General features: G+C 43.3%; 1 protein-coding gene and 1 non-coding gene across 3 annotated transcripts; both read right to left on the bottom strand.

Moving 5' to 3' along the window:
* Positions 1-21653: 21653 nt before the first annotated feature.
* Positions 21654-352910, bottom strand: LOC126162268 (protein gustavus). Of its 2 annotated transcripts, XM_049918661.1 has the most exons (8): positions 163072-163206; positions 120209-120252; positions 49496-49674; positions 41471-41670; positions 40712-40897; positions 30695-30839; positions 24825-24983; positions 21654-24112 (listed from the first exon to the last, which is right to left on the bottom strand). In XM_049918661.1, exons 1-8 carry the CDS (start codon positions 163165-163167, stop codon positions 23973-23975), a joined length of 1149 nt encoding a protein of 382 aa, XP_049774618.1. In that variant the 5' UTR covers positions 163168-163206; the 3' UTR covers positions 21654-23972. The 2 variants fall into 2 exon arrangements, with proteins under 2 accessions (XP_049774618.1, XP_049774619.1); XM_049918662.1 differs by lacking the exons at positions 120209-120252; positions 163072-163206 and adding an exon at positions 352779-352910.
* On the bottom strand, positions 188657-188731 carry Trnas-cga (transfer RNA serine (anticodon CGA)). The gene has a single exon. It is a non-coding gene; the product is annotated as a tRNA-Ser (tRNA).
* Positions 352911-576716: the final 223806 nt, after the last annotated feature.

Genomic DNA, 576716 nt, shown 5'->3' on the forward strand with positions numbered 1-576716 from the left:
AAATCATTAAAAGTGAACGAAGCTCAAGGTCCCAATAGAATACCTGTCAGATTCTATACTGAATTTGTGGCTGATTTAGCCCTTCTTCTAACTATAATCTATTGTAGGTCCCTCAAACAAAAAACCGTGCCCAGTTCTTGAAAGTAAGGCGTATGTCTCAACTGTCTACAAGAAGGGTAGTAGAAGCGACCCACAAAACTATTGCCCAGTTTCCTTAACATTGATTTGTTGTAGAATTTTAGAACATATTCTGAGCTTAAACATAATGAGGTATCTTGAACGGAATGACCACCTCGGTGCCAACCAGGATGGATTTAGAAACACCAATTGTGTAAAACCCAACTCGCACTTTTCTCACATGACATTCTGAAAGCTTTGGATCAAAGCAGTCAGGTAGGTGCTGTATTTCTAAAAAGCATTTGACTCAGTACTACACAGCTATGCATATTGTAAAAAGTAAGATCATATGGGGTATCAAGTGAAATTTGTAACTGGATTCAGGACTTAATGATAGGGAGGGCCCAACATGGTTATCTTTGATGAATAGTCATCGGCAGATGCAGAAGTAACTTCAGGTGTACCACACTGAAGTGTGTTGGGATCCTTGCTTTTCATGTTGCGTATTACTGACCTTGCAGATAATATTAACAGAAAAATCATGCTTTTTGCAGATGATGTAGTTATCTATAATGAAGCTGTATAAATATTCAGTCAGTTCTGGATAACATTTCAGTGTGGTGCACAGATTGGCAACTTGCTCTAAATGTTCAGAAATGTTAAATTCGGCACTTCACAAAATGAAAAAACCTTAGTATCCTATGATTATAATATCAGTGAGTCACTTTTCGAATATGCCAATTCTTAAAAATACCTGAATATAACACTTTGCAGGGATATGAAATGGAATGATCACATATGCTCAGCCATGGGTAAAGCAGGTGGCACCCATTGGTTTATTGGTAGAATAGTAGGGAAGTAAAATCAGTTATAAAAGAAATTACTTACAGATCACTTGTGCAACCCATTCTAGAATATTGCTCAAGTGTGTGGGACCCATGCCACATAGAACTAACATGGGATATTGAACACAGAAAAGGCCAGCATGAATAGTCACAGGTTTGTTTAATCCATGGGAGAATGTCACAGAGATATGGAAGGAAGACTCTTGAAGATATCCCAAGAAAGTTTATTAACAAAGTTTCAAGAACCAGCTTTAAATGATAACTCTACAATCGCACTAAAACCCCCTACATATCACTCACATAGGGACTAAGAAGATAAGATTATAATAATTAATGCACACACAGATACATTCAAACAATCTTTCTTCCTGTTTTCCATACATGAATGGAACAGGAAGAAGCCCTAATAACTGATACAATGAGTCGTGCCCTCTGCTATGCAGCTCATGGTGGCTTGCAGAGTATAAATGTAAATGTAAATTTGCAGAAAAAGACAGGTGATGCAATTAGTAAAGCTATCATAGATTTATTAACCAGCATGAAATTGATTTACTGTTGTGATCAGCACTTTGATAATGAGTCAGATATGTCTGGGCAAAGAAAAGACCTGGAAGCAAAAATGAGATATTTTTACCTGCTGGCAATATTTTCTCCTTGTGCAGTTCATACACTGAACTTTATAGGATTACATGCTATGGAGTAGTAGGTATCTTCAGCTGTCTGAACCAGCTCTACAATTTCTTCAGCACATGCCAACAGAGATTTATTTATTTATTCATCCAGTAAATCTCTACAGATCGTGGGATGTCATTTGCATGTCACACACACACACACACACACACACACACACACACACACACACACACGCAAAAAGGTTACATCTAACTTCAAAATTTATTTTAATACTACAATAAATTCATTATATTTTATCTTGCTTTAGCAGCAGCAGTAGTAGTTTTTGCATATTCTTGCTTCATGTCTGTTGTACTTCACATGGTTTAAGAATTTTGCCACAGAATAGAAGCAGTGTTCTAATAAGAATGCCCTTAAGGATCTGTGAAACAGAGAAAATGAAAAAATAACTTTAATTTCATGTGGCAGACTATTGTACTGGTGGTTTTAAAGATGGACTGAACATGGAGTTTGTCTTTTTGCCTGGTGTTACGTTCATGTACATTACAGTTTTTATTTCTCTCTTTGATATTTTTCCTCACATATTTACAATTTTCTAGAATAAAAAAACAGGGTAGTGGGTGGATGGAAGACTTCTGAAAGAGGAGCCTACATGAGTCAGTCTGTTTTGCATGGTGCATTGCTCTTATAGCTCTCTTTTGGGCCAGGAAGATTATTGAGCTAGCAACAGTGCTACCCCAGAATATAATTCCACACTGTAGAATAATGAGGAACTGGGCAAAGTATGCAATTCTAACAGCATGGAAGCTTGCTTTGTGTGCAAGTAAGTGTAGGCTGTAACATACTTTTTTCAGTGTTGTATTCATTTTTGTTATATGTGTGTCTTTTAAAATCATTTTGAAGACATATGCCTAAAAATTTTGTTTCCAGTGAAGGTGTAATTCCACTGACATTCATTTTTGCCGAAGTGTTGCAGGATTCGCCTTTCAAACAGAAATTGAGCATAGTTGTTTTGGAAGTGTTTATTATTAGTTTATCTCCTCCAAACCAGTTATTTAGCTGGTCTGTAGCTTTATTTATGTTTTCCTGTAGCTACGTTTGTGTTTCCCCTGTGAGAAGGATGTTTGTGTCATCTGAAAACAAAATATTTAGTTGCGATTCTATGCTTCCATTATATATGGAAACTGTTGTTTGTGTGTCTATCGACGTGCCAGCGCTTTCGTTTGGTAAGTCACACCATCTTTGTTTTTTATATATATATATATATATATATATATATACACAGGGTGTTACAAAAAGGTACGGCCAAACTTTCAGGAAACATTCCTCACACACAAATAAAGAAAAGATGTTATGTGGACATGTGTCCGGAAAGGCTTAATTGCCATGTTAGAGCTCATTTTAGTTTCGTCAGTATGTACTGTACCTCCTCGATTCACCGCCATGATTTCATACGGGATACGCGCGCGCGAACACACACACACACACACACACACACACACACACACACACACACACACACACACACACACACACATTCAAAGGCAAAGAGTTTGGGGCAAACTCACTCACTCACTCACTCACTCACTCCCTCCCTCAGTTTGCTACGTCATTTTTTTTTTTATTTTTCATTTGTGTTGCACTGGTATACAAAACATAACATTCCCAATTTAATTTCAGTGATTGATAATGTCTTCCTTGACTTTTTGCTGGAGTAAACATTTAAAAAGGTGTTTGCTTCAGAATGATTAGAAACATAACAGACAAATACTAGCAAAATAAGTCTGTCTCTGCAACAGGAGCAGGATTATGAAAAAACATTGCTTAATTTTTTTAAATAGCTTTCCTTCTATGGTAGAGAATGACTGATGTTTTGTACACTTTTTATTTGAGATACAGTCAAGTAGTGTTCTAATGGCAGCCAATATATGACTATCATCATATTATGTGATTGTAGCTGAAATGAAGAGATCTGTGTTTTCCTCAAATGTATTTCACGGCCATGTTCAAAGCTTCTTTCACAAAATGTATATTCCATTTTCAACATAAAATTTTCTTGTAAGTAACACTTATGGTAGTGCCTCTTCGATGTCTCAGCAACTGTATGGATACAGCCTTTCAATTATACATAATAGTATGATAGTGGTGCATTAGAGTTGCCAACTATCCCTATTTCACAGGAAATCCTACTTTTTTTTTTGTCAGATCCCACCTCCAGTATTATTTTAAATTTATCCTGTATTTTTCTGTCTTTTGCAATAGTAGTTCAAATAATGTATTTCACCTGGAACACTCACAGTTGATACTAAGTGTGCACAGTAAAAATGCCACAGCTTGCACCAAAGCAGTACTAAAATGAATAATGATCTACATCAGTGGCATGAGTTGCCATACGAACACACATGAAAGAAACGCTTATGTGTACTTAGCCGAGGGGAATCACACTGTGTGAGAGAGGCGCCCTTGTGGCCAGCACTGGTGGTGCCCAAAGTTCTAAAGACATTTTTAAATGATTTTGACGACATTGAAAAAAGTTAACTTAGAAGATTCATTTAACTTTTTATCCTGTGTGGGTGCAGTTGGTTTAAATTGTTCTAAGTAATGCTCTGATGTTACTATAATGGAGATATTTTAGGCAGTCAAGACTTTGATCAGTAAAACTGAGCAATGAATGAGTGACAGATGTTTTGTTAGTGCCACATATAAAGCTTTAAATAAGTTAACTTGTTCCATAACCAGAAAATGCATTGAAGATAATCTTATGGAATTTTATGTGTCATTGAAAACATATTTGGTCCAGAGTTTCAAATTTGAAGGTCAACTGCCAGTGTCAGCTGAGTCTTGGATACATCTTGGTCTGATCTAAAATTTAAGCTTCAAGGAATAATGGAGTCAGTGCAGATAGATGATGTAGATAAAGATTGTTTGTGTGAGGAATTTTTGTAATGTAAAGAATATTTTGAAGCAAAGCATATCTAAGGAAGGCAATGCAAACAGAAGGTGGGTTAATGTTGTCTGTACTTTGAGAGCCAAAAATGTTCAGGTTCCCACTTTGCTGAAGGTAGTTGGATGTGTGCTAAGCATTCCTGGTTCAAATGCTGAGGCAGCATTTTTTCCCTGCTGAACCATACACAGACCGAGGTGCGCAAGAAATGTACCACCAAGCTAATAAAAGCAGAACTGCAGGTAGCAGTGAATTTTAATTTTGAGTGCAGAGAATTCTTTATGTATGTAAAATCAAATGAATCTTTGCAAAAACAAGCAAAGTGTTAATAAATACCAGCAATAATGTAAAATAAAACATGTAAGCACAATGTAAAAATATTTCTTTGTAGAAAACACTACTTGAATTGTTTATTTTTTAGGCTTCGTCCTTGATCTCTTATTTTCTCTGTAAAAAGTTTGCATCCCTACAGTCCATTTTTGAACTAGTTAAGTACACAATCCATAAGAGAGTTTGTTTCTATTTCTTTGTATTCTGTCTCTAGAGAGGATAATGAAGTTTTTGTACATGCTAAAAAATGAGCACACAATGGACACCATTGTTTTCCACAAAAGCACAATACCGTCCCCATCACTGTCCACACGTAACACTTGGCCAGGGTTTTGTCACATTATTATATAAGTAGTGCAAGGAGAAGTCCCTCCGCACAAAAAACAGTGTCAAGACCCAGATGTTGTTATCTTAATGATCACAGTGTATCACAACCCCTTGACCACTGCTTAATGATGGTAGATTTGGGAGCACAAATGTGAAGTAATCTTAACAGTCAACAAGTGAACAGAAGGAAATGATCTGAGTGTTATGTGCAGCCTTGTATACTTGGAGATACAAATAATCCTGATATAATAGAGAGCTCCACGATGGATACATGGATTAGTGAACACAAGGTCATTGTAGCGAGGCTCAAAACCATATCAAACGAAAGCACTAAAAATAAATGCAAAATATCTCTCTTTAAAACAGCAGATAAATATTCGGCTGATGCCTTCCTAAGAGAGAGTCTCCATTCCTTCCAAGCTAATTATGTAAGTGTAGACCAGATATGGCTCAAATTCAAAGCTACAGTATCGACAGCAATAGACAGACTCATACCGCATAAGTTAATAAGAGACAGGGCTGATCCACCATGGTACACAAAACATGTCAGAACAGTGTTGCAGAAGAACGCAAAATCTGCAAGACGCTAAGATTCGTGGAAGCTTGAGGTTTAGTGTGGGCATCAATGCAAGATGCTTTTAATAGTTTCCACAATGAAACATTGCCTGAAAATATGGTAGAAAACCCAAAGAGATTATGGTCTAATGTAAAGTACACCAAGGGCAAAAAACAGTCAATACCATCACTGCGCAATAGCGATAGAAATGTTACTGATGATGGTGCCAATAAAGCAGAGTTACTAAATATAGTTTTCCATAATTCCTTCATGAAAGAAGACAAAGTAAATATTCCAGAATTCAAAACTAGAACAGCTGTTAGCATGAGCGACATAAAAGTAGATATCTTAGGTGTTGAAAGGCAAGTCTTCCGGTCAAGATGGTATACCAATCAGGTTCCTTTCAGAGTATGCAGACACAATAGTGCCTTTCATAGCAATCATAATATACAACTGCTCACTTGTGCAACACAGCTAGCTCTTTAGTCCCACGAAGTAATGAGTGCTGTCGACAAGCGATCTCAGATCGATTCCATATTCCTAGATTTCCAGAAGACTTTTGATACTGTTCCTCACAAGCAACTATTAATCAAATTGCGAGCATATGGAGTATCGTCTCAGTTGTGTGACTAGATTCGTGATTTCCTCTCAGAGAGGTCACAGTTCGTAGTGATAGAAAGTAAATCATCAAGTAGAACAGAAGTGATACCTGGCATTCCACAAGGTAGTCTCATAGGCCCTCTGCTGTTCCTGATTTACATAAATGATCTAGGTGATAATCTGAGCAGCCTCCTTAGATTGTTTGCAGATGACACTGTAATTTACCATCTAGAAAACTCATCAGACAGTCAATTCAAATTACAAAATGATCTAGTGTGTAGTGCGAAAAGTGGCAATTGGCACTAAACAAAGAAAAGTGCGAGGTCATCCACACGGGTACTAAAAGAAATGCAATAAATTTTGGGTGTGCAATAAATCGCAAAAATCTAAGGCTGTCAATTTGACTAAATAACTAGGAATTACAATTACAAGCAACTTAAATTGGAAAGACCACATAGATAATATTGTGGGGACGGCGAAATAAAGACTGCACTTTGTTGGCAGAAAACTTGGAAGATGCGACAAATTCTCTAAAGAGATATCCTACACTACACTTGTCCATACTCTGCTGGAATATTGCTACATGGTATGGGATCCTTACCAGGTAGGATTGATGGAGGACATCGAAAGAGTGCAAGGACAGGCAACTCATTTCGTGTTATCACGCAATAGGAGTGAGTGTGTCACTGATATGATACGCAAGTTGGGGAGGCAGTCACTGAAACAAAGGCCGTTTTCTTTGCGGCGAGATCTACTTACGAAATTTCAATCCCCAACTTTTTCTTCGGAATGCAAAAATATTTTATTGGCACCCACCTACATAGGGAGAAATGATCATCATAATAAAATAAGAGAAATCAGAGCTCGAACGGAAAGATTTAGGTTTTCTGTCTCCCACGCGCCATTCAAGAGTGGAATGGTAGAGTAGTAGTATGAAAATGGATCGACTAAGCCTCTACCAGGCACTGAAGTGTGAATTGCAGAGTAACCATGTAGATGTACATGTAGGTGTGTGTGTGTGTGTGTGTGTGTGTGTGTGTGTGTGTGTGTGTGTGTGTACTTTTTAACTTATTTTTAGATCTGTTTTTAATGTCTTATACTTTACACCTGCAATAAATGGTTTGTCTTGTCACAAGGGACAAACAAAAACAGTAAAACTACGTGCTGATAATTTTTTATTTGGAAAACCATACATATTTAAACAAAACCTTATTTCAAGCAGCAGTTGTTTTGCTGATTATGTAAGAAGTGAATTTAAACTATTCTACAATGTAAATAGAATTCCCAAAACAAATAATGAAATCCACTTCTTATTAATGACACACTGTGAACCAGGGCCCTTGCAAAGCTACTTGGTCTGCTGTTTACAATAATCATCTCAAAACTGTGTGTGCGGAAACTAGGTAACCAGCTCTACTGTATGCTTAAATGTTGACAGCCTTCTCTTGAGCAAAATATTATGGGGGCAAAAAAAAGCTTCTATTTAGATATCAGGGTGGGGACTACTTAGGAGGATGGTGCTGTCCGTTAAAAATAACTGGCAATCTACAGGTCAGAGTGTGCCGTGTTAGATCCTTAATCAGGCAGGTAGGTTAGGGAACACAAAAAGGGAAATGGATAGGTCAAAGCCTGATTCATTGTACATTAATGAAGTATAGTGACTTGAGGAACGGGACTTCTGGTCAGTTCAGTATAGGTTTATCAACACAAAATCAAATAGGAGTAAGCCTCATAATTAACAAGAAAATAAGGATTCATTGAAGCTAATATGGACAGCACAGTGAATACAATATAGACACAAAGACACAGTAATACTAGTTTATATACCAGCTAGCTTCACAGACGAAGAGACTGAAATAATGTACGATGAGACAAAATAAATTATCCAGATAGTTGACGGAGATAACAATTTAATTGTGATGGTGGACTGTGAGTCATTAACAGCAAATAGAAGAAGGAAAAAGAGCCAAACATTGGCCTAGGGAAGAGGAATGGAGGAGGAATCCAACTGGTAGAAATTTGTACATAGTGTAATTTAATCACTGCTAACACTTTGTTTAAGAATCATGAAAGACGGTTACACACTTGGAAGACAGCTGGAGACACCAGAAGCTTTCAAATTTATTATATAATGGTAAGGCAGAGAATACAGAACCAGATTTTAAACTGTAAGACACTTAGAGGGGCACATGTGCACTCTGACCATAATTTATTGTTTATGAACTGCAGATTAAAACTTGGAAAATATTGAAAAAATTAAGCAGATGGAGCCAGGATAAATTGAAAGAACCAGAGGTTGTTGAGTTTCGGAATGAGCATTAGGCAACACTGGACTGAAACAAGGGAAAAGAAACACAGTAGAAGACAAATGGGAAGCTTTGAGAGATGAAATGATGAAGGCAGCAGGGGATCAAATAGGTAAAAAGACAAGGTCTAGTAGAAATCCTTGGATTGCGCAGGTGATATTAAATTTAATTGAAGAAAAGAGAAACAAAAATCCAACAAATGATGAAGGTCAAAGGGAATACAAATGTCTAAAAAATGAGATAGACAGGAAGTGCAAAATGGCTAAGCATGAATGCCTAGTGGACGAATTCAAGGCTCTAGAAGCACATATAACTAGCAGGAAGATGGATGCCCTCTATAGCAAAATTAAAATTTCCTTTGGATTAAAGAGAACCAAATGTATTCTCAAGAGCTCAGATTTTCCATCTGAGCAAGTACTAAACACTGAAGGGAAAGTTGAAAGATGGAAGGAATGTACATAAGGCCTATACGGAGGAAAGTGACTTGAAGGCAATACTATAGGAAGGAAAGATGAAGTAAATGAACATGAGATGGGAGCAATGATAATGCAACAAGAATTTGACAGAGCACAAAGACCAGAGTCAAAACATTCCATCAGAATTATTAAGATCTTTGCATGATATGAGGCAGGTGAAAAAGAAGGAATATGGAAAGGGGGCAGAGAGAAGAAATAAGAACTTTGAGGTTTGCTGATAACATTGTAATTTTGTTAGTGTCTGCACTATTCCTGGAAGAACAGTATAGTTTCTTGACAAGACGTTACAACATGGACATCAACAAATGTAAAACAAAGAAAATAGTATGCAGTCAAATTAAATCTGATAATGCTGAAGGAACAAGATTAGGAAATGAGACTCAATAAGTTGTCAATGAGTTTTCCTATTTGGGAAGCAAAATAAATTATTATGCCCGAAATAGAGAGGATATAAAATAACGACACTACAGCAAGAAAAGAATATCTGAAAATGATAAATTTGTTAAAATATAAAGTAAACTAGAGTGTTTGGAAGGCTTTTCTGAAAGTGGTTGGACTGTAGCCTTGTACAGAACTGAAATGAGAATGATAAGCAATGCAGACAAGAAAAGAAGTTAAGCTTTTGTAACGTGATGCTACAGAAGAATGCTAAAGATAAATGGGTTGATCAAGCAACTAATGAGGTGGTACCGAATCAAATTGGAGGAAAAAGAAATTTGCAGCACAACTTGACTACAAGAAGGGATCAGATGATATAACAGGGCATCAAGAAATCGTCAGTTTAGCACGGGAGGAAAGGGCACGGGAAGTTATTTCATCTTTTGAGAGTGGTTTGTTTCCAAACAGTCTAAAAACTACAAAAGTAACACCTTTGCATAAGAAGGGTGCAAAAAGTGATATTGCTAATTACAGGCCAGTTTCAGTATTCTCAAGCTTCAGCAAAATTTTATAAGAAATGTTCCTTAGAAGATTAACGGTTTTCTTAAATAAAGAGAAGATGACAAGTGATTCCCAACATGGGTTCAGAGCTGGAAAGTCAACTCGGACACAATTTCTGCCTTCTTAAATGAAGTATTAAAAGTAGTGGATGATAAGCAAAATGTACCTGGGGCATCTCTGGATCTAAGTAAAGCCTTCGATGTTACTGATCATGGCATTCTCTTGTGTAAATTAAGTAATTATGGAATTTGAGGCCAGCCTGAAAGGTAGCTCCAGTCTTACCTCAGTAATCTTCAGCAGATAATAGGAATAAAACACAAAGATAGCTAAACACCAAAAATCTCTAGTTTTTACAGTGATGAGGAGAAAATCAAGTATGGAGTCCCACAAGGGTCTGTTCTGGAACCTGTCCTATTTCTGCTGTACATAAATGACTTGGCTAGTAAAATACATAATGGAACCACTGCACTCTTTGCAGATGACACTAATATTCTAATTAAATCACAGAATGAGGAAAATCTGCAGGAGGTTGCAATATCTGTTATGCATACCTTAATGCACTCATTCAGGACCAATACGCTCATCATAAATTCTGAAAAAACTGTCAGTTAACTTACACACCACACAAAACCTCCATCCTGCAAACCCTGTTTTTACTATTGACGGAAAAAATGTGTCGAAGATCAGTCATACAAAGTTTCTATAGGCATTCATGTTTAGGCAAATCTGAAGTGGGAGGCGCACCTAAACAATTTAAACAAGAGACTGAATTCACTAGCATATGCTGTGAGCATCTTCATTCAGAATACAAGCTGCTCATCAGAGCTGACAATGTACCATTGTAGTATACAGTCACTACTTATGTAGGGAATTATTTTTTGGGGGAATTGCACAAAAACATTTAAAATACAGAAAAAGATTATCAGGGTGATTAAAAAAGCTAAATGCAATGATTCCTGTAGACCTCTTTTTTAAAACTCTCCAAATAACAGTTCTTGCTTGACCACAGCTTCTATTCTTTATCTGAATTTATGGAACATCGTAATAAGTAAACCTTATTTACTAGATTTTACTAGCTCAATTCATAATACAGTTTACATTGTACTTATCAAATCTCCCCCCTTAATAACTGCTATTGTCACATGCGGAAGCAATGTAGTACTCCAACCTACATTATTATGCTATTTGATTATGTCAACAATGTAGTCAAAATGACTACTGTATCATAAATTAACTACATTTACCACTGTCCTATATCACATGTACAAACAATGTATTAAAATGATTCTTGGACAAATAAACAAGTACAAATTGTAGTCTGAGATCAAGGCTTGACTACAGTAAGCACCTACAGTAAGCACCTGCAAACATATGTAGGTTGTTGTAGTTAGCAGAGGTGACAAGGCATACACAGGTTAGGCTAGTGTAGAGCACTGCATCAAACCAGTCTTCTAACTCAAGACAACAAACAATAGTTGTATGAAACCGAAGTGTCTTATCACATAATCACCTATCTGTGCAGGATGACTAGCAGTAGCAGTAGTTGCAGTTTAGTACAAACCAAGTGCTGTATTTTCTAAATACAAAATACATACTCACACTGACAACAGTATCTAGGGGAAGAGAGTATGAACAGTCAAAAAATTAATTTACTTGCAACAATCAACAGTGAACAAAAAGTGACTGTGTGGGATTACATTTTGAATTATCCATTTAAATACACTCCTGGAAATGGAAAAAAGAACACATTGACATCGGTGTGTCAGACCCACCATACTTGCTCCGGACACTGCGAGAGGGCTGTACAAGCAATCATCACACGCACGGCACAGCGGACACACCAGGAACCGCGGTGTTGGCCGTCGAATGGTGCTAGCTGCGCAGCATTTGTGCACCGCCGCCGTCAGTGTCAGCCAGTTTGCCGTGGCATACGGAGCTCCATCGCAGTCTTTAACACTGGTAGCATGCCGCGACAGCGTGGACGTGAACCGTATGTGCAGTTGACGGACTTTGAGCGAGGGCGTATAGTGGGCATGCGGGAGGCCGGGTGGACGTACCGCCAAATTGCTCAACACGTGGGGCGTGAGGTCTCCACAGTACATCGATGTTGTCGCCAGTGGTCGGCGGAAGGTGCACGTGCCCGTCGACCTGGGACCGGACCGCAGCGACGCACGGATGCACGCCAAGACCGTAGGATCCTACGCAGTGCCGTAGGGGACCGCACCGCCACTTCCCAGCAAATTAGGGACACTGTTGCTCCTGGGGTATCGGCGAGGACCATTCGCAACCGTCTCCATGAAGCTGGGCTACGGTCCCGCTCACCGTTAGGCCGTCTTCCGCTCACGCCCCAACATCGCGCAGCCCGCCTCCAGTGGTGTCGCGACAGGCGTGAATGGAGGGACGAATGGAGACGTGTCGTCTTCAGCGATGAGAGTCGCTTCTGCCTTGGTGCCAATGATGGTCGTATGCGTGTTTGGCGCCGTGCAGGTGAGCGCCACAATCAGGACTGCATACGACCGAGGCACACAGGGCCAACACCCGGCATCATGGTGTGGGGAGCGATCTCCTACACTGGCCGTACACCACTGGTGATCGTCGAGGGGACACTGAATAGTGCACGGTACATCCAAACCGTCATCGAACCCATCGTTCTACCATTCCTAGACCGGCAAGGGAACTTGCTGTTCCAACAGGACAATGCACGTCCGCATGTATCCCGTGCCACCCAACGTGCTCTAGAAGGTGTAAGTCAACTACCCTGGCCAGCAAGATCTCCGGATCTGTCCCTCATTGAGCAGGTTTGGGACTGGATGAAGCGTCGTCTCACGCGGTCTGCACGTCCAGCACGAACGCTGGTCCAACTGAGGCGCCAGGTGGAAATGGCATGGCAAGCCGTTCCACAGGACTACATCCAGCATCTCTACGATCGTCTCCATGGGAGAATAGCAGCCTGCATTGCTGCGAAAGGTGGATATACACTGTACTAGTGCCGACATTGTGCATGCTCTGTTGCCTGTGTCTATGTGCCTGTGGTTCTGTCAGTGTGATCATGTGATGTATCTGACCCCAGGAATGTGTCAATAAAGTTTCCCCTTCCTGGGACAATGAATTCACGGTGTTCTTATTTCAATTTCCAGGAGTGTACAAGGAGTGTGTTGGAAGAAATATGACTATTTTTAAAAAGAGAAGGAAGTCATGTAGGCTGCTCAGTCAAAATTTAAAGTGTGAGAGAGAGAACAATACAACTTGTTGACAGATAAGTTATACAAGTACCTTTCATGTCTTGTGGTGCACTGGTCTCAGTCTCAAAGTGCAGTGCTACCATTCTGGTTCATACTTTCCCAGCACCACATACACAGAACATTAGGTTTCTCTTTGAACTAGGACAAGTCCTTTTGGCATTGCAGCCTTCTAGTTAAAATTAGGATAATGACTTAATGGTATAGCCACTGACAGGATGTTAAGTTTTCCCCAATCCTTTGCCAAATAAGATGTTGAATCTTTTGTTTTAGTATCCAGATTTTAAATATGACCTGTTTCTTTACTTTCTTAAAAAATGTGAAATGAGCTATCACATGCAGATCGGTGGAGGAAAAAAACTTCATGGCATCATCCTGTTTGGAGATTATTCCATGACATACCTTCAATATTGAACAAATAGCTCAAATAAGAGTCATTGTGGTAAATCAACATACTGTTTGAAGCAAGAAAAAAACTAAGACACTCATATCTTAAACCTTAAACCCTGTGTAAGAAGGTCCATTTGAAGATGTGTTTTGTCATTTAGTTTGTAAATAAAAACCATGTTAATATCTGCACAAAAAATTTAATAGTATTATAATCGCTACAAACATCAATTCAAATAATCTATTTTACAACAAGCATATAGATGTGTTTGTAAAAAATAAAACTTACAGTAGGATCACCAGTAAAAATTATTTATCTTACACTCTATAAGTATTTCAGACTTATACATGGCAGAAATGTCTCAATATGAGTTTACTGAGATTACCCAAGAAGCAAAAACTATCTTTATAATTGCGATGATTGATTTTTTTTTTTTTTTTACATATTATATATGTCCTCACTGTTTTTCCAATAAATTTTGTAATTTTCTACATTTTATCAATAGGTTTGCATGTATTGAAACTTAAACATTAGTAAGACACAAGTTTATTTTAAGAATTTTTAAAAACAAAATTCAATTGATCTAAACAACTTAAACAACTGCTAAAGCCATTTTTACTCTTTGCTGCTACTGATGTATATGCCCAGAGTATCAACACACACACACACACACACACACACACACACACACACACACACACACACTCTCTCCAGGGAGGGGGGGGGGGATGTTACATAGGTGGATCGTGGCTATTCCATTGCACGATTATTTAATGATGAAAGCAAAATGATTTTATATTATCAGTATTGCACACTTGTTACACAAACTTCAAATTGTGGAATCTTTCTTTAAAAAGATGAGAAGGTAGACTGCACCTATGGAAACTAACTTATTTGCCTGAATGCACCACCCACACATAACTGGCAAAAGAAAAAAAATGTCAGTGTATTATTTCTTTGAGATTATATATATTTTTGACTACTGGAAAATCAATTACTTAAACAACACTTGTGACTAATTCATTTTCATTGCAGTACCTAGTATTGTCCTACATTCCCTGTGTGTCTTATATGCAATGTGAAATGTACACTGTATGCAGAAAGAGAAAAAACAGAACTCAATTTATATTGTGTCTGCTTCTTTTGCATGTCAGTGAAACATTACATTGCATTGCATTGCACTGCATTGCATAACTTGGCAATAAATGAACAAAATCTGATACAATCATCATTCCAGCTCTGACTGTTACCATTCCAGATATCTATGGTCAGATTTATACAATTTTACTCTATTAGTTGTAAAAACTTCAGTTTATAATGTCTTGCCTATTACCTAACAAAAAATTTGTAAAATAAACATATTACCTATGCAGCTAACAGTTTAGAAGTATGTGGTCTGTCTATTGTAAAGTATGACATGTATACAGCATAAATCAATATAGAAGTAATAATCCCCAGTTGCAAATGAAATACTAGCATCATATAAACTGATGTTGGAACAAAATAATGATTAGTTTCCTTCGAATGGTGTAACGCTAGTTTTATTAAAATGTCAATACAATGTTTGGAATAATTTAGAATGGCCCCTTTGTACAGCCATAGACAGTATGTAGAAAATGGAAAGATGATAGAAGAGCATCTGCATGAAGAAGTTGAAGTTCATCTGCCATTTAAAAACATGAAGTTTTTATTACATGAATCTCTCACAGGCTTTTTCATCGGCTTAATTTTTATCAACTTAGAAGTCTTGAAATCAGTTACCAGTAACATCTCAAAAGACCAAAAGGTACTGGGTCTTATTTTATTTCTTGAGCTATTCTTAACTATGGTATCCAGATAGTATGCAGCTGAGACTGTTTCTCTTGTAGCCAATGTAATGATTTAGCCAATTTGCAACAAATTTTACTACAATAAGTGCAAGGAATGCAAACACTCAATAGTTTTAAGTTACGCAAATAGGTTAATATTCCAATGCCTTTCAGTAGCTTAAGCTTTTAAGCACTTTCCCAGTACTATTTAGACTGCAAAATAAAAACAGTGAAGTTAGATTATTTACATAGTACTTTAATACGGACAGGCACAACAGTAGCTCATAGTAAAGGGAAACCTCCAGCCTGTAATAAGTCTAGAGAAGTGTTATGGTGAGAGTCAAAGGGTCACGGTTGATTCTTACACAACAGTAGCTGAATCCAAACACTTTTTTGTGTGCTTAAAAAATCCCCTGGCTAAATCACAGAACATGGAGATACAAGTGGGAGGGTTCATAAATAGAAGGCCAATTGCTTACCTCACTTTAGTCCAGCTAAACTAATGTTAATGTCATTGAACAATTAAAAATAAGCAGCAGAGGTAAGTGATACACAAAAGCAGGAATAAGAGGAGAGAAATATGCAACAATATTAAACATTGAATAATAAAAATATTAATGACAAATTGAACAGAATTTTGGTGATGGGTTGCAAATACATATTCAACATTATAGTGGACCACTACTTGAACACACAGCATCCCTTCATGGAGTTCTAGCAGCTGATGATCACTTGAGAAGTTCCATGTCACTGCTATATGTTGAAATCTTGTATGTACTATCACTAAAAAAAGTAGTGGGAGCAAATCACACTCACTCATATGGAGCCATTTGCCAGCAATCATCCCAGTAAGATCAACCAACTTTCACAACTTTTGGTAACGAGTAAATGTTTTTTATTTCTTGGCAAGATGAACTGGTTATCCAACTGCAGTGGAAAGTAACTTGGTCAAGCAGCTAAGTACAGTCACATTCCTCCGTGGAAAGTTACAGCAAATTGCTGTTTATGTCATTAATTTTACTGCCAATGAGAATGAGAAAGGTAGTGCTCACATAAGAGGAGGTAGAATGTGGAGCTAACATTGCAAAATTAAAGTTAAGTAAATCAATTGAGTGTAAATTACAAGAGGGGCCAAGGTGCCAAGTGGAGCATGATTCAGGTCCTGTCCCACAGCAAAGTAAGTTGTGTGCAGACAGTTTAACATACTTGTGCCTTACATTTCTTTATTAAACAATGAAACATCGGAATTAAAGTAGTCAGTGTTTTATTTTGACAAACCATGGATTCACGCCCCCTTGCACTGAACAATGTTGCAAAGTGACAGTGTGTGCAGAGTATGGTCAAACGACAGCATCAGGTAACACTTCACTGATGAGAATGTACAGTTCTTTTTGAGTTCACTTCTTTTCAATAACAGGACAAACTTTGGACTATCATGTGGAAATGGACAGAAAAAAATTAAAAACATTTAGAGGCAAGGACCTTAGAAGGTCTACTTCTGAAACAAAAATTGACCTACTTTGGGCACATTCTGAGAAAATATGAACAGATGTTAATGATGAATATGGACAGTGCCAGGAGGAAAACGGGGCAGCAAAGATGTATCAATGGCTTCACAAAAGCAATGGATTCCAACCTAGGAAGTCTGCAAGAGGAAGTACAGGATAGAAGAAATTGGCATGCCTTAGCTCAGCTCATGGGCTCATGGATGGGAGGCAGGAGGAGGAGGGGGGAAGGGGGAGCGGGAAGGGGGGAGGGGGGGATGGGAGGAGGGGAGGGGGAGGAGGGAGAAGAAGAAGGAAGAAAATGGTTCCCTTCCTACTGTTGCCATAGCACACAGATCTCAATCCTACGGAATATGTTGAGAATAAGATCTTTGACAGTTGAGGAAATTGATGTTTGGTTTGTGGGGCACTCAACTGCGCAGTTATCAGTGCCCATACAAATTCCCATCCTTTGCTCAGCCCAATCTTGCCATGTTCATGAATGAGGACAACATAAACACCCAGTCATATCGAGGCAGGTGAAAATCCCTGACAACACGGGGAATCGAACCTGGGACCCCCTGCTCAAGAAGCAAGAACGTGACCACGAGACCACAAGCTGCGGACGATGAGGAAATTGAAAATATGATTAAATCAGTTGTCTTTGTCCAAAGAGTCACCATTATCAACCAAGACAAACATCAGATGATGAACCAGCAGACATAGCTGAGGAAAATAGCAACAGCACCAGAAAAGGTAGTTTTACCTATACTATCAGCAAAGCATAGTGAGCAGTCAAGATGAAACGTACTACACAGCTTCATTCTAGTTATAAATTAGCACTTCATTCAGTGGCATGTACAGATGAGTAGTGTACGAGAGCTTGTAAGAGTACTAGGGTGTAACTGTTGCCCCCTCCCCACCTTGCTTTTATTGTGTAAACATGACTGTGCTGCCACCCTGGCCTGGTAACCAATTTGGTTTCTCACATAAGTTTGTCCACATTGCACTGAAGTCAAAATTATTAGCAAACATTACCACGAAACACTGTCTTGCTTAAGTAAAGTAGATATGGAAAAGGGGAAGGGCCAGGGAAGGGGGACGGGGTTGTCTGTAGCCATTGAACCCACAAACTCTGCTGATACTGAAGAAGCATGGAGCAAATAGTGAGAGTTACTGCTTCTCCACACACACTTTTAACTCACTTGTCCTTTTTCAGTCTGGAACATGAAATCTTTTTTTCCATTCTGGTGATAACTCTTCTCAGTATGAGTATACCTTTCATGGTGGTTGCGCAATTGTACCTATGTACATCAGCTCTGTTAATTATCAAATCTACCACTTCAACAATGGTGCACCCATCTACATTCGGGTAAGTGTTCAGGAACTAAAATGTACTGAGTCACCAAATCTGTACACATGAAAAGAACATGACACGAATAATTTCAAAAACTTCATGATGTTACTTGGAAATGTAACATCAAATAACATAAAAATTGCAGCAATTTCCATTTCATAAAGATGATTATTAGTACCTCATTCGTGGTAACTGAGAACCAGAGAGAACTCTCAGCACAAGTAGCACAGACTTGACTGACTACGGTCAATACTTACATTTATCACTCATGATTACTTTCATAGTACCTTAAATCACCCTGCCACATGCCTAAGTGTTAAATAGGGATATCCAATTACAAGTCATCTCACACAAATACAACACAGAATTGAAGAAACATGGAAATTCCTGGATGAAGCAAAACGTAAAATAAGGGAAAGGCAAACACCATTCACTTATAGCTGCTAGAAAAAGAGCTAGTGTTGAAAGCCAGTGTTAACGCTGTTTACCATTGTGTGTTACTGTGCTCAATGCATCTACCCACTAAAGGTGAGTTGTTACCCTTCCATTATTTTACGTGCAGAGTGTCTACAGGTCACAGAAGTCACGAAAATGTAATGAAAATGAACAGGTGGTCATGAAAGTAATGAAAAGGTAACGACACTTAGTGGGTGGTCATTAATTTTGTTGTGTCAGTCAGATGCAGTTCTAGGAGGAGGTGTAGCAAGTTACTGTTACCCCCAAAAATGATGTATCCAGCAGTCCATATTTGCACCCTTGAGGGGCAGGCCAATAAGGATAAATTTGTAGATTTGGGTTCACTGAGGCATGTGACATATACACCTAGTGGAAATTATGTATACATTGGAGCTCCACCCTAAACAGTGCAACCATCCCATCTGTTACTGGAGACGTAACAGTTAGAATGGCTGTTTCTTTAATTCTATCCAGTCCCACTTCTGTTTAAATCTCTTTCTCATCTTTTTTGCAAAGACATTTCCTTAAAGGTTTTTAATAATTAATATTAAACCATGGTAATTTTAATTTCGTTTTAAAGGTGTTATGGACGATCAGAATAAAATCAATTTCTCACAAACCAAAATGTTTCCCACATCATATTTCACCTGCTTGTGAACTGTAACCTGGACTCTCGAGTGAGGGGAGGAATTTAATCATCAGTTAATCATAAAGTAATAAAAAGGTCATGAATTTGATCCTCTGATAATTTGTAGACACCCTAGCACACTGCTCAAGATAGACATGAACTGACTTCCCTAAACAGTGAAGTTCTTTTTGTGTAAACAGCGAAAACAGTGTAACACATTAAAGTAACTAGGAGAACCACAGAGAACAGAAGTAGAGACAGCTGTTGCAAGACAAAATATGAAAAGAATGAACGAAAAAAAGCAACAGCAAAAAGTGAGACATGAATAAACATCCAATATAATAGTGGAGCATACTTCACATTATTGCTCAGCTTCACCATGAGGGAATAAAGTGGGGCAGAAGAGTGGGGTGTAGCGATAGCATTAACGCCAAAATGCCATATCAACTGCTACTCGAGCAAGACCAGTACTGTGAAAGGAACACACTTTTGTCTTCCTTTAAAATCGTTTCATTTATCTTTGTCACATAACTATCAATAAAATTCTAAGCCACATTACCATTTTAGACAGGAAGGCTGAATAAAGTTCTTTCTCCAACAATCTAAGTCGCAAAAACTAACTTATATAAAAAATATGGTAAAATATAGTAATTAATATGATAAGAAACTCTGCAACTACTGGCCCTCTATACCTATCCCCCACACAAATTTTGGGATTGTGGGACACCATACCAACTAAAGCAATAGGAGCAATTCCACATAGTGCAGGTCAGCGGAGGCATATGAAGCAAATATCTGAACAGAAGAGTATTCTTCATTTAAAAATATGAGTTTCACTGGGTTTCAGATTCATTGCTGTGTTAGTGCACAAAGCAGCTGCATTTGTGAACTCAATTATAAGTGACATTCATAACAATATACCCATTGAATTTACAGTGTGGCATTCAAGCAGAAGCTCACAGAAATAAAGAACACTGATAATGATCATGATCATTACCATCTATAAATAAAACAAGATGATACAGCACATAGAAAAATGTAAATATGAAGTTTGACAAATAGCAAAATTCTTGTCATGATGTTATCTGTTGTACTGCTGGTCATTTCAGTGTTCGCAAAAAATGAGATTCCCATACAACATTGTTGCTAACTGGTTGTCATTGATCACCTTACATAACCAACCAGTAAAGAGTAGTATGCTTTTACACTCCATCCACCAGTGTTGCATCTGTCAAGCGTTGTTACCTTCAGCCATTAATCTCATCTATTTCTCATCACTATGCTTGCTACCACTGCCTTAGCTCACATGGTTTCAGATATATTGGACACCATTCTGCAGGGAGAAAGGCCATATCATCCAAATGGTCTAGTTCAACAATAACCATGTGAAAATAAGATGAGCTAAAACCGACTTATCAATAAACAGTCTGCAGTGAAATAAGCAGATTTTACAATTACTGCACAGGCTGCATATCAAATTTAACAGAAAATTAAGTCGTCTTAAGTGTAACTAATGTAAATGGAGCCCATTCCATTTTCTCAATTCGTTCTAGTCATGTCCCTTTTAGTTCCTTCAACTAGCTACAACATACACTAATTTTTACCATGGCCTCTGCACCCTATTCACTTCCTGTGTGTGCTTTCAATTTCCACATTCCGTAACAGCTCATCTTTTTTAATTAAATACTTAAGTGTTATCCCATGAGATACTACCACTCTCTTTACACTGTCACTTTACTGAGGCACTTTCAGGTACCTTTTGCTCCTCTGTACTGCCACTTTCCTACCTGTTTCACCTGTAACAGTGACTGTGGTTTGAGGGGGGGGAGGGGGGAGTTGCTGATTTATATAATCATTTAAACTTAGGTTCAAGGCTGAAATGTTTCACAAATTTATGAGATCAAAGACCAATGTTTCCAAACTTGGCGGGCATTTATCGCACACCTTGTATACGAAGTCTTTTTATGAATATAACTGAAGGATTGATTCTGTTCAGTGTGTTCAGCTGAGGCAATCAAACAATATGATTCCATAAATTCTCACATTGCATTGCTCCAAATTGTTAATGCAAAACAAAGATTAAAAATTTAAGCATTATATTGCAGATTTAACCTCTTTCTGTTGTGTGTGTCCCACCCCACCCCCTCCAACATAATTTTAAAGTGTGTCTTAAGTTTAACAACCAAGTGACTGCACTTTAAATAACTTATGTGAGAAGAATTTATCTCAATAAAACTTTATTGTTTTCAAACTCATAATACACAGTTGCCCAAACAGTTGCTGATAAACACTTTTTAAATTAAAAACTTTAATATTGTACATTGTATTTGATCTTTCCAACTGATCACAAAAATGCTCTCCTGGAATTTGTAACATGTGTTTCAGACAAATCAGTTTAATACTGACTCATATATGGTCAACCGAAAAAATGAGAAATATTGTAGCTAAGGATAATGGTGTAAAAAGTAATGAAAAATCCTTAATCTTTTACATAACATTCTTATTCTCCTCATTTCACAAGTGCTATCAGCTACAAGTATTTCATAGTCATAGAACAGAAATCTAACACTTAGTACACACATATTTTTCCACTGCTAAATGAAATACAATGTGCAGAGATTGCATGAATAGACACTGATTTTCAGATGGTGCATTCTTTAAAAAACACGAATGAACAGTTAAAAACATTAATGAAATCCCTTTTTGCATAGCAAGAGAGGGTTCTTAACATCCAAAACTTTGATATTTGTGAGGACAAGTTGGTTATATGCCAAGCTTCATGGAAACTGACAAACAAACAGAGCAAAACCGAACTGTTGTAAAACTGCTCAAGGGTATTCAAAGTTGATGGATAATTTTAAAGGTAACAATTGTTTGTTTTAAGGCTAATGAATCAAATTTTTCTTTCTTTCACTAAATTTCATGGATTTTCACAGCAAATTACAAAAATTTGTGTGCTAAGAATGGATGGTACAATGAATCTGACTTTCTACTCCACATCAACGCAGGTGGCCACTCCTCAAACTTACTAGCATCTGGCAGTCAACAGGAAACTCAGGGAGATGTAAATATTGTGTTCTTTGAAACAACTGAATTGCAGCTAATTCTTCTCAAGTTATAATAATGTGATTACATATAAATCAATTCAATTAATTCCCTTTAATTTTTTACATGCAAACACTTTTAAACTTGAGAAGCCAAAACATGAAATAACACCTTGGTGTTGGTAACACAGATGAGAAAATATGAAACTACCCACATTGATGCATGGTCATTCACACAAAAATTACAATTTTTTTATTTAAAAAATTTAGGAACATAGCCTATTGAAAAGACCTATGGAAAGCCAAATAATTGCCAAAGTGGAGAGGGTATTTAATGTCCCTAATAACTGCTGAACATGTTTTTTTTATATATATTAATGCTTCAGTGTCACCAGTCTAATAAAACTTTGCATCAGCACTGATCAGTCACAATAAAAAAATATTTACATAAAAATTTATAAAACAAATTAATTAATTAATAACAACTACTACAAGAAAGAACCAACAGCTCTGACAATGAAGCATTATTTTCTTTACTTTAACAAAATCAAAATTTTCTCATGGCCAGCAATGAGAAGAAAGATTCAAGTATCATCCACTCTGCACCAATTAAGTGTTCTATGCCCCATATGCCTCACCAGTTACATACAATGATACTTTTCATTCCCTGTGTGTGTATGCCGTGTGAGCAAATCTTGTGGTACAGATTCCGTAACTCCTCCACAGACACAAGTAATGGGCCAATTCCCAAGTTTCACATATTGCACCCATTAATTTTGATTAAAATAAAATGCTCATTTGTCTTCTGCTTTATGATACAAATACCTTTTAATATAAAAGGAGAACCAACTTATCAGTGGACGATTTACATTATATTTAGAGAACAACTTGTGACAATAATGCAGTCTAAATCATTTATCTAACTAACTTAACTTAAATGAATTAAGGACACCATTTCGTTATACCACTTATACACAGAATAATCTTCCAAAGTGAGCTTTCTCTCAACAGACGCACAAGAATTCTACCGTTCAAGTCCTACGGCTCCAGACATAAATACATCAATGCTAAAACTTAAGTAAAATCACTCCAGCTTCTTAATGAAGACACTGAATTCAAACATACACAGGCACTCCACTACAAATTCGAGGTCTTGAATGGGCACTGGTTAATAAAAAATGTCTGCACACTTGTCAGTGCAATTAAAAAATTGCCACCAAATTAAATTATACCACATTACGAAGTCTTCATATTACTTTTTATTTTATTATTAACATGAGAACTGTCAAAACCACCCTATAATGAAGAGGAAAGTTAGTCCTGCATCCTCCAGGTGGCATGCAGCTGTCATTATATGAGGAGGGAACAACCAGCACGCACACAGTGCGAGGTGATGCAATGCGATGTGATACAGCAGAAATGCACTGCACCAGTAGTTGTCATAAAAGGAGGTGTACAAGAGGTCTCGCATCTAGGCTACACAGCTGTGGGCCTGTTATCTGCGGTCCTTGTAGAGCAGGTAAACCTGCAAAGCATGTGGAAGATTCAGCTGTGCAATACGCTCCTCCAACTGGTGTTTTCCCACACGCTGCCTTATCACACGTCGACACAAATCCATCAGTGGCAATGGTTCAGCTGTAATTTAAATACGAATTATCAGAAATTAACAGCAAGGCAACACTTTAAATATTTAAGAATGTAAGCAATTTTCCCATAATTGGTTTTACATTCTTTGACATGTTTTTATCTGTGAATAACATTTCAAAATGTGACATTATTTGATTAACACTGACAAATCTCTATGAATGATTACCAGTATTATGACAGAAATATCAGTTCTTAACTATTTTCGAAAAAGTTATTGGTGGAAATGTCAGCAAGTTTCTTAAAAAGTCCAAGATTTCAGGATCACACCTTCACCCTGTATTTAAATTACTGGCACTCTTGACACAATGCCTCTATATCTAATATGGTGAATAAGTAAATATTTTGGTTTTTATTATGAAGGTTAAGTTCCATGGGATTACTCCCCTGTTTTGTTTAAACCTGAGAGTTTGGCGATTAGTTTCTTTTCTTTGATTACTTTTAATTACTGGTAACCATCCTGCACTGTATAACTCATATTCTAACTAGCAATGCAGTAGGTGACCTTCATATTATTTGTTAAATCACAGAAGATGTGAAGTGACGAGTAGTTAAATTACATAAAGTCATTTTTGTAAACTGAAGTTCAAAGCATGTGATATGGCATTTAGAACTGCCTTTCCTCCTATAAATTCCTTATTCACTAATTTTCAAAATTTTTCTCATATGGTACAGGGCATACCAGAAAACTTAGTACACTTACGATCGAGTCCACCGATGTACTTCATGGTGATTTCACAGTGACCCCAAACAGCACTCACAATTGGATACAGTTTGCGGCCCCTCAGTCCCCTGAATGCCACACCCAAATACTGGCCATCAACGACGAATGAGAGTGTGCCATCATCCATGTCCAACACCACTGCAATATTGAAGACTCTAGTCATATTCTCTCACATGTAAAAAATCATAAAAATAACCACTAAAAATTACTTTTTACACATATGGTCATTCTTTCCTTTGTTTGAAGGTGAGGTACAACTTTACAACAAAATTTATAGAAATAGAACAAGGTAATGCCTATGTTGATTTTGGAGCTTATTCTATCATTTTGTCATTTGCTACCTGAACAACTGTCAGATATTACTGAAGCTGAAGTTAAACCCTCGCAACACTTATTTCTTGAATTGTCATGTGGACCCTACAGTTATCTTTGCATAATATGGCACAGTTCATATTTTATTGATTTCTGATTACTGAAGTGTGGCCACTTTGTTCTTTTGCTAATGACATGTTTACATAACTTACTATAGTGTGAATTCTGAAATTTAACATGTCACCAAACACACTATAAATATTTATTTTAATAAAAAATTTTAATGTGCATATTTAAAATTGACTACAAACCAAAATGTCTCTTAGGCCCATGTGGATTTGTAACCCCCCATACAGCTAGTCCTAAAAATTTTTGCTTGCAATTTTTCCAGTAGCTATGAAAATACTTTTGGAACTATGATTGTAAAACATGGGGTGCATACAGTAGATAATAAGGATGTGAATTATTTTTGGGTCAATTATGTATCACATGTGCCCCACTTTGTTCACTTCAAACTCTACAAGTTTCTTCATAGCTACAATAAATTCACAAGCACAAATGTTAGGCCTATCTGTATGGCGTTGGGAATTTGTACGGAACTAGGAGATATTATGTCATGCATTTTAGCCCACTTTTAAAACATGTTATACTAAAAAGATTTTATTTAAATAATTGCTTTCTGCTTTTTAGACTCACAAGTACCAAACTTTTCAATCAATTCAAAACATTCTGATGAGATTACAACAGAGCCATATAGTAAGCTGCAAGGGTTATTTCAGTTTTTCTCCATCCAAGTCAACCAGTACATTGCTTCCTCCTATGATTACATTATGAAAATTACAAAACTGATCTCATCCCACTTGGACATAGCAGCAATCGTTCTTACCGCAACGAAGTACCCTCCTCTCCACAAACACACACACACACACACACACACACACACACACACACACACACACACACACACACACACACACACACACACACACACACACAAGTTAATATTGCACTGTCATCCAGTTCTCAGCAAAGCTTAAAGTTTCAAGTACCTAGCTCATTCTGAAGTTACTTCAGAATCAATTGCAATATTTGTACTGAACAGACAGACAAAAGTTTAGTGTAACAGCATTTTATTTAATACCCTACATCACTATTAATATTTGTACCAGCTAAAGATACTCATGATTGCTGACATATGTTTAGTAGTTTAGAAAAAAGGAGCAGAAACTGTGCACCCCCAGTTGTGTTCATATAGTGTGCATGAGCAATACTGACGAGAACAGAAGCGAGTCAGAGGATGAGCACCATTCATGTGCTGCACGAGAACATAGATATGCTTTGACACACTGAGTTGCTGGTGTCATGGATGGCTTGGTGTAAAAGAAGGGCCACCAACAATGTCAACAGGGACCCAAAACAAATGAACCACTTTCTGATATTAAAGGTTGGAACTTTTATGTACAAGGTATGGGTAACATGTCCAATATAGCATTGAAAGTTTAGATTATTTCAATCTGTGATTAGAGTATTTGCTGTCACGAGAGAGGAAAATGTAAAATACAGAGAAGTAAAACTTGAAAAAGTTCATTTCTTAGCTCAAATTAGTTGTCATGATCTTATTTCAGCACCAAAGTTCAGAACAAGAGAAAGTTTGTACACTGCTGTGGGACTAAGTAGCTGGACCACCAGAATAATTCATAAAGGTAAACATATATATTCGAAAATAATATAAAGGTGAGTGACAGATTCAACACAGCAAAATGTACCAAGCACTAGCAGCACCTGAAATCCAATGTATCTGTGTTTGTAATATTGTACAACCAATCAACCCCCTTTATTTTTTCATCAACATGTTTAAATACTGTAACTGACAAAATAATGAAATTTCTTTCAAAATATAACTTGTGAAAATGGATGCAGTTTATTCCTTCCCAGACAATGACAGGGAATAATTAGTGATACATACCAAACGAGAAGGTTCAGATAGGAATAGCTTTTATACCAATACTATTATTGTAATTACTTTATTGAGACAAATGGAGCTTCAGAGAGATGTAGACTGTCTTGACCTTTGTAAGACTGAATATATAGGGGAATGTAATAATGTGAGACTGTTGAAATACTTCAAAATGCCTAAAAACAAGAATGTGATTGTGTAATGCACAATAATGAATAATGACAAAACATTTTTTTTTAGAATACATATGGTTTACCTGTCAAATGTACTGACAAATGTGAAAAGCAACTTTACTTCAAAATTCTCATGCTCAAAAATTAAGAGCTATCTAAAGAAAAGAGAACATATTTGGAAGGTCTGAAAAAGTATTTTACATAGGCACTAAAAAGGGCAAAATAATAATAACAATAGTGGAAAAAGCTATTGTTTGGGAAGATTATGTGCCCACAGTGGATGTGTTTCACAAAACCAGGAGAAAATGGACAGCACATCACTATCGTGCATAATGGAACCGATTGAGACTGCTGACAGTGTTTAGGTTACAACTGATATATGTACTAATTCGCTAAGTGGGTAATGAAATTAGACATACATGATCAACCAATAATATAAATAACATGAAAGAAAGAGAATACAATTTTTAAGGGGGAGGGTGTGACAGCAACCAAATGGGCAGAGGTAACGAGGGAGAATCCTGACAGGAACGCAGCATGCACACCATCGGCTGAGAGTGCCATGCAAGTGAAGCAAGGAGGACTAAGGGAATGAACATCTTTCCACAACTTCCACATTCATTGTTCAAGGACATTGGTGAGGAAGGTTACAGATGTCATGGGTCATGAAGCAGACACTGGAATCTAGCACATTATGCTCAGCAGTGTGTTCAGTCACTGGGTGGTTCATTCTACTATTCGCCAGTTTGGCAGCAGCCATTTAGTTTGTTGTGTGCAGCAATTCCAGCAGTGCTAATATATGACATGTCACTGCAGATGCACTGTCCACAGGTGGTCAGACTATACAGGAGTGATTTTTTGGCATGGAAGTGATCCTGTCTATCAAAATGCAGGTACTGTTGATGAAGGGTGGGACTGATATGGCTCGAGGTGGGATGGAGCTATCATAGGGATGAAGGGGAATGTCTAGGAAGGTGGTTTGTCAGAATGAAGAGGACCAGGTGAAGCTAATGGTACAGAAGATTGTGGAGGAATGAGGATTGGGTGTCTTGCCCCTGGATCCAGATCTTAACAATATCAATGATTAACCTGAGTCATACAAAGGGTTTGGTGTTGTGGATTCTCTCTAAATGGTTCATAAAAGAGTTAGCTTAGGAGGGTACCATACAGGTGCCCATGGCCATGCTGCACATTGTTTGCAGATCTTTCCCTGTGTGAGGATGTAGATGTGTAAGGAATAAGTTTGGAGTCTTTAGAACAATTGGGGGAGGTACTTTTCAATAGTAGCAAGTCAATGGGCTTGAGTATTAGTTGGATACAGGGACTAGCCAATGCTGGCACTGATGTTACATTCTCACACTGTGAACCTGCAGTATCTCCCTTCCAGTAGTAATCTACCCATCCCCAACCATTCCTCCCACCGCCTGCCTCCTTTCTCCCCCTGAGTATTCCACCACACAAAACCCAACACCACTGTCAAGCTGGAAAATTGCAGTTCTGACAGAGTGTATTTAGCCAGCACCATGTAGTCCCATTGGAGTGGCAGCAAGTGTGAATGTATGTGTACTCTACATCGAAATAAGAGTCATCACAAAGCTAGCAATGTTCCCACTGTCGTGTTTATGCACCTGTCAAAGACTACAACTATTTGGTAAGTGCTTGCCTTTACTCCTAATTTTTTTTTCTATTAGATCAAGACTTCCCATTACAAAAATTCCTTATTGTTCATACATAGTTAACTGTAAATTACAGGTTTCAGAGCATAGAAGGTAGATAGGTTCATCTAGTAACTACATCTTGATTACAAAATTCACTATAAAGGTGAGGAGGGAAACAACCACGCATGAAGGGACACAGAGGATCAGAAGTCAATGTTTACCATCAAAGTTTTAAAAAGAACTCTGAGGTAGTTTAAAAAGCTTTTGACAGTTTTATGACTGGCACAGGTTTTAGGAATTTTTATAAGTCACATGAAGTATAGACATTATTTTGTGGGAACTATGAAGTTGTTCTTATGTTTTACCGTACTTCTATTGCAAATTTGACATCAAAATTACCCCAAATGTTTGTTACGAAAAAGTTGCTGAAACAGAATCCCACACAAAGGCAAACTCATCAACTTAATTCAATAGTAACTATTACTGTACCTAGAAGTTCTTTTTAAAACTAACCTTTATTTACTATTCCATTACCCTGAAATGTGTATTTTCAATTGCATTTAAAAATTCACTGAATGACATCATCTAACTTGAGTTTTAAATATTGAAAACTTATACAAAAAGGCACACTGGAAGCCAGTTTACACCAGTCTGGATGTAATGTACTGCAGACAAGTTAGTGCAAGTTACAAGTCATAAAATGTACGGTGTTTTACCTAAATTTTGTGTCCAGGAGTTTGTTCAATGATTTGACTGTTTATTATTATTATTATTATTAAGCATTACAATCCATGAAGGCTTTTTGCTGCAGAATGGACAATGTTGAACCACTTTGCTCTGTCTTGACTGTTTAGATGAGCAATTTGACAGTGAATGAAGTGATTCTTATACATCGTGTCAAACTTTAATTATACTCAATGGGACAACATGATCAGGTTAAGAACAATGTTAACCACTGTGCACATGGTGTTTGTACATATTTGAATATTGGATCTGAAAGACAGTGATTTAAGAATTTTAATTTGTGACTTAATTATTTGTTTGTCACAGGAGAACTTCTGTGAATACTTATTCAAGTGTTAAGTTACTGCACTGTAACAATCACATTACGCAATCAATTGAGTAGTATGTTGCTATGCATTTATCTGTGCACAATTTAAATACATGTGACTATCTGACCATAAAACGTTATGTGATTGAACATCTGAGTGCAAGTTAAGTGTTTGAACTATAATCTTGTTGTAGAATACACCACAGACAACATCTACTTTCAATGCCCACTTTTACAGCCAGATTCCACTGAGGGCATATTTGTAGAGGTATCTGGTATGTTACAACTTACATTTTTAAACAGTGGTAGAATTATGCTTTCCCCAATCGGAAACTGCAAAATGAGAAGCCATCCATTTTATAGTTTTTGCAATTCTTATGTATGGTTTAAGGTCCTATACAAACCAAACAGAATTGCTGCCCCAGCACTTCTCTCACTAAGCAGAACTAGCTAACGCTAAGCAAAATGGCAACAGTACTGGTCAGTATTACTGTAATGGTTGTTGGTATCACAAGCATTTTTTACTTTATTGATACTGTAAAAGAAACACTTTCACATTGTGTTCAACCTGTTAACCTGTCAATTAAAATATTGCCAATACTTCAATGCTGCCTTGTTTGATCATTGTGATTTTCATCTGACTAAATATGAAGGATCATAACGGACTTATCTGCATTAATACCAAGAACCCAACTTACCTAGGAATTTATCTGGGACGATGAATGTTTCGTCAGGCTTTAGCAACGCTGGATATGTCACTCCAGCATTGTTCTTTGAGTCATGGTAAAGTTTATTGCGACCAAGGTCCCATCCCCATGACTGATCATTGCTACCAACCAGGCTCTAAAAATAAAATAAGTTATTAGTTGACACTTTCACTCCATTATGTTGTAGAAAAGAATTTTTGAACTATCATAAAATTAAAATTAATATGCAAAGCTTGGACTACATAAACTTTGTCTAGTTCACTTGATTTAACTTTTTTATAGACCAATGTTACGCAGTCTGCGAAGTTACTGCGAACCAAAATAAGGAGACAAACAGAGGTGGTTGTAAACATTTATAATTGAGATTTCTGGAGTTATGTCATGGGTTTAAAATCAGGAATACTAATTTAAAGAAAATTACATCACAAATAACAACAACAACAACAACAGATGCCACAAGAACCAAAAGCGGCATAGCTCAGATTAGAATTTGGATACTGAGAAAGTACTGACCTCACTGTGTATCTAGGGTAGCGGAGCACAGACACAGGAAATTACGACTGAGCTGTTGTGAGCACGTGTGGCACTATTCTGAAGTCTTTGCTTGGAGTTCATATAAAGGTTTGTAATATTTAAATAAAGGAATGCTATGTGCTGCCTATAGCACAACTTATGGTTTATTTCATCAAATAAACACTGAGGAACGAAGAGCTTTGACATTACAAGCTTCTCTGCTTACCTGACTACCCACTATCCCTCATTTAGTACCTGAGCTGTGCTCCAACTTACTGTACACTAGAAGTGTTGCAGGATGCGAAATCAACACGTAATTAAGCTGAAGAACATTTGGCTTCATTGTTTTGCATTAACTTATTAAGTACCAATTATTTTTTCTTCGATCTACATTTATTTCTGTGTTGCCCGATTGACAGACGAAGAAAAGGAATATAGAACAAGAAATGCAATAACCTTGAAATAAATTATTTATTTTAATTGATCCCAAATAAGGATCACGGCACATGCCACTTTTTAAATTTTCTTTTGTTTTGTGGCCAGACAACAAAACAATATAGAGTCCCACATTGCACACAGAACACTGTTTCCTCATATATTTCTTGCAAATTGCACATTTTCTTTGTTTCCCCAAGTGTTGTGCATTCAATCACATGTCCATTTCCAGAAGTCCTGAATGCCATTGAAACACACAAAAGGGATGATTTTGGGTAAACTGGATGTCTTACCCTTTTCAGATCAGAAGCAGCTGATGACTGAACAAGATATGCCCTTGCCACCATCCTACGGAACTGAAGAATTTGAATATTTTCAGTCGAGAGGCAGTAGATTACATGTGTGCTGACCAACACTACATCTAATGCATTGGTGAACAATGGGAAGTACCATTTCTTACCTCGAATTCTCACATGATATTTCTGCACGTTTCAGTCTAGTTTGTCCACTCCTCCCATATGATTGTTATATTCTGAAATCGTTCTTGACTATGGAACTTACACTTCTTTGTTCTCAGCTTTCCTCCAGCTCTTTACTTGTCTCACTGGTTACACCATCATGGTTTGACAAGAGCTTTACACAATAATTATACTTCCACATTACTGCCATTATCTCCATATTTTTGTCCAATCTATAGTCATATGCTCCTCTTCGTTTCTTCTTCATGCTGTTCTCAGATTCTATTTAACAGTTACTCATTTGGTTCATTCGGGCGGTTCCAGTTGCCCTTACTCTCATTTCCAAGAGCTCTTCATCAAATGGAAGCTTGTGAAAAAGTTATCAAAATACATTTTTGAAGTTCAGGAGTCTGCAGAAAAGAAATCACATTCAACACAACTGATTCACGAAGTCCCAGAACTGAAACATCACTTGTAACCTTCGATTCTCCTTCATAGACTGCCGTATGGTAACAGAAACCGCTCTGAGAACAGCCCATGGCCCACTGTTTGAATCCAAATTTCACTGGTTTCCTGCAAATGAACTGTTTCAGGTAATCGTGTCCATAATATTGTACCACTTGCTCTTCACTGCTCAGGCTGTTGGGGAAAACTTGAAATTTTATTAAATTATTATTCAGTAAATCCATTAACAGACTAATAATAAGTTCATCCCTTTCATCAGGTGATATTCTGTTCAGAGGTGTGTTAACATTGAAATGGAGGTGGCACTTTATTTCCAGATATCTATTGCGACTCATACACTGTCTTACACACCTTATATGTAAGTCATCTTCATCTTCATTGCAGTATAGCTTTTCCTGTGGAAGAGCATGGTATCCAGAGAAGTGGAGTATACCTATGAATTTTTTTATGCATCCATTGGATAACACTCAGCTGTGATTATTGTTCTGTGTAGCAGATCTGACTTTCACTGACAATCAAGTTCAATACCTATTCATCAAAAAATTCTTCGAAGCATTCAACAGCAGATATTCCTTTTAGTGCTGCTACCAAATTGGATTTTCGCTGTTCAATTCCTGCTTTATCAGGATAGGTTCTTGATTAAATCGCATCTTCTGTTGTCCAATTAGAAGTGATAATAGCTTTCAGTTTCTTCTTTCATTAGCCCACATGTTACTAATTTTCCTTTTCTCCATTATCATGAATTTCCAAGGAACCGGGCATGCCAGATAGTGACGTAAACATATTTGAAAATACTGTTCTATCTTCACAGTCAAACATCTTATCTGTACTATCTGGAGCGAGCTCGATAATGTCAATTGTCTCATTCACATCACCATCATCACCAAAAGAAGCCATGAAGTTTGGGTCATTTACAATTTCTTCGATTTCCCCTCATACAAAGTGCTTCATACTGACTCATTGTGCCCGAGGAGCAAATAAAAGCAAAATAAAGTTTTACATGGAAATTGCCATGAGGCCCAAATGGTGATCGAAGACCAGACGTGTCATGCAGAAATGAAAGAGTTTTGAAATAAATGATCGATCATCATCTCAAACCATTTCAAAACATGCCTGTACACAGACATTTAAAGTTATTTACATAAAAATATAACTTACGTTGTTTTGAAAATGTGCAACTTCGTAATGCTGAAAAATTTAGCTTCCTCACAGAAATAAAAGTATACAATTCACTTGTTTAACAACAACTGATGAAACTTCAATGCAAGTGCTCAACAAATGTCTGGACAGTAGTGGGAAATGGTAGCATTCCCTGCCAGCATTATTAGAATTGCAATAACTTCCATTACAAAGACAAATCCCCAAATGGGGATCATGGCACCAAGTGTTTGAAATGATGTGACTACTGGCATGCCAGCATCACCACCTCTCTGACCCAATGCAAGTTTTTGCATTCTGCTGTTTGTGTACTTGTCACCAAATCAACTTAATGTCTGGCCTTCAAATACAGAGGCTATGAAGTTTCAATATGTGTATTATTTCTTTTCTGTGTAAGTAAAGCAAATTATTTACCACTTATTTTTGTATCATATTTTCTTCTCATAGTCTAAAGGTAAGTGAGGCAGCTGTTCTTTCCTGCCACAGAATGCCTAAAATATTGATTGTGATATAATTATTGTGGCATTATTTCACGAAGATTTCTAGTGAAATTGTGTCAAATTACTATTCTCCCCAATTCCATTCAGTACCTCCATTAGTTGTGTGTTCTACCCATCTAACCTCCAACAGTCTTCTGTAGTACCACATTTTGAAAGCTTCTATTCTCTTCTTGTCTAAACTATTTATCATCCATGTTTCACTTTCATACATGGTTACACTCCATACAAATGCATTCAGAAATGACTTTCTGACACGTAACTCTATACTCTATGTTAACAAATTTCTCTTCTTCAGAAACACTTTCCTTGCCACTGTCAGTCTAGATTTTATATCCTCTCTACTTCGATCATCATCAGTTTTTTTCTTCCCAAATAGCAAAACTCATCCACTACTTTAAAGTGTCTCACTTCCTAATGTAATTCCCGCAGCATCATCTGATTTAATTTGACTACATTCCATTATCCTCGTTTTGCTTTTGTTTATGTTTATCCTATATCCAACTTTCAAGACACTGTCCATTCCATTCAGCTGCTCTTCCAAATCCTTTGAGGTCTCTGTGTATTACTTCCATAATTTGTTTCACAATTAAGTTGGAGAGGCCATAATAATCTTCAGTTTGAGTTACTGCTACTACATCAACTACGAGGGTCGGTCAAAAAGTAATGCCTCCCATTTTTTTTCTACTTAAAGAAATTAAGTTAAGTGAAAAATTTGAATTTGGCGCCATTCCTCAAACCTTCTTCTGCAATCCACTGCAGTAGTAACTTTCTGTGTCAACAGGTGGCAGCACAGCAGAAGTTTGTAAGATGGCCGACATCGATGTTCGTTTGAGACAGCGTTGTGTGATTGAATTCTTGAATGCAGAAGGTGAAACGCCCATACGCATTCATGAAAGACTGAAGAAGGTGTATGGTGTTGTGACAGTGGATGTCAGCACTGTTAGACGATGGGTTCGTCGTCGTAAGGAAGCTGAAGGGCAAACACCGTTGACTGACGAAAAGCGGAGCGGCAGGCCGGTGAGTGCAGTGACTCCACACAACATTCAGCAAGTTGATGACATCATTCGTGGTGACCGTCGGGTGACTGCAGATGAAGTGTGTCGCATTATTTCTCTTAGTAAAGGCAGTGTGATCACGATTATTAAACAATTGGGGTACTCAAAAGTTTGTGCACGGTGGGTTCCAAGAATGTTAACCGATCAGAATAAAGAGGCAAGGAAAACAATAGCCTCCCAACACTTGCAGCGCTTCCGTTTGGAGGGAGATGAGTTTCTGAAAAAAAATTGTGACCGGGGACGAAACATGGGTGCATTTTTTTTAACCCGAATCAAAGAGGCAGTCAATGGAGTGGCGTCACACAAGCTCGCCGAGGAAGAAAAAATTCAAAACTGTGCGATCGGCAGGGAAAGTTATGGCAACAGTTTTCTGGGATACAGAGGGTGTGATTCTGGTTGATTTTTTGGAGCAGGGATGCACAATAAATTCTGTTCAATACGTCACAACCCTCAACAAACTTAAAGCACGTCTTCAGCGAGTTCGCCCAACAAAATCAATGGCAGATGTTCTTCTTTTGCATGACAATGCAAGACCACACACCAGTCGTCACACCTCTGACGAGATTGTCAAAATTGGATGGGAAGTTTTGCCTCATCCCCCATACAGCCCTGACCTGGCACCATCAGACTTCCATCTGTTCGGGCCACTAAAAGAAGCTCATCGTGGGATTCATTTTGAAGATGAGGAGGCCGTCAAAACATCCGTGCGTCAATGGCTTAGGAAGCAGAGCTGTGATTTTTACCGTGCTGGGATACATGCCCTTGTTCAAAGATGGACCAAAACTGTAGAGATGGGCGGAGATTACATTGAAAAATGACAAAATGATCCTCAATGTTGTGGTTTTCAACCTATGTAATTGCATTTAAATTTCCTGACAATTAAACGTAGAAAAAAAAAATAGGAGGCATTACTTTTTGACTGACCCTCGTATATCCTGAGGTGAGAGAGATTTTCATTAAAATTTACCATTACTGTGGCAGTTAGTTTCAAGGGTTTTTATTTTTATTTAACAACTCCTTTTGGTACAGAAAGTAGGACAGTAATTATTAAAGATGGCTACTATAGTATGTAAGAAATTTTCATATACTTTACAAGAGGACTGAAACCATTGACACTGAAGCTCCAGTCAGTATCCTGCAGTTTATATCCGAGGTTTGTTGTGTGTATATCATGCGATAGTCTCAGTACCCTGGATTCAGCCTCATGTTTCTGAATATTTTGAACTCCAGGCAGTTTTAGGAGTAGGTCATCATGGTCAAATAGCAAGGGCTTATGATATTAGAGTCTGATGTTTAGAAGTGTTTAGAAGTATTTATGACATTATCTAGGCTATCATGTGTCTAGTAGGTTTAGCACTCAGGCAGTAAAAGTTGTGCGACATTAGAGAATCTAGAAAGAATCTAGTGTTAGAATTTTTCACTGACACACATTAATATTACTAATCATTAGTATTGTGTGTGTCTCATTTAAGTTCCGATAGATTTTTCCATGCACTCCAGGATCTCTGCAAAGTGATTATTATGTCTATATACCGTCCTTCAGTCAGGGAACTGGACAGCAGCAGCTTCCATGTTCCTTCTGCTGTTAAGTTTTTCATATCTATTACTTTGGCTTTTGGTTACAACTGTTTTTAACTAACACTGCTATACCACCACCATCTATCTTCTGTGATCTATACTCACCAGCAAGGCTTGTATAGCAGGTTGGAATGTGTAAGTTACATTCCTCTTCCTTAAGCCAGGGTTCATTCAGAGACAATATTTCATAATGAGTTGTTCTAAGAATATCTCTAACTCCAGGACTTTGTTTCTTAATGACTGCATGTTCAGAAGGAGTAGGGTCATTTTTCATGGATACAGCCAGTCTTAACACTTAGCATGAAAAAAAAAGTCTTTAGTTTGGTCCTGGTCACGATCACTCTGAACGGACCAAACTTCAGCTTGATCAGTAACTCCGTGTGTTGTATGGAATCTACCTCCTACTTATGTAAACAACTAATACATTTGTATCTTTCTCACAAATATTAAGAATGGCTTCATTTATGTTTTCTACTTGTGCACTGACACTTTACCACATAGGTAGGTCACGCCAGTAACACACTGAGAAAATTATGACAATAGCACCTGTTAGACAATACTGTGCTTCACCAAGAGAGCACTTAAGTTTTCTAGTCTCATTTCTAGCCACATCACTTGTGCTGGCCAAGAACACAGTAACAGAATCAGGACCCATAGTATCTACGCCAGAGTTTCTCACTGCCACCTCCTGAAAACAAGCACTTCATTTAATTGTACACATAACATCTTGCAGATGCTTGTCTCTCATTACTTAAGCAATATTTCTTTCATGGCTATCTACATACACACGTATGAACTCTTTTTGGTAGTCAAACTGCCTATTGGCTTCTGTCTCGGGTTCTTCGGCCGACGTTCATCTAATGATTTTTCTGACGTTTCGCCAGCACGAGTGCCTGGCATTGTCAAAGCTTCACCCTCCATTGCCGGTGGTGAACTGGAGGCGAGCTCGCGGCCGCAGGCTATATGTACCTGGTGCGCCAATGTCCGAGGGCTTCTCAGCGGTCATTTCCGGTGCGTTTCTCCTCTTGCTACCTGCGACGGTCATTCGCTGCAGTACGGGAAGCCAGGATCCGTTTACCTTAAGGCTTTCCTCATCATTCATTTTCCTTTTTGGTAGTGCAGGGATGAAGTTTAGAATGGTTGCTAGCCAATGGGCACACTGTCATTTTCTTGTGCTTTATATAGTTTGAAAAAGTTCAAAACAATTATTCTGTAAGAGTTTGCATTTTGTTGTTCAAAGAAATGGTTTATTACCACCCTTAAAAGACTTCTATAGCCCAACTGATCTGGTCTATTTGCACCTGAAATAGTAATAAGCCTAGAATTGTATGGGTTGGGTCAGTTCCTTCCCCATCACTGTTGTCAGGTTCACACCTAGCACTATCTGTCCATTATTTCAGTTTAATGCTTGCCAAGAACTGAATCTCTTCTTTTGTGCATTTTCCCATCATCTTTTAATGAGGGATCAACCTAAACAGAAAACCATTTATCATCATTTTCTTACACTTTCTGTGGACATAGTAATAATTATGAATGATGATTACTGTCTGTCTGCTTAGATTCACTGTAATTTTAAGATATTTATTGTAAAATAAAATGGCTTACATTGCTATACTTTCCTCTCAGTGATGCATCTTTGTCCTTTTTTCCCCCTAAGGTAAGTCTTTCCGCTCCCGGGATTGGAATGACTCCTTACCCTCTCCCTTTTGTCTTTCCTTCTCCTTCCCTCTTTCCTGACGAGGCAACCGTTGGTTGCGAAAGCTAGATTTTTGTGTGTATGTTTGTGTGTCTATCGACCTGCCAGCGCTTTTGTTTGGTAAGTCTCATCATCTTTCTTTTATATATATATATATATATATATATATATAATGTCTACTATGCGCTCACAAACCATGAAACGAGATCGCCAGTGCACAATGTCTGGACGGTCTAAGAACACATTCCTCGTTTTCCACCTTATGCCATATGAATCCCATAGACAAAAGTACTTTTCTCTGCAAAATGACACTCCACTTCCAGCCTATTTTTTCGTACAAAACTGGAAGCAGTGTTCGCAGGCTCGGCACAATCTTCCGCACTGAATAAAATTCCGCTATTGTGTTGCGAATGACACGCTGGTCGAAATCATCGATCATTACTTCGATATCTCCACTTCCTTTCCTAAGTTAAAAGAGAGAAAGATTTATAAGAAAATGCCTTCTGTACTGCATGTATTTTTTTTTAATTTGGAAATCTACTGTAATATGAATGTGTTTTGAAGCAATACAGTAACCAGTGGTGTTTCCATACAAAGCAATACGGTAGCAAAGAAAAATGAAATTTAAGGAAATTCGGACAAAATAGGGGGCTCCTTCAAAGTGATCGCAAACAAAATACCTGAAATGGAAACTCACCTTTTCTTGCCAGGCGTTTGTGGTGATACACCAGGATCATTCTTGGAAAACTGTTTTAATCTTCGAATGCTACGCATGCTTTGTCCTCTGTATGTAGCAGCTCTCACTTAAGATTTGTAAATAGGGTGAAGCAATTTTTCTGCTCCCTTTCCCTTTCGCAGCATTCAATAACATGAAATATAATTTTGTGAGCTTCTCTACGTAATACTGGTTTCCTTCTAACCGTAGGCCTACCGGTAGGGGTTGTTGGAGACACCCGAGGTGGGCCAGCAACTGTCTCTTCACTCATTTTGATAATGTTTAGCACAACTGCACAATAAAAACACACAGAACAGTACAGCGCAAAACAATCACTAAGCAGACGACAATGGCTACCTTTTACAACACAGTCAGCTACGTAATGTTGGCAGCAGTCAAAACTGTGTGCCTACTGAAGCCTCCCGACGTTTACCGACTTCTACTAATTCAGGACTAGGGAGAGGTCTGCCATCTAAAAGTTTACACACTGTAGGTAGGTTTGGCAACATCAGTAACTCATTTCACCACCACCTGACATTTCATAGTGCCTGCTACTTCAGGCACCATGTCACTCGCACACTTTAGGGAATGCACTCTTTTACATGTATACTCTCATTCTACAACCGCATTTTCACGTTAATGCCCACTTCTGTAACATTATTGTATGTTGCACACTTTATAATAAAGTGTGGCATTTCAATGAGGATGTGCTTGGTAGGGCAATTAGATTTTGTATTTAATAGTCACCAAATTAACTGAAAGTATCTGAGCCTTTTTTTTTTAATTGCAAACCAATGATATTTTACTAGATAAACATACAGAATATTTCTTATTGACTAAAAATGCGCACATTAGTTCAACACTATGATGAAATCAATCTTAATGAGGAAATATCAACGTTGCTAGCAAAATGAAACATCCAATAATGAGACCCGTGGATTGTGTTACCGTACTCCCAGAGCATTAATACAGGAAAGTGTTCAATTATTTATACAACTCGCAGCACTGATGGAATTGGCAGCTTCTCTTCAAGTAAGAATAATGAAATATAGAATTTGCCTACTCAGACACACAGAATTTCAGACACTTACATTCTTGTGATTTATCCCTGTATTTCATTAAGACAGACATAGTGAAGTTGGAATTACATCTGAACTCCACATAATGTATGAAGATCGGAGTGACAACCTATATTGTCAGAAAATGGGAGCCTTTAACTATAAATCACACCCTTTCAGTGGTAGTTAACTGGAATGGAGGATAATAGCTACACAGTTGGTTAAGTTTGTCAATGTGACTGATGAGCCAAGTCTAATGAATCACAGAAGCAAAGTTATCACGTGCAAACGCTCCCAGAAAAATAATGTGTTGAAGATTTTGTTGTTACGGATGTTCTGCATCCTTATCCACACCTTGTTTACTGAAACACTGTTACCTGGTAGCCAACAGAATGTAGAGGCGCATCTTGTGTTGCAACACCAACAACAGCATGTGTTCCCCTCTGACGGGTAGACCAGTGTACCTCCCAGACGTGAAGGCCCTTTGTGAGTCCCACTTTACCTCTGATGCAGTCTGTACTCTGAGCTACAGGGTGCCTGTGGAATGTCAGCTTGTCATCATCCTGTAACAAATTTAAAGAAGACCACTGACTCAGCTCTCTGAACTTTTAACTGATTACCTAACACTTTTACTATTTTTATTAACACAGTGGCATTTATAATTCTTCATTGACACCTTTATAGCAGTTACCAATTGGAAACATGTTTTAGATTAAAATGAGTAGCATAATTTTAACCTTGATTGATGCTACACTTTACTGTAAGAATTCCTTTTTTAATATCACTGCAACGGAAATACAATCGCAGCTTTTTTCCTTCAATGACTGCTGAAAATCATGTCATTGTGGAATGACAATTCACTGCACTAAGAGGTCACTCTAAATATCCACTATCAGACTACAGTGAAGAGAAACTATATATGCAGTATCTGTAAACTTACTGTAGTAAAATGGCAAAATTCGGACAACAATTTTATTAACATGAAAGAAGAAGCCATGTCTGGGCCACAAACAAGAAATGATTACAAATAAAAGTTTATTGTTGCATAGTAATATGGAAGAGATCTGTGTGTGTGTGTGTGTGTGTGTGTGTGTGTGTGTGTGTGTGTGTGTGTGTAACTTACGAAGAATACTCACCTTTACAAAGATATTGAGGGATCGGTCCTCAGAGTTCCACGCATGTTTTATCTGGCACTCACGGCTGGCGGGTGGCATATCAAGCAAGATGTCAAGGCGTGCAGGTCGTGCAAAGTCCTGCGCCAGCTCCCGTGGGATTACGGGCTTGTATGGTTGTGGGCTCTCGCGGTTCACAGTCTTTACTCCACCTGAGGCCACGGCTGAAGCACAAAACTTACTTAAAGCAAAGTCACGGTTATATATATTTAATGTTAACATTTTACATAATATTAAAATGTGAACAACAGCTACTGCTGCTATGCTCTCCAAAAATTTAAACTAAAACTAAAGTTGTGAATTCAGTTTCATGGCAACATCTTTCACACTTTATGGGTACTAACTATGGAGTTCTACATGGAGTTAAAAATACTTTCCATGTTTTTATATGAAATTTCGCACTTAACTGCACAAGTTTTCTAATGGTAGTATGCAATGGGCCTTCTGTTTAAGTGCAAAAAATTTCTCTGTGCTCCACTGATGTGCACCAATTAGGTAGACTGTGGTTGAAGTGCTACTTTGAAGGCATGTACTACTTTGTTTCATTAAAAGAAATTTACAGAAGCCCTGTTACTTACACAAAAATGAATTCTGATTTAGCCCAATATACAGCAGGTGAATAATGCTAATTGCTTCAATGTACGTAACAAAAATAATAAAATTAATCCTATTGGGAAGTATCTTCAATTTGAGCATGTTTATTTGCTGAAATGATTCTCATGTCATTTGTGAAACACTAAATGTGCTTCCATTACATGGGATATTCTTTATGATACAAAGAAACATTACGAGACCAAAGCAGGAGAAACAAACTTACATAATTTTTTTTCATACTGGCAAAAGCAAAAGAGTAAAACTTCCAAGCAAATCCTTTCTTGTGGGTGTGTTTCATGTGGAAATGCATGAATAATATTTATTAGTAATTTAGACAAGTTCTAAATTAGGCTGGAATAATTCTGTCTTAGGAAGTAACCACATACTGAACAGTACCACTGATGGGGGCAGTAGTGTCCACTAGGATGCCCAAAATGAAATGGTGTTAGAACACCAAAGACAAAGTTATGCAAATACAGGAGTGTATTTATCATTCCACACCAATTATAGGACTCAAGTCCACCTGATCATTTCCAAATCAAAAATTTTGGCCAAGTGTTAACTAAAGAATTTAAGAATGCTGTGCAAATTCAGTTCCAGACGAAGTTAACGATTTTAAAAGGCATTTTGGAAAGTTGCAAAATGTCATGAAAGTTATGCAACAGTTTTGTCCAAATTTAATATGGTTTAAAAATTTTAATTAGTAATAATGTGGGGAAGAGATTTAGAGTGGATGCACAAGTTTGTGTACTCTTCGCATGGTTGAAACAGCGAAACTGTCTCACTCACCATGTTCATGCCATGTGACATGGTATTGTATTGGTAAATATTATCACCTATTTTCTAGGAAAGATTGTTTTGGATTTCATTTTAATTTAAAAAATAACAACACTGTCAAAAATTTCCAAACCACTATTTTTAAAGAGGTATTTTGTAAAAGACGTGTAACTAGTTGCATAGAGTTACATTCATTAGTTGGACTATGAAACACAGCTTTTGCAAACTGCTTGTGCTAACATATTTAATTTTTCCTATGTAAAGAAACATAAGCTGAAATTTACTACACTACAAATCCAGGATGGAAACAACTGACAAAGAGAAACAGGCTACCACTAACCTATAAATAGTTAGTACCTGAAGTACAGATGAATAGACATCAACATTTATGTTCTTTAACCTTCCGGTGGGTGCACCATGGTATATTCACTGCCCCAAATTTTAGTTTTCTGTGTGGTTAGTTTATTTATTTGATGGGGAGGGAACCAAACAGCAAGGTCATCAGTTCCATCAGATTAGGGAAGGATGGGGAAGGAAGTCAGCCATGCCTTTTCAAAGAAACTATCCCAGTATTTGCCTGAAGAGCTTTAGGTAAATCACAGAAAACCTAAATCAGGATGGCCAGACAAGAATTAGAACTGTCATCCAGCCGAATGAGAGTTCAGTGTACTAACTGCTGCACCACCTTACTTGCTTTTTCTGACTGTATTGGCTGTTGCTAGTAGTGGGCTTCTATGGAAGCCACTATTCAATCTCCATCATAGATGGAGCATGTGTGATCTTGTTTGATACTAGATCTGGCCATTGTTTAGTTACAACACCACTGTTAACTTCATTTCAACCACAGTGCTCCACTTGCTATCACACTCCTTATCATGTAACTATTTTTCAACTTTAAACACAATGGAAAATGCTGCTTAAACCAGACTGCAAGAAGCTGCACATGATGAGAGAAGCAACCACCAGGTGGTGGGGGTATGGATGAGGGTGGGACAGGAAGGGGGAATGACATCCGAGTAGATATGGGGGACAGCAAAGTGCTGCTTGTAAGAGCATACAGGGATGAGGTGAAGAGGGGGGTAGGGCAGCTCAGTACAGTTGTGTGATTAAATGGGGGGAGGGGGGGTGCGGGGCTGTTAGTGCTGGTATGGGGACAGGAAAGGGGCTACATGGGTAAGGACAATGCATAACAATGGTTGTGGCTAGGTGGGTTCTGAGAACGTAGGATATATTGCAGGGAGAGCGCCCACCTGCGCAACTCAGAACAGCTGGTGTTGGTGGGAAGGATCCAGATGGCACAGGCTGTGAAGTGGTCATCAAAATAATGAACGTCGTGTTGGGCTGCATGCTCAGCAACAGGGTGGTCCAGCTGTTTCTTGGCCAGAGTTTGTCAGTGGCCATTTATGCAGACAGCTTCCTGGTTTTGCCTACATAGCATGCAGCACAGTGGTTGCACCTTAGCTATTAGATCAGGTCTTGCCCTGCCTTTGATGGGATAGGTGACGCTTGTGGTCAGACTGGAGAAGGTGATGGTAAAAGGATTTATGGGACAGGAGTTGCATCTAGGTCTATTACAGGGAAACGAGCCAGGAGGCAAGGGGGTGGGAGCAGGGGTAGTGTAAGGGTTGGATGAGGATACTGCGTAGTTTCGATGGGTAGCAGAATACCACTGTGGGAAGGGGTGGGGAGGTAGTGAGTAGGGCATTCCTCATTACAGGGCATGATGAGAGGGACTCAAAAACCTGATGTGGTTCAGCTTCTCCAGTCCTGGGTGGTAATGAGTCACGAGAGGAATGCTCCTCTGTGGCTGGATGGCGGGACTTCAGGAGGTGGAGGATGAGTGATGAAGTAATGCATGAGAGATCTGTTTTTGTACAACGTTGGTGAAGTAATTACAGTCTGAAGGCCTTGGCGAGATCCCCCGTATACTGCGAGAGGGACCACTCATCACTATACATGCGACGGCCATGAATGGCTAGGCTGTATGGAAAGGACTTCTTGATACGAAATGACTGGCAGCTATTTAAGTATACGTATTGCTAGTTGTTGGTAGGTTTGATAGAGACGGAGGTTTTGACACAGGCATCTTTAAGGTGGATGTCAACATCAAGGAAGGTGGCTTGTTGGGTTGAGTACAACCAGGTGAAGTGAATTGAGAAGTAGCCATTTAGGCTCTGGAGAATGTGGATAAGGTGTCCTCAGCCTCAATCCTGATCACAAAGATACAGTCAACGAATCTGAACCAGGTGAGGGGTTTGGGTTTTGTGTGTTTAAGGAGGATTCCTCTAGATGGCCCATGACTTGGTTGGCGTAGGATGGTGCCATGCAGTTGTCCAAGCCATACCCAAGATTTGTTTATGGTAACGGCTTTAAAGGAGAAGTATTCGTGCATGACGATAGAGTAGATCACAGCAACTACGAAGTCAGTTTTAGGTTTGGAATCCATCGGGTTTTGGGAAAATTAGTGTTCAATAGCACCTTGGCTACAGGCACAAGTTAGTTCAACTTTATATGCTTACAATGTGTTGCACATATTTTCAATATTTATTCTTATTTACAGTCTTAACTGATGGTTCCATGACTATATTTTTAGGGAACTTGACACTGGAAAGCATCCTGAAGAGATCCTACAAATAGTACTGCAAATTTTGGAAGACGAGTTGACATGTGATGAATCTGACACTGAATCTGATATGGAAATTATTGAAGCTGACGACCACAATAATGAACCTGAACAGTCGCAGGTGGGAGATGACAGTGGATTTGCACAGTACATTAGAAACCAGCCTACGAAGTACGGTACAAAATGCGTGTCCCTAGTGACATGAAGACATTTATATTTCGAAGTGCATATTGGCTGGATCATCCCCAAAACCAAATAAACCTGAAGGTGTCAAAAGACCTAACTCCCACAGAGGACATGAATAGGAACATTACAACTTAACTATTTTAGCAGCTGTAGCCCAGATTAGAATTTTCTTGATACAAAGTTAACCAAGATCAGAATTTCGGGGACAAAAGGAAAAGAAAGAAAGCAATCCCAGTTGAATTCCAGGCTAGTAATAAGAGGGAAGTCAAAACAACACAATCATTTCCAGTACAATTTCCCTTCTCCCCCCCCTCCCCCCAACTGTCATGGGTCAATAGGAAACTTCTACAAAAGAAGCTGTCTTAGATTTATAAATGCTCTTCTGGAATAAAGATTGGAATTATTGAACCTTCCACCTGACATACAAATAATGCTACGAAGATTCACAGAAGAGGACAGGTTCACGAGATGAACCTCAACCTGGAATATGTCGTTCATGTGGATGACACACAATGTCATACAATGTGCAAAAGTTGCAGAAACAATGTCTGCAAAAGCATCCTCGTCAAAAATATGGGTCACCCCTGTGTGACTCTTTGCAAGTAAATGGAAATCTGTTCCGATTGAAGCTTTTCACTGATGTGTAGTATTTTAATAATACAAGTACTACTTTACTTATTCTTACCTCAAATATATAACTATACCATGACAAGCCATTTTATTTCAGTCTTTACCATCTGGTTTCTCTAAAAAAATGACAAATTGTGAAATCAGAGAGCGCAGCCACTGGAGAGTTAAGTACATTAGCGGGTTAAGTACATTTGCAAACTCCTCTACAAGAGTGATAGAAGTTCTTTCTTAATTATAACCAAGAAATCAGTCATTTAAGTCCAAGGGTACACCGAAAAATTTATTGAAAACTTTGCTTCACAATTTAGTTGTCAACAAATTGTGTAACATGCCCTTGGGCTCTGGCAACACGTACACAGAAATTGTGATATGGATAGATTAACAATTTACCAAGCAGTGGCGAGAGAAAACAGAGTATGTGAAACATGTGAGCTTGCAGGGCCAATGGTGGTGGCTGCTCCTCATCACTTTTTTTCTTTCTGCTACAGTTTCCACCAGCACCCCCACCCATTCTTGTACTTTCAGAAGGATTTTGTTCTTAGGGGTTGAAATAGTGTGCTATAGTATTTTTTTTCAATACAGCCACCTTTGACTACTCTAACATTTTATCATTTCAATGGAATCAAGTGTCCTGGCACTAACCAGAAATGGGCTGCTTTTCCAGATCTGTAACCTAAAGAATTATTTTGTATGAAAGTGACACAGGTAATCAAAGCAAATGGTAAATATACGGATGTATTGTCTCTCTCCAATAAATTTATTTACACAGCAATACCATGGTGAAGTTACAATGGAATAAAAAACTGAACATGAATGCGATCAACTATCAATACAGTCTTCAAATCGTGTAAGACCAGATGTAACGTCACTGACAAATGTGTTGCCGTTACAAGTAAACAAAATCTAAATGGAATTCTTCCTTATCCTAGAGAAGATGTTTAATATTTTGATACTTTAAATTGTGTAGTGCCCGAAATGCTTTCATCCCCCTCTAATTTCTCCGACATTGTCCGAGAAATGTGCTTCACGAAGTATATATGCAGACTTAAGTGGCAAACAAAAATTTGTACCAAAGCCAGGATTCGAACTCAATGAAAGCATTTACAACTATTTTTTCACACATTATCTCTGTTTCATTCGATGCTGAGCTGCTATTGCAATAAAGCTACTGAGCCTCTGCAATTATGTTAGAAGACCAAGTGGGCTTAGGCATGAATGAGAATTTGGATTGAGGAGGAAGGCACAGTAAGATTGTCAGTGCACTTATGCAAAGCCACTGCACCAGGGTGGCATGGGAGTTAGCGTATCTGCCTAATGGACACGAGACCCAGGTTCGAATCCCAACCTCTGTACACATTTTCATTCGTCATTCAGTCTACTTATATAAACTACACACATTTGTGACTTTAAATGTGTCTCTGGAGCTACATAGTTTCATTTGAATTTGTCTCAATTACACCACAGGGATAATCACAGAGTTCCTTCACAATGCCTAACGCACTACATTTAAATTTCTCAATTAAGCTAAGCTTTTGGACCATTCGGTTCTACGTAACAGTTTGCTGTGGTAACAACGCTAGTTTAACAAGACGATTAGATCAGGCACTGTGCTCAAGAATCTGAAAAGGTGCTCAAGCATCTGGAAAGATGATGACCTATTTTTATTGAAGTTCATCTTACAAGGGATACGGAATGAGGCAGAGTTACATCAGGTGATGTGGAGTGAATTAAATTAGCAATTTAAATGGTAAAATTTTAAGCTTTTGTATCTGCGGCTGCAAAATAGTTGATAACCAAAGCAGAGACGATATAACATGCAGACTAGCAATACAAGAAAACTTTTTTTGTTAAAGAGGAATTACCTAACATGTAATATAAATTTAATTATTAGAAAGTATTTTTGGACCAAAGTGACTTTTTACCAAAAGAAAAAAAATCACCTAACAGCCGTATGTTTTCAGAAGTTAGTACTTCATTTAGAAGACCAGTTTTGGCATCTTATTAATGCCATCTTCTTGTGTCTATGCATTCCACATATAGAGAATTGGATGTGTGAGTGCATGCATAACTGGAGCCATCAATACCTGGACCCTGTGAATTTTTTGTGAAGTGTGTACTTCAAAGTCTTGATAACAATAGTTAAGTCTTCAAAATGAACCACAAAAAAAATTCACGGGATCCAGATCGACGGCTCCAGTTACACATACATCAATGTATCCAATTCCCTTTACATGTAGTGCATAAGGCAGGAAGATGGCATTAATAAGATGCCAAGACTGGTCTTCTAAATAAAATTACTTCTGAAATCGTACAGCTGTTTGGCAATTTTCCTTCGGTATATATCAGACCAGCCAATGTCCCAGATCCAAGATAGTTTGACAGAGAAATTACACTGATGAGGAACAAGAAACTTCCTGGTAGATTATACTGTGTGCCAGACCGAGACACGAACTCTGAACCTTTACAGAAGCTCTCCTGCGAAGTTTGGAAGGTAGGAGACGAGGTACTGGCACAAGTAAAGCTGTGAGGACAGGGCACAAGTCGTGCTCAGGTAGCTCAGTTGCTAGAGCACTTGCCCGCGAAAAGCTAAGGTCTCGAGTTCCGAGTCTCAGTCCGGCACAGAGTTTTAAAGTTTCGTATCAGCGCACACTCCGCTGCAGAGTGAAAATCTCATTCTGGATGAGGGACAGTTAGACAAGAAGAGAATAGACACTTACGAAATGTGGTGCTGCTGAAGAATAGGTGGGTAAATAGTTGAACTAAAGACATACTGTATCATAGTCTGAAGAAAATAAATTTGTAATAATTTGACAAAAGAATCAGTTGACGTATGGGGACAAGAGGGGGGGGGATGTCAGCTCACGCTGCATTGTTGCCAAATTTATTCAAGATGGCGGTGATGACATCCAAGATGGCGGCATGTAGACTTGGCAACAGCGCGTGACGTCATCCAATATGGCGGATTTTGGCTGGAAGTTAGGACAATTGTGCCACATCCTGAAGAATGGGGAAGGGAGGGAGTAAGACCTGTAGCGGTAAATCAAGACTTTTTGCAGTAAGGAGGTTCGAAGGCTTGTAGGTTACAGTAATTATGCAGATATGATGCTCGCAGAGGATACGCTAGTGTGGAGAGCCGCATAAAACCGAACTTCGAACTGTCAGCAACCTAACTGTGGTACCTGAGATCTTCTGGCCCATGTTCATGCCCCTGCGCGCGTGCGCGCGCCGGCTCTGCAGCAGCGAGGCGGTCTTGCTGGGCAGCACGGCCGCCTTGTAGCTGTAGCGGCGCAGCTCCCGCACGTCCAGCCCGTGCGACGCCCGCGCGCTCTGGCTGCTCACTGCTCTGCTCTTGTACCTCCTGCAACACACACACACACACACCAGTTAATGCGATTGCTTACAAAGCACGTCTACGTTATCGTATGGCTACCTCTGTTCACGACCACAATCCCACCTGCAGGTTGTCTTCCGACTGCTTCCAGGGGCGGAACAAAGTTGATTTGCAATTTGTCGCGTTAATTATTGACGGAATTTAAAATACTCTATCCTTACGTTAGGGGACCCGGTCGCGAGTGACTTTCCCGTGGTTGACAATAATAACGTTGTTACATATTTCTCTGAAACTATTTGCTCAAATCGAACCAAATTTGAAACTCTTCCTTCAAAGGCTATACGTTATGTAGCAGTAGCAATGTTATCACGGTAGGAATTCCAAAAAAATGAATGGGACGTAAGAAACTGGCATTTAAAAAAGTAGTATCTAAATATCTGTCGAACCTTTTAATCGATTGCCATAATTCTCCTATATTTTAATGAAAGGGTGAATTTAACTCTGTACCAAGTGTCACTGACATTGACCCTAAATGTATTAGGGTCAGAGAAAATTTTACCTAAAGCTAAACATTTCATACTTTCAGTAAGATTCACTTAAACTTCTTGAAATATTTTCTACATTACGTCTATACCCTGGAAACCGCCGTGAAGTGCACAGCAGACGGTAAGTCCCATTGCACCAGATATTTGGGTTCCTTCCCGTTCCATTCAAGTATGGAACGCGAGAATTATTGATTGAATGGCTCTCCGCGCACTGTAATTACTCTAATCTTACCCTTATATGATCCCTATGTGAGCGATACGTATGGGAGTAATTACTATCTTGACGAGTATACACCAGTTCATTCCTTCAGCATCTTTGTCACTCTCCCATCGATCAAGCAAACCTGTGACCAATTGTGCTGTACTTCTCTGTATACGTTCAGTATCCTCTCTTAGTCCTCGGCTTCCACGTGTATAAAATGGTATGCTCCCTCACTTCCCATACAACTTACATTTAGAGGTGATACTCGCCAGGTCTACGGCTGTCTTCGTTGCGGGTTTCTGTATCCTCCAAAATATGTTTGGAGGCCCTCTTTTGAATTCTTGCCTCTTTTGTCATTCGTAGGGTACTTTTCTCAACTTTCCACACCATACATGGTCAACTGACAGGAGGGCAATGCATCGGGTCACCCCAGGTTCTATGTCTGTATCGCTGAAAAGTTCCAGTCCGCCGGCTGACTCATCACTGCCATTAAAACTTCTTTGGGGCTTTGAGTTTTCCCATTTAGCAAGCAAGGTTTTGTTAAGTCTCTAGAGATAGGTTTTATAACACCTGCTACTGACATTAGTAGGGGATAGTTATGTCTACATTCATCGCTTACAGATTAAGTCGGTGCGCTTTGGACAGAGAGAATGACGGGAGTCATATTTTTAAACTTATTCCTACTGTTAAACTTCCTTATTCTACCCTAATGTACCATCTGCACGTTATAATATAACTGTAAACACAATAAGATTACTTCCAATGGGTAAGTATGATTTCAAATCAGTACGACGAGTAAAATGTAAATTAAGCTGATGTTCAGCTATTACTTAGAGTCACTTTACGTCAGGTCAACCAACTTGCAAAGGAACGATCAAAGAATAAATTGAGTAAAGACAGTCTGCTGCAGCCTGGTTACATACAGTTCAAGTGACAGCAAAAGGGGGCTTGTCTCTGACATGCGCTCTTTCCTGTTAATATGCACCAAACATATATATAAACCATACACTTTCCGGATCGGGATGGACTAAGGTGTAACGTAAGAAAATAAATTATTTCGCGGATTTGCTTCCCTTAAAGGTTTAACACAGCAAAGTAAGTATTGTAATTAGAAAATCTGTATGTTCAAGCAGCTTAACTCAGCACTGACTATCTTCATTCAATATATAAGAAGTAGTCTGCGCTTTTCAACCAACTTTACACACAATTTCAAACCTTTACGACTCGCTGACACCCCCACAAAATGATGAAATGAAGGAGATTTATCGCTTACTACATTTTCGTTGTTCATGCAGTAAAACTTCAAAAACTGACATGACGTTTTAATTTATTACATTTCTAATGATTATTTGCAACATTTTGCAGACAGTATCAATAAATACCACTGAACGTACCTGCAAAAATTGTACCACTGTACGACGTACCGTTCGAGGGATGAAAGACGTGTAAGCATTGAGATGCGTTTTTTGACTTCTAACATGCTTTAAACGTAATTGCAAACTTTTTCTGTAGCTTACTTTTTTTCGCTTACACGCTGCCTCATTTGTAAAGTAAGTAGAAGTCTGAAGCTGTTTTATACGGGGGAGTATCTTCGCAGAATCTAAGAGGTTTAAAGGTATAACGCTAACGTGTAGGAAGCATCCCGGCATTTTTAAGAAAAATCTTAATGCCGATCCAAGTGGTGACGTAACTTCATTATTCCCAGTCGGGGTCCAATGACTTACCAACTAACATTTCGCTCTGAAAGCTTTCAAACCGTACCCAAATCATGTTCTGAAATTCAAGATCGAAATATGGCGTCTAGAATCTAACGAATACCTCATTTCTATGACCTGGTATTTCAGAATTTTGACTGTACTGAAATGGCATCATTGAACAATTTTTAACTCTGGCTCGAAAGTCAACAATCCTGCAAATCTAAGAAATTTCAAATACCTGCAAAGAATTAATAAATAAAATCCAAGGTCCACAAAATGGCCACCGAAACTTCTTCGGAGAAACGCTGATTAATTTCCTTCGAAACACGTGCAGAAATACTCAAACGAGAAGTCACTTTCCGTCCATTGTTAAATACATTAATCAACAGTTTGTCAATTTTTCCCTTCAAGCTAATATATTCCAGAAAAAAACGGTGGTATGTTATACTTAAGCATTAGGAAGGAAACGTTGCAGCGCAGTGCTCAAACAGTAAAATCTTTTGGATGCTACGAAATCTGAATCTAGTACTCTAAGTACGTAATTTCCTGGTTTTTAATCAACTTCTTTGCGTCAGTGTCAGACGACAATGTCTTAAGTAATTAGGTATGTTCTAATAATATGCAAATTTTAAAACCACGTACGGTCACGCTTGTCTGGACGCAACTACCAAAAATCTTCCATACGCAATACAAAATACGGTAACTATGCACTAACAAATGTGTACATTTCTGTAATTTTATACTTACATATCACAGAATAACCTAGAAATCTTGAGGTTCTTGGGCTTATCTTACGATGCACAAAATCCCCCAAAGCTGCTTCGCTTCTCGGCCCTTTAGCTTGAAAATTTAGGAGTCTAAAGACAGAGGCGCTAGTGTCTCATTTCCGATTGGTGCCAACCTTAGCCATCAAACTACAATCGTTTAGGTGTTGAACGCCGTTATGTTACTGCGCCTATAACTTCTCTACGACAGGAAAATGAGCTACATATACCTTCGTGGTAAATAAAGCTCCGCAACTCTCGTGCACTTGCACTCTACCGGTGAAAAGGCAACTACCCGAACAGCATCACCCAGTAAGATCTACGTGCACTACACATTATTACACTGCATTGTTTAAGCTAAAACCAAATATCGCCACTGTTGTAGTGCCGTTACTTTTGAGTTGAGTTTTTATTCTATGTTCCTTTGAGTCGACAGTCCAGATAACTAGGAAAACAAGGTCGTTATTTTATTCTAAGAAATTCCTACAGGTGATGAATTCCGCCTTAGAATCTAACTTTTAGCTAGCCTGCTATATCACTACCCTGCAATGCGTTGAAGGTTGGAGGGACCAACAGCAGTGTCTGCTAAACTGTTTAAGTAAATCTAAAAAGTTTGCGCGACTAAGACCTTATGAAAATTCAATTTAAGGTTCTAGTACACCTACGTTTAGAAAGAATCGGCTAAACCAAAATTGATTCAGTAGTGCTTTGCGGTCGAGAGCATTAGTGTGTCAGCATTAACAATTTCATTACTATGATCAACACTAACACGTTTGCAAAACCGCCTACTTGGAAACGTGTAGTAAAGGCTTCTTTTCGAAACCATGGAGGGTCATTTCGGCCATCGACCTCTTCAGATGGGGGTAACATCGCCAGAATTCCTGTCAAGTCAATCTCCATTAGTGACATTACAATGTAAAAAGCAAATGCTCACGAAGTTTCATCAACGCGTCGGCGGTCGACCCTTTACAGAAACTCTTTGCAGAAGTGAAATCACCACTGACGATCATACTTTTGTCATACTGACAAGAAGAGGTTCCAGTTCACGAAATCAGATAGTTCACGCTTCAACTTTAGACTGTGTCAGGACTTCTGGCGAAACTTGACGGAAAAAATCATAATGTCAAAGCTGAATTACAAAAAGGCAAACCGATACGTGTTATAGTAAAATCTACATCTACATGGTTACTCTGCAATTCACAGTGAAGTGCCTGACAGAGGGTTCATCGAACCATTTTCATACTACTACTCTACCATTCCACTCTGAAATGGCGCGTGGCGAAAAGGAACACCGAAAGCTTTCCGTTCGAGCTCAGATTTCTTGTATCATCATCATCATCATCATCATCATCATCATCATCTCTCCCTACGTAGGTGGGTGTCAAAATATTTTCGCATTCGGAAGAGAAAGTTGGTGATTGAAATTTCGTAAATAGATCTCGCCACAATCACTGCCACCCCAACTCGCGTATCGTATTAGTGACACACACACACACACACACACACACACACACACACACACACACACACACACCTACCTATCGCGCAATAATGCGAAACGAGCTGCCCTTCCTTGCACTCTTTCGATGTCCTCCGTCAGTCGTACCTGGTAAGGATCCCACGCCGCGCAGCAATATTCCAGCAGAGGACGGGCAAGTGTAATGTAGGCCGTCTCTGTAGTGGTTTTGTCACATCTTCAAAGCGTTCTGCCAACGTAGCGCAGTCTGTTTCGCCTTCCCCACAATATTATCTATGCGGTCTTTCCAATTTAAGTTGCTCGTAATTGTAATTTTATGCTAAAAGGTTTAACATAATTTCACGTGCAATCATGGACTGAACAGTTTTTCGATACGATATTGCAATGCCTGTGTTATTTGAAAGTAAGATGCAATGTTTCTTCGGTAATGCACGCATGGTTGTAGAGACATGGTTGATATATGGCGGTTTGGGTGTGGCCGCAAGTGGTGGTCGTATAGCCAAATGGTAAGGCGACCACTCGCAACAAGCGGGAAATTTGGGTTCAAGTCCCCCGTCTCGCAATTGCGAATACATTTCATATATTTCATAACGGCTGTAGTCGCAGCAGTGCCAGTTCCTTCGGACATGCATGTTTGTCGGACGGACCTTTTTTTTATCGTCATTCTGAATGACACAGGCACTGCAATATCACGCGGCGACACAACGCAAGCGACTTTCAAGTAAAATGTCTCCCCTGTACTAGAATGTACATAATTTATGTACGAGTACAGGTTGTTGACATGATTAACAACATGTGGAAGCTTGGGTCTGTCCGTGAGTTGTGTTCGGATTGCCAAATGGTAAGGCGACTGCTCACGATAACCGGGAAATCTGGTTTCGAATACCGGATCGGCACAATTTCTCACTCATTCCATTATACAACTGGCAGTTGTCCATATTCGCAACTGCCAATGCATCTCATGAGGAATTTTTCAGTCTAATCATTCGCTTGGATTAAGGGGGGGGGGGGAGGGGCATGGCTAAACAAGGTAAAAATAAGGCAGCAACGACAGGAGGTATTGTCGATAAACTGGTAACATGTCACACGATCATAGATCGCTTCTCTTATTGTCTTGCAGACAACTGTCGGGCAGTAGGAATAGGCAAGTCTGAAACCGTGAGTGGTGGTTAATTTTATTGAATAATGCGTAACACCCAGTTTTCGATAGACTAAATACATTTTCAAGATTTTACGAGGTTCTTGCATCGAATCTAATTAATTTGTTCGGCAGGTGCGTAATCTAAGCAGAGTTATCAATATGTGAGCAGAATGAGATTTTTACTCTGCAGCGGAGTGTGCGCTGATATGAAACTTCCTGGCAGATTAAAACTATGTGCCGGACCGAGACTCGAACTCGGGACCTTCGCCTTTCGCGGGCAAGTGCTCTACCAACTGAGCTACCCAAGCACGACTCACGCCCCGTTCTCACAGCCTTAGTTCTGCCAGTACCTCGTCTCCTGCCTTTCAGGAGTGCTAGTTCTGCAGGTTCGCAGGAGAGCTTCTGTAAAGTTTGGAAGGTAGGAGACGAGGTAATGGCAGAACTAAGGCTGTGAGAACGGAGCGTGAGTCGTGCTTGGGTAGCTCAGTTGGTAGAGCACTTGCCCGCGAAAGGCAAAGGTCCCTAGTTTGAGTCTCGGTCCGGCATACAGTTTTAATCTGCCAGGAAGTTTAATGTGAGCAGTTCGGAACGTCACTTGAGCTTGCATACTAGACGGGAAAGTGGATAAGCAGCAACGACTGCTGTGCACCAGTCACTGCGATAGGGCTGCATCCGGTAGTTGGAATGAACCCTGCCAGCAGCAGTGTGCGCCAGGACTGGCGTGTTTTCTTCTGTGGACAGGTGGTTCGGCTGCACGAGGCAACGTTACGAGCGAAGGCCGGCTCGGCGGGGTCAGTAGCACGGCGAGTACCCAGCCGGCTGCAAGGCCGCAGCAGCCCTGCACACCACTCTGTGCGCGCTGCCAACAGCGACCTTGTCCGAGACGAAAATACTGCGCCGTCTGCCGTTCCGGAGCATTTAGGGGTTGGCACGCCTGCGTTATTTACAACTTCGAGACTTGCCATCGACACTGTAGCTCCGTCGGGGACAAGCAATGGCTTTGAAGGAAAGTTGAATAAATCTTCGGGGGGAGGGGGGGGGCCTTATACAATGATGGACAACAGAATTTAGCCTAAATTAGCCGATTTTAAGACTGGTGACACACAAATTGGCAGACGAAAAATTGTTCAAATGGCTCTCAGCACTATGGGACTTGACATCCAAGGTCATCAGTCCTCTAGAACTTAGAACTACTTAAACCTAACTAACCTATGGACATCACACACATCCATGCCCGAGGCAGGATTCGAACCTGCGACCGTAGCGGTCGCGCGGTCCCAGACTGAAGCGCCTAGAACGGCTCAGCCACAACGGTCGGCCATTGGCAGACGAGGCAGCAAAATAACTGACGATGGGTGAAGTAGAATGGACATAAAACGCAGATTGACTGCAGCAAGAAAAGCGTTACTGAGAAACATTTTTTAAGCTCTATACTACTATATAGAGACAAGTCTTAGATTAACGCTGTTACCAAAAATCTCTGAAAGCCCTTGATCAATTTACTTCAAATTTTATACGAGACTCTAATGAACATTTGGACGAGCAGAGGCCATACATTTTTAACAGATTATATAATACAATTACGTATGACTGGCAAACGTTGTTAGCAAAAATCTTGAAGTTCTTGGTAGAGTTACTTCAGTTTTTTTTGCAACATACCCTAATAAACATTCAGGCGGACATTGGCTACATTTTCTGAACAAAAAGATTTGCTGTTAGAACAGGCCGAGAGGGAAAAATTCTATGCTGTGAAAATATGGGGTTTAGATTTAATCCTCGCAGTTAGTTTTAACACTAAACAGTAAATTGCTATTTCTGGCTTCCAGCTTACGATTAGATTACTACTACGGAATCTGAATCGTCCGAAGCTTTTTAATACTATACTTTCGCAGATTATAAAACCACGCGAAATACTGTCCTCAAAGATTCAACATCTTGAGAGGTCTCTCTCTTACCCCGTATACGAATGGTCCCAACCGATTTACCCGTTCATTTTAAGCGAGTTCATTTCGCAATCAAGGTTTTCTTTGCAACGCCAATAAAAAAAAAAGACTCAGAGTCGGAGAGGGTGTGAAGTTGGGGGACGGAAGTGGAGAAGAGGTGGCCAGAAAGGGAGGAGGAAACGTACGTAAGAGTGAAAAAGGAAACAGAGGAACAGGAAGATAATCCAATTGCCATACATATTTAACGAATGTGAAGCATTGCCAGGTTCTCTAGTCAAATATAAATTTAAATGTTAGGAAGTCTTTTCTGACAGCATCTGTCTGCAGCGTAGTCTTGTACGAGAGTCAAACGTCGATACGCAGTTTAGACCAGAAGAAAACAGAAGCTTCTGAGAAGTGATGTTGCAAAATAATGTTGACTGTGTAGAGCGAATAATTTATGAAAAGGTGGTGAATAGAACCGTGAAAAAAAAAGAGATTATGGCACAACTGCCCTAAAAGAAGGGACCAATTGGTAGACAACCTGACGCAACAAGGTATAGTCATTCAGTCTGTCAATGCGGGGGAGTGCAGTGTGCAAAAATTGCCCATGGAGACAAAGGCTTCATTTATTACAGGTTCACATAGATTTAAGTTGCGGTAGCTACGCAAAGAGGAAAAGGATAGCACAGGATAGGCTTGGTTGAAGAGCTGCATCGAGGCAATCTTCAAACTTGCTCTGACGACGACGACATTCATACGGGAATTGGTCGCAAGCAATGGCAAAAATCAACACACTGACCGCAACGCCTGATTCCCTGCGCGTGCAGTCAACTGTTCTCGATGGAAAGGTTGAAACGTGTCTACAAAGTCTGCAAGTTCGTTGTTATTGATCAGTTTTCATGGCAACTTGGGACGAAACCAAAATAAGCAAACATTAGAAGTAACTGACGGCCATATCACAGAAATTAAACCAGGAGCAGAACTGCGGCACCTAAGAACGTTAAATCAGTGTCACAAAACCAAATGACGACACAAAAATTATGTTCATGTCAAAGACATTTTGAAAATTGCTCACAATTTCATTCACCTCCTTGTAATATACGGACAACATTAATTCCTTTCCCTCTGATGTCCTGCAACTGACATTTACGTTGAGTCTTCGGTGTTAGTGGATAAGGTCATTACTTTGTTCAGCAACATCGTCGTAAACAAGGGCGTCGGCGCTACGCAGGTTTTAAAATCATGTTCCAATGCACAGAACTATCTTAAGGCTGTCCTTACAAATGGTTGTGACGGTGTCGGGATCTGACCCACCAGTTCACTTACGTCACTCATTTTATCATATACAATGTATAGTTGAGTTTTGTTAGAGAAATGGTGTTAATTTTTGTAAGGAATAGAATACAGAACTAAACGTAAGAACTCTTATACAGCCTTGTCAAAGACTTGTACAGGATACTCTCTTGCATGTAGTAAAGAGTGTGTGTGTGTGTGTGTGTGTGTGTGTGTGTGTGTGTGTGTGTGTGTTTTCAGAAAGAAACGTTAGGGTCTAATTTCGATAAAGAACGCCATTTCAAATTATTACTTCAATTGAGAGGAAGATTTTATTAATATTTAAGGCACAAATAGTGGCAGTTTTACGGGTAATTATCATACAGGTAGCGTTGCAGATGCGCTGGTAAGAGATCAGTATCACCATTACGTCCACCAATCTTCTGAAGGACTTAAGCGAACTATTAAGTACAGCTGTTTAATATATACGATGGGCGTTCAGTAAGTAATTTAACACTTTTTTCTCGGCCAGTATCGATTGGAAAAATACAGAATTTGCTGCGGGACATTGCGGAATATTTCCGCTTCAGCCCCTACAGTTTCATGGAGTTCCGATAGGTGGCGGCGCTGTGAGTAACCAAATTGTGTCTGAATGTGCGTTCCAAGCAGATCGCTGTCACCATAGAACTGCAGATATTCATACACACTTTCAAAAAGTCTACGGAGACCTGGCATTGAACAAAAGCACGGTGATCGGTGGGCGAGTCTTCTGTTATAACCGCAAAAATGTCGCGCACATCTGTCCGATTTCTGGAGTACCGCCCGGCCGCACACAGCTGTGTTCCTGCTGTGTGTACGTCGCCACAAAAATGAAAACGATCTTTTTACTCGATAACAACGCTAGGCTTCAGAACTCTGCGCACCCGAAAGGAGGTTAAGAAACTTCACTGAACTGTTCTTTCTTTTTTTGCCCTCCAGAGGAGTGGGGAATAGTATGATGTACTGGAATCATGAATAAAACCAGCTTGCCTTCAGAAAAAGTGTTGCCTTACTGAACGTTCCTCGTAATATTCATGTGGCTGTTTGTACGGATGAATTTCCCCGTTAGTCAATGCTTCTCTAACTTCAGTTAAAAGTTAATATGTCGTAAACCCGAAGATTTGCTTTACTTGGCACGGCCTTTGTGGAGGTAGTAGGCCGATGCCTTCCTCAGACTTGAGCTGACAACCTCCCACTTCCCAAAAACAATGCATTGGATCTCTTCACATTAAGAAACATTAGCATAGGTACAATCAGTTACAAAGGGAAAATATGTACTTCAAGTAATTGGAAATGACATTGTCTGTAGCGCATCGTGACATTTAGCAACCTGCTGTTTGGCTGGTTTTATAACATATGAGATAGCGTGTCAGCAAATCAGTAACGCCGCAGCGGGGGAAGGAGGGGGTATGAGAAAGCGGAAAAAAGGCTAATTATGTCAGGATTGTTTTTATACTCTACTTCTGCTGTACACGCGCACTGCAGTTACGAAAATTGCCAACAGTACTTCTGCGAACGATCAACGCAGAAAATGGCTGCAATGTGAGTGGTCATCTTCGGCGTGAAGTGAGCAAATCCATAGGCAAAATTAAGCCAACAGGAAGCAGACCCATCTCTAAAGCGATAATACAGCTGATCTCTGTGCTTATCACACCCGTAAGAAGCGCAAGTGGCTTCTGTGCAAGTGCTAAGGAAAGTTTACCTCATGAAAAGGCTTGAATGTGTACGGGATTATCTGACCCTCTAGCGACTGGCACCGCAGAATACTAATGTTCTCCAACGAATCATGTAAACACATCCTCAAGGTAGCGGCGTGGGTTTAGGGAGCAGATTTGCCGCATTCTGTAGTAGCTGCTTCTACTCACATGCAGGCGATGCCCTTTCGTCTCCAGATTCCAGTCTTCGCAACAGCTGATCGAACTCCACACGCTTAAAATACGGAACGTTCCAGCAGAACAAAGTTACACGTGCCTACACATGTGCGATAGAAGTAACGTTAAAACCCCGTCCCCACTCACTAGTGGATCAATTAGCTCTCTATAGGACTATTTTTTACACAGTAACAGCTGTGTGTTTGTGCCGGATAGATGACACGTGCCAATAACCTCCTGAGTTATTCTGTTAACTCCATTTTTTTTCTCCTTCTCTGGTTGATATAAATAGCCTGTCTAGTGTGTGTATATGCTGGTGTGAATTCATGGAGCCATTTGTGAAGTCTCTTCATGTCAAGCCTACAGCTCTCTTAAGAGATGTGTGGGAGGCCCATTATTTGGACACAACTCAATGGAAGTTTGCTGAAAATTTCTTAGGTGTTTCCCTGCGGATTATGAAGTACATTGAGAGCCTTCGCTCCAAAGAGTTAACCCAATGCAATGCTAGTACTAGCCAGCTCCACAGATTGACATTCTCTGACCCGACGCAGGCCCACAACATTTCTTCGAAACCGAGTGATGAAATGAATTTCTGGCTTGTTAAGAAAATAACGTACTATTTCGAATGGAATTTTCACTCTGCTGCGGAGTGTGCGCTAATACGAAACTTCCTGTGCTCCCGTCCCTGAGTCTTTGTCGAATTCATACCCTCCTGCCCTCCGTTGGTAGCTATACAGGGTGATTCAAAAATGCATGTAAATATTTCAAGGGTGTATTTGTGAGGTAAATATAAGACAAAAATGTTCTATACAATTTTTTCCATACTTGGCTTATTACAGAGTTATGAACAAAACAGGATAATACATTCAATACAACGTACGGTATTTAATTCCCAGAGTTCACAGTTTAATTACAGTGCATTTGGACTAACAACGCAAACTGATAAATAAACGTGACGTAACAAACTGAAACAATTCCTCGCGAACACTGTATTAATTTAGGTCCTGTTGATTGAACTACAGCAATGCACAATAACTAAGGAAAATTGAAGCATTTTACAGACTGTACTGTACTGTACTGTATTTGCACAAATCTTAATGCAATGCATGTTCAAAATGCTGTCCCTGAACTTGCAGACAGACCCGTGCTCGTCGCATCAATGATCTCTGCACATTACACAGTCCGTTCAACTCTCCACGAATAATTTCACAACCACCTTCAATTCTTTGTTGTAGCACTTCTCTGTTCGGTACTGCAGAAGAATACACCAATGTCTTTAGTCGGCCCCATAAATAAAAGTCTAAAGGGTTCAGGTCAGGTGATCTGGCTGGCCAAGCAATTGGTCCTCCGCGACCTATCCATCGATGTGGATACGCAGAATTGAGGTACGCCCTTACGTTGCGGCTGTAATGGGCGGGAGCACCATCGTGCATAAACCACATGGTGGCTCGTGTTGCAAGAGGGACATCCTGTAACAATCCAGGCAATTCTCCCTCCACAAATTCGCAGTACGCGTGCCCATTCAGCCTTGGAGGCAGAACATGAGGTCCGAGTACGTAATTCCCCACAATACCACACCAAATGTTTATGGAGAATTGATGTTGATATCCACGCACAATTCTCGCGCCAGGATTCTCGACAGCCCACTGGTGCATATTATGCGAATTGATTACACCCGCACGAGTAAACATGGCCTCATCTGTGAATAATATCCGCCGAATGAACATTGGATCATTCAAATGACGCTCTTGTAACCACTGGCAGAATTGCTGACGGCGAGGATAGTCTTCAGGTGTCAATTCGTGCACTTTTTGCAGGTGAAATGGATGCAACTTGTCTCCGAAGCAGCCGCCATACAGTAGATTGTGGCAGTCGTACAGCTGCACTAATTTGTCTCGTACTGATAGATGGATCTTGGTCTACCAGGTCCAAAACATGTTCCTCGACGTTCACTGCATGCTCAAGTGGTCGACCTGAATGCGGCCCAGGACGAATGCCATACTCCCGCATACGTCTGTCCACAGATACAAACGTCTGATGACTTGGTAACCGTCTTCCTGGAAACAGCTCACTGTACCTTCGTCTTGCTGCAAGTGCATTTCCATCTGCTGCACCATACACAAGGTGCATATCAGCATACTCACTGTTTGAGTACATCATGTGCACGAAACCTTTGGCCTTCCGACGATGAATGAACGACAGGACGTACTTTTCCGTTACCAACAACATCAGCGCCATCTTCCGTACAGTAGGAGTAAACATCACGTGCAAACAAAAACAAACACTATTCATGCAGTTTCGAATCAACTGTTGGGAGATACGTATGTGAATTACGTACCAGAATATGGCATCCTGCTGCTTGCACTGCCGTCGTTTTGATACGGACATGACTTTCGTATTTAACGATAACTCTGGAATTAAACGTTTATGGAAAAACATTTATAGAACATTTTTGTCTTATATTTACCTCACAAATACACCCTTAAAATATTTACATGCATTTTTGAATCACCCTGTATAGGCCGCCCAAGGAAGACACTCTGCATTGTCTTACCACGCTGTCATAGAATTCTGAACTACCTATATTCCGCATAAGCGCTCCTTGCGTTTCTGCTCTATGGTGAGTCCCATACTGCTTTCGTTTGCTTCTCGTATCTTTGACGACCCACTGGTTGCGCTCTACGAGGGTTTTGCGTTGGGAATTTTTATTTACAGCGATATCTTCAACGCCCTGGAAGAGATGGGCAATTCCAATTCAGAGGAGGAAGTGGTCGATTCTGATACTGACCCACACTTCTGTGTGGCTGAATGCTGAACAACTAACACGAAATAAAATGTAGTCAAGGGTTTGAAATACTGCATAGTCTAATTGAACGTTCGTAAAATTTGTAGGAAAATGTGTCAAAAAACCACACCCAACACTTGTTTGCAAAGCGTGTTCCATGTCGGAAGCAGAGGGTAAGAAAATGCCGAAAAGAATAATCCTGATGGTCTCTAAATTCTGATGCAGCTCTTTGTATGCATGACTGTTTCAAAACATGCCACGTCCAGCCAGATTATGTGGAAAACATGGCGTGTACAAGTTTTCTTTGGAATAAAACGTAATTCAGTAAAACATATGTCATGTCTGCTAGCGTTAATATTTCACAGTATGATTTTTTTAAAGATTAGATGAAGCAAGTGTCATCACTTTAAAATATCGTACGCATTTATTGCGTCCATATTTATAAAACAATAATTTTTCGAAAAGTTGAGGTAGAAACAGCAGTACAGCTGCCCCACGCAGGGTGCCAGGCTAAGCTCCAATCTGTCGTGTTGCACGGTGGTTCGGAACTCACGCTAAACACTGGATCGCCCATATACGAGGCGTGTTTTTTAAGTACCGCTTTGAAATTAAAAAAAAAAGACGTGCTAAGGTATCTCAATTTTATTTCTACATGAAAGCCTGTACCTTAATCTACATACTGACGCCATTACTGTCTAATTATTCCTTGTTTATGTTGTGTACTGAGTGTTTAAGATGCCTCCGATAATCTTGAGTCCCGCCGACTGAAGTACGGGCTGTTATAAGATTTCTTAGTGCTAAAAGCCTAAAAACAATCGATATTCATCGTGAGATCTGTGCAGTTTATGGAGAAAACATTATGAGTGATGGAATGGTAAGGAAGTGGGTGAGAGCATTTAGAGATGGCTGCACAAATGTGCATGATGAACAACGGAGTGGGCGGCCTTCAGTCGTTAAAGTTTGGTGCAGGAAGTGGACAAAAGGTGAGATAAAACAGATGCTTTACGATTTCCTCCTTGCGGGACGACTTTCCTAATGTTTCTCGTAGTGTTTTGCATGGCATTGTGACCGAGCACTTGAATTACCGAAAACGTGCGCACGTTTGGTACCGAAAATGTTGACGGATGTGCACAAAACCAAACGTTTAGACAGTGCACTGACTTTCCTTGAGCGGTACCACAACGACGGTGATGATTTCTTCAGCCAAATTGTTATGGGCGATGAAACATGGGTGACCTACGTCACACCAGAATCAAAGCAACAGTCCATGGAAGTTGAGCAAGGGCATTGTTTTACTGCAAGACAATGCCCGTCCGCTTGCGGCGAATCAGGCCAAAGCTCTCATCACATCTTTTCGACGGGAAACTCGAAATCATCCTCCGTACAGCCCCGATCTTGCGCCCAGTGACTACCATCTGCTCTTGCACTTGAAGAAACACCTGGGCAGTCAGCGTCTTCAAGACGATGAAGTCAAAACAGTGGTGATGCAGTGGTTAACAAGTCAGGCGGCAGACTTCTATGAGGAGGGTATTCAAAAACTGGTACAACGTTATGACAAGTGTCTCAATATTGAAGGAAATTATGTAGAAAATTAGATTAAGGTACAGGCTTTCATGTAAAAATAGAATTGTTGAGATATCTTAGCACGTTTTTTTTGTTAATTTTCAAAACGGTACTTACTTAAACACGCCTCGTAACTGGCTCACCGAGCCAGTTCGAAGGTCTGAGGAAGGCAACGGCATATCACCTCCAAGAGGAGCACGTCTAGTAAAATGCTGAGCTGTTCATCTACTGGCCGATGACAGTTTTACTTTATTCGTATGAAGTTAATCTTTCAATTAGGTTTTTTCCAGATCTGACACACTGGATCATTCGTACACCAGCTATGTTAGCAGGTACTTAAGGTTGCAGGCACCTCAAAATGCTCTAAGTGCAAGCAAGAAGTAATTTGGCCCCAGAAATAAATAAAACCGAGATAATCAGAAGCCGGGGGCGCCTTTAGACTGGCGGCCCCGCCCACAGAACAGAGCGAGGAGTCGCGGCAGCTGAGTCAGCGCAATGACTCAAGCCGCGGGCGCGCCCCGCCCCCTGGAGGGAACCCAAGCGCCTGTTCGCGCATGCGCGAAGCCACTATCTGGCCCGCACCTCTCCTCTAGCGTATTTGAACCGACTTTTTAGGCGGCGTGCTTTCATCCACACATCGGTGAGTCACTGGAGAGTGCTCTAAATCTCATGGTCACGGTCAAGATTTAAAACAAAATGCACTATTCGGAACTATATCGGCCTGACACACATCTTTTTATGTAAAAAAGCAATCATTTTTCCATATGGTCGCTTTCAGGGCTGGCTAAGATTTCACTATCAAATACGCCGACACCAGTGGGTGTCCAATCTGGTTAACAAGAGGACCTTGACCGCACTTCTGAGCCTTGCTTCCGTCACTGCTGAAGTACCTTTCTGGGCAAGCACGTTGTTCTGCCGAAAGATCTCTTTCATTGCACTTCAGATCTGTTCTAACATGCCGATCATGGGTAGATGCAAAAGAATTAGGTGACAGTCCAAAGTTTTTGCTTTGCCATTTATAGGCTACTCAAATAAGGAGAATCCTTTGGCAGTCCAGAAAAAGCTGCAGTTGAAATGTACATTGTCTATTTCATAGTGCCAACATTCTCATTTGGTCAACATTCAACAAATGCACCTGTCTCATGAGTAACTGTTCAGGTAAAATGTACTGCACAGTCATGACTTTTCGGTCAGCTATTTTACACAATTTTCTTATTTACTGTCAAAAACACTATCAATTTATTTATTAATGTGTCCGGTTTCGACCACTGCTTTGGTTATCTTCAGACCAGTGAGTAAGAACCGCCTCTTGGTGGTAAATCACTGCTATTAGTAGTCGAAACCGGTCACCGTAATAAACAAATTGTGATCAAGATTGTTTCTGATAGTAAATATTTGTAACAACACTGTTCACTCCCACAATGTATTCAAAAGTAACAATTTTTTATCCCTAGCTGTCCAATTCCGTACTATAAATGCCTCTATGGTTGCAATTTTTATCAGCTCTTCACAGAACTGTTGAAGACTATCTCTTATCTTTAATCAGATGTTCAGTTCGTAGCTAAGTAACAGCTCATTAAAACCCTTCCACCAACTTTGCATGTGTTTCCACTGCAGTCAGTTGACAAAAACTGGTTCTCCGATATTCCAGTTCATGCACTTTAGCGAAAGCAGCACTTTAAAAAACCATTAAACTTCTTCGGAAGACCAAGTTGGATTTTTATTTATGCCATTGTGCCCCATGTATCTTGACAACCACTGCTGATGGCTACCTTGAAAAATGGATAGTAATATCACGTGATGAAAATGAGTGCCCACATGGAGAATGACTGCAGTGTTTCCCAGTTACCAGCAGTCTAAGCCTTGTGTGTGGGTTAAGAGCAACACGGACGTTGTAATGTACTTTGCTCCCTTCGCAAAGGTGTCGGTCAGTCGCTTTCCTATTCTGGCGTACACACTTCTCTGGTTTGGGATACCTCTACATCGCCTAGCTATTTTGCCTGACACATTGAATCAGATCTCTACAGTCATCTCTCTACTTACAAAATTGTCTGCTTAGTCGAAGAATTAGAATGTGTCGCCTCAAACGCGACTTTTCCACTTCGATTTGAAGAGTCTCAGCAGGCATCGATCTCAAATATTTTTTACCGATTTTTTTTCAATTTGAAAGTCACTCTTCCACTGTATTCCATATCTGACCACCACATCTCACCACATGCTGTAATTTTAAGCAGTTAATTATGAAATTGCAGTCAGAATTCGATAACGCCCCTGCCCGCTGACGCGCGTTAGAACTAATTTAGGCCGAAAGTTTTCTCCATAGCGGACTGCATCCAGAAGACTACATAACCCAGGAACAGCCCAAATATTGTGGGGAGGTGATTTCAGAAACTACCCGAGAACAAAAAATCTGAGCGTATAGGAAATTTTAAATGAGTTTCCTTTTAATGAAACTATCCAAGATGGCGAAAGCGGCCAAATAAATCCGCAAAGTTGCGAAAAAGTGAACTATAGCTCCCATCTAAAAATATTAAATGAGAAAGTTGTAGGGCTTAAGAAGATATCTGGATTGCTTTTTTATAATTATAGATTGGTTTGTTACGTTTCTAGATATAAAAAATCATTAACAATCGGGTTCATATAACTCGATAACATTCTTGTTCCACACTTCTTACTGTTAAGTACAGCTCGCGGGAACTCAGTAGTACTGGCTAGAAAAATAAATTGCTCGGAAAAATGCGTTCCTGATAATTGGCTATATTTCTTAGTCGATAGTCCTACAATAACGGTCTAGTGTTATTTTCTTCGTAAAGAGTGCTGCCACGCTATTAAATTATTTTTACAATTTTATTACTTGTTAGGATCAAGAATGACTTCGAAAAATTGCACCTTTTTTGTGCGTGCTTCTTAACTACCTCTGTTTTCCTTCTATGGAAATAACTTTAAAGGCAAAAAATTGCTGTTTTTTCACGAATTTAAATAGCAAATTTGTTTCTACGATATTCTGGAGCTGGAATAACCGTTCTGAATAATCTTGTGGACGCAGTTAACATTTTACAGCAGAGCGCTTGGTAAGTGTTAATACTGAATACTTACCTTTGCAAGAAAAAGTACTGGGATGTATTTGATTTTTAGTATTATTAACTGAATAATAAAGTGAAGCGTGCAGTCCGACAGCTGAAGGAAACTGGTGCACGCTCGCTCTTTAAATTGATTCTGAACTGTCTACGGTCGCAAAATCTTTGGTATCTCGGCTCCTGAACCACGTACAAAAACGCTTTTATACTTACTCTGGGGGTAACCTGACGAGATAAGCAGAACATCCCCGAAATATTAAATAAAAATTAAATTCACATTTTGTTTACATTTATCGTAATTTAAATAATTTTGTATTGTTACAACAATATTTGTGACAACTTAAATGTTTTTCTTAATTATGTTATAATTTTGCTGGCTTCTTTAACGCTTCGTTACTTCAATAATTTTTTATAGAAAAATGCATCACAACAGCATAGCTTTACAGACCTTTATTTACTTAAATATTTCATTGATACAGCGTTCTATAAAATGTACAAAATCAAATGAAAACTGTTATACACGTGTCCTTTACTGATAAAATTTTTATCGAATGAAATTATTTTCTTTGTTGGATAATCTAATTTTCTTGTTCTTCCTCTTCTACGTTTTCGTGAAAAAGGAAGTACAATCTAGAGAATCTCCGTCGCCATTCGGACTGCTAAAAAGCACGTCTAACAGAAGTCCAAGTTCTTCAAAATAGTTTTTGATCCTGAGAATAAAATCTTAGAAATTACTGAACAGAATTGTAGCGTGTTTGCGAAGAAAGTAAGTGTATGGGCCGTTCTCTAAGTAGATTATGGAATTGTCGACGATGCCTTTTGTTTTCCAAGAATCAATGTACCTCTAAAAATGATATTTTTAATCCCATACTTCAAACGAGTATGGTTTTGACTTACCGCAGGCTATGCTCAAAGTAAGTAGGTAGTACCACTACGGGAACGTGAATATTAATGAGTTAGTGTGAAACCGATTTTAACGGTTTTTTCGACATCTCAAATCATAACAAAGCAGTCGATACTTCTAAAAATGCAATCGATGGATCTTTTTAAACCGTGCGACTTTCATTTAACATTTTTCAATTGGGCTATAGTTTTTTTCGTTACTTAAGAACCTGTTTTTTCAACTTTGCAGATTTTTTGGCCATGTTCGCCTCTTGGACAGTGTTTCGTGAGAAAGAAAATATTTAAAATTTATTTCCTATACGCCCATATTTCTTGTTTTCAGGTGTTCAATTTTTGAAGCTTTAACATTAGGGCGTTGTCATAAAATGCTTGGACTACGAAACATGAGAGAAATCTCTCTTCTCCGTCAAGTCCCACCAAATCTGCTTTTATTATTACATTCCATATAGTTAAGTATGGGCTGAATAAACTTTCCATTAAGTCAGCAGCCGCACCGTCGAGTCGCAGCACGACAGCAATAACTGCGTTAAGTGAAATAATCAGAAGCAAAATTGGTGCTCATCTCTACAACTGCATCTTTGTGTCATTCAAGGAGAGCGTAACGCAGTTTTTTTACGTTCTTAAGCAACTTCACATACACAGTGAGTGACGGACGCTAACTAATGTATATGATCACTCAATCCCAACGTGGAGCACGTGAGGCTCATTGCTCCTGTTCTTATGCAATCTGCTCTGCGGCCTAAGCATACTTGCTGGAAAGTGTCTTTCATGATCGAATCGAAGTGACTGAGAACAATGTACATTGGCAAAATGAACAGTTTAGCATACAATGGAAAAAATCCTGAGGAAGTAACAGATCAACGGAAAGAAACTTCCTGGCAGATCAAAACGGTATGTCGGACGAAGACTCGAATTCGGAACCTTTACCTTCTGTTAGCAAGCACTCTACTTACTGAGCTACCCAAGCACGACTCACAGCCCGTCCTCAAGTTTTATTTCCGCTAGTTTCTGAGTTATAGTCTCGTTCCGGCACACAGTTTTAACCTGCCAGGAAGTTTCGTATCACCGCACAATCCGCAGGAGAGAAAATTTCGTTCTAGATCAACCGAAAATTTCATTTTGCCGTCACTTTTACGATTCCTGACCATGAGCTCGACAGCTTGCAGTAAGACGGCTGTAAGACGACGTAACTGTAGCCTTTCATCTTTGTCCACATTCGCTGACAATAGACCAACAAATGAATTTTCTTGTGCACCCTATAAAATGCGAAGTAACTTAATTCCTGTCACCACCTTTTAAAATTAGCGCTTGGCTTTTTGCCAAGTACCACACAAAATTACTGTAAACTGCCTTAAAGTCCTTCGGGCATGCGTAAGAACTGACGAACGCACATTATTGCAAAAGTTTTTACAAGTTCCACCTCATTAGTTTCGATCCCTGTCATAGTACCTTCAGCACATTATACTAACGTTAAGTACTTATGTCTACGGAAAAAAATCATCCTTTTCAATGCTATAGTAGTAAGTTAAAAGTTTCACCCTTGATCGTAATTGCTGTAATCTGCTTAAGCATTATTTCATTTTCGTAGTTCATGTTATACACCTTTGATTTCACTGCGAACAAAATACCGTACTGTTGCCCTTGCCATACAACATTTTCCGCGTGAAGTTTACCAAGTTTGCTGCTCTCAGAATGTTTCGTTCGTTGGTGCCGAACAAAGTCGCGCAGTGGTAAGACACCGGACTCGCTTTCAGGAGGATAGCATTTCAAATCCCTGGTTTGCTGAGGTTTCCCTAAATCGTCGACGAAAAATCTTCGAATGATTCCGAACCTCTGTTTCGTTTATGACCTCATCCTCGACGGGACGTTACACCACTTTTTTCGTTTGCCGCATGTGAAGTCAAAAAATGGCTGCAGATCATCGTGGTCCTAGCTCAGACTGCTTATTCATGACATGGATTTATCAATAGAAGAAGGCTGAAGACTTAGCCCAGCCATGCCAACTGTTACTCTAGAGCGTTCTTAATACCACATGACAGAGCAGTAAATACACAGGAAGTTGCGATACGTGTTGAGAGTGTGTAATCGACTTCAATAAATACAGCTATTGTGGGCTATTGGACTTTACATTGTTTTCTATTGTATGAGTTAATACCTGTATGTAAACACCTGTGATACTATACGAATCGTCTATGTTACCTATAAACAGTGGCTGACAACTGCTTAATTTTTAAGTGTTTTGTTGTCAGTGACTTCTGCAGTGTTAGTAGGAAATGGATTGGAGGAGTAAACGTGGTATCATGATGATGTCACTTTGTGGTGAATTAATGATTGACCATGAAGCTAATGCACTTTTATCATCATTGTGTTACTGGTAGAATGGATAAACCTGTTCCGTTCAGGAACTGCCGGCACTTTTAGTGTGTACGATGCACTGAGTCGAGCGACTTGGCAGACGTTAACTGTGTACGTGCAAGCCGTGTGATAGTATTTCTGATGGAACATTATATTAAAGTCCAGAACAGTAATCTGCTGCAATGCCTTGTTTCACTTCTGTTGAAATAGCCGAAGCCCCCTACCTCCTAGATGGCCTACTTGTTTTGCCAAGGGAGACAATTTAAGCCTCTGCGCCTCTTCCCATACTGCGAGAGCTGCAAATCGTGTTACAGTTATTGATTGCGGAGACAAATCGACGTAGTTGAATACATACTGACGGCACATTACACTTGGGACAGGCTGTTCAACGTGGTGGACATCGATAAACTTAGCTGTTGAGCTTTTTTACATAACAGCTCAGTTAACTGTAAATACTCACCTAAGAAACTGAAGTTATTTTGCTTACTCACATGAGAACTCCACAGGAAACGTTGGAAAGTTATTGTCTGTAACCTATAAAAAAAGGGGGGCGCTGCACTTGGGGTGGAGGAGGCTGCCTTTGAGGGAAGATGACTGAGAAACGATATCTAGCATTGTAGAACAGTGCAGAGATTTGCGCATATTCTGTCCATGCGCGTTCCTTGCATTAGTAGTATTATTAATTCATGTTTGTATTCCATGTATTATTAACGCACTTCGTAAAAAATACGCGCCCCCGGGCACGTTTGCACACTGCACTGCCGGTGATTCGTAAGACGAGCTGCGGAAGTATGACCGCAACACAGCTACCTACCTTCCCTCACGCTTTAAACTTCCACCCCCGATTTTCCATATTATTACACCCCCGAAATAATTTATCCCTGCACGTAGATTTGGTATACACATTTAACATTTGTTCCTTACCCACGTTATTTATCAATATATATTAATTTTATACCATTAAACTATTTTTAATTATCTGTGCTTTTTGAGTCACCTGCAAAACTGTTAGCCCTGAAGAAAACGCTAATAGGACCTTTTATAGGAAACTTTATGTAGATAATTTTCACTAGTTAACATTTTCGCTAGAAACCACGCTTGTCGAGGTAGTCAAAAGAAACATTCAAAAGTGACCTTTAAACGCCCCCAATCCCCCACACTCACTCCACTGCCCACGATTTTTGGTGTTTTATTCATTACGCTCCCCTCCCCTTTTCCACTGTACAAAAGTTTGCTCTTACACGAATTTTTCCGCTAGTTTTCCTTCGCTGACAGGACTTGGGAGCCGGGGTCTGCCTGCAGTGGTCTCTGCCGGAAGCTCTCCACACGGTGTGGCGCATCCCACGCACAGGGCGAGCCGCGTTGGCCAAGCGCCGGTTGCGCAACCGCGGTCACCTCCATTGTTCGGCTGGCAAATTTCACCCGCTTTCACGGCGCCACTGTGACAAAACCGCGACAGTCCCTCTACGCCCACTACGGAACGGCGGACGTCCAGTATTACGACAAAGAAGAGCGCCAGGTCGTGACATGCTGTTCTACTCTGCGCAGATTATTAGTTCGTGGCGAAGTAATTCCCTAATTGAGCGACAGGAAACCGCAGTTCTCTCAGCATTCGGAGCGAGCAATCAACGAGAGAGAGAGAGAGAGAGAGAGAGAGAGAGAGAGAGAGAGAGAGAGAGAGAGAGAGAGAGAGAGAGATTCGCACTCGTCCTGGGATATTTTGGCCTACACGAATGTCAAACGCTTAAACTGTTGTGAACATCGTTAAAAAAGAGGTTGTGCATCGCGAGTTACGTTCTTTATCTCGTTACGAGAAACGAGCATCTGGACGTCTATCGAAAATTAGATATTGTTGCTGAAAATCTTCTCACACACTTGCATGAAAGAGAAATGTTACTACTACATGGAATTCACAATGGTGTTAAGATTTAATCATAATGAATCTCAGGGTTATAGATCGGATTTAACGTAGTTAAGAGAATGTTGCTGTAACCCCTTGCCGAGTGCGACTGCGTTGGATATCGCCCTATTCAGTATGCACATGATCCAAGAAACAAGACACAGTCAGAGGAAGGAGACGTATGTTGATTACCGAATAAATGTAACAGAAGTAACGTTAAAAAGATGTCCAATTGTGGGACTACGGAAAGCATGGAAAAACCATCGTTAGATGAAACACCTCTTCAACTCCAAGGCAATATTAGGTCCATTTCCTACAACATATCGGCCCGACGCTAAAAAACCACCAAGGATACGAAAAGTTTACATGAAACACGGAAATACGATGGAGAGACGACGAGCGAATGTACACAGTGTGAAGTGGCGTTGCGTCTACCACCATGTTCACGAAAGTACCATGGCACGCAGGAGTACCAATTTTCGGAGTTGCAGATATTATCCTATTAGAAGTTCTTACACGGGGAGCATTTCTTGTACAGTAATTACTACATTCTCTCTCATGACGTCACACCTGAAGGCGTCCACCAGGATTCCAATTTCAATTTAAGTATTATGTGCATATTGTATTTTGAGGTATGCGAAATTATGTATTACAACAATATACCCAAATAGGTCCAAAATTATATTAGTGTTGAAGTCCACATTGACAGCCTCACGTGAAATTCAAGTGTAGCTGTGTAACGGGTACCCACACGTTTGTATGTATCTCTACTATCTCGCGCATCACCCTGGCCCGTTTCGCACTAGTCTTCTCCAATCGCGTGCTAGACACGGATTTCGTCGAACTAAATACGGCACGTGGTTAATTCACACTGAAAACCCCCGAGTAAAACTCAAGAATGGAAAGACTGGCTAATGACCAAGACATGGCACTTCTCTCAATGAAGGGTAAAATATTCCCAGTTGGAAGCAACAATACACGTCAGAACAACTTCGTTACGGTGTGAAAAAGTCTCTAAGCTTGACAACATCCACATCGGTAATACTGTAATATTTCTTACAACATATTCGATAGAAACAAGAAAGGAAACTCTCCAGCCTTGCGGAACCGTTTGGCCGACCCAAACCTTTCGGACGAGAAAGCCGTAGTTCTGTGACGGACAGTCTGTTATACGGAAAACTACTTCAAGTTTGGGCACAAAATTTAAACAACAGAAAAACGAACAATACTTCGATTAAATTCGAGGGCAGTGTTGAGCTGGAATTAAATTCTTAAACAATGGATTATGGTTTCAACGCTTTTAGTTCGAGAAACTGAGAAAATGTTTCGCCGACAGTCGATATTTAAAGTCATTCAACCCCTCAGCTTTTCTAAAAGCCCAAAGGGAGAGTTCAAGATCGTTTATTTATCAACTGGGTGTTTACGGAACATCAAAGTGTCAGGTAATCCAGAAAAAGTCGCGCCAATACAAAATAAAATGTCTTTACTATCGACATCTGGAGCCACAATCAACATATTCCTGCCTGAAGGACTGTTGGGGTTAACGTTTCATCGACGAAAGGCTCGCTAAAAAGTAACGATCCGACGATTTTAGATGTAAGTGGTATAAGTACTTTCTTTCTGGCGCTGTACTAGTTCGACAAAGACAGTAGGCGAACTAACAGTTATATAACGTAGTGATCCTAAACATATGTAGAGCCCTCGTACCAGTACAGTGCCTGCACTCCGAAGATCACACTAGGCACAGAAGCACATGTTTCTAGCACGTGCTTTCATTATAAGCGGCAGTCAAAAGACACGAGAGATGGAGAAAAGCAAATTAACTATTTGAAAGTTATCGCCATAACTGTGTGTAAGTTTATCCCACTGAGACCAGAAGGTTAGTACTTTTATGGGCTAATGTTTGGGGTTGCCTACGGAATCTTTATCCTAGCCAGGCGTACACCACTTCGAAGCAAATCTGTGACCACGAATGTGTCTTCAGGAAATCGCATGGTGATTGATTGGAGGAGGTATAAGAGCTTCTCAACGAAACTTCTGGAACGTAGCCGAAACAACCTTGGCAACCTGTGGGCCCGCCCGCTGGGAAGCCCTTACACATCCCTCATATACACAGTTTACTCACTTTTCTGCTTCTATTGTGTCTGCATTTAACTACCTCTTATACTTTAACTACAACCTCGGGTGCGCACAGAAGGGCATCAGGAACTGTATCCACATTCTGCCTCCGAAACGAGCCACTTTCTCTTATCGGTCATTTGGGGTAAGTTTTCTGAAAATATTTCCTCATTATTGATGCCTTACCCAAAACTTGCACATATTTAAGGACGGAGAGGTGACTAAAATTGTGATCCAGTAGATGAATGGCAATTTCCACACACGCTGTTAACTAACACCTACCAGCCTCACGACCCCGTCGACACCCGCACGAGTGAAACGTGAGCATTGCGCAAGCGCCAGACGACTCCTGGTAGTGACGTAACGACCTTGCTTCGCTGGTCTGGGCTGCAGCAATGGCGCTAGTGGAGGGGAGCGTAGGCCATCGCAATGGATGGAGCGGGGGAGGGGGAAAGGCCGTGCATTCTGGCCGAGTATCAGCCGCCCACGTGCGCCTGGCTTGCTTGACACACCGCGAAACGTGCTGCTGATATTTAAATACCGTTCAGCTTTAGTTGTTCACACAGCTCCGCTAATTAATAAAAAGGTGCGTATCACATGACTAGTTCATCAGTTTATAGGTACATGGTGAAGAGAAAATAAGTCCAAAATGTTTGACTTTCATGCTCACAGCGAAGGACATGGCATCAATTATATTACTCCTGTATCAGGATTTTCTTACAGTGATTGGTTTTCTATGAACTTTTTGTCTGAATATGTAATACATAGATAAAAAGTTGTCCATCTTACTACTCCACGGTCAAGTATAATACGGCTACATCATCCATGCCGTAAATATATTAACGGTGACAATCACTCCCATTTTTAAGTTACAACCACTTTATCAGCCGGCAGTTTTGAATAAAGAGTGGGCCACACATCTACGAGTGTTCATTTCGAATGCAAATCCGTACCGGCCTTGTCCGTTTGTGAAGTAATTGCTGGGATGCCCTTCACAACACGTCCCAAATAAAGGAACCCATACAGTGTTTTGTCACCCATATACCAGCGGTGGGCACCGAGCTCATCCGTCACACCAGCCAGCCGCACCCTGCTTGACGTCGTCAACATCGATGTCGCTGGTTCATGCACGACGCGTAGCTCGCGCAGACCGAACATTACGTCTAGCTATCGCCTTGAAGCGTTACCTGTGTTTCAATCACGCACTTTCACTGGGACATCGGAAACTATTCTCCTGAAATGAATACCCAACCGATCTCTCATGGGCTAACTTCAGTGGAGACGTTTTAGCCATATTCCATTTTAAATCCTATGCGGATGATAAATACTATGCGGATAATTATTAAGGGCGTGACAAGTTCTTTTCACAGCTTGTAAACGGCTCCATCAGCTCCATGTCCTGACCTAACTTTGCCCTGAATTACTTATCACCAACAAATTTACAGTGTGACGAACTAGTGGGCTATCTGCAGGAGATCTGTGCTAAAATAAATCCAGAGTACATTCTAATAAAAGAGTGCTAGAGCTGTACCGTATCCACTTCACTTCAAGTGTGTTGCTTTTCGAAGCGTCCAGGCAGTATACGTGGTTATTTGAGAGGTACCATATGAAACAGCCCCTCCTCCCCTTTGCAGCGACTCAATCTTTCATTGCAATATGAAGAGTAGATCATGAGTGCAGTTACATGTCAGTTCTGTAAAGGAAGTTCAGAAAAACTTTTCTTCTTTAGTTAGCACCTTTGTGCAGAACAAATCATTGAGAAACTGCTACAACGACTTCATGGAAATAAGAACGACAACATTAAGAGCATATGGCACCATACAATGACTTCCTAAGTTAAGGAAAACACTCAATTCACAATAACTCGAGGAAATAAGATAGGGAGGTAAAAGCAACATATTGGTGCTGTACAGCAATAAGCGGCCATCAAATCGGCGTAACTAATCTGAACATAGCATTGTGGGAGGGACTGTTGGGGGGGGGGGGGGGGGGCGAGAGAGTGACTTCAGGTAGAATTGAGAGTATTATTGCTAATGCAATGACATCAATATAAGTGACTTAAGTCCTTATGGCACTATGGTGACTCCCTATTAACAGGAAGATAACTCCTGACTAAGCAGAAAGCGTCTCGTGAATGAATACCTTTGACAATGATTTAGGTGTCTGAATCCGTACCTGCCTTATGTAATAGGACCCAGTAAGTTTTCCTCTACGGCGGGTGTTACGAGCCAAGGGCCGTCACGAGTGCTGCAGGGAAGTGTGAAAGAACCGCTACTATTCTCTATGCAACAAATGACCCGACGGACAGGGTGAGCACCAGTCTGCAGCTCTTTGCTGATGATGCTGTGGTGCATGGGAAGGTGTAATCGTTTAATGACAATAGCAGGGTACAAGATGACAGACAAAATATCTACCGTATTTTACTAAGATTCATTTTTTCTTCGAATAATTGCCTCCAAAATTCAGGTGTGTCTTATACCCTAATATAAAAATGTCCATATCTTCGATGCCGGAGAAATTATCTGGCAACACTGGACTCAACTGGCAGCAGTATTGCAACACATGAGTTGCGGGGATTCACAAGCTTGCTAACTATGTGTGTCCCCCGCCACCATCACAAACCTACAACACTGTTCAGCCTATGATGCTTCAGTACAGTCTGGAGTACCAGTGAACTTTAAAGTGACTTGTGTTATTGGTAACAGTACAATATTTGTTACAAGCTAGTTTCGTAATGGTAAGAAAGGTAGTCATACGATGCGGGCTATAAACAAAGTAATGACACACGCAGAAGCACAAACACCAAAAACCATTCGCGATTGGCGGGCTAGTAAAGAAGAACTGAAAAAGTATGAAGACTAAATGTGCAAACCGAGGACTGAATGCAAAATGGCCAAAACTAGAAAATGACGTACTAAAATCTATTCGAGGACACCGTCAGAATGTTGGAATTAACACGAAAACGATTCAAATACACGCTCGTAACCTGCTACAGTGCAACTTAACAGACTTTATGGGCGGAGTTGGTTGGCGCTAAAGGCTTATGAGGAGTCTGACTTAGCACGCGATACAAAACCAAAATATCTCAGAAAATGCCACAAGAGTGAAGAGAAAATATTACCTTAGCATCGCTTTATTATTCGGCATCAAAAGAAAACCAGTGTGGAACTAACCAAATAGCGAATATGGACGAAACTCCTCTGACATTTGATGTGCCGAGTGAGAACTATTGTCATGACAGGTGCTAAAACTAACTATAAAAACAAGTGGACATGAAAAAATGCACTACACTGTTGTCCTTTCATGTTGTGCTGACGGTAGTAAACTTCATGCCAAAACATTCTGAGAGACAAGGAAAGGTGCTTTATTGAAGAGTTCTCTTCTTGTGCTAGACAAGTTTGGCAGCAATTTGAAAAAGTCTGTGAAACTGAGACAGGGACATACAGAGACTGCTATTATTCCGGGCGGACTGACTTCACAATCGGAAACTCTTGATGTCTCAATAAATAAACCATTTGAAGTATGTATGGGAGAGAAACCGAACAAGGGCATGATAGATGAAAGCTGAATTCACACCCGAGGCAGCTTTAAAACGGCCTACAATCAACCAAGTGTGTCGGTGGATTTGGAAATTTGTGGTTAGGTCTTAGGGGACCAAACTGCTGACGTCATCTGTCCCTAAGCCCACACATTACTTAATCTAACTTAATGCTAAGGACAACACACACACACACCCATGCCTGAGGGAGGACTCTAACCTTGGACGGGGGGAGCCGCACATACCGTGACAAGACGCCTTAGACCGTACTGTTGTCTGTGGATAGACCAGGCTGTGACGGCCATCTGACATAAGAAGACAACAATTACGAGGAGGAGGATCTTCAAGGATTTTGGAGATCAGTTCGGTGTTATTCAGTTCGGTGTTATTCAGTTCGGTGTTATTCAGTTCGGTGTTATTCAGTTCGGTGTTATTCAGTTCGGTGTTATTCAGTTCGGTGTTATTCAGTTCGGTGTTATTCAGTTCGGTGTTATTCAGTTCGGTGTTATTCAGTTCGGTGTTATTCAGTTCGGTGTTATTCAGTTCGGTGTTATTCAGTTCGGTGTTATTCAGTTCGGTGTTATTCAGTTCGGTGTTATTCAGTTCGGTGTTATGAACTAATAGTGTTTTTTAGTCTGGCTTTGCTATCCAATAATTAAAATGGTGAAAATATTACTTTTAAAAATTGTTTAAATTGAGGTGAGCAGTCCGTAAAACACGGTAGTTGGTGGGATGAACGGCAACATTTAAGTTAATGCATATCAGTGGGTAAACGTAAAGCATCGAATACAGCATCAGTAGCGTGCTGCTTGACATGTCGATTACATATCTAGGCGTAATGTTGCCAAGTGATATGAAATGGAACAAGTACCTAAGGGTGGTAATATGGAAGGTGAATGGTCGACTTCGGTTAATTGGGAGCATTTTATGAAAGCGTCGTTCATCTGTGAAGGAGGCCGCGTATAGAACATTAGTAGTGTGTTTGGGATCCCACCAACTCAGACTAAAAGACACTGAAGCAGTTCAGGGGCTGACTTCTTGATTTGTTACCGGTAGCCTCTATCAACACACGGTTATTACGAAGATGCTTCGTGAAAAATTGGAATCCCTGGAGGAAAGAGGACGTTCTTTTTGCGAAGCACTTAAATTAAGAGACACGGCATTCGAATTTTGCGACAGAATTACTGTATTGCCGCCAACGTTCATTTTGCCTAAGGACCATGAAGGTAAGGGAGCTCGTACGAAACCATATAGACAATCCCTCCGCCATGCACCATACGACAGCTTGCGAAATATTTCTGTATATCTAGTGGCATTCAATTTGTACGACGAACATTTCATTGACAGGATCTCACAGTTTTATGTACTGTTTTGTCGTCCACTCATCGTCAGTTGCGCAAAGTTAATCTAACCTCCATTAACTACATTGCGAAGTACCCTCCGAGTTCTACATGTTCTCATTCTGGACCTACGTGCTTATGTTTCAGTACAGCTAAGCGGTCTGTTCTGTAGTGTTTTACATGCCAAACATTTGCTTTGTTAGAGAACCTGCCACTTGTCTGGCTGCACCATTAACGTCAGTTTTTCAACGTGTGACGCTGGACCGAACCCGGCTGCTGCCCAGCGCAGACACATGGTGTACCGTTGTGCCACCTTGCCGACTTTAGGAACAGGGGCACGCTCTTCCGCGGCAACAGACGGCCGCCAAGCAGCAAGGCCGCGAGCTCCGGCGGAACGGGCAGTGGGCCAGCGTTTCGCCCAATCAACGTGCCGCGGCAAAGGCGCCGCCAGGCCGAGCCAACAAACACCACGCCAGCCTTGCGTTCGCTTTCAATGACGCGGCCTTCCTACAATACTACCTCCGCTGTTGAAAAGTAGTTGGCACTGAGCGCCAAACACATGGGTTTGGCATTGCGGTCTTCCTCCGAAACGGCTGGCCTCTGAGGAAACAAACGAAAGATCGCAACCCTGGACAGCTTTCAAACGCAGCTACTTTCTCCGAACGAAATTGTCTCGCGACGCTATAGAAAGGTCAAACAGACCTCTGTCTTAACTCTACCGAGGTCTCAAAATGGAGAAGTGCCCCGTTCCAATAACGTCTCATCTTTACGACTGGAAGTACACCACAGTGACAAGTCATGGGATATCTCCTAATGCCGTGTCGAACCTCTTTGCCCGGCGTAGATCAACAATTCAAATGGTCCGAACGTAACCATTCCAGTCGATGATCGTATCAGTTGGATCAGAGGACACGGTCCATTCAATGTAAAAGCGGCACGTGCCATTTTGGAGCGACAACCAGCTTTCACAGTGCCTTGTTGACAAGTTGGGTCCACAGTTTCGTGGGGTTTGCACCGCACGCTGATCTTACTATCATCTCTTACCAACTGACATCGAGCTCGTATGAACACGCCACGGTTTTCCAGTGGTCTTGTGTCCAACCGATATGGTCACGACTCCAGGAGAGACGCTGAAGGCGATATCGTGCAGTTAGCCAAAGCACTCGCGTCGGTAGTCTGCTGCTATAACACGTTAACACCAAATTTCGCCGCAGTGTCTTAAGGGATACGTTCGTCGTACGTCCCACATTGATTTCTGCGGCTATTTCACGCAGTGTTGCTTGTCTATTAGCACCGACAACTCTACGCAAACGTCGCTGTTCTCGGTCGTTAAGTGATAGATAATGCCTGAAATTTGGTATTCTTGGCGCTCTCTTTACATTGTGGATCTCGGAATATTGAGTTTCCTAACTATTTGCGAAATGGAATATCCCACGCCTTTAACTCCAAAAACCATCCGCGTTCGAAGTCTTAATTCTAGTAGTGCACCCGTAATTACGCCGGAAACGTTTTCACATGAATCACTTTACTACAAATCACAGCTCCACCAATGAATTTTTTCCACTTTGTGTAAGCGATACTATCGACATCTATAAATGGGCATTTAGCTACTCCATGACCTGTCACCTTTGTGTACAAAGCAATTAGATTTCACCGGAATTATTTGAAACGTCATTTCATACTGAAAGATGCTGAACATTCTTTCATTTGCTTGCAGGTTGTAGATGTAAATTTCAATGAATTTACGGCAGCGTAAATTTTTGCTATGTTGCAGGGCAGTTTTGCGTATGTTACGAAGTAACGAACTGGCCACTAATCGATTTAGTGACTTATTCCCTTAGTAATCACTGAAGGATTCACTTCAGATAACACTGTCTTACATCCAAACCTCCAGATGCCAGCTCTCAGATCAGTGCCAAACGAATGTCGATAGAGTATCAACCAAAACACGACTTAGTTCGTGCTACCTGTAAATGCTGCCGTGTAGTAGAACATGCGTAAACGGTAATTACAAAGAACGCCAGAACAACGGAGCACAGGAGAAGTGTATCTGTGAGCAATTGTTCCGCAGATCTGGCGTGGGTGAATTGGTACAGCGTGAGGTGGTCGTACTCAGGTCCCACGTTCAAACCCAGCTGACAATTTGTTTTATTTATTTATGCGTGAATTTGTGATACGGGAGAACGTTTTCCTGGCATTTAAAAGGTCTTTTCGGAGTCTGTGCAATGTTCTTTTGGCAGTGTGCTTTCGTTTCGTTAGTTGAAACTAGCAAACCTGTAGAGTACATTTGTATAGATAGGCGTGGTGTTCTGTCGGGCATGTGCGATGATTAAGCAGCTAGTGCATTTGCAGTTTCACAGAATAAACAAACAGTCCGAACAGTGGAATAAAGAAACAACTGTATCACATGTGCGGACGTATTATTATTATTATTATTATTAATAATAATAATAGTCAAGGGAAAACACACTAAACAAGAAGATTACATATTGGATAACCACAGCGACTGCATAGAAGCGATGGAAAAAAACAGATGCCTATAAATATCTAGGATACAGACAAAAAATAGGAATAGATAATACAAATATTAAAGAAGAACTAAAAGAAAAATATAGACACAGACTAACAAAAATACTGAAAACAGAATTGACAGCAAGAAACAAGACAAAAGCTATAAATATTTATGCTATACCAATATTGACCTACTCATTTGGAGTAGTGAAATGGAGTGACACAGACCTAGAAGCACTCAATACACTTACACGATCACAATGCCACAAATATAGAATACATCACATACATTCAGCAACAAAGATTCACATTAAGCAGAAAGGAAGGTGGAAGGGGATTTATAGATATAAAAAACCTACATTATGGAAAGGTAGACAATTTAAGAAAATTCTTTCTAGAACGAGCAGAAACTAGCAAAATACACAAAGCAATCACTCATATAAATACATCAGCTACACCATTGCAATTTCATAACCACTTCTACAACCCTTTAGATCACATAACATCAACAGATACGAAGAAAGTAAATTGGAAAAAGGAAACACTACATGGCAAGCACCCGTATCATCTAACACAGCCACACATAGATCAAGACGCATCCAACACATGGCTAAGAAAAGGCAATATATACAGTGAGACGGAAGGATTCATGATTGCAATACGGGATCAAACAATAAACACCAGATATTACAGCAAGCATATTATTAAAGATCCCAATACCACAACAGATAAATGCAGACTTTGTACGTTCCCACATACAAGTACACCCCCCAAAATGTACTGGAGAATGATGAATACAAATTATACTGGAACAGAACGATTATAACAGATAAAACAACACCACATAACAAACCTGACATCATACTCACCAATAAAAAGAAGAAATTAACACAACTAATTGAAATATCCATACCCAACAAATATACAGAAGAAAACAGGAGAAAAAATTGAAAAATACATCCAACTGGCTGAGGAAGTCAAGGACATGTGGCATCAGGATAAAGTTGACATTATACCAATAATACTATCAACTACAGGAGTCATACCTCACAATATCCACCAGTACATCAATGCAATACAGCTACATCCAAACATATATATACAACTACAAAAATCTGTAATTATTGATACATGTTCAATGACCCGAAAGTTCCTAAATGCAATATAACATATACCGTACAGTTAAAAGGAAGTCACGCTTGATCAAAGTCCGCGTCACTGTCCATTTTTGACCAGACATAACGTCTGAGAATAGAAAGAAATAATAATAATATTAGACTGCAGATGGCAGCGCCGCCGCACATCAGATGTGTGTTGTGGCTAGGGTCTCTTGTTTGTGCACACACAGTTGCTACCCAGTGTATACAATAGTGTAAGCCTTTGAGTCAAATCTTTTGTTACAGTTTAAATGTACAACAGAAACGACATCTAGGTAGAGGACTGGCAACAAGCAATTCGTGCACTCATGACAGACTACACAGACTGAAGTACCTACAAGGCCGACAAAAGTGGATTCAACAAGGAAATGTCTGCGGGCCGCACTCTCACAGCTAGAGGTTCTAAGAATATTGCAGGGGTTATTCAATTCGTTCACGCGACAGCACATACGTACCTAATTATTCCATTGCTTTCACAGAAGGGCAAACTTGCTCCAAAGCTGTTTGTTTTATTTCTGGAGCCTCGCTCTTTGATTACTCGTACACGTCAGTCCATGTTCCCATCAGATTTAACTGTCCACTCTCACTCCTCCGGGTCAATTACCAAATAACTGTTCATAACATTTCTGCATAAAGCGGTAGTGGAACATATCAGTAGATAGAAACTTCTGCTAATAATGGCTTTTTACAGGCCCCATAAACACAGTTCTTCGTGACTTGTATGTAAAGTAATTACCAGAAGACAAAAATCACAATTCACGTAACTCCAGCAAACACGATCTCCATTTGTCAACCGCTTGATCATTTCTTCGCAATGTGCAAGCATACGATTCGTAGAATGTACGATACTGCTCGAGATTCTTCTGATGAGATTAGTCTAATCGGAATAATCTTAAGCCGCAGTTCCTCGCATAAAATCAGTTGTGTTCACGTTTCTGTAATTCTCACCGTAACGGGTGCATAATGGCTAAACTCGTTTAAGAACCCAGACCCTTTGAAACTTCGACAACGTTCTGTTTCAAACAAGCTTTCATTCTGCAATCTACACGGTGGATGCGCAGATGTGAGGTTCATTAAATGTGCGTGGTGTAGGAAAGTAATTTGCTTCACACACTATTTCGTACGCAACCATGACTGTAGCCTTTGCTTCTGAATGGCGCGCGCGGGGAGGGAGGGAGGGAGGGAGAATTGACTTTCTTTGAACGGTATGTACTTATTGATAATTTATTATTATAATATATTATTCTACGCCTGTTTATTTTTCTGTTCTGACTGTACATTCTTTGAAACTGAAAACTTTCTATAGGTTTACTACTTTCGAAGAAACGAAGCGAAAGAAAACTGCCGAAAAAATATTGCTACAGGCCCCGGGAAGTCGTCCTGCATGTCAGCAAAATTTTCTTCCCTATAACAGTTCCACGCATTAACAGTTTAAGTCATGAGGAGTTTGAACGTGCGACCTGAGGTACGACAACTTCACAGCCTACCACCTCACCCATGCAAGATCTACAGAACAGTTGTTCACAGATACGCTTTTCCCGTGCTCCGTAGTTCTGGTGTTGCTTTTGATTACCGTTTACGCTGATCTACTGGACGACAGCACACACAGCATGAACTAAATCGGTGTTTTGGCTGATTATCGATATGAGACGTCTGGTATCGATCTGGAGGTTCAGGTGTTAGAGACAGGGTTGAGCACTATCTATATTTCTTTAGGACAATACTCAACAGACTGATTTTGTGAAGCTTCTTCAGCCATCACAAACTATTTTCTACCCCAAAACCACCGGCACACTGCGTGTCCACCACTGCTAACCAACAGGCGAAGCGGCCTCAGACGCTGGCAGTGCGATAAGTGAGGAAAGCAAGCAGTCTGTTCACCGGCTCTACGTCGCAATCTCATGGTCAACAGAGCAATCCACCCAGATAAGACAAATGGCGCTTATCTCTACGAAAACATTACGCGAATTACTTCACTTGTTCTTATGGTCCGGAGGAGTTAAGTGGACCACCCGAGAATTACATACAAAAATATCCCTGCACAATGAAATTTAGTTTTCCAACTACGTAGATGTAAACATCTCGCAGAACATTCGAGAGAAACTAAATTATGTAGTCCTACAAGGAAGTTTATATTTCTTTATCAGCACTGAACCGACGAATCGCCATAGACTAATTCACACGGGAAGACTAAGCTTTCATGGGTTAATACACACACCAAAATTGTCTACGGAATGAATTTTTCTCTTAATGAAAAATCAGTTTTATTTGGTATACGTGTCTCATATGCTTTTATCAACAAAAGGCAGTTGCAGTTAATCGTACCGGAAACTAACAAAACATCTACCAATATATGGACTGGCATGAACAAACAAGTTAAAGTGAAACATTTTGGGGACGAACCGAGCAGGTGGCTAGCGATATAAAACCCTGAGCTTGAGCGCAGAGAAGAGTAAGGCCAGAACAATACATTATTCCTTTTAAGGTAAATAAGGCCGGGATCGAGGGTAAGTGGCTGCACGTTATAAACAGGGCTAGGCTGCGACCTAGCAAGAAAAATAATGTATCCGCCTCTAGCGAGTCGCTGATTGGCTGAAGCCATACTTAGCGACGCAGACGCGACACGGTGGGGAGATCCCAATTATATAAACGCATTTTGAGACCTAAAATTTCGTCTCGTCTCGTGGCGGACCGCCCAAGTGTGTGGAAATAAGCGAAGGCGTTAAGAGCTTTGCTCTCTGCGATTTGAGGACAAGACGCTTCACGTATCGTGGCAACAGAGAGCAAAGCAGTAGTTCATTATTCCTGCGGGAATTTTTGCCGGCAAAGGAATTGTGCACATCGCCCCGACCCATAGCGAGTGAGCAATAGCCATTATTTCGACTAGGGAAACATTAACGTTCTACGGAACGCAGGAAAGTTGCGACTGAGTGAATTCAGTCAAGGCCAGAGTACGGAATTAGCGTTTCAGATCCACCACAGAGACAACGCTGTTGCAGATGCCGCTTGGTGAAGTACCATCGCGCATTAGGCCACAGTAAATGTTGACTCTAGATTTTGCTCATTCCAACTTGCGTACGCTTTGATCACTGAAAATCTAAAGCTAGGACATTAACCTACTCTCACATTGAGTGCACGATTTGTTTTTCTTCGTTGGTTTAAGGAGTAAATTTATTCTCCACCAACTCAGTGCATTGACCCACTACGACAACGTAGATTTATATGAGCTGATTACGATTTTTAATGATCATTCTTTCCTGTGATAAATTTTTCCATCTGTAGAGATACCGACTTCAATAATCGTCATTTCAATATGTCCAAGAATTAAATATTTTGTTATTGACTGCCAAAAGTAATTGAACAAGATTGTTGTTTATCACTTGACCCATGAAAGCAACAGTTGATAAATTATATATGGAATAAAAAGGGAATAACTTGTCTTTCTAAAATAGACCCCAAACTTTCACTTTTATTAATTCATGCATTCTATTTACGTGACAGCAGCATTTCTAATGATTTTTGTTACGATCCGCACCTGATATTAGCTGCCTTAGAGGGCCAGGTTCATATTTAGAATGTCTGACACCCCGGGCTTGAGAAGGCAGTTGAGATATTTTGTCCATTCTCATGTTAAGTGGTGAGCTAAGTTTGCACACATTAGTCATCGTCCCAGTTAAAATAGCTGTTACACATTCTGATCTAACGGCCCCTTTAACACGTTTGCAGGTATTTGCATGGGATGTTTCTGTTTCATCGTGCATACTCTTGTGTTTGTTCATGAGGCTGTGTGAGCAACAGCCAATTTGCCGAAATCTGCGGTACTGAATGTGGCGTCGCTACTCTGTGTAGCGTTCTGAAAAAGTTCGTGTTGACTAAAAAGTTTTAACTGCTACTACACTCTAGCGTATTAGGTTGGTTCATTTAGAGATAATGAATGGAGACGCTAGAAAATTGAGTGCCAAGTGGAGAAATCTGAACGTTCCCGACATATTCTTGTTTCAGTTCAATAGAGGAGTAACTGCAACTGAGGCAACCAGAAACATTTGCATTTGTCTGAGCATAATGGCACTGGACAAAGCACGGCAAGAAAATGGATTTTTTTACATGAGTGACACTCCACATTCAGGGAGACGTTCGGGTTTGATTATCGTTTAAAAGCATTAATCCGCATTGATTTAACTCCAGTGTGCTCGAGAACTGACCAATGTCATTAACTGAGACTATTACACCACCGTGTAACATTTGTATGCAATGGGAATGTTTAAAAAATTGGGTATATTGGTAACGCAAGCTAAAGTCGCAAAAATCTGCGGTTGGCCATATGTGCTGCATCTGTGCTTGCTTGTCATCAATTAGTTCGTGAACAATACGGACCATTCCTATCCCACATCATTACTGGTGCTGAGAAAAAGTTTTTATAGTAACAATGAAAAGAATGTTTGAGCCCCCCCCCCCCAAAAAAGCATCAACTCCCCCGTACACAGACCTTCGCGCATCCAAAAACAGAATGTTACGCATATGGTGGAATAACGGTGTGGTGTATCTCTAATTCCTTCCCCGCGATGTAACCATCACTGCTAACATTTTATTGTCACCAATTGAGACGTCTTGCAGACGTAATGCAAGAACAACGACCAGGAAGACTGCATGAAGTGATGCTACTCCGCGACAACGTCCGCCCGCATTTCTGATAGACTTACAGAGACTAGCAGGAGTTTGGTTCGGAAGTCAATCCGCACCCACCTTTACTTGACCTAGAGCACTCAGATTTTCATGTTTTCCGCTCTCCATCAAACATCCTTCAAGGAACTTGCTTTCCGGATGAAAATGCCCTCCAAACATGAACTGACAAGTTCTTCGCATCTAAACCACGTGATTCCTACAGTCACGGAATCGAGAAGTTACCCAGCGGTGGCAGGCTGTTGTAAATAGTGAAAGAGTATACTCTTTATGACTGAAGTCTTATGTGTATGTTGTGTTTATTAAATTTACGCAAAAACGCTACCAAGTTATGCACCAACCCAACACTTTACAAATTCCAGGAACGTCAAGATCTAGACTATCTTATATTATATGGGCGCAGCATAGTCAGTTTTGTTGGGTGGTAGGAAAATTGGTTTAAATTGCCTCCACGCAGTACTATATTTTATTTGTTGTAGCTACGAAGAAACGCACCCCCCTCAGATTTAGTTATAAGTTGAACACAGATCAATCGATAAAACAGGAAGTTGTGTGGAACTATGAAAAAAATAAGCAAAATATACAAACTGAGTAGTCCATGCGCAAGATAGGCAACATCAATGATAATCTGAGCTCAGGAGCGCTATGGTCCCGTGGTTAGCGTGAGCAGCTGCGGAACGCGAGGTCCTTGGTTCAAGTCTTCCCTCGCGTGAAAAGTTTGCTTACTTTATTTTCGCAAAGTTATGATCTGTCCGTTCATTGACGTCTCTGTTCACTGTAATAAGTTTAGTGTGTGTTTTGCGACCGCGCCGCAAAACCGTGCGATAAATAGACGAAAAGACGTGCCTCTCCAATGGGAACCGAAAACATTTGATCGCAAAGTCATAGGTCAACCGATTCCTCCACAGGAAAACACGTCTGATATATTCTATACGACACTGGTGACTACATGTGCGTCACATGACAGGAATATGTTGTCGACCCACGTAACTTGTACACTTGGCGAATGGGTAAAAAGAGTCTTCTACCTTGCCCGATTTAGGTTTTCTTGTGGATGTGATGATTATAAATTAATAAAATAAACTTTTCACTCGAGGTAAGACTTGATCCAATGACTTCTCGCTCCGCAGCTCCTCACGCTAACCATGAGACTACAGCGCTCCTATAAGATAATATTGTGCTTGATGTTGCCTATCTTACACATGAACTACTAAGTGTATATTTTGCTTATTTTTTCATAGTTCCACACAACTACTTCCTGTTTTCTCGATTGATCTGTGTTCAGTTTTTCAAGGCCTATCCACTGTGCCAACTTATAACTAAAACTGAGGGGGGTGCGATGGGGAGGTTCCCTCGTTAGAATTAAACTACATGCTAAATACTTACTGTACGTGCAGAATTTTAATTTTTTTCCTTTTCTTCGAGCGAAGGAATCTTTATTACGCTACGGAGTGATGCCGTCTGTTGCCAACCTTAGTTATTAAAAAAATAAAATGTTAACAGTCGACGAAATGGACTGGTCCTGTACAAAAACTATACAAATGATATGGGGATGGCGATTTAATTTCGCCCAAACCAGAAATCCTTGTGTATTTTACGCGCTCTGGGCGAATAAACTTCTCTGATCAAAAAACCGTATTTAGATTCTGAAATCGCCTCCAATACAGCTGACAATGTCACGTAATAATCTTAACAGAAGATGCCGTAGCACTATGCTGCCTGCACTGCAAGAAAGAGGCGGAACTTTTCCAGCAGACACCTGTCCAATCCCTGCAGCATCTCAATCTAAGCTACGGTTGCTTGTTACGCTCCTGGTATGCGCTGCTAAAAGGCCAAATTATATTACATGTATAGTATGCCGATTTAGACACGGACCAAAGAAACGCAATGTTAAGTCTTTTCTGGACCCGGCAACCATTAACCGTTTTCATAGCGCCCTGAGCAAAGGAGGCTAACTCGGAATTGGTTGAAGATTATTTTTCCGTTACTGGCTGACGCCGCCCCACGCCACGCCACGCCACGCCCTTTGGAGATGAGCGCAGAGCCCCGTGGAGAAGGGGCTTGGTGGAAACCACTTGGGCCGGAGCCTGTGTGGCAACAAGGGCAGTCGATCGATAGCCGAAGGGTTGCCGTGGCGGCCGTCCCAGCCCGGGCAGTCGCTGGCTGCTGTCCAATCAGGGAGCCAATCTGCGACAAGACCTGCGGAACACGACTCGCTGAATATCCACAGCCCGGGCTGCCTTACAGTCTCGTGACGTGCCGCTAAGCGGATAACTCCAATCTCTCCCGGAACCCGCCACAGCGTAGAATAGCAACACTCGCTTGTAGCTTTTCTAGAGCAGATAGGAGGAACAGACGCTCTCGCCCTGACTATACGAACGCATGATGAAATTTATAGCTGATCCGATTCTTCTCTACCTTGTCTAACGCTTCCAAATTGTGGCGTAAACGCGCTGGGAACAGTCTAATGGGTGTTTTGAACGTGCCGCCCTGAATGAACTACATAATTAAATTCTTACGACAGATCTCAAGTGTACCATCTACACTGATTACAATTAGTTTTACGTGATAGTTGCATCTTAATTACGTCCCGGCACGTACACCTTTATAATTCATGGTTTTGGCACAAATGATCGACCGTCGACAAAAACCAAGATGGGTCTTTCAGTTCGTTTATCAGAAACATACTACTATTTATGCCGGTGACCAGGTTCCCGACCGTGCACCACGCTTTGATAAATATGCAGGTCTTCCTGTATTTCACAGGACATTTTCCACTGATGAGTCGCCTCCATTTACAACATCCTCTTAACAACGAACGGAAGATTGGAATGTTGTCCACAAGTTTATTTCCATACATTTTCGGAAAACAGTGGCCTGCTGAAACCTCTTATTTTGTTAACCGCACAACAGTACCGAATTGTATCACACGATTTTCGGAAATCGTGGAGCGCGCCATTATCTATCATCTTCTGGATTTCACGGACACAACGAGAGAGCTGAGTTTTCTACGAACAGTTTGCGGTCTCTCTTTATTCCTACAAGTTTTCGGTCTCAAATTACGTATAATAAGCAAGTGGAAAACGCTTTTCAAAATTCTATACCAGTTTTATGTTTGCTACATAGGTTCCTAGCTTGGTGGCATAATGGCTAATGTCAAAAACCTTAGTTTCGCGTTGTAAGAGACAGAAGGCTTGCTTTTTTTCTAACTTATATCAATAGTAAGTATAATCCTACCTGCTAGTCTGAACTGGTCAGTATACAACACGGCTGAATATTAAGCACAATTTTTCTTTTTTATCACAAAAACTACGTGGATTAGTAGATTAGACATGTTTAACATAACTGATTACTTAATATGCCTAGCTCTTTACACAAGAGTTAAGTAAACAGGAAAACAAATTTCAGGAAGATTTCTATTTCATTAATGTTGAAAAATTAGAAATTAAAAATAAAAACCAAATTAACGCTGTACGCTGTAGGAGGAAAACAAGGAGAAAATTATCTCATATGCAATATGATAAGCGAGAGGAATAAATCTACGTATGTGTGTAACGCTTGTCTGGTGCCGACAAGGACCTTTTCTTTCTGAAGTTTGTTTTCATGGAGAAGAGAGATGTTTGTACTTAGAACCTGGAATAGTTCATGCACTATTTTCATCCAAATAAAATATTTTATCTTCACTTTCTTGTGGTCTAATTGCATTTCAGAAGATCAGAACTAAAGAGGTCTTTCTGCTCTAGTTCTGTTTACATATTAACGTGGCTTCAAGGAGCTCCACGAGAGAAATGAAGCAGGAAGTAGATTAGGGATGCTGGGAAAGTATCAAAACAAGCAAAGAATCTCCCCTTATCTCAAGCAGTGAAGTCAGAACAAACGCAGAGTTTATACCGGTTCTAAAGCGAGCTTTTGTGACCCCATACTCCCTGATAACAGGTGGAGAGATGCTTGTAACACCTAGGAGCGCCATCCGGCACTTGTTATCTAATCGCGACAGCGTGTCCGCGCACAGTAACAAGCCTGCGACCCTGTTACGTTACTGTGGACGAACAATGCTTCCCAGTACTGCTTTACACGTCTCTACCCCTGGAAGTTCATACTTCACTGAGAGATCGATGCATGCGACTGGCAGCCACAAGTGAGAAATGGGTGTGAGCGGCTATATGAGTATTTCAGTTTCTTTACAGCAATGGAAGTAATTGTAAAGCATAAATTTTCGTGCACGCCCCTTTCGTCAGTTTACACAACAGGCTAGTGAAGGTTTTCCTGAAGTAGATCCAACGAGGGTATATACCACTGTTCCCGTCACACTGTTTCTTCCTTCTTCCACTTAAATAACTATAGCGATAAATCACTATCAGCAATTAGTTTCCCTAAAGTATTAGTCAAGGGGACTACCGTTGAAACATGACTTAAAGGTGTAGGTAACACGGGTTTAGACTTTTTACCTGTTTCCTTTGGTAAGTGAGGCAGGTTTTTTCCTCCCCCCCTGACCTCTACAGTTTCAGAATGACTTCCGGAAAATTTCAAAACTGAAGTAATCTATACCCGCTTCCTTCACATTCTCGAGCTGTTTGTAGGCTTAAAAGGCTATTTTTCATGGTGCATTCTCTTCGTTAGGCATTACGTAGTAATTCACCTTTTCTGTATCTCGCCACAATCACCACGAATAAATCTATGTCCGCTTCACACAGGAACAATACGACCGACTTTATCAAATTTTGCTTTCACATGGCCTACATCCATCAGAACACACCTACGCTTTTATAGCAAAGCAGTTCACACTTCACGGCGTCTACTTTAGGAACATTTAGCTCTGACGTTTTCGAATGAACTGATTCAGGCTCAGTTTTGCTCAAACTTAAATTCTTATTACAGTGCACATTCCACTTCAACAATCACGGTCGTATTTATTACTGGTTCAGTGACGCATCCTTCGTAGCCGCAAATTGTTAACGAGATTAGTGTCTACAAAATATTTGTCTACTTATCTACTCACATTAGTACTATCGTGATCACTCTTACGAAGCAATCCGTTCCATGTTTTACGTGAATATACAATGCAAGTAGCGAAGTAACTAATCTTTGCACTTTCGTCGACAAAAATTTACTGGATGTCAAGTGCTAACCACATGTTTTGTCTCACAAAGATGCAAATCTTTCCGACTTTCATGAAAAATTTCACTTCTCTAACAATTATGGAACGGTTACCGTATGTTTTGTATCGATACTGGAATTCTCGGTCTGCAAAACAACTGATCTGGAACGTGAGCTTGTGCTGCTTAAACGTAAAAAAAAGTGGGAAAAACATGTATTGTTACATGCATTTGGGCCGAAAACTTTGTTCGAATGAAGCACTTACTCCAGTGATGAAAATATAGCTATAGCGTTTGAAATAAATACAGCGTAATGGTGACCTTTGGCACTTTCTGGCAGATGATAACTGTATGCCAAATTGGGAATATCAGCTGGGCCCTTGTCTTTAGCGAGTTCTTACCGGCTAACTATCGAGACTCCACTCAGATCCTGTCCTCACGGCTTAGATCTGTGTTCGAAGTTCCAAATTTCAAAGTTTTTCTGTGTACCAAGCCGAACTAATATTTCTGGGTGATAGCACGTGAGTAAGCCATATCTCTCATATGATTTCACGCTGAAGCGAACTACAGTATTATGTGGCACCCTTGCACATGAAAGCTGCGTGCCAAATCAGAAGGCCAACTCGTTCATTGACCTTTTATGGCGCCGACCTGCGAACCGTGGCATGTGTATTCGGTAAACTTACTGCGAGCTAAAAGTGAGGCCAACTCCGAGTACCTTTTCGACAATTTTAAACAGACGAAGTATCGTGAGAGCGCACACTCGCCTGCTGAGAAGATGATTCATTCTTAAAACTTATTGTTCGAATCGTAGATGCGGAACATCTATCTCGGATGCGACAGTAGACACTTCTCGACTGCTCAGAGTACCGATGTGACAGCTGAAATTTACTTATTTTCGAACTCACGTAAGAGTGATTGTCTTACGTATGGAGGAACTGTCGCAAGAATGCAGACGCTAAACTGTTTCTGAAGGCTTTCTCCGGAATCACCCGAATGGCCACGATGACGAGCGAATCAATGAAATATTTGTGCGTTACGAAAATCTGTATAATGGAACTTAACAGCAAATCCACGCATGTCTATTCTGAAAAGTGCGAACAGCAGTTGTTTAACAGAGAAAAGGATACTCTGAAATTAAGTTTTACTGATCTACATTGTTCACTCAGAGATATGGCCCGAGTTTCTTTACTACCTTTCCTATGGCGTTAACACTCCTCTGCTTTCCGTCTTTCCTCACACCTGAAATTTTCTGTTCTCAACATTTTGAGTGACCGTTGTCAAAGATTCGATGGCCAGGCTGCAGCCTTCAATGACACAGATACACTTAAATAATAATGAAAGCAAGACCCTACGCTGTCGACAGGCATTGATATACATTAACGGGGACAGTTTAAAATGTATGCCCCGACCGGGACTGTAAGCCGGGATCTCCTGCTTACTTGGCAGAGACGCTCTATCCAGCTGAGCCACTGAGGGCACAGAGGATAGTGCGACTGCAGGGACTTACCCCTTGCACGCTCCCCGTGAGACCCACATTCCCAACTTAATGTCCACACACTACATTCGTAGTGCCCCTGCCCACTACACTGGGACATTAAGTTGGGAATGTGGGTCTCACGAGGAGCGTGCAAGGGGTAAGTCCCTGCAGTCGCACTATCCTCTGTGCCCTCAGTGGCTCAGATGGACAGAGCGTCTGCCATGTAAGCAAGAGATCCCGGGCTCGAGTCCCGGTCGAGGCAAACATTTTCAACTGTTCCCGTTCATGTATATCAACGCCTGTAGACAGCTTAGGATCTTGATTTCATTATTTCATTCTAGAGCGCTGCATGGTCATCGATGGTATCTTCTTTCGGACATGTCCGAAAGAAAAGAACAGATACCAACTTCATACAGATATACCGGGAGATCAAAAAGTTAGTATAAATTTGAAAACGTAATAAACCACGTAATAATGTAGATAGAGAGGTAAAAAATGACATGCTTGGAATGACATGGGGTTTTATTAGAACAAAAAAACGAAGGTCACAAAATGTCCGACAGATGGCGCTAGACAGCAAAACTGTTACCGTGACGGGTGAGAGGTACGCCGATATGTTACAGAATCGCATCATCCCCAGCCTGGCTGATAAACACCTGCTGGAACGTACGATGTTTATGCAGGATGGCGCTTCACCCCATATTGCTAGACGCGTGAAAGATCTCTTGCACGCGTAGTTTGGTGATGATCGTCTGCTCAGCCGCCACTTTCGTCATGCTTGGCCTCCCAGGTCCTCCTCAGTCCATGCGATTATTGGTTTTGGGGTTACCTGAAGTCGCAAGTGTATCGTGATCGACCGACATCTCTAGGGCTGCTGAAAAACAACATCCGACGCCAATGCCTCACCGTAACTCTGGACATGCTTTACAGTGCTGCTCACAACATTATTCCTCTCGACTACAGCTATTGTTGAAGAATGATGGACATATTGAGCATTTCCTGTAAAGAACATCTTTGCTTTGTCTTACTTTGTTATGCTAATTATTGCTATTCTGATCAGATGAAGCGCCATCTGTCTGACATTTTTTGAACTTTTGTATTTTTTTGTTCTAATAAAACCCCATGTCATTCCAAGCTTGTGTGTGTCAATTTGTACCTCTATCTACGTTATTCCGTGATTTATTTGGTTTTCAAATTTATACTGACTTTTTGATCATCCAGTACTTAAGTTTATTCCTAGATAAGGCATTTACCTCACTTCTGTTGAATACGTTTCGAAGTAGTTCGATTGCTTAATCGGTGACAAAATTCTTCCAGTAGAGACGCTTTCTGTGTAACCCTAGACGTCTGAGGTCAGGTCAGCTGTGGAGGACACAGTAAGTAGCTTCTTCACTGTGGGGAAGCAGTGTTGCATCCAATTTTGTCCGTGAAAAGGAGAGGATCTGGAACAGACTAACGGACCGCGGTATGACACAGTAGCAACAACTTACGAATCTCCTCACAATACCTCTGTTGATATTTGAAGATATTATTTGTGAAAATCCTCTGTCGTATATGAATCGATCCTGTCTACCGACATAAGCAGACGAGTCGCGACTGCGATGAGAGAGGCGATACTGTTGTGTAGTGTGCGCACCGCAGAGATACCATCTTTATGATAAAAGGCCGAGGCCGCGAATAGCAACATATCGATTGGAGGGAATTTAATTACAGCGCACGTCAATGGAAAGCACGCGACGGACAGGTAGCGAGAGGCTTAAAGGGGACGGGACGGCCGCCTCTGCCAGCACCGGCCGCCGGCCAATCCGTCAAGCGGCGCTGCTGTCTGTCCGCAACTCCCTCATCGGCCACTGCACTTCCCATCACTAATGTGTCACGTTCTCTCCAATTTAAAGTTCATACACATAACTTCAAAACGTAACCTTCGTTTATTATTTACTGAGAAAATTTCTGTTCTCATTCGATTTTTTATTTACTCGTTTCGTGATTAACATTATCCATCAACCAATACACACTGTCTTGATTGGTCATTAAGATGAAATACGCTAGACTGCTATTCCGTTTCAAGAAACTTTTTTAATCACCTTAACTGCTAGTCAGACATTATTAAACTGCTTCGGATGCCATCGGCACACGGGACGAGTTAGCTAACATTGACGTTACGAGCTCTGTGAGGCCACTTACTACTATTCCACGTTGAAGAGCCATTTGTCACGTGAAACGCAAAATAATTTCTGCGATAATACGGCAAATTGTCACGTAAAGTAGAACCAATAGCAATCAAGAACGCTCCTTACGTCACAAGCAGGAAGCTTTAGGTCCGCATATTGTCTTCGTCTTGTGCAGTAGAAGCCCATATTCTTTGGGTTTCATTTTATACCTTACACACCATGAATAAATGCTGTTTCTAAGCACCAGCACAATGTCTGGAGAACTAATCATAGATTTGTTGTAATGAAAAGTCGGGATAATTCATGGCTGATTGAAAGTTTCGTATTAGTGTTGTTGTCGTCTTCAGTCTTTAGACTGGTTTAATGCAGCTCTCCATGCTACTCTATCCTGTGCAAGTTACTTTATCTCCCAGTACCTACTGCAGTCTACATCCCTCTGAATCTGCTTAGTGTATTCATGTCTTGGTCTCCCGCTACAATTTTTACCCTCCATGCTGCCCTCCAGTACTAAATTGGTGATCCCTTGATGCCTCAGAACATGTCCTACCAAACGGTCCCTTCTTCTAGTCAAGTTTTGCCACAAACTCCTCTTCTCCCCAGTTCTATTCAGTACCTCATTAGTTATGTGGTATACCCATCTAATCTTCAGCATCCTTCTGTAGCACCACATTTCGAAAGCTTCTATTCTCTTCTTGTCTAAACTATTTATCGTCCACGTTTCACTTCCATACATGGCTACACTCCATACAAATATTTTCACAAACAACTTCCTGACATTTAAATCTATACCCCATGTTAACAAAAACTCTTTCCTTGCCATTGCCAGTCTACATTTTATATCCTCTCTACTTCGACCATCATCAGTTATTTTGCTCCCCAAACAGCAAAACTCCTTTACTATTTTAAGTGTCATTTCCTAATCTAATTCCCTTAGCATCACCCGACCTAATTCGACTACATTCCATTATCCTCGTTTTGCTTTTGTTGATGTTCATCTTATACATCCCTTTCAGAACACTGTCCAATCCGTTCAACTGCTCTTCCAAGTCCTTTGCTGTCTAACAGAATTACAATGTCATCGGCGAACCTCAAAGTTTTTATTTCTTCTCCATGGATTTTAACACCCACTCCATCGCGTTATAACTCGTGTTTTGTGAGGATAAGCCTTGTTAAGCCAACGGTACATTCAAGATTCATAAAAAATATTTTCTTGTTAGAATTTTTATAATTATATGCAAATTAATAACATCTCGTCAATTACAAAGCCCATAGAAGAATCACAAAATACAAAGTCGCCTGTAACTAAGCAACAGCCTAGCGTAATGAGTAGAGCCACCACGTTGCGCAACAGAGGTTCGAGTCCTGATTAATATGATTTCCTTTTCACCTCTTGTTTTTAAAAAAGGTTTTGAGACTCATACGAAATTAATTTCTGTAGTACATGATGATCTGTAAATGTAAGTGCGCTCTCTGTCAGGAGTGAATTTGTTCGACTTTGTGAACTTTTATAAGCTGAGGCTGATGTCCTTACTGACTGGACTATCTCCTTTGTCTTATTACAAGTTCACGGACATCGAAATTTCGGTTTCTGTATACCAGAGACAAAAACGTGACTAGCATATGGACAAGGGAGGAAATTACTGTTTCGAGAGAACTGAAGTATGAATTATATGCGTGTCCATTTTCGAGAACAACGTGTCCTGCTTACGAGCCAAGTAAAGCCAACAATTGTCGCTGGAGAGCGCTGAAACCGTGAAATAATATTGACCAGATCGTCTCATGTGCCTATGGGGGCTGTCTTGTCGTTTGATTCTTTGCCTGCGTTCACTTCAATGTTAGCTGCCTCGTCCGGTGTGCCGACGGCTTTACTTATAAACGGTGTGTCTCATGAGGAATGGGTCAATATTCAGAGATGACAGGAACAATCATTCTACGCAAAAAAGTCTAGTAACATGGGCACTAAAACGCATACCTTACGAGTATTTTTTCAGCAGAAGAGGTATTTGACAGTGACGATGAACTTGTGCTCATAGCTCTGAAAATAAATGATCTCCTCACCCACCACCACCACCACCACCACCACCACCACCACCACCACCACCACCACCACGTTACTTAATTAACACCTCAAGTCGTCATCAAGCACTCATTGTAGTAAAATTGCAGAAGGTACCATGAGCGCTACTTAACTTAGCGCTTCCGTCACCAGATACAGATTCTTATGATTATAATTAGATAATTACAGTCTAAACCCATTTGCTGTCAACCCAACCAAGAGATCTGTGAATAAAGTGCTTTCATACAGATCGCTTTATACAGTTACACAAAATCCAATACCATTGAGCTAAGGTGAGCGACGAACTGCGTTCGAGTGACAATCATCTCTAAAGTGTGGAGTCCCAATTAATGTGTAAAGCACCACGTGTCGGTTTTAGGTGCACCTTACCCATAGAGCAGGTTACTATCGTATCAGCAATGACAAATCCTGTCACGGCACGTTTAGAAACGATTACAGCACCTACAAGTTATGTCGGAATATCTTTTCAGGTTGTAAATTTGTGAGGTTGGGGGTCCTGTACCTGGTGTGGAGCTACTTCTGCTCTATATTCTTTGAGTTTCACAGAGGGAAGTGATACAGCAGTTGTGGACGCTAGAGATAATCGGTATGGATAGTCTAATTCCAGTTCAGCCAGTCTTATTCAGCTTCTCCAGTTCACTAAATCGTTTAAGCAGAAATTTACGACCACTTCGAAAATACTATGAGCATATTACTTTCCCATTACATTCGAACAGTCTGTTCCGTATCTAATGATCATTCGACACCCTCAATACGCAAGGAGGACTCTGGCTTCGTGTGGCTGTACAAGTCTTATCTTATTTCGTCCTCGCGGTCCTTACGCGAGATCAAAGTTGGCCGCAGTAGAATCGTTCTAGTCTGTCTCAACTCTGGTTCTCTGCACTTCCTCTATAGAGTTTTCCAAAAGGACGTCGCATTCTTTCAAGAGATTGCCATCAAAGCTTACTGATCGAATCCGTGCGGCTGATTAGACGGTATCGACATCAAATACCAATTACGTTAAACTTATACAATATTTTTATTCGCGCCTTTCATGGTGCAACAGTAAATTCTTATCACCAGCACCTAACTAGTTTTCATGGTTTAAGGATTTTTCCCTGTACAACAGGAAGGAACATTTCTTCAACAGTATATTTATAATTTTATCACGAACGAAACAAATCGTTCAAAAATAGGGTAACCTTGACTTCATAGTCTCCGGACCTGCACTCTGGAACGTATACCCAGCCCTCGGTGCGGGCACGACGCGCCTTTTTCGGGTGCATGTGAGCAGCACGCCCGTCTTCTCGAATGTCTGCCTTGTACGTGCGGCAAGCAGGCGCCGCTGCACGTGCACTACCTTCCAACAAACGTCGCCCACCTGCTCTTCAGCCTGTGCGCCCAAGCCCGTTGCAATTACGGCTTGGGTGTCTCAGTTCCACTGTGCGCCGCAGCAGCGCATTGAAGGGTCTCTATATCCCTCTTCTGCCTTCGACATCCGAATAAAGAGTGAAGCAGGATTTCGCAGTTGTCAAGCGAACACCATGTTTCATGAACAGGAAACGAAGATACTTCGCCATTGGAAAAAAAATCGGTTTAGCCTTAACAGTACTCCATACGGTTTACTATTTTACCTACGTTGATGGCTGTGTAAGGGAAAGTTTTGAAAATCTGTTCTTTTTACGTTGTCAGTCAAAAGTAATGAAGTATCATGTCACTAACGTGAAAGACCGCCTGAACGTACAGAAAGCTTTCGACTATATTGACTGGGAGACACTAAAAATTCTGGAAGTAACTGGAATTAAAATACAGGGAGGGAACGCAGTTATAAGAGACTGAGGACATGACAAGAATGGAGTAGTTTAGAAAGAACACAGGGTTGTAGCCTACCCCCTCGGTATTATTCAGCTCGAATACAGAGCAAGCTGCGAAGGAAACAAAGGAGAAATTTACTAGGTGAATTTAAGTTCAGGGAGAACAAACAAAAACTCTGTTTGCCGATGACACTGTAATTATGTCAAAGACGTCGAAGGTATTTCAAAAACACAAACGGAATAGTATTTTGCGAAGAAATTAGGAGTATCAGTAACTGTCAGACAAAGCTAAGGGAATTTAGTCGAATTAAATAATGCGGTGCTGTGGAATTACATTGAGAAATTAGTAACAGTTTGATGAATTTTGTCATTTGGAGAGCAGAGTAAATGACGGCAGAAGTCAACAGGATGTACAATTCAGATATGCACTGGCAAAAACAACTTTTAGAAAATGCAAGTGTCAGGGAGTATTTTCTGAAGGTATGTAGTGTAGATCTGCGTGGAAGTCAACAACAGCATCCAATAAACGGCCTCAGGAAAGCAACAGCCTTAGGGTTGTCCGTTCCTTAACTATCTTTTGTCATGGGTAGGCTTTGTAGTAGTACGTGATCTGTACTGGATTGCTTCGAATAACGAAGCTGGTGACGTTATCAGGAACCAGACAGCCTCGATTAAAGTAATGCGAGAACGGAAACAGCTCACACTGCTCAACAATAACACGCGTTACAAAGTGCCTCGTCACATTCTCTTTTGTAGATCTCATTCATGGACGAATAATGCAAGAAATGCATCACATGTGAGGTATCAGTGCTGTTGGAATCCAATGTACGCCTGTAATATTTGGCTTTTTCATAAAATGATACAGCAAGCAATCACTTCATATGTTATTACCAGACGCCTAGGTAAGAACCACCATAAATTTTGTTACAAAGGCAGCGATCCCCAGATCAGGAGTGCGTCATTTTGATGGTTAAGTCGACGCTTTATTGGAGTACTATTAAATAATCCTGAACCTTTGGATACAGTAATTGAATAATAACATTGACACGAACCCCTTCCTTAAGCGCTGCAGCCATCCCCTTGGCAACCACTCTATGCCATTCTTAAATTTCCGCGGCATTTTCCGGTTTACCGGAATCAAGTGACAAGTGAATGAAATTTTATTTTCAGTTAAAATTGGGTTACTACGCAACTGTCTTTCCTGCCGCAATGTTACCAATTCTCTTGAAAAATTTGTTATTAACACTTTCCAAGAAATGGTGATATCTGAGGCGTCAGGTAGATAAATCAATTCGTCAAATTAGATTGTACGGCTACTAAAGTAGTAAAGTAGTATGTACCGCATTAGAAGAGGTGTACGCATCGGCCCTAACTAATCAGTCTTCTTTATGATCATTGTTTTTCCTACTCTATTTGGTACGAATCTGTATTACCGTGAGCGGTCTTTCGCAAAACATGAACGTCGTTTATCTCTCCACCACGATCCGCGTTCACAAGTGTAGCGATTTTTACAGCCACAGTTATTCTATTGTTCAGAACGCTGAAAGTCGTCAAGGTACTGGAAGTTGCCCCCAGCACAGTTGGTTTGGACACTGCCATTCTTTGATCCTATAGGAAGAAGTATGCTCATACTTTGTACGCCCATTGAGCTGCGTTATCCAGCCACGTCTATGGGAACTTAGAGTATACCTCCAAATCACGGTAGCGACAATAATCTCAGCCTTATGACTGCATCTATACGAACTACTAACTATTGTGAAGAACGCGGATTGTGATGAGAGCAACGATATGTCTGTTGTACGCAAGAAGACATAATAGGTAGACAATATATATGTGCTAAATGGCGAAGTATCACTAAACTTAACTTTTGCTTTACATATCATTAGAGAAAGCGGACGTGTAGATGGTCTGGTGACTATCCATGTTAATATCTAACGTAACTAACCGCGAAGCTCTGAAGTATCTTAGTGCATCGAAAACTGATACGGTAAAAGGTGTAACAAACAATTTAAGCAAGGCCTAGAATCTATGGACACTAGATTTTTAACAGGCGAAATACCGAGTTCGGCTTAAAAGTGTTTCGCACGCAGGACCACTTGTAGGCTGTGAACAAAATAAAAAGGAGCAATGAGTATGAAATACTTCTCTTATTTGAGGAAGACGCACAGTTTCTAAACTTACAGCCCTGGAGAACAAAGTACGGCTTGAACAGACGTTTAGGATACGGGGACATCAATGCCACAGCTTGCAACAGACTTTTTCACGGCAATGAGAAATACTTGATTAAATGAGGATTCAGTCACGGAGATTTCGTATCACCACAATTATTCTCGGTAGTTTGGAAAAAGTATTCAGATAAACCGAGAATACTAGGTATATGTACTCTAGTTCATGGGTCAAATCCGAACCCTCAATTCAAACAATTAGCAATGAGGACAGAGAATCCATTGATGTGCAATTTCAAGTATGTCAACTGAAAGCTTAATGGACAGAAAAAATTTAACGCTTCAAGTCTTCGGTGAACCCTCAAGTGTGTCCGAAATGGATAATTTACCATCGGAGTATGTTTGCAGTTTTGAGTTACGGCAGTGAGGCGGAAAGTATGCCGTAATTGGGGTTGTTCAGTGAGATGGAGAAATACTACGCAATTCTGATCTTAGTTTTAATTAGTACTTCTCCTTAATGTACTTAAGCAAAAGCTTTCATCGGACGTAACTACGACGATGATGGCAATGATCCCCTCAGATGCACACCGGGCTCTTACTCTTCTGGGAATCTGCGAGATGCCGCGAATAGCGAGGCTAATGAGCAGGGGCACTACGTCACTAGTGTGTTGTGCAAGTTGAGAACTTTGTTCTGACGGGAGGCGTGCTAAGGTTTCCGTGCAGATGTGGTCAGCTAATCCGCCTAGTAAGTAGGAGACCTGGGTTCGAATCTCGGTGCAGTACTAATTTTCAGCTTGCCCCATTTATTTGAATCAATGTCCACTGGCAGCTAATTAACTCCGTTGTCTCTCAAAAAAGACAAATAAGCACGGGGTGGTTATAATTGAAGTACAGCTACTCAGAGATCCAGTGTGAACTGGAATTATCGTACGGCAGCGAAACTTCGTAGATATGATAAAGCGTTAACGCGGAACCTATTTATGGTAGGAAAAAAGTTATGTTTTGGACACCAGGTGAAGATCTGTCCGGTGGTCAGCGTATCTTCTCCGGTGCCCACATTCAACAAGTTGTGTTAGCGGCGATTATTAAGAAAATGAACATTCTGCGTTTCTCAGTTCTTTGACCTTTTCTGCCCACGTTCCATTCGTAAAGCACTGCAATGGAAAAATTTCTATACACCTTTTTTGTATTCAGAGCCTGGTGGCGAAAACGAATTAATTTTCCCCAGGGTAAATAGATTCCGCATTAGTGTAACTACCAAGCTTCGCTGCCATACGACAAGTACAATTCATAATGAACCTACATCTACATCTACATTTACATCTACATTTATACTCCGCAAGCTACCCAACGGTGTGTGGCGGAGGGCACTTTACGTGCCACTGTCATTATATCCCTTTCCTGTTCCAGTCGCGTATGGTTCGCGGGAAGAACGACTGTCTGAAAGCCTCCGTGCGCGCTCGAATCTCTCTAATTTTACATTCGTGATCTCCTCGGGAGGTATAAGTAGGGGGAAGCAATATATTCGATACCTCATCCAGAAACGCACCCTCTCGAAACCTGGCGAGCGAGCTACACCGCGATGCAGAGCGCCTCTCTTGCAGAGTCTGCCACATGAGTTTGTTAAACATCTCCGTAACGCTATCACGGTTACCAAATAACCCTGTGACGAAACGCGCCGCTCTTCTTTGGATCTTCTCCATCTCCTCCGTCAACCCGATCTGGTGCGGATCCCACACTGATGAGCAATACTCAAGTATAGGTCGAACGAGTGTTTTGTAAGCCACCTCCTTTGTTGATGGACTACATTTTCTAAGGACTCTCCCAACGAATCTCAACCTGGTACCCGCCTTACCAACAATTAATTTTATATGATCATTCCACTTCAAATCGTTCCGCACGCATACTCCCAGATATTTTACAGAAGTAACTGTTACCAGTGTTTGTTCCGCTATCATATAATCATACAATAAAGGATCCTTCTTTCTATGTATTCTCAATACATTACATTTGTCTATGTTAAGGGTCAGTTGCCACTCCCTGCACCAAGTGCCTATCCGCTGCAGATCTTCCTGCATTTCGCTACAATTTTCTAATGCTGCAACTTCTCTGTATACTACAGCATCATCCGCGAAAAGCCGCATGGAACTTCCGACACTATCTACTAGGTCATTTATATATATATATTGTGAAAAGTAATGGTCCCATAACACTCCCCTGTGGCACGCCGGAGGTTACTTTAACGTCTGTAGACGTCTCTCCGTTGATAACAACATGCTGTGTTCTGTTTGCTAAAAACTCTTCAATCCAGCCACACAGCTGGTCTGATATTCCGTAGGCTCCTACTTTGTTTATCAGGCGACAGTGCGGAACTGTATCGAACGCCTTCCGGAAGTCAAGAAAAATAGCATCTGCCTGGGAGCCTGTATCTAATATTTTCTGGGTCTCATGAACAAATAGAGCGAGTTGGGTCTCACACGATCGCTGTTTCCGGAATCCATGTTGATTCCTACATAGTAGATTCTGAGTTTCCAAAAACGACATGATACTCGAGCAAAAAACATGTTCCTAAAATTCTACAACAGATCGACGTCAGAGATATAGGTCTATAGTTTTGCACATCTACTCGACGACCCTTCTTGAAGACTGGGACTACCTGTGCTCTTTTCCAATCATTTGGAACCTTCCGTTCCTCTAGAGACTTGCGGTGCACGGCTGTTAGAAGGGGGCAAGTTCTTTCGCGTACTCTGTGTAGAATCGAATTGGTATCCCGTCAGGTCAACCTAGGTAGATGTACTTTACGTACAATCTCACTGTACTATACGTAGGTGGGCGTGTGAGCAGATACCTAAAAACCGATAAATTAACCCGAAGTTGGAAAGTACGAGGTGAAATAGGAAGCCGAAAATGTGTATCAGGAAACATACTGGAGTGGAAGACCTATTTACTGCTTTTATGAAAGTGGACGGGACGAACTGCCAAGTGCATGGATAAATCAAATTAGATTTTTGGTAGATTCCAAGAGAAGCGAATGGACGATGAGCAGATGACCTCAGAATACAGGCAAGAGCAACACGGCTGAAGACCGTAATGGAACAGCCTTTATCCATCGGTGGGTATGTATCCCGTTGTTTGTCTTAACGTGCGACACACGCCACGCGAGGGCTGAAATGGCACGAAGCTTAGGCTCGTCAGCGGCCGCAGCGCCGTCCATACATTAAATACGCTGTGGCGCGGCGTCACGGTCAAAGGGAACTGCTAATTACGTTCGCGGCGGCAGCGCTGATTGATGTGACGCGCGCTGCAGGGGGTGGCATGAGGGGGCGGGGAGGGGAGGGGAAAGGGGAATGGCAGCGAGCCCTGTCGCGCTCCACGATCGATCCGCGAGTACGGCGCGTCGAGCCAGCTTCCTCGCTGTCGCCAGGCCGTCCGCGCAGTGACTAGTGCAGCTTGCGAGATCGAACCCAAGACCTGAACTGAAAGACGGGGAACAGTGGTAGTTCGCGGTTAATGACGAGATGGTTGAGATATCATGACTGACACCTCTGAGCACACTTGAAACTTAATATCCATTACACGGTCTCCCTTTTTTCCAGTACCAATTTTATGACGTTCCTCTTACTTCCAACATCACTTAGCTTTATGTTCACAGTGTACTGGAACGCTTCAGTTAAGATGAATGAGTTCCTACGCTGCGGGCCGTGATATACCGGGTGATCAAAAAGTCAGTATAAATTTGAAAACTTAATAAACCACGGAATAATGTAGATAGAGGTAAAAATTGACACATGCTTGGAATGACATGGCGTTTTATTAGAAAAAAAACCCTTTATTGCTAGACGCGTGGAAGATCTCTTGCGCGCGTAGTTTGGTGATGATGTGTGCCCAGCCGCCACTTTCGTCATGCTTGGCCTCCCACGTCCCCAGACCTCACTCCGTGCGATTATTGGCTTTGGGGTTACCTGAAGTCACAAGTGTATCGTGATCGACCGACATCTCTACGGATGCTGAAAAACAACATCCGATGCCAATGCCTCACCATAACTCTGGACATGCTTTACAGTGCTGCTCACAACATTATTCCTCTCGACTACAGCTATTGTTAAAGAATGATGGTGGACATATTGAGCATTTCCTGTAAAGAACATCTTTGCTTTGTCTTACTTTGTTATGCTAATTATTGCTATTCTGATCAGTTGAAGCGCCACCTGTCTGACATTTTTTGAACTTTTGTATTTTTTTGGTTCTAATAAAACCCCATGTCATTCCAAGCATGTCTGTCAATTTGTACCCCTCTATCTACATTATTCCGTGATTTATTCAGTTTTCAAATTTATACTGAGTTTTTGATCACCCGGTAGATTAGCTACATGCACATCCAATCAGCAACGTAGGCAGTTTGCAGTTCCGAAGGGTTCCTAATGCCCGACTAGTGTAGTGTTACTAGAGACTGCATCTGCGAAATAACTGCACGAAACAGGTAGGAGGCAGGTCTACATGGCGATTCACAAGGCAATCCACGGAAGGTTTGTCTTTAATTTTGCAGCCTCGAGGGAACAAGGACCACTGTTACTCTACGCCTCTTATGTCAATTTTTCCGGACTCGTGGCTAGACTAAGATTTACAGATGGGATCTTGCAGGCTGACATCAGTATTTGTCGTGGCAGGATGCGAGTTTAGTAGGAGTTTTTTAAAGGACATTGTGGAAGGAGTTTATTGAGAAAGATTACTCATCCTACAGGTCCTAGTTCTCACACAGTGCAGCAAACAATTTCTGTATCGTGTATCTTCCTTCGTTACACAGAAAACGAAATCAGAAATAAATAACGGTATCACAAAAATCGGATCAACCACTAACAACTTAAGTCTCTGAGGACTATATATTACGGTTATTACACGTATCTGTTTGGTATCTATATGTAGAGTACAATCTTCAGGCGATGTGTCGGCTACAGTTTTTTCACCACATGTAATATATAGCATGAAGTTTAGGAACAACAAATTCTACGACGTTTGCATTAATGCATTTATGAGGCTATTCAAACTGATTTGTTCAAAAAGAAAGTATCCATTCCAAGCCAATGCATGTGTCACACAATAATAAATACCATTCGAGTCTAGTTAGTATTGAGAAAATTCGTTCAAGTGTGCTTTCCGCGACTGCTTCGCTTGTCTAACATTGTTGTCGCAGTTTTGTGCGCAGCGCCTGACAGCTCGTGCTTAAAAGCTGGCAACAGTTCTACCAGCTGTCAGCGACCTTCTCGCTACGTATTATGAACAGGTATTATGATCAAACTTTCATTGTCTCTAACACAAACAGTTTAGTTGACGGGTTTGCTCTAACACTGGTGTGCTCATAACAATTATTCATTGAGTAGAAGTTCACCGATTAAATAAAGGTCTCAATGATATCGCGAATAGCAAAAGCCAATATCTACTACTAATTTCTCGCTCTGTAACAATAGATGTACCGATGAAAATACCTGTGCATTAAAACTTACGTTGGGTCGAGATTAGTCCCACCGAGATTAAGCGTACATTTAATCCTTCAGAGTTTTCAGTTATCCTTATTTCAGTATCTCAGAACATATGGCGTTTCAGGTACAGCGTTGTTAACTCATTTCACCCTAATGACTAATACACTACGGGCGATAGGTAGATGCCGCTCTTAAATTACTTTTATTCTTTGTTTTTTCTATTTCGTGAAACTATCCACGCGAAAGATGTCGGCAATATATAGTTTCGTTAATCAGCATACGTTCCGTATGAAGTTGGCAGCAAAATTTGAGTAAGTAAATTTTACAGATATCTTGTAGCTGTTCGCCGGCAAAAAGGGGGCACGGTCAAAAATCAAGCGCACATTCTAGCAGCAGATCAGTGCAGAGCTAGGCATTAATTTTTTTTTCGCGCTTACGACAGCAGTCCCACCAACTGCTGCTGCTGTGTTCGGTGACGTCTATAGTGTAGCTAGCAGTGAAATGATTTCCTATACCTGATATTTCCCTTACAGCGGATCTTATCGAATGTCACTCTCGTATCGCTTACAACTTCCGGCCGGTTCGAGTCCCCCTTTTCGGGTGAGCTCCAACAGCTTCATAGTCACAGGAACGTAACAGCAGTTTTACCCCCCAGAGTACTGGTACAGTGAATATTTCAAAATTCATGCATAACAAGAATAATGATAATAAATTCCGCTGTTATTTCGTGTCGTGCAGGCCTTGTGCCGTTACCCATTTCTTCAGATTATTTTCCTTTTTTCCTTCGGCATTCCTTCAACTGTTTCGCTGTAGCGTGTTTTCTCCTCAGCCAATTCGAAACGTTTTCTTTCCTTCCTTCCCTGCTTCGGAATACTTCTGTAATTTCTAGAATGAAACTATTCCTATCCGTCTATTCTTCTACTCTTACACAGATTCTCTGCGAATCTGTTTTTGACCTCTCTGAAACAGTATCATATTGACTACTTTTGCAAAGAGTATTTTAGGATCTGTATAATTCAGCTGTTGTCATCCATTCTGCATAAATAGTTTCTATTACATTCTCTATATTCTGATACACTTCATTTCCGCATCACTTCTGTATGTGGAAGACTCATTTCCCTCTTAACTCTTCTCTCAAATGTTCTTAGTTTATCCAAATTTTACTTTATTATTACGCATTTGCTAGCAAATGACCACTTTGGTTTCACAAGTTCTGTGGTGCTTTATTTTAAGGGCCTTAGAGAAACATTTTTGTTGTGAATTTTCTTTGTGATAAAATTCTTTCTTTCCATCTTGTCGTTCCTTTCCTCCAAAGCACAGTTTTCAACCACCACCACCACCACCACCACCACCACCACCACCACCACCACCACCTTATTAAAAGCATTCAACGCCCTTGCATATGACACGCAATTGCAAATGATAAATACAAAGCCATCATAGGAAATTACCAACCTAGTCCACCGTAATCATGAAAAAATTTTGGGCTGAATTCGAGGTAGGATACCAAGTAACGGCGTCTGTACAACCAAACTGTGTTTTTCTTTGTTATAACGGAAAATTCACTTCTACCTTAATTGAGTCTACTCTCAAAAGTTCCCTGTCACACTCAACTTCAAGGTTGAGTTAGTACAACATCGTCTTGCCTTGGAAAACGATGATCAAACGTACGAATCGCATTTTGCGCAATAAAAGTAACAATAAGTACTTATGGATGCATGTTTGATAATTGTTTTCTGTTTTTCATGTGCTCACAGTGCAGGCATAAGTATAAGGGAAACACTAAGTAGCAGCGTACACCGGGGAAGTACTGGTACTACGGATTGGGAACATTCCACTATAAAACTCTGCGTAATGTAGATAACATGAGCTCAAAATTGCTCATCAACTGTTCGTGGTTCAGCGAGGTAGTAACGTGCCACGTTCGCATCTGCTAAGTGCGACCAATGGTGAAACTGGCGCCATGAGTATAACCGTGCTAACATTACCCTCCTAATCCTTCCCCCCCCCCCCCCCCCCACACACACACACACACACACACACACACACACACACACACACACACACACACACACACACACAAAGCCTCTGAGTGATTGGTGGGTGCAGCGGACAGCAGAATGGCATAATCTCTACCATGGCCGACGCGTAACCACGGTCGTTTCCAATATGGCACTCCGTCTAATCGATATTCAAACAGCTCGACCCTTGCGCCACGCAGCAGGCAGGCACACGCTGCGATAGCGAAGTGTTTGTACAGCGTCTGAAGGGGAAATGTGGACGCGGGGGCGGCGGCCGGCTGTCCAAATTGAACGTCACGTACGCTTAACGGGCTCGCCCTGCGCTCACAGCAGCCACGCACCTAACGCATACACGGTCAATTATAGATATGACAACCCATCACTCGCATTTATAGTTTCAAAAACATATTGCCTAATAAATTCACCGAATATATTTACTCCGTAATTTTCTTCCCATCTCTTTCGCCATACGCCCCTTCGCTTTTGTATGCGTCGATTGTCTTACATTTCCACATCCTACATTGTAATCACATCGTAACACGCAGCTTCCTACTCTGTAGGAAGTCCTCAGTCCTCAACATTTTCTACTAGAGTTCCTTGAGAAAACCACCTCAGGCAAACAGTGAAACCTGATTATTATCGATCTGGTAGGCCGCAGATGGGTCAACAACGGCCAGCGGGCAGGACACGGCCCGCCGAAGAAACTCTACGCAAAGAGCGAGGCGCTCGCATTGTACTCCGCCCAGAACACATTTTCGGATCTTCGCTTCTGTATAGTACGCCGATATATACTAAATTCGAGTAATTTAGACTTTTAAATCTTTTGAAATGGTTTATTTTTAGCGTTACAGAAACGGTAAACGCCTTTGCGATACATCAAAAATTTTTTTGGACAAATGCCTAAAAAGATGCTTGCTACTATCGTTTATGGATATTCACACAAATTTCGGACACAATGACCTGCCTGAAGCCAAAAGTCACTTAGTTACTCAAATTGTTTGTCTATTTTGTTTTTTATTTATTCTCACATCAACATCAATAAATAAATATTGCCCACTGCGGGCGTTTTATAAAATTCCAACCGTTTAAATTCAAGGTAATTTCTAGTGAAATAGCCGCAGTCACGTGCGTTTATAGGTGTATTTTCCGTGATATTTCAAGAAACCTGACATTCCATTTTCAGATGTTTCCTTGTATTTACGTGTCGTGAACATTGTATCTTTAATTAATGGGGATGCAGAATTTTGCAACGAGAGCTTTTAGACAGCTATTGCGCAGAAACGATAATACGCAGAAAAAATCTGAAGATTGGGTTAACATAAAATGAGAGTGCTAGCAAGAAAATGTGTTTAGAGGCACAATTTGTTAGTGTCGTGTGTCGGGAGAAGTCTGGCATTCATATCTGTGCGTTACACCACAAACATTTACGTCAGAGGCGCTATGAGTGCTGCTATCGCGTCACGTGAGGCGGCGGCCTCAGGTCTGTGGATCACCGATGGTGACCAATGCCTGTGGTAGACTTTCCCCACCTTGCACGTATTTACAAAAATACTTCTTTGTATGATACGTACGTACAACGACCAAACTACGGCGTCAGCTTGAACTAACAGCCACTGTACATTCGGCCAGTCAATTGTGAGCAAGCTGTGTTGAGTAGTGGATATGTGGCCTGTGTGTGTCAAATCGCAATGAGCCAGCACCACTCATTCAAATGTCAAACACTTCTCCACGATGTTTTAAAACAAGTGAAGTGTGTCTCAGGTTGTGACCGACACACGGAAAAGTGAACACTTATTTCCTGGAAGAGTCATCATTGGTGACGAGACGATGTTATCAAAACGGACCTAGGCCATATCTAAGGAAAAAAGGTGCGACCGTGACGCCCGATTTATCATGATTCCAGAGCGCTTTTTTGACGGTTTCACACGATTGTATGAACATTCTATGCGTTCTAATCAAGTGAGGGGAAGACTGTAAAACGTCTGAAGCACTGAAAGTACAATTTTTATTTTTGTCAATCTAGTCTCTTAAGTTTACAGACATAGCCTTCTCGCGCCTCTTATGAACATACCGTCGCACATGAAACAAACTAGTCAGACATTTTATGACTAAAGTTACTGACTACTAATGAAACTGGTGTTTGGTCGGTGCAACTATGCTGTTTGATTTTTTTACCAGCCGACAATCACAATCTGTCCCTGTAACAACTCTTCGATATGCACACGAATTTGTTATACGACATTCAAAAATTATGTCTCTTAGAACATTCCACGGAATCCTAATTCGCTGTGCTGAAACCCAGTTTCGTTACAATGAAGAGCTCCCTCAACAAATGCATGAATTCGAATTTCTTACGAAGTATTTATTTATGAGTGAACAACGCGAAGCCATACTACTATTGTAAACTATTCAACTTTGAGTCTAATAGAACAGAAGATGTGATGTTGCCTGCTACAGATTTCAGCTTTCTGCAGTTTTTAAAGAATATTTTACAGACGGCTCGGTTGCGCTGCTTATTAATAGCGGAAGGTCACAACAGATGTAACAGCATGTGTATCTGATAAGTAGTTTGTACCATTCACTGTTTTTTTCGATTCTAATCTTACACCATTTTTACAGTACACATAGCGCCTTTTCTTGACAACCCTATCTAGCCAAACTGATGCGAAAATGAATTTAAAAAAAAAAACACACACACACACACACACACACACACACACACACACACACACACAAAACCATATGTATGCATTCTCCCCGAAACAAGTTCTTGAAGTACATGTCACACACACACACACACACACACACACACACACACACACACACACCTGTAATTCATCATCAAACACTTTCACGTAAAGGAGTGAGTGGTCGTAAGCACATATATTCTTCTTGAATATACATAGAGATACTAATTTACAAGCACTGCTGAAACAAATCCGGTCTATAAACGACTTAATTCGATGAAGTAAACTAAACAAATTCACCGAATCTACTAGTTTCTTTCTTTAGCGAAGTAATACGATATAATGACATCAATGAAGATGCAATAACGTGATATCAGTATAAACGGAACCTGCAACGTAAGAAATTTAGTGACCACTACGGCGACTCGAACCCATACGTCCTTTCGCGAGGTGTCACCTCATCCACTAGGTTATACGTGTAGGAACGAAACTAATTTCTTTGTGGTATGGTCAGCCTCCGCCTACTCCGTCCCCCTTTCGTACTGTAATTTCCACAAAGCGTAGGGCATAACATAATGTCTAATGGTTGCGTTAAACAGTCTCGGCCCGGCGTTAATACTATGTTGTCACTGCAAGCGCAAATATGCAATATCCAGAAAGGATCGCTCATAGGAATCCATATTAGAGGCATATGTTCTCTCATTTATTTCTTTGACAAGGAAGGTCAGTGTTACGCCAAGTTAATCCACTGAAAAGGTTTCAGAAGACTCGGAGGCGTGAAAGAAAGCACAGTAGGCCTCTTGGTCAAATGGTGCAATACAAGAACGGGTCAGTGGTCGAGGGGATGTATACAGACAATCAAAACTTTACTCACTTATAAAATTAGTTTTATACAAGCATCACACGTTCTGTAGCAGTGAAAGAACCAGCGGAAAAATGGAGACACTGATGGTCAGTGAGAGTGTGGCAGTAAAACAGGAGACACACGGATGGACATACAGGGTGGTTGTTAATTAAAATGCCGTTACTCACAGAGGTCCATTGAGGTCTGTAATTATCGTATGGCAGTGAAACTTTGTACCTATTCTAATGCGGATCCGATTTACGCTGGAAGAAATTAGTTCAGATTTTGGCCCCCAGCTGCAAATCTGACAATGCAAGGAAGATGCATATGAATGTTGTCATATGTAATGGATTAGAATCTGGAAGTGGGCAGAAAAGGTCAGACAACTGTGGACGCACAGCAGTTGCGGTAGAATCTGATCTGTGTGTTCCAGTATACCCGTGCCGGCCTTCGCAGCACGTACACACTGAACACTTCCCTAGTAAACGCACTTTTAGATATCCCAGGGCCTGTCACGGATTCAGGTCTAGTAACCTCGCAGCCCATGCATGTGGAAAACTTCTGGAGCCACTGGGTGAGGGACGTGAGGTGTCGCCCGATCTTGCATGAAAATAGTGGTTGCCATACAGCTGCGCTCTTTCAAAGTACGGATACATTCCGTATAAGGTGGTCTCGACAACGTGCAGACATCACGGTACACCTAACAGGCACTCTGGGTGTATTCTCTTTACAGAAGAACGGACCAAGAATGAAGGTGCTTGTGAATATTCATCAAAAAGATACGGCGAGTGCGATGGTTCTCCTTTCACAGTACGCTCGTGTAACAGTACCCCAAATTCGGCAGTTCTGTTTATCCACTGCACCCTGTAGCTTAAAATGTGTCTCCGAACTCCGTAGAAAATTGCCCGCCCAAATATCATTAAATTCGATTTGTGCCAGAAACCGAAGTGCAAACTCAGAACGTTGCTGAAGATATTTACGTTTCAGTTCCTACACAGTCTTGATCATCTTGTACGCGTACCAATGTAATGTAGATCGCAAAACTTCCGTACTGTAGAGCATGGGATGGACAGTTCTCTCGACACTGCACGAGCACTAACTCTACCCGAGGCACACGCTGCGTTGTCAGTCACAGGAACAGCAACCTCCAATAACATCCATCCGCAGGACTGGACGCCTATCCCCCAGATCTCACACTAAGGTCACCTGTGGTTTTAAATTTCGTTATCTTTAAACTAGTTAATCACATCGGGCCTCTGCCCAGACTTATCAGTCTGCGATACTCTCTCAATGGAGCACTAATTGCTGCCGTTCACTTTAAACAGTTTCGCTTTAACGGCGGACGGTCTCTCCTGAGTAGCCGTAATGTTCGCTGAAGTTATGGTTTTAATTACAGCGTGGTTGTCATACAGTGATAATGCGAGCATAGTACAGCGCCAGATTTACACCTGGAGACCGAAATTTGAACTTATTTTTTTCCAACATAACCTGTTTCGTGTTAAAGCCTTAGCCTACCTACCAAGTTTCGGTGCAACACAATAATTGCAGGCCACATAGGACCCAAGCCAGTCGTTGCACTTTAATCATAAACACGCGTTAGAGGCTTTCGTACCAAAAGGTAAGTGGAGACTGTTGGAATGATACATATGGGTTGAGACCATACGTAGGACTGGCGTGCCTATACCCTTCGAGACACGTAGGTATAGGGGAAGGCGCATTTTGGACCGAAATTTTAAACACGTGCATACAGGGGAAAAATAAGTTGGACCCCAGAATTCTTAAGCTACCGAAGTATGGAAGTAGTGGCAGTGTAATATACTATAAATCAATGGGAGAAAAAAAGTCACTGGGACGGACATTTACAGTGACAGCGAGGTGCTGGGTATGAACTACAAAGAGAAAGTGGGTAAAATGATTTAGAACGTTCCGCGTTAAAAGAGCGTGAATACGTTCGGAGTCCGTTGCGCTGAGTTCACTTCATTAACACGTGTCACATGTTGGAATTTCCTCAAATTCCAGTACGTGTCTCTTTAATGTTTCTATTTTGATGCAAGAAACAAGGTTGCAGCTTGGTGTAACAATTAACAATTAGTCCTCACGCCGGTTAAAGTACGTCCACAGTAGCCGTACGTGGCGTTCTGGCAGAAGTAGGACAGTCTGACGCTACTGATGGAAGAGGAGACGTAACGCGCCGTAAAAAGGATCAAAGAACTCTTGCCGGAAAGTAGCGAGAACTCGCACTCGAATGTGTTCTGCGAACGGCTGAGTATAGCAGCAGTTTCTGGTGAGAGGCGCCACGCGGCTAGCCGCGTCATCTGCTGCGGAGAAACTTATCTGGCCTGCAGCGGCCCCTCTGTAGGAAATCCGCCGCTCGCTCACGATAAATTCCACCGCGATAGCTAACCGCTGGCATTCCGACACTGACGAAACGGCGCCACCGCTAGCACACTCCCTATAGACACTAAAAATTTAAAAAATTACTTCGCATCGGGCACTGCACAGACAAAACTACCTCCTGTCTTCCGCTTGATACACAGCACAACTGACCAGGTTCTCCGAACTAACTATTAAACTTTCACGTCCTAGATTCCAATTTACATTTACGGGAGTGGCGGGGTAGACAAAATATACGAACAAACAGGCTCATTACTATACATAATACGGTGTGCAAAACCGTTTGCTCTGAGAATACATAAATACCGGCCCTGTATGGTTTTCAGAAGAATCAAATACCATTATTCCTGCACAGCAGTCTCCTGTTCAGCTAACGATCATGAGGTGGATAGCGATCCCACAACCTTCCCTCTACAGCAGACCAGAAGGGCTCAATAATATTGACATCTAGTGTAAGTGGTGGCTAGAGGAGACGCGAAAACTTTCTCCTGTCCACAAAACCAGTTCTGGACGATACAAGTTGTGCGAACAGTGGCCCTGTCGTCTTTGAACAGAAGATCACCACAGGGGAACAAACATAGTACCATGGGATGCATCTGATCAGCTAAAATGGTCATACGATCCTTGGCAGTAAGGTGACCTTTTAGATTAAGGGGCTCGTGGAATACCACGATATGGCCGCCCAAATCATTAGCAAAACCCAGCCACGTTTCATTCCCGGGACGTGTACCCGGCCAGAAGTTGCAAACAGTTTGAAACAAGAATCATCAAATCAAATGACTCTTCCATTGCTCCTTACAAGGGAACCTCCCCATCGCACCCCTCTCAGATTTAGTTATAAGTTGGCACAGTGGATAGGCCTTGAAAAACTGAACACAGATCAATCGAGGAAACAGGAAGAAGTTGTGGAACTATGAAAAAATAAGCAAAATATACAAACTGAGTAGTCCATGCGCAAGATAGGCAACATCAAGGATAGTGTGAGCTCAGGAGCGCCGTGGTCCCGTGGTTAGCGTGAGCAGCAGCGGAACGAGAGGTCCGCGTGAGCTTTTTCGAGAGGCGTGTGGGAATGAGTAATAATGTCGGACTCTTCCAGGAATCTAAGGCTCTCCGTAATGTAACAACGCTACTCTTGTAACGTCTGCCTTTGGAATTTGTTGAACATCCGGCGGCGCAACGCGCCGCTGTGCGATACGTCTCGTCCATCACTTCCATTAATCCCGGTTTCAGCTGGGAACGGTCCCGAACTTAAGCAATGCTCAAGAATCCGTAGAATCGGAGTTTAAGTCACTCCTTTCGTGTAATATTCTTTCAACGAATCTCAGCCTGATATCTGCTATTCTTACTATTTCTTTTATTTGGTCACTCCACTTTCGGTCTGCGAACTATTAGTGTTAATCCTAGGTATTTTAATTTTACCGTTTCCAGTCATTTTTTCGCCAACAGCTTTATCTAAAGGCAGGGAACCCATATCTTCGCCTATTTGCGCGCAATCTGTTACATTTATTTACGTTCAGGGCAAACTGCCAGTCCGTGCACCGTTCATCGATCCCTGCAGGTCGTTCTGCGCTTTGCTATACTGTTGTGGCGTTGCAAACTTCTTATATGCTACACACAATAGTAATGTCTGCCAAAAGCCTGCCTGAGCTTACGATGTTATCCAACAGATCAGTCCTACACGTTGGAAACAGTGGTGGCCCCAGAACTCTAAGTAGGTACGCAAAAAAATTACCTTTGTCAATTTCGGCCCGCTAAGAAGAACGTTATACGTTCTATGTGCTACAGGATCATCAGTCCAGTCCGCATACCTTGGCCTAGTGGTCAATGTCACTGTGTCTAAATGGCGTGGTGTCTGGTTCGGTTCCCGGGAGGGCCGGACATTTCCCTTGCACAGGGACTGGGCGTTTGTTTTATCTTAATCGACCGCAAGTTGCCAAAGTGGTGTCAAACAAAGACTTCCACCAGGCTGTTAAACAGTCGGAAATGGTGTCTCCCAGCCAATAATGCCACAGGATTATTTTACTTCATTTACTCAGTTTATTGAACGATAATGTGGAAATGTATTTAATGCCTTACGGAAGTCTAGGACCACGGCATCAACCTGGGTACCGTTGTCCACTGTGCTCCGGATTTCATGGATTACCAGAACGAGCTGTGTTTCGCAGGATCTCTCTTTGCGCAATCCATGTTGATTTTAATGAGAAGGTTTTCGTTCTCATAATGCATGAGCATAGAATATGTTCCGTCAGTTTACATCAGCTTAAAGTCCGTGATGTAAGCATAAAATTCGTCGTATCTAGGTGCCTTTCCACTATTGAGATATTTATTACTTTCTATTTCGCGATTATTTGTCTGAATATTTGCCATTTCGGCATTCGTGCCGTGATTGAAAAGAGAAAGACTATTACAGTTTTCCGCGGTAAAAATTTAATACTCAATTCAGTATTTCGACATTCTGTCCTCTTCAGTTTCAGCGCCGTTATGGTCAGTGAGCAACTGAATATCATTTGCGTTCGCTTACTGACTTAACGGGGGCCAAAATTGCTTGGGGATTTTAGTGAGATCTACCAACAGCTGTAGCTTAATTTATTTTACTACCCCAGCTTCGGTGCCTCATTGGTATTATCTTCAGGTACTTATACAAGGAGACAGAAGTTCTCTGATCGTTTTTGCTATTATGGGGACCACTGCATCCAACTGGTTTCCATCGACTGACCGTTTGCTACGACTTGTCTAGCTACACGTCAGGGACATGAAGATGGTGCCATTGAGACGCTGAAAGTGGTAGCTAAATAAAATTATTGAATTACGGCTGTTGGTATCCATTTTCTTCAAGCCTTCGACCAACCGAAGTTCCATCCTATTTACAGAAGATGGGATTATAGAAACCCAACTTTGCTAAATTTGCGATAAGCGCTCTGGTTTCGTAGTAATTTTCTAAAATGACAGTTTCGTATCAATTGGTCTTACATTGACAAAAAGATTTTAAAGCTAAAGCGGAGACTGGGCGAGAGAATAACGTGACGGTAAGAGCTGTTAACTAGCATTCCCATTATTTTCCTAAAGTTCTTTTTGATACATATGCGTCATGAAAGTGGTGGCACTGGACACTTTCTTACAATCATTACAGATCGAAGTAGGTCAGAAGGAACATGTGAAGCACTCCACACGTACAGTACTGCTACTTTATGACTACGATTTCGAACGGCCATGTGTTTCATGAAGTGCCATAACTATATACGAGTAACAAATCATACGTACTGAACAGTGAAATTTTAGGCAGATTACTTATTCATTCCCTCTTCCAAAGATAGGCTGTATTACCTTCATGCTACATACAAAGATTTTCTCATTAGCCACGTAAGAGTGAAAGCGTGTCAGCGTGGCAGTGAGAACGTCTGACGAAACGGCAGTACTAAGCCATGAGTATTCATGACGTACAACAGGCACCGCTAAATATTTACACCAGTACTTGCCACTGCTTACGCTCACTTACCGATTAGAGACAAGAATATCGTCCAACATGCGGTCAGCACGTACCTGTAACAGAAGAAAGGCAGAAATAAACAAGACTTTCAAGGCAAGTATAATAACACTACTCTGTGCGCTCGTTTTTACAGAAAGAAAATTCTGAAGAATTAATGATTTAACGGCTATCTGGGAGGGAGGGAGGGGGAGAGAGGGAGAGGGAGAGAGAGAGAGAGAGAGAGAGAGAGAGAGAGAAGACACGCAATGATTCGTTCACACAGTCTCGACTTCATGACTAATGGGACATTGTTCATCCTTTCGATAACCAAACACTAAGAATGGACTACGGAACGTAAGAGAAGGGCGTGTTTCTCCTACCCCTCTTCAAAATTTTAGGGTTAGTAATTTTTTCTACAAGGGGAAGAGATGAGAGATGCGTAGAGGGCAGGTAGGGAAGAAGCGCGATTTATAGCAGCATCTTTCTTGTTTTCCAGCACCCTCGCGCTGAACTGAGAATAAGGGGATTCCTTCCCAGATGCGAAGGGCTCTTTTTTTATGTCTTTTCAGCCCTACCGTATTTATCACTGTGGAAGAACTGCCAAGCTACCCTTGGAGTTCAGAGAGAACTTTGGGTACTTCTCTGTTGTGCTGCAGTGACAGCATCGATTCTTCACTTGTTATCACGAATTCACGAAAAATACAAAACCAACGAACTTGTTAAATCGTGGAGAGCAATATTCACGGCAGAGCGGGCGAAGTTTAAGAGAGTTGCCTCCATACTATGAAGTATGTCCACTGGACGATCACATTTAAATGTAATATAACAATAGCAGCGTCGTTTAATGTGATGATATCAGGAAACATTGACTTAGCAATCACAGCCTAACACGTCGTTGAGACCACCACCGTATCACAGCATGAATGTTTACCACGTATTACCAATCCTGACGGCATTTTAATTGCATCTGTTCCTTTTCATATCGCAATTTCAGTATTCGTTATTTGCAAACATTGTCAAATATTTTTTGATTATTAATTAAAATGGTCGCGCATTTCAATTTCGTCACGTCATGTTTGTGGTCAGAAGTGACAAGCCAATTTATTCGTAACTAATCTGTCTCACAAACAGAAAAACTGATTACAAGTGTGTCCCATACAAAATAAAATCACATCACTACAATATTTATTATTCAAGGTAAAACACGCTGGCCGTTACTGCTTTTTCTTCAACCTCTTGCTACTGTCTTTAGCTGTGTTCGTTGTCCTTCACCCAATGTATCCTGCTGTCTAACGTTACTGGAGGTTTTGATAAATGACAGCGAGTAAAGAATTCCGCTTTAATTGTATTTCTTTCCTTTTTATCAGCATTTCACTCCTTTGTACTCAGTAACTATCAACTTCCTTTTAACAAGAATTCCATCTGCGTCATTTAATAGTTAACACAACATAAGCAGATTTCCCAAAAAAGGTCTCAGAGACCTATTTCATAAAAGAAAAATCCACCGCTACAAGGCTTGTTTGAAAAATTTGATTTCTTTTTCCTGAGCAATTGGCGACCATATGGTTATCACGTGCACGCAGAGCAGGGCTATTCAACCTATCACCCTCTGGGAAGGTAACATTGCTTGATATTTGGTAGTGTCTTAAGTTGACTTGGCATTTTCTCAGACCAGCATTCACACAAATTATAGTAGTCTCTATTTGACACTAAAATGGCGTTGAATGCCATTGCTAAAGAAACAATAGTTGTACGTGGTCTCTTGTTTGTCTCAGATTTGTCAGTTTTTGTAAGTAGCCAGTTTTTATTTTTTCTTTTGTTAATTATCTTCAAATAAATACGTAGGCTAACTACATAAGCCAAACGGGGTTTTTTAACAACCGTGACTTGTTTTCATGAATCGCACTGAACCATACCTGCGAGAATGCGAACCAATTTATCTCTTGACACAATAGAAACTCTGCTTCTGTGCCAGAAATGCCTAATTACACGCATAACAACGCCTCATGTGTGGTTACGAAGACTTCACTAAGACGATACCCAACTAAGTTAAATGAAACTGTGCCCACAATGAAGTTCCACACCAGTATCTCTAAACTAGTTCTGCATCCTCTGTTATGATACAGAACACACTAACACAAACAAGAACACTGACCGATAAATCATTGTCGTAAATCAAACTGTTTGTAATGACGATTGCAAACAGTTTGATTTACGACAATGATTTATCGGTCAGTGTTCTTGTTTGTGTTAGTGTGTTCTGCATCTTAACAGAGGATGCAGAACTAGTTTCGAGATACTGGTATGGAACTTCATTGTCTGGAGACAGGCAACCCAATGAATAAATTAGAAAAACGCGTTGCTGTCGCATCCTCCTGGACAATTCGCGTCAATCAACTGCACGCAATTTTGAGTTTGCCGCGTCACATTGTCTTTCACTGCGAAAAGAAAGAAAAAATGGTACGGTTGTCAACACTCAAAATGTCTATGTAATAAATTCTAACCATTTTATATAACTACCCTCTCCATTATTTCAATTCCTACGACTGACTACCAGCAGCGATGTTAACAGCTGCGACAATGTCTGTACGACAGTGGTGTTCAACAGCGGCGGGAGGCGCCGGTCAGCTTTAAGACGTGCAGCAGGCGGCCGCTGCTGCAGTGGGCGGCGGGCGGCCGATCAATGCGTCCTTGTCGCCATGGCAACCAAGGAGTGCCCCGAGCCGATCCGCTGCTCCGCTGGCCCGCTTCCAGAGCCAAACTCGGTCGCTCTGGCCCCGCCCTTCGGGGGCAGCGCTCAGCGGCTACTAGTCGCCTGCCGATCCCTAAACGATAGTAGCACGAGACCACACGGGGGGCACATTGCACACAATCACCCCTGCCACCAACGGTGGAGGTGGAGTAAATTTTTGTTATAAAATCCACTTTCTCTCAAGAAACGTACAACTTTGGTAGCGGCAACCACATCTTCCGTAAATATCTAACGTGATGGTTGTTGTGGTCTTCAGTCCTGAGACTGGTTTGATGCAGCTCTCCATGCTATTATATTCTGTGCAAGCTGCTTCATCTCCCAGTACCTACTGCAGCCTACATCTTTCTGAATCTAATTAGTGTATTCATCTCTGTCTCCCTCTGCGATTGTTACCCTCCACGCTGCTCTCCAATACTAAATTGGTGATCCTCGATGTCACAGATTATGTCCTACCACCCGATCCCTTCTTCTAGTCAAGTTGTGCCACAAACTCTTCTCCCCAATTCTACTCAATACCTCATTAGTTAAGTGATCTACCCATCTAATCTTCAGCATTCTTCTGTAGCACCAGATTTCGAAGCTTCTATTCTCTTCTTGTCCAAACTATTTATCGTCCATGTTTCACTTCCATACATGGCTACACTCCATACAAATACTTTCAGAAACGACTTCCTGACAAATCTATACTCGATGTTAACAAATTTTTTCTTCAGAAACGTTTTCCTTGCCATTGCCAGTCTACATTTTATATCTTCTCTACTTCGACCGTCATCAGTTTTTTGCTCCCCAAATAGCAAAACTCCTTTACTACTTTAAGTCATTACCTAATCTAATTCCCTCAGCATCACTCCACTTAATTCGACTACATCCCATTATTCTCGTTTTGCCTTTGTTGATGTTCATCTTCTATCCTCCTTTCGAGACACTGTCTATTCCGTTCAACTGCTCTTCCAAGGCCTTTGCTGTCTCTGACAGAATTACAATGTCATCGGCGAACCTCAAAGTTTTTATTTCTTCTCCATGGATTTTAATACCTACTCCGAATTTTTCTTTTGTTTCCTTTACTGCTCAATATACAGATTGAATAACATCGGGGAAAGACTACAACCCTGTCTCACTCCCTTCCCAACCACTGCTTCCCTTTCATACCCCTCGACTCAGAACTACACAGGTTGATTGGTCGCCTCAGATCAGCCATCGGCGCTTACACTGCGAGAATATCGACGATCGTTAGGTGACATCACAGCTGCATTGAAGAGAGTCGTCCTGACGTAAATGGAACTCGTGGGTAAGTCCGATAAGAAAACGATTTTCGCGAAGTTTGTGTCACGGCTGCTCCAATACTGCAGGAAACACTAAGAGCTACATCACGGCTAAGACGCTTTCGAAGGTTTGCATTTGTAACTTAAGTAGGGTTTCTGGCTGCAGTTCTCCACCCGTGACATTCAGTAGTGTTAGCTCCATGTGACTTCCTCTTCCCGAAGATGAGTTACGCTGAAAGGGTGCGAAGGTGTGTTATATTGGAGGTAATTCAAGAGCAGTTGCAGATGGAACTAACGATGTAAGACTTCATAATTTAAGTCGCAGAAACACTGGGATCCATTTACGCGCTCCCTAGAAGACTTGTGAAGGTCGTGGGGCGGATCAAGATCTAAGTGATGATGGTGATGAGGTCCCATACTCCGAGGAGCGTAGGGGACGATGCGGGAGACCCACACCGCTGACTAGCCAAGGTCCTAGAGAAGGTGATTTGACATCGCTTCCGCCGACCTTAATGGGGATGAATAATAATAATGACGACGACGACGAAATAACAGCCAGTCATCTCGAGGCAGGGAAAATCTCTGACCCCGCCGGGAATCGAGCCCGGGACCCCGTGAGCGGGAAGCGAGAACGCTACCGCAAGACCACGAGCTGCGGACAGATCTAAGTAAGAATCAATCATTTTAATTCATATATTTAGGGTACGTTTGGACTCCTGCTTGTATCTATCTCCAAATCGTGAAATCCGTTTCTTTCAGAACAGATAATGCGCTGCTCGACCTGGCGTCAAAGCGAAAGCGACGCTGTAGAGGGAAAGCTGCTCTTCTGGATGGCCGCTGAGGCTCCGAGTACACAAAACCCCCCATAAATATGTAAGTACGGGAGGGACGAGGGGGAATGTAGTAAGGTGTCACTGGCGGAGTCTGCTCGAGGCCGCTTTGTCTCCAGACAAAGAAGGGACGCGGGGCGTATTACGTTCTTCGGGCTCTCTCCTGCCCACACACGTCTTCCATGGACCACACTCTGCACCTGACCCACTCCGAGCAGAGTAAGGGGATGAGGCGACGGCGGTCTTCTCGCCCAAAGCCGCTACTACTCAGCTTTGAGCCTATAGGCTGTTTTCTGTATCTTGCTGTGGCTTACTCATAGCATACAGCCCATGTGATGTACCGTATTACAGTGAAAGGCAAGGGACTAATTAGCAACAGCTGCTCGCACAGACAGCTAACACTACTTATGAAGCACAAATCTACATAAATATGAGAAGCTAATCGAAGGTACTACTTTCTATAAACTGGCACTGTCTAAAAATCGTGGAAACTAGAACTAATTTTTGTCTACCATCTGTATGTCAGTAGTATTCAGCTGATGAGTTTGCATGAACTGCATTGGCTGCAGCTGTCACTGTTTCCAACTCGGGAATGAGTCTAAATACGAGTATCATAAAACTGGATGACTAAAAAGATTGCGACCTAGAAAAGAAACAAACATGCAAAAATTGGATTTCTGTGTATGGACTGGCTTAATGGGAAAGTGGGTACGCTAGTAACGCTTCCGTCATTACAAGACATTGTGCTCATCGATGTTGCACTGTGCATGGCACGAAGTAGAACGTGGATTGTGCTGGTCGTTGCCGAACTGTGCTCACCCTGCTACGTTTTAATATTACCCATTTTCTGTAATTTTTCATCTTCTTGGTAAAGGTGCACCCATGTAGGCCTATCACGCCACATAAATTGTTACAATATGTTATGCTCTGACTTGACCAAAAATATGAAAGAATTTCTTAGCACACAGTGTTGCCATATTTATCAGAACTGAACATCGTCACAATTACGAGTAACGCCGGAGTCTATGCGTATTTTCCCGGGAGTAGTCAGCACACACTTCCTCCAACTTGTAGGTGAGAGAAACCGCAAAGCACGAAACGACGTGCGGGCCTGACATGTGACAAGGGTTTCAGAGTCGATTTCCGCCCTGCGTTTTCTGCTGTTAGATTTGCAAAATTTTAATAGGCGTGGGTCGAAGTTCATTTGCGTCTGCCAGTCTTTTCAAAAAGCACACTGGACGTTCGTTCAGCTGCTGTGGGTTCGTGTCAGTCCTAAGAAGACATATGTCAAGGATGAGATAACATTAACTGCGTTTGTAATGCACGCTCGTATCGTCTCGCCTCACATCACATCACTGGAGGTCCGCAACACAAATTCAATATCTGGACCTTGAGCAAGCCTGACGCAGCCTTTAAGGCAGAGCTGTATTTAAATGCAATAGCTTATCGCGGTTTCTTGTTTGTAATAATTTGTTTCCACCTAAGTCTTTCGTAACTCCAGGAATTTCCTAAGTTTGTCTTGTAGCACTTATGATTTAAAATTGGAGAAAAATTGCAATTAGTGTTGCTTCGACTGCAGCTAAGAATGTAGGCTTAGAGCAAGTGTGAAAAATAAATGAGCAGTGCATGCTTTAGGAATTTTAAGGCGTATCATGGGCTGCACTGCTCTGTTCCGAGCTTAAACAGTATACAGACATGCCGTGTCTGGAAAGCAAACATCAGTAATGAGGAAAAAATTTTTTTTAAATTGACAAAATTCTCTATTTGAAGCCTAATTGTAGCATCCGAGAAGTAAAAATTTACGACTTTAACCTCTATTAAAAAGGGTGCTGCCAATTTAAAAATTAGCTTTCAAAGTCACGGTTTTCAATATATAAAATGCAGATGTAATTTAATGCAAAGTATTAGTGGAATGTGAAATAAGATGCGCTGAACAGATCAATGAGTTTTGTGATGTTTCTGAAACAATACCGATTCACAACATGAGGAAACGAAAGACCTTGCATTGTCTAACTTATACCAAATTCCGCAATTTTAGCAGGGGCTCCCGTAAGATCGTAATTTTAGTCTAGAATTCGAGATAGTTACGAGCAAATCTTAATACCTGGCGTGCCTGTATAATGCGTGGACAAAGACCCGGAGACCCGAGGAGGGTAGCGAGAACGAACGGTATGAAACAAGCAGGTAGGCAAGAGAAACTATTCCCAGAAGCCAGCAAGACAGCGTCCAGGCCAGTATTACTCCACCTGACAAAATTCCGAGCTCCAAGCAACAAGGAAACTGTGGGATCCTCACGCTAACACGTCGTAGTTACTCAGGCTTAGCAACTTAGCACATGCAACAGAGCGCAGGTAACACGTAATGGCAACAGTGTCAGCGTTATGGCGGCTTGCTAAACCAACTCTGGCTTAATGTTACTACACAGATATAAGCACACTTCCAGCAGCCTTTAACGCCACATACCAGCTAGCACCACAGGCAAATCCACTTAATTCGGTCGCCCCTTCGTCCAGTTCCCAAAGCAATCAACCATAAAAGAATAAAATGAAATATATTCTCAGTATTACTTCCCTACAGGCCTGGAATAGTTCCTCCAGTAGGAATAACGAAGAACTACAACATTTTTATCGATCTATCACTGCTTCCTCTTCGCTCTACCTGACAGCTGAGCTTAGATACATTGTCACCGTCTGCCTTCGAGTATAAGCTCCAAGCAATCCACAGGTTCGTGATTACACGGTCATCAAGATAGCGCTGATTATACGTTTCCCCGCTGCCCCCTCAATACTCTGAAGGCCGTTGCTGTCTGGAAGAACAGTTTCTTCATAATGTCTCCCTATGTGCAAACCACGACGAAGGCGCCACTTGCTCCTTATCACACCATTTTTTAGTCTTACTGACATTCCAGGTAACGTTAGACTATCAGTAATCTATGGAGTCCCTCTTCACTAATTAATAACTATTGACTACAGACAAGGATATTTGGGATTGTTATGAAGTTAACGGTGCTGAGGACAGATAAAAAGCTATCAGTTCCTAAAGAACGTCTGTGCCAGATTCGTTTGAGTAGTATTTTGCACCAAACGTGGTTCCAGGAGGAGCTGGCGAAGATTTCCCGTTCGCCTCGTCATGAAATGTGAATGATTAAGGAAGCTATTTTAAGCTTATCTCGGCATCCGGCTACATACCTACAGCAATCACATCAGTATTCTCGGGATTACTGCCACGTAGTGCTGCATGTAGTTCGGGCTATTCTCTGTCGCAGTGCAGGGAAGAGGAAAAAAGAAGGGTTTAAAGTCCGTCCAAGACCAATGCATGGGTCTGAGGTCCGATTGGGAGAAGATAGAGAGGAAAGCCGGCCGTGTCTTCTCCAATGGAACCATTCCGGCATTTGCAGTTTGTTTTGTAATTTGTTTTGCTCAAAAACAACTGGGGTCATACGCGCACACGTCAAAACTTTAGAACACGAAGACAGAGGAGTTAAGAAAACACTATACGTCAGTCCCAATTGACATAATAGAAGATCGCTAAAAACAGGCACGTATACAGAGGGGCGCACATAAAACAGGCCCGAACCCGACTACGAACGCGCGTGAGTAGCATTACTAGCTTGTCAGTTTCTTTGCGGGTGAGTAGCGGGTGAGTAGTTCATACGGAAAGTAGTCGTTATAAACCGTGTACTTCATTGTCATGTCTTACTCCATTGAAGAACGTGTGTTCATTGTTGAATATGGGCGGTTTCAATCCATTAGAGTTGTTCGTGACTTTATGAAAAGTTCCCTGAAAGTAATACTCCTACAAAATTCAGGATCTAGTGAGAAAGTGGCGTTCGACAGGCAGTATTGTTAATTCAAAGACAAATAAGGCACATACTGTATGTACACCTGACGTTGTGGCAAACGTGACTGCATACATTGAAAGAAGACCCTTCAAGTCAATACGATCATCACATCAATGTGGAATATCTCGCAGATCATGACAACGCATCCTTCATGGCGTAAGAAAGAAACCTTACCGTGTGAGTGATGCTGAGCAAATAAAAGCGGACAAGGGAAAACTTACACAATACTGTAATTGATTGCTGGAAAATGTCGCTGGCGGACAGCTTGATCCGTTCCTCCTTTTTTCGACGGATGAAGCTTTGTTTCATCTGTCGGTTTACGTTAATTCACAAGACACTGCTCTACAGAGAATCTCCATGCCATATTGCAAAAGCCGTTACACGATTTAAAAATTGGTGTATGGTGTGCTGTATCTGGTAACCATTATCGGGCCATTGTTATTCAACGACTGTCAACACACGTTGACTTGCAACTCTACAATGAATTTTCGGCTCTCTTAACTCGAAACGAAAAATGTGCATATTTCCAGCAATATGGGACAACTTCTCATACGTCGGATTTGTCCTTAGATCTTATACATACTGATTTTACAGAGGAGAGGCCCATTAGTAAGGGTTTGTGGCCAGCCCGCTCTCCAGACTTGTCACCATGTGACTTTTACCTCTGGGTATTTCTGAAGGCTAGAGTATACCGCTACACTCCCAGAACACTTGACACATTAAAAGACAAAATATGTGAAGAAATTTCGAACATTCCTCAAAGAGTAATGAAGAGTTTTCCTTAACATACTTCGACGTGCACAACTTTTCTTGGATGTTGGCGGAGAACATTTGAACACAGACGTTAAATTCCTTTCTAAAACATGCTTATTGAACTAATGAAAGAAAATTGTTACTTGAACTGTTAATTACATAGTTAATAATGAAACTGTACAATAAAAATGTAAGAAAGCGATGATGTACGTTGATTTCCTTCAGATTGCTTTCAGCGCAGGGGCCGGTTTTATCTGCGTCACCCTGTATAAGGCCGGCTGGACGAGGATTTAACAGTCTCCTCGAATGGAGACTGAGTGAGCTGCCACTGCGACACCTCTGAACGAGGCACGGGAAGGGCCTCCTAAATCTGCATTCGATGTTCGATAGTAAAACATGGTGGGAAGTAAGGGCATTTTGAACTGCCTGTTGATGGTAAAAAAAATTAACTGGCGAAATACAACACGAAAGTACTTCAAGGAAGCAGAAGCTACAGTGAAAAATTCTCCCTATACAAAGGGAGTACCCTGTCGACGTTTTTTAACTTTTCCGGGACTATTTTAATTACCGAGTCACTGAAGGTGGGAGTGAAGTGGGAAAAATGTTGGCCAACGAGTACTAGAATGTGTAGTTACAGACATTGTAACGACAGATAGATCCGAGTGCAGCTGAGAAAAAGGCGTGACTTACAGGTTCAGCATGTACAAAACGGAAACTTAATCGCCACGAAGTACATGTAGGAAGGCGGATAACGGGGAATGCGCAGTCGCCCAACGCAGTGCGTCACATGACGCTCCATCGAAGGGCCTCATTCCGCTACGTCTGTCTCTGGCTTTTTCTTTTATTTTCACTAGCAAACACTGTTCAATATGGAAATAATCAGTATTGCGTTAAAAGCGACAGCGAACGTTCTAACAGCTTATAAATTATCATAGGAGCAAGGAGCAGAAATTGGCTCGATGTGGCGCGTACCCAAGGGGTTACCTGTTACCAGTGCTGTTTTTCTAGGGGAACGCTGGGGGATGCGTACCCCTAAACTTTTTCGTCGACAAATAATTTTTTTACGATGCTGCGAACTTTAGAGTGCCAAAGATTTCACGCACGTAAATTTAATTTTTTCGAGCTTCATTTCATCTTTCCAGTCAGCAATCTGATGTTCATAAAGTTGGTTGGTCCTCCACTGGTATTTTTCCAGCCCATGGACTATGTACGCTCTTGGTTCATGAAAGAGAGACATCTTGCTACTGATAAGAGCAAAGTAAGAAGGCGTGAAGACTACAGCACCCATGAACAGAAGTCAGTTTGGAAACTGCTGTAATGTTATTAATGTAAGTTACACTGTAGTTTTATAGTTAAGTGAATTTGCAGCTGTATTAAAAATTGGGTCAATTTAAGCACGGGATACCACCCATGATCTACGCCATTTCGGGAGCCAAACAGGGTTACTATAGATTTTTGTAGTGTAGTTTCTATTGCTGTTGATAGGTGTGGATGGTTGTTTTATTGTGTCTTTTAGTGGTGTTTTATAGGTTAAAATACGTGTTCGGTAATATTTCTTTGTATTGTTTTGTATGTCGGAGGGTCGATTGGACTTACCTGTTTTATTTGAGGTGTATTCTAGGTCAATTTAAGTGTACGTTACCATTTTCTTTTATTGTTCAGGAGATGATGGGAATTGCATGCTTCATTTGAGGTGGTGTAAACTGTAGTGTTTGATACCACATTCTCTTGTATGTTTGGGTGTTTCTCGGTATCGTCTGCTTCATTTGAAGACTTCGATACCTTTTTTGTAGTTCGACATCATGACGACGTAATGGCTAAAAGCAGACGCGCGGTATCCCAAGCTTCAGTTATAAGTAATTTTCGCTGCATTATATCCGATGTCGGAGTACCCTTCATTTTTTTTAAGGACTGCCTGTTACTAAGGAAAGAAATGGAGTGGAACAGAAACAGAACACACACTCGACGCTACGAAGTACCACGAACGCATCACACATCCACCTTCTGACTTGCACACCGCTATAATAATAGGAAGGGCACTAACTTGCCCTTACGAAATAAGCTCTACTGGCAATGAGGGAGAAACGCGCAAGACTATTCCACTTAAGTTACGAACCAGAACAGCACAGGATGGGACGACCATTCGCCGTGTTTGCATGCCCCACTGTTTCTTTAGAAGGAAGATCAGATATAGCGCCTCGTGTTCTGTACTTGAGTCGTCTGCCGGCGCACATCTCGCCCCTACACCCTAAACGTAGGTGTGTGTGTGTGTGTGTGTGTGTGTGTGTGTGTGTGTGTGTGTGGAGGGCAAGGAGGACAGATAAGGGCCGACGGACGAGGCAGGGGGATATGGAGGAAGCCGCGGAAGAGTGGTGGTCGGCAAGAGAAGAAAGAGCGGAGAAGCGCGGGCCTTGGGGTAGAAATCAATACTGTGGCGCCACAGGGCGCCAGAAAAATACATCTTCAAGGGCGGCCCTGGGTTTATAACCAGCGCGGGATACAGCTCCTCAAGGGCACCCGAAGCTTATCGAGCTGAGTAATGAGCGTCTGGGTCCGGGCTCCAGACCACAGTTAATATAACCAACCCCTCGTTTCAAATGGAAGTAGCTATTTAATGTAAAATTTTGTTCTGTGATGGTTTTAGGAGAACACACACATGTCAATATAGTTTTGTTCCTCCAGCATTTCGCTAGGCCAAGGATGAAACATGTCAATGAAAGGCTTAAGAGAGGTGTGGCAGCCAGTCCGGCCACACGAGCAAGTGGCGGATACAATGTCACTAAGCTATCACGATACAGCGAGGAAACATTTTACTACGGAGATCAATAGCATGTGATCTAAGTAAGGCAACATACACCCAATCCAATAAATTTTAACATTCACTACACCTTTTTTGTGAGACAAAAATGAAGACTGACAATCCTCACATTCAAGAGGAAACAATTCCTCAAACCATTCTGCATATAGTGAGTTTCTGCGGCTCTTGTTCTTCCTCCGCGTAATATGGTACTATTTGACTTTTCCTACATTACAGTACAAACGTTGCGTAAAATGTAATTAAACATTAATAATTAAATCAGCAAAATAACCTTAACTTTCTATTATTCAGCCGAATAAAGATGGTGTATACAACGGACAACGTAAAAATAGTTTGTGTAAATATACACCTGTCTGAAGCGAACAGACATTTACTGCTACTCCAACATTAGAATGTTTGGCAGTTATCTAATTGTTTAGGAGTTATCACGAAGCAAAAAGCTTCCACAAAATTACAACAGCGAGTATGTCTAAGACTCACTTATTCCTAATTCGTCCCATAGTGCAGCCTCATCAGCCTCGAAAGAGACGTTGCAATACATGCAAAGCGTGCCACACTGCAATAATAATTGCATCCATGTGACATTACATGGTTGCAACGAGTGAAGATCTGCATGTACTCCACAGAGCATGTCACCACCATACAACTTTATCAGGACCATCTATGCTTCCGCAGCATATCTTTCAATTCCAGACAAAATAAAATGAAAAACGTTCCCGTTCTAGCTTCAAGTTTTTGAAAAATGTGAATTACAGCATTTATACACGAATATCATCGATAATACATGATTAATTTTTTATAAGCTAGACGAACGCGCCGTCTTTTAATGTGATAATGATGCGAGAGGAAAGCAAATTTATCGCAGTTATTATAGTTCACTGACATTACTTAAATGCTAAAATATTACTTTCTGATATAATAAAGTATGATAAGTTCAACAACATCGTTGGCAAAGATGAAGTAATTTCCAATAAACATTTGCAAGATAAATAAAAATTATCAAATTATCAGTGCCGTTAAAGAGATGAGGCAGGTCAGAATTCAAACTACCCTCTTTTAGCCACTGTAACTTTAACTCTTCTGTTGGCCCATGTCTGCATAAGACAATATGGTACTGTGGTTCTGCCTTTATGCGGAACACTTGTTTGCTTCTCCAAACTAGCATCACAGAATTATCAACTCATCACTAGTTTTCTTTATGGTAAAAAATGTAAAAATTTTTATCTTTAGAAAAGATTACAAAAAAACGTAAACTATGTACTGTTTGGCTATAGACATTGTGTGAATACTTTTACAGCGCCGTTTTACTCTACAGTCATTGCGTAATTTCCACGTTTGTTGCCTTTTTTTAAGCATACAGCATGTCATCTGCAAAATTATGAGCGCGTCTTATAAACAAATATGAAAATGTGCTCTTACAAATGTTACTGTTAATACTCTTGAAAATCTGCGGTAGTGTGACAAAGTTTTTGGACATTAAGTTGTAATCTGTTATCAAACCTGTGTTGACTGTGATGCGTTAGTTTTTTTTTTTATCTTGCCCTATGATGTACTCACTTTCAGTAATAAGAATGTCTGTAGTTTTATGCGTTATATGGGAGTTCCGGTTGTAATTTGGGCTGTTCAAGTACCTGCTTTTTTTTTAACGTGTATCAGTGAAATTAATCAGGTGTTTCATGGAATTTGTATGCGCTGGATTCTGTTTAGTTTCTGTTCCTGCCATACACAAACAGAACCGGTAAAGAGAAAGAAATACCTTAAAACAGTAAAAAAATATTGGCTACAGACTTTGATAATGTTGTAGTAGTAGGAAATGCAAAGTATTTGAATCGTCCTATCTGTGTGAGCGAGATCATAGGCAATCTAGACTGCCTAACATCAGAAGAATTTTAACCGTGAAGCTGGCTTGAGGCTTAGATAAATTTTCAGTTTCCCACCCTTCCATAACAATCACAAAATATATTAGTTGGTTTTGTTAAATCCGAAAATAAATGATAACTGAGCACAATAATAACGGCAACAAAGCTTTTTATCTATGAAGATTTCACGTAAATCACAGATAAAGTATTAAAATTTAAATTGCACTCGACAGGCTTCCTTCAGGAATCCTGCCTGTCAGGTAGGGCTTCCCATCCTTCACTGTTACGAGGCGGCAACAAATTCGCCTTGTATTGGCAATCAGTATTACAACTGGCGAACATCACACACACACACACACACACACACACACACACACACACACACACACACACACGCATGCTATTGCCTGTGGCCCCACTCAACGTCGAGCTGCGGGCGCATAACAATGTTTTCATTAACACTAAGAATATGAGAGCCACGGTTCTGCTAGCGTTCAAGTACGGACGCACGCAGTCTTGCTGTTAAAACTGTTCATGTGAGGTTCTCTCTTCTCTGCAACATAGGTTTCCAGTAAGTGGCGTTGCGTAGAAATTACACGGTATCTGAATTCGGAAAGAAAATGCAACACTCTCAAGGACTGTTTACAGTGGCACCAGGGTATAATATGTGCCTACTGAGGAGTTTTAGTGTTATTGATTCGTCTGTAACGGTCATCTGCGATCAGATGGTCAGGAGAGCTGTCTATGCACCCTCTGTTTAGACTCTGCAGGCAGTAACTGTGGTGAGTTTAGAAGTGTTTGCGACGTTCATTCCAGATTATAACCACGGCCCATCGAAGACGCACTTCATTTGAACTTCAGTCATCCAAATGGAGCAGCATTGTTGGCCTGCGGCAGGTTTGACGGATGTCTCGACGGATTGCTGCAGATGTTGGGCTCAACGCATCCGTGGCATTTTGTTGCTTTGAGAGTAGTCTGCGGAACAGCCCACTGCCATAGACCAGGTTCCGGACGTCCCTGCAGTGCAGACGCAAAAGATCGACGCATTGTGCGAGCAGTAGTGGCCGACCGAACTTCGTCCAGGGAAGAAATCCGCGCACATGTTGGCCCTGCTGAGACACCGAGCACCATTGGTAAATGTATGCTTGCAGCAGGACTAAGATCACATGTGCGTCTGGTCAGAATACCAGACACCACGACACCACCATGCGCGACTACTATCTTATCTTGAAATTGTCGACTGGAGAGTGGAATGGTGATGTCTTCAATGGTTGGAGTAGGTTCTGTATACACGCGAGTTACGGACGTACACATGTTTGTCGTAGCTCTGGTGAGCAGCCTATTCCGTAGTGCACTGGGTCGGAAGGGCCATTACAACTCGCGGTCACATTTGGTATTCCTGTATGGTAAAGTAACCAGTGCCCGCTACATTGCACAGATTCGTATCCCCGTGCTACCACCATTTCGACAGGAACATCATGTGCTCTTTGGAAAGCCGTTCACAAACTGCTGCTGCGACGCCAACGTGCTCTTCGTGTTCTAACAATACCACCACTTGCAAAGTAGGTTAGAAATCAAATTAATAATGTTGCTCAGGCAGCATATGTTCGCTTTATCGTGCAACAACAAAGTTATTGACTGTGGATGGTAATTCTAGCACTTATCTTGAATGGATTTCCACGTAGATTTCGTCGAAGTTGTTATGGCTCATGTTGTTGATTCTAGGGTGATTCCACTTTGACTGCTATAAGGTCCAGATCTGTATTTTAGCAATATTTGAGGACCTAACAAATGCGTTTTTCAGGAAGTTCTTATGGCCAAACAATTCCAGATCAGAACAATGATATGGTAGAAATAATTTGACTTGGTGTTCACGACCCACATTTTTATTAAACTTCTTGTAAATTCACATATACTTCTACTTAATTGTCGCATCATCAAGGAAACAGTTTTGTATCCATCTTGGTTCAAATGGCTCTGAGCACTATGGGACTTAACTGCTGCGGTCATCAGTCCCCTAGAACTTAGAACTACTTAAACCTAACGAACCTAAGGACCACGAACATCCATGCCCGAGGCTGGATTCGAACCTGCGACGTTAGCGGTCGCGCGATTCCAGACTAGCGCCTAGAACAGCTCGGCCACTCCGGCCGGCTTGTATCAATCTTCTTATATTTAATTTCCACTTTAACCAAACACAAGACATGACTGTTCTTTTACAAAGCGAAATAACTTCTGCAAAGTTAAACAAAGACTGCTCTGTGCGCTTTCGCGCCAAAACGGTTACAAGTAAGTCGAAGATTATGAGTCTCACAGAAATGAATACACGCAAGAACCATATCACTGTAATATATCGATACATCGGAGTACCTATACATTAATAAAACCAAATGTGAATATTGTCACAAAAATGTCTTACTTCGCAGAAAAGTAGCACGATATTACTGGTATCGAGAACTGGGGTTGGAGTGCCGTAATGTTCACTTAAATAAAGAACCATTACAGTGTGTACAAACCGACCTGATCAGCAAGATCCCTAAATTTACCCAGCTGAAGAGACACGGTGAAGCGGGAACTTACTTTTCCTGAGCCGGCAAGAATCACTGCCAAATTCAGACAGAAGGCGCAAAATGCTCGAGACAATCTCTTACAGGCTAGCATTCGACACATTTATGACCGCTTGCATACGAAAATACACGCCTGCGTTACTGCCAAAGTGGAGGCACCCTTCACTGTGAAGTGTCATTTTGTCTGAAATTGTTATATACTCCCAATGAACTACCTGTCATTTACCAATGAAATGACCTTGTCCTTGAGACTGTTACATTTTCCCAGCAACGTGCTTCGTATTTTCACGGACGACCCTTCCTCCAGGAATAGCGCACAGTGGCGAAGGACGCTGACGAAGAGCGACAAGGAGCAGCGTGCGATACGGAGGGCGGGCGCCTGGCATTCCGCACATCTGGCAGCGTACAGCGGCAGCCCATCAGCGCGGCACGCGATCGCCCGCCACTTTGGGAAACTTCCTGCCCCTGCCGACAATCGCAAGGCCGGCGGCGGCGCTGATATAAATCTGCGGGCCCGTTATTACCGAGAGTTGGCTTCGGGGGCGGAGGCGGCCCCACCCCGAGCTGGATCACGCGAACTCGCGCGCTTCCTGTCGTGGCCAGGCGGCCAGCACGCAAATGCCCCGGGAGCAGCTTCCGCGTGCGGCGCTGCAGGAAGACAAGCGGCGACTGCACGGAGGTGCCGCCAGAACGCCAACAGCTCGCCCAACGTTTATGCAAAATTCTCTTTTGCAAATGTGTCCCCGATTTTTAATGAAGCTTTATCATCGAAAAGGCAACTTTCGTAACGTTAAAATGCTAGTTTCTGCAGTACTTTGCATGGCATTACCATTCTGCGTGAGTCTCACCGCTTCAACAAGTGTCCTTCACCGTGCCTTCTCCAGTGCGGTTCTCCGCCATCATCCAACTGATTTTCTCTGTTCCACATCGTCTTCTGTCCACTTTTTTCAGCCGCTTCCAGCGTCCATACTAAGGACATATCCGAGCCATGCTAAACTAATTTCTTATTAATCTTACAGTGTTGGCACCTCGTATGGGGTAGTAGACGTCAGCATCCGTTCTACATACATAAATTTTTGCATCACCTCGGTTCCCAGAACTCTGAAAGATAGAAGTTGACAGCCCCTTTGACTTCAGTGATGGCACTAAACCCGACTAAGTATGTAAACAACAATGCATCAGTAGCGCCCATTACACGTAGAGGGTCCAACAGCCAATCAGTTCCAGTCATTTTACCAGGAAGGAAGTACACGGCTCGTGTTGTCTGTAATTCAACCATGCCTAGACGGTCAGTACCGCGGATCGATCACGTCCGCTTTGTTACTTTGTGCCAGGAAGGGCTCTCAACACGGACATGGAGGAGATACAGACAGGAACTGTCGATGACATACCTTGCTCAGGCCGCCCAAGGGCTACTACTGCAGTGGATGACCGCTACCTACGGATTATGGCTCGGAAGAACCCTGACAGCAACGCCATCATGTTGAATAATGCTTTTCGTGAAGCCACAGGACATCTTGTTACGACTAACTGTGTGCAGTAGGCTGCATGATGCCCAACTTCAGTCCCGACGTCCAACGCAAGGTCCCTTTTGCAACCACAACACCATGCAGCGCGGTACAGATGGGCTCAACATGCCGAAAATTTGGGAATTTGTGGTAAGGCCTTAAGGCACCAAACTGCTGCGGTCATCAGTCCCTAAGAACAACATGCCGAATGGAGCGCACAGGATTGGCATCAACTTCTCTTCACCTATGAGTGTCGCAAATGCCTTCGAGACAATCGTCGGAAACGTCTTTGGAAGCAACCCACCCAGGCCGAACGCCTTAGACACACTGTCCAGCGAGTGCAGCAAGGTGGAGGTTCCCTGCCGTTTTGGGGTGGCACTATGTAGGGCCGACGTACGCCGCAGGTGGTCATGGAAGGCGCCGTAAAGACATTACGATACGTGAATGCCATTCTGCGACCGATAGTGCAACCATATCGGCAGCATACTGGCGAGAATTTCGTGTTCATGGGAGACAATTCGCGCCCCCATCGTGCACATCTTGTGAATGACTTCCTATAGGCTAACGACATCGCTCGACTAGAGTGGCCACCATGTACTCCAGACATGAACCCTAACGAACATGCCTGGTATAGATTGAAATGGACTGTTTACGGGCGACGTGACCCACCAACCGCTCTGAACGATCTACGCCGAATCGCAGTTAAGGAGTGGGACAATCTGGACTAACAGTGCCATGATGAACGTGTGGCTAGTATGACACGATGAATACAGGCATCCATCAGTGCAAGAAGACGTGCAACTGGGTATTAGAAGTACCGGTGTGTACAGAAATCTGGACCACCTCTGACGGTCTCTGTTGTGGTACAACATGTGATGTGAGGTTTTCATGAGCAATAAAAAGCGTGTATGTTGATCTCTATTCCGATTTTCTGTACAGGTTTCGGTACTCTGAACTGAGGTGACGCTAATCTTTTTTTAATGTGTGTAGATCAGAAAACGTTGCTGTCGAACTGCCCCATAGATCCTGCGCAAAACTCTCCGTTGAAATATCCTCGGCTCTGCTCATCAGTACAACCAACAAATGGGAAACCTGGACATTAACATCTGGCCTTATCTTTCCAATTTCAGCTGTCTAGTAAATCGCCTTGAGACCAGTAATTTCTTAAACGTTTAGAACCATCTGTTACCACCTAGAATGGACAGTTTTATTTTAGTTGATATGTAATTCGTCCACTTAACATTAGATTTCCGATATTCGACGTTCTGCAAGAGTTCAAAACTAAGGCCTGCTGCTGATAGTTCGTTGAAGTTATCTCCCTTCTTCCTAAGATTCACGTACTTACCGTTTTAATTTCATTGATAGCAAAGCTTCTAGGTTGTGTGGATTCTTTTACCTGCCGTACTGTTCTCTAAAGTGGTTCTTCGAATATTTTCTCCATCAGCAGTATAGATTGCGCACGTCATGAAACTCAGATGAGCCACAACTAGAATCAGTCATATTATACAAATATTTAACAACTGTATGAACGAGGGGCAATCGCAGGGTTTAACTTGCCGTCACCCCTACTTTTAACGATCAACAGATGTCAAGAATTAAGTAATATATATCAAATGCTTTAATATTATAATGATAATGCATTTACGTAACTTCCATGAGATTTTAAGTCAGAAATACATCGTTTGAAAACATTTGTCCGGGACGGAGAGGAACGCCAACCACCGATCGCATCTCCTCGGATTAACGACAAGGGATGGTGAGCTGGCTAGCCTGGATGCTGTTTTAGGCGGTTTACCACACCCAGCTAGATGAATACTGGGATGGTACCCACTTGCTGGCTCCGTTACCCGCTACGTAAAAATTTAAAAAACATTTACTCTACAAGCAGACAGATGGCATACACAAATTCAATCCCGTAGGAATAGTGGCGACAGGAAGGGACTCTGATCGCTAAATGTCATCTAGATTTTCCAAAACCCATACAACAATGCCGACCTCGTCAAGTGGAAAAAGGTTAGGAAGAACAGGAGTGTGCACTCTATGAGAAAGCATTAAAACTGAACACCTGTCTGCAGAGTAAACCTAAGCAACCATGTAACTGATGAGAATGCTGTGTTTCGAAATGAAGTTTTATAAGCTAAACTTAATGCTATATCCTCTACTCGTTTCCACTTACGTTCGGGAAGACTGGTATTTTATCCTTGGTGGAGCGCCGTCTCTCCCCTTGTCTTGCCTTAATTTCCCGCCGTGTACTGGTTGGTTGGCAGCAGTTGTAACATAGCCGTGGATGGGCCTTTTCGAGGCTGGAATCTTTTCTGAAAGCCAGTGAGGCTACAAATCAATCCACGTGGGACAACCCTCAGGAAGGCACCGTAATCTGTGTTAAAGCTAGTGATTTCTTGCTGTTTTCGAGTCTCTTCCTGTTACTTTATCCTCCGCATGTTAGCTCAAAAATGTGATATTACACATGTTTGGAACTGTTCACTGCTGCATGAAGGCTACAGTGCATTAGCTAAAAATAACTTAGGAAATCAGCCCTCCAGTTCATCTTATATTCAATTCGCCTTAAATTCAGGTATTGCTATTGCTTTGCTGTCTCTTTGGTACTTAGGGCTTCGTACTTCCCCGAAATTCGAACTATGTCCCAGTGATAAAAAGTAAGATGCGGGGGCTTTGAAACTCAAAGTGCTCTGGGTTCTTCAAATTCTGGAGTACCACTGCTGATCACAGGAGCGGCTCGCTCGGAACTTTTTATCTGCCTGCATATTAGTTTCTACGGCTTCGACTCCGAACACACCCACAGACACCGATCGTGGCATTAGCTGGCTGCGCACCGCAGTATCTCACCTTCGCCGCTTGTATTGGGCGAGCAAGGTGAGTATGCAGAATCTGGCACCAAGCGAACGGCCTGAGGCAGCTGCGCCAGCGGTCAAACAGTCCGCCAAGGCCGCAAGGTACCGGTGTAATTGCCTAACATTTCTGCTAAGCGCCACTCTGACGGTCACGTACTTCCCGCCGGACGGCATGGCAACAATCAACAATAGTAACACAAACCTGTAACCGTCTATATAACTAATGCTGTCATGATTGTCTCAAGTAAGAACTCAAAGATCCTGCTGGTTCTGTACAACGTTTGACAAAAAATATGTAACTATTTTACCCCTAAGGGTTAACATTCATTCATACAATGAATATTAAAGAGGACACTCCATTCCTTTTAAAACCTCGCTCTCAGCTTCTAAAACACGGCGGCTTCCAGCGGAATTTTGTATAATAGCTTCCTGATTGTCAAGAAGCGATTCTTGTTCAATATACTGTTCAGCAGAGTACAATAATGAGTTCTAACACACTACGCTGTGTCTCACAGATCCAACATTGTTTCTAACAATACGTTTGTATGACTGCCTCATTAGGTACACCGTCCGTTTTGAATTTTTTACAATAAGTAGTCTGTATGCCACGAACGGGTTACACACCTGAATAACAGAAACCCTGAACTTTCAGCTATACTCACTATACTTACGATCAAATAACCCTACGAAAGAAAAATTTTTAACAACCAAAAAATCGAACTAGCGTTGCGCTCACAAGCTTTCCTTAAGCCTCGTCAATACTAGCTCTCATCCTGTGAGGAGGTATTTGTTGAACACAAGTGACAAATTATTATATCTACGCAGCAGCACCGTCAAACTATTACATACCCACTGTAGTAACGTCAATTTTGCGATAGCAATATCAGAGCATCTCACAGGCGTACACAGCAGACTGATAACATTAACACGATAAGGGCACTCTTGTTCCTACGGTTAACTGGAGATCCTTGTCGCCTCGGTAGCTGAATGGTTAGCGTGACGGATTGTCAATCCTCTGGGCCCGGGTTCGATACCCGGCTAGGTGGTGGTGTGTCCATCATCATCATCATCATCATCATCATCATCATCTTCAGGTTGCCGAAGTCTTTAAATTGAAAGCCCTGCAACCGGCGAACGGTTTGCCCGACGGGGGGGCTAACCATACGTTTAAATTAAAAAAACTTGAGATCCAAAATGTAAACGTCAGTTGAAATCGACGTCTCTTTCGAGGTCAGGAATAACCACATTTGCACGCCTGAAGCAAAACACGCACACGCTCACGCACGTGCTTTGTCCTTAGTAACGCTATCCCTACGAGAAAGGTCTGTGTAAAAAACTTACTTTTAAGTAGATCCAGGAACCACAAAAAATTATTTTCATCGGATCTCCCATCTCCAAAATTTAGTTCAGAGTTTTAACCAGTATGCTACTCCACTCAGTGCGTGAAAAGTAGATAATGAAATTCAGCTACTGGGGGGCGGGGGGTGCGGAGGAGGATGTGTTAAGTTTGTGTGGCTGGTGAATGTAGGAATGAATTCCTTGGTAACTGCCATTCTCCACAGCATTTATTCACCAGAACTAGATCGCCTCTAACGATTCCATGTTGTCTACACGTCCTTAATTCGCTATAAAAGCATTGCGCATTATTGACTGTCACAAAATGAAAGGGTGTCGTAGAAACTAAGCTCACTTGCAATTTTTAACTTTCCTGTTTGGCATTGCGTTTTGCTTGGGGGAAGAGAGAGAGAGAGAGAGAGAGAGAGAGAGAGAGAGAGAGAGAGAGAGAGAGAGAGAGAGAGAGAGATATTGATATTTTAATGTATTTGACAGCGTGTTATTTATTCCAACTCAGTCTATAATGTACACGTCATAGTACATATCTAACATTTCAAATTCTTCGCAAGACAAATTGCGTCAACTAAATCATTTGACAATCTTAAGAGTAGAAATTTGTCAGTGAAGATGACGCTACACTCTGTAGTTTCAGGAATACTCAAGGAAGCTCGGTAAGATCATTACTATGTACACTAATGGATAGCTTCAGAAGGTCCAGGGCAGAGTTTGCCGAGATGCGGCTGTCTGTAAGATATAAACCATAGAAGCCTTCAGCAAGACCTGCAGAGGATTGATAAATGGTGCAGGAACTGGCAGTTGGTCCTCTACGTAAATTACATAAATATAACATATCGCACGTATATAGAAGAAATCCGTTACTGTGTACAGTCACGCTAATGACTAATTACTGGAAACAAATTACCGTGAAATATCCATGAGAGACCATTCGGAGCGAACAGGCGGAATGACCACACAAAACAAGTAGTACGTAAAGTCGATAACAATTTAATTCATCTACAAAAGAAGCAGCGCACGAAATATTTGTTGACCGTTTGAGTACTCTTCTTCAGTTTGGGGCCCTTACAACCAAACTGATATCTACAAGAGAGAAGATCGAAGAGTGGTGCGTTTGGTCACAGGATCGTTCAGTTGTCGCGACGACTTTACGAAGACCCTCAACAAATTAGTGTCAGACGTTACAAGGGAGGCGTTGTACATCATGCAGAGGTCTTCTACTGAAATTCAGAGTATGTTCCTGCAAGAGCCTCGCAAAATGACAAGCAATAATTCGAGAGATTATAGCTGATACGGAAGTCTACCAACAATCATTCTTCCGCCGTGCCATTCGCGTATGCAAAACAGGGAATTGGTGCGTGGTGAGGGAGACATCAAATGCTGGTACCAGACTGTTAGATGACTTGCAGGGTAATGATGCAGGTGTAAGTTTTCTGATCTGTGATGTTAACGCTGAAATCTGAGTACGCTGGTTCCAAGAGCAGTGCCGCGTCATCTTTCCGCAGGCTGAGCTTTGTTCCATGACGCACTGCGCTTTGTGTACGGGGAGTCCGGGTAAGGACGGGAGGCAACGCTTAGTCAGTTCGTAACCTAAGCGTCACTACAGGCGGTTTCTACTGGCTGATGTGTCAGGCGACAACACTAGTGCTCGTCGTGTGTCCGGGCTACTAAACAACAGCTGATGCTGTTTCAGTCTGTACTCCAGATTTTGTGCGGTACATTGCACTGCGAAATGCTGCCTTCTCTGAAAAGTTAAAGAGTGACGCGTAACTGCTTCGCAGCGGAGAATGTGTGTGTGTGTGTGGGGGGGGGGGGGGAGGAGGAGGAGGAGGAGGAGGAGGAGGAGGAGGAGGAGGAGGAGGGAGGAAGGAAGGCAGGCACGAGATCGGAACGCGGCTCGGCCGGCCGGCAGCGATGGAATTCCCGGCCAGTGTACGGCGGACGGCAAGAACAGAACAGAGCAGACCGACGCAGCCTTGGAGTGGCCACGCCCGACTCCCCACCGGCGATCGCCCCTGAACTTGCGCCGAAGGGCAAATTACCCAGACGTTCGGCTGCTCTCTTCCTACTTTCTCAGCATCACCACCAGGTTACCCACGAATCCATTTCGTGCAACCGACGGCAGCGATCATCAGATGTGAATAAAGGTAACCCAATAAAGAGAAAGAACCCTATATTAAGTGGTTACAAAGTAAGGTATTAAAGTCCTAAGAGCGTAACGTCGCTAATTCCATAGTGACAATTTGCAAGTGTCCATGGGACTGCGGCTATTCTCCAGCCGGGGGCTAGGGACCTCGGGAACTGGGTTCCCTAATGCGGCTAACGTCTGATGGCCTGGCCCAATTGGGTGATCTGCCAAGGCGACGGTATTTCCCGAAGAGTGGCTGGAGTTTCCTGGCACTCTTTGTGAAGATACTTGGGAGCGTATCGGCAGAGAGCAGCACTCTGTACTCTGAGCTCTAGCCGGTAATGACCAATTACACTGACTCCTTTCTGCTCTGAAAGCAGATTGGCCGAAATGTCGGCGTGTGAATATTATATATTCGTTCAACCAGCTACTAGCGGGCTCTCACACATGAGCTGAAATCGCGTATGAGCAGCGCCTTGTCCTGCTTCTGGCTACTCTGGATGTGGCTGTTTGCTGTGTAAAGCAGTGAGAGCAAGCAGCCGGACAGTACCCGGAAAAGTTGCTGGCGCTCTGAAGTTGCCACATTCGCGCATGCGCACAGCTGCCGTAGTTAAAGTTGGCTTCGACCCACGTGACTCGTTTTGTTTGTGGCTGTTTCTTCAGCCTTGTGGTAAGCTGTTGCACTTTCCGTGTTCAACTATTTCCTGTTCACACTTCACCGTTAGTTGTAAAGTAAGCATTTTACTTATTCTTATAAAATAACATTTAGTTGAAGCACAAAACAACTGCAATCGGTTAAAGCATTTGAACTACCACTTATTGTAGATGTCCAGCAAATTTGGATCGGATTTTCTGTCGAGTGACAATGAGCTGCCAATTTTGCAAGTTACATCGCACTAAATATAAAAAAAATTCGAGAATGTGTCGCCGCAGTATAGTGACACTGAATTAATGGAACACTTCTTCGTGCGGCGTCATGTGGCAGAAGTATTAAGTGACGAATTCAGGAACTAACCGTTGTAAGTATCCGGCAAGGGGAAATGGAAAGCCGCTGCTGCTCTTTTTGTGATTTGCTGGCCACGAAGCGGCAAGTTTCAGAGTCTTAGTACACAGATTTGTGTTGGTTCTTTGCTGTTGCTACATTATCAGCTGTTGATCGACGTCTAAGCGCGGGAACTCAACCAGAAATAGGAGAGAAGACTATAAACAGAGCAAACAACATACATGGGTATCTATGTCACCACAGATGGGCACGCGCAGTAACACCTGCTTTTTAGCGCTTGAAAGTACCTCTCTGGCAGGTGCTTAAATAAACCTAATATCGAGCTATGGACAGCTCGCGAAATCTACGAGTCGATTGGTGGCAGTGGTAGGTACAAGATGCCGGTTGAGCCCTCTGGGGCTTAGTGGGTATGGAGGCGTATTTTGGAAGTTCGTAGTCAGAGAGCAATAAGATTGATTGTGTAGATGTGAAAAGATCGGAAGTTCTCGGAAGAGCGTTCCCCTTCGTGGGCGTGGTAAACGTCTCAATGACTGGTTTTCGAGGTAAGCGTTTGATGTTAACGGGCGTACATGGACTTCACTAAGAGGCAGCCTAACAGCGCGGGAACAGCGGGTTTGCTAGAGGCGTTGTCTGACGGACAAAGCGGGCTTGGCAAAGTATATTAGAACAATAAACTGTGCTTTTCTTCAATAGAAATTTGGAGTGTGGAATTATCGTGTACGCCCTTCACCTCTAACTTTAGACTGCCTTCCTGTGTTGCTTACAGATGAAATGGTAGAACCCTGTTTGTGACCGTCCAAAGACTGGTAAGGGCTGTTTCGTGTCCAATCCAGTGGTCGCACTTTGGAGTTTTTGAAGGTAGCCAAATGGCTTCAGGTCATTCACTTCATAAAAGAAGTGAATGTTTTAACCCTGTCTCTCGAGTCCAAGCGAGGCTGACGACCCTTTCTTGGCTTTATAGCGCAGGCGTAGCAGGGCCTAGAAATTTTGCAGGTGTGCCAACAAATGCTTGGAAGTAAGTTTAAGGGGTAACACGTCACGTGATTTGTCTCGCGCACCGCATGGCGCTAAGAGGTTGATTCTGGCTACATCCACGACAGGACATCAGACGCTACGGAAGCTCCGTGACAACGGACGGGGGAGGGGGTGGGCAACCTTACAAACGTCTTTCAAAAGTCATTTTTCAACGCTAGCTGTAACATTACGTTTTTAAGTACTCGCTATTCAGTTTTAAAAGCTTCCTAAGTAACAGATCTGCGATACAGAGAAAGTTACAGAAACTTCTTCACAATCCGGCCACTGAAGTCGCCCGATTTCAACCGGTAAAAGAGTTCCTTCGTCTCTGTTACTATTAGTCCACTTTCTCGCCACGGCCTTCTTGAAACCCACTTAAATATATACGACACTATGCACATAGTCCAATAATTTTGCTTGAATTATGTGACTCCAAACGTTCCTATGACAAAGAATTCCATCGGAATCGTCTGCTTTGTTACTTATTCAATTATTAAGATAAAGCTACCTGCACTCATTTCTCCCCTTCTCGATCCGTCGTTACTGCAGAAATCCTCGATCCACGGTAGAATCACACCATCCGATCAAGATAATTTTACCCTACTTGATAATACCAATTGTCGGATTGCCGGTGCTTGCTACGTTGAGAGTTACGCTACAAACTTGTCTCCGCCGTTGCCGCCTACAGAAGCTTCGCCTTTGCGATCTTCAACGGCGGTATTGTGCAGTGCTGACCATAAAGTACGCTACCCACCATCGCTACCAGGTACTGCTGAGATAATACCCCGAATTACTGGAAATCTTATACGACAGGACACACAGCGCTTGCTACAAATTTTAAGCGTGTTTCTGTATCACACGTCTGACAGGCATTACTTTCAAATCTGGACCGTACAATCTGACGTAGCGGTAAACCCCTTAGAAAGTTTGTTCCCAGAACAGCGGGATGAACTTCAGAACCACTGAAACGCAATTGCCGCAGGAAATATCAAGGTGTGCACTAATGGATGCAACACATGCGGTGAGCAGGTTCAAAGACCAAGAAGCAGCAGTCCCACCATTAGGCTACTTCACAGTGCCTTGCCAAAGCGTCTAAGGGAAAACCGATACCAGGCGCACGGGGAAAAAACACTTGACATTTCCGCTGGAAGCAAACAACGCGGACAGCTAACTAATAAGGAGCGCACAAGTGAGATATTACTTACAGGAAAGTATTGTGGTGACAAACGAAAAAATGACCAGGGAACGAAATAAGAGTATGACTAATGAGTTCACTCGACCTTTTGAGAAATCTTACTGGCGACAGCGCATACGGTCTGTACTGTCTATGGCAAACTTCGGCGGACAATGCGGCAGTAGGTTTCCTTTTTTGTTTTTTTTGGGGGGGGGAGGAAGGTGGGGGGGGGGGGGGGGGGGAAGTATGCGGAGGAGAGTATGTGGACAACGGCGGGATTCGCAGTGCTGTCGGGCAACTCAGAAAGGAGACCTGCCTACTTGCATATGGAGCTTTTGGTTGCCGTATGAACATGTTCACTCGGCTGGAAATACACCGTGGACCGACCGGCCTCTGCGACTTCTGGTACCGGAAGGGAAGAAAGAGCAAAGCTGAAACTCCCTTCGCCGCCAGGCACCGTGCGTGCCTTTTTTTCTTTTTGAATGCGAAATGAAAGTGCGGCAGATGCTACTCGGGGCGCTGTGTGCCACGTTCTCCGTTCCTCACTGTGCTCTCATTTTAACGTTTTTCGTTGCAGAGAATAAAGGAAACAACTGCGGTAGTTTCTTCTGCAAGCTTTTACTACTTTATTCAGTTTAAGGACCAAACATTTATCAAGATCCATTGCAAGTATTTGCCTGTTTAATGATTCTGCTATAGCTCTGACGCACCCAGACGGGCGAAGATCCTGGAATTCTTAAGTCAATGAAAATAATTACGATGTAACAGTCCGGAATTGAGCCATTTCCCAACCACATACATAATTAATACGACAGAATGGCGCCGTGTTAGCTCATTAGCTCGATGTTACGGCATGAGCGAACCTTTTACACATGGAAGCTATTTTCTGGTTTTTGCAATACGCCAAACTGCATTTGTTATCTTTTCACGAAATTGTCTTATTACAGGATTTCATTTAGACTAAGAACGTCTCTCTCTCTCTCTCTCTCTCTCTCTCTCTCTCTCTCTCTCTCTCTCTGTCTGTCTGTCTGTCTGTCTGTCTAATATCTTTTACTGTTCCTCTATTCAAATTAGTTTGAATTCAGTGACTACTACGATCATGCCGATGATCAGTACATGTTGGGAGTTTTAATGATATACTACAGTCTGCAACCTGCATACTTAACAGCAACTTTCCAATGAATCGAGGCAGGATAAAACAAATCTGCACACACACACACACACACACACACACACACACACACACACACACACACCTGGATACATCTCCAATTCAGCAATCTGGAACCGAAGTAAACCTTTAACCCATAAGAGCATTTAATACGACACCCTTCATTCGTCACCTTTCCGCCCATATTAGAAACGCGACAATCTGACTGGGTAGAAGTAGCGAGGTTAAGTATTGGGAACGTGACAACCAACTTACAGGGCATCACACTACTGAATGCATACACGAGGGAATGCAGCGTATTCCGTATGACGTTTAGTATGCATATGCAAACAGAAAATGTGTGAAATGTGACATCCGAAGAGGTGCAACGAAAATCAAGAAGGTAGATGTACTGGCGGAAGTGAATCTGTGCGGACTCGTCTTGACTCGTGCTGCGGATAGCTCAGTCGGTAGAGCATTTACCACCGAAAGGCCAAGGTCCTAGATTCAAATCCCGGTACGATACAGTGTTAATCTGCCAGGAAGTTCCACATCAGCGTACACTCATCTCACTCCACTGCAGAGTGAAAGATTCACCCTGGAAAATCAAATCGATCCAAAACCACAAAGCAGCAGTAAAGAATGGAACACCCGTTCCAAAGTGCACGGTATCTTAAGCGTCTCGTTGTCAATAGCCTGAACGAGTTCACGCCAGGGGGAGGAAGGGGGGCAGATGGGGTTGCTACAAATGTTGGCTCTCAGCAAGCCTCCCACCCCACCCGATTAGCCCAATAAATCAAAACTGGGGACTATTAAGCGTAGTTATTTTCAATAACTTATTGGCGAGATCAACGAAACTGTAAACACACTGTTCTTTGCACACGAACCACTTCCAGAACTATTTGCGCTAATGTGGAAAGAAGCTTTCGGTACTTTCATTAGAGAAGAAATTTGCAAATAGAAAAGTTTCGATTTCTACAAACAGAAGAAATCAGTAGCATAATTACCGAGTTCCTACGGAGCTGATCAGGCTGCGCTACACTGTACTAAATTGCGGGCCGACATGTGGATTTTGGTTGGCGCCTTAAGAAGCACTGACAGGAAATGAAACGATGGATCACATGCAGCATCAAGGCGGCCACTGGAGCCCACAACGGGGGCGTTGTCACCACAGCCGCGAAGTGCGGCACAGTCTGTAAGGCACAACGCGCGCCTTTCACGCCAGCGAACAAGTCAGCGCCTGACGGTCTACGTCCGCACCCTGTGCCAGTCACGATACATATAAATATCTTACTAGACACTACCAGCGACTATCTGCTTACAGACTACGCCGCTTACAACGTAAAGCTGAACGAACTGTTCCGAAACTCTGCACGATGTACCTACGATGTCAGTGGGTACAAATAGCTAAAGCGCCATTATTCCCATGAATCAGACAAAATCAACCACTGCATGGATAGTGTAGGTGCTGAACCAGCTCCAACCGCTGACGCAGATAAAACGTGCAACGTATTCTTTGGACTACAATGAAGTCAGAAAACTGCCTGGCCATAGAATTCGCGTCAAGACCATGTGAGGCGTATCAGGACTTCTCCCATTTTCATCCTTCTTTCATGCGAATTCTTGTTCATTTACTTTCCGATACGATTTTTGTTTACTGACATGTCGCTCGTATTGCGCAGTGATTACGTGAGTGGTTAGGCCGTAGGTTGTAGCACTGTAGATAACTAATTTCTCTGTACTTAATTTAACGTTTCATACCGAGTGATTGTAACTACAGTGCAGCTACTCAGAGGTCCAGTCTGGGATATAATTATCCTATGGCAATGAAACTTTGAAGATATTCCAATTCGTTAATGCGGAACCTATTCAAATTTTGGCCACCAGGTACAAATCAGACGCTGTGAATACAAGAAAGGCTTTTAGAAACGTTTCCGTATTTAATGGATTACGAACAGGGCGTGGGCAGAAAATGTCAGACAAATGAGAATGCCGTAATATTGATTTTATTATCAATCGGCGTACAGTGCCACATTTGCACATGGTGGCCAAAACTGGAACTAATTTTTTCCAGTGTAATTCGGTTCCGCATTAGCGCATCAGCAGATGTTACTAAGACTTGCTGCCATACGATAATTACGGCCCACACCAAGACCTCTGAGTAGCTGCACCCACCCAATATTTACAGTAGCTATTTTAATGTATCTGGCTTTGGAGCTACGGGAATTCCCCGAGCTTGACACGGGCTACAGCTGACGCTTTCGCACGCTCTCAAGGACCCAACCGTCACACTAAATGTTTCCGCTGTAGTGGACCAAACGAACAGCTAAGCAACCCTTTTAGCACCAATCCTGCCGGCGCTCTGGACAATGGGACGAAAGGACTGTCGAAGGAGCCTTTCAACAGCACAAAGGGAGACCGCTAATGGTAGGGTTAGAATTTTGCCTGTTCGTAAACTTCCGGTGGAGTCTTCAGCTGGCCACTTGCGGATCTCCCGCTGAATTTGCTCTCTAGACTGTTTCACACATGGGTCTGGAAAGTTTCGTAACTCTGACCTTCCGTGACAACGCAGTGTGAACCTTACATCAGAACTGCCTATACGTCAAAATTTCCAGAATTTCCTACAGACTAGCCTGGATGTGGGAACATGGTTACACCGTTCTCGCTTCTGAAAATAGGAAGCTCATTGGCGGAGACATTAACTTGAGTGGAAGCTAGTGAAATCATTTCCAAATCCTCACTGGAGTACTAAAGCCCTTTCTGGGATTGGTTGAGATTGTGCCGGGTGCGTTTCTGAGGTCTGAACGGGACTGATGGATCGGCGCGCGCCAGTGCTTGCTTGACTTCTGCATTCTACCGAGTCGTCTAAGTTTAACACGTAACTTACTCCAGGACTTGCAGATTTTTCCGCATCTGTGATCGGTAATCATGAAGATGATGTCCGCGGCTCAATCATAACCACAAACCACTGCTGTAACGTTCAAAGCGACCTGATGAAAGCCGCATCAATCGCAGCCCCGGTAGGCGGCGATTGCGCAGCGTAGATCAAACTTTGGAAGTCTAAACAGTGTGATTGGGAGAGAAGTTTATTTCCGACTGATGCTATTAGCTTGTGCACCATACGCTCTACGCGCTTTAAGCGCTATTATGTATTTGCTCTATCGTTTAATTTTCTGTTTCAAGGGAATTTGTTATGTATCCCCATAACCACGCGTGTTTAGTTTTGTTGTTGAGCTGATTCACACGAGTTCACGCGCCTTTTGATGACCTTTCCAATCTTTTCATTATTTCTTAGTCTTGTACGCTCTGTTCTGATTCACACCGTTTTTGTAATTTTTATTACAAATCGTTATATCATGGTTTGAATTCACAGATTGTCCTTTTTGTGTCTAGGCACCAATTCAACTGTAACAATCCAGCATCATGCTGGAGGCGACCCTCAAATGTTCATTTTTATCTTATTCTCTTGAAGTAAAGTCACTGAAATTCTTATTTTGCTCTGTCCCTATGTTTCACGAACACACATTATTTATATCAACCACTTCGCTTCCATCACTAAGTTACTCATCTAATCCAGTGCCCCGGTTCTCAAACCGTAAGTAATAGGCGAGGCCCCTACATCTACATCATACTCCGCAAGCCATCTAATGGTGTGTGGCGGAGGGTACTTTCGGTACCCCTATCTGATCCCTCCAACCCTGTTCCACTCGCGAATAGTGCGAGGGAAGAATGATTGTCGGTAAGCCTCTGTATTGGATCTAATTTCTCGAATTTCTTCTTCGTGGTCAATACGGGATATGTATGTGGGGGGAAGTAATATGTTTTCCGACTCCTGTGAAGTACTGTCCCGAAATTTCAAAGTAAACCTCTGTGATGCACAACGCCTCTTGTAACGTATATCAGTGGAGTTTGTTTAGCATTTCCGAAACGTTCTCTCGCCAGCTAAACGACCCCGTGATGAAACGCGCCGCTCTTCGTTGGATCTTCTGTCTCCTCTATCAGTCCTATCTGATAGGGGTCCCAGACAGATGAACAATACTCAAGAATCAGTCGAACAACTGCCTTATCAACCACTTCTTTCGTGGATGAGTTACATTTCCCTAAGATTCTTCCGATGAATCAGTCTAGTGTCTGCTTTTCCCGCTATCTGTTTTATATGGTCATTCCACTTAAGGTCGCTCTGGATGGTTACGCCTAGATATTTTACAGCAGACTGTCTCCAGCTGTCATCCGTAGTGTAGCTGTACAGTAGTGTATTTCTTTTCCTAAGTATGCGCAATATGTGACATTTATTTACGTTCAGGGTGAACTTCCAGAGCCTGCACCATTCATCAATTATCTGCATATCGTTCTGAAAATTATTACGATCTTCTGGCGTTGCTACTTTGGTATAGACAACTGCATCATCTGCAAACAGCCTTAAATATATATCAGCAACGGTCCTATCACAGTTCCCCTGGTACTCCTGATATTACCTTCACATCTATCGATTTAGTTCCGTTAAGAGCGACGTGTCGAGTTCTATCTGCAAGAGTCTTTAATCAAATCGCAGGTCTTCTCCGATACTACATAAGCTCTTATTTTCTTCATTAAACGGCAATGCGGGATGGTGTCAAGTTCAGGAAGTTATTTTACGGCGATTCCAGTGCATAGCAGTTGATTTTTTAAATTTTCTTGTGCTGTTGCCTTGAAAACTTTTGAAGTAGGCTATTTACGTGATAGGGTAATCTATCGTTTTATATTATCTGGTTTGAGAGAATCGGCATTAAATCTAATTTCCATACCTAAAGGGCACTGGTTGAGATACAGATTGTGTTCATAGCACACCACATTCTAGCGACCGCAACAGGAAAATTACAAAAATATCAAAGTGTTCAAGCAATATTTTTCTGAATACGAGAATGTGTATGCGAAACCAGTAAAGACTTATGCTCTGGTCAGTAATTTTCTGATCGTGTGACTTTATGATCATATCCGTGAACAGATATCTTGACTGTCGTGGCTCGGTACATACGCCATATCTAGCTGTGAGCTACTGCAGGTGCACCTGAGTCATTTGGTTAACAGCAGCGCACTGTAACGATGATTCCTATTTACGAGCTTGTAAAATGAGCCACTGCGGACGTAAACGTTTACGGCAGCGTGTACTATTTTCAATAAGTACACAGTGTAAGTAGGCTATTTAGGTTTTCTTATTGGCAACGTTACGTAGCGCTCCGTATGAAAATCACTGCCTGTGCTGTGTGCAGTCTGTGGCTAGTTTGCATTGTTGTCCGTCATTGTAGTGTTGGGCAGCGGCAGCTGGATGAGAAAAGCGCGTAGCGTTGCGCAGTTGGAGGTGAGCCTTCAGCAGTTGTGGATGTGGGGAGAGAGATGGCGGAGTTTTGAAATTTGTACGACTGGATGTCAATTGTGACTATTAAGGTAAATACATTGATTGTTCTCTATTAAAATCTTTCATTTGCTAACTATCCCTATCAGTAGTTAGTGACTTCTGTAGTTTGAATCTTTTATTTAGCTGGCAGTAGTGGCGCTCGCTGTATTGCAGTAGCATAGCTATCTGATAATTTAACTGAGAGAGAAACTTTTTTACTACGTCAGTGACATGTTTACGCAATTACACAGTTGGGTAACTTCACACTTATGAAATTGTATTTTGTCTGTACTGTGTGAATTCATATTTTTTCGGAACCATTGTGATACTATGAGAGCGTTGAGTGATGTATTTGGTAAGGGGGCATGATTTTAAAGTACGTTTGAGGTAGATGACTACTGAAATGAACAATTTTTTTTAGGTTTTGAAAGCAGAAAGCTACGACGTTTTTGAGATTTGACTGAGGAGTTATGATATTTTTATGACGACGATGTGTATTATGCTGATGAGGTATGTTTATGATCAATAAGGTGATGCTACCGTATATGAGTAATCTGATTATGCTACGTATTTCTTATGATGAAATATTGAAGTGTTGACGAATGTGTGTATGTATAATAAGGTAAGGAATATTGAGTAGTGGTTAAGGACTCTGATTTGTGAAAAAGTATGTTAGAAACCAAGAATCGTACTTTAAGAGTTATGAAATGTGTGTAAATGCGTGAATGTATCACAATGCAGGCGAAACTTTTTTGCACACTTATATTCACAGGATTTTGTTTCTACACATTTGTAACGCAAATTTTTGACCTGTGAAATATTTTTATATGAGACTGTCACTGTAGCGGAAACTGCTGTCGTAAATATTTCCGTAAGAAAGTTAAGTGACCACCTGCACGTAATGCGTTGTGGGCACCCAGCTGTGTCACACGCCTGGAGAAAAAGCCATTAGTGTGTGTCTTTTCAGAGGCACAGGTAGAAAAAAAAAGGGGGAGGCCATTATCCTCACTATTGACATTCCTTTGTAGAAAGCATCACAAATACGACACACTCAAACTTGAAAACATATGATTACACTGTGGAGCTCTTAATTTATGATATTTACTGAAATGCCTAATGAAATAATGAGAAACATTTTACATTTATTGCCTTTCTAGTTCAGAGATTCTTTTGCCTTTGGAGATGACATTTGCCCAGTGAATGACGTTTCATGCATTGCTCTATATAGGCTATATATATTTGCTCATTTGTTTAATATCTAGTTTCAATCTGCACAGCAGCAATGGTTAAAATAAAATTTTATAGATGTACTAATATAAATATTTTATGCCTACAGACCCAGTAAAGACTAACTTTATGATGTACTTCAAACAAAACGAAGGAGCACAAAAAGACATTTCCCTTCACAGGAATTGCATACAGAATTTTCTCTTCAAGTACTTGGTAATTTCTTTTGTAGAATAAATTGTGATGCATCACTCTAGTATTAAGATGTGACATAGGTATTAGACATGGCCATCTTTAGTGTAACATTTTTTGCTCGAGCTTTGTCATGTTTAGATGTAAGTTATTACATTTGCTGCTGCTGTGTGCCAGGCATAGTGCTACTAAATTTCACTTTGTATTACTCTGTTAAGCTAGTTTAACTACTGATTTATTTTTCTTGTTTGCTGCTCATTGCCTTATATTAGTTGTAATACTGCTGCTTGGGTTGCAAATTTGCATTTTTTGTCATTGATGTTTGTGTTAATTGTTTTGTGCTGCTGCATTGCCTCGTCCCTTAGTTTAGCATCTGAGCTCAGTAGATTTAAGTTAGCTTAAGAGGGGGTAAACTATATAGGAGAATGAGTTGCGATGAATTGGAAGAAATGCACTGAGAGGTTATACGAGAAAAATACAGAAAGCATGCTTTGATAGGATTTTTAAGGTGGAAACAAATGTTGAAATAAGAAAAAAAATCTATGGAATGAAGTTTTGGGTTGGACTGCAGTACCAAATGTTACACTGAAAACGAACCCTGTTCTTTCCTTTTGTGTTATCCCACTATGTGTGTGTGTACTCTTGTGTATTTGTGCTTTTCCTGTCTTTATGTGTTTAGCTGATAAGATTTATGTTTTAGAAATTTTCTAGTACTAAGCTACATTCAGTATGATGAGGAATACTGTTATCCTCAAATATAATTGGCATTAATAATATGTTATATGCTTAGACCTTTATCTGTTCTGTTTTGTTGCATGAGTGAAGTTTATGTTTCAAAAGTTATTCTGATCTTTTATGTATGTACTTATGTCAATTTCTGTAACACTGATGTATCTATTTCTATTCTTTTGTAAATCCTGTACTACTACTACAGAGTTATCTGTATTGTTATGTTCTTTAATGATGTATTTTGTACCTTTGTAATTGTATTCTTACGTTATAAAATTGTAATTGACACCAGTTCATCATATTATTAACTTTTAAGTTACATTTCACTGCACACGTTTCTGTTGGTCATAGTATATGGGCAATATGTGAGAAGTAGGGACTGTTAGTGTTTGCACGTGTGTTAATAATTCAGCAAGGGACTGGATAACAGCATTGCTAGTTCTAAGGACAATTCCAAAAGCTTTGTGAGTGCTCAAGTGGTGGTTATGGACTTGCTATATTATCCGCAAGACTCTTCAATGGTGATTGTGCACCTGTACAGTCACAACAGATGGCTGTTGGCCATCTCTACAACGACTACAGTGGGTCTGCATCTTTGATGACCCACCAATACCATTATTTCTACGAGGACTACAGTGGGTCTACACCTTTGGTGACTCACCAATATCATTATTTCTACAAGGACTGCAGTGGGTCTGCATCTCTGGTGGCCCACCAATACCGTAATCTCTACCAGGACTACAGTGGGTCTGCTCTGCGATGACCTACCTCCCAATATTCTTCAAAACTTCGACTGACTCTGCTGTGGGTTTGCTGTGTTGTGGACCATTACCTGTCTGCATGTCAAGGGTCAGCACCGTCTTTCCTTTGGAAGGACAACACTACTACTTCAAGACTGCATGGAAATCCACAACTTCCATGTGCATTTTCTTTTACTGGTCAGACTTTGTGCAATGAAATTTTTCTGTGATAAATGATCAGGACTGTCTGTCTGCACTGTGAGAAAATTTTAGCTTTTGACCAACATTGTATCAATAAGTGTGTGCATTTGATATCTTTGTTATTGTAATTATGAAAAATTTTATCAAATCATTATTGGCCACTGCCCAAAACAATTTGTAAAATTTTTTGTGGGGAGCATGGGGGCTATGTAAGTAGGCTATTTAGGTTTTCTTATTGGCAACGTTACGTAGCGCTCTGTATGAAAATCACTGGCTGTGCTGTGTGCAGTCTGTGGCTAGTTTGCATTGTTGTCTGCCATTGTATTGTTGGGCAGCGGCAGCTGGATGTGAACAGCGCGTAGCGTTGCGCGGTTGGAGGTGAGCCGCCAGCAGTTGTGGATGTGGGGAGAGAGATGGCGGCGTTTTGAAATTTGTAAGACTGGATGTCAATTATGACTATTAAGTTAAATACATTGTTTGTTCTCTATTAAAATCTTTCATTTGCTAACTATGCCTATCAGTAGTTAGTGCCTTCCGTAGTTTGAATCTTATTTAGCTGGCAGTAGTGGCGCTCACTGTATTGCAGTAGTTCGAGTAACGAAGATTTTTGTGAGGTAAGTGATTTGTGAAAGGTATAGGTTAATGTTAGTCAGGGCCATTCTTTTGTAGGGATTTTTGAAAGTCAGATTGTGTTACGCTAAAAATATTGTGTGTCAGTTTAAGCACAGTCATGTATATAATTTTTCTAAGAGGATGTTTCAACAGGCTTATACTACAAACTGTATTGCTCATCTTGGCATCACCTTTACATACCGCAAAAGGTAATTCAGCTATTTATTCAAAATTTAACTCCCCTGTTCATGATTGTACAGTATTTTATATTACCAAGATCTCTGCGTTGGATTGGCACTTTAGCAATGTGCTGTTTCGGCCTCCTTTGACAGTTGATAGAATTGCTACCAGAACCTTTTTTTCACGCTCGTGATGTGGCTTGAGAGCTGTTAGGAAAGTATGGTGGCGGTATCCACAAATAGCTATCCATTGATCCCGTTCTCGCCACCGTGACAACATATCGTTCCATTGACGAGTTTGATAGTTCGGCGTTACACTGAAAACAGTCCTAAAGCCCTAAACGTGCCTTCGGGTCACAATGGTTTCACTAGCGTGGTTCGCTCTTTTATTTGCCTCCACTGTGATGCTGACAAACTGCGTGCACATCACACTGAACTATTACGAGTTATAACGAACGTTTACGTAAATGATGTAGCAATACTGTTCTAAAACAAAATTGTATCATATCAGAAAAATAATCGTGACACTCTACAATTACAAAAGACCGAAGATAAACATGAAAGATATTTTATGGCTGAGATGGATTCAGAAATAAAGTCGCATAGCCCCAGCGAAAAATGAGAAAGTGCCTTATCCTTCCAGGTATCGATCTGCAAGTTTCTGTGCATAGTGATTAAATATTTTTAGGACTAAGTATTTCGTGTCATTAAATCATTGGGAATAAAGCAGGTAAATACGGGTTTAACGTCTGTCGACGATGTCGTTAGCAACTGAGCAAAAGCTCGGACTGAGGGAAGGTAGTCGGTAGTTTCCTCCTCAAAGGACACGTCCCGACATACACCTTAAGCGACTTCGAAAAACCATGAAGCATCTAAAACTATGACCGAACGGGGATCTGAAGCACCGTCAACCCGAATAAGAGTCCAGTGCTACCACTGCGCCACGTCACCCGATAATGATCAGTGGAAACATTGAAGCATTTTCCAATATTACCAGTGATCATCGGAGCTAACAATTACGACATTATGTAATCATTGCAGGACAAGGTTTTTTAATAAAATAACGGACGCAAGGGCATCAGGTAAACCGACTGCGTAAAATCCTAATGCTAGTAATACTGCACGTAGGAAGAATTTGGACCACGCCCATTTAAAGTCCTGTTACAAGGGATCGAGCAGTAGAGCGCTAGACAACAGTGAGTTTATACGGTCCAGTGGCACCATCGTACGTCTGCAGCACATTTTGCAACAGAATGCTAGTAGTTTACACGATTGTTCGTTATTAACTAAGACGACTACACCCGCAGACATAGGCTCTTAAAATTACTTTTAGTTTGCACATCAAGCAATCAGGTAAAGCTATCATTTGGTAAACGAGACAAAAAAAAAAACAATCTTAATTGATTTGCTGATACGTTGCATTGCGAAACACGACGGAGTAGTCTGGTCCTCCGAAGTCGATCTGAAGCGGGGAAAGGTAAGGACCGCAATCCTGTGATATTATAACGTTGTCAATGGTATTCATGAAAGCACTCTAAGACAGGCTATAACCCAACCATTTTATAAAATAAATTGTACCATAACGATATAATAACAGCCATGGCCGAAAAGGAGCAGGAAAAAGGGCAAGATGTGGAAATTGACATCGGGAGCATGGACTGGGGCACTGCAAAAGGAGTTTAGTGTCTAGCTGAGCAGCTAGAGATTGTGACTAGTGAGTCTACTTGCCGTCAACGCGCAGGCTCGCCAACTTTTCCGTGACGAAGGTGCACTTGCCGCCGCGAGGACGATAGCGCCGGAAGCCGCTAATGGCGACCACTGCCGCGACGACTCGGAAACACGCCCTACTCACTCCTCTGCGTCCCTACGAGGATTCCGTCCAAATGGCGCTCCACCCTGTGGGGCAGATCGCGAGCCTCTGCGGCCATTAACAGCCCGAGCACTCAGGCTGGAGCACACCGTTGTCTCGGCCCACCCTAACGACAGTCATTAGAACCCACACAGAAACGACCCCTGTCTTCTAAGACCTGCTACAGTGTTCCAGCGAAGTGACGCGAAGGCGCATCACGGAAGACCTCGAGTCGAATGTTAGACAGCTTTCTTGTTCGCTCGATGACAATGTGGCATAATTGTCAGTCCCACTTTAAACTGCCCCAAGTTCGATTCCGCACTGACCTTTCTCAAAATATACTGCCACGTTTTTAAATGAGTTTTCAGAAAAGAATTTATCAATTAGGATCAGAAATAGCTAGTTTGTAATTTTTGGTCTAGCACACTTAATACCTTCACTTTCATCTCCAGTGCATATAATGCATTCACTGGCCTGCTGCTTCCCTTTTTTATTTGTCCAAGTTCGTCACTTGGTTTGTTCCTCGATCTTTAATAGTTATTTCTAGGATCTGGGAGGAATTTTAATAGTCTTGAAGATACAGGTCTGGCCGTCCTCGCTCTCATTTGTGGGAGGCAGGTAGCTGCCCAGCAATCAGTAACAATTCTATTATTGCTCTTGCATATCTAGATTTCGGCTACAAAGCCATTTTCAGTGCATCTGAGTTACAATCTAACAAATTCGTATTAGTGCATGTCACCATACGGTGTTAGTGGTGTATAGGCAGAAGGAAAGTTCTGCCTGTACACCAGTAAGATCGCCTAGTGACACGTACTACAGCTCGTGGTGTAGGCTAGGGAGAAAGGTGGCTATGAGCTGGCGTAGCCAACAAATGTGACGTCATTGGGGAGCAGTTCCGGAAGTAACAGGGAACAAGTGATCAGCTGTTACGTAGATTTGACGTTATTGTGTCTTGTATCTTCGCTTCCACACATGCTAAAGAATCATTCATTTTAGTGCATACCATACATACTTCCGATTACAACAGCTTTCCTTTTGTTTTCGGATAGCGCCACAATGACAAATCTGACGTAATCCTGCCAGTGGGTTCGCTATTTTACATACTATTCCAATTTATCCTGTTTACAACCGCTATCTCGTATTCTACACATTTTTAGCATAATTGTGGAACACCCGGTATTTCAAAAAATACACCGTCTGTCTACATTTTAGTGTCATAGTTTATAATATGTCTGTTCTGAAGTAGTTTAGGGAGCAGTTCTGAAGTTTTAAATTAATGTTCAGCGTCCTTAGCCAGATTCGCAAATGTGGCTCTTAAATTCAAGTGCAACAAATTTTTCCATCATCGATCTTTGTAAGTTTCACTGTAAACAAAGTACACTAAGCGATACGATTATCACTTGTTTCTGACCATACGCAAATAGCTGAACTTTATGGCGTCTACATGTGAAGGCCACACAGTAAGCCTCGAAAACAGGATATAAGCCCCGCATGAAGAACAATTGGCAATAGAAAAACGCATTACGATTGCATAATGTATATTTTCTATGTGAATACTGAATACAATTCAATTGCGATAAAGACACAAAAGGAAGGAGTTGTGACCAGCGCGAAGATATGACGCAGTAAACACTGCAACTGTTCCCTATTTGTCTGCTTTCTTTTGTTCATGTGAGGGTTCGAGGCGATCCATTCAAATTATCGCGCATGCACTATTGGGGTCAGTAAACGGAAAATTGTTCATTTTCACTAAGTAAACAAAGTATGCGAGGGGAGCTTTCTATTTCGGTTGCAGCTTTCGCACTGTCGCCAGCGGACCAACGGTTCACTGACGAATTGCTATTAACACAGCTCCTGAATTACACAGTATAGTGACTTGTTCTCTATTTATAATACCTCAGTATTTTCACCTTTGCTACAATGTTCACCACATTTCGCTCTTTAAGATATGATTTACTGAAAATGCCGAGCAGGTACGGATTGGAATTTGGTTTACGGGTTAAACATTTCGAACAGCGCGGTAGCTATTCGGTGCCATTTCTATCGGAATTATTTTGTATAGACACCAGTCTCACGCCCACCGAGGTATGGAGCAATGTATTAGTCTACCACAATAATATTGCACCTGTCAGTGTGGGCGTTTCGGTTGGCTTATTGCGAGTTTTTATCGTTATATTTCACGATCACATGAACCACTTGACAGTATATGCATAACAGTCTTAAAATTTTTCACAATGCGATCGGTTTTCCCTTAGTCACTGCTGTACTTTTTGACTTAATGTCAGCCCGTGATTCCGATAACGGCCACGGGAGGCCAATTGTAATAACATCTTTGTCGGGTAATAAGGTAGTACGGCAGTTCTGTATTTCCCAACGACGTGGTGGTGTAATATGCAGAGGTGCGTTCGTCCGTTACTTTTTCATAACCAAACGTCGGAGTGGAGACTGATATAGCAGCAATCAACCAGCCACTTTTAACAGAGGCTTCTAATGATGACTTCGCCGCCCTCCTCGTTGGTCGCATGTAACACTTAGCTTTGTTCACAACAAAGCAAAAACCGGCTTACAAGAATTGAAAGTACAGTCTTTCAACTGTGAGCTACACACACAATACAATGCAAAAATGCAATCGACGTAAGGTTGATAAGAGATCTCTGTGGCAATTGGCTACGTTACGAAAAGTGTGAAGTCATCCACATTTAAGTCTTCGTTCTTCCCGGTCGCTGTTCGAGAGTGGAACGGTAGAGAAGTAAACGTGATTGGATGAAACCTCTGCCAGACAATTGTTAATTCACAGTAATCATGTAGCGGCTGACACGGAAATGAAAACGAACATCTGAACATTACATTCTACTAGACAGAGAGCGCGCCGAAAACTAAACTGTATTAAGAAATCCAGGACCGCTACGTACGAACTAAGTTTACTCACGTTCGCGTGACTGGTCGGCATGTCGCCGGGGTCCAGTGGGTGTTTGTGGTTCGGGGCGACGTAGCAGTAGACGCAGCGGCAGCGCTGCTCGGCCATCGCAGCGCCGAGAGACAACACGCGTACCGCACTGTCGGCTGGCGCGCCACGGACTGAACCGGCAGCCTGGCGCACAGCTGGTGTGACGCACCCGTCCGGCCGCTTCCCGCGCGCACCGCTTCTACGAAACGATGCCGCGTCGAGCAGCTGCCGCCTCGCGTTCACTGTGGCCACGTGCGCACTCATCCTCGTGGCCAGGCCAGTCGCACCAGACTTCAGCCTCATCTATGTTTTCGACAGCGCCGTTCGAGCTAATGCCCATCATTTGACTCGGCAACTGATCGGAGTGGAACAAAACATTGCGCACAGTGTTGCCACTCTTGGCGAGCTTGCAGTCTTAGCTCATTCGGCCGCGTTCCCACTCGCGTACACTCAGTAATGCCAACTCGTGGAATTTCCCTGGGCTTCTCGGTGGATTACGCAGCACAATTTCGTCAGGCGATGTGGACGTCAGAATTTACAAGAAAGAGAAGTAGCGCTTTCCCGCATGGTGAAGCCCCTGCAAAGCGAGTCGTCACTGCTACTATAGAGGGAGAACGGTTAAGAACAATACTACTTTTACTTGCTAAATAACCGACCAGAAAGCAGCGTGTCTCTCCTGAGAGTAGTCACGTGCTTTTTCTCTGGTGTTTGGGCAGATATTTTCAATTGCGTATTTGCTATGCGTAGCTGGAGTCATCCCAAACAGATAGTGCTCATCACGTCTTTCATGCGGTTCCCAGTGTCAACGGAAATCCTCGGTTTGTTTCCCGTTACAAATAAAATGATTTTAAAATTGGAATTTTCCGAGCCCATTCAATAGACCGGTTCCAAATTAGTCTAGTGCTAAATTATCGATATGTGTTAACAGGGATGTCCGCCCCCGGTAGCTGAGTGGTCAGCGCGACAGACTGTCAATCATAAGGGCCCGGGTTCGATTTCCGGCTGGGTCGGAGATTTTCTCCGCTCAGGGACTGGGTATTGTGTTAACCTCATCATCATCATTTCATCCCCACCGACGCGCAACTCACCGAAGTGGCGTCAAATCGAAAGACTTGCACCAGGCGAGCGGTCTACCCGACGGGAGGCCCTCGTCACACGCCATTATTATTATTATTATTATTATTATTATTATTATTATTAACAGGGATAGTAAAACGAAAAGAATAACTCCGCCTGCGACAGGACCGCACTGCCCCGCCCTCACTGCTATAGCAATGCAGAAGCAGCGCTGTCTGGTTATTGCTAGAGTACATGTTATTCGTCGTGTTTTACTGTCCCTGTTAATATATAGCGACAATACTAATACCGCACTAGACTAATTAATCTTGACCCGCTCAATTGAATGGGAACGTAGAATTATGCTTTAAAAATCATTTTGGTTGTAAGAGGACACAAACAGAAGATTTCCGTCGACAATGGAAGTGACGAACACTGTTTCTTTGGGAGATACAGCAAATATCTGCCGAAACATCATAAAAAAAGCGGCTGACGACTCTTAGGAGAGAGACTCTAGCGGTGCACTTTAAGTACCCTCTGCACACATCGGATGCAGCCACCAACTAACGCTGTATCTTAGGTGTAAATGTGAGACTGTTTTCTAAATGCTTGCGTAGCGTGTATCTGAGAACAGACGTCGGTACCAGCCCGGTGTTAACCTAGTGAGGTAGGAAAACCCGCCTAAAAACCACGTCCAGGCCGGCATATACATCAGCCCTCGTTGTTAATCCGCGAGGCTGGTTCAATCCGGGTCAGGCTTGTCTTCCTGGTCCCAGAAACAGCGGGTTAACGCGCTCGGCTATTCGGGAGGTGTCTCATAGTTTAGCTTTTTAAGTTGCGCACAGTGTTACTAAATGCGGAATGATGAGTAGACATCTGCACTAGACGAACATTTACATAATCAAATGCGGCGCTAAATAATTTGCTCAACGGAAAAGGAGTCCCACAAGACAAAACCTTAGCTCTGATCGCAGAATAGCTATAATTGAGAGATAAACTCGGAAATAAAGAAACATCGACGACTCTCAAAAAATTAACTCTTTCGAAGCCAACGAAATGTCCAGTACATCTGTAAAATCCAGCATACTTTTCAGCTTTTAAATGGCGCGCGAAGAGAGGATATTCTTTAAGTGACTGACAAGACACTGTTCCGCGAAGAGCTCTAAATTGCCTAATCTCCAAGAATAGTGATCATCCTACGACGAAGAGGCCTATAGCGAATGGTGACGAAATTTGGTCCCATTATTGGAAAGGTCGTGATTACTTTCCAACATTAGTACTAAACATCACCACGTCGTGCCGATCGCTTGAGCGAAACTAGTTGCTAATAACATCTCAGCCAAAAGGCTGGTCTGAATAACACAGTGCTTTGCTAAGCATGCTCCTTGCTGCGATTTTCCTCATCCAACTAGTTGTAGGGGAGGACCTACAATTTTAAGCGGACTTTGAAGCACAGTGCATTTCAGCATTTGTCACACTGCCAGATGTAAAAGGCGCGCTGAGTGACAGAATGAGATGTAGATTGAGACCCGGACATTTGAATTTGTCATTTGGCACTACCCATTAAGCCACCCAAGCCAAAGAAAAAAATGAAAAACTAAAACTGATTTCAGAACTATCTGATTTCAATAAACTTTTCTTTTCTTAATATAATTCTCCTAAGCTCATGTGTTGCGTTTTACCTTCGCATACTGAAAAATAAAGCACAGTCCCCCCTAAAGCAGACATTTAGTCTTGGTTAAGAGGAAATAAGTACCTATTTCCACCAAGAGATCACGAATCAGAACTGTTAGTTGTAGTAAAAGATAATCCATTGCAATGCTTGGACTAATTTGAAGAAAAATGAGTTTCCATTCTGATCCTATTGTCTCCATATGATATGCTTCCTCAAGAAATGTAATGAGCATGGGCTTTACTAAAGAGAAACACAGGCGAAAATAAACAGGCATCTCTCGTGTCGCCTTCCAGTTGGAAGACCAGAACATGAACAACTATTCAGATAGGACAGAAACATGGTCGTAGCTCACACGGGGAAACGACGAATACGGAAAGAAAATGGCATACTGGAAAGGAGATGGGCTGATAAGTACTGCAGTGGAGGAAACACAAGCAAGGTGGCTCTGACCGTAGTGGAGAGGACCCTAATTACGCACAAAGATCTCAACTAGAAACGACTTTCGCCACCAAGTTTAAAACTCTTGTTGGCGTTAGCAATGCGCTGAACTTTCGAGAGCAGCTTTTCCAAGAAGAAATAGTACACCGTTGAATGTACGGCAAATATAATATTACAGAAACGAACATGCGTGAAAAAAAGTTAACGTAAAGATTGCATACATCTGATAAGATACTTCAAGATAAGCAGGAAAGTACCGCACAGCTAATAAGGAAACCACAAGAAACTGATACTTCGCTTTATCGTCAAACATACTGTCGACAGTTAGATAGCTCGGACTTAATGGGAGTGTTGTCGGGAGAAAGTTGTTTATCAAGAACCATGGAAACGGCCGCAGTCCATCTCGAAAAAGCAAATAAGGATTAGCAACCACTATACTGTGTTCGACCCGCCGCCCTCTCGTATACGAAGCTAGTGTCTTAGCATTGCGACACCCCGTAATGAGGCACATGACTGTGGCGATGAGAAGGATGCTGAACACTTCGTATGTTGAAACTTCCTGGCAGATTAAAACTGTGTGCCCGACCGAGACTCGAACTCGGGACCTTTGCCTTTCGCGGGCAAGTGCTCTACCAAGTGGTAGGCAAAGGTCCCGAGTTTCATATCAGCGCACACTCCGCTGCAGAGTGAAAATCTCATTCATACTTCGTATGTTACTGTCTAGAACGATGGAGGTCAAATTGGTGGGGCACATATTCCTAATGTACTCGGAAGACAACCTATATTTGTCTTGGGGTCTCTCCCGTTTCTTCCAATTCATTTCAGATTTCCAAGCGCTGATATATACCAAGATAACTCCTTGCCTTTCTCCATCATCAATTTCTGTATTAGGATGTTTTCTTCTTGCAATGTCAATCGCTGCTGAGGTACAGCGGTGTGGTAACTATCATCGTCAGTCTACTGTTTTGCTGTTTACTTGTTCAATATAATTACTCATAATCGTCTACAGATAAACTTTACATTTTTCCCAAAGGACAATAACAAACAGGCTAATTTCGCAAACTGTTACATCTGACCCAGGCGCTTTTGCGTAGAATAACATTTCTTTTCCACGAAGTATTAACTATTTGAAAATCGCTTTTACAAGTGTAATCATATTTAACATGCATCAAGAGGATCTACCTCGTGTTGCGGTTGTCTTTTAAATGAGAAACTGCATCCGGCAGACCGCAACACCATGCCAAAACATCCCATTAAAGTGTCCGAAAACTCTTCACACAGCTCAAATGGCACTGACGTGTTACACCGCCATGACAATTGTACACAACTGCTGCGCTTGTATTACAAAAATTATATCCAGCAAATAAACTTGTCAAACATTCATTATGTCAAATTGTTCACAACAAGCTCTCTCTCTCCCTCCCCTGCCCCTTTCTCTCTCTCTCTCTCTCTCTCTCTCTCTCTCTCTCTCTCTCTCTAACACACACACACACACACACACACACACACACACACACACACACTCTTAATTCGGTTAAGCAGCGAACTCGACAGAAATGTTTACTAACAGCAAAGTGTTCTGGTACAAGAGAAAGCAAAACCGTGTATATTACAGTATTTATCCGCGGACGAGACGCTAATGTAATGAATCTGCGTTTAGTTTTGCTGATGAGAGTGGTGCAGTAAAAGAGAAACGAAGTAAATCTGACCTGGCGCCTGAAGTAATCAATGTAATTGCGGTGTTGGGCGCACAGTTTCAAAGAAAGTTTAACGCCGCCCAGGCGTCAGCCAGAAAAATTTCCACACCATGTTGTGGGGTCCAACACTAAAACGTAACAACGTAAGCGATTCGAGTTTATCTTCTGCCTCTAATAACCTCATCGTGGACTGGGCGTTTAACACCAATTTAAATTTCATTCTTTTTTTAACCGCGAAACCTACTGTGCAGTGCACGGCACTGGAAACTTCGTACCGAGCCGGCCGAAGTGGCCGTGCGGTTAAAGGCGCTGCAGTCTGGAACCGCAAGACCGCTACGGTCGCAGGTTCGAATCCTGCCTCGGGCATGGATGTTTGTGATGTCCTTAGGTTAGTTAGGTTTAACTAGTTCTAAGTCCTAGGGGACTAATGACCTCAGCAGTTGAGTCCCATAGTGCTCAGAGCCATTTGAACCATTTTGAAACTTCGTACCAATGTTAGTTATAGCAACTCTCTTTCTTATCCCATTAATGTCTCAGCTGCCTCTCTCTCTCTCTCTCTCTCTTTCTCTCTCTCTCTCTTATTCCCGTGAAGTATGAGGCGGGGGTAAAATTAACTTATACCTACGAAAGTGCCCTGATTTATTTTACATGAAACGTATTCCCAGTTGCGATCGTGGGCAACCATCCAGCTGTATAATGAAATGACGACAGTGAAAATTTGTGTCTAACCGAGACTCGAACCCGGATTTCCTTCTTATCGCGAGAGATCGCTTAACCTTCTTTTTTTCATTTTGTTCGTTGTTGATCGTTGTGTTTGGTCGTTGCGGACGTCACGTAACATCAGTTCAAGTTCGTTGTTGATCCTTTCCCTCAGTTTTTTATTGCAGATGCCAACCAGCTCTCTAAAAAAATGGCTCTGAGCACTATGGGACTCAACTGCTGTGGTCATAAGTCCCCTAGAACTTAGAACTACTAAACCTAACTAACCTAAGGACAGCACACAACACCCAGCCATCACGAGGCAGAGAAAATCCCTGACCCCGCCGGGAATCGAACCCGGGAACCCGGGCGTGGGAAGCGAGAACGCTACCGCACGACCACGAGGTGCGGGCCCAACCAGCTCTCTCTCTCTCTCTCTCTCTCTTTATATATATATATATCTCATTTTGTTCGCTTTTGTTCGTTGTATCTGCTCTGGGCGGACGTCGTAAGACATCCGATGAAGTTCGTTGATGATCGATTAACTCAGTTTTTTTTTTTTTTTATTACAGAGGGTACGTAACCCTCAGACCGAACATGCTGAGCTACCGTGCCGGCTGCTCTCTGACCGAACACGCTGAACTACCGTGCCGGCTACCTTTAGGTTACTCACGTCCAGACCCAAACTTCCGCACGTCCTCAGCCACGTGTCTACAACCTGTACTCGTACATCCATTATGTATATTCCCGTACAGGGGAGACATTTCACTTCAAAGTCGCTTGCCCGAGCACAGCAATATCGTACTGATTTAGTTTATCCTCTTGACCCCTACGCTAGACGTACGACAGCACAATTGTTGCATATTCTACCTCGAATACCGGTAACGAAATATACTTCAGTGAGTTCCGAGAGAAAGATTCGTCGAGCATTTGTTACACTCTTCTTTGAGCATGCGTAGCACTTCCGTATATGCTACACCGCCCTTTACGATCCTTACGCACTACACTTCTCCACATCACCTCAACAAACCTAATTCTTTCATCTGCATTTCACGAAACTGTTCCGTTTCGTATCACTTCGTGACAGGCGCAGAAATTTACCGCTTCTGTTGTAGATGGACATTTATCAGACTTCTCTCTTGTTAATGAGCACTACCTTGCATTGTTTTCAACGGAAGCTGCCATTCAGTAAACAAAGAGGAGATGATATCCAAATCGCTGTGTTTCCTTACTAACAAGTGACGATAATTTCTTGTAGACGATAGCATCGTCATCGAACCATTTTGGAGTGCTGTTGAAGCTAAATGACAGTTAATGCATGATACAGCAGAAAGGGATTATTACGATGGCTAGTTATAAGGATTTAATTATCACCTCGAGAAAATAAATTTATGTAACAATTTGATTGTTTGCAGGTTTCCTTGCCATTTTGTTTTGGTTATTCTAGTTTTGGAGTAAACTTTGAATAAGATGGGTGAAATTATAATCTTTCGTTATCCTGTCGATCTTCAGTGACAGTGCATGGTGACTGACAGTGTCACTAGTAGTCGTCAGGTCGGTGAAAGTTACGTGTGTAATTTTCCGAGTCATCCTCGGTAAATTGTGTGATTTTGAGGACCTAAAACGCGCAGCTTTTTCCTGCTCTTGCTTTTGTATTAGAAATAACCCTACAACAAGAATCAAACGATTCAGCAACATTCGTTCGAAGATTATGAGCATGTGGCACAACAAGGATATTACCCTTCAGTTTTCAGACGACTTTCCAGTTTTTAAGGAAGTTATCACACGTAATTTCCTCTAGGTTTTGAGTAAATTACAGGCTTTTATACGTTTGTTGAGAAGAGTCAAAATCAACTCTCTCATTTCTTCCTGATGGATCAGTATACAGTTTTGCGTAGCATCATATGCAAGAGCCAATCTAGGAAGACGGACTGCGCGTATTTATAAGTGTTTACTGTTTACAACATCCCGTACGTGGAAAAATGTAAATACTGTTCGATTTTAGAATACGCTAGGGGATCCAGCAATGGCAGACGTTAGGTATAGACTGATCAATAATTACACTGATTGTGAGGTGAGAAAAGTCACGCGATAGTGATATGCACACACACACACACACACACACACACACACATACACACAGAGATGACAGTAGTATCGTACATACGGTAAAAAAGAGAGAGCAATGCATTGGCGGAGCTGCCATTTGCTGCTCAAGTGATTCATGTGGAAAGATTTCCGAGTTGATTATGGCCGCACTATGGGAATTAACTGACTGAACGTGAATGGCCGCTGTGGCCGAGCGGTTCTAGGCGCTTTCAGTCCGGAACCACGCGGCTGCTCGGTCGCAGGTTCGAATCCTGCCTCGAACATGGATGTGTGTGATGGCCTCGGGCATGGATGTGTGTGATGTCCTTAGGTTAGTTAGGTTTAAGTAGTTCTAAGTCTAGGAGACTGATGACCTCAGATGTTAAGTCCGATAGTGCTCAGAGCCGTTTAAACCATTTTTGAACGCGAAATAGTACTTGGAGTTAGACGCATAAGACATCCCATTTCAGAAATCGTTACGGAATTCAATATTCCGCGATCCACAGTGTCAAGAGTGTGCTGCGAATGGCAAACTTCAGGCTTTATCTCTCACCACGAATAAGGCAGTGGCCGACGGCCTTCACTTAACGACCGAGAGCAGAGGAGTTTGCGTAGGGTTGTCACTGTTAACAGACAAGTAACACTGCATGAAATAACGCAGAAATTAATGTGGGACGTACGACGGACGTACCCGACAGGATAGCGCGGCGAAATTTTGTGTTGTTGGGCTATGGCAGCAGACGACCGACGCAAGTGCCTCTGCAAATAGCACGACATCGCCTGCAGCGCCTTCCTGATCTCGTGACGATTTCGGTTGGACCCTAGACGACTGGAAATCCGTGGTCTGGTCAGATGAGTCTTGATTTCAGTTGGTAAGAGCTGATGGTAGGGTTCGAGGGTGGCTCAGACCCCAAAAAGCCATGGACCCAAATTACCAACACACTTAGCTGGTGGTGGCTCCATATTAGTGGAGGCTGTGTTTACACGGAGTGCATTGGGTCCTCAGGTCCAACTGGTTACGTTCGGCTACTTGGAGACCATCTGCAGCCATTTATGGACTTCATGTTTTCACACAAATATGTCACATCACCGGGCGACAGTTGTTCGCGACTGGTTTGAAGATCGTTCTGGGCAGTTTGAGCGAATTTGGCCACCCAGATCGACCGACATGAATCTCATTGAACATTTAGGGGACATAATCGAGAGGTCAGTTCTTGTACAAAATCCTGCACCGGCAACACTTTCGCAATTATGGACGGCTATAGAGGCAGCATGCCTCAGTATTTCTGTAGAGGACTTTGTAATGACACATTCCTATGCAGAGACATACAATATCTTAAAAGCTGCGCCAAAGATAAATTGAGAGGCATGTATATTATAATCTTTGTAAAGTTCACATTGTATTCTCTTTTGTTTCATACTCCAAGGAGCTAAGGGACACTTTCGATTGTTGCCTCGTGGAGGATGGACGTGATTTTTGGACTGTGAGAAAGGCAGCCATGTAGTTAGTAATTATGGTTTGTGCGACGAGCAGAGCAAGTCTTATTGTCTTGTGAATAAAAAATAGTGAGAAGTATCGAAGTGTTACGAAAATTATTTAAAGCAACGTAGCATTGTATTCCCTGGTTTCCACCGTCTTCGTGAAGTGAACCGATGCCGACTTAGGAAGATACACACGGTCAACAAAGAGAAGAACTTCGATGGCGACTGATGAATTAATATTGTGGCAGAAGGACTAATTCTACGTCTAAGGTGAGAACTCTGATTAAATCAACAATGACGTAGAATTCAAAATGTAATTAATCGGAATGGTAAATTATATTACAGGCATATTTCACGCAGCACTGTATTTGTCCGCATTCAAGCCGGTCAATACAATCCGTAGAAAAGCCTTTCAAAAATTCTAAAGTTAAAAAGCACAACAAAATTCAAATGTTTTTTTATTTATTTCGCCACACTGGCGACCGCTGACAGGGACAGTGCTGGTGGAACAAAGAGTAAGTACTTGATTGTTGTGCTACAAATGTACTTGTACTAATTACTGTTTCTCTGTTACATGACGCACATGGAAAATGACGAATAAGGTGAAACAATATTAACTGTATAAACGGATGGCACAATAACCAGAAGGAACAAGGACGAGGATTTACAAAACTAACGTAATCGTGAGTGACGCAGCTCAGCCGGAATTAAGGTAGGAAAGCGCAAACGCATGCAGTGGCTGCACCTTGGCTTAGCTCCACTTAAAGCAGAACCTTTTCCTTTCCATATTAAAATCCTGGTAGTGTTTGTGGCAACACACAATTACACTTTGATAATTACTTTTTATGTTCAACAATCGCAGAATTAGAAGACGTAGTGCGCCATCTTGTAAATTTCCGACGCGTAACAAATAACAATCGCGAGATATTTTTATTAATTCAACTGCGAGAGAATTTAAAGATTTAGATTAACAGTAAAGTACAGATAAAAATAATATCTCCACAATGGAATCGGAGAACTTTAATTTGACAAATGTTCATGGACACGTCACCGATTCTGACAATAGTGACGTAAATGATGACGCAATTAGTTTTTCAGCACAACATAATGTAGAAGTAAATACGATTCAATTGCACTCCACAGGGATTAACAATAATGAACCACTTGCAAATGAAACCTTGTGCACAGTCGATGAAGCATCGATTACCAGATCAGATGAAAATATTTCGCGTGAAATCAGTGAACCTAGCCCGGTTTCGATTCAATCAGATCGTGGTAGAGAAACAATGGCTACAAATAATGGCATAAATACAAACACACAAGCTTCGTCAGTTACGCTTGAGGCATTATATAGTCTGATGTCAAACGTGAGCGAGCAATTATCTGATTTAAAGATCAGCCACAACACAACGAACACAAAACTGGCGAATCTAGAAGTCAGCCACAACACAACGAACACAAAACTGGCGAACATGCACAGACATTTCGATCAACGCTTAAATAAACTCACCAATGAAATCGATCAAAAGATCGAAGACAAAGTCATCAAAACCGTCAATAGTGTATACAATGTATTGGCAAATGACTTAGAAAAGAAATTGTCAGATCTTACAAACAAACAGGAACAGGAACTGTCAGAAATAGTAGAAACACACAATCAAACACAAACCGTACAAAAAGAAATACATGAAAACGTACAGGCTATTCAATTAAATTTAACAAGAGTACAGTCCGCATGTGAAGAAATACCTGACCAAGTTAATAAAGTTAACGAAGAAGTCGGTTTTCTGAAACAGGAGACTCGACGTATCAAGGCGGACATTATCAAAATAAATGAAACTTTAGAAAACGGTAATGTAAATGAATCAATAACTGACCGGGAAACAAAACTTTTTGAAAAATTAGGTAATGAAATCAAAGTAGCCGAGGATAGAATACGCAAGGAAATTGCTGGTAGACTGAATGTTTCAAATGATTTGCCTACGTCAAGCAGCAGGCAGCGCGACACTTATTCGCCCGTGCCAGATTATGATGTCAGTAACGCAGAACATCACGCGCCCTGTCCGGCGTATGTGCACGCACCGGCACAGGCAAACAATGGCTATTCGCCAAACGCGCTGCTGCAACAGGCAGTAGGCGTGTCGCCTTGCATCTCGACGCTTCTAGTCGATGAGAGCCTGTTGAAACATAGACAGTTTCCAGTTTTCTCCACAGAATCCAGAAAAACTCATCCAGTCGTATTTGTAAGAGCATTTAAAAATGTCTTACCAAGAAACTGGACTGAGGCACAGAAGATTAGATATGTAGTGGGCTTCACACAAGGCGACGCGCTTTTGTGGGCCACAGACATGGCTGAACAGTGCGTCACCTACGAACAATTTGAACGGGCTTTCTTGGAGAAATATTGGTCTGCTGGGGTCCAAGAAAGACTGCGCCGTGAGGTATTCAACCCACAACCGTTCAACCTCAAAAACGGCGGGTTGAGAAAGTATTTCGAAAAGTACTTGAATAAGACGCGCTATTGGAACAATCCAATACCGCACGTAGACGTTCTCAAAATTCTGAAAAACAGACTACCCGCGAATTTACGCGAAAAATTGGTAACCATACCGGAGAACGACCTTGAATACTTTCTTTCCGTGCTTGATTCAATTGATCTAATATACGAAGAAGAGCCGAGCACAAGTAATCGGAATGAATATTCCGGAACCAATCAAAATAACGGTAACGGATATCATTTTAAAGGCAGTGGACAAAACCCACACAGTTGGCATCCGTATCCGACAAGGCCAAGTAATGGAACCTGGAATTACGGAAATCGGAAGAATTCGGCGCCACAGAGACGTGAAGACCGAAGGTATCGTGCAGATTACGGTCCACGCCGGTATGGAAATGATAGAAATCACGTGAATGATTGGTCAGGCCCGCGTGATGAAAGGCGGCACACAAATGAAAATTACAATAGTTACAGTAATAGGAATGACAGACCAAGGAGGAATAGCGACGGCCGGTCGCAAGAAAATGTTGCACGCAGCGGTCCGGAAACTAATTGGCGACAGAATAACCACTCAGTACACTTTGTAGATGTAACGGACAGTACTGAAGCAACGCCGTTGTCTCCCCCGGTAAACAACAATCGGTCGTAATGAGCCCCCACCGGCCGACCGATTTGACAACAGGGGGCACAAACAAGCACACATTACATCTTAGACCATTATTTTTAAGATATGATCAGGATGCGACCGTAGAAGATGATCTATGTGAAGAAGAGATGAAAGCACCAGACAAGGTAAGTGACCTCGTGCAGGCTGTAATAACAGCAAAGATAGGAACTATAATTACCAACGTAATTTTAGATACAGGGGCATCTACGAATATTATTTCTAACAGTTTATTCAAAGAAGTCTCGAAAGCATTAAAAGTACCAGTGTTGCCAACGGAAAATTGTAAAATCTTGACAGCTGTAGGTAACAAGTCAAAAAGTATTAAGTGGCAGACGCAAATACCTGTTACCATTAGCGATGTCACGATAAACTGTACATTCTTAACCGTTGAGAAATTAATCGTCAACTGTATTTTTGGTATGGAAGTTTTCCGGCAGCATAAAGTAAACATCGAAACTAGTAACCAACTGGGGGCATATGCCAGCTTTAAAACGCATAGTTAACCACACCTATTGAAACATGTGTTACTGTGAGTCTTAACACTATAAAATAAACCATACGGTACTTTTGTAGTCTAACTCAGTTATTTAAGAGAGAAGAACAATGCCAAATTAACGCGAAAGCCAGCAAGAAACCACGCGTCGAAGTTGCAATTCAACGCTCAGCTGATGTGCACGCGATAGCTGCATGTCAAGACAAGGTCATTGGCCGCGCTGTAGGCAGCGAGCCGGGGAGAAATCTTCCCCCTTCCCTGTCCGATCAGCTGAGTGTATACAAAGCGCGAAGGCGCATGCGCGGTCGAGTCCAGACGACACGTGACTCATATTACACGATGGCGGCTATCAGGAATAATGTTCACCAACAATGCAGAGTTTTCTCCGCGCCTGCAGTCCAGTCATGGTACACAAGCGTGCATGCGCGGAACGTTTAAAAGTTTTGAGACCACGCTTACTATGAGACACAGTGACGAGAGCCATTCAAAAACAAGAAAGAAAAGGATACTCAAGTCTTGTAAATAGTAGCTTAGAAAATTTAATTATAAGCTGGTATTACGTAATAAAAGTGAACATACAAGGACATACTGGTCATGGACGGTATTGTAATATTATATTATATTGAGTAAAATCTTAGCTTGTACGGAAGGAGAAAGAAAATAGAAAAATAAATAAATAAATAATGCAGATAGATAACCGGAAGAAAAGCTATGTACACGAGAACAACACACAATTACATATTGGGAAAAAGCAGCAAAGAGGAAAGCAAAGAGATAACGCATACATTTACATTACACAGTAGCTAGCGATTTTTAGAATGAACAACAAGGTAAACGTGTGAATTTTTGTGACTAAGGAAAAGAATGACACAAGCGTTAAAATAGGAAAATAATAAACAGATCTATGCAACGTGAGTAACGAACTGAATCGCTCTCAAAGCAAATACCTAGGATTTGAAACACATTAACGTTAGGAAACACCTAAAGCACTCAGCAAACAACTTTGTAGAATATATAAGCTATACACGAGGGTACATGTACGAAAGCTAAAGTGTAAAGGAGGAAAATAGGGAATGTTGCGCATTAATGGACCGTAAGGCAGTTACGTATGTAGGAAGAAATATTTAGTTGTAAGTATTATTAGTATGAAGGGACGATGCTCAGCACACCCTGAACTATTTTGGAATATTGAAGGAATGGTGCAAGGTACCGAAAAAGGGCCTCACCAGCAATGTGTAGATTAAGTGGTAGATATTTTTTGTGTGTATAAACGTATATATGAATGTGTGAAAGGCGAAAGAAGCTCTGTACATGTACGGAACTTAAACAACGTAGAAGTGTGTAAGGAAAATTAAACTCTAAGAGAACTTCGTATAAACAGGTATACCTAACGTCAAGAACCAACTTAATTAAAACCGTAAGACTCTACGAGTTTACGAGAAAATGCGAAAAACCTGATACAAAGTGCAACATTAGCGATTCTTCACTCATGTATGCAGAAGGAAGGTATGGATTACTTTACACACTTGAAACATGAAATGATAAATCACGTTAAAATTATATCTTACATACATATCACGATTTACAGTCACAAAGAATGAAAATGATATCGCCGCTGTACGAGAAACAGGTAAGTAGTGTGATCGACGACCTGTAAGCAAAGGAATCGTCTATAAAATAAACTATGAAAAAAAAAAAAAAAAACGTCATACAGAATTTCATGCTGCACTGAAGCTATGAAAGTCGGATTATTCGTGTACATAGATTTTCATGACAACCGATGCATTAAAATGTCTGTATTTTTTCTCCCATGATAACACAAGACGCCTATAAGCGTACTTAAATTGAAAATGATACACGCACACAAGGGCGTGCTGCTATTATGAAACACTGTACATATTAATAGTTGCTACACCCTGAACTTCAAGATTGTATGTTTATATGTCTATGTTAATGTAGGAAATTTTATTAGAGGTAACGATTTACAAGCACACCAGAACGTGCTTAAGCACAAAACACTGTACATATTAGGGTTACGCTGCATAAATTATTATTTCGTGCATTTTCAGATTTTATAGGTAAAAACCGTAGCATACACGTAGTCGTTGCCATTACCCTAAGTAGAAGGTAGAAAATTCCCTTCCCAAGGTGCAGTGGAGCGGCTACAGGTGTATTCTCTGCATGCTGATGCATGTCGTTGCGTATGAAGAATACGTAACGAAGGTAAACCTTAACTTACACTCGAGTTCAAGAAAGAAAACAAAGGACTTGTTCCTTCTAACTGATTAATGGAAAAAGGTGTGTGTGTGTCAGTAAAATCCAAGACGAAGAAGCCACTATGAGTGGTCAAAACTTTTTCAATTTTAGTCGATAGTTTTTTCCTGTAATTAATGTAACTAATGTATTGTATGTGTTTTATGTTATTCCATTGTATGTGATGTACTTTGTATTTCATGCCAAATCCCGTGACTTACAAATTTGTGAATATTTATGTACATTGACCAGAAATATTGAGGGGAATGAATCTCGGTACAATAGGTAAAAGGGGTTAATGCGAAGAAAAAAGTAGTGAAAAGAAAGTTTCGATCGCAATACTCGCGGTTAAAGTGGTGTGTGTAGAAATTGAAATTGTGCAAAGTAGTGCTACGTTGCAAGTGTCAGCGAGCCTAAACAAGGGACCTCGAAAAATTGAAGCTAGTATCGTCAAACGACCCATGGCGGAAGGAACAATGCCAAACAAGTTTGACATGGTACGCTTCTTACCTGGAGCGGCATCGACGGGATCGTCCTCCGCCTCGCACATAGTGTGGTGTGTTCTTCGGGGCACACATTCCAATGTACCTCGTCGTATCCAGTCTAAGTACTGGAAGGAACTACAAAAAGCACACGCATACTGAGGTTCGGAAGTCTTGACGGTACCCGCACGTCGGTGTATATTCAGTGCACTGGCGCGCGCATTCAACCAACGTCGCCCGCTAACGGACGACCAAACAATCAGGAGCGCGTATCACCCGCCCATATTCAACACGGGCTAGCGAACAAAGCTCGCCGCCCCAGAATAAATACAGAAAGCAATACAAGGACTTAATTTTCACCTCTGATGAGGAAGGAAACATTTGTAAATAACGTTGTATTCATTGTATATTTTATTGTACAAACTTTACCACATGATGTTTTCTCAATGTTAACCAAAACTTTGTATATTAGGATTAAGGTTTGTAAATATTAGCATAAGTATACCAAAAACTGACACACACTCAGTAATACCAAAGAATTCACAGTGCCATGAAAATGAGACAATAAAAATGAAGGTTGTAAATAAAAGACCCCCAAACCTATCAATTGCAAGGTCGACTACTGTATCCTGTCAATCAAATAAAATTTTCTAGTGACAGTATACAGTAGGGGGGCAGTTGTAATGACACATTCCTATGCAGAGACATACAATATCTTAAAAGCTGCGCCAAAGATAAATTGAGAGGCATGTATATTATAATCTTTGTAAAGTTCACATTGTATTCTCTTTTGTTTCATACTCCAAGGAGCTAAGGGACACTTTCGATTGTTGCCTCGTGGAGGATGGACGTGATTTTTGGACTGTGAGAAAGGCAGCCATGTAGTTAGTAATTATGGTTTGTGCGACGAGCAGAGCAAGTCTTATTGTCTTGTGAATAAAAAATAGTGAGAAGTATCGAAGTGTTACGAAAATTATTTAAAGCAACGTAGCATTGTATTCCCTGGTTTCCACCGTCTTCGTGAAGTGAACCGATGCCGACTTAGGAAGATACACACGGTCAACAAAGAGAAGAACTTCGATGGCGACTGATGAATTAATATTGTGGCAGAAGGACTAATTCTACGTCTAAGGTGAGAACTCTGATTAAATCAACAATGACGTAGAATTCAAAATGTAATTAATCGGAATGGTAAATTATATTACAGGCATATTTCACGCAGCACTGTATTTGTCCGCATTCAAGCCGGTCAATACAATCCGTAGAAAAGCCTTTCAAAAATTCTAAAGTTAAAAAACACAATAAAATCAAAATGTTTTTTTATTTATTTCGCCACAACTTCCAACGACTTGAGTCCACGCTAGGTCGAGTAGCGGCACTGCGCTGGGGAAAAGGTCATCCGACACGATATTAAGAGGTATCCAGCGACTTTTGTCACCACAGTGTGTGTGCAACCGTTGCTTTGTCGTTCTAATAAGCAGATGTATTGTACTCTATGTTCCTTCCAATCACGTGCGACTATTGGCTTCGAGAGAGATTCTCGACGGATACGAGCTAAGGAAAGGGCTAACTCAGCAGAGTATTCATACGTAAATCTAATAGCGATTCTGCCAAGGCCATATGCACTGTTCGCTTGAGGTTAATATCAACTGGTTTTGAATACTGAGACTGCTTGTTCGAGTATCACGCGTTTGGGAGCTTGTGCGGCCTCGAAGCACGGGCGCCGGTGGCAGCTGGGTGGCTACGGCTGCGGTTATCGGCGCTGGCACAGCAGAGCTCGGCTCGGCACAGGGAGTGGCTGTGCTGGGTCTGGGGTCGGCTGACGCCGCGGTATTGATCTGGCGACACCCTGACACCCCGGCGGCCTTCGAGGCGACGCGTCGCGGCTGGGGCCTGCTGCACGCCCAGACACAGCGCAGCTCCGGAGATGCGCTCCAGCGGCGCCCTGCAACCGGGCCTTCACGACAGGATGCTGGCAGTCTCACGGGCAGCGCATGCAATAACGTTGAGGGTCAACTGCGAAGTTGAGATGCTAACTGTTGCCAAGCGTATCCTATAATGTTCCAGTGCACTATTAGTATGGAAAAGTGCGCTGTTATCGAGTACTGTTCTTAAATACAAAATTAACGGTAAATTAGCAGTCTTTAAGTTATAGAAAACGTTCCATGCCATTACTAGGGAATATTTAAAAACTAACATTGCAGAAAGTCTTCCGAATATTTTCTTATTCTGTAATAGCTAAACAAGGAATTAAAGCGTGTAATTTTTACCTAAAACACAGGGAGCGAAGGGCTATTTACTACGTGTACAGAAACAACCTAATCCTTATGTGAGCGGTGAACGACACTTTTATCAGGTAGATAAGAAAGATCAGGCTCCAGACTACTCTCTCATACGAAAGGCTTGGAAATTGCGTCTTACGTGGCTTGAGGAAGGACTTCCAGCAGAACTCTGCAGAAACTGTTAATCCAGACCACAGTGCTAAAATAGCTGTGGAGAACGAAGTGTTAACAGCATCGGCACCAAACTCACAATGACGAATCAGAATGACCTTCGCTACCGATTATTTGGGCGAGCTATGGAGTGCAGCACCAAGCAAGGGAGATATTCAGCTACTCGGAATTAGGGAACCACCCGAAATATGGGCACTTTGCCCTAATGTGCTGCTTGTCACAATATCGTCGATTAAATATCAAAACGTCACAAAAACGACTTGAAATGCAATGATCACGTAAGGTCAGTTGCAGGCATGGCCAATACTCAATTTTGGTTTATTGGGAGAACTCTCGAAAGGTGTAGCTCAGCTATAAAGGAAACCTCGAACAGAACACAAGTGCGAGCCATTATTGTATACCGCACGAGTTTTTCGAAACCCAACCACATCGGACTAAAGAAAGACATCGAAGAAATTCAGAGGTGTGCTGCTAAATTTGTTAACGTACGTTCAATCAACACGCGAGAATTGTAGAAATGCTGCCTGAAATCGAAAAAAGGAAGCCTTCTTTTCGCGAAACGCTGCTGAGGAATTTTAGAGGCATTTGCGACGGACTGCAGAACGATCCTACTACCACCAGCAAACGTCTCGCGTAAGGACCACGAAGACAGGGTAAGGAAGCACGTGGACAGTCGCTTTTTCCTAACTCCATTTGCTAGTGAAACAGGAAAGAGAATGGTTAGCATTAGTAGATCGTATGGTAGCTTGTCGAGTACTTTTGTAGTACATGAAACATGCGCTGAGCAGCACAAAGTTCAAATTACTGAAAGGTGAAGTCTACGGGAGAAGCAGTAACAACCTAGGTTTGGACTAGTATAAAAAACACTGCGTTGCTAAATCTGCCGGCGTAGCGATCACCAAAGTTCGGGGAACAGGGCATAGAACAAATGATAAGAAGAAGAAGAAGAAGAACAAAAAGAAGTACATCCTAAGCAAGTGTATTCTGAGGAGGCTTGTAATTGTTGCCTTACTGTCACACAATATTCCTCTTGTAATCCTGGGAAGAAGAGGCATTCTCCGACCACCCAAGAAGATAGAAGACATGTTGCGCTGGGATAATGACAGTTTCGGTCTCAGCGTCCCTGATATTATTAAGATTCCTTGTAAGTGCGGAAGCAGCAACATCATTATATACGTACCGTTACCGAGCGCTGTGCAAAATGCCACAGGCACATTACGGCTCTCCGTCCGCCCACAGGCCGTGGTAGGCCGATTGGTACCGACCGACCGCCCTGTCACCCTGTGACAATGGCGTCATTGCATGCAGTATGGATGGGCGTGGGGTCAGCACACCGCTCCCTCGACCGTTGTAAGCTTTCGGACATGGAGCAGCTACTACTCGGTCTAGCAGCTCGTCAACTGGCATGAAATGGCTGGGTGCACCCCGTTTCGGTCCTTCCACCAAGGAAAAGTCCCTGCCAGTACCAAATGTTCAAAATGGTTCAAATGGCTCTACGCACTATGGGACTTAACATCTGAAGTGATCAGTGCCCTGCACTTAGAACTACTTAAACCTAACTAACCTAAGGACATCACACATATCCATGCCCGAGGCAGAATTCGAACCTGCGACCGTAGCAGGTCTGAAGCGCCTAGAACCGCTCGGCCACAAAGGCCGGCCCTGCCAGTACCGTATGCAGTTAGCCGCTCTAACCACTCAGCTACGGATACGGACAAGTTACAGCCCGAGAACTTCAAAACTCAGTATTTTCTGAACCAAAAACACAGACTAATTACGAAACTAAAATATTGCCCCACGCTTCTACACACTGGGATTCTGTTATAAAACAAACAATAGAAATTAGATTACGCGAATACCAACCGGGACGACGGCTGTATTCTCGCCGGTGCGTTGAAGCGAGATCTCGGCTCTGCGAAGACAAAAAGAAATGCCCTGGCATCACTAGCGCAGATATGGACACAATATCTAGCAGTATCCCGTAATGGTGACGTACGCTGGTCTATCATAAGCCGTCTACAGGTTACAAACGGTTACCGTAACAGCAACCTCTACAGTCAGTATTCTTGACAAAGACGATGGACGATTTAATCGAAAGCTCTGATGTTACAGTCACACCGAGAATGTTTTATATATCGTACGTGCAGGGGTTGGTCAAAAATACGGGCAATACAGCGAGAAATCCATTCTTGAACATCAATTCAGATGCTAGTCAAGCCTACAGATTTCGCTGTTGCGTCTGACCATGAATAACGTCCGTGAAACATCCTCACTAAGTCGCAAGTGTCATTCGTGGTCATGACAGTGTTCTGTGTAGTTGTGAGTGCATTATGTCGGTGGAAGCTCAGTGAATTCGAACGTGGGCAAACTGTTCATGCTCGCATTGTGGGCACTTCCGTAACCAAGGGAGCCGAAGCGTTTGGTGTTTCAAGAGGCACCGTATCGAAGATTTATACCGCCTGTAGGGAATGTTAAAAACATCATCCGCTAAGTCACTAAGCGGACGAAAGAGTGTGTTGAGTGATGGTGACGGACGGCCATTCATGAGGACTGTACCGGAAAAAAAGAGAACTGCAGCGCAAAAGTCACTGCAGTATTAAGTGTCACACTCGTGAACACTGTCACCACCAAAACAACATGCAGGGAGCACCATAAGCAGTGAACTGCATGGTGAGCTGGAATTCCAGAACCATACATCAGTGATGCAGATGCCAGTAAAAGAAAACGTGGTGCTGAAGTCATAAAAGCTGGAATCTGGAGCAATGGAAGGAAGTCATTTGGTCGGATGAGTCTTGTTTCACTCTGTTTCCAACTTCTGGCCGAGCTTACGTTCCAAGAGTGAAACGTAGCGGGGGTTCGATGAGTATTTGGACAGCCATATCGTATTCCAGGAGCTCCATGGTTATTCTGCAAGTTCTCATGACTGAAAAAGAATTTTGTGACCATTTCGGCTGATTAGGTCGATCCCATCGTACATAGCGTCAATGGTGACGCTATGTTCCAAGACGACGGGGCTTCTGACCACACAATTCGCATCGTCCAGAACTGGTTTTGTGAGCTCTAGGATGACTTGTAGTATCTTAACAGTCACCAGATCTCAATATTATTTAGCCTTTGTCATCTACTTTGGAAAGAAGGATGCGTGATTGCTGTCCATCTCCATCATCGTTAGCTGAAAGTTCGATTATTTTGTAAGAATAATGATATAAGATTCCCCAGAAAACCGCACAGGACTTGTATTTATCCATTCCGAGATGACTGGAGCTGTTTTGAATGCCAAAGAGTTTACTACAACGCATGAGGAATGAAAAGGTGTTATATTTTTGCTAGCATATTTTTGTGCGCCCCGTGTATTACGATTAAAGTGGTTAAACGCTACCAATTATTACCGATGAAATATAACAACCGCTACCTCCGAAAAACGGATCATATTCAAGAGCGGCATTACTGCAGGAAGATCTGCAGCGGATAGGCTCTTGGTGCAGGGAGTGGCAACTGACCCTTAACATAGACAAATGTAATTATTGCGAATACGTAGAAAGAAGGATCCTTTATTGTATGATTATATGATAGCGGAACAAACACCGGTAGCAGTTACTTCTGTAAAATATCTGGGAGTATCCGTACGGAACGATTTGAAGTGGAATGATCATATAAAATTAATTGTTGGTAAGGCGGGTGCCAGGTTGAGATTCATTGGGAGAGTCCTTAGAAAATGTAGTCCATCAACAAAGGAGGTGGCTTACAAAACACTCGTTTGACCTATACTTAAGTATTGCTCGTCAGTGTGGTAACCGTACCAGATCGGGTTGACAGAGGAGATAGAGAAGATCCAAAGAAGAGCGGCGCGTTTCGTCACAGGGTTATTTGGTAAGCGTGATAGCGTTACGGAGATGTTTAGCAAACTCGAGTGGCAGACTCTGCAAGAGAGGCGCTCTGCATCGCGGTGTAGCTTGCTGTCCAGGTTCCGAGAGGGTGCGTTTCTGGATGAGGTATCGAATATATTGCTTCCCCCTACTTATACCTCCCGAGGAGATCACGAATGTAAAATTAGAGAGATTCGAGCGCGCACGGAGGCTTTCCGGCAGTCGTTCTTCACGCGAACCATACGCGACTGGAACAGGAAAAGGAGGTAATGACAGTGGCACGTAAAGTGCCCTCCGCCACATACTGTTGCGTGGCTTGCGGAATATAAATGTAAATGTAGATGTAGATGTATTCATCGTGGGTCTGTTTAGTCAGCGCGAAGAACCGATGGATAAATGTTTAGCGCGCCGTTAATGTCAAGATCATGAAGGATGGAGCACAAGCTTTGAATAGTCAAGAGTAGGGTAGGAAATCGACTGTCGCGTTTTCAGAGGAACCAGCCAAGAATTTAGGAATTTAGGGAGACTACAGATACCTCAAATCTCGACTTTCGGACGGCCGTTTGGAAACGGATCTTCACGAAATACAGTCATGTACGTTAACTACGCTACTATCTGGATCGTTTAGATAGAAATTAGCAGTTAGCGACAGATGCGAGTTAACGAAGAGCAGCTGATAAAGAGTGAGAGCCCATTGTGTGCGAGGATGCGAGCAAGACCTCGCGCAGTCGGACGAGCGCTGGGAGACCCACAGCCAGTGTAGCGCACGCTTCGCTTTCCAGACGGCTGGCGACGCCACACGTGTCACGCACGTGTGAAGCGCCCTGCGGCGCATCCGAGCCGAGGGGAGCAACGTCCCCCACATGTCACAAAGGCCCGCTCTCCAGCGCTTCCTATCACAGCTTGCAAACTCGCGGCCACGCAATATTCGCATGCGTAACGCGGGTGCCGGCCAATGGTGAAGCACAATTTTCATAATCACCACACTACGAAATTTTCAACTGTGTGTTGTCAGATACAGGTAAATATCTAAAGCTTTCTTTTTTTTTTTTTTTTTAGAGCTGCCAGAAAAGCCTAGCAACGATCAGCAGTCAGCTCTACGGTCGGGGAAAATTTTTATCACACAGCTACATTGTACTGCAATAACAATCTGTGAAAATCTCGTAGCCTTGAAGCCATACTGTGGAAACGGTGCAGTCCGTGGTAAAATCTTGCGCAAAAGCTCCCAGCGTACTGACGCTTTGTCTCCATTTCCAGAGGGAAGTCATACAACAATTCATTGGAACCATACTACAGGACTGCCCGTAAGCAGTCACGTATTAGTCGTGCAAAGACTAGCAGTACTGCACAGCCACCTTCCGTTCTGAAATGCTATCGAGAAAGCATCTGCAGTTATATATACGATCGGATGCTGTAGAAATTCAGCAACTCTACGTACCCGAGTGGGGCGTCAAAAACTGTCATGAAATGATGATCAGAAAACCGTGAAACTCACTCACTCTAAATGTTACCAACGGTGTTTTTTTCCCGTTGTTAGCCATTCCGTATCACTGCTGAGCAGGCCTCTCTAAAATGCTTCCAGTGGTTTTATTTCGCGATGCAGCTGGCCATAACGCTCTTCCATAGTTTCTCTATACGTCCAGCCATCCAATGAATAGTCTCTTGATACCCCGTACATTCCCACCTTACTCCTGCCACATGTGATCGTGACTTTACAAATAATGAAGGAAGGAAGATGCGACTTAAATGGCCACTGCATACATGTCAGATACGGCCGCTGCGTGAGAGATAATAACTTCGCATATACTAACCAAATGTCCCTTAGCGGCCAAAACCACTAACATGTTGACTCCGTTTGTCGCTGTCTGGAAGTTTGTACCGAAGGAGCATAACTCCAAGAATCGCTGCTACGACGTACGAAACTTTTCATCGGAGCTATCGCTGTTAAGATCTTGACTAAATACTAAGTTTATGACGTGAGCGTCGTTGTTTTACACCAAAACATCATGTACTTGTTGTCACATATAAACATGCCGTCTCATAACGTCGATGTAGTTATGATATTTTCTATGTATTGAGCGTTCCCTGTGTTTAAAGAAGACGCTACTATCTTACCATCGTCTCTTTACTAAACCATTATTACGTGAAATGTCCACACAATTCCTTCAGATCTCTCAAGCTTACGCCTGTTCCCAGTTATTGTTGAAGATAAACTGTGATATGAGATGAACAGTTGTGAGTTAATGTTTGAACTGTTAATCATTTGGTCAACGAAATTTTTAAAGACGGCAGGTGCAAATGTACCACTTCCCTTATCACACTTACGTGGAGAATTTATGCACCACCAGTCGTCATCACTAAAGATTATTCATAGCTACTTAATAACAACGATTCGTGCAGGGCTGCGCATCATTTTCCTGTGAGAAATGCCACTAACGTCAATCAAGAGACGCACGTTCTTATAGATCAGAGTTCCCCTAACCGTAATTCAACAACCAGCTTCATATCGTCTCATGACAAGCCTTTTGCATCAATTTACACAGATACTCTCTCTGATTACCTTCGGACTAACATTACAATGTCCGGTTAATTCTCTTAAAATTTTCTCACAAACCATAAGGAGCCATATTAACAACGTAAATCTAATAAGACCTTTCTTACAAAAGTTTCTTCACATATGCCACCCATTTATTTACAGGTGAAAATTCAGAGCCCAAAAACCAAGTATAGTTATAGACACAGCTGCGACATTCTGACTTCTGAACTGGATTAATCAACCACTTTCAGTGTACGGTGGAATCTGACACAGGGTACAAAATCGCATTTCTCTCTCACTTTCTCTCACGAGCACACGCAAGCACTACCAGAGCAGACAACAGCTTTTTGGGTTAGTACCGGCAGTTCGCCATTCAGCCAACAATCTACACAGGTTACACTCTTGGAAGTTCTAGACGACTGACTCTTCTAATTACGAACTGTCTTCGCTTTGGTGTTCATGCCAACAACGTACCTCCCGGAATAAGCTGCTTGTTACATGACGCAGCGGAAGCGTCCAGGGCCCTTGCCTGCACCTGCCAGGCGCCGAAACTTATATACGCTGGAGGCCATTTTTAACGATGTCTACAAATGACTGTTGCCTTTACACAGTACTAATAATAAATACCATTTCTACCAAACATGCTCTCTCTACTCACAGGCTAAACTACTGTAGCCGAGGTTGTTAACGGTGGCTAGAGCGTTAGCGCTCGGCCAGAATGGAGTAACATCTTCAGAATCTGTAAATGGAAATAACTGCCATCGCCAGCAATTGGCTGGAAATTGAAAAGAGATGGTAGCGCGCAGTTCCTGAATACAAGACTATCCGTCAATATTCTGTTATAAGGATTCTGTATCCTTACAAGTCATATTACCTTCTATTTTTCACATTTTCTAACCTTATTCTTTTAGTTTGGTTACATACTGAGTAAGGATAGTCATGCATCAACAGCTCGTTAGGATGCATCCAGCAGCAAAAGCCAATCTGTAACTGTTGACAGTGCGCGTCGCCTACGTATTCCTGAAGTTCGTGTACAGAAATTCATGTTTCGTAGCATACAGGACTTTCCTAAATCAAAGCGCAGCTTAAACTAGTTTTTGGAGCACGAAGAATGCCAACAATAAAACATTTTGTGATCCATAATTAACTGTTGTCATTTGAAACTTCCTGGCAGATTAAAACTGTGTGCCGGACCGAGACTCGAACTCGGGACCTTTGCCTTTCGCGGGCAAATGCTCTACCAACTGAGCTACCCAAGCACGACTCACGCCCCGTCCTGACAGCTTTACTTCTGCCAGTACCTCGTCTCCTACCTTCCAAACTTTACAGAAGCTCTCCTGCGAACCTTGCAGAACTAGCACTCCTGAAAGAAAGGATATTGCGGAGACATGGCTTAGCCACAGCCTGGGGGATGTTTCTAGAATGAAATTTTCACTCTACAGCAGAAGGTAGGAGACGAGGTACTGACAGAAGTAAAGCTGTGGAGACGGGGTGTGAGTCGTGCTTGGGTAGCTCAGTTGGTAGAGCACTTGCCCGCGAAAGGCAAAGGTCCCGAGTTCGAGTCTCGGTCCGGCACACAGTTTTAATGTGCCAGGAAGTTTCATATCAGCGCACACTCCGCTGCAGAGTGACAATCTCATTCTGTTGTCATTTAATTCCTTGATTGTTTGTTTCGCACCATGCTATCGAAGGAACACATATGATTCGCCGACTAGAGAAACGGGTGTGGAGAGGCGTAATGAAGCACTGTACTCGTAGCTAATATCGTCGTGGCAGTTGTTGTGAAGGCATGTGATAGAGATCTACCCATCGCATGGGAACGTTCAGCACGGTGGCTACGATCTCAGCGAGGCGACAGCTTTATTCCGGCTACAGGTTTGTTCATTTTGCTTTCATACTGATCAAAAACACGAACCATGACACTATATCCTACACGCTGCCACCAGTCACCAACACTATACAACTACACTCGCATCAGACATGCAGTTCGCTGATTTAGTTTCTAGTCGACAAGCTCACTTCACGCAGAGCGACATATGATAATACACTGACGGAAAAAATAGCAACACCAAGAAGGAGTTGTGCGACATAAGCGAAAGTTGGTAGGAGTGGCTCTACGTCTGAAAGATTATGTCTATTCAAATTTCGCGCCAGTCACATACGAGTGGCATTAGTAGCGCCACTATGAGGCTGCAAGTATGTTTGCTTTAAATACATGTTGTAATGGTCGTGAGCATTGTCTTTGAGATTGGACGCGGTGAAATGATGTTAGTCAAGAATGCCTTTAGGGAGACAAAGGCGCTATAATTGCCGGCCGGTGTGACCGAGCGGTTCTAGGCGCTTCAGTCTGAAACCGCGCGATCGCTATGGTCGCAGGTTCGGATCCTGCCTCGGGCATGGATGTGTCTGATGTCCTTACGTTAGTTAGGTTTAAGTAGTTCTAAGTTCTAGGGGACTGACGACCTCAGATATTAAGTCCCATAGTGCTCAGAGCCATTTGATCAACTATGGTCAACATCTCACTGAGTTTGAAAGAGGTAGTGTAATAGGGCTAGGAGAAACTGGATGTTTCTCCCGCGATATTGCGGAAGGACTCGGCTGGAAAGTAGCCATTGTACATGACTGTTGCCAGTGGTGGTGACGAGAATGTGCGATGGACGGCTACGTGGCATTACCGAGAGGGAAGGCCACCGCATTCGGCATATAGCTCTGGCGCATCGTACTGCATCTGCAGCAGCAATCTGAGCAGCAGTTGGCACCACTGTGACACAACAGACAGTTACAAATCGTTTACTTCAAGGACAGCTCCGAGCCGGACACCCTGTAGCGTCCGTTCCATTGATCCCAAACCACCATTTTCGACTTCATTGGTGTCAAGCGAAAGCTCTTGAAAGGCAGGGTGGAGGTCTGTTGTGTTTTCTAATGAAAGCTGGTTCTCCCTCTGTGCCAGTGATGACCATGTGTTGGCTAGGAGGCGTGTGCAACCGACCGGTCTGCGTGGTACACACACTGCGCCTACACCTGGAGTTACCGCCTGGGGTGCGATTTCGTACGACAGCAGGAGCACTGTCCTTGTTATCCCACGTACCCTGACAGCAAATTTGTGCGTCAAAGTGATGATTCGAACTGTTGCGCTGGCAATTCATGAACAGCATTCCAGTGGGTGTTTTCCAACAGGATAACGCTCGTCTACATACCGCTGTTGTAACTCAGTGTCGACCTATTGCCTTGGCCTCCTCGATCATCAGATCTTTCTCCAATCGGGCACATATGGGACATCATCGGACGACAACTCCAGCGTCATCCACAAACAGCGTTAACCGTTTCTGTACTGACCGACCAGCTGTAACATGCGTGAAATTTCACCCCACAACCTGACATCCGGCACCTGTGCAAGGCAATGCATCCACGTTTGCATGCTTCCACTCAACATTCTGGCGGTTACACCAGTTGTTAATGTACCAGATTTTCACATTTGTAGTGGCTTCTCTCGCGCTTACATTAACCCGTGATCTTGCAATGTTAATCACTTAAATATGTTACCTAGACAAATGCATTTCCGTAATTGCATTATTCTACATTAATTAATTTGGTGTTGCGATTATGAATATACGACCCCTGAGTACGCAGTAACAAATACGAACGAGGAAGCAAGACTCATTTGGGCTCCTGTTGTTTTTTCCTAAGCAACGTGGCGAGATGACGTGTCAGCAGTTTCATAACATCCTGGAGATCCACTTGCGCAGAGCCCTATCACGAAGCTTTTCTTTCCGTTTCCTCTTTCCTTCTTTTTATTATCACACCACTTCCAAGTTAACATTCTCCGAGAAGTTTTGCACACACGACATGAACGACAAATTTATATTCTTGCAACCGTTCTGTTGGGTCCGTAAATTTTTTGGCGACACGGCATCGTTTGGCCTAGTTTTCTGATTTCAGCTAGCTTACCGCAGATGCGTCGAAGCCTCGTGATTGGAATCCTTATCAATAGGAAATGTCCGCCGCTTTAAATTTGTTTGCAAAGTATATACGTTAAGGTCGAATAGGAGGCAACACAACATTCGCTTACGTCAGCTTGGACAGTCATTTCACATTCCACACACACAGCGAACTTCATCAACACAGTTAATCTCTGCCAATGTGTATATGATCTCGAAAAATACGAGAAAGTTGGTTTAAACTCTCCTTACCGAACACTAGAGGGAGTCCTTGCCCTTTTATCGATGTGATAACTCTTTCGCTTTCCTGGTTAAAGTTCAACTTATAGTTCATCAAAATATAAGAAAACTGATCCAAACTGACATTAGCCTGTTGTCTCCACGTCTGGAAACCAATACTCTCCCGAGTTTTCTGGGGGTTCCCGTACTAATAACTAATAGGGCAGCAGAATGCAGACACGTTACCAATAGCCGAGCTGCAAAAGAAAATGTCTTTGTGTTGATATATCCGATGATCTCTGTACGTGCTACCGCTGAAAGACCTCATACGTCTGCGACGATAGTCTGATGTCGACTAATGATTTCGTAAGGGAGTCAGTTGATGTAATACAGTGGGGAGGGATTAATGGACTTAGTGAAGCTACTTTAAAAGTGACAGTATCTTCTGCCAACAGGTTTCCGTATACCTGCTATAGCTCACTATCTCAAGTGCTGCAACAGTTTCATCCATGCTGATGACAATGACGCGCTAACTTCTGGACTTTTTAGTCCGCTAACAACTTATCGACGATTTATAAGCAACATTATTTCCTGTGTATATGACCACTCTCTGCTACACATGTGTTCAGCAGCAGATAATTAGTATTGGTTCAAATGGCTCTGAGCACTATGGGACTCAACTGCTGAGGTCATTAGTCCCCTAGAACTTAGAACTAGTTAAACCTAACTAACCTAAGGACATCACAAACATCCATGCCCGAGGCAGGATTCGAACCTGCGACCGTAGCGGTCTTGCGGTTCCAGACTGCAGCACCTTTAACCGCACGGCCACTCCGGCCGGCAATTAGTATTAACTCTGTGATATCAAAAGGAACATTTGAATGTCTTACTCTAAAAGTTACGCGTACAGATAAAAGTAATTGCCTTACAAGTATCGACTATTGTAGTACAAGCATTTACACAGATGTAGATAAATCTTAAACAGACTTTTCGTACCGGTTTTCGGCTATATGTATAGAATAAGGCAATCCACCGTTCTAGGATTCTGAGACTTACGTGATGACTCCTCTCAGTGCCACATTTTAAGAGGGCGTCCAGCAGTGAAAAGAAAGTCTAAAGGAATTCTTACAACAACATCAGAAAATAATTTTCTGTATGCTCGCTCTAAGATTGTCCTGTAACGACAAGATACAATAGCGAATGACTATTAATGACAAGGTTTCCAATATTTTATAGAGAACGAATAGTGAATCCTTACTTTCTACGGTCTCACTGTGTTGTGTAAAATCAATACCACACAGCTGGAGGTATTATAACCCCAGCGACCTCAAAAACTTTCGCTATCCAATATAAGCAAATCTGCAATCAGACGAACAATCTTGGCCGCTAGTTGTAACTAGCGGTTCGTTTGCAACAGTACATATTAGAGGACGCATTTTCTCCAAAAATCACTGAGGCTATTCCGTGAGAGTGGTTTTCGATACGAACAAGAAGTGTAGCCGTTTATCGTTTGACATCTATAACATGTACACGCTACAGCCTGTGTACCACAGATACACACATCAATTTTAACATCACAAACATTTCATACTTGACACACACGTCATTTGACATAGACCTACACAACATACGCCACTGACGATGGGTTTGCAATTAAGGATTACATACAGCTCATGACGTAGAGCAAGATGTCTTTTAATGATAATTAAAAGCTGATGAGTAACAAGCATACAGGATTTTTCACTCTCGTCCCTGTTTCGAGATAATATACAACAAGCTGTGGGTTTGCTGTACATTGTAAGGCTTTTGCCAGTAATACGAAGTTTCTGATTCACCTTTCCGACAACTTTTTCTATGTGATGGTTCTAATTTAAATTATTTATAATTGTGATCCCTAGGTAATTAGTTGAACTGGTGTAACCGAAATTTAGCAGAGTCCTTTAAGTACTCATGTGGAAGACTTCACACTTTTCATTATTTAGGGTCACCATTGCCACTTTCGCATCATGCACATTTATAATTCGTTGTGATCTACTGACGACATTATTAGACGACAACATCATTGCCAACAGTCTAAGAGGATTTCTCAGATTACCTCCTAAATCGTTTGGATACATTAAGAACGGCACAGTGCCTATAAAACTTCATTGGGGAACCCGCGATATCACTTTAGTTTCAATAGATCACTTTCCGTCAATTACTACGAACTGTGACCTTTCTGACAGGAAGTCACGAATCTTGTCACTCAACGAAGATGGCACTCCATATGCAAGTAGTGAATGGTGTCTTAAGGAAATCTAACAATATATAATAAAGATGCGTCCCACAGATGGCGCTCATTACCTAGATCGTCGGTAATGGCACACTTCGAAGTTCGGAATCCGAACAACCTGTACGTTGGCGCGTGCAGAGGAGCGACCAACCAATACTGCGCAAGGTAAGTCTACGGACCGGGATATAAAGTGCTAGCGGATTGGTCCGCAAACCTGAGCCACCAATTTCCGATGGCAAATCAGCAGGAAGCGAACTGGCATAAATTATTTCTGCGCACATCCGATTAGCGACGCGCCCAAGTCGTAACGCCGGCGCACCGTACGTGCGAGAGCTCGAAATGAAATACGCGCGGCATAAAGCGGATTAACAGCCCACTTGTATTTAACGACGGCATAAACAGCGCGCAAAACGCGCCGCCTGATCCGACAATGGCGGCACCAGAGTCCAGGCTGACACACGGTAGGCTTATCACGGCACGCGGCGCCCAAACTGACGCGCACCGATCGAATCACACCGGTACCAAGTTTGTGCATCTGTTTCGGTGCGTACACGATTGGAGACCTGCGTGAGTACAGTAGCGACATCAGAGTCGGTACTGTCTGATCACGTCACTGGCTATCAATCACTGGACCCGACCAAAATCGTCGATACATCTATGGCGTTAGCTGCCCCCAGTGATTTCAGGAGTACCTTCCGAAAAGGCACGTGCCAGATTCAAGAAAGAAATACAAGGAAAGAGGAATTATTTATAAATGAAGTATGTCACTTAAAAACCATTTGTCCAATTAACGGTGTGCTTCGCGGTGCTAAGCCCATTTATAGTTCCCATTTTATCCACAGCTAGTTGTCTGGGTGTGTATTTATTCCAGTCTTCTGTTAGTACACCTCCTCGTTGTCCGTCTCTCTGTCCATCTCTACCATCCCCTCTCTGTCCGTCCACTTCCTCCATCCGTCATTCTCTGTCCTCTCCACCTGCTCCTACCCCTTCGAATTTCATCTCCTCATCCCGATTTCTCTCTCTGTCCGTCCACTTCCTCCATCCGTCATTCTCTGTCCTCTCCACCTGCCACTACCCCTTCGAATTTCATCTCCTCCTCCTCATTTCTTTGTCAATCTCCTCCTCCCACGTCTCATAGCCCACCTCGTCCTTCTTCCCCTCCCCCCCCCCCTGGGTTCATCTCGTCCCCTTTCCTTTCTGTGTCGATCTCCTCCTCTCTCTGTCCACCTCAAACTCTTCCCTTCTTTGTCCGTTTCCAGAGCCCCCTCCCCCCACTTCTCTATCTCCTGCTCCCCCTGCCTCTTTCCACCTCCTCCTCTTTGCTTTTCCCCTCTCCTATCTCTGTCCATCTCCTCCTCCTCCTCCTCCTCCTCCTCCACCTCCTCTGTTTCCTGCGTCCCCTCCCCGCAGTTCTCTGCCTCTCTCTTCCTCCCCCTGTCTCTATCCACCTTCTCCCCTTTGCTTTCTCTGTCCATTTCCCCCTTCCCTATCTCTGTTCAACTCCTCCTCCTTCTGTCTGTGCCTATATCCTCCTTCCCCCTTGCTGTCTGTCCATCTCCTCAACCTCCCTTTTCTCTCCACGTCACCACACTCTCTCCAGTAGGAGGCTGGTGATTCTTACCCTTACACAATTTTTATCTGGGGTGTAGGACGAGTATTCTACCTGTAACTTAGCCCGCATACACACATGTCAAAAATATTTTACATTTACTTAACTAATTTCACGCGTATCTGTAGACATCTTCACCTACATCTCTAGCCAATCTCGGCCTGAAATTCCATTTTCACACAGCTCAATGTTTATAAGGTCGTATGTTCTGAACTGCGTGCTGTACAATGATATAATTTCGCAGATGCATCCAGCGATACATGTGCCTACCGTCTGCAAAATGCGTTACGAACAGAGTTAGTTGTAAAGGAGTAATAAATTAAAACGTCATGCAGGACATGACAGTTTCTCACCCATCTCAGTGTTTGATCTCCTGAACCAAAGTACAGTACGACGATGTAATTTTTCTGTTTCATTCTGTGATATATGTGAATATTGTATGCAAAATATGTCACCAATACTAATAGTAGTCAAGATATAAAAAATTAAAACGTAGTGCTTCGTGTGAGAGTTTTACAGCATGAACAGCGAAAAAGTAGTAAGCGATAAACTTTTTTCCTTTCATCATGTTGCAAATGTGTGAGTGCCCTTATTCTCAAATACTGGGTGATTAAGGTATTCGTATTCTCGCGTCGTGGACTACAGTGCTTTTTCACACCCACTCATTTGATATGTGGGCGGTTCTTCCTTCCACAGTAATTCTTCCTAGAAAGTAAAAGATATGTGTACCAAGTTCGGTTTAAACGGGTGCAGTGGTTTAGGAGGTTCAAAAAATGGTTCAAATGGCTCTGAGCACTATGGGACTTAACATCTGTGGTCATCACTCCCCTAGAACTTAGAGCTACTTAAACCTAACTAACCTAAAGACATCACACACATCCATGCCCGAGGCAGGATTCGAACCTGCGACCGTAGCGGTCACGCGGTTCCAGACTGAAGCGCCTAGAACCGCACGGCCACACTGGCCGGCGTTTAGGATGTGATGTGGGACATAAATACATACACTATGTGATCAAAAGTATTCGGACGTTTTTCATATTAGTTGCATTGTGCTGCCACCCACTGCCAGGTAGTCCATACCAGCGACCTCAGTAGTCATTAGACATCGTGAGAGAGCAGAATGGGGCGCTCCGCAGAACTCACGGGCTTCGAACGTGGTCAGGTAATTGGGTGTCACTTGTGTCATACGTCTGTACGAGAGATTTCCACGCTCCTAAACACCCCTAGGTCCACTGTTTCCGATGTGATACTGAAGTGGAAACGTGGTGGGACACGTACAGCACAAAAGCGAACAGGCCGACCTCGTCTGTTGACTGACAGAGACCGCCGACAGAAAGGGTCGTAATGCGTAATAGGCAGACATCTATCCAGACCACCACACAGGAATTCCAAACTGCTCCAGGATCCACTGCAAGTACCATGACAGTTACGCGGGAGGTGAGAAAACTTGGATTTCATGGTCGAGCGGCTGCTCATAAGCCACACATTACATCGCTAAATGCCAAATGACAACTCGCTTGATGTAAGGAACGAAAACACTGGACGACTGAACAGTAGAAAAACGTTGTGAGGAGTGACGAATCACGGTACACAATGTGGCGATCCGATGGCAGGGTGTGCGTATGGTGACTGCCCGGTGAACGTCATCTGCCAGCGTGTGTAGTGCCAACAGTAAAATTCGGGGGCGGTGTTGTTATGGTGTGGTCGTGTTTTTCATGGAGGGGTCTTAAACTCCTTGTTGTTTTGCGTGGCACTATCACAGCACAGACTTACATTGATGTTTTAAGCACCTTCTTGCTTCCCACTGTTGAAGAGCAATTCGGGAATGGCGACTGCATCTTTCAAGACGATCGAGCACGTGTTCATAATACACGCCCTGTGGCGGAATGGTTAGACGACAGTAATATCCCTGTAATGGACTGGCCTGCACAGAGTCCTGACCTAAATCCTATAGAAGACTTTTGGCATGTTTCGTAACGTCGACTTCGTGCCAGGCTTCACCGACCGACATCGATACCTCTCCTCAGTGCAGCACTCCGTAAATAATAGGCTGCCATTCCCCAAGAAACCTTCCAGAACCCGATTGAATGTATGCCTGCAGTGTGGAAGCTGTCATCAAGGCTAAGGGTGGGCCAACACCATACTGAATTCCGTTATTACCGACGGCGGACGCCACGAATTTGTACAGCATTTTCGCCCAGGTGTCCGGATACTTTTGATTACATAGTGTACATACATACTTACATACATATGTACATCCATTTTTATAAGTTGTGTGAATATGGATCTATCAGCGTCCGAAATTTTCTTCAGAACTTCTGTTGGTCTCAAGCAGATCTTTATAGCTGATTTCGAGTTCGACATCATGCGCGCAACACGCCCTTTGATGCTCTTTTGTTTTTCAGAGTCTTCGCTGATATTCCTTGAAACGCACGTTCTCTCAGCGTATCACAGTTATGCTAGATGTTATGGAGAGGGAGATCTTAACAAATTGAGTGCTGAACCCCAAGCCTTGTTTAAATCCTCCTCCATTTACTGGGTTTCCCGACTTTTTCATTTCGACAGGCTCCTTAATTAAGCTATCCCAGAAAACTGGCGTACGCTCCACAATACTGGTCTCATCGAAATTAATTTCATGATTATATTCGGGACAGTGTTCGAGCGACAGCTGATTTGCTTGGTTGTTTTAGCCGGATGAGTCGCTGATATTCCTTGCATCTCTCCTCGACTGTTCTTATTGTATGGATGATGTAAAGCATGCCACTCGTATGGAATGCTGTACAGACCTGACTTTCGCACATCTAGATCGTCTTTAACGTTATCAGGTTTTTTTTTTTACAATTTTTGCTGACTGGAACGAAATGCACTGGATGCTATGCTTCCGCAGACGTCTACCTAACTTTGCGGATATTGGGCTAGCGTCTTTTTCATGCGTTCTTGAGTTTGACTGAAAATGTCGGCGTCATTTCCCTAAACCGCTCCTCGCAAATGCCAGGGAAGGTTCCTTGTCTATCCTTTCGTAATCAGAGCTTGTATTCTGTCTCTAATGACGATGCTGTCGACGAGACGTCAAACTCGAATCTTTTTGCAATGCCCGCTCAGTTTGACGATCTGAGTACGTAACTTCGGAAAACTATTCGTAGGTGTTGCAAATTGTGATACTCTCCTTGTCTGAAAGTGTTCCGAGTTCTACGGACCAACCTTTGATAACGAATTTCTTTGAGACGGACAGTAATGTCTCGAGGCGTGGACATGGAGGCAGTTGCGACGGTTTTCTGTACCGTGTACACTGTGACTCAGTATCTGAACAAGTTGCATGGGTCGCCTCGAAATATTGTACATAAAATGGAAACAACAACTCGGATTAACTCCCGGAACCATACAATTATTCAATCAAGCTCAGGAAATCTCTGGAATCGCTTTTGTCTGACTGGTTCTCCAGCACTGCCAGTGAATCTCGAACCGTTAACAAGATGGAGCAACGTGAGAGATAGTGAACCCTAAAATAACGAGACTTCAATTCATCTCGCCTTTCATCGCTCTGTGCTAGCGCAAGCAAGAAATCGTTAACACATCTGACGAAGAGAACAAACAATATGGCGCAGTTAATTAAATGACTTTCGTTCGCGAACTGTTACGTTCTAATAACCGCACGACCATCCAGATTACGTTTTCTGTGATTTCCCTAGTTCACTAGAGTCGAATGATTAACGTGAAAAGAAAATCGTGGACTTCCTGAACCATCATTTTCGAATCCGGTTTGTACTTCGTTTGCAATGACCTCGTCGTTGGAACGACAACCCTCAGTTTTTCTTACCTTCCGTTTTTTCAGTGGACTTAGGGACTGGTGACTCAAAAACTCGACAGGATAAGAACTTAAAAGTCGTCTTTCAATACAGTGGTACCACCTCAGTTCATTGTATTTACGTAAATTTTCAGTCATTAGGTACGTATTTCCTCATAACATATTATGATCACTGTTGGTACACTGGTACAACTGTAGTGAAAAGTACTGTTCTGTCCATCAAAAGGAAGGGCATAGTGATCAGAGCAACTATTCCCGCGGTGGAAATTTTACTTGTATAACTACGAGGTAAGAAAACAATTCTGTCAACGCGTTGAAGCAGTTTATTTGAAGCTAGTTATTTAATTTTTTTCAGTTTCCTTTTTCTTGGATCCATTATAGCAAACACAACTTATGTGAGTCTATGTACTTTGCTTTGGTGGTATCTACAGCCACGCACACTTTTTCCCTTCAGTGATAAGTAGCTCAAGGAGAATGTCGCAATTCGTGCTGCAGCCAACAAACACGCGTGTGAACTGGGCGACGAACTAAACCACGCTACTGAATCACTAAACCGAGCCGAGACGGTGTCTCTGCAGGAGACGGGGAGTGTCTTGTGGTGACGTCACGTCTCCGTCGGGACTCTCCTACATTTCACACGTGGCTGAACTTACCAATCGACCGTAGCGGGCTCCAAGTAGACGCGTTTAATGAAGTTCCACGCCCGTATTAGCAGTGCGAAGTCCAGCACGATAAATTTTAAGCGACAGATGCAACAGCAACACGTGATTGATGTACAATGCAAAGCGTGAAGCTGTTTTCCATTATTGCTCCCGACAACAAATATCACTCGACCGCTCGCCATAACGGCAAGAAATACTCTGTGCCGACGATGTATCGCGAATATTAATATTTTGTTGAAAATGTTGACAATGTTGACTGGTATACTCTCTTTCAAATTCTGAAGGTGGCAGGGGTAAAATACAGGGAGCGAAAGGCTATTTACAATTTGTACAGAAACCAGATGGTAGTTATAAGAGTCGAGGGACATGAAAGGGAAGCTGTGGTTGGGAAGGGAGTGAGAGAGGGTTGTAGCCTCTCCCCGATGCTATTCAATCTGTATATTGAGCAAGCACTAAAGGAAACAAAAGAAAAATTTGGAGTAGGTATTAAAATCAGTGGCGAAGAAATAAAAACTTTGAGGTTCGCCGATGACATTGTAATTCTGTCAGAGACGGCAAAGGACTTGGAAGAGCAGTTGAACGAAATGGACAGTGTCTTGAAAAGAGGGTATAAGATGAACATCAACAAATGCAAAACGAGGATAATGGAATGTAGTCCAATTAAATCGGGTGATGCTGAGGGAATTAGATTAGGAAATGAGACACTTAAAGTAGTAAAGGAGTTTTGCTATTTGGGGAGCAAAATAACTGATGATGGTCGGAGTAGAGAGGATATAAGATGTAGACTGGCTCTGGCAATGAAAGCGTTTCTGACGAAGAGAAATTTGCTAACACCGAGTATAGATTTAAGTGTCAGGAAGTCGTTTGTGAAAGTATTTGTATGGAGTGTAGCCATGTATGGAAGTGAAACATGGACGATTAATAGTTTGGACAAGAAGAGAATAGAAGCTTTCTAAAAGTTGTGCTACAGAAGAATACTGAAGATAAGATGGGTAAGTCACATAACTAATGAGGAGGTATTGAACAGAATTGGGGAGAAGAGGAGTTTGTGGCACAACTTGACTAGAAGAAGGGATCGGTTGGTAGGACATGTTCTGAGGCATCAAGGGATCACCAGTTCAGTACTGGAGGGCAGCGTGGAGGGTAAAAATCGTAGAGGGAGACCAAGAGATGAATACACTAAGCAGATTCAGAAGGATGTAGGCTGCAGTAGGTATTGGGAGATGAAGAAGCTTGCACAGGATAGAGTAGCATGGAGAGCTGCATCAAACCAGTCTCAGGACTGAAGACCACAACAACAACATCGATATATTTTCTCGACGTATTCGGATTTCGTAATTATGTTTCATGTATACCACACCGAGCACTGTAATTAAGAGCCGACCAGTGTGGCCGAGCGGTTCTAGTCGCTTCAGTCTGGAACCGCGTGGCCGCTACGGTCGCAGGTTCGAATCCTGCCTCGGGCATGGATGTGTGTGCTGTCCTTAGGTTAGTTAGGTTTAAGTAGTTCTAAGTTCTAGGGGACTGATGACCTCAGATGTTAAGTCCCATAGTGCTCAGAGCCATATGAACCATTTGTAATTAAGAAATTACTATTTTTCAAACTTTTTAATACACGTTGGGTAGAATGTTCTCAGTAAACTTACTGTTCCGGCATAACGTCAAGAGCCGGCACGTCGGTCAAGAACGTTAGAGCAGAGAGGGCTGTGAGGCGACGTCAGCCAATAGTACGCTGACCGACACGCCTCTAGGACGACACCGAGACAGCAGCGGCCTCTAGGCGAAGAGAACATAAGCGGCGCGCCGCCTGGCCGCAGCCAGTTAAAGACTAGCCGTTCTACGATATCTACAGCAGCGACTTAGAAACTGTACTGTTTCACTTGTATTAGGAGTTGTGTATACTGAAGAGATTGCTTACGTTTCATGTCGCCCTTTGCTTGCGACATCCCATTGTAAATTTCTCAAAGTACTGTCCTTTATCTTACTGTAATAAAATCTCATTAATACGATTTGCTTGAATTGTTGGCTAGCGATGCCAGAAAGCAGGTTTCCTGGACACCTCATATTCGACGAGTAGGCAGAACACAAACCTTGCCGTGTCAAATACGGTTAAAATCTCAAGCTTCCGATGACAGCCTCCATCATCGTCGTCAGGGATTGTCTGACTTTCTGAAACGAGGGTCCCACTTTTATGCCCAAAGGACAGCATCTGATTGACAGGATTACGTCGTGATAACATCACGGAAATGGCGCCTCCTGAGGTGGCGTCCTCTACGTCACTTACTGCGTCACCATTCGCATCGGTCGGTCTTCCTCTGTGCTCCTTCATTATTAAGTGAACGCTACTAAGCATTGCTAAGTGAATGTCCGGTGCCTCTACTGAAGTTTTTATCACAGAATACAGTTTCCGCTGCTTCTCTGATCACATAGTCTCAATAGTTCGAAGAGGGGGACAGAATTCTCTTACGTTTACTCAACAAGCTCGGCCGCTGGTACCCTATTGGCTCCCCCCTGATCACCAACCTTGATATGCTGACGCGCCTTCACAAACAGGTACCTCCGTTCCTACACCTCCACAGACTGTATATACTATCCCAACGCAACTTCAAGCAACTCTCTCTCCCAGACAATCAGATACGCCCCGATATTTATCCCTCCTGCTAACTTTAACTCTTACACACATTTCCCACTTCAGGTCAGGGCTTCTCTCTCCTTTCCTCTCCATCCATCCCTAGCACTTTCCTCTTACAACCACTGCTCTACCCATACGACACACTAATCCTCACCCTATGTCTTTCTCACCGACTGTATTTCGCACTATCCACCTGATCTCCAACATCCCGTCTTCACAACTTTCCTATCTAACAGACCCACACCCCTCAGCCGTAAGGAATATACACTCTCCTGAAGCAATGTCCCGGGTTCGATTCCCAGCCGGGTTGGGGATTTTCTCGGCTCGGAGACTGGGTGTTTGTGTTGTCCTCATCATTTCGTCATCATCATTCGTGACAGTGGCTAGATTGGATTGTGTGCAAATTGGGACTTTGTACGGGCGCTGATGACCTCGTTGTTGAGCGCCCCACAAACCAAACATCATCATCCATGTCACCTTCCTGCGATGTGTTTTAAAGTGTATACAATTCCGTTGTTTTTAACTGCCCATCTTTAATTTTAAATTAAAATAGAAAACAGCCCCAAATTTTGTCCGTATTTCTCGTTGCAAATTTCTGAAGAGCGGAGTATTGTACCGCCGACAGCCCATCCCCCAGCCGTATGGGGAGAGGAGCACGAGATTATAATAAAGGAGAAAAAAGACACCGCTAATCTTACTCTATCCGCAAACTAGATACCAATAACCCCATTGTCTCGTGTCTGGTCACCAGCTCTGGTATGCTGCCCTCTGTCACTACACTTACACACGTTTCATCCTATGTCACCGCAACTTCAACCAATTCCCTCTCCCAGACAATGAGATCCACCCTGATATTTATCCCTCCTACCGACGTTAAGCCTTCCCTACCTATCTCACACTACATAAGGGGTCCTCTCTCCTTTCCCCTCTTCACCCACCCTATTCCTCTCTTCTTGTTCTACTACCCTCCCCATACAAAATTACTCCTTCACCCTCTGTCCTTCCCACAGTCTGTATTCCCACTATCTGCTTCATCTCCTACCTATCGTCTCCATAGTTGACAGGCTCCTATTTCTTTACCCACACCCATTCAACCTTTGTGGAACAATTTCTCCCCTCCTACTTCTCATTCACTGCAGGTCCTTCGGATGTAAAGTGAAAGTGCACCTCTCCGGTGCTTTTTTCATAGAAGAATATCACCACATGGCAATTGAGTTTTTTAAATCGTAAATATTTTTCGTCCTTCTAGATATCCCACATTAATCTCTTTAATTTAAATGTAAACAGTTCTCATATTTTTTCTATTATCTTTGTTATATCTTTATGAATGCTCTTGGCTGAAGCACAGAGTACTGTACCACCGACAACCCAACCCCGCCCATAGGGGGCAGGTGGGGCTGAAACATCACTAAAAAAAAAAAAAAAAAAAAAAAAAAAAAAAAAAAAAAAAAAAAAAAAAAATCACCGCTAATTTTTTTCAAAATTTCTGTACTTCAGGAGATCCTGATGATAAACTAAGCGATCGGCGACTGTCCGTTTAGGCTACCACATTCGCCACATTCGCAAGGACTATTACAAATGCATAGCACTCTCTGGTCGAGATCATCTTTACAACGCCGCAACATTTCTTTGGTTTTCCTGGTTAGGCGGAACACTAATCTGATTCGTTGCCTGTTTACGAGTCTGCCCTATTTAACTAGCTGCTGCACCGCAGCTTCCCTTCTTTGGGACTTTTTCGATGTCCTCCATCAATTCAAACTGGTAAGGATCCCATACCGCACGGCAGTACTGTAGCAGAGGACGGACAAGCGAAGTGTAGACAATCTCTTCAGTAGACTTGTTGCATCTTCTAAGCATTCTGCTAATAAAAAGCACTCCTTGGTTTGCTTTCGCCATAACATTCTCTATGTGATCGTCCCAATTTAAACTGTTCGTTGTTGTAATCTCTAGGTATTAAGACAAATTGACAGACTTTAAACTTTTGTGACGTACCATTTAACCGAAATTTAATGGATTTATTTTCGGCCGGCCCGAGTGGCCGAGCTACGTGCTCTCTGTAATAAAAGAACTGAGCCAAGGAACCAACGATCAATTTGAACGGATGTCTTGTGACGTCCGCCCCGACCAAACGCAACGAACTATATAGAACAAAAAATGAGTAAAAAAAAAAAAAAGCGGTTCTAGGCGCTACAGTCTGAGCCGCGCGACCGCTGCGGTCGCAGGTTCGAATCCTGCCTCGGGCATGGATGTGTGTGATGTCCTTAGGTTAGTTAGGTTTAAGTAGGGGACTGATGACCTCAGAAGTTAAGTCCCATAGTGCTCAGAGCCTTTTGAACCATTTAGTTTCGTGCTCATGTGGATGACGTCACACTTTTCCTTATTCAGAGACAAATGGCATTTTTGGCACCACACACATATCTTGTCTAAATCATTTCAGCAATTGTCTTGAATTTTCTGATGACCATACTACACGGTAAACGACAACATCAAATCCAAACAGCTTAAGAGGGTTGCTCAGATTGTCCCCAAAACCTTTTATATAGATTCGGAGAGCAGAGGGCCTATAACAGTTCCTAGTGAAACGCCACATATCACTTTAGTTTTACTCGATGATCTTTCGTCGGTTACAACGTACCGTGACCTTTCTGATGGGAATCACGCATCCAATCGCTCAACTGAAGCCAGACTCCATAGCGCACAATCTGAGTATCAGTTTTTTTTTTTATGATGAACGGTATCGAAAGCCTTCTGGGAATCTAGCAATATGGAATGAATTATATAGATCCCAGTCGACAGCACTCATTTCTTCGTGCGAATAAAGAGCTATCTAGAATTTAAAAAATTGTTTTAAAAGTAGTAATCACGCTTTTCGATGCACTGAAAATCCGTTAAACTGAAAATATCAATATTTTACACGCAATACATCTTCAACATCTATTTCATCCACACGATTGATCGAGAAATCGATATATCGGTATATTGGAAACCCACACCATGTCTACGTTTTGGCTTTAGGAATATTCATGATGTACATACCGGCTGGACTGTTGCCCCGCTACGATCACTTAAAGATGACCATTTGTAACGTGTAATACTCTCTGGAATGAGGATTAGTTTGTTCGGAGTACAGTACTGAGATACGGGAGAGTCGGTGATGCGTCGTCGCGGGGTCTGTGCCACCAGCGGCAGACGCCTGTGACCGGCACCCCCAGTCGCCAGCGCCAGTGTCACGTGACGGGGGGCGTAACCGGGTTAATTTCACGCAGCCGCAGCAGCAGCAGCAACAACAACACGGCGCTCACGCACCGCTCTGCGCGCCGAAGGCCGCGCTAAAAATAGCTCGCCGCGGCACGCAGACGCCGGGGTCAAGCGCCGAGAGACACCACCAGCTGCCCACTACTACCCGTTTCGTGCTTTCCGGTACCCAGACATTATTCAGAGTTCTTCTCATCGCTCCGAGTACGCCTCGTCTGCTGCTCTGAACCGCCTTTCGCAAAAGTCCTTTACTTTCACATATACGTGAAGACCTTGTAGAATGACGCTAAAATCTAGAACACTGGTATCCACGCCTGGTATCCATGCCTATCTGTTCTCTCGAAAACTGGCTCTCCTCAGCAACAACTACAGACGACTCACGAATGGAACAAGATCAGCCAAATCTTGTTTTCCAAAGACCTGTCAATAAATAATACAATCAAGTCTTCACCCCACAATAGGCTTAAATCTAGGAAACCTATCTGGATCCAAATGGTTCAAATGGCTTTGAGCACTATGGGACTTAACTTCTGAGGTCATCAGTCCCCTAGAACTTAGAACTACTTAAACCTAACTAACCTAACGACATCACATGCATCCATGCCCGAGGTAGGATTCGAACCTGCGACCGTAGCGGTCGCGCGGTTCCAGACTGTATCGCCTAGAACCGCTCGGCCACTACGATCGGCTATCTGGTTCAAATGGTTCTGAGCACTATGGGACTTAACATCTATGGTCATCAGTCCCCTAGAACTTAGAACTACTTAAACCTAACTAACCTAAGGACGTAACACAACACCCAGTCATCAAGAGGCAGAGAAAATCCCTGACCCCGCCGGGAATCGAACCCGGGAACCCGGGCGTGGGAAGCGAGAACGCTACCGCACGACCACGAGCTGCGGATATCGGATATCTGGATCCACACTCTACCCACCTATACTTGGAAGAACAGTGAATATCAAAATGGGCATCCTTTAGAACCCACACAGGTCCTGCCAAGTCACTTCCATGAAAGCATTTACCTTGGAAATCATGGTGTCCATGAACAAATTAGAAGAGTGCATGTCAGAACAAAAGCTATGTTCTGTAAGTGGACAATGGCTGAAAATCCTCAATGCGACTTTAGCGCTAAGGAACAAACAGTACAACACATACGAAGGAAAGTGGCCACACAGGAAATTCGAAGGGCCTTGGAACGATCTTCTAGCAGCAACAACTGAAGCGATTCAATGGCTGAACTCACTGGACACTGTAAAATGAAGTGCTATATGAAAATTACATTTTAATTAGCGTTTAAATGATATAATCACCCTTAAACATTTAGTATCCATTAAATTTTATATACAATACAAATAAGACACATACTACAAGCCTTTTTTTTGCCAAAGCTGTATAATTCTTAGTCATTAATGTTTTATATTTGAATATGGGAAATTTATTATCACTGGAGTCGCAATACAATAAAAAAATAAACCTGCACATGTTACGGTATCAGAATGAATGTTTTATCTGCAGCGGAGTCTGCGCTACTGTGAAACTCCCAGTTTATAAAAGCTTCCCTGTACACCTTGATTTGAAAGCGAATTCTTGCCTCTGGCGGGCCATGCTGCCACCAGATGAAGTACAGGGAACTCGAGCGTATACAAAAAAGACCGTAGCGAACAGTCACTGGCTCGTTTGACTGGCGGGAGACACATACATCGAAAACCTTTAACTGGCAGAAGCTCGAAAATAAGAGACTGTAAATCTATCGAGAACCTGTTCACAAAACCTTAAGAATCTTCTTTCGAGGCAGAAGCTAGGGAAATTCTTAAGCGCCGTATGCGTCTATCACGTTGAGACTGTACAATTAAAATTAGGCAAATAACATATCAAACATACGCAGTTATTCTTCTCATGTTCCACCCGTGAATGCGATGGAAATAAATCGAAAATACATGGTTCTAGTACACTCTGCCACGCAAGTAATAGTGATTCGCAGAGCCTTGTTCTGGTACTCTCTGCCAAGCAAGTGACAACGATTTGCAGAGCTGTTACTCGCAGTTTTCTTTCCTCCAAGAACATTACTCCAGTAAATATGCAGAACAACTTTCGCGGGACTTGAAAGATAAGATACACTTGCGGAAAGGTTGGAATTCACAGTGGCCAGAGCTTGTATAGTTCTAAATCTACGAAAGGTACTCGTGAAGTGTAAATTATCACTTAGAAAGAATAAAATTAGGTAATTAATTTTTGTTTGTGTTTGTCTGTAGAGATACACTGAACCCATGCGGCACACTACCGTAGCACGTCGCTCGAGGAGCGACAACAAAAAAGTACTGAGCGAGCCGGTGCAGCGGTTAGTAGACTGGGCACGCATTCGGGGAAAAGACTTCAAATATGCGCCCTGACATACAGATTTAGATTTTCTGTGATTTCCCCAAAATCGATCCAGGCAAATGCCGAGATGGTTCCTTTGAAAGGGCATAGCCAATTCCTTCCCCATCCTTGAAACATTCCGAGCTTGTGCCCCGTCTCTAATGACGTCAAACCCTATTTTGCTTTCTAAACAAAAGAGAGTATCGCACGGTAATTCGTTCTCAGCATCGGCGGAAATGTTGCAGCTGTCAGACCAATACAGGAGGCTAAAAAGAATCATTTGGATCAACCTAACATGGCTCGAATATTTCCCTCTGCTAGCGTACATAAATTACAGCGCCATAGTCGACTTTATCATTGATCCGTGTTGTCTTTGTTTTGGTTTCTCACGGCGCGTGCTTCGGTACTTCGGCGTGGAGATTTCAGTGTATACTAGTACTGCAGATGTGCATCTCCGAACAAAAAAAAAAACATTAATTTTCGTAACTTTATATTTTAGAGGAGATAATTAAAACCTTATGACTACCCCTCGAAGTTACAGAATCAAACTCCGGCTACCCGCTTTCTGCTTTCACACTGTGCACAGCTTCAGACAGATGTATCTTATCACCCTAGCTCCTCAAAAGTTCTGCACAGACGCTGTACCAGTGCCTCGGGAGAAATAATATCGCCAATATCGAGTGTTGAAGGTAAGGAGAAAGATTAACTACGGTACTGAGACCCTTTAGAGTAAGCAGTTTTCTGTCTATCATCAGTCTATGCCCAAGCCACGATGGCCGGCGGTGGCATACAGACCACCAGATGGCGCGTGGATGGGCCGGCCGGGGTAGCTGAGCGGTTCTAGGTGCTTCAGTCTGGAATCGCGCGACCGCTATGGTAGCAGGTTCGAATCCTGCCTCGGGCATGGATGTGTGTGATGTCCTTAGGTTAGTTACGTTTAAGTAGTTCTAAGTTCTAGGGGACTGATGACCTTAGATGTTAAGTCCCATAGTGCTCAGAGCCATTTGAACCATTTTGAACCATGGCGCGTGGATGATATCGCTAAAGTTCCATGCCTGTCCATGTGGATGCAGTTATGGCTCACAACCATCTAATAAGACAAATGTTGATGGTGTTGGGACAGCAACCAGCCACAAATTTACTTTCAGTTCCTTTATTCAAAGGATACCGTTACCGGTTTCGAACCGTTATGATTTATCTTCAGACGGTTTACAACATACTTTCCTTACAACAAGTGGTACGTCACGTTTTTTTAACAGATTAATTGTCGTGAAACGTCGGTTTGGAGTGTTTGTTTTCACAACATTCGTCCAACAGATGTGAATACATTCTTATCGTTGCACATGCAAATTTTCTTACTGAACACTATATTTGTCACAGAAAAGATTTCTACCACACACCACATGTTTTGATACATACAAAGTGCACAAGTGTTGGTGGAAGGCCGACATCCCACTAACTGGTCGCCAATTGCAAATATGTACGGCGTACAGTTAATAGAGTCTCGTCTTTGTAACGCCTGCAGCCGCGCAGTTGCTACTGTGGCATTGGCGCGAATAACTCAATGACGCAGAGCACGAAAATGTGCCTCGCCCTTACCACGGCCTGCGACAGACTTCATTAACCTAGTACACACAATGGCATGCCACATTGTTTGTGAGAATGCTGTTATAATTAAACAATGGCCACTGCACACATTGCACCGCCGTAAGCCAATAAGACAGGTTATGTGTTAAAAATGTGTTGCCTTTGTCATCATTTCTCTTTTGCTTGTCTGTATCATTTTCCTGAAAGATATTTGGACATTCTGCACTGCAAAATAGATACGTTAGGACGTATTAAGCCCAATTACCACACTACGACACGCTTGTTGACGGGGAATCACCACAGAGTTGGCAAGCGAAGCCTGGGCTAGGCCGAGCTGTGTTGGCATGTTTTAAGATGAAACCGTGTTACTAACTGCGTCAATTATCGCGGAATGATCCGCCTCCCCACTATTCCCACGATGTTAATGCGCAGTCATGCTAATTTACCCGAGCTATCCAACACTGCGGAAAGTGATAAGTAGCTGCCGAATGTAGATAAATTTAGAACTGTTCCTTGAGTACTGTTCGTCACCTGGGCCTCTTGGCAGGTTGGATCAACAGACGAGATAGAGAATATCCAACGAGGACCGGCGCAGAGAATATCCAAGAATGAACAACGGTTTTCGTCACGGCATTGATCAGTACGCGCGAGAGCATTATGGATATGATCGACAAACTAACTTCAGTGGCAGGAGCAACAAGTGAGACATTGTGCATCACGGAGAAGCTTACTGCTGAAATTCCGAGAGCGTCTAAGTTTCAAAAAGAGACGGATAACAAATTACTTCCTCCCATACACATCTTGTGAAATGACCACGACTAGATAATTACAGAAATTAGACCTCACTTGCAGTCATTGTTGGCATACACCATTCTCGAATTGAACAGGATTGGGAGGAATGATATTGGTACTAGGAGTTCCCTCCGCCACACACCTTAGGATGGATGCTCAGTAGAAGTACACCTAGGGGCCCCACACATGAGCGCCGGATCGCACCGATCCGTCGCATTGCCTAACCATCGCTTCGTAACTCGGACGTATGTGGACAAATCGCAACGATCGGTCGCATGGAAATCCGAGGCAATCTGATGGATCGCGTGCGATTTGTGGGTGCAACACGGCTGCCTGGTTGGCTAGCAGTGGTGTCCAGCAATATAGCTGCAACTCGTTTCTCTGTTTACTAAGTAAGCGCTGTTGTGCAGTTTAGTTTCGTTTCGCTTTGTCCACGTTGTGTAAGAAATTTGCGTTCGAATTTCTAGTTATACAGGCCCCACGAACTTACCTAGAGACGTGAAGTGGAAGCCGGAGTTGCCAGTTATGTTAAGAAATAATACAAAATACACCCTTTGATTTTGCAGTGATTAGCATTTTGAAGATTGTGCTATAGGTGTAGAATTCGTGGGAAGTTCATTGTAACAGTCGTGATACAATCGGCCCCTGTTATTACTTTGAGCTATATATAAAATAATTATATCCACCATTATTGAAGTTTTTAACTTCTAAAATGAATGACATACGTACCTACTGTAATGTTAAGCGGACGCTTTATTTTAATGTTCAGGGCCAATGTGTTATACAGTTATACTCAAATCGCTTGTCATTTCATACAATCTAACACTCCTCCATACAATTTATAATAAGAGTTACGGTAAGCATTCCTGCTGCTAAGGACAACATCTCTATACACACATTGAGTAAATTGCATAAACAGTGTAAACGCTTGCAGCCATATTAAAAAACTAATGAATTAAAAGCGACTGGGGCCTAATAAACGTAAAACGAATTGTACTGGCACACTCGACAGACTGCAGTCCGGAACCGCGGGACTGCTACGGTCGCAGGTTCGACTCCTGCCTCGGGCATGGGTGTGTGTGATGTCCTTAGGTTAGTTAGGTTTAAGTAGTTCTAAGTTCTAGGGGACTTATGACCTAAGATGTTGAGTCCCATAGTGCTCAGAGCCATTTGATTTGAACCACTCGACAGAGGTACACAACCCATTTGACGACAGCGAAATATGTAATATATCCTGTGAAGTAACCTACATTTCTCAAGAATCACAACACATTTGGCGAGTGAGAAATGTAATACATTCTGTAAAGTACCCTACAGTTCCCACGAAAAGCATTTCAAAAAAAGTTTATTACACTATAATTCTCGAGGTATTTTCGTTCTGTCGTTGCAACTACAAGAAAATGCATTTTTTTCTTTTCTTTTCTTCTTCTGCTTCTTCACTACACGCGTTTAGCTTTACTGAGGTAAAGCATCATCAGTGGTGGTGATTTCTGCTTGGCTTCTTGTCCATATCGGGAAATGCCATCTGCTAGCATCTTCGGTGTTTTTCTTCGTTAGCCACTGCTACTTGTAGCGTAATTTTTTATTGTTCTGGATAGTTACGCATTTCCCGCGTTTTAAACAGCACACTTTTCGCATACCATTGTTTTCTGTTTATTTTTATACTTCTAAGTATGTAACGCCAGAACGAACATTTCGCCGGGAAGTGTAAAGCAGCTACGGACAATGAGGCCACAGAAATGAAGAAATTACAATTCCCGTTTATTTTAAAATTTGTTTTCAAGAACTCGTGTGGATGCAGGAATTAACTGCAACAGCTGTTAAACATAGCAGTTAATTTTCCATAGCAGGACTTCTCGAAACAATGACGCTGATAATACTCACTGAAGTCGCTTGGCAAATCGCGCTTGTGGGATGTCGATGCGAGCGACAGATTGCATGCGATATCACATGTGGCGCGTCGTTGCGATCCGTCACTCGTGTGTGAGTCCCTCTAGAGACGTCTGTTACCGAAAGGAAGTGTTCAGCAGACAGCGTGGCAAACCTGTGATGGCGTAACCAGCTCTCCATCAACATTAACTTATACGTCCGGCGAAAACAGGGACAACTCGCAACGCCCCGCTTCGCGAAACTTGGGTGCCCCTGGCGCAGCTTTTTGTCGAGCTTCTGCCTGAAAGGGATGGGCTGCGGGACAATGGAAGACGAGCGGCAGCAGCAGAAAAACCCGGGCCAGTTTCCGGACTGGCGACCCACCCCAGGCCACATTACAAAGCACTCGGGCAGGTTAACGTAAAAAAGAAGTACGTAGCCGCGATCACGCAATGCGGGCACGTAGCTTCAGTTATTCTACTCGGATTCCACTGCTGCCGTATACCCTGGTCGTGCAGCAAAACGCGTACTGAGAGCGACCGTCTTGTTACTTGTAATTACTGCGCTGCGTACACCGTCAGCAGTAATGTGGTGATTAAAAATGAGTTCCTGTCTCAGGACAGCTGTCACGCTATCGAGCTTCGGTCACTGACTTTCGGTCACCGAGGAACGTGAAACCGTCACCGTCCCGAGTGGCACTGGCAAATGCAGCACACTGCGCGACTGGGAAGCGAACAACTATTCTGTAGCTCGTGGGCAACGTTTATTTGACACATTTGTACACACAAACCCTTTTATCACTGGTCGAACATAGTTGCGTCAACGTGTTTGTTTATACAGGGTGTCCCATTATTAATGGTCAATATTCAGGGATATGACAGACACGCTCACTTGAAGTAAAAAATTTCCTCTGAACATGTGTCCTATTCCCAATGGTTTCCAAGATAGAACATATTTAGCGGACACATGTTTTTGGGCTACTGGCGCGCATTTACTAGAAGAAGGGACAGAGTGGTAGGACATCTGTTGAGGCAACGGGGAATAACTTCCATCGGAGCTGCACAGGGTACAAACTGTGGAGGAAGACATAGACTGGGATACAACCAGCAAATAACTGAGGATGTAAGTTGCAAATGCTACTCCGAGATCAAGAGATTGGCACAAAAGAGGAATTCGTAGCTGGCCGCATCAAACCAGCAGCAAGATTGATGACTAAAATAAAATAAAAAACAGGAGCGCACGTGTATGTGTTATCCACTCAACCTCTTTGATATTTTACTCTAGTCCAACCTACCTCCTCGCTTTCAGCCCCTTTCCTCAGTATGTCATTCTGCAAAAGGAATAGGAGTGGACCCAAAACTGAACCCTGTGGGAATTCCTTTGTGATTTCTCCTCAGCCGCTCAAAATTTCTTTGTTTCCACTGCTGTTTGAATTATTCAGGACAACGTTTTGCATTTTGTTTGTTAAGTATGATTCAGATCACTTGTATGTAAAACCATTAATAAATGACGAAGTAACAACGTGACACAAAAGTCCGTTACCAATTGAAAAAGCACTCATCATTCACGGAACAATCTAGACAGAGAGATGTAACTTGACACACGTCTTAAATGACGTAGGGTTTTATTGAAACCAAAAACGAGTGCAAAAAACTGGCCAACAGATGGTACTGGGCGGCAATATTTGAGTGACGCCGCATGAGTGTCGCGTATAAAATGGGCTGTAGTGAGAGAGACGGTCGGATGCGCCAGCTTACTATCAGAATGGAGAACCACTACTGATCGCGTGCTGAGCCACGTTATGCTTGGCCACCCAGGTCCTCAGACTTCAGTGGTTGCGAAGTTACCTGAAGTGGCAAGTCTACCGGAATCGCCCGACTTCATTATGGATGCTACAAGGTAACATCCGACGGCAGTTTATCACCCTACCTACTGATTACTGTGTACTGTGCTGTTCATAAACTTTCCCTCGACTACAGATGTTGCTGATGAATGACAGCCGATATGTTGAACAATTTTTTATAAAAAACATAGCCTTTGTTAAAAATCAATTGTTATGCTAATTATTGCTTTTGTATCATACAAAGCGCCATCTGTCGGTCATATTGTGCACTTTTTTGTTTCAATAAAATACAATGCCACTTCACGTATGTGTGTCAATTTTTACCTCTCTATGTACATTACTCGGTGAAGTGTTGAATTTTCAAATGTTAACGGACTGTTTTGGGTAACACTGTAGCCTAAATTAAATGTGTTCTGTCTCGGAAACCGTACGGAACAGAGTATAATTAAATTCGTATGAAGTTTTTTGTTCAAATGGGCAGCCGGCAGCGGTGGCCGAGCGGTTCTAGGCGCTTCCGTCCGGAACCGCGTGACTGCTACGGTCGCAGGTTCGAATCCTGCCTCGGGCATGGACGTGTGTGATGTCCTTAGGTTAGTTCTGTTTAAGTAGTTCTAAGTTCTAGGCAACTGACTACCTCAATGTTAAGTACCATAGTGCTTTGTTCAAATGGGCATTCCTGTCCTAGCCCTGAATATTGAATGTTCCTCGTGGGACAATATACACTCCTGGAAATTGAAATAAGAACACCGTGAATTCATTGTCCCAGGAATGGGAAACTTTATTGACACATTCCTGGGGTCAGATACATCACATGATCACACTAACAGAACCACAGGCACATAGACACAGGCAACAGAGCATGCACAATGTCGGCACTAGTACAGTGTATATCCACCTTTCGCAGCAATGCAGGCTGCTATTCTCCCATGGAGACGATGGTAGAGATGCTGGATGTAGTCCTGTGGAACGGCTTGCCATGCCATTTCCACCTGGCGCCTCAGTTGGACCAGCGTTCGTGCTGGACGTGCAGATCGCGTGAGACGACGCTTCATCCAGTCCCAAACATGCTCAATGGGGGACAGATCCGGAGGTCTTGCTGGCCAGGGTAGTTGACTTACACCTTCTAGAGCACGTTGGGTGGCACGGGATACATGCGGACGTGCTTTGTCCTGTTGGAACAGCAAGTTCCCTTGCCGGTCTAGGAATGGTAGAACGATGGGTTCGATGACGGTTTGGATGTACCGTGCACTATTCAGTGCCCCCTCGACGATCACCAGTGGTGTACGGCCAGTGTAGGAGATCGCTCCCCACACCATGATGCCGGGTGTTGGCCCTGTGTGCCTCGGTCGTATGCAGTCCTGATTGTGGCGCTCACCTGCACAGCGCCAAACACGCATACGACCATCATTGGCACCAAGGCAGAAGCGACTCTCATCGCTGAAGATGACACGTCTCCATTCGTCCCTCCATTCACGCCTGTCGCGACACCACTGGAGGCGGGCTGCACGATGTTGGGGCGTGAGCGGAAGACGGCCTAACGGTGTGCGGGACCGTAGCCCAGCTTCATGGAGACGGTTGCGAATGGTCCTCGCCGATACCCCAGGAGCAACAGTGTCCCTAATTTGCTGGGAAGTGGCGGTGCGGTCCCCTACGGCACTGCGTAGGATCCTACGGTCTTGGCGTGCATCCGTGCGTCGCTGCGGTCCGGTCCCAGGTCGACAGGCACGTGCACCTTCCGCCGACCACTGGCGACAACATCGATGTACTGTGGAGACCTCACGCCCCACGTGTTGAGCAATTCGGCGGTACGTCCATCCGGCCTCCCGCATGCCCACTATACGCCCTCGCTCAAAGTCCGTCAACTGCACATACGGTTCACGTCCACGCTGTCGCGGCATGCTACCAGTGTTAAAGACTGCGATGGAGCTCCGTATGCCACGGCAAACTGGCTGACACTGACGGCGGCGGTGCACAAATGCTGCGCAGCTAGCGCCATTCGACGGCCAACACCGCGGTTCCTGGTGTGTCCGCTGTGCCGTGCGTGTGATCATTGCTTGTACAGCCCTCTCGCAGTGTCCGGAGCAAGTATGGTGGGTCTGATACACCGGTGTCAATGTGTTCTTTTTTCCATTTCCAGGAGTGTATTTACGGTTTCCCAGCTAAGATGGAAGCCCATAATGTAACAAACAATTCATGCTTTCGAAACAATGATTTCGGCGAAGTACAGTACGAAAAAGTGAGAGAACTGCGTTGCAGTACCAGTACTTTTATCGTATACAGATGTTATGAAACAACTACGAAGCTTTCATTAAATAAACTATGAACTTTTTACGCTCGGTTTGGGGTCCGAGGGCTCTTGTAAAAAGAAGTGAAATGACATGCAGGTTTTTAACGTTACTCTGCAGAGAAATAGCCGGAAATGGAAATCTATGAACCTAGATATCATCTGGAACTGATTATCAATGATACAGTACATGCATGCCCCCCCCCTCCCCCCAAACACCACACAATCTCTAGACTGTTTTTATTGCGCAGGTGAAATATAGTAAATCAAAACATCTCGGAAATTACAGGCAATTATTTGTAAATAACAGTAACAACAATCCTGATGACATAGTACATGGGGTGCTCAAAGAGGTTTCCGTTTGAGGGTGTTGTTGCAACGTATATACAGCGTAGCGCTACTCCGATGCTGATGGATAAGCGCCACATGTAGGCAAAGGATCAGTGTGGCATTTACATTTTTCCGATATGTGTGCAGTAAATGCGCAAACACGAACGATGGTGACGTCATTACGAAATGCGTCTAGACTGGACCAACATGCTGTTCTTCTTTTATTGGCTGCCAAAGAACAAACACCGGTAGACATCCACAAGAGAATGAAGAACGTGTATCGGACGGCATTACTGCTGAAAACTAACGTTGTGGAATGGTGCGCCAAGTTCCGTATCGGTCGCGACCCGGCACAAGACGCTGATAGATCTGGGAGGCCAGCCTCATCCATTACAGACAACAAGCGGGCGCTTGACAATGCCCTATATTCCTGCTCTCCACACGTGATTATCACGCCTCCAGTCCCGTAGAAAAATTCTTGAAGGGTCGACGATTCCTGTCGGACGAGGATATGCAGCATGCAGTTACGGACTTCTTCACGCAGCAGGACACTGTGCTTTACCAAACGGGTATCTTCAACCTGGTGCATCTATAGGATGATTGCCTCAGTGCTCATAGTGATTTTTCCTGACTGGCATACCGATTCTGGACTGTACGGCCTTCTAACAAAAATTATTTGATCGCCCCTTATAATTCAAGTGAAAAAGACCAATTTTCTAAATGGTTCAAATGGATCTAAGCACTATGAGACTTAACATCTGAGGTCATCAGTCCCCTAGACTTAGAACTACGTAAACCTAACTAACCTAAGGCCATCACACACATCCATGCCCGAGGCAGGATTCGAACCTGCGACAGTAGCAGCCGCGTGGTTCCAGACTGAAGCGCCTAGAACCGCTCGGCCACAGCGGCCGGCACCAATTTTCTCCTTAAATTAATATTTAATCACTATGCTATAAAAGTTATGTGGCAATGGCCTTGCCGCAGTGGATACACTGGTTCCCGTGAGATCACCGAAGTTAAGCGCTGTCGGGCGTGGCCGGCAGCTGGATGGGTGGCCATCCTTGCCGCCATGCGCTGTTGCCATTTTTCGGGGTGCACTCAGCCTCGTGATGCCAATTGAAGAGCTACTCGACCGAATAGTAGCGGCTCCGCTCAAAGAAAACCACCATAACGACCGGGAGGACGGTGTGCTGACCACACGCCCCTCCTATCCGCATCCTGACCCGAGGATGACACAGCGGTCGGATGGTCCCGATGGGCCACTTGTGGTCTGACGACGGAGTTCTATAAAAGTTATGTAGAAATTTGTATCAAAACATTATACAGCAAGTACGGGAAATATGATGTAGCAATTCAGTTCAGTTCATTTCATATTACTTCGATCTGTTTAAACATTTGGTATGATCATTGACTCGATGGCAGAATAATAATTTGGAACTTGAACTACAGAAGGCTGTCTATACCTATAAATGAGAACCTAATTGGAGAAAGGCCTGTGGGAAAAACGAAAGTTGCCTCCTTTTGAACAAATATAGTATGTAAAGGTAAACGTAATGCCTGTGGCGCAAGCTCATGACCGCGTTGTTGGCCTAGCTGCAGGCAGAGTTCAGACTTTTCGCTGCGGCACTAGCAGGAGGACGGCGGGTCCATTACACAGTCCCGGCCGCCCTTTACGCGCGTGAAAGATTCCCCGGACTTTGACAACAGGCTCGGTCAACCTGGAGCCGTCTTGCAGCGACTGGAACGAGGAAAAAGTCCCCGCTCCTATCCGGGACTGGACCCGGGACCCCACAGGGTAGGACTCTAGTGCTCTTCCCACTTGAGCACTACAACCACAAATATAGCACGTAATCGCTAATCCGTATTTTATCACTAACTTGTATTTCATTGTTACGGGACAGGTCTCGTCCACAGGTGATACCCACAAATTTACTTTTACAGTTTAATCTTTAATTACGAACTCAGCGGAACAGTGGAGAAACAAGATTGACAGAACGCACATACAGGGCAATAAATCTTCTGCCTGATAAATACCATCGTCCCGCACCCCACTAAAAGGTAAAAGCTAATGGCAGGGAAAAGGGAAAAAGAAAACAGGGGAAGGTCATGGAGGGAGTCGGGGAGATAAGGAGAAGGGATAGACCCCTTCTGGGCGGGTCTTGGTTGCCGCCACCCCAGATATCGATAGTCACGATGCGATCTCAGCCCCAGTGCCGACAAGGATACGTTTTTATTCGTACGGTCCTCATTCTCTCCCCTCCCCTCCTTGGAGAACATCACAACGCTATGGGAGACAAAAAAACGGTGAAGCAGGGAAACAGATAGAAGGGGCCGATGGAGAGTTGGTGGGAGGTTGGGTTGCCACGGGAGAGAAAGCGTTCTTCCAAAATGTTCTATTGCAACTAAAATGCCTCAAGCGTCGAGGATCTGCACTGATGCTGTACTTTGGTGTTGTCGACCACAGGTACATCTTTCGTATGTAAATTACTAAGATATGTCAATGATATTCAGCAGCGATAATGATTCTAATACTGCTACATATCCTTATCTTTCTAACTGAAAACTCAATGTTACAAGTCGTTCCTTGTGTGATTATACAGGGTGATTCGAAAAGAAAGAACAGATTTCAAGATTGTTTTTATTACAGACGAACTATAAAGGATAGAAACACGTTGCGCATGTCACTGGTGAGAATAATGTTCAGAGTTTTGATACAGCTGCGCCGTTAATTGTTTGTTGCAACATGGCTACTACACCACAAGATAAATCATTTTGTGTGTTGGAATTTGCGCGAATTCAAGACCTTGCTCATGGCTTTTCGCCACACAGGTCTCCTGACATAACGTCTTGCGACTTTTTTCTGCGGGGTAATTAAAAGACAGTCTTTGTCCCACATATCGCAGCTTCTCTTGCAGATGTGAAAATGGAATTGTTGTAACTGTCGGTTCAATAAACAGGGACCTGTTGAATTGTGTGTGGAATGAAATGAACTAATGTTTCGACGTTTCTCGAGCAACGCATAGTGCTCATGTTGAGTGTACGGTATAGTGTCTGTGCGACATAAAACTTTGAACCTTCCTCTGTCCAGTGAAAACCACGATGTGTTTCTCTTTTTCATAGTTTGTAATAAGCAATTGAAATATATGCTTTCTTTTTTATTCACTTTCTAGCTTTTCATGTTACTAACCATATCAAACAAGAGTACTGTACTTAAAATATAGCTTTTGATGATTCTACCTACTTCGAAACAAAATTTCTTGGTTTTCCCTCTTTATCCGTACACGTATTGGTAATGCTTCACGAAATTTCGTGGAAGATGGCATTACAGTTTCGACGAAAATGTATCTAAAAACACATTTTCTTGTGCTGGTTACCGTCGGCCTTGTGAAACACAACTGGCAGTTGTCACCTGCAAATAACAAGATTTGTTTTTTACTCTGTTGTATTTTTATGCAGCAAAAATATACGCCTAAACTGATGTTTCTGATATTTTCTTACTTTTTTGTACGCTAATGGAACTACTATTTACTTCCTACTGCTTCCGTTAGACTGATATGTTAATTATGTTTATGGGGTTTTATGTTCTTTTAGACTCTTTGCGAAAAATGTTCTTGTTTGTTAATTGTGGAACGTGTTGCTTAAGCTGCAATTTCGAAATTTTTTAATGTGATTTTATCACGATATTACAGCTGTATTAACAGCATTCGCAACAGGGACTGTTTCAGTGTTTCTACACATTCTTCTGTTCTATCCTTTCGTTGTCTGCACTCACGGGCAAGTATTTCTAAATTCCTTCTCTTCATTCGATCGAAGGTATTTTTATTTACTATCAAATGTATCCCAAATGCGCCAGGAACCTCATGAATTTTAGATACTGGATGTTGTACTGGCAGATTAACTAGAAAGATGACGCATGGCTGCCGGCCGGAGTGGCTGTGCGGTTCTAGGCGCTACAGTCTGGAGCCGAGTGACCGCTACGGTCGCAGGTTCGAATCCTGCCTCGGGCATGAATGTGTGTGATGTCCCTAGGTTTAGTTCTAAGTTCTAGGCGACTGATGACCTCAGAAGTTAAGTCGCGTAGTGCTCAGAGCCATTTGAACCATTTTTTGAAGCATGGCTTGATAACAAAGGAAGTAAGAAATATTGCCAGCTGAAGCTAAGAGGTATGCTTTAGAGTCCACGTGTCGTACACAGTCAACTGAGATTTCGATACATTTGTAAAGTGCTATACTCAGATGATTTATTGTAATTAATCAGTACTGTATTCCTAGATCGATATCTTGCCTTATGATTAACTGACCGGTTTTCAACGTTCTACAGCTAACCTATTAAAATATGGCATGGGTATAGGTAGAGGTCTGCGCAGATGCGGATATCCGCGGTATTTGTTACTTGGCGGATAAAATCGCGACCGGCGCGGGTATCCGCGGGTCATCTGCGGATAATGAGCAAGGCATCTGCCCAGTACGTATGTTGCAACGTTAGTTGAAAACTTCAAGTCTGTCGACATTCTTGGAATCTTGGACGACCCGGGTAGAGCGGATGTCTGTTGTCTTCAGCCGCTGGCTACGACCGACGTAGCTGTACCCAAGAGACATGCGCCTAATCCGTTTCCGCGGCCGTGTCTTTTGTGTGGCCTGTGAAGTGTTCTCTGGGTGGCAAACCTGCCCACTGTCTAACATCAGATGGATAGAGCGTCTGCCATGTAAGCAGGAGATCCCGGGTTCGAGTCCCGGTCGGGGCTCACATTTTCATCTGTCCCCGTTGGCGTATGTCAACACCTGTAAGCAACTAAGGGTGTTCATTACATTGTAATTTCATTCTAACGAGCTGCATGGTCACCGATGGTATCTGTTCTTTCGGACATGTCCGAATGAACAGATACCATCTTAGTATATATAAAAAGTAGTTAAGTTGTCGCAGAAATGGCACCCTAACAATAACTATGTCATTACATACGATAATTCTAAGTACTACTGTCTATTACTTTTAATTACTCATACAAAACTTAAATATATGCGGATGCGGATAAGGAACTTGCGGATGCGGATTAACTGCTGCGGATGCGGATGCGGTTGCGGATTAGGACCTTGCGGATGCGGTGCGGATTGCACTTTTCTTATCCGCGCAGACCTCTAGCTATAGGTGGTTTATTAATATGTGGTATTCAACGACGCACAGTTTGTTACTTATCTGACACAAACTATTAATGTCCAGTTATTGCTACGAGTCTGACTGGTATTTAAATCACGTTTATTATTGGTTTTATCTTAGCAAGAGGCTTATAGCGCTAGTGGTGGCAGGCTGCACAGGAACATAACAATGACATGTACTCCATGTCAGTACATGCGGAGCACAGTAACACAGATGACGTACCCAGATTTCAACTGACCATGTGTTTCTCTGCCATAACATTAAACGAGACGGAAAGAATTGTGGCGCATAAACTAGTCGTTCTATATTCGTGGTCATTGCTTACCCTGCACGAATCGCAGCAATCAGTGTAGATGATTCCTTCCCTACCATTCTCCAAATAACTTAATGCGCCCGTATTTAATGATTTCAAGGCGCTTTACTTGAACCACTGTAGAGCCTCACAGAACTTGTGAAACGTGTCTAATTAACAGCCTCTCTGACAATGGTAGGACTGCCCGTAACATATCCTATCCTCTTTGGTGACGCTCGTAAAAAAAGACAGCGAATGGTTTTCGCATCGAGAATTTGACACGCCATCAGTAAACACTTTCCCTGATGACTGTTCTTGCAAACAACATAAAATGCATACTGAACAAACCGGGGTCGCTATTTCGTTTCCGTTCTAAAGACCCTCGCTCGGAATAAATACCACCGCCACTTCTATAAACGATATGTGTTCCCATCGGCTATATTTTTTGTTAAAAAAACGGAAGGCCGTATTTGCCTTTAAAAATATGACCGGACATGTATCCTCGCTATCGGCATGATGTATTTTAATTTCCCACCATTAATTTTTTTCCTCTGACGCAGTAATGATCATGGAAATTTTATTTGTGGTTGCCGGGGGGTAAATAATTCTGCAGGAATGCCCCACCCCTTCCCTCGACGTTAGCCGCACCCCCGCACGCCGGCCCCTGTTTTGTTTCCGAGCCGGCAGATAGCGGCCGCATTGGCTGCGACCTTTCGCTGTGTTGGTAGCACTGTTTCCGGTGGGCTGGGCGCCAGCTGCGTCCACCTATGGAAGGTGGGTGGGCGGGGAGAGGGTGGGATAGCGGGTTCGCAGCGGCTGGGGGTGGAACAAGTGCAACACGGTGGGAAGCGGGGCCGGCGGGGGACTCGATCAGAAATGAATGCCACTGTTCGTGTTCGGAATTTTGTTAATTAAATGGCGACATCAAAGGAAATTATTTTTTCGCTGACCGACAGCTGCTTTTGTTGGCTGTTGGTTATAACGTCCGAGAACGGTCTGCTCAGTTTGCAAAACTCACGTCCAGAGGTTAGGCTGTAAAAGCGCGCTAGAGCCCGTTTCTCACATACACCCGAATCAAGCATGGCCCCATTCTTTAACAACTAGTTCCTGCTTAGGCGCTCCTCTCCTCCACAACCCAATATATTAGCTTCCAGAGAGACAGGCAGCTTTCCTTGGCATTGTCACATTCCTGGGTAGTAACTCGTGGTTTTTCGTCGGATTTGCAGCCGCATCCTCAAATCATTTTGACAGAACATTTGAAACAATGGAATCTCCAGGCTTAAATATTAAGAATATTAGGAAACGGATAGTTGCTACTCACCGTAAAGATGACCTGCTGAGTTGCAGACAGGCACACACGACCATCAGCACAGAGCGGCCGGAGGTAGCGGTCATGAGGTGTGCTTGCTTGTTTGAATGCGTGTGTGTTTTCTCTGCTGAAGAAGACTTTTTGCCTGTCTGCAACTCAACGGCCATCTTTACGGCGAGTAAAAATCTAACCTTTTATTAATATTTTTGACCTTATATTTCTGCGCTCAAACTGGCCAACAAATTCGTATGTGACTATTCATACGGCTATCCATTTTTTTCTGAATATTTGCGATGTAAACAAAAAACATACCGCTCTGCTGATACATCCGGAGAGATCTAGATACAAGAGCTGAAATACTCTAGTTACCATAGTGCACTACAGAAAAAATGTTAATTTTGTTTGCCTTACATGTAGAACAAAGTTTAAGCGAATATGTGTTCAGACCTGTTTCACTGCAAGTGTGTGTGCGTGCGTGTGTGTATGGGGTTGTTATTTTTTCCGATAACTTCTTGATTGTGATAACTCCAAGGAATAGTTATGAACAGGTACAAAAACGCGCAAAGAAATTTCATATGTCGGTTTCATATGATGGCAGAGGGTGCGTAATCCATATACAATATATGTGAATTAACAGCGTTCGCAATTGGATGCGGAGCAATTTACCAGGGTCTACGTTCTGCGTTAGGTCCCGCAATTTGTTTCTACAATATTTTTCTCAAGACGTATTGTGCTTTACCAGTGGATTTGTAAATATAACGCTGAGTATTTTACACTCAAGCATTAACATTTACCACGTGTTTGCTGACAATTCCCGTTTAATATAATTGAGATTTCCTCTCCTGTGTTTGTTTCTGTTAACTGATCCTCCGATAAAAACAAATTAATAAACTGTATTTCGCTCCTCAAATACAGTTTCCTTTAGTTCGGCTCAGTCAACACAGAAGTGTTCGCAAAATGGAACGCTGTTAAGTACTTACTTCAACGTATACGAGTAGCGTCAACTTTCACATATGACGACGCATGATTGTAACGCAGCATTCGTGGTCGCGAATATAGCGTTCAATATAACGAATGGGTTGTGTCGCATTCACTATACTCCTAAACTACACGAATTTTAAGGTTATACGAGAGCTAATACAACTGCTAACACGAGGGGCGTTCAATAAGTAATGTAATACTTTTTTCCGAAAGACGGTTCGTTTTATTCAGGACTACAATACACCATATTACTCCTCACCCTTTTGGCTACAAAACCCTTTTTCCAACATAGGCTCCGTTCAATGCGACGGCCTTACGCCACCTTACTCAGAAGGCCTCTCTCCTCATGGTATCACTCTACTGGAGCCAGAGTCTTGCTACGTTAATAACCTCCCCATGATCCACGTACTGCTTCCCTCGGACCGCATCCTTCATTGGGTCAAACAGATGGCAGTTGGAAGGTGCGAGATCCGGGATCTAGGGTGAATTATCAAGAACAAGTTTGCGCGACCTGACTCAACGTGCTTTTTTTCACTGCTACGTCTCCGTACACACTGTGCAAGGGTGTTTGAATCTCTGCGATGCTCTGGTTTCCGCCAAAAGAAACTCTGTGACAGCTGTCTGCTTGAAACGCACCGACGTTACTGAAGAGGAAATATTCTACGACGGCCAGCAACAAATTACGCCCTTCTTCAAGCGAAATTGGAAGAGAAAAAATGTATTATATCAGTTACTGAACGCCCTTCTAACTATGCAAAACAAATCCGAACTAAATGCTATAAATAAATTTCATGAGTTCAAAGCTATGATTAGCAGCAACGATAGTAAACAAATTAGTCACCAGCGACATAACCATATACAGAACCTACAGAACCTTCTCGTGATCAGCGACTGCAGCGCTCTTCGGCTGCAGTCGTCAGCTGTATCTGGCTGACAAGTAAGTTTGCATACGAAAATGAGCATGTATATTTTGTCCCTTCTCCTCCATATTCTAGGCATGCTGTTCTGTTTGTGTTACACGTAAATAAAAACTTCAATATACATGAAGATGATGCAAGGCAGAAAGAAAAGTTCCACATGCAGTGAGTAAGGACAACAACTTCCAGGTTTTAAAAATCTCATCGCATATAGTAAGATACTAAAATATAGTAACCCTTACACAGATGATAAAGATTAATTCATCAGTCCCACTTTTTGGCAAAACCCTACGGTCACTCTTATTACATCACTCTTTCTATTCAGTGGCAGAATTTTTAGAACATGTGAAATGCAAGACTTGAAACACGAAAACGCAAAACCTCCTACTGCAAGTAGTACAAGGTCTCTTCTAGGAAATAAAAACAAAAAAAAGATCGTATCAGTGACGTAGAAAGCAGTGCTGTAATTCGTTGGACCATGCATATTTCCTCTCGTGTTCACAAAAATGAACAAACTTATTCCTGAGGGAGAGAGAGCTCTTTTTCATATACGTAACGTCTAATATTACAGAACATACTTCTGATAAATTAATAAAAAGTTCCAGAATATTTTAGAAAACGTGAAACTAAATAATAATATAACTAGAAATTGCTGGTCACGAACCAAGTACGTATGAATTCACACCTCTGAAACTGTCCACTGGGCTACAGCGAATTGGTATTCTCAGTTTTCATTAACTGGCGTTTAATTAAGGCACATCAACCAAGAACAAAATGTTTTTTTATTAAATCTTTAATGCGCCGTTGCCTTGAAACGGCATATTTTCATAATACGCATGTTCTAAAAAGAAAACAACCAAATATGAAAATTCTTTAATCAACAGTATGGTATCTCCCGTAATTTTATAACAACACATCGTATTACAGTAAGGAGTTTTCCAGAGATTCTCTACGTGCTGTTACTGTGAAACAGCAGATATTCTTAAAGCTGTAATATAAAACCCACCAAATACGGCCTCAACTGCAAAAGGCGTAATCAAACATAGCTTATATCAAGTTTTTCTCTGATGTACAACCAAATATTATGTTGCATCTCATTGGCCTTAACCCTCCCCACGAAGCAAAAATCTGACGTGTCTTATTGAGTCTTTCACGCTTCGGAATTCTCTGGAACGTGATATTCCACGTTGTGATGTCACAAAACTCCACCAGCTCCTCGTCCACGAACGCTTTCACGTCCCATTTCAGGACGGAAAACTCGTTCACGCACAGCGATATGAGATACATTTATTTTATAGCAAATTGATGAAACTTTAAACAGTAACATTAGAATTAGAACATTAACACACATTAATATGTTTTTCAAAACAGGTTTTCGAAAACAGTGGTGGTACATTATGTGTACCGCCACTCTTCAAGTTACACGGCAGAATTGGATGCAAGATTTACTCTTGCATACATACAGGAACTTGCCACGTGAAACACTCAAGCAACGTGGTAGTTTTGGAAGCGAGAGTTGTTTTTTTTCCTTAGCAGAGAGGTATCTGGAACGCAGAACATCCACTTGGAAGATAGGACTTCTGAAATTGTCTCCCACCATAGACAAAAAATAGTCATAACTTGTGCAGTTCATCATAACTATTCTCACCCGGATTTGGTATGCAGATGGCACGTAATCTCCATCGTCATCACTACAGGCTGCATCTTCGTCTGATGAACACTAACCTGGAGGTATATCAGAATGGAGAATGCCATTGCCTCATCTTTTAACACTTGCCTACAGCGATTCTTTACCAACTGAAAATGAAAATAATGACTCAAATTACACATTGCCGATTTTTACCCTCCACACTGCCCTCCAGTACTAAATCGGTGATCCCTTGATGACTCAGACCATGTCCTACCAACCTATCCCTTCTTCTAGTCAAGTTGTGACACAAACTCCTCTTCTCCTCAATTCTGTTCAATACCTCCTCATTAGTTATATGATCTACCCATCTAATCTTCAGCATTCTTCTGTAGCACCACATTTCGAAAGCTTCTATTTTCTTCTTGTCCAAACTATTTATCGTCCACGTTTCACTTCCATACATGGCTACATTCTATATAAATACTTTCAGAAACGACCTCCTGACACTTAAATCTATATTCGGTGTTAGCAAATTTCTCTTCGTCAGAAACGCTTTCATTGCCAGAGCCAGTCTACATCTTATATCCTCTCTACTCCGACCGTCATCAGTTATTTTGCTCCCCAAATAACAAAACTGATTTACTACTTTAAGTGTCTCATTTCCTAATCTAATTCCCTCGGCATCACCCGATTTAATTCGACTACATTCCATTATCCTCGTTTTGCTTTTGTTGATGTTCATCTTATACCCTCCTTTCAAGACACTGTCCATTCCGTTCAACTGCTCTTCCAAGTCCTTTGGTGTCTCTGACAGAATTACAATGTCATCGGCGAACCTCAAAGTTTTTATTTCTTCTCCATGGATTTTAATACCTACTCCGAATTTTTCTTTTGTTTCCTTTACTGCGTGCTCAATATACAGATTGAATAACATTGGCTAGAGGCTACAACCCTGTCTCACTTCCTTCTGCAGATCTAAGAACCGTGAATTCCACAGTGTCTGAATGTATACAAGACATTATCTAATCTGTAATAAAAAGCTGAATCTATAATACCTCCCGGCCGCGTTGGCCGTGCGGTTCTAGGCGCTGCAGTCCGGAACCGCGGGACTGCTACGGTCGCAGGTTCGAATCCTGCCTCGGGCACGGATGTGTGTGATGTCCTTAGGTTAGTTAGGTTTAAGTAGTTCTAAGTTCTAGGGGACTGATGACCTAAGATGTTAAGTCCCATAGTGTTCAGAGCCATTTGAACCATCTATAATACCTACATCGCATAAAGACGGAAAGAATTACGCACTCGGTCGCAGTGGCGAAAATCAGACACCTTGGGAAGTAACAATTGCCCCAGACGGCTCATATGGAGAAATGCTACTTCTGACCTCTCTCGGTCGTAGCGGTTCAACAAACATACCTTCAGGTGGATGAGCCAGGACTTCCCAGTTAAGTTCTATGTTTTCTTGTACCACCATGCGTTTAAGCAACGAAGAACACTGTACACACGTTGCACCACCTACCCTAAAAGAGTTAAGGTTAGCGGCCACCCACAGTCTGTACTGTACGAAGGCCCGAGAGACTGAAAGCACCTATAGCTGGTCGGCTGGCGACAAAATGCTAGCAGTAGGCACTGAATAACGTAAAGATGGCAAAACACAGCGAAGAGAACGATTCGTGAGTGACAGCAGAGCTGTCGACAAAGCTGGCAAGCGATGGCGGCGCACGCAGCGAGGCAGCGCGAAGGTCAACGACCCCGCCCTCGGCGCGGCCAGCTGACGCTAGGACAGCCGGAAGCCGCGTCACCGGAAGCGGCCATGCGGGCCAGGCCGCCGCCCCTGCGAGGCGCCGCCCGTGCCTTTGTCCCACACTGCACCGCGCCAGCGCGCGCCTCAAGCCCGAATCACTACCGCCTAACCGTTCCCCACCAGCTGCCTGCACTCTCGCCGTGGCTACACTCTGTACAATTGAGAGAGAGCAGCACTTGTGGCGCGGGAAATGGCCCTTTTCTAGAAGACTGCTACAACTGCCATACACGGAAACTTTGAATCAGTTTCTCGTCTAGCAGTGCACTGCAAAGTATTGCAGTTTACATTGATTCAGTTCGCTTGCGATGCTTATGTTCGTTGTATTAGTTACTATTTTCTGTTCAAAATGGCTCTGAGCACTATGGGACTTAACTGCTGTGGTCATCAGTCCCCTAGAACTTAGAACTACTTAAACCTAACTAACCTAAGGACATCACACACATCCGTGCCCGAGGCAGGATTCGAACCTGCGACCGTAGCAGCAGCGCGGAACCGGACTGAAGCGCCTACAACCGCTCGGCCACACTGGCCGGCTACTAATTTCTGTATTTAGGACTTTGTTAACGCACATAATATTAAATAAAGACTACCCGAACGTGTTTGTACATTGCATCGCCACTGATTCAAACGGCGCGCTGCGGAAAGGTCAGTATAAGCATGTGCTGTAGGTGCTCTTTGTGACGTAACTGGCTAGACTGAGTCTCCTCTCACCTCCTCGCTCACAAAGACTACAGCATCACAGTAACCAGCACCATCCTACCTTCGACCCCTCCTCCCAAACATGACGTAGCGCTTTACAGATGGTCATGGACAGCCAAACCGTACAATGCTACTTGGACACTACTTCAGTCCATTATTCCCTCAACGAGCCTGGCCGTCGGTGCTTCGCTATACTGACAGGTATAACAAATTCTATATACGAATTCAGGCTGTGTCGGCAAATTGTTACGACGAATTCTTCTCGGAAAATAAGCCTACAAAAAAATATTCGTTCGGACCGACATTTCGACAAGTTTATCACTTGTCATTGGAGTTAACCCTTCTGGGCAGGACGACTTTTCATCACTGCTGCTACTCACGTGCTGGTTACGTGATGCTCAGAAGCCTAACCTTTTGGCTTTTCTTATATTTCACTGAGCACAGATGCTGTTATACAGACCAGAGGCCGTGCGGGATTAGCCGAGCGGTCTCAGGCGCTACAGTCATGAACTGTGCGGCTGGTCCCAGCGGAGGTTCGAGTCCTCCCTCGGGCATGGGTGTGTTTGTTTGTCCTTAGGATAATTTAGATAAAGTAGTGTGTAAGCTTAGGGACTGATTACCTTAGTAGTTAAGTCCCATAAGATTTCACACACACTTGAACATTTTTGAATAGACCAGAAAACTGGAATAATAATGCAAAAGCTCTCTTTACGTAGATGTTTTACCCCAAAACACGCAAATCACAAGAGTTTTAAAATCCTTATTCAGCAGTGCCTGCAGTCGCTATGTTTACCGTAGTAAATTTCGATCTTCTACGAAGTGTCTTATGGAATGAATGAAACGCTGCTTGACCCTGAGGATGGTCCAAGTTTTTCCATTTGACGCGACTTCGGAAACCTGTCGCTGTTTATTAATTCAAACGGCTCCGTATTTTAAATAGGAGGATGCGTGGATCACATACTAGATTACTGCTACCAAACAGAATTCGACATGGTTACCATGTATCGGATCTAGAACATCTGCATTAGTCGCTGGCGATTAGAGCACGGAGCCGTCAGGCTTACGATTTCACAGTAGAAATTTCTTCTAATGGAAGGAGAATTTTGTGATGCAGACACAGGGGGCACAAGGCTAATCCCTCCTGAAAACTGAAAGGGGGGGATGGGAGGCGAAGGGGTGTTACGTTGCTGAAAAACCATCGTAAAGTTTACTGCACCACATTTTATTCAAAGGAAATCATAATTCAAGGTTATACATTAGTTGCTTACAATTATTAGATCTCCAATGGTATGTAACATACCAAATTACGTACAAAATGTCCTGTTTTATACCTTACTGCAATCGCAAATTTTACGAAAGTTTATTGATCTAGAGTGAACAAGACAACTGCCATAAAAGTGACTGCTCAGCTTAATACAAGTCTAGAAATGAGAATGAAAACGAAAACAGTGGGAAGAATACGGCATAAATAATACATTCGTGGTGAACTTTCAGTCGTCAAACCTCTAGTAACTCTGATGAATACAAATAAGAATCTTTCGCGGTGCATTGAAGAGCAAGTCATAAATTACAGTCCTTTGGAAAAATGTGCATTCGTCTACTTCCCCTTGCTGCCACATAACATGTTTGTGTGTAAAATACTAAGAAATGGCTCTGAGCACTATGGGACTCAACTGCTGTGGTCATAAGTCCCCTAGAACTTAGAACTACTTAAACCTAACTAACCTAAGGACAGCACACAACACCCAGCCATCACGAGGCAGAGAAAATCCCTGACCCCGCCGGGAATCGAACCCGGGAACCCGGGCGTGGGAAGCGAGAACGCTACCGCACGACCACGAGATACGGGCAAAAATACTAAGAGAATACGTAGGTCGTTCTGTAATTTTCCAGGTGTCACTTCGTAGTTATATGTGGCTCTTGGGGGTCACGTCGCAAAGAATATTAACTAGTAATATATACGAAACAATTTAAGACGACAATGTCTGTTCAATGGGGCAGATATGGTCCCCTCCAGAAGATTGTACCTTCCAAGACAGTAATATCCTCGAGTTACACGGCTGGGGAAGTCCCCGATAATGTTGATTAGCACTGGGATGAAATAACGCGCTTTTCCTTGCCTCCATAGCATCCGGTACTGAATCTGTCAACCACTGAGGTCTGTGTATGCGGAAAAAGTAGTTTCCCCTAACTGATTAACGTGCAGCGTGCTAGCTTGTGAGATACAAGAGGTGTACGCACCTCGGATCAACTGTCGTTAATGAGACAGACACGTCAGAATGAATGTAGCTTTTTCGCTGCTTTCCGCAATTCTCTAGGTAAATGCTGTGATGGTTTCCTTAGGGCCGTTTTAGAAATGAGTCAAGAAATAACTTGAAGAAAGAGTCAATCAGCCACTTTCTATATTGTTGTATCAAAAAGTTTTTGCCGATTACATTTTCAACGGTACAGCTGTCTTTTATTCTGTTAACTGCGGCTTCTTTTATCACATATTTACACACACACACTATTTTAGCTTCACTGATGCAGCGGATTAATGTAACACATGGTGGACAGCACTGCTTCATTGAAGCTAAAATTGTGTGTGATATAAATATAAATGCGAAAGAAAAGCGCTACAATTAACAGAAGAAAAGGGAGCTGCTGAATTTAAAATGCAGACACTAAAACATTACACTAATTGAAAGTGCGCGACAGAACGAAAAGCGTCTTGGCGTATATGTAGCTATGTAAAAAGTAGATTGTCGTACTTCTTCAAGCAATTTAATATATAACCACAAAGCTCTACTTCCATTATCGTGGATAAAGTAATTTACACAAAACAACAAAAAGGGAGAGACAGTGGGTTGTAGCAATGGAAGCCAATGAGAAATTTGGAAAGGGAATTAAAGTCCAGCGATTTGCCGATGACACTGTAATAATGTCAAGAGACGGCAAAGGGTTTTCAAGAGCAGTTGAATGGAATGGACAGTGTGTAGAAAGGACGATATAAGATGAATATCAGCAAAAGTATCAACGATCTTAGTGAAATGCAGTGAATTATGTTGTATTCTATTGTATGTTAACCAGTGACCTAGAAACGACGGAGAGGCTCCGTCCCCGCCGCAGCCGCAGTGGTCCACAACCCCACGACGACTACCGCAGTCCACTTCACCCCTCCGCCGCCCCACACCGAAGCCAGGGGTTATTGTGCGGTTCGGCCTCCGGTGAAGCCCCCAGGGAACGTCTCACACCAGACGAGTGTAGCCCCTATGTTTGTCTGGTAGAGTAATGGTGGTGTACACGTACGTGGAAAACTTGTTCGTCCAGCAATCGCCGAGATAGTGTAACTGAGGCGGAATAAGGGGAACCAGCCCGCATTCTCCGAGGCAGATAAAAAACCGCCTAAAAACCATCCACAGACTGGCCGGTTCACCGGACCTCGACACAAATCCGCCGGGCGGATTCGTGCCGGGGACCAGGTGCTCCTTCCCGCCCGGAAAGTCGTGCGTTAGATCGCAATGCCAACCGGGCGGGCGAAATTATATTAGACGAAGATGAAGAATTAGATTAGGAAATAAGTCACTGAAAGTTGTAGATGAGTTTCGCTATTTGGGCAAGAAAATGACTAATGGTGGCCAAGGCAGAGTGGATATAAAACGTCAATAGCACGAAAGTGATTTCTGAAAAAAAAATGGAAATCGAAAAACATCGGATATAAATTTGTCAGGAAGACTTTTCTGAAGGTATCTATCTGGACAATAAACAGCTCACACACGAAGTAAACAGGGAAAATTGAAGATTTTTAAATGTGGTACTACAGAAGAATGTTGATAATTAGATGACTAGAATGAATAGCTCTGAAGCAGTAAAGAATCGAAATAGGAAAAAAAGAAACATATGGTAGAATTCGACTAAAAGAAGGGACCGGCTGGGAAGATAGGTCTTGAGGCATCGTGGAGTCGTCAATTTGTTAAGGGAGGGAAGTTTTCGGTTTTGAAAATGGAAAAGGGTGACTAACGCTTGGATACAACAAGCAGATGCAAATGAATGTAGGCTGTGGTACTAATTTGGAGATGCCCAGGGCAGACTAGCTTCTAGGGCTGCAACAAACTATTCTTGAGAGTGAAAACAACAACGACAATAAGAATAACAGCAAAGTCTAAGCAGTTCACAGATTTATAGGGCATAATGCGTCGTCTCTTATGGTATCTTAACGTTTGTTAGGGGCTTGGGTGTCATCGGGCCGAATGGCGGGCCCGGGCAGCGAGGGCGCTAGGCTGGAATAAGAGCGGGCTGCTCCCAGGCGGTGCGGCGCGGCGCGGCGGCAGCGGCCATCGGCGGGTTCAAGGCAGCGCCAGCGCCGGCCCGGTATGGCCGTGAAGCGCGCGGCCTTGGCTGCCGGACACTTTCTCCGCTCGCTGTACGCACCGAACAAAGGCTCGGGAACCAGCTCCGCCACCCTCCCTCTCGCGGACGTGAGGTTACACAGGCACGCGTGAGTGCGCGGCCGAAACGCCACAGCAGCTTCTGCTGGACCTGGAGTTAGGCGTATCCCAGTTTTCACACGAAAAGTGTTACCTTTTCGTCTACATTCCACGTTTGTACCCCGCAAGTCTCAATACTGTATGTGATGGAGGTTGTGTTCCCAGATCCAAATTTCAGAGAGACTTTCCGAGTGGTGGTTTAAAAAATCGGGAGGACACGTTCCTAGGAATCGGGATATAAAAGAATGAATTAACATATTAACAGAATCTTCCGTCGGTTCTTGGTAGAACAACCTAAAAACACATTACTCGTAATAGCTTCAATTGTTAGTTTGCAAACGAAGTCAATACTGATGTCATGTTGGTCAGTACACTGCCCTGAGTCATCAACATAAATATCTGCACTTATAACCCCAACACTATGTAAAGCGGTTGATGTAACACATCTGTCTTGTAGTGCTTCCTACCGATGAAAAACAACTGATGCATGTCCATATGGCATTGAAAAGTACGTGACCATCGTTTCTAAGAAGGTTGATAGTTTCATCAGCTGAAATGTCTACTGTATCGGCGAGCGCAACTTAATATTTAGTTCTTTCCAGAGTATTATACCATTTTAAATGACTTAAAATTACGACAGTCGCAGTCATGTGAATTACGTATATGGTATTTTCTCATAAACTATACACCATATACCGACATGAGAGAGTTGGTGCTCTCATTGATGTATGTTAAAAGCACACGAGTGCTCTTTTTTGTCGTAATTTAGATCCGATCCAACCTCTGATATGACCAGAAATTTGTGTCACTTGTGAAATCAATGGACTTGTGGAAGGTTTTAGCATAATCCGCCCAGATTCAAAACAGAAGCCATTTTCTGCCGCATTTGCGTCCACTCCACGTGGAATTCTATAACGAATCACATTCCCCCCTGCATTTGGTTTATTACTCCAAACTTGCTGTGGCCTACTGGCAGCAGACGGCGTGTTAGTGTTTGATTCCTGAGGATGGTCCAAGTTTTTCCATTTGACGCGACGATGGTTTTTCAGCAACGTAACACCCCTTCGCCTCCCATCCCCCCCTTTCAGTTTTCAGGAGGGATTAGGACTACGGCTGTAGTTAAGAAATTAAAGAAATACTACATTGTATGTTGCCTAAATAATATTTCGAGCTAATATTTCGGTTATATATCAGTATGTTTCCTCGCAGTCATCGTGACTTGGAGATATACCCACTTCTTCAGGCGTTACCTTTTTGGGTGCCATGTATTGAGTATATCTTATACTAATGCCGCCTTACAACATATTCCACACAGTCTCTGTGTCGACTTAACAATGACAAAAACAGATAAAAGCTGCCATTGTCATAATAAATGACGCATGTAAGTTACGGCGCTAGGTCACTACGCCTTCAGCGCTGGTTTACGAACACTTGTAACTTAAGAGCTGCCTTTAATGGGCATCATAAAGTAGTCGTTATTAGTTCACTTGCCCCACTTTCAGCTTCTACTTTTTGTGTTGATCTTTAATGTTCGCAGGAACGTTTTCGATGGGCTGTGGCGCATGACTGTGTACCATAAAACCTATCACAAGCGCAGTACAAAACGAGAAATTGTTATTATATAGCAATTTGCCTCAACTACTAATAGCTTCCGTTGTATAGCTACATACGATATCCATACAAAAAAGGTTGCAGCTCGTGGATAAGCGCAGTAGTTACACTACAGCTGAATGCAACTGTACTTCAGCGGAGGAGGGGTGGCAGTTTCTAACTTCAATCAGAGCATGCATTTCTCCGTATCAATTATCGCAGACCACTGCGCAATGCTCCGTCATAATGAAAGTGCAGTAATACATAAAGATGTTACAAAGTGGATATCCCTCTTTTAAACTAGCCCCTTCCAGTGCAGTGTCATCACGACAAGACAACAAAAAAATCGATGACAAAGAGCTTCACCACACTCTTTCGACTTATGATCACTCGCTAAATACATGTGATGTTTCTGTTAACTTAAAATTCGTGTGTATACATTGCGTTTCCAGCAACCCGGAGAGAAACATATATATCGTCAGGACTGTTTCGGGATGTGAAAATTTATCAAACGTGGAACTATTTCCGTCAGTGATTTTGGTGCGCTTAAGATAACTACAGTTGGTTTATCAAGTGTTGGTAATTTAATTTTTGTAACTGTAGGTAACAGGGACCGTATAAAGGATAGCAAAGTCAAGGCCATTATTTTTGTAACAAAGTCATACTACATGAGAAAACATGTTTCCTGAACGGAGATGGATAAAAGTAAGAGATGATAAGTTACATTCTTTATAGGTTTTACTGTACATTGATGTGAAAGGTAAGAACGAGACAACGGTGGAATAAGTTCTACAGAAATTGAAATGTTTGTTCAGCTGTGAAGATATGAGAGCACAAAGCCCTAGGGAATGCACCCTGAAATGAAATCTTCACTAGAAACGAGGGACAGTTACCAGTAAGTAGTGGAAATTATGTTAAATGTTAAAAATTCGTTGCGACAGTTAAAATCACTTTCCTCTCCCTGTTAGCAACGTATTTTGAAATTCTTGGTTCCTGCGTAGAATATCTCTAAAAATACGATATTATGAAAATTATACTGTTATCTACATTGTTCACGAGTGCACGAATGTACAAAATATACATTTCTTCCGAATCATTTCTCTTTACCTATTTTGTTGACAATGTCGCAGGTACACAGATTTCTATGCAGTCGGAATAAAATAAATGTTGCAATTTCAGGACGACTTTTCACTCTGAAGTGGAATGTACCGCTGATTTAAAACTTGCTGTCCGATTACAACATTGTGCCCGACTGGGATACGAGCCCGGTACCTTTGCTTTTGCACGAGCCGCCCTCAGATCTGTAATTTCGGCAGTCCTTCTCTTCCACTTTCCGGACTTCACAGTTCTCCAGCATACTTCGCCTAGAATGTTGCTAAGCCACTACTCCGCAATATCCTGTCTTCCAGGAGAACTAGTCCCGCAAGATACGTAGGAGAGCTTCTGCAAAGTTTGGAAGGTAGGAGCAGAAGTACCAGCAGAAGTACAGCTCTGAGGGCGGGTCGTGAATTGTGCTTGGATAGGTCAGTAAATAGTGCACTTTCCCGCGAAAGGCAAAGTTTCCGTGTTCAAGATCCGCTCCGGCACACAATTTTTATGTGCCTATAGTTTCAAAATTGCACTTCTCCGCTCTCGCATGATTATTCCCCTCCGCCTCAATCTTTTCTTCAACCGGCAACAGCTCGGCACTCATACAACGATGCCTTCGCTGCCTGTTCCCTCACTCGTCTGTGTAACGCACGGTAATTAGAGACGGCATATCCTGTAAGACCGACTCAATTTCTCCGATGGCAAACGGACAAACGGGGCTGAGCAAGTACGTGGGAAAGTCGAGGTAGGCACTGGCGGTGGGTCCCATGGGGGCAGGTCTCGGGGCTGGGGGATACAGGTTTCGCAGGTAGACAGCTGGTATCGAATGTTTCACACCTGCACGCGTTCCACAATGGCGCCCTAAGGCCCACTCCCTCGTACCCCAGGCAGGGGCGACCATTATTCACGGCGACAATAGCAAGAAGTGCACATTCCCAGGCCGCACTGATCCCCCCAAAATGATGGTGACCCACATATACACACACTTTTTTTCGGACAAAAAAAAGTACATAAATAAATGTTACGTGGCGAACTCTATGAGAACACTAACTGGTGGTGTGTCTTCAGTAGGAAAGTGGATGCCGCTACAAAGAGGAGAGATACAACCGACTCAGGACAAAACCGTTATCTTTATAACGTACTTCTAAAAGTCGCGAATACGCAGTGAAAATGACATTGTACATACAGGATGTTCGGAAATTCCCGTTAGAAACTTCCATCCAGTACGTGTACGACGGGAGTGGGTACATAATAGGTACCCATATCGTAAACGTCTCCTGAGGGAAAGAGAAAAGTCTCAGACTTGGTTACCCTGGTACGCAATAGGGCAGACAGGATGACATGTACGGTATCTGTAACAATGTTGGTGGTCGCCACATCGAGCGGCCGTTGTAATGCATCAGTACTGTTTGTACGTACGGTTTGCTGGGTTCTTGTGTTAATACAAACAAATGTGCATATGTGATAAATGAATGTTTCGTTATATTTCCATTCGAACTGTGGCCTAATAACTGTACTGAGTCAGACCTAATTCAATACCTCAAGCAGAAGTGGATGAGTTAAGCATCTGAACTGCCGGACATAGGTTGTCAAATTCTCAACAAAATATGTACTAGTAATATAACTGAATTCGTCTGATATAACATGTAAAATCACACAATGTACGACCTGCTATATGATGACAGATTAGCAGGTCTGTACTTGAGAAATAAACATAAAAAAGAAAAGTAGGTTCCTATTCAAAATATTACATACTCACTCCCCTCTACAAGTCCTAGAGGTTTGTAACGGGAATTTCCGAACATCCTCTATATTAATAGAATATGGTAAATAAAATCATCCAGGAAAATCCACTGTATAATATTTTTTAAAATAAAAATTGTTTTCTCTTAGTCTAGGTTGTAGTACCATGAATAGATGTTGTTGCCAAATGAACCTGCTATTTCATCCCTCTTTGTAGAATGGAACTTTTCAAAGTAACCATCCCGGTATTTGGATAAACCGATCTACGGGAACAACATAAAAATCTGAATCTGGTTTTCAAAACCGGGATTTGATGCGCCGTCCTGCCGAATGCAAGTCCAGTGCCTTTACCACAGAGCCATCTTGTTCAGCTTTGACCTCCTTCGCTCAATTCGTCGTTTTCTCTTTTTTTCTTTTTTTTACCACAGCTAATCATACCGCCAAGTTAGAACGCACAACTATTGCAATAAACGTTTATAGGCACTTTTTCATAAAGATTCCTGCGAATACGCAGACGTCTAGAGCATAGTTTCGCTGTTCAGCCTCAGTACCAGTATCAACAACTATCAACATCAAGATCAACAACTTTCGTCTCAAGTCTGCCATTTTCATCGCACGCTTCCTCGACGCTCTGAAACATCCCACAGATGCGCTTCCAATTTAAGTAATTCCGACTCGTGAAAATACATGCGATGTTATTTACTGTCGACAGTTCTTACAATACATTGCCAAGAACGTATACTAAAAACGAGTTTTCCAGCACTACGGCTGTAGTTAAGAAATTAAAGAAATACTACATTGTATGTTGCCTAAATAATATTTCGAGCTAAAGAAAATGTAGCTGTTCGAACACAGCGGTGGAAACATCTAACGCGATTAATTTGTGAGCATGCAGTATTTAAATAAAATTTCACTCCCTAAATGAGAGGGCCGGACGTTACGGTGTAGAATTTCCTCTCAGCCGATCCTAGCAAGCTGGAATTGAGGAAAAATGGTTCCCAGTCGGGAAAGAAATAACCGATGCGCGCCAAGAGCTCTCCAAGTATGTCCTTCAGTTTCTTCTGTAAGAAATTACACTTCGACCAGTCTCCTGGTTCACGATACCTTTTTCATAAGCTGACAATAGATTGTATACCATTACGTCTGTCAGTCATGTGCCACTCCCTTTCGAGACATACCAAAATGCCCCAAACTTATAATTCATTTACAGAGAGCAAATATTTCATGGCTAACTCGCCTCGTTTGTTGTGGGTTGGCAAGGCAGCTGACTAGACCTGAAGAGTCAGGATCTCACTCACCAGCTTGCCGACCGCTTTCAGCTACCAGTAGTTCTCCCAAGCTTACCTGTAAAAAAGAAGAAGACTACATTAAAGTTTTACCTGAATTTATCTGCAGTCTTTCTACAACATGACCAGTACAACAAGTTATAACAGCTACAAAGCATATGAAAGCACACTCGCAAAATGAAATCGGGAGAAATCTCGGCACATTTCATAACAGGAAGTAGAGGATAAGGAGGAGACTCGAATACATCCAGGAAATAATTGACCACGTAGGTTGCAAGTGCTACTCTGAGATGAAAAGACTGGCACAGGAGCGGCATTCGTTGCAGGCCGCATCAAACAAGTCAGAAGACTGATCTACATCTACATCTACGTGGATACTCTGCAAATCACACTTAAGTGCCTTGCAGGGGGTTCATCGAACCACCTTCACAATAATTCTCTGTTATTCCACTCTTTGACAGCACACGGAAAAAATGAACATCTGTATCCGTGCGCCGGCCGTAGTAACCGAACGGTTCTAGGCGCTACAGTCTGGAACCGCGCGACCGCTACGGTCGCAGGTTCGAATCCTGCATCGGGCATGGATGTGTGTGGTGTCCTTAGGTTAGTTAGGTTTAAGTAGTTCTAAGTTGTAGGGGACTGATGACCTCAGAAGTTAAGTCACATAGTGCTCAGAGCCATTAGAACCATTTTATCTTTCCGTGCGAGCTCTGATCTCCATTATTTTATTATGATGATCATCTCTCCCTATGTAGGTCGGCGTCAACAAAATATTTTCGCCTTCGGAAGAGAAAGTTAGTGATTGAAATTTTGTTAGATGATTCCGCCGAAACGAAAAACGCCTTTGTTTTAATTATGTGCATCCCAAATCCTGTATCATTTCAGTGACACTATCTCCACTGTTTAGCGATAATACAAAACGCGCTGTTCTTCTTTGAACTTTCTCGATGTACTCAGTCAATCTTATCTGGTAAGGATCCCTGACCGCTCAGCAGCACTTCAAAAGAAGGTGGACAAGTGTAGTGTAAGCAGCCTCTTTAGTAGATCTGTTACATTTTCTAAATGTTCTGCCAATAAAAGGCAGCCTGTGGTTTACCTTCCCCACAACATTTGCTATATGTTCTTTCGATTTAAATTGTTCGTAACGTAAATCCTGGGTATTTAGTTGAATTTACGGCCTTTAGACTTTATAGATTTATCGTGTAATTGAAGTTCAACTGATTGCTTTTAGCGCTCACGTGGATAACCTCACACTTTTCATTATTTAGGGTCAAACAGCCAATTTTAGCACCATTCAGATATCTTTTCTCAATCGTTTTCCAATTTGTTTTAATATTCTGATGGGTTTACTAGACGATAAAGACAGCATCATCTGCAAACAACCCAAGACGGCCGCTCTGATTGTCTCCTTAATTGTTTATATAGATAAGGAAGAGCACAGGGCCTATAACACTATCTTGGGGAACGTAAGAAATCACTTCTGTTTTACTCGATGACTTGCCGTCAACTACCACAAACTGTGACCTCTCCGACAGGAAATCATGAATCCAGTCACATAACTTATACGATATTCCATAAGGACGCAATTTCACTACAAGCTGCTTATGTGGTACAGTGTCAAAAGCCTTCCGGAAATACGGAATTAAATTGAAATCCCTTGTCAGTAGCACTCAACACTTCGTGCGAGAAAAGAAGTAAGGACGTAGCAATGATGGTAGAGTTTATTAGTGACGAAGGTTCTGTATATTCTTCACTTGGCTGAGAGGCCTATGTTTGGTGTATTTTCCACTTGGCTGAGAGGCGTCTTTTGCATATGAGCCATCATAGGAAAAATATCCAAGTCCACACGCATCGTTCGTATGGTGTCACGAAAATAACGTTAAAGATTACGAAGACTCAAAATCCACTATTACAATAAATGACGTTTCGTTAGGGTTACAGGCCACGTGAATTTGAAATGCAGCGTGGAATCTTAAGATATTCTATTCTATGATTTCCAATGTGAAACGAGCTAAAATCTGATCCAGCGTACATTTTCCGCTTACATTTTAGTCACGGTAAGAGCAAGAAAAATTCCTTCGATTAAGCGTAGAATGAACACACAGCCTTCTTCATGCTTTTGATCAAATTAGGGCACCATAAGTAATTACGAAAAGTGAAAATTATTTACTACTGCTCGAGCTTAGAAAACATCAGCTATTTTGTTTTTAGTCAAGGGTGTGGCGCACTGTAGGAACCCAAATGTATAATCAAAGGAACATATCGATTTTGCGGCACTACGTATAGAAAAGACTAAACATTAAGCAGTGAAGAAAAAGTTTGTTAACAGACCAATCCAGTGATTCACACAGTAACGCTGCTAAATTCACTAACCAACTGACGCATGCAGTGAAACAAGTGAGATAAAAGATAAACAAGTCTTTTTGTTTTACATTTCGGATCGCGTACTAGAAAAATGTAGCATTCCGTGTACTGCATGTGTCAGGCCGTTGCCGGTAGTAAAGATAGAAAGCAGCCAATATAAATATTTTAGACTCAGGATTAAATATAATATGAGTTAGACGTTTGAAGACAGCACCAACCGGGAAAACGCGACAACCACTAGAGATATACTGATTTATTCCAACAGATATAGAACACACAAACTTAGTTTCCAAGACTTGACTGTTGCGAGCGTAACAGATAACTACGCATCTGCATAAGAATAACACAGTACTTATAATTCATTAATTAAATTACGAATTATAAACGTACAAACAGATTTGAATTTTTATGACCATATGAGCCGTACTAAATGTAATAATGATGTTTAGAACATATTTCCATCAATCGTTAATTTTTCTTGACGTGTATCTTTGATTGAGACAATACTTATCTCTTTCATTACACTGATACGGACATACACAAAATTACTCCACTTGTGCAATGCCTTTGAAAGTTGCCGTTCAGAAAAATAATTCTGGAGTACCTCTTCCGCATTGTTTTATCACTCATTACTCAGTCTAGTCGCACCGTGAAACTGATGCGTTCCATATTCTATACCGTTACTCTGTAGGTTAGAAGCGGTTTTTTCTTAATAGCGACTAAACAGACTCTATTGTTGTAACACACACACACACACACACACACACACACACACACACACACACACATACACAATTTCAATACGAAACGAATACCACAAGTTCTTCGGCCAGCCTGCTTGCCGTTAATCAACTGCGTACACCAAGGCGAAAATTTGTAATTTGTTAAACTACTCCACTGCCACTAGTACAAAACGTGCAAAATGAATAAAAAATAATAGCGCAGCTGCACCATATTTATGCTAAGGTTCCAGACACAGTGCAGTGAATGCACTATTTCTGCGCTTCTACAATAACTCTATTTCCCCCCCATAATTACTACCTGACAACCGGCACGAGGCTGCCTTAATCTTGTCCCCGAGAAAATCTGTATAGAATATGCAGTCGTTTAACATCAGTTTTTATTATTTATACCGTTATTTCTTATTTTATTTCACTGCGGCATGTGGCTATACATACCATGAAACAAATCTTATGTAGTTAATCATTTTCAGAAACTACTTATTTATCATTTCAGATAGCTCAAATAAAAATGAGTACGAAGATACATAAAACTTTCCTCAAGCATATGGTTGGTTTGAACATCACAGTGCCTTCCTAATCATGGTACTGTTGGAGATATCATGGGCTGTTGGGAGCGACCATAAATGAGAAATACCTCTACCGTCGTTCCCATCAGCCACTGCGCCGAGCGTCAGCTTTGTACGTATAATATAGAACTGTTGGCATATGTAATGACTTAGGAACGGGGCGTGGGCAGAAATGATGAAACGAGTGAAAAAAACGTGATGTTGATTTTATTATTAACCGCTGCATACGCAATTTGTTCACTATGAGCATCGGAGACGTCGACAAGAGGCAAGACAGTGCCAGATTTCCACTAGGTGGTCAAAATTGGACTGAAGCTTTTTCCAGACTTAATTTTTTTTACAGCGTACATTGGTTCCGCATTAACGCATTAGCATATCTACCAAGTTTCGCTGCCCTGCGATAATTACAGCCCATACTGGACCTACGTGAGTAGCTGCACTTTAATTACGAACACTCTGTGCCTACCTAATGTTGGTACAAGATCCCACGAAACATATACAAACAGTTGAATGAAACACACAACGCGACAAAGAAGGTAGACTTAGAATAATTGTTAAAATGGTAATTTAGTATCGACGCTGATGTATGGAAACGATGAGGGAAAGATAATAATGACAGATCGCTCGAGTCCACTCGTCGTTTGTTTAGGGAGCTGAAAGTAACGTTTGTGATAAATCTGTTTGTCCGTCATGAGGATGATGCCGAACAGAGAGATGTAATTACCTGTTTGACCGATGAGATACTTGCATGACAAGTTATCTACTACTCGAACATTTATGTGTCTAGTGTAGAGAAATACAAACAGAAACAAAGACAAAAAGTAATAAATTTCAGCCAGTCGCTGTGGCCGAGCGGTTCTAGGCGCTTCAGTCTGGACCCACGCTGCTGCTACGGTCGCAGGTTCGAATCTTGCCTCGGGCATGGATGTATGTGATGTCCAGTCTAGAGGGCTGATGACCTCAGATGTTAAGTTCCATACAGTTTAGAGCCATCTGAACCATTTAAATAAAAGTCATCAGTTGCCAGTGGGCACTGATTTATATCAATGGGATAAATTGAAAATTAGTGCCGCCCCGGGATTCGGACTCGGGCCTCCTGCTAACTGGGCACACGTGCTGACCACTACGCCATTGCACAAATGAAGAGATACTCCAGAGGCACGCAACTGAATTAGAAGTCACTGATCAAGAAAGCCTTCTGGTAATCTAAAGATATGGTATCAGTCTGACTTCCTCTGGCGATAACACTCGTTACTTAGAATGAAGGGCTAGTTGTGTTTCAGAAGATCGATATTTTCTGAATCCGTGTTGGTTGTTCCTGGTTTGTGGAACACTGAGGTACCCCGTAGCATCTCAACTGGTCCGCTAAATCACTCGATCGTAATGTCTGAGACTACGTTGCCTGAGGAAGCAAGTGGAGGAAGAAACGAAAAGAAACTTCACAAGGCGAAGTGATGTTACTACAGTGATTACAATACTGAGTCAAGTTTGGAAAGAATTGGCAGTTTGAGCCCACTTGTCAGTAGGAGGTCGTAGCCCCTCTGCCCTGGGTGTACGCACTAATTTGGTTGGGAAGCGTGTCATATAACCGTTGTACCCTCACGTAAGGCAAGCTGCCCCACAACTGTTGTAACTAGGCCTCCATTGGATGGAGGCGCTGGGATGGAGCTGACGTCCGAGTTGATCCCACACAAGCTTTATCGGGAACAAATCTGGGCATCATTATGGCTACAGGACCTCAACACCACGCCGCCATTTCATAGCGACACATGCTATGTGTGGACGAGCATTAACCTATTGAAAAATGGCAGCTCGGTTCTGTGACATTAGAGGTAACACACGAGGATGCAAGATGACCGTGAATTACTGTTGTGTCGTCAAAAATCTCTCAGTCACCACCATCCTTGACCCAAAGTTATAAGCGATGACTTCCCACTCCATGAGGCCGCTTGCAACACCGCTGTGCCATTCCAATAAGCTGGAAGGATGGGAAATCTGCACAGGTCGCCGCCACGCTCGCCGACAATGGTCATTCAGAGTAGTGCACAACCGCGATTCATTGCTGAACACAATGCAGGACTATTCATGTCCATGCTTCTCGGTAAGGGCACCACTCCAAACGCAGCCGTTTGTGCTACTGCGTTAGCGACAGCCTGAGCATGTAGTCCGGCTGCTGTTAGTCTCCAACGAATGATGTGGGTTGACACAGATGGTGGTCAGATGTGGTCCACAGGGAACTTGACGACGAGCAGACTTCGCATCACGTTCCCACACAGTCCACCGTCGGGCCATTGTCACATCGCAATGCCCCTCAGATCTAGGTACAGCACGATTCGACTAGCCGGCCAAATGGAGACCTACAGTGAAAAAAATTGTTCAAATGGATCTGAGCACTATGGGACTTAACATTTATGGTCATCAGTCCCCTAGAACTTAGAACTACTTAAACCTAACTAACCTAAGGACAGCACACAACACCCAGCCATCACGAGGCAGAGAAAATCCCTGACCACGCCGGGAATCGAACCCGGGAACCCGGGCGTGGGAAGCGAGAACGCTACCGCACGACCACGAGATGCGGGCAGACCTACAGTGAGGCCCATTGCAAAATGTCATGTGGTGCTGACGCTGTCTCACATCAGTCCAGAGCATCTCCGCGTCGCCGCGTGGGATTAGCCGAGCGCTAGGGCGCTGCAGTCATGGACTGTGTGGCTGGTCCCGCTGTAGGTTCGAGTCCTCCCTCGGGCATGAGTGTGTGTGTTTGTCCTTAGGATAATTTAGGTTAAGTAGTGTGTAAGCTTAGGGACTGATGACCTTAGCAGTTAAGTCCCATAAGATTTCACACACATTTGAACATCTCCGCGTCTTCAAAATGATCACTCAACAACTGACGCTGTTCACGCCCTACCCCATCAGGCCTGCTAACAACACTAAATCTGAACAACCCTAATGCACTCTGGTGTCCATACTACCTCCCAGAGAGAATTGCAGCAATCATCTACACACCCGCCGATGGTCTGTACGTGTATAAAGTTACATTGGTGCCCGACCGTTTCTTCTGGGTGCTTCACTTCTTCTGTCAGGTTGTGAACTCCGAGCAGCAGGTGAACCATAGCAATCAGTATCCCAGCAATCTGATCGCGTTACGAGTTTACAGGATCTAGTCATGAGTGTCTTCAGCAGGATGCGGCATAGCTGAAGCAACCTGTGGACCTTTTCCGTCGTCATTATCAAGGCCAGGGCGGTGTCAGACGGCACTGGTGTGACGTCACGTGCAGAGCGCAGCCTCTCGCGAGCAGAGGGCACGGCAGGGCGCTGCGAGGCCGCGCAGTGTGGGAAGGCGCGACCGGATCAATAAGGCGCGGCGCGCAGGCCACAGCGGAGACACGTCTGCCGCTCCCTGCGTCGCTGCACATCCCAACGCTTGCAGCCGCGTCCGAGATGCGGCGGTCGGAAGCTGCTGCTAGCAAAACCGAGGCACGGTGTTATGTTGATCGTTTTTCGCTGATTGACACAGGGTGTCCCAGGAGGAGCAATGGTCAATACGCAGGGATATATGACAGGAACGACTATACCGATCAAAAAAGAAAAAAAAATATAGTAAAAATGGGTGCTAAAATGCATACCTTAAGAACTATGACGAATTCTTCATCTTCGGTACTGTGAAACACATCCCTTCTAATGAACATGTCCCCGTAGCTTTTAAGATATGCATTTTAGAGCCCATGTTTACTACACCTTTTTTGCGTCGAATGATCGTTCTGTTACATCCCGGAATATTGACCGTTTCTTCTGAGACACCCAGCACAACACGTAAAGGTCGTAGTTCTATTAAGGGCGAACTTCAGTGTCACTACCAGCGTCACTGGTTTAGGTTTCAATTTGGTAGTAAACAGCCGGTTACTTGGGGATCTCAGTTATTTTTTTATCCAAATCTCACATTAGACAGAAAAAAAGAATGAAATATACATTGTAAGACAAAAAACGACGCTCCACGAAGGATTTATCCGAATGGCTCCACGAAGGATTTATCCGAATGGGACGGAAATCGGTAGATGTAATGTACATATGAAACTTCCTGGCAGATTAATGTACATATGTTGTTGTTGTGGTCTTCAGTCCTGAGACTGGTTTGATGCAGTTCTCCATGCTACTCTATCCTGTGCAAGCTTCTTCTTCTCCCACTACCTACTGCAACCTACATCTTTCTGAATCTGCTTAGTGTATTCATCTCTTGGTCTCCCTCTACGATTTTTACTCTCCACGCTGCCCTCTAATACTAAATTTGTGATCCCTTTATGCCTCAGAACATGTCCTACCAACCGGTCCCTTCTTCTTGTCAAGTTGTGCCACAAACTCCTCTTCTCCCCAGTTCTATTCAATACCTCTTCATTAGTTATGTGACCTACCCATCTAATCTTCAGCATTCTTCTGTAGCACAACTTTTAGAAAGCTTCTATTCTCTTCTTGTCCAAACTATTTATCGTCCATGTTTCACTTCCATACATGGCTACACTTCATACAAATACTTTCAGAAACGACTTCCTGACATTTAAATCAATACTCGATGTTAACAAATTTCTCTTCTTCAGAAACGCTTTCCTTGCCATTGCCAGTCTACATTTTATATCTTCTTTACTTCGACCATCATCAGTTATTTTGCTCCCCAAATAACAAAACTCCTTTACTACTTTAAGTGTCTCATTTCCTAATCTAATTCCCTCAGCATCATCCGACTTAATTTGACTACATTCCCTTATTCAAGCAGTTATTCGGCTTGGTATTGATTGATAGAGCACTTAGATGTCCTCCTGAGGGATATCGTGCCAAATTCTGTCCATCTGGCACTTTAGATCGTCAAAATGCCGAAGTCGTTGGAGGGCCCTGCCTATAAAGCTCCAAACATTCTCAAATGGGGAGAGATTCGGCGACCTTGATAGCCAATGTAAGGTCTGACAAGCACGAAGACTAGCAATAGAAACACTCCCTGTGAGCGAGCGGGCATTATCTTGCTAATATGTAAGCCTCGGATGACAACCAAACGAGTCCTGCTATGAAAAGAAACGGCACCCCAAAACATTATTCCTGGTTGTCGGACCGTATGGTACGCGACAGTCAGGTTGGTATCCAACCGCTGTCTGGGGCGTCTCTAGGCACGTCTTTGCTGGTCATCGGGGATCAATTCGAAACGGGACTCATCTCTGAAGAGTTTACTCCAATCAGGGAGATTCCAGTCAGGGAGACGCAACGGGAAGCGACTTGTCTTCGTGCTTCCCAAACCTGCCTTGGTCAGCAAGGTCACCGGATCTCTCCCCAGCCGAGAAAGTTTGGGGCATTATATACAGGGCCCTACAACCAGCTCGGAATTTTGATGATCTAACGCTCCAAATGGACAGAATTTGGCAGGACGACACCCAACAACTCTGTCAATCACCGCCAAGCCGAATAACTGCTTGCATAAGGGCCAGAGGTGGACCAACGCGTTAGTGACTTGCTCAATTTGTGGAGCTCTTTCTCTTGAATAAATCTTCACTTGTTCCTAAAACTGTGATTAGTTGTTTGGCTGTACATGTACGTCACATCTATCGATTTCCGTCCCATTCGGATAATTTCTTCATGATGTGCCTTTTTTGTCTTGGAATGTATCTGCAGCTCAAAGCGATATTAACTGTTAATCGACCGTTGCTGTTTCAAAAATATGAAAATGTTTTTCAGAGACTGCTATCAGTCACAAAATTTGTCGACTTACCTAAATAATTTAATGAACTAACATGATTCGAGGTACAAACTTCATTGTCTCTATAATGGCGACAAAAAAATATTTAACAACAGTATACACAGATATTAAAGTTTTTATGTACAGCCTTGGCATGCATTATGCTAATCCTGAAAGGAAAAGTTAATATGAGAGAAGATTCACTTCATTTGTTGGTCTGCTGTTCACATAAAGAAATTTAAATAATTACTCACTTTGTTTATATGAAACGACTGTCTCTTTGTGGAATTCTCAGTTACCCCCATTACTATGACTCCTCTGATATTATGAACCATTGTTCATTTACGTGCAAAGGACACTTAATACACGATCTCAAAAGTAACTCTAAAGTGCAGCAGAAACAAGAAGGCTGTCAAAACAAAGCCTGTTTCGATTTAACTATCGATGTGTCGATCCTCCTCTCTGCAGTCACTTCCAATGTCCTCTGCCTATCTTGCTGTCACATTAACACCAAATTATCACTCTCTCTCTTACTGTGATATATTTCGTCAACTAAGATTAGCGATGCAACAGCAAGACATATAATCGTAGAAGGTGGGCCACATTATCAGACTTCACAGTCAAACAATAACAAAAAAAAATGGTTCAAATGGCTCTGAGCACTATGGGACTTAACATCTGAGGTCATCAGTCCCCTAGACTTAGAACTACTTAAACCTAACTAACCTAAGGACATCACACATATCCATGCCCGAGGCAGGATTCGAACCTACGACCGTAGCAGCAACACGGTTCCGGACTGAAGCGCCTAGAACAGCTCGGCCACAACGGCCGGCAAACAATAACACCCAAATGTATCTAGCACAATGTTATCAAGCGAACTCTCACCCAAACATCGCCATTTTGAACTTACTGGTGCATTTGAAAATAGCTTCACAGTCCATGTGTATAGTAACGGAAAGAAAATAACGCGACGTTTTACTTTATACAGTAACAGCTATTGTGGCACATCTTAAACTTCTTAAAAGAGAATATTAGTCAGATTACACATTTAAAAATACCAGGGGACAAGGTTATCCACCAGTTGGCAGAATCTTCATCTTTCTCAATCCGCAATCCACAATATTCGTCTTCCATTGTCTCTATTTTCTGTTTTATCTGCTTGATGTACGAAGTTCTTAGTCTTGTTCTCAAACTTCTTTCCGGTACCTTGTCTTCCATGACATGTTTCATGAAGGGACATTGGCAATACAAGGGTCCAACCCTCCATTTAGAGTCCTTCTTAAAGTTCCTTCCTCTGTTACTGAAAAGCAGCCACATGATTATGTGGTTGGCTGCGATACAAGTGGAGGAATCGGATGATTTCTCTGCCTCGTTATGACTGGGTGTTGTGTGACGTCCTTAGGTTAGTTAGGTTTAAGTAGTTCTAAGTTCTAGGGGACTGATGACCATAGATGTTAAGTCCCATAGTGCTCAGAGCCATTTGAACCATTTTTGAATCGGATGAATCATAAGGAGGGGACTATTCAATGGTGGTTGATAATGGGGCCGATGGGTAAATCTGGAGGAAGGTTACACAAAGAAACCTAACAATATCTTTTAAAGCGATTGCTAAGAGGCGATGGCTCTGCTTCTGTGTGTGGGACCAGTATTCCACTAGTTTGAGCTGCAACCAATCCAGGGCGGGCCGAAGGTTATACAGTGGGGCCATACGACTTATTCCCACTAACTACGGAAGTTAGCAGCTGCAAATTACGACTCCAGTGGTCGTGTAATTTTCACCACTGCAATAAATTTCTTAATATAGTTGCGTAGTCTCAACACAAATCCAAAAATGGTTCAAATGGCTCTGAGCACTATGGGACTCAACATCTTAGGTCATAAGTCCCCTAGAACTTAGAACTACTTAAACCTAACTAACCTAAGGACATCACACACACCCATGCCCGAGGCAGGATTCGAACCTGCGGCCGTAGCAGTCCCGCGGTTCCGAACTGCAGCGCCAGAACCGCTAGACCACCGCGGCCGGCCCACAAATCCAAATCATATGATTCGATATTGGCCAGCGATCTAAAAGTGTTCTGTGCAGATTATGGATACATGAATCTATTGTAAAATAAGCTCTCATAACAGGCTGCACAGAACTGGGAAAGTAACTTCAGACTATATGAATGATTTTCAAAGAAGTTACAGTTGTAACTCCTTTTGATCTCAAGATCGCTGACAGGAACAATACATTCGGCAAAGCCTATTGGTCTTTTGTCACTGACCTTCCGCGCGAATGAGAAACGTACGTATCATTCAAAGTGACTGCAAGATATTCAAAGAATTGAGGTGCTTCTTTTGGTTTCGCGGAGTAAAGATTCGTGATAATGTTCTACTTCGTTACCGGACGGAATTGCCGAAGATTCGGGACTTTTCTAGGGACCAGATTTAAAGTGACAAGAGCAGGTTACATGCTTTTGTAAAGTGGAAAAAAAGCACCGTTTGAGAACCCATCGGGATTGAACAGGACACGGTAGTACATGGCTGCTACTGCATGTTTGGGTACAAGACTGACAACAAATGAGCGGCATTTCGCTGTAAGATTCACTTTGAAGGTAACGTTTCTTATTTCGACAATTAAGTGGTCGGCACGCAAACCTTGCTGCGTAATATGCCATATATTCGCCTCTTGATGGATAAATAGCATCATTTTGTATAACTTGGAACAGACCGTAATTGTCAGACACACAAAAAAGATAGTTGTTATGGGGAACTGTGATATACTGCCTGTTTATGGTATAGCTTTTCGTAACATGTGCAGAAAAACTAAAAATTCTATATACTCTCGGTTTCTTTATTAGGTTGCTCTGAGCCCTGTTATGGATTACATATTCTCAAAATATATGCCTGACATATGCAGTCTCCATTTCCCCATATTATGAGCACAAATTCTCATCGGTATGAAATTCCGGCCTCTATTCTTGTGCCATGACATTTAATCGCTTGGCCGTTTTACACTAAAACGGGTAAAGTTGCTTACTTTCCCACGAGTATCCTGCAGTCATTGTGTTAACACTGGTAGAGCGTTTCAAGCATAACAGTAATATGATCATACACGGTGACATGGAGTTTGAGAGAACTGTTTATGTCTCTTTAAAAACTTTTACCGGGATTATCGTGTTGATCACATGCACCATTTATCATTGGCATCAACACAAAAACTTTCCAATGCACACATTGTTACATTCTTTTCCGTGCACTTTACTCAAGGTTTCTTGTCAGCTACTTCAACAAATAGTCAGAACGTGCAAGCCCACACAGATAGTGTGAACGCAAACAACATAGTCATTAGCAGACACCACAGTAAGTTTCCCTTGTGCTTTCAGCGTTAGCTAGTACCCCAGCGAAAGTTGTTGCACTGTTTCTTTAGCAAACAAAGATATGCTTCGGTGATATTACTGTCGTTAAGTCACGTTAGAAAATTTTCCAGTCCTGGGACCACGAACTATGACGTAAATGTGAATGAATTATATAAGTACTGTCAAGCCGTTAAGAAATTGCAGCTCCAGTAAAGCAAATAACTCGCAGCACTAATTTAACTATAAATGAATACCTTCCCGTTTGTCTAACCGGGAGATAACTGATATGCATAAAAGTTTCTCGGTTAACTTGTCGCGTCGAATTTGTATGAAACTCCAAGCTTTCGATGATTGTCTCCATCCATAAATCAGGAGCTGACAGAACACATTCAGAATCATGGCAAATTGTAAAAACTAGGTTCGTCGGTAGAGTGTTTGAAAAGAAAATTTCAGGAGAGCTACACGCTCCATCAGAAACTAGCTGTTAATGAAGCAAAAGTTAAATTCGAAGGCAGATAATCCCTTTAACAGTGCATGAGAGAGAAACCTATGGACAGAGTGTACAATGTGTGGATGTTATGTACGAATCGTCCTATAGTTTGAAATATGATAGTTACACAGGAAAGGTTTCACAAGTTACAGTTGTACCGTTAGGATCAAAAGTGGTTCAAAATGTCCAACTGTGATCTTCATAGAGGGATCATATTATTTTATGGACAAGTTTTTGCATCATAATGATCTGTATGCTTGTGGAACCATAAACCCCAGATGGAAAATTTGGCAAAACCCATGGAGGAGAAGGAACTTGAGGGAGGAAAATTCGATTAAAGGACAAGCAATGATCGACCAGCTAAGTAGCAGATGGTCGGATAACAGAACAGTCAACATAATTTCGACTTCGCATACCCCATCATAGGTGTCCACAGTAAGGTGAAAGATGGAGCTATAAAAAAGTACAACTTGCCCTCTTAAAAGCTGTCACACTTTGTCGCTAACGGTGATGATGGAAAGAGCCATCAGTAGCTTGGAGCCGCGCGGGATTAGCCGAGCGGTTTAGGGCGCTGCAGTCATGGACTGTGCGGCTTGTCCCGGCGGAGGTTCGAGTCCTCCCTCGGGCATGGGTGTGTGTGTGTTTGTCATTAGGATAATTTAGGTAAAGTAGTGTGTAAGCTTAGGGACTGATGACCTTAGCAGTTAAGTCCCATAAGATTTCACACACATTTTTGAGTAGCTTGGAGTTCTATCTGAATTTGAGGCGGAAAGGTAGCCGAGAACTTTTTATCCAAGGACCCCGCCCTGAAAGGTTTTGCAGCCAGATAACAGGTACATCAAAATGTAAAAGTCGCGGTGATTTTCTTATCGTTTCAACTGCCATGGGGTTCGCTACGCGAAGGGCCCGAGTTCGATTTCCGGCCGGGCTGGAGACTTTCTCCGTTCGGGAACTGGGTGTTGTGTTGTCCTTATGTTTGTCTCGTCCACAATAATGTCTCCGGTGCAATATCGTATTGTCTTTCAATTACTGAGATGGCTGAATGGGCACGACCCCAAAGCCAATAAATTGGAAAAAAATTACAACGGAGAAATCCATTCGACGGATCAAACTGGCACAAGCGTACGCTGAATGCGGTCGTGACACAGCTGAATAGTTCCTATATATCGAGGCAATCCGGGGCACCTTCGGCCACGTTGCTAAAATGAACGACGTGCCCCAAAACAAGGCAATTCGCGATGCGCAGCAGCGCCCACGGAACCGACGCCAGTAATTCCGTTAATCCGGCAGCAAATTGCTGGCAATCCGGAGCAATCTGCGTATAGCGGGGCGCTGCCGAATCGACAAACAGGCTGCGGTATTGATGGCGAGCCTTCAGCGCCACCTGATTTCACTCTGCGACCTACGCACTACTTTGTTGCTCATTGCACCCAGGTTTTCACTGTCAGTTCTCAGTGCAGATAAACAAAAACTGTAGGATGTCTAACTCGTGCTTTAATCACCACTTGTACTTTTTGCCGCGGACGGGGAAACCGTTCGAATACACGCGACTGGAGCGCGTGTGAGATATTCAACTGACTTACTTTGAACAGGATTTGTTAGCTGGAGAAGCCACGGATATTCATCAGCAAGTGAATGATAAAGGGTTTACCGACCCCGCGGCTTCATCAAGGTCAACAGAAAGGGGGCTTGCTCTGTTAGGAGAAGTGAAAGGACAGGAAGGTTAGAGTTTAACGCCCCGTCGAGGTCATCACACAGCTCAAGCTCAGTTCTGTCAAGCACGGAGCAGAAAATCAGTCGCAACTTTTCCGAAGGATTCGTCCAGGCCTTCACCTGAACTAATTTGGCGAAATAACGTCCTGTATTTTTGTATGCGTGTGTCTGATACAGAAGACAAATGGCGGAAAACCTATACGAAGATTGTTACTGTTGATTGAAACTGAATCCGCTTAAGTCTAAATTCTTTGAGCAGTCAAACTTGTGAACGCACTTATAAATCCATAAGACTTTGTAAAAGCCATCTTTAAAGATACTTAAGCTTGTGCTTATCATCTGATTGGCACGTTTTTTTTAGTTTATGGAAAATCTTACCACTGAACGACAGTGTAGAATGTTCTTATATTCTTGAAAACAAAGTGTCCATTTATAAATTTTAAAAAAAGTTCTCAATGTTCACGCCTTACATATAGAGTAAGCACAAATTAATTTTGTCTCCGAATTTTACACCTGGTTATACGGACATCTGCCCGATGCCACGTGAAACAATGATAATAGTAATTTAGGAAAATGGTGTTCCATCAGAGAACATTCAAGCGATGGATCGATCTCAATTTTGTTGACGAAAGAAATAAAGCAGAAACCTTAAGAGTAACGTAGGAGTCCCAGATCGACTGCACCTGTTCTTAAGCAATTATGTACACCATTCACAAGTGGACACCTACGACCTTTGTGGTTCCAAAACATATGACGCTAGCTTCTCAACAGTGATACGCAAAGCACCGACAGACTTGAAATAGTTTCATGACTTTTGGTCACCGGCTGTGGGAGGGACAGGTAAGTGTAAGCCACTGCTCCTTCTGTTGCTACTATTTGAAAGAGCCATTACATAAAGAACACAGATGTATAACTTCGTTTCGAGCGTTTCAACTAAGGTGTGTCATTATCGCACACCATGTACCCAATACTGACTACACGAGATACTAGGAATATTCGTTTCTTATATCATGTGCTTACTTACTCTTCAGTTGTTCAGTTGGTTTATCTTAATTTCACCACGTTAATACATTGTCTTTTGCCACAGTAGCCAAAGTGGCTATCTGAGACGCCCGGATGACCGCGCGCGTTAGCAAGCAGCTTCCGGGATTCGAGGTGTGCGCCAGCCCTAGATCGAATCCGCCTGATGTATTAGTGGCGAGGGCCGATGTGCTGGCCAGCCTAGACGTGGTTTTTAAACGGTTTTCCACATCCGACTAGGAGAACCGATCTGATACCAGCCTCAGTTGCACGATTCGCAAACATTTAGAAAACGTTCTCAATCTTTCCAATGGGGTAACACTAGACGCAAACAAAATTGCTAAATCGAGATTAACGTGAAAACCCCTTGAAGATATGGAATAAAGCCAGGAAAAATAAGAAGAAGTCGCAGTGGGTATTCTTCGTAAACCGAGACAGTGAAATAAATGACAATTTCCGTCTAATATCTCTGCAGCATTTTTGCTATGGTGTCACTCAGAAATGTATAATGGCATGTTATAAAAACGGCAGACGGGATTTATTATTAAGTTTTCCAATACATTGTCATAACTGTTGACAATAAATAATACTTCTATGATCTCATTTCATAAGAACAACAAGCAGCCTTGGTCCACATCAAAGGAAATGGGAACACTGAAAGATGAAAAAGGAAAAAAAAAGCTTTGAAGCTATATATCACAACGTAAGGAACTCGGGTAAAGCAGTAGCGATTCGATTTAGAGAGAGAGAGAGAGAGAGAGAGAGAGAGAGAGAGTTAAGTACTGCACTGATATAGAAAAAAAGAGTATTTTTTCCTTTCTTCTGAACGGCATACGGCAGATGACTTTTTGCTAAAAGAACAATCTCTCCTTCCCATTTCCTATAACAAACGACATTACTGATGGAAAGTCACTGCCATTATTGGAATACAACATGGTTTATCTTTGGCAAGAGAGATCTTAGGATTTACCGAACAAAATGTAATTTCTTCCTCTAACTTCTCTGAAGTCAAAAGCGTGCGTGCGCGCGAGTGTGTTCGTAGTTAGTGAGCGTCCACCTGTGAATTTATCGGCCTCCTTACAGAAATCATTAGAACAAATGTGGTTAAAACGTATAAAATTTTATGAAACAAGTAACAGAAAATCAGTCCTGATTATCACTTTTCCTTGAAAGAAAAGAGATATTAAGATAATGAAAGGAGCCAACCTGGCCCCTTCCGCCCACTAGTGGACGCTCAACTTTATGGTGGGTTGTACGCGGTAGAGGCTATAACCCTTTCGCTGCTGTGCGCGTGTACGAGTATATACGTCCTGCGTGTTGCGGGCGGGTGTACGCGCGTCGCTTGGGTTTTCATAGAGTGCTATGGACGTCTGAATGCGTCCTGAGCCGCCGACCTCTCACTGCTGCGGAGGAGTTACCTCCATATCTTGATGAACAAAAAATTTTAGAGCATTTATCATACAATATATGTGCCTCATTGTGTGCTATATTTTGCAAAAAACACTCGGCTCGATACCTCGAATTCTTTATGAGATATGACGACTGTTATGACCACATGTTTCGCGATGCAAGGACATAAAGGGTCGCGCCGCGAGCGGCCGTCCTTCAGATACAAAACCCAATAGTTCGAGAACGAACTGAGATATCCTTCTGCTCCCACTCACTTTTAAATAAAGTTTCGATGCCTTATCTACATTTCATTCACTGCAATGTGCGTGCTAAAACCAACCATACACAAAGTTTACGCAATGGGTTTTTAGCTCTGCGAAGTCTTCAAAATTTCGTGCAACGTTTTCCTTAATTCGATGCAGCGCAGTAAGTGTGACAGGAAACGAAAAGAAATTCAGCTCTTTATCGAGTGATGATGTTTGGTTTGTGGGGCGCTCAACTGCGCGGTCACCAGCGCCCGTACAAAGCCCAATTTTTTCACAGTCCAATCTAGCCACTGTCACGAATGATGAGGATGATGATGAAATGATGAGGACAACACAAACACGCAGTCCCCGAACAGAGAAAATCCCCAACCCGGACGGTAATAGAACCCGGGACCCCGTGATCCAGAGATAGCAAGCTGCGGACTCTTTATCGAGTGAAAATGTCTGACTGTAACTTATGCAAAAATCAATTTTTTTTTCACCTAGTAGTTTCCGAAAAATCGAATGATAAGTATTTTATATCGGTCGGAACGCCGTCTCTCAGCACAGGCATCACTATTTGGCGAGCAGCACAGCCCTTACAAAAGCCGCCTCAGCACGGAATGCAAAGAGCACACCTGTAGTAGCGGAAGGCTAACACATCCATTAGGGTTTGACAGAAAATTTGGCAAAAAGCATTTGGCAACTATGATTATTACATGCTTTAATTTGCAGTAACTTTGCTTTATAATTTTTGTAAAGTAAAGCTACTTCCCTACTTTATAAATCGGTATTACCATGGAGCCGGTGGATGGTTAAAGAATTTTATTATTAACAGTGATACAAAATTGGACGACAGATAACGAAGGTTGACCCTGCATTGCAGGGTTCCATCAATCACGCACCCAGCGCGAACCGCATGGCCAGCGAAATACACATTTATCTTCCTTCGTACAACTTCAGATCCAGTGATTTTGGTTTTAGTCACTGTTCACATACCAGAAGCCTGGAGGTCACATTTTCAGACAGACTCTTGTAGTATTGATGGGCTTACCATCTCACATTACTTGCCAAATGCAGCTCCTTGGCTCCTAACTCCGTCTGGAAGGCGACATGACGAACAGGGGCGGGCGAAATTAGGAACATAATTTTACCCAGTAAGGATTCGACGGACATTGATTCCAGGAAACGAAATATGTTAGTTACTTGTAATATTTATTGAACTGTCTATCTCATCTGTCGGCAGAGGGTAGGTCACAAAAAATGGCTAGGAGAGGCGATAGTTGCGACACTCGCTCTTGGCCTAGTAAGGAAGCAGATCGTATAGGTATTACTAGAATAAAATACACGTGCACTTTTCGTCTGGCACCGTGGAATTGCTTTGCTTGGAGCTCATCAACAGCCTTCGACGAACTGCCGTTGTTAAGCGTAATGCAGTAAACATCAGGCGACGAGCAGTGACTGACGAATTGGAACTGGTGAAGGAAATCACTGCGTGGACTAAATGAAGGCTGTCTTGTAAGCATGATAAATTTTTGCTTTCATCACTTCCTGGAGACAGAACTTCTATACGGACAACTCATCTGTTTGTTGTAATTGCTGTACAGCTGAAAACATCAGTTTTTTCTTCAAGTTTTCGATCACTTTCAGCACAGTCATACAGCTACCAGACTGATTTTTGGCTGAGAGAAGGAATCGCAATTTCCGGAGACGGAAACCAGTATATGAGGAATTTCTAAGTTACTGCACATTCAAGGAAAAAATAGTTTCTGTCGTTCTTTCTATCTTAAGAAGTGTGATTAAGTTTTCATCTTGTGAGCCATCTAGCCACACAAATGTTGAGCAAACGTAGAAACAATTTGATAACGACCACAACAACATGTGCCGAGTGTAAAGAGCAGCTTCTGGTTTCAAACACAACGCTCATTATGACCACGAAAAAGTGAAGAATACTGTTTTTTTATGGAATTATAATCTCCATATTTGAGTGGGAAGACAGAAGTGAACATCTCTAAAACAGTGCATTCACTGAAAACTCTCATTAGAGGAAATTAAGGGCGATGATTCAAAGTTTTTTGTTTGGTTTGGTTTGTGGGGCGCTCAACTGCGTGGTTATCAGCGCCCGTACAATTACCCAATCTTTCCTCAGTCCAATTTCGCCACTTTCCTGGATGATGATGAAATGATGAGCACAACACAAACACCCAGTCATCTCGAGGCAGGTGAAAATCCCTGACCCCGCCGAGAATCGAACCCGGGACCCCGTGCTCGGGAAGCGAGAACGCTACCGCGAGACCACGAGCGGCGGACATGATGATGATGATGATTCAAAGTGTTGTGCAGCAGTAAGCGGAGATAATAATAACTTCGTTTGCACTTTCGTCTGATATCCGCCTGCATCCGAAGGTTTCACTCTCATGTCCATTTTCTACGTATTCTTGGGTTTGGCCCTGGTATTTTTGGCTTAGCATCACTCTCACTTACAGCACTATAGATTTTTTTAATGTAAGACGCGAATAAATACTGCACCACAAATGTTTTCCGTTCCTTAACTAATAATTTGCACATCTATCTGTTCGATTCGAAAGCCATACGATTAAGAGAGACATTACAGCTTCTGTTTCTCTACTAGCTATCTAGCTTATTCAGTGCCAAAATTTTCTGGGTCCTTTGTCCGTAGACCGCAGCGGCAAGAGAAAAAAAGCGGATTCCACTGCCTTACTATTAAGCTGTGCCTCTACAACTGCGCCCTGCTGATACACTTGCACCAATGCAGCAGGTCCGACCACGTATATCGTTCCACTACTGTATTTCGAGTCCTGGGTCACGTATTTCTTCTTTCTTTATTCTCTCAGCTTTGGACATAAAGACTGCTTTAGGTCTCCCGTCTTCAGTCCAACTAGGGTTGGGTTGGGTTGTTTGGGGGAGGAGACCAGACAGCGAGGTCATCGGTCTCATAGCGTTAGGGAAGGACGGGGAAGGAGATCGGCCGTGCCCTTTCAAAGGAACCATCCCATCATTTGCCTGGAGCGATTTAGGGAAATCATGGAAAACCTAAATCAAAATGACCGAATGCGGGATTGAGCCGTCGTCCTCCCAAATGCGAGTCCAGTGTGCTAGCCACTGCGCCACCTCGCTCGATAGTCCAACTAGGCATGCAGTCGTTCAACCATGTCATCCATGACCCGTGGTGCATCAAGTTGCCTCGGCACAGAATTTAGGATTTCGCCATTTTGTCATGTACGTATAATTTAACCACGGCGGCTCGCAAGCAGCTTACAGACTTTGCTATTCCCGGAAATGCTTCCACTCTTGCCCTAGAGCCAATGATCATGCCCTTTTGGGCGTCAGCAAGGTCGCTCCGGCAACTAGTGCACTGTTTTCCGCTTCTCTCCGACAAGCTTTATATACCCTCAACTGACAACAATGCCACCTGCCGTTTGTGAGTGGTTATTGCACGTTGTCTTCGTACGCAGGCGGTGGTCACATTAATGTGACTGGACCGTGTATTATTATTATTATTTGACATATCACCTTTTCGGGGGGGTTGGGTTGGGTTGTTTTGGGGAAGAGACCAAATTGCGAGGTCATCGGTCTCATAGCGTTAGGGAAGGACGGGGAAGGAGATCGGCCGTGCCCTTTCAAAGGAACCATCCCATCATTTGCCTGGAGCGATTTAGGGAAATCATGGAAAACCTAAATCAAAATGACCGAATGCGGGATTGAGCCGTCGTCCTCCCAAATGCGAGTCCAGTGTGCTAGCCACTGCGCCACCTCGCTCGATAGTCCAACTAGGCATGCAGTCGTTCAACCATGTCATCCATGACCCGTGGTGCATCAAGTTGCCTCGGCACAGAATTTAGGATTTCGCCATTTTGTCATGTACGTATAATTTAACCACGGCGGCTCGCAAGCAGCTTACAGACTTTGCTATTCCCGGAAATGCTTCCACTCTTGCCCTAGAGCCAATGATCATGCCCTTTTGGGCGTCAGCAAGGTCGCTCCGGCAACTAGTGCACTGTTTTCCGCTTCTCTCCGACAAGCTTTATATACCCTCAACTGACAACAATGCCACCTGCCGTTTGTGAGTGGTTATTGCACGTTGTCTTCGTACGCAGGCGGTGGTCACATTAATGTGACTGGACCGTGTATTATTATTATTATTTGACATATCACCTTTTCGGGGGGGTTGGGTTGGGTTGTTTTGGGGAAGAGACCAAACTGCGAGGTCATCGGTCTCATCGGATTAGGGAAGGACGGGGAAGGAAGCCAGCCGTGCCCTTTCAGAGGAACCATCCCGGCATTTGCCTGGAGCGATTTAGGGAAATCACGGAAAACCTAAATGAGGATGGCCGGACGCGGGATTGAACCGTCGTCCTCCCGAATGCGAATCCAGTGTCCTAACCACTGCGCCACCTCGCTCGGTACCTTTTCGGGAGTTAGCAGATTAGTCATTCAAAAAATGGCCTTAAGCACCATGGGACTTAAAGTATGAGGTCATCAGTCCCCTGGACTTAGAACTACATAAACTTAACTAACCTAAGGAATCACACACATCCATGCCGGAGGTAGGATTCGAACCTGGAACCGCAGCAGCCGCGTGGTTCCAGACTGAACCGCCTAGAACCGCTCGGCCACCGCGGCCGGCAAGATGAAAATTAATTGTGAACTCGTGCGAGTACCATCTTCACAGTCGTTTGAAATAATTTTACAGTAATCGTGGAAACCTTAATTCAGAATACTTTTGCTTGTAATTACCACTTCACTACAAGAGGAAATGGAAGTAATGTCAATTATCTTATTGGGTCACGGTGGTGGTCAAGGTGAGCAGACGTGTTAAAAGATGTATTTGACTACTTTGCCGGCCAGGGTGGCCGAGGCGTTCCAGGCGCTAGTCTGGAACCGAGCGACCGCTACGGTCGCAGGTTCGAATCCTGCCTCGGGCATGGATGTGTGTGATGTCCTTAGGTTAGTTAGGTTTAATTAGTTCTAAGTTCTAGGCGACTGATGAACTCAGAAGTTAGGTCGCACAGTGCTCAGAGCCATTTGAACCATTTTTGCCCGAGGAAGGACTCGAACCTCCGACGGCTGGTGGGGGGGGGGGGGAGCGGGGAGGGGGGAGGGGGTGGGGAAGGAACCGCGCGAAATGTGGTAAGGCGCCTCAGACCGTATGGAACAGAGTAATATAGGTAATGCACGTTTATTTTTGTGTTGATGGCAGACTTCAGGGAGTGAGGGTGAAGAGGGAGCCTGTAGGAAGGTTATAGAATGCGTAGAGAGACGCGCGTACACAGGTGTAGGAACGCGAGTGCTGCTTACTTTTGCAACGCGAACGGACGAGAAGCGCGTGCAAATTAGCGCGTCTACTGACGCATACGGACGACCGTGTTACCAGGGCTGCCAGCACAAAGACTGATGTCACAGCTGCATCCGCGCATGCAGCAGCGCAAAAAGCTGACGCTGTGTGCAGCACTGCGGCTCAGTGCCGTGTCCGTGGCATGTCCTGCCTGCGATGCACTGTACTCACGGCGACGTATCGCGCAACAGTGGTGACTCCATGTCCAGAGAAAGATAAAAGCTTTGCTTAGAAAAGAGTAGTTTCTGCCTAGGATCAAGACTGCCGTGTGCGATGAATAGCTTTGTTCAGGACGGCGAATAGACGTGCAACTGTCGAGCAACTAGCCGCCCAGATGAACTAAAAGGGCTACCAACGGTGTCTCCTCAACAGCCATTCAGCGAGCGTTGCTGCGTATTTGCCTCCGCAGTAGACGGCTGGTTCTTGCACCCACACTGACTGCTGTTCATGGAGGACGAAGGCTGAAATTTGCACGCCAGTACCGCAACTGGTGACCTTTCCAGATGAATCACGTTTTATGCTCCATCGCCACAGATGGCCGTTGGCACGTACGGCGTGAAAGTCTTGAAAGCAAGCATCCTGCAACAACCGTCGAAAGGGTCCAGACTCAGGCCGGAGGAGAGGGCGTTACGATTTGGGGAATGTTTTCGTGGCATTCCCTAAGTAATCTCGTCATTCTGGAACGCCCAATTGATCAACACAAGTATGCAGCTATCCTTGAGGATCAAGTCCATTCCTGCATGCATTTGTTTTTCCTCGGGATGATAGCATCTACCAACAGGACGATGGAACGTGTCACACAGCTCGCAGTGTACGTGCGTGGTTGTAACAGCATCAGAGTGAGTTTACCGTACCCCCCTGGCCATCAAACTCCTCCGATTAAAACGCAGTTGAGGATCAGTATGAGCACCTTGATCGGGCTGTACGCGCCAAGGATCCTAACAGTGAAACCTAGCGCAGCCGGCCACGGCACTGCAGTCAGCATAGCTCCACATTCCTCTCAGTACATTCCAGAACCTCAGTGAGTCTCTTCCTGCACGTCTCGAAGCGGTTCGCGCTGCGAAAGGTGGCCATTTAAGCTTTTGACAGGTGGTCACATTATTTGCATCGGGATGTGTAATAACAATAGTAATAATAATAATAATAATAATAATAATACCATGATAAACATAATAAAAAATGGCTCTGAGCACTATGGGACTTAACATCGGCGGTCATCAGTCCCATAGAACTACATAAAACCTAACTAACCTAAGGACATCACACACATCCATGCCCGAGGCAGGATTCGAACCTGCGACCGTAGTAGTCGCGCGGCTCCGGACTGAAGCGCCTAGAACCGCTCGGTCACCACGACCGGCTAAACATAATCATTACAAACCCATGTACATTATTATATCTATGGAATCGAGGTGGGTCGGATGGTGGGAGGGTATCTTTTTCTCTGTTTACAATTGTAGTGTTTTTACTGACCAGATAGCCCATTTGACTCAACGTTCATATTGGAAAGAAGTACAGTTACTTAGTCAAATGAATTAGTGACGCCGCCCGGGATTATCCGAGCCGTCTAAGGCGCTGCAGTCATGGACTGTGCGGCTGGTCCCTGCGGAGGTTCGAATCCTCCCTCGGGCATGGGTGTGTGTGTGTTTGTCCTTAGGATAATTTAGGTTAAGTAGTGTGTAAGCTTAGTGACTGATGACCTTAGCAGTTAAGTCCCATAAGATTTCACACACACATTTTTGAATTAGTGACATCAATGTCATTGGAGACTGTGCTCCAGCTCGTCTGGAGAAGATTGGGAGAAAGAAACTAACTGTGTCTACCTAATCAATCCAGTATTCGTCTAAAGTGGTCAAGGAAAGTGAGGGGACCCAAAATTAGCCCGGCGGAACTGGGATTTAAACGCCGCTTCTCTCGAATATGAAGTCGATGATTCACCACTAAGGGACTTGACACAGTATCTTTGGGTACTCCTGGAAGTCACATCAGCCTAGATGTGAGTCTATTTTGTGTGAATTCAGATTTTAATTGTTTATGCATGTGAGACGCCACGTATGTGCCAGTATGCATTATGGCCTGTGTATCTTGGTAAATAACTGAAACCTGAACCTCTGTTACTACTATTCCTCTCATGTTTATCTTCTCGTTTCCACCCACAACGACGATACTTACAAAACCCTCATTCGACCGATAGTTCACTACTGCTCGTCAGTCTGGGAATCTTACAGATAAAGTTGGCAGAGGAGATAAAGAAGATCCGAAGAAGAGTAACTTTTTTCGTCGTAGATTCTCTCGGTAAGCACGAAAGCGTCAAGAAGACGTTTATTCAACTGAAGTGGCAGACGCTACAAGGGAGGCGTTATGCATCACGAGGTGGAAGGGGGGAGGGGGTTAATATTAAAATTCCGAGGTCGTACTTACCTAACCAAATCTACCAATATACTGGTTCCTAGTACATATCACTCGCGAAAAGACGCTGAAGATAAAATAAAGACATTCGAGCTCACAGGGAAGCTTTCAAGCAATCGTGCTTTCAGCGTCTAATACGCAACTGGTATAGGAAAATGATGGGAAATGACAGTGGTACCCAAACTACATAAACAACATTGAAAAAATTAAATCAGCAGTATATTTCAAAAAGCGGAATATTCATAGCTGTTTCTCCACTAAGCATTGATATAACACCGCGACGCACAATGAGAAACTTCCTCAGCTAATATATTTATCAGATACGCTTAGAAAGTCTTCTTTTTTAAGGTTCTGTAGAATTTATCGGCCTAGTTTCAAATTATCTCGGGGTTTCTTCGGTTATGAGCGGTTACGAAGTTACAATTAATAAATCGATATTTCATTAGTGTATGTTTACATCGTACGGTATTAACGTAGTTGGTTTAGCAGAAGTTACTTGGTTTCGTCTTTCAGCAAGAAATGCATCACGTAAACAACAAGTCTCTTAGAAACGTCTCAGAACTTTAAATAAAACGTTCAGCAAAAGTCTCCATTCTCTGTGCAAGTTAATATAAATGAAACGTACATAGCGCGAGAAATAATATGAAACACCGAAACTGATCCTCGTACATAACGCTGATCAGAACTGGATGACAGATGTTAGAAGTGGGCGCAACAGCGACAGCTTTAGACGCTACATCAACAGAAAAACGTAATACAGATTAATTTCGTTACCAATTATTGCTGTGTTTTTTAGTGTTAATGAAGCTAAAATCAAACGCACAGAAGGACTTTCATGCTTCTCACGCACGTTGACAAAGATGCACCGATGACCGTTTGTGCACCTCTTTCGAGACCACGCCTCATAAAATGATTACTTGGTTCAAATGGCTCTAAGCACTATGGGACTTAACATCTGAGGTCATCAGTCCCCTAGATTTAGAACTACTTACACCTAACTAACCTAAGGACATCACACACATCCGTGCCCGAGGCAGGATTCGAACCTGCGACCGTAGCGGTCGTGCGTTTCCAGACTGTAGCGCCTAGAACCGCTCGGCCACCCCGGCCGGCGATTACTTTTACTACTGATTAGTACCGGGTGCAAGGCGTCAGTTCCGTAAATCTGTTTCGTGCGGAAACAGTTCATCAGTGTGGGTGATAGAGCCTGTAGTTGAATTTAAACACGATAAAGACGAAGCTTAAATAGTTTCTCGGCGCTAGAGTGATACTATGTATGGCGTGAGAGGAAAGGAAAATAAATGAAGACGTCGTTTGCGAGAAATGACTCTGCTGTCTAGCGAGCGGGAAAGGAAATGAGTCTGTCCGAGCGCGAGGTGACGGGGACAGGATACGGATGGAAACGACAACGGAACTAGAACGTCGCCTCCGCCTGGTCGATACTGTGCTCCGAAATATAAAGGAAGCACAAAGCGCGCCACAAGAAAGAGAAGTGTCAGCCAACTATTGCAGTGAGCGCTGAAGGGAGGAGCGCACCACTACTCTGTAGTCGGCCAAAGTAGACCGCGATCAATACGCGCCCTTCACCACAGATGACGCCCCAGAACAAAAGCCGGTGCACCATCGCCAACCTATGCCACGCCGTATTTTTACTCGGAGTTCTTTTGTGTGTCTACGGTACTGATCACGATGCTGGCTGAGACAACATTGTTCACAAGAGTACTCCGCGTCTGTTTTCGCGCCGTACTTCGAAAAAAAAAAAGAAAAAAAAAAGAAGTGAAACAAGCTTCTTCTAAATCTACATATATACTCCGCAAGCCACCTCATAGTTTGTAGTGGAGCGTACTTTATGTACCAGTGTCACTTTCCACTTTCTTGTTCTAGATGCGAATGGTTTGCGGGAAGAACAATAACTGGTAAACCTCCGTGTGTGATCGAATATCTCTGATTTTATCTTCGTGGCCTTTTCGCGTGAGATATACACAGGAGCAAGCAATATATTGGTTGACCCTTCCAGGAACGTATGCTCCCTGAACTTTAACAATAACCTCCACGGTGATGCAGAATGCCTCTCTTGCATCGTCTGCCATTGCAGTTGACTGGTTATCTCTATGACGATTTCGTGCTTACTTAATGAAGTTGTAACAGAATGGGCTGCTGCTCTTTGGCTCTTCTATATTCCCGCTGACAGTCCTATCTTGTTCGGATCCCACACTGACGAGAGCAATATTCAAGTACTGGTCGAACGAGCGTTTTGTAGGTTACCTGCATTGTTGATGGACTACATTTGCTTAGGATTCTTGTAATGAATCTCAGTCTGGCATCTGCCTCACACTCCATTAATGTTATGTGGTCGTTTCACTTTAGATCGCTCCGTACGTATATTCCTAGATATTTTATGGAGGTAACTGCTTCCAGTGATTGTTCTCCAATCGTGTAATCGCACAACAGAAGATATATTTATTCGCAACACGTTACATTTGTTTATGTTGCTTGTCAATTGTCACTCCCTGCACCAAGCGCCGATCTTCTACAAGTCCTCAGGCATTTCCCTACAATTTTCTAGCTTTGTGACTTCTCTGTACACAACAGCAGCACCGGTGGAAAGCCTAATGTAATTTCCGACATTGTCTACTAGGTCATTTACCTATATTGCGAAAAGTAATGATCCAATACCATTCCTCTGGGGTACTGCCGAAGTTGCCTTCGCCGGCCGAAGTGGCCGAGCGGTTCTAGGCGCTTCAGTCTGGAGCCGCGCGACCGCTACGGTCGCAGGTTCGAATCCTGCCTCGGGCATGGATGTGTGTGATGTCCTTAGGTTAGTTAGGTTTAGGTAGTTCTAAGTTCTAGGGGACTGATGAAGTTGCCTTCACGTCTGATTGTTCCTCTCCGCTGAGAATGAAATGCTGTGTTTTGTTTGCTAAAAACTCTTCAAACCAATCATACAATTCGTCTGATATTATGTACGCTCTTCATTTTGTTCACTAGGGGGCAGAGCGAAACTGTATGGAACTCCTTCCGGAAGTCATGGAAAGTGGCATCTACCCGTGCACCTGTATCTACTGCTTTCTGAGTCTCGTTGACGAATAGAGCGAGCTTAAATATGGAATCTATGAGAGTGACTCCGGCCAATACATCGACGTTCCTGTTGCTCACATTATCAACTTATACAAGAGAAAAGGGAGATGGGCATCATTATGTTGCCGCCCTGAATGCTCAAGTCCTTACACTTTCGCACGCCGTAAACACTGGGAAAACACGGGATATTTTCTTTCTATGTGGCTCTAGGCGTTAGTAAGAGCACATACTCGCACTGAACAATAACAGGGCAGGAAATATAGCGCGGACTTTCAAAGGTATATAAGGAGATTTGCCACAGGTAAATTAGGTAGACCACCAGGATTCGAACCGGCGACTAACTCACCAGCCGCCACAAAGGTACGTGTTAACGATCTCGCTTAGCAGGAGGTAATATGAGAGACAAGAAAAGGGGCGATTATCGTAAATACGTCAATAGGGAAGCCGTTGTTGTGAATAGCAAACGAATCCACAACAATGAGGCTACTACGCTTCAGCGTATTCGCTTTCATATGCTCTCGATTTTTAAAATGAACCACTCACGTTTTATCATCATATATGGAGGCAATGACTCACCTGTGGCTTGTTACAGAGAAGCATAGACCGTGGACTACAGTGCTCCCACGTACCTAGCCTTCTGAGGCAAGTGGAAACGTTTCTCTTCGCTAAGGGGAAGAAGATATGACACAATCAGTTGAAAAGGTCATGGCTACGGCCTTCTGAGGGCGTTGTCTCTCTGCTTCTTTTGCACTGTGTGCACAGCTTTACTTTACAGCCACAACACGCTACAATCTTTCAAAGGTGGCTCGTTGGAATAGCGTTCTGTTGACATAATTGCGCGTTACAGCATGTGATGGCAGCCAAAAGAGACAGAAAAAGCCATTTCGAAGCACTTAGTGTCTATAATTACGTCAGCCAACCAAAATTCGTAATTTGGTAATTACGAGAGATTTATCCTAGTCTCTTCATCTCCGCTACGTTCAATGCCTTGAATTGTCTGTGACGCACATTACCTTTTATTCCATTGATAATCTTCTGTCCACAGCCATATTAGCAGGTACTGGATGCAACAGCGTATGTGTGATCAACTTATCTCTTTTTTGATACAGCGTTTTGATGATGAGCTGATGAAACTGGATTACTGTGCGGAAGAAGTGAGTGCAAATGTCCCAACAGACATCAAGATTTACATTTCCTGTCGTTTCCCACAGGCATTAAAGGTAAATTCCGGGATAGGTCCTTCAGTGAGCTCACGGCAAAACTCCTTCACCACCCTAGTAGCCTTTGCGAGCTTATGCTGTGTCTATTATTACCTCGACGTCGACGAAAGGTGAAAACTCCGCTAACCTTCTCTTTTTCAGTATGTAAGTTCTATTGATTTCCTTCTTAATTCGTTGTGACTAATTCCTAACTCGTTTGACCATTTGATTTTTAACTTCTCAAGTAATTCAACTGTCTCCTCTTTCTGCTTTTTTCCCGCACTTTTTTAAATTCCCCGAAGTTCTGTGCTATTTGCAATAGGTTTGCTTTCTGTCGTATGTTCTCAGGTACGAGACAATGAAGTTGGTATCCTTGATTTCTGTGTGATCGCGAAGGACAGGTACAAACAGCATAGGGGGTGGTCTTTAAGACAACGCCAATTGAATATCAACACATCTGCCGACAGCCCATTGTTTCTGCACAATACCCAATCAGCTTGCCCGGCGAACTGCTATTGTACTGTCCTCCTCCGTGATAGACATACTAATCACTCTCATTACTCTAGTGGGAACAACCATAAGAGGCTAACATCAGTTTCCAGCAAAACTAGAGTAATGACATTAAAACAAGTTAGCAAACACGCAAATTATCAGGGGTTCAACAGCAAAGAGGGGACCTATTAAACAAGTAGAGTTAAATCATTGAAAACTGTTGATGTGTACACAAAGCTGTCGAGCCAAGACTTCTGTCAACTGCTTAATGAGTGAAATGAACCGATTGCAAGCAGTCCACTACAAGCAACACATGTGGCGTAACAATTAACAGAAATTGCACTTTGCAAATTAGCAAATGACTGTAAATAAGAAAGTTAAACAGTATAGATTAAACGTGGGAACGTGGAACCAAAATTACAAGAAATTTTACGATTTATCGCTTCTAGTTCTTCTACTTCACGAACATAACATAAGGAAGAAATACAATTTTAAATGGAAAACCCTTTAATAGCGTATTTACGGTGAATGAATGCAGAGATTTCCGTATTCGTTTACGATGATGAAATGATGGGAATTTCTTCTTTTTATCATCATCGTCATCGGCCAGTTAGATCATTTGGTGATGTGGTCTCCTTGGGTCGGCGTGCAATGTAGGATCCCTGCAGATTCTTCCATTTCTGCTGAACTTGAGCATCCCGTTGCCAGTTCAGTCCGGCTGCCTTTCTTAAGTCTCCGTCCCATCTTTCCAGTGGTCTTCCCCTTGGTGTCTTTTGGCAAAATTGGGCTCCAATTTAATACTTGTTTTGACCACCTTCCGCCTTTTCTTCGACCGACATGACCAGCTTTTTATCCAGAATAAAAATAAAATTTGTCATAGAATACGATATAGACTTACGAGAAGAGCAATAAGTTATTCAGCAGTCTGACAAAAACAGAAGAGGAATTTGAACGCCAACAGAGAAGTGAATCAAATACGAAGATTCAGAAGAACACTGCGAAAACAGGAAAGAAAAAACACAACCGTACTAGCTCATATAACGAAGCTAACCTTAGATAAATAGTTACTTACCCAAATTAGCGTTGTTTTAATTCTGAAAGACAAAAATTTCCAGTAACAGAAGAGACTTCTCGAACGAAGTATCTGTCAACATGTTGATTGTTTTCCTTCCAAGTTCCAGACAGTTAATTTCTTCTTGAATTTCTTTCCCATTCTTAGACTTGGTTACTGCAATATCACTAGCAGACGTAAAAACATATTTTTCTGTGATACTTCCACTTTTCACGATGAGGACACGCTCATAGTTCACAGCTGACGTACGTGTCAAAACGAATCTTCCTAGTGGAGGTGGTGCTAATAGCTCTCCACCACTATTCGCGAATGTCGCGTAGGAAGAAAGCGGTGTGTAAGCCTCCGCTATGACTTCTTCATTTTTCAGACTTTCTCATTATGATAATTTCGCGTGATATATGATGGAGGAACCAATTATTGCCTGACTCTTCTTGAAACGCCAGATCCCAGATTTCTAACGGCGAACTTCTCCGTGATGCCCAACGCCTTTCTTGTAGCGTCTGACATCGAAATTTGATTAACATCTCCGAATGCTCAAACAAATTCGTGACGAAATGTGCCGCTCTTCTCTGGATCTTCTCTACTTCTTCTATACCTAGTAAGTGCCCCAGATTGACCAGTAGTACTCGATAAACAGTGGAATGGGTGTTACGTATGCCAATTGTTTCTTGGATGACTTGCATTTCCTTGGGTTTCTTCCAATGAATCTCAGCCTGGAATCTCCATATTCTGAAACTAGTATGATGCGGTCGTTTCATTTGGTTCTCTCTGGAAGGATATTTTCAGGTATTGTATGGCTATTTATGTTTCCATTGAGATATCGCCATAATGTAATCAAAGGGCATGGTGTCCTTCCGCCCATTTATGTGCACTGTGTACATTTATCTGCCTTGAGAGTGAGCTGCCTGACTCTGCACGAACCTCGGTAGGTCTCTCTGCATTTTGCTAGAGTTTTCTGGAGTTGTAATTTTCCTACACACAACAGAATTAAGTGCAAACAGCCTATACAAGAAAAGTGTCTGGCGCAGTTGTTAGATCGGTTACTGCTGCTACAACGGCAGGTTATCAAGATGTGAGTTTGAACGTGGTGTTATAGTCAGCGCACGAACGATGGGACACAGCATCTCCGAGGTAGCGCTGAAGTTGGGATATTCCCGTACGACCATTTCAGGAGTGTACCGTGAATATTAGATCTCCGACACTGCTGCAGCCGAAAAAAGGTCCTGCTAGAACGGGCCCAACAACGACTGAAGAGAATCGTTCAACGTGACAGAAGTGCAACCCTTCCCCAAATTGCAGCAGATTTCAATGCTGGGCCATCAACAAGTGTCAGTGTGCGAACCATTCAACGAAACTTCGTCGATATGGGCTTTCGGAGCCAAAGGCCCACTCGTGTACGTAAGCTTGCTGTCTGATCATCTGCATCCATTCATGTCCATTTTGCAGTCCGACGGACTAGGGCAATTCCAGCAGGGCAATGCGACACTCCAGAATTGCTACAGGGTGGCTCCACAATCGCTCTTCTGAATTTAAGTACTTCTTCTGGCCGCCAGACTCCCCAGAAATGAACATTATTGAGTATATTTGGGACGTCTTTCAAACGTGCTGCTCAGAAGAAATCTCCACCCCCTCGTACTCTTACGGATTTATGAACAGCCCAGCAGGATTCATGGTATCAACTCCCTCCAACACTACTTCAGATATTAGTCGAGTCCATGCCACGTCGTGTTGCGGTACTTCTGCGTCCTCGCGGGGACCCTACACTATCCTAGTCAGGTGTACCAGTTTCTTTGGCTCTTCACTGTACACTATGATACGTAATGATCGTATAATATTCCCTTGAGGTACTCCTGAAGTTACTTTTATCATCCCGATATAACAGCGTGGAACATTTATAAGTATCAAACCCTTCGTTCTGATATACACTGATCTGTCTGATCAAACATATACCGTACCCCACAGTGATGAAGACTGGCCACTAGATGTCACGAGAGCAGGAGCCGCAGTTATACAAGGAGAGGTGGGGGTGGGGATGGGGTGGGGGTGGGGAGGAATTATGTTCTCAGCAGAGAAGCAGTAAAGCAGATCGTGCCAGTCAGGAGAGCTCAATAACTTGGAACCTGGTGTTTCACTGGATGTTACCTGAATATCAAATCCACCAGGAACATTTCAACGCTTCTAAACCTGTCCCAGTCGACTGTCGTTGATATAGTGGTGAACTGGAACCGTAAAGGATCAACGATAGCTAAACCAAGAGGCGGCAGACTTCATGTACGGACAGAGACCGTCGAGGATTGGGGAGGGTAAGTGCAAAATTGCATCACTGGAAAGAATCACTCTTAAGTTCCCAAGTCCAACTAGCACACGAAGTGAGTTAAAAAGAATGGGCTACAATGGTCGCGTAGCTCCTCATAAGTCTAAAATTTCTGTATTCGGTGTTAAGAGACGTTTAAGGTGAGTGAAAACGAGCGATTTGGAGCGATGAATGACGCTTCACCCTGTGGCTATCAGATGGGTTTGGGTTTCGCGAACGCTTGGAGAACGTTACCTGCCATTGCTTGTAGCGACAACCATAATGCGCGGAGGAGGCGATGTTTTTGTATGTGGATGTTCTTCATGTTTAGGGTTTTGTCTTCTTCCACTACTGCCACGTTTCTCAAAATGTCTTTTTTCGATAAGACAGCCACAATCAAACACATCGCTGTTGTACTTTCTCAAGTGAGAGCTTACAGTCTGCCATGAAGAAGAAGCAGGCAATACGCCGGTGAAAGTTTCCACCCACTGTCTTAAGTGTGATTAGTAACAGCAATGATGGAATATCACAATTCAGTAACGATCATCCGTCTCCTTTGCTGAGCGATCTACCACGCGGAGGGTCTATAGCTTCCACTTTCTTTCTTTCTTTTCGGAAGCCTTTATCCCCTCTGCAACTGGTTCCACTACACTCAAGTCTCTGCAAATTTTAATGTTTTTTTATTTACCTTTGATTCCAGCCGCCCTTTCTGTCGCCCCAAACATCGGTTTCCAATTAGAAGGAAGCTGCGTGCGCCAACTGTCTGTGAATCATGTGTTATCGTATTTCCGCTGTTTGCGTATCGTATTTCCTGAGGCGAAAAGTGGCGACTATCCCAACATTTGTCTGAACGAGCATGAGAAACCGCCAAAAAACCACACTCAATCTGGCCAGTGCACCAGCCACGATCGTTAGTCCACCACGCGGATTTAATTCGGATCCGACTCACCTTCCAGTCTCCCAAGCTAGAGCGACCAGGCAATCGATGACAGCTACTATTTTGGCTATCGATGCTGTGCTGGACCAAAATTTTTCTGCACACAAAATGTCTACAACTTCCAAAGAAAGTAAACGTAACCACCATTCTAATATTTCTGGCTTTAGACCGTCATATTTAGCCACCAGATTCTCTCCTCAGAGCAGCTGAGATTGCAGTATTAGGCAGATGACGTAGTAGGTAGTGTGAAATACCAGTATCAGAAGGTATGACCAGTAACATTTTCGAGGAGAAGACCGCCCGAATTGTAGTCCTTCACTGTGATTGACTGCTGTGTTCGGAGGCAGCGCACCAGTTTGCAAATTCACTATCATTAATATTATATAAATTGTATATTACAGTTTCTTGGCATTCACATACAGACATCTATAAACAGCAGGCTATCGCTCTCTTATTTCAAGAGTCATAATAATAAGCAAAACTAAGAACAAAAGTTAAAGTAAAAGGCAGAATAAGTGCTTCGGGTATCTTCAGGTCCCGCCCAAATTGCGCACCCAAGCGAAACGTTTTGCGCTCCCTAATCAATCCATAACGACAAATCATGGGCCACAATAGCGTTGTCTGGTGCCATCGGTTGTGTTTCACGTCTATAAAGAAATGTTACGTCTAGAACAATCAAAAGAATAATTAATTGATGATCTTTTGTTGGTATTTGGAGAGAAAACTTGTGAAATTGTTAATGACCTGTGAATTCTTAAAATGGGGTGTTTCAAAACGACGTGTTAAAAATTTGGGGACAGGTTCCTTACAGCAAAGCAAAAAAACATGGGTTCTAAAACGTATACCTTAAGAGCTATATATGATAGCAATTTTTAGATCATGTTATTGGATGTGTTAATATTTGTAAAGGAAAATGATATATTTGAAGAACTGTGGTCAGAAAACAGTTGTTAGACGACAGTATCTGTGTCCGCGATGGCAGCACTGTGGGAGTCGTAGAATCTTGGACATTCAGTAGTGGAAAGTTGCGATATGCAGCAGACGGGATTCGTTGAGTGTACGGTGTAAGGCATGGACGCACTTTTGGAACTATGTGAGTTGCAGATTTAATACGAGGAGGAATGATTACTCAGAACAATGGCTGGTTAGCATACGAACACAAAAAAAGGTTTGGAAATGAAGAACAAGTTATTATTTCAGAGGTAAAAAGTTTATTTTTATTTTTGTAGACTTATATTGTTTGTCCACTTCACACTCGTCGTAGTCGAGTTTTTGATAATTATCCTGCTAATTGATCTTCTGAGTTAATTAACTGTACCATGGAAGTTATTAGATTAACTGAATTTTCGTATTGGAGTCTATAATAGTTTTTTTTTATAAGTTCCTTCCTAACTGAAATTTCAGAACTTAAAGGTTGAATCATGTATTTCATAGGCAATCTGTGTCAAAGTTATGAACCAAATTTCTCTGGATCAACTGTAGTTAGTTTTTAGCAGTATTTTTTTAGCTGTTGCGGAGTCTTGCTGTTTCTGCCAGTACTTCATTTTGCAGGTGATATACGTAATAAGTGATTGTTTCATTTCCTTTGCGCAATGTAGGTTCTGCAGTTTCTTTATTTTGTCGGTGCCATATGCCAGTGCAGAAATTTTCGTGTGTTTCAGGTTATATTCTTTTACAGGTCGACATTACAGTTTTTTTTATATAGTTACGTGTTTTTCAGACGTTCCACAATGACCAAGTCTACTGAGAGTGAAATTATTGGTTTTTTTATTTATTTACTTATGAATCGGTTTTCACAAAGGATTGTTTTCAGTTTCATGTAAGTGATGTGGAATTGAGTTCAGCAGCACATTTAGATTGTCAGTTCACATTCACAGGTTTGTATTTACGATAACACACAGCCAAGTAAAGGCTACTCATTTACAGCTATAAGCACTCGTTTAGTAGAAGATATGTGTTTCACTGTAGTGAAGATGAACAAGTGTTCGTAACTCTTAAGGTATGTTGTTGTTGTTGTCTTCAGTCCTGAGACTGGTTTGATGCAGCTCTCCATGCTACTCTATCCTGTGCAAGCTTCTTCATCTCCCAGTACCTACTGCAACCTACATCCTTGTGAATCTGCTTAGTGTATTCATCTCTTGGTCTCCCTCTACGATTTTTACCCTCCACGTGCCTTCCAATACTAAATTGGTGATCCCTTGATGCCTCAGAACATGTCCTACCAACCGATCCCTTCTTCTGGTCAAGTTATGCCACAAACTTCTCTTCTCCCCAATCCTATTCAATACTTCCTCATTAGTTATGTGATCTACCCATCTAATCTTCAGCATTCTTCTGTAGCACCACATTTCAAAAGCTTCTATTCTCTTCTTGTCCAAACTATTTACCGTCCATGTTTCACTTCAATACATGGCTACACTCCATACAAATACTTTCAGAAATGACTTCCTGACACTTAAATCTATACTCGATGTTAACAAATTTCTCTTCTTCAGAAACGCTTTCCTTGCCATTGCCAGTCTACATTTTATATCCTCTCTACTTCGACCATCATCAGTTATTTTGCTCCCCAAATAGCAAACGTCCTTTACTACTTTAAGTGTCTCATTTCCTAATCTAATACCCTCAGCATCATAGTCCATGTTTATTGGACATTGTTTTCTTGGTTTGCATGTTTTAAAACGTCGTTCTGAAACACTGTGTAGATAGTGGATAAAGATTGTAATTCGCAGTTTCTCCTGTTCTGCTAGAATAATTACGAGTGGCACACAAAAATGTGAATCAGTCATTTAAGTAGCATCAGTTCGTCGCTAACAGTTCATTACAACCTCAAGACAACGGATCTACGACCTACGTGCTATTTTCTGCGCATGTGACATCTATAGAAGACTGGTGAGTTTTATCAGAAACCCCATGCATTTCAGTCAGAGCAGTGAAAGCAACTGTATAACTCGCGTGTACTGTATCCGCAGTAAAAATGGGAACGGTGTACGTAATCTGTAGTAACAAAGAGCAGGTAATATCGAAAAGACATACAAATTCTTCTCAATGAAAAATTCTTTTACGCCGTACCGTGCACTCAAGCCACTTGTTATCTTCCTTTATCTTCTGCAGCTGACGTCCTTCCGTATTGCACATGTCAAGGAGAGACACAAAAATGGAAGACAGGACATCGTTCTGTACTTGACAATTAACTCTTATTTTTGTTTTTCCGTGCGAATTGAGCCGCTTCCGAAGCCAGGCGTGGAAACGCACCAGCCAAGACTGGCAGCGCGAGGCGAGGACACCCGCCGGCGGACAGTCCAAATGCTCGCGAGCAGTTTTGTATTAAAAGTGCCACCGAGCACGAATTTGAAATTAAAATGATGCAGAACAATGCGTGACGGGAGGAAATGAATCAGGGTCGGCTTAAACCGGGTGATTTATTGCGGATTTGGCCGTCGCTGCTGCGCCGGATCGATGTCGGCAGAGCAGGGGAGAGCCGGGAGCTGCCGCACGAATGGCGGCGAAACTCAGTCGCCGGTGCTCCGTCTCGCTGCAGACGCCAAAGCCAACATGCAAAGCCGAGTGAGCGTTACGTCGTGTACCACTATGCCGCACTTCCTTGTTGCCCACCGGTCAACAGTGGGTAGAGAGAACGCCTACTTCTCATTTTTCCGCCTTACAAGGGCTCCTTTGACTAGTGCTATCTAGAAAAGAACGCCTCTGAAAACTAAGATTTCTGACCACGAAGTACGTAACATTTCTATTTTATTGAAGTATTCATGCCTATCCTTTTAAAATATCCGTTAGGAGCTTGGAATATAGCGTAAAATGTTTGTAGATTAAAGTCGGAAGCAGAATTTCATTTTACTTTTAATTAAATTAAATATTTGTTGAAGAATGTCAATGTTGATAACAAATGCTGAATGATAATTTAAAAAAATAACTTTTTTTATTTTTAATTACAAGTGGTCTGGAAATAAATGAAAATATGATACAGACACGCGAAATGTCTTTTTGTTAAATGAAAATAATTATATGCATTGCTGAAACTGTAACCTCTGTAAATATAAAATTATTTTAGTTTGGGTTCGATGTTTCGCAGTTTTGTATCATATTTTAATTTATTGCGAGTGCTACAGATACAGGGCCTGAAAAAAAAGTAAAGCGTCCAGAAGACACGGTCGGATGTCAAAGTAACTCGATACACTTACACACCATCGGCAGGTATGTACGAGACGTATTCGGAAAGTAAGGGCCGATTACGCGCGAAATGAAAACTACTGTGAAAATCTTTGGAACTTTGCACAGATGTGTTCGGCAGTGTCTTTAGTGTGCCTGTCGATCGCTTCACGTCGCTCTTTTCAGTTCAGAGCGCAAAGTGATCACTTAGAAATCCCTAAAACAACAGTGTCCCCCGCCAAGTATGTCGATCTGGCGAGAGATTGCGCCTGAAGCTATGCAGCCCACATAACATAAATGTCATGCGTTCCTTTCTTCAAGGCAGTTTTCAGCCGCATTCTGTAGGGGCAATGTAGACGCTCCTGCAGCGTTTTTGATGGGAAGTGTTCGATCACTCACAATACAGCCCTTAATTGGCTCCCTCCGTTGTTCATCTCTGCTCACATGAACCGCTGCCTACGAAGACAACATTTTGGCACAAACAACGAAAGGCAGACCAACGTAGAGAATTGGCGGAAAGTTCAAATGGCTCTAAGCACTATGGGACTTAACATCGGAGGTCATCAGTCTCCTAGACTTAGAACTACGTAAACCTAACTATCCTAAAGACATCACACACATCCATGCCCGAGGCAGGATTCGAACCTGCGACCGCAGCAGCCGCGTGGTTCCGGAATGAAGCGCCTAGAACCGCTCGGCCACCCCGGCCGGCTTGGCGGAAAGCAAAAGAGGCTGGTTTCTGTGTACGAGGGCAATGGAAAGTTTCTACAAGGCCACGAAAAACGTTGGCCGGAGTGGCGACTATTCAGAAAGGTAGCTGGAAGGTGTGGCTAACTATTGCAAATAATTTTTTTTTCATATCTACTATGGTTTTCATTTCGCGACCGATAGTACCTTACTTTCCGAACAGCCCTCGTAAATGATTAGAGATGCAGTTCTCTGAGATTGGTAGAACGGCCACCACAGGGCATTAGTATTATTCGTGTTATAGCGTTGTAGGTAGGGGCGTGAACAGCATCAGATGCTGAGCCATCACTGAAAAGGGCACAGAAATGCCGCAGACTCGTTTGAGTCAGCGGTAGCAGCACCTGAGCGAATTTGAAAGAGGTGTCATTCTGAGTCTCCATTGGCCGGCTGATCGAATCGAGCGATATCCACATTAGTGGGCCTGTCGAATGCGACAGTTGCCCGATGTTGGACAGCACATGCACATGAGGGCAGACATAGTACCATCAAGGTTCTGGTCGACCACGTCTGACCGCCACACAGGGAGAATCGTCGTATTGCGTACCAAGCTGATCTGCGTCTGCCATCCTAGAACAAATAATGGACTCCGTGTAATATTCGATGTCATACCACACCAATGGTGCGAGCCGCCGGCCTATGGAATTAACGTGTCATGATTATACCGCCGTTAACACCATAACACAAACGGCTGATATCGAGTGGTGCCGTGACCAACAAGCATAGTACGCTAACGAATGGTGTCGTAATACCTTTATGTTTAGCGATGAATCTTGGGTCTACACTACACTGAATGACCATTGACAGTGGGTTTGGCGGCGATCTAGGGAGAGGTCTTTTGCTCCGGATGTTCTGGAGAGGTACAGCGGTGTTATTACTGGCGTCAGGGTCTGGGGAGCCATCGAGTATGAGTTCACGTCGTGGCTGGTTGTGATTGAAGGGACTCCTGAAGGCACAACACTACGTCACTGACATCGTGCATCCTCAACCTCTCACCCGACACAATCGCAGTGACATTTTCCAACACGGCCATGCTCGCCCATACATGACACGTGTTTCTATGAACAGCCTGCATAGTGATGAGGTAGTCCACAGGCCAGCTAGATCCCCAGATCTGTCCTCGATAGAACATGTGTGAGACCAGCTCTACGTGAACTCCGTACCAGTCCCAGTACCCAAGACATCACGGACCAGATACTACAGTTGTGGCTCAGCTTGCCTCAGCACAGTGCACAACGGCTTTATGACGCCCTTCCCAAACAAATTAGTGCGTACATCCAGGCCAGAAGGGCTGCAACGTTATACTGATAGATGTGTATATACTGCCAAATTCTTTGTAAATTTGACTCGATTTTGTGAACACTGAAATAAAATCACATACCCCCTCAACTCATGAAATTTCGGTTCCTCAGCCCCTTCTGGATGCTCCATTTTTGTTGTCAGGTAGAGTTCAAATGGTTCAAATGGATTTGAGCACTATGGGGCTTAACATCTGAGGTCATCAGTCCCCTAGCACTTAGAACTACTTAAACCTAACTAACCTAAGGACATCACACGCATCCTTGCCCGAGGCATGATTCGAACATGCGACCGTAGCAGTCACGCGGTTCCGCACTGAAGCGCCTAGAACCGCTCGGCCACTGCGGCCGGCTTTAGGTAGAGTAATAATTAACAATATAAAAATGTTATTTTTATTAAATATTATGAATCAGTGTTTGTTAAGTAACATTTCCATTTATTAATAAATCTGGAATTTAAATAAAAGTACGAAAAGTGCTACAAGGGATATTCGAACTAGCGACTTTATTATTACACTATGCATTCACCTACCGGTAAATACAGGGGTTGGACAAAAATATAGAACCAGCAGAAATAATAAACATCACCACGCCTGAAACTGTGGAGGAAACCTATGCGCATTCAAAACAGTTGCAATCGCCTGGGAATGGATAAATATATGACTTGTCTTGTTTGCCGGAGAATCTTATACTACTCATTCTGCAAAATGCACACAGCAAAAAAAGTTTTACATCACCTCGGTTCAGAGAGTTCCGGAACCAGTACAGAAAATTGGAATAGAGATCAACATAAACATCATTTCCGCCCTTTTCATTGCTCATGAAAACGACACATTACATGTTGTATCACCATACAGCGAGACCTTCAGAGGTGGTGGTCCAGATTGCTGTAAACACCGATACCACTAATACCAAGTAGCACGTCTTCTTGCACTGATTCATGTCTGTATTCGTCGTGGCATACTATCCACAAGTTCATCAAGGCACTGTTGGTCCAGATTGTCCCACTCCTCAACGACAATTCGGCGTAGATCCCTCAGTAGTGGTTGGTCGGTCACGTCGTCCATAAACAGATATTTTACATCTATCCTAGGCATGTTGGATGGGGTTCATGTCTGGAGAACATGCTGGCCACTCTAATCGACCGATGTCATTATCCTGAAGGAAGTCATTCACCAGATGTGCACGATGGGGGTGCGAACTGTCGTCCATGAAGACGAATGCCTCACCAATATGCTGCCGATATGGTTGCACTATCGGTCGGGGGATGGCATTCACGTATCGTACAGCTGCTACGGCGCCTTCCATGACCACCAGCGGCGTACGTCGGCCTCACATAATGCCACCCCAAAAAAGCAGGGAACTTTTACCTTGCTGCACTCGCTGGACAGTGTGTCTAAGGCGTTCAGCCTGACCGGGTTGCCTCCAAACACGTCTCCGACGATTGTCTGGTTGAATGCATTTGCGACACTCATCGGTGAAGAGAACGTGACGTCAATCCTGAACGGTCTATTCGGCTTGTTGTTGGGCCTGTCTGTACCGCGCTGCATGGTGCCGTGGTTGCAAAGATGGACTTCGCCATGGACGTCTGAAGTGAAGGTGCGCATCATGCAGCCTATTGAGCACAGTTTGAGTCGTAACACGACGTCCTGTGGTTGCACGAAAAGCATTATTCAATAGGGTGGCGTTGCTGTCAGGGTTCCTCCGAGCTGTAATCCGTAGGTAGCAGTCATCCACTGCAGTAGTAGCCCTACGGCGGCCTGAGCGAGGCATGACATCGACAGTTCTTGTTTCTCTGTATCTCCATGTCCGAACAACATCGCTTTGGTTCACTCGGAGACGCCTGGACACTTCCCTTGTTGAGAGCCCTTCCTGGCACAAAGTAAAAATAAGGACGCGATCTAACCGCGGTATTGACCGTCTAAGTATGGTTGAACTACAGACAACGCGAGGCGTGTACTTCCTTCCTGGTGGAATGACCGGAACTGATCGGCTGTCGGAACCCCTCCGTCTAAGATGCGCTGCTCATAATGGTTGTTTACATCTCTGCGCGCGTTTAGTGACGTCTCTGAACAGCCAAAGAAACTGTGTCTGTGATACAATATGCACAGTAAACGTTTATCTTCAGGAGTCCTGGAAACAGGGGTTATGCAAAACTGTTTTTGATGCGTCTAGTTGCAAGTTCGTAACAATGATAAGGGTGAACAGCGATCACGCTCCCTTGCCTCCAAAATAGACCACAAAGGCTCAATAATATTGAGATGGAGTGACTGTGGTGGCCAAGGAATGTTCGACAGTTCATCCTCCTAGTCACAAAATCAATCGAGGACGATGCGAACTGTGTGAACAGGTGTCGCATGGTATTGGTAGAGAGCATCACCATTGTGCCATGGGGTGGACCTGATCAGCCAAAATGGTCACATAAACCTTGGCAGTAATGTGATCTTGCAGAGTAACCATTGTGCCCATAGTATATACCACGATTTGATTTCCCAGATTATCACCAAACCCCCACTATGTTTCACTCTTGGAACGTGAACTCGTCCAGAAGTTGGAAACAGTGTGAAACAAATCTTATCCGATCAAATGACTTTCTTCCATTGCTTCGTAACCCAGGTTTAATGGTTTCGGCACCATGTTTTCCCACACGGGCATTTCTGTCAGTGGTGCGCGGTTTTGGAATTCCAGCTCACTCGTCAATTCCCGGCTTGTGGAGCTCCCTTCGTTGTGGTTACAGCTGTCTTCCTCTTATTTCATTACAGTCCTAGTGAGTGATCATCTATCACAATCATCCGACATTTTCGTACGCGTTGTGACTTAGCGAATGACGTTTTTCCGCTTTCCCTGTATACGGTATAAATCTTCGATACGGTACCTCTTGAAACGCCAAAATACTTCGGCTCCCTTGGCTAGGGAAGCACCCAACACACGAGCACCACCAGTATGCCCAAATGTGACTTCACTTAGCTTCGACATAATTCACTCACGGCTACATAGAACACTGCTCTGACCACGGTTGACGCTTGCAACATATTGAGGACATTGCACAGCCGCCGTTCGTGGTCAAACACAAAAGCGCAACCTGTAAGCTCGGCTAGCATTTCTCTCAGTGTTTCCATATTGTTGTCCAACTCCTCTGTGTTAAATGAGCCAGAAATGTTATCTACTTAATAGCGGTCGAATATCACTTGCTCTTTAAAACAGATTTTTTTCTATTTTTCAGAAAATTTCGTCGTACTGAATTAGGAAATTGATGTGCGCGTACCGACGTTCAAATCCTGCAAGTACAACGAAATTCGAAGAGCGCCAGTCCGGAATGATCCCTTTGTTAATCATTCCGCGATGTATTTGCACGAGAGAAAAAAGTATCGCTGAACTTTCTCTGGATCCCACGGTTTCGAAGTTTAAACAATAAGTTTCTAAGCGAAAGCACAGTGGTCGATTTGATGTGCTATAAATGCAGAACCTATACCAGGCGGTCATTTGATCCTCCACCGCTGACGTACGTAATGGCAGTGAAGTGGTATCTGGAATCAACGCAACAAAATGATTCGACGTGGAGAGGTGACAGAATGGAAGGAAAGATCAATCGCATTAGGTCGTGCCCATGATAATTCCTGAATGTGGTAGCCCGATTTAGCTCGATTGGTGATATCGCCAAACTATCTGGACGGAAAATCATTCGTTCCAGACCGACAGTGCACTAAAACAAATCCCGAAGCCGAAAAATAATAATAGCTAATATTTTTCTTCTAGTAGGATAGTGCAGGTGAAATCATCAATTTCATAACCATAACACTGTATGGGAATGCCCCAACTAGCAATATTGATGCAGCAGTGATTCGTCCTTCGAACGAAGATTTTAAGTGTGGGAGCCTTCTTTGTACTTGGTGGTATAAACAGACGACACATTGACTCTGTTGTCATCAAGATAGGCAACAGCAGATATTTAGTAACTTCCTTAACCAACTATCTTTCAGTGTTGTGTAAACGTGGAATCCTCACAAAGCGAAGCGAAGGAAGCCAAAAGTTAGAGGGACAAAAAACCATACGCTTTTCATCTCAGAGGCTAGATTACCTCTAGGGATTTCTGAGGCGGTAGAAGAAAAAGTGGGAAGCTTAGATTTGTATCTGCCACATGAAAGAAATATCGTATCTGTATCTGGAATCGGAAGGAAACGTTTCTTGGCTGTCAATGACAGTCCGTTTGCTGTATGTTTCAAAGGGAACTCTCAACAAGCAGAAATGTCAAAGGGAACCGCACATGTTAACAGCCCAATAAATGAACAGTCTGACAGAATTAAAAACAGTTTCAGACTATTCAGTGACGCCGTTATAGTTCACAGAAAATTATAAAGGCTGTAATACTGCGGAGGTAGCTATTCTGCCTTGGAGGAAAATCCTGTTGGCGTATTGAATAGGAGTACATTCTAAATGTAAGGTAAGTGTGTTGTAATTATTAGGTCAGGGATATGTCTTGAAGTAGCTTTTCCAATTCACGTTATTAGCTAAAAGTGCAGAGTAATATGGTGCAAATTGGAAGTAAAATTAAATTTAAGGTGAAATAAGAGCTTAAACTCAGCTCGTTAACGGAAACTTGGGTGAGTAATGCGAATACGAGAAGGGGATAGCGTACTCTAGACTCACAGTTTCAGTGCCAGTGTACTTTAGGAGGCGGGGGGAGAGAGAGATTTGGGGGAAGTGAGGTTGGGGAAGGTGGGGGTGGAGTCAGTTGCTGGCATTATTCGCAGAGAGGCCGCAACGCATATTTTAGTCACGATATTCGTGACCCCTTACCTTTACGATGAGCGTGTGGCTTGCCTCGACTGTATCTGTCTATCATAGAAGACGTAGAATTAGTGTGCTTGGTGCCGGGTTCAGATCAAAAGGCGTAATCGATAGCGACATTTGTCTTGCTCGAAAGATGGGGTATATGACATTGACCCAGTGAAATGATAAATATGTCACTTCATAGTGTCAATGGAAGACTTACTAGATCCTCAAGTGTTCAAGAACAAAAATCATGCCATCACTCAACAGGTGTCACTGACAATAGTACAGTCAAGATGAAGCGACCGCTACAAGTTAGCATCCGAATATAAGCTTTCGTACTGTACCAAAAAGCTCGTGGAAAATAATGGCTTAGCGACCTACAACGTACTGTATTCTGTCATCAATTACACTCATCAATGTATGTAACAATTGCGAATAACAAGATGTATAAGATGCGGATAGGAGAATTCAGTGTCTGAATGAAGAGTTATTGTGTTTTTGACGATGTACGATAGCGGACACGACAGTGAAGTCAGCCCAGTCGTGACGATCTTCCCAGCTCCTCTGAGGAGCTGGACTACTGCGTCAGACGGTACTGCAACCCATTCACGGTGGCTTACAGGAAGTCTCTACTTGACGTAGCTTTCAAACAAAGTAACGCAGCAAAAAGCAGGCCTGGTCTTTCGCAATCCTCTTCAGTTACTCACCAGGGGCGGTAAACAAAAAACAGTATCGGTTCGCTGTTGCTATGAGCTGTAACGTTCTCCTTAAGAAGCGCGTGGGGGCACTCGGATGTGTGTGCGTGTTCGTGGATCTCCCTCTCTCTCTCTCTCTCTCTCTCTCCCTCCCTCTCTCTCTCTCTCTCTCTGTATGTATGTATGTGTGTGTGTGTGCGTGTGTGTGTGTGTGTGTGTGTGTGTGTGTGTGTGTGTGTGTGTGTGTATACAACAGCTTCGAGAATACAAAACCAATGCTTCCAAAATGTAGGGGCTAGATTGCCATTCTTCAACCACCTTTCCATAGGTGCTCGGCCTGCCCCTGTGACCGATTGGTTCTAGGCGCTTCAGTACGGAACCGCGCTGCTGCTACAGTCGCAGGTTCGAATCCTGCCTCGGGCATGGATGTGTGTGATGTCGTTAGGTTTAAGTAGTTCTAAGTCTAGGGGATGGACTGATGACCACAGATGTTAAGTCACATAGTGCTTAGAGCTATTTGAACCATTTTTGTTAGTTAGGTTTAAGTAGTTCTAAGTCTAGGGGACTGATGACCTCAGATGTTAAGTCCCACAGTGCTTAAAGCCATTTGAACCATTTGAATATATGCTCGAGGCAGTAGTACGCCAACAGGCGACCAGCTTCGCCGTTAAAGAGATTCTCGTTTTCAGTCGCTGCGCCACAACAATGTGGCCTTCGTGAAAACCGCATTTCCGCATTTGCGGCCAGTATCTTCGCTATAAAGACTGCCCAGTCGTCTCTCTTCCGCTTACATTCTTTTCTTACTGTGTCACGTGCTCGCAACATAACCATGAGGCATTCAGCCTCGCGGTGGGCAGTGGTCATAATGATTTGACTCATCACTGTACATAAGTCACGTGTAGCACTAAGCTGAAATGTTCGATCAACGGTTTCGTGTCACTAGTGTATCACGAAACCTGAGGAACAGAAAACTAACGATAAGACAAGGCATGAGTAAATCACTATTGTGTCATTGCTGCGTCTGGTAAACAGCTGATACTGGTCTCTTTCGCATATTGCATTTATTTACAAAGCTTCCTGTATACAAACTATTGTCGTCCCTAATACTTCGTATATCTTTCAGAAACTTAGACGTCAGTATCAGAGTCATGTCATGAAACTGGACCGCATCATCAGAAATGTCGTATCAATACCGCACTTGAAACAGAGAGAAGAATTCCGACGCTCTGGGAATAGCTCTCTACCGCTAAGAATCCAGGTCAGATGGTTAGGCCATGTGTTACTAATGCAGAGTCCTCACTTACACCCAAAGATATATTGTGATGGGCTACGAAACGCACAGAGGAATTTTCGAGGGTGTCACTTCAAAACAAACATGAGAAGAGAACGCACAGAGTAATTTTCGAGGGTGTCACTTCAAAACAAACATGTGAAGAGGGCAGTGCGCGACTTAGAGAGTTCAATATCATTTTACATTTGCATACACTAACTGACGGACACACCTTTACGATACAGAATTGATCATTAAATGCCACGAGAGACAGACCTGCCAGTACTGTATAAAAAGGGGGGGGGGTGAGTATTATCACTAGAGAAACAGTCACAGCAGAATGGATGGTCAGCAAGGCCCACTGACTTCGAATATAGATGGGTCACTGGATGTCACCTGAGTAACAAATCCATCAGGCACATTTAAATCCTTCTAAAGTTGCCCAAGTAGTCTTTCGGTGATTTGACTATGAACTGGAAACGTGAAGAGGCCGTCGAGGACTGCGGTGGGCAACTGCAAAAATCGGTAGAAAACACTCTAAGTGCTTCCGGCAGTCCAGCTAGTACATTAACTGTGCGTAGGGAGTTAAAAAGAATTGGGTACAACGGTCTAACAGCTCCTCTTAAGCCCACATTTCTTTTGTCAGTACTACGCGACACTTGAGATGCTGCGAAGAGCGAAGCCGCTGGACAGTGGATGACTGGAAACGAGTGATGTGGCGTGATGAATCGGGCTATAACTACAGCAGTTTGATGGAAGAATTTGGAGTTCGTGATTGCCTGGAGAGCGTCACCTTTCATATGTAGTGCCGACAGTAAAGCATGGGAGCCGCGCGGAGTGGCCGTGCGGTTTGAGATGCCATGCCACAGATTGCGCGGCACCTCCCGCCGGAGGTTCGAGTCCTCCCTTGGATATGGGTGTGTGTGTTGTTCTTAGCATAAGTTAGTTTCAGCAATGTGTAAGTCTAGTGACCGATGATCTCAGCAGTTTGCTCCCTTAGGAATTCACACACATTTGAGCATTTTTTTTAGTATGGTACGGAGGAGGTTGTGTTACGGTATGGGGTGTTTTCTGTAGTTTGTGTTTGTTCCGTACTGCGCTTAAAAATATGCTACATGCGGAAAGATATGAACACATTTCACAGTATTATGCGCTGCGTACAGTAGAGCAACAGTTCCGAGACGATGGTTGCTTGTATCACCATGATAATGCACTCTGCCATTATGCATCATATGTGAGACAATGGTTTGTCGACAATAGCATTCATGAAACCGTCCGGCCTGCTCAGAGTCCCGACTAGAACTCAATGGAACACCTTTATAACGAGTAAGAACGTCGACTTTTCTCCAGGCCCCCGTGTCGGACGTCACTACCTTATCTGTTTTAGGCTCTTGAGGTATGTGCTGCCATTCCTCCACCGACATTCAGACACCTCACTGAAATTGTACCCAACAGAGTTCAAATGTGTGTGAAGTCTTATGGGACTTAAACTGCTAAGGTCATCAGTCCATAAGCTTACACACTACTTAACCTAAATCATCCTAAGGACAAACACTCACACCCATGACCGAGGGAGTACTCGAACCTCCGCCGGGACCAGCCGCACAGTCCATGACTGCAGCGCCTGAGACCGCTCGGCTAATCCCGCGCGGCCAGCAAATTTCCAGCGGCCATAAAGGCGAAGGGTGGAGAGACCAGATATTAATGTTCGGTAATAGGTATCTGAACCAGAATGTGTAGATACTCCACAAGCCGTGTCATGGTATGCGCTGGAGGGTACTTTCGGTACCACTGCCATTTTCTCCTTTTCCTGTTCCAGTCGTGAATTGTCGGCCGGAAGAAAGATTGTTGGTAAGACTCGGTGTGAACTCTAGGCTCTCTAATTTTATCTCCACCGACTTTTCAGAGATATACATACGTGAAAGCTTTATCTTGAGTCACTGTTCTAGGAAATTTTAAGAGTAAACCACACGGTAGTGCATCGCGCCTCTCTTGTACCGTCTGCCACTGGAGCTGAATGAAGATATCCGTGACGCTTTCGTTTTTACTAGACGAACCTACGTGGCAGCAGCTGGTACACATGGGGTAGAAGGATGCGGAAAGATTGTTGCTGGGCGACAAGCGAGCTGCAATTACCAGTAGGCTCAGTAAGACTTACAATTATAGCATCTTCGAAAATAGAATCAGGCATCGCTCCTTCAAGACAAAAGTCTGATTCGTTAGCTATGCGAGCTCCTCGTGACTGAACTTGGACAGCCGTTATGAAGTAGTCAGAATTTGTATGTCTGCGGGAGTGTATCTTCGCAAATGAAAGAGTACTAACACTGCGGCCGGGCCCCTTTGGAGTGAGGCGGCGTGCAGTGCAGCCTTCACGGGCAGGCGGAAAGAAGATTAGAGGCGTCCTTGAGGGCATTAATTGTGGCCCTGCGCCGACTGGCCGCCAGCGTCCCTGCGACCATATACAGCGGCGCTGGCCTTCACCACGCCTCACATTGTATACGGCGCGCCTTCCATCGCACCTGCTGTTTCCCGTGTGTCGATCCTTTCAGAAAAACAAATCAAGCAGCAGGACTGCAACTCGTTTAAGAAAATTTATTGGCTCTTCGACAGCAGGGCATTGAGTGCAGCCCCAGGACATTTTTATCAAAGATAGGAAAAAAACATGCCATGACGTCGTCCAAGGGTCGTGTCGACATTCCTCTGAAATGCGTACAAGTAATCAGAAAAAAGAAAGTATGATATCGGGCAAGGATGTGAACAAGGGACAATGACACACGAGCGTTTTGACAAGTTGGATATGGAGCTCAGTTGGCGTTTCTTCCCCTCTTCCCACATATCACGCAGCTAGCTCCTTATCACATGAGTGGTACATCTTATGATTAAAAAAGGTGTTTAAGTACATACAGGAACATAATACCTGATAACAGATCATAACAAACCATTATGATAACTGACAGCAAAAATAATTTTTTACATTACTGAAGGAAAATAAAGTGAGACTTCAAAATAACCTCCAAGTTATCTTAGATCTTCCGTAAAATAAAGATTAAGCAATACACAGGTATAGGACTATCGCCTGATCGTCCATTTGGTAACAAACATTACTATTTATTGATCACGACACCCCTGGCATGAAAATAAGTAATTTAAATCAACTACTGCTGAGATGAACGAACGGACAGGGGAGTCTCTGAGACGCATCCATTGGTGGTGACTGGTGAACTTACCACTGTGTAAGTGCATCCTTACAATAACCTACCCAATGTCAAATTAGTAAACCAGTATCTACAGCAGGTTGCAGGTAACAGAACCGGCGACCTTTATATGCCGTCGTGTTTCTTCCTAAACTTACTTCAGTTTGTTATGTACCCATGCTGTAAGTTCAGTAATGCCGTCGGATGCATGGAAATCTGGTACAAGTACTGTAAAGGTGATGGATGTGAGACAGCAACAAGAAAAATGACGTGATTACAAACTGCCCATCTCATGGCATAGCGCCTGAACCATAAATTTCGTAGGGCTTCAATATTTACCTAGCGTGAAGTGTAGCTAGTCAATCTTCATAATAGTTCTGATATTCATTCAACGTGAAAGTGATAAAGAAAGCCACATTCTTTCGGATGCGAAAGAGTCACTTTAGTACTCGGCAAAGCAATGAGAAACGCCTGTGATGTTCCTCTGGAACATTTTTTCTTTCCTTCTTTTCCTAAGAGCTAGTTTTCTCGGTTCAGACCAAGTTTCTCCAGTCATCTTTTCAGATACAACATGCCATTGTCTACTTCACGATCGAAAAATTTCCCTATACTGGATATGTTATTGCCCTTTCACCTCATAGCCTCTGTTTTTCTTTTTTTTTTTTTAAGGTTTCCTAATCACAAAATGCAATTAATTTGTCTTGTATGTCGATCTGGTTTCATTCTCTTGATATGGCTCTAAAAATTTAAAATGGATTTCCTATTGTCGCAGTAAATGTTTATGTATCGTTTGATCTCTTGCCTCCGCAGTTTAGGTCCAAGATTTTGTTTCTGATGTTGCATTCTCACTTGGTTTCCGATAACTTCTTCCCTGTTAGAAATTAATGTTTATAAAGCAAAGAGAATTTTGGTTTAATGATGGAACATAGATGTTTCACTTTTGTGTGTTTGGGGATGCACTTGTGGTTGTCAGTATTCTAGCTGTTTCCACACCTTTTTCATACAACTTTATTAGCTTTCTTTTCGATTCTATTTTCATGAATTATTTAACCGATGTACTTATACTGATGAAATTGCTTGATTTTGTCATAAGTATTTTGTTTCCTTATATCTTGACGCTTGGTGCTTGCTCGTAATATATTCTCTTTATCAGATTAAATTTGTTGACTTACTTCTTCTGATAACTCTTTTGTTCGTCTATTTGTGGAGTCTTGCGACCTCATACAAGTTTGCAAGGTCGTCTGCAGAAGTAAGGCAACTGTATCTAAGTTTCCTTAGTCTCTTGTGACTGTGGTTAATTTTAAAGATAGATTTTTGCTGTCGCCACTCTTCTCTCATTTTATGAAGAACGCGAATGAAAAGTAATGGAGAGAGACAATTTCCTTCTATTAGCCCAAACATATTTGTGAGAGGTTCTGAAATTTCTTCCGAAATGACACTTTGGACCTAGTTCATTCAAAATTTGGAATGATGACTCAAAACAGCTGATTCATGATCATTGTCATTATTATTATTATTATTATTATTATTATTATTATTATAGAATGAAGCACCTCTACTCTGTAGCAAAACGTTTCGTTCTATTACATACGTTGATTAGTTTCACTGTGTGGAGTTGCGATGAGCTAATAGTGTGGTTAAAGCATAATATTCATTTCCAACTTGCATTAAATTCCTGACGTATGTTTTGTCAGAGGAAGAAAACAACAAACCACAAAAAGCTATGCGAAATTACTCACAGGAGCTAAAATAGTCAATTACTGAGATATTTAACGGAGACAAACAGTGAGAGCTGTAGCGCGTTACAGCAGTGCGGGATACAGTACAAATACAGTTTGTAAACACAGGCTTCTCTGACAAACGAACAAAGCACAGGTACAATGGAGGCGCTCAGCAACATTAATGTTGGCTGCTCGCGCAAATAAGTAATAGTTACACATACAAAGCTCTGTTTCCCAGGTTGCTGGTTAATTGCATATCGGCCTCTGCGCCATTCAGCAAGAAACGGATAAAGGTAAATACTTTGAGGAAATAACGGGAGTAGTCCTGTGAAAACAATATGACGGTTGTGTTTAGTACTGCATATAGACAATACATAGATTACAATTATTGGAAACTTGCAGATCAACTGCTAAGAGTAAATAGTAGATGCCTTCCTGAAAACTGGTGAGAACACCAAGGCACTTCTTAGTCGTGGTCGTATGGGATATAGTATCGCCTCCCCTTAACTTGTTTACCGGCTCCCCCAAAATATCACAGTTTAAAGTGAAATCCGAATTATACAACAAATGTTAATTTTATATTACTTAAACCATTGCGAAAGAGGAACCAGGCATGGTGGTTCACAGATTGGACAAATATTCAGGACGACAGGTTTCCCGCGATTCAGTCAACTCAGTCCAAGCCAATGCTAAAAATGTTCGTTAAATAATTTCCAAGGATGGTCTTTATAGCAGAACTATGTCTGTAATGACAACGATGTCGGCGGCACGTTAAGCTCTGCCCTTCATTCCTTCAGAGATTTTGGCGATCGAATCCCGAACTTCAGGATTCGCCGTCTTCTCATACAACCATCGACTGAGATGACGCAGAGCTCCGTACGAACATGAGTGCAGGATGCCATTAGGTGAACGTCTCTGTCAGTGGGCGAAACACAATGTGAAAATGACGTTTCGTTGACCATGAACAGGGTCCGCCCTTTCTTATTTGGTTGGTTACATACATCTAGGGCCCGAATAAGTTAAGGCTGACTAGTAAGATACAACTGCGAACCAGGTTCCCTATTTTTGTAATCTCAATAAATATTTTCTACAAAATGCAAAGAAAAGGTTGTGATGCTCTGAATAGAAAAAGGACACATACGAAATAGTCTTGATGCAGCATTGTGCTAAACGCGACACCCAAAAGCCATGTCCAAAACAATAGTAAATACGACGAGTGCTTAGGTTATATGTATATGAATATATGGCTTTGGCTTTCTCCAAGGTATACGTTCGTCACTTGCACGAAGAAATCATCACTAACAATACATCGCCAGCTGTTGTTAAGCATCTGTAAGAGTCACTGAGAGGTAACTACGTCACTCCACTGGACTTCTTTGTATGCGGTTTTATAAAAGATCGGATGTACCGAACCAATGTTACAGACCTACGGGGAGAGAGACTAAATACCGACAGGACCGCGTAAATGCCGCTAGGTGCACGCACATTGACGTGTATGAGTACCGAAAGAAAACTTTCACCAGATCATTCAGTGAAAACTTATCAAACGTGGTGAAAACGTGAAAGGAAATTATGTATGTGTCGCCGATGCCACAAGGCATAGTACAGCTTTGTAGGTGAGTCCGAGCGGCGCACAATGAACAGTTTCTGGAAAACATAACACGAAATTCCTGCCCCTAATGGATATCCTGCTAGTGTACATGAAAGAGGATCTATGCAACGATTATGATTGCGAAAAGATATCACAGATATGGGATGAGCGCCAATTTGTCCACATGACCCTCCCCGACCACGCGGAGGGTGCGGGGGGGGGGGGAGGGGGGGGGGGTCAAAAATACGGAAAACACCAATATGGTGTACCAAAGTAGACCATAAAGGCTCAATAATATTGAAACCTGGTGACTGGTGGCCAGAGCAGACGCGACACTTCATCCTCGTGCTCCCAAAACCAGTGCTCGATGACGTGAGCTGAGTGAACAGGGGCTCTGTCGCCTTGGATCACAGCATCACCATTGCGAAACAAACATTGTACTGCGGGATGTATCTGATCTGCCAAAATCGCCATGTAATCCCTGGCAGTAATGCGACATTGCTGAGTACCCATAGGGCCCATGGAACACTATGATATGGCTGCCCAAAACATCGCCGAACCTCCGTCATGTTTCACTCTTGGGAGGTAAACTCGGCCAGAAGTCGGAAACAGTGTGAAACAAGACTCATCCGACCAAATGACTTTCTTCCCTTGTCCACAGTCCAGATTTTTGGCTTCGGTATCACGTGCCCATTTTACGGGTATGTGCATCGCTGATGTCTGCTTTTGGGATTCCAACTCACCCAGAAATTTCCCACTTCTGGAGCTCCTCTTCGTGTTGTCTGGTGCTACCAGGGTTCGCGAGTGCGACATTCAGTTCTGCAGTAACTTCTGCAGCTGCAGTTACCTAATTTTTCGCCACACTCCTCTCGAATGCCCGTCTGTCACGATCACTCAACACATACTTTCGTCCTCGTTGTGACTCTGCGTTTCCCTGTAGGAAGTATAAATCATCGATACGGTGCCTCTAGAAACACGCAACACTTCGTCTTTCCTGGTTGCAGAAGCATCCACCATCAGAGCACCAACAATTCGCCCACTTTCGACTTCACTTAACTCCTAAATAACACACTCACATCTACACAGATCACTGTTCTGACCACGTCTGACACTTGAAATGTATTGAGAACACTGTACAACGAAAGGTGCTGACTTGGATATCACCTGCATTTATGTTCAAGCATGCATTTCTCGTAATGTTTCCATATTTTTGTGCAGTCCCTGTACCTCTGACGGTGCGGCTGGATTCTAGAGTGCTGAGAAATGTGCAGACCTGTCGGCAAAGACGGTTCAATACCATGTGCTAATCGTCCGACCGGTTGCAGCCAGGTAATTGGTCACAAAGGAAATTCCATGCACGCGGACGTAGTCGCTAACCAGGTAAGTAGCAAGATCCATTGATTTCTATAAATGCCAAGAGTGATGGTTTGGTGAGGACAATCTGCACAGCAGCCACAACACGTCAGGGAACGTTCAGTGCGTTCAGGACTGCAGTTCTACAAGGCGAACTTCAACAAGACGATGCCCGGCCACATAGTGTGAGGGATGTGAGAGCCTCCTTCGAAGAACGCCTGCCTTGTCACGGTCCGCGTGGCTCACCCCCCCCCCCAACCCCCCCCCCCCCAGCGCGGCGGAAGTTCGAGTCCTCCCTGGGGCGTGTGAGTGTGTGTGTGTGTGTGTGTGTGTGTGTGTGTGTTGTCCTTAGCGTAAGTTAGTTTAAGTTCGATTAAGTAGCGCGTAAACTTAGGGATCTTATCACACATTTCCAGTTTTCGCAGCATGGGGAAAGGGGTCATACGATACAGTATTCTTCATATCAGACATCGTGTGCGGATATGTACCAAATCGTTTGCGTATTTCCACGGGGACGGTCGTTTCGGATTCTAGAGAAATGCAGGAACACGCGAGGCAGTACTTACCAAATGGTTCAAATGGCTCTGAGCACTATGCGACTCAACTTCTGAGGTCATTATTCACCTAGAACTTAGAACTAATTAAACCTAACTAACCTAAGGACATCAAACATATCCACGCCCGAGGCAGGATACGAACCTGCGACCGTAGCGGTCGCTCGGTTCCAGACTGTAGCGCCCAGAACCGTACGGCCACTCCGGCCGGCGCAGTACTTACCATACGACTTATCTTAGAAGACAGGTTAACGGAAGGCAAACATACGTTCATAGCATATGTAGACTGAGAGAAACCTTTTTACAATGTTGCCTGGAGTACTGTCTTTGAAATTCTGAAGGCACCAGGGATAAAATCCAAGACTTTTGAATTTGTACAGAAACAAGATGGCAGTTGTAAGAGTCGAGAGGCATGAAACAGAAGCAGTGGTTGAGAAGGGAGTGAGGCAGGGCTGTAGCCTATTTCCGATGTTATTCATTCTGTACACTGAGTAAGCAGCAAAAGAAACCAAAGAAAAATTTGGAGTAGGAATTGAAATTCAGGGAAAACAAATGAAAGCTCTGACGTATGCCGCTGACAATGTAATTCTCTCGGAGACAGCAAAGGACTTGAAACAACAGCTGAGCGGAATGGGCGGGGTGTTGAAACTAAGATATAAGATGAAAACCAACAATACCAAAGCAAGGTCAATGGAACGTAGTCGAATTAAATCAGGTGATGCTGAGGGAATGAGATTACCAAACGAGACACACAAAATAGTAGATAACTGGTGATGCCTGAAGCAGAAAAGCGAGAGAAAGTGTTTCTGAAGAAGAGAAATTTATTAACATCGAATATAGAGTTACGTGTTAGGAAATCTTTCCTGAAAGTATTTGTATGGAGACTAGCCATGAATCAAAGTGATACATGGACAATTAACAGTTTAAACAAGAAGAGAATCAAAAGCATTTGAAATGTGGTGGTACAGATAAATGCTGAAGATTAGATGAGTCAATCGCGTGACTAATGTGGAGGTACTGGATAGAACTGGGAAAAAAGAATTTTGTGGCGCAACCTGACTAGAAGAAGGGATCTGTTGGTGGACACTTTGTGAGACATCAAGGGATCACCAATTTAGTATTGCAGAAAAGTATGGGGAGGTAAAAATCGTACAGGGAGACCAAGAGATTAATACAGTAAGCAGATTCAGAAGGATGTAGGTTGCAATAGTTGTTCGGAGATCAAGAGGTTTGCACAGGATAGAGTAGCATGGAAATCTGCATCAAATCAGTCTTCGGACTGAAGACAACCACACAACAACATTGTCACGAATTTTCATAACCAGCGTTATGTAGTTCATTATCGCCGTTTTCTTCTTACAGAGTGTGCATCAGTCTGTTTCCAGAAAAGTTAAATAGATTATTGACCAGCACCTAAACGGATTCAAAGCAACTTTCACGGTGTTAACAGTAGAAAAGTTGCGTAGTTCATAGTTTCAACCGGATACTGCTTAATTTACTCTTTTTATTTCCGCGACACGTCATGCACTTTCAGAGGCCACCGAGGAGAATTACGTAAGCGTTTCACTCGGCGTTTCCTTATATGGGAGCAAGGTCAGCCCACACGCGGAGCCTGATGCTCCTTCCGTGCGCCAACATAAGAAACTGGCGTGAATTCCACAAAAAAGGACACTCGTTTTCTCTTGAGAGTTCCCGGCAGTGTTGCAGCTATCAGCGGCATGTTCCTCCCAGTGTTAAAGAACATGTGACTCCAGCTACTTCTTTGTCAACGTGTGATTTTCGATGGCGACGATCACGAAATCCTCGTCTTAATTCTATCATATTTTACACAGTATTACTACACAACGACTCAAGCAGACACCTCTCTCTCGCCCTCTGTCTCTCTCTCTCTCTCTCTCTCTCTGTCTCTCTCTCTCTCTTCGATGCTATAGCGTTCTTTAACTGATCCAAGCTCAAAAGCATTTTCAAAGACACGAGATTATTCTATCCCGCGTTACCTGTAACGTGAGATATACTTCTGTTGTTGTTTACGTAATCTTTCACGTGTAAAATACGGCCGCATTAAGCCCCCAAATTCCCACTCGTCTTCCGTTTGCAGCAATGCGACTGCCTGTTGCCGTGTCGACAATGACATCAATCACTGAATATAAATCAAAACTCTTCACGTTATGCGTAGCTGCTTCAATAAATGTGCTATGTAGCCAAACAGGTCGAAACCAGTAATTAATATCGGAATGTGGTACGCAGCATTAGGATATTTTTAAATGACAATGCAATATATTTTTGTGATTTAATAGCGGTCATGACTACCGGATAAAGTGAGCGCAGTTCATTTTTCATTATTTGTTAGTTTTCATTCAAGGCTTGGCAAACGGATCGTTCACATCCCCATACATCGCAAACACTAGCTTTAAGCATGCAAGTAAGGCATGGTTGATTTTTCAAATCATGTACCCATCTACTAACAGCTCATTTTGGATCTTACAACGACAAATCCAGCGAAGACTTTACTTTACTTTACTTGTGTTTTCAATTTAATTTGTAACACAATCTTCCTTTGTTCCTACCTTTTGTCTTATTCATCTGTCTCACATCCTTGTTATACCCGGCTTGATTTTATAGGCAGTCCAGTTACTTTTAGTCTACAGTAAAAGTCAAACAGCTGGTTTCGATGCCAAACATTCTCGTTACGTATACATCTACAGGAAGTGGTACATCACGGCTGACTGTGAGTTACGATCCAAATCGGTTTCCGGTTAGTGAACATCAGTATCGGAACATTATCACGTTGCAACTTCGCATACCGAACAAAAGCTATGTTGTGATTTCGAATTTTTTAGAAACACTAATGCTTTCCTATAGTGTAAGTCGCTGTAAATAGCAAAGATATTCCCACATCTAAGAAAAATTTGAAACGCTTATCTTAGCAAAGTCTCCTTAAGCTTCAGCAGACCAGCAACTTAGCCTAGTTTGTCATGCCGAAGCAGAGCAATAAACCATGTTTATCGTGATCAAGGTTGGAATAGGTGAAGCAGAATGGTCCACATTTACGTAAATGTAACTGGTGGAATGAAAACATACTTTCAGAAAAGTGAATTCATGAACACGGCATGTATTACAGCGACATGACAACCGAGCATTCCAAAGCCACCGTCATCTGAGCACTGTTACCTCAAAAAAGTTGCAATTCAACAGGGTGTTACAAAAAAGTACGGACAAACTTTCAGGAAACATTCCTCACAGACAAATAAAGAAAAGATGTTATGTGGACATGTGTCCGGAAACGCTTAATTTCCATGTTAGAGATCATTTTAGTTTCGTCAGTATGTACTGTACTTCCTCGAGTCTCCGCCACTTGGCGCAATTGAAGGAAGGTAATGTTGACTTCGGTGCTTGTGTTGACATGCGACTCATTGCTCTACAGTACTAGCATCAAGCACATCAGTACGTAGCATCAACAGGTTAGTGTTCATCACGAAGTGGTTTTGCAGTCAGTGCAATGTTTACTAATGCGGAGTTGGCAGATACCCATTTGATGTATGGATTAGCACGGGGCAATAGCCGTGGCGTGGTACGTTTGTATCGAGACAGATTTCCAGAACGAAGGTGTCTCGACAGGAAGACGTTCGAAGCAATTGATCGGCGTCTTAGGGAGCACGGAACATTCCAGCCTATGACTCGCGACTGGGGAAGCCCTAGAACGACGAGGACACCTGCAATGGACGAGGCAATTCTTCGTGCAGTTGGCGATAACCCTAATGTCAGCATCAGAGAAGTAGCTGCTGTACAAGGTAACGTTGACCACGTCACTGTATGGAGAGTGCTACGGGAGAACCAGTTTCCGTACCATGTACAGCGTGTGCAGGCACTATCAGCAGCTGATTGGCCTCCACGGGTACACTTCTGCGAATGGTTCATCCAACAATGTGTCAATCCTCATTTCAGTGCAAATGTTCTCTTTACGGATGACGCTTCATTCCAACGTGATCAAATTGTAAATTTTCACAATCAACATGTGTGGGCTGACGAGAATCCGCACGCAATTGTGCAATCACATCATCAACACAGATTTTCTGTGAACGTTTGGGCAGGCATTGTTGATGATGTCTTAATTGGGCCCCATGTTCTTCCACCTACGCTCAATGGAGCACGTTATCATGATTTCATACGGGATACTCTACCTGTGCTGCTAGAACATGAGCCCGCATCTCGTGGTCGTGCGGTAGCGTTCTCGCTTCCCACGCCCGGGTTCCCGGGTTCGATTCCCGGCGGGGTCAGGGATTTTCTCTGCCTCGTGATGGCTGGGTGTTGTGTGCTGTCCTTAGGTTAGTTAGGTTTAAGTAGTTCTAAGTTCTAGGGGACTAATGACCACAGCAGTTGAGTCCCATAGTGCTCAGAGCCATTTTTTTTGCTAGAACATGTGCCTTTACAAGTACGACACAACAAGTGGTTCATGCACGATGGAGCTCCTGCACAGTTCAGTCGAAGTGTTCGTACGCTTCTCAACAACAGATTCGGTGACCGATGGATTGGTAGAGGCGGACCAATTCCATGGCCTCCACGCTCTCCTGACCTCAACCCTCTTGACTTTCATTTATGGCGGCATTTGAAAGCTCTTGTCTACGCAACCCCGGTACCAAATGTAGAGACTCTTCGTGCTCGTATTGTGGACGGCTGTGATACAATACGCCATTCTCCAGAGCTGCATCAGCGCATCAGGGATTCCATGCGACGGAGGGTGGATGCATGTATCCTCGCTAACGAAGGACATTTTGAACATTTCTTGTAACAAAGTGAATGAAGTCACGCTGGTACGTTCTGTTGCTGTTTCCATTCCATGATTAATGTGATTTGAAGAGAAGTAATAAAATGAGCACTAACATGGAAAGTAAGCGTTTCCGGACACATGTCCACATAACATATTTTCTTTCTTTGTGTGTGAGGAATGTTTCCTGAAAGTTTGGCCGTACCTTTTTGTAACACCCTGTATAATAGGAGTCGTGAAAAGATTATCTTCAAAGCCACCAGGACGATAAAAACGATGCACTCGAGACTAGTTGTACGATGTCTGGTTCAAGGTTATCCGGCTGTCGACGCTGTTTCGTTCTCGTACTCTGTTAATCCGAAGACGCCAGCCGTCTTCTATTGCTTTTCAGCCGATATCATAACGTTGTGGCGGCGACAGATCATATTTTAGGATTCTACTGTGTTCCGTTTGCAGCGGCTGGCAACACGACGGGTTACAGGTGAGCACGCACACGTGAGCGGCCGCACTGGTTTCTGCGGACAGCCCTGCCCGAAACAAAAGACTGCGACGAGGCTTGCCTCATGCGTGGTCCACTTTCTCCGCTCGGTTAGCACAGCAGGCAGGCGTGTGCTGCAGGCGCTAAAAACACACGCACGTACACGCGGTGTATCATAAATAACCTTGCGAAATTCGGCTGTGGGTCGCGGCGTCGCGGTCGAAGGACAGAGTTTTCTGTCTGAGCGTAGCACATGGCCTCCATCAGAGTAGGCGTACCTTACGTCCCCACAATGACCGCTGCCTGTAGACCAATAAAACGCAACGCAATACTACCCCACAGTAACAAATCGTGAGTATGAGCGTCCATGTGCCATTGCTTCCACGTTAGACCTCATTTTCTGCTTCTCTTCATAATCACATTAATCATGTATAACACACCGAAAGAGAACGTACCACCAACACATGAAACGATTTTTCTTACATGAGATGTGCAAACTACCCTCCTGGTTATAGTTCAAATGGCTCTGAGTACTATGGGACTTAACTTCTGAGGTCATCAGTCCCCTAGAACTTAGAACTACTTAAACATAACTAACCTAGGGGCATCACAAACATCCATGCCCGAGGCAGGATTCGAACCTGCGACCGTAGCGGTGGCGCGGTTCCAGACTCTAGCGCCTAGAACCGCTCGGTCACTCCGGCCGGCCCTCCTGGTTATGTTTTGTTAGAATGTACAGTAAGTTCACCGCTAGTGTTTGTTGTTCATACAGAACGAAGGCAATGTTGCCATGTGACTCATTTCGCTACTTGTGTTGACATGCTACTAACCTCATTGCTCCCCTAGTATCAAGCACGTACCATCAACAGTTCGATGTTGCCAGGGACTGTGCAACCACGCAGCATCAACTGTTTAGTGTTCATAAAGGACTAGTTTCCGATAAAGTGCAATGGAATAATAATCAAATGCGGAATTGGCAGATGCTCATTTGCTGTACGGATTAACTGGTAATGACCATAGCGCTCAACGTTTTTGTAGAGTCCAACTGGCACCACGTATGTGAATAGGCGTGCTTGTGCGTGCGTGCGTGTGTGTGTGTGTGTGTGTGTGTGTGTGTGTGTGTGTGTGTGTATTTTCAAACGATAATTCCGAAAGCTAGCAAGATTTCTTTCTTTTGTGTGTCCTTATCGACAACTCAACGCTTCCGCTTTTCGGTAAGTGGTCTACCTTAATCCGGAAGTATAAAATTTATTAATCAAAATATTTCGCGACCTTTTGCAAGCAACGAAATATCTCTCCCCCCTCCTAATAGAAATACTAATGAGCCCGTCCCTGTTACGCTGTTAACCGATGGCGACGTAAGACATGTCAAAAAGGCAGATCCCATTTCGCAAGACGCTATTCCGCCGCAGCGGTACTGAAGCACTCAGGCCTCCAGTGAGAGTGACTTGACATCCGAAAGTGGGTCGGACGATGAGGCACGCGTTTCTTCCCAGAGCCTGCCATTGCCATACAGTCACCCAGATCCTTCCTGATGCCCGAAATTGACACCTCACTGACACAACCTAATGTCGCTGCACTGTGTACTCAAATTGCCCAAGAAGCGGCCAGATCGTGACCATCTTGTGAGTCCAACAGTCCAGCTGTTTCGAATTCTACGAGTCGTTAAACCATTTTGTATAATTTTCGAATCATGTTACTTTCTTAATGAGGCAACCTGTTCAATTGCCATTTATATCACTCAATCTCGTGGACTGTGGAGTTCTCCGTGACACTTTCAAGCACGCAGTCACCTCCGAAATGTAATCAGCAACACAATTTTCTACACCTATACTGTCTGCCATTTGTCTCTCCTGTTGATGAATACAGTCTAGGTGCAAGTGAACGTACTCATTCAGTCACAGTTGTGCGGTAATATTCGTCTTGACTTTAAAGGGTTTGATCGTAACATAAATAGATACACAGAGTGATTCCGTGATAATGTTACAAACTTCCAGGTATAATGAAAGAGGATAAATGTATCAGTATTAAGTAAGGCGCCCCTAACCTATCCCAATGATCCTACCAGGGGAAGGGAACCTACAGTTTAACATGGAATATGAACCACGTGACGTTCCTGACATATCTTCACATCACTGAGACGTGAAGGCTAACGCAAAAGGCAGACTGGAAAATTCCGCGATCTTACTGTCTCCAGGACCGCACCTTACCACTAGACCATCAACACCAGCACCTTGAGTGATCAAACTACATCACTGAAAAAATTGCGTCGTTTCACAGCTTCCCTGGAATACAGCTCTTCAACCGTTTTCGTGCCATTTTTTCACCAAGTACTGCAAAGCAGACTTTGCTGAATGTTTTGCTGAAACACTGCCAGCACCAACTCTTGAGCAAACACTCCTGCGCACGTTTTCCACGAACTGTGCATCACATAACACTCGACAAAGAACACGCGCTGTTCTTCGGTGAGCATTATTTTGTGTTGCATTCTCCTTGTCACCAATACGTCTGCTACTCTCACTCACGCAAACGTAATGACACAGCGAAGTACTCGGAGCGGAGCACGAGACGGGGATGCTCATGCGCAGACAAATGACAGCAACTGATTGGAGCATGGAAATCACAGTTTCCAATATTTTCTGTAATAGGCAATTCTCATATTAATAAGGGCCATTTTCACGTCAGTCTTACCAATATCTTTCAAGCCAGTCTAATTCTGCCCATCCTGTACAATACCTGGTGGGCAAGTTGGGACTGACATGGAGCGATGGTACTGCTGGCTCTATAGGACATGGAAGATATAAAACATCTGAGGTCTGGGGTAACCAGAAGCAAGATGATCTGGAAGCGAGGGGTACATAAAAAAAATGCACAATGTGATTGTGGTCAACGGCAATAAACAAACATGTTCTTTTTAAATGAAAGTTCCGTCATTTCACTGTATAAATTATTTATTCTGCTGTGCAACTATGATTTGGGCCTTTTTTGGGGTTGGGTTGATTTGGGGGAGGAGACTAAACTGCGAGGTCATCGGTCTCATGGGATTATGGAAGAATGCGGAAGGAAGTCGACCGTGCCCTTTCAAAGGAACCATCCCGGCATTTGCCTGAAGCAATTTTGGGAAATCACGGAAAACCTAAATCAGGATGGCCGGACGCGCGATTGAAGTGTCGTCCTCTCGAATACGAGTCCAGTGTGATAACCACTAGCCACCTCGCTCGGTTGGACCTTTGTCCATTTTCAAGTGTTATAATGTTAAGCATGATCAGATTTCCGCAAACGAAATCATCGTGGAAATACATTAAACTTGGTTACATAATGCAAGTGCGATAGTGTGTAGCTGAGAACATATTATATGCTGTGACACCTGCATAATATAACAAAGATTAATATGTTTCGACGATGACTTCATTTACAGTAGTCTGATCATGCTTAACATTATGGAGAAAAGCCGAAATCATAACTGTACAATAGAATAAACAACCTATACAGTCAAATGACGCCACTTTCATTTAAAAAGTATTATATTACTGTGGCCGCAAACTACGGAAAGATTATAGGCATACATGTTCCAGTCTTTGTTTCCCCTTTTTCCGCAGGTGCTTACATACATGTCGTATAGATTAACTACAGTCTTTTGCAACTGTAATGGAAGTTTTAATAAGACCTATACAACTTTTATTATAAAAGTCTTCTTGTCTGCAGGACGTGGTACGAGTCATTTCGAACTTGAGAAAGTTAAACAGACTGCTAATTATTGGTGTTTACGGTGCGTTTGAATGAAGACGTCAGAGGTAAGATGCAAGTAAGTCTGTCAATGACTGAGAGACTGAGTACCGTACAGCTCAAGTGAGTTGGACGTGTGAAGAGGATGGACGGTAACCGCCTGCCAAAAGAATACTTGGATACAACGTGCAGAGGGAAAGACCAATGGGTCGACGCAGAAAAAGATGGCTGGATCACGTTAAGAGAGATCTGAAGACTAGAGGAGAAAACTGGGAAACAATATGAAGACAACATGGATACCAAGATAGAGCAAAATGGAAGCAAATTATTCATACACATCCTATCCGGCTCGTTGGAAGGACACGAAGATGACGATGACGGTCAGTCTGATCATTTTTCTTTGTATATTTGTCCTAACTCAGGTAAGAGTACAATTCTGTAACATGACATACAATTACTGTAATGTCGTTCTGTAACTAAATTTAAAAAACATTAGGGAAGCTGCTGTATTTCTAGACCGGACCTACGTTTCGCAAAGAATACAAGCAGCCATAGCTTTCGCATTACACAAAGAGCACAAATTATACGTAAGACTAGCTGTATAAACAGCGGGTTGTGAATGAAGGATATGACCGCTGTAACCAAGTACTGGTACGTACCTTAGCAAGGCTTTGTCCAAGCTGAAGATTCATGAAGCGACAGCTTGTCGAGCTGCTATCGTACGGCTTCCAACGGATCCAGTGTGCGTGTGGGGGGGGTGCACGTGTTGTCAGCACCGGTGTACAAGCGAACACGTGTGTTACGAGAGGGGAGGGGGTCGAGGAACACGTCACAGCACAGCAGTAAGCGTGTGTAGTGGCGACCAGTCTTCACAGCCGCTGGGTTAGAAATAGAACGCTAGTCTCCCCTGCAGCGAGTATACACATCTGCAGCCAAACCACGCTCCGCTGACTACACGCTGAGCCCATAGTCTCCCGCGGATCGGACAGTAATCAACATTCACACAATATTCAGTGTCCTACGCATAAGTCAGAGATTCGTCTCCTCATATAAACATGAGACTGTGAGTACATTGGAAGTGCTATACGTGGTCAGTGAACTTCCCGCATATACATTTGTGATCTATCGCCCACTTCAAGCATGACGGGAGCTTGCTCAAGGGTGCATTACCGTATTTAAAAACGTCTTTATAGTAATTATCTTCATCCTAGAGCTCCCATGCTGGGTGCGTTGTTTCTCCCTTGTCCCACTATCGTAGATAAAGAAGAGAAAATAGATACTGCTACTTATTCCTTGATTTCCCTTTCCATGCGGTAAACATCTGCACTGGCGTTCAAATGGTTCAAATGGTTCTGAGCACTATGGGACTTAACATCTATGGTCATCAGTCCCCTAGAACTTAGAACTACTTAAACCTAACTAACCTAAGGACATCACACAACACCCAGTCATCACGAGGCAGAGAAAATCCCTGACCCCGCCGGGAATCGAACCCGGGAACCCGGGCGTGGGAAGCGAGAACGCTACCGCACGACCACGAGCTGCGGACATGCATTGGCGTTATTAGAAAGTTGGATATGGGCAATACTAACATCTTGGAATTTCCAGTAATGTGCATATCCTAAGTTACGATATAAGAGAGAGGAAAACCAGAAATAGAAGGTTGTAACAATGGTGCTCTGTGGCGATGAGACGAACGTAATTCAGGCGTTTTGGGGTAAATTAACAAAAAGAGCTCTCAAATTTGCTTACAGCCACCAGGGAATTGTATTGCTCATTGTCAACGTTTGTTTCCTGTCTATTTCGCTCTTTCTCCTGGTTCCTAATGACGTATCATGTAAGCGTGAAACTCTAAGAGCCATTGCTCAAGAATAGTCCTCAAAAGTAGGTGTTACGAGGTATGAATGACTTGTCTAATCGCTCTATTTCAACGCTCTCACAATGACCGTGCGGTTTTAATGGAAGTTTCAAGTTTAAGCACTTTCTTTAACTTTTGAAGTACATTTGTTAGTTAATAGTGCCCATCGTTCTGATCAAATAACAATATAATACAGGCTTCTACTGTCAGAATATAGTTTTCGTACTAGGGCATTTATCTTGTAGTAGAAGTATTGGCACCCGACTGGTGGAGGGCAAGAGAAATCGCTACTTATGCAGTACAGATGTCTGAGCAGTAGCAAACCATGCTCCGGGGGATAAAATCTTAAAATACATTTCAGAACTAAAGTTTTGTACATGGAAGTCATGAAACCACTCCATCAGAGAGGAAGGACTTGAATTAGACAAGTTATGAACCTCGGTAATCGAGAAAACAGTTCTAATTCATCCACGGTGAGGTCCTAGAAACATTTGGGCTCAACGCGGCGTTGGTTGACAGCATTCGAATGTTGTCACGTAGCAATGGCGTTGAGCGCTTTCGAATAAACAATTTTCCATCAATGTCCGAGAACATTAACTCATACTTACCTAACATGTGACAATTTCTCCAACAACAGAAAATTTTATGCAAGTCACGTAGTCCCAGGAGCCATATGTCACAAAGGAAGACCAGCATTCTGTCACTGCCTTTTTTTGACCACGTACGGAGATTGAATTTATAAATTCGCAGTTCGGAATACAAGGTACATTGACCATACTAACTGAAAAAAAAACGATAAAGGGTTCGTTAGCAGGCATCTGGCATAAAGTGGATGGCCAAACACGCAAAGAAAGGGCGATAAAGGTCTCATCACTATGAATTTGGTGAAAAAGTGGATGGCAAAAATCATTTCCTTTGTTCTTTGGATGGTTCAAATGGCTCTGACCACTATGGGACTTAACAGCTGTGGTCATCGGTCCCCTAGAACTTAGAACTACTTAAACCTAACTAACCTAAGGACATCACACACATCCATGCCCGAGGAAGGATTCGAACCTGCGACCGTAGCAGTCGCGCGGTTCCGGACTGCGCGCCTAGAACCGCGAGACCACCGCGGCCGGCTGTTCTTTGGAGCTAAGTAGCACATACGATACCTCTCAAAGGAAGACAGCAACCAGATGAATGCAGCCGAGTTGCTGTTGGATGTGTTTTTGTTTACATTAACAGTCGCTTTTCTGTATGGTTCAAATGGCTCTGAGCACTATGGGACTTAACATCTGAGGTCATCAGTCCCCTGCTAGCTGGTAGCACTTTGCAACTCTTCTGTGATTCCTACCGCTGATTTCTCACGACTTTTTACAACCATCCACAACATTCGACGGTCCCTGAGGTGTGCCTTTTCTTGATTTAGCTGTCGTTCTTTCGCGTTTCCATATCACTATCATGACATCAAAAGGCCGTCTCTCGTGACATCCGGTGGTAAATTCTGCATTACATATAGGTCAACTCCACTGACCGACACGCTTCATTGCAAAGTATGATGCATGTCTGCCATATGCTTTCCGTTCACTTCTTCCACCCATACGCAGTTGGCAATGATGTGGAAGGACGCCTGTCCGGTCGTCAGAAACGTTAGTTACTCGAAGGGAAGAAGTTGCGTACACTGTCTGTGGACGGTGTTAATCATCATGGTAGGCAATAATTATAGCTGTGCTGCAAATATCAGACACCCGAGTGAACACCAGTATTTAATACTATGGTGTATATACTTTTTTCCCTTGATATTTCTGTCATTATTTTTATTAATGTAAATACTTTAACTTCAAAAACGAATATCTATTATAATGCATAAATTCTTTATAAATTATTAGCTGTGTATCCAGTATAGCCCCGGGTATGTCTTCCTTCCAACCTTCTGTTAATCCATCTCCTCCTTCCTCCCCCTCTTTCTGTCCATCTCCTCCTGTCGCTCACTCTGTGCATTTCCTCCTTCCCCCTCTGCCCATCTCCCCCCCCCCCCCCGCCACCGTCCATCTTCTGCTCGCCCCTGTCTCTGTGTTCATCCACTCTCCACTCTCTCTGTATGTCCATTTCCCCCTATGTCCAACTCCCCCCCCTCTATATGTGTCCATCTCCTCCTCCTCCCCCTTCTTTCTCCACATTATCAGCCCCAGCCCAATAAGATGCTGGTGCTTCTTATCCCCACAGTATTTTTTTTTCAGATGGTATCAGTGGCTTTGGCCGTTACGCACATCTCAAACATATTTCGCATATAATCAAAATCTTTCAGCCGTATTTGTACACATATTTCACTTGTATGTCTAGTAAATTTACCCGTGTAGTTTCAATTTCAGGCAAATGTCTATGACGTCATGTTTCCTGTACTATTTGTCGTAAAACGATATAATTTTGCAAGTCACTCCAGTGGTAACGCTGTCCACTGTCTGCGAAATGTGTTGTCAATACAGCTAATAGTACAGAATTAATAAATTAAAACGTCTTGCATGACGCGGTAGTTTTCCACGCATCTCGCATATCGTATCTCCACAACACTGTGTCGTACGGCTGGTACATTCAGAGGTATGTTTGAATGCTGGGTGCAAGATTTGTCGCGAATGCAGTGAGTAACGAAGTAATAAATCAGAAAGTCATGTTTCGTGTGGCAGTTCTGCAAGTCAGTAAGTGCTTTCATTCTCAAATACTGAATGAATGAAGTATTGTTATTCGCGCGTCCTGGTCTACATTGATTTTTCATTCCCAGCCCCATCTATTTGATAGGTAGGTGGTTCTTATCCTCACAGCAACAGTTTCTAAACAGTAAGTGATACGTGTACCAAGTTTGGCGGAAATCGGTCCTGTGGTTTAGGGGCAGGTGTGAAACATGCGTACATCCATTTTTACAATACGTAAGGATGTTACAGAGAATAAATGAACCCAATGACAATGGAGTAACTTCTCCGAAACGTGTTTGGGTACTAAACCAAGAAAAATTGTGATTTCTCAAGGTAGAAACACATTTTCTTATTACATAACAGAATTGTTGTTTATGTCATGTAGTAGCATGTTCCGTGGCCAAGTTACAGTGGTCCCACTCAGCGAGGTGTCAGCATAATGGTCGCCCTTCTTAGAACACAGTTTACCTACGCTTATCCAACAGTCTTTTCCGCGAGAACTAGTATTAAGTCGTATTTCTTCCCGGATTTCCATTTAAGTTCCCGAGCATTTCTGTGACAGTAATGAGTGAAACTGAACTATTACGTTACTATCAGCGCCTGCCTGAATTCGTTCGACGTGCACTATCAACCACATTTGATAAAAACGTCAACACGGGAACTGGTCACACTAGCGTGTTGTATGTAATTTCCATTGCACATGCCTTTCCAACAAATCAAAGTCTTACATTCCCTTTTGTAATACTGATCACACGTGATCGTACCATTTTCCATACTAAGTAGTTTCTTAGTATTCTTCCTAAATATGATGTGACTTGCGCTTAGGATGTTATAATGGACCTGAGGAGATACAGAGGCCTGGTCACCCCCCCCCCCCCCCCGCCATCGCCGTCATTAGCCACCACTATGGGAGGTAGGGAAGCGTCGACCTATCCCCTCAGCCCTTGAGCAGCCACTATCGCGCGCCAGAAGGCTAGGCTGTTGAGTAGAGTACAAAGCATCCGTTATCAGATGAAGGAGCAGAGGACAATTGGAGGCCTCTACGCGACGTTGGACGCAAATGTGAAACGGACAGTTTGCTAAGGGGAAAAAGCTTGCTGTGAGTGCCTTTTAGCGTCTGCCTCCGTTCTCCTACCGAAAGATATAGGGATAAGATTGCACTAAGTGAAAGGAGATGTTGGCAGAGGAGGAGGTGACAAATGGACGGGACGCAAGGTATCTTAACTGGCCCAGTGAAGGAATTCCGCCTGTAGTGAAATTTGCGTGTGGTCGTCTATCTGTGGGATCTGTGTGCACCACATAACAGTTAACAAGAATGGTAAACGATAATTTGATTGGCTGGTGATGAATATGAACCGCCCAATCGAGTGTGTGGCCACGCCTTACGGTGGAGTAGGCAGAGAGATCGCCTTGAAGGAGAGTTCGTTGGCAAGACGGGAAAGAAGACACTCGTGACCAAGACGGCACTGCCCGCCATTACAGAGCAGCCTGAACATTTCTCAGTAAAAGAATATCTTTACAGCTCTCGTCTAAGTCCGCCTCACAGCTCCGTTTTTCTCATAGAAACTAGGACTGAAACATCCTGGTAATGATCATGAGATTCTCGTAATTGATAACGGACATATTATTATTTTCTTTCTCATGAATAAAAGTAATTTGTGTATTATACTTGAATAACCGTGACTCAAAGGCTTTGTGGCTTCTAAAATTAAATATTTGTGACTTATCCTGTTACGTACTCGTGGGAGGCCCTCCTAATCATCTTTCGTAATTTGCAGATGCTCCATTCAAGTGCAATAAAGTGTCCGCCTCCGTAGCGTAGCGGTAGCGTCACCGCCTATCACGCAGGGGGCCCGGGTTCGATTCCCGGCAGGTCACAGCGGCCTGTGATATTAATGGTCATTGCCTGCCGCGGTGGCCGAGCGGTTCTAGGTGCTTCAGTCCGGAACCGCGCGACTGCTACGGTCGCAGGTTCGAATCCTGCCTCGGGCATGGATGTGCGTGATGTCCTTAGGTTAGTTAGGTTTAAGTAGTTCTACATCTAGGGGACTGATACCCTCAGATGTTAAGTCCCATAGTGCTCAGAGCCATTTGAACTATTTGATTAATGGTCACTCCCAGTTTTGTTTGTTTCCCTTTGTCGTTCACAGCGAAAAGATGTCAATAAAGACTTAATTTTCTTTGTCACATCGTGTACATTTATTTCTAATGGCTCACTTATAAATTGAAAATTCCAGAGTTTCTGAAGAGAATCTGGGTAAATTAAAGAGCGAAACAGGTCAATAAAACATACTAAGTACGACTTGTGGCTGTCACTACTGAACCAACGAATATTCGACCCGGCGTCCACACTAGAAGAGGGATCCCAAGGCCAACCAACCGTCAATGCTTGGATGTTACCGCCAGCAAACAGTACCGCAACCAAGGCCAACCGCTCCGTAGGCTCCGATTCGCCGCCCGTACGCACTGAGCAAATACAGGACAAAGAAGCGGTTGGCTGTCGTTCGTTGGCCTTCGGGGGCCTAGTGTGTGCGCGTCTTAATAGACAGTCCGACAGCGTCACAGAGAAGCTCAACAACCGGTAGCGGAAGAGGTTACGATAGTCAACCATCGTGAAGACTTCTACTCTCTAAATTCGCAGTAACAATAAGAGTCAAATAACACGTTACTTTCTGCAAGATACATCGTGCGCGATAGCACACGCTGAGTAAAATCTACATCTATATGATTACTCTGCAATTCACATTTAAGTGCTTGGCAGAGGGTTTATCGAACCACAATCATACTATCTCCCTACCATTCCACTCCCGAACAGAGCGCGGGAAAAACGAACACCTAAACCTTTCTGTTCGAGCTCTGATTTCTCTTATTTTATTTTGATGATCATTCCTATATAGGTTGGGGCTCAACAAAATATTTTCGCATTCGGAAGAGAAAGTTGGTGACTGAAATTTCGTAAATAGATCTCGCCGCGACGAAAAACGTCTTTGCTTTAATGACTTCCATCCCAACTCGCGTATCATATCTGCCACACTCTCTCCCCTATTACGTGATAATGCAAAACGAGCTGCCCTTTTTTGCACCCTTTCGATGTCCTCCGTCAATCCCACCCGGTAAGGATCCCACACCGCGCAGCAATATTCTAACAGAGGACGGACGAGTGTAGTGTAAGCTGTCTCTTTAGTGGACTTGTTGCGTCTTCTAAGTGTCCTGCCAATGAAACGCAACCTTTGGCTCGCCTTCCCCACAATATTATCTATGTGGTCTTTCTAACTGAAGTTGTTCGTAATTTTAACACCCAGGTACTTAGTTGCATTGACAGCCTTGAGAATTGTACTATTTATCGAGTAATCTAATTGCAACGGATTTCTTTTGGAACTCATGTGGATCACCTCACACATGCAGTGAGGTGCCGACGTTCTCCTCCCCGAGAAGTGAACAGGAGATTGTGCCACACAACGTGTGATGGCTTGTGAAGTAAAAGCAGCATCGTTATGTCGCCTCTGTGTAATCCAGACGTGAGAACAAAGAACCAGGTGCACGTAACGGCACCGCGCTCTTCTAAATGTGATGAAGGCCGTCGTAGTCGAAGATCCTTCTGTTCTAGCTCTGGCAGTACAAAAAAAAGCAGAGAATCCGCGTTATCGCAGTAGGTGCAGATATGGCAGCCTGGAGTGATGCATCCCAATGCACAAGCGGCATCCCGGATAGAAGGAGGCGCTCTCTTCCACCGGTTTTTCCATCCTCCCTGACGGCTGCTGCCTTTTTTTGCGTCCGTCTTTGCCAGTAAAAAGCTCCTTACCCCACACGTGAATCGGCGGAGGTATTTCCTTTGTGGAGCTCGCCTCCCACTGTGGATCCCGAGAGCAGGGGGAAAAACGCCAGACGAGCTAACTGGAACCACTTTCAGCCATCAGGCAGCGTGACTGAGGGAAGGCGGAGAGAGAGAGAGAAAGAGAGAGATGGAGAGGATGGATGGGAAGGGGGAGAAGAGCGAAGAGGCCTCGGTGGCAGGTCGGCTGTGATGCTGGAGGACCGCCGACAAAAAAGGAGCTAGTCAGCTCGGAGAGGGGTCGCTGGCTCGAGGACACGCGAGCCGTCTGCAAGAAGCGCACAGACGACGCGGAAACGAAGGCCTGCGTCGTGTACGCGGGCAAGGACGCCACATGCGATGCCAGTGCTTCCGGAGCGCGCTACATTCTGTGGAAACGCGTACGAAAAAGACTTTCGCTGGGCAGGCGCCTGTCAGCTGTAGTAAATGGCATGAGACTATTCTCTGTGGATTGCATTATTTGACGGGTCCGTTCCCTGATGGCAAATCCGTGCCTCATTTCCAGATGGTTAACTGTGATTATTGACTATTCACAGAAAACTGAAGAGAATTCAGTAGTGATCGTGTTTCCAAAACACAGAAAATAAAACACGACGCGAGGCCATAGAAGTAGGCAAACTTCTCTGGAGCCAACTGTTAGCAATAAACTGATTGGAAACTCATACTGTCGACTAACACAAAGCAATTGCTATTTCTACTTTCAATAAGAATTCAAATGGTTCAAATGGCTCTGAGCACTATGGGACTTAACATCTGAGGCCATCAGTCCCCTAAACCTAACTAAACTAAGGACAGCACACACATCCATGCCCGAGGCAGGATTCGAACCTGCGACAGTAGCAGCAGCGCGGTTCCGGTCTAAAGCGCCTAGAACCGCTCGGCCACGATGAATAAGAATTCGCCTGTGTTTTCAAATAGCCAGTGCTTCATGACGTCGATTTCCGAAAAAATGTAATTAAACTTACCTTGCCAAATTGCATGAATTGTCCCTGTTTTTAGAAAATGAAACTAACAACGACCAATCTTAATATTTCCCTTGAGCGATAATGTCTGCACGATTAACAACAAACCACATCACATATGATTTTAGCAGTAGTAAACCAGTAAGAGAATAATATGGAATCACGGGACTCGAGACAATTATAGAAATGGAGTGAAATTGCTTTGCAAGCAACTATGTAGCTGAATGAGGAACTTGTAACTGACCTGCTGTCCTGGATTTCTTACGTGTATTACAGCATGCTGATAGCATCATTAATAAAGAGAGTCCAGACACTTGTGAACGCGGACACTTGCGACCCCAGACATTTGTGGTTTTACCTGCTCTGAAGGGTTGTGTACCCTTGTTTACTCCTCTTTCCCCACTACCTGGCCTCCGGAATTCCTCTGGACGGTGTCCAGTCACTTGCGGTTTTGCCTGCTCCGAAGGAATCACGCCACGCTGGTCGAAACACAAAATCATTATGCTCACTTTGCTTCAGAGGTTCCTAATGTGATCATCAGTATGGAAGTTATTACAACGACCTGCTTATTATAGCGGTTACTTGCAACGTGAAGGAATCTACAAAATATTTTCTCATGTTAGTATGACTACGCCAAAAATTGGAGCATTGCAAGGGAAGGATGCATTCGAAGAACAGAGAAGTGTTTAACTTCTCTGTGGACCTCCTGATGACGCAGCTCTGGAAGTGAGGAAACAAGTGGAGAGGTCGAAGAGGAGGGCTCGAGAAGAACCTACGCAGTTATCCGAGACATACGTTGATGAAATTGGGAACTTTCATAATAATGATTATGAATTTGTTACAGTGATGCCTAACTCACACTCTGTGAAGAGGAACTTGCGTCGTGAGCAGAGTCACACGCAAGGGAACCAACAAGATCTCTTATAAAATTGATCTTCATGGAGATCTGTTAAAATGGGAGATGGTAGCAGTTTTCTTCTAGAAAACGCTAGATTGGAGTAGAGGATAATCATTTTTTGTGGAAACAATGGAAATGAAAGCTTAACTATATCTTTCTATGGATTTAAGAGCTGCAGCAGAAGTTTGCACAAATCTATATCATTCACGCAGACTTAAGAGGCCCGAGTGACGAAACAAATATTCTGGCTGCTGCATTTCTCCTTAACAATAAGAATGACACGTATGTTCGCCTGTTTCATCCGATTAAACAAGCAGTTCCTCAGTGGGGTCCTAGAGACGTGAACGTCGATTTCGAGGCCGCTGCAATATTAGCACTTCGTCAAGTTTTCTCCTCAAGCGAAATAAATGGATCTTATTTCCATATGGAGAAGCCTTCAAGATCTAGGTCTAACTGAGGATTACCCCCAGAACAAAGATTCAAGACTTCACGTCAGCATGTGTGCACTGCTGGCTTTTGTGAAACCGGAGGTCTTACGTAACGGATCGGCTCAGATTCATGCACAAGCTGCCAGTAACGAAAGCCTCCCTGAATTTTTTGACTACTTTTGAAGTAGGAAGCGGAGCCACAAACTGCATGTACATGAAGTTGGAGATGAATCTTGAAGGAAAGGAGGAGGAGAAATACTTGAAGCTGCAAGAGAGGATACAGAGAACCGCAAAAAAATTTGAAGAGACTGGCAACATTAGGTCCTGCTTGAAAGCCATTACCCTCCTACAGAAGCGGGACTTAAATATGTTAAAAAGTAATACTGAAAAGCGGTGAGCACCACTGCCTCCTTGCAGGTTATTTAGTTAAAATTATTATGTACGAGTAGCGCTGAAGTAACATTATTGGCGCTAATATTAAATTACAGTTGTAAAGCTCTTGCATAAAAACTATGAAGCCTATTTAGGCTGACTTTAAACACGCCAAAATGGTACACGATCACTAGTCATTTTGACAGTCTAAAGCCTGTGCAACGTGTAATGGGAATCAGCCTTCATTTGTTGTAAAAATTACTGTGTTTCAAGCCTTACAACACTGTCCCTAACTATAATGATGAAACTAGCTAGTCGCAGCTCGGTTCACTAGCGTTTAACCTATGAGCAGTGGGATTTGGTTTAACGAAGCCAACATTAAACATCACTCAAACGAGGCTTCTGTCACCAGAAATTACGTTGACCCGCGACACATTCTTAATGAAATTTTGGCCGCGAAGGATATCCGATTTTAGTGGGTAAATTAACATGGAGAACGTCGTTCTTTCCCATGCCGATGGGCTATTTCTATCGCAGTCAATAAATGTGGAAAGAAACTACCGTACAGACGTTTGGAGGATGGGGCTAGATTAATGTTTGAAGAACTAATTAGATATTGCCACTGTCAATGGCATTGCTTTCCTTTCCCGAAAGTTTCAAACATTTCGATTTACGGACACTGAAAAGGTACAATGGAACGGTAGTTAGAAATATGTTGGTATTAGATGCAACTAACATAACTAAAATCCATCTTTGTAGTAGGACACGAAGAATTGGCTGTTTCCGGCGAAATGCGAAGACGGAGACTTGGAAGCGGATACGAACATGAGGAATGGCCTCCCTTGTCTGAGGGATCACTGCTCTAACTACTTGGCGAATAGGGGGACGGCAAAGGTCCGGCAAACTCTTCCGACCACATACGTCCGCGCTCTTAACTGAACGGCATTCTTCGAAAGGAGCACCACGCAAAATCTCTTAGGCATAAAAAGATAATGTACACTCCCAACAAAAACGATCTTAGCTTTATAACTACCAACAGTCCACATCACTTTCACATAAGAGTTGCTTATTCATAGCAGTTTTACTAATAATGGGCACACCGTCAAGGTTAATTGTAATATATTTCAGAAAAATCACTTGAAATCACAAAACCCACATATGAGGCTGCAAAATTAAACTTAAATGGAAAAAAATGGAATGACATTTAAAACTAAAACATCATAAAGAAGTGTATAAAAAATAATCTCCATAGAAAACAGGGATGAATCAACTCTAGAATGTATTAATTCTAAAATTTTTAATAGTGAGGCTCTAACAGTGAAATCTGATCAAGGTAATTGTGCAGTCATTAGGTTTAAAACTGGAAATTTTTAAAAGTTTTGGAACATCCCAATTAGAATTTATTAGTGCAACTATGACACCCTTCAGGCCAAATGGGAAATACGTGATTACTTCTCTAAATAACGCTACTGCACAACGATTACCATTGCAACCTATACTCCAAACACAGCATTGTCTAGTAGCTGCTTCTTTTTCAGTAATAATGTGAATACAGTTAAATTGGGTAACCAAAATAGTAATGATAACTCCCTCTATTGGGTTCGAATGAACGATTTTGCTGTTACCTTTTGCACTGTTTTAAGTACAACATAGTGAAATTTCTCGTCACATGCGCTAATTTGTACTGCTGAGTTCGCTGTACCACTAATACGTCAAATCAGTGCGTATATAATGAAAAGTTACTATATAAGTATCTTACCTTTTCTAATGTCCTTACGCTATCCAAATTATAAGTTTTTGGCTGTACTAAGAATACCTAGCAACCTGAGACGATATCTGAATCTTTATAGTTGCTCAACAACTATCCTCAACATTCATCGATCAATTTTCCATTGTAATATAAGACACACAGTTCAGCTTTCTGTGAAGAATATCCCAATAAGGATCAGATTAGTCTGAAAAGATTCTATATGAAACATTACCTTCAGAACCGGTTGTTTATATTGTAATTATGCAGAGATTTCTGACCGCTGGTCAACATTGCCAATAGGTCATAGCATATAACTGAAACATCTACATTAATGATTGTTGTGTCAGCCTTGTAGGGACTGGTTCAGTCAAACGACTCATGTGTAGTTCAGCTTTGTTTCTCATAATCGAAGAAAAAAGGCAACAGTCATACAATATTTTTGAGGCAGAGGTATGGATGCGGCCGCCTGAATCAAAAGGTTTTCTTTCTTTGGGCAAGTTGGCATCCCCTCTTTACGGATTGTGAATATTGTGCTTTTCGAGAATCTGCTGAGTGTAGGCGATTATGATTAAGAAAGGTTTCCTTTCTTCCCGCATGTTGGCATCCAGTCTTCACTATCGTGTGCAAGGATTTCATGACATGATACAACTGAAATGTTATATTTTTCTGCAATCTCTCGGACAGTCAGTCTTAGATTGGCACGCACAATTTCGTTGACGTTCCTACGAAGGGCGTCCTGAACGACAATCATCTTTAACTTCCGTCCGGCCATTTTTAAACAGCTTGAACCATTCTCAAAACCGAGTACGGCTTAATCACTCATTGCTGTAGGCTTCCTGCATCCTCTGGTGTGTCTCTGTAAAGATTTTCTTGAGCTCACGCAAAATGTAATGCAGGAGCGTTGCTCCTCTAACTAGGTCATCTCGAAATTCGCAAACCGTGCGAACAGTGTTCTACTCAAAACAGAACTGAACATTAATTAACAGACAACAATGAAAGTTCCGGCAGTTACACGTTAAACTCAGGCGTGTGCAGGGATGCCAACCGCATTTCGCTCCTACACACCACTGGTGCGAAATTACGAATGTTCCGGAATTTTCTGACCAGACCTCGTACATCCTTTACTGACAGAACAAGAAAGTAATAAAATAAATAAAGCACTGACCCACACATATTTTAATATCATTTTACTAACTGTGGTTAGTTACTTATGTGAGAATGGCTTTGCAACATTACAGGGCAAAAAATCGAGGAAGGATATCAGCCGAACACTTATTCACAAAATTGTCCTGTAAGTTATCTGAAATGAGTTTAAGGACACCATGAAATTGTAGAAAAGTCGAACAAAGGCATGAATCCTGCTCCTGAATATCCTATGACTCAGTCGACCTGAACATCTGAGGTCTGAACTGCTACACTAATCAACTAGGCATGCGAGTGACATTGTGAACTGCGAAAATGTAAATGCTGCCCTCAAGCCGAACGTTTGTTTCAATATCACAGTGCTTTAGTGGGCATTGTGTTTTGGAGGTGGTATGCCCTTGCCTCCACTTAAAAATGTACTCACTTAAGGCGAAAATCTGAATGAAGAGTCATCCTGGTATTTTTCGCACACACGGAGCTTTACCAGATGGCAAAGAAGCGACAACTGTCGTACAACCGAACACGGGCAGATTCTCGAACCACTGAATTAGTAATACGATAAGCAGGTACCGGCTCAGCCAATAAGACATAGCAAAAATTAAGTTACTTTCTAAGCGGCGAATTCATGCATGGAAACTACTGACAGTTGTTCTTAACTCCATAAAAAGGACTGAACTGAACCAAGAGTTGCAATTTTTTCAGATCCACCTCCATCAGACATCTGAGATATAACTTACTGCAGAAAAAATGCAATTATTTACTTATTTGCACAAGTGAAAACTTAATAATAACTGCGATGAAGCGTACTGAACGCTACATTACTGAAACCCTCGCTTCAGTCCGGAACCGCGCTCCTGCTACGGTCGCAGGATCGAATCCTGCCTCGGGCATGGATGAGTGTGATGTCCTTAGGTTGGTTAGGTTTAAGTAGTTCTAAGTCTAGTGGACTGATGACCTCAGATGTTGAGTCCCATAGTGCTTAGAGTCATTTGAACTGAAAACCTCGGAAAAATTACGATTGCAGTTGGTATCCCTTCGCGGTTCCCACCAATCTGGACACATGAGTGAGACGTGCCCTTCGTGACAAACATTGTTGTTAGCAACGGACGAATTATTTATTGTCTGACTCCAGCGATTTGCTGAAACTGGTGCTCTTGTTGTAAGTATTAAGAATGTTCGGTAATCGTGTACTGTTTTTTTAATAGTCGGAATATTTGTTTTATCGCTCAGACTTTATCTTAGTCTGACATCTTACATGAAATATCAAGCAGTCACAGTTAGAAGAGTGTTTGTTTGTATCACACTGGCCCTCTTCAGCGTTAACCCCGTCTTTTGCTACAATTAGCACAGTGTGGATGGTGCTGAGTTCGATTTTGGCAGTAACGTTCTGGGTGATTTGCTTGTAGAATATGTTAAAGACAATAGAGAATTTAGTGAAGACAACAACAATCTCAAGAGAGAAAAGTATGCTCGTTTTATTCTTCGAGCAAACGAAGACTGACGACGGCATTTTGTAAGCACCGCCCATGATCAGTCTGCAGAGCACCAAGCTACGCCTTGCTTAGATTGCAACAAGATGTCTAAAGCAGAAGATTCTACTCATTTTGAGTGTAAAAACTATTGGAGTTATAGTAATTTGTAACTAGTGCATATCATAAATTACGACATCTTTACTAGTAACAGTCGTAGCTGTAAATATGTCATTGTACGGTATAAAAAAGGGCAATTTGTACTTATTTTGCATGTAACATATCACTGGAAATATATTAACTGTAATTAACCATAGCATAAACTACAGAATATGACGACGGACGAATACAACTTGGAGTAGTCAAATTTACGATGCTTTAGAAGCAATGTAACACTTTCCCCCTTTAGTCCTCAAGATACCAATATCAAAATACCGATAAATGGGTCGATTAGTTTCTCTTGGTCTGCTAACAGAAACGATCTATACATGTCGCTAACGATTCTTGATGTTGACAGCTGGGCAGGTCAGCCAGAGCGATGAAACGAGGACAGGGCAGCAAAAGAACAGTTTACAACAGTCCGATGAATGAAGTAGCTGAGAAAAGTATAGGAGAAGTAAATGGTGTTTATGGATACCCTGTAAGTTGAGTTTTGTTCTTCTCTTTCATCACACATGCGGGCGTCCCTAATAGCAGCCTACGATAACAATACTATTTAGAAGAAGAAAACGCTGAATATTGGTTCAATTATTTTAGTCTTAACATGGAAGCCTGGTTATCAAGGTCATGCGCTGAAACGTGTCGCCCAAGTAACTAAGATATTTTAACGTGAGTAGTAACAAAATATCGATAAATAAATTTACTAGTTTTAATGAGTGATCAGAATACAAAACGTCATTTCGCCTGTAATTTAGTGTACAAGGTGTTTATAATGTGAAAACAGTAAATACCTTGCAGAAGTGTTTGATGCAGCACTGGTCGCAGTGTTATGCTCAGGTTTTATTCCCACCTAAGACTGTTTGTTCCCGAGATTCCCGCTAGGCGGCACGCGCGAATGAGTTATTCCAACAGTCATCTAGGAGACGTATATTGATGCAGTGTGTGCGCAGTGCTTATAGTTTCATGATTGCAGATCCAGTACTACAGTTAAGGGGTCATTCACGACAAAATGTCGCAAGCTCCCACCTCAAAGACAAACTGCTACTAACCGGTAGAATCATTTCAACGAAAATAGCTGTGTATTAGACATGGCCACTGTTTCTATGTTTCGATACAGTGTATCGATACGTGGAACTGTTTCAGTGTTTCGGAACGGCTGTGGTTCACTGTTTCGAAACAATGGTGTTTCATTCCGCCCCTGTCTCTGATAACCGGACCAGATTCGATCTCGAGCCAGACACAGAAACTGTATCGTTGTTTCAAAATAAGGCTGTTTCAGTCCACCTGTGCTTGGAACGGACTAATTGTATCGAAACTGATGTTTCATTCCGCTCTGTGTCGGACGAGATTCGGGCTCGGCACAGGTACTGAAACACAACATACCACTTCATGAAACACTTTCAAGAGTGTCGAAATCTTTTTGACAAGCAATAGCATGAAGCTTAAGATATCCGAAAATAGAGCTTCGTTTCTAGCTGACTGTCCTATTCCGAAATGGCGTCACATCTGCTTTATAAACATTAACCAAACAATAAAACAACGCATACTATTCACATTCAAAATAATAAATACGTGAAAATCATTCAGTTAAATTACACTTTTTTTTATAACATACGCTTCTCTGTTCATGTACAGTAATCATATTAAGACACGCAAGTTAGCCCACAACATTTTGAATAAAAAAAGGCCTAGAGTGACCGTTGTTAGACGTATAAATAAATTTGATGTAGGTATAATTGCAAGCAATCTGTTTGACGTATCACTGATAGTGTAATGGTGAATGGGAAGGGCTGGGAAGCATGGTGAATTTATAGTAACGATTCGAAACACCTTGAAAGACAAAATTTTTTTCTGTTATATTTTGTTATATATTCGAATTATTTGGCGTTATTTGTGAGTCTATAGTCACTGTGCCTATTGTCCACAATGATTCCCTTTGTGTGCATGGAAATTAGCAGGATTGGTATATTACCCATACTAACGGAATGTGGGAATCCCAGTAGCATATCCGTTGGTTCTGCAGTTTGCTCCCACCTCCAGTTCCGTTCGTGGTGGTCCTTCTGTCTTCAGCTATGGCTGTCCTCAGCCGACTGAAAAGTATGAAAGTCACACGACACGAAAGCGGCGCATTTGCTGCAGGAAATACGAAACTGCCAAGACGCCCAAGTGATAACTTGCTCTACTTGCTTTACCAAGCACTAGCCCGCGAAAGGCAAAGGTCCCGAGTTCGAGTCTCAGTCGGGCACACAGTTTTAATCTGCCAGGAAGTTTCATTTCTGTGAGTTATTTACCTTTTTCATAATTAAATGTTAGTTTTATATGACTAATTTATAAACCCCTGTATTTTGTACTTTCGAGCGGTAGCGGATTTTCATATAGAGACCAAATTTCTGAATGTTCAGTAATGTAGCTACAAGAATTATAGTGTAATCTACTTTTTACCAGACATTGCGGAAACTCACACGACGCGGCTTAAACAACAGCACTGTACATTCCTCAGACAGCAGGAGAACTTGCCACCCAATCTTGACGTGGTCAGGCGGTGAACCACTGGCAACGCCGCGTCACAAGCGCGGTCTGTGCCCGCAAGGGGCCTGCCGGGATCAGTGACAAGGCGACCACAAGGAGAGTCGGGCCGAGCGCACCAGCTGTTCTGCCGACCGCCGCGGTGGCCACACGTGGCAACACCGCCGAGCCCGGGGAAGGGACCCTCACCAGCACCCTCGCCTCGGCGCTTCTCCCCCCAACCGACACCAAACAAAGGGCCAGACACCAGACTGTTTAAACAAAGATACTGCACTCCGCTCGATGCGTGCGCCAGCCTTACGCGGGAATATGAAAGTACTGCTACCCAGCGGTGTTTAATTTCTTTCCCCCAGCGCTCAACCAGAGTCCTTAAGTGAAAAGCAGGGTCGCAGGCGCCTGATGAAAAGCCGAAACTCTGCACTTGGAAGCCATGACTGGGGAACGGCGGAAAACTAAACTACTTGCCAGTGTGGGTATGTTTAATACAGAAACGCGTTCATTCCGTTAACCTAGAATACGTATAACACATCACGGTCAACTCCGTCAATAGAAAGCGTCGCCAGGACCGACTCCTCTACTACAACAAACACACGCAAGAGACTAAATGGTCTCGCACTACACTCGGTTTTCGATAATACGAGTAATCACTGAATGGTCAATCTACAATACATCCATACTTCCATAAAATTATAAATACGAAGGTAACTCTGTTACGCTTCCACGACCAAAACGCTGAACAAATTTTGATGAAATTTGATATCGCGACAGCTTGCACGCTGAGGAAGAACATTGGTTACTTTAGAAAGTATGCAGTACAATATATTTACTGATTTGAAGAATATAGCGCAGTATATGGGGTAATGATTGTTCTTCGAAAATGCTATATGCTCTAACTTTTGAAATTTATTATATTTGTAAAAATTCTTTTAGTGTTTGATATGGTCTACATGATATGTTACAACGTAATGAATGCAATGCTTATATACTCCTCTACGTGTTTAATCCGTACTTCCATACTAATATCAGTCACAAACACAATGCATTTTAGCCGCTGAGTCAAGCGTCGCTTACAGATTCTTTACGTAGACTACCATGTGTCAACTGTTGGTCATCTTGGAGTTTGCGTGTTCGATTCCCAACCCGGTAGAATTTTTTCCGTTCGTGCCTGAATGTATGAATTGTGAGTACTGAAGGAAATGGCGCGATGTCTTCTCTCTCCCCCCACAACAGCCATTGTTATGCATTATAATTTTAAGTCCCAGAAGTGGCATCAAACGCTCAAAATTCCCGAATAGGTCTCCCGGCCAATAAAGCCATACAACCATTTCATTTTACTGATACGCGAATACAGCTAGCGGTAACGGCTAGTAAAAAATATTTCGTACATTATTAAATAAGGCGAGAAAGACATGTCATTTACCGTTACTGAAGTTTTACAGAAGCTGTAGTTCGGTGACACGCTGCAACACCTACGTGGTGTATTCCATTCATCGTAAGAACGATCCTGATGTATACAAACATGCGCGGCGATGGTCATGGGTCGTAGCATATGTTCACAGATATTGTTACGCTATTGGAAGTAGACCCTAATTCTTTATTATATATGTTGTATTATACTACCGCTAATGTAACTTTAAGTCGTTCTAAAGCATTAACAGACAGTAATGGTTTTGCTGATCGGTATGCGAAATGCTTCCGCCATCTATTTCTTATTTCCAATCTCCGTGTGCAATCGATTTCTCTGAACAATGCTGTGCACGACGTTATGGCTAGTTCTGATCGGTACATATCGGCTAGGTTTTTAAATACTCTCTCGATTTCTCCTTTGAACATGAAATGCCGAAACGCTTAAGTTTTCACCTTCTTCTTAATAAATTTGAGAAACATGGTATAGTCTCATTATAAAAATATCACAAAATCTCTACAGTTCTGGTAGCGTAATGAATGCAGTAACTGACTTGTGTACTCAAGGTTGTGGGTTCTATTCCATTCTATTTTTTTTAATGTTTACGAACTGACATCCAGTTTTGTACGCTTGAGAGTAAATGGAGTGTGCGTAGAAAACTGAGTCTTATTGTGTCGCAATTCCATTCCTCAGTTTGCAAGTGGTGCTCTTCCAGACACAATGCGGGTTACCTTCGCTGATCAGTGCGGGCGAGCTACGCTGTCCCATGAAACAGAAGGTTATTACTGTACCGACTAGACACAGCTGAAGCTCCTCGAGAAATAAAAGTTCTATGAGGTAATAGCAAACGCGGAAGAATACGCAGCGTAATATTTACATCAGGATTGTTCCTACGATGAACAGACTATATAGGTCCTGTATCCGTCAATATGACCCTAGCCTATTTTTTTTTCCTTGAATGTAAAATTTATGACAACAGAATGATGACTGTCACGTTGGACAGCTGTGATGTATGTTCTTCCGTTCGTTAATTAAAACAGTGCAAATATATCCCGCGTAAATTACTTGGGATCATTATGACCCCTGTGGTACTCAATGAAACAAAAGATCCTGGTAGTAGCAGGGGTAAGGATTTGTTTCTAGACGCCAGTGAAAAAGAAAGAAAGGAAATAAATACGTCAACGACAAAATCACTAATCTGCGTCAATATAACAATGACACATTGCTTGCAAAGCAGTTATTTGCGTCCAATCGCACGAGTAAGTGGAAAGTTATCAAACGAGGTGGTATACTGGTTAAGAAAGACACTGGACTCGCTTTCGGGAGGACGGCGGTTCAAATCAGCAGCCGACCATCTAGGAATAGGTTTTCGTGGTTTCCCTAGAAAAGGCGGAACCGATATCCCTCTCCATCCTTACTCTCTTCGAACTCGTGCTCCGTCTTTAACGAACCAGTCATCGGTGGGACATCAAATCCTGATCTTCCTGCTTTCTAATATCTGACATTGTCAGGACAAAATTCTTCATTGTAAATAACACAACTGTGAAAAAGGTACGGGATAGGGTTTTGTTACATCCAGCCTGCAAGCCGAGGCGTAGCAAATTTAGAAATACAACGATAAATACCAAGGTTAGCCAATACCGATGAAAACGTTTTGTTACACGTCTACTTACAGAATATTGTCTGCTTACACATCACTTCGTGTTGACATTCCTAGCCACGCGTTTAACTTTCGCAAGATACACAAACAGTCTTGGAAAGAATTGAGAGCAAAGATAATTTGCACACAGCAGACTATCGTATCGCAGAGACAGAGATGCAGTTTATGGTACTGTTTTCATGGAAGTAAAATTGGGGAGATTACGCTACAAACGTTTTGAAGCGGTGCCGCCATGTTAGATGCCCCGAGACACAGATTATTGCTTACCATTGCTCCTTGGTCTTAATTTCTGTCGTGTTGACGCCAGACTTGTTTAAAATGGAAACTGTTACAGTGCTTTGGTGAATAATTCAGAATCACGAAGCCAGTTTCAGACGTTTTTCTGATCTTAAATACATATTTGATCCAGCAATACGAAGCATTTTGCGTCGCTAAGTAAATTATTTTTATTACGTGTTTCGAATTGTTAAGAAGAGAAGTGCATGATGGGAAATGGCTCGTTTTTAAACCAGCGTTTTCCGTAATACGGAATAACAAAACTAATGTTTGATCGGTTTTCAAGCTTTCCGTCTCACAGCGTTCACCCAGTGACCTTTCCGAGTTGGACAGATAGGAAACCCAAAACCAGTCACAAAAATAATGCCACGACAGTAAAAGTAAACAGCAGGAGCAAAATTTTGAACGACTCCGCTTATGAATGGAAGGTGATTCCTTTACACTTCGCAGAATGATTAGTACACCGGTACAAAACGCAAGTTGGCATTTCTGATCCAAAAACTTTCACAACACTTCCAAGTAACGTGCCGGACGGCGGTTTCAAGGTTTTGGCGTCATGGCAGCTCCCTTTATCATGGCAGCTCCCCTTATTATAAGTCCATGATTGTTTCACGTGTTGTATTATACTTATAGCGGTTTCAAAACGATTACAAAAAATGGTGCTGCTGCACGCAGAAACACAAGCTATCCAATTCATGAGTGGTTACTCTGATCATATAGGTCCAACTGCACTGGATGAATATAATAACAAGTACTGCTCGATTTATCCTGCTCAGAGGTGACCAGGTTTTGCAGTATTAGTTGAAGTATTTGTAAACGCGTGCGGATAAATAGTGCCAGCTTTAAGAGAATTTTAATGCATCAAAAATTGTGTCTGATATTACCGTAACGCTGAACAGAACGATGTCAATGTGCTCTGTCCGTAACGGATCATTTCCGTGCCGCGACGGTCGGCGAGTGCCGATCGCTTTTGTGAGTGACAGTGTCAATATGCTTGTGTCCGTGGGACTGCGATTATTCTCCAGTCTGGAAATAAAAGCCGGGTTTTTCCTAATCCGTCTAACACCTGCTTGCCTGGCCGGAGTGGATCTGCCAGGGCGAGGGTATTTCCCAGAAAATGGCCGGCGTTTGCTGGCACTCTTTGGGGAACAAACTTCTGAGAGTGCCGGCAGGCAGCAGCACTTTACAGATGTACCCTGAGCGTTAGCAAGGAATGGCCAATCGTTTTCTGCTCCGGAGGCTTATTGGTCGAAATGTCGGCGCGTGAAAATAATGTCGTGGAGCTGTGGACAACTCGCTAAATCGAGGAGTTAGTCGGTGGCGGTGGTAGATTGCAGAAGGCGAGTTGAGCACTCTGGGGTGGAGGAGGTGTGGCGGAGTATTTTGGAAGTTCGTAGCCAGGGAGCAATAAGGTTGTATCTCTAGATGTGGAGAGTTCGGAAGTGTGTTCCCTTTCGGGCGCGTGGGAAACATCTTAATCTATTCCTTGTTTTCTAGGTGGAGTTGGATGTTAGTGAACGTGCACTGACTTAACTAAGAGGCGGACTAACAGACCGTGGAGCTACGGGCTGGATGAAACATTGTCTGATGGACGAAGCGCTCTTGGCAGGGCTATCAGAAGAGGAACTCAGTTTCAGTAGAGATTTCAAGAGCGGAGTTTTCGTGTATGTCTTCACCCTCTTTGACATTAGACTGTGTTCCTGTGCTGTTTAACAGAGATGATAGAAATCGGTAGGTGACGGTGCAGAGACTGGGTGCAGAGACTGACTGCAATATTTTTTTAACAATCCAGTCGTCGGATGTGGGAGTCTTTTGAGAGTAGTGAGATTGCTGCAGAGTACGGAGTAGTGGTGTAGTGGAAATGACTAATTTAATGTTTCCAGAATGAGATTTTCACTCTGCAGCGGAGTGTGCGCTGATATGAAAATTTCTGGCAGATTAAAACTGTGTGCCGGGCCCAGACTCGAACTCGGGACCTTTGCCTTTCGCGGGCGAGTCCTTTACCAACTAAGCTACCCAAGCACGACTCGCGAGGTACTGTCAGAATTGAAGCTGTGAGGACGGGTCGTGAGTCGTGCTGGGGTAGCTCAGTTGGTAGAGTACTTGCCCGCGAAAGGCAAAGGTCCCGAGTTCGAGTCTCGTTCCGGCACACAGTTTTAATCTGCCAGAAAGTTTTAATTTAACGTGTTATCTCGCAGGTCCAAGCGAGGCTGACGGCCCTTATTCCGCGTTATAGCGTAGGTGTAGCTGGGCCCAAAACTTATATACGTCCGCCAACAAACGTATGGTAGGGAGTCTACAGGGCAATAGGTCGCGTGATGCGTCATGCGCATAGTACGGCCCCTAAGACTTCGTGGACTCCGGCCATAGCTGGGATAGGACTTCCCCAGACGCTACGGAAATTCCGAGGTGACGGGCGAGAAGGAACGTTTCATGTTTTATACGAGTGATGTGCGTTTTAGGATACATAAAGTTCCGCCACAGCTGTATAGGTGAAAGTGAATCTACATTTAGTCTGTTTCAAGAAAATATAGGTCAACGAATTCTACCAGTGTGATAGCATAATCACGTCGAAGTCAAAAATAAAAGACCACACACCATACGCGACAGTTAGCAACAATCCAGAAACAAAACATGGCGACATCACGATGATATTGTTGAGCAAGCAATTTGGAGTTACGTAAACATCAACTGTACTACACGTCAGACACTCGCAGAGCGTGAACACAATAAGTTGTTCGTAAACACGATAGGCAAGCGTGAAAAATGAGCTACATATAACGCCTCTGTTGATATGAGGTTTAAGCACGGTTTAATAAATACAATCACCTCAACACTCTGATGCGAAAGTTGTTACCGTTTGGCAGCTGGAACGACACTAGCGCTCCAAGCGGTGAAAAAGCACAGTCACATGCGTTGCAAGCATAATGTTTGTGTTAAATTATTTTCTACTTAATTAATGGAACAGTTATATTTTTACGTTCCATGCGATAGTAAGTTACCAAGGGGCATGAATTATCGTAAAATACATGTAGAAACATCCGAATCACAGTGATTCAATGACATCAGCTACAACTCATTCATGAGGAAATGCTTTCGAATATATCTACATTTGCAGTGAGTATAAACACATTTCACTCATGAGAAGCATATATTTCTGCTGTTATTATCATAGGCGGTCTCCTTGACACTTAAAAAATTTGTCTGGAGTCCAATGATTCGCCCTTTCTTACATTTTGCTCTACTTTCTAATACACGAATATTTCTGCAAATGTGATTACTTTTGCCTCAAAAGAGAATGTGTTGAAGGTTCCTTCCGTTTATGGTTCACATTTAGCGACAACTGTGGAATTGATTTTTGTTGTGTTGAGGAACAGTTTAATTGCTTTCGACAATTTATTATCACGTCTGTGTGGTTTTCTCTTAAGATAGAGTTGTGGTGGCAATATGATACTTTAAATAATGTAGGTATTACATTCCATATACGTTTCCTATGTCCCACGTTCCACAATTTGGCTGAAAGTGCAGCGAACAAAACTGTTTTGTTGGACAGATATACGACGTCTTCCCGTGTTTACCAGCAACTTTTTGTTATTACTGGAAACAGATTATTCAATAAATCTCTGCCCGTTGCAAGAGACTGGTAAACACACTATCCTGTAATGCACCGTTTCGTATCTCCCAGGGACTCTTAAGAGACTAAACAATAACAAACACGGTGTAATATTTTAGTTGTCGATTTTTATAGCGCTACTGTCACTCGCTATTGTAAAAACTATGTTACAAATCAAAATAAATGTTAGTATTCGCACTCATCCGATATCGTATTCAGAACTGTCACTTGCTGACCGCTTCGTGCGCTGCTATCGCCGAGGGTAACAAAATCGAGACGGAGTGTCGCGACTGTTACGTAAGACCGTGTAATGAGGATACTAAAGGCAGCTGCAGTAAGTATATTTCAGACAAGTGAAGATACACGTTAACGAAACAATAAATCAATAAACACACCCGTTTGTCGCAAAATATGTTAAGAAAACAGCGCACAGCTTATGGTGTTCACAAGAATATGCACATAATAACAGATGTTGCCGCACTTGTCACTATAGGAGTAATTTAGCTCATGTTGAAATAAATGCAGCAGGTGTTCCACGTTGAGGAGGTACAATACATCATATCATTCCTCATGCGTAATGGCAACCAAGTCTTCATATGTTGGAAGAGCAGGTGTAAATGAAGGCGGGATGCCAAGCAGAGTGTGTGTGTGTGTGTGTGTGTGTGTGTGTGTGTGAACGAGCAGTGTGTGTGTGTGTGAACGAGCAGAGTTACATTAATTTTAACGACGCTGCGAGTTTCCTCGTTGCTTCCACAGCCACTGAAAGTGTCACTACTGCAAAACACACGTGCATACTATATTACGCTATACAACAGGTTCAGTGGACTATATTTTGGTAAGTCAAACAACAACAAAAAATAGTTATAATAATTAAACTTGAATGGCAGTAAAGCTGATACTGTAGCACAACCTTTCTGACTTTATTAGCACGAAATTTAACGAAATGTGGTGTCGTGTTTCGATAATAAAAAAAAAACCGGTTGCGTCTAAGTGTCATACAACGGGGTAAGAGCGTATTACTGAGCGTTGCTTACCTTTCAAGAGGGATCGCCAGTCTTAAGCTACAACCACAACACGTCTGCTGTTGACTCTCTGTAGTTACACGCTACTGAAAGTTCCATGGTGCCTAAATCCTAGACCTGGCTAAATAAGTTACCTACATAATGATTTTGCTATAATGTACGGCCCGAAAAACGTATGAGCGAGAGCAAATGTCACGCAGACGATATGTTGGTGACATTTCGTTCCGGCTGTACCAATGAGTCGTTTGAGGACTATGAATATCAACGACAGCAGGAAGTCCATAGTTAACGCTAAGAGCTGCAGACATAATTATTATAGGATTTCAGGACCACGGTATCTTTCAACGTTAAGAGTGTCATATTATGAAAAAAGCAGCACTTCACTGCTATCTCGCTCTGCCAGAACAAAAAATAAATAATAATAATAATAATAATAACACCAGGATATGAGACCAGAATCTTTCAGATTCACTTTCATACAGGGAAAGGCCTTGGAAAGTTATCGGAGGAAAAAAGCACGAAGTAGGTAAAATTCCGCCTCGTTCCACTTTTTCATTAAGGATTTAAGTCTTACGTTGTCCTTTTGATGAATGCGCAGATGCGAGGACGGACGTGACCTGCAATCTCTTTAGGTTTTTTTATGATGCGTCTGAAAAATAAACGTTGCATAGCACACAACAAAAAGAAATAGGAGGTATAATTTACTTTTGTTATATAAACACGCCGTTCCCATATATGAACCACATACTGACAGTATTCAGTGTGCCGCTAACGCTGTAACGTGTAGTTCTATATGACGCATAACTAAATATTTTAGTATGTTGACGATTCCCAAGGATTGTGTGTCTTTTAATTCTTTGTTTCTACCACGGATTCTGACGATGGTTTTACCTCATCACACGTGGATTGTCATGTGCTGTCCGGGCTCGTCTTTCGACTGTGTTTCGGAGAAGTATTAGTGATCATGCATAGTTCGGGTCGGATGCCCATCTGTCGTTACATCCAAGGTTTTACAGAGGAGCGACACGTTTTTACGGGCACTTGTACCTGGCAGTTCGTGGTAGATAAGTATTAGTTTTATAGGACCTGAAGATACATCTCCATGGTATGAAACCGGTCGTCATACAGTATAAATAATAGATTGCTTTACCGTCTATGATTTTAAATTGTATGAGTGTCCTTCACAGTATGCACACGTGGAGCTATGTTTGAACAAGTGATTTCTTCCTCGTTCATAAGCAAGCGGAGGTTGTATGCTCCTCCATCTGGTATGATCACTCACTTTAATCTTCGTGTGAACTGTATTCTCTAGATCTATTACGTGTGCGTATCAGTAACTCCATATTTAAGGAAATTTCCATCATCATTTATTCATTAGTAATTTCCCAAGGTTGCAGTAGGTACTGGGAGATGAAGAAGCTTGCACAGGATAGAGTAGCATGGAGAGCTGCATCAAACCAGTCTCAGGACTGAAGACCACAACAACAACTACTACACCCACATACGCAGGTGCAGATTAAAAACAAAAAAACCGCTTTTGGTTTTCATTCAATTATATTGAAACAAAATTCTGCCGCCATGATTCTTTCATACTACCTCCGCCCCCCCCCCCCCTAATCACTCAAACTGACGGCAACAACAGCACTAGATGTTTCTGAGGTTTCTATGTATTTAAAGCCATCTGGAGAAACATGTTTGAATAACGCACAAAATCCAGAGGTAGGTAACGCAGTAATTATTGCAGCCATTCATTAATTGTTGATGATTTTATTCCACTAAACTAGTCTCGGGCCCAAATCCCTTCGGTAGCTTGCATAAAGACAGGCGGAAACGTAAAGCAAAAGCCTGGCATGAGACGCTTGCTTGGAGCTACGATTAAAAATAAGTAAATAAGTTAGAAATCGCTACACTGATATTGTGTCGAAAAGAAGGAACACCTTTCTCTCGGCTGCAAACTTCTACTATCCAAAAAGGCAAAATATCAGTGTAGTGATCTATTCTTTCGATGTAATCGTAAAACCATACCACTGCAGACCGTTGCTGCATTTTTACGACCCTCTAAAAAGCAAAGAAACGAACAACGAAGATGGGTGTCGCGCCCGAATGTGTTTGGCAATGCAATGGTGAGGGATGGATGAAATGACTTCAGATTACTTGCATCAAAGCAGTCCACAGACCCAACCCTGCCGTCTTCCGTCGGGAATCAACAACAAGGAGAGCTGAAAGTGGATACGATCACCTCCTCAAATAAGTAATATTAAAAAAAAGAATATGTCTTGCGGCATTGACTGTTTATCGTTGGCTGTGACTAATCATAATAATTATATTCTACTTCGTTTGCTGTTTATATACTATCCACCGTACGTTACAGTGGTTATGTCGTCATAAATAACTGGGTTTCGTACACATGTTGTGCGCTCTGTTAGCGTACGCGAGCGTTTACCTCCTGTTAGACGCGCAAGACTGCACCATACCTTCTTGTCTGACCGACTGACAAAAAAACATCACAAGTGCTGCTAAAAATGCGTTCCATGACATAAAAGAGGGAGACTTTCGGTTAATGATGAGGGCATGACCGTCGAGCGGCACAGAGACGTATAGAGTAACCGAAGCAGAATATAATTGTTGCACGAAGGAAGGCTATAAAATAACGGGACTGACTTTCAGTAACGGGACTGATGCTATAAAACATTTTGCTTCAAAAAAATACATATTATGTCATTGTCACCCTCGATATACTCCCCTCCTCTATCCCTACAACGCTCCATGCGAATTTTCCATTGATGGAAACAGCGCTGGAAGTCTTCCTCTGTGAATTCCTTGATGACTCGTGGAGCTTTTCCTCTTTTGACTGCTCCAGCGACTGAAATCTTTTTCCTTTTGATGCAGGTTTGACCTTGGGGTACAGATAAAAGTCACATGGCGCTAGATCAGGCGAATGAGGCGGGTGGTCTAATAATGGAACGCTGTACTTCGCTAGAAATCTCTGATGCGAAATGAGCAGTGCCTTGTCTTGACACAGAACCCATGACTTATTCTACCACAATTCGGGTCGTCTTTTTTTTTACTTATTTTCTCACGAAGTTTAGCAAGAACCGCAAGGTAGTAATGTTGATTAATAGTTTGACTTTCAGAAACCCAGTGAGGATACACAGTTCCAAGAATATCGATAAAACAATCAGCGTCGCTTTGAATCTTGATCTGCTCATTCGAGCTTTCCCACTTTCGGTGGAACTGGGCCCTTCCAATGCATTGAGTGGTGCTTTATTACTGGAACATCCTGAAAAACCAAATTATGTCACACGTTATCACTCTTTCCAAGAAATAAGGGTCATTTTCAATGGTATTCAAAACGTAAGTCCAATGTTTCCACAGTCTTCTTTTTGTTCGATCGAGAGAATTTTCGGCACCAGTTTTGCACACACTATTCTCCTGTTAAATTGGTTATGTAAAGTTTCCCTGGCGCACTCTTTGTCAATTCTTACAGTTTCAGCAATCGATCGAATACTCAGCCGACGGTCATATGAATTAGATCACATTCCTCGATATTTTCAAAAAATGGTTCAAATGGCTATGAGCACTATGGGACGTAACAGCTGAGGTCATCAGCCCCCTAGAACTTAGAACTACTTAAACCTAACTAACCTGAGGACATAACACACCCCCATGACCGAAGCAGGATTCGAACCTGCGACCGTAGCGGTCGCGCGGTTCCAGACTGAAGCGCCTAGAACCGCACGGCCACACTGGCCGACCTCGATATTTTCATCCGCGTTTGATTTGGAAGGGCGTCCCCAGCGTGTGTCATCTTCAACGTCTTCTCGGCCATCTTGAAAACCCTCGAACCACTCAGAAACGCGCATTCGTGGTAAACCGTCTTCGCCATACACTTTTTTTAGTATAATATTCAAGTAGCGGTCTTTCCAAGTTTCATGCATGACTTCACAATTCGTTGCTCTTTTACTACAGTTATCATTTTTCAGGCAAAACAAAACAACAGCTCTTACACAAATGAAAGCCACGACCACACTAATTTGTCTTCAGACACCAGAGATGCCATATTTGACTGAGAAGGCTTCACGCTTAGCAGCTATTCGTCATTCACCTTTGTCGCATGCGTACTTACTCTGTGACAGTATCAGTTCTGTTATTTTATAGCCACACATCGTGTATGCATGGTTAGTGTTACTCATGAAATCTCCCTCTGCTTAAGACAACATTATGTAGTGAATTTACCCAGTATATAACAGGAAGGTTTTAAATATCAGGGAGAAATACCTGCTGCAACAGCGATCAGCGACGTTGCGCAGCATTCACGCAGTGAGAAAGACTATCGTTTAGTGATAACGACGGCTGTTCCCCGCCACAAATTCTGCACGTGCGAGAACGGCGCGGTGCCTACAACGCGCCACAGATTACTGTCTTTTCTGGAGACGAAGCCGTCGCGCCTGTCCAACAGCCAACAGTTTTCCGGCAACCACGAGCAGAGCGACTCGCTTCGTAGCTCGGGTCGGGTAAACGCTGTCTCTGGTCCCAAACACGGTAACAATACACTGAAGCTCAAGGCCAGGTTAGATCTCTCATAGACTGTCTATAAGCACAGAGGTCTCGTGCTATCCATCCCACCCTAGAAGGTTAAAATAGAACAGACCCTATCCTAACCCAACCTAATCTCCTTGACCCGCGAAAAACTGACGAAGGAGATCGGATGCACAGCAACCACGCTGTCAGCTGATGTTTTGAGCGACCTCTGGCAACGGGGTCTGACGACCGTTGTCGGTGCCACTATGAACACAGCCGTAACGCGCGTACACACCAGGCCAACCAAGGCCAACTAATGGACAAACCAGGCCACACGGAGTGGCCTCGCGGTTTGAGGCGCCATTTTCACGGATTGCACGGCCCCTAGCACCGGAGGTTCGAATCCTCCCTCGGACATGTGTGTGTGTGTTGTTCTTAGCGTAAGTTAGTTTAAGTAGTGTGTAAGTCTAGGGACGGATAACCTCAGCAATTTGGCCCCTTAAGAATTCACACACACAATGACAACCAACCGCATGGTTGGCTAAGATTTGCTTAGTGTGTACGGCCAGCAAATCGGAACCAACGAAGCGGATGGCCTTGGTTAGCGGTTCGGACTGCCAGCGGTAACATCAAACCGTTGGCGATGAGTTAGCCTTGTGATTCCTCTCCTAGTGTGGACGCCGGGTCAAATGCTCGTTGGTTCAATACCGATTTACTGTGTCTGTTAAACGGGTGTGTATTTATGGTGTTTAAAAATACTGAAATGTGGAGTGGAATACGGAGTCAGCAATAAAGCTAGTAGTTTTATCGTGAATGGGAATGTTTATGCGATTACAAAAACAAACTGAAGAGATTAGACAGTTGGAGCGAAATAAGTGAACTGTTAGAAAGTGATGTGCACGAAAATGGTGTCTGTGTTGAAATAAGTTACTTTCATTCGAAACAAAATATGAGATAGCTCATATTCCAATTGAGCTTTAAAGTACGACATTAATTTTGTCCCATCATTCTGCTACAGAGGTCGTCCACCAGTGTCATTTCTTCTTCTTCTTTTTTCTGACCAGCAGCTTCTTGCAGTAAAATAAATGCTGAACATGCGACAACTTCTAAATCCAATACTTCCCTTATAATACCGGCCGTGAAATTGTAATTAAAACGCTGCTTTATAGCAATAACAAAAAGGAAGCAAACTCGACTCGTTATCAGAGCCAACTGCGATTCCACAAGGACGAATCCCTTGGCCCAGCCGACTGGTTTTTCGAAGATGAGAAGCCGAACGTCAATGCCGGAACCACTGCCTGTCGTTCGTTGGCCTAGTGTGTACGCGCCTCACATTACACTCTTTGGTCTGTGTCCAGTAATCGACGCAGCGGCAGTTTTTGTACTTTGGCGGCAGCAGTCACACAGAAAGTGAGGTATCCTCACAAAATGAGATCTACGAGGACCCATTCTCGAATTGCGAAATGCGTCTGACACGGAAACATTGTTAAAAATGCCGTATTACCGTTCCTGGTGTCTCTTGAACCTTCAGCTTGTTTTAACATCTATTTCCTCCACGCATAGAGTTTGAAGCGTAAGTGAGAGTGTCTCTCTTCGCGTTGTTTTCTTTTTTTCCCTTGGCAAGCTCATTAAGGCACGTCTTTTCATGAACGGCAATGTACCTCGATGTGCGCTCGTGCGTCTCAGAACAGAAGAAGACATTTATATTAGTTTAGGCGCCCGAACTGCTTCTGAGACCTAAACTGGGTGTTGATCATAAAAAGTACTTAAGCCAAATGCGAGTGAATGACATGTAACATCCCGGTCTAATAATTTAATTTGCTCTATCGATGCTACAGCTTGTGAATCGATTCTTTTCGACTAGTGCAAGTGAACATTTTCTCGTTCATTCCTTGGTCTTCCAGGCAGCAACTAACCTTTGGCGTCATACAATACTTTAGCGAAGTGCAGTTCCAGCGTCGTCTTCGACAACCTCTGTCTACAAGTTTAATGTTTTTGTGTTCAATTTGTACATTGTAACAATTTACATTGCTATTGCGAATACGATTACATGAAACATTGTGGCGTCCATGAGCACTGTATTAACATTTATAGTTGTTATTCCAGAAAAAATAGCTTTTTTCGTTTCTGTAGTTTGCAACACAACAAGAACTTGGCGGCGCTGTCCCACCACGACTAAGCATCACTGCCTGCAACTACGGCGGTTCCATTCTTCCTTCACCACAACATGTATGATATCACTGTGTTGGTATGACTAACACATGACACAGAATTTTAAGCATACTTTATCATCATTTTATAACGTGAATGTATCACAATGACATCTGTCAAGTGTTAACGTTTGCAAATATTAGATAACTACAACAAGCCTAAAGACGATCTAAATTTCGTTTATGCATTATGGTTTCGCTGTGTTACCAATGCGCTCTCACGCGATTATGTAGATCAGGAAAACACATTTTGAATAAATTGACCGACTTATAGTTCTTCACCAAATTCGAATTCTAACTCAAAGATCAAAATAAATTAAGCTTATGTCTGTTCGTTTCGTTAAGGATAGAGAATTTCCTTATTACCATATCCCAGAAAACCGATAAAACATCACAGGAAGTCCTAGGAGACAACGACAACACTATCGCCACACTGACTAAAAATGAGTGTGGTTGATCACATACGATATAGGGCCTTCTTGATTCAGGAATATGAAGAGCACCGCTCTTCGTCAATAAATAAATAGCTGGCGTCAATCGCCAGAGCATCCGCTGAGGAACTGTTACTGACATCCCGTTTTTTGCGCGTTCACTGCAAACAATCGCGGCAGACAAACTTCCGAGGGATTTTTCAGCAACTTGCTTACATCCAGGCTCTGTTTGCCCTACTTTCCCAGGGAACGCGCGACCTCCAGCGACGCGACACTGGCAAAGTTATATGCACTGCGATCGACGTGTAAGTTTTTTGTGTAGGTCACTACATACTACTGGACCTCTAACAAATGTGCTCGTATTATATAAATTGCTGCTGTGTCGAAATAGCGTGACAACTACTCGAAAATGGCAAGGAATAAAATTACAGAGATCTCAACAAGATGAAGATATTAAATGATTCACGTCTACATCTGCCCTGGCGTGACAGCACTTCAGGTTGTCTATTAAGACATGATGCAGCAATAAGTACGACATGTTAGATGAACGAACTGGACGTCACTAGAATATAAAAACGCGCGTATATATTGGTACTGTAAGTAGGCAGTTTAGGTTTTTATGTTGGTAACGCCACGTAGCGCTCTGTATGAATATCACTGACTGTGCTGTGTGAAGTCTGTGGCTGGTTGGCATTGTTGGAATATTCTCTATTGTAGTGTTGGGTAGTTGGATGTAAACAGCGCGTAGCGTTGGGAAGTTGGAAGTGAGTCGCCAGCAATGGTGGATGTGGGGTGAGAGATGGCAGAGTTTTGAGAGCGGATGATCTGGACATGTGTCCGTCAGAAAAAGGAAATTTGTAAGACTGGATGTCATGAACTGATATAAGGTAAATACATGGTTTGTTCTCCATCAAAATCTTTCATTTGCTAACTTTGCCTATCAGTAGTTAGTGCCTTCAGTAGTTAGAATCTTTTATTTAGCTGGCAGTATTGGCGCTCGCTGTATTGCAGTAGTTCGAGTAACGAAGATTTTGTGAGGTAAGTGATTCATGAAAGGTATAGGTTATTGTTAGTCAGGGCCATTCTTTTGTAGGGATTACTGAACGTCATATTGCGTTGCGCTAAAAATATTGCATGTCAGTTTAGTGTTGATCAGAATAAGTAAAGAGAGAAATGTCTGAGTACGTTCAGTTTTGCTCAGCTGTTTGAAAATCAAATAACGTAGAGGTTTTCCAGCCTGTCGTTTATACATTTTTCTAAGGAGACGTTTCAGTACTAAAATGGGAAAGTAAGTAATACAACCGCTAGGTTCTTCATCCAACTTACGATTCGGTATGCAGCCCAGTCTGGCTTTGCTTTCCACCCAAATGGAAGAAAATACGACGGGCGTTCAATAAGAGTAATGCAACACATTTTTTTCTCGGCCAATTTCGGTTGAAAAAATGCGGAATCTGTTGTGAGACATCGTCGAATATTCACGCTTCGGCCCTTATAGTTTCATGAAATTCCAATAGGTGGCAGCGCTATACATAGTCTTGAAAATGGCGTCTCTAACGGAAGTGCGTTCCAAGCGGAACTGCCACTGAATATCTTTCGGCGGAAAACAGAGCATCGCAGATATTCATATGCGCTTGCAGTATGTCTGCGAAGACCTGGCAGTGAACGAAAGCACGCTGAGTCGTTGGTCGAGGCGTGTTTCATCATCGCAACAAGGTTCGCAAATCTGTCCGATTTCCCCGGTTCTATCCTAAGTAAATTGAACAAACGACTTCAGCGTGATCGTCGCCAGAAAAATGCAAACGAACTTCTGCTTCTCCGTAACAACTCAAGGCCTCTGCGCATCGCCGGCCGGGGTGGCCGAGCGGTTCTAGGCGCTACAGTCTGGAACCGCGCGACCGCTACGGTCGCAGGTTCGAATCCTGCCTCGGGCATGGATGTGTGTGGTGTCCTTAGGTTAGTTAGGTTTAAGTAGTTCTGAAGTTCTAGGGGACTGATGACCTGAGAAGTTAAGTCCCATAGTGCTCAGAGCCATTTGAACCTCTGCGCACCAGACAGAGGAGGTCACAAGACTTCATTGGACTGTTCTTCCTCATCCACCCTTCGGCCCGGACCTCACACCTCCCAGCATCCATGTGTTTGACACAATGGAAGATGCGCTCTACGGGAAGCACCACGTGGATGATCGGGAGCTTACTGATGTAGCAAGACGTTGGGTCCGATGTCGACCAGTAGGGTGGTACCATGCTGGCGTACAGACCTTCGCAGTAAGGCGGCGTAATGCCGTCGCATTGAACGGACATTATGTTGAAAAATAGGGTGCTGAATAATATGGTGAGTTGGAATCTTCAATAAAACCAACCTGCTTTCAGAAAAAAAAAAATGTTACATTACTTACTGACGCCCCTCGTGTAAGCCAAGTCCGAATCGCTAGAACGAAATGGACGTCACTAGAATATAAAATCGCGTGTGTATATTGATACTAAAATGAAAAAGTAAGTAATATAAGCCAGGTCTGAATCGCTAGGTTCTTCATCTGCTTATGTTCCTGTACGCTGTCCAGTCTTTGCCTTGCAGCCAAATGACAGAACATACAAAAAAAAAAAAAACACACAGACCGAAGATCACACAACTGCGACGAAGCATCGTTAGTTTACCGTCTAAAATATTACTGTAGCCGAACCTATCGCAGCTTGTAGGAGCCTTACAAACTAAAAATTAGAAGAGAATGCATCAGTCTGGACTAAACTAACGGCTACACAGGCAGAAAATGGCCGCCAAGATCACACATGGAAAAAAAAAGAAAACAAGACTCGGATGCCGCGCGGGGTAACCGCGTGGTCTCAGACGTCTTGTCACGGCCCGTACGGCTCCCCCCCGTCGGAAGTGCGAGTCCTCCCTCGAGCATGGGTGTGTGTGTCTTCCTTAGCGTAAGTTAGTTTAAGTTAGATTAAATAGTGCTTCAGCTTAGGGACCGATGACCTCCACAGTTTGGTCCCATAAGACCTTACCACAAATTTAAAAATAAATAAAAATCCAAGACTCGCAAGCGAGTTCCGAGGGTACCGCGGCGATGCTTCTTGTGGTCTGTACTATTTAATACACATTTCAATGACACTGAAATGTTTCTATTCTAAGAAAAATCTGCGACTGAACGTTGGTATCTTTTACATACTAACAAGTTACTAGAGTGAAACACTGGGACAACTTTCTAGCAGAGCTAACCGTTCACTATTCTCAGCCGATACTCCACAAACAATTAGGCACAAATCGAATACGTGATGGATGCAAGAACAACGAGTACACTTTCATACAATGGTTTCCATTGCCGAGAAGCTTTCTGAGACAAGAGAAAAAAATACAGTCGAACGACAAAACATATTATCTCCTAGGCCGGTTTATGGCCAGACCATTGCAGTAACAAACCTTTCTAAAAAGCTAGACCCAGTTGAATGAATTAGCTACCCATTATTACAGATGGACTATAAAACAGTTCTAATGCATCTATAACGTAACGCAGGAAGCGGTTATACAAACTAAAGTAAAAAAAACTCGTACGCACGTTGGCATGTGCACAGTTGTTTTCCCCCCAACTTCATCCGAAAATAAAATACGAAAGGGAATGGTTCAAATGGCTCTGAGCACTATGGGACTTAACTGCTGTGGTCATCAGTCCCCTAGAACTTAGAACTACTTAAACCTAACTAACCTAAGGACATCACACACATCCATGCCCGATGCAGGATTCGAACCTGCGGCCGTAGCGGTCGCGCGGTTCCAGACTGTAACGCCTAGAACCGCTCGGCCACTCAGGCCGGCACAAAAGGGTATGACCAATACCATTGTCTTTAATGTGTATGCAAATGTAACAGGTTTTTCACATTGAGGTGCCGTTAGACAGAACTGATACTGACTGGCGGATATTGTAGGAAGCGTGAGTGACTGCTTTAAGCAAGAATCACGCGACGAACGGACAAACGAGCGATTGGCTTTCTCGGTCTGTTTACGAGTCAGACATAGTACCCACTCGAAGGTCAAGGCGCTCTTTCACTCATGTGTAATTTTTACTTAAGATATTAAGACAGTCGCTGAGCACACGTGCGCAGATGAGTCTAAGTTCTTACTAGACTGTTACTACGCCGCACAGAACACACGGCGACGAGGCTGGACGCATATTTTGGATGTCCGGCTGGAGCTCCAGTGCGGAGGAATCATTACCGCGCCCTCTCTGCGACGAAAACACGGACAGTGCAGTCGGCAGTGACGACACTCTTGACGTCAGAAGCAGTGAAGCAGCGGTCAACGAGGCGCTTCCTCCTCCATGATTCAATGTGTCCTACTTGGGGACAAGTGGCTGCCATCTCCATCCACCGACAGAATGGTCGCTATTCCGCTAGCACTATCGGGACAAATGAAGGTATGAGCAACGCATGATTACACAGATAGTGGTAAACAACAGTTCTACAGCAAGTGCATTCGCAGTTGCGAATATGCACCACCTTCGACTGTATAATGGCATGGCGACAATGAAAATTTATGCCAGACTCAGACTCAAACACGGATTTGCCATCTCCATCCACCGACAGAATGGTCGCTATTCCGCTAGCACTATCGGGACAAATGAAGGTATGAGCAACGCATGATTACACAGATAGTGGTAAACAACAGTTCTACAGCAAGTGCATTCGCAGTTGCGAATATGAAACACCTTAGGCTGTATAATGGCATGACGACAATGAAAATTTATGCCAGACTCAGACTCAAACACGGATTTCCCATCTCCATCCACCGACAGAATGGTCGCTATTCCGCTAGCACTATCGGGACAAATGAAGGTATGAGCAACGCATGATTACACAGATAGTGGTAAACAACAGTTCTACAGCAAGTGCATTCGCAGTTGCGAATATGAACCACCTTCGGCTGTATAATGGCATGACGACAATGAAAATTTATGCCAGACTCAGACTCAAACACGGATTTCTAGCTTTACGTGAGCGGTTGCCTTAACCACGTCGACCACCCGAGCACAATTCATAGTCACACCCAGACTTCCACACTTCGTCGTCCGTGTGTCACAATCTGCACTCGTACGTCCAGGAAAGACATACTTAATAAAGTCGAGTGCTCGGCGAAAAATACCAAATAGCACAGCCGGGGTTATTAAAAAGTTCGATGCAAGGTTCCTTCGGACATTCAAGCATGTCCGACGGAACATTGCATCGTACTTCTTAATAACCCCGGCTCAGCTTTTTCCTATTCGTAAAAACCAAATCTGATTTTACACACGATTTTTGTTTTCAACTCGCTGAAACATCTCATTATGCTTGAAAATGGTTTGTGATTGGGCCTCGGAAAGCACTGACAATTGCAAAGGATCCAGACGAAGTGTACTCTACAACGAAAAGCCGCCAAACCGCAAATACTATTTCCATATAGGCCGTCGTATGACACAAACGAACGAATAACCCGTCTTCATGCAAATACTGAATTCTGCCTCACACAGTTTTTGATGTTGTTGTGAGCTTCAGTCCGAGGACTGGTTTGATGCAGGTCTACACACTGGTCGATCCCGTGGAACATCGTCATCTCTACGTATCTATTGCCCCACAGATCCATTTGAACCTGGTCATTGGACGACGGCTCAAATCCACGTCCGATCATCCTGATTTAGGTTTTTCGCGATTTTCCTAAATCGCTTCAGGCAAATGGCAAGGTGGTTCCTTTGAAAGGGCACGGCCGACTTCCTTCCCTAATCCGACTGGACCGATGACCTCACTGTTTGGTCCCATACCCCGAACCACCTAACAACCTGATCACTGTAGTCAAATCTTAGTTGGTCTTCCTCTACAACTTTTACTCCCCACACTTCATTCCTTGATCAAATTGACGATTCCTTTATGCCTCCTATTAAGCAACCATTTTATTAGTCATGTTGTATCATAAATTCCCCCTCCCCCCCAAAACATTTTTATTCAGTGTCTCTTCGCTAGTTATTCAATCTATCAATCTAGTCTTCAGCATACCTCTGCAGCACCACATTCCAAAAACTACTGTTTTCTTTTCTGAACTGCTTATCCTCCACATTTCACTTCTCTGTGTGACAACACTTCAGACCAATGCCTTCCGTAACGACTAACTGACATTCAGATTTAGGTTCGATGTTACCAAAATCCTCTTTTTCCACTATTGCCAGTGTTCATTTTAAATTCTCTCTACGGCCATCGTAGGCTATTTTACTGACCAGACAACCAAAATCAACTACAACTTGTAGTGTTCCATTTTCTAATGTAATTCCCTGAGCCCTGCACGATTTAATTCGACTAAATTCCATTATCCTTCTTTTACTTTTGTTGATATTCATGTAACAACCTCTTTTCGAAACAAAATCCCCATTCCTTTCAACTGATCTTCCAAGTTGTTTACCATTCTGACAGAATTCCAATGTCCTCGTCAAACCTCAAGATTTTAATTTCTTGTCCCAGAATTTTAATTCCCTTCCCGTATTTCTCCTTGGTTTCATTTACCGCTTGTTCAGTGTACAGACTGAATAACACCGTGGATAGGCTACAAACGTGTCTCACATCTTCCTTTCATGCCCTTCGACTCTTTATAAATGCCGTCCGGTTTCTGTCCCAGGATGCAGAAAACTTTTCGCTCTCTGTATTTTATCACTGCTACCTTCAGAGTGTCAAGCAGAACGCTTCGATCACAATACTTATGTGACTCTAAGCAGCAGGCTGGCAATGAGACGGTCAAACACTGCCAAGCGTTTGACGAATGATCGTTTCGTGTACGATTTGCTTACTGTCGTAATTTTATTCACTGCAACACTGCTAATGCGACGGAAATCTAACAGAAAAAAAACTGGTCTAGTCTCTATGCTGTGTCTTTACTTTTCTAATTTTCCTTGAATATTTTTGATAACAATAAGGTAAACTTTTGGCCATTACTGAAGATCTATTTTTGTGCGTGCATGTTCTAACCCGAGTATGGGAACACCAAAGGCAAGGGAAGGTTTTTGCTGGCTCGTGCGATGGCAGAACGATGCACTATTAGTAAGTTCTTCGGTAGGCTTGTCTGTTTTATCTTTCATTATGCGTTAGAAATCAAGTACTTCTAATTTCATTGGTTGAAGGACCCACGAGAATTTTCAGTGTCGTTTGTTTCGCTCATGTGCTTCCCTTCGTGGGAACCGCCTTCACAACTCTGCTGCGTTTGTTCCCCTTCAGAAAGGTACCTCTGACTACTTAGTTGACTCGGAGGAGGCTCTAGCCAATTTATTAACTATCGTTAGCCGTTAACTGGTGCTGTAGACTTTCATGTATCGAATAAGTAATCCAGTAAATTAATCTTTGCAGTTGAAATCTGCGTGTCCGAGTGTTATTAATTTATTTCTGTCACTGCAGTAATGAAGAAAAATAAAGCCGCCTCGTTGTTTCCATTCCTTGTTAAGCAGCGGAGACTTCATATGCGTCAGGGCAAGTTGGTAGGATCGGGGAAAGAAGGGCAGACCACCCGCTACAGCGACCACATCTGATGAAGTATGCTGACGTCAAAACAATCCCTTACCGAAAATGGCCTTGCTTTAAACGAAGTTATTCACAGGCGTAGGCCCGTTTCTGATAGCGCAGCCGCCATGATGTTTAAACGGTTTCATCTTTTCTGACTAATGCTCCAGTCTTGATGGATACTGGTTTTAAATGGCTCTTACTGGTCCTGCAGGGATCTTATGCTGCTTTGGCAAAATACAGGCTGTTTATAAATGATTCTTCGGGTTTTATCTTATAGCATGAAGTACACAGTGCCCTTCCACGCATGCTAATAACCAATGAAGAGAGCATATTTTACAGTTTTGTTTATCCCTTTTCAGATATCACAGGCGGCAGGATGATAACAGTTTGCAAAATGACGAATGATCAGCAGACCTCATTTTGTGTGGTGCAGTATGACTCGGTAGCACCCGTGAATACCGTGCGCGTGCGTTCTGGAGACAGTACAGCATGCAGTCACCTACCCAGTAAAAAGGGCGCAGGTTTCCTCTGTAAAGGGAAAAGTTCCAGACGGTCAGGTGTTGCAGGTGAAACAGTAGAGAGTGTCCAAGAGGCGTTCCTTCGTAGTCCAAAGAAATCTTACACGTCACGCAAGACGCGAACTGGGCATTCCGCACTCAACTTCTGCGGAAGTGGTAACATCAGAAACCATACCGCATACAGCAGCTGCAACGTTTACAGCCATTCGACCGCACCATCAGACACGAAGTTGGTGGACTTTTCCAGGAAGCCATCAAAGATGGTGAATTTATACCCGGTTCAGTGATGAGGCGTCGTACTAGATAGAGGGTCAAGCGAATCAGAACAACGTCCGTGTATGACAAATCCCAATTTTGCAGTGGAGACTGAAACAGGTTCTCCAAAGGTTTATGTCTTCTGTGCTGCTTCACGTAGCAAACTATACGGGCCCTGCTTTCTTCTTGGGAAAACCGTGAGGCGTGAAACGTACCTACACATGTCTCAAGACTGGTCGTTTCCTAAACTAATAGCTCATATACCAGATTTCATATTTCAGCAAGACGGAGTCCGCCTCATTGTAATGAAGCCGTGCGTTGCCCACTGACCGAGGAACGTCGAAACCGGTGGACTGGACGCTGTGCTCAGGATGATTCACCACTCTTCAGATGACCCCCTAGATCTCCATATTTACAGTTTGTGATTTTTTTCTTTGGGTATATGTACTATCTTTGCCGACAACATAGACTCAACTCGAGGATCACATCACTACTGCGCTGGTGAAAACTGTTGACAGAGACATGCTCACTCGTCTATGGGTCAAACTTGACTACTGCATACATGTTTGTCGCGTAACACGAGAAGAGCACATTGAGCATTTGTAATTATGTATAAGAAACTTGAAAATGTATACCAAGTCTCGTGCACTATTTTGTATGTTATACTGCGTGAAATACATTCATCCAAAACCCGATGAATCATTCGTAAACATCCTACTGATTCTCGTGAGGCATATTGGTCTTCCTGTCATTGTATTCTCTTCAGGTGAAAAAATTTTGTTTCCCTCTTTTGGGCTGGTGTATCATGAGTATTTTAGCATTGGCCTTAACCCTTAAGACTACCAACGGGAGGTATGTGTCCCACGATATGTTACCAGAGAACCAACTGGAATTTGTTGCATGTTGTTGCTATGTATCAGTGTCCCACTGGTAAAGGGAAGCCCACAAACCGTTAGCAGACTTATAATTACAGATTGGTCCTGTAGATTGTGCTGTCCTCAAGTTTCATTGTCAACCGTCGTCACCGTATTGTCACATCGAATAAGTTCGCACACTATAGGCAACCCAATTAGCACACTGGCAAAGCGAGCTGCCTTCGCGCCTTCCCAGGCACATTCCGTCCACGATTTCCACCCACCAGTTGCCACTTGCCGCATCACAAGCGAAGCCCATACTAAGCAACTGTAGTGTGAGTTACAAACTCGAAGACATGCTCTGTGCACTGAGTGTCTGTTGCCAGTATGTGTTGTAGGTTTTTAGCAGACGTCTTCCCCCCCCCCCCCCCCCCGCCCACCCCGACTAACACCCCCTTGGAAAACGAAACATCGGGAAATATTCTTTTCATATTGCTACTTCTGACTAAGAAATTAATTAAAATAAACATTCATTAATGTTTTTGAAATAAAATTGGTAGTCAATGGGTTAAGTCTGATGGAAGGTGCAAAACCGCACATGCTGTACAGCACAACACATATACAGACTTTCTTATACAATTCGCTTCGGCGTGCTTAGTTCAAATAAAGTGTAAATTGTATTGCTGTCTTGCCTTTCTGTGACTTACGAAAGCGCCAGTTACTGGTCCAATTCACAGCTTTGGCTCGGTGGCAAGGTACCAAATTATATACCTAATGTCTAGTAGCTTGATTGCTAGTTGGTAAGATATTTTATACCCTCTTTACCATGACTTTTACCTCGTGAAATACTCTATATAAGCTAAAGGCAGTGAACCTCCCACCCCCCTCCTCCTCCTCGTAACTGAACGGGTATTCCTATAAATTACGCCTAACAACACACTGTGGAGTTCATATCACTCAACGGGATGATGATGATGACGATGATGATCAGTTTCAGAAAACAAATATAATGGTAAGAATCATGGCATGTAGAGTGTTTATTAAACTATGTAAGTGTTCAGAACTTCAAAGTGCGTCGGATTTTAAGCCATTCCACTATCTCACGAAAACAACAAATTTATAATATACAAAAACTCACGAGACGCAGTGTAGTTGGGCCTTCTTTTGAAACAGGGACTTGCGCAGTGATAAAACTCTTTCTCTGTGTTGATACCAGTCTACATACCATCCGAGCCAACCAACATGGCTGAAGATATTCCTCAGTTTCACCAGATGATTTCCAACGAATTTGGGTTGGTTACTTCTGAGCAGAGTCAATCCTTTGCTTGCCAACAATGTCTGTTGTCTCTGTGAAAGAAGGTACAAAGAGGCACTCCATCTTTTGAACCATTATGTTGGGAGGGGTTGAGGAAAAAAAGAATGGTGATTCATTAGAGCGCAACCATACTAGAAACTGCCGCAGTACACAGCGTATTTGTAAAAGATACTTGTACAAGACAGTGGTTCTGAATAAGTTAACTTTCCTACACATGCTTCCTCTCGTTCGATTTACATAGATTGTAAACCCTTGGTACGAAGTGCAATACGTCCATACTGCGACAGTAATCAAACACAATATTTATTGCTATTATTTAATTTTGTGTTTTCGTTGATTCACTAGAATCGAAATTGAAAACGATGTGCCATAAATCTCGATTGCTTCAATGTAGATTATATGACTACTTTTGGTGCTACCAACAGGATGATTTTAAGTCGCAACCATTTCCTTTGTTCTACACAACAGTACCAGTTATGGCGTTGTTATGTGGAAATGTTACTTTTGTGGCGAATGTGTACTAGTTGTAGGCGCGTCAGGAGACCTGTTCTTCTACGTAGTGGAAGTTACCATAGGCCTGACACTTAACATTAACTGGAGTGAAACGACGTCTAGAATTCTGGTCACACGGTACATGAGCCAAAACATGCACGCCAGAAAACCTCTACCATTAATTGATAGTGTTCTTGGAAGTAGTCGAATTCATATAATCGAATTTTTGAGTTGAAATTATCGGTAAAAATGCACTAGACAGATACTTAAAAATTCTTCTTTCGCGCATCTTCCATTTGTACTCTTCGATATTGTGGACCCGAAGAAACAAAGCAGTCCAGCACATTGAGTGTGTATTTTACACAACTGGCCATTAAAACTGCTACACCACGAAGATGACGTGCTAAAGACGCGAAATTTAACCGACAGGAAGAAGATGCTGTGATATGAAAATGATTAGCTTTTCAGAGCATTCACACAAGGTTATCGGCGGTGGAGACACCTGCAACTTGTTGACATGATGAAGGTTTCCAACCGATTTCTCATACACAAACAGCAGTTGACCGGCGTTGCCTGGTGAAACATTGTTGTGATGCCTCGTGTAAGGAGAAGAAATACGTACCATCACGTTTCCGACTTTGATAAAGGTCGGATTGTAGCCGATCGCGATTGCGGTATATCGTATCGCGACATTGCTGCTCGCGTTGGTCGAGATCCAATGGCTGTTAGCAGAATATGGAATCTGTGGGTTCAGGAGGGTAATACGGAACGCCGTGCTGGATCCCAACGGCCTCGTATCACTAGCAGTCGAGATGACAGGCATCTTATCCGCATGGCTGTAACCGATCGTGCAGCCACGTCTCGATCCCTGAGTCAACAGATGGGGACGTTTGCAAGACAACAACCATCTGCACGAACAGTTCGACGACGTTTGCAGCAGTATGGACTATGAGCTCGGAGACCGTGGCTGCAGTTACCCTTGATGCTGCATCACAGACAGGAGAGCCTGCGATGGTGTGCTCAACGACGAACCTGGGTGCACGAATGGCAAAACGTCATTTTTTTGGATGAATCCAGCTTCTGTTCACAGCATCATGACGGTCGCATCCGTGTTTGGCGACACCGCGGAGAATGCACATTGGAAGAGTGTATTCGTCATCGCCATACTGGCGTATCACCCGGCGTGATGGTATGGGTGCTATTGGTTACACGTCTCGTCACCCCTTGTTCGTATTGACGGCACTTTGAACAGTGGACGTTACATTTCAGATGTGTTACGACCCGTGGTTCTACCCTTCTACATCTACATCCATACTCCGCAAGCCACGTGATGGTGTGTGGCGGAGGGTAACTTCAGTACCTCTATTGGTTCTCCCTTCTATTCCAGTCTCGTATTGTTCGTGGAAAGAAGGATTGTCGGTATGCCTCTGTGTGGGCTCTAATCTCTCTGATTTTATCCTCATGGTCTCTTCGCGAGATATACGTAGGAGGGAGCAATATACGTAGGAGGGAGCAATATACTGCTTGACTCTTCGGTGAAGGTATGTTCTCGAAACTTTGACAAAAGCCCGTACCGAGCTACTGAGCGTCTCTCCTGCAGAGTCTTCCACTGGAGTTTATCTATCATCTCCGTAACGCTTTCGCGATTACTAAATGATCCTGTAACGAAGCGCGCTGCTCTCCGTTGGATCTTCTCTATGTCTTGTATCAACCCTATCTGGTACGGATCCCACACTGCTGAGCAGTATTCAAGCAGTGGGCGAACAAGCGTACTGTACCCTACTTCCTTTGTTTTCGGATTGCATTTCCTTAGGATTCTTCCAATTCGATCCCTGCGAAACCCTACATTTCAGCTGGATAATGCACGACCGCATGTTGCAGGTCCTGTACGGGCCTTTCTGGATACAGAAAATGTTCGACTGCTGCCATGGCCAGCACATTCTCCAGATCTCTCACCAACTGAAAACGTCTGGTCAAAGGCGGCCGAGCAACTGGCTCGTCACAGTACGCCAGTCACTACTCTTGATGAACTGTGGTATCGTTTTGAAGCTGCATGGGCAGCTGCACCTGTACACGCCGTCCAAGCTCTGTTTGACTCAATGCCCAGGCATATCAAGACCGTTATTATGGATAGACTTGGTTCTGGGTACTAATTTCTGAGGATCTATGCACCCAAATTGCGTGAAATTGTAATCACATGTCAGTTTTGGTATAATATATTTGTCCAATGAATACCGGTTTAGCATCTGCATTTCTTCTTGGTGTAGCAATTTTAATGTTACTTAATTGTTCGAAGCGTTACATGTCAAATTATAAGCGCCTAATTTCCCTGTTCATGTGAACTATATAATTAATAAGAAACAGGTGCGGTTTCACCATTTCGAAAACTCATACGTGCAATATGATAAGTTGATGGAGTAAAATGGTAAATCACGTAACATTACGTGATGGTTTTTGTTCGAGTATTTTTTCTGCTGTGTATGATGTAGTATTACGTATATGATAAAATTCTCCTTCAAATACGTCTGAAATGACCGACGGTTCGAAGTTTTCGAGCCGTAGTAGTAATTTTGGCCGCTGAAATCTACACAGCGCGACGAGTGGCGCGTCTTATTAGCGTCATTACTGAAGCGTTACAACGCAGGGAAAAGTTCCCAGAGGCACAGGACCAAGGAAGTTCCTCACACACCCACCAGCTTTCGGAGGCACGCAAACCGAAAGTGGGAAACACGAGAGGGGAGGAATTATTTCGAGTCTCCGTCGGCTGCAGCTCTCCCCCAGTATTGATCAGAGCTCCACCGAATGTCGCTTCTGACGTCTAGGCGTGGCGTTCTTCTGTTCCTTATAGAACCGATCCAAAAGTCCCTCTGATCTCGTGTGTACGTTACTAGTGTCCGTTCAAAACGAGAGGCAACACATTTTACGCGCATGGCAGCAAAACATGATTAACAACATAACCTGCACTAAATTGATGCATGAAACGACGTTAATGCGTCACACACAGAACTGCATTTCCGAAGGAAGTGAGGTCATTTCCATCGAATTCACATTCTGGAAAGCGTATTCTGTTCGTTTTGCACAAATATGCTATCTTCTTTTGCTTCCAAGCGTCACATTGTTATTTTGCTGAGCGGAATGCCAGATCTGTAAAATCATCGAAAAATCTCTGTGTACTCATCTGAAAATGGCTGCCCAGTGGCAAATTACGCTCACGTACGAGTTACAACGTGATCACAGGTACACTTTTTGTCATGTCGCGTAGCACAGAACACTGTTCTTCACTGTCGGGATCGAAAGTCGACAACCAAGTTCTCTTCATTATCCGACGTCCAGGACTGGTATGGCACAGGATCACAAGATATCACAGTCACATTTCACACGGAACACACATTTTCTGTGGAAATATTTGACAGCTGGTTTCCTTTTTACTAATAGAACTTATGATTGTTTAGTTTCGTATTGTTTACCTGACGATGATATGCGTTTGATCAATAAAAAAACGCTTGGGCGAAGTGTTCTTTATGTTAGAAATTGGTCGATTTAACGGTGCACAGAAGCGTCTAAGCCGGCGAGAGAGCCGAAATGTGAAGGTGTGTTAGGCGTTTGTTGATTATCAGACTGGGCTGGACGTATAGGGTACTGCATTTAGTCCTTTATATTGAGTGCACACAGAACAAAGGTGAAACACGAGAAACGTGCTGGTTACACTCCCTGTTGCCTGAAGTGCGCCAGGAAAGAAAATGCCACTGAGATGCTGTAACTTGAAGTTGTTTTTACGCAGCTATTGGGGTAGCTCTGACCTTTGTCACCAGGACTAACTAATAATTGAGAGTGAGGAGAGAAATGAGTTGCTATTTGGTTCATGCAATAACGTTTTAACTAACGGATACCAGCGGCGCTACGGCCGCGAGACCAGACGAACGAGACGCGCGTTCTGTGGCGGCCGGGGCACCGCATGCAGGGCTGTGGCACCTCGCGCGACGCACAGTACCTGGTCTCCATGTCAGGCGGCGGCAGCAGGGGCTGGAGCGGCCAGGCGAGCACCACGTGCGGGCCCAGGCGCCAGCAGCCGACACTCCACAGCACTGCGCCGGCCGCCGCTGCCATGGTCTGCGCCGCTGCCTGCCGCCGGCTCTCCGCCGCTGTCCCCCCCTGCCTCCCGCGGCGCCAGGCGCGCACGCCCGTTGGCCCCCCACCACCTGCCCCCCCCGCCGTTCGACCAACCGGCGGCCTCCGCCGTCCCCTCCCCCCCTATTATTGGCTGCAGCGCGGGGAAGCGGTGCGACCCCGAGGGTTGCGTGCGCGTTGCGTCCGCCAGACAGAGAGGCGCTTATTGATCCCCGCGTGCAGCGAGTGCGTGGACCTGTGCGCTGCCGCGGGGGGAGGCGGGAGAGTGGTGCCCGTGCTACTGTTCTGCTGCGCACGGGGGAAGCCGTGTCTGCCGTCCCTACGCTACACCTCGACAACAATCCGACGAACGTGAAAATAAACGATTTATTATGTAAATGACCATACTTGTGGGAGTCGAAGCTGCGACCAGCGGAATGTAACAATGCTCCGTAATTGTTATACATTATTAATGCTTACATCGAAATGAATAGTAAGCACCAAATTCTAATATAACCCTTAAATCACGAGATGACTTTTCTGTACGAATACTACGAGATGGGGCCTCTGGCACCACCATGTTCACTACAAGATTACGGCACAGATCACTTGACAGTTTTACAAATGGCGGGAAAATGAAGGTTACCCATCCACTGTGGGCAAACGAGGTCCAAAATCAAGGTCATCCTCCATCTTCTCCCTTCTTTCTTTAGACCAATAGGAATCAAGTTCCCCTATCGCCATCCCCCTTTTATTGTTGTTGTTGTTGAGGTCTTCAGTCCTGAGACTGGTTTGATGCAGCTCTCCATGCTACTCTATCCTGTGCAAGCTTCTTCATCTCCCAGTACCTACTGCAGCATACATCCTTCTGTATCTGCTTAGTGTATTCATCTCTTGGTCTCCCTCTACGATTTTTACCCTCCACGCTGCCCTCCAATACTAAATTTGTGATCCCTCGATGTCTCAGAACATGTCCTACCAACCGGTCCCTTCTTCTAGTGAAGTTGTGCCACAAGCTCCTCTTCTCCCCAATTCTATTCAATATCTCCTCATTAGTTATGTGATCTACCCATCTAATCTTCAGCATTCTTCTGTAGCACCATATTTCGAAAGCTTCTATTCTCTTCTTGTCTAAACTATTTATAGTCCACGTTTCACATCCATACATGGCTACACCCCATACAAATACTTTCAGAAACGACTTCCTGACATTTAAATCTATACTCGATGTTAACAAATTTCTCTTCTTCAGAAACGCTTTCCTTGACATTACCATTCTACATTTTACATCCTCTCTACTTCGACCATCGTCAGTTATTTTGCTCCCCAAATAGCCAAACTCATTTACTACTTTAACTGTCTCATTTCCTAATCTAATTCCCTCAGCATCACCCGACTTAATTCGACTACATTCCATTATCCTCGTTTTGCTTTTGTTGATGTTCATCTTATACCTCCTTTCAAGACACTGTCCATTCCGTTCAGCTGCTCTTACAAGTCCTTTGCTGTCTCAGACAGAATTACAATGTCATCGGCGAACCTCAAAGTTTTTATTTCTTCTCCATGGATTTTAATACCTACTCCGAATTTTTCTTTGGTTTCCTTTATTGCTTGCTCAATATACAGATTGAATAACATCGGGGATAGGCTACAAACCTGTCTCACTCCCTTCCCAACCACTGCTTCCCTTTCATACCCCTCGACTTTTATAACTGCCATCTGGTTTCTGTACAAATTCTAAATAGCCTTTCGCTCCCTGTATTTTATCCCTGCCACCTTCAGAATTTGAAAGAGAGTATTCCAATCAACATTGTCAAAAGCTTTCTCGAAGTCTACAAATGCTAGAAACGTAGGTTTGCCTTTCCTTAATCTGTCTTCTAAGATAATCCTGTGCTACGGCAGCAGCAGTAACACCTGAATTATGGGATCAGGAAACTCAGCAGGTGTAGACACAGCACAGAATTCAAATGCTGAAGAAATCGATGTAATTCATCCATACCATGGGGCCATACCACGAATGTGTCGTCCACGTACCTCCAGAAGACCGTGGGTTTAAAACATGCTGAGTCCAGTGCCTTGTCCTCGAAGTCTTCCATGAATAAATTAGCTACCAGAGGGGAGAGGGGGCTTCCCATGGCAACACCGTCAATTTGCTCATAAAATTCACCATCTATTCTATCCATGCTAGCATTAAATTTACCATGGAAATAGAAAAAGACGGGTGCCTCCCCTTTCTGGATGTTGTCGTTCACCGTAAAAGTGATGGCACATTAGGACATGCCGTACATCGGAAACCAACGCATACAAATCTATACCTTCATGCCAGTAGCTGCCATCACCCTTCTCAGAGCATGGGTGTCCTTAAGACCTTAGTGCATCGGGCGCACTGTGTATCCGATGAAGACAATTTACAAGGAGAGCTAACATACCTCAAGAGTATTTTTAAATCGAATGGATATTCTCCGCAACAAATTCGTAGAGCATTCGATGTAAAACCTAAAAAGAAGGTATACGATGCGGAAGAAGATAGTAATTTCTTCAGATCTAGGGCGTTTCTGCCTTATGTGGGTGCTCTTTCTTCAAAGATAGGCCGTATTCTAGAGAAACACTGTGTTAAGGTGATCTTCCGGCCTCCCACGAAGATTGCGGCTTTACTCGGCTCTGTAAAGGACGATTTATTGCTTCGTAAGGCGGGTGTGTACCAGATTCCTTGCGGAAATTGTGAGGAGTCATACATAGGTCAAACAACACGCACCGTTCATGAAAGGTGTGTGGAGCACCGAAGATACACTCGCCTATTCATCATCATCATCAGCCAATTCAATCATTAGATGATGTGGTCTCTTCGAGTCGTGGATTCAGGCAGGCTTTCAGCAGTCTTCTCCAAGTGGGACGGTCTTGGGCAGTTCTCTGCCAGGTGTTACCAGCGATCTTCTTGATGTCTTTGTCCCATCTGTCTGGTGGTCTTCCTCTAGGCCTCCGGCGCTCTCTCGGACTCCACTCCAGTACTAGCTTCGTCCACCTGTTGTCTTTTCTTCTTGCGACGTGGCCAGCCCACTGCCATTTCAAGGAACCTACTCTCTCTAAGATGTCATTAACCTTCGTCACAGACCGGATGTCATCTGCCCTTTTCCTGTCCTTTCTTGTATAGCCCAGCATTGATCTCTCCATGGCTCTCTGTGCTGTCCTAAGTTTCCCTTTTGTGAATGAGTTCAGTGTCCATGTCTCGCATCCGTACGTCATCACAGGAAGAATGCATTGATCAAATACTGCTTTCTTCAGATTTACTGGCATTTTTGATCTGAATACTTTTGAATTCTTCCCAAATGCTTGCCAACCAAGCTTGATGCGTCGATAGATTTCTGGTCTTATGTCTCCCTTCATATTTATAATCTGGCCAAGGTAGACATATTCACTGACCTCTTCTAGTAGACTGTCCTTGACTTTCACATCTCCAGCTGGGACCCATTTGTTGGATATTACTTTTGTTTTGGAAAGGTTCAAGTTCAAGCCAACCAGCTGACATTCCGATGCAAGATCTGTAACTAAGTTTTGGAGCTCTGCGAAGTCTTTGGCCAGTAAGGCAATATCATCAGCAAATCTCAAGTTGGTAAGCCTTCTTCCATTAATTCTGATTCCCTTACCTTCCCAGCTCAGCTTTGACATAGCCATTTCCAATACAGCAGAGAACAGTTTTGGGGAGATGGGATCGCCTTGCTTGACACCCCTCATGATGCGGAATTCTTGAGTTGATTCGCCGATGTTAACATAAGCTGAAGAATTCTCGTAGATTTTCCTGAGCACTTCAATGTATGCTGCTCCCACTCCTTGCTCACTCAAAGCTTGGAGGACAGCTACATGGCTAACGGAGTCAAATGCCTTTTCAAAGTCAACAAAGGCAATGCAGAGAGGCAGTTGGTATTCATTCGCTCTGCTTATCACTTCACTAACGGTCAGAATGTGGTCAATAGTGCTAAAATTGCTTCGGAATCCAGCTTGTTCTATAGGTTGGGCTAAGTCTAGGGTGGAACTAATTCGATTTAACAAGATCTTTGTAAAAATTTTGTACAAAATTGAGAGCAAGCTGATAGGACGGTAGTTTTTAATATTGTGAATACTTCCTTTCTTGTGTATCAAAATAATCTTAGCCTTGTTCCACGATAGTGGGATTGAAGCATAGTGCAGGCAGGAAGTAAATACTTTTGCCAAGTGATTTATTGTTACCTCTCCTGCCAGTTTGAGGATGTCAACGCTGAGCTCATCATCACCCGGCACTGTTCTCTTCTTCATGCTATCTAGAGCACACTTGACTTCCGATGGGAGTATATCTGGAACACTAGGTATATCATTTAAATTAGATACACTCAAATTTTCCCCTGTATTGCTATACAAATTGCTATAAAAGTCTCTGATGAACTTCAAAACCGCCTCCTTTTCAGTGATTCGACTGTCATTTCCATCGAGTGCGATAATCTGCTTTTTACCGATTGTGAGTTTGCGTTTGGCTGACTTTAAACTTGTCTTGTTCTCCAAGCTTGCTCGTAAGGTGTCTTCAGTGAATTTCTGTATGTCAGTTTTCATTTCTCTTCGCACTGCCTTACATAGTTCGGAGTACGCCACCATATCACGATCGGTTTGGATGTTCATTTCTCTCCTCTGTTGTAAAAGGGTTTCAGTTTTGACACTGAATTTCTTTGGTTGTTTATTTTTTTGGCATAGGCCACCGACTTCTTGTGCACTTGAAACAATCATTTCCGCCAAATCACAATCTTTAGTTACGTGGAACTTGCTTTGGAGGACTTCATGGAATTTCGAGGAATGTTCTTCCAGGTTTTTGAGGTTGATTACCCTTCTCTTCCCTTTCATAAGTTTACTCCTTTCATTTCTTACATTGAGTTCGACCCTTGCTCTCACAAGACGGTGATCACTGCCAGTGTTGAACTGATTTAGCACTGATACGTCTTTTACAATCTGCGGAATATTTGACAGAATAAAGTCTATCTCATTTTTGACACTGAAATTTGGGCTCCTCCAAGTCCATTTTCGGTGAGGGTGCTTCTTAAAGAACGTATTCATGATGGACATACTGGTGTACTCAGCGAACTGGACTAATCTCTCACCTCTATCGTTTCGGTCGTCAATCCCATAGTTGCCCACCACTGTGTCGCCTTGTTTCTTGGTGCCAACTTTTGCATTGAAATCGCCAATGACCATCTGGAAGTGACAATCACTACCTTTTTTACAGGTGTTATCCAGACTTTCGTAAAAGGATTCAATTTCTTCGTCAGGGTGACTTGAGGTGGGCGCGTACACCTGAACAATCTGTATTTTATACCTATTTGACACCTTCAGGACCATTCGAGCTGTCCTGCTGGAAGTTCCTTCTAAGACAGATACTCTATCAGCAATATTCTTGTTGATTAAGAACCCAACTCCATTGAGTTTTCCTTCTGGGTCGCCACAAAAGTAAAACAAGTTGCCAGAGCGCAAACGGAGACAGTCTTCCCCTTTTCGGCGAACTTCGCTTAAACCAACAATACTCCAGTTTATTTTTGTAAGCTCTTTCTCGATCTCTTCTAGTCTGTCGTTGCCTATTAGAGAGCGACAGTTATATGTACAGACGTGAAGAGTCTGTATCTTCTTCTCAGCACCACTTGGTGTTTGGGACATCAAACACGCCTATTACAACCAGACAAGTCAGCTGTGGCCGAACACTGTATTGATACGGGTCATTCCATGAATTACAGTGATGTGAAGATTTTAACATCCACCTCTTCTTTTTGGGATTCTGTATTCAAGGAAGCTATAGAAATTCGATTAGCCAACAATTTAATAAACAGAGATAAAGGTTTCAATTTGGACAAAGCATGGAATCCGGCTCTTGGACTAATTAAATTGCAGAGAAGTCGTCACCGTGTCATCGCCGCCGATCAAACATCGATAAGCACATCGAACGTCCGTACGCTTTCGCCACAGGCGGCGCAGCATCTGTGACCCGCATGCGCAGTACCGCCGCGGTGGAGCATATAAGGCCGCGCTTGGCACCTTGTCATCAGTCTTGTGACTCGCTCTGAAGATGGCCGGACGATACGCGGCCGAAATATCAGTAGAAGAAATTTTATTTGCGCGGCTGCATGCCCGAAATTTAATGGAGAATTCACCGATGTTTACCTCTGCATATTACTGTTCCTATAGGTTTGGATGTGATACAGGTCGAATTGAAGACGTACAAAAAACAGTTTGTTGTGAAATATTGTAAGACGGAATGACTGTAATTCTGTGATGACCAACAAGGTATACATAAGTGTTATCCGGCCACCCACCTGTCAGGTGGCTGCTGCAGTCTTGATAAGCCAACAGGTCACAGACATTACATGGTATTGTTACCCGCACCAGGAAATACAGGGAAAGACAAAGACCCCTTCCGAAAGGTAAGAAAAGCATCCCATGTGCCTGACAGGTGAGTATTCTTTGTTGCTCCAGCAAATATATCAGATATGTCTAAAGGCCAAGATAACAGTTTTGCCAGCCAGAGCTATTGGCCACCTTGTGTATAAAAGATACCGACTCTTTCAACATTCAGCTGGTGCCTACTCACATACATGGCAGAGAACTCTACCGGAGATGGCCCTGGGTGCTCTCTGTGCCCACACATGATAGATAGCATCTGGTAGCGGCCATGTTCTGTCATCTGCTACCACAGCAGAAGTATTCTCAGTAACATCAATGATATGTCAAGCAGTCAGGATTCAAATGCAAATTAAAACTTAACAAAGACCTGTTGTCATTGTGGTTCAATGAGTTTGGTACTAGATTCTTAAATAGAAGTAGTTCCTTTACCATAATCCAATCATCTCACTACACTGTGATGACTACAAATATTATTATTGCTAAGAAAAAACATAATGCAATGACAAATCATTTTTTATTTGTTCATTTTTATAGGGGGGAGGCCCATAAATCTGACAACGTGCATTTAGATCAGAATGCTTATAACACTGTACATACTTAGAAATAAGCACATTCGTAAACACTTGAGGTATCCAGTGAACTCAGTATGAAACGTCGCATAACAATGGTGTAAGTTGTATAAAAACAAATAATAGTCAACTCTGTTCAAACTATGTTGCCTTTCTGTAAGTTTCTTATAAATGTCTAAAAGCAATTTACACACATTTTTAGATTTAAGCCTCTCGAAACAGGTTATGAGCATTAACACTTCCCTCTTCCTTCTCGTCGAATACATAATCCTCCAGATCAAGCAGCGTGACATGTTCACGAATAATTAGTTCCAGAATAATTAGGATGTCTGGGGGTAAGCAAATTTCTTAAATATACCATCGCTCTCCTTTAAGTGTGGCTTAATGCATGTATTCAAAGTAATTACAGATGCTTCACTGTCTGGAACTTGCAGTTTACATTCCCTGCTCTCACTTAAGTTAACAACGAGTACTATCACTCTTCTTTAATCAGGATCATAACCTTGCCCACTTTTATTCAACAGTATCTGCATAATACTAGAAGGTATCAGACAGATTATATAACGGTAAGACAGAGATTTAGGAACCAGGTTTTAAATTGTAAGACATTTCCAGGGGCAGATGTGGACTCTGACCACAATCTATTGGTTATGAACTGTGGATTAAAACTGAAGAAACTGCAAAAAGGTGGGAATTCAAGGAGATGGGACCTGGATAAACTGACTAAACCAGAGGTTGTACAGAATTTCAGGGAGAGCACAAGGGAACAATTGTCACGATTGGGGGAAAGAAATACAGTAGAAGAAGAATAGGTAGCTTTGACGGATGAATTAGTGAAGGCAGCAGAGGATCAAGTAGGTAAAAAGACGAGGGCTAGTAGAAATCCTTGGGTAACAGAAGAAATATTGAATTTAATTGATGAAAGGAGAAAATATAAAAATGCAGTAAATGAAGCAGGCAAAAAGGAACACAAACGTCTCGAAAATGAGATCGACAGGAAGTGCAAAATGGCTAAGGAGGGATGGTTAGAGGCCAAATGTAAGGCTGTAGAGGCTTATCTGACTAGGGGTAAGATAGATACTGCCTACAGGAAAATTAAAGAGAACTTTGGAGAAAAGAGAACCGCTTGTATGAATATCAAGAGCTCAGATGCAAACCCAGTACTAAGCAAAAATGGGAAAGCAGAAAGGTGGAAGGAATATATAGAGGGTCTATACAAGGGCGATGTACTTGAGGACAATATTATGGAAATGGAAGAGGATGTAGATGAAAATGAAATGGGAGATACGATACTGCGTGAAGAGTTCGACTGAGCACTGAAAGACCTGAGTCGAAACAAGGCCCCCGGAGTACACAACATTCCATTAGAACTACTGACGGCCTTGGGAGAGCCACTCCTGACGAAACTCTACCATCTGGTGAGCAAGATGTATGAGACAGGCGAAATACCCTCAGACTTCAAGAAGAATATAATAATTCCAATCCCAAAGAAAGCAGGTGTTGACAGATGTGAAAATTACCGAACTAACAGTTTAATAAGTCACAGCTGCAAAATACTAACGCGAATTCTTTACAGACGAATGGAAAAACTGGTAGAAGCCGACCTCGGGGAAGATCAGTTTGGATTCTGTAGAAAAATTGGAACACGTGAGGCAATACTGACCCTACGACTTATCTTAGAAGAAAGATTTGTAGACTTAGAGAAAGCTTTTGACAATGTTGATTGGAATACTCTCTTTCAAATTCTAAAGGTGGCAGGGGTAAAATACAGGGAGCGAAAGGCTATTTACAATTTGTACAGATACCAGATGGCAGTTATAAGAGTCGAGGGGCATGAAAGGGAAGCAGTGGTTGGGAAGGGAGTGAGACAGGTTTGTAGCCTATCCCCGATGTTATTCAATCTGTATATTGAGCAAGCAGTAAAGGAAACCAAAGAAAAATTCGGAGTAGGTATAAAAATCCATGGAGAAGAAATAAAAACTTTGAAGTTCGCCGATGACATTGTAATTCTGTCAGAGACAGCAAAGGACTTGGAAGAGCAGTTGAACGAAATGAACAGTGTTTTGAAAGGAGGATATAAGATGAACATCAACAAAAGCAAAACGAGGATAATGGAATGTAGTCGAATTAAGTCGGATGCTGCTGAGGGAATTAGATTAGGAAATGAGACAGTTAAAGTAGTAAATGAGTTTGGCTATTTGGGGAGCAAAATAACTGATGATGGTCGAAGTAGAGAGGATATAAAATGTAGCCTGGCAGTGGCAAGGAAAGCGTTTCTGAAGAAGAGAAATTTGTTAACATCGAGTATAGATTTAAGTGTCAGGAAGTCGTTTCTGAAAGTATTTGTATGGAGTGTAGCCATGTATGGAAGTGAAACATGGACGATAAATAGTTTAGACAAAAAGAGAATAGAAGCTTTCGAAATGTGGTGCTACAGAAGAATGCTGAAGATTAGATGCGTAGATCACATAACTAATGAGGAGGTATTGAATAGAGTTGGGGAGAAGAGGAGTTTGTGGCACAACTTGACAAGAAGAAGGGACCGGTTGGTAGGACATGTTCTGAGGCATCAAGGGCTCACAAATTTAGCATTGGAGGGCAGCGTGGAGGGTAAAAATCGTAGAGGGAGACCAAGAGATGAATACACTAAGCAGATTCTGAAGGATGTAGGTTGCAGTAAGTACTGGGAGATGAAGAAGCTTGCACAGGATAGAGTAGCATGGAGAGCTGCATCAAACCAGTCTCAGGACTGAAGACCACAACAACAATATCTACATAAGTGACAGCAATGAACAGATTGTATTCCTAACTCACTCGTTAAGTCATGTAAGAACTCTCAAACTCTCTCAGAGTTCCTGTGTTCGGCCTGCAGCCTTTGTGACTTAAGCCCTTCTTGTGTTTTCCCGAGACCCTCTAACCTAAAAACCAACCAGTCGACGCCACACAGCCCCTGCTACCCGTGTGGCCGCCTCCTGTGTATAGTGGACAACTGTTCTATTCAGCGGATCCCGAAACCCAACCACCCTTTGGCGCAAATCGTGGAATCTGAAGCCTACACGGTTGCGGAACCGTCTGAGTTACTGATTCAGACCCTTTACGCGGATCTGTACCAGAGGTCCGCAGTGGGTCCTGTCGACTATGCTGCAAATGTCCTATCTCATTTTCACAGTATTCAACATGCCATCACCTACACATGATCTTGCTTCGGCAGCAGTGACAGGAGCATAGTCCGATAACAGCTTTGCTCAATTCGACCAACTGTCGTCTACGCACTGGGATAACCATCCAATAATTCCTCGTTTCTGATTGGTCACCTCCAGCACAAAATCTGGATGTATCCAGTTTCCCAGCTGTAAATAAGAAGCGCTTCCTTGCCATAAATCACTTTGGGCCTAGTATGAGCCCTGACAGCAGTAAGAGTGATAGTATGAACGTTTATGGCAGACATGAAGCGCCATTCTGGTAATGTCTGTGATGATACAGGGATAAGCAAGTGTCCTAATTCATAGATACAGGTACTTATCTAATATGATTTTTTTATGCATGCATGCATGTCCAAAGGAACTTTGCATCCTAATCAGAATATGAAAGGCACTGCAATATCGTATTTCTCTGCCGATACAGGGCATGTGACTTTCACGTACAACGTTTGACCTGTACGGGAATATACATAATAGATGTACGAGTCCAGGTCGTAGACGCTTAGTGGACGACATATGCAAGTTTGGGTGTAGCCGTGAGTCGTGCACGGATAGCCAAATGGTTTGCCGGCACGGTAGCTCAGTGTGTTTGGTCAGAGAGTTTAGGTACCCTCTGTAATAAAAAAAACTGAGTGAACGGATCAACGAACAACCTAAACGGGTGTCATCGGTCGTCCACAACGAACAAATTCAATGAACGATATAGAACAATAAAAAAATGGTAAAGGCGATCGCTCTACAGCTGATGGTTGTTATTACTCGCAATTGCGAATACATTCATGTGCATATTAGAAGGTGTAATCGGGCAATAATAGGCGGATTTTGCTATTGTAAGTACACTTTTCTGATAGATATATTCTCTCTATGTGTGCAGATAGTAAGGGCATGGATACCTAATGCAATACATTTTTCCTCTTGTAGAATTTTTCAGTGTGGTTGTGCAAATGGGGATGGATGAAGTGAAGCAAAGCTCTATGACTGTATTCACTTCGAAACATATGTGTGAAGTTTAAACAATGCCCAGTGTGTGTGTGTGTGTGTGTGTGTGTGTGTGTGTGTGTGTGTGTATTTGTGATTTGTGCATGATATATTTGTTTTTGTAGCTTTATAGAGATACCTAGGGTTGATCAGGTCCCTCATGATGATAATGTGGTCTCCCAGGGCATGACTCAGTGTATAGGCTCTCAGTTCCATAAGAAGTATTAGTAATTAATATAAGAGGATTATGTATATATCTATACATGCATACAATGTTTATAAGCTATTATTGTTTTTCTGGAGACTCTGATAATATTATAGATGACAGATGTCACAGTCGCTAACATTTCCCAACCATAACATGACACAAATCTCTAATACTGATACCGAGATTTACCCATCTCATGCTATGACGCCATTGTCTAGTATGAATTCTCAGGGATGGGGTCCTAATGTTAACAAACGCATACATGTGTAGTATTTGATACTTCTTTTTCTTCTACAACAATTTACGCTAGCATGCGTTGCTCATGAAATGTTCTTGTTTCGTTCCAGGTGCTAGCAATGATGATATGGCTGTTGGGGAATGGGCTGACGCTGTGGCTGCAGGGATTCAACTGAATGACCCATTCTTCATCCCACGCCAAGGCATGAAACATTTCTCCGGTGTGAGTTCATGGGAAATGACACCAATTGTTGAGGGTCAGATATGGAGGTAGTAGTAGTTCATTTTTTTCTCTTGTACAATAATATTAATTTTAGGCTTGTGCGGACTGCTTGTGAGACTTTTGTGTGTTTCTAGGTGCAATCAGTGACGATATTGTGACGGACGGAATTAATCATCAAATAGAGCTGGATGCTAGGCTAAGAGGTGACATGGCAATTGACGACGACATGTGATAAATTTATAACAATATTGACATTGACAAAATATGCATTATTGTTACACACACAGACACAGAATACAGGGCGAAGGGAAATTCGCGCACTCGGGCTTCGCAGCGCGACTCCTCACATACCAGCGATAAAAAAATGCTTCTCACAAAATTTCGTCTGGCGAGTACATCCGGCAGAAAAACGACGTTAAAGAGTGGCAATTCAGCAAGACTGTAGCCACAGGTATGGTAATTGTACTTATTAGAACAAATTAGAAATACTGTACAGGTGATGCAGTGGATAGAGTTTTGGGTTAGGATTCAGGAGGTCGATGGTTCGATCCTGGATTAAGGCGAATGTTTTTTATTTGGTAAATGTAGTCCAGGTGGTACGGTATCTGGCATCTTAATCGTCAACAGCGATTGCAGCGGCTCCTTAGCAAAGCATTTGCACCTACATACTACAGTCGTAGAAATGGAAGATTGGTCAGCCCTTTCTCCGTCCTAGGCATGAATTTAGTCGCACCACTTCATCTACTGCCGCAGTGGATACACTGGTTCTCGTGAGAGCAGCGACGTTAAGCGCTGTCGGGCGTGGCCGGCAGTTGGATGGGTGACCATGCAGGCCACCATGCGCTGTTGCCATTTTTCGGGGTGCACTCAGCCTCTTGATGCCAATTGAGGAGCTACTCGACCGAATAGTAGCGGCTCCGGTCATAGAAAACCATCATAACGACCGGGAGGACGGTGTGCTGACCACACGCCCCTCCTACCCATATACTCACTGAGGATGACACGGCGGTCGGATGGTCCCGATGGGCCACTTGTGGCCTGAAGAAGGAATTCATCTACTAGTACTAGTACTAGTACTTCATCTACTAGTAGCGAAACCTGTTTTCTTTGTAATCTCTTCCAATGGCCCCATAGATTAGTACCGACTACTATTCTTGCCTCGTTCAGGTTCATTACATTTCCTTAGGGCCTACGTTACCAGTAGAACTAGCAACGTGCTTTCCGAATAATGTCCAAACTCGATTACTATTTGTACGTGTTCTCACCACGGTCCAACTACACTCCTGGAAATGGAAAAAAAAACACATTGACACCGGTGTGTCAGACCCACCATACTTGCTCCGGACACTGCGAGAGGGCTGTACAAGCAATGATCACACGCACGGCACAGCGGACACACCAGGAACCGCGGTGTTGGCCGTCGAATGGCGCTAGCTGCGCAGCATTTGTGCACCGCCGCCGTCAGTGTCAGCCAGTTTGCCGTGGCATACGGAGCTCCATCGCAGTCTTTAACACTGGTAGCATGCCGCGACAGCGTGGACGTGAACCGTATGTGCAGTTGACGGACTTTGAGCGAGGGCGTATAGTGGGCATGCGGGAGGCCGGGTGGACGTACCGCCGAATTGCTCAACACGTGGGGCGTGAGGTCTCCACAGTACATCGATGTTGTCGCCAGTGGTCGGCGGAAGGTGCACGTGCCCGTCGACCTGGGACCGGACCGCAGCGACGCACGGATGCACGCCAAGACCGTAGGATCCTACGCAGTGCCGTAGGGGACCGCACCGCCACTTTCCAGCAAATTAGGGACACTGTTGCTCCTGGGGTATCGGCGAGGACCATTCGCAACCGTCTCCATGAAGCTGGGCTACGGTCCCGCACACCGTTAGGCCGTCTTCCGCTCACGCCCCAACATCGTGCAGCCCGCCTCCAGTGGTGTCGCGACAGGCGTGAATGGAGGGACGAATGGAGACGTGTCGTCTTCAGCGATGAGAGTCGCTTCTGCCTTGGTGCCAATGATGGTCGTATGCGTGTTTGGCGCCGTGCAGGTGAGCGCCACAATCAGGACTGCATACGACCGAGGCACACAGGGCCAACACCCGGCATCATGGTGTCGGGAGCGATCTCCTACACTGGCCGTACACCACTGGTGATCGTCGAGGGGACACTGAATAGTGCACGGTACATCCAAACCGTCATCGAACCCATCGTTCTACCATTCCTAGACCGGCAAGGGAACTTGCTGTTCCAACAGGACAATGCACGTCCGCATGTATCCCGTGCCACCCAACGTGCTCTAGAAGGTGTAAGTCAACTACCCTGGCCAGCAAGATCTCCGAATCTGTCCCCCATTGAGCATGTTTGGGACTGGATGAAGCGTCGACTCACGCGGTCTGCACGTCCAGCACGAATGCTGGTCCAACTGAGGCGCCAGGTGGAAATGGCATGGCAAGCCGTTCCACAGGACTACATCCAGCATCTCTGCGATCGTCTCCATGGGAGAATAGCAGCCTGCATTGCTGCGAAAGGTGGATATACACTGTACTAGTGCCGACATTGTGCATGCTCTGTTGCCTGTGTCTATGTGCCTGTGGTTCTGTCAGTGTGATCATGTGATGTATCTGACCCCAGGAATGTGTCAATAAAGTTTCCCCTTCCTGGGACAATGAATTCACGGTGTTCTTATTTCAATTTCCAGGAGTGTAATTATGCCTTTCAACACTGAGTTTGGTAACCGGATGCTGTTTAGTACGTATCTCAATGCATTAATATTATTATTGTTATTATTATTCTATCGATGGGATTGTGGAAATCTCATTTCTATTACCGTTAGGGAAACAGTGTAATTCGAAACCCAAAATTTCACAATTAACGGTATTGGGATGAATCATGTAAACCAATTTCTGTTAGATGGGTAAGGTGCGTTAGGTGGAACAGCTCGCAGGCCTGACTGCGTGTTTATACTGTTTTCGCTGTCCATCAGACAGGTCTGGTTGCCAGCGGAGTAATGCGCCTGACAGACTCCAATGTACACGCGTACATGTATCGAATTTTCTCATTGTAAACCTCTAAACCAGTGTGTCAGGCGTATGGCATACACAAGGGGTGAATATGTGGATATACTTATGGTCTTTAGTGCATTTTGCCGGCCGGAGTGGCCGAGCGGTTCTAGGCGCTACAGTCTGGAACCGCGCGGCCGCTACGGTCGCAGGTTCGAATCCTGCCTCGGGTACGGGTGTGTGTTTACGTAGTTCTACGTTCTAGGGGACTGATGACCTCAGAAGTTAATCCCATAGTGCTCAGAGCCATTTGAACCATTTTTTAGTGCATTTGACAATCGGAATGGTGCTGCCGCTCTTGAATATGCTGTTAGAAATCCTCATCGACGCCATCCAGATCAAAATGTGTTACGTCGTCAGGAGCTGCGCCTTCGGGATTCAGGTTCTCTCCTTCCACCACTGCGTGACAGAGGTCGTCCATTGACTCTCCGTTCTCCAAAACTATTCTGGAGGTCATACACCAAGAACTTCAGCGAAGTACAAGTAGCGTAGCACGGCAGTTGCGTGTCTTGCGACGCACGGACGTTCATGTGCTGCACGAGCATGGGCTGCATCCCTATCATTATGCTTTCACGCAACACCTGCATCCCGCAGATCGCTATCAGTGGATGCAATTCTACGAATGGTTCCAGCAACAACAGGAAGCCAACTATGAAATCGTGAACACCGTAATATGGTCGGATGAAGCAGCATTCACTCTTGATGGTGTCTTCAATTTGCACAATGCCCACCATTGGTGTGAGGTTAAGCCGCACGTCACCCGCAACCTTGGATATCAAGTTCGCTTTGGTATCAACGTCTGGGCAGGAATACTGGGTGACAGGGATTTGGGCCCCTACATGTTGCCTGACCGGTTGGCTGCGCGAAGGTATCATGCATTTCTCTTAAAGTATGTGCTTGATGCGCTGGAAGATGTTCCACTATATGTCTGGCAGAGGATATGGTTCCAAGATTATGGTGCACCTCCACACTCTGGAATTAATGTGCAACAGTATTTGGACAGAACATTTTCAGGGAAATGGCTCGGATGTGGAGGTCCAGTTGGATGGTCACAGCGTTCAGCTGACCTAAATCCCCAGGATTTCTTCCTGTGAGGACACCTGGAGAGGCACGTGTACGGCGAATGTGGAAGAATTGGTAGCGCGTGTTCATGCTGCTCTTGTTACTATGGACTCGGCTCTACTGCAAAGGAACCAGAGCTGTATGATACGGCGGGTTGCGAAATGTTTGGACATTCAGGGAGGTCGCTTTGAGCATCTGTGGTTCTGAGGACAACGTATTCTGTTGTGAAGGTCATGCGGCCATTAATATGGACATTATTATTGTCACTGGTTGCTAATGTGTGACTCTGAGCGCTCATATTACATGCAGTATAAATGACAAGTAGACATTGTGTTACTGTACTGAGCTATCATCTTTAGAATCTCGAGATTTATGTCTACTTATGTAAAGTCTGCGTGATAACAGCTTGCAGACTGAATTGCCTCCAACACAAGAACCTCAGTAGTCCGAAGAGGTCGAAGTCGTTCAATGACAAATCAGGGCCATCGGGAAGCAAGTTCAGCACCTGCCACCCGAAGTGCCACAACAGTTCAGCCGGTCGGAGTGGCCGAGCGGTTAAAGGCGCTACAGTCTGGAACCGCACGACCGCTACGGTCGCAGGTTCGAATCCTGCCTCGGGCATGGATGTGTGTGATGTCCTTAGGTTAGTTAGGTTTAAGTAGTTCTAAGTTCTAGGGGACTTATGACCACAGCAGTTGCGTCCCATAGTGCTCAGAGCCATTTGAACCACAACAGTTCACGTATGTTGCTGGTTGAATATAATGTCACTGTTGTGCATCTTCATGGCCACCTGAGGAGGGAAAAACTATGTAGAAGCTATGTGATTAGCAGACAACGAGAACGTTTTCTTCGGGAGCGTATATACGTGGTGATTCAGCTGTCCCCTACCGACATCAGCGTTCAAAAACCACTGACAAGATTTTCATATTCTCTCGCTCGCTACGCGCTACAGAAAAAAATGAACGGGATCTTTTGTAGGAAATCTGATGTAGTTACATTTTATACTGAGATATATTTTCACTAGAGGCCGTAGTTTTTGAGTTTAAAGAAAGTACAAATGTTACCTTGAAATGCAGAACCACTGCCACCCTCGGGCATCAACGAGCACGATGTTCAGTATGTTGTTCGTGGCACTCCCTCCTACCACTGTAAAAAATTGGCGGCTAAATGAATTATTCCCCATATCTGACCTTTCTTACCTTCTGTGACTGGTTTCATTAACCTCCAGCTTAGTCGAGCAATTACAAATTGTAAAATTGAGGTTTGTATAAATTTTACCTAGCAACTTTGTGAATTTTAACAGCGTAACACAAACAATTTCATCGTTGAATTCGTCAGCCCTTCCGACTGCGAAACTATTGTGCTTGTAATGATTGGGTCTAACTGTTAACCTCCTAGCGTAACGTTTACAAAAGTCGTTTTTCTTTCACTACCCTCACAGGCACATTTAAATTAATAATGTTAACGAAATAGCCAGCTATGCTGGTTCCTTAACAGCCCAATCAACAGAGACCAAAAAAGGCCGAATATCGGGAATAGTTCGAGTAGTTGGAAATTTTTATACTAGAAAATCTGACTGTGGATGTGGATGTGCGTTTGAAGGTCACTTTTGTTCGTGTTCCTTGAACAATTTGAAAACCGTGGCATCCAGCGAAAACGTACCCCAGTACAAAAATGAACTACACTGAATTTCCCACAAAAAAGGTCCTGTTCATTCTCTTTCTGCATGCGCACAGCGAGCGAGAGAATATAAAAATGTCGCGTGTTGTTTTTGAAAGCCAGATACGGAACTGCAGGCTGCATAAAACGACATCGGTGCGGCATCTGAAATAGCCTGTATAGTTGCCAGTGAATGATATCACACGTTTAGCAACACTGCTAAGGCGAGTGCGACAGTCATTAATCAGGCCTTCACTAACGTACACATTATTACCAGTGCTGGTAACGTTTGACCACTGAGCAACGTTATCCATCATGCACATATGTCCTGCTGTTATCAAATTTTATCCGCAAGACTCGCTGCGGTTTCTGTGACATGACACGAGATTAAGTTAACCATATTTTCGCCAGTTCATTCACATTACATCTGATAATTCGAGAATGTGACGCGTCATATGCACCATCCCTGTAGCTGCGCACAAACGCTTTTGTCTATTGTTGCTCCCAGGCGAGAAATTAAAATAACTGAAGGAATCCGACAGCCTAAAAAGCTCTTGTTATTTTATTTATTGAATCCTCGTCGTGTGGTACAGTAGAATAAAAATGGAAGATTTAAAAAAGAAATACAGACAGGAAAGAGTGCGTTAATAAAAAAAAAGAACAATTAAATCATGCTGAAAATACACGGTCGCCCAAACGAAGATCGTATATTTACGAAGAGTAACTGAGAAATAGACCGGCTGCAGATTCAGAGGACACGTCGGTAGATGGAAACCCTACTTTTCAGTTAGCTGTGTTAATTTAGAAACGCAGGAATTATTTGTTTGAGATAGGGAGGCAATATCTGCTCGTCAGAAGTTATGGCCACTATTTACACAGTTCTGTTTAGAGTTGCCACCACAGAAATGTCATAGGTTCAGTGCGTTCCGACGTATGAAAGTAACGATCTATTGACCAGTGTTTTAGTATGCTGTAGGACAGAGGGCGTTGAAATACTGGCTACAGTCTGGCAAATTGCTACATGTGCTGCCTGGCCCCGAAAGGAAAAGCAAATATAAAAGGCTGCACTTGTCAGAGGAAAATACATACGGTACTTGAAAGAGGAGAAGTGTGTAACTTCCGTTTCCGGACAGTGAATATATTCGTTTCGTTTAAAAAATGATTAAAATTGAGGACTGCCTTAGAATAAACCGCAAGTGAACACCTGTCGAAAGAAAATTCGTTTCATTCACCCTTTCATTTGTCAGAGGGAGGAAAATAGGTAGATGAATGAGGAGATACGTTTAACTTTAGTTTCTGGACAGTGGAGATTTCTTTTCGTTCAAAAAATGACTAAAATTGTGAAATGTAGAATAAGCTTCAGGTGAATAACTATTCGAAAGAAACTGTAAAACATGTTGACGCAGCCGCAACTGTTCAGAAAGCCCTCAGGTTATAAAAGTCGAGATAGCACGTTGCATCCAAAGAGTCGCACTTGGTGTTATTTGCCCAGTAGTTTTGTCTGTCAGGTTGCCGCTACAAAAGCAGCGCTTCACACTCACATGCATACAAGCGGCCGTTGCTCCGTGAGGCGTGGCTGGTCCTAAAACAATAAATTTTGCCACTCAGCAGGTCAAACACATCGTTCTCTTTCCGTCGTGTTCGGAGTTGCCTGTAGTTTCTGAGTAATGGAAACCGACATAACGTCATGCGCGTGATCAATCTAACCGCAGCAGACGACTTCGTACTGTCGACGCAAGCAGGTCCACACCAGTTAGTGTGTCGTTTTTAGTTGCGGTGGAATCTTCTCACGAAACTTCAATCACTAACTTTCTCCTACGTATGCGAAAATATTTTGTTGGCGCCGACCTACACAGGGAGAAACGATCACCATAATAAAATAAGGGAAATCAGAGCTCGCACGGAAAGATATAGGTGTTCGTTTTTTCCGCGCTCTATAGGAGATTGGAATAATAGAGAATTGTGAAGGTGGTTCGATGAACCCTCTGCCGGGCACTTGGGTGTGATTTGCGGAGTATCCACGTAGATGTAGATGTAAAATCCACAAAGTGCGGCTACCATGCCAGGCTCCGCCGTTATACCTGTACACAGCAAGAATACTGGCAAATATTAAGAAGCATCATATCACTATACTCCTCCTTCACGAACTTTTGAATGTTGCTGAAGAAATATTTCGTGCCATAAAAAAGGCATACTTGCTTAGGTATCTCGATTGAAGAGAGATGTGGATTAATCACGCAACAAAATTACGTTGCTTTCTGTGTACTATAATATTCTAAGCACCTCGTTTCGGTATGTTGAACGATACGCGAAAAAAATGGATGTCAGTTTTATATGATCCAACCTGTTCGGTATCAAATCAAAAGTATCCGGACACCTATTACCGGACATTAATACGGGGTGCGTCCACCCTTCGTCTTTATGACAGCTTGAACTCGGCTGGGAACATTCTCAATGACGCGTCTGAATATCTGTGGAGAGTCCGCCTGCTTAGCTGGATGGTAACGTGCTTACCTCCCACACAGCGGGCCCGGTTCGATTCCCGGCCGGGTTGGAGATTTTCTCCCCTCGTGGACTGGGTGTTACATCCTAATCACCGGCGCGCAAGTCGCCCCATGTGGCGTCGACTGAAATAAGGCTTGCACATGGCGGCCCAATTTCATCGGATGGGGCCTCCCAGCCATCGATGCCATACGCTCATTTCATTTTATCTGTGGAGGAATGGCAGCCCATTCTTCCTCAAGAGAAGGAAGAGCTGTTGGACGCTGGGGACTGGAGCGAAATCTACATTTTAACTCACCCCAAAGATGTTCCATTTGGTTCAGGTCGGGATTCTGGGTAGTCCAGTCCAGTTCAGAGGTGTTATTTTCCAAAAACCATTGCCTCGCAGCTGCTCCTTTATGACGGGGTATAATGTCACGTTGATACCATCATCGACTCCGAAATGTACGCAGTACACAATGCTGCAAACTGTGTTCCCATCATTTTGCCTTTAGCGTTTTCTGAAGCGCAAGCAGTGGACCACACCCTGGCCCTAACCAACTCCTGCCTACTTCACTGTTGGCGCAACACATGATGGCAGGTAATGTTCTACAGGCATTCGCCAAACACAAACCCTTTCATCGGATTGCCACACGGTATAGAATGATTCATCACCCCATATCACTCGTTTCCAGCCTTCCACTGTCCAGCGACGTAGCCCTTTACGCCACCATAAGTGTCGCTTATCATAGACAACAAAAACATGTGGCTTGTGAGGAGCTGTTCGATCAATGAACAATCAACGGTCTAGCTGGACTGCAGGTAGCACTTTGAAATTCACAAGTGATTCCTTCCGCTGATTTCATGCGATATTTTGCAACCACCCTTCGCGATGGTCGACAATCCCTGTCCGTCTGAACGTGAGGTCCTTACTAACAAGTGACTTAGGCAGCTTTAGAAGGGCTGAAATGTGCTTGATGGATTTGCTACTTAGGTGATATACAATGACTACTCCAAGTTCGAAGTCACTTTTATACTGGTGGGTTCGCCTTTCGTGACATTTGGCGGTAACTTCTGCGTTACATAAGTGTGTCAGGATACTTTTGATCAGATAGAGTATATGCCTTGACTTTAGCGTTCATGCCTACCAGCACATTTTTCTTTCCCTGTGCATTGACCTTTCGGTGCTTCGGCAAAGCTCCAGTGTGCTTTAATTGGAACGTGTATTACTTTCACCAATACAGATAACATCTCTACGTACGTTAAACACTGTAATGTTCTGCGCTCTCAGTTTGAGATCATTATATTCAAATTATGCTAATAACTGAGCACGACCTTTTCAGCGCTTTAGGTCAATAATAGAAAGAGTCTATGTGTTCTTAGAACTTTTCTAATAACATGTTTCGGACATGGCTCATCATCAAAGCAGCAGTGAAAATGTTAATGCGGAGTATCGTCTCCGCTCGGGTTCCCGGGTTCGATTCCCGGCGGGGTCAGGGATTTTCTCTGCCTCGTGATGACTGGGTGTTGTGTGCTGTCCTTAGGTTAGTTAGGTTTAAGTAGTTCTGAGTTCTAGGGGACTGATGACCATAGATGTTAAGTCCCATAGTGCTCAGAGCCATTTGAACCATTTTTAGTATCGTATCAGATGCTGTCTGTCGTAAAATTAGTGTTCTATCCGATGCTGTGATAGGATGCGCTAAGTTATTAACATTACCCGCAGGCCTACTGCGCGAATTGTGTCGCAAGAGAAACTGATAGAAATCATACTGTTCAATGCGTATTGGTGAAGTAGGCTATTTTACAGCTATAGATGTAGCCTACTATTAGCAGATGTTTGAAAGTCAGTATATCATACTATGAGTGATGAGCACAGTTCGCAAAACGAAATGTAAAACAACTTTTCAATTCTCTCACTACAAATGGAGAACTGCCTAAAAGGCACTCTGAATTGTCTATAGCGTGGTAGATGGCGGAATGGAATAGACCCTTCCTTTCATTTTCGTGTTTACGTATTCTGCGCTAACTAGTCAACAGTATCTGGAGAGGTCAGATCGTTGTCCATACGTAATCGCACGGCTGGTTCATGTTCTGCTTTGTGCGACATGTCCACAAAGCTCTGCAATACTTAACACGTCACGCGAGCTTACTTATCTCACGAAAGCAACCCAACTATACGACGATCCTATGGGTACTAAAAGTGACATCTGAGTGGATAGTTAGCAGAGGAGTTACTGACTCTGCACATGAAAGAAGGAACGTATAGGTAAACAACGGTCGAAGTGAATAGGTCGAGTTCGCGGTACAGGCCTAAGCGAAAAGAAAATATCATAGTTTGTAACTTTTTCAGAAATTATTTGAACTTAGATCCTGTCTGATTATTCCTTTCTTCATCAGTTAGCTTTAACACAGACTAGTTCTTTGCTGGTGGCTTTATTTATAATAAATTTTATGGTTTATCTGAACAACGAACTGTGTCAAAAGAAATAACATTCATGTTCACTTTTTTCATATAATAATGTACATAGAAGAGATATTATCTCCTGATTATTCACTGCATATTCATAAATTACTGCAACATGCTTTCTCTTACAGAGCGAGAAACAGTAGCGCAGAAATCCGACTCATTTGCCGTTGTTTCGAATTCAAACATCTATCAGCTATCCAGATGCTCATTTTCTCTGGTTTCTGTAAATAGATCAGAAACGATACCCGCTCTTGTCATTCTCCATCCGAGCTAGTACTACATTCTAACTGCACCGATGTTGATTGGGCCTTTCTATCCAGGTCGTATTGGTGACTTCAAAACTAACATTTCAGAAGCATCGAAAGTTGGTGGTTACATTGGTGATATTATTCAACATGTGTACCAAACCGTTCGTGGTAAGTACTTGGAACTTCTTTATTCTTTCGAGCGCAAGGAGTCGCTTTTTACAGCTACCTGTGTAATTCGAAAGTAAATCCGCACTGTATCCTCAGTGGCGTTGAGTAAAGCGCACTGTGCCTCCAGTCGTGAACACGATTGTGCTGTTTACGTACCCTGTTGAGTCTGTCAACATGCCTCGAAGGACCATGACAAACTTAGACAGTGTGTACATTGTACCCTACGGCAAGGAGGGTTACCAACACGCAGAATTTCCCGTGGAATTAGCATACACCACAGCGACGTCATTGCGATTTTCATCCTTTGTCGTGAGACAGAAAACTTTAAATCCCTGCTGCGTATTTGTCGCGTGAGGTCAGCAGTTAGCCGGCCGGTGTGGCAGTGCGGTTCTAGGCGCTTCAGTCTGGAACCGCGTGACCGCTACGGTCGCAGGTTCGAATCCTGCCTCGGGCATGGATGTGTGTGATGTCGTTAGGTTAGTTAGGTTTAAGTAGCTCTAAGTTGTAGGGGACTGATGACCACAGATGTTAAGTCCCTTAGTGCTCAGAGCCATTTGAACCATTTTGAAGGTCAGCAGTTCAGGTGATGACTGTTACTGTACATGCAAGTTATGGCTCTTAGGTATCTGAGAAGAATGCTACAAAACTGTCGCTTTCTTTGTGGAAGTAAGCAGGAGGGCTGGTTGACCCAGACCGTACGCAAGTCTTCCCACATTCGTTTTGAACCCCAGTCCGTCCATTAAGAACAACAACAACAACAGAAACCCTGGCACTGTGGTGCGCGGAGAAGAAGGAAAAAGTATAACTGGAACGGAACACGGATCAATGACGTCGGGGCCTCCTCACCGACTAGAACAGGATTTTGCTGAAGTTTGATGATTGTCATCCGTACAGTACAGGGGCACGGCCCTCAGTCCTTCTGTCCAGTCCTAATCAACATTCCGGAGACGATTCGTCTTTCAATATGGTAGTGCGCGACGACGCCATACCTACCTCGTGAACACTTTCCACCAGAAGGCTGGAATCAGCCGAATGGCCCGCGGTATATTGTGGCATGAATCGACTGAGAATGCCTGAGATTAGTCGAACCCTGCATTGGGTATTTGCAGAACCCCTTCTCACACACTGTATGAGCTCAGGTGGATCGTCGCCAGGGAGCAGCAAAGGGCTCCATCAGCCTTATCTCGACAACCTCTTGGATAGCATATCAAGGAAAGTCTAAATGTGCTATGAGGAGTGTTCAAATGAAAAGACACGAACGCCGTAACAACCAAAATGGTTCAAATTTACAAATGCCGCTTTGGGATAACGTAGTGAAACATCCTGGAAACATGAAGCATGCTTCGACATCCCCCCCCCCCCCCCCCCCGGTTTGCCCCTGGTAGCCTAGCGATCAGCGCGACGGAATGTCATACCTAACGGCCCGGGTTCGATTCCCGGCTGGGTCGGAGATTTTCTCCACTCAGGGACTGGGTTTTTTGTTGTCCTATTCATCAGCATTTCATCCCCATCGACGCGCAAGTCGCCTAAGTGGTGTCAACTCGAAAGACTTGCACCAGGCGAACGGTCTACCCGCCGGGAGGCCCTAGCCACACGGCATTTCCATTTATCTCCCCCCCCCCCCCCCCAAGAGATTCAACGCTGTGCCCTCACCGTCTTTTTCGACGTCCGAGATCCCATGCTCCTCGAATTCGTCGAGCACGGAAAAACCATTAACAATGACGTGTACAGTGAGACACTTCGTAGCCTATGCGAGTCCAACAAGAGCAAACGGCGTGGGCTGCTCACAGAGGGAGTGATTCTGCTCCATGATTATGAGCGTCCACACGTCTCCGATGCCACACAAAGTGTAATGGCCATGTTCAAGTGGTAGCAGCTTGAGCACCTGCCCTACAGTCCGACCACGTCGCCCCCTCCCTCCCTCCCCCCCCCCCCGTCTTCCTCGTGTTTCGTCTGTTTAGAAAAAAAAAACATCTGAATGAGAAGCGCTTCAACTCGGACGACGAACTGAGGGACGCAGTGACTGGCTCCTGTCACAGCCACAGGAATTCTGGGAACTAGGAGTCCTTCGGCTCGTGAAACAATGGGATAGTTGTGCTCAGGCCTCTTATAATTACTTTTAAATAAAGCCTTCAATTACACCCACAATGTTGTTTCGTACCTTTTCTTTTGAACACGTCTCAGACGCACAAGTGGAGGAACACGCTGTTAAATGTCACCCGGCAGCAAGATTTGATTCCACAGATGAACATTTTTTGACAGGCTACCTTCATTTAGGATATTTTTTGGTTTTATTTTACAGGAAAGAAAACAAACGGGAAACGAAAGTGATGGTGGTATGGAAAAATATGGGAAAAATTAAAACCAATATAAAACTGATGGTCAGGTTGAAAAATTTTGTTATCTCGGTGGCAAAATTACAGAGGACAGTAGATACTTAATGTAAGTGGAGAGAATGGTTGCACTAAAAAAAAAAAAACATTTATAACAAAGAAAAACATTTTAACCGGCAAACGTATGAATATAGATGACAGAAAAACCTTTGCGAAATTGCTCTACGGAAGTGAAAGTGGGAATTTGGGTGAATTAGAAACTAGTCAACTTGAAGCTCCTGAAACGTGGATATGGCGGAAAGTGACAGTAAGGCCGGTATTACACTATCAAATTTCTTTGTCAAATATTTCATCAAAGATGTGATCAAATATTCGTCAAATATATTTGACAAAGATCTTTGACGTAGAGCTAGAAGGGGTATTACACTGTCATCATATTTTTCGTCAAAGTCCAAGATGGCTGACAACAACAACTTGTTATTAACCGCAGCAGTTGCGTGTACCACAATTGCGCTGTGTGCACGTACGGAAGAGAAGCGGGGGAAAAAAAGGAAACATACCTGGGTGAATCCGTGGGTTTTACGACGACACGATAAAAGCATTCCCACAAACTTTGTTACGTGAGCTTATAGTGGAGGACGTCAAGTCGTACATCAATTACTTAAGAATGGATGAGCATACATTTCTGCATGTGCTCAGTGAAGTGTATCCTCATATCACAAAGCACCAGAGGGTTAGGTTAGGTCAGTTCAGGTAAGCAGTCTTCTTAATCTATTTTTGTATTCAGGGTGCCTCATCAGCCTCATACACCTCCGTTAATTTTGTAGTTGTCGGCACACATCAATTGTATTTACCGGCAATGTTTATAAAAACACTACAGACGACAGAACGATGCAGCGATGCTAGCGCTCCATGTGGTAACATGTCACATTGCAGTGAACAGAAGACAAGCGACTTCTTTGATCAAATCTACAGCGAGGCCCTATATTTGATCAAATATTGGACGACATTTGACAAAGTTCCCTATTACACCATCAAATATCTTTGACAAAGATATTTGACAAAGAAATTTGATAGTGTAATACCGGCCTAACGTCTTACATGTAAAGAAAAACATTTTGGGAAGTCCACGAAGAGAGAAGATTAATTAAAAAAAAAAGGGAATGAGAAAAATAAAATTTATTACAGAAGTCATCAGGCACAAGACTTTCATTAACGTTCTTGAAGGGAAAGGAAAAAGAAACGGTGGCCTAGGTGACGTATTTCGAAGACATTGGATAGAGGATAAGATATGACAATTACATGGAACTGAAACGAACAGCCAATGACTAAAGAGAGAGGTTGCATCGGCATGGCATTAACCTTCAAAATATGTACGTGTGTAAGGTTACTTTTTTTAGTTTTATAAAGTTTACTAGCTGACAAACCTGACATCGCCCAGGTATTCATTTTGCCAATTTCCTTTAGACACGAAAACAACAAATGAACTGTCTCTGTAGTGAAATATCGAAATTTCTTCATTTCCATATATTCGTGAAAACACCTTTGAATTTATGAAGCAGTCGTACAAAGAAATACGTATAATGTTCAAATGTATAAGTACAGTATCCAAATTAAGAAACATGATCCCGAACAGTTTCTGTACGTTGGCCGCAGCTGCTCCTCGTGTCTGCAATGCGATTTTGTAAACATCTCTATGGCAACGCGTCTTCACAGCTCTATAGCCGACTACGGTTTTCAACTACAACCGTTTGCACTTCGCAGTTGAAAGCTGTCAAAAGCGCTACCAGGTGCCGGGGATTCTCTTGCGTTGACTCCACTGTAAGAGTGTCTTTACGAGTAAAAACTAAATGTATTAAAACTTCATGCATGATGCGGCATTTTTTCGTGCATCTCAGTGTTTATGACCGACATATCTGTTGAACTATATGTCGTACAATGATATATCTGTGTAGGTTCATTCAACGGCATATGTGGATACTGTCAGCGAAGCGGCAATTTTTCACGCATCTCACTGTTTATGTCGTCATTACCTCCTGAGTTGACAGGTAGGTGGTTCTCATCTCCACAGCGATTATTGCCTGACAGTAAAGGATATGTGTACCGATTTTCGTTGAAATTGGTCCAGTGGTTTTGGACGAGATGTGGAACACACACAAACACACTCTCTTATCTATATCCATTTTTTATAACATGTATTGGTTTTTTCATTCCCACAAGCCTTGAATCTAAGCTCATGCTCGGTCACCAGTATGCAAGTGGTGCAAACATTTTTGAGAAATTTACTTCTTTCTCTTTCCCGTTCCGTGCACAGAAGAAGATAACATGTATTAAATGTAAATATAATACGGTTCACTGGCTGGTGGAAGGTAATTTTGTTTCTGTATCACTTCTGTTCTCTGCGTATCAGTGACACTGCTTCTGTGTTTAGCTGGACTCTCTGTTTAACTTCCTTCTTCGTCAGTTGAATAGAACTACACTCCTGGAAATGGAAAAAAGAACACATTGACACCGGTGTGTCAGACCCACCATACTTGCTCCGGACACTGCGAGAGGGCTGTACAAGCAATGATCACACGCACGGCACAGCGGACACACCAGGAACCGCGGTGTTGGCCGTCGAATGGTGCTAGCTGCGCAGCATTTCTGCACCGCCGCCGTCAGTGTCAGCCAGTTTACCGTGGCATACGGAGCTCCATCGCAGTCTTTAACACTGGTAGCATGCCGCGACAGCGTGGACGTGAACCGTATGTGCAGTTGACGGACTTTGAGCGAGGGCGTATAGTGGGCATGCGGGAGGCCGGGTGGACGTACCGCCGAATTGCTCAACACGTGGGGCGTGAGGTCTCCACAGTACACCGATGTTGTCGCCAGTGGTCGGCGGAAGGTGCACGTGCCCGTCGACCTGGGACCGGACCGCAGCGACGCACGGATGCACGCCAAGACCGTAGGATCCTACGGAGTGCCGTAGGGGACCGCACCGCCACTTCCCAGCAAATTAGGGACACTGTTGCTCCTGGGGTATCGGCGAGGACCATTCGCAACCGTCTCCATGAAGCTGGGCTACGGTCCCGCACACCGTTAGGCCGTCTTCCGCTCACGCCCCAACATCGTACAGCCCGCCTCCAGTGGTGTCGCGACAGGCGTGAATGGAGGGACGAATGGAGACGTGTCGTCTTCAGCGATGAGAGTCGCTTCTGCCTTGGTGCCAATGATGGTCGTATGTGTGTTTGGCGCCGTGCAGGTGAGCGCCACAATCAGGACTGCATACGACCGAGGCACACAGGGCCAACACCCGGCATCATGGTGTGGGGAGCGATCTCCTACACTGGCCGTACACCACTGGTGATCGTCGAGGGGACACTGAATAGTGCACGGTACATCCAAACCGTCATCGAACCCATCGTTCTACCATTCCTAGACCGGCAAGGGAACTTGCTGTTCCAACAGGACAATGCACGTCCGCATGTATCCCGTGCCACCCAACGTGCTCTAGAAGGTGTAAGTCAACTACCCTGGCCAGCAAGATCTCCGGATCTGTCCCCCATTGAGCGTGTTTGGGACTGGATGAAGCGTCGTCTCACGCGGTCTGCACGTCCAGCACGAACGCTGGTCCAACTGAGGCGCCAGGTGGAAATGGCATGGCAAGCCTTTCCACAGGAGTACATCCAGCATCTCTACGATCGTCTCCATGGGAGAATAGCAGCCTGCATTGCTGCGAAAGGTGGATATACACTGTACTAGTGCCGACATTGTGCATGCTCTGTTGCCTGTGTCTATGTGCCTGTGGTTCTGTCAGTGTGATCATGTGATGTATCTGACCCCAGGAATGTGTCAATAAAGTTTCCCCTTCCTGGGACAATGAATTCACGGTGTTCTTATTTCAATTTCCAGGAGTGTATTTGTGTAAGTTCATTCAACGGCATATGTAGATACTGTCAGCGAAGCGGCAATTTTTCACGCATCTCACTGTTTATGTCGTCATTACCTCCTGAGTTGACAGGTAGGTGGTTCTCATCTCCACAGCGATTATTGACTGACAGTAAAGGATACGTGTACCGATTTTCGTTGAAATTGGTCCAGTTGTTTAGGACGAGATGTGGAACACACACAAACACACTCTCTTATCTATATCCATTTTTTATAACAAGTATTGGTTTTTTCATTCCCACAAGCCTTGAATCTAAGCTCATGCTCGGTCACCAGTATGCAAGTGGTGCAAAATTTTTTTGAGAAATTTACTTCTTTCTCTTTCCTGTTCCGTGCACAGAACAAGACACATGTATGCAATGGAAATGTAATACGGTTCACTGGCTGGTGGAAGGTAATTTTGTTTCTGTATCACTTCTGTTATCTGCGTTTCAGTAACACTGCTTCTGTGTTTAGCTGGAGTCTCTGTTTAACTTCCTTCTTCGTCAGTTGAATAGAACTAGTTCACGAAGGAAAGAAAAAAACCAGAGCTGGTGCAGAAAATTTTCTTGGTAAAACCCAACAGGAGCAGTCCCTAAATGAGACACTCGGTTTCTAAACACAGAAGTTCAGATGAGTGTAAGAAGCACTTTGATGCATACGGGAAGGACAATATGAAACTGCTCCTGAAAACATATCTAAGACTGACGCGAAACTGGAGCTGGCTGATGAACAGGAGAACTGCCCATCACAGAAGATGCTGCAAACTGTGATTTCGATTCACCAGTTATTGCCTTCATGCCCTGTTCCTAGTACATGACTGTCTCGTTAGGTTTGAGTGAGAGGAGCAGACGTGTTCAGTGAGCAGGTGAGTGCAGCACAAAATTGTGACCGTGATAAAACAGGGCGTGTTCATTGTCAAGTATTTTGTGAAGTACAATTCCTGGAAAACTTTTGCGGAACTGTTTGCACAAGAGTTTAACCCTGGAAGGGTTTTGCCAGAAACCCTAACAAAGCCTTCAATGAAACACTTTGTCGCGAAATAGCGCGAAACTTGCTCTGTAGCGAATAAACATCGTGAAGTTCATTAACAAGCGTCAATCTCGCGTAAATCTTACTGTAAATGTTTTCCGCGCCAGTTTTATTTTAGCCACCGCGCAGTAGGACGTGGTGCACATAGTATTCTCGTGTACGTACTTGGCCACTGAATACGCCCCCTCTTCAGACTCGAGTGCTTGCCATCGCGCCAGCATTCTACTCGCGGACACGGAACGTACCTGCAAGAGAAAACAAAACCAGAAATTAAATTCAGCAAGTTTTAGTAACTAGTAACATTAACGATTTTACATCTTTTCAGATCAGGAAACTGACAATGTACACAGATTACCTTCTTTCGTAGTGCAAAATGAAAAATGAACACATCCAAGGGAATGACGTGAAAGTATCATATTTGCTTGGTACGCTGATAGAGGACAATAAAGACAATAATTCAGAATGTGGTGCTCTGATCGAAACAGGAACAACATACTGGGCATGAAACATCTTGGCTCAATATGATTGTGTTTGACTTGCTGAAAGAGAGGTCTGTTGCATGGAGCATCGCTGTGTGTCAGTTAACACTGTACACATGCTAAGGCGTTGATGAGAGCAATGAAATGAATTGTAGCGCTAGCGGATAACTAGAAATAGCTTCCGAAGAACTGCACATTACACTGGGCGTGAAGTGTTAGCCGTGTATCGCTGTCGGCCATGTCGGTTCTCGATCACTACAACTGCTCGTCATCCTGGTCTCGGACGGCAGCGGCGGACAGATTCCGCTGAATCAGACGAGCGGCCATTATTGATCTCACGGCAACAGCAGCTCAGATTTGGATCGTTGCTGCACCTGAATGTCGGCTGAGTCCATAATGAACAGTATACTGGAGGTGGACAACGATCGCAGGTACTTCTCGCCAGTCTTCGTCTCAACCTCATCATCCTGCTGTCTGTCTCCAATAGCGAAACGAAAAACACAACTAGGAATGTGAGCGGCGCATAATTGTGTTAAGTAATGAAAGGCGCCTTGTCTTTTGTGGCAGTCGTCTTCGAGTCAGATTTCAGTTAAGAGAGAAGCAACTACAGGAGTGTATTATGCAGGGATATGCTTTGGGATTCATGAGGTGTACTGTGAGTGTGAGCTTTACCCCTCATAGTGAACGTGTCTTGTTGAGGAGCCCTGCATAATGCAGGATACATACAGAATATCAGATGGCCCATTCCGTGGCCAATCCTACCTCTTCAAGACAATGTCTGTGCACACACATCTCTGGTTCTCGGATGCATTCACCAAGATTGGCATCAGCTCGCCAGGCAGATTCTCAGCGAACACTTTTGGGACATAATGAGGCGGTGCCTGATTCGGTTTGCATTAACAGACAACATTCCTTGATTAGTTGTGAAAACAAGTGAAAGCAGCAGGGTACACTGTTACCCAAGATGAAATCCAACACTTCAATCAAGATCTGAATTAGAACTTTTGATATTTTTAAAAATATCGTAAAACCGGTAAATCGATATTTGAAAAAAGTCATTATCGGCTCTCGTTATATCGAGGGAAAGTACCGATATATCAACGGAAAAAATATCGACATACCGGCCATAAAAGTATCGGCTTCACATTGTTAATACACTGCCGGTTTTAGAGCTGTATATTTAAGTATTATTTATTATTAGATATTCTGAACGCCAACAAATTAGCAGCCTGCCTATTGCCCTTAGAGCAAGAACTGAAAGGAAAACTATGCATGTTCACGCCAGGTGGTACCACTTCGCTAACAACGGTAACTGCATGTGAGTGGCACAATAAAACGTGTCCGATGGGTCCGTCGCTCGGTTTTGTCACATGCCGGATTTTTACGGAATATCTGGTATCGACTTGCCTGTTTTTTTTTTTTCATTTCTGCCAACGCCAGCGACCTAGCAGCTGTAGAGTCAAAACTACGTAGTGAAGCTAAATGGTCCAGTTTCCGATGGTAGCGCCAAACGCCGATTACGTCAGCATTTGTCCTCACACGTCTCCGCACACCGTAAAGACCTATGTTGTCATTTAGATTTTTATTCATAATTTTCAGCAACTGATTTTGAAGAATGCCGATATGAAGAAATAGCCCTAGTTGCGCTAAAATTGTTCTTTAACGCAACTGGCGTGCTGTTTCTTTACATTGGGAAACTTGTTATTCCATTCACAACGCCACATCCCAGTGCAATCGGACTACTGCGTTTGTGCCACATTACTTGCTACACACAGTCCAAGAGAAAGACTGGATGTGATGAAAACTCAAAAAGTAGTAAGACTCCTTCACACAGTGAAAGCGAAATTTTGTTCTACTAACAAAAGAACATCTTCAAATATGTACCGAAAATTGTGAGAAAAAAATAACATGAAATAAAAATATCGGCACCCGATATTGCCATTTTGATATCGACGTATCGGGGAAAACAGTGTCGCCGGTATGTACCCACTTTTTTGGAAAAAGTATCGATATATTGATATTAAAATACTAACACGAATTCTTTACAGACGAATGGAAAAATTGGTAGAAGCCGACCTCGGGGAAGATCAATTTGGATTCCGTAGAAACGTTGGAACACGTGAGGCAATACTGACCCCAAGACTTATCTTAGAAAATAGATTAACGAAAGGCAAACCTACGTTTCTAGCATTTGTAGTCTTAGAGAAATCTTTTGACAATGTTGACTGCAATACTCTCCGTTCAAATTCTGAAGGTGGCAGGGGTAAAATACAGGAAGGCTGTTTACAATTATAAGAGTCGAGGTGCTTGAAAGGGAAGCAGTGATTGGGAAGGGAGTGAGACAGGGTTGTAATCTATCCTCGATGTTATTCAATCTGTATATTCAGCAAGCAGTAAAGGAAACAAAAGAAAAATTCGGAGTAGGAATTAAAATCCATGGAGAAGAAATAAAAACTTTGAGGTTCGCCGATGACATTGTAATTCTGTCAGAGACAGCAAAGGGCCTGGAAGAGCAGCTGAACGGATAGGACAGTGTCTTGAAAGGAGGGTATAATATGAACATCAACAAAACCAAAACGAGGATAATGGAATGTAGTCGAATTAACTCGGGTGATGCTGAGGGAATTAGATTAGGAAATGAGACACTTAAAGTAGTAAAGGAGTTTTACTATTTGGGGAGCAAAATAACTGATGATGGTCGAAGTACAGAGGCTATAAAATGTAGACTGGCAATGGCAAGGAAAGCGTGTCTGAAGAAGAGAAGTTTGTTAACATCGAGTATAGATTTAAGTGTCAGGAAGTTGTTCCTGGAAGTATTTGTGTGGAGTGTAGCCATGTATGGAAGTGAAACGCGGACGGTAAATAGTTTAGACAATAAGAGAATAGAAGCTTTCGAAATGTGGTGCTGCAGAAGAATGCTGAAGATTAGATGGGTAGATCGCATAACTAATGAGGAGGTATTGAACAGAATTGGGGAGAAGAGGAGTTTGTGGCACAACTTGACTAGAAGGAGGGATCGGTTGGTAGGACATATTCTGAGGCATCAAGGAATCATCAATTTAGTACTGGAGGGCAGCGTGGAGGGTAAAAATCGTAGAGAGAGACCAAGAGATAAATACACTAAACAGATTCAGAAGGATGTAGGTTGCAATAAGTACTGCGAGATAAAGAAACTTGCACAGGATAGAGTAGCATGGAGAGCTGCATCAAACCAGTCTCTGGACTGAAGACACAACAACAACAACATATCGATATTTCATCAACAACCCTAATCTGCATTGTAACTAAAGGATACATGATTCTGAAATTGTTGTCCACGATTTTCTATCCATAGGTCCGTAAATATATGTTTCTCTGATATACATTACACAAAATGCATAATACGAGGAGAGTTCAAAATTAAGCTACACATTACCAAGGCAGGCACAGTAACTTTTATTAAATGCCGCACCGCATGCTAAGTGACACAGATACTTGACACAATTTTTGAACACAGTCACCGAGTCTCTGGATACGACGGTCGGACTATTCTCCCAACATTTCAATTACTTGACTATAGAAATCTGCTCATTCGCCACGGAGCCATTCGGGAAGCACTGTGTGAACGTCTTCATTGTTGGAAATTTCTTTCCCCCAGGATGTTCCTTCGACTTGCAGAAAATGTGAAAATCGTGTGATACAAGATCTGGACTGTATTGCGGATCTGTGTCATCCACGTCTGTGCGGCCTCGGTCAACTTGTTGGCACCTTTTCAGTGTCACGGGAAGCGACACTGCGTTTGGTCCATAAACATCTAGGATCACGGTGAATCTGTGTGCAATTTAGACGTGTTGCCCACACGAATCGAACTTCAACCTTGGAGTATGTTTCCAGCTGTGACACCAGTTCGTCCGGCCGCGGTGGTCTAGTGGTTCTAGGCGCGCAGTCCGGAACCGCGGGACTGCTACGGTCGCAGGTTCGAATCCTGCCTCGGGCATGGATGTGTGTGATGTCCTTAGGTTAGTTAGGTTTAAGTAGTTCTAAGTTCTAGGGGACTGATGACCTCAGAAGTTAAGTCCCATAGTGCTCAGAGCCATTTCAACCATTTTGAACACCAGTTCACTCGCACACTGTGAAGCACCTGTTATCTGCACCGCAGAAAAATGTGTCGGCAGTACACGTAGCACATCTGCTCTCTTCTGACAATGCGCTACTGTTATAACTTCATTCATGTCGAACCATTGCCCAAACGGTTCATTTCTGCTCCAGAGTGTTCGTTGTTTCAAAGCGAAAAAAATCATGAAAGGACTAAATCCAATCAACGCTCTCGTTTTAACTGCTATTAAGTGATAGCGACCACCGAACTCTGCAGTATTTGTTTTGTAAATAAAACTGCCTTTTCCTGCTGCTGGTTACTTTATTTATCCCATACGAGTTTCGCCTTCTCCTGTTCTAAGGCATCATCAGTGGGATCTATAACGATACAGTTTTGTTAGTTATACATTATCAACCAGTTCACTTCGCGATTTTTTGTAAAAAATATATAATATAATATTACTGTCCATGCAATAACAATACAACCCAACATCTTTACACTCACTCATCCATGAACCCCTCCACAGAATATTGAAACGAAAAGTCAAAACAGCTGTCACCAAAGTTTTCAGACACTCGCTAACAGTTAGTACACCTGCCACCTCCCCCCCTTCCATAAAAAAGGTGTAAGTTCCGATCTGTCCCCCCTCTCTCTCTCTCACTCACACACACACACACACACACACACACACACACGGTATAAACATCATAGACAGAAGTTAGTAACGAACATATACTTCGTTAGGTTGGCAACAAATAGGTAAACATACCAAAGAAGATGAAACACGTAATGGAGTGCCGGCCAGTGTGGCCGAGCGGTTCTAGGCGCTTCAGTCTGGAACCGCGCGATCGCTACGGTCGCAGGTTCGAATCCTGCTTCGGGCATGGATGTGTGTGATGTCCTTAGGTTAGTTAGGTTTAAGTAGTTCTAAGTCCTAGGGGACTGATGACCTCAGATGTTAAGTCCCATAGTGCTCAGAGCCATTTGAACCATTTGAACGTAATGGAGTCGCAATATTTACGCTGTGAAAAGAAGTGTACGACGAAATAATCGTAACGAGTGACAAAAGAACAATAATCCACCACAAGAAAGAGTGAGAAACATGGTGAACAGTGTGTGGAAGGCGAGAACACAAAGATGTGATTATATGACAGTAACAAAAGTGGTAGTGCGACCTCCAGACCAGATGTGAGGAAACGCAGATCAGCAAATCGTAAGTAATTACTTTTTTTTACAAAAAATCGCGAAGTGAACTGTTTCATAATCTATAACTAACAAAACTGTATCGTTATAGATCCCACTGATGATGCCTTAGAACAGGAGAAGGAGAAACGCGTATGGGATAAATAAAGTAACCAGCAGCAGGAAAAGGCAGTTTTATTTACAAAACAAGTATTTATATGCTTGCTGCGGAAGATGGCCACACAAACAAACTTGTTGTTGTTCTGCAGTATTGTTCTAACAAAGTACGTGCACGTGATGTACAGATTACCCAATCCGCCGACAGGTATAAAGACTCGGGTTTCATGCTCAACCATCATGCAAGAAGCATATGGTCTCAAGAACGAATACACTTCATCACTTGGAGTTACAAGAACACCGCTGTCATTATTCTGCGAACTAGTGGATGAAGAATTTATGGAGTGATGAGCGACGGTACATGATGCGTCATTCCAATGGGCGTGTGACGATCTGATGGCTTGACTGGCGAGCTGAATATATTGTGGCGCCAGCTATATTCGTATGAGATGAACTGATGTGAGCTTGGACCATTCGTTAGTTTTGATAAAATGAACGCAGGCATTTACCAAAAACTTCAGACAAGAGCATGCCCTCCAAATTGCGGGAAGTCTAAGACCATTTTTATGTGAACGTGATAGTAGTCCCATCCACAAAGAAAAAGCAATTTATTCTGTCTCGAAGAAGATCAGGTGGATGAAACTTCCTGGCAGATTAAAACTGTGTGCCCGACCGAGACTCGAACTCGGGACCTTTGCCTTTCGCGGGCAAGTGCTCTACCAACAGAGCTACCGAAGCACGACTCACGCCCGGTACTCACAGCTTTACTTCTGCCAGTACCTCGCCTCCTACCTTCCAAACTTTACAGAAGCTCTCCTGCGAACCTTGCAGAACTAGCACTCCTGAAAGAAAGGATATTGCGGAGACATGGCTTAGCCACAGCCTGGGGGATGTTTCCAGAATGAGATTTTCACTCTGCAGCGGAGTGTGCGCTGATATGAAACTTCCTGGCAGATTAAAACTGTGTGCCCGACCGAGACTCGAACTCGGGACCTTTGCCTTTCGCGGGCAAGTCATATCAGCGCACACTCTGCTGCAGAGTGAAAATCTCATTCTGGAAACATCCCCCAGGCTGTGGCTAAGCCATGTCTCCGCAATATCCTTTCTTTCAGGAGTGCTAGTTCTGCAAGGTTCGCAGGAGAGCTTCTGTAAAGTTTGGAAGGTAGGAGGCGAGGTACTGGCAGAAGTAAAGCTGTGAGTACCGGGCGTGAGTCGTGCTTCGGTAGCTCTGTTGGTAGAGCACTTGCCCGCGAAAGGCAAAGGTCCCGAGTTCGAGTCTCGGTCGGGCACACAGTTTTAATCTGCCAGGAAGTTTCATATCAGCGCACACTCCGCTGCAGAGTGAAAATCTCATTCTAGATCAGGTGGATGTCGCAATTCCCCGCTCCGAACCTCAGTGAACATCCTCGACATTAGCTATAGCGTCGATTGCGAGTGAATCGATTAAACCTGGAAACAGCCATTACAACAGAATAATGGAAACTATTTCAGTCTTCAGTGAATCAGAATTTGCTGGAAAGATGAACTGATGTAACAGTATCGAAAAGACGTTCACACTCCAATACGTACATGGAATGATTGAATGATCTGGAATGTATTTACAGAGATTTACCCACATAGTACTTGTAATCTATGACGATTAGTGTAATTGCGTGCTCATTTGTTACGCATTGTCTCTCCTAGGCCCTAGGCGGTAGCTGCTGTACGCCATGTGAAACATGACTTATGAAAGGTGCAATGGACACTTTGACGACGTTGTATTAGAAACGAGTGGACTGTTCAGGGACAGGTCCTCTACGATTGTCGCAAGTACAAATACAGGAATTCATGTCACGCAGGGTATCCACCCCACAGAGCAATATCCTGGCGTTGGTTCCCATCATACTCTGCTCCACAATAACTGATGTTCAGTTTGAACTTACTCGGATCCGAAGCCTTCAACTACAGAATCTTTTTTTCACTACGGCAATTAGTTTGTCTGAAGCAGTGACTCAGTGACGCTAAGCACCTCACGTCTCGTAGGAGTATGCGCTCCATTTCCTTGGAAATATCACCGAATTTCTCGAAGCATACATAATGAGAGTGTTTAACAATACAGAGGGGCGACTTCAGTGGTGCGTAATGGGGTTTACTTTGTTTCTCGTTGAATCTGTGTCGTATTAGCTCTTGGCATATACCGAAACCACAGAGCCTCCGTCATTAATAACAGTTAGTTAAAAGCCATTTTCAATGTCGAATTGAACTTAAACTGGCTGATTTACAGGAAAGAATACTTAGTAATCTGTAATGACCCATAAGCCTTATTCTGTTCGAGACGTAGCTGCGATAAGCTCTTTCCTTATAATACTGCTAATGAGGGGAAAAAAACGAGATTAAATGTTGACTGGCTGGAGAGTTTTTAACATGAAACATATTCCGTCACATATAAGTTCATGGACTTCCAATTTTACTAAAATACTTTAGGGTATTAGGCCGTGTCATATTGAAACACTTAATAAGGACACGGCCTAATACCCAAAGTGGTTATATTCAAATACTCCATCGCAGTTTAGTAGCTCATGGTGCCTGGCACATTTATAATTACAACTACGTGCGGAATAAACAGTTCCTGAATAGCTTATTCTCGACAAATGATGAGCGTTCTCATAGAACGAGATATGTATTCAGTTTTGCATTCTGTTCACAAGGGATAGTGAAGCTATATTACGTAAATTGAAGGTAGAAGGGGAGAAAGGAAAGGAAACAGAAGGAGCTAATGATATGAGTTGCTGTGGGACTTCATGCGGAATCAGTGGCGACAAGTGAAAAATGTGTGCTGATTCGGAACCCGAACCTGGGATCTCCTGCTTGCTATGCAGTTGTGTTAACCAGTGCGCCAGTCGGACACAGTGGTTACGCGAGAAGCGCGAACTATCTAGGCACGCGGGCCTCTGTGGCCGAGCGGTTCTAGGCGCTTCAGTCTGGAAGAGCGCGACCGCTACAGTCGCAGGTTCGAATCCTGTCTCGGGCATGGATGTGTGTGATGTCCTTATGTTAGCTAGGTTTAAGTAGTTCTAAGTCTAGGGGACTGATGACCCCAGATGTTTAGTCCCATAGTGCTCAGAGCCATTTCAACCATTTTATCCGGGCACGCTCCCCAGTTGACCCACGCTCCCAGTTAGCGCCACCTATCCACAGTCCCCGTCATGTCCTCCATGCTCGCTAATTTTAGATTCCCACTGGAGATCGAATGTAAATGTGTATCCGCTCTGAAAGTCGTGGATTCATTGCCCATCGATGATGATGATGATGATGTTTGGTTTGTGGGGCGCTCAACTGCGTGGTTATCAGCGCCCGTACAATTACCCAATCTTTGTTCAGTCCAATTTCGCCACTTTCCTGGATGATGATGAAATGATGAGGACAACACGAACACCCAGTCATCTCGAGGCAGGTGAAAATCCCTGACCCCGCCGGGAATCGAACCCGGGACCCCGTGCTCGGGAAGCGAGAACGCTACCGCAAGACCACGAGCGGCGGACTTGCCCATTGAGGCGAATCAATTATATGAATGCGTGGTGCCAGTTCTTTCGGACCAACCGCTGCTAGCAAAGACCTAAAGAGCGTCGAGAATTCACGACGCCGATACAAAACAAATGTTCGGAAACAGAACGATTTCTTTTGCTCCTAAAACAGCAAGGATTTTTTCCGCTATCGGAGTGCCAAGTTTTTGTACGGGTGCGATGTTAGAAATACCGATGACGATACATATGAGAGAAAATAGTAGCTGACAGTAAAGCCATTGTCTCAATGGGTTTGGTAGTTGACGCCATTGAATTATGAAAAGGTCCAGTGAATCGAAATGTTTAAATATCGATACAATCCACTGAATTAATTTGTACATCCAGCCTAAAATCTGCCAAAAAACAGCTTGTAGGCTGATCAATGTTGCAGGTACAAGTTTCTACAATCTTTAATCCATCGCATTGGCTCGATACGGTTCTGTTCATTTCCTTGTCTCATAATAACTCTCCAGACACTTCATTATAAGAGCTGAGATAAAAGATACGTAGACTCATTAACTGAATAATCATTGCCTGAGTCAAGACAGGTGTTCTCAGGTGAGTAAACTAACTATAGTGAGTACTCAGATTATCGAGGCTACTCACCATCTCATCTAAACACCATTAAAAAAAAAAAAAAAAAAAAAAAAAGAGGGGTTCAAATCGCTCTGACCACTATGGGACTTAACAGCTGAGGTCATCAGTCCCGTAGACTTAGAACTAGTTAAACCTAACTAACCTAAGGACATCACACACATCCATGACCGGGGCAAGATTCGAACCTGCGACCGTAGCGGTCGCGTGGTTACATTTACAAATTCCATTGATTTTGTTGCTTGTTAGGGTTATTTTTTTCCTGAAATCTCTCTTTTACCATCCGACAATTGTTTTGTTTTGTTCTATGGCTGAATGCCCTGAGTGTCATGGGAATCGCCAGCTCTTATCCTCTGGGTTGGTTCAAATGGCTCTGAGCACTATGGGACTTAACATCTGTGGTCATCAGTTCCCTAGAACTTAGCACTACTTAAACCTAACTAACCTAAGGACAACACACACATCCATGCCCGAGGCAGGATTCGAACCTGCGACCATAGCAGTCACGCGGTTCCGGACTGAAGCGCCTAGAACCGCTCGGCCACCCCGGCCGGCTATCCTCTGGGAAACAAGTCATTTACGTCATCTTTGTGTATTGAGACTGTGTGTATTCATACTTTTAACTGTTTATTGTGGTCAGCGGCAGAGACGGGGAAACTGCCCGGCATTTCAATATACTATAACGGCAAATCGCCAAAGACCAACACTTTGGGTTGCGATAGTAGCAGAGCCACCCAATCTAATCCAGTTCTCCTTCGCCTTACTCTCTTGCTAACAATCGAGTGGTGCGTGAATCTTTTGAAGCAGGTCCTTCTTTGCATTGGTGCGAGTGCTGTAAGATAAGTAAGCAACATAACTAATGTTAATTAGACTTACCATATGCAACATGAAATAATAATATGTTTATAAAACTCAGCAATTTACATGTCTCTGAGGCTACCTTTTTTCTGTCTGTGGCGGTCCAACAGACAAATCAGTATTGTAACTAGCCTGTATCACTTTTCCTGCCCGTAAAACTACTTGTCCAAGAAACAAGTCTCGAGCACGCGTCTCCAGTGAACTTAGAAGTCCATGACACGGTGCTACAGGTCGAGGCCAGCATTTACTGTGTCACGGCACAACAAAGTTGGTTCGTAACAAACTGTTCTACATCTGCCTACATATATACTCCCAATCCGCCGTGCGGCGCGTGGCGGAGTGTACCCCGTACCACTACTTGTAATTTCCTTTCCTGTTCCACTCGCAAACAGCGCAAGGGAAGAACTACTGTCTGTATGCCTCCATATGAACCTTAATTTCTCGTATCTTATCTTCGTGGTCCTTACGCGCCATGTATGTTGGAGGCAGTAAGTAGAATCGTTATGCAGCCAGCTTCAGATGCCGATTCTCTAGTTCTTCTCTACAGCGCTCCCCGAAAAGAACGTCGCCTTGCCTCCAGCGATCCCCATCTGAATTCCTGAAACATGTCCGTAACACTTGCGTGTTGTTCGAATCTACCAGCAACAATTCTAGCAGCCCTCCTCTCAACTGCTTCAATGTCTTCCTTTAATCCTACCCGGTAGTACTAAAGAATAGATCACACTAGCGTCCTATATGCGGTCTTCTATACAGGTGAAGTACACTTTGCTAAAAATCTCCCAACAAACCTAAGTCGAACATTTACCTTCCCTATCACAATCCTGTCAGTAACTTCTGTCGCTCTCCTAACAAAACCCCAAGCTGTTTTCTTAGCAGCTCTCCAGCATATGGCCAAAAGCGCAGTCCAGGTTCCACGTGTGAGTTTCAGCGAATTCAGTAGCATTTTCTCGGAACAACCCTGTCTTTGATAAAAAAAAATTACCACCTTTCTGATTTCACAGCTCCGAAAATACTGTACTTATTACTGTCCTTATTAGAAACACGTTCTTAAAAGCGCCTATTTCACCAAGGAAGAAGCGGAATACATAGAGATAAAAATTAATTCACCAAGATATATGGCTGTTCTTCCTTATCAACAGACGTATAGAAAGAGAAATACTATTTCAATGCAAAGTTAATTGTTATTATCTACACCACTGTATGAGTATTGGTTGCAACTGCTTTTTATTACTTATGTGACAGTAACGTACCGTAAATTATTCTATAGTTAGAGTATACTGGAAAAATGGGAGACATTCATACTGAACGGATTATAGTTGCTCATTTAACAGAGCGCCGCATTTACTCGTCGAGAGTTAGGGTTTGCAAAGCAGCGGTTCTGTACGGAGAAAAGCAGAAGCATCCGCGACCAAGAGAATTGATACACGGGAAAACGAGATAACAAACGAGAAAGAGCAACAAAATTTTGAAAGGAAATGTCGCGGAGAATAACAAAACAATGTAACAGCCGTGACGGCAGTACTAAGTACAGGATATGGAAGAATATCCACATAAAGCATCAGTTTTTGCTTTACCTTATATCTGAAAGAATATGACAGTGAGAAAAAAAATATAACTAAACATTCAAGAAAGACCTCTTATACGGGGAACAAAATGAAATAAAATAGTAAGCTTTCTTCACCGCTCCCCTACACCGCAATCATTTTAACTACAGAGAATTTCTAGCGATTTCTACACTTCCGAATGCCTGGGATTCACTGCGAATCACGTACGTGGGCTGTTATCGGGGAGATAGATTAATGTAATCGAAATCCGATGCTTCTGCTGAGCAAGCGGTTATTTCAACGGGGACTAGGTCATCCCTAGACAAGGGTCTTCAGTGGTATGAATTAAAGATGAGACACATCACTTCCTCAGCAAAATTTGCTTTCCGATCTAAACATTATCTGAGCCTCTGTGATCAATTGCAAATAACCATCATATTTCCTTATCAGCTTAGCTTATTACTCCAGTAGGGTCCGCTCTTCCGCTGGAATTTATACCGTCTTTCCCACTGTTTCCTTTGCCGCTTTTGACTTATTCCCCAGAAAACTAGAAATAATCATTCTTTTAGTCACGAACGATCGAACAGTAATTATTTGTGATTAGGTAAATCAATTTCAAGGCTGTTCAATGAACCATAGTCTTGTAGACGATTTAATTACCTGCCAATTTTGGAAGCTTGAAACTCAGTAAGCCTTTAGTGGCTGCCAAAAATGACAATAAAGTAATCCATTAGTGTCTGTATTTGACAGCGCCTATATAGTACGATGCAACGTTCCTTTGGACATGCATGCATGACCGAAGGAGCAGACACCGCTGACAGTCGATAGTCATATTAAATTATGAAACGTATTTGCAGACTGCAAATATTGTACCACAACACCTATGCAATTTACTGGAAACAAATGGAAATTTGTGCCGAACCGGGACTCGAATATACATTTCGCGCTGATCGTGAGCGATTACCGTAACCATTTCGGCTGTCCGAGCATGCTTCTAGGACCAACCCAAATCTCCAAATGTCCCAGCGTCTGCTTCCCATTGTGCTCGCACATTAAGCAATTCCCGCAATGGGGAGAATGTTCGCTGATGCGGGAATGACGTAATGTGTGAAGATTAAGGCATGTAGACAGTGTGGCGTATGGAGGTTCCGATCAACCTGGGGAGCGCGCGTGGATAGTCGAAGTGGTTAAGGCAACTGCTTGCGACAAGCAGGAAATCTGGGTACGAGTCCCGGTCTCGCACAAATTTTCATTTATTTCCTATAAATTGTATAGCTGTTGTGGTACCTCATCGGCAATCTGCAAATACATTTAATGAATAAAGTAATAAATAAAAAATAGAGAGTAAAATAATAGCAAATAACAGGAAATTAGCTCATTTAAAATCCGTTTCCTTTGACCTCCCCCACAGCACATGCGCTATTTCGTGGCATCATTACGTCGGTGACAAATTACCTAATAATTACTACCATGCATCGATGTTCGAGTCCGCACCTCGTGGTCTAGTGGCCAGTGTTTCTGCCTCTGGATCACGGGGTCCCAGGTTCGATTCCCGATTGGGTTGGTGATTTACTCTGCCCGAGGACTGTGTTTTTGTCTTGTCCTCATCGTTTCATCATCAACATTCGTGTCAGTGGCTAGACTGGACTGTGTAAAAATTGTGACTTTGTACGGGCGCTGATTACCGCGCAGTTGAGGGCCCCACAAACCAAACATCATCATCTATATTCGACACGCTCACAGTCATTCTTGGAACGGAGACTAAAATGTGGCCTAGAACAATTAAATGCATCACCAGAAGACGGCCCTCATCTTTAGTTTGGCATGTTAGCCACTAATGAAGCAGAATCGAGCCTTCCAAACGGGCCTGTCACTCCCCATCGTCCAACTACTACTTTCCGCTACGGTACGCATCGAATAACCACATCCGATTTGTAACTATTGAAATATTTTAGGAGTCAGTTCACGGAATTTTTAATGACTGCACGGCACAAATGAGTTGTTTCAAGTGAAATACTTCATTTTTGTTAAAACTTGGCCTCCAAGGAGAATCACTGTTTGTGGCGTCGTTTGTGCAGATGGTCAAGTGACAAATTCTTCGAAGGCAATGTTTTGGGTTTTCTACTTCGTATGGGACATATGCAAAGATGAGCCAAAACGTGGCTCAGTGGCTTGTTGGCCCATCTTTAAAGTGTCGTACAGCAGCGATTGTGCGTGACGTGGATTTGTCAAGTCCTTGGTAGGTTTCCAGAAGTACAGTACTGGCCATTAAAATTGCTACACCATGAAGATGACGTGCTACAGACGCGAAATTTAACCGACAGGAAGAAGATGCTGTGATATGCAAATGATTAGCTTTTCAGAGCATTCACACAAGGTTGGCGCCGATGGCGACACCTACAACGTGCTGACATGAGGAAAGTTTCCAACCGATTTCTCATACAAAAACAGCAGTTGACCGGCGTTGCCTGGTGAAACGTTGTTGTGATGCCTCGTGTAAGGAGGAGAAATGCCTACCATCACGTTTCCGACTTTGATAAAGGTCGGATTGTAGCCTATCGCGATTGCGGTTTATCGTATCGTGACATTGCTGCTCGCGTTAGTCGAGATCCAATGACTATTAGCAGAATATGGAATCGGTGGCTTCAGGAGGGTAATACGGAACGCTGTGCTGGATCCCAACGGCCTCGTATCACTAGCAGTCGTCAACAGATGGCGACGTTTGCAAGGCAACAACCATCTGCACGAAAAGTACGACGACGTTTGCAGCGGCATGGGCTATCAGCTCGGAGACCATGGCTGCGGTTACCCTTGACGCTGCATCACAGACAGGAGGAGCGCCTGCGATGGTGTACTCAACGACGAACCTGGGTGCACGAATGGCAAAACGTCATTTTTTTGGATGAATCCAGGTTCTGTTTACAGCATCATGATGGTCGCATCCGTGTTTGGCGACATCGCGGTGAACGCACATTGGAAGCGTGTATCGCCATACTGGCGATCACCCGGCGTGATGGTATGGGGTGCCATTGGTTACACGCCTGTCACCTCTTGTTCGCATTGACGGCACTTTGAACAGTGGACGTTACATTTCAGATGTGTTACGACCCGTTGCTCTACCCTTCATTCGATCCCTGCGAAACCCTACCGTTCAGCATTATAATGCACGACCGCATGTTGCAGGTCCTGTATGGGCCTTTCTGGATACAGAAAATGCTTGACTGCTGCCCTGGCCAGCACATTCTCCAGTTCTCTCACCAATTGAAAACGTCTGGTCAATGGAGGCAAAGCAATACGCCAGTCACTACTCTTGATGAACTGTGGTATCGTATTGAAGTTGCATGGGCAGCTGTACCTGTACACGCCATCCTAGCTCTGTTTGATTCAATGCCCAGGCGTATGAAGGCCGTTATTACGGCCAGAGGTGGTCGTTCTGGGTACTGTCTTCTCAGGATCTATGCACCCATATTGCGTGAAAATCTAATCACATGTCATTTCTAGTATAATATATCTGCATTTCTTCTTGGTGTAGCAACTTTAATGGCCAGTGGTGTATGTTTACGTACAGGCCATGCGATTCCTGTAACTTACAGGCCGGTGGTTTGTGTGCGCAGAGCTGGCGATCGATATTATCCTCCAGATCCCAGAGGGACAGTTGTCCTGCTGGAAGCTGCCACTGCCTTCGGGGTAGACATGAGGCATGCAGGGATGTAGATGGACCTCATTAATGTTTTGAACAACTATCATGGTGACTTCGAATAGTAATGCAGGCCCCTTGGGAGACCAGGAGAATGTTTTGCCATAGCATAATAATGCCCCATGTCTGCATCCGTGGCGCGGTGCGCTTTTCGAGCAGTCGTTCGCCTGTGTAACAGCGTATCCGGACGCGGCCGTAGAACTGTTTTTACGAGAAACATTATTCCGACTAGGCGATACGTTAACACCGATGCACGGTCGAATCTCATGAGACCGTGAGCAGTGCAGTCGTGACTAAGTCCCTGGGTCAACATACGAACGGATAGGGGTCGTCTGTTTCTGATCCGCATGTTCAACATCGTGCACTGAACACTGTGTTCCGAAGCTCTTGTTCCTTCACCGGCATCGCACCCTGTCGTCAGGTCTGCCACAGACTGCTGCCATTCCTGGTTTACAGAGCGGGCAAGCCCCCCAACTCCACGTTCTGTGGTGTAGCGTGGCCGTCCAGCATCATATCGCGTCCTCGTGGCTTCCTCGACCTTCAACCTCTTTCCGCAGACGCTCACGATCATAGCGCGCGAACAGCGGACCAGTTTTGACATTTCCGAGATGCTCGTTTCCAGGCGCCGTGCCTTAACAGTCTGCCCTTTGTCAAAGTGGATAATGTCAGTGGACTTCCCCGTTTGCGACCAGTAACGTCGCAACAATATTCCCCGTTCGCCACTCCGCTTATGCTCTTGCGTTACCGCGTCAGGTGACAGTTACGCCAGCAGGCGGCAGTCAGTCTCACAATGTACAGTGGTCATAATGTTTTGGCTCATCATTGTACGTGCAGACGTTCTGCTGCACGACTTATCAGCCAGTCACACCTATCAACCCTTACAGACAAACAGCTGCTTCAGTATTTTGATGCACAGCTTAATTGAAATTAAAAATTCTTTTTACATTTGCGGTAATGGAAAGTATCACACCACGAAGAACCAGTCAGACATTTATCAGACTTCGTTATATGTTCATCACATGACTCATATTAAATCACTCAAATTTCATTCCATTTAGATTGATGTCCATAATCATCACCGCTATGAAGTAGTTAATTAGTTCCATGGTCAAATTGCTCTAAGCACTTTGGGACTTAACATCTGAGGTCATCAGTCCCCTAGAACTTAGAACTACTTAAACTTACCTAACCTAAGGACATCACACTCATCCATGCCCGAGGCAGGATTTGAACCTGCGACCATAGCAGTCGCGCGGTTCCGGACTGATGCGCTTAGAACCGCTCGGCCACAACGGCCGGCAATTAGTTTCATGTTGCATAGATCATTTTGTACGATAAACCGTAACTATGTGGAACGAGTAATTTTTCATTCACATCGTAAATTAATTTCTAAACTTTGCAACATGGTAAACATCTATAAGTTTTTTAAAATTATAAATTTGGAAATTTGTGGTAAGGTCTTATGGGACCAAACTGCTGAGGTCATCTTTTCCTAAGCTGACGCACTACTTAAAATTATACAAAAATGTGAGTTAGTAATACCTGCCCACCACCTTCTGCACCTTACAATAGAAATTATTTTACAGAGCTGAAGGAATTCTCAATGAGAAACTTTTGCAATTTATTTTCAAATTTTACTTTACTGTTTCTCAGACATTTTATATCACTAGGTAAGTGATCAAAAATTATTGTTCCAGCATTGAGCACCCCCTTTTGTGCTAAGGACAACTTTAATGTGGACTAATGAATGTCATTTTTCCTTGTGGTATTGAATAACTATGTACGGAGGCTCTCCTGTTCTTTGTGGCATAGAAGCAAACAGACTTGCAATGTCATCTTGACGAATTTATTGCCGTGTGTGGAACACATCACTTCAAAACGAATGCTGGCTGGAGGTTGGTATGAAAGCATAAGTGTTCCTCTCGCGTTAGTGACAAATCAGCAGACTGGAGAGACCAGTCAAGGATCAGCACAGTTCTCAAGGCGTCTGCGATGTGAACTACAGTGTGGGTAAACTTCCTGGCAGACTAAAACTGTGTGCCGGACTGAGACTGGAACTTGCGACCTCTGCGTTTAGCGGACAAGTGCTCTATCGAGTGAGCTATCCGAACACGTCTGAAGAGCCGTCCTGACAGCTTAACTTCTGCCAGTACCTCATCTCCGACATTCCAAACTTTACAGAAGTTCTCCTGCATAGCTTGCGGGACTAGCACTTCTGGAAAAAAAGATATTTCGGAGACATGGATTAACCACAACTTGTCTGTAGTTTCGAGTTCCGGTCCGACACTATAAGTTTTAATGTGCTAGAAAGTATACCGCAACATAGTGAAAATTCATTCTGGAAGAAGTCTCCAGGCTGTGGCTACGCCATGTTTCCACAGTATACTTTCTTCCAGGAGTGCAAGTCCCACAAGGTTTGCAGGAGTGCTTCTCTGGAATTTTGTAGGTTGGAGACGAGGTACTGGCGAAAGTAAAAATGCGACGGCGGATCGTGCGTCGGTCTTGAATAACTCACTAAGTAGAGCACTTGCACATGAAACGCGAAAGTCCCGGTTTCGAGTGCCCGACTGGAACACGTTTTCAATGCATTAGGTAGTGTCAAATCAGCGCAAAGTGAAAGATTCATTCTGGATACATTCTGGGGCTTGCATTGTCCTGCTGGAATTTACCATTTGGAACCCTGGTAATGGAGGGTATCACGACACGGTTTACCATTCTGGTCAAGTACTAGCGAGTATCCAGCCTTCCTTCAACAGTTACGTCCAACAGCTTCCCACATTATGATTCCAGTTGTTGTGGAAGTACAGGTCTGTAGAATTGCTACTTCTTGTGACGTTTTACCAGACCGTCTGCTGAGACGCTGGCGTCGATCTGACCACTACAAATAGAAGGGAGACACATCGCTAAACCCCGCAAAATGCCACTCAGTACCCCAGCTGACTCTGACTCTATACTACGCAACGCTGCGTTGCTTCCGATAATAGTGTCAGCGATGAACGGTGCAGGGCAACATCGAGGTCCCATCCCAGCTTCCAGTAATCTGTTCCCGACGGTTCGTTATGACACCCTGCCTGTAACGTCTGCACTGGATTTCAGCTGTTATCACCCATCTATTAGTCAACGCCGACTGAACAGTCTCACGAACTTCCCTTGGTATAGTCCTCCTAGGGGGAGACATGCCTACTCATCTTGCCACATTGTTATTCTAAGTCTGTCTCGTTACAATCACTGCGCTGCAGACAACTGTGTGTGTGGTCTTTCCGTATGATGCTCACATGTCCCTCACGCTAATGATCTGAACTACTTCAAAATCCGAAACATAGCAAGAAGCAGCACGTCCAAGTCCCCAGACCATGTTGTGTTGCGATCTCCACCTGTAAAATTCCTGTAATGTTAGGTGCACCCAGTAGCCGTATTGCACTTACACCATTCTTCATCTTCTGGAATGACTTATTCTCTATGCAAAGTGAGCTCGCATAAGGACAATAATCAACGTATTCCATAGACACGAAAATACATGGTACAGTCACGTTAATGCTACCATCACCTATGTTACAACTCAACGTGAAGTAACCACTCACAGACGGCAGGTGGCATCATTAGCGGTGCAGGATATATGAAGCGTGGCAGGGGGACGCGGAAAAAACAGTGCAGTTGTTGTCATAATGCGGAAACGGCGATATTTCTCTGAGGTCCAAACCGACATGATCGTTGGCTTTCGGGCCATGGGTGGAAACATTTACGGAACGACTAAGTTTGAATGTTGTTCGCGTACCGCCGTGTTTGAGGTATACGGTGCACAGCAAACAGGCGCTATCCACAACATGGTGCAACACGGGCCACTGATGACAGAGGTGAAAGGTGCCTGTGGAAATTTGTAGCTGGCTCTGAGCACTATGGAACTTAACTTCTGAGGTCATCAGTCATCAGTCCCCTAGAACTTAGAACTACTAAACCTAACTAACCTAAGGACATCACACACATCCATGCCCGAGGCAGGATTCGAACCTGCGACCGCAGCAATCCCGCGGTTCCGGACTGTAGCGCCTAGAACCGCTCGGCCACTCTGGCCGGCTGGAAATTTGTACGACTGAACAGACGTACAGTCCAATTTGTTTTCGCAGTCCAATCTAGCCACTGTCACGAATGATGATGATGATGATGAAATGATGAGGACAACACAAACACGCAGTTCCCGGGCACAGAAAATCCCCAATCCGGCCGGGAATCGAACCCAGGACCACTGCAAAAGGTGATTATTCAGACTTTTGACAGGTGGTTACATCAATGTGACTGGGAAGTGTAACTGAGTGTCCGTTTGTTACTGTTCGGTCACGATATAACACTTGTCATTTTCGTCAATGTGATTTCTATGCTTCATAGATGCCGGAGAAATCGCGATACTACTGCTTTTACACGAAGGAGAGTTCAAGATGTCGAGTGTTACTATCCCTGTCATGTCAAGGTTTGAGAACAATCCAAATAACGAACAATGTGTTAACCACATGCAAGTCGACCGCTGTGATATTTAGTCGATGTGCTGGATGTGTTCGGAATGACTGGAAGAAAATGCAACTCCAGTTTTAAGATTGTATTAGTGTCGGTAGCGTTCGCGTGCGTGTTTCGCTGATGAGGCAGTGGGATAATATTTCTCCTGAATCTGATAGCGTTATTCATGCTACGGCCCGAAGGTGCCATATGGTGGCGCGTTATTTGATAGAGTTATAATACACGGAAATATCGATCTACTTCAGTCTCTGCTAGTAAATCTGCTGGGCATCAAAAACCAAGAATTAAATATTGCAGAAAAGGTAATCTGCTTCTTTTATGGTATTCTTAGATGTGCAATAAAACTCCAAGAGTGTAAGCAGAGCATTCCGTTGCATTTAGGATGACAGTTGAAGACGCAAAAAACATCTGATCACATAAGCACACAAAACTATCTTCCTGGACAACGAATAGGGACATGATCTCGTCATGTACAAAAAAATGGCTGAAATGGCTCTGAGCACTATGGGACTTAACATCTGTGGTCATCAGTCTCCTAGAACTTAGAACTACTTAAACCTAACTAACCTAAGGACATCACACACATCCATGCCCGAGGCAGTATTCGAACCTGCGACCGTAGCGGTCGCGCGGTTCCAGACTGAAGTGCCTAGAACCACTTCGCCACAACGGCCGGCCATGCTGGGATACCTCTGTTCTAGGACACTTGCACGCGAAAACACCTGAGCTCGAGCACCGATCCAGCAAACAGTTTCAATCTGCCAGGAAGTTTCAGTAAAGCAAATGCTCGTATCTTCTTCCAGGTACGCTTTTATTCTCTTTTCATTTTTCCATCGGACGTAAAACTTCCTTTTCCCCTATTGTTGTTATTATTTTTAACAGGTTCCCCTTTCTCTTCTTCTTTAACTCCTTCTTTCACGTCCACTGCTGCTAGCGCTCACAGTTTAAATCTCGTACTTGCCTGTAATTTGTCTGTATTGCTGTACTTCTCATGAACGAATACAATTTTTTTCTGAACTATTAACGTCATAGAAATTTCTGAATTGGAGGAAGAAGAGTAGGGTGTTTGAGGTTTGCTGACGACTTGGCCCTTCTAGCAACAGGGAAAAAGAATTACAGGATTTGGTGGACACCATTGTAGGTAACGGAAAAAAAATTGTGGAATGAAAATTAACACAAATAAAACAAAAGTATATGCACTAGCAGGCAATAAAGAAATAAAAATTATGCTGAATGGAGAAATATTAGAAAGGTGCAAAATTTTAAGTATCTTGGAAGCAGCATAGACATCGACTGGAAGTGCATCACAGAAATTAAAGCAAGGAAAGCAATGGCAAAAGAGGCATTTTATAAGAAAAGGAGAATTTTCTGCATCGGTCTGGACAGAGAACTCAGGAAGAGAATCATAAAATGTCTTTATGGAGTGTGATTCTTGAGTTTCTCCCGGCGTATTTGATAATCAAAATATCCACGGGTATGCTGCCGGTCTATAGTGTCCAACGGACACTATAGACCGGCAGCATACCCGTGGATATTTTGATTTCTTTATGGAGTGTTCTTCTGTATGGCGCTGAAACATGGACTTTGAAGAACAAAGACAAAGAAAGGCTGGAGGCTTTTGAGATGTGGACATGGCGGAGGATGGGGAGAAAAGCATGGAGAAAAGGCTGGATGTGAAACGAGTTGGACTCCTATTTCCATTACTTTTGCGACCACAACTGCTGAGGTGTGTGCTGGTGCATTGTCTTGATGGAAAAGAATTTTTTGCGGTCCAATCGCCGGCGTTTTTTCTTGCAGCTCGATTTTCAAACGGTCCAATAACGATGAATAATATGCACCTGTAGTAGTTTAATCCTTTTCCAGATAGTCGATGACGATTATCCCTTGCGAATCCCAAAAGACAATCGCCATAACCTTTCCGGCCGAAGGAACGGTCTTCGCCTTTTTTGGTGCAGATTCTCCCTTGGTAACCCATTGTTTAGATTGTTGTTTGGTCTCAAGAGTATAGTAATGCATCCATGTTTCATCCACAGTGACGAAACGACGTTTAAAGTCCTGTGGATTCTTACTGAACAGCTGCAATCAATCCTTGCAACACTTCACACGATTCCGTTTTTGGTCAAGTGTGAGAAATCGCGGAACCCATCTTGCGGATAGCTTTCTCATGCCGAAATGTTTATGCAAAATATTATGTACCCGTTCATTCGAGATGCCCACAGCACTAGCAATCTCAGGCACGTTAACTCTTCTGTCATCCGTCACCATATCATGCATTTTATCAATGAATTTTGGAGTCGTAACCTCCACAGGGAGTCCAGAACGTTCAGCATCACTTGTGCCCATATGGCCACCCCGAAAATTTTGAAGCCACTTATAAACTGTTGTAATCGAAAGTGCAGAGCCACCCCAATATTTATCAGGCTGCTCTTTAGTCTTGACGCGTTTTGCCTTTCATAAAGAACTGTTTAATCACCTAACGAAATTCTTTTTCGTCCATTTTTTGACAATAACATGACTTCCTTGATTAAAACGAATGCCAAACACAAAGAAATTGACCAATATGGCTGAAACGTGGTGTGCGTTCTTTCCAAAGATGCTACTAACTAAACATGACCTCGATACGCGCCGATGGTGCCATCTCTCGGACTGCGCACGGACTTTTCAAACGCCCCTCGTGTTAGATGCAACTTGTGACATTCAAAAAATGGTTCAAAAGGCTCTGAGCACTATGGGACTTCTGAGGTCATCAGTCCCCTAGAACTTAGAACTACTTAAACCTAACTAACCTAAGGACATCACACACATCCATGCCCGAGGCAGGATTCGAACCTGCGACCGTAGCGGCCGCGCGGTTCCAGACTGTAGCGTCTAGAACCGCTCATCCACCCCGGCCGGCTGTGACATTCTTATTGTAAATAATGTAATGCAAAATTTATAGAATATCAGGGTAGATGTATGGGAGGCCTTAAGGCTACAATCTTGCCACATTAACTAAATTAATAAATAAAAAATAGACACAATGACTTCGGGGACACAAGTCATTATTTTCCAATAGTTAGTTTCCAGACGCCCTATTAGTGCGAATGTTTACTACAGCTGCAGGATTTACGCGTTAGTATTTGCAGATCCGTAGGTCTTGCAAATCGCGGCTGGCGATTATTGCCTCGAGTCGAATGTCAAAACAGAAAGAAGATAAAAGTAAAAAAAGAATTAAAAAAGCAAGCGTGCTAATAAGCAGTGCGCGAAAATAATTAAAATGCTTCGACCGAACAGTTCTTACTGGGTTAGGTCTCGCAATTTGACTAATGAAATAACGCCCGGCTGCCTCATCGACGGCACATAAAAAAACAGCTCCGCTTATTCAATTACATAACAATTTTCCCGATTTCTTTTTTCGTCTTTTTTGCGTCTCTCTTGCGTCGGAAACGACCCTAAATCCGATTCGGTGTTTGGTCCCGTTAAAAATTTCAGGTGACCCATAAAAATTGTTAAAGCGAGTCTCTGTCGGTGTAATCACGTTATGGAAAGGGAGTGGGGCGCACGAAAACAAAAAAAAATTAAAGGTAATTCTTTTGGTCTCTTCGCAATTTGGGAATGGCGCGTGATCGTTATTTCGTTTGATGGTTTGTTAACAGGGGCCAAATTGCCGATCGGCCTGTTATCAGCGAACGCGCACTCATTTCTGGGCAAATGGCCTACTCTGTGCAGTATTAGGGGGATGCGCCCTAATGGAAACATTCAGATGCAGTCTCGGGTTTTCATTCAGTTCAGTCATTACCGCCTCTAGAAACAAACGCCGACACCAATGTTATTTACTTCTCGCAGACTGATAAAGCAAAGCGGGATTCCATTAACGCCTGTTTCAGAAGTGTGAGCGATTGTGCGTTGAGGGCCGTTTTTGTGCAGGAAAACGAATGTTTATTCTTCTGCAGATGAGTAACGGAATCGCGTATGTACAAAAGCAGGCATACGTACGTTAGTTAAATCTTTAGATCTGAAAACTGTTCCCACCAACCAGCGTTCCCTGAATCGATGAACATGCCAAGTAAAACTCATAAATAGGGAAAGAGATCCACAACTGCTCGGTTAAGTTACTGGCGCGATGTCACGGGAAACAGGAACTACCGTAAAATACCTAGAAGTAACCATTCGGAACGATCTGAATTGGGATGACCACTTAAGATAAACAGTAGGAAAAGAAGATGCCAGACTGAGATTCATAACGATAATGTAATTCTTGAAAGATGTGTCTTACAGAAGACTCGTTCGAGCAACTTTTTGAGTGTTGTTCAACAGTCTGGGACCCTTACAGAGCAAGATTAATACAAGAGGTCATTTGCTCGGCGGGAGAGCGTTACGAAGACGCTCAAAAAACTCTTTGGCAGGCGCTACAAGAGAGGCATTTTGGATTACTGGAAGGTTTATCGATGAAATTTAGAGTGCGTACGTTCCAGGAAAAGTCGGGTAAGGAATTACTTCGTCCCATAAACGTATCGCGAGCTTACCACGATGAGAAAACCACAGATGTGATTCAGAGCTTTAACGTCATTCATTCATCTCACGCGCCATTTGTGAACGGAACAAGAAAGGGGAGAAAAGGTAGTGGATACCACAAGAACCCTCCACCACACACCGTGAGGTGACTTGCAGGGTGTACATGTAGATAGAGATGTAACTAACGTGCGCATATACGTCTGTTATGACGACAGTACTAGTGAGCATTTGTATTCTTTATCGTCACATGATCTGGATGCACTTACCCAAAAACTGTGTATTTGTTTCCGTCAGTTTGGTCACCCAGTTATCCGTAGTTTCCCCTAATCTATTAAATCAGTGAGTACAGTGGTTTCTATCTCAAACCACCATATTATTATTATTATTATTATTATTATTATTATTATTATTATTTGAAGTAGCAGCTTCAAATGGTTCAAATGGCTCTGAGCACTATGGGACTTAACATCTGAGGTCATTAGTCCCCTAGAACTTAGAACTACTTAAACCTAACCAACCTAAGGACATCACACACATCCATGCCCGAGGCAGGATTCAAACCTGCGACCGTAGCGGTCGCCCGGTTCCAGACTGAAGCGCCTAGAACCGCTCGGCCACACAGGCCGGCCTAGTAACAGCTTCTGCATGCAACACCGATACTATAGCAAGACAGAGATATTTTTGTGGTTATCATGTTGAGGAGATCATTGATAGTGGAAGTAACTATATCTAAAGTTACTGCAACGTATATTTGATTTTGTTCTGCTTCTTTTATTAGCAGTCTCGAAATGCAAGCACTGAGGCAGTATGTACTTTTGGTATGAATCTGTTGAATTTTAGGCCCAATTTTGCTTGTTATTTAGGACTATAATTTGTTTTAGGCATTATGTGTGCATGGAAGTTTCCACATGTGGGATCGTGTCGTGGGAAAATGCGAAATAGCTTTAAAAATGTATCATATGAAATTATGTGTCATTGCAAACTGTGCGTCGCAGTGGTCGCAAAGTGAAACTATCCCTCTTAAACGATTGTTTTACCTTTTGCCAATTTCTTCTTGTAGTGTCAGCGAATAATTTGTCTCTAAGAAACGTTATTCCCCTTTACGTGATCTATCACCCCTACATGTTTGATGCAAATGGTTTGAAACACCCTGTATAAGTTTCATAATAAGTCTATGTTTATTTTTAAGAAAGTTATAAAGGCGTAAACACATAGCTGCACGTTGTGCGCATCTTTAATTCGTAGTGTGAGCTGATAACGCACTTTGACTTACAATGCACTGTGTTTCTGCACTTGCACGTTCTCTACCGATTTGTTTTTGTTTCATGTTTGTTTACTATCACTGACACAAATGTGTATTTATGACGACTATCAGCGTTTTTTGCTCTGGAACATGCAGGCAACTTTGTTACAATGAGTAATTTTTTTATTGTTGTTGATGATGTATGATTTCAGCGCCATGTTATGATAAAATATTTGTAGCGAAAAGACAACTGGCTGCACTCAGCCTTCGAAACGCGTTGCGGAAGAAAATGCAAGTGACTGACACACAATTTATGTCATAAACAGATGAAGTATCCAACTCACAGTCTAACATGGAAGCAACATGCCTGTATGCACAGTTCATAAAAGTTTATGTTCCCGTAATCTCGTTTTAACACCTTCATAATGCACATAGAAAAAGATATAGATTTGTACTAGGAAACGGAATTTTACTTTTAAGGCATTCAATATGTGCACCATCTGCTATTGCTTTCTTGTTTACCATGCAGTTTCGTCCCTATAATATTGATTTTCTATGACAGTCAGACATTTTTGTATGTCCATCCTTCTGGCCGATGTCCGTGACGATGGTCGGTGGGACATTGGTTGTTGGCTTAGATAATAAAACGAAACACCTGTAGCAGTTATTTTGACGATATTTTATCATATGAACCAGTTTCGCTTAACACACCGTCTTCGGGCCTTATCTGATGCTGAAGGTGTGAATTTCGACAGTATACAGTAACAGCTATGTTGTCTCCAACCATCAACTGTTTGGTAGTTGATGGTTGCAGGCACAACATCGGTTTTACGGTCTTCTACGGAAGCCAGTTCATAGACGTTGGCCACTGAAGATATCATGTATACTATCGGAGTTCACCCTCTCAGTGGTTGCCATAAGATAAAATAACATCAAAACAATGCAGGTGTTTCATTTTGTTACCATTCTATTGTGGAGCTGAACAGTGACTCTGAAGTACTGTCCGCTGTTTGCATGAACAACTTGGCCCGAATGCCACCACACCTTGTGAAGTCGATTGATTCTCTAAATGTAGTGCAAAGACACTCTCGTTGACTACTGGCGATACCCTGGGAGCTTTAGTTATTCTAAACAGCCCTTTTTCCGTTCTTTTCCCCAGCTTTTTAGAACCATCTGGGATGGCGCCACGTAACAGCTCGAAGTAACTGCCGCGGCGGCCCAACCTGCTGTGTGGGCAGACAGGTTCCGTTGTCCCAAACATTCACGTGCGGCCTTTCCTCACGTGCGACAGCTGTCACTGAGACCCCGCTTAGGCGCCACATCCAGCACACCGGTGAGGACAAAAAAAAACGGGCGACCTTCGCCCGTCAAAATACGAACTCGGCCGTCGACTGTCTCGCTCAACCCGTGCCGTAGTACTGCTTAATGAATTAAATCAATTTTTTAAGTCTGCCAGACCCGTTTTCTTTCTTTCTTTTCCGCCTCCCCTCCCTATCCCTCCCTTTCACCACGCCACCCCTCGCACTGTGTTGAGTCACCGGCGCACTTCGTCCTTTGTGTAATGAGAGCACAGCTCCCTCACCCCATTTCGCTGCAACAGCCCCAGCCAGTGGCCCGGCGGTGTTGCCACGTTGCGCACCGTGATGCCTTCTCTCACAATGAAATGTGTCAACGGCGAGCTTTGTTCGCTCTCTCTCTCTCTCTCTCTCTCTCACACACACACACACACACACAAGCTTCTGCTGCCGATTCCCATATGCCTCAATGAGTGGGCGTGCGAGCTGCCTGCGATTTAAATTATATCTGCCAACGAACGCGATAGCAAAAGCTGAATATACAGAGTACGTGGCGTGTGTTTGTGTGTGCGTAGTTGATGACGCTGAAAGGGTGGGCAAATGGAGACTATGCGACGCTTGCAACAATCAGAATCGATTGTTAGTAGCACGGGTCTGGCTGATGGTAAACATTCAAGCATTATTCCTAAAACAAACACGGGCTACTTTGTCACCACGCGTCACCATGTTGGTACGTTCGGGACGCCAGTTCTCTGTGTTCGCATGGCGCGCGCCAATGGCGGCAAATCTGAAGCCTTGTTGTCTCATTTCATTTACTCTTCGTTTCAGCAAACACTCCGCAAAGTTGTAGTGCAGAATGCGTCTGTGACCCATCAGTTTAGTCGCGTCGCGGCCATGAAGTAGCTCCAATATCTAGGAAAACCGAATGCGGCATCAATTTTGACATGTTCATGTAATCGTGAAACTGCAAAAGCAAACATAGACTGGAGATGCAGATGAATGAGGGATGAAGCTTCATTAGACGACCAGGTGGAATTCATACTCCACGTAATGAAAAAGCCAAGTCGCTTCACGTCATGTGAAGGATGAATTAGTGGAAGAGGGAGGCACTGTTATGTACATTACCATGGCATATACTGATACGAATATGATGGGCATTTTGAGGTGCTCTCTAAAAAGCAACATCTTGCCATCATAATTTGATTCCGTAACGTTGGTGATGAAACACTCGCTTCTGCTGAGTACATTACGAGAGCGCATTAACTGTCCTAATTTTTTTGTATTGTGTCTTAACATTTTCCACCCGACAAAAACCTCTTTTAATTGATTTTTTCCTCTGCATCCGTTGTCTTCATTTGGCCTGTGCTAATTGTAGACACTGCCTGATCGCCTCAGACTGTTCTAAACTGATTTAAATATTTGTTGACTGTGGATGGAAATGAGATAAACAAATTTCGATGTCTTTAGGGACATAGAACAAGCTCATTTTTGAGAACTAGATAAGAATGGGCAAGAATATCGACCATAAAATTAATTCGAGAAGGTGCTAGCTTTTGACTCTGTAGCTAGACAGAGCTATTGAAACGAGCCACAGTGAGGTCATCCACTTGCCGTTAAAGGCACTTTTTGATCCGGCTGCACATCGCTATTTATTTATTTATTTATCTATCGCACGTGGGGGTCACGAGAGACGGAGCTGGAAAGAGTCGGAACATAGTTTACTAAATGATGATCAGAAAAAGTACAAATAAAATTATTAAATAATTAATACAAATCACAAAATTGTGGTAAAGTATACGAATAACGAATGCGTTATAGAGAAAAATTTTCAACTACGATTCCTGTAGAGAACGGAAGAAGTGTAGTACAAGGAAACCATTTAACTTGATTTGACTACTTAGGGTTTATAACACGATTTTTTCAGTTCTGCTAAAAGCCTGTTGAAAATGAAACCTGCTGAGTAGAGCACAATGCTTAGGGAACTGTGATCCAAGAGCAGCTAGTATCGAACATAAGCACGCGACGTTAGGAAGAATTCCACGCACAGCTGGTAAAATTGTTGTTTTATTGAAATATAACAGGTTTCGCAGTCTAAAGCCACATTATCAGTCCTCAGTCGCTTGTGAGGGCCGCTTATACTCTTGTCCTGCCGTTACACCAGTGCAGGCAAATTCTAAAACGTGGTTCTATAACTACAGGATCCACCCACCAGCAGTTTTTACGATATGAATGGATGACGTCTTTGTCGCCCTTTGTTCAACAATGTAATATAGACAATGTTCAGTGAATAATATAACAATGGTAGGCAATGAAAATCTTGTAACTCAATTTTGTTAAATTTTGCAGGTGAAACAAAAACGGTTTCTTAAAAAAATAACATAAAGCGATACAGAAATTTGCTACATGTGTAAATGTATAGTAGAAAGCCTTCTTATTGAAAGATTAGAAAAATCTGTGCAATTTAAAATCTCTCTTTGATTAAGGAATTACTGTTTACTGGAGTTTCGAATTTTTACAGACGGATGAGTTATAAGGTTTTCATTGCCTACCATTGAATCTTGATTAGGGGCGATGGGTACACCTATGAACTTTTTACGTTGTTACTCCTGATGATAAGGTTTTAGACCGCGAAACCGGTTGTTTTTCAATAAATCAACAATTTCACCAGTTGTTATCGGAATTCTTTTTAACATCATGCCTTTCAACAGCTGCGGATGCCCAGAGTATAAAATGCTTTGTAAACACGAGCACGTTTACCAGAGGGCTTAAATGGCACATTATTTCTGTTACTGCGTCATTGGCCGCATTTCCAGCACGAGAACAGAAGCAGCCACCCAGTCAGAAGTGATTTAAGGGCACCACATCATTATGGTGTTTAACCGACTCCAGTTTCCCGGATGCGGTGAACGAGCAGTCTTCCCTTACTCCTGTCCAGATGAGTATGTTTATCCGCAAGCTACTGCAAATGCAAACCTCGCCCTGCTACGTAGATTTCTAATCTCTTCCTCGGCGGTCCGCTTGGTCACTTGCCTTCGACGTCTTAGTCAAACCATACTCTTTCCGTTCTTTGTGGGTCCATCCTTCCGGTACTGCCAAAGCATTTCAGTCTAACGTTGCCAGGGTATGTGTATATTTATTCCAATCTTCTATTAATCCTCTCTTCCCTCCCCCTCCTGTCCACTCTCTCTGTACATCTCCTCCTTCACCCCCCATCCCCATTCTCTATATGCTCCTCCGCCAACTCTCTGTCCACCTGCTCTCCCCCGTCTCTCTCAATCCATCTGCTCCTACCCCCTCTGTCCATCTGCTCCTTTCCCCTTTATCCACCACATCTTCCCCATCTCCTCTCTCGCCTCTCTGTCCATCTCATCCTGTCCTCTCTCTCCCCATTTCGTTCTCTTCGCTCTCTCTGCCCATCACCTCCTTCTCACATCTGTGTCCGTATCCTACTTCTCCCTCTCTATCTGTCTATCTCTTCCTCTTCTCTTTCCACATTATCACCCCCACGCCAATAGAAGGTCGCTGGCTCTTAGCAGTACAATTTTTTTTTCCAAATAGGAAGTAACGTGTGTATCAAGTTCGACTGGAATCGATCTGTGGGTTTAGAAGGAGGTTTTTACCAGCGGCTTTGCCCACGTACAAAATTGGCACATATGTTTCAGATATATTTAATGTATTTCTCTCATATGTGTACACATATTTCATTTTTATCTCTAGTGAGAGTCGTCCTGCAGTTTCATTCCCACACAGCTCAATGTTTATCACGTCATACGTCCTGAACTACGTGTCGTGCAGTGACACAATTTTGCAGGCACATCCAGTGGTATATGCGAATACCGTCTACGAAATGTATTGTGTATAGAGTTAGTAGTGAAGAAGTAATAAATGAAAAGTGTCACGGCAGTTTTACTGCATAAACAGCGAAAAGACAGGAAGCGATAAACTTCTTTTCTTTCACAAATTTGTGCTGGGTGTCAGCGAGAAAAAGCCTCGTAAAGGTACGAAAATATATTTAAAGTTTGCTGAAAATCATTAAGTGCTCTCCGTCTCAAATACTGGATGAATATAGTATGGCTATTTGCGCGTCGTGGATTACGATTAGAGATGGGTCGGTCGCGAACTAACGGGTCCAAAGGTCGGTCGCGGCTTTCTACTTATAGTTCCCGGGAACGGAAACGGTCGGTCTCGTTCCCGAAGGGCACGTCTGCCGGTTTCGTTCCAGCCTCGGGCCCGTTCCCGTCTGTCTCGGTCTCGGTCTCTCTCGGCCGGACTCGTCCTTCTTCGCGTGGCCACTCGTCGCAGTTCCACTGCCGACTGCTCATAGTTCAGTATCGAGTTGTTCGTTTCGTTCACTTCGCACACCCATTGTAGATCTGTTTCAAACATTTTTTGAACTCTGAACTTCTTTTTCCTTTCTATTCAGCGTCCACGACCGATAATTAAAATGTATTTTATAATCACGTAAACTACATAAAAATTACATTGTATGTAATACATACATCTTTTCAGGTAACAAAACGGTGTATCAGCTTACTTCACTATTTCGATAAACAGCAAAAGAAATGCTTTTAAAAAGGCAAGATATTTGTTATTACACATGCAAAGGACGTCGGCATGGCACACACGAGTGGCCACTTTCCATCTTTTTTTTTATCCAAGGTAAAAGAGCATGTTCATTGTTATGGAAGGCAGACCGAATTACAACCGAATGAAGCTCGCGCTTAGTAATTGAGTGTATGGTGTCACATTTTGTAAAGAGAATGTGATAACTCCTACGATATTATTTCAGTGGTACCGGGTGGCGCACGAAAAATCGGCTCCGAGTACTAGATTGCTCATTGTCGCTTACCAATCGTCATCTATTTTTTCGAAGTTGTTTGCATTAGCTTATTTGTTATTTCTTCACTGCCTAATTATTACATGTGCGTCTATTCTGCTCGTAGCGGTCAACAAATCATGCGTAATTGGCGAGCATTCTGTACTCGGGGCCGGTTTTTCGTGCGCCACCGTATATTATTTCACTGCCATCAGCCGCATAACGCTACATTTGGCTAAACGATATGTTCTGCAGAATCACGAAAATTACAAGTGTGTGAGAATTCTGTTATGAATAAAAACTCTGTTCTCCAGGGGAGAGGCAAGTGCCCCCTCTTGGCGCCTTCCACCTTCAGCCACGTATACCACTAATTTTCAATTTTTCATAAGAACCATATACCAAGCTCAATGAACGGTAAACGAGTAAAAATGAACGGTTCTCAAAAAGGAGCGATCACCAGTGAACTAGTTCCCAAGGATGAACGACTTTGCCCATCACTAATTACGATAATTTTTGAAACTCTTCCGCACTCCTTAGAGGGCGAGGTGGTTCTTACCCCACAGTGATACTTCCCAGACAGTAAGTGATACGTGTACCAAGTTTGGTTGAAATCGATACAGTGATTTAGGAGGACATGTGGATTATACACTCCTGGAAATTGAAATAAGAACACCATGAATTCATTGTCCCAGGAAGGGGAAACTTTATTGACACATTCCTGGGGTCAGATACATCACATGATCACACTGACAGAACCACAGGCACATAGACACAGGCAACAGAGCATGCACAATGTCGGCACTAGTACAGTGTATATCCACCTTTCGCAGCAATGCAGGCTGCTATTCTCCCATGGAGACGATCGTAGAGATGCTGGATGTAGTCCTGTGGAACGGCTTGCCATGCCATTTCCACCTGGCGCCTCAGTTGGACCAGCGTTCGTGCTGGACGTGCAGACCGCGTGAGACGACGCTTCATCCAGTCCCAAACATGCTCAATGGGGGACAGATCCGGAGATCTTGCTGGCCAGGGTAGTTGACTTACACCTTCTGGAGCACGTTGGGTGGCACGGGATACATGCGGACGTGCATTGTCCTGTTGGAACAGCAAGTTCCCTTGCCGGTCTAGGAATGGTAGAACGATGGATTCGATGACGGTTTGGATGTACCGTGCACTATTCAGTGTCCCCTCGACGATCACCAGTGGTGTACGGCCAGTGTAGGAGATCGCTCCCCACACCATGATGCCGGGTGTTGGCCCTGTGTGCCTCGGTCGTATGCAGTCCTGATTGTGGCGCTCACCTGCACGGCGCCAAACACGCATACGACCATCATTGGCACCAAGGCAGAAGCGACTCTCATCGCTGAAGACGACACGTCTCCATTCGTCCCTCCATTCACGCCTGTCGCGACACCACTGGAGGCGGGCTGCACGATGTTGGGGCGTGAGCGGAAGACGGCCTAACGGTGTGCGGGACCGTAGCCCAGCTTCATGGAGACGGTTGCGAATGGTCCTCGCCGATACCCCAGGAGCAACAGTGTCCCTAATTTGCTGGGAAGTGGCGGTGCGGTCCCCTACGGCACTGCGTAGGATCCTACGGTCTTGGCGTGCATCCGTGCGTCGCTGCGGTCCGGTCCCAGGTCGACGGGCACGTGCACCTTCCGCCGACCACTGGCGACAACATCGATGTACTGTGGAGACCTCACGCCCCACGTGTTGAGCAATTCGGCGGTACGTCCACCCGGCCTCCCGCATGCCCACTATACGCCCTCGCTCAAAGTCCGTCAACTGCACATACGGTTCACGTCCACGCTGTCGCGGCATGCTACCAGTGTTAAAGACTGCGATGGAGCTCCGTATGCCACGGCAAACTGGCTGACACTGACGGCGGCGGTGCACAAATGCTGCGCAGCTAGCGCCATTCGACGGCCAACACCGCGGTTCCTGGTGTGTCCGCTGTGCCGTGCGTGTGATCATTGCTTGTACAGCCCTCTCGCAGTGTCTGGAGCAAGTATGGTGGGTCTGACACACCGGTGTCAATGTGTTCTTTTTTCCATTTCCAGGATTGTATATACATGCATCCACTTTTATAAAATGTATGGATATATGGATTTGTAGCTAAAGTAAAGGTGCAGTCAGAATAATGTACGAGAGGCATTCAATAAGTAACGCAACACATTGAAAGCAGATTCCTTTTATTTAGGACTCCAATACACCATATTATTCTCCACTCTTTTGGCTACAAAATCCTATTGCGACGACGTCACGCCATCTAACTGGGAACTGGGGAGGCCTGTATGCCCCCGAGGTACTACTCTGCTGGTTGACATCGGAGCCAATGTCTTGCCGCATGAATAATTTCCTCATCATAAACGTACTGCTTCCTGCGGAGTCCACCCTTCATTAGGCCAAACAGGTGAAAGTCGGAAGGTGCGACGCCTTTGCTGGAGGGTGGACAGGATGTGAAGTTTTGTGAGCTTCTCACGGGTGTGCAGACTTGTGTGAGGCCTTGCGTTGCCATGGAGATGGAGAAGTTCGTTTGCGTTTTTGTGGCGACGAACTTGCTGAAGTCGTTTCTTCAGTTTCCCGAGGGAAGCACAGTACAGTTCAGATTTCATCGTTGCTCCATTAGGGAAGATATCAAGCAGAATAACCCCTTCAGAGTCCCAGAAGACCGTAGCCATGACTACCGGCTTTGAACGTTTCTGTCGGAGGAGAGATAGTGTGGCGCCACTCCATGGATTGCCGTTTTATTTCCGGATCGCAGTGATGAACCTATATTTCAGCACCTGTGGTGATGTTCGACAAAAGACTGTCACGATCAGCCTCGTAACGCGCAAGCAATTCCGCACAGTTGGTCCTTCGTCGCTCCATATGGTCTTCTGTCAGGTTGTGTCAGGCGGCGAGTACCTCAACTGTGGACGAGTGTGTCAGCACTACCAACAGAGTCGTCCAGTTGAGCAACGAGGTCTCTGATCGTGATCTGTCACTCACCTCGAATTAGTGTGTCCGCATGTTCCAACACTGGACGAGCACAGCTGTGTGCCGCCGGTGGGCAAGAGGGAGATAGGACAGGTTACCGTGACTTCGTTGCGATAATAACAGACGCCTCGCCCAACGACTCACCGTACTTTCGTTTACTGCCAAGTCTCCGTAGATATTCTGCAAGAGCCTATGTATGCGATGCACTGGTTTTCCGCCAAACGAAACTCATTGAAAGCTCTCTGCTTTGAACGCATCTCCGTTACAGACGCCATTTTGAAGGCTACGTATAGCACTGCCACATACTGGAACTTCATAAAGCTATAGGAGCTGAAGCGGGAGTACTCCACCATGGCCCACAACAAATTCCTCATTATTTGAACCGAATTTGCCCGAGAAACAAAAAATGTGTTGCATTTCTTACTGAGCGCTTCTCATACTCTGTAGAGTAATTCACACTATTCTAGAGTGAAATTTTCACTCTACAGCGAAGGGTGCGCTGATATGAAACGTTCTGACAGATTAAAACAATGTGCCGGACCGAGACTCGAACTCGGGACCTTTGCCTTTCGCGGGCAAGTGCTCTACCAACTGAGCTACCCAAGCACGACTCACGCCCCGTTCTCACAGCTTTAATTCCGCCAATACCTCGTCTCCTACCTTCCACATTTCACAGAAGCTCTTCTGCGAACCTTGCAGAACTAGCACTCCTGGAAAAAAGGAGCACTTGCCCGCGAAAGGCAAAGGTCCCCAGTTCGAGTATCGGTCCGACACACAGTTTTAATCTGCCAGGAAGTATCAGTTCGCACTGTTGTTCGCTGCTTTCGAGTTTGGTTACGTAGTACTTTGTATCTTACATTTTATAATGAAATCAGATTAATGTCCTCTTTGTACCATTATGTAAAATAATTACACCTTGTGAAATGGTTCAAATGGATCTGAGCACTATGGGACTTAACTTCTGAGGTCATCAGTCCCCTACAACTTAGAACTACTTAAAGCTAACTAACCTAAGGAAACCACACACATCCATGCCCGAGGCAGGATTCGAACCTCCGACCGTTGCGGTTCCACGGTTCCAGGCTGTAGCGCCTAGAACCGCTCGGCCACTCCGGCCGGCCCTTGTGAAATGGTTATTGCCTGAATCCAATAAAACACTACACCCAACCAGTCTTCGAACTGAAACCACCTCCACCTTCTCACTTTTAAGAGTGTTTACAAACGGTGAGGAGCATTCGAGTTCATACTTATTCTGTGAGATTTGTGGATCTGTTTCGAGTGTGCCGTTTGGGAATCGGCAGGACGCCGAGTCCCACGGGTGAGCGGATTCGCGTGTCCAGCCCTGCAGGCAGCTGGCTTTGGGACACGCGGGTTCGGGGGGCGAGGCACCTGGCCGGCTGGCGAGCGGGGCACGGCCGGTCAGACTAGGCAGCGCAGCGCGCAAAACGCACGCCACGCGCTGGGCACTGGCGCCGAGGGGAAGCAGACACTGGTGCCCGCAACACAGCTCTCATTACTGCTCTCCGAGCCGTAACTCATTGTCCAGTCCAGCACAAAAATCTATGCTTTGCAAAACATCAGCAGATGGGAGCCGGAATCACAGGTTTGCACTTGAACCCGTGATCAAAAAATTACCTTTTGTTCGACGTCTTGTAATGTGGTTGATTTTGTGTCGTCGATGACGCTGTAGAGTCTTGTACCAGGGGAATCCAGGGAGAGGATGTTGTTTGTTAGCCAGTATTCTCTTTCTACAACAAAACTGCACCATGTATTAACAGGGTTCTTTATTCATAAGAACAAGAAGCTCCTTATCTTTAAGCAGGTTGTTGCGGTACAAGATCTTCTGTAATAGTCCACGTTAGCCTCACTGCTGGTGAAGTACAAGTCCTGGGTCATACACTACTATGATCGCTAGGTACTGAGTGACTCCGTCTATGGCTGGGCTGTCTGTCTGTGACTGACTGGCTGACTGCCTGTAACTGTGACAGACTGGCCCTCCGGTCCGCTGCAGCGATCTACACTCCTGGAAATTGAAATAAGAACACCGTGAATTCATTGTCCCAGGAAGGGGAAACTTTATTGACACATTCCTGGGGTCAGATACATCACATGATCACACTGACAGAACCACAGGCACATAGACACAGGCAACGGAGCATGCACAATGTCGGCACTAGTACAGTGTATATCCACCTTTCGCAGCAATGCAGGCTGCTATTCTCCCATGGAGACGATCGTAGAGATGCTGGATGTAGTCCTGTGGAACGGCTTGCCATGCCATTTCCACCTGGCGCCTCAGTTGGACCAGCGTTCGTGCTGGACGTGCAGACCGCGTGAGACGACGCTTCATCCAGTCCCAAACATGCTCAATGGGGGACAGATCCGGAGATCTTGCTGGCCAGGGTAGTTGACTTACACCTTCTAGAGCACGTTGGGTGGCACGGGATACATGCGGACGTGCATTGTCCTGTTGGAACAGCAAGTTCCCTTGCCGGTCTAGGAATGGTAGAACGATGGGTTCGATGACGGTTTGGATGTACCGTGCACTATTCAGTGTCCCCTCGACGATCACCAGTGGTGTACGGCCAGTGTAGGAGATCGCTCCCCACACCATGATGCCGGGTGTTGGCCCTGTGTGCCTCGGTCGTATGCAGTCCTGATTGTGGCGCTCACCTGCACGGCGCCAAACACGCATACGACCATCATTGGCACCAAGGCAGAAGCGACTCTCATCGCTGAAGACGACACGTCTCCATTTGTCCCTCCATTCACGCCTGTCGCGACACCACTGGAGGCGGGCTGCACGATGTTGGGGCGTGAGCGGAAGACGGCCTAACGGTGTGCGGGTCCGTAGCCCAGCTTCATGGAGACGGTTGCGAATGGTCCTCGCCGATACCCCAGGAGCAACAGTGTCCCTAATTTGCTGGGAAGTGGCGGTGCGGTCCCCTACGGCACTGCGTAGGATCCTACGGTCTTGGCGTGCATCCGTGCGTCGCTGCGGTCCGGTCCCAGGTCGACGGGCACGTGCACCTTCCGCCGACCACTGGCGACAACATCGATGTACTGTGGAGACCTCACGCCCCACGTGTTGAGCAATTCGGCGGTACGTCCACCCGGCCTCCCGCATGCCCACTATACGCCCTCGCTCAAAGTCCGTCAACTGCACATACGGTTCACGTCCACGCTGTCGCGGCATGCTACCAGTGTTAAAGACTGCGATGGAGCTCCGTATGCCACGGCAAACTGGCTGACACTGACGGCGGCGGTGCACAAATGCTGCGCAGCTAGCGCCATTCGACGGCCAACACCGCGGTTCCTGGTATGTCCGCTGTGCCGTGCGTGTGATCATTGCTTGTACAGCCCTCTCGCAGTGTCCGGAGCAAGTATGGTGGGTCTGACACACCGGTGTCAATGTGTTCTTTTTTCCATTTCCAGGAGTGTAAATACTGGCGGTCGAAAGGGCGTTGGCGGCCCTTTGCTTGCGAGTCTGTCTTTGGCCTCTCTCCTGATAGGAGCGCTTGATTCAGCACCTATTATCTATCATCCTGCAACCACTTTGCCGACCAGTGTGCTGGCGACAGCTTACATCAGCACTGTTGTTGTTGTTGTTGTGGTCTTCAGTCCTGAGACTGGTTAGATGAAGCTCTTCATGCTACTCTATCCTGTGCGAGCTTCTTCATCTCCCAGTACTTACCGCAACCTACATCCTGCTGAATCTGCTTAGTGTATTCATCTCTTAGTCTCCCTCTACGATTTTTACACTCCACACTGTCCTCCAATGCTAAATTTGTGATCCCCTGATGCCTCAGAACATGTCCTACCAACCGGTCCCTTCTTCTTGTCAAGTTGTGCCACAAACTCCTCTTCTCCCTAATTCTATCCAATACCTCCTCATTAGATATGTGATCTACCCATCTAATCTTCAGCATTATTCTGTAGCACCACATATCGAAAGCTTCTATTCTCTTCTTGTCCAAACTATTTATCGTCCATGTTTCACTTCCATACATGGCTACACTCCAAACAAATACTTTCAGAAACGATTTCCTGACACTTAAATCAATACCCGATTTAACAAATTTCTCTTCTTCAGAAACGCTTTCCTTGCCATTGCCAGTCTACATTTTATATCCTCTCTACTTCGACCATCGTCAGTTATTTTGCTCCCCAAATAGCAAAACTCCTTTACTACTTTAAGCGTCTCATTTCCTAATCTAATTCCCTCAGCATCACCCGACTTAATTCGACTACATTCCATTATCCTCGTTTTGCTTTTGTTGATGTTAACTGTTAAAATCTGGTCTACACGTAACGTATGATCGTGCAAGACTGACACAAATCGCGCAGCTGCACTGTTAAAATTTTCATTCAGTTTTTCACTCAGTCTTTCGCTCAGTAGTTCTGAAATCATCATGGAGGGAGAACTGTTAATGACGATTGTACGATGTGCTCTTAAACTGAAGAAAATAACAAAGTCTCCACGTCGTTCACAGTGGTCCCTGGATTGGTTATTGAAGAGAGGAATAGTTCCCCAAGTGAATCTTCTCTGAGAACTATAGCAGGAACCAGAAGATTGGCGCGATCACTGACTTATGGGCGTAAGCTATTGAAGTTTGTAACGCCAGAAACTGAAAAAGAAGACAGTATCACGAGAGCGGCTATGAGCCCTCATGAGAGACTTACCATAACGTTATGGTTTTAAGCACTGGCAAGAGCTTCAAGAACCTTGAATTAACAGAAAATATTTTATAGATAGATTGGGGTCTACTTAATTTTAGATATCATTCCCAAAATTAGCAGTGTATTTAGAAATAAGCTCGATGTACTGTCGATATTTATTATATTAATATTTGAACTATTAATATTCTGAACTGGATGAATGGGTGGTGGATAACCCATTGTGCTACTGGGGAGATTTCCTTGTTGCATTAAACATTGTCGTCCGGAAGAATCAGTACTGTCGAGCCTTTTGTTAATGCTTCCAGTTCAGCTTAAAAAATAACACCATTAATGAGCTTTCCCGCAAATACATATTGCTCACATATAAGATCACGTAATTTATGCGCCATGTATTTCCCGTAAACATCAATTTCATCATTAGAATGAATGGCTTTTGTACCCTTGACCGTGATCGTTTCGGATGTTGGTCTTCGACATTCAAGAAGGAAAGTAAATCAAAGTTCCACTAAGGAAGTTCATAAATTTCTTGCCTACCAGCTCCAGATCGCATGGAAGCTTTTATTTTGGCACTCTCTTTGCGGTGAACTGTTCCAAATGAGTTGATCTTTCTGGTGACCAACTTTTTTGTTGCTTCACAATCCAGTTCCTTGTACTGGTTTTTCTTGTCTTGGTTGCTGTACTCCTCAGATTTTACTTGCCACAGGCAAGGAAAACTTTGGTACATTTTTATGAACTACGTGAAAAATTCGTGAGTCTAGCGCCGTAAGTCCGTCATTTTCTTTCGCCACTACACGCACTAAAATAAGAATTTGATTATCTAGCGCTACAGAGAGTAGACCGACAGCGGAGCTAAGTTTGAGTGATAAGACTGACGCTCGTCTACATGCGCAGGCTTGTCAGCAGTCTTGCATGTACACAAAGCTCCAGCCCACCACTCTTCTGCGACTCTGTTAAACTTCATTCAGTTCATGCAAGATCGTCAAACTTCTATTCATACCTACCGTTTTATTTGACAAATCTGGCATGATCGTGCAAAACTGGCGACAAAACGCTACTGGCAGATCAGGCTTTACACACCCTGTATTAGTCCGGACAGAAAGAAAGTTGGCAGTTATAAGTGGTGCCTCTTTATGACAATATGCGAACTAGTTTTGAATCGTCACAGATGTATCATCACTTGCGGGAAACAGACTACCTGATCAAAAGGATCCGGACATTTATTAGTGGTCATTAATATGTGGTGTGCCCAGTCTTCGCCTTTATGACAGCCTGAACTCATTGAGCTACTAGGAGATTTCTCTGATGATTATAAGGAAAAATCTGCTGCATTAAACTTCCTCCTCCGGAAGAATCGGTACTGTTAAGTCTTTTCTAATGCTTCCAGTTCAGCTTAAAAAATAGCACCATTAATGAGCTTCTGCGCAAGTATGTATTGGTTATATACACATCAAAAAAAGTTTTGCATTACCTCGGTTCCGAAAGTTCCGGAACCTGTACAGAAAGCTGGAATAGAGATCAACATAAACATCATTTCCGCCCTTTTTATTGCTCATGAAAACCACACATTGCATGTGTACCATCATAAAGCGAGACCTTCAGAGGTGGGGGTCCAGATTGCTGTACACACCGGTACCTCTAATACCCAGTGGCACATCCTTTTGCATTGATGCATGCCCGTATTCGTCGTGGCACACTTTCCTCAAGTTCATCATGGCACTGTTGGTCCAGATTGTCCCACTCCTCAACGGCGATACGGCGTAGATCCCTCAGAGTGGTTGGTGAGTCACGTCTTCCGTAAGCAGCCCTTTTCAATCAATCCCAGGCATGTTCATGTCTGGAGAACACTCTAGTCGAGCGACGTCGTTATCCTGAAGGAAGTCATTCACAAGATGTGCACGATGGGGGCGCGAATAGTCGTCCATGAGGACGGATGCTCGCCAATACGCTGCCGATACGGTTGCACTATCGGTCGGAGGATGACATTCAAGTATCGTACAGCCGTTACGGCGCCTTCCATGACCACCAGCGGCGTACGTCGGTCCCACATAATGCCACCCCAAAACAACAGGGAACCTCCACATTTCTGCACTCACTGGACAGTGTGTCTAAGGCGTTCAACCTGATCGGGTTGCCTCCAAACATGTCTCCGACGATTGTCTGGTTGAAGGCATGTGAGACACTCGTCGGCGAAGAGAACGTGATGCCAATCCTGAGCTGTTCTTCGGCATGTTGTTGGGCCCATCTGTAAAGTTGCACATCATGCAGCATATTGCGCACAGTTAAACACGACGTCCTGTGGCTGCACGAAAAGCATTATTCAGCATGGTGGCGTTGCTGTCAGCTGTCAGGGTTCCTCCGAGTCATAATTCTTAGGTAGCGGTCATCCACAGCAGTAGTAGCCCTTGGGCAGCCTGAGCGAGGTATGTCATCGACAGTTCCTGTCTCTCTGTATCTCCTCCATGTCAGAACAACATCGCTCTGCTTCACTCCGAGACGCTTGGACACTTCCCTTGTTGAGAGCCAATGTGGACTCGATCGAACCGCGGTATTGACCGCCTAGGCATGGTTGAATTACTGTACACATAGCACGAGCCGTGTTCCTTTTTCCTGGTGGAATGACTGGAACTGATCGGCTGTCGAACCGCCTCCGTCTAATAGACGCTGCTCATGCATTGTTGTTTACATCTTTGGGCGGGTTTAGTGACGTCTCTGAACAGTCAAAGAGACTGCGTCTGTGATACAATATTCAATGTGTATCTTCAGGAGTCCTGGGAACCGAGGTGACACAAAACTTTTTTTGATGTGTGTATAAGGTCACGTAATTTATGGACTAAATATTTCCCGTAAGCAACAAATTCATCATTAGAATGAATGGCTTTCTACCTTTGACTGTGATCTTCTCAGGTGTTGTTCTTTGACATTCAAGAAGAAAAGTAAATAAGTTCCTCTAAGAACGTTTATAAATTTTTGCATTCCAGCTCCAGATCGCATGAAAGCTTTTATTTTGGCACTCTCTTTGCGGTGAACTGTTCCAAATGAGTTGATCTTTCTGGTGACCAATTCTTTTGTTGCTTCACTATCCACTTCACTTACCCAAAGCGGCATATGTCTGGTGTTTCTTGTCTCGGTTGCTGTAGTCCTCAGGTTTTACTCGCCATAGGCAAGGAAAACTTCGGCACAAGTCTATGAACCGTGTGAAAAATTCTTGAGTCCAGTGCCGTAAATCTGTCATTTCCTTTCGCCACTGCACGCACTAATGTCTGTGGAAGGATGGCGATCCATATTTCCTCAAGAGCTGAAACCAGAGATGCCAGTGATGTTGGACGCTGTTGTCTGGCGTGAAGTCGAAGTTCTGCCTTATCCCGAAAGTTTCCATTTGTTTCAGCTGGGGACTCTGGGCGGGCCAGTCCACTTCATGAATGTTATTGTCCGAAAACCATTACCTCACAGATGCCTCATTATGACGGGCTGTATCGTCATGCTTATACAATCAAGCATCATTTCCGAATTGCTCCTCTACTATACGCAGTACACAGTGCCGTAAAAGGTGTTCATATCCTTCCGCATTTAGTGTTTTCTTAAGCGCAATAAAAGGACTACATCCTAACCACGGAAAACACCATGCCCTATGTACTCCACTGTTTGCATTACACATGGCCGGCCGGTGTGGCCACGCGGTTCTAGGCGCTTCAGTCTGGAACCGCGCGACCGCAACGGCCGCAGGTTCGAATCCTGCCTCGGGCACGGTTGTGTGTGATATCTTTAGTTTAGTACGGTTTAAGTAGTTCTAAGTTCTAGGGGACTGATGACCTCAGCTGTAAAGTCTCATAGTGCTTAGAGCCATTTGAACCATTACACATGATGACAGATAAAGTTCTCCAGACTTTCGACAAACCCAAGCCCTTCGACTTGACTGTCACAGGGTACTGCGTGATTCATTACTCAAAATTACTCGTTTCAAATCGACCACTTTCCAGTGGCGTCGCTCTTTGCAGATCAAGCTTCAGTTAGCACTGACTACAGGATGTGACTTATAGGGAGCTACTTCACCACCGTACCCTATTTCTTCTCGCTCCCTACGCACACTGATTGTGCTAGCTGGAGTGCTGGCAGCCGATTTCATGCCATGTTTTACAACCATGCTCCACAGTGCTCCGTCAGCATATGAATATTATTTTGAAAAAGAGTAATAAATTTGACTTGTACTGAATCATCGTTATGCGGTCTATACAAATAGAATAGTCTCCGCGTCAGGTACTTGTTTATTTTGCCGCAAGGCGTTTCGATGGGTCACACTATCAATCTTCAGGTGGTGAAATGTTTATTCGTATGGGTGGTGTTGGTGAAGAGTCGTGGTGCACTCAGCCCTTTTGAGCCTAATTGAGGAGTTACTTGACTGAGAAGTAGCGGCCAGGGTCACGAAAACTTGACAACTACAGGGAGAGCAGTGTACTGACCACATGCTCCCCCCCTCCCCCTTCCTCCCCTGTATCTGCATCCGCGCGCCTAAGAGTTGAGGATGACATGGCGGTCGACCGGTACCGTTAGGCCTTCAAGGCCTGTTCGGACGGTGTTTATTTTTTGTTTTGTTGGTGGAGAGTCCAGACGTTTTTTTCACAGTTGCAGGTTAAGAACAGTGAGGTTATTTTGCGTCTTTTGAGGGGCGGTATAGTTGCAAAAAGTTTGCATACTGTTGCCTGATGACGCTGCAGCTGTGAAAAGAGGTATGTACCCTTCACCAGCACCAGCCATGTAAATAATTCTCCACCTGAAGTTGATGATGTGAACCATCGAAACGATTAGTGGCAAAATAAATAAGTGACTGACGAAGTAATTGTTTTATTTGTATTTACCGACAGTCAAAAAATGGTTGAAATGGCTCTGAGCACTATGGGACTTAACTTATGAGGTCATCAGTTCCCTAGAACTTAGAACTACTTAAACCTAGCTAACCTAAGGACATCACGCACATCCATGCCCGAGGCATGAACTACTTTACAAGTTCACCTCACACGTTTATGACGCCTAAGCTGAAATATATCAGCAGTTTGTGACACAGATCAAAACCTCAGTTTTTTTAGATTGCTGTACTATAACACTGAAGATAGCGTAAGTCAGAATTTTATGTACACGACACAAGACGATGTGACTAGTCCCCATCACCAAGCAAATTCAGGTGTGCGCATACGGACCTGTGCAGTAACCTAGCGGCAATGAATAACCTGGCTGCAAATCAAAAGAATAAATAAATACACTGTAAGAAAAAAAAGATGCACCACGAAGGAATTATTCGAATGGGACGGAAATCAATAGAAGTGATGTCCATATACAGACAAACAAACGATTACAACTTCAGAAAATATGGATTCTTTATTCAACAGAAAGAGCTTCACAAACTGAGAAAGTCAATAACGTATTGGTCTACCACGGTCCTTATGCAAGCAGTTATTCGGTTTGGCACTCATTGATTTGAGTTGCTGGATGTCCTCGTGAGGGATATTGTGCCAAATTCTGTTCAACTGCCGAGTTAGATCGTCAAAATCCCGAGATGGTTGGAGGCCCCTGCACATAATGCTCTAAACGTTCTCAATTGGAAAGAGATCAGCCGACCTTGCCGGCAAAGTAGGGCTTGGCAAGCACGAACACCAGCAGTAGAAACTCTCCCATGTGTGGCCGGGCATTATCTTGCTGAAATGTGAGTCCAGGATGGCTTACTATGAAGGGCAACAAAATGGGGCGTAGAATATCGTCGACGTACCGCTGGGTTGTACGAGTACCGCGGTTGTCAATCTAAGGGGTCCTGCTATGGAAAGAAATGGCACTCCAGACCATCAACCCTGGTCGTGGGGTCGTATGGAGGACGGTAGTCTGATTGGTATACACCGCTGTCTGGCTCGTCTCCAGACGTTTCTTCACTGGTCACCGGGGCTCAGTCTGATGCGGGCATCATCAGTCCTCAGTCCAGAGAGAGTGAATAATAGATTGTGTTGACAAATAAACCCATTAACCTACGGAGAGCAGAAGAACAATGAAGGTTAAGTTCTGAATAAAGCCCTACGACATAGCAGCAGTAAATCGAACTTCCAGACGCCGGAGCTGAATTTTCCAACTGAGTGACAGCAGAGAGGATGTTACATATGGAGGATCTGACAGAGCACAGAAAGATCTGAGCTCAAATTAATAGCAGTCGATGAGATGTCTTCAAGTTATTAAAGCCATTGAACACATGTACCGATGATCCAAAATATTATGACTGTCTACGCACCGCATGACTGGTGAGTTGTGGGCAGGTGAAACAGTAAGGAAAGTAAGTAAATGGAGCAAGGACGAATGCGGAAGCAATCGAGTGACAGTCCGGACCACAAATGGATAAATCCACTAGGATCAGCGACTCTGATAGATGGCTCGGCGCCTTAAAGCATGTCGGAAACGACGAAGCTTGTCGGCTGTTCACGTACTACTGTCGTCAACATCTATGTAAAGTGGTTCAGACACCCACGCCTCATCAAAGAACTCTCCATCACATACCGTCAGGTGGCTTGCGGAATGTGATGTAGATGTAGCTGCAGAGGTCGCAGGCTTGCCCGCTCAGTAAAATACACTCCTGGAAATGGAAAAAAGAACACATTGACACCGGTGTGTCAGACCCACCATACTTGCTCCGGACACTGCGAGAGGGCTGTACAAGCAATGATCACACGCACGGCACAGCGGACACACCAGGAACCGCGGTGTTGGCCGTCGAATGGCGCTAGCTGCGCAGCATTTGTGCACCGCCGCCGTCAGTGTCAGCCAGTTTGCCGTGGCATACGGAGCTCCATCGCAGACTTTAACACTGGTAGCATGCCGCGACAGCGTGGACGTGAACCGTATGTGCAGTTGACGGACTTTGAGCGAGGGCGTATAGTGGGCATGCGGGAGGCCGGGTGGACGTACCGCCGAATTGCTCAACACGTGGGGCGTGAGGTCTCCACAGTACATCGATGTTGTCGCCAGTGGTCGGCGGAAGGTGCACGTGCCCGTCGACCTGGGACCGGACCGCAGCGACGCACGGATGCACGCCAAGACCGTAGGATCCTACGCAGTGCCGTAGGGGACCGCACCGCCACTTCCCAGCAAATTAGGGACACTGTTGCTCCTGGGGTGTCGGCGAGGACCATTCGCAACCGTCTCCATGAAGCTGGGCTACGGTCCCGCACACCGTTAGGCCGTCTTCCGCTCACGCCCCAACATCGTGCAGCCCGCCTCCAGTGGTGTCGCGACAGGCGTGAATGGAGGGACGAATGGAGACGTGTCGTCTTCAGCGATGAGAGTCGCTTCTGCCTTGGTGCCAATGATGGTCGTATGCGTGTTTGGCGCCGTGCAGGTGAGCGCCACAATCAGGACTGCATACGACCGAGGCACACAGGGCCAACACCCGGCATCATGGTGTGGGGAGCGATCTCCTACACTGGCCGTACACCACTGGTGATCGTCGAGGGGACACTGAATAGTGCACGGTACATCCAAACCGTCATCGAACCCATCGTTCTACCATTCCTAGACCGGCAAGAGAACTTGCTGTTCCAACAGGACAATGCACGTCCGCATGTATCCCGTGCCACCCAACGTGCTCTAGAAGGTGTAAGTCAACTACCCTGGCCAGCAAGATCTCCGGATCTGTCCCCCATTGAGCATGTTTGGGACTGGATGAAGCGTCGTCTCGCACGGTCTGCACGTCGAGCACGAACGCTGGTCCAACTGAGGCGCCAGGTGGAAATGGCATGGCAAGCCGTTCCACAGGACTACATCCAGCATCTCTACGATCGTCTCCATGGGAGAATAGCAGCCTGCATTGCTGCGAAAGGTGGATATACACTGTACTAGTGCCGACATTGTGCATGCTCTGTTGCCTGTGTCTATGTGCCTGTGGTTCTGTCAGTGTGATCATGTGATGTATCTGACCCCAGGAATGTGTCAATAAAGTTTCCCCTTCCTGGGACAATGAATTCACGGTGTTCTTATTTCAATTTCCAGGAGTGTAGTACAGACGGCGATCTGTGGCAGATTACAAGGCTCGTGCAGGCGCAAGAGTTTCAGAGCACACCGTTCAGCGGACATTGTTGGACACAGTGCTCCATTGCAGACGACGTATGTGTGTTCCCGTGTTGACCCAATGGCGTCGTCAGTTACGATTGAAGTGGGCGCGGTATTATAGAGACTGGGCCTTGGATTTATTGAAACGTGTTGCCCGGTCGGATGAATCACGTTTCCTGTTAAAACTAGGTGGGTTATCGTGTCCGGATACTCATACGCCTCGCCACGGACACAGGACGGTGGGGTCGGTATTATGCTATGGGTGACATTCACCCGAGATTCCGTTGGACCCGTGGTAGTAATCCATGGCATCGGGACAGCTGTGGTCTAAATAAACGTTGTTTCAGACCACTTGCATCCTTTCATGCTTGATGTCTTCATCGACGGCGATGGTACATCCGGCACTCTGTTACAAGGCCAAAATCGTACTACAGTTGATTGAGGAGTATGACAGTGAACTCGTCTTGGCCAGCAAATTCACCTGATCTGAACCCGATCGATGTGGGACGCTACTGGGAGCCAACTCTCCACCCACCGGCTATCGGCCCGTAATTACGTGATCTGTATATATGCAGGGAGATTCAGCTGCTTCTACTCATGGGTTTTATGCAACCCGCAACGCCTTGAAATACCACGCGCAAGATTTTCGTATTCTCTTGCTCGCTACGTGAAAACTAAAGAATGAACAGGACCTTATTATAGGAAATTTAATGTAGTTAAATTTAGAACTGGTATATGCATTAGATGCCGTAGTTTTCGAATTATGCAAGAAAAACTTATAAAAGTGACCAACTCGAAAACCGTGGCTTTCAGCAAAAACAAATCTCAGTACAAATTTTAACTACATTAAATGTACTACAAAAAGGTTTCGTAAAATTTTTGGAGGAATAAAAGTTTGCGGGAAGCGGGTGAGAGAGTATGAAAATCCCGCGCGTTGTTTTTACAGGTTGCTCAAAACCTATCGGTAGGGGCAGCTGTATAAACAGGCTCACTTGCAATGGTGCTAGGAACATTTGAAAAAGATCCATCAAAAAATTATAAAAAAGTATAAAATCGTACTACGAATTTCTTTTCAACTTCCGATTGGTCGCGAAATTAGAAACCACAGTGGAAATCCGGTGAAACTTTGTGCAGTTGGGTTGTACAGTGTCTCTAGTATGCTTGTCTATTGCGTCACGTCACGTTTTTCAATTCTTAGCACTACAGTGAGGCAAGGCGCCTTGAAAATAGTGTCTCCCACAAAGTGTGAAGTCCCGCTGAGAGGTTTCGCCTGATTTCATGCAATCCACCTAATGTAACTGTCACGTGTGTCCTTCTTCGTGACACTTCTCTGCCGTACACTGTTGGTGCAACGAAGACATTCCTGCAGCGTTTTCGATGGGAGGTATTTGATGGCCTACCATAAGCCCGGACTCGACTCCCTCGATTTTCGTCTCTTCGCTCACATGGGCCACTAGCTATAAGAACAGCATTTTGGCACAGACAACGAGCTGCGGATCAGCGCAGGGAATTAGCAGAAATCACAGTGTTGCGCTTTATAACGAGGGTATTGAAAAGTTGGTACCACGCTATGACAAACGTCTAAGTCAGAGTAGCGACTATGTACAGAAGTAGCTGGAAGGTGTAGCTAAATGTTGCAAATAAAGCATGTTTTTAATTTTAACTGTCGTTTCTATTTCGCGACCGATCGGAAGCTGAAAAAAAAGATAGCCCTCGTAGAATGAAAGACACGAGTGGAGGGCCATCATAAAATCGCTCTATCTCGTATTTTTCTAACTACTTTGTTAGTCTGTTTTTTCGAGTCTGGTTGCTGTCAATATTTCTGCGCCGTGATGTCGTTGCCGAACTTTGCTGTTAGTGACGATTTTTCAAATAAAACTATAAGGTAAACGAGTAAGACAAAACTGAAGAAGAAACACCAGGGGAGAAGCCATAGCGGCGTATTCTAATATAAATTGCCAGTATTATAATCGGATATTCGTGACTGGCGTGGTGATGACACAAGGGGAACGGATCATAAATTTTAAAGCGCTGTCGTCTGCATTATTCAGTGCGTAAATATGTGGCATTCGCTGAAAAATCAATGAACGACCTATCGTCGGCATCGGCGTATGGACTGCCCGCAGACTACGGCGTCATCAGCAAAATAGATAGACCTTTCTGCGCCAGACAGTCCGAAAAAAGCAAGAAAATTTCTTTTTGCTTCTGTTTCATACGATCATTTAACAGTATTATTCCGTGTTCTTCGCGACTTACGTACGTAAGTTGTATTTGTCATGTCGATATATTCATATAGCATTCTGCCTTTGAGATGGATAAACTAACTGCGAGGTATTTATCAGATGTTAAATGCTATGTGCCTAATGTATTTTGGCCAATGGGGCATTATTGTAATTCCCAGGTACTTCAGTGTTTCTAGCAATAACGTCGTCGAGTATTAACTGTCTTCCAGCGCATGTGATATACAGCATAAGCTTTGCACTCCTGAAACGGATTCCATTTGCAACTGCTTTAAGTGTTAGCATAACTTATAACATTTGCGTAACACGCACCTTCTTCTTTCAAAGGATGAGTCTACAATGAAACCTATGCGGGTACCCATTTTCTCTCGGTCTTCCTACTTTTAATTTTCCTTTCGGCCTTATTTCGTACCTACTGCTGCTAATACGCATTTAGGCTTTATCTGAAAATCTTCACATCTTCCTTTATTTATTTCCTTTTTTTGTTTCAATGTGCTGACTTTCCACCTGAAATATTTCCCTAACATGAATGATTCTTTTCGTCCAAACAAAGGACATCCAGATTAAGATTTTCACTCTGCAGCGGAGTGTGCGCTGATATGAAACTAACTGGCAGATTATAACTGTGTGCCGGACCGAGATTCAAACTTGAGACCTTTGCCTTTCGCGGGCAAGTGCTCTACCATCTGAGCTACCCAAGCACGACTCACGCCCCGTCCTCACAGCTTTACTTCTGCCATACTGACTTTAGAAATATCACATGTATTCTAGATGTGTAAGTACGGGTATTATTTACTTTTCAAAATTATTTAACTAGTATACACAGTATGTACGTTAGACATTACATGTGGCTTTCGTAACTAAATCGCAGGCATTACTTCTATAGAAGATATCGGCGTCAACTGCCGATATAAATATGTATCTGTTTTATGTTGCGTTTATGGAACGGTTCTGTGTTATCGTATTTAACTATTTTACACTCTGTGAACTGGCCATCCGCTCCGCATTTTTAAAGTTTCCACACCTGAAATCCATTAATAATGATCACACAGTCATAGCACAGGAGTTGTAAAAACGCATGCGACCATTTACAGCAGCCAAATGTAGCTTTTGCAAACAAAATATATTAAATGATTTCAAAAGAAATTACAATAATATAAAAACGCAACTGCATTTAAAGAATTTTACTTTGATATGAAACATTTCTTAGTTAAATTTACGTTTACCTATAGACGTAACTGTTTCGAATGATCGATTATTTCTGATCGAGATGTTTTAAACTTCCGTGTTCAGTATTTTCCCTGGAAAAAAACTTTCGTCAACCCGACGATTGGTGTGACTACATCAGCGGATTACGGGGCATGGTCTATTGGAGATGGCATGCCACTGTCTTCCTCCGACCTCTGAATTGACTTTCCAGAGAGTTGTAGCGCGATCTACAGTTTATCGTGGATCTCGAATCACTCTTAGACTTTGTATTTTTCATTGTTGTTGTTGTTGTTGTTGTTATGGTCTTTAGTCCTGAGACTGGTTTGATGCAGCTCTCCATGCTACTCTATCCTGTGCAAGCTGCTTCATCTCCCAGTAAGTACTGCAGCCTACATCCTTCTGAATTTGCTTAGTGTATTCATCTCTTGGTCTCCCTCTACGATTTTTACCCTCCACGCTGTCCTCCAATACTAAATTGGTGATCCCTTGATGCCTCAGAACATGTCCTACCAACCGATCCCTTCTTCCAGTCAAGTTGTGCCACAAACTCCTCTTCCCTCCAATTCTGTTCAATACCTCCACATTATTTATGTGATCTACTCATCTAATCTTCAGCATTCTTCTGTAGCACCACATTTCAAAAGCTTCTATTCTCTTCTTGTCCAAACTATTTATCGTCCATGTTTCACTTCCATACATGGCTTCACTCCATACAAATACTTTTTCATATGAAGAAAAAAATGGTTCAAATGGCTCTGAGCACTATGAGACTTAACATCTGAGGTCATCAGTCCCCTAGAACTTAGAACTAGTTAAACCTAACTAACCTAAGGACATCAGAAACAACCATGCCCGAGGCAGGATTCGAACCTGCGACCTTAACAGTCTCGCGGTTCCGGACTGAAGCGCCTAGAACCGCTCGGCCACCGCGGCCGGCTCATATCAACAAACACAATACGAGACGAAAGAAGTAATGAGTCTTTGGATCCGTGGTCTGTCGCTGAGACACAATAGACATAAACAGGCAACTTCTTTGTTGCATTAGGCAGTATCAAACTATATAAATTAGTAAGAAAGGCTTTAGAAAATATAATGAATATATGTATTACGGAGAAATTTTTAGAGTAATCCTTAAAGTGGAGAGCTAAAGAGAAGGGTACTGTTGATGTCGTACATTTCGAAAACTGGCTCGCATAGTGTCTTCCTTGAGAAGAAAATGAGGCAGACGACGAGCAAAAGTGCGGAAATCGTAATGTTTTGAAAGGAGTTAGTAGTAGTAGTAGTAGTAGTAGTAGCTTTATTCATCCGCTGATGCCAAAAAGGTTGATGTGGACGTGGAATCTGGTCAGCTGGAAAGCGTCACATGAGTCTGTTGTTGGGAGTGCCCGTGGCTGTGACACGCAGTGCGGACGCAGCTGCGGGCTGCGCGGCCAACAGCTGGCTGCCCGATTATCGAGCGGGCCTCAATGAGTTGAAGCAGGGTAGGGAGGGGGGGGGGGCGTGAGGAGGGGGGGATGAGGCAGTGCAAGGCTGATGGCTGTCTGTGGCACGCACGCTGTGGCGCAGCGGACTGCACGCACGCCCAACCTCACACACACACACACACACACACGTTCCAATTAATTTGCATTAGTCACCATCCGCACAAAGTCCTATCCTTGCGCTCTCGTCATCGGCGGATGACGGGTAACTCTGAGAGTTAAGTGTGCTGTTACCCACTGTGTTGCCGGATGCTTCAAACGTTTTTTTTTGTTTTTTTTGTTTTTGTTTTTTTGCAACAACATAATTACAGTGTCATTCACTACGGCAAATAATCTGTTAAAATGGTGAAAACCTGGCGTGTCCTAATACAGTGGCACCACAAATTATTGGCGCACCTACCGTCATCTGTACATTACAAACAAATGACGGTGATGCAAGGCACTGTTACATTTATTTAAATGTACATTAGTAAACATAAGGTTCTTATAGTACAAGTGGTTTCTCTTAACAAAAGTATTGATGTACAACAAGAAATCAGCTGCTCTGAACATCAAAACAGCATTAACAGCTACACAAAAGCCAAGTTAAAATCTCTCTAATTCACGTAACTCAGTTCTAGTAGCATGTGGGCATAATCTTGGCATGATGGCGGCTTGTAGACGTCTTGGCACGGAGTGAACCGAGTCGCGAGTAATATCTGGTGTGTTCTTCGACCTTTCCTCTAACGACACCGTCTGAAACTCCCGCTTTCCTGTAGAACGACGTTTTCGAACTTTTGTATGCCAGTGCACCCAAAGATGCTCTGTCGTGTCAAGATCAGGGCTCTGTGGCGGAGTGAAATTCCTTCTTGGAGAATTATACATTGGAGAGCCAAAGAAAATGATACACCTGCCTAATATCGTGTAGGACCCCCGCGAGCATGCAGAAGTGCACCAACACGACATGGCGTGGACTCGACTACTGTCTGAAGTAGTGCCGGTGGGAATTGACACCACGAATCCTGCAGGGCTGTCAATAAATCCGCAAGAGTACGAAGGGGCGGAGATCTCTTCTGAACAGCACGTTGCAAGGCATCCCAAACATGCTCAATAGTGTTCATGTCTGGGGAGTTTGATGGCCAGGGGAAGTGTTTAAACACAGAAGACTGTCTTGGAGCAACTCTGTAGCAATTCTGGTGTGTGGGGCATCGCATTGTCCTCTTGGAATTGCCGAAGTCCGTCGGAATGCACAACCGACATGAATGGATGCAAGTGGTCAGACAGGGTGCTTACATACGTGTCACCTGTTAGAGTCGTATCTAGACGTATCAGGGGTCCCATATCACTCCAACTGCACACGCCTCACACCATTACAGAGCGTCCACCAGCTTGAACAGTCCCCTGCTGACATGCAGGGTCCATGGATTCATGAGGTTGTCTGCATACCCGTATATGTCCATCCGATCGATACAGTTTGAAACAAGACTCATCCGATCGGGCATCATCTTTCCAGTCATCAACAGTGACGTGTTCACGGGCCCAGGTGAGGCGTGAAGCTTTGTGTCGTGCAGTCATCAAGGATACACGAGTGGGCCTTCGGCTCCGAAAGTCCATATTCATGATGTTTCGTTGAATGGTTCGCACACTGACACTTATTGATGGCCCAGCATTGAAATATGCAGCAATTTGCGGAAGGGTTGCACTTGTTGCATTTCTGTCATTTTGAACGATTCTCTTCAATAGTCGTTGCTCCCGTTCTTGCAGTATCATCCGGGGGCAGCGATGCCGAAGACTGATGTTTTACCGGAGTCCTGATATTCGTGGTGAACTCGTGAAATCGTCGTATGGGAGAATCCCCACTTCATCGCTACCTCGGGGATGCTGTATGCCGTCGCTCATGCGCCGACTATAACACCACATTCAAACTCACTTAAATCTTGATAACTTGCCATTGTAGCAGCAGTGACCGATCTAACAACTTCGCCGGACGCTTGTCTTATTACATAGGCGTTGCCGATCGCAGTGCCATGTTCTGCCTGCTTACATATCTCTGTATTTGAATACGCATGCCTGTAACAGTTTCTTTGGCGCTTCAATGTATAATAACCACTCCCCAGTTCTCAGAGCCGAGATCGTTGTCTTGTTGAAAGTACGTAACGCCACCAAGACCCAGTTTCTGTGCGTTGCTACGTACATGGCCTCGCAACATATCGATATATTTACGATGATTCACGACAGCTTTAATAATTGTCCAGTCACCAACACTTAAGCTTCCATCCATCCCCAAACCATTATGCTTCCTCCCTCACGTTTTACTGTAGGTAGGACATGTTGTGACTGAAGCTCTGTATTTGGTTTCCGCCACTCTTTTATCTTTCCGTCAGATCCAAATAATTTAAAATTGCATTCTTCATAAAATAGCACAGTATTCCAAAATTAAATCGATTTATTGACATAATCCTCAGCGAACTGCAAGCTCTTTTTAGGTTAACTTCCGAAATAAATGGTTTCTATCTCGGAGATCTGCCATGAATATCAGCTGCGTTCCCGCGCTGCTGCTACGGTCGCAGGTTCGAATCCTGCCTCGGGCATGGATGTGTGTGATGTTCTTAGGTTAGTTAAGTTTAAGCAGTTCTAAGTGTAGGGGACTGATGACCTCAGATGTTAAGTCCCATAGTGCTTACAGCCATTTGAACCATTTTGCATCAGCTGCGTTCAAAACATTCCTAATAGTTTGAGCACGGACGTGTTGTTGGACGTTGATTGGATGTCCGATACAAACGACTCTACACTTCTAAAGCGCTCTTTTTATGCAAAACGGACTATCCTTTGACGCTCCTTACATGTAAGAGCTCTTGAACATCGGTATCTGCATTTGTTGTCTGTTGCACCAGCCTCCTGAACCTTTTTGATGATTGCCCGCGCTGTTGTGTCGTTAACAGGAAGTTCTTTACCCATCTCACGGTAACTTTTACCCTGCGAATGGAATAAAACCGCCTTGTTCCGGATCTGTACGGAATGCACCTTGCCCTTCGGACTCATTGTGACAAGTGGACGCCCCTTACACTGGCCGTCAGGCAAGCGACTTAACTGGTTGTCGACTCCGATTGCACAAATCTAGTACTCGCGGCGCTGTCTGCCAAGCACAATAACAAACGTTGTACAGTTCTCTAATACTTTTTTGGACAGGAGAAAACCCTCGTTTAATTGATTAAAGTTTTTCTATTGTGTTGGCAAAATATTTTAAAAAACAAATTATTTCCTTTACTGCGTTAGAGTTAATGGTATATATATAGTGGTACTTACACATTTTGTAGCAGACGCGAAAAGGTGTCTGTGCCAATACTTTTTGGTGCCACCGTATGGTGCAGCGTCTCACAATGGAACGATGGTCAACAAGAAAACGGGGATCCCACAACGGTCGCGATCTTCGAAGCTCGTTCGTTGATAACTTGGCGCTGTTGGTGGTAGTCCTCCTCTTGCTACTGTAATTTGTTTACTATCTTTCACGATGGCTGGAAGCTGTGTCATGCAATATGATTTTTTTTCGTATGGAGCTCTACAGCAATCAGCAACATGATTGTTTTGTCCTGAAATGAAGACCTAAGAACCATAAATTGCGTCCTAACTATAAGGCATCAATCGTATGCATAGGGAATTGTATGAAATAATACAAACATACGCTTAACATCATGTAGAGCTACGCCTTCGGGTGATTAAGGCACACAAATTCTGAATGTTGGTAAAGGGGATTTTGTGTAATTTACGAAAAGGAAATAATTCAGTTCGTTAAACGACTTCCAATTGCTTTCCTAGTTCAGGTCAAGGCGGCTTATTAAAATCTCTGAGCTGTGGAGAACGTGGAAGGCGTGATGTTTCATTCTTATGCTAATTATTTTGTACATTTACAGCTGTGTAAGTAGTGCAAGCCCCTATTTCAGACAACAGCTGAACCACTGCATCACCCAAAATGGTCTCAAAAACTTTGACGTCACCTTTTCATTCAGTGTGACCATAGGAGCCGCTGAAACCACGCAAAGATCAACCAGACCATTGCTGAATCTCCACACACTTCATAGTTTGGTAACACGCTTGATATCTGTGTGGTGTCGTTTTACTATACCCCGTACGGCGAAAGAAGAGAACTGCAAAATCAGTCACGTGATTGATTGTAGTAGATGCACAAACAGCCGCACAAAGCCCACATGAACAGTCAGGGACCTGCTGTCGCCGTGCAGACTATAGATGGACCAGTGGATTTTTGATTATTTTTACACAAACGGAACTGAGAAATCTCTCATCGTTTGCATTTGTTGAGGAAGTCCGCAAAATCAGTCGAGAAAATATGCCTAACATCACAACAGGATCACTGACACGCTGGAAGTTCACAGGTGATAGTTGTTACCGATAAATCAACAAATTGGCTTTGAAATTGCATTTACACTAAGTTAGTCGTATTATCTAACTAAGCCTAACTATTCGGTGATCAGGACCTGAAGATAACGAGGTGCTAGTTGGCCGTCGTGTCATTGGAACCGGTATGCTGGACCATGCAATGAGATAGCCTGTTCTTTCAAATGTTATCAACGCCGAGAAGAACATTAGGTAACAAAATTTTGCTAACTGCGCGTATATAGCAAAGTAGGACAAATACATTATTACCTACGTCAGAGATTGGGGGCTTACAGGGTACCAAATCTAGTGGAAGAAGCTGTCACGTCTGGGGGCTACAATGGCTGTAAGTCGGCTGGGCATAGAGTTGAACCGGCCTTGGACGAAATACGCACACGGGGCATCACCTCAGTGCCAATCAAAGTGGTAGGTTGGTGCTGGCGTGACAGTCCCTCAGAAACGTATGACCACATTGCTGATCAGGAGAATAGTTGAACATGGAACTAAATCAGAACTGAGCTCCAATATGCGATCTTGCGTTATCTTCTTGAAAGATTACACCACGAAGACATAGAGAATAGGGCACAGCCACAGACTTTGACACGTCATAAACATAGCGGCTGCTGTCCAAATGACCGGCTATACGAACCAGAGGTGATTGTGGTGTATGCCCTATGGCACGCCGCACCATCACGACAGGTTCCGGGTTCGGATGACGGTAACGAATGCTATCTGGCAGCATTCATTCTCCTCAGAACCTCTCACGCGCATACATCCATCGTGATGCTGTACTCAAAACAGAGTCTCATATGAAAAAAAGAAGACGCGGTGCCACTTCAGCTTCCTGTCGGCGCGTTATTCACTGCTACCGCGCCAAAGGTAGTCGCACCAATAATTGCCGTTTTGACAGCCAGTGACGCTCCAGTCGTCGCCGCACTATCCGTGTGGATACTTGTGTTGCTGGAAGCGAGACCATTTCTTGACTGAAAGTACGTGACATGGCTGTACGATCCTGCAGGACCGAGCGGCGAACAATACGCCTGTTCTCTCGGGTGATAGTTTCTCGGGACCTCCATGGCGTTGCGTATGACTCCCCTGACTCCTTGGATTCCATATTCGAAAGACAATCGTGGGATTCCGGCCAAAGAGAGCATAATGTCGCAGGACGGTAAACCATAGCCGCTATGGGTGACGATCCTGCCACTATAGAAAAATAGTTCAAATGGCTCTGAGCACTATGGGACTTAACCTCTGAGGTCATCAGTCCCCTAGAACTTAGAACTACTTAAACCTAACTAACCTAAGGACGTCACACACATCCATGCCCGAGGCAGGATTCGAACCTGCGACCATAGCCGTCGCGCGGTTCCAGACTGTAGCTCCTAGAACCGCTCGAGCCACTACAGAATTCCGACACAATGATACATGTTAATGTAGGTTAATTCTTACAAAGAAGAATACAGCAACCAGCCACTATTAATACTGCTATTTATTTAGGTAAATAGCGCCGTAACCGGTTTCGAACTGGCAAGTTCATCATCAGACGCCTGTTCACATGATTTGCAAGATACACTTTACATAATCTTGCAAATCATGTGAACAGCCGTCTGACGATGAACATGCCAGTTCGAAACCGGTTACGGCGCTATTTACCTAAATAAATAGCAGTATTAATAGTGGCTGGTTGCTGTATTCTTCTTTGTAAGAGTTAACCTACATTAATTGTACACAGCCACGGTCTCACCATGTCAGTTTTAGATACATGTTTCTCCTTTGTGCACGAGGCATGAAACGATCTTGCCCTCACAAAGAACGAACATTAAAATGCAATTTCTGAATGGAACTCAGCTGTGTAATCTTTAATCACAAACACCATGTAGATGGCATTACTCCCGTCTAATGCCTGACAGAAAAAGTGAAACGCCGGAAGACATGGACGCACGTCGATGTAACTCCACACCTATGCATACCATCGGCGGCTACACAAATTATCAGTATTATGATTCTGTGGGACAGGTACAACAGACACCAAAGTACATTGGCGTTGTTCTTATTTAATGTTGTACCCAGGTCTGGCAGGAAATGTAAGAGGCGTGAAAAGCGTCAGATGTTGAGTCATCGCTGTGAAGGATACGGAGATGCCGCGTGATCGTATGAGACAGCGTTATCAGCTCCTGACAGAGTTTGAAAAGGGCCTCATTGTGGGACCCCATTTGGCTGGCTGGTCCAATCGTGCAATATTCAGATTTATGTGGCATTCGGACGTGACAGTGGCCCAATGTTGAACTGCATGGGAACGTGAGGACAGGCAGATTCCTCGCCAAGCTTCCGGTTGGCCATGTCTGACCTCACGTCACCGTATTGCGCACCAAGAACATTGTAACCCCTTCCTGTCTGCGCATATCAAGTAATAAATTCCCTGCAACATTCCGTGTCAGCCCGCAGCATTGGTCGGCGACTATCAGCAGCCATGGTAGGGAATTATAGTTCCAAGCTTAGGCAGGCGTTAACACCACAGCACAAACGGTGCTCTCTCCGGGAAGCATGGACTGCTAATGAATGGCATCGCACTGTCTTCAGTGACGAATCACTGTTCTGCATTACCTCGGATGATCATCGTTGGCGGGTACGGCAGCAACTTGGAGAGTGGTCCCATTTGTGTAATGTTTTGGAGAGGCACAGTGATGTTAGTCCGACGTCAGGGTGTGGGGAGCCGTCGGGTATGACTTCATGTCACGTCTGACAGTGACTGAGGGAGAGGAAGAATGGTCCGTCACGGACATTCTGCATCCGCACGTGTTACCTCTGATATCACAGTATCAGAGGTCCCATTTCACAACAGGAAAATGCTCGTTCACACACAGAACGCGCCTTTGTGAACAGTCTGCGTGATTTTGAGGTTCTCCCGTGGTCAACAAAAGCCCCTGTTCTGCCCCTGTAGAACATATGTGGGACCAGCTCGGACATCAACTCCGTCCCAGTGCCAGTGTCCAAGATATCAAGGGCTAGGCACAACATTTGTGGATCACGGTATATCAGGAAAGGATACAATGGCCTTATGACTCCCTTCCCAACCGAATAAGTGCATGCAACAAGGGCCAAGGGGGTGCAAATTGAGTAAATCTTCTGTTTGTTCTGTTAACTTGTTCGCTAACCATTTCTGCTCCTGTCCAACTTCTCTGTGACGACATTTGCCACACCACTCTGTAACCCACCTCTCCTTCCCATTGCCGGCCGTTGTGGCCGAGCGGTTATAGGCGCTTCAATCCGGAACCGCGCTGCTGCTACGGTCGCAGGTTCGAATACTGCCTCGGGCATGCATGTGTGTGATGTCCTTAGGTTGTTGTTGTTGTTGTTGTTGTCTTCAATCCTGAGACTGGTTTGATGCAGTTTCCCATGCTACTCTACCTTGTGCAAGACTCTTCATCTCCCAGTCCCTACTGCAACCTACATCCTTCTGAATCTACTTAGTGTCTACTTCCTCTACTATTTTCACCCTCCACGCTGCTCTCCAATGCTAAATTTGTGATCCCTTGATGCCTCAGAACATGTCCTACCAACCGGTCCCTTCTTCTTGTCAAGGTGTGCCACAAAGTCCTCTTCTCCCCAATTCTATTCAATATCTCCTCATTAGTTATGTGATCTACCCATCTAATCTTCAGCATTCTTCTGTAGCACCGCATTTCGAAAGTTTCTGTTCTCTTCTTGTCCAAACTGTTTATCGTCCATGTTTCACTTCCATACATGGCTACACTCCATACAAATACTTTCAGAAACGACTTACTGACACTTAAATCTATACTCGATGTTAACAAATTTCTCTTCTTCAGAAACGCTTTCCCTGCCATTGCCAGGCTACATTTTATATCCTCTCTACTTCGACCATCGTCAGTTATTTTGCTCCTCAAATAGCCAAACTCATTTACTACTTTAAGTGTCTCATTTCCTAATCTAATTCCCTCAGCATCATCCGACTTAATTCGACTACATTCCATTATCCTCGTTTTGCTTTTGTTGAGGTTCATCTTATATCCTCCTTTCAAGACACTGTTCATTTCGTTCAACTGCTCTTCCAAGTCCTTTGCTGCCTCTGACAGAATTACAATGTCATCGGCGAACTTCAAATTTTTATTTCTTCTCCATGGATTTTAATACCTACTCCGAATTTTTCTTTGGTTTCTTTTACTGCTTGCTCAATATGCAGATTGAATAACATCGGGGAGAGGCTACAACCCTGTCTCACTCCCTTCCCAAGCACTGCTTCCCTTTCATGCCCCTCGACTCTTATAACTGCCATGTGGTTTCTGTACAAATTGTAAATAGCCTTTCACTCCCTGTATTTTACCCCTGCCACCTTTAGAATTTGAAAGAGAGTATTCCAGTCAACATTGTCAAAAGCTTTCTCTAAGTCTACAAATGCTAGAAACGTAAGTTTGTCTTTCCTTAATCTTTCTTCTAAGGTAAGTCGTAGAGTCAGTATTGCCTCACGTGTTCCAATTTTTCTACGGAATCCAAACTGATCTTCCCCGAGGTCGGCTTCTACCAGTTTTTCCATTCGTCTGTAAAGAATTCGCGTTAGTATTTTGCAGCTGTGACTTATTAAACTGTTAGTTCGGTAATTTTCACATCTGTCAACACCAGCTTTCTTTGGGATTGGAATTATTATATTCTTCTTGAAGTCTGAGGGTATTTCGCCTGTCTCATACATCTTGCTCACCAGATGGTAGAGTTTTGTCAGGACTGGCTCTCCCAAGACCGTCAGTAGTTTTAATGGAATGTTGTCTGCTAAGGTTAGTTAGGTTTAAGTAGTCCTAAGTCAAGGGGACTAATGACCTCAGATGTTAAGTCCCATAGTGCACAGAGCCCTTTGAACCTTCCCGTTGCATACGAAGTTGTACACAAAACAAACGACATCACATACAGTCTCAACCAGAGAAGTTTCATTTCTTTTCCTCTTCTGATTTCTTTTTTTTTTTTTTTTTCAGGCGGTGTAGTCTGTGCACTTGAGCTGAAATGCTTATCATTAACATACCCAAGCACGAAGTACACTAGCCGGCCGCGGTGGTCGTGCGGTTCTAGGCGCTGAGTCCGGTACCGTGGGACTGCTACGGTCGCAGGTTCGAATCCTGCCTTGGGCATGGATGTGTGTGATGTCTTTAGGTTAGTTAGGTTTAAGTAGTTCTAAGTTCTAGGGGACTGATGACCTAAGATGTTAAGTCCCATAGTGCTTAGAGCCATTTATTTGAACGAAGAACACTCCACGTTAATAAACATTTATTGCAAGCAGCCGTCGTGGTGTTACAAATTTAATGGCCGTTTGTGTACTTATTCAAGCAGACCACTAAGCTACGTCCGCGGATGACGTGTAATTACTAAAGAGAAGTACCGTAATCGAACCACACACGGTTGCCGCGGTGTATTCTCAGAATATGTACAGTGAGCTGACAGCCGCGAGCAGCTCGCGCACCCCTGCTCGCGCCAAGCAAGGCGGCTAATTCTCGCCATTAGACGGGAGCAGCTCTTCCAGCGCCGGCAGAGGCTGCTCTCGGATAACTGTAATCCATTAGCGAGCGCCCGCTAACGCGGAGCTGGCGGAGCGTGTGGAAGCGCGCCGCCGCGGTGCTCGCTAGCAGATTGCCGCCGGCTGCGCGGTGAGGGGCACACGTTACTCTCCGGGCCTCGCTGTACCAAATGAGACGTTCCTCTGGAGCTAAGCGTCTCATTAGATGAGGGATCCAAGTGAAGAGCCACATGCATTACTTGCCGACGATGGAATGTGAGGCACTGAAAAAATAGTGTACCAATGTACAAGGGTTGCATCTATACCACTGGCCATTAAACGTGAAACACCGACTAGGTGGAACACAACAAACGGCAAAATGGCATGAAGTGTACTACATGCTTGCATATTCACTGCTGGGAGAAAATGCAATACCTTCAACGACACCGTTATTGTACGAGGGGCGTTCTAAAAGTCCGTGCCAAGTCCGAGAGTTGGCACCAACGGCACTTACCGAGGTCATGTTAGGTAGTAGCATCTTTGGAAAGAACGCACACCACGTTTCAGCCATATTGGTCTATTTCTTTGTGTTTGGCATTCGTGTGAATCAAGGAAGTCGAGTGATTGTCAAAAAAATGACGAAAAAGAATTTCGTGTGGTGATTAAACATTACTTTATGAAAGCCAAAACGCCTCATGAGACTAAAGATAAGCTTGATAAACATTACAGTGACTCTGCGACTTCGATTAGAACAGTTTATAAGTGGTTTGAAAATTTTCAGCGTGGCCATATGGGCACAAGTGATGCTGAACGTTCTCGATGCCCTGTGGAGGTTACGACTCCAGGAATCATTTGTAAAATCCATTATATGGTGATGGATGACAGAAAAGTTAAGGTGCGTGAGACTGCTAGTGCTATGGGCACCTCGAATGAACGGGTACATAATATTTTGCATAAACATTTGGACATGAGAAACCTATCCGAAAGATGGGTTCAGCTATTGCTCACGCTTGACCAAAAACGGAATCGTGTGAAGTATTGCAAGGATGGTTTGCAGCTGTTCAGCAAGAATCTGCAGGACTTCAAACATCGTTTCGTCACTGTGGATGAAACATGGATGCATTACTATACTCTTGAGACCAAACATCAATCTAAACAATGGGTTCCCAAGGGAGAATCTGCACCAAAAAAGGCGAAGACCAGTCCTTCGGCCGAAGGGTTATGGCGACTGTCTTTAGGGATTCGCAAAGGATAATCCTCATCGACTATCTGGAAAAGGGTAAAACTATTACAGGTTCATATTATTCATCGTTATTGGACCGTTTGAAAACCGAGCTGCAAGAAAAACGCCGGCGATTGGACTGCAAAAAAGTCCTTTCCCATCACGAAAATGCACCAGCACGCACCTCAGCAGTTGTGGTCGCAAAATTATTGGAAATATGACTCCAACCCGTTTCACATCCCCCCTATTCTCCAGACGTGGCTTCCTCGGACTAGTATTTGTTCCCCAATTTGAAGAAACGGCTGGCGGGACAAAGATTTTATTCAAACGAGGAGATGATTGCAGCAACTAATAGCTATTTTGCAGACTTGGACAATTCCTATTATTCGGAAAGGATCAACAAATTAGAACAGCGTCGGACGAAGTGTATAAGTCTAAAAGGAGACTGTCGAAAAATTAAAAAGGTTTACCTTAAACACGTAAGTAGTTTTTATTTTTGCAAGGACTTTTCAAACGCCCCTCGTATTCACAAATGATGTGACAGGTAGTTCATCATTGTAAGAGTATATGACAAAAAATTCAGGGCAAATGAAACACACATGTCACAGTAAAGGCTGCCCGAACAGTCGCATCGATACACAGTGTACCCCTCTGCCGGCAAAGCAGGCGTGTGTTCTCTCATGCAACCGATCGCAAAGGTACCGAATGGCATTATGCAAAATATTGTCCCAAGGATCATGTGCCTTTTGTTGCAATTCGGCAATGGTGCTTCCAGGCCCTGGAGAACGAGTAAGTTCCCGCTTCATAGTGCTCGATAAGTTTTCAACTGGCGAGAGATGTGACAATCTATATGGTCAAGGCAGTTAGGGGACATCACGAAGAGCACTTTGCGTCGCAGCAGCCCTATGTGGACGTGCATTGTCATTCTGAAAAAAGCACATCACCTTCCTGTCGAACAAATGACAGTGGCACGGGGATAACAAACATGGTTTGCAATGTAGCAGGTGCCGGTTACTTTACTCTGCAGCAACACCAAATGTGACCGCGAGCTGTAACTCCCGTGAGGCCCGGAGTGGGGTCTGTGTGTTGTGGGCGAATGAACTCTGGAATAGGATGCTCGCCAGGTCTGCGCCAAACGCGTATACATTCATCATTTGCGTACAGTCCGCCCCGATAGCTGAGTGGTCAGCGTGATTAATTGCCGCCCTACGGGCCCGGGTACGATTCCAGGCTAGAACGGAGATTTTCTCCGCTCAGGGACTGGGTGTTGTGTTGTCTTCATCATCATTTCATCCCCATCCGGCGCGCAGGTCGCCCAATGTGACGTCGAATGTAGTAAGACCTGCACCAACGCGGCCGGACCTGCCCTGTAAGGGGCCTCCCGGCCAATGGCGCCAAACGCTCATTTCCTTTTCCATTCCCATACAAAGAGAACCTATTTTCATTACTGAGAACAACAGAGCGCCATTTCACTCTCCAGGCAACTCTTTCACATCAGACTGGCGGTGCTTGTCGGAGTCGTGGTATCAATGGTAGGCTTGGCAGACACACATTTGACTTCAGACGGTTCCCAATGGTCTCCGATGAACATGTACCCGGATTTCGTCCCTGGAGAACTTTCGGTCGGCCCAGCTGCTCGCACAAAGCAGAAACTGGTCTATAGGTGTGGAAATGTTTCACAGACCTTGCTGACCGAGCGGTTCTAGGCGCTACAGTCTGGAACCTCGCTACCGCTACGGTCGCAGATTCGAATCCTGCCTCGGGCATGGATGTGTGTGATGTCGTTAGGTTAGTTAGGTTTAAGTAGTTCTAAGTTCTAGGGGACTGATGACCTCAGAAGTTAAGTCCCATAGTGCTCAGAGCCATTTGAACCATTTTTTTGCTACGGTCGCAGGTTCGAATCCTGCCTCGGGCATGGATGTGTGTGATGTCCTTAGGTTAGTTAGGTTTAAGTAGTTCTAAATCTAGGGGACTGATGACCTCAGATGTTAAGTCCCACAGTGCTTAGAGCCATTTGAACCATTACTCTCATTGCATATAACTTAGTACCACAATGGACCTACAGCTCTTCAAACTTATATATATATCTCAAATATTAGACCATACATTGTAAATAAACTTATTAACGTTTTATTTTTTTGTAGATGTCTGGTAGGCCTTACTGGGCACCTCAGCTACCGAAACATCAAGACCGAATGTCATCTGTACAGCTCTGACCTACCTCAATACTTCAAGCTTTTGAGACCTCTCACCCATTGAAATCATCCAGTCTTGCGTTGCCTAGAGGCTGGCACAAATCTCGCCAGCGACTAAGACTGACCAACTCTGGCACAGATTTTAAGCTGCATGGAATGAAATTCACGTATCTATCATCCAATTTCAGTTCGACTCGATGCCCATCTGGGTTTGAACCGTTGTTGATGCCAAGGATCCACCACTGTGTACCCATCTTGCATCTTCAATGCCGCCAAATCAGCGGTAAATTCAATTCCGTGTTTTTCCTACTCTACTGTGTATGCAAAGTAAGTAAAATTTCGTTACGTACTATCTTTTCTGGTGTTGCAATTTTAATGGCCAGCAGTGTGTTATCGTAGTAGCCATGAAATATCGACGAGAAGGCAATTATTTGCTGGAAGCGTCGAAACTGGATTGCTGTTAATTGGCGATCGATAGTCTTGTCTGTCGGGTCTTGTCTTCTGCCTTTACTGGTGACTACCGGTGAGTTCGATGGAAAATGTTGGAGGGCAGACAGTTTGTAACCCCTACTGGGAGAACATAGCGCCAAAAGCAAATGGAGGAATCAGAAGGCTTGCCACAATGTAGACTGGTTGCGCCAATATCGCTGAACCTGTAGATGAGAGATCCGTCAGTTCTACGGGATGCTGACATGTTTTTTTTTTTTTTATGAAGATGACGTTATCCCCGCTGTACTGTTGTCTGCGCCGTACTCCTTTAAATGGATTAACGAGAAACTCACAGAAGTTCTGGTTATAATGCCAACTTAACGCAGGGATACTGTACTTTCAAGACTGAACTGTGTGGATCCAGCTTGGTGGCGCAGTGGTTAACATATCGGACTCGCATTCGGAAGGACAGCGGTTCAAAACCCCATCCACCCATCTGGATTTAGGTCCTCCGTTGTTTCCGTAAGTCGCACGGAAGGTCCCCATGCGAATGAAAGGCCAGGCCCAGCCCTGCTGGCCGCCAAGCTTGTAGTCCGCCTCTGATGACTCGCCGTCGACGGGACATGAAATGATAATCCTCCACTCTAAAGTGTTTGCCTCCCATCTGTACTCATCATTGACGCGACATTAATTCAGTGTGTCATGGGATGGTCAACAACTAAGGCATACCTTAGACAGGTCTTTTACCAACTAAAGCCGCTTGCAGCATACAGCAACGAGAAATAAAGAAATAATATATTTAGAAAACTGATATGCAGCGAACAGGTGGATATCCTCCTGTTCTTAAATCGACAGCCAATGGTTTTTGTTTCTCTGAAGCCGAATATGTCTTCCCAGTAGGGAGGAGATCTGCCCAAAGAAAGTACAGGATAGTCCAAAAGCACAGAAACGCCCTCGCAAAATCCAAACGGAGTAGCAAACAGTAAAACAAAACCCCTACACTTGACGAAGGGGGGGTTGTTGTTGTTGTTGTTGTGGTCTTCAGTCCTGAGACTGGTTTGATGCAGCTCTCCATGCTACTCTGTCCTGTGCAAGCTTCTTCATATCCCAGTACCTACTGCAGCCTACATCCTTCTGAATCTGCTTAGTGTATTCATCTCTTGGTCTCCCTCTACGATTTTTACCTTCCATGCTGCCCTCCAATACTAAATTGGTGATTCCTTGATGCCTCAGAACTTCCAAGTCCTTTGCTGTCTCTGACAGAATTACAATGTCATCGGCGAACCTCAAAGTTTTTATTTCTTCTCCATGGATTTTAATACCTACTCCGAATTTTTCTTTTGTTTCCTTTATTGCTTGCTCAATATACAGATTGAATAGCATCGGGCATAGGCTACTACCCTGTCTCACTCCATCACGAAGGGGAGGGGACAAAAACTTATAGACTATGTCACCAACATGGTGGCCATCTTGAGAGCCGCCATCTTGGATTCAACTCAAAATTTCCAATGGGGAGGTGGTCGTGTGACATATCAGATAGCGTATTTCACCAGAAAAACGATGAAGTTGTTATGTTCATCAACATAGCTTAATTCATTCTAGAGTTTTAACCAATTATGTGTAGCAGCAGTGATGCACAAGGCGGCGCGAGTGAAGATTGTAAGCCGGCACGTATGTTTTACCTCGACAGGCTGAAGGCTCACCAGTATGTAGTAAGAATCGTAAATCCTTCATAACCACGGCACCAACTGGCATGTTCGACAGGACAGTGCAAGACCCCAGACTGCAGTTTACACCACAACCGCTTTGAGAAATATGGAAATCCTTGATTGGCTTGTCCGGTCCCCTGATTTATAACCCAAAGAGAATATACGGGATGAGATGCAAAGACATTTATTTTCGTACCAGTCTCTAGCCAGCATACTTCATGTACGGAGCATGCCTTTCAGGCACGATAAGGAAAGTTAAAAGGTTGGCTAAATCACCTATTTATAGCGTAAAAAATCGCTGGAATTAACGCGTTTCAAAGGTCAAGCCTTCATCAAAAGAACTACTGAAGAACAACCTCTAAAAGGGACCAATATAAATAAAAGACAAGAAGAATAAACATAAGATAATGTGGCTACTTCCTTTGCAACAATGTTTTTTTGTGTTGGTGATTCAGCTGCCCCTACCGCTGGGTATTATGCAACCTGCATTACCTTCAAATACCATGAGCAAGATTTTCAAATTCTCTCACTAGGCGCAAATTATTAGACCTATAAAAATGAACAGGATCTTTTTGTAGGTAATTTAATGTAGTTATATTCTGTTCAGCGATGCATGTTCGCTGGAGGCTGCATTATGCGAATTATTCAAGAAAAACATAAAAAAGTGACCTTTAAATGTGTTTTTCTTGAATTACACCAGAACTGTAGCCTCCAGCGAAAACATACCCCAATACAAGATTTAACTACATTGAATTTCCTACAAAGACGACCTGTTCATTTTTTCTGTAGGACTGATAATGTAGTTTGAGCACAGCGAGCGCGAGAATATGACAATCTCGCGTGGTATCTGAAGACGTTGTGGGTTGCGTAAAATTCAGCATTAGGGGCAGCTGAATCGCCCTGCACACCCACATCATCGTCAGCTGATAAAACAGACTAAAACGGAATGCCATATGATGTCTATGGGTATTGACAGCATCACAGTAATAGCCATATGCGTGCAAGGCCCGTGTATCTTTCCGAAAGCCACATCCTGCAGACAAACACAGAAGTACGGCGAGTCTGCTTCTGTGTTGTCTGCGGGATGTGGCTTTCGCAAAGATACACGGGCCGTGCACGCGTGTGGCCTTCATTTCCGTCAGTGTGCAGGGAAAACAAATAAATCTGTCAGTGGTGAAATTCAGTACTGCGTAGAAAAACTGTATATAGTTGACGTTTCTGAACTCGAAAACGAAACAGACAAAAGAAGACTTCGAAGTACTTCCCTGCTCATCAATGCTCATATCTTAATTCAAATGAACATTTTTGAAAACACCTTAATCGCTGCGTTCGCTGCATTAATCCTTTAGCTAAGCGGCCTATAGTGTGCGTACAGGGCAGACGTCATAGTTTCAGAAACCTCTAGAGACGTTATCAGCCGGCCGCGGTGGCCGTGCGGTTCTGGCGCTGCAGTCCGGAACCGCGGGACTGCTACGGTCGCAGGTTCGAATCCTGCCTCGGGCATGGGCGTGTGTGATGTCCTTAGGTTAGTTAGGTTTAAGTAGTTCTAAGTTCTAGGGGACTTACGACCTAAGATGTTGAGTCCCATAGTGCTCAGAGCCATTTGAACCATTTAGACGTTAGCAGCTGACTGCATCACGCCCAGGTCATCAAAATGCGGTGTGTGCTCTAAACATCACATGTTGTGTTAACTATTTTTATAGCAAGTTTTCGTCCATGTACATACGCATTTTTAATTTGTTTGTGTTGCTGTGTCGTAGTACCTCATCAGTTTCTCCTAGAGGTGCTGTTCTATTGGTGCGCGGAAGAGGAGTGCGATAGATGCACTACATACATAGCTCTACGTCTCTTCGTATTCTTTATACACATAAATAATCTGACACACAGGGTGGGCAGCAGTCGGCGGCTGTTTGCTGATGACATTGTGGTGCATGGGAAGTTGTTGTCGTTGAGTGACATTAGGAGGCTACAAGATGACAAACAAAATTTTTAGTTGGCGTGATGAATGGCATCTTTCTCCATGTGTTGTAAAAGGTAAATTACTACAGATAATTAGCAAAAACAATCCCGGAATGGTCGAATACAGCGCTAATAATGTACTGCTTGACACATTCACGTCGATTAAGTATCTAGGTGTAACGTTGCAAAGCGATATGAAATGGAACTAGCACATAAGGCCGGTAGTAGAGTGGCCGAATGGTCGACTTCGATTCACTGGGAGAATTTTAGGCAACAGTAGCTTATCCATAAAAAGAGACCGAGTACAGAACACAAAGTGCGACCTATTCTTGAGTCCTGCTCGTGTGTTTGGGATCCCTACCAGGTCGGATTAAAGGCAGACATCGAGGCAATTCAGAGGAGGGCTGTAGATTTGTTACAGGCGGCTTCGATCAATACGCGAGTATTACTGAGAGCTTCGTGAGCTCAGACGGAAATCGCTGGAGGGAACGCGACGTTCTTGTTGCGAAACACAGTGGAGCTGACTGCAGAACGATTCTCTTGCCACCAACGTAAATTTCGTGTAAAAACCCACGAAATTAAGATGAAAGATATTAGTGGTCGTATGGAGGCATATAGATAGTATTTCCTACCTTCGTTCCATTTGCGAGAGGGACAGGGAAAGAAATAGCAGTGGTATAAGCTACCCTCAGCCACCCACCATCCTGTGGCTTGCGGAGAATGCAAATAGATATAGATGTGGATGTAAATAAAGGAAATGCTACAAATTGCGCTGCTAGCAAAAACTGAGTCGTATATACCCTTCAGAGTTTCCCACTAACAATGGCGTTCAACTTTAGTTTTTACTGCTTTTAGTCTGAAATTCGAACTTAGTAGTGTTTAACTGAGTTTCTGATTTGGTCTTGCAAAAAGGATGTACTTCACATCCCTTTTATGTTAGCTCAGTGGTTTTCGTTTCACATAATTTCTGGATTCCTGAGTAACTGACGTCAACGGAAATTTCGCATACCCTAATTATGACAGGTTACTGATGGTTTTCAGCTGACAGAAACAAAAGTCTCTTTGTGTGAGTTGCATTAGTTTTATGTTACAGACACCGCTCTCTTAAACACTGTCTCATATTTACGAAAAGTCAGACACAAATTTATTCTATAGAGATATGCAAATGCGATTCACTATGTTCGACAGAAATGAATGCATCAAGAAAGCCAAAGAAAATGACGCTAGTTATCGGTGCAGTGAAGCAACTTAAGCCACTAAATAAAGGCAAGTCGTCCCGTCCAGACGGTATACCAGTCAGGTTCCTTTCGGAGTATGCTGATGACATATCCCCACATTTAACAATTACATATCACTGCTCGCTCGAAGAAAGATCCGCACCCAAGGACTGGAAAATTGGACACGTCGCACCAATACACAAGAAAGGAAACAGAAAAAATCCGCTGAATTATAGACCTACATCAAAGACACGAATTTGCAGTAAGATTTTAGAACATACATTGGTTTCGAACTTTATGAAATACCCTGAAGAAAACGATCTGTTGACGCATAGTTAGCACGGATTCACAAAACATTGGTCTTGTGAAACACAACTGCCCCTTTATTCATACGAAATAATAAGTGCTGTTGTCAGGGGATCTCCAGCTGATTAAATATTTATAGATTTTCATAGGGTTTTTGACACTGTTCCTCACAATCAGTTTCTAATGATAGTGCGTGCCTGTGGAGTATCATCTCAGTTGTGTGACTGCGTTGGTGATTTCCTATCGGAAAGGACACAGTTCGTAATAACTTAGAGGAAGGCATCGAGTGAAAGAGCTGGCGTTCCGTAATGAAGTCCCTCTTCTGTTTTTAATGGATATCAACGATTTGGGAGACAATGTCAATGCTCCACTTAGACTGTTTATAGATGATACTGTTGTTTACCGTCTAGTAACGTCATCATAAAATTAGTACAAATTACAAAATGATTTAGACAAGAAAAATGGCAGTTGGCCGTGAACAATAAAAAATGTGAGGTCATCCACGTAAGCACTACAGAGAAACTGTGAAATTTCGGTTACACGATGTACACTGAAGAGTCACAGAAACTGGTACACTTGCGTAACATCGTGTAGGGCCCCCCTGAGGACGCAGAAGTGCCGCAACACGGCGTGGCGTGGACTCGACTAATGTGTCGAGTAGTGCTGGAGGAAACTGACTCCATGAATCCTGCAGGACCGTCCATAAATATGTAAGAGCACGAGGGCGTGGAGATCTGCTCCCAACAGCACGTTGCAGGGCATCTCAGATATGCTCAATAATGTTCATGTCTGGGGAGTTTGGTGGCCAGCGGTATTGTTTAAACTCAGAAGAGTGTTTCTGGAGCCATTCTGTATCAATTCTGGAGAAATTTCAGAAGCTGCCACTGTCCTTTGCATAATCTGTGAGCAATTTGTAGTACATCAGCGCTGGTGATTTAGTTATTATAGAAGATATTCTAAGTATCATATTGTGCTACATCCAATTTTGCTGTAAAGGGAAGTAACACAGTGACTGCCAAAGAATACATCAACCCTGGATTTCATTGTATATAAGGGCAAATAAATGTGTGTCTTCGAGAATTTTCAGAGTGGTGTGGAGTGTCGCATTGTCCTGCTGGAACTGCCCAAGTCCGTCGGAATGCACAATGGAGGTGAAGGGATGCAAGTGATCAGGCAGGGTGATTACGTACGTGTCACCTGTCAAGAGTAGTATCTAGAAGTATGAGGGGTCCCATATCACTCCAACTTCACACGCCCCACACCATTATAGAGCCTCCACCAGCTTTAACAGTCCCTGTTGACATGCAGGGTCCATGGATTCATGAGGCTGTTTCCATAACCGTACTCGTCCAGCCGTTCTATACAATTTGAAGCAAGAGTCGTCCGACCAAGTAACATGTTTCCAGTCGTCAACAGTCCAATGTCGGTGTCGACGGTCCCAGGCGAGGTGTAAAGCTTTGTGTCGTATATTCATCAAGAGGACACGAGTGGGGTTTCGGCTCCGAAAGCCCATACCGATGATGTTTCGTTGAATGGTTCGCAATCTGACACTTGCTGATGGCCCACCATTGAAATCTACAGCAATTTGCGGAAGGGTTTCACTTCCGTCACGTTGGACGATTCTCTTCAGTCGTCGTTGGTCTCGTTTTCGCAGGATCTTTTTCCGGCTGCAACGATGTCAGCGATCTGATGTTTTACCGGATGCCTGATATTCAGGGTACACTCGTGAAATAATCGTACGGGAAAATCCCCACTTCTTCGCTACCTCGGATATGCTGTGTCCCATCGCTCGTGCGCCGACTGTAAAACCACGTTAAAACTCACTTAAATCACGATAACCTGCCATTGTAGCAGCAGTAACCTATATAACAACTGCGCCAGACACTTGTTGCCTTATATAGGCGTTGCCCATCGCAACGCCATGTTCTGTCTGTTTACACATCTCTGTATTTGAATATGCATTCCTATACCGGTTTCTTTGGCGCTTCAGCGTATAATACAAATTTAAAAGTTGTCGATTCAACTAAATGCTTAGGGATTACAATTAAGAACAACTGAAACTGAAACCATGAAATAAATAATGCTGTAGGGAGGATGAATTAAAGACTGCGATTTACTGGCAAAACACTCAGAAGATGCAACACGGTTACTAAAGAGACTGCCTACGCTAAGCTTTTCCTTCCCCTGCTAGAGTACTGCAGAGCGATATTGGACCAGATACGACCGACGGACACCGAAAAAGTTCAAAGAAGGGCGGTTCGTTATGTGTTATTTCGAAATAGAGGAGAGTATATTACGGTTATGATAAGCGAGTTAGGGTGGCCATCATTAAAATAAAGGTGTTTTTTCGCTGCGGCGAAATCTTTTCACAAGGTTTCAATTGCCAACGATCTCATCAGAATGCGTAAAGGTATTTTGCTGACTCCCACCTACATACGGACAAATGAGCATCATAATAAAACAAGAGAAATTAGAGTTCTTTGGGAAAGATTTAGGTGTTCATTTTTCCAAGCGCTGTTTAAGAATTGAACGATCGAGGAATAGTCTGAAAGTGGTTCTGTGAACCCTGTGCCAAACACTTAATTGTGACTTGCAGAGTTGTGATTTATATGTGGGTAACTCTCATTCAGAAACTAAAAAGGCTCATTGTTTACAAGCTACATGGCGTGTTTGGCATGTAGACAATACGTTCCAACATGTACGGTGTGTGTTTCGAAGCAGATGTTGACACAATTAACCTACAGTTACTATTTTTCCAAATGGAAAACGGGAGGGTATTAAAAACAAGTCTTATGTGAAACGCAATGGCTTACTTTTCTGCAAAAGTGTATTTCTCGTTTTCTCGAACCTTTTTAAGTAATTCTCATAGTATTGAGAACAAATGAAATCTTTATAGTTACAACCAACGATCAGCAAGTTCCTTACACAATGTCAGAAAATATTTTGTTTTCAACAGTCCAATGTCCGTTTAGTAAGGCAAATATTCTTTCCACAGTTGTCTTGTGGGCGGGGATTGCAAAAAAGTATTACACAGTTTTGAAAAGTTCCGAATATTCGTCTCCAGAACGATTGTTCACGATATCACACCATCTATCTGATACAGTTTTCTCTAAAAATGTTTATTTGGTTTACGACTTGAGCTGCTCACTTAGAAAGATTTTTAGACGATTTACTTCATCAAACTATTGACTGTCGCCCACAACAACATTTCAGTTTGTGCAATAACATTTTCCACGCTTTCCCGATCAAGTTCTTTGCTAAGAGTAGACCATTGTAACAGAGTTCGTTCTCCATTTGCAACTGTAATCGGTGTAAACAGAATAAAAAGCATTCACATCTTTTCTGAACGCAATAACAAGTTGATCATTGTCACATTTAGAAATGACACCTCTTACTTTTAGGAGAAAGAAGTTTTTTTTAGTCCTGTCTTGCGGATATGACACAGTATTACTCAGGACAGAATACAGTTCCACTACAGTCTTTTCTTCACTTTCAGTGCACAATATTTGTTTGTGCAGGAGTGGAGTCACTATGAAGAAACTATAGGTATCTTTAAGCCAGAGGATTTTCCGAGAAAAACCTAATGGTAACGGGGACATTATTTTCAGACAAGGAATAAGATTTAAGAGCCTCGTACATTTGAAAAATTCTTTCAATTTCAGGCGATAGCCACTTTGTTTTATATGAAAAAGCACTGTCTTATTTTCAATTCTTACAAAATTAGAAAATTCAACCAAGTTTTGTGCTCTCACAGAGTAAACTGAAAAACGATAAAATACTTTGTGGACAAAAACTTCCATATCCATCTTCAGAATATCTGAAGCAATTTTACGAGCATTATGTATAATATCGCATGAACAGCCACTCCTGAAACGTTGTCTCTCAGTTCTTTATACATTGTTGGAATCAGACCTTTCAGTCCGCCAAAGTTGACATTGGTGTTACACCGCCAAATGCAGTACACTTTTGTGGCAGATCGTTTATCTGAAGTACTTCAAGTATATATACTAGACAAAAGTGTCTGACAAGTCCAAAAACTGTTTCTTCTTCGCCGGCCGGAGTGGCCGTGCGGTTCTAGGCGCTGCAGTCTGAGACCGAGCGACCGCTACGGTCGCAGGTCCGAATCCTGCCTCGGGCATGGATGTGTGTGATGTCCTTAGGTTAGTTAGGTTTAATAAGTTCTAAGTTCTAGGCGACTGATGACCTCAGAAGTTAAGTCGCATAGTACTCAGAGCCATTTGAACCATTTTTTTGTTTCTTCTTCTTACTGTTTTGTAAATTTACAGCTGGCGGTTTAAATAGAGCATTAAAAACGGGGTGGAATCAGGATAAACCAGGTCTTAGGTAACCCTACATTAATCGCAGGCGATGGGATATCCTGGGGTACAGACAGCTGAGGTCGGAAAACGTAGCCCTGGTCGAGTAGAGCTGCTTGCCGGTGCGTAACCAGCTGCGATAGCAGCGCGGGCGCCCTCCTGCCGGCGTGACGTCACTGTCTGCCGACAGGCGACGTCGTTCACGCCATCTGGCGGTTCCGATGACGTCAGTGCGGGCTGCGCGGCTAGCGAGCGCGACCGCTACCTTGACAGCTATTGTTGCGTGTTCTCCTGGAGCGGCATTTTCTCCTTAAAACCATCAAGGGTCGGTACTCACGTCACACGAAAGACGTATTGCGTTCGGTAATGGTCTCAGGATATCTATCTGGGCTATTGCCAATAGTTACGAACAAAATTTGGCTCCTAAATGAGAGTGCTGCGATGTGGTTTAATCTTATTATATTCAGCGAAGTGGCACAATGTTTATCACAAACAGAATCCTAATCTCACTATCCAGCCATTCCCATTTAGATCTCCTTTAGTTCCCATAAATCAGTAAGGTGCAACCCCAAGATGGCTCCTTTCCTACGTAAGATAGTGCTCCGTTTCTAACAATCTAATTTTCTATAGAGGTTGATTTGTCTTCTTTCCTTATTCTGATTAATGTACGCATTATTATGTTTTTATTCTTGACTATCGAAATATTCAGTTTTAAACAAATCACCTGCTGCCAGGGTCTTACGAATATCCAGTTTTAACCATGCTAGTGGTTTCGAAATTACACCAGTTACCGAGTACAGTTATAAGCTTTGTTACAACTTAAGACTGGCAGTTAACAGCGAAATTTAAGGTAACAACATTGTCTGTGTCTGCTAACATCTATTCTCACTAAACGCTGCTGTAGCGTTATGCTTCTTATAGGAGAGCGAAAGTACAGATAACAACTTCCTTTTAAATGAAAGGTTGCGGAATCAGCATCGCTACTAATGTTCCTCTGTCATAGAAATCGACATAATCCCTATAACATATGTATGTGCCATGGCCTCCGTGACGTAATTAGAGCAAGTAAATACGAAAGTAATTTGTAACATTAGAAGCCAAGATCGATGTGACATAGTTTATTTCTAGACTAGTTTAGACAGTAACTAGATCCTTAGATCTCCCAGAAATACAACTACACATCAATCTCGTCGACGTACTGAGAACATGGTCCAGTTAATAATACAGTTTCACGCTGGTTTGTCAACTGGACCATGTTCCAGTATGTTGACGAGGGACTGACGTGTAGGTGTATTTCTGGGAGATCTCAGAACCTGAAGATGGTAGCTGGTTACTATCGAAACTGGGCATGAAATAAAACATTTCACATCAAGCGATCTTGACTTCTTATGTTGCAAATTACAAAGTTAGATCGCCCCAACAACACACGTAAATTTTATAAATACCAAAGTACGACATGAGCTATTATTACGACAGATTACAATTTCTGGCGATGACAACAGAGGACATTGTTGACAGCTTGTCTTTACCAACAAACCAGATGCCACCAGATGTCCCATCAACATCTATGCAAGTAGTCGCGGATCCAAGGTGTCGGATAGGGGATAGGAACTCCGTGGGGTTAATGGCACAACCCCTCCCCCCCCCTAAAAAAAATCATGAACAATCAATGAAGTGTAAGCAGGTGAAGCATATTGATGCAAAAGCCATGAATCGTTTTAACCACAGTTTCACACACTTTTTTCGTACTGCTTCACGTAAACAGCGATGAATTTAGAAGTACGACGGGTCGGCAAAAATACGGTAATAGCGCGAGAATCATAAATGCAGATGCTAGTCCAACCTGTAGGTTGCACTGTTGTATTTGGGCACGAACGGGACTTCCAGAACATCCTCAATTCGTTGCAAGGATCAGTGCTGTGTATCGTTGTGGGGGCATCATTACGTCGGAGCTCAGTGCATTCGAACGTGAACAAATTGGAGGCGCCTTATCGAACATTTATACTGCATGCAGGGAAATAGGAAAAACATCATCCAATAAGTCTCAACGTGGACGAAAGAGCGTGTTGCGTGATCGTGAGGGATTGTCGTCTAAGAGGATTGTTACTAATAATAAGACGATGACAGTGGCAAAAGTCACTGTAGAACTGAATGTCGCACTTGCGAATCCTGTCAGCACGAAAACAACACGAAGTGAGCTCCATAAGCAATAAATTGCAGGGCGAGCTGGAACTGCAAAACCACTCATCAGTGATGCAGATACCCGTCACAGGAAAAAGTGGTGCCGGAGCCAAAAAACCTGGAGTGTGGAGCAGTGGAAGAAAGTCATTTGGGCGGTTGTGTCTCGTTTCATCCTGTTTCCAACTTCTGGTCGAGTTTACCATAAAGTGTGAAACATGGCGGGGTTTCGGTGATAATTTGTGAAGAAAGAGTGTGACCGCTACGGTCGCAGGTTCGAATCCTGCCTCGGGCATGGATGTGTGTGATGTCCTTAGGTTAGTTAGGTTTAAGTAGTTCTTAGCTCTAGGGGACTGATGACCTTAGAAGTTAAGTCCCATAGTGCTCTGAGCCATTTGGACCATTTTTTTGTGAAGAAAGAAAAAGAATGGTTCAAATGGCTCTGAGCACTATGGGACTTAACTGCTAAGGTCATCAGTCCCCTTGAACTTAGAACTACTTAAACCTAACTAACCTAAGGACATCACACACATCCATGCCCGAGGCAGGATTCGAACCTGCGACCGTAGCGGTCGTGCGGTTCCAGACTGTAGCGCCCAGAAACGCTCGGCTACCCCGGCCGGCGAAGAAAGAAAAATTGCGTTTAATGTCCTGTCGATATCGAGGTCATCAGAGACGGAGCACAAGCTCGGATGGTGCTAAGGATGCGGAAGGGAATCGGTCGTGCCCTTCCAAAGGAACAATCGCGAATTTGCCTGGAGTGATTTAGGGAAATCACGGGAAACCTAAATCTGGATGGCCGGACGCGGGTTTGAGCCGTCGTCCTCCCGAATGATTTTGGCAACGGTATTCAATAGGCCTCATGGTTACTCTTGCTGATCAGGTCCATTCCATGGTGCAATGTTTGTTCCCAAAAGGTGACGCTGTGTTCACTCAGCTCACATCGTGCAGGACTGGTTTTGTGACCAGCTGGATGGACTGTGCATCTCCGCTGGCTATCACAGTCACCAGATATCAATATTATTCAGCCTTTATGGTGTACTTTGGAGAGAATGGTGGCTGATCGCTATGCATCTCCATCATCGTTACCTGAAATTGGCACTACTTTGCAATAGGGATGGTATAAGAGTCCTTTCAAAACCATACGGGACCTTTATTTATCCATTCCGAGACGACTGCACCGTGTTACGCATGGTAATGGCTGGCGTTTATGGTGCTTCCATATTTTTGCCGACCCCCTTCAGTAGTTCTCATTGACCGTTCGACATTGCAGCAAGGTCTGCTGGTGCACTATGCTGATGAAATCGAAGAACAGGACGACCATAACCTTTGCATTTGACTGCACTTGCCAAGCTTTCTTAGTGGCTGTCGATCCGGAATGTTTCCTTAGTTTCGTTTTACACACGTAAACTCATGTCTAATCATCTGGTATGAATTTTCTCAGTAGCTCTGCTTTGTTGCGACTACATCTAGCGACTCTTAAGTAGCTAGCATTCGCCACTGTTTCTTTTCTAAATTCGACATTTTTGGAACAAATTTTACTGTCACTCGCCTCATACCTGAAACACCCGAAAAACATCACGCATCATGGCATGAGCCATCCGATATGCCAGCATTATCAGGGACTTCTATGACTGCAATTCGTTGACCGTTCTTAGTTATTTCTTCTACTCTTTGTACGATTTCGTAGGTTGAAGTCCAGGGCGCTTGTCATCTTCATGGTCTTCATGGACTTTTTCGAAATACTTACGACAGTCGCAAAATATTGTTTTCCCCATAGAAGACCCAGGAAATGCAATCTTTAACATATCTAAAATTTTGTTTCTCTTTGTTCAGCTTTTATTGTAAAATTTGGTGCAAATTCTCTGATCGATTTTTATACGAAACAAATAACCTTTTTGACAACTGACGAGAAGCTAAGCATCTGGTGTGGCTAACTCTGTACAGATGCTTTTTAGATATGCTTACCAACACAACAACGAAAACATCGCGTGAATCGGGCTAATACAACACGTGAAACTAAAAAATTCCCTTTACATTTGAAACACACTGTATATCAGTTTCCAAATTTCAAAGGAAACTGTATGAGAATAAAGTTGAATGGGAAGTACGAATCTTGAAAACTGCGAGGAGCTCGAGAAGATATAGAGGCTACGTTTAACTGTGTTGCTTGCCAGTTGTTTGCGTGGCGTCCGCGCCCACGTGCTTGGGCCTATCGTCCGCACAGTGACACTGCTGCCAGGTCAAGGCGCTCATACATTGCCTCATTTACGTACACCTGCATCTACATAGACATTACGCGAGCCACCTTATAGTGCGTGGCGGAGGGTACCTTGTATCACTACTAATCATTTCCTTTCCTGTTCCAATCGCAAATAAAGGGAGGCAGAAACGACTGTCTACGTACCTCCGTATGAGCCCTAATTTCTCGAATATTATCTTCATGGTCCTTACGCGCAATGTACGAGGTTTGGAACTTAAATAGTGGCAAGTATTTATTCACAACCGATACAAAAAAGTTACATGTTTGCACCTGTTACTGTCCTTCAAAGTAGTCACCAGGGTTCTGTAGAACCCGTTGGCAGCGATGTGGCAGACCTTTGGAGAAAAGAGAACCACTTGTATGAATATCAAGAGCTCAGATGGAAACCCAGTTCTAAACAAAGAAGGGAAAGCACAAACGTGGAAGGAGTATATAGAGGGTCTATACAAGGGTGGTGTGCTTCAGGACAATATTATGGAAATGGAAGAGCATGTAGATGAAGATGAAATGGGAGATATGATTCTGCGTGAAGAGTTTGATAGAGCACTGACAGATCTAAGTCGAAACAAGGCCCCGGGAGCAGACAACATTCCATTAGAACTACTGATAGCCTTGGGAGAGCCAGCCCCAACAAAACTCTAACATCTGGAGAGCAAGATGAATGAGACAGGCAAAACACCCTCAGACTTCGAGAAGATTATAATTATCCCAAACCCAAAGAACGCAGGTGTTAACAGACGTGAGTTTTCCGAACTCTCAGTTTAATAAGTCACGACTGCAAAATATTTACACAAATTCTTTACAGACGAATGGGAAAACTGGTAGAACCCTACCTCGGGGAAGATCAGTTTGGATTCCGTAGAAATATTGGAACACGTGAGGCAATACTGACCCTACGACTTATCTTAGACGATAGATTAAAGAAGGGAAACCTACGTTTCTAGCATTTGTAGACTTAGAGAAAGCTTTTGACAATTTTAACTGGAATACTCTCTTTCAAATTCTGAACGTGGCAGGGGTAAAATACAGGGAGTGAAAGCCTATTTGGAATTTGTACAGAAACCAGATGGCAGTTATAAGAGTCGAGGGTCATGAAACGGAAGCTGTAGTTGAGAAGGGAGTGAGACAGGGTTGTAGCCTCTCCCCGATGTTATTCAATCTGTATATTGAGCGAGCAGTAAAGAAAACAAAAGAAAAATTCGGAGTAGGAATTAAAATCCATGGAGAAGAAACAAAAACTTTGAGGTTCGCCAATGACATTGTTATTCTATCAGAGACAGCAAAGGACCTAGAAGAGCAGCTGAACGGAATGGACAGTGTCTTGAAAGGAGGATATAAGATGAACATCAAGAAAAGCAAAACGAGGAAAATGGAATATAGTCGAATTAAATCAGGAGATGCTGAGGGAATTAGATTAGGAAATGAGACACTTAAAGTAGTAAAGGAGTTTTGCTATTTAGGGAGTAAAATAACTGATGATGGTCGAAGTAGGGAGGATATAAAATGTAGACTGGCAATGGCAAGGAAAGCGTTTCTGAAGAAGAGAAATTTGTTAACATGGGGTATAGATTTAAATGTCAGGATGACGTTCGTGAAAGTATTTGTATGGAGTGTAGCCATGTGTGGAAGTAAAACATGGACGATTAATAGTTTAGACAAGAAGAGAATAGAAGCTTTCGAAATGTGGTGCTACAGGAGAATGCTGAAGATTAGATGGGCAGACCACGTAACTAATTAGGAGGTATTGAATAGAATTGGAGAGAAGAGAAATCTGTGACACAACGTGACTAGAAGAAGGGATCGGTTGGTAGGACATGTTCGGAGGCATCAAGCGATCACCAGTATAGTATTGGAGGGCAACGTGAAGGGTAAAAATCGTAGAGGGAGACCACGAGATGAATGGACTAAGCAGATTCAGAAGGATGTAGGTTGCAGTAAGTACTAGGAAATGAAGAAGTTTGCACAGGATAGAGCAGCATGGACAGCTGCATCAAACCAGTCTCTGGACTGAAGAAGACAACAACTGCTAAAATAATGTACAAGGGAGTGCTCAAAAATAACACCTCCGAGTTTTTTATGTGACAACTCTTAAAGCTTTTAAATAAAACAAACGTTATTAATATTCTGGATATTTTTTGTTCATATCTACATATTTACAGCCCTCTACTGCTAGAGGGCTCCGAACCTTAGCGTGAAATGTGGCGGTGTGAAACATAACTACATCAGTGCGTGAGAAATAGCGCGCTGTAGTACTGTTTCGAATTCGAAGAGTTCGTCCACACGTGGAGCACCCTCTGATTCAGCATTACAGTGCGATTCCACATACTAGCACTGCGACATCTGCTGCAGTACGACGCCTTGGGTTCACTGCCGTCGATCATCCTCCACACAGTCCCGCCTTGGACCCATCCGACTTTCATTTGTTTCCAATACTTAGAGTAATAAAGGAAGGGCGGAAGGAAGGAAGACTGGGTTTAAGGTCCCGTCGTCATCGAAGTCATTAGAGACGGAGCACAAGCTCGGATTGAGTCAATGATGGGGAAGGACATCGGCCGTACCCTTTCAAAGGAATCATACCAGCGTTTGTGCTAAGCGATTTAGGGAAATCGCGGAAAACGTATATGGCCGGACGCGGTGTTGAACCGTCGTCCTCCCGAATGCGTGTCCAGTGCGCTAACCACTGAGCCACAACACGCATGGCCGAGTGCACCAACCCGGTCAAAAAGCATGATAACCAAGGTCCCGCGATCATGGTTAAAAGTAAACCGCGTTTAAAATGTTTCTGCAGTGCACCAACGTTAATCGCTGGTCAGCAAACCGTCGTCAGCCAACTGTGCATTTGAACGCGGTAAACTCTCTACATTGCAATGGAACGTGCCCTGACGATGCAAAGATGTTAGTAAACATGAAATTGCACAGATAATCGCTAGTGCCACGTTCTATCTTTGCTGTTTTTTCCGTCGACAAGAAGAAGTGTGTGTGTAGGTACCTCGGTACCTATTTCTGATCTGTTGGTTTCATTTTTGGAGAATAATGGAGAATAAAAGAAGAACACCGAATTTCTCGAAGTATGAGATAGGTGTACTTCTTGAACTGGTGGGTGCAAATGCACCTGTTCTTGAAAATAAGAAAACCGACGGCTACAGCTTAAAAGAAAAACAGGCAATGTGGTCCCATGTGGAGGCGCAATTTAATTCTACTCCTGGTAAGTTTACTCATAAATGAATAACTTTTCTAGGTTCATCGTAAGCGTAGGATATGGCACACACTGGCTTTTAGTTTGAAATTTGAAACTGTTATTGGCGTACCACTGAAATACGTGATAGGACTATGTTCATTTACGGTTGGAATTGTTTTGTTAGTTTTAAATTTAAAATCCAATGCCGTGCTACTGTTAACTAACTATTATGTGACTAACGGAAGCTTTTATGTTGAAAATTGTGAACATACGTTTTTAACTTAGCCCTGTGCCGTATTCTTCATATATGCCTATACCACTTTCTTTTTAATGAACTGATATGTAAACAAAAGCCATATACAGATCTTAGATTTTTATTGCAGTTATAAGTTAAGAGCCTCAGAATGCAAAATGGACTTATGAATGTAAATAATATAAGAATTAATTTATGGTACTACAAACTACAACATTTATTTAATTTCAAGTGTGACAAAAAGATCCTGTGCCAGGCTGGAAACCTGTTATGAAAACATGAAAAGAAGACTTCGAAAAGTCCCTGCAGAAGAAAAGGTGGAAGTGTATAAAACAGGTGGGGGGAAGCCTACCCAAAAAACCAAGATCCATGATCGGGCTAAACTATTAGAAATTGTTGGTTCCTCAATGAAACCGTTAACAAATGCATATGATTCCGATGCACAGTTTAGCATGATTGTGGGTGTTGTCAACATGGAGTGCAGTGCAGTGCAGTGCAGTGAGAACGCGCCACCTGCTTCAGTTGTCGAGTTAGCAGAGTGCACACAACCTAGCACTTCCCACACACCTGTCGTAATACAAAGTAAAGAGACACCAAATAATGCTCTGGTGGATGTCACCCAGCTGTAATCTGTTTCACAGTCTCCTGATCAACCCAATGAAAACATTTGCACGCCGAAAAATACCTGGCATCGTCGCAGGATGCCTGCAAAACCAAGGCCATCAGGTTCGGGAATAGTGATTGAAAATGTGTGTAAGAAGAGAGTGGAACTACTGGAGGCTCAATTACTCATGATGAAGGCAGAGCACCAAAAGGAGCTGAGGATTAAAAATTTTAACGATTCTGGCACTGAAAGAAAAACTAAAATACTGGAAGAAGAAAAATGCCAGTGACACGTGACTTTTTTTCCTGTGACAGTGAATTTTTGTAATTTTTTGTGCTGTGTTGTATTCTGTCTAATGTATTAAAGTTGTCTCACAGTTCAAATTGTTTCTCTGTGTTTTTTGTCCTGTTAGTGATACTGCTTCTATCCTAGTTGGTGTCTGTCTAATATCTGCTTACAGCTTATTTGATCTGGACTAAGTTTCATCCAATCACTTAAAATTAGAATTACTTCATATATAAAAACAGATCAGCAACACTGCAGTTTACACAAGTAAGCTGCATGTCAGTTGCACGCCTGCAGCCATAACGTCAGGTCCCAATTTCTACTTAAATGACTTAACAATGAGGTAGACTGTTAATAAACAGAATAATAGTAATAAAGCATCCTTGTTACTCTAACTTTGGAATGAACATACGTTCTGTAACAGTTATATACATGAGGCCCAATGTTATCATGTTTTGCATTGTTTATACCAGAAATATTCTAACATATTAAATTATGATGGAAAGTGCTCCAAATCATAATTTTGTGTGTGCCATTTTCTGTGCAATACTCTGCACCTGGTAATGTTTATAATGGGAACCTATATCTTTTATGGCAATACAATTTGAAGTGAGGCATGTTGAGAAATACATTGCTGTGGTGGGTTCTCTTTTCTACAAAAGTAAGCATAGCATATGGGGCTTTTCCTAGCCACATCACTTGGTAATGTGTGTGGTGGAAACCTGTAACATTTATCATAACAGTATTTGTAGAGAGGCATTATTGAATAATACATTGCTAATATGGACAGTAGTGAGATTAGCATTGTGTGGCTTTTCTAGCAATACTCTGCACCTGTTAATGTTTACAATGTCAGCACATAACTTTTATCACAACAAAATTTGTAGCAAGATATTTTCAGAAATGCATTCCTATGATGGGTCACTGTTTTCTGCTATAGTAATCATAGCATGTGTGGCTTTCTTAGCAATACTCTGCACCTGCTAATATTTATGATGGCAACCCATAACTTCTGCCACAACTGTATTTGTAGTGAGGCATTTTTCTGTGGCACTATGCAATGACAAGGAATTCCCTTCTGTACAGGTGAGCATTAAATATGTGAAAAAACTGCATCAAAATCAGTGACAGAGTGAGGGAGGGAGTTTCCCTCAGTAATACCTTAAAGTATGACACTTCGTACCGTCAACCCACAGCATTACGGTTCTGCTTTCATATCTTCCGAAGTAGCACACTCCTTAACTAATTATTGCTCTTGCACTGATCCCCAAAATATTAGACATTGCTGACAAAATTCCATTGCCTTTTGTAGCAATGATAACTTTATTTTGGTGGCAATTTCTAAACAGAAATTTGTCTTCAATTTCATGTATTTTTTTTATACCATACAGTTGTACATAATATTGTGTAAAGTGCTGCTACACGCATGACTGACTAGAATTAACAACGTAATTCAATTCTTTGCACAACCTTATAGCCACACACACTTATGTTTAAGAAAATCATATTGTAAATAACGAGTAGTGATTAATATGGAAACAATTTAACAAATAAACAATCCCAATCTGACATTTTATGTTATTACACAAATGATTATTTATTTTGTGCCTATGTGTTTACAGCATATTCAGAAGTTTAAGCTAATCCAGGTGAGAAGACTGCATTAATACTGAGCAGAAGTGCAGTAAAATAATCTCTAAACTGAAAGGTTCTAATAATAAACAATGTGCTCTTTTAATATTGCAAAACTGTTGGACATTCACATATTTGTTGTTACAGTAGAAAATTTAAGAGATGTTTAGGATCTATAGTGAACATAATACAGAAATATCCATTATATTTTATTCCACTCGGTTTTACTCTCACACTCTCTAAACGTAATGGAGTCATTTGTTCTCAAATTTAAGTACATACCCAGAAACTGAACATGTATATAAATAACAGAGTACTGCATTGCTTTCACAACCAATGTGATGCAAGAAATATATCTTTAATAATGAATTATCAACAGTTCCACACTAAAAAAAATCTCAGAAAAGCAGCAGCTGGGTAATTGTCTGGAAGCAGCACATCCTGTCCCTTGCACAACAAAACCTCGAATTTCGCATCACACACCCAGTTCAGTGAGTACTTTTATGTTCGCTAGACAGCAGAAACAAAATAGATTACATGCTGAAATAATCTGAAAAGTTGAAAATACGGTGAAATCCCATAACTATAATCATAATTTTTCATTACGAACAATGTCTGAATTTATGTTAGATTATCGGAAATGTTCATTAATTATAGCACGGTGAACTGCTCTTCCAGGTAATGTATCATCACGATACACCTGCTGTCCAGGTAGCACTGGTTCGTTGTCTTCAATGTTGGGGCCTCTCTCATCACGTAACTGATTTAAAAGTCGAGAAATTTCAGGATCTTCTGGTGGTTCTTCACTGCTTGTACTCCTCGCAATATTAAGCAAGGAAGCCGTACCCACAATGATTGACATTGCTTCCTGTGGATTACATCTTATTCCTACAGATAATATGGGAAATTTTCTCTTCCACACACCGTATTTTCTCTCAACAGTGTTCCTAGTTTTAATATGAGACCTGTTATATCGATGATCTGCTTCATTTTGCGGATTTAAAAGTGGAGTTAACAAGTAGGATTTACATGCATAACCACTATCTCCCAATAAGTGACCTTGTGGTATTTCTCCGTGTTCAAATTGAGCTCTGCGAGCGCAGTTGAGAAATATGGTACTGTCGTGCACAGAGCCCGGCCATCGAGCGACAATATCTCTTATTAACAAATTGTGATCACTAATAGTTTGACAGTTAAAGGAAAAATATGATTTCCTATTGCGGAAAAGTCCAGGAGACTGAATTCTTATATGGGTTCAATCCAAGGTACCAAGAACGCCAGGAAATCGGTCCAATTGACTAAAACCATACATCACAGAGCGCACTTCTTCTCTTGTAGGAAATTTTATAAAGCGAAGAGACAGTGATGCTATGATGTCTGATACATCACTGATGATTCGTTGTGCTGTTGTACGATGTATATTACTGTTGTCCCCAATAAGAATGTCGAATGCACCTGTTGCATATGCCCTTAAAGTAATCAAAAGTCTGTTTATCGCAGAAACAGTGTTATTCCGATCATTAATTTGATTTAATAACCACCACACTGTTTCTTTTGACAGACGAAATCTCTCTTCAAACTTCCTGTCACCATAATCTTCAAAAGGGTTTCCCCTTTCCACAATCACTCCAACACGATTTCGGTCACGATTTAAATGGTCAAGGAATAACAAATCTTCCTCAATGCCATCCATAACATCAAAACGCGCCGCCATCTTAATAGCGTATGCTTCTAAAACTGTGGTTATGTAGAGAAAACCGGGAAAGAGCCCCGGTTAAATATAACCGCGGTCGATTCCCTCGTTTAACTTAGATCGATGTTGGTGCACCAGAATACTGCGCTGAACAGGATTATATATCGACTTAACCGCGGTTAACTGTTAATCGAGATTGGTGCACTCGGCCATCAGAGTACATCTTCAAGGACTTCACTTTGATAGTGATGAAGTGGTGTAAGCAGAAGTGAGGTTGTGGTTCCGGTAATGAAATCTGACATACTACGGTGACTATATCGACAAACTGGTCTCTCATTAGGGGAAATGTGTTTGTGGTCAGGGTGAAGATGTTGAGAAACAATATGAACATGAAGAATAAAGATGTAGAATGTTAATAACGTTTGTTTACTTTAAAAAACTTTGAGAGTTTTCACACAAAAAATTCGGAGGAATTACTTTTCAGCACGTCCTCGTATTAAACGCTTATGTAAACGAATAAATTTTATTTTATTTTATGTTTTGTTGTTATTAAACAGTTAATTACTATTGTAGTAAATCATTTTGTATATTTTATTGTAACTAATACTGTGTTAAACATTTTGTATATTTTATTATTGTTCTTTCTTCATTTCGGCAAACTGGGGACCACGTCAATTCAACGGTCTCCTTTTAACTGTTGTCCGTTATTCCTGCATTCGTTTAAGGTGTTGGTGTTTTGTCTCCTGGTTCCACGCTTGTCCTATCTCCAGCTTCGGCTTTTCCTGGAAACCCTTGTGTGTTCGTACGTATCCGTTAAGCGGATCATGCTCCTGGATAGCTTTAGGAGAAATGTCCAGTTCTCGTAGATATTTTTCAGCTTCTGTGAACCACGCGTCTTTGGTTTTCTTTTAGACACCCTTCCTGCGGTCATTTGTGTCACGTAGCCATAAAAGACAATCCTTCTTTTCCGAATCGTGTCACTTATCCTCTCCATGTGCTTATATGGTTCGTGGTTCTGACGCCTTCTGTACTCGATGTTTTCTTTGATGAGTCCCAGGTTTTTCCTCAAAATCTTTCTGTCTTTCCTTCAAATTTATCCTATCCCTATTTCATCTCTTAAAGCTAACCATTAGTCTTGTACTATATTCCTTGTGTCAGTCAATGGTTGCGTAGTGCTCACTTTGAAACTCTCTACGACCTCTGCCGCATAAAAGGTTCAAATGGCTCTGAGCACTATGGGACTCAACTGCCGTGGTCATCAGTCCTCTAGAACTTAGAACTACTTAAAACTAACTAACCTACGGACATCACACACACCCATGCCCGAGGCAGGATTCGAACCTGCGACGTAGCAGCAGCACGGCTCCGGACTGGAGCGCCTAGAACCGCACGGCCACCGCGGCCGGCTGCCGCATATAAAAACATCGGTCGAATAACACTACAGCAGTGTCTCCGTTTCGCGTTTAAGGATTCGAACTCTTATTGTAGATGCCTTCAGTTAGTTGCTAGGCCATTCATATTTTGTTAATGCGTGACATAAAGGCTTCTTACTGAGTTAGGGTAGGCTCAGGCCATTCACCTAGGCATCTAATACTTATGCCTACTTAATTTTTCCTAATAGGACCTCAAGTTTCTTGGCAATGATTTTATGTTTTTCATAAAGCACGTCTCCTCAAAGCAGATTTGAAGCCCAACCTACGCTGCCTGCATATTTAGCTGATTAAGTTTCTTTGCTGCCGTGTCTGTTATAGTAATGAAAAATATAATAAAATAGTTGGCATCTATGGCACATTAAAAATGAAGATGACTGCAAGTTGTATTTGGAGATCTCAGGAACTGATCACTGGATCACTAGATTCTCACCTGAACGCATTGCAATAACAGCTGTTCCAAGAAATCTGACGAATGTTTCTTTGACTTCCTGTTGTGGAGTGTATGTTGGAATTTATACGAAAGATGCTAAAGACTCCAACCGTAATCTGAAAGCGTTATTAGCCCAAACAGATTTGAACCAACCAAGTGACATTGTTTTTCTCCCGTTTAGAAAATCAGTCAACCAGTGAATTTGCTCTCCAAACTGAAATACAGCAGTATCTCCGCTTGAAGGCTGTATGGGACAGCAGCTAGTGCAAATATTTAAGTATTATTTTTCGATCTCGTTCGTAATGTTGTGCACTGTGAACGAACGAGTGCCTGTAACTTTCCATAGCATCTTCGACTGCTTCTTGTACAATGTTGAAACGCCACTCGCACACCAATACTCAATGCCACGTTACCACTGTTACATCTGTAAGCATTACCTGCGTTTGCATCCACATTAGCAGGCTCTTGTTAAATGCATGACAGACCGTATTTCGCAGGTCGTTCTATTCCAGTCACGGGTCTGGCGTGTCTAGTCTAAACTGTGGTAAGGGTACAAACAGGAAGATGTCCTGAAAAATCGCCGCTGAAAGCAACGTTTTATGTATTAAGATTATTTTTTGATGGAAAGAGCTGCTACTCTTCTTAGAATTTATCTCGAGGTTCTCAATTTAGTTACGTAAATGTAACTACGAGCAGCGCAGTGAACGCATTATCGTAGCCAAGATAGACACAAAGCCAACGTGCGCCATACTAGTATAAGTTTACAATACCCGCAACAAGAAGACACTGGTAGGTTTCTGGCTGGTTATATAGTAGTAAGATAGAGTTTTGGGAAACAGTTTATAAATTATAAGGCATTTCCAGGGGCAGATGTGGACTCTTACCATAATTTGTTAGTTATAAACTGCAGATTAGAACTGAGAAAACTGCAAAAAAGGAAGAAATTAAGGAGATTGATCCTTGATAAGTTAAAAGAACCACAGGTCGTAGAGAGTTTCAAAGTGAGCACTACGCAACGATTGACTGAAACAAGGAATATAGTAGAAGACGAATGGGTAGCTTTAAAAGAAGAAAGAGTGAAGTCAGCAGTGCATAAGATAGATAAAAAGACAAGGCCTATCACAAATCCTTGGATATCACAAGAGAAACTGAATTTAACCGATGAAAGGAGAAAATGTAAAAATGCAAGAAATGAAGCAGAAGAAAGGAACATAAACATCTAAAAAAGGAGGTTGACAGGAAGTGAAAAATGCCTAAGAAGGAATGGCTAGAGAACAAATTTAAGTCTATTGATGCGTGTATAACTAGGGGAAATGTAGATACAGCTTACAAGAAAATTAAAGAGGCGTTTGGAGAAAAGGGAAGCAGCTGTATGAATATCAAGAACTTAGGTGGAAAACTAGTATAAAGCAAAGAAGGGAAAGCTGAAAGGCGGAAGGAATATGTGGAGGGGCTATACAGCGGGAATGAACTTGAAGGCAGTAGTAGAGAAAGGGAAGACGAAGTAGATGCAGAAGACATCGGAGATATGATACTGCGGAAAGAATATGATAGAACACTGGAAGACCTAAGCCGAAACAAAGACCCTGTAGTAGACGTCATTCCCTCAGAACTGCTGATGTCCTTAGGAGAGCCAGCCGTGACTAAACTGTTCCACCTGAAACAGGGTTAATACCCTCACACTTCAATTCGAAAGAAAGTAGGTACTGACACGTGTGAATATTACCGAACTATCAGTTTGATAAGTCACGGCTGCAAAACACTGAAACGAATTATTTGCAGAAGAATGGAAAAACTAGTAGAAGTCGCCCTCGGAGAAGTTCAGTTTGGGTTCTGGAGGAGTGTGGGAACAGGTAAAACAATACTGATCCTACAACTTATCTTGGAAGATTGTCAAGAAAAGACAAACCCACCTCTAGAGCATTTACATATTTGGAGAAAGCTTCTCACAATGTTGAGTGGAATACACTCTTCAAATTTCTATAGATGGCAGGCGTAAAGTACAGGGAGCGGAAATTTATTTACAACTTGTCTAGAAACAAGACGGCAGTTATAAGAGTGGAAGGGCATGGACCCTATAATCTATAACTTAAGAGCTGTGAGCATTTGTTCACCTTCGATACGGTGAAACGCATCTTTTCTACTGCACAAGTGCTCATAGCTTTTCAGGTATGCATGTTACAGCATGTTAATTGCACAACTTTTTCTTTGTTTTGGTCCATACTCTCTCCTCGCAAAATATGGAAAGCAAAGAGCCTGCAGTAGAAAAGATTTGTCTCACAGTATCGAAAACAGAAAGAGTACTTCCAAAAGACCCGTGTCAGCAAAGTACTGTCGTATTTAAAGTACTTTCTGATTGAGGACACCTTTGATTAACGCGAAAGAAATAAGGTATCCGGTTTCAAACAGCCGTAATAATATATGAAGTTCCTCTCCGTAAGGGATAATTGAAAATATTGAGAATAGAATTACACTTGATTATGAAATCGCATTATTCAATATACCATAATACTATCAATAAGTAAATATGTCTTTATAACGGAAAGTATCATGGAAACATTTGACAATAGCAAGTTGTTTCCTGTTTTGCTGGTGTTACATGAGAGACACTCAAATTTCTTTAACTAATGCATCCTCTGGTATTTATAACAGCGTTTCCTGCATGATCATCCTCTGCATGATACTGGTCATGTGAGACATGTCGGAGTAGACTATGCAAGCTGGTAGTGAATGGGGGTAGGGACAGTTTGTAGAAAAACACTACATAGCTTTTAACGTGGAGCAGCGTTACCATATTGGGGCAAAAGAAGCCAAGATTTTATCCGTTCTCAACAGAAAAGTTGTTGTAGTCTTCAGTCCGAAGACTGGTTCTTTGCAGTCCTCCACTCCCATCTGTCCTGTGGAAGCCTCTTCATTTCTGCAAAACTATTTAGAACTACATTGATTTGAAGCTGTTTACCGTAGTCAAGGTTTGGTGTCCCTTTACAGTTGTAACCCCACACTGCTCTTCACTGCTAAATCGACCATTCCTTGATGCCTAAACATGTTCCCTATCACTCGATCCCTTTTTTTAGTTAGGTTGTGCCATAAGTTTCTATTTTTTGCGATTCTTTACAGCAGCTTTCCATTAGTTATTCGATCTATCCATCTACACTTCAGCGTCCGTCTGTAACACCCCATTTCAAAAGCTTCTATTCTTTTATCGTCTGAAATGTTTACCGTCAACATTATACTTCCAAATAATGCTACATTCCAGGCAAATACATTTGGAAAATACTTTCTAACATTTAAAATTATATTCGACGTTACAAATTTCTCTCTCTCAGAAACGCTTTTCTTGCTATTGCCACTCTGCATTTGATACACTCTCTTTTTCGGACTTCGTCACTTATTTTGCCGCTCAAATAACAAAACTCATCTGGTTCTTTTAGTGTCTCTTTCCCACGCCCGGGTTCCCGAGTTCGATTCCCGGCGGGGTCAGGGATTTTCTCTGCCTTGTGATGGCTGGGTGTTGTGTGCTGTCCTTAGGTTAGTTAGGTTTAAGTAGTTCTGGAAGTTCTAGGGGACTGATGACCACAGATGTTAAGTCCCATAGTGCTGAGAGCCATTTGAACCATTTTTTTAGTGTCTCACTTCCTTGTCCAATTCTCTCAGCATCTACTAATTTAATTCGACAACATTCTATTACCCTTGTTTCGTTTCTGTTGATAATCATCTTATAACCTCTTTTCCAAGACAGTATTCATTCCAGTATTTTTTCAGTTGCCCCACAGTTCGTAGGTATTTGAAAATGTCGTGATTACCGCCTTGAGCTGGTGATAAAATCTTTATGTAGACAACCGGTTTCGGTCAACTGGCCATCATCAGGTTCTTAAAGCATTTGTAGCATCATATTTGGTAAACGCAAATCACCGACGTCAGGTAATAAACTTTGAATTTGTCACATTGTAACGTTCACTGATAAGCCAAAACATTATGACCACTGCTACCGCGACATTGGATGCTGCCCGGTGGCGTTGCGGGTATGTGACGCACTAACAAAAGCATGTAAATGGAGTAGACCCAGAGGGGGGGGGGGGGGGGCACACTAGCGAAGATACGTGCTGCAAGTGGAGACTTACATTGAGATAAACGACTTTGACAAAGGGCAGATTATTATTACGCAGAGCCTGTGGACGAGTATCTCGAAAACGGCGAAGCTGGTAGAATGTTCGCTTTGCTTCTGTAATGGGCATCTACGGAAAGAGGTAGAAGGACTGTGAAATTACCGCTCTGCGCTAAATGGTGCGATGTCCACGATTCTTCACAGAACGTGGGGTTCGGAGGCTTGTCTGCTGTGCAAAGTAGGATAGATAGTGTGATCTGTGGCTTCTCTGCCGAAAGAGCACCCTGCTGGCGCACGTACAAGTGTTTCGGTGCACATCGTTCATCGCACATTATTGAACATGAAGATCCGCAGTAGGCGACCCCTACGTGTTCACATGTTGACCCAACGACATCGTCAATTACAAACTGCAATAGCACTGGACCATCGGGATTCGACTATCAATCGATGGAAACGTGTCGATTTTTCGGGTGAATCACCTTTTTGCTGCACTAGGTCGATAGTCGTCTCCACAAACGCCGTCATCGAAGTGAACGTCGGCTAGAAACGTACAGCGTGCCATAGACACGGGCTGGTGGGAGCAGTATTATGCCTACGGGAGACAGTCTCCTGCGCTTGCATGGGACCAGTGGTAGTAATCGAAGACACGCTGCCGGCCACAATGGCCGAGCGGTTCTAGGCACTTCAGTCTGGAACCGCGCGACCGTTACGGTCGCAGGTTCGAAACCTGCCTCGAGCTTGGATGTATGTGATGTCCTCAGGTTAGTTAGGTTTAAGTAGTTCTAAGTTCTAGGGGACTGATGACCTCAGATGTTAAGTCCCATAGTGCTCAGAGCCATTTGAACCATTTTTGAAGACGCGTCTTGCATCCCTTCATGCTTGATGTCTTCCCCGACGGCGATGTCATCAAATGGTTCAAATGGCTCTGAGCACTATGGGACTTGACTTCTAAGGTCATCAGTCCCCTAGAACTTAGAACTAATTAAACCTAACTAACCTAAGGACATCACACACATCCATGCCCGAGGCAGGATTCAAACCTGCGACCGTAGCGGTCGCGCGGTTGCGATGTCATCTTTCAACAGTATAATTGTTCGTGTCTCGGAGCGAGAACCGTGCTACAGTGGTTGGAGGAGCATTGTAGTGAAACCACGTTGATGTCTCGGCGACTAAATTCCCATAATGTAACTCCTATGGAACCCATCGGGGCGCCATCACCGCGTGCTGTCGTTATTTACGCGAATTACATGACCTGTGCGTAGCCATCTAACGCCACATAACTCCACAAACCTACCAACAAACTGTCGGATTCCTGATATGCAGATTCAGTGATGTATTTCGTTCCGAAGACAGACAAACAAGCTATTAAGCAGTCACAATGTTATGGCTCATCAGCGTATATACGTCGTCAACACACAAACTGAGTTAGGCAGAGCACTCTTTGATGTTACATCAGCAATCCCAGGTCCTTTACTGTCTTTGACAGAACTGGAGCCCCATCGGCAAACAGCAAAATTTTTATTTCCTCTCCCTGAACTTAAATCCGCATTCCAAATTTCTCCTTGATTTCCGTTACTGCCCCCTCAGTGTACAGATAAAAAAAACATCGTGGACGGGCTATAGCCCTGTCTCACTCACTTCCTCAAACGAAGTACAGGTAAATAAAAGATAACGGCTAAGGTGATCGGAGTGAATGTGGCTGTGGAGACTACTTGTTCCTCTTCTTGCAGTTTTGTACTTTATCTGATGTCTACAAATTTGCCAAAATTCGGAATTGCTTCCTCTTTGTCGGTGCTAATCGGATCTGTGCGAGGCGGACTGGAACCTCTTACACAATACGACGTGGGAGAGAGCTGGAACATAACTCGGTTAGTCGCCTTCATTTTCAGTTACGTCGGCAGCGCGTACCGGGCCGCGCGGGCGCGCCGCAGGCCGCCAGACGGGCCGGCTCTCAACAACGCAGCGGATGGTCGATAGCGGCGCGCGAGGGCGAGCCGCGCATGCGCACCTGCTGCTCTCCGGGAGACGCGGCTCCCCCCCCCCTCCTCCTCCTCCTCTCCCCCACCCACTGACTGCTGCACACGTGCCCGTTACGTCACTATGTTTACTAGGCTATCGGCCGCCTGCTCTGATACTATTTGAGTACGCTTGTATGCACAGCCACACCCAATTCATTCTTCTATTCCTAGAAGACTGCACCGATGCTACCACAATTACTATTACTGCCTCGTCTTCAAACTGTCACCCGAAAGCTGCAACCTCGTTCCATTTGTGATTAAATTGGCATTAACCGGACGAACGTTTTCGGAAACGATTTCTGTATCCATAACACCATAACTTTCGCTGAAGGGAACTAAATCAGATCTCTTTTAGTACTAATAGTAACATTTACAAAACGCTTAACCAGATACAGAAAGAGAAAAGTAAGATGAAGGACTAAAATAAGCGTTCCCACTTGGTCTTCGTATATCTTTGCACTCTCTCCTCTTCTTTTTTCCGCACTGCAACGTTAGTTTGAGCCAGTTCCCATGTGTTTCTTTGTATATGGTGCACTGGATTTCTTTAGTATTCTCTGTTTCAATGCACGCATTGCATTAATCTAGAGTAGGATTAGCATGTTCTATTGTGTATATTGCTGTGCGATTAGAGTTATAAACATGGGCGTACCCAGCGAGGGGCAGGGGGGCGGGGGGCAGCTGCCCCCCACCCCCCGAGAAGATATTCCCAGTTTTTCACTAGTTTAGTGTTTTATTTAATAAGAAATGCTGCATGTTTTCTCTGATTGTACAAGTGCATTCTTGTGTTTAAAATGTTTATTAAAAGCTGTTTTTCACTGGTTAACTGTTTTATTTAATAAGAAGTGCTGTATGTTGTCTCGAGTCCTTGTTTCCTGAGGCTAGTATGACCTGCCCCCCGCCCCCCCCCCCCCTCCACCCCCTAGTTCAGATCCTGGGTACGCCATTGGTTATAAAACTACCGCAGGCTGTCGTAGACCATCGTAAGTAATCATAGCCACGGTTGTTTTCCAAGTAGCTTTCGTCAGTTAAGGTCGTCCCACGTCATCTAAATGTCAGGCGTGGTGCATATCTGTAGGGCGTTACCTCATAACGATCGCTTTCTTACGCGATCAGTTTCTCACTAGATTCCCATAGACACCGGAAGCGTTGAACGGTCTAGGAACTGAGCGAGAAAGTATAAGTGGTCACGTAACATACGGCACAGTTTTATCCTATACAGTTTTACTCCTGTCTGTTAAGTAAACATAAAAAGTGTTTACAGCAAAATAGAAACTGTAAATGTTTAATTCACGTTTTGTTCGAAAATTGTTGTTTTATAAGGTGAAACAGGGGGATATTGCAGTAAAAATAAACAAAAAGTTCAGTTTTGTCATACAGCACTAGATAACGCACTTTTCCCAGGACAAAGGTAAAATAAAAAAAAATAAAAACGTAAAACTAAAGTATATCAAACATCGCTTCAATACTTCGTCAGACTTCTGTAAAATATGTTTCTGTTCTTCAGAGACAGCTTGTGCATTTATCAATAACAACAGGAAACTCCTGCCTCTGATAATAATGAAGAACGTTATGTTAAGCAGAAAATAACAATAATAATAATTATATTCAAAATGGTTCAAATTGCTCTAAGCACTATGGGACTTAACATCTGAGGTTATCAGTCCCCTACACTTAGAACTACTTAAAACTAACTAACCTAAGGACATCACACACATCCATGCCCGAAGCAGGATTCGACTGCAGCAGCCGCGTGGTTCCGGACTGAAGGGCCTAGAACCGCTCGGCCACTCCGGCCGGCATCACTCAGTCAAATGGAGCTTTGTTTTCTCAAATATTGCAGTTATGTCTTGAAATGTGTTTGCAAATAACTGTAATATCTCTCCACAATTCTTTTAAATTCAAACTAACTGTTGGTTATCCCATCCTTGACATATTATCCTGCAGGCGTATTGTCAGTTTCAGATTCTCACTTGTGGTAGTTGTATTTTGGCTACATTTATTTACTGAGCGTTACTCTACTAGATGTGGTTACGTGCAGTGCAGTTATTGGAATGATTGCACCAGAATGTGGCGTAAACATTTGCATGAATGTTTGCGCATGTAAAATGTACTTGCATCAAAAGTAATTACTTTGGTTTCGTAAACTCGAAGAAGTTAGCGATCAACTAACTTTTATTACGTATAAAATGCATTTCATATTCTGCAAGGATATAAAATACACAATGACAATAAATGATGTGCAGTTCTAGTTATGTGGATACAAACAACAAACGAAACCAAAATTTATTAATGTTTTTCCCTGCCAATGCTGCCAATACTGCTATTTACTACGTCATTTATATACTGCACCAAAACTGCTGAACCGTAGTGTTGGTAGATCACAACCCTAAAAATGACTGACGCAAGGTTTGATCGGTGAGAAAGGTTGATGGCTAATCGTTTGTATGCATTGTGGAAGACGAGAAAAACGAACAAGATAAAGTAGTACCGAGTTCATCTATCTACCAGTACAAACGAGCAACTGTTCCACAGGTACGAACTCTTGTCTGTTCTATCTCTTTCCGTGATTCATCGGGTAAGTGGTATACTTTACGAAATAGAGTTCTGCCATTGCCATCTGACGAACGCGCAGCAAGTGAAGACACGCATGCGAAGTGACGCAGTGCTGCCATCTAGCGACTTCTGCCGCCTAGAGCTCCCGAACTCTGCAAGCGCCCTACAGCGCATGGATGCGAATGCCAGTGTGAATGTTTGGTGCGAAACTAGGAAACAGAAGCATGTGTGCAAAAACTCTCGTAAAAGATTCGTAATGCAGCCCGATTTACTTATGGTAACAACTAGTGTTATAATTACGCCATAAAACGATTTCTGTTTTTAACAATTATTTGGACTTATTCAACACATGTATGTTATCGCTTATTTTTCCCAGTGTTTCCAGTTTTGACACTATTATTGTTCTTTTCAGCTGTTGCGTCCTTTGCTCTCCAGCTGCTGACCTGTTTACTGATGCCACTCTTCGTACGCTGCTTCTACCCTTCAACGAACCTTCTACCACTGTTTTCATCTCTCTTTCGTATCTTGGTGGCTGTCACCTTCTCCATTGTGTATCCTAGTAAGAGAGTGATGAGTTGTTACTTTCTATACTTCTTCATTACTTTGGATACCCACGATGTTATTTGAATATGTCTGTTTCTCCACATTCTATTCTTTTGCCTTTTGTTTTCTAATGGTCTAGGTCTCGTGTGTTTAAAGTTTAAAGAAAAGATTTTCGTGAGGCCTTGTCTTTTTTTTTTTTTTTTGAGACAAACAATGATTTCCAGTTAATAAGCTTGATCGGTTTCTACACTACCACAGACGTTATTCTATAAAAAGAAGAAAAAGTAATACATTCGTTTTTGAATAGCTTCCACCTGAAGTTCTTATTTTTTTGTCTAGATCGGGAACCGCGCTGCTGCTACGGTTGCAGGTTCGAATCCTGCCTTGGGCATGGATGTGTGTGATGTCCTTAGGTTAGTTAGGTTTAAATAGTTCTAAGTCTAGGGGAATGATGACCTCAGACGTTAAGTCCCATAGTGCTTAGAGCCATTTGAACCATTTTTTGTCCAGACATGTTTCACTGACGTTACAGCATCACTAGTGAATTTCTTTATGCGCTTTCCTATTACCAAAAGATTAGGTAGCTTTCTGAACTTTGCATTATAGCTATTTTGCTTTTACACTTCGTCATTTTTAGCTGTTTCCACATTGTGTCGACTGTGAAACTGCACTTTAAACTTACTGTATCTCTCTGTTTACAAGATCCTGTACCTGTGCAACTTTAAAGTACAATTTGATCTTGTAAACAGTGAGGGAGACCTACCCAAAAACAAAATTATTTGTAAGCAAAGGCGGACACAAGAGTGCACATCAGCCTCCTTACCAAAATAAATAATTATTGTACAAAATCAAGTGTTACCTCATTCCAGATACGTTGTGGGGAGTATTTCAGTTTTTGGCGTCAGTTTAACTACAAATGGTCCGGGGTCCCGTTCCCCATTAGGTGCTAGGATTGCATTCCGTCACTTGTCGTTTCTTTCTCCTTTTTCAGTGACTGATTATTGTGAAAAATACCTATGGCCGTGATGGGATGCCTTGGAAGAAACGACGTAGCTCTTGAGGAAACACGGTTGGGTAGCATTAAAGAACATGCACGGCCAATTGGACGATTTTGCAGTACCATCGTATATTCCGCGTGGCCATCAAGTAAATAAGATAAAGCAGGTTAAGGCGCGAGTAGAGGCGTACCTTGTTGGCCGTAATTTCTCTCTGCTCAGTAAGCTAGTGGAACAGGACACTCAAGCACTGATATAGGTTCGAAGTACTCTCCGCCATGCACAGCACATTGGCTTGCGGTGAGTATATGTAGATGTAGATGCTTTAAACTGCACGTACCCTTCAACTGGCTGAGTTAGTTAGTTCAAAGGTGGTAGAAAGGCAATGGCTTTTGGCTTCCGGCAGGTCTGTGCCCAGTAAATCATTGTATTGTTCAAAAGATCCTTTTGCACATCTGCATATAGTTCCAGTAACGGCTAGTTTTTGGGTGTAATTTCTTTCTAATATTCAGCCCATTTTCATCAGCGATCCATTAAATTAGTCTTTAAGCCCTACCGGCGCTGCTAAACTATCTGCAAACCGAAGTAAGTCCGTTCTTGTCCATGGGTACTTCCTTAGTCTTGTTCCTGTTAGCTTTCCAGCATTTCATCAGCGCCCTTGGTTGCAGGCACGGTATATTATGTGTGATCGAGATATCCCTGTCTGGCTTTGCAGTTATTGTCGTATTATTCACGCGTTACGAACCGCCTGAAAGATTCCTTCCGCTACGTGTTTCTTTCCAAATTTTCAACTGGAGTTTACGTTTCTCACTGCGAAAAGCTTTCTCTACAGTAACGAAAGCTTTGGATGAAAAAACAAAGGTCCTTTCTCCGATTGAGGTAACTAGGGACTTCGGACTGGTCAAGCACTGCCGAAAAAATGGCCTGAGACATCGTTTAAGCAAACTGTCTGGCATTTACTTCAAATGGTTTAGGGAATCCAAAAAGAAAAAAAATACCTAAAACAATATGGCCTGAAGATAAACGGATACGCGCCTCTCGCATACGATTCTATCGTCCTTTAAATGCCGAATCAATTCGCGCGACGACGCAAGCAGCGTATGTTGCTTCATTTTTATCCAGTCTCGTTTTTGAAACAAATCTTACAGGAACACTACTTCCTCAGACCCTCTGGTCTATTGTGTATGAGCGGAAAAATGATTCTATCGGAGCCAAAAAGGAGACCAATATGCTCCTGTTTAAAAGACTCTAACTTAAAAGTGGGGTACCAGCTGCCTCAGCATCTTTAAAAACTTTCCCAAAAACTTTGATGTGGGAAATATTCGCACTATTTTTAAGACGCAACTCACTTCAAACTCCCACAAGCTGTAACTCGCTGACAACCACTACTCCATCGATGTGCGATTGCTATGCATAGCTGTCCTGGAATCTGCGGCTAGGTTTTGGTACCATAAAACCATGCTTTTAAGGTGTTTGTCGATGACAGAAAAAGATTTTGGAAAACGGGAAGATGTCACTTCTAGATAAATGCCTATAGAACATACCGTTAAACTTTGAGCAATTTGCTGCTGTTATTTGTTTAGATATCCTTTACTGAGAGCGAAAAATGGTGAGAAGCGCTTTATTCAGATTTTCTCAGGAGCCGTCCATAAACTAAATGGCCTCCATAAGCTCCTTAACGCGCAACGTCGACCACATCTAATTGAAAAAGAACCATCTGGTTGATGCCTAAATGGAGGAAGTGTGTAATATTCAGACTTGGACCCTTTACTGTATGATAGTTACAATAAGACAGTCCTGTGAGGTATACAATTGGTGCCTAGCCCAAGGGGTACCCAAAAAAATTACCCCACCTTTCTATCACCAACAGAACCCGAAGTTATGAGACGCAGAAAAATCCCGTTTTTATCCCCGATGTTTTGGAACATATTGATAGTGCATGCTGTCGTATGCTTACCGTTTGCATATGGAGGTCTAGATGGTAAACTGGTTAAGGCAATGAACTCAAATGTGGCAACAGTAGGGTTCCAATCCACGCCTGGCAATCCTGATTTAGTTTTTATGTGGTTTCTTTGGGATGGTTACGTTAACATAGCCTCGGGAAATTTCCTTCGGCTCCTTTGTATAACCTAACACAGCGCTCTGCCTCTAAAGGGTCGTTAACTTCCTCCTCCTTCTTCTTTCGTGTAAAAACTGGTCTCCACTCAGTAAGACGTACCTCTAGCTGATTCATTACCCGGTCTAGTATTACTGTTGCGTATGTTCTGAATGGTTGGAGGGTTAAGATCGGCATGCGGCGCTATGCAATGCAATTCTTAAAGTTTATTGGCTGGTATCTCATCTTTACCCCGAAAGCCATCCTGTGGTGTGTGGTGGAGGGTACTTCGTGTACCACTATAAGCTCCCCCATCCCCCTCTTCCTCCCCAACCTGTTTCAGTCGCGAATGGTGCATTAGAAGAGCGATTTGCAAGCAAGCCTCTGTCTGAGCTCGACTCTCTGTAATTTTACTTTCATACTTTCTTCGCGAAATGTGTGGTACCACATATCGATTCTATCCTAACGGCGTCTTTAGCCGCAGGCTTCCGTCAGACACTGATAGCGGTCGTGCACGATTCAGCAGACCCAATGGTGCATACCCGCTGAGCCATGCCTTCGGTGGCTCTGCATGATGGGCGCCCTTTGTCGGCGCAATACAGGATAGCCGGTTGCAGCCGCTCAACCCACTCGCACTTCGAGCCTCTTTGCTACGACACGATCGTTCGTATTTAGTGCAGGGAGTCTCTTCCCTGTTGGCACTGATAGCTGGATTCTATTTCTTGCTGCAGTATTTGTAATGAGTCTTCGTTTGCTTGGAGAAATACAAGTGAAGTGAATCTACTGTTTACTGTGTTCATTTGTTTCCTAATCATATCTGCTCCTGTCCACTTTCCGTACGATGGCAGGTGCTGCTCCACTCTGTAGCACAACTCTCCTTAAAGTTGTGCCCAAAGTTATACACAACAAAATATACATAAGAGGGAGCAATGCAATTTCTTTTACTTTTCTAGAAACAAAATTTTAACAGTAAACCACTTCGTGATTCACTATGAACCGCTTAGGACAAGTGCTAAAGGAGTTGGATGAGCCTCTCCGTGGCGCTTTCGCGCTTCCTAAACGAACCTCTGACGAAAAGCGCTGCTTGTTTTTGAAACTATTTCATCTGATAAGGGCCTCAGGCTGATGAGCAATACTCAGTCACCTGTGGAAGGTGGATTTTTGTGAGCTACCTTCTTTCATGGTTGAACAACACTTATGAGGATTCTTCCATTGGTTCTCAGTCTGGCATCTGCCTTACAAACAGCTAGTTTTGAGAGGTCCTTCCACTTTAAATCGCTCCGTACGCATACTGCCGATAACTTATGGATGTGACTCCTTTAGATCAACGTTCGGCAATGGTGTAATCATGCAACAACGGCCTCTCCGCCTATTTACGCGTACTGCGTTACATTTGTTTATGTTGAAAGCCACATGCCAATCCATGCACCAAGGGTCGATACTCTGCAGGTGCTCCTGAATTTCGCTAGGCTTTGCGACTACTCTTTATACAACAGCATCATTCGCGAGCAGCCTAATAAAGTTAACGACGCTATCCACATGATTATTTATGCAGGCTGTAACGGATATAAGTGCAGATTTTTCTGATGGTGACTAAGGACGGTGTACTGAATAACGTTACATCAGTATTTACGTGATTTGCAGACAAGTAATTACAGCTACTACAAGTCGTATGTTTTTAGGTTGGGTAGTACTGAAAGGTATGTTCTAAGGTCTGATCAGGGTAGACCCAGAAAATAAAGTCGATAGTTGCCAACCGCAAGGTGGAATGAGTGTAAGATCTTTGAGTAGGAGGATCTTTGATGGTTAAGAGTGCCGGGCGCGCGCAGTAAAAAACTCGGTCGTCGCAGCCAGGTGCCCGGAGGAAGCAGACGTGTGGTGACAGCTGTAAGGTAGGATTCGTTCTACGCATTTTTCAGGTTGTACACTGAGCAAACTTTAGCACGTTAATGGGAGAAGCTATAAAATGATTTCAAAATGGTTTTTGTTAGATAATGTTCAGAGTTAGGATTTGTATGTACAAGTTTTGACGCAGTAAGCGTTTTGTACAATTTTTTGTAAGTGTGATTCGTGCTGCAAAAATGTGTGGAAATGGTAATTTTTGTATATGACTTAAATTTAAGTCACATACAAAAATTACCGTTTCCACACATATGTATATATTGAGATCAATATATTGAGATCAATATATTGAGATCAATATATTGAGATCAACATTGTGTTTAAATCTAACAACCTGAATCATAATCCACATCCTTTGCTTGTATTAAAAAAGCACTCCGTCTTCAGGCCACAAGTGGCCCATCGGGACCATCCGACCGCCGTATCATCCTCAGTTGAGGATGCGGATAGGAGGGGCGTGTGGTCAGCACACCGCTCTCCCGGTCGTTATGAGGGTATTCTTGACCGAAGCCGCTACTGTTCGATCGAGTAGCTCCTCAAATGGCATCACGAGGCTGAGTGCACCCCGAAAAATGGCAACAGCGCATGGCGGCCTGGATGGTCACCCATCCAAGTGCCGACTACGCCAGACAGCGCTGAACTTCGGTGATCTCACGGGAGCCTGTGTATCCACTGCGGCAAGGCCGTTGCCCTTTGCTTGTATTGAATATGAAAATGGGTAGTAAAGTAAAGTTACCCACCAACTGAAAGAACGTAAAGAAAATGAGGCATCTATGCAATATATATGTGCAGTTCATGGTTTGAAATCGATTTTGGTATAACTAAAGTTATCAGAGCAAAGTTATTTCAAATAACTAATTTTATGCCATTGCACAACTGGCATTATTCAAGATATAATTTCATTAACTAAACATGAGGGCCAAAAGTTAAAATTTCAGTACCATCTTAATGCCATTGCACAAACGGCATTATTCTCTTAAACTTGATTGCTGAGTCAAATATGTGTTTCATTACCGGCAAAATGGAGGATGCACGAAACAAGTTCGCAGACGCAGTCAGATGCAGGTTTGTTGAATAATTATTTTGGAACAATTTTATCTTTGATACTTTCACTAATTAAAGGGAAACAATTTTGGGTTAGATAGTTTCACTTTTAAAGATAATGTTGGAGGTGATACTTTCAGTACTTCCAATTTCATATGGCACGAGCAAGCCGTTAGGGGAGTTTTATGGGACCATTGCTTTTCACAATATATATAAATGACCTAGTAGATAGTGTCGGAAGTTCCATGCGGCTTTTCGCGGATGAAGCTATAGTATACAGAGAAGTTGCAGCACTAGAAAATTGTAGCGAAATGCAGGAAGATCTGCAGCGGATAGGCACTTGGTGCAGGGAGTGGCAACTGACCCTTAACATAGACAAATGTAATGTATTGCGAATACATAGAAAGAATGATCCTTTATTGTATGATTATATGATAGCGGAACAAACACTGGTAGCAGTTACTTCTGTAAAATATCTGGGAGTATGCGTGCGGAACGATTTGAAGTGGAATGATCATATAAAATTAACTGTTCGTAAGACGGGTACCAGGTTAAGATTCATTGGGAGAGTCCTTAGAAAATGTAGTCCATCAACAAAGGAGGTTGCTTACAAAACACTCGTTCGACCTATACTTGAGTATTGCTAATCAGTGTGGGATCGTACCAGATCGGGTTGAAGGAGGAGATAGAGAAGATCCAAAGAAGAGCGGCGCGTTTCGTCACAGGGTTATTTGGTAGCCGTGATAGCGTTACGGAGATGTTTAGCAAACTCAAGTGGCAGACTCTGCAAGAGAGGCGCTTTGCATCGCGGTGTAGCTTGCTGTCCAGTTTTCGAGAGGGTGCATTTCTGGATGAGGTATCGAATATATTGCTTCCCCCTACTTATACCTCCCGAGGAGATCACGAATGTAAAATTAGAGATATTCGCGCACGCACGGAGGCTTTCAGACAATCGTTCTTCCCGCGAACCATACGCGACTGGAACAGAAAAGAGAGGTGATGACAATGGCACGTAAAGTGCCCTCCGCCACACACCGTTGGGTGGCTTGCGGAGTATAAATTTAGATGTAGATGTAATTATTTTACACTGGGCAGCAGGTCAAGTCTTGAAGCGTGGATACGTTGCAAAATGGTTAGACTGTACTGACAGGTGTAGTCAACTTAGTGATGCAGTTACGACCACGCAGATAACGTCAGGTAGTAAAAGTTTGTGACGTATTTGTGGAAAGACTGTTTCACATGGAAAAAACGACCAAAAAACTGATGCGTGTAGCTCTGAAGGTACAACGTATAAAAATATCTGCACATGTACCCGTTCACCCTGTATAAATTGTGAACAGTACTGGTACCGAGCAGAGTAGTGCCCAGTTAGCACACTACACTCGTACTCGGGAGAATGACGGCTCAAACCCACGTCCGGCTATCCTGATTTAGGTTTTCCGTGATTTCCCTAAATCATTTAGAGCAAATTCCAGGACGGCTCCTTCGACAGGGCGCGGCCTCTTTCTTACCACCCTTCCCTAATCCGAGCTTGTGCTCCGTCTGTAATGACTTCGTTGTCGACAGGACGTTTCTTCCTCATCTTCCTCCTCCTCCTCCAACAGTACTGGTCCTGTAACACTCCCTTGTGATACGCCCGAAGCTACTTTTACGTTTGAAGATTTCTGTCAGTTAAGAATGATATGCTGTGTTATACTTCTGAGGAGCCGGCCGGAGTGGCCGAGTGGTTCTAGGCGCTTCAGTCTGAACAGCGCGACCGCTACGGTCGCAGGTTCGAATCCTGCCTCGGACATGGAAGTGTGTGAAGTCCTTAGGTTAGTTAGGTTTAAGTTCAAAAATGGTTCAAATGGCTCTGAGCACTATGGAACTTAACATCTGCGGTCATCAGTCCCCTAGAACTTAGAACTACTTAAACCTAACTAACCTAAGGACAGCACACAACACCCAGTCATCACGAGGCAGAGAAAATCCCTGACCCCGCCGGGAATCGAACCCGGGAACCCGGGCGTGGGAAGCGAGAACGCTACCGCACGACCTCGAGCTACGGACTTTGGTTTAAGTAGTTCTAAGTGTAGGGGACTGATGACCTCAGAAGTTAAGTCCCATAGTGCTCAGAGCATTTGTGAGGAGCTCTTGAATCCAGCGAAACGCTTGTCTGATGTTCCGTCCCCTCGTATTTTATGAGGCGGCAGTGCGGGACTGTGTGTAACAACCTCCAGAAATCAAGTAACACGGTATACACTTATACAACTTTCAAATAAAGACTTATACAGGTCATAGCATATCGCTGCTCTAGCTACTTTGTTCGCCTGCACAAGTCTGCTTCTCATCTTTCTCTTTTTGCGACTGCCTAATGTAATGTTGTTGCCTAGACAGAAGTTTTTGTGTGTAGGAAGTAAGTATTCCCTCTTTCTTCTACTCTTCGCCACTTTCGTGGTATCTGTTTCTCGTGCCAACATTAGCTCTGTGTTGAATGGGAAGTTATTTCGTTCTAAATCTTCTAACAAGACACAAATAGAGGAAAGATAAAAAAGAATCAGGTCCAAATCCAGGATACCCTGCTGACGTTTATGATGTATGTGAACACTAAGAAAGCCTCTGTGTTGTTAAGTGGAATACAGTACTTGAAAACCTAATACAATAACTCTGAAGAAGAGAGGCACGCAGGTAATTTGGTGTCTCTACAAGAAGAGTGCAAAATGGAGGTCATTCATGACGCGTCGTATAAGTAGCGAATTGGCATGTGATAAGATATCTCTTCTGACAAATGAAGTTTCCGTTGTCGAACATTGGCTGGAAGGACTAGCGGCAATGTGATGCACACGGGGAAGGGGAAAAACCTGGTAATAAATACATTTCCACAGCTTGCTCTCCATAAAACAGTGAAGTGTATTAATTAAGAATCTTTCACCCTGTGCTGACTGAGATTCTAACTCGGGACCTTTGCCTTTCGCGCGAAACTGCTCTTCCGATTGAGTAACTGCCCGCAGGAGGCTACCAAGCCAAGATAGCGTCGAAAACGTTGCGGCTATTTTTTGTTTTTTTTTTTTTTGTTTTTGGTTTTAGGGCGCAAAACTTCTATGGTCATTAGCGCCCAAATGTTGCGGCTATGTCAGACCAATTCACATGATTTCCTTAGCAGTCCAATCACCTCGGATGAATGGAAACACGTGGAGTGCCACCGCTGAAAAATGCGAAGATCCATCCATCCATCGGGCGAATGTATTCTGGGGCCGCCATGATGCGGTGCTAACAGATCATGCCCGCAGGAGCATGCTATCCAAATTTCTTGACGAGGTTTCGCAATGGTTGTGAAGCCGAAGCGTTGTGGGAAGCTGCCGTCCAAAGGAAAGCTCCACGACAACGCCCTTGTTTATTCCGCGCTGGGCACAGGCATACACGGCTGCTTCCTTGGGCTATCAGATTTCGCCTGACACCATACAAGCTCCTGACATGGCGCCCAGAGCCTGCTTACTCTTTCCTCTAATGAAGAAATCATTGCGTAGCAGGCACGTCCAGAATGACGGGGAGGTGACTTTTCAGAGTGGGACATTTCCTGAACAGCGAAATGCAAATTTCTACACCCAAGGTTTCCGTCAAGTCATCCGTCATTGGGAAAAACGTGTCGCATCGAAGGGAGGAGGGAAGAGGAGGACCATTACGAAATTTCGCCGTAGCAGCTTGTTTTTTTCAAGGTGTGAACAAAACGTTTTGACAACTACTCGTAATACGTTTTTCCTGGGCTTCACAGTCTGAACGGTACAGAGTAGAGTTGCACTCTGTCAGTACTACGGTTGGGTGGCTTTAGTACAGTACGTAAGTGACGTAGTAAATGGTAGGTTTACCGCTAGTATTGGCAGGGAAAGAAACATAAGTGAATGTGTGAAAGAAAACTGGGAGCCGACAACCCTTTTTTTTTGTACACATCATCAGACCCGCACATCGTTCAACGTCAGCCTATTGTGTATTTTATATCCTTACAAAATATAAATTGCATTTTATTAGTAATAAAAATTAGTTGATTGTGTAACTTCTGCGCTTTTATGTAACCAAAGCAATTATTTTTGAAGGAAGTACAGTTTATATGCATAACCATAAAATATAATCTATATAATTATTGTTGGTATTTTATACTCAATAGAACGTTCATCATTATCATCTAAGGCAAGAATATCCTGCTTTTATTGATAGAGGAACCATACCCAAGAGAGCACAGTTAAAGAATAATCTTAAATATCTGGGTTATTATCAACAACAAAAAAAATCAGTGTTCAGAAAACACAGTAGGAGACAGCTAATACTTTTCTTGAACTTTTCATGAACACGGAAAACAGGAAACGTGCACTCTTTCGTTCACCTGCGCTTAAGAGTACGCAAAATATGCCCAAAGAGTACTCATTCAGAAAATGTCACAAATGAATATCGAAATAAAATGAGGAGCGCTGTTTGCGCCATCATCCCGCACACTTAATGCACTGATCTAGTCCTCTGAAAAAGCCAAAACCTATGTTCTCTGCTCACAGCTCTCAGTCCTTTCCTTAACGCTGACTCCTTCGCACCAAGAGCAGCGGCAACCTACTCTGAAGTTATTCAGGAACAAAACCTATCCTTTGGACTCCACAACACACTCAAGAGGTACAAATTTGCAGTAGTGCCCTAAAGAGAACGCACGCGCTCTTTGGGGACGCTATATGCACGCTCTTTCGTAGAGAAACAATGATGTCAAGTGAAGTCACCAGATGGCAGCACACGTCACGTTTGCAAAATATGTGTATGCAGTATGGTAGACCCCGAGCCTGCTTTTCAAAATGCTATCAAGAATTAAAGGCTATTGTTCGTGTATTCTATGCATAACTTACGCAACATAGTACCAAAACTACATCAAGAAAGCTGAAAAGTTATTCTTACCCGTTCCACTTTGGAACCACGGGATTTATTCACACAACTTCTACGAGACATACATACATATCTTAATCATCGTTCCATAGATCATGAATACGAAATTTCGTAATGATGTGGAACGTGTCACTTTAACGTAAGTTTTCTTTACAGAAAATAATTAATTTTTTTCCAGTTACTACTTCGTATCTAAGAATTCATCATTGAGTCGGAGTTGTCATTCAGAAATTCTCTTAATTTGCTTTTAAATGTTGGTTGGTTATCTGTCAGACTTTTAATACTATTTGGCAAATGACCAAAGATTTTTGTGGCAGCATAATTCACCCCTTTGTGTGCCAAATGAGATTTAATCCAGAATAGTGAAGATAATCCTTTCTTCTAATGTTGAAGCTATGCATTTCGCTGTTATTTTTGAATTGGGACGGGTTATTAATGACAAATTTCATAAGTGAATGTATGTATGGTGAAGGTACTGTGAATATCCCAAGTTGCTTAAATAAATGACTGTAAAGTGATCTTGGGTGGACACCAGCTATTACTCTGATTACAAGCTTTTGTGCAATGAATACTTCCTCTCTTAATGACGAATTGCCCCAAAATATGCCATATGCAAGCAGTGAATGAAAACAGGCATAGTAGGCTAATTTACTGATGTACTTATCAACAAAATTTGCAATAACTCTAATACCATAAGCAGCTGAACCTAACCGTTTCAGCAGATCATCCATGTGCTTCTTCCAATCCAATTTTTCATCAATGCACACACCCAGAAATTTTGAGTATTCTGCCTTAGCAACAGACTTCTATTCATAGTCTATATTTATCAATGGTGTTATGGTATTTACTGTATAGAATTGTATAAACTGTGTTTTCTCAAAATTTAGTGAGAGTCCATTTGCAGAGAACCACTTTATAATTTTCTGAAATACATTATTTGCAATTTCCTCAGTTGATTCTTGCTTGTTGGGTGTGATTACTATACTTGTATCATCAGCAAAAAGAGCTATCTTTGCACCTTCATGAAAATAGAGTGGCAAGTTGTTAATATATATTAAGAACAATAAGGGACCCAAGACTGAACCCTGTGGGACACCATTCTTGATACCTCCCCAGTTAGACTCTGCTGGTTTTTGCAGACTATCTGTACTGTTAATTTCAACCTACTGCATTCTTCCAGTTAAGTATGAATTAAACCATTTGTGCACTGTCCCACTCGTACCACAATACTTACGTTTCTGATGCCACTCTGAACACAACTACGTCAGTGGCGAGCTGATCAGTTTAGGTAAATGTCAGTATAATAAACTGGGCTCTCATGGGGACTGTGGACTCTTTGGTACATTTATCCTAAGTAGAAAAGTTGTTAATTAATAACAGGAACGTGTTTTATGTAATCTCCAAAGGTATTGAAGCGATATTTGATATGCTTATGTTTCACGCTTTTTCTTAAATTGTTTTTGAAGAAATTGCGTTTTATACCGCTATATGATAAATCTGTCTTTCTTTATTTTTACTGAAGCATTCCTCTGTTTGACGTTACAATTCAACAATTTTTTAATACAATCTGAATTAAACATTGACAATTTCACTTTTAAAAAATAAATACTGTTTACTTTTAAGTAACAACAGGAGGATAACTGTGTAGAACAAAAATGCTCCGCATATTGTGCCTCCCATACAATTAATGTCAGTTATTCTTATAGTGTATATGGTAGTGTAAGAGACTGCCCAACTTTTGGCTCTGGTTCGATCCTTACCACCGTTCTATGTCCAATTTTTCTATCGCTCTCTTGTTCGGATGTGGGGAAACAAAGAAAGACCACATTTCGCAACACCATTTCTAGAGGACCGCTTGAATTTGTGTACGGAAAGAACTGACCGGTTAGTTTCAATGCTAAATAACTCTGAAACGGCGCAACGTATCAAAATTTTTTCTTAACGGTTATTTCTCAGCACAACCTTCCCTGCAGCCCCAAAGCGAGCTTTAAGGACTGTTGCTGACCACCGCGTATGGTTCATCGCTTCCGGTTTCTAGGCGAATCTAGTAAAACACTGATCCTTAACACATACATAGGATTTGAAATGAGGTAACGCCCGATAGGTATGCTATGCACCTAACGTATTGATTACACAGTCACGATATTAACTGTCCAAGGATACTAGAAAAACTGCTCTGGTCTACGCTTACCTCTGATAGTCTATGGTAACCTACAGTAATTTCACAACTCTAGTACTGAGCCGCTGTGTCCTTTACTGGAGAAACAGTTAGGAACTCGCTACCCTCTTCCTGCATGTGTAAAATAACCGGAACAGTCTCTTCGGGACATATACACTCCTGGAAATGGAAAAAAGAACACATTGACACCGGTGTGTCAGACCCACCATACTTGCTCCGGACACTGCGAGAGGGCTGTACAAGCAATGATCACACGCACGGCACAGCGGACACACCAGGAACCGCGGTGTTGGCCGTCGAATGGCGCTAGCTGCGCAGCATTTGTGCACCGCCGCCGTCAGTGTCAGCCAGTTTGCCGTGGCATACGGAGCTCCATCGTAGTCTTTAACACTGGTAGCATGCCGCGACAGCGTGGACGTGAACCGTATGTGCAGTTGACGGACTTTGAGCGAGGGCGTATAGTGGGCATGCGGGAGGCCGGGTGGACGTACCGCCAAATTGCTCAACACGTGGGGCGTGAGGTCTCCACAGTACATCGATGTTGTCGCCAGTGGTCGGAGGAAGGTGCACGTGCCCGTCGACCTGGGACTACGGTCCCGCACACCGTTAGGCCGTCTTCCGCTCACGCCCCAACATCGCGCAGCCCGCCTCCAGTGGTGTCGCGACAGGCGTGAATGGAGGGACGAATGGAGACGTGTCGTCTTCAGCGATGAGAGTCGCTTCTGCCTTGGTGCCAATGATGGTCGTATGCGTGTTTGGCGCCGTGCAGGTGACCGCCACAATCAGGACTGCATACGACCGAGGCACACAGGGCCAACACCCGGCATCATGGTGTGGGGAGCGATCTCGTACACTGGCCGTACACCACTGGTGATCGTCGAGGGGACACTGAATAGTGCACGGTACATCCAAACCGTCATCGAACCCATCGTTCTACCATTCCTAGACCGGCAAGGGAACTTGCTGTTCCAACAGGACAATGCACGTCCGCATGTATCCCGTGCCACCCAACGTGCTCTAGAAGGTGTAAGTCAACTACCCTGGCCAGCAAGATCTCCGGATCTGTCCCGCATTGAGCATGTTTGGGACTGGATGAAGCGTCGTCTCACGCGGTCTGCACGTCCAGCACGAACGCTGGTCCAACTGAGGCGCCAGGTGGAAATGGCATGGCAAGCCGTTCCACAGGACTACATCCAGCATCTCTACGATCGTCTCCATGGGAGAATAGCAGCCTGCATTGCTGCGAAAGGTGGATATACACTGTACTAGTGCCGACATTGTGCATGCTCTGTTGCCTGTGTCTATGTGCCTGTGGTTCTGTCAGTGTGATCATGTGATGTATCTGACCCCAGGAATGTGTCAATAAAGTTTCCCCTTCCTGGGACAATGAATTCACGGTGTTCGTATTTCAATTTCCAGGAGTGTAGTATGAAAACCCACTGATCAACGTTCAGAGTTTATATGTTTTGATGCCTGGAAATCCTGTCTGTTTGGATGCCATGGTGCGTGTGCAGGGTATTAGGTGGATTACACAGACAAACTGCCATAGGTATGAGTACGGAGCCGCCGCGGGTTGCTGGGACTGGACCGTCGACCTCTGGTCGATAGTCCAGCTGGGCCGAGCGGCCTCGCTGGTGTCCACACCATACTGCACCAGCCCCATCAAGCGCCCCATAACACTCGCAGTGTACTTAATAAAAATTGCTCTGGACTTCTAGGACATTTTGCGAGTACTCATGAGAAGTCCCTTTGAATAAGAATCCTTGTCAGAAATCCAGGAGCGGATCCAGGGTTCTGTATGCAAAGTATGGTTTCCGGAATGCGATTCATTTCCCCTTTATCCAACATCAGGCTGGATTTCGACAGTTATGATACTTCTCCACTTTTCCCTTTCTTTCCACAATTCTTCTTCTGTAATTGTTTTCTTTCAGGCCAGATTGCGGATTCTTAAACTGATCTTAATCGAGTCAATACGTGTTCTTCTAGGTCTCCCTCTTGCCCTCAAACTGACAGAACTATTTCAACTTCTTCTTCATTCTTCGTTTCCTTGCGAATTTGTCCCGCATCGGCGCAGGGTGGCCATGGTTATTAACGGATTTAGCATGGCTAATTTAATGTGCGGCCGGGAGCCCTCCTGTCGCCATTCGATACGCCCCGAGACGAAACATGGTACCCCAACTGTCTCCATGTAGAATTATTCATATGCAAGCGATCGAAAGTTTTTGTATGTGTTTGAAAGTCGTGTAACGGAGGCGGGACTTGAGTACAAGTGCGGAATTCACCTAGTGGGATCTGGAAAACCGCCTAAGTATCACATCTAGGCTCGCTGGCACATCGACCCACGTCGTTAATCTGCAGCGCAGATTCGATTCTTGGCCGGCGCACCTCTCCGTCCCGGGAGTGGCGCTTTAACACCACTGATATCCGGGTGGGCCTCCAAACTGTTCTCAGTTCTCTCATTCAAATTTTCTACTCCAGTTTCCTTCCTTTTACTTCTGTTTCCGTCTCTCCTCGTTTTCTCCTACATAATTATTAGGAATTTCATTTGACGGGTTGGATTCTAATCGCCTTTCTTTTTATCACTGTGCAGGTCTCCGATGTATATGGCAATATGGGTGTAAAGCCTGTCTTGCACAACACTTCCTTACACTTCACTGACGCCTCCCTTTCCCAGACAAAGCCCCTATACTATGGTAAAATGCGTTGCTCACTTGTACCGTTTTGCTAATTTCTACCTCTCTCCTCGCATTCTGCATTATCCCACTTCGTAAATATTTAAAGTTGTCCAGAATTTCAGTTTCTTGTCCTTTAATATCAATGCGTTCTTTTTCCCCCTCTGTACTCTGGTTACTACCATACTTTTTCCATACTACATTTCATGTCATATTTCTTGATTTTTCCATTTAATAAACGTAGTTGATGTTGTACATCCTTACTTTTGGTTCCACAAAACAGAATAACATCATCTAATAGCAATAATGTTATCTCCCATTCTCTGTCAGCTTATTTGGTCTCTTTCGCAATTTCATCCACGGCAGTTACAAATGACCCCGGTAACTCGCTTCCTTGTCTGAACCCTGTAACATTCCTAAGCGAATAAGTCCTTCCAACTTGGGTCTGCAAACACCTGAAACTTCAGCAATTGCCTTTCTCTCCGAGATTTCTCATACCTTTCCTCTGGGGCACTAATCCATGCCTTCACTAAATCAAGAAGCGTTATCAAATCTTTCCCATTCTCTCAACGCCTTTCCGTCGGCTAGAGCAGGTCGATATCGTCAACGCCAGCGAATGGCTTCGGGAGTCTGGAGCTATTCACCAGCCTGAAGATGCTGGGGTGGTCTTCCCTTATTCCGGATGAATGGTGCTGGTCTGCCCCTACCGGCTGCTTTCAAAGGAAACACGGCTGTTGTTTCCTAATATCCTCAGGAAAAAAAGACACTTACCAGAGTGCTGGCAGCCGGCCGAAGTGGCCGTGCGGTTAAAGGCGTTTCAGTCTGGAACCGCGCGACCGCTACGGTCGCAGGTTCGAATCCTGCCTCGGGCATGGATGTTTGTGATGTCCTTAGGTTAGTTAGGTTTAACTAGTTCTAAGTTCTAGGGGACTAATGAACTCAGCAGTTGAGTCCCATAGTGCTCAGAGTCATTTTAGCCAGAGTGCTGGCAGTCAGCAGCACCTTACAGAAAATGCCTTGAATGTTAGCAGGAACTGGCCAATTGAAATGCCTTCTGTGTGCTCTGGAGGGTGATTGCCCCAAAGCTCTGCAGGTTAAAATATTTCACGAAATCTACGAGTAGGCGGCCGTCACGGAACTCACGGGGCTGGTTTTGTGCCGTCTAGGTCGGAGGGAGCGTTGCGCAGCGTCTGTTGGAACTTGTGACTGATCAATGAAGTTCTCCCCGTGCTGAAAGTTTCGAAAGGGTTCGCGAGTGCATTCCCGTGCTCTGGCGTGGGTACCGGCAATACTGGCTTATTCATGCTTCAGGGCTGGAGTTGCCATCTAGTGGGCGTCCACTACTCTGGAGGAAAAGGGTACATAGCAGAGAGTGAGCCGACTGCTAGCTGGTGTTTAACGAACGAAACGGCAGCAGCGAGGCAGGGTGTGAATCGGACGCTCAAAGAAGCTACGATCCCTATTGAAACTGTCCTCCGTAGATGGCGACGAAACGTTGGGTTTTAATGAGCAGTCCATCCATCCACGTCATAATAGTCCGGAATGTTTTATTAATTGTGACATTTCCGGCCGTGAAAGTTTATTTTTTACAGTTTTTCTGTGTTGGGCATCCTTAATCTTTCCAATTTTAGACTGTGATGCTGTGTTATTTGTTGTGGTAGAAACAGGTTGGTGACGTTGTAGAGATTTCTTATGGAGTTTGTTTTCCAATCTAACGGCCGAATCTGAGAGGCTTTGAGAAATAGTTATGTTGCTACAGGGCACTAATTAGTGGTACGTGAATAGTGACAATTTTAACCATCTCTTAGGTTAAAGCGAGGATGGTCACCCTTAGTTAGGCTCATAGTGTGTATATGTGTAGCAGAGTATAGAAGTAATTCAGTTCCACGAACAAACGTTTCCGAGGAAGAACGCACTTCGCGTGACTCGACTCGCGGACGACACGGTACTACGTGTGCGTGAGCTCTGATCATGGGCGTCAGTGGGTCTTTGCTCCACCCTACGTCAGCTCCGGGACGACAGACGAGAACCAATGTTTCGTCTTCTAGAAAGGGGGAGGCACGGTCGTCAGAGTTTGTTTTGTCACTCTCCTCCCGCTCCAAAATTTCCTTGCCGTCACCGCCACTTTTAATGTGCCACGGATGCAATTGGTATTGATAGTAATAAATTAATTAATTCACTGATTACTACATCGCTTTAGCATTACTCCTAAGACATTAGACTTCAGAGAAATACAACAGTCTGGAAGTATTTATTCGACAATTTTTGAAATGCAGCAAGCTCATCGTTACTTGGGTTAATGCTTACTCGAGACTGCACAGACAAGCTAAAATCACGGATAATACAAAATGGTTCAAATGGCTCTGAGCACTATGCGACTTAACTTCTGAGGTCATCAGTCGCCTAGAACTTAGAACTAATTAAACCTAACTAACCTAAGGACATCACACACATCCATGCCCGAGGCAGGATTCGAACCTGCGACCGTAGCGGTCACGCGGTTCCAGACTGAAGCGCCTTTAACCGCACGGCCACACCGGCCGGCGGATAATACAAAATACACATTTTTTGCACTTCTTTATTTTGGCCTTCATCCCGTATCTTCAGGAGGTTGGCATATTAATGTTTCGGATTTGGCAGTGTTAGTGGTAGAGGGTGGCTGGATGCTTCCCCTCGTCCCCTCCTCCCCCCTCCCATCCCTCTCTGTCCCTCCCGGGACGAAATTGGTGTATCCCAACTGCTTGCATATGGTTTTATCCCGTGCGAAAATGTGCAAACATTATCAAAATGTTTGCGAATAGTGTAACTGAGCGGGACATAACTTCCAACCCCGTATTCACCTAGTGGGATAATGGGGGTCTTGTGTCCGTCATTGCAACTGGGCGAGGGGCATCGGCATTACCTGTCGGTCAACTTGAAATGTGATGGGACTCCACCGGGATGGTCGTGTACATTCCGTATCGGGTGCTGTCAGCAGTTGTACCTCATTCATGTAGTTCCTAGCACAGCCCCTTTCGGGGAAATTCGGATGCAGTTTTCTTATTAGGATCTGAACACATATTTTACCTGTCTATGACGCCTGATATTTATTGTATGTTCAAGAAACACTGTGTCTTGTAAATATTGTGAATCATATTGCACTTAATCAATCCTGCCCTACCACTCCCCTACCTCCGCGGAGCGTTTTCGAATCACTATTACTTCTGTAGTGCAAATTCGAGTTTTTACCAAGCGTTGGACAATAGCCTCCATCATAGTTGTCAGGGGCTAAGTCAGATGATAACGGGAGCTCTTACCAAATTCATCCGAATTTCACGACACAAGCTACTGAGAACATTTTATTGGAGTCCTCAACACTTCCTGTAAGTGTGGAAACCGTAGTAACAATAGATTTCGCTTCGAACAAAATATTGTCAATGGAATTATCTGCGAACTACGAGTATTTATTCATCTGTTTGTAAGTAAATCTCCCAGAAGGTCGTGCCACTAGCTCCACAGTTTCAAACCGATACTGGATACCTGAAAATTTGTAGATTCGCATGCACTATGGCTTGTGAAAATCCTGCTTCAGTACGTGACACATTTTGTAGATCCTAATTTTCGGTCTGAAGTATTTTGACTTTTGTACTTAGTTGTGCTTTTATACAACTATAAGTAGCACTTTGCCAACAGTTCATTCGTGTCTGGCGATTGATCCAGAATGGGGCAACTATTACAAGAGATAGTCCATACGCCGAACGTAGATGACTGCGATATTTCGAGATTTTTCAATACAGTATACAGTTCTGCTAAGGCTTGCCTGCTTCAAGCAGTATTTCAAACTAACGACCAAGTTCTATGAAAAATATTTTTAAAATAATTACAGAAAGCAAAGGGAAAAGGTTAATAGGGAAACAGGATGCCCTACCCTGCGCGTAGTATGTCGCTTATTTAAAGTGTTACGTCACAAACACTGGTTGTTTAAGCTCTACATTTTTAGTTTTTTTTGCTATGCTAAGTGATACAGTAGTTTTTTTCCAAATAAATAACATGAGAGGATTACAATTTCTGATTTTTCTTTAACACAGCCACTCAAAGTCTCCACTGACGTCGCTGTCGATGAGGTATTCCGCCATAATTTTCCTGCGTTACATGCACATAAAATCGCAAGTTTTTAGCGCTGTTGAAAATACCCCTGACCTTTTATTATTCATCCATGCGTGCGAATACTCTGAGTACGCCCTTATAAATGTTTCCAACTTTAATACAGCAGTTCTATTTCCAACCAGCCGCTGCCTTTTCGGCAAATGTTTCTCGCAACGTTTTTATAGCTCAAGCCATTCAGACATTCAGCGGAAAAGGTTGGAATTCTCCCTTTATTTCCCTTCGTCGACTGCGGCGTAACAGCAAATTGGAGGCGTATTTTATTGGCAGTTATCCCGCAACAGACTATTAACACAAGCTGAGTTCCTGAATTTTGCCGCTTAAACGGTGTTATTCACTCGTTTAGCACAATGTGGCAGTAGTTCTCACATCCGTGTAAGACGAACACTCAACTGTAAAATAAAACCGTCCAGTAATGTTTCCTGATACCATAACAAAAAATAAGTTGTAACAAAACAACCCGAAATGAGTTCGAACACCAGAAAACATTTCACACATGAAAGGCAGCAGGAAAGCCCGATGAAATGGCAACGCCAGTTTGCTGTGCAATTGAGAATTAAACGTAGCCCGTCGTGCCAGAATATTATAAACAACCTCTGCATCTTTATCCTTACAAATTTTCTGTTGGCATGAGGAATGGATTTCATACCGATCTAGATGCGATCATATGTGCACGTGGTTTCTGAATGACATTGTATCATGTCATTTGCGCCACGATTTCCTTCATTTCTTCAGATGAAGACTAATTCAGCCCATCCAGGTATGCAGTCTCAAGTTGTGCAACACAAAATAGTCGTCAGTACATTGGAGACATGTTACGTAGTGTTTAGATGGGTGTCTGGGAAACTTTCTTATTTTGGCGTCCTTGTACGTGGTGAGCTCTTCTTGGGAAACGTTTTATGCAGTACATTATTATTCGTTTTCTCCTGTCTTAAAGGTGTTACAGCTTCCTGCGGCATTGGCGGCGAAAAGACGCCAGCTTAGCGTGGCTGTAGATTATCTTCTGGAGGTGATTTACCGGAAGAGAACTTATTTCTTCTTGCACTGCGACCATTTACGTCGCCATATTCTTAGAACTCCAGGCTGCTGATTTGTCTGGGCGGGGGTTAGAAGGCGTCGTGAGAGTCGCTTGTGGCGGAGCTGCTAAACCTCTGTCCATGGTCTCGTCTGTAGATGGCAAGGCATAAGAGAATCAACATGTAAAAGGGTACAATGTGCGCTACATTTACAGATAAACCGCTGATGAAGCTTTGTCATAAAAGCTAAACACGACTGGTGTAACACATTTTAAATTACAGTACGCTTAAGACAGAAAAAAAGACTGATATACAACAGCTACTGTGAAGACGGCCACAGCGGCGTGCCAATGGAGTGTCCAGATAGGCCCCTTCCAAGGACGTAGGTACATTCTGGGATCATCACTAAACTGACACACAATATTTTTAGCGCAACGCAATCTGAATTTTAATAATCCCTACAAAAGAATAGCCCTCACTAACAATAACCTATACCCCGTCATGAATCACTTACTTCACAAAAGTCTTCGTTACTTGAACTACTGGAATACAGCGAACCCCAATACTGCCAGCTAAATAAAAGAGTGTAACTACTGAAGGCACTAACTACTGATAGGCATATACTTAGCGAATGACAGATTTTATTAGAGAAGAAACAATGTATTTACCATAATAATGTTCAAAAGTCATAATATATATATTCTTGATATCTATTTTGACAAATTTCCTTTTTCTGACGGACACACGTGCAGATCGTCCGCTCATATTAACATCTCAAAACTCTGGCATCTCTCTCCCCACATCCACCACTGCTGGCGGATCACCTCCAACAGCCCAACGCTACGCGCTGTTCACATCCAACTGCCAAACACTACACTAGCGAATAATCCAACAATGAGTCCAACCAGCCATAGACCGCACACAGCGCAGTCAGCGATTTTAATACAGAGCGCTACATGACGTCACCAACATAAAAACCTATATAGCCTACTTACACCTTAATATGACTAACTTTCGTATTGCTCAGTTTGTGTGTTGCACACTGTTTAACCACACCAATGTGACCACCTGTCAAAGGCCTGAATAAGTACATTTTGCGGCGCGAAGTGATGGGAGAAGTGCAGGAAGAGGGTCAATGGGGCTCTGGAAGGCACCGACAGCGATGTGTAGCTATGCCGTCTTCGGTGTCGTGGCCAGCAGCGCTAGGTTTCCCGGTTGAGGATCTCACAGCACGAATAACCCGATCCAGGTGGTCGCACAGATTTTCTGTTGGGTTTAAACCCGGAACCAGTACGGGGGCAGTACGGTAAAACTCATCGTGGTGCTCTTCGAACTACGCACGTACGCTGTGTGACACGTAGCATTGTCCTGCTGGTAGATGCCACCGTGCTGAGGAAAAAAAAACTATATGTAGGCGTGGACATGGTCCCCCGGACAGATCACACTTGTATTTACCCATTTGTCTTCTAGAATAACGAGAACAACCACGGGAAGCGACGGAAGCATGCACCAGACCATAACGCTCCCTCATCCAGCCTGGTCCCTTCCGACGATTGTTGCAAGGCCATACACGCCAACGGCCATCTGTCCGATGGAGCATAAAACGAAATTCATCTGAAAAGGCCAGCTGCTGCCAGTCAGTGGACGTCCAGTTGCGTTATTGGCGTGCAAATTCGAGCCTAGGTCACCGATGAAAAGTAATCAGCAAAGGTGCATGAACCAGCCGCCTGCTGCAGAGGACCATACGCAGCAATGTTTGCTGCACAGTGGTTGAGATGACACTGTTGTCAGCTCCTTTGTTCATCTGGTCGGTCAGTTGCTCAGCAGTTGCGCGTCGGTACTCCTTAACCACTGCGGCACATGAACAGTTTACAGACTTAGCCGTTTCGTAAATGCTTCCACTCTCAGCCCGAAACCAAATCATCATACTCTTTTGGACGGTAGATAAATCGCTCCATTCCGCATTACGACGTCGACTGCACTATCACCCCCCCCCCCCCCCCCCGACAGGGTTTATATATCCTCCATTGGTAGTGCTACCACATGGCGTGTCTGAGTGCTTACTGCACGTTGACGTCGAATGTAGGAGATGGTCGCGTCAATACGACTGGACCGTGTTTTCGACATGCGAGTGTCAATGACGTCTCGCGGTAAGCAACAAATTTCATAGTCGGAAACTAAGCGTAGATAACACTAAAGAGCAAATGGAAATGACGCATAAAATAGGAGAAGAAAAACGATTCGACGTTTTAGAGAAACTGGAGATATACGTTGCAAAAGGGAGGAGCTGGCTGGACTATTAATGAGTGAAATGAATCTCCTACTAATGCCGTCTTTAACATTTAAGATGATCTGTTCGGCTAAGCGAGAACTGGTTGGTGCCTGCAGTGATGTGCTGTTCCACCCTGTCCGAGCCATGTAGCGTAATCACCCTACTGAGTTTCAGAAAATATGATCGTAAGCATAAATCTTATGCTTGCATCATACAGAAAATAAAATAAATTATAATCAAATCCGACTGTAAAAGTTCTTGTTCGAGCATCTCCAATCACCTTCCTCAACAGTTATTATAAAATAAAACGCTACGCAAAAACATTCTGCTGGCCTACCTGTCGGGCAATCTGTGGCGTAAGAACAGCTGGATTAGTGGACATTTCGTCGACCTTTTACTGGCGCAAATTGCACTGGGCGCAGTTTATAGGACACTCAGGGGGGGGGGGGGGGGAGCACAAGAACTGACTGGGAAGGAGAAAGGAATTAACTTGAAAATGTACGTGAGTTCTCTTGTCTTCGTGTTCGGATCTTCTCGCTATGAGAAGAAAACTTTCCGTCCGCCCTCGACCATGCGCGCAGACTGTTGTCAGAATGTCATTTCTGCTGTGCTATTTCGCACAAGAATCATTATAAAGAAGTGACTCTTAGCCAACACACGTCTATCACTAACATGATTTGTGTGGCAACGGTGCGCCATGCTGCCGCCTATACAGCTCGTTCATGTTTAAGACTGCCGAACTCTTGCTGCTACTTCGCTATAGTATTGCAGGGTGCCAAAGGTCGGCGAGCAGGTGTTGAAGCAAATATGCTATTTTACCTATGGCTTCCATATTTGCCGATTCCTGCAAACTGAGGACGGGACGGTGGAGCGGGTACTGCTTTGAGGATATGCCGGTGACTGCAGCATCTTGTGATCGCAGTTTTAACAAATTATAAATGATAAAAAATTACTTAAGTTGGAGTGTGGGTGAAAGCAGACAACACAAATTTGCTTAATTTGTCATCAGAAGACTTCACAGCTGTTAAACTTGTATTCAGTGACATAAACAATGAGTTTGGTTCCCTCAAAGCATAGGTAGTGCAAAATCAAATTGTAATAAAAAGGCGGTTCCTGGTAACGGATATTTTCTCAGATGTTTACTATAGCCCTTCATCTTTTATTTCTTATTGTTTATTTATGAACCAAATAAAATCTGTTCTATTATACATCATACTAAAACAAGTGTAAAGTAACTGCCATGAACAACAGGATACAAATCTTGTTTGCTTTCATTTCCTATTAAAAAGTTTATGTAATTTGTATTTTACTTACAACAATGACACGTTTAATTTATTGTGTGCAAAATTTTTCATCAATACAGCACTTTCAAGTAATATTTTTGAATAATGGCCCATTTTGACTTGTTGTTGTTGTTGTGGTCTTCAGTCCTGAGACTGGTTTGATGCAGCTCTCCATGCTACTCTATCCTGTGCAAGCTTCTTCAACTCCCAGTACCTACTGCAACCTACATCCTTCTGAATCTGCTTAGTGTATTCATCTCTTGGTCTCCCCCTACGATTTTTACCCTCCACGCTGCCCTCCAATACTAAATTGGTGATCCCCAGATCTACGTAGAAATAATTGCAGAAAGATGGTTTTACCAAAGGGGATGGGAGGGGGCGCAGCAATGGCAGTTCTGCCAGGAGCTCAGGATCACCTAGGTACGACATGAAACAGGTGGTGTTCACCATCATACCACAACGTTGCTTCCGCTTTGATAACCTGTGTCCTAGGCACGTCTGCTCCAGTTTTATAGGGTTTTCGTGCGATCGCGGCTAGACTATGGGTGCACAGCGTACGGATCAGCGACATCTTGTTACCTGCAGATCACTGACGCTAGACACCATGAGGAGATGAGGCTGGCAACGGGCGCTTACAGGACCAGCCCCGCATCCAGTGTCTAAGCTGCGGCTGGGGACGCGCGACTCACCATCCGGCGACAACTCCTCATCGTGCTTCAGGCATATAAGACCCTCGCTGCTCCGAGTTCACCAGCGTACCATATTGTTGTTGCTCGTCCAGCTATGGAACGTTTTTTTCTCAAATAGTCAATGACCAACAAGACTGTCTGGTATCCGCGTGAAGCATGTACTGGAATCGATTGGTTTGGGGCAAGTAGAAACCCAAGTCCAGTGTTGGAACCGACTTTCACCCTGGTTACTGCAGAGGCCCAGTGTAATTTTAGGCTTAGTGTAGTGCAGGAGTGCAATCCCGCATATATTTTTAATACAGTAGTTTACGACATTTTAATTGAGCATCACAACTATACAGGATGTAACAAAAATGTATGGTACAAATTGCAAGACACACTGCTCACAGCCGGCCGCTGTGGCCGAGCGGTTGTAGGCCCTTCAGTCCGGAACTGCGCTACTGCTACGGTCGCAGTCTCGAATCCTGCCTCAGGCATGGATATTGTAATGTCCTTAGGTTAGTTGGGTTTAAGTAGTTCTAAGTCTAGGGGACTGATGACTTCAGGTGTTCAGTCCCATAGTGCTTAGAGCCAATTGAACCATTTGAACCACTGATCACGTGGAGACGAAGAAATTATATAAACATGGATCTGGAAAAGCTTTGTTTCCATGTTACAGCTCATTATCTCCAACGAGTTTCAACGAGATCATATCGCAAATTTTCACAGTCATTATGTATGGGCAGTGTCAGTCCTCACATAACTGTTGAAGCAAGTCTTCAACAAAGATTTTTTTGTCAATGTTTGCGCCGGCACTGTTGGTGACAGCTCATCCAAGATTCACTACGACTGACAGTTTGTGCATGTATCATATCAATGTCCAGCGAGAGCACACTGAACATCTCCTGGGAGAAAGAGTTGCATGTGGTGTGCTGGTGCCTTCTGTTCGTGTGTGTTTCCCACGATTAATGAGTTGGAGAAAATGAGAGCAGTAACATGGAAACAAAGCGTTTCCAGAGCCATGTTCACATAACATAATTTCTTCGTCTACGTGTGAGGAACGTGTCTTGCAGTTCGTGCCGTACGTTTTTATTACACCTTGCGTACCTGTACCCACAGATGGATCTAAATACGGGGACTCCATTGCCCGCTACATTGTTTCTCATGATCGTATCCTCAAGATCAGGTTACCTCAGGAATTCACTGTTTTCGGCGCTGATTTACATGCGATCTTGAGGGCACTGAAGTAGATGAGATGTGACGCTACTGCTAAATTGCTCCTTTGTTCCGACTCTGTGAGTACCTTTAACACTCTACAACACTTGTAGCCTGCAGATAAAATACTCAACAATATGTTATAAAGGCTGAGGACAAAGGTGTCTTTCTTCTTGGTATCATTGGTTTTTAGGTAACGAAATGGCAGTTGTAACAGCCAAAGGGCGTGTCACGATAATCAGATGGTTCAGTGCGCCATCCCCTACAAGCTATCACCTCTCTCACCGAGTCAAGCGTTGATGGGAAGAAGAGTGGATGGAAGCGACAGTCTAGTAAAGCCCATAACGCGGCCGTGGCATACCTCCGTCCAGTCACGCAGACACGATGAAGCTCTTCTCACTCGACTTCGCATAGAATAGTCCTAAGACGCCTGGCTTCTTGTTGCGGTGGAGGGACCGACCAATGTGTGGTGCTTGTGGCGTATGGATAACAGGCGCCACATTTTAATAGACTGTGATTTATGTATTCAGACACGAGGGCAGCAACTAATTTACTGACAGGTTTGCTCTGTTTTTTAACTGGAAATAAAAGGAATGTGGTTCGACTTTCAAGGATCTGTGCAACGTCCTACGTCTTCCCTAAAATTTCATGCAAAAGTTTTTAATGTGTTACCTGGCTGGCTAGCTCATCCATTTTTCTTGTAAGTCGTTAGCCAGCCACATATCTCCGCAATAATTTTGGTTTTCTTCTTGTCTTACTTGTGTTTTAATTCATAGATTTAGAACACCTGACGATTTTAACGCTCTTACAAGCTGTGAGCTCGAGTGATTGCGCAGTTGATCGTGGGTGAGACTGATGTATCAGATTGCTTCTTTCCTCCCATTTTCGATGTTTTAACCACAGGTGTTTAGATGAAGATGGTATCTTCATATAGTTAAGGCTAACCGGCCATTGGCCTTCTTCAACTGTGCGGATGCACACGCATTGCCCGACTCTTACGGGACTCGGTAAGATTGTCTGCCGCGAGTTATGAGTGTAATGGGCAGGGGCACTACGAATGTAGTGTGTGGACATTAAGTTGGGAATGTGGGCCTCACAGGGAGCGTGCAAGGGATAAATCCCCGACATCGCACTAGCCTCTGTGACATCGGTGGCTCAGGAGGATAGAGCGTCTGCCATGTAAGCAGGAGATCCTGGGTTCGAGTGCCGGTCGGGGCACACATTTTCAGCTGACCCCGTTGATGTATATCAATGCCTGTCGACAGCGAAGGGTCTTGATTTAATAATCATTTCACAGGTGCTTATAGTAATTTTCGTAAGCGCGCTGGTAACCTTGCCGTTGAGCACCCTCTAAACCAAAAAATACGATTAATCTGTCTCAATGTCCTCCTCGGCGGCTGCGGTTCGCGCGACAGCTTGCTAACCGGAGGGGACCGGGTTCCATTCCCGACCGGATCTGTGATTTTCTCCGCTCGGGGACTGCACGTTGTGTAGCGCTGTGTTGTCGAAAACTCTTCACACCGTCATAATTGACAGAAAACTCGCCTGGAGGGCGTCACATGACAAGTCTCAGTCCATGTGACTTGGTAGCAGGGTACGGCTTAAATCTCATTGTTGTTGTTGTGGTCTTCAGTCCTGAAACTGGTATGATGCAGCTCTCCATGCTACCGTATCCTATGCAAGTTTCTTCATCTCCCAGTACTTACTGCAACCCACGTCCTTCTGAAACTGCTTAGTGTATTCATCTCTTGGTCTCCCTCTCCGATTTTTACCCTCCACGTTGCCCTCCTATGCTAAATTGGTGATCCCTTGATGCCTCAGCGCATGTCCTACCAACCGATCCCTTCTGCTGGTCAAGTTGTGCCACACACTCCTCTTCTCCCCAATTCTATTCAATACCTCCTCATTAGTTATGTGATCTACTCATCTAATCTTCAGCATTCTTCTGTAGCGCCACATTTCGAAAGCTTCTATTCTCTTCTTGTCCAAACCATTTATCGTCCATGTTTCACTTCCGTACATGGCTACACTCCATACAAATACTTTCAGAAACGATTTCCTGACACTTAAATCAATACCCGATGTTAACAAATTTCTCTTCTTCAGAAACGCTTTCCTTGCCATTGCCAGTCTACATTTTATATCCTCTCTACTTCGACCATCATCAGTTATTTTGCTCCCCAAATAGCAAAACTCCTTTACTACTTTAAGTGTCTCATTTCCTAATCTAATTTCCTCAGCATCACCCGACTTAATTCGACTACATTCCATTATCCTCGTTTTGCCTTTGTTGATGTTCATCTTATATCCTCCTTTCAAGACACTGTCCATTCCGTTCCTTCCAAGTCCTTTGCTGTCTCTGACAGAATTACAATGTCATCGGCGAACCTCAGAGTTTTTATTTCTTCTCCACAGATTTTAATACCTACTCCGAACTTTTCTTGTGTTTCCTTTACTGCTTGCTCAATATACAGATTGAATAACATCGGGGAGAGGCTACAACCCTGTCTTACTCCCTTCCCATCCACTGCTTCCCTTTCATGCCCCTCGACTCTTATAACTGCCATCTGGTTTCTGTACAAATTGTAAATAGCCTTTCGCTCCCTGTATTTTACCCCTGCCACCTATAGAATTTGAGAGAGAGTATTCCAGTCAACATTACCAAAAGCTTTCTCTATGTCTACGAATGCTAGAAACGTAGGTTTGCCTTTCCTTAATCTTTCTTCTAAGATAAGTCGTAAGGTCAGTATTGCCTCACATGTTCCAACATTTCTACGGAATCCAAACTGATCTTTCCCGAGGTCGACTTCTACCAGTTTTTCCATTCGTCTGTAAAGAATTCGCGTTAGTATTTTGCAGCTGTGACTTATTAAACTGATAGTTCGGTAATTTTCACATCTGTCAGCACCTGCTTTCTTTGGGATTGGAATTATTATATTCTTCTTGAAGTCTGAGGGAATTTCGCCTGTCTCATACGTCTTCCCCACCAGATGGTAGAGTTTTGTCAGGACTGGCTCTCCCAAGGCTGTCGGTAGTTAAACCTCATTATTATTTTGAATTGTCGAAATACTCTGTCGCACCGTCTTTCCACAGCTGCGATGGTTGTAAGGGCATGTCCCGAAAGCCAGTAAAGAAAAGTCCTTTCACAAAACTTCTACAGCGACATCGATGTCAGACAGTGTGCGATTTGCAGGGGGGGATGGTGTGGATTTCCCCCCCTCTGCATCGGACCATCCCCTCCTCTGGTTTTAGTTTATGCATCCCAACCTGGGATAATTATTTCCCACGCACTGGAGTAAAACTTTACATGTAATGTAAATTTGTGGAGCCGAACACTGAAAGTTTTTAATAAGTCTTACTATTAACACTATTAATATGTTTCTGTTTTCTATCATCAGAATAAGTACAACTTTTCACAAATGTGCCTCTACGTTTTGAATTCCCCTCGTATATCTGTACCCGTGTGTAGATGATTTTGTAAATAAGCTTTACCTATAATGTACTTTTAAATATATAACAAGGGATGGCTTTTCTGATAATGCATTCGCGTCAATAATGAGTTTCGGCATTAACATCTATTTATAAATAGCTGTTTAACCATGCGTAACGTCACGGTCCAAGCTAGTAACATATGACGCCTGCCGCTTGGGTTCTGAGGCCATCCTTGGTTCCTTCCGGCGGCTGGCTGATTTGGTGAAGACAACCAGCATCGCACGCGGAGTGCAAGCTGAGCTTAATATCTGCAGCATAGTGCCCAGAGTCGATCGCGGTCCTCTGGTTTGGAGCCGTGTGGAGGGTCTAAACCAGAGGCTCAGACGACTCTGCGACTATAATGGTTGCAAATTCATCGACCTCCGTTATTGGGTGGAGAACTGTAGGGCCCCCCTAGACAGGTCAGGCGTGCACTACACACCGGAAGCAGCTACTAGGGTAGCAGAGTACGTGTGGCGTGCACACGGGGGATTTTTAGGTTAGAGGGACCCCCCCCCCTTGGGCGAAACGATAAAATACCTGACGGCTTACCAGAGAGGACATTATCATCGTTGATAAAGAACGTCCGTCCTCAGAGACCAAAAACAGGAAAAGTTAACGTAATGTTGGTAAACTGCAGGAGTATCCAGGGCAAGGTTCCTGAATTAGTATCTCTTATTGAAGGAAATAGTGCGCATATAGTATTAGGAACGGAAAGTTGGTTAAAACCGGAAGTGAACAGTAACGAAATCCTAGGCACAGAATGGAATATATACCGCAAGGATAGGATAAACGCCAATGGTGGAGGAGTATTTATAGCAGTAAAGAATTCAATAATATCCAGTGAAGTTATTAGCGAATGCGAATGTGAAATAATCTGGGTTAAGCTAAGTATCAAAGGTGGGTCAGATATGATAGTCGGATGCTTCTATAGACCACCTGCATCAGCAACCGTAGTAGTTGAGCGCCTCAGAGAGAACCTGCAGAACGTCGTGAAGAAGTTTCGTGATCATACTATTGTAATAGGGGGAGACTTCAATCTACCAGGTATAGAATGGGATAGTCACACAATCAGAACTGGAGCCAGGGACAGAGACTCTTGTGACATTATCCTGACTGCCTTATCCGAGAATTACTTCGAGCAGATAGTTAGAGAACCAACTCGTGAAGCTAACGTTTTAGACCTCATAGCAACAAATAGACCGGAACTTTTCGACTCCGTGAATGTAGAAGAGGGTATCAGTGATCATAAGTCAGTGGTTGCATCAATGACTACAAGTGTAATAAGAAATGCCAAGAAAGGAAGGAAAATATATTTGCTTAACAAGAGTGATAGGGCACAAATCGCAGAATATCTGAGTGACCACCATCAAACGTTCATTTCTGAGGAAGAGGATGTGGAACAAAAATGGAAAAAATTCAGAAACATCGTCCAGTACGCCTTAGATAAGTTCGTACCGACTAAGGTCCAAAGCGAGGGGAAAGATCCACCGTGGTATAACAATCATGTACGAAAGGTACTACGGAAACAAAGAAAGCTTCATCATAGGTTTAAGAGTAGTCGAATCATAGCTGATAAGGAAAAGCTGAACGAAGCGAAAAAGAGCGTAAAGAGAGCAATGAGAGAAGCATTCAACGAATTCGAACATAAAACATTGGCAAACAATCTAAACAAGAACCCTAAAAAGTTTTGGTCATATGTAAAATCGGTAAGCGGATCTAAATCCCCTATTCAGTCACTCGTTGACCACGATGGCACCGAAACAGAGGACGACCGAAGAAAGGCAGAAATACTGAATTCAGTGTTCCGAAACTGTTTCACTGCGGAAAATCGTAACACGGTCCCTGACTTCAGCCGTCGCACGGACGCCAAAATGGAAAATATTGAAATAAACGATATCGGAATTGAAAAACAACTGCTATCACTTAGTAGCGGAAAAGCATCCGGACCAGACGAGATACCCTTAAGATTCTACAGTGATTATGCTAAAGAACTTGCCCCCTTTCTATCAGCAATTTATCGTAGATCGCTGGAAGAACGTAAAGTACCTAGCGACTGGAAGAAAGCGCAGGTCGTTCCCATTTTCAAGAAGGGTCATAAATCAGATGCGAATAATTATAGGCCTATTTCGCTTACGTCAATCTGTTGTAGAATAATGGAACATGTTTTGTGTTCTCGTATTATGACGTTCTTAGATAATACAAATCTCCTTCATCATAACCAACATGGATTCCGCAAACAGAGATCATGTGAAACTCAGCTCGCCCTATTTGCCCAAGAAATTCACAGTGCCGTAGACACTGGCGAGCAGATTGATGCCGTATTCCTGGACTTCAGGAAGGCATTTGATACGGTTCCGCACTTACGTTTAATGAAAAAAATACGAGCTTACGGAATATCGGACCAGGTTTGTGATTGGATTCAGGATTTCCTAGAAGAAAGAACTCAACATGTCATTCTTAACGGTTCAAAATCTGCAGATGTAGAGGTAATTTCGGGAGTACCGCAAGGAAGCGTGATAGGACCTTTATTGTTTACAATATACATAAATGACTTAGTTGACAACATCGGTAGCTCCGTGAGGCTATTTGCAGATGACACGGTTGTCTACAAGAAAGTAGCAACATCAGAAGACTCGTACGTACTCCAGGAAGACCTGCAGAGGATTAATGCATGGTGCGACAGCTGGCAGCTTTCCCTAAACGTAGATAAATGTAATATAATGCGCATACATAGGGGCAGAAATCCATTCCAGTACGATTATGCCATAGGTGGTAAATCATTGGAAGCGGTAACGACCGTAAAATACTTAGGAGTTACTATCCGGAGCGATCTGAAGTGGAATGATCACATAAAACAAATAGTGGGAAAAGCAGGCGCCAGGTTGAGATTCATAGGAAGAATTCTAAGAAAATGTGACTCATCGACGAAAGAAGTAGCTTACAAAACGCTTGTTATCCGATTCTTGAGTATTGCTCATCAGTATGGGACCCTTACCAGGTTGGATTAATAGAAGAGATAGACATGATCCAACGAAAAGCAGCGCGATTTGTCATGGGGACATTTAGTCAGCGCGAGAGCGTTACGGAGATGCTGAACAAGCTCCAGTGGCGGACACTTCAAGAAAGGCGTTACGCAATACGGAGAGGTTTATTATCGAAATTACGAGAGAGCACATTCCGGGAAGAGATGGGCAACATATTACTACCGCCCACATATATCTCGCGTAATGATCACAACGAAAAGATCCGAGAAATTAGAGCAAATACGGAGACTTACAAGCAGTCGTTCTTCCCACGCACAATTCGTGAATGGAACAGGGAAGGGGGGATCAGATAGTGGTACAATAAGTACCCTCCGCCACACACCGTAAGGTGGCTCGCGGAGTATAGATGTAGATGTAGATATAATTCTACTAACCCCCTAAGACATCCCCCCCTCACCCCCCCCCCCCCCCTGGTAGAAGCACAAATCGCACCCTGATGTCAGAAGACGAGCTCAAAAAGAGATAGAAACGCTTTGAGTGACCGCGAGTGCTGCAGAGGGCACGCACGGATTGCTGTAGTAGCGCGGTCGCTGTGGACGCGGGAGGCTGTTGAAAAATACACGCTACACCGATGGAGCGGCGCTCGCCGTCAGGCGGCAGCACGTGTCACGTCACTTCGGACCGGACCGACTGCCACGCGCGCTCCGCGGCCCACTGAAGCGGTAACAGCGCCGTGTACATACCCGCAGAAAATGTTAACCCATGTGAAATTTACATCGCTTGCGGTTTCGCTGCTTGTCATTATTTCTTTTAAACGCAATGCCACGAAACACTGCGCTCGTACATGCAGTCCGGAGGTAGGTGTAAATAAACTGCGTAGTTCAAACACCAAATCACTTTCTTCAAACGAGGTGACCCAAGTTGTAATTTGCGTGGGCGTTTCCACCACTGAATTGTTAAAGCAGCTTTGCACTCGGTACCACACCAACCGCTGTTCACAAAACTGCGATTATATGACGCAACAACCAAAATTTGTGACTAGACTGAAGATTTATTCATTTGGAGGTGGCAGCACGTTATCTCGATTGCAGAGTTACCGACTGATGTACGAGGAACGTTTAATAAGTAATATAATACTTTTTTTTCTCGGACATTTTCGGTTATGGGACATCGTATAACATTCCCGCTTCAGCCTCTATGAATGGCGTCTGTAACGGAGGTGTGCTTCAAGCGGAGATTGTCATTGGGTTTGTTTTCACAAAAAAAACAGAGCATGGCAAATATTCATAGGTGCTTGCAGAGGCCTGGTAGTGAACAAAAGCACGGCGAGTAGCTGGGCGAGGCGTCTGTAATCACCGTATCGACGTCGCGCAAACCTGCCCGATGTCCTACGTGCCAGCCGGCCGCACGTAGCTGTGACTCCGGCAATGTTGGAACGTGCGGACACTCTCATTCGAGATGAACTTCTTCTTCTCCACGTCAACGCAAGCCTCCCACAAGTCTGCGCACGCGATAGAAGCTCACAAAACTTCACTGGACTGTTCTTCCTCATTCAAAATGGTTCAAATGGCTCTGAGCACTATGGAACTTAACTTCTGAGGTCATCAGTCCCCTAGAACTTAGAACTACTTAAACCTAACTAACCTAAGGACATCACAAACATCCAAGCCCGTACCTCATTCACCCTACAGCCCGTATCTCGCACCTTCCGACTTCGTTTCGTCCAACGAAGGATGCATTCCGCGAGAAGCAGTACGTGGATGATAGGGAGGCTACTGATGCAGCAAGACGTTCGCTCTGACGGCGACGAATAGATTGGTACCATGAGGGCACACAGGCCCTCCCAACAAGGCGGCTTATAAGGCCGTCGCATTGAACGAAGATTATGTTGAAAAATAATACGGTAAATAATGTGATATATTGGAATCCTGAGTAAAACCAATCTGTTTTCAGAAAAAAAGTGTTCATATTGTATAGGATATCCACATCTACATTTATACTCCGCAAGCCGCCCAACGGTGTGTGGCGGAGGGCACTTTACGTGCCACTGTCATTACCTCCCTTTCCTGTTCCAGTCGCGTATGGTTCGCGAGAAGAACGACTACCGGAAAGCCTCCGTGCGCGCTCGAATCTCTCTAATTTTACATTCGTGATCTCCTCGGGAGATATAAGTAGGGGGAAGCACTATATTCGATACCTCATCCAGAAACGCACCCTCTCGAAACCTGGACAGCAAGCTACACCGCGATGCAGAGCGCCTCTCTTGCAGAGTCCGCCACTTCAGTTTGCTAAACATCTCCATAACGCTATCACGTTTACCAAATAACCCTGTGACGAAACGCGCAGCTCTTCTTTGGATCTTCTCTATCTCCTCTGTCAACCCGACCTGGTACGAATCCCACACTGATGAGCAATACTCAAGTATAGGTCAAACGAGTGTTCGTTAAGCCATCTCCTCTGTTGATGGACTACATTTTCTAAGGGCTCTCCCAATGAATCTCAACCTGGTACTCACCTTACCAACAATTAATTTTATATGATCATTCCACTTCAAATCGTTCCGCACGCATACTACCAGATATTTTACAGAAGTAACTGCTACCAGTGTTTGTTCTGCTATCATATAATCGTACAATAAAGGATCCTTCTTTTGATGTATTCGCAATACATTACATTTGTCTATGTTAAGTGTCAGTTGCCACTCCTTGCACCAAGTGCCTATCCGCTGCAGATCTTCCTGCATTTCACTGCAATTTTCTTATGCTGCAACTTCCGGATTAAAGGTAGAAATATGAAATGCAGTAACTTGGGATGCAATTGAGATATTTATTGGCGGTTTGCTTCTACAAGTATGGTAACTCTAACTGTTTCCTGTGTTTGTTTGCGGCAGATGGCACCCTGTGCACATTCTCCGAACTGCTTTGTTCACGTAAACGCGCGTCTGTAGCCATATGGACTCCACAGCAGGAGGTGTTCTGTGCGCTTTGTCCCTCCGGGCTGAGGCCTGTTGCATTGGTACAACGTGTGGACTGCGAGCAACTGACGATGTTCCCACTTACGTAACAACCAAGGAAGGAGACAAGTGGCTTCGGAAAACTGAGTGTCTACTTTCCATGTCGAACCACCATGCCAAGCACGCAGTCCCAGGGCCTACTGTTGAATTAATCCGTACGTCCTTCATCCGAGTCAATTCGGCAAGCAGATAGGCAGCTATATTACCTCGTTCGACAGTACAGGATGCCATCCACAGAAAATTACGCCTGCAGCAGTACAAACTGCAGTTTCGTTGCAACCTCAAGCCTGAGGGCAGGCCGCGACATGCGACATTCGCGGAAACAATTCCGGCAAAAATGGATGAAAGCGAGGCATTCCTCGATTTCGTCTGTTCCTCGGACGAGGCTACATTCCACACTTGCGGTACGGTAAACACACTCAATTGCCACATAGAGGAACTGACCCCTCTCCAGCTCCCCATCCCTTCCGAACGCGCGATAGAGTGACAGTGCGAACGTGACTTTCCGAAAGTGAACGTGTGACGTAGATTGTTGAAAGACAGGCTTATAGGTTAGAGATGGGGGATCCGCTCTTGAACTAATTCATAGAGTTGAATCTTTCAAAGGAGTGAACAATCAGTGATTCAGAAAAAAAGAACGGTAGCTCCAAACGTTTCCCACGGCAGAGTGAGAGAGAGAGAGAGAGAGAGAGAGAGAGAGAGAGAGAGAGAGACAGAGCATATCAGCAGCGCCTCTGCTGGTCAGAGCACAGTGCACACCACACAACACAGCCAGCGCCGGCCTCTGCCCTGCTTCTACCTTGGCTGCCTGCATTGTGCAATGCCCCATTGGATTTTGTGTTTCACATATGCCGTGCCGTCTCTGTGCGTCGTCTGCCGCTTGCAGTGTCTGGCGCAGCTTAACTTCGCATCGCACTCTGTCGGCGATCGTTTCAGTCGCACGTCCTGCCCTCTGGGCAGTTGATGCGAGCAACAGGACAGAGAGCCACCTAGCGGATAACATAGGAACTACTTGCAACAACCTGCTCGCAAGGGAACGGACGATTTGTCTCGGAGCGGATGAGTTCACCGCTCCCCCCACCCTCGGAACTCGCCCGCTCAACGCTCACCCCACTGTCTCGACTCTAGCCAGAGCGTTGAGCAAAGCGACTCAGGTGTCACTCTGGTCTCTGCGGTCTCAGCTCACGCAGTAATACAGCTCGCGGCTCGACCTGCTCGACTCAGCGCCTCTGCATCGGAGTTCGTCCCTACTGGATATTGTTCTTCGTAGTAATACCGCTATGTATATTACATTATTATGTTATGTATACATCAATTGTTTTTATTTTATTTTTATTTGTTTAAACTGATTAGATTAGGTTCCTGATGACTCCTCTTACTATAGGATTTTTATTATGGACACTCGAATTTACGCTTTAATTATGAGCGAACCGATAAACGTATCGCAAAATGTGATAGACCAATATTTTCCTTGTTTTATTCTGCGCAAGGCTATATGCAGCACTTTCGTTTTACAGTCAAATTTATATTTTTTTTTCTTATTCTGGTACGGATTTTGCGATTTTAGGCGTCTTCGGAAGGAAACGTTCACTTAAAAAATATATGGCTTGCGATGTATTTGTATGCGGTTAATGAAATTTTAATACATTATAGCCAAATATATTGTTAATGTAAATCTCAAGTTACAACATTTTCCGATCACCCAGAAAACCACGATAGTGCAAAATAAATCAATAAACAAAAACTTTGTCATATCGTGGAAATTTCAATAAACAATACAAAATTCTTACTCATTATCTGTGTTACTTCAAAATAGGATCAAATAAGATCAAAATACAGGTATAGTACTGGAATAAACCAAGTTTAAAGGGCAATGTGCCTTCCATTTATTTTCTATTGTAAATGAGTGGTGAGTCATGAAAAAGAGCTAATTCATTTCAGGGAGTGGACAGTTCTGATCCAATCTCTGAAAAGAACAGTTTTGCCCATCTCTATTATAGGTCCATTGTTCTTCGCGCAGCCTAAAGTTACTTCAACAACGTTCGTAGACATGTGGAAGCTGTGTGGTGCGCCACAACTTCCTCATGACGTAATCTCTCAACAAGATGGCACATCACACAGTTTTGCGAACATTTTCTTCAGACTTCTGGATTAGGAAAGGTATTCCATTGATTGCCTGGCCTTCTAGAAGCCCAGACATTAGGCCATTTATTTATTTTTCTGTAAGTTTTTATTAAGAATTAAGTGTACCAGGCACCAGTTTGTGACCTAAAAGATCAGCGTCATTGCATTCGTGTTGCTATCGCAAATGTTATGCCAGCAATGCTGCAAAATACTTGGAGAGAAATGGTGTAAGTAGGCTGTTTATGTTTTCGCTATGTAAGTAGGCTGTTTATGTTTTCTCTATGTAAGTAGGCTGTTTATGTTTTCTCTATGTAAGTAGGCTGTTTATGTTTTCTCTATGTAAGTAGGCTGTTTATGTTTTCTTATTGGCAAAGTTACGTAGCGCTCTATATGAAAATCACTGGCTGTGCTGTGTGCAGCCTGTGGCTAGTTTGCATTGTTGTCTGCCATTGTAGTGTTAGGCAGCGGCAGCTGGATGTGAACAGCGCGTAGCGTTGCGCAGTTAGAGGTGAGCCGCCAGCAGTGGTGGATGTGTGGAAGGAAATGGCGGAGTTTTGAAATTATATATATTATGACTTTTGATGATATTAAGGTAAATACAGTGTTTGTTCTCTATTAAAATCTTTCATTTGCTAACTATCCCTATCAGTAGTTAGTGCCTTCTGTAGTTTGAATCTTTTATTTAGCTGGCAGTAGTGGCGCTCGCTGTATTGCAGTAGTTCGAGTAACGAAGATTTTTGTGAGGTAAGTGATTTCTGAAAGGTATAGTTTAATGTTACTCAGGGCCATTCTTTTGCAGGGATCTTTGATAGTCAGATTGCGTTGCGCTAAAAATATTGTGTGTCAGTTTAAGCACAGTCTTGTATAATTTGCTCTAAGGGGACGTTTCAATGGAATACAGACTAGATGTCTGTCACGCCACTAACGGGGCAATACCGAGGTATATAAAGTGCGTTAAAAAAAGAAATATTGAGTTACCATACTTGTAGAAATATACCGTTAATAAATATATCAGTTACTTCTCAAGTTATTACATTTTATGTTATTATTCGTTTAACCCACACATCCTGTATATTAACTGCTGTATCTCTGCCATCAGGCAGTATTGTGTACTCCTTCATACACAATGGTAAGGAGATATGGGTTACAGAGCGGTGCAGAAGTTGTAGTGAAGCAGGAAATCTTTAGTTGGCACATAAATAAACAGCGGTTTTAGTTAACTTATAACTTCCTACTAGCTTTGCGAGGAACCTTACAAAAGAACAACCAGCAATAAACTAGAGATATATTGCCATGAAGTAATAGAGCGTCGTGGAGTGTGAGGCTCCTGGTACTAATGCACGAGTGAACTGTCAAAAAGACTGATTACTACTGAAATCTGTCGAAGGCTGCGACTGAGGCTGGACTGGTAGCTACTGCCCGCCATCTTACACCGCGGCCGCAGAGGGCACTCGCAGTCGGAGCCGCAGGGGCTATGGCCCAGCAAGCGCGCATCATTGGGTCCGCCAGGTCCCCGCGCATCTGCTGTCGGCGTCTTTCGGGAACCTGCGTTCCCGTTGCGAACTATGAGACGCCTGTGAGTGTGGTATCGATTTATGATACCACAAACAGTGAGGCCGATACCCTATAATGTCCACTATCAACCACTCATACTTTGGCCGGTAAGAGGCACGAGCGGGCCGTCACATGGGTTGGCCGCTGACGTCAGGGCGGAGATAAAACTCCCGTGTCGGGCGGGTGCAATAAGCTTCGAACTGTGTTGCGCTGAAGCCTCTACCTCGCTTACGCCTTACATTCGAGACGTGACTGTTTACTAGATTGAAAATTGATTACGTTTTGGATTGCTGTGCTGCAGATTATTGAGGCGTTCACTTGAACCTAGATGAAGTGGATTATTCTCTTGGTGCGTTCTACAATTTACGACGACGCGATGTGGCCCGGAGATGTGAATTATCAAGTGATATCAGTGTATCCATATTTCCTGTACAATGAAGAGTGTGTTGCGCTGTAGCAGGTGTAATACACTTCTGGCCATAAAAATTGCTACACCAAGAAGAAATGCAGATGATAAACGGCTATTCATTGGACAAATATATTATACTAGAACTGGCATGTGATTACATTTTCACGCAATTTGGGTGCATAGATCCTGAGAAATCAGTACCCAGAACAATCACCTCTGGCCGTAATAACGGCCTTGATACGCCTGGGCATTCAGTCAGACAGAGCTTGGATGGCGTGTACAGGTACAGCTGCCCATGCAGCTTCAACACGATACCACAGTTCATCAAGAGTGGTGACTGGCGTATTGTGACGAGCCAGTTGCTCGGCCGCCATTGACCAAATGTTTTCAATTGGTGGGAAACCTGGAGAATGAGCTGGCCAGGGCAGCAGTCGAACATTTTCTGTATCCAGAAAGGCCCGTAGATGACCTGCAACATGCGGTCGTGCATTATCCTGCTGAAATGTAGGTTTTCGCAGGGATCGACTGAAGGGTAGAGCCACGGGTCGTAACACATCTGAAATGTAACGTCCACTGCTCAAAGTGCCGTCGATGCGAACAACAGGTGACCGAGACGTGTAATCAATGGCACCCCATACCATCACGCCGGGTGATACGCCAGTATGGCGATAACGAATATACGCTTCCAATGTGCGTTCACCGCGATGTCGCCAAACACGGATGCGACCATGATGATGCTGTAAACAGAACCTGTATTCATCCGAAAAAATGACGTTTTGCCATTCGTGCACGCAGGTTCGTCGTTGAGTACACCATCGCAGGCGCTTCTGTCTGTGATGCAGCGTTAAGGGTAACCGCAGCCATGGTCTCCGAGCTGATAGTCCATGCTGCTGCAAACGGCGTCGAACTGTTCGTGCAGATGGTTGTTGTCTTCCAAACGTCTCCATCTGTTGACTCAGTGATCGAGACGTGGCTGCACGATCCGTTACAGCCATGCGGATAAGATGCCTGTCATCTCGACTGCTAGTGATACGAGGCCGTTGGGATCCAGCACGGCGTTCCGTATTACCCTCCTGAACCCACCCATTCCATATTCAGCTAACAGTCGTTGGATCTCGACCAAAGCGAGCAGCAATGTCGCGATACGGTAAACCGCAACCGCGATAGGTTACAATCCGACCTTTATCAAAGTCGGGAACGTGATGGTACGCATTTCTCCTCTTTACACGAGGCATCACAACAACGTTTCACCAGGCAACGCCGTTCAACTGCTGTTTGTGTATGAGAAATCGGTTGGAAACTTTCTTCATGTCAGCACGTTGTAGGTGTCGCCACGGGCGCCAGCCTTGTGTGAATGCTCTGAAAAGCTAATCATTTGCATATCACAGCATCTTCTTCCTGTCGGTTAAATTTCGCGTCTGTAGCACGCCATCTTCGTGGTGTAGCAATTTTAATGGCCAGTAGTGTATTAATGCCCCAGCAGACAATTTTAATAGCACCCTGGGACTTTCTGCAGATGATGGTGTTTAGTCACAAATGTGAAATTGCGCACTTCACAAAAAGGAGAAAAGTAACATCCTGCGACTAGAACGCCAGAGTCATAATTGGAATCAGTCAACACATGCAAGCCCCTAGGTGTGATAATTTTTAGGGATATGAAATGAATTGATTACATTGTCTCTTTGCCAGTTGCAGGTCATCTCACTGACAGGATAGCCCCATGTCTCCACCTCTTGCCATGTAAAGGTGTGTAATGCACTCTGGAACACTGTTGACCAAGATCTTTTTGATGGTACAGATATTGTGGTGTGGGGAGGCATAATGTTGCATGTGCGCACTGACCTCCAAAAACCATTGAACACAGCACACTCACCGGTCACACTTGATGTGACACCGTGCTCCTTGCCCATGTGCGTCTTTTCACTTCTTGCCGCCGCTGTGTGGACTGTTATTTGTCTGACTTCATGTGTACCGTCTCGACGTCGTAGACGCGTAGTCCACTCAAGAATATTCGTAGCTACTAGCCCTGAGGATGGTTCTAGAAATACTGGAACCAGGTTCCTTCACACTCAGTCAGAAGGGCTATGTGGTTCGCAGAAGGCAGATTGATGAAGACATTCATCAAACTAGGTATGAGGGTATTGTACCGCCAGTCTAAAGAATTTTCAATTTCCGCTATTCGTGCAATTTTTAAGCACTGATAGATATAATTCATATACGTAAATAACTACGAAAGTGGCATAGATAATTATCGTTTGCCACAAGAAATTGTATTAAAAAAAGGAATACAGAGGCTTTTTTTGCATTTAATATCATAAACTCACACAAGATGTAGTAATGATACCTGCAGCTGGTATGACGTTTCTGGGTACTCATCGGCTCTTCGCGTCATTGTTCATTCGCTAATATGAATTAAGTTAGAAATGAACACACTTTGTACGCCGCGATCGCAGTGTAGACCCTTTTTACTGCTCCAACATAATTGGATTCAAGAATCTTATGCTGCTATCGTCTGATCTAAGGGGAAAAAATAAAGATAATAAGGGTGGAGGGGGTGGATGGAAATTACAATTGTTTTCACGGATTATACAAAGTATTAGATGAACGTCGGCCGAAGAACCCGAGACAGAAGCCAATAGGCAGTTTGTCAACAAGTGGCCACGAAAGCCTTAACAATTTTGTAAAGTATAAAAAATTCGAATTATTTTATAGAACTTGTTGTAAAATCGCCATGTTACATCACAGGAAGTCAAAGCATAAAAGGCACATCCCTTATATATATAAATCAAGCTGACAAAGTGCGCACATTTGATAAAAACAGTTTCTCACTTAAATAAGATGATGGCAGCATAAGACTTTTCAAACAGGTCATGTTGGAACAATTTAAAGTGTCTACACAGCGATCGCGGCGTACGAAGTGTGTTCATTTCCAACTATATCAGTCGCCCCTATAGCGCTGCATGTATATCTTACAAAGTCTATGAATTAAGTAAATTACTAAAATAAGTTAACAGGAAAATAATTACATACAAAGGTCGCTGTACGTACACAGCACGTGAAGTTCACTGGGCCACACGTACGCGATGGGAGGCCAAGTTTTTTAGTTCGATATCGCTACCTATTCAGATAGATGTTCGGTACAAACTGTCGAAATATGCATAAGCGCGCTAGGCTTATCTTGTAATTCACCATGCGCTGCAGCTTTTGCATTCACGAGTACAAAACCGCCAAACGCATTTCGAAACATATTACACAGCAGAGCGGCAATAAATTAGGGAGCCGGGGACGGCTGCGCGGTCCGCACGCCGAATCGCAGCTCGCTGGCTCACGAGGCTCCACCGGCGCTGGCGGTCGAGCCGTGGCGGCAGCGCAGTGCACGAGGTGGAGTCGGACCTCTGTAACAAACTCACACGAACATCTCTTCTGATGAGTTGTTTTTGAGTTTTCACCAGCTGTCTAAAGTGCGTCTCCCATCATATTCAGTGGGTAGACTCTACGTATATTTGGTCTCTGAACGATGCGCCCACCCCCAAAATTTTACCACTCCTTACATGTCCTAAAATACACACTCCGCCACGCCTTCCACCCCCAGACGTATCGTCTACCGCTTGATAACATCTCCTCCTCTCTCCTTTTCAAATTCCTGGAAAATCATCTGAAAGCCTATCATCCTGCAAACTTGACGATCATAAGCCAATTGTCTACCCAATGCCCTGCAATCAGGGCCGCTGCCGCGTTTATTCCTCCATGTCTCCTCTCCCTTCACCTCTACGTCCTCCATATCCTGTATCATGGCAACTTCAGAAGGCTCTCTCTTCCTGAACCAGAAGTCCGCCCTGGCACCTACCCGTCCTACCATCTACAGCCAGACTCTTCTTATCCCCCGTTAGATCAAGGCTCCAGTACTCTAAGGCTCCTAACCCATCCTTGCTCCTCCTTCCTCCGGTCTGCATTTATAAATCCCACTTCCCAGCCTAACATCATCTCCCCGCTCCCAGACCTAGCGACATGTGGCCTTTCATCCCTCCTACCTTTTCTACCGACAAAGCATCTACTGGGAGATGACCGTGAGGAATTTACCGAACGTGTTATCCTTATCGTCATCGTCTTAGCGCCAGCTAAATCGTAAAAAGAAATCATTTATAATTTGTTCTAAACCTATATGTACATATGCTAACGTTATTTGGTAGTCGAGCAGCAGCATGGCTGCTGCTAGCCTGCTCTTCCATGTGCAGCGAATGCAGAGACCAATAAAGAAAAGAAATGACATATATATGGTGTCGGTTATTTTGGGCCTGCCCGAAGGAACAGACACCATTTGACCCTAAAACCATTATGAATCAAGACCCAACTACGTGTAATGGTCAGTGCATCTGGTTAGTAAGCAGAAGACCCATGTTCGAATCCCAGTCCGTCACAAATTTTCAACTTGCCCCATTGATATACATCAACGTCCTTTGTGTCTATATATATATATATATATATATATATATATATATATATATATATATATATATATATGGGAATGACTTTGTATCCCATATTGTATTCTATCGTTTTGCACTTCAACGGTTGCAAGATCATCCTGACTTCATGTGTGATACGTTGTTTAGGGATGAAGCTTCGTTCACAAATGATGGTCATGTGAATCTGCAAAACATGCACTTCTGATCTTTGCAAAATCCCAACTGCCTTCGCGCAGCTGCTCACCAACGAGAGTGGGGTGTCAGTGTTTGGTGCGGCATTACTGGTACCCATATTGTAGGTCCCTCTTCTTATGGTGGATGGCGATATGCATTGTTTCTGCAATAGACTCTACCCCTTCTCATGGAGGACGCGGAGATGGAAACGCGTCTACCAGTGTGGTTCCAGCATGATGGATGCCTCACTCACTATGCACGTGTTTCCATGGAAGATGTAGAAGCGTTGTTTCCAAATAGGTGGATAAGACAGTGAGGTCCTGTGAGCTGGCCAGCCCGGTCCCCCGACATGACGCGTTTAGACTTCTTCCTCTGGCACGCACTGAAAGAGTGTGTGTCCCTTGAACCTCGAACGACACCAGAGGGTATGCAACAACGTATAACTGCTGCGCATGCGGCAATATCTCTGAAAACACTAGCATCCGTGCAATGCTCACTTGTTCAGTCTCCTCTAGTGTACTGATGCAAACAATACACTTCGAACATCTGTAGAGATCACGTAGGTTTATTGGACGTGGCGTTACCGGTTATTTGTGAAGAGTGCGTTTTCCGTGCTGGATGTCATCTACAAACTGAGTTTCTGTGGGCTATACGCCACTAGTGATCGTGTTTAGGACATTAGAATCACGTCTTAGCACTATCGTGTCATCTAGTTTTCATTTTTTGTAAAAAAAATCTTACGTGTGCCATTTAAGTAAACATAAATTTGTGTTGAAAGAGATGTTTCTTTACTTTTAGTGATTGTGCATCCGTGCCTACTTGTGTTAGCCCCTGAGCCCCTGACAGCAGGCTGCAGCACAGTGCAGGCAAGCCTAGCCCTGCGCATTACGGCAGAAACCGTGGCGCCGTTGCCATCCTTTAATATTTCAGGATGTATGAGGTTTAGAACAGGGAAACCAACTCTGTCATCACTAACTGTACCTCTGGTTTTCATTTCTGTAGTAAAAACATTCATGTGTCATTTAAGAAAACCTGAGATTGTGTTGAAAATTGTGTTCGTTGTCCCTTAGTGATTATGCTTTCCCGCCCATTGTGTGACCCTCTGACACAGCTGTGCCGGCCGGTGTGGCCGAGCGGTTCTAGGCGCTACAGTCTGGAGCCGCGCGACCGCTACGGTCGCAGGTTCGAATCCTGCCTCGGGCATGGATGTGTGTGATGTCCTTAGGTTAGTTAGGTTTAAGTAGTTCTAAGTTCTAGGGGACTGATGACCACAGCAGTTAAGTCCCATAGGCTCAGAGCCATTTGAACCATTTTTTAACACAGCTGCATCCTTGGATACATTTGTTCTTGACATTTTAATAATATGGTTCAAATGGCTCTAAGCACTATGGGACTTAACATCTGAGATCATGGCACCTAGACTTAGAACTATTTAAACCTAATTAACCTAAGGACATCACACACATCCATGCCCGAGGCAGGATTCGAACCTGCGACCGTACCAGCAGAGCGGTTACGGACAGAAGCGCCTAGACCCGCTCAGCCACAGCGGCCGGCTTTTGACATTTTGTTTCATTTCGGAAACGTACGAGGTGGAAGAGTTAGGTTGAACGTTGTGTTTACGCACGTTTACTCGAAATACATCCGCGTTCGATTTCCGGCGGGGTCAGCGATTTTCACCTGCCTCGAGATGACTCGGTGCTTGTGTTGTTCTCATCATTTTCATCATCATTCATGAAAGTGGCTAGCTTGGACTGGGCAAAGGTTGGGAATTTTGTACAGGTGCTGATAACAGCGCAGTAGAGAGCCCCAAAAACCAAACATCATCATCATCGAAGTACATGTGTTTTAATAAACACCATTGAGGTAAAACAATGACAACTGTAGTTGTTTCAGCACCTTCCACTAAACTGGTTGACATCTAACTACGATAAGAAATGTATGCATCTTCAAGAGCTCTTAGTATTAACAGTGTATAAGCAGATACTATGATTCAAAAATATTTCAGTTTGCTGATGACACCAGCTTGGTAGTGAAGGATCTTGTGTATAATATCGAAACAGTATCAAATAATGTAGTTCATGAAATAAGTTCGTGGCTTGTGGAAAATAATTTGATGCTAAATCACAGTAAGACTCAGTTTTTACAGTTTCTAACTCACAATTCAAAAAGAACCGATATTTTGATCAGGCAGAATGGGCATATTATAAGCGAGACGGAACAGTTCAAGTTCCTAGGCGTTCGGATAGATAGTAAGCTGTTGTGGAAAGCCCATGTCCAGGATCTTGTTCAGAAACTAAATGCTGCTTTATTTACCATTAGAACAGTACCTGAAATAAGTGACACTTCAACACGAAAAGTGGTCTACTTCGCGCATTTTCATACGCTTATATCGTATGGTATTATTTTTGGGGTAATTCTTCTGATTCAAAAAGGGTATTTTTGGCTCAAAAACGGGCTGTTCGAGCTATGTGTGGTGTAAGTTCCGAGAACCTCTTGTCGATCCCTATTCAATAGTCTGGGAATTCTGACATTGCCCTCACAGTATATATTTTCTTTAATGTCCTTTGTTGTTAGCAATATTAGCCTATTCCCAAGAGTTAGCAGCTTTCACTCAGTTAATACTAGGCAGAAATCCGATCTGCATGTGGAATGCACTTCCTTGACTCTTGTGCAGAAAGGAGTGCAGTATTCTGCTGCATCCATTTTCAATAAACTACCACAAGAAGTCAAAAATCTTAGCAGTAGCCCAAACTCTTTTAAGTCTAAACTGAAGAGTTTCCTCATGGCTCACTCCTTCTATTCTGTCGAGGAGCTCCTGGAAGAGCTGAAAAATTAAGCAAATTCTAGTGTTACATTGTTGATTTTCTTTATTTAAACTTACGACTCGTCACGTGAATATGTTTTTTTATATTTCATTTTATCTGTTTCTAATATCGTGTTATAATTTCATGTATTGACTCGTTCCATGACCATGGAGACTTCTTCTCAATTTGGTCCCAGGGAACAATAAATAAATAAAATAAACTTTAACGTATAGTGTACTAGCATACAAATACATAGATATTCTTTCAGAAATACAGTACTGTCGCCTTTAACTGTTAAAACTATTTATTTATAAAATCAACGATTGCCATTTCGGCCTTTAGCCATTTTCAGGGGCAATAAAGGAAAAATTTTGTGCTTTTGCACTTGTTAGCATTTAAAAGTATTAGAGGTGTTTGCATACAGTCATCATCCCATCTCCACTGACTGGATAGACAGCGCTCGGGCACTCTATTTTAAATCTTCCATAGCTTCTCGAAACTGATTCAGGTGAATGTCGGGATAATTTTGCCTTGTACCGACTGTCTCCAACTGAGCTATAACGACCACGGCGTAGAGATGATGTTAAACTTCCTTTTCTGATTCATCTCTGTAGATGAATAAATACAGGAGGCAGCCCTGCAAAAATACAAGTGTGAAGTCTTATACAGTGCACCTCGTCTCTTGGTCTGAACAGGATGATAAGGCTCTTAACAGCTAAGAAATATGCGTCGGTGCGCCTTTCGGGAGTTGTATTGCACATGAATGTGAGTGGCGTCACTTGCAACATTTCAACAACGTGACAACAACACCGAGGATTAAAAAATGAAAAAAAGACGCAGAGGGCTGGCGCTGACCGCGAGCGGAGTTGTATATGGGAGCGGCAGAAACCTAAATCGGAGCCCGCTCGCCATGAATCGAGCAGGTGCCACCGTAAAGTTCGGCAGGTCGGGCTATCTACGGGCCACTTCGCCCATTTCGGTTTGACGGGCAGTAAGTTAGCGCCGACTAACAGCCAAAAGCGAGTGCTGCGGAAGGACGCGTCCATCCGGACCCGCTCTATCAGATTTTATTCGTGACCTTTCGCGCAAACAGTGAGTAACCACCACTGGACAAAACCGACGCTCAGAGAAGCGCGTACCACAAATTTGTTCGCAGCGTTAAAATAAAGTTCTGTTTACCTGTGGCGCCTCCAGTTTAGCAGACAGAATGACTGCGTTGAGCAGAGTTTTGATGTTCCCTTCTAACGTGGGCAGTTCTCTGCCAGGTGTTACCAGCGATCTTCTTGATACCACGATAAAAATCAACGAAACTTACGCTAGAATTCCTGATCAGTCAATGTTTCTGATTGCTGCACACGATACTCTGTACGAGCTAAGGTTTTTGTTTGTCAAGAATCTATCTTCCTCCCATCCCCTCCTATCCCTCTCTCCCTCCCTCACATATATATATATATATATATATATATATATATATATATATATATATGTGTGTGTGTGTGTGTGTGTGTGTGTGTGTGTGTGTGTGTGTGTGTTCAAAAATGGTTCAAATGGCTCTGAGCACTATGGGACTCAACTGCTGAGGTCATTAGTCCCCTAGAACTTAGAACTAGTTAAACCTAACTAACCTAAGGACATCACAAACATCCATGCCCGAGGCAGGATTCGAACCTGCGACCGTAGCGGTCTTGCGGTTCCAGACTGCTGCGCCTTTAACCGCACGGCCACTGCGGCCGGCTATATGTGTGTGTGTGTGTGTGTGTGTGTGTGTGTGTGTGTGTGTGTACCACATCTCCTCGTATATATATATATATATATATATATATATATATATATATATACCCAATTTTGTAATATGTTTGGATATTAGGCGTGGCTCACGCTGAGACGATACGATGATTCGCTATGCAATACGATATGCATTGCGACTCGTCATACTACAAGCAACAAGAAAGCACGAATCATGTTTCTGTTTCAGGTGCAATCATGAGCTCTTCTGAAGAGGACGTTATCGTAGCTTATGATTATTTACGTCTTAAAAAACTGAAAAAGGAGCAGAAGTACTCGGTGCACCAATACAATGTCATTAATGTGAAACATAGTTCAGCTGCGGTTTCTCGTGAGGTATCTCAAAACCAAAAAATTCCACGAATTCTACATAATGAGCCCAGACAGTTTCCACTTCTTGAAGCAACTTGTATCAACTACTTTGCAGGACACAAATTTTCGACTTGCTGTTTCTCCTGCTGAGTCGCTGCTGATTACAATAAGGGAAGTTAGTGAAAGCGTGTGAATTACGTTAAAGACGCCACCATGAAAAGTTTAATTTGGGAGTCCACACATTATGGTATTTCATTCATTGTGCTACATAGATAAATAATGGTTACAAATTAATAAACCTAAGATAGAACTTGTACAACTGTTCAGTTACGCAAAGCAGTAGGTACACGACTGAGCAGGAGGAGTATTCAGAAAAAACGTTGCTGAATTTGAAGATAGATCAGTCACCGTCGACGGTGTAGCATTGGGTGGTGAACTCTGCGTAGGGCTAGACAACGTATTCGAAGAAGTGAAAGAAGCTCATGAACATAAGAAAAATCCCGACGTGTTCTTCTCCGCTTTATCCAGCTGCTCAGTGACAGGAATTTAGCTTTCAGATCTCTTTTACGCACGAAATCAAGGAACAGAGACCGAAAAAACATCTAGCTAGCAGTGTCAGCTGATGACTCCCGGAGTCTTTTCATTGCAATAAGTTTTTCATTTCCAGCTTCGGTTTGTATCGGCAGCATACGGGAGAGAGAAACACGAGGCAGCTCCTCACTCCGCATAGCAGACGGCAATAGCGTTGCGTAGCAGCCAACCTCGTTGCGGACAACCTCCAATATATCTCACGTCTTTTCTCTCAAGCGGAAAGCGGTATCGCTCTCCTTCCGCCGTTAAAAACAATTTCGATACGTTAGCTATATTTCGTACGCTGTAATCTGTGACCTAAAGCCTTCCAAACGTTAACTAGCTAGCGACTACATTCTTCACTGCAAACTTTTCAGAAATACGCCCAGTGGTTTAGTTTACTTAGACGTATCAGAATTATTATTCGAAACAACTAATAGAATACTAGTGCATTATGGGTCTCTGATGTGAGACTATTCGATGGGGAAAAATAAGTTTTTTCTATAGCATAGTTTCCTCAAAATTGAAATAGAAAGACAGCTTAGCGGGGAACATGGGTGAATCCCAAAACAGTGGTTTTTAATTTTTTACGCGAAAAGTAAAGCTTTTTCTGAGAAACTAACTACATAAAAAGTTTTTTTTTTCAGGCACATGGGAAGACTTGAAATATTTCTCCCCGCGTTTCGTGCGACGCCAGTGGCGTGGAGCGACCAGCACTCCGTGTTGCTCCGGGCAATATGACAGAAGTACGTACCGGTGTCGCATCGCCGTCGTCCCAGTGTCAACCATTTAGATCGCTTCAAGTATTTGTTTCTGTGTGCTCCGCATCTGTGCTGCATCGCTAGTCGCATCGCGTATCGTATAGCACATATTGTATCGCCTCAGTGTGAACCCTGGTTTAGTTGTGTAACTGTATGACTCGGGCGATCGAAAGGTGTGGAACTCGATAATGAATACTCGATTTTTTTTTCTAGCATTCGCTTCTTCAGGAATGCTTTATGTGTAGAAGAACATAACTACGGTTATTACTCCACCAGAAGTGTACATCGTCCCATAACTCGTGGAATTCACATCTGTACTCTGAAAACTGCTGCGACATGTACAGCCAACGGTGTTGGGTGTTTCCCATTGTAGCACTCACTAAGGCTTCTTGCTGTACCATTCGCGTCTGTAGTGCGAATGACAGTGTAAGTGTCACAGTGAGCGCCGTAATTAATCTGGTCTTGTATTCGATGTCCCTCCGGGAACGACACGCAAGGGTTTTTAGTATATTGCTATATTCTGCTTCTTGAAACATTGTCTGTAGACTCTCGCGGAAGAGTTGGCATCTAGAGTTGGCATCTATTCTCGATCGCCTACCACTTCAGATTCTGCAGTGTCACCGTGATGCCCTCCCATGGGACAAACCAATCTGTGCCCATTCCTGCTGCCCTTCTGTTCGTCCTCTTTGGCATCAATTCCACTCACCTGAGCAGTATCCCAGTCGGTCGATTAACAGGAGCTGGGGAAGGTAATGACACAGGATTTCTGTGACCATGCCTGGTAGAAAAATGTAGGGTACCAACCAGTCTTCCGATTGAGGAAGTGCCGGCCGCTGTGGCCGTGTGGTTCTAGGCGCTTCAGTCTGGTACCGCGTGACCGCTACGGTCGCAGGTTCGAATCCTGCCTCGGGCATGGATGTGTGTGGTGTCCTTAGGTTAGTTAGGTTTAATTAGTTCTAAGTTCTAGGCGACTGATGACCTCAGAAATTAAGTCGCATAGTGCTCAGAGCCATTTGATTGAGGAAGTGTTTACCAGTGTTTTGTGGCCACGATGAAACCAGTGGTGTAATGGTTTGGGCTGATCTCCGCAACTTGGGTTCGGGCCATCATTTTTAGTCGAGGCACGTGTTTATGAAAACTTTTCAGGGTACGCGCTGCAAAAAGTTCTTGGGCAGCTAAGAGATAGCGTTTTTTGTCATGTTTGGTTCTCGTTGCGTATTAATGTACATCGAGGGTAAAATTAGTCTGTGAAACAGTTACTTCTATTTGGCTTTGTAAATTACTCGTGTTGTGTGTTTTTTGTGCAAATCGATAAATCGGTATTCTTTACTTCCATAAAATTACTTGCCTTGTCAGTTCATCGAAGTGAGAAATTCATTCAAAGTTATTGAAGGTTTATAAAGAGTCTGCTCCTTCATAGTCAACAATTAAGAAACGAGCCGCTGTACTTCTCTTTCAGATAATCCACGGGAAGAAGGTCCCAGTACTTCTACCCCAGATGAATACATAGAGAATATGCACAGTTGGCACAGGGTGGTTGGCGAATGAAGCTGTACAAAACAATTGAAGGCAAAGGTCTCTGCCGTCAGTTCACGTGCTCTTGAACCAACAATAAAATGCATGTATAACATCAACAATAAAGCTGCGCCGGGTAGCCGTGCGGTCTAGGGCGCCTTGTCACGGTCCGCGCGGCTCTCCCCGTCGAAGGTTGGAGTCCTCCCTCGGGCATGGGTGTGTGTGTGTGTTGTCCTTAGCGTAAGTTAGGTTACGTAGTGTGTACGCTTAGGGACTGATGACCTCAGTAGTTTGGTCCCATAAGACCTTACCACAAATTTCTGACTCATCATAAAGGTGGTCCGCTGGGTTCAGGTCGGCACTCTGGAGAGATATCGGGAATGTGATTGTCCAGAAACCATTGCCTCACGGATACTGCTTTATGGTGGGATGAATTCTCGTGCACATAGAAATACTCATCGACTCTAAACTATTCCTCTGCTGCAAAACGCATTGATATCCTTCCACACTTAACGTTTTCTTAAGTACCATAAGGCGACCACATCCTAACAACGTAAAATACACCCATACCGTAACACCACTTCCCCTATATTTCTCTGTTCGCACAACACATGATGGCAGACAACGTTCTTCAGGTATTCGCCAAACCCAAGCCCTTCCATCGGATTGTCATAGGATATAGCGTGATCCATCACTCCACATCACCCGTTTCCAGTCATCCACGGTCCAGCAGCGTTGCTATTTGCGATACCTAAGACGTCACTTAGCATTTATTTGGCACCCTAATCTTTTTAACTCTACGTACTGTCATTCTCCTAACTGGACTACTGATAAAACTTTGTAACCCACGAGTGGTTCCCTCCTCTGATTTCACGCAATTTAGCAATTTATACACCCCCTTCCCACTCCATTCCACCAATGCTCGGCGGTCCCTGTCTATCAGAGTTTTGCTGATTACGGTTTAGCTGCACTTGTTCCTTCGCGTTCCTACTTCACAGTCACATCACTATCAGTCGACTTAGGCAGCTTTAGAAGGGTTGGTATGTCCCTGATGCATTTGGTACGTAGGTGACATCCATTGGATAGTCCACGTTCGAAGTCACTGAGGTCTCCTGACCGAGACGTTTTGCTGTCACTGCTTCTTTATACAAAATACGTTACTCCTCCCCCCCCCCCCCCCCACCAACCTCTTTTTATACAGGCTTGTTCGCTTCTCGTGACGTCTAGCGATCATTTTCGCATTACATACACTATGTGATCAAAAGTATCCGGACAGCCCCAAAAACATACGTTTATCATATTAGGTGCATTGTGCTGTCACCTACTGACTGATACTCCATATCAGCGACCTCAGTAGTCATTAGACATTGTGAGAGAGCAGAATGGGGCGCTGCGTGGAGCTCACGGACTTCGAACGTGGTCAGGTGACTGGGTGTCACTTGTGTCATACGTCTGTACGCGAGATTTCCACACTCTTCACCATCCCTAGGTTCACTGTTTCTGATGTGATAGTGAAGTGGAAACATGAAGGGACGCGTAGAGCATAAAAGCGTGCAGGGCGACCTCGTCTGTTGACTGACAGAGACCGCCGACAGTTGAAGAGGGTCGTAATGTGTAATAGGCAGACATCTATCCAGACCATCACGCAGGAATTCCAAACTGCATCAGGATCCGCTGCAAGTACTATGACAGTCTGGCGGCAGGTGAGAAAACTTTGATTTCATGGTCGAGCATCTGCTCATAGGCTCACACATTGAGAGGCACCCACATGCCTTGCTCATACTGTGGCATCAAGCAGTCAGGCCTGCAAGATGAGTGGTCTGCCAAGCGAGTGGATTCATTCTTAGTTATCGAGTAATATTAGCTCTAGTACTCTCACTTAAGTTACAAGTTATCCTCCTATATGATTACTACGCAACGGAAACGCATATCTGACTATCAGTGATTTACAGAACTCTGACTGTACACTACGCACTGGCAGTACCACATTTTCTTTTTGTCTTTTATTTGACGGCTTTTATTAACACGTGGCCATCCCACTGAATATGAATGGCGCACACATTATAAATTCGGGACATTATGGCAACATACAATTTGAAGGAATAGTCTACCAATCTCTTTCTTTTCACTATCTGATTTATTCCGATAAATTCCCTAACCTAAACACACAAATTCGATAACCTACAACTATAACATATGGGAAATTCCGCCCAGTGGGCATGGCTTTACATTAGTGAATCTCTATATTATGGTCTCGTAATTTATTTAACGCTACAGTGCACTTTCTGGATAGGTTGGTGGATCTTTTATCATACCTCACACTTCGACTCTCACAATCATCATCACGAAACTTTCCTCCAGACCGAGCGGTACAGAAGGAACAAGCATAACCCACTAATCTTTTGAAACTACTTCGCTACACACCCATGGAAACCACACATACCCAAATTACATGACATACACCACACAACAATATGAAATACTACACAGAGAATGGTTACAACATTATCACTTTCAGCTTTCCCACTTCAATTAATATTGACCCCAGTTTCACACGACACTGCCCCACTTTGTAATTCTACTTTCCTACTGTGAACTCTGGAGATAAATGCACGTCTTCCTGTGCAATGCAAGCCATGTGGCGTTGCTGGATAGACGGCCGACTCACCTTTCTTCTCTCTCAGAGTTTGAATCTAGCGTCACTCGCAAAGCAATATTAATGTATTCATCACACACGCGAGTCCTCAACTGATGCCATGGACGAGTACTTCTCTTTATCCTTTGTCTCATACACAGATTCAGACTCGCACAGTACTCACCACGTGGAAGTACTCGTCTCTAATTTCAAGTCCTGCACACGCCATTTCTTAAATATTTCAACTTATGGTACACACGCTATTTCTTAAATATTTCAACTTATTGTACACACGCTAGTAATTCAGCTTAGCTTAAGCACACGGAAGTATTTCAACTTATTGCTACACGTGGTTTCTTTGTGACCGTTGGTCACTTCCGAAGATTACTACAATCCCATTAATATTACCTGCCTGACCTTTAATTCTCCCCACAAAAGTTCCTGAAATAGAGAAATTATTATTTCAAACTACTCTTAAATATTCCACATGCATACCATGCCTCCACTCTTTCGTCATTACGGAGCACATCTAAAACAGGTGTTAACAGCGCAGGATCCAGCGGCAGAGTGCCTAAAACATGGCCGTTTTCGAGGTCCTCTCCACCTCTGCTGAAGTGGGGGAGCACCTTACTACCCTATTGGCCAGCTACATTTCAGGCGCTCAAAGCTCTGGTAAATTTCATCTCTTTGGTTCCACCAAAGGTGGCCAAAGGATCGACTCAAAGATGATCATATATTCACATTCACTATCTGCGGTTAGCAGACGACCATACATTCATTCATTTCAAAAGATCTCACCAAACTGGATGTAGGGATTTATTTTGTGGGAGTGCACATATGATAAATTAAATAAATAAATTGTCATTCATTCCTACACTGGTATTGAAATTGAAATTGAGTTATTTTACCAAAAAAAATGTGTTGTTTTGACAAAAATAATGAAGTATGTTGTACCTATATTCAATGTCGGGCGGTACTGTACCCTTTCAACATCACGCCGGTAAATGCCAAATGACACCTCGCTAGGTGTAAGGAGAGTAAACATTGGACGATTGAACAGTGGAAAAACGTTGTATGGAGTGACGAATCACGGTACACAATGTGGCGATCCGATGGCAGGGTGTGAGTATGAGGAATGCCCGGTGAACGTTATCTGCCAGCGTGTGTAGTGCCAACAGTAAAACTCGGAGGCGGTGGTGTTATGGTGTGGTCGTGATTTTCATGGAGGGGGCTTGCATCCCTTGATGTTTTGCGTGGCACTGCCACAGTACAGGCCCACATTGATGTTTTAAGCTCCTTCTTGGTTCCCACTGTTGAAGAGCAATTCGGGGCTGGCAATCGCATCTTTCAACACGATCGAGCACCTGTTCATAATGCACGGCCTGTGGCGGAGTGGTTACACGACAATAACATCCCTGTAATGGACTGGCCTGCACAGAGTCCTGACCTGAATCCTAAAGAACACCTTTGGGATTTTTTGGAACGCTGACTTCGTGCTAGGACTCACCGACGGACATCGATACCTCTCCTCAGTGCAGCACTCCGTGAAGAATGGGCTGCCATTCCCCAAGAAGCCTTCCAGCACATGATTGAACGTATGCCTGCGAGAGTGGAAGCTCTCATCAAGGTTAAGGGTGGACCAAAACCATACTGAATTCCAGTATTACCGATGCAGGGCGCCACGAACTTGTAAGTAATTTTCAGCCAGGTGTTCGGATACTTTTGATGACATAGTGTACATTTACTGATTGTGTATGCATTTACTGATTGTGTATGCCAAATGGCGCACTAGGAATACAAAATAATTGACAGAATTATAAACAAAAGTTCACTGAAGATACGGCGGAAAATGCTGAAACATTTTTGGGTAAAGTTTCAGTAAAGAAATGGGTCTTGCATAATACGGATTTTTTTACCGTATTTCTCTTAGCAAGCCTGGAAAGCAAGAAGAGCTACAATATGCAAAAAGCGATCAGTGCTACAGTAACAAACTTGTGTTAGTTCAAACACTAAAGCTGAAGTCTTTGGAAGAAACAACAGTGGGTATCATACTTTTGCTGATACAGGTAGAGCTACCTAAGTCGACGGCGGGTAATGTGTCTGTGAAGTAGGAACGCGAAGGAACAAACACAGGTAACCCAAGATCAGGCAGACATCTTGTACTGATACACAGGGACCGTCCACCACTGCGGAGAATGGTTATTAAAAATCGCATTAATTCAGCTGAAGGAGTCACCCGTGAGTGGCAAAGTGTAACCAGTGGTCCAGTTAACACGAAGACACGCTAGTGTGAAACACATCTCCTGTATTGCACAAGTGCTTATAGCTCTTAAGGGATGCATTTTAGAACCCATGTTTACTAGATATTTTTTCCTGTTTTGATCTGTACTACCACCTGTGAAAGTTGCCTACCCCACAATCTTAGGAACAACAGCACCGGTAGACGTATTCCACTGTCAGAGGTATCAGAACGGTTTCCGCTTATAACTTTCGACTCGTTCGTTTACGGTACAGGGACTCTTATCTCAAACTTATACATTTATTCTTCTCTGTCATCCTTGAAATTTTATAACATCATCACGGAATCACTCTGTACATACATTCATTTTACAGGCATCGGCGCCTATAACTTTGACACTGTGTGACGTCGTTGGATGATGTTTCCGGACGTGGGTTCCTATTCAAAATATTACGTACTCACTCCTAAAAGTTTGTAACGGGAATTTCCGAACACCTTGTACAGTGGATCTATTAGTCACGTAATTATGCTAGAGTATTACCTGTAACATTTCGCTTACCACGATGTTTCCTTATTCACTCAGCAAGAATCTAAATTTCAAATGCAGACTACACATTCTATTTCGCGAAGGTCGCTCTCAATGCACGGTGCTACAATTCTTGTGCGCAGTCGTACCTGCCATTTTCAACCGCTCTGTTCTGGTGCTCACCCCTCCGTTCAATGTAGCGAGGTACGGGGCTGTGTGTGCAACTAGAGGCGAGTTTTTCAAAACGGGGCACTTCACAGAAAACCCGCGAGCGGACAAAAGGACGTCACTGTCCGGGCGTACGTTCTCAGCGCTGCCTCCGCGGCATTCACGTCGCGGCCCAGAATGGAATTAAAACGCGAAAAAATGCGTGTAAACACGTAATGCACTCTCCAATTAGAAACGCAACCGAGCTGAATGGCGGAAACAGCGAGCGGGCAAATTAGACGAGGACTGATGCCGGCCGCCCGGTTGCGCGCTTAATTAGGGCAGTTCCCTCCGCGGGATACGCAGGTACAGTTGTGCTCCCGTATAGAAACAGTGAATAGCATTGCAGTCGGGGCTGGTCGCCGTTGTCCGGAAGGAAACGCGAGATACTGCGCATTCCTAATGACGGCTTGCACGACACGGTTCACCGAATTATAGCAAACATCCGAGTCCGAAATGCGCCCATTTCACACTGAGAAACTTGATGCTTCTCTGTACTCTTTGCGCTACCATTACGGACAAGTTATGAGGTACAAAATATACACTGTAAGAAGAAGAGAAAAAAAGACACCAAACGAATGAATTATCCGAAAGGAACGGAAATCGCTGTATCTCATGTAGACTACTGGCCATTAAAGTATTCATTGGACAAATATATTATACTAGAACTGGCATGTGATTACATTTTCACGCAATTTGGGTGCATAGATCCTGAGTAGTCAGTACCCAGAACAACAACCTCTGGCCACAATAACGGCCTTAATACGCTTGGGCATTGAATCAAACAGAGCTTCGATGGCATGTACAGGTACAGCTGCCCATGCAGCTTCAACACGATACCACAGTTCATCACGAGTAGTGACTGGCGTATTGTGACGAACCAGTTGCTCGGCCACCATTGACCAGACGTTTTCAATTGGTAAGAGATCTGGAGAATGAGCTGGCCAGGGCAGCAGTCGAACATTTTCTGTATCCAGAGAGGCCCGTACATCACCTGCAATATGCGGTCGTGCATTACCCTGCTGAAATGTAGGGTTTTGTAGGGATCGAATGAAGGTTAGAGCCACGGGTCATAACACATCTGAAAAGTAACGTCCACTGTTCAAAGTGCCGTCAATGCGAACAAGAGGTGACCGAGATTTATGACCAATGGCACCCCATACCATCACGCCGGGTGATAGCGACTGTGGAGATAACGAATATACGCTTCCAATGTGCATTCACCGCGATGTCGCCAAACACGGATGCGACCATCATGATGCTGTAAACAGTACCTGGATTCATCCGAAAAAATGACGTTTTGCCATTCGTGCACCCAGGTTCGTCGTTGAGTACACCATCGCAGGCGCTCCTGTCTGTGATGCAGCGTCAAGGGTAACAGCAGCCACGGTCTCCGAGCTGATAGTCCATGCTGCTGCAAACGTCGTTCGTGCAGATGGTTGTTGTCTTGCAAACGTCCCCATCTGTTGACTCAGGGATCGAGAGGTGTCTGCACGATCCGCTACAGCCATGCGGATAAGATGCCTGCTAGTGATACGAGGCCGTTGGGATCCAGCACGGCGTTCCGTATTACCCTCCTGAACCCACCTATTCCATATTCTGCTAACAGTCACTGGATCCCGACCAACGCGAGCAGCAATGTCGGAATACGATAAACCGCAATCGCGATAGGCTACAATCCGAGCTTTATCAAAGTCGGAAACGTGATGGTACGCATTTCTCCTCCTTATACGAGGCATCACAACAACGTTTCACCAGCAGCGCCGGTCAACTGCTGTTTGTGTATGAGAAATCGGTTGGAAACTTTCCTCATGTCAGGACGTTGTAGGTGTCGCCACCGGCGCCAACCTTGTGTGAATGCTCTGAAAACCTAATCATTTGCATATCACAGCATCTTCTTCCTGTCGGTTAAATTTCGCGTCTGTAGCACGTCATCTTCGTGGTGTAGCAACTTTAATGGCCAGTAGTATACATGTCCAGCAAAATAAATGATTACAGTTTCAGAAAAATTGGTTGATTTATTCAAGAGAAAGAACTTCAAAAATTGAGCGAGCTGTTATTCGGCTTGGCATTGACTGATAGTTGTTGGATGTCCTCTCGACGGATATCGTGCCAAACTCTGTCCAATTGACGCGTTAGGTGGTCAAAATGCCGAGCTGGTTGGAGGACCCTGCCAATAATGCTCCAAACGTTCTCAGTTGGGGAGAGATCCGATGACCTTGTCGGCCAAGACGGGTTTGGCAAGCACGAAGACAGGGAGTGGAAGTTCTCGCCATGTGCGGGCAGATATTACCTTATTGAGATGTGAGTCCAGGATGGCCTGCCATGAGGGGCAACAAAATGGAACGTAGAATTTCGTCGACGTGGGAGTGCAGTAAGGGTGCCCGGATGGCAAAGGGGACCTACTATGAAAGGAAATGTCACCCCAGACGATCTCTCCTGGCTGTCGTGCCGTAGGGCGGGCGACTGTCAGGTTGGTATCCCATTGCTGTTCGGAGCATCTCCAGACACGTCTTGGTTGGTCATCGGGTGTCAGTTCGAAGAGGGACTCATTACTGAAGACAGTTGTACTACAGTCAGTGAGACTCTAGGCCGATTGTGCCCGACACCACTGCAGACGTTCTTGTTGGTGTACAGAGGTCAATGGCAGTCGGCGCAAGGGGGCCGTCAGCTCAGCCCTCTTTCTGGGAGCCGCCCATTAAAGGTGCTTGTGGTCACTGAAGCACCAGCTGCACGTCGAATCGAGGACAGTGATGAATCTGGAGTTGTGAGTGCCTCTCTGACGTTTGTTCGGTCGTCACTTCCTTTCGTCTTTCCAGGTCGACCGCTTCCTTCTTGACGCTGTGTTCGGCCATGGTTCACTCATTCCTGCCAATCGTCGAATAGTGGCACCGCTCCTCTTCAAATGTCGAGCGATTCTTCGATTACTCCAACCGGCTTCTTGGAGTCCAACTACACGTTCTCTCCTAATGCTAACATCCGCGTATATATATTCACGCACCTGCGTGCGAGGCATAGTTACTGTCCATATGAGTACACGGGATGAAATTTGCAAGGACATTATGCCCTGATACGATATATCACTCTTTACCATCCTTGCCAGCTGTGCGGTGAAGCCGGCCGCTGTGGCCGAGCAGCTCTAGGAGCTTCAATCCAGAACCGCGCTGCTGCTGCGTTCGCAGGTTCGAATCCCGCCTCGGGCATGGGTGTATGTGATGTCCTTAGGTTAGTTAGGTTTAAGTAGTTCTAAGTCTAGGGGACTGATGACCTCAGATGTTAAGTCCCACAGTGCTTAGAGCCATTTGAATCATTTTGTGCTGTGAAACTGTGCTGCAGTATCACAAATTCACTCATCGGCCGCCAAATTTTACACTTTTGCATTTTACATCGATACCTGTATGAATATCAATTTGTGGCCAGTTTGAATACTCGTTCGTGGTAGGAATGATCATTATAAGAAAAATGTCGAGTAAATATGGGCTCTAAAATGAATACCTTATAAGCTATTAGCATTTCTTCGTCTTATATACTGTAAAACAAATTTCTGTTACTGCAATCTCTTCTCTTTCTTTATTTTGGGAGGAATTAGTATGGACCAAATTGAAAAACAATTGTCAGTAAACATGGCCTCTAAAATGCATACCTTAAGGACTACGAGCGCTTGTTCAGTAGAAGAGATGTGTTTCACAGTACCGAAAACGAACAAGTGCCCATAGTTTATAATGTATTACTGTAGAGCTCATGTTTAAGGACCCTTTTTCTCATTTGGCTCATATTTACACCTCTGAAAATATGGAAAACAGAAAGCTTGCAGAAGAAGAGATTTGTTTCACAGCATCGCAGATGAAGTAGTGCTGATAGGTCAAAATGTACGCATTTTAGAGCCCATATTTACTAGAATTTTTGCTTCAATGATCATTCCTGTCATATTCCTGATGTTGATCGTCCCTCCTAGGACGCCCTCTATTTTGGTGGTTCCGCTTAGAGCGAAACCGTTTCCTGTTTCTCTGCGTTGACATGTTTCGGCGATGCTACACCTTTATCAATGGGTTTTTCTTTACAGTACGTAACAGCACATTTAATTAAGTTCATGCTACTGTGTCTTCTGTAGTACAGGGAGTAATTATATACAATTTTTCATCTGCAGGCTTTTTGTTGGTGGTAATGGTTTTCACGTTATTGCACCTCAGACATCTAAATATGGATATTTCATTATGGTGACAATATTTGATGGTCCAGAGAGTTAACGGTCAACGCTAGAGATCATCATAACGCGGCGGACAGTTAAATGACGCCAAGCGGGGCAACGTGTTTATTAGCGTTATACTGCGCGGAGCGTCTTTGAGAACGTGTATTTACGTCAGTAATTGAAATACAGTGGAAGGCTTCAGTATAAATACTACGTATATTCATATAGCAATGAAAGTAATTATCAACCAAGAAATTCGTTTACAATTCCATTATTGGATTAAGTAATTTTAGGCTCTTTAAAAAAATGGTTGAAATGGCTCTGAGCACTATGGGACTTAACATCTGAGGTCATCAGTCCCCTAGAACCTAGAACTAATTAAACCTAACTAACCTAAGGACATCACACACATCCATGCCCGAGGCAGGATTCGAACCTGCGACCGTAGCGGTCGCGCGGTTCCAAACTGAAGTGCCTAGATCCGCTCGGCCACAATGGCCGGCTTAGGCTCTTTATATGTAACGGATGGGGTAAGGTAGTAAGGGCCACGGCATTCTCGCTTTGAAGAGGTTGTAATCAGAGCGGCGAAATTAAATGAATTATTTTGTGTGCAGAAACCTAAACGGGAAAGTGTGGCTGCATTGTAACGTACTGGTGATTATAACCGTATGATTGATTAGCCATGAAACTCGAAGACAGCTTTTACGGTAAATTTGAATCCACACTGGTAGCAACTATTCGAACGTTGAAACGAAGTTATCTTCTTACACGAAACAAACCGGCATAATGTGTTAACAGACGTAACGTTAAAGAACACAGTCTTTATGACAAATGTGCTGGTGCAATTACCTCAAAGTGCTGGTGTAATTACCCCAAAGCACAGTATACGTAGCTTTCTAACAACGAGATGACTGCAAAGGTTTTGTTTACACTGTAATCTATCTTTGAGTTGTCTCTTGCTACTTCGGCGTTGTGATATCTAGTCTAAGTGGGTTGAAAAGTGTTGCACTGAAATTCGATGTAACACTTCGCTTATTAGGGCGGGCTAATAAGCTAACAGGATTAATGTGTGCCAAAGCTTGCAAATAACCAGTCCTTACATAAAGCGACTTATAAGCACAAACGCAACTAGGTGCGGCGTATCTACTTAAGTTGAGTGTCCAGGATCCGATGCAACTAACTAAGCGAACTTAAAATCCGTAAGCATAAATCGAACTGGAATCGAAAGTTTCCGTTTCTCGCGAACAATAAACTACCATCCTCCCAATGTAACAGGGTTTCCTCGCTAGGTGGCGGACGTTTTGGAAATTTTTTCATAAACTGGTTAATAAAATAGATGAGCGTATGCATCAGTCACAAAAAAATCTCTAAATAACAAAACTCCGTTACTCCAAGGCTTTTAGCCTTGACGGAAATGAAGATAAAATTATTTATATACTTTAAATGTAGAGAGCAGGGAGGAATTAGGAAAAGATAAAGTTCATTAGGAAGGAATTGAGTAGAGATATTACAATGGTGTGAAAAACTTCAGGACGAAAGCAATTTTTGCGTGGTGTATCACTCCTGAGTAACATAGCTCGATGAAACTTAGACCATATATAGAAAGAACTGCTACAATATAGTATACAAGGTAACTGAGAGAAATATGCATTGACACGGAAAGAAATGATACTTTTATTCAGAGACAATAATTAGTCACTGCGATTTATGATGGTGCTCTGGATATTACAAAGGCGGGACATGGTTGTTAATAGCGTGTGTTTTCGGCACGGACGGCAGTGCATGCTCTGGAACGTGCTTCCAGTCACAACTTTGGTGAGAACTCTTTGTGAAAGAGAGTTTCATTCCTCCACCAGTGTGACTGTCACTTGCTGGATGGTCGTTGGTGGATGCGGACGTGAGCAAATCATCTGCTCATCACATCCCACACGTGCCCGACGGGATTTTAAGTCGGGGGAGAACGAGCAGGCCGGTCCATTCGCCGAATATCCGCTTGTTGTAAGAAGTTGCTCCACCTGCGCTGTCCTATGTGCTCGCGCACTGTCATCCATAAAAATGAAAACATGGCCGAATGCACGTCTGAAAAGTGGCACGCGGGGAGGAATAGTGTCACAATAACGTTGACCAGTGAGAATACAGTATTCAAAGATTTGCAGGTTATAGCATTATAGCTCCCCACACCATAAGACCTGGACCACCAAAACGATCGTGTGCGACAACGTTCCTGGGTGCATTACGTACCCTCACAAGGCGAGAGATGGGAACAAGTTGTTTGTCATACGCACCAGGTGTTTCCAATCTTAAGTGTTCTAATTGCTGTATACAATCCATACTTTCAAACATTTGGCTTCTAGAAAAAAAAATTACGATTGGCATACTAGTAAATTAAGTGTCACAAACTTGGTTTAACGCCGGGCGCATTTTTTTTTTATAGATATAATATTCATATTGATAGGCAGAGGACCAATCATGGAGAGAAATACGAGAGTGTATGTGTAAGTAAGGACTCCTCTAAAGCCTTATAATTTAATGATGTTACTTAATGACTTTTCTTGCTCGGATAATGATACATAGTTCGCGTACAAGCTTTCTACATCTTCCACTTAGAATGGAACGCAGTAGCCTATCTCTGTACCGCTTTTTTTGTTAGCAACAGTATTGACGTCAAATACAGATTAGCGATCCACGATAGCGGCGGAACCTTTTGGTGAGGCAAAAGCTTTTCCTGGATCGCTTTCAGTGTCACACAGAGCCATAAAGCTACAGACCTGTTACGGGATTCTAGTGCAGTACATTCTCGGTGGGGAGAGTTGCAGCAGCAGGCAGTCTGCAATTAATGGATTGCGAGGACATGTCTGTGTCGGCGATTTCCCCCCTCCACCCCCTCCCCCTGCCCATCACCATCACTAACCAAAGAGGCCGCACGGCGACCTTTGAATGGAGAACAGTATGCCGTAAAACATCGTTGTCTCTCTTGTAAACTTACAACGGTCACAAAAGTGCCTTGACCACTGCCTGCAGTACAAACTGAAACCTCAGGCAGTGCCATGTGAGACAGGTAGGCCAAAACAGTTGACGATGAGTTATTTATTCGGTTGTAAACACGTCCGTCCGTCCCCAAACCAGACATTAGCGGTTAATAATGTGTAACGCGCATCCCGACGCCTGTATCTATTTTTAGGGTCACGCTATAGTTATGTGCAAATCTGCTGTCTGATGCAGTTTACGTGTAATGCCTGTCACTAACATGTCATTAGGTCCAGTACAAATTGACTCTCAATAAATAACCAAAAGAGGTCACAGTAACGGTAGAACCACCACAATAGTACTGAAATACTGACAAGGCAGACACATCCCTTTGTTCCATTCTGAAATACAAATGTCAGTATCACTGTTCTATGTCCACTTCTAAAGTGCGTCTAAAAAAAAATCTAATTAAAAGTAGCGTGAATGGTGTGGCATGGATAATTGTCATAATCGCAGTCACATATGCAAATATCTGCATAAAACATCTCTGACAGGTCTAATAGACGTGAAAGGTCTTTTCTGTCAGTCAACAACGAGGCCGCAGTTGAAATAAAGGTACTCGACCAACAGGCGATAGATAAAACCTGCCGGCCGGTGTGGCCGTGCGATTCTAGGCGCTTCAGTCTGGAACCGCGTGACCGCTACGGTCGCAGGTTCGAATCCTGCCTCGGGCATGGATGTGTGTGATGTCCTTAGGTCAGTTAGGTTTAAGTAGTTCCAAGTTCTAGGGGACTGATGACCACAGAAGTCCTATAGTCCTCAGAGCCATTTCAACCATTTGATAAAACCTGCTTAGATGACTGAAACAAGTAATACAAATATATGTCCACTATGGATGCCAGTACCTACATAATGGACTCAACCGACAAACTTTCAGACGCTGTTCAAGGGTACCTTCTGAGTATTTTGGCAGAAGGGGCCTACATCCACAGGCGTCTCTTTTCAGAGTAATAATGTAATAATGATTTATTCTGTTTGAGTCCGCCTCAATAGCTGAGTGGCCAGCGTGGGAGAAAGCCGTGCAAAGGGATGATGATGAAGTTTGGTTTGTGGGGCGCTCAACTGCCCGGCGTGCAAAGGGGTCCGGGTTCGATTCCCGGCTGGGTCGGGGATTTTCTCCGCTCAGGGACTCGGTGCTGTGTTGTGTTCATCATCATCATATCATCTCCATCGACACGCAAGTCGCCGAAGTGGCGTCAAATAAAAAGACTTGCACCATGCAACCGGTCTACCCGACGGGAGACATTTCATTCTGTTTGATACCCCATTTATCTTCGCTGCTGTGCAAATTACCGCCGCAATAATGAAATAGACTGTTACGTGCAATCACCGAAACGTACAACACGTCTGGTTTGTCATCGAACATTATGTACAGATGCAAAAGGACTGGGGCGTAGTAGACGTCATTGTGGGAACAGCTCATCACAGGCATCTTTGTGCCGCTCGTCCACAGCATTCGATGTAATCATATACGAAATGCATATCAGTCAACTTTTCATCAGTAAAGCCATTCGTACTTATGGGTGTCACTGTTAACATATAACTAGCAACGTCGGAAGAACAAACCCGAGGCCGGCCGGTGTGGCCGTGCGGTTCTAGGCGCTTCAGTCTGGAGCCGCGTGACCGCTACGGTCGCAGGTTCGAATCCTGCCTGGGGCATGGATGTGTGTGATGTCCTTAGGTTAGTTAGGTTTAAGTAGTTCTAAGTTCTATGGGACTGATGACCTCAGATGTTAAGTCCTATAGTGCTCAGAGCCATTTGAACCATTTTTGAACAAACCCGAGACATAACAGTGCAGTAATGAAGGCAAATTTCAGGGCGAAGAATAAATTGTCGTTACTGTTATCAATACTAAGTACGGCGAGTGAATGTGACGAGTTTCTTTCCACACAAGGAATGCAGTGCATACAGTGGTTATTTGCAGTGTCCAACTTGAAAGAAGACAACCTCTCAGCCAAGATTACATTTGCAAAATATTTATTTATAATTATAGTTTCGGCAGACAGAGTTACCATCATCTGATCCCGATAAAGGTAACCGAGACCTGTCATCCTAAATATAGATGCGATCTTGGTTGAGAGAAGTTGTCTTGTTTCAAGCTGAATACTTACAGACCGCTCCTTGTAATTCAGTATGATCACTGAACAACCTCTGAATCCAGAATGAGATTTTCACTCTGCAGCGGAGAGTGCGCTGATATGAAACTTCCTGGCAGATTAAAACTGTGTGCCGGACCAAGACTCGAGCTCGGGACCTTTGCCTTTCGCGGGCAACCGCAGGAGAGTTTCTGTAAAGTTTGGAAGTTAGGAGATGAGGTACTGGCAGAAGTAAAGCTGTGAGGACGGGGCGTGAGTCGTGCTTGGGTAGCTCAGTTGATAGAGCACTTGCCAGCGCAAGGCAAAGGTCCCGAGTTCGAGTCTCGGTCCGGCACACTGTTTTAATCTGCCATGAAGTTTCTACCTCTGATTGGTTCACCTGGTACATACCTCAACAAAACAGTAAACATATTTCTCGTGTATGATGTTATGCAGCCTCCAAGAAATTGTGCCAAATGCTTGAGATTGTAATAATGACCACCAGAGCTGGTTTTATTATATTACATTTACCTCTACCGGCTTCCAGCAATGGGTCATTCTCAGTATATACAATATACATAATTTTTGGTTGTCTGTACAATTTTCACTTTCGTTATAAGATATTAAATGCTATTTTTCATTTATGATCAACTTCTGTTTTTTCATATTTGTGCATGGATGTTAATATCTCTTTCTGTGTATGAGATATAGTTTGTTATTAAATTTATGTGTTTGGTGATATTGATTGAAAGTCCATGTAAAATGCAGAATTGTCTTTTGACGGGATTATCTATCATTGATATGAGTATTTCGATTTCCGACCGTGTCCTTGCGCTGTGACAAGTTTAATCAAAGTAGATGTAACCAGTGTGCCGACGACAAGCACGTAAGGGCAGGCGTGTTCTAGTATTGCATCGAAAGGCGAAAACAGTGAACCTGGAGCGTGGGAGGAACTAATGTAGTCGTGTGTGGACTCAAGAGGGCCGTACTTGATGGGTGTCCGCCACCGACGGCATAAAGCACACATTTGTCTCGCACATAAGTTTATCAGAAACATCTTCACCGAGAAACTGGGACCGCCAAGTACAAAAGTTTCATTATATAGACTTCTCGTGCTCTTTCCTAAGTGATTTGGCTATACACACTTTGCCATAATTACCCACAGGCTCTCTCTGTGCACTCTGATGGATGCTTTTTGAACCTCTATGAAAGTCACGTGGTTTGGCACATTAAATTCTCTTCTTTTTTGTTTTATGTGACGCACAGCGCTACATGACTTTCCTCTTATGAAACCGCTTCGTTCTTCTAGAAGTTACACTTCCGTAATAATGTTTAATTTGTTAATTAATATACATGAATATATTTTATGCAGTATTAAACACACTCATATGCTTCTACAATTTGAAGTTTTGTTGCGATTTCCCTTTTTAAACAGCGATGAAGATTTTTGCAGAAAATGACAAAATAGAAGAACATAAACAAAAGTGGAAGGGACATCTGGAACGGACGGAAGAAACTAGAATTCCAAACATGGCCACTGTAATACGCCCCTTCAATGCATATTTTTCAATGATCTGTCTTCGAAGCAGACGTTGATCATTATTTTGAAGTAAGTTGCATCGAATCACGCCTCAGCAACTACAATTCCAAGTTACTACTTAGCTGGTTATTTCGTTAGTAGTTTCGTTGTACTCTGTAGGCTATGACGTTATTAGTCGCGTGTCCTATTCTCATAGGAAGAAACAGTAACTGATGAGAGGATTGTGATATTCAGGTAGCTTACAATGATCACTGTATGAATAAAGTTTCTTAACTTTGAGAAAATTACGTTTAACAATATTTCATACTCTCAACTAGTAACACCAACTAAATCTGTCTTCAATAGTTATACAAAAGCACACTAGCTCCATTTTCAGCAACTCTCTGACCAAGACTGTCCATTTACAACTACATTCCCGCCAGGACTGAGCACAACGAACAAGAACATAGATATAACATATAAATCAATTACTTATTTAGTTACTTATTTAATACTGTAAATTACTTTTACAGTAATAATCGCAGGTATATCTTTTAAAAAATTAATAAAATGAATTCACAGAATTTTAAGTAAAATGCTTCAACAGTAATTCGGATATGCAAGATATGAATATTTAACCATGGAATAACTAATTCGTGTGGACATATGTTTATAGGAAATCATTTTTATACCAGGTGCTTCAGCTAACCCTACCTATGTATTTCACGCAACGTGCAACACCTTTATAAACGACGAGCGGAATTTTCATATTCTCTCGCTCACTACGTGCCAACTATTACCCCCACAGAAAAGAAGTAGGAAATTGAATGTAGTTAAATTTTGTACTGGGATATTCGTTGGATTCCAGGGTGTTCGAGATATTCAAGAAAAACGCGTTTGAAGGCCGTTTTTTGACGTTTCTCCCGAATAATTCGAGAACTACGACCTCTAGCGAAAACGTATCTCAGTAGAAAATATCACTGTATTAAATTTCCTAGAAAAAGGTCCTGTTCATTTTCTTGTAGGGCTAATAGTTTACATTTAATGAGGGAGAGAATATGAAAACCTTGTGCATGGTGTTTGAAGTCAGCGTGGGTTGCTTAAATCCTACTCGTAAGGGCAGCCGAATCACCATATATAAGCGAAGAAATCGATACCCTATGGTATTTTAGAATTCTTATGGTGTCATTAATTTGTCTGCATTACACAATACGATAGAAAACCAAAGGAGAGAGGGACAAAGGACGGCCAGTTGGAACTGTGGCCAGAAAATGTCATTATGTCTAATCCGTGAAAGGCCGAAGAAGAGGAAGAGGAAGAAGAAGAAGGAAAGAGGTACTGGCAGAAGAGAATCTCCTGTTGAATGCGAGTACAGTGACTTAACCCTGCATTAGCTGACATGATTCGTCGAAGACGTTGTCTCGATACCTCAAACTGGGAAATGGTAAATTAGACGAAATCGGGACTAGCAGTGGCGGTGCCTTGTTGAAACTCCAGACCGATCAGGAAAAATTTCTTAGTGCTTCTAACCTCCTTTCCCAGTTCACTGCGTGCTCTGTCTCTGATGAGCTCGCTGTCGACGAGATGTTGTTGTTGTTGTGGTCTTCAGTCCTGAGACTGGTTTGATGCAGCTCTCCATGCTACTCTAACCTGTGCAAGCTTCTTCATCTCCCAGTACCTACTGCATCCTACATCCTTCTGAATCTGCTTAGTGTATTCATCTCTTGGTCTCCCCCTACGATTTTTACCCTCCAAGCTGCCCTCCAATACTAAATTGGTGATCCCTTGATGCCTCAGAACATGTCCTACCAACCGATCCCTTCTTCTGGTCAAGTTGTGCCACAAACTTCTCTTCTCCCCAATCCTATTCAATACTTCCTCATTAGTTATGTGATCTACCCATCTAATCTTCAGCGTTCTTCTGTAGCACCACATTTCGAAAGCTTCTATTCTCTTCTTGTCCAAACTATTTATCGTCCATGTTTCGCTTCCATACATGGCTACACTCCATACAAATACTTTCAGAAATGACTTCCTGACACTTAAATCTATACTCGATGTTAACAAATTTCTCTTCTTCAGAAACGCTTTCCTTGCCATTGTCAGTCTACATTTTATATCCTCTCTACTTCGACCATCATCAGTTATTTTGCTCCCCAAATAGCAAAACTCCTTTACTACTTTAAGTGTCTCATTTCCTAACCTAATACCCTCAACATCACCCGATGTAATTCGACTACATTCCATTATCCTCGTTTTGCTTTTGTTGATGTTCATCTTATATCCTCCTTTCAAGACACTGTCCATTCCGTTCAACTGCTCTTCCAAGTCCTTTGCTGTCTCTGACAGAATTACAATGTCATCGGCGAACCTCAAAGTTTTTATTTCTTCTCCATGGATTTTAATACCTACTCCGAATTTTTCTTTTGTTTCCTTTACTGCTTGCTCAATATACAGATTGAATAACATCGGGGAGAGGCTACAACCCTGTCTTACTCCCTTCCCAACCACTGCTTCCCTTTCATGTCCCTCGACTCTTATAACTGCCATATGGTTTCTGTACAAATTGTAAATAGCCTTTCGCTCCCTGTATTTTACCCCTGCCACCTTTAGAATTTGAAAGAGGAAAGAGGAAGGAAAAACAAAGATAAATCGTAGAGTCGACTAGACCGACTCTGATCGGCTGAGCTTATGAGAGCAGGAATGAGCTGACTGGCCTGACGCTGGGGCGTGGCAGTAATCCGGGTGAGCCCCGGTCCTGGCGGCGCCGCAGCCGCTGCTCTGGTGGCCGAAGTGTTGCCGACAGCTCGACAAATATTTGCCCTTCTGGCCGCACACAGCGAAAGCCGCCGACTGCTGGCGCCGCGAAATGGAGGCGGCAAACATCCGCGACGAGCTCCCGTGTAATCGCCTCCCGTGTCGGGACCCGTCATCGCCAACCCCTAATGCGAAAGCTGTACCCATTCCTGCGCTACCGGACTTTTCTTCTACTCACGACGTGCGACGACGTCACAAATTATATAGTTTGTCTCGCTTGTTTGAGGAGGGATGCTGCTGACTCCCTTCGAAGTCTGTGGTCTTCCCCTACATTTCACACTTCGCAAAAAAACAGGTGATGTCTTGCAAGGGGACTGTACGAGCTCGACAAGGTGTGAGAAGCACGACTACGACTCAATAAATAGATTGTAATGGGGATGAGTGCAGATATTTTTACGAGGGTGAGTCAAATGAAAACCTTAAATATTTTTTAAAATATTATTTATCGTGCAGAAGTGGTACAAAGATGTATCATTTTTCAACATAATCTCCCCCACGCTCAATGCAAGTCCTCCAGCGCTTACAAAGTGCATAAATTCCTCCTCCTCCTCATCATCATCATTTAAGACTGATTATGCCTTTCAGCGTTCAGTCTGGAGCATAGCCCCCCCCCCCCCCCCCTTATACAGTTCCTCCATGATCCCCTATTCAGTGCTAACATTGATGCCTCTTCTGATGTTAAACCTATTACTTCAAAATCATTCTTAACCGAATCCAGGTACCTTCTCCTCGGTCTGCCCCGACTCCTCCTACCCTCTACTGCTGAATCCATGAGTCTCTTGGGTAACCTTGCTTCTCCCATGCGTGTAACATGACCCCACCATCTAAGCCTGTTCGCCCTGACTGCTACATCTATAAAGTTCATTCCCAGTTTTTCTTTGATTTCCTCATTGTGGACACCCTCCTGCCATTGTTCCCATCTGCTAGTACCTGCAATCATCCTAGCTACTTTCATATCCGTAACCTCAACCTTGTTGATAAGGTAACCTGAATCCACCCAGCTTTCGCTCCCATACAACAAAGTTGGTCGAAAGATTGAACGGTGCACAGATAACTTAGTCTTGGTACTGACTTCCTTCTTGCAGAAGAGAGTAGATCGTAGCTGAGCGCTCACTACATTAGCTTTGCTACACCTCGCTTCCAGTTCTTTCACTATGTTGCCATCCCTTGAGAATATGCATCCTAAGTACTTGAGACCGTCGACCTGTTTGGTTTGGTTCATGGTGTGGGTTCCTGTAGTCATGTCCTAGTTCATGAACCACGGGCAACGTATGAGTGGCCAAGTAAGTGGTCCCGACAGTCGGGATACCAATTACTTTGGAATAAGGCTGGGCATCTCGGACATATTCTGAGTCGTGGTCACCTTTGTGCTCATACGGCAAAGACTACCAAATCCACCGGTTAGTCCCTCAGCCGTTAGGGGTAAAACCCAATGGGACTCGGGGCAAGTAAGGCTAGCAACCTGCTTCCCTGGTACTTTAAATATGATGCTGGCAACAATCAGAGCATAAATTCCTTTAGAAAAAAATTCTTTTGGTAGTCCGCGCAACCACTCATGCACCGCGTGGCGTACCTCTTCATCAGAACGAAACTTCTTTCCTCTCACTGCGTCTTTGAGTCTTCCAAACATATGGAAAATCACTTGGGGCAAGGTCTGGGTTGCTCGCTCCCTTCGTTTCCGGTTGGTGGAAGTGAATCCAGGTTTCATCCCCAGTAACGATTCTTGCAAGGAAGTCATCACCTTCCCGTTCAAAGCGCCGAAGAAGTTCTTCATAAGCAACAACACGTCGTTCTCTCATTTCAGGAGTCACCTGCCGTGGCACCCATCTTACAGAAACTTTGTGAAACTGGAGCACATCATGCATAATGTGGTGTGCTGAACCATGACTAATCTGTAAACATGCTGCAATGTCTTTCAGTGTCACTCGGCGGTTTTCCTTCACTATGGCTTCAACTGCTGCAATGTTCTGTGGACTCACAACTCGTTGTGCCTTACCTGGACGAGGAGCATCTTCCACTGAAGCCACGCCACTTGCAAACTTCCTACTCCATTCGTAGACTTGCTGTTGTGACAAACATGCATCACCGTACTGAATATTCATTAGTCGTTGAATTTCAATAGCTTTCACACCTTCAATACGCAAAAACGGAATAACAGAACGCTGTTCTTTCCTGTTGCAAGTCGCAAGTGGGGCGACCATATTTATACTGATACTGCGACGGTATGTGTGCATCTGCACTATGCTGCCACCTACAGGCCACCTGCACGCTGTTTGTAGCACGCTTACCGACTTACAGGATAACGGCGTGAAATTTCGATTTGTTATTACACATTTAAGGTTTTCATTTGACTCACCCTCGTATATGTGGTACCTTAATAGGTACACACATAAGTGGGCTGGTTGCTTTTTCTCTTGGTTGTTTTTTCTCTCTGTCGCACAGTAGTCATACAGACACATCATGAACTTGATGACCTAATGTTTTCTTCATAGCTGTACCTGCTGCCCAGGGGAAAATAAGCATTGATAGCTTTCTCTTGTCACATTTCGAGGTACTAGCTAACCTAAATACGTACTACTTCCAATAACTATAATTATTAGGCTGCAAAGAAAGTAAATACCGATGTAATGTTGTTCAGTATACCACCCTCAGTAAAAATATCTGCACTTATACCCATTACACCCTGTATGTAAACAGGAAGATGCAGCTCTCGACTGTTTTCAGTGAAATAGAGTTTGCAAATTTTACGCGTGCTTGTAAAGTTTATAGGATCGCTAGTATCCAGCGACTCCACAGTCGAGCGAATAAGCGATTAGTTTCATAAACGCGAGGTCTCTGGATCGAATCTCGCTGACAGTACTGCTTTCTCGTGAACTGTCTCTACCAATATTCTTCGATTTGCATGGTACTCCGCGAAACTACGTGACGACCGACACTGTAAACCAAGTATGTTTTGAATGAGAGATACTGAAAAAACTACGCACATGGAAATATTCGGCGTTTAATATGTGCTCTATTTATCGTAATAATTACGGTTTTTCACTTTTTCCGATCAGCATCATCCTGATTCGTGCTGTGCTTCGTACGTTATATACAATGTCCAGTCATATTAATGTTACAACCTTTCAAAAGCCTGAATAACCACATTTTGGGAGGAAAGACAGGAAGGAAGAGAGTCAGTATCGTTCTGGGAAGCACCGGTGCGTACGTAGAATATACAGCCACACCGAATCCAGTGCCATGGCGCGCTGCTCTAGGTTTCTCTGTAGAGGATTAGTGGTGCGAACAGCCCGATCTAGATGGTTCCACAAATTCTCGATTGGATTTAAATCCGGGGAGTATGGTGGTCATGGGAGTACAGCAGACCCTTAATGGTGCTCTTCGAATGGCGCACGCACACTGTGAGTTGTGTGACTCTTTGTATTGTCCTCTTGGTAAATGTCATAGTGCCGAGAAGAAACACACAGCGTGTAGGGGTTGACATGGTCCCCTAGGCGTACTTTTGTTGATCCATGGTGCTTTCCAGAATGACGAAATCACCCAGGGAATGCCATGAAAACATTACCCAGACCATAACGCATGCAGGGTATTTCCTTTCAGACGTTTAACTACGTACACGGCGACGGGCCATGTCTCCGATGGAGCACTAAACGTGATTCAAGCCTTTGTCGCTGATGAATAGCAATCAACAAGGGTGCACGGACCAGACGCCTGACATGAAGGCCCACACACAGCAACGCTCGCTGAACAGTAGTTGAGGAGACACTGTTGGTAGCCACTTGGTTCATCTTGGAGATCAGCTGCTCAACAATTGCTCGTCTATTCAAAAGTACACATTTCCACCGCCGTCTTCCACCTCTGTCATCCATGACCCCATGGTGCACCACTGTTGCCTCGTCGCCAGTTGTGGATAGCGCCAGTTTGCCATGCACCGTACACTTCAATCACGGCGGCATGCAAACAGTATACCAATTTAGTCGTTTCGTAAACTTTTCCAACCACGGCCCGAAAGTCAATGTTCATGCCGGTTTGGACGTCAGATAAATCGCTCCGCTTCCGCATTACGTCAACGACTGCACTGTTTGCCGCGTCCCCAGACATGGTTTACATATTGTCTACTGCTACTGCTGTCATCTGCCGTCTGTGAGTGGTTAGTGCACGTTGCTGTCGAACATACGTGGTGATCGCATTAATGTTGCTTGACAGTGTATTCGCACAGTAGCATACAGAAAATGAACTATACTGATTTAAAAGTTGTTTTGTATCCTTTTTTTATTTCCAGCCTGTTTAAGAAAAAAATCCTCTTTGTTCAGGATAAAGATTAGGAAAGTAATAAATGAATCATTAAATCAGAAGGGTGAGGGGAAGTCGGTACCGTTCCCTTGTTAGAAGCAAAAACAGCAGTTTCGAATGCAAGCAATAAGTTAGCGTATGAGTTAGGAATTTCCGACAACGATGTCGCTATAATATGGTGTTCACCAAAAGACAGAAATTTTATCAATATGGATAAGACGATTTTCTGTTGGTGTAGCAGATGCTCACGTATTATGAGGCTCACGTCTTATGAGGCCGGAAGTCTCCTCTGTATGAATGCTATGGGTTCCGGAAGCAACGATCGTGTGATACCCAACTCGCTCTGTTTGTTCATGAGATCCAATACGTGGTAGACACCAGAGCCTAGATCGAAGCAATGTTTCCTGACTTCCGGAAGGCGTTAGATACTGCTCCGCACTGCTCTCTAATGAACAAAATACGAACGTACTGAACGTCAGATCAGTGTTATTATTGCACTGAGGAGTTGCTAACAAATGGACAACATCATTTCATTTTTAACGGAGAGACATCTTCAGACTTACCACACGGCAATGTTATAGGGGCATTACTGTTCACATCACGTATAAATGACGTGGCAGATAATGCCGGAAGTTCTATGAAGACTGTTCGTGGATGATGCTGTTGCTTTTATAGAGTTTAAGAGCTAGAAAATTGCAGCAAAATGCCAGGAGTCTTGCAGAGCATCGATGCGAGGTGCAGGGACTGGCAGTTGACCCTCAACATAAACAAATGTTACATATTGCTCATATGATGATGCGAGTTCTCACATTCATTAAATAACTGCAAGTATGGTACGGAGCAAAGTGAAGTAGAACAAACACTAAAAAGTAATTGTAAGACTTTCCGGCCGGAATGGCCGAGCGGTTCTAGGCGCTACAGTCTGGAACCGCGCGACCGCTACGGTCGCAGGTTCGAATCCTGCCTCGGGCATGGATGTGTGTGCTGTCCTTAGGTTAGTTAGGTTTAAGTAGTTCTAAGTTCTAGGGGACTGATGACCACTGCAGTTAAGTCCCATAGTGCTCAGAGCCATTTGAACCATTTTAATTGTAAGAAAGGCAGATGCCATACTGATTAGGATGGAAGAATTGGTTCAAATGGCTCTGAGCACTATGGGACTCAACATCTGAGGTCATCAGTCCCCTAGAACTTAGAACTACTTAAACCTAACTAACCTAAGGACATCATACACATCCATGCCCGAGGCAGGATTCGAACCTACGACCGTAGCAGTCACGCGGTTCCGGACTGAAGTGCCTAGAACCGCACGGCCACCGCGGCCGGGTAGGATGGAAGAATGATCAGAAAGTGTAGTACACTCACGAAAGTGGTATCTTAAATAGCTTCGTTCGACGGTTAGTTGCATATTGCACGACAGTCTCGGCTCCTTACAGGTCGGAACGGACAGAGGAAACGGAGAAGATTCATAGAAGACGAGCGCGTTTCGTGACAGGTTCATTGAATAAGCACGAAACGTTCATCTAGCTCCAACGGCTGACGGCATTAGAGAGGCGTTGTGCGTAACGCTGCGTTTTGCTGTTAAAAGTTCTGAGAGCGTATGTTCCTAGAAATCAGGCAGTGTAATGCTTCCTCCTACGTACGAGGGCTATTCGTTTACTATGGTCCGGTTGGTCGCGAAATGGAAACCACTGTGAAAATGAAAAATGTTTTATTTTTCGACTGCTACGGTCGCAGGTTCGAATCCTGCCTCGGGCATGGATGTGTGTGATGTCCTTAGGTTAGTTAGGTTTAAGTAGTTCTAAGTTCTAGGGGATTGATGACCACAGCTGTTAAGTCCCATAGTGCTCAGAGCCATTTGAACCATTTTTTTTTTAATTTTCAGCTGTTAGGTACACCTTCCAGATATTTCTCTACATAGTCGCCACTCTGACTTAGACATTTGACGTATGCTGAGGTGACAAAAGTCATAGGATAGGGACATGTGCATACAATATACAGAAGGCGGTTGTATCGCGTACACAAGGCATAAAAGGGTAGTGCATAGGCGAACCTGTCATTCGTACATGTGAAAATGTTTCCGACGTTGTTATGGTCGTACGACGGGAATCAACAGACTTTGAAGGCAGAATTGTAGTTGTAGCTAGACACATCGGACATTACATTTCGCCGCGCTTGGTAGCCGCGCGGTTCGAGCCGCCTTACTACGGTTCGCGCGGTTCCTCCCGCCAAAGGTTCGAGTCCTCCCTCGGGCATGGGTGTGTGTGTGTTGTCCTTAGCGTAAGTTGTGTTAAGTTAGATTAAGTAGTGTGTAAGCTTAGGGACCGATGACCTCTATAGTTTGGTACTACAGAACTTACCACAAATTTCCAATTTTTTTTCCATTTAATTTCGGAAATCGTTAGGGAATTCAATATTCCGAGATCCACAGTGTCAAGAGTGTGCCGATAGTAGAAAATTTCATCACGGATGATGCAGTGGCCGACGGCCTTCACATAACGAACGAGTACAGCTGCGTTTTGCATAGAGCTGACAGTGGTAACAGACAAGCAATACTGGGTGAAATAACAGCAGAAATCAATATGGGACATACGGCGAACGTACCTGTTAGGACAGCGCAGCGAAATTTGGCGTTAATGGGCAACGGGAGCACAAGCCCGAGGCATATGCCTTTGCTGCCGTCACGACATCGCCTCTCCTGGGCTCGTGATCATATCGACTGGACCCTAGACGATTCGAAAACCGTAGCCTGGTCAGATGAGCCCGATTTCAGTTGGTAAGAGCTAATGGTAGGGTTCGAGTGTGGTGCACACCCCACGAAGCCATGGACTCAAGTTGTCAACAAATCACTGTGCGATCTGGTGTGGGCTGTGTTTACATGAAATGGACTGGGCCCTCTGGTCCAATTGAACCCATCATTGACTGGAAATGGTAATGTTCGGTTACTTGTAGATCATTTACTGCTATTCATGGACGTCATGTTCCCAAACAAAGATGGAATTTTTATGGAAAACAATGCCTCATGTCACTGAGCCACACTTGTTTGGTTTGAAGAACATTCTGGACAATTCGAGCGAATGATCTATCTCCCCAGATCGTCCGAAATGAATCCCACAGATAATGTATGGGACATAATCGAGAGCTTCTGCACCGGCAACGCTATACAGGCAACTTGGCTCAATATTTCTGCAGGGGACTTTCAGCAACTTTTGAGTCATAAGCCGCGTCGAGCCGCTGCACTACGTCGAGCAAAAGGAGATCCGACAGGATATTAGAAGGTACCCCACGACTTTTGTCACCTCAGTGCAGTGTTGTACCAACTTTCCAATGCCCTCGACATAGAAGGAAGCCGCCTGTGCTTTCCACCAGTTCTCTACGCTGGTCTGCAGCTCGCTGTCTGTGCCAAAATATTGTCTTCGTAGCCAGCGGCTCATGTCTGCTGGGATGAAAATAAGATGTGCGGCTGGTCCCGGCGGAGGTTCGAGTCCTCCCTCGGGCATTGGTGTGTGTGTTTGTCCTTAGGATACTTTAGGTTAAGTAGTGTGTAAGCTTAGGGACTGATGACCTTAGCAGTTAAGTCCCATAAGATTTCACTCGCATGAAAATAAGAGGGAGCCAAGTCCGGGCTGCATGGTAGGTGGTCAAACTCTTGCCGTCGAAACCGCTCCAGGAGCGTCTTCATTGCCCCTGCATTGTGTGGCTGAGAATTGCCATGAAGAAGGAAAAGAATGACAGTTATGTGGGCTGCATGAAATCTGTCAGCAGGCACTCATACTTGACGGGAGACACTATTTTCTAGGCATCTTTAAGCGCTCCCTGTTCGCTCAGAATTTAAAAGAGTGACGTGACGCGATACACGGGCATACTAGAGATACTATCCAACATATATGTGCAAAGCTTCATCAGATTTTCACTGTGGTTTGTATTTCGCGACCAACCGGACGATAATAAGCGAGCAACCCTCGTACACCTCGCGAAAGACCATGAGCGTGAAATTAGAGGGATTCGAAAGTGCCAGTGGTACACAAACTACACTCCTCCACTCACCAAAAAGTGGATTGTGGGGCATCGATGTCACACACAGGTCGCTCCGGAGAGCTTTAGATGCTGTAGGACGGATGCCAAGAGGTCATGTGATCCTCCACCGAAGGACGCAAGTCATGGCAGTGAAGAGGTGCGTAATTATGTGCCAGTCGGATGTACGAAATCAGCGCAGTAAGACGGTTGACTTGGAGATGTGACAGAATGGCAAAAAGGAGCTTTCATCATTCTAACCTGAAAGTCCTTTTGTTGGTTCGCATCTGTGTAAAACAATATGGGATTGTGAGTCTGTCTTCTTGTAAGACACTTTTGTTTATTTTCTTCCCCAAACTACTTTCAGCGAAATACCTCCATCGTCAGTGAATTTCTTTATTCTGAAAAAGTAGCTTAGTTACAAAAAATTACAAAAATCTTATTACATGTGTACTGTTTGGTTCCAGATACTGTACTTTGTGGATAATTTTATAATACTTTTTTGTTTGTTGCCGTCTTTTCGGCATAAAGCATACCATCTGCAAGGAATGAGCGGCTGTTATTAACAAGGGATGCCAATAGCATTCAGAACAAACAACGCAATACCACAAAGACTAAGATCAGATAAAACATCTCCAGATGAATTCAGCTATGCAGGAATGTATCAGTTCACGTGCAACTCCTGTCAATGCTGATACATAGTACAAGCAAGCAAGAAAGAACTTCCGAACAAGGTACACAGAACACATGAAAAAACCGACGAGTGACAGCACACGTAACATTAAGACAGAACATTTAATAAATGATAACCAACAACCCACAAATATCAAAACTGATCCACATATCCTGAAAAACAGCATCCTGCAAATTAACGTTAGAAGAAAGCTATTACATACAAAAGGTTCTGGTGGAAGCCAAAACGAAATATACGCTTCACACACACACACACACACACACACACACACACACACACACACACACACATATATATATATATATATATATATATATATATATATATATGTATCCCCCGTCACACACCCAGACCTAAGTAAGAAACAGAAGTTGCCAAAAATCCCGCAACGGATTTCAAAACTTTCTCGCGGTACATCTTGCGACACACGTCAAAAGCAAGATTGTGTCATGTTCTGAATTAATGCCAAGGTGATAAGTTAGGTTTTGTTTATTTATTTTTAGAGCGTCAAAAACCGATCGATTAACATAAATACGTGACGAGATTACGTTACATCCTAGCAATGAACCAAAATCATCTTCACAATACTACTGCAAAATCCAATAGTAATAACACCGTCGTTCGTAAGCTCAAATTTGCATATTTGTTAATAACAGCTGCTCATGCCTTGCCAATGACTTGCTGTATGCCAAAAAAACGATAACAAACACAGAAATTATGCAGAGACTCTAAAGCAAAAAGGTGTTGTAAAACAATTCACACAATACAGTAACTGGAATCAAACAGTACAAATACAACATTGTTTTTCGTAATGTTTTACAATGTTATTCACAATGTTTTGTAAAGATGGTAATTTTTTCACTCACTGATGATAGCAGTATTTCGCTGGAAATAGTTTAGGGAGGAAATAAACAAAAATTTTTTCCATCAAGGCGGGCCTACAGTCTCATATTAGGAGCTTCGATATTTTGGACTTCAGGCTGACAGCTGTTCTGTTTGCAAGTATATAACAAAATGGCTCTGAGCACTATGGGACTTGACATCTGAGGTCATCAGTCCCCTATAACTTAGAACTACTTAAACATGACTAACCTAAAGACATCATACACATTCAAGCCCGAGGCAGGATTCGAACCTGCGACCGCAGCGGTCTCGCGGTTCCATACTGAAGCGCCTAGAACCGCTCGGCCACTCCGGCCGGCAAGTATATAACAGAAACGTATATTGCGGTCAGGCGATGGACACAAGTTGTAATTTATTGAAATTTTGTTTATTGTTGTTTATAAACGGGGAATATATAAAATTAGAAAGTTAAGAGAGGCGAGAAAGAAGATGTGGTGGTGGTGGTTAGTGTTTAACGTCCCGTCGACAACGCGGTCATTAGAGACGGAGCGCAAGCTCGGGTTAGGGAAGGATTGGGAAGGAAATCGGCCGTGCCCTTTCAAAGGAACCATCCCAGCATTTGCCTGAAACGATTTAGGGAAATCACGGAAAACCTAAATCAGGATGGCGGGAGACGGGATTGAACCGTCGTCCTCCCGAATGCGAGTCCAGAGGAAGAAGAAAGAAGGAGGCAGAATCATTTAGAGAAAATCCAGGTGACCGAATAGGAATACCTCTTTTGAATGTCATGAAAGGGCCAAGTAACTGATATTCTTTGCTTTTTGTGTTCTAAGGAAAAGAGCGTCGCTCATTAAAATTAATGAGAATAATTTTTCCCACTTAGCCTGCTGCACTCATTTGCAAATGAAATGGAATATGCTAAATGTATAGGTCTGACTGATTTAATTACACGGTGGCTGCAGTAACGTTCAGTTTTCAGATTCAGTTTGCTCTGTTGCACTCTCTTTTCTACGAATTTATCATATCAACGAAATGGAACCCTGGCTGCCAATTTCCACTCGCAGCTGTTTCGTCAGCTCTTGCCCGTTGAGTAACTAACTTCCTCAACCGTTTATTGTAAGAACGGAGCATATAAGTGGCAGAAATACGTAACATTCACACAGAGGAAAAACGATTACTTCTTACGTATTCAGACGTCTGCGTTACTCGGTTCTTAATTTTCAATTCTTAACTATGTATAGTACCATGCTACCTCTAGTAACTGTCGACTTCTACAGTTTTTTCGTGTGTACTCTAGTAAGTAAAGCATATACATTGTACGGCTAAGAGTGTAGGGACAACAAAAGGTTACAAATTTGATTAACCAACTAATTCGTGTGTCACTATTTCTATCCTAAAGCGTTTGAAAATTTCTAAATACTATGGACGAGTGTGATTTCGCCAAATAAGGAACAGAGATACCATTTGCTGCCGACATAACACTTTCTGCTGAAATGCCTGAAGGAACATCACCGCAGTGTACACAGCAGTTATGAGTAATAGGAAATCTAGACTAAATTATTCTTGTTTGTGCCACTGCAAACGGAGTGTGATCGCCACGCAGAATGGGGGAAAATGTGCCTCTTCCACTTTCCGCAACATACGGAAACATTATAGTGGAACGCGTATTGGTAATATTGAACTATAAGTTCAAAATCTGCCGACGTGCATCGAAGAAATAAATGAATAAACACGTCTTTTCTATGTCAGAAAGTGGATAGCGCGACAATGACGAAAAAACTGCAGAACGCACAGACCTAAAACAGGTTGCTTTTGATCTTGGCACAATGTGGCTCGAATTTTTCAAAAGAGCAATCCAAAGTGGTTCTTTTCAGTACAGAGAATCATAATGACAACGCCAGAGCATACAGTCCAACAAAGGGAATACCTGCAGCCAGATCAAGATCCATAAACAAAGCGCCACTGTATCTAATTCACTATATCAGGTGCGTGTTCAGAGCTGTTAGGTTGAAGCATAAGTTCGAAGCGTTTTTCTTTAAGTTTAATAAACACTAGAGATTCGCATAACAGAGACTTCAGTCATCGCTAATACATTCTCCTTCACTATTTTTACAGCTGGGGTAACTTTTCGACTCCGCGACTGTAGAAATAACGTGGTTTTGAGGCGAAGAACTCGTCGAGCCATGTTCGGAGTGCATTTTCATCCGGAAAGGAAGTTCCTTGAAGGTTGTTTGATAGAGAGCGGTAAAGGTGAAAATATGACGGCGCAAGATCAGATGAATAAGGTGGAAACAGAATGACTGCCCAGCCCAACTACTGTGTATCGTTTTTTGTCAGTCTAGTAGAACGCGGATGGGCGTTACCGTGAAGTAGCGTCACTTCACGCAGTCTGCCTCGTAGTTGTTCTCAGACGTCTCAGTTGTTAACAATAAATGTCAGCAGTGGGGGTTACACCTCGGGGTAGCATTTCGTAATACACTACACCGTCGCTGTTCCACCACATGCATAATATTGTCTTTTGTGGATGCTCGCAGGCCTTTGTACGGGGAATTGCTGCATTGTTTACCCTCAACCATTCCATTCTTTTCTTTAAGTTAGCGTAAAGACACCATTTCTGGCCACCACTAGCGATACAGGACACGACTGGTCGGTGTTGTTCACGAGCCAATTGATGAGGAGCAAGCAGAGATGCACATATGGTTACCCACTGATTTTTGCGATTTTGGTTTAGAGCATGTAGTTTTTGAACCTTAGCATGCAAATGTCGCACGTTGGTGGAATGATCACATTTCATCACATTTTCATCTCGAGTACACTGGCTTGGATCATTATGGATTAATGCGTTTAAACGATCTTCATCAAACGCCGAAGGTCTTCCTGAATGTGGAGGGCCACTTATGTCAAAACGATCTCCCTTAAAACGAGAAAACAAATTTCTTGCCGTGCTCTGTCCAATGGCGTTAGCCATACGCGGCCCAAATGTATCTGACTGCCTCTGCTGCTGTCAACCCTCTGCTGAACTCAAAGAAAAGAATGTGTCGGAAATGTTCCGATTTCTTCACTTGGTACTCCATCTTCTATCGTCCACAGCTACTCAGTATATCTGAGTGACAAAAGTGAATTACAGATAAAAATGATAATACACTCCTGGAAATGGAAAAAAGAACACATTGACACCGGTGTGTCAGACCCACCATACTTGCTCCGGACACTGCGAGAGGGCTGTACAAGCAATGATCACACGCACGGCACAGCGGACACACCAGGAACCGCGGTGTTGGCCGTCGAATGGCGCTAGCTGCGCAGCATTTGTGCACCGCCGCCGTCAGTGTCAGCCAGTTTGCCGTGGCATACGGAGCTCCATCGCAGTCTTTAACACTGGTAGCATGCCGCGACAGCGTGGACGTGAACCGTATGTGCAGTTGACGGACTTTGAGCGAGGGCGTATAGTGGGCATGCGGGAGGCCGGGTGGACGTACCGCCGAATTGCTCAACACGTGGGGCGTGAGGTCTCCACAGTACATCGATGTTGTCGCCAGTGGTCGGCGGAAGGTGCACGTGCCCGTCGACCTGGGACCGGACCGCAGCGACGCACGGATGCACGCCAAGACCGTAGGATCCTACGCAGTGCCGTAGGGGACCGCACCGCCACTTCCCAGCAAATTAGGGACACTGTTGCTCCTGGGGTATCGGCGAGGACCATTCGCAACCGTCTCCATGAAGCTGGGCTACGGTCCCGCACACCGTTAGGCCGTCTTCCGCTCACGCCCAAACATCGTGCAGCCCGCCTCCAGTGGTGTCGCGACAGGCGTGAATGGAGGGACGAATGGAGACGTGTCGTCTTCAGCGATGAGAGTCGCTTCTGCCTTGGTGCCAATGATGGTCGTATGCGTGTTTGGCGCCGTGCAGGTGAGCGCCACAATCAGGACTGCATACGACCGAGGCACACAGGGCCAACACCCGCCATCATGGTGTGGGGTGCGATCTCCTACACTGGCCGTACACCACTGGTGATCGTCGAGGGGACACTGAATAGTGCACGGTACATCCAAACCGTCATCGAACCCATCGTTCTACCATTCCTAGACCGGCAAGGGACCTTGCTGTTCCAACAGGACAATGCACGTCCGCATGTATCACGTGCCACCCAACGTGCTCTAGAAGGTGTAAGTCAACTACCCTGGCCAGCAAGATCTCCGGATCTGTCCCCCATTGAGCATGTTTGGGACTGGATGAAGCGTCGTCTCACGCGGTCTGCACGCCCAGCACGAACGCTGGTCCAACTGAGGCGCCAGGTGGAAATGGCATGGCAAGCCGTTCCACAGGACTACATCCAGCATCTCTACGATCGTCTCCATGGGAGAGTAGCAGCCTGCATTGCTGCGAAAGGTGGATATACACTGTACTAGTGCCGACATTGTGCATGCTCTGTTGCCTGTGTCTATGTGCCTGTGGTTCTGTCAGTGTGATGATGTGATGTATCTGACCCCAGGAATGTGTCAATAAAGTTTCCCCTTCCTGGGACAATGAATTCACGGTGTTCTTATTTCAATTTCCAGGAGTGTATATAAATAAACCTATAGCAACCGGTTACGAATACGCAAGACAAAACCCCCACGAACTTATCTACGAACCGAATACTTTCTTAAGTAGAAAAGCAACTACAAGAAAGTTTTTTGTAAGTACTTGCTGTTACAAGGAGAAAAAACGGTAATTGTTTTATGCATTGAGTTGCTAGTGAAGAATAAAAGAGTGTAATGTCACTTGGAACGGTCGGTAATTGAAGAGTTCTGTGACGAAAACTAAGAGGACGAGAGCTTCAGAAGTTCCGGCAGAACTGATTGTCGCACTAGGAAATCCTCTTAGCACCGAAACAACATGAAGGGTGCTCCATAAGCTGTGACTTGCAGGGCGGGCTAAAATTCCACCTATCAGCGATGCAAATGCCCGTAACAGGAAAACGTGCTGCAGAAGTCATAAAACCTGGAGTATAGAGCGATGGAAGAAAATGAATTGGCCGGATAAACCTGGTTCCACACTTTTTTCAGCTCGTGGCCGAGTTTACGACCCAAGATCGAAACATGGCGGTGCTTCGTTGATGATATGGGCAGCCATATCCTGCTTCTTCGTGGGCCCCATTGTTACTCTCCAAGGATTATGTGACCATTTTGGCTCATCAGGTCGATCTCATGGTACATTTTTTGTTCCCCAGTTTTGATGCTGTGTTCCAAGACGACAGAACGCCTCTCCAAACAATACGCAAACCAGTCCTTGTTTTGTGAGCAGGAGGATGAATTTTCACATCTCCCCCGGCCACCACGGTCACCAGATATCAAAAGTATTGAGTCTTTGTGGTCTACTTTGGAGAGAAGTGCGTGGATCGCTATGAACCTCCGTCATCGTTGCATCAACTTGGCGCTATTTTACAGGAAGAATGATGGTATAAGATTTCTTTAAAAGCCATAAACAGCCTGTATTTAGCCATTCAGAGACGAATGGAAGCTGTTACCAATACCAAAGGGTTTCTCGCACCTTATTAAGCATGGGAAAGTCTTATGTTTCGGTTGTTTCCATATTTTTGTACAACCCCTGTATGTAGGATTTTGCTCAGCCTGGAGATATTTCTATGTTTTGGGGGGTGTTTTCGTACCATGACTTGGAGGCAGTAATTCAGATTACCGTGAACAAAGACAGGGATGACTATTTCAACGGACGTGGCTACCAAGTTTTGTCTACACTTCATGATAAGTTTTCTGTGGATACTCATCTTTGAAAAACACAAAAACTATTCACAGAGCAGCACTCATACTTCCCCGATCTGAGGACCTCTCAGGCACTGTATGGCAACAAACCAGCCGGGTAAATAACTCGATCTTAATCCCAGAGAAATTTAGGGATCTATTTGGAACATCAGCTGAAATGCAGCAGTCAACATCCCCGCAGACTAATAGCTCTGCGTGACCTAAAGTACGGTGTGTAGTGGATAGGGGCACCCATGAAATAACTTATGAACTCTCCTCCTCCACAAATTGAGGTCATCATCAGGTTTAGAGTGTCTGTTAGACGCTGTTAGTGTGATGCTCCCTGGGGGAGATTAAACTTTTGTTCGATGTGCTTACGTTACGCTGATATCGAAATACAACCCTTGCCTCACTTTTGTGGTCCTGGAGTTTGATTCGTGAACTTTGATTATGTGTAGTGTTGTTTAGGACTCACGTTACTTGGTGTCGAAACTTTCGCTCTCTACTGCGTTTCCGATCATCGGCTGAACACCCATTCGTAGTTTCCACGCTCATAGATGTATCTGGCACGACACATAATACGAGGAGACTTCTTAAAGTAAGTTACACATTATCATGCTAGAGGAAGTAACGTTTATTGAGTGCCCGCCCGGTTGGCCGTGCGGTCTAACGCACGGCTTTCCGGGCGGGAAGGGGCGCCGGATTTGTGTCGAGGTCCGGTTAACCGGCCAGTCTGTGGATGGTTTTAGGCGGTTTTCCATCTGCCTCGGCGAATGCGGGCTGGTTCCCCTTATTCCGCCTCAGTTACACTATGTCGGCGATTGCTGCGCAAAAAAGTTCTCCACGTACGCGTACACCACCATTACTCTACCACGCAAACATAGGGGTTACACTGGTCTGGTGTGAGACGTTCCCTAGGGGGTCCACCGTGGGCCGAACCGCACAATAACCCTGGGTTCGGTGTGGGGCTGCGGAGGGCTGAAGTGGACTGCGGTAGTTGTCGTGGGATTGTGGACCAATGCGGCTGCGGCGGGGACGGAGCCTATCCGTCGTTTCTAGGTCCCCGGTTAACATACAATACAATACAATACAACGTTTATTGAATGCTGCACTACACTTCAAAGTGACACAAATATACATTATTTTTCAGTATAGTCACCACACCAAATCTCTATGTATACCGGTCGGAACGTTCTACAATGTTTGAACTTCTCGACGACAGAAATCCGGCCCTTTGCCATGTAACCATTCAAGAAACTCTTTCTGGACGTCTTCATCATTGCAAAATCTTAGATTGCTGCGAATTAGTTCCTCGATTGTGTGGAGATCGTCGTCTGTGGCCTACGTCGATAGCCTTCTTTTCCACCCAACTTTTCCTCGCCTGAGCGGCCTTGATCAAATTGTTGATCCCATTTCACTGCGGCTGGATGCGATATTACATTCTCTTCCGACAATGCGCAACGGTCTCACCGTGGAACGACTTCTTGAAGTCCTCTCTTCAGAGACTACAATAAAATGGGTCGATATTTGCGCCGTACAATATTTGTAACAAGACCAGGAAGGCCGTGATATCAACATTCCCCACGACCAATGGCTGCTCTCTTAGGGCATGTAGGGAACCCTACGCAGTGTAAACTTGTCTCGGCCAGTGGTAGACAGCGCAGTGTGGTGCCTGTTGCGTGTTGGGTCGGTGAGCGCCCGTGGGGCGGCGCGGCTCGGCGTGACATTCAGCTGCCCTTTACACGCCTCGGCACGCGCACTGTTGCCGCCGCGGTACGTTTTCGGGAATAAACTAGCTGCATATAGTCGCCCGTGGAGTTAAATTCAGAGTCGTGGTATGTGGGTCTATAATGGCGACCCCGCTACGGTGGGAAATGTTATACTCGGTACGTGAGTAGGCGTCTAGACCAGTGGTTCTCAACATTTCTGAGACCATTACCCCATGAGTGGAGTCAGATATTAGGTTGTTACCCCATCCCTTCCCCTTCCTCCCTTGCCCCACCAGCATCAACTTTAGAGCCTAGCTAAACTTTAAAATGAAAAAGAATTCTCTTTGAGCGCTTTTATGATTAAAACGATGAAAGATGAACGTAGACAGGTTGTGGCTGTTTTAGAAAACTACGAACTAGTGAGTCAATGAGACAATTGGTACTGCATATTTCTAACATTTTCTTAAAGAATGATGAAGAAATTCTCAGCGCATCGCTAGTGGTGCCTGTAACTCCTTCTCAGAAAAGAAATCTAACCTTCCACATTGAGGGCAGACACTTGGTGCAAAACGTGCTTGCTCTGCAACACTCCTCTCCCTAGCGGGGCTTGTTTGACCCATATTCTGCACCCCCATTTAAGATCAACCGAGTTGTAGCACTGCACAGGCTCTCCATTTGTACTGGAATAGCACCTCAACTGGGAAGAAAAGGCGGACGGGCTGCCTGCAACTCAAGCATACGTGCTTTAATCGAATGAACTACGTGGTTGGTAATGCTGTTCGAGTTTACGGGGAATATCAAGTGCAGTGATGCGTGAATGGGAACTCGGATTGAGGAGGGAGGCGTGCTAAGGTAGTCCATGATAATAGTAATGGCAATAATAATAATAATAATACAGTGGAGACCCTACAGCAGTGTGGTAGCCAGTACAGGGTTGCGTTGCGTAGTCAATTAGTTCATTTATTGTTGCGAAGTGAAGAATGAAGCAATCCATGGTCTACTGCTGCAACTATCTACAACTCGAAAAAGGCATTCTCATAATATATTCAAGTATGTGTGGTGCATATGTCTCAGTTTTACTGTCGTAGATGCATGGCACAAAGTACAAACTGTGTGTGTAGTGGGTGGACCATGTGAGGCTAGCTGTAACCTCTGCAACATGGTATGACGAGTTAAAGCTAGTATTTGAAAATGATGCAATGAGTGTTACGGTTTTACGAACTAGTGATAACAGTAATGTTATTTTAATAACAATTTAGTCTCGTGACTGAAACACAATTGAATCCTGTTGTTTTTACCCCTGAGAAAATTACATTTTACCCCTAAGGGGTCTAGCCTCGGTAGTCACAATACTGACAGTCCAAACCGATACGAATTCGACGATGGTAAGGTCACTGTGCGTTACTTACAATTAAGTTAGTACGACTGAGAATTGATCTCTCGCCTGATGGTAAGGCAAACACTTCATTGCTTTTCAGTTCGAATTTGATGCTATAATATGGCAGTGTTAGTGAAGCATTTTCCTTTGTTTGTTGCGGGAGATATGAGCAAAACGAATCACGGAAAAAACCTCGAAATACTGAAAAGAAAAAAGAAATGAAAATGACCTGCGGAAATTGCCTGGCTGCAGTTAACAACTGGGTAATTCAGAAAAGAAAAAACAATCACATGCTGTAGCATAGCAATATGAAGGATGTTTCACAGTTCCTATTACAGCATTCTAGGAGTAGTAGAGGGAACTCGTTACATAAACTTTTGATAAGGAACCAAAGTCTGAAAATGTACCATTTTGATATAAAATAAGATCGGATGGCTTTCAGATATCCTTCTGCACTGTACCGGCAGAAAATGAGAAGAGAGCGCCGTCAACAGTCTCTGTTTTAATTGTGATATCACATATCATTTTCATCCGACTGCAACAGAAGGCCCGCGAAAAACTGGCCCGCTCGCATGTATGACTGCTGTTCTCCACGGACGGACGCGCCGTACTCTCGACTTCGAGATATCCTTCTTCATGTAGAAGAGGACCCAACGACGAATCTACTTGAAACATCGCCCATGTCATAGGGTCCTGTAGAGCACACAGATCAGCGCCTGTTGTCTGCGCTGAGTGGTTACCGTGTAGCGGGGGATTTGGAAGTGATCCGACTTTCAAACTTATTGTAAATCTAAACGGTGCATTACCAGACATTGTAAATATAGTGCCGGTTTAAGAGTTGTATATTTAAGTATGATTTACTATTAGATATTCTGTAAATCAACAAGTTAGCAGCCTGCCTGTTCTCCTTAGAGCAAGAATTGAAAGGAAAACGTTGCACGTTCACGCTTGTCGATAACCAATTTGCTATCAATGGTAACTGCAGGTAAGTGGCACAATAAAATATATTTGATGGGTCCATCGTTCGCTTTCGTCACATGTCGGCTTTGTCCGGAACGCTTCATGTCGACTTCCGTGTTTTTTTTTTTCTGCTAACGTCAGCGACCTAGCAATTGTAGTGTCAAAATTGCTTGGTGAAGCTAAACGTTGTATTTTTAGTGTCAAAACTGCGTGGTGAAACTAAACGTTCCAGTTTCTTTTGGTAGCACCGAGCGCCGATTACACCAGCATTAATTCTCCTCACACGTCTTCGCTCACCGCAACGACCACTTTTTATCATTCGGATTTTTGTTCAACTGTTTCCGCAGCCATTTTTGAAGAATGTCGATGCGTAGAAATAGCACAGAAGCTGCGTTAAAAATTGTTTTAGCTCTGGTTGTTCCTTCGCTTTTGTACTTCGTAGTAACATTATCAACAGTCGACTTCGGCAACTATAGAAGGGTTGCAATGTCCCTGATGGGTTTGTTATTCAGGTGACATCCAATAACTAGTTCACGACCGGCGCCACTGAACTCTTCTGACCGATCCACGTATGTCCTGATACATTTGATCAGACAATGTACATGGTGCAACGGGAAATACCGTGTGCTGAGCTGTGCACTTCACAGAAGTTTTTAGATTATTGATTTAGAAGTTGATATTTGAAGACTCCACAGTGCTGTGGATAAAAAGTTTTCGGTTAAGTTTCCGTGTGTAATATGGATAAAATCTCAAGGTTTCGACGTGTAAGTAGGCTGTTTATGTTTTCTTATTGGTAACGCCACGTAGCGCTCTCTGTATGAAAATCACTGGCTGTGCTGTGTGCAGTCTGTGGCTAGTTTGCATTGTTGTCTGCCATTGTAGTGTTGGGCAGCTGGATGTGAACAGCGCATAGCGTTGCGCAGTTGGAGGTGAGCCGCCAGCAGTGGTGGATGTGAGGAGAGAGATGGCGGAGTTTTGAAATTTGTAATACTGGATATCATGAACTGCTATATACATTATGACTATTAAGGTAAATACATTGTTTGTTCTCTAGTAATATCTTTCATTTGCTAACTATGCCTATCAGTAGTTAGTGCCTTCAGTAGTTTGAATCTTTTATTTAGCTGGCAGTAGTGGCGCTCGCTGTATTGCAGTAGTTCGAGTAATGAAGATTTTTGTGAGGTAAGTGATTTGTGAAACGTATAGGTTAATGTTAGTCAGGGCCATTCTTTTGTAGGGATTTTTGAAAGTCAGATTGCGTTGCGCTAAAAATATTGTGTGTCAGCTTAAGCACAGTCTTGTATAATTTTTCTAAGGGGACGTTTCAGACGATTGCCTCCGTCATCGTCATCAGGGGCTAATTGTGAACCTGTTGAAATTGGCGGGGCTCCCACTTTTATGTCGACGATCGCATCTGTTGGGTTATATTACGTCACGGTGACATCATAGAGATGGCGAATGCTGAGGTGGCGTCTTCTGCCTTCATAACACAGTGGTATGTTTACATGACGAACCAAAAGTGGTACTGTGAAATTATTTTCCGAAAAACTGGATTTGGGATTGCTTGTAAACGTGCCGTATAACAATCTGAGTGGGAGTAGAGCGGGCTTGTCTCTCGCCGTACATTTTGAACGCGCCCGAGTCTGTTCAGGGTACATGAACGTTTTCCAGGCAAGTGTCACGACCGGTAACTCAAGCATCACGTGAACTTTTTTTTCCCATCTGATCTGTTCGCTTCAGATTACAGCGTCTGTTGGAATTCATGGCTGCAAGGAACCTATTCGCTTATTTTATCCCTCTCCCAACCCCCTGCATAAATCCGTCTTTAAAAGTGTTCTATCCTGAGTCACAGGAAACCAGCTACTACGGTCAGCGACTGCTCGTGAATCTATAAGACTGGAGGCTTGCGTGGAAACCATTTAGAAGCAGATGAATCAGTTAGGTGAGTTGATGTCAACGAAAACGCCTTACACGATGATAATGATGAATTCTTTATGCAACAGACTTGTTTATAAGCTCATCAACAATGTATGATGATAACAGTTTCAGCGAATTCAAGATGGAATGACTCGGTTAATGGCACCAAGGCATTGGTAGAATTACGTTTATATAGCTAATGGTTGAAACGTTCCACTCATAAACAGCGTCTCGCGACCGTTTGTGCGCAATCGTTCTGCGGTTGTGAGATACCAAAAAAAAAAAAAAAATAAAAATAAAAAAATAAAAAAAATGACGGCGATTCCCCGGAGAATGCAGTCATATTTCTTTGCGCCCAGCAGTAAATACCGATCCAAAGTTCCAAGCAGCCCATGCATGAATAACGAAGGTGTCATGGCCGCCATTTCCCAAGTCGTTTCATAGGCTGCAGTAACAGTCACGGCAAACGTCGGCCGACCTTAATAAGTCAAAAGAGGAGGTGGTCCCGTTGTTTCTGAAGCATTTAATACAAAATAGGAAAAGAAATGGTCGCACCTGCCCAAGAGAGTGAGAAAGTTTGTTAAAGGTCACATTAATTTTCGTTAAATGGTGTCAGATACACACTGAGGCGAGACAAAAGTTATGGGACAGCTCCTAATGTCGTATCGGACCTCCTTTTGTCCTTCGTAGTGCAGCCGCTCGACGTGGCGTGGACTCGGCAAGTGGTTGGAAGTCACCTGCAGAGATATTGAGCCACGCTGTCACTATAGCTGTCCACAACTGCAAAAGTGTTAACTATGCAGGATTCATTGCACGAACTGATCTCTTGATCTCAGGCGATGTGGCTGCCCAAATCATTCACTCGAATTGTCCAGAATATTCTTCAAACCTATCACGAACGACTGTGGCCCGTTGGCATGGCGCATTGTCATCCATAAAAATTCCATCGTTGTTTGGGAACCAGTAG

Source organism: Schistocerca cancellata, chromosome 2, assembly GCF_023864275.1.
Source record: "Schistocerca cancellata isolate TAMUIC-IGC-003103 chromosome 2, iqSchCanc2.1, whole genome shotgun sequence".
Taxonomy (NCBI): domain Eukaryota; kingdom Metazoa; phylum Arthropoda; class Insecta; order Orthoptera; family Acrididae; genus Schistocerca; species Schistocerca cancellata.

Bases quoted from the DNA above. Each gene is read 5' to 3' on its own strand.
- LOC126162268 (XM_049918661.1), bottom strand. From the start codon at position 163,167: ATGGCCGAGCAGCGCTGCCGCTGCGTCTACTGCTACGTCGCCCCGAAC. The intron at 49,675-120,208 runs GTAAGTGAGCGT...TGTGTGTTGCAG, and splicing joins GATATTCTTGTCTCTAATCG to GAGGTACAAGAGCAGAGCAG. The intron at 30,840-40,711 runs GTAACAGTGTTT...TTTTATTTTTAG, and splicing joins TACATTCTGTTGGCTACCAG to AGCCTGGTTGGTAGCAATGA.